This window comes from Thermobia domestica, chromosome 3 (assembly GCF_964235325.1).
Source record: "Thermobia domestica chromosome 3, izTheDome1.hap1.1, whole genome shotgun sequence".
NCBI lineage: Eukaryota > Metazoa > Arthropoda > Insecta > Zygentoma > Lepismatidae > Thermobia > Thermobia domestica.
The window spans coordinates 338,815,591-339,392,306 of record NC_137456.1 but is presented as its reverse complement, the minus strand read 5'-3'; the positions used below and the strand labels follow the sequence as shown (position 1 = coordinate 339,392,306).

General features: G+C 36.2%; 3 protein-coding genes across 6 annotated transcripts; 2 read left to right on the top strand and 1 right to left on the bottom strand.

Annotated features, from left to right (window-relative positions):
- Positions 1-20,794: 20,794 nt before the first annotated feature.
- On the bottom strand, positions 20,795-21,547 carry LOC145682345 (uncharacterized). Its single transcript, XM_081753919.1, has one exon. The coding sequence runs from the start codon at positions 21,545-21,547 to the stop codon at positions 20,795-20,797; it is 753 nt and encodes a 250-aa protein (XP_081610045.1).
- A 105,752-nt stretch (positions 21,548-127,299) lies between these two features.
- LOC145681251 (uncharacterized) lies at positions 127,300-552,346 on the top strand. Of its 4 annotated transcripts, XR_014130752.1 has the most exons (3): positions 127,300-127,808; positions 143,751-143,891; positions 145,165-145,733. XR_014130752.1 is itself a non-coding variant. In XM_081752816.1 (2 exons), the coding sequence occupies exons 1-2, from the start codon at positions 127,447-127,449 to the stop codon at positions 552,035-552,037; spliced, it is 390 nt and encodes a 129-aa protein (XP_081608942.1). In that variant the 5' UTR covers positions 127,300-127,446; the 3' UTR covers positions 552,038-552,346. The 4 variants fall into 4 exon arrangements, 3 of the variants coding, with proteins under 3 accessions (XP_081608942.1, XP_081608941.1, XP_081608940.1); XM_081752816.1 differs by lacking the exons at positions 143,751-143,891; positions 145,165-145,733 and adding an exon at positions 552,010-552,346; XM_081752815.1 differs by lacking the exons at positions 143,751-143,891; positions 145,165-145,733 and adding an exon at positions 243,113-243,260.
- On the top strand, positions 399,887-410,557 carry LOC145681337 (uncharacterized). The gene is made up of 4 exons (XM_081752993.1): positions 399,887-400,644; positions 403,278-403,695; positions 406,082-406,255; positions 410,255-410,557. The coding sequence occupies exons 1-4, from the start codon at positions 400,445-400,447 to the stop codon at positions 410,555-410,557; spliced, it is 1,095 nt and encodes a 364-aa protein (XP_081609119.1). The 5' UTR covers positions 399,887-400,444.
- Positions 552,347-576,716: the final 24,370 nt, after the last annotated feature.

Below are 576,716 nucleotides of genomic sequence, written 5' to 3'. Positions count from 1 at the left end.
TAGAGTAGAAGCTGAGTTGGTGTGGGATGAAGTGGGAGCTTCAGCGTCGTCACCATCCGTAGCCACAAGGTTGGACATTGACAATGGTGGGAATGGAAATTGCCTCATCTGATGGGTTTTCGGATCGTTTCTTGGTCTTATCTGTTTGCTTCTTTGGTTGCTGTGCTGGCAATTTTAGAGCCTCGGAGTAAGATTTAAATACCGGGCAGCCGCGGTAATTAGCCGGATGATCTCCCTGACAATTTGCAAAAGTGGCGGGTGTGGATGTATCTGGTTTACTGCATGACTGTGTGAAATGCAGTTGCCCACATTTAAGACACCGCGGGTGGGCTTGACAGGTGTCTTGAGAATGCCCCAATCGTTGGCACCGATAACATTGTAGCACTGAGGGAGGCTTATAGGGTTCGATTTGGACCTTGTAATGGAGCAAGTTATTAATTGCATAGATCTCTTTAACAGTTGCAGTTCTCTCCAAAGCAACCAAGAACAATGGCATCAGTATTTTCTTGTCATCCGTCTTGCTCTTGCGAGACATTGTCGGTTTGTAGCCCAATCTTATAAATTCTTCTTTCAGGTCATCCAATTCGGTGTCAATAGGTAGTTTTCGGACAACTACCTTAATAGGCCTTTCAGTTTTTGCTACCCCTGTGGCATATTCAGTGTGCGTTTGTTCACAATAAGTCTTGATAGTTATATAATCGTCTTTGTTAGCCGCTTGAAGGCGAATGCGCTCTTTGTTGGGCTGTGCTAAGGGAGGCTCCTTCAATGCTCGTGACAGGGTCTTTATAAATGTATATGTGTTGGTAATTCCGTATATGAAGATTGGAGGTGGCTTGGAAATGGAGGCCTTGTTCGTCACTACAGTGTTATTGATGGGTCTAGTATTATCTGTTTGTTCGGGGGACAAAGCATCGAACTTGTTACTGGTGGGAAGTGGAGGATATTCTTGAATGCTGTTAATTTGTTTTTCTGCTTTGTTGAGATTGTCCAAAGACGACCTACGTCGCTTTAGTGTCCCTACGACAGTGAAGTCCATATCTTCGGTGCTATTTGACGTTGATGGTTGTGAAGCACTTGTCTGCTTATGTGTAGGAGCTTTCGATTTTGACTTCGGTGGAACGTTTGCTTGCTTGGGTCTACCCAATGGCAGAAGAAAGTCTTCAGGTTTATAAGTTGCTCGTATTATTTTGCCCCTGATACTAGGATTCTTGTTTGATTGTGCCTTTTTCTCAGATTTGACCGGTGTCTTCTGAGAGGCCATCTTGATAGTTAACGTAGGAGATGGCGCCAGCTTACCACAAAAGGGTTAGTGACGGTCCCTGTGTATATTTTTTGTCTTAGAGCAGAGCTCTAAGTTTAGAGTTTATTAAGGTGCTCTTTCCTCCAAAGAGGAAGCACTAACGTAATCGTTCGCCGGTATAAATGCCAAAGTCGTCAACTATTTACTTCCTTCAATTATCTCTACCTTCGAAGAGGAGAGTACCAAAATAAATCGTTAAGCCAAGGAGAATAGCAAGGTCGTCAGCAGAAAAGATCAATTTCGTGCGTTAACCTCCGTAGAGGTATTAAATATAATTCGATGGTTGTTTCCTCAGCCTCAAAGAGGCAAGTAATCCAACCGTATTAACGAAGTTCGCGATTTAATCAATGGGGATGGACACACTAAATGACTTGTTTATTTTTCTCCGCCAGCTACGGATACCCTATTTTTTTACCTGGTTAGAGACTCCAGGTGGCCAGTTCGTTACATTTTTTTTTGGTCGTCATCCCGTTTAAAGGGTAACGCCCTTTCTTCGGGTTAGAGGAGTAAGGATTATCAGGAGAGGATGAATTATTTGTTGAGGGGTTTGGATAGTTTTCTTTAATCATTTTTTTAATTTTTTTTCTATTTTTATTTTTATTTTTTTATTTTTTTTATTTATTTTTTTTATCATTTTATTTTGGAATATGGGCAAGGATTTGGAAGGTTCTTTCGGTCAGGGCCTATGTTCGGTACCATTCCGGCATTTGCCGGGTGTGACTAAGGGAAACCCTGGAAAACCTTAGTCAGAATGGCCGGCCACAGCAGACATGTGCCTGCTCGACCTTTTGGTGTAGGAAATTTTGGGTGTTCGGTATCCTGGTATAGATTCATGCATAAGACGGGTAGATGTCGGATGATAGTTCTTGAGGTCTATAGATGTTTAGAATTTCGGGGTCTATGGTAGCGGGATCTTGGGAAAGATGGCGTAAAGTCATGTAATGTTGGAGAGGTGAATCCTGATGGATTGGCGGCGCGTCGTGGTTTGCATCATATTGGATGATGTCTAGGATCATGGGATGGGCGGTTTCGGTTCAATTGTTGATGCAGTTTTGGCGAAGGGTTTCAAGGTGTAACAGGATGGGAGGGAAATCTATCCGGTCGTAAAGCTCTCTCGTTGGGCTGGGCAGGCTTATTCGGTATGCGAGGCGGAGTGCGTGCCTTTCTAGGATGGCTAGTTTCTGGTAGAACTTGTGGTTTGCTGAGGTCCATGCAGTATGACTATAGGTGAGAACAGGTCTTAAGAAGGCTTTGTAGGTGTTGGTGGTTATATGTGCATTGAGTCCCCAGGTTGTGCCACACAATCGCTTTAAAAGGTTTAGTCGGTTTCGGGCTTTTGAGGTAATGGTTTGCAGGTGTGGATTCCAGGTTAGCTTTGAGTCGTAGGTGATCCCAAGATAGGTGAGTGTGTTTGTTGGAGGGATTGGTGTATCATCGATGGTGATATCTAGGAGTCGGGGATTTCTCCGGATCTTGCTACGTGTCTTAGGGGGTAGGAATACTAAGGCTTGGGTTTTGGTAGGATTTATCTTTAGGCGCCAAGTGGCGCACCACCGGGCAAAGGTATCGATGCTGGTCTGTAGTGTTTTGTTTATCTGTTGAATGGAGTTTGCTGTTGCGAGAAAGGCTTGTCGTCTGCGAATTGGAAAAGGTTTAGGTTATTTGGGAATTCCGGGAGATCGGCAGCATACAGTATGTAAAGGAGAGGTGATAGTGCAGAGCCTTGCGGGACTCCACAGTGGAGAAAAATAGGGTGTGAGAAGGCTTCATTGATTGTAACATATGCTATTCTGTCGGTTAGGAAGGAATGTATGAGCCGAATGTAGTTGTGTGGTAGGAAGAAATTGTGGAGTTTGTGAATCAGTCCGGCGTGCCAGACTTTGTCGAACGCTTTTTCTAGGTCGAAGGTTACAAGTCATGAGGGTTTTGATTGGTTAAACTGGTTGTAAATTGCTGTGCTAAGACGTAAGAGCTGATCTAGGATGCTGTAGTTCCAGTATTTTGCTGAATGTAGATGTGAGTTGGATGGGTCGATAGGATTGGGGGTCTTGGGGAGGCTTTTTTGGTTTCAGGAATACTAGAACTTTCGAGACTTTCCACTCAGTTGGAAAGTATCCAGTTCTGAGCATGAAGTTATATATTGCGCAGAGGAGAGAGTACATGGAAGGGGGTGATTCTTTGATATGGCGGTAGGATATGGAGTCGAGTCCTGGTGCGGTGTTTTTCTTTCGGGTAATGATGTTATGAATTTCATTTGGTAATATAGGAGCTGTGAGAGGTTCTTGTTCATTGCCGGTATGATAATTGCTCGGGGTTAGAGTAGGTGAGTGTGGATCGGATCTTTGGTTGATGATTCGGGATAGATTGCGGGGTAAGGTGCGTCCAGGAAGGGGTGTAAATATATCTTGCAGGTGATCTGCGAATATGTTAGCTTTCTCGGTGTCTGTGGTTGGAGCTTGGTTATTAACAATGATAGGATATGGTGAATGGTTATTTTTGCCTGTAAGTTGGTTGAAGCGCTTCCAGTATTTAGTGGGGTGAGCTTCTGTGGAGAGTTTGTTGCATGTGAGTATCCATTGTCTGCGTTTGTAGGCTATTATGTAATTATGGACTATTCGTAGGTATTGTCGGTGGAGGCGAAGGGCTTCAAGGTTTCGGGTCAATAGGTATTCTCTGTAGGCACGGCGAGAGGCTGTGACTAGGGGTAGGTAATTTGGGGGTAGTTTGGGTTTATGAGGAGTGATATTTTGAATTGGAATATGTTGATCTGCTGCTGTTTGAAGGATATCTGTGATAGATTGGATGGTTTGTGAAAGTTCTTCGGAATTAGTAGGAGGTGCAATATTTGCAATGGAGTGGTCTATTTGTTGTCGGTATGAGTTCCAGTCAGCATGGTGGTAGGCGTATATTTTTCTCTTGGTTGGAGTTTTCAGGGGAAGGTGGTTAGGAAATTCGAGGGTAACTTTTATAGGAACGTGGTCGCTGCCAATTGAGTCCAGGACCTCGAGGGTTGTATGTTGAGAAAGCGTTGAGGAGGTTATAACTATGTCAGGAGATGTATTGCTAATTGGTCTGGTGGGTTTTGGTAGTACATGGAATTCTCCATTGGTTTGTTGGTCTATAAAGGTAAGGAAGTCCTGTTTATCGGCTTGGGTTCTGCTGTGAAAGTTAATGTCAGCCATGATTATGTAATGTCTATTGTTCCTATCAATGTGTGAGAAGAAATCAGTGCGGATCTGGTGTCCAGGGCGGATGTAAATTGTTCCTATTGCGATAGTACGGTGTTTTAGATATAATATTTCTATGTTGTATTCTGGTAGAGATAGTTGGGGAGAAAGAATGATTTTTCGGTGTGGTATGTAGTTTTTAATGCCTATCAATGTTCCGCCATGGATTCTGTTTCTGTGAGAGCCATCGTGTCTGTTTATGTTGTATTTTGGTATGTAGCACGATATCTGGGGAGCCAAGTAGGTTTCATTTAGGGCGAAGGCAGTTATGTTGTGTTCCTGCAGTAGCTGGGTATACATGATTTGGTGAGTAGGTAGAGATCGGATGTTGAGGAATAGGAAGTTGTATGTTGAGAGAGCTTGAGGTCTTGCCATCATTTAGGATGTCTCGGTAGAATGGATTTCAAAGTGTACATTCGGGCCGCTGTAGGTGGCATGCAGCTGGAGGCTGTACATGCTTTTGGCACAGAGGATGATTTGGGTGAGAATGTGGTCCCTCTGGAAAGGATTGATGTTTTGGAGTGCAACAGTCATGAAGCGGAGAAGGTCTTCGACTGTCACGGGGTCTTTCAGAGAGTTACTAGGAGGAGTGGGAGTGTCTATAGGGCGGAGTGGTACCACTAATTCGGGTTTGGCTGGGTCGGGAGCAGGTTTACCTTGACAGCGGTAACTGTAGGTGGGGTGTTTTTCTCCACAGGTGTTACATTCTGGTGGGTCTTTGAGGTTGGGACAGTTCTTTGTTGGATGGTTTTGCGCGCAATAGCCACATTTGGTTTGGTTGATGCAGGATGAGGTGGTGTGGTCGTTGTAAATCTGGCAGTTTTCGCAGCGTACAGGTAGTGGGGCTGGAGTTTTGGAAGGTTCGACTTTATGTCGGCGTCTATAGATATAGGCGCCGTTGGCAAGAAGATGATCGATGACATCTTGTTGGTTTGTTAGGATACGGACTAGGTAGGTAGGTCCTCGGTCGTTTTTGATGCGAAGACATTTCTTCACTTCGAGTCCTTCTTGACGAAGCTCGTCATGAATTTCATCATCGGAGATGTCGGGATCGACGCCGCGTATAACGACAGATAGGAGTGGAGGCCTTCTGGGAGGTGGAGGAGACTTTGGAGAGCTAGGATTTAAGGGTTTCAGGTTTGCTTTCGGTCCAAATATTTCAAATGTGGCCTTATTGCGTACGTGGATGTGGAAATTTGGATTTTGTGATTTCAGAATGAAGCCATTGTTGGTTTTGATAATTTGGTGAAGTTCGGCCCTAGGTACGTACTTTGAGATTTGGAGGAAGATTTCTCTCTCGGATTTATATTTTGGGTCGTAGCCGGTCAGGAGGAAGTTGTGAACAGAGGTTGGAGTTGTTGGTGTATTGTTGGCAGTAGCAGAGGTGGATGGATTTGGAGATGCGGTTTCCATGGGTGCCGTGTAACGTGGGTTCCTGTCACCACGGCATGGCGCGTCCTCAGGTTGCGGATCGAGGAGAAGGCCTCTAGATATAGAGGCTAGCTACGAATATACTGAATAAGCAGTCGCGGACAGACGACTAGGAGTGGTCCTCCAGCTTGGGGGTTTGGGTAAGGCTAACACCCTCATCCTGTAAAAAAAGGTACTTGTTCAGAAACATTCACAAAAGCCTCGGACAAGGACTGATAACTTGGCACGACATCAGCAAAAGAAAATGGACATGAGATTTGGAACATGGAATATTAGAAGTCTTTATAGGGCAGGCGCGTTAAAATCTGTAACGAGTGAGTTAGAGAAATACAGGATGGACTTATTAGGAGTTCAGGAAGTTAGGTGGGAAGGAAATGGATCTGAGAATTCCGGAAATTTTACGTTCTTTTACGGGGAAGGAAATAAAAATCACCAGTTAGGAACAGGATTTTTCGTTCACAAACGAATATTACCAGCAATTAAACGGGTTGAATTTGTTACTGACAGACTTTCTTTTATTACTCTTAAGGGACGGTGGTGTGATATTATTGTTTTAAATGTACATGCTCCAACTGAAGATAAGGGTGACGATATAAAAGATAGTTTTTACGAAGAAGTGGAACGGATATTTGACCAACTCCCGCGATACCATATGAAGATTCTATTAGGGGATTTCAATGCGAAGGTAGGACGAGAGGATATTTTCAAACCGATTATAGGGAACGAAAGTTTGCATAAGGAAAGTAATGACAACGGTGTGAAACTCGTGAACTTTGCAACATCCAAAAACCTAATCGTGAAGAGTACAAAATTCCCACATCGCGACGTTCATAAACACACTTGGACATCACCAGACGGAAAAACACATAATCAAATTGATCACGTTTTAGTAGATAGAAGAAGACAATCTAGCATAATTGACGTCCGGTCGTTTAGAGGGGCTGATTGTGACACTGATCACTACCTGGTAGCAGCGATAATACGGGAGAGATTATCGTTGAATAAAGGTAATACTCAATGTCCGAAAACGGAGAGATTTAATTTAAAGAAATTAGAAGAGAGCCAGGTAAGAGAGGAATACCAGATTGAAGTTTCGAATAGATTCTCGGTTTTAGAAGACTCGGAGTGCACTAGTGTTGAGGATACTTGGATTGAAATTAGAGATAGCATTAAAAGTTCAGCAATAGAAAAACTGGGACACGCGGAAATACGTAGGAACAAACCATGGTTCGACCAAGAATGCATTAAACTAGTAGAGAAGAGAAAACAGGCAAAATTACGGTGGCTACAAAATCCGAATGAAATAACTACACAAAATTTCGCAGATATCAGGCGGGAAACTTCCAAAACTTTTAGAACAAAGAAACGGGATTTTTTGAAAGCTAAAATTAAGGAACTTGAAGATAATAGTAAAAATAAAAATATTCGGGACATGTATAAGGGGATCAGCGAATTTAAGAAAGGCTATCAACCTCGTGCTTATATATTAAAGAAATCTGACGGAACAGTTCTCACTGATACGGATAGCCTCTTAAATAGATGGAAAGATTTCTTTGACGATTTGCTGAACACGCAGCCAAAAACTAATGTGCGTGGAGAAAAGGAGATACACACCGCAGAACCGTATATTCCAGAACCCAATCGAATAGAAGTGGAAGCCGCTATAAAGAAATTAAAGAAACACAAATCTCCGGGTGTAGATGAAATTCCGGCTGAGTTAATTTTAGCTGGAGGCGAAAAATTGTGGAACAAGATACACAAACTCATTCTCCTTATCTGGAACAAGGAAGAATTGCCACAAGAGTGGAAAGAGTCAATCATTGTTCCAATTCACAAGAAAGGCGACAAAACTGACTGTAATAATTATCGAGGCATTTCTCTTCTGTCAACATCCTATAAAATCCTTTCAAATATTCTGTTAGCAAGATTGACCCCATACGCAGATGAAATTATTGGAGATTATCAGTGCGGATTTAGACGAAATCGATCAACTATCGACCAAATATTTACCATTCGCCAAATACTCGAAAAGAAGTGGCAATACAATACCCCGGTACATCAACTATTTATTGATTTTAGAAAGGCTTACGACTCGGTTAGGAGAGAAACATTATACAACGTTCTTACAGAGCTTGGAATACCGAGAAAGCTAATTAGATTAATTAAGATATGTTTAAGTGAATCCCCAAGTAAAGTCCGGGTAGGAAAATTTTTGTCCACGAGCTTCCACGTCGAAAATGGCCTGAAACAAGGAGATGCGTTGTCGCCATTATTATTTAACTTTGTGCTGGAATACGCCATAAGGAAAATCAAAGATAGCAACCAGGGCCTAGAGTTGAACGGCATTCACCAGGTTATGGCATATGCTGATGATGTAAATTTAATAGGGGATGATAGGAGAACAGTAGAAATAAATGCAGAGATATTATTAAACGCTTGCAGGGACATGGGTTTAGAAGTAAATGAAGAGAAAACTAAATACATGGAAGTGCGTCGGGACCGTAATACGGCAAATTGTGGAGGCGTTAAAATATTAAATAATACTTTTGATAAAGTGGATACTTTCAAATATTTAGGATCAATATTAACAGACAAAAATCATATTCACGAAGAAATTAAATATCGACTAAAAGCAGGGAATTCGTGTTACTATTCGGTTCAAAATCTCTTGTCGTCGCGAATTCTGTCGAGGAATTTGAAGCTTAAAATATATAAAACGATAATCATGCCTGTTGTTCTGTATGGTTGCGAAACATGGTCGCTTACTCTGAGGGAAGAACATAGACTGAAAGTATTTGAGAACAGGATCCTGAGAAGAATATTCGGACCCAAGAGGAACGAGAATGGGGAATGGCGGAAGCTTCATAACGAGGAACTACATAGTTTATACGGTTTACCCAACATTGTTAGGGTCGTCAAGTCTAGGAGGCTTAGGTGGGCAGGTCATGTAGCTAGAATGGAAGAAAGTAGAAACGCTTTCAAAGTCTTGACTGGTAGACCCATAGGAAAACGACCATTAGGAAGACCTAGGCGCAGATGGGAGGATAATATTAAGATGGATCTCGCAGAGATAGGAATACAAAGTAGAAACTGGATCCAATTGGCTAAGGATAGAAGTCAGTGGAGAGCTTTTGTGAACGCGGCACTGAACCTCCGGGTTCCATAGGCCATAGAGTTAGTTAGTTAGTTGGTTTCCATGGGTGTTGGAGCTTGATGAAGCAGTTGGTCGGTGGTCTTAGCTTTCTTGATGGTAGCGGTTGGAATGGTAGTGTCCTGTGGTGATGTTGGTCTGGGCTGTTTGGAGCGTATGACATTGGAGTACTGGTTTGGTCCCCCCTTAACCCCTTTAGAAGGTTGGTTGGAAGAGTTGACACACGGGGGAAGTCCCTTGTGCATCTTTGGATGGGTGTAGGTTTTTAGGTAGAAAGTTAGCCGTTCGGATACTAACTTAGGTGGGCTGACACGTCACACAGTCAAGCGTAGATACTTTCTGCGCTTCACTAGCTCAGTCTCGCAGAAAGTACACACCGCCTGGCAACACTGTGGCAACCAGGATTGAGGACTATGCCTCGGGTGGGTATAGTTCGTTACACTTCATAAGTCTTTTATATATGTAATCTGATCCTTCTCTATTCACTGTGAGCTCCGAAATGAATGATACAAACTTTTAAGGGATTTCACATTATATTAAAAATAGTTATCTTTAGTTGAAAATTTTTTTTTCTTCAGATTTCGTAAAAATAAGTTTACATCTTTTTTAGGAAGTTGGCAATATTTTCACACTTCTTAAATTGTCGTACGCGCTGCCATCAAGTGAGAGTAGTTTAACTACTGAAGAAATCGCTTTCACAAAACAATTTGTTTTTGCAGCCAGGAGCACTAACTGATATAATGTCGTAGTTTTCTCTGAGTTTTACGTTAATGCGACTACATGAAAAGCATGGGCGTCTCTGGCATATAAGAATATAGAGGGACAACTAGAATAAAGAATGCTTCTACACTCGCAACTAAATTTACTGGAAAACTACTTGAATTATGAGCTAGAGAGGTACAAATAATCACAATTTTCTTCCATTATTGTTAGGTCACTTGCTTCATATTTAGTTTATATATATACAGTAGTTCTTAGGGAACTTCGTCTTGACGTAGGAATTATATCATAAATACTACCCCTTAATACTAGGTATATACGTATTTGCATCTTTGTATTCCTCGTGTTTCCACCATTTCTCACAGAGTAAGACGTACGTGTTTTTTCCTATGTGAAAGTATCGAACATCATTTTAGTTATTTCATATTACATTCCTTCAACCCTAATTACCAAGTTTTTCATTCGTGCAATCCAATGTTTACATGTTAGCATGTAATTCCGCTTTGTAACCATGGGGGAAGATGCGGGTGGCGTGGGGAGCACTGCGAGCAATGTGGGGAGCGAAGCGCCCAAAACTTATATATTTGCTACAAACAGCTTATGCAATTGCTGCATATCCAAATAAGCTGGGTTATTTGGGTACCTTTTATTGCCAGAGAGAGAGGACCGATCTCAAGACCAGCTGCCTGGTACACCTACGGTTATTACCCTTACCGAGAACATCGTCTCCCCATATGGCATTGTGCAGATTCTCGTCATCATCATCATCGTCGTCGTCATCATCAATTCTACATAAAAATTGCAGTCTCAAGCATCAGTTGATGCATAATTGTAAAATTCTTTAGAAAAAAATAAACTTAGAGCGTCAGGGACTTCTTCCTTTGCCTTTAGTTTCTTGTACTTTCTGGTCACTTTTCTGTTTACCTTCCGTCTTGATTTCTTGCTATTTATTTCTGCTATGTTAAGTGGTCCTGTATTTACTTCATGTCATCAAGTTCTATATTCTTGGTTTTCTACGACATGGTCACAGCGTCCTGCCAGTCCATGACCAACTTGGAAGAAGCCGTTGTTAGTGCACTTGCACTAAGCCCACTTTATGCCGCCATTGAGCTGAATTTGGATTTTCATTAGGAAAATACCACGAAGTGAGGGCAACAACCAGTTGCACTCGAAAGCAATAAGAACTTGTCATTTTGGAAAATATTGGTCAGATTCAGTCAGACAGAGGAGAAGAGAGCGTCGCAGCTCACGTCGAAGGTTATTCTGTCGTGAGGATAAGCCTTGTCCTATCACTCACAAACAGGACAACTTAACGTTAATATCTTACATATCTTAGACTCATAACTGGCTCTACTTTCATCCCCATGCTTTATAAGTCGCTCATGTCTCTTAAATTAAAATTGTGTTTGTTTTATTCCACTTCACCTTATTGGTGGAGAACACATTGGTGTGTTAGATGCTCACAGTGAGCATGAGTAAGGTACAAGTACGGCATTCATCCCGTGCTTCAGTATAAAAACCATTCATGCTATTTCGGACTAGAACCCATTGTTCTGTACTGTTACATAATGATGTAAGTAACACGTTTAACATTAAGGGCCATATTTTATTATAGCTGCCTGCGCAAATTTGCGTACAGCAATGCAACACAAAAAATTAGAGAATCAATTTTAATACCTGTTCTGATTACAGTAGGAAATTTTGCATTGCGTCGACGCAAACCACTAGGGAATGACGCCGTAAGTATAATTGACTGTTTCCAACCTTTCCTCAAATAGTATGAAACGACTAATTTAAAACAAAAACAAATATTAATTATTTACTATAATGTACTTAGCAACATTGGTATGTTGAAACGCATGACATAAAAGAAGAAAACGATGAAAATTCTCCACCAACCAATTTAATTTATAATCTATGTTTCCTTGTTTCCACCTAATACGATGCATAGAGAAACAAAGAAAGAAGAATTTGCAATTTAGCATTACTTCGTGTCCAGTATCTTGTGTTCGGACAGCCATGTGTAGCTATAGAGATATAAGAACTTTTTTCACTAAAAGCAGTGAAATGAGTTCTAATAACAATCGTGAACTACAATGTCACATTAAAACGAAAGTTCCTTCGGCAGATAACAACGAGATAGAATGTGTCCCTTCTACATCAGGGCAAATAAACGTCAACAAGAGCGAAGGAAATAACAGTGTTAATGATAATGGTGTTTGTGCTAATCAAACAGAAACACCAAGTCAATCGGAAAGTAATGTGCAGTGCACTTTCGAAAATAATAATTTTAGTAATACAACTGATAACATGACCCTTTCTAATGTAAGTGCACGAGTAAAAAATTCTTCTGAATTAACGTTAAATGATCTCAGTGACCTTACAGCTGGACCAAAAAGAACAGTTTTATCTTTTTATTCCTGAACAGAATGTGGAAGTGTTCGCCGCAGTTAACTTTATCTTGGTATAATAAAATTGAATGGTTAGAGTATAGTATTCAAAGAGATGCAGTATTTTGCTTTACATGTAGACAGTTTCCATCATAAATAAGGGAAGACATATTTAGAGAGAAGGGAATGAGAAACTGGAAGAAAATGTTTGAAAAGCTCAGTAAGCATGTTCTGCTAATTTATTTTCCTTGAAAAATGGATGGAATGCAAACAGAATTCTGTATCTATGGCAAGTCAGGTGACTACATCACACAGAAAGCTTGTGCATGAAAGCAGCTCATGTTTAATTAAAGTTATAGATATTGTATTCTATTTGGCTAAACAAGGACTAGCGTTTCGTGAACATGACCAATCGGAATCGTAAACAAACAAGGGAAATTTTCTGGAATTATGTGAAATTTTCGATGAAAATTTTAGAAGAAAATTTACATATTACCACAATTTAACGAGCAGCATGGTTCAAAATGAACTCCTTGAAGTATGCAAGGATGAAGTGATTCGACAAATAGTGAATGAAGTAAATAACTCTGGATTTTTTGCTTTACTTGTCGGTGAAGCAAAATCACAAAAGAACTACGCAAATGTGTATTAGTGTACGTTACGTGTTGTAACGACCCTTTCCTACTAGTTACGCCACACGAATCCAAATCGAGAGTCTTGACAAAGAAAAAAAATGAAAATAATTTTAATTTCAACAATCGATTTAAACTCGAGGAGCAAACCCGAAAGAAGAGTCTTGGCCGAACAGACACATAAACCCAAAGTCGCCGTGACAGGCTGGACGGATCGATATTCCTTGTGTTTCTTGTGAATATGTTAATGCATAGCACATAATAAACAGGATATACAAATAATCATAAATAATGGAAGAACCAGATTTCAAATTTTCAATAACAAACTCTATTTCAAAGAGTTGGTTGTGCATATATACTAATACGTTAGATTAATGTATATGCACAAAGCAAAAATAACAAGAGAAGTAAAATTAAAAACTATATATATATATATATATATATATATATATATATATATATATATATATATATAACCCGCGTAGTAATACCTAAGATTTCCAATTTAAAATATAATTTAATTTGATTCAAATATGTATATATATATATATTGATTATCAATTTAATTGCAATATCTAACAGCAATCTCGGTATCTCGATTTGATTCTAAATTCGTTTGAATATAACACAAAGTCGAAAGGTAATTTCTCAAAGTAATAGAAAATTTAATAACAATAAAATAAATCTGAAGCTAATCAGTCTCAACAATCTGATAGCAATACAAATATTTGTATATATATATATATATATATATATATATATATATATATATATATATATATATATATATATTATTCAAAGAATTTCTTTCGTAAATATTAAGTGAAAGTTTCAATGTTAACTAGAAAATCTATGATTCAATAACTTTTGTCACCGACTGTACAACAATCGTTAATTGTGACATCAAGAAATAACACAATTAATCTTATGAAATTCTTTCGAATCAAAATCTTATTCATAATACAACACTCTTTACTAAAATTGTACCTAGTCCTATTTTATTGACCGTAACTGTACAAACTTAAAAATTATACTTGATAATTACGTAGTATATTAATTCCACAATTGCTAATCTTTATGATACTCAAAATATCGCATAATCTACCTTCAGAATTAAATGCTCTTTGGAAAATATTAACTTAAAAATATTTGGAAAATATTAAGTGCTCGATATAGAATCTCAATGGAAATCACTCATCAATAGTAAATGTAATATGCACGTATTAACGAGTCAAAATAACGCTTTAAAGTCATAAACATATCCACAAGGAATAATGGCAAACTTCTTGATATTCTTTAGAATTATTCGGATCAATACTCCCGGATTATCATTCCACCAATTACTAAATAACATTCTGGGGAGGATTTAACTAGAATATGGAACAGATCCCTACTGTGGCAATTTAAACCAAATCCAAATAGCGTCCCAACCAAAGCGGAAACAACTTTAACCACAACCAAACAGGATTTGATAACAAAGTGACCCAGATACTACTTAAATCGAAAATTCACTCACCCAAATTTTCCGTCTTCTTGTTACCTTGTTTCGTGGTGTTACAGTAATGGAATTGGCTTCGTTGACTGACCGAGATGAAACTCGAAGCGAATAAACATATTGGTCAAACGGCACTTTTATCCAGAACCTTTTTTAAAATATTTTCGTCAAAAAATTCAAACTAAACTTAGTTTCGGCGTACAAACAGTTACTTGCAATAGCAGTTGAGCTTATTAAGGGAAAAGCTTCCTGCATTACAAAACCAAAGCAAGTAACCATTGCATCTCAGTTCCTTTCTTTTCTTTTCGCAGATTAATTGTCCCACAAAAAAATGCAGAATTCGTCCTTTGGGGCAAAAATGCTCCATAAACTAACCAGACAACTAAGGTTATAGTAATCAAAACGATTACACTGGTTATTAGGACAAACTCGTAACATATCAAAGGGCACTAAGTTGACCTCCTTTGGTCCCCCGCTCAATTCCTGCCTCGGCTCCAATACTCCTATAATCTCTCTGCTTAAAATAAGAAAAGAAGCATAACGGAAATACTAGCTTCTGAGAAACTGATTATTTTCATATCACTAAGCACTTTTTTCCACACTTTTCACTTCTTTTGCCGTTATGCCCAATACATTCATTGCCCCAGTTCAACTTCACTGTTAAACTCAGACACAAACAACGACACCAAGCAAAGACTGGTACACGTTTCGTTCCACAACCGTCACCACACACACAACCATGAGTTAACAATCCGTGCTGGCTGACAAACTACAACCATGAATTCACGATTCGTCCTGGCTGATGAACTACAACCATGTGTTAACGATCTATCCTGGTTGATGAACTACGAAAGAGTATGCGGGCTCAAGGCAATCGCATACCGCGAAGCTACGAACCATCACGTGACGCGCTAGCAGACATGAATGATTTCCATATCAGTTCTAATATACGCGCACTCTCACTCTTTTTACTTTTTTATTTAAAAAAAGTGACTGAAAAAATACAAAGAATAAATATATATACAGGTTAGATTTAACTTGTTTTAAACAACACTATAACATAATGTAATTATATTCCCTTATTTTCTATCTTTTTACAACCTCTTGCTTCTCATATGTCGTCTTCAACATGGGACGAGTCCATTGAGTCGCGAGCCGGGGGGTGTCCTCAAGGCGACTCGTTACAGTGTACGAATCAGTAGTGAGAGAAATATTGCTATACATGGAAGATATATCAACGGAAAGATCAGCACCTGATTTAGCTAAAGTTATAAAACATGTAATTGATAAATATAGAATCACCTCCGTAATGATTACGATGGCTGTTGTAATGGCTGGTGTTAAACGAGGACTTCAAGCAATACTTCGCGAGACTCATCCATATGCAGTTTATGTGCATTGTAATGCACATAGACTTAATTTAGTACTAATTCCAGGCTTGCAATGAAATTGGTCTTGCATGTTTTTTCTTTAATACAATGCAATCTCTACGAATTTTTTGCGGATGCAGAGAATCTTTCTCGTGTTATTTCCATACAGAGAGAACTTAAAATAAATCCACGTGAGATAAGCAAATTAAGTGATACAAGGTGGGCATGTAGAGCAATAGCAGTGGCGAATGTCAAATACACATTCAAATCTATCATTGAGCTGTTAGAGAATTTTTCGACGAATTTTCGAGATTATAATTCGTGTCAAGCAAAAGGACAATTAAGTGACAATCAATCCCTAGACTTTATTGTGTGCCTCATAGTTTTTATAAGTACTTAACTCTGATAATGTTTTGGGCAAGTCGCTACAAAAGGTTGATACTTGTCTTGCATTGTGTTACCAATCAGTGAAAACGTTGATAGATATACTTTCTTCTCAAAGAAATCATGAAGAATGTTTAAATATATGGAAAGATGTGAAGACTTTCTCTGAAGTGAATGGCGTGCATCTGCCACAATTTGAGAATTCACGCAGCAGTTCAGAGCTTCTCCAGAAGGGTAATCGAGTACTTGCGAGCAGTTTAAACGAATATGTTGTGTTTGAGTCTGTTGAACAGAAGCATATTTATGAAAGTGATACAAATGACTATTTTGTTGACAAATATATCAATCAGGTCTTCTATCCTGTAATGGACATTTTTGTCAGTGAAATGAATAAGAGATTTTCTGGCGAGGCCATTGATTTGGCTATTTCAAGTGAAGACTTCTTGCGATTAAATGAAGAAAATGGTGACTTCTTCATAAATCACTTTTCCATGCCTGGTATTGATAAACGTCTTCTCCTAGCAGAAATATATATAGCAAGAAATGTCTTTCGAGAAGCCAACATTAGTTTGAAAAATATTCCTTTGAACATATTGGTGACTGAGCTACAGTCGGGAATTTCAAATGTCGTGTGTCCTAATTTGAAGAAAAAGATTCAAATAAGTATGACATTGCCATCGAACAGTACGACGTGTGAAAGAGTATTTTCGACAATGCGGCGCATTAATAATTTTTCGTTTTAGTATGAGTCAGGACCGTTTTTCACACCTTACGGTATTGTCCTCCGAACTGATATCCTTAACACACTAGACCGCAAATCTGTAATGGAAGGATATCGTAAGAAACAGAACACGTGTAGAAGGTTTCTTCTAAAAAGTATTATCTCAAACATTGATAAAAATAAGCATCATATTTCATACTTCTTACAAAATTATAAACGTATTTTCAATGTTCTCTTTCTATTTTTTGTATGTTACTTGATACTGTTGCAAGCATTGCAATTTAGCTTCTTACTCTAGAATGTATTATGATTCTCACATCTTGTATAGTGGGACACATAAACATCGCAACTCTATTATAGTCCAATATTTTATTTTGTGTTTGAAATCAATATTTCGGTGGTTACTTGCTTATCAGGCGTTAGTTTAAGGTTAGATTGGCTTCGCAGCAACATGTAGAACGTTGATCTGAAATAGGTTGCATAAGATAAAGTCTTAAGACAATAGTAGAGTTTCGATACTTATGTGCTGCACTGTACAGGAGGGTCTCTGATACGATTGCAGGCCGAGTGAGTCTGTGGTAGACAACATTGCGTTCGTGGGTTTCTCCTGATTCAAGTATATTATTCCACGAATTAAAATAATCTTTCATTTTTTAAAGAAGGTATTAGTAATGTAAACAAATGGAAAATTCCCGTTATTCTTCATGTTTTAGTTATTGTGTTTTACATGTATATACACCTTATCTCTTGTCAATCCGTGATAAACGCTTCTGATAATAAGATCAAAAAGTAACAATCCACTATTGTGTTTGATAATAATTATGTATTGGTAATGTTTGTAGTTATTTTGATTCTTTATGTTGCTTTCGCAATCTCCAGCTTAGCTGGGTGATTAGCCCACGTACCTTAGGTATAGATGGAATATGTAAGAGTAAGTTAATCGTAATGTGCTACCAAAGACCTGGTCGCAAAGCACGGATAAAGCTGGAATTGCCAATTCTTTTTGATCGGATAAAGCACTGGATTGGGGCGTATTTATAACCGTCCTTCGGGGCCCAGGTGCTAACGCACAAGCTTTTGATGAACATAGTCCTGGGTTAGATGATTCTCATTAGGAGAGCATTAAAATACCTCAGAAGAACAACCTTTACGGTGTTTTTAATTCTAACTCAAAGTTCAGATGCACGGCTCTACAACATACCTATTGTTTATCGTTTATATTTCATATTTTCGTTAATAATAGAACTTCACAAGTATTGAGGACTAGCCACCCTTTTTAACTTTCTTTGCTCAGACTTGTACAAATGCTATAGTCTTAATTACCCCACCCACTATTCTTTTAGTTTGTTTCATATTTATTTCAATGTCAAATTATTTCTACATTTTTCATTATCTTATCTGACATCATGTTTATTTCAGATTCAGGTTCTGAAAGCAGCCATATCAGTTGGAAACCAAACATATTATCATTTGATACTAGTTCTTCTGGTTTATGATAATTAACTTGTTCCGTAATCAAACTCTTTTACATTACTCATCAAGATTGTATGATGAACATATGTCACTCAAAGGATAATAAATTGTTCATTATCTCTCCTGACTTCACTATCCTATATAATTTCTTATAGCTAAACAAATTTTTAAGGTTGACTCATATGTAGATCTTTAATTTCATCCCAAACATTATCCAATCCAAACAGATTTTAAAGTTTTTTTTTCAGTATCATGGGTGCGCATGGCATGTAAAAATTAACTAAGAGGAGTAGAACAAGGCATGAATGTAGGCGCGAGCTAAATTTACATGAAAATCGGTTAATAAATTGAAAGCTACGTGAATTAAAAACTGCTAGGATACGATTGCTATTGCTATCAGTACTATTAATTACGGTTTCCTACATTATTGTTAGATCACTTGCTGCATTTATTGAACTTTCCATGATTCTTAAATCTTCGTCTGAATGTAGGAATTGTGTCATTAATTTTAGCAAAACTAACTAACTAACCATAATTCTATGGTCTATGAAACCAGAATTTTCAACGCCACGTTCACAAGGAGCTCTCAGTTGACATTTGTCCATAGCCATCTTGATAGAGTTTCTACTTTGTATTGCTATTTCTGCGAGATCCATATTAATATTGTTTTCCCACCTACCAGTAGGTCTTCCTAATAGTCATTTTCCGATTAGATTTCCAGTTAAATCTTTGAAAGCGTTCGTACTTTCTTCGTTTATTGCTACAAGGTTAGCCCACCTAAGCTTCCTAGACATGATGACTCTAAGAGTCTGTTAAACGGTACAAATTATCCAGTTCCTCGTTATGAAGTTTTCGCCATGCACCATTCCCGTTCCTATTCAGTGCAAATATTAGTCTCAGGATGTTGTTCTCTAATACTTCCAGTTTGGGCTCTCCTCTCAGAGTAAGCGACCATGTTCCGCAACCATACATGACAACAGGCATGGTCATCGCGAGTACAAAAATGTTGAACTGAATAATACGACTTCCCTACTTTCCATCGACATTTAATTTCCTCGTTGACATTGTTTTGGTTTGTTAATATCGGGATTCTAGATATTTGAAAGTATCCACTGTGTCGAAAGTATTATTTGTTATTTTAACCCATTCACAATTTGGAGTACTACGATCTGGCGAAGTTCGACGTGTTTCCTTTTCTGTGCATTTACTTCTAAACTCATGTCTCTGCAAGGGTTTAATATGAGTTCCCAATTTTACAATTTAGTCGCTGATTTTGAAAACGTCGTACGTCAATAACATAATGCCGAATGCCAATAATTTGTGACGTTTCTTAACTTAGAAATACTTGTTGCAGCTCAATATTGCTTGAATAATTAGCATGACTCCTGATATATTACAATCCAACGGTGTAGCTATCCTTATTTAAGAAGTTCGAAAATGTTAGTTTTCCCTTATTTAATTTCATTTTTAATATTCCTGCTCAAACAGCAGCCTGCTTGTTTCTCTTCACTCCTCTTATCCTTCATACCTTCCTTCTCACCGTCGTGATTAATCCGATTGTGTAGGAAAGCGTGATAAACTGATCAAACTCATCACTATGAAAACGCCGAATACATATTTCACACTCGCTCCTGCGTACATTATATCATTCATTACTTGACGCCTCGTTTATCATAAGGTCATTAACAAATATTATATAACTTTCCTTAAATAATAAATAAAATTTTCTTGTGACTATTATTGAAACTTTTGGGTTGCCAACGAAGCTTGGAAGAAACTTTTTAAGAAATCTATTTCTTAGCAAACTGACAACAATATTGATTTATTAGTTCGGCAGTACTTAATCGAAGTGACGCGTCGTTGACGCATTTCCAACACTTAATCTTTCTTCTTGCTCGTTCGGTGCCCTCTACCTACCAGCGTTTGGGCAATTGACCCGCTTGTCTTTTCCTCTAGCTAAGGCTCTGCCTATATCATTTCTTATATAGCGACTATTAACGGTTGGCTCACATATGATTTTCTTCATCACTAACTTTGTCTTGTTCAAACACATTTAATTTTTTTAATCATAGACGTTTGTGACATGTAAAAATGAGGGAGACGAGTACAATATAGAATGCTTCTATTTTCCAACTCATAAATTAAAAGCTACTTCAATTCAAACCTAGTGGGATCCAATTTCTATCTCTATCATTTCAATATTATTTACAATTTTTTTCCATCACTATAGTAGTCGCGCCCAGTCGCGACGCTTCGGCTCTAAACCAATCATAGAAATATTTTGCTTGAGCTCCGATGCATCGGAAAACTTCGGTACAATTCGTGGGGTCGCTTCCCGAGCGCTCACTTGGGGAAACGTCAAACAGCTGAAATTCACTAACAATGTTGCCAAACATATGACATAGTAAATAAGTACAAAAAAGAGAAGAGAGAGAGAGGAAGAGAAAGAGAAACGTCATACCAATTCCAGAAGGATAGCAAGTTGTTCTTCATCTTCATCCTATTGTCCATCTTCGTCTCTTTCTACGCAAACTTTGCTCTCCGTATCGCTGTCTCGTAAATTTATAATAATATTTTCCATTGTGCCATCAGCAACCACTTCAAGAGGAAAATTTTCTTGTAATTTTTTCGCATGACCAACATATGTTTCCCACTGATGTATTGATATGCTGTCCAAAGCAATATTTACGAAATTTTCTACATAGTTTAGCCTAAACGTGTTGTTTCTGTCTGCAATCGATCTCTTCATTTGTGCCCATATCATCTCTATTGGATTGTATTGGCAATGATAGGTAGGCAGTCCGATTACAGTGTGCCCTAAACTTGAAGCAATTTCGTCCAATTCGTACATCTTAATGCGAGGTTTGGACATCTGTACAATTTTCAAAAGCTCAACACGGGTTTGTCCTGCATCGTGTGGAATATTCTTATTTGATAACCACTCAACTATGTAATTTTTCTTTGTGTCCGTAGTTGGCGATCTATTCAAGATTACTAAATGGTAACTCGCGTTGTTCATCATAATTACCCCATTTTTCACCTCTAAGTGACGTAATTTATTAAGGAAGTTTAAAAACCATTCCTTGAAAACAGTTGCGTTCATTTCATGGTGGTAATCAGCCGAACTCTGTTTTCCGCGGAAAGCTAATTTGCATCCTGGCACAAATACCCTTTTCCCGGAACTCACATGACACTCTGTTATTCTTTTCCCTTTTCCCCACAGGCACGTTCCAACCACCTCTTCCGTCTTCATCTTGCCACACCTTGGAATGAGAGTGGTTTCCTACAAATGTCTCATTACGGTAAAATATCTCCCGTCCCTCTTCTCTTGCTTTAGAGATTTTGCGTAAAAATGTTAAACGCCAAGCCTCAATATCGTTTCTTTCAAGAAGGCACTTTCGACCATCTTCTGTATTCCTGTAATAGAAATCCATTGACTTCAAAATGGAACAAAAGGATGTTGCTTTCCCCTTAAAGTTAATTTCATCCCTCATAACACAAAGAAGTTTATCCACTGTGGCATACTTACCCTTCTCATAGTAATGGAATATTCTCCTCCTAAGAACGTATTTATCAAAATCATCCAGATCACTGATAATTGGTCTTCTGTTTCTTCGTTTCCTTCGAGAAACGAAGGATGTTTCACCTGCTGAAGTTTGTGTTCCCTTTGCTTCTCCAGTTATGAGTTGAACACAGCTCCCCACAAGCTTCTGCAGTTCTCTCCTTCATTTTGTTTATGCTGATTAGAGGAGCTCCTACTTTGGCTACTTTTTAAAAACTGAAAAACACTATATATAATAGATATTCCTTGCTTGTGAATCACCTTCTTATTGTTTCTAATATCACTCATATTGCATATCCCAAGAACAAAACACAAACACAAGCTGAAAAAAATAAACGAATCCGATAACAAGTACGCGTATAATAGTATACACGTATATCACACATACACAGAGGCCCACGAACACACTTAAAATTACCAATAATAACACTGCACAACAATAACCACTGCAACAGTTATTTTAAAACGGTAACAATAACCGTTAGTATCTGTATAATAGCCAAAAACATGTGTGTGGTAAATGTCATGTCAAAAGAGCAATAAAGAAGAACAACAGAACGAAAATAAAACTTTCTTGTCCTTTTATAAACATTTTGTTTTACTCATTCTAATTTTCGTATTTATAACTCTTTTGCTATGAAATTATCCACAAATATACATTTCCCGATTATATACATAGTATCAGTATTAAAAGTACCCTGCAAAATCATTAACATATTATATTGTTACAAGATGACAGTTATAGATGTGTTACAATCATTTTTTACATGAGTGTACCTCTGAGAGAGAAATCACATGGATGGCAAGTGATAGCAACAGTCTATGTCCGCTCCTAGGCACATGTCTGACATACCTGGGAAATGTGCTTACTATGTTCTACTTATGTTCCCCATGCCGTAAGCGTCAATGAACCACAAAATTATTCCCCCAAAATATGTTAAATCGCCTATATGCGTAATGTGTTTACATTAAGGTGAGTCTAAAGAACACTTTGAACAAGTAAAAGAAGATGTAGGGCTACCCTAGGAGGGGCGCGAATCACCAACCTTAGGATTACTGGCCACGTGCTCTACCGACTTGGCCACGGAGGCGAAGAACACAATGTCGCTTGTAGAGGGAAAATTTTTTTGTGGTCATTTGAATTGGGCTAATCAGAGTGCTCCTTTAGCCGCGTATATTCGACGAAAACCGTTTGCGATAAGATAAAATCTATTCGCCAATTAATTTTATAACAAAATGACGAGTGTCTATTTACTTTGCTTCATGGTTCTTCCATATTCACTTTCAAATGATCGGTAACAGTTGCCCTCTAATAAAGTTTATTTATTTATTTTCCTTCAACGAAGGATAGAATCTCCAATTCCAGAAGATACATAATATAGATACTTCGTATAAATAATTGTAAATATAGTGATACTGACAAAATTCCTGTAGATGTATGTAGACAACGACAATAATAAATATCATAAGAGTATAAAACCATTAAGCGTGAAGAGTACTACAAGTAAAGAAACCATTAAAAGTTAAATAATTGTTTTACACATGTTTAAATTGGTGCGTTTGTTGCTTCTAGTACACAATCGCTTAGAAAAAGAAGCAACAAATGCATCCAATGTGGGAGATGAATTTAGAACACCTAAATGTTGCATGCCTAGTACATCTGTGCTGTTAGAGTATCTAAAACTATGTACCTAAAGGACGTACCCAGAACATGAGAGATGCATGTCCCAAGTGAAGACTGTAATGATTTCTTGTTAAATAATAATAATATAAAAGGGAGAGAGAAGAAAGAGCATTTATGCGGAGAGGGATTTACTTAACTTCTGCGTATACATGTATTGTTTACTTTTGACTTATCAGGAGGCTAGCGCGCTATAAATTTTAATACTACTTAGAGCGCCACTTGTAAGAGGTGGTGGAATGCCGAACTTGGCTGAAAGGTGGAAGCGCGCTGGGGTATGCACGGGCATACAAGTGTGAAATTGGGAACGGCGAACACTTCTCCCATTAGGTATGATAAGACTATAGTCAGATAGCGAACCACAAAGTTTATTAAGTTATGGAAGTAAAACCGTATTGTGGTAGTGATTCTCGATATATAGATATAGTACAATCCAATGCCTAAATGGTGTTAAAATTACATTATAATGGATTGTCCGTGGAAGTACCTTCTTCAATTGCTTGGTTAATTCATCCATATTTCCATTTTGATGATCTATTGATTGGATTGAATTTTCCACGAGTGGACTGTTCGTGTGGGTGATGAAGTGAAATCAGTAATTACGTCGATTATCCGAAAGTGTTTCGTTAATATTGCTATTTCCGCAATCTACGAGTTAATAATGGTATTACTCTCCCACTTCGGAATACTACTATGCTATTTATATATGTAGCTAGGCAGAAATGTGGAGTCCTATGTAACAAAGAATTGCTGTTCGTATCTTATCCTGTACCTTATATTAGGTAAGTTAAAGACTTACTTTCTAATATTGTACTTAATTTTCTCAATAAGTGAAATTAATATATTAGTTGTTTCAATTAATGAGTTTATTTGCTTAAAATCATATCATTGTATGTGGTGAGTTCACATTATAATTATTGAAATTACTTTCAGAAGTATAACTGAAATAGTTGTTTTGCTAGAACATTACTTATGCCCTAATAATATATCTATATTAATGAGAAATTGTATATATAGTTTGTGTTCAATTGATATGATTCGTTATTATTAAGAAGGTTCCTTTAAATTCTTAAAATTTTATTTCTGTCTAGTATATAACTCACGTCACTTCATTAGATTGAGAAAGATTAGTAGTAGGAAGTCATTTGAATTGCATTACGTATATGGAAATTAGTATTTTAATATGAAATTTAAACAACGTGTCTGTGGTAAGATATTGGACCAGATTTCCTCCAACATCCGCATTTCACCTTTATTTGTATTACCAAAAATTGTACCTGAGACTATTGAATAATGATTGTGTAGTGGGCATTTGAGTATTTTATTATTCTAAGCTCACTGGCCAATTCATAATTCATTCTTTGATGAATTTTGTTACACAGAATTTCACACTTGTATGCCCTCTGCTAAATCGTAGCTTTTATTCACTAATTAGGTTGATTGTGGTAAAAGGAATAGACTTATATGAACGTGTGCCTTGCGTTTGTAGAAATAAGATACTCTCAGATATATTTTGTATACAAAACTGTAGATTCTACGTATACACTTTAGGAAAAAAAATAAAAGTTCCGATAAGCGAGTAGTTGCGCCTGGAGTCACGTCATTTGCATAAACAGAAGGCAGACGGAAGAAATAGTTTTTCTTTTCGTGAATGTTGAAGGCCTGTTTATTAACTACATGTGTTAAGTTATGCGGAATAAATGTTAGGCACTTCGATTGATAAGTTGCGTCAGTGGTCGCTACCGCATTTGGGATTGTTTGAGATAACAAGTCTTAATATTTAATTCCTAGATTGCTTGTGTTAAAGGTAGGACTGTTGTTTATATCACGTCTGTGAAGAATTATCAAGGACAAGCAAGAAGCCGTCTGTTTGTTGTGTGTATTAGGTGTTAATTGCCTTACAATATCTCGATCTACTTGTACCAGAGTTTTTGGACGTGTTTTGAAAAAAAAAATATAGATAGAAAAGGGTAGGATGTTATGTTTATGTCGTCAATGTTCATTACGTCATTTTATATGTTCACGTATTATTGATCAAGTAGTTGAACGAACATAAGGAGAAGTAGTTTCCTCTTTTGTTTATAAGGATTAAAATTACACACAAACTAATTACATTTGTTGTATTCCTAGTGTTTATCTTTGCTAGTTTAGTAGAAATTACCATGAACAGCAACTCTTCCACATTTTTTGTCTATCCTGGTCAGCTTTGCTTGGGGGGCTTTACAAACTGAGATCATGGTATATTTATAAGGTCTCCAGTGAGACACTGATTAGTGATTTTTCGAGGCTTTCAATGTCTGAATTGTCCTTGCCGGACCTGGGTATAGGTAGCTAAGTGGGGATTTCTGATCGAGATCAGGTCCCGAGTTTTAATCCCCGTGGGGCTCAACAAGCTTGGGTTTCAAACGATGTAGTGGACCTGAAATTGGAAGTAGCTCAACCGTTACATTCGACATTAGATCATGTTAATGAGGTCCTGGGTTCAGGCCCGCCTGTCAGCTGTAATGAGAATAAATTGAATAATAAGCAAGATCTGCACGTTGAACAGGCACAAGTCGGTACCTCCAGTTAGAAATAATACGAATCCTTTTCTTAATGACGTAAATGTTAAACAAACTGGTGAACGGGCACAACCAATACCCTATGTTATGCAGGAGAAAAATCCATTTTGTCATGATATGGGTATTCAAGCAGAATTAAGTGATAATTTGATAAAGGTTGAGGATGCTTGTATGCCTTGTTTGGATGCAGGCACTTGTCAAACAGCCATACATTTCTTCGACTAACCCGAAATTGCAAATTTCGAGAGAAAATAGGTTATTAAACGTAGCTAAACCCTTTGATACAGACTTAAGTAAACTTACAGTAGGATTTCTACAAGTAACTTGACTGGTTTAAATAGAAATATACCTTTTGCGGATGGAAGTGATGATCTAGTGACGTTCGCATTTTTGTTAAGCGTGTATAAGATAGTTAAATCTAATTTTTATCCCCGTGAAGCAATTTTAATGGCTTCTATCGGAAAGAGTTCCCAAGCATTGCATGATCAGATTTTAACCTGTTTAGAATATACACATGATTGGGTACTGATATCATACAGGGTGTTTGAAAATGTCATCACCTCTATTGGAATGTAATTAATATTTGATCAGTACGTATATTTTATTCAAGATCCAAATGAGTCTTTGATAGACTATGTAAATAAAGTGATGGACAGTTATTGTTTAACACAATGGAGATTAGAGGATCATAGAGTGAAGGACATTATCATGAGAGGATTGAACCCACAATACGTTTTGAAATTTTTAGACACTCAGTGCCGAAGAATTTGTCTACACTAGTGTGTGAACTCAAAGTATATGCGTTATATCGCAAAAATGTTGATATGTATACTGCTGCAGTCAAAAATACTAGCCAAAAGACTCGCTTAGTGTCAAGTGTTTCTCGTAACTTTCAGGTGGAAGGCCACGGTTTGATTCTGGTCGTGTGTCTGTATCAAACCATGTTTCAAATACTTCCTCCAATAAGGCACAGAGGAGTCAAAGTGGTTTGAGTCGACAAAAACGAAACTTAAATTATATGCATAATAGTACTCTTGTCGTTGGGGAACCGGGATCGAGTCCAAGTCTAAGGGGGTCTCAGATTCAAACTCCGCGTATGCAAAGTGACCTTAGTTAGGTGCGTACAAAATGTGATAAGATTCTATCTACAGGATCTGAAGAACTTAAATCTTTAGTTGCAGCTTTTGTTAAAGTGTATATTTTAGGACAAGATATTATTGGCGCTATTGACTCCTGTGCGAGTTGTTCATTAATTAATCTGGAGTGTTTCACGTTATGGAACAAATCCTTCAAGAAAGCAGTAGAAGTTAAAACTGATAATTTTTCTGGAGGTGGTGTTGGCAATTTTAAAATACAATTGTCTCAGTCAGTCATTCTTCCGTTACGGTTCAAACAGAGAGTCTACCGTTTAAAATTTTATTTAGTGCCTGATTTAAAACCAATTTTCATAATTGGTGTAAATCACTTAAAATATTTGCAGGTTCAGATAGATATTACCAATAATTTTCTGTGTCTTGGCTTGGAAAAGGTAAGGGTGCCGTTGTATTATAATAATCCCACGTTAATAGATTCCTATCGGGATTCAAGGTCGCAAAAAGGGATAGAGTCATCAAGGAGATCAAGGAATGTTATCCTCAAGATTCGGTTGCCATATCGAATCTCTTTTTGAGTGATGGAGTTATTTCCGGTCAAGAAAGGATTCTTCAACCAGTTGCTGATGCTGGGTTGGTTTCATCTCAAAGATAGAATAGTCTCGGTACCACACCTTCGACTCTGACCAATGGCTTTTGTGCATCTACGTCCAAGGAAGCAGCTGGTCCTGAGTATCTCATAGGAGATGGAGGTTCTGAAACGTCTACACGCAGTGTTGCCACTGGCTTGATGGAAAGTCCTCAGAGGTCAGTCGACGGAAGAAAAGAAAGATGTATATTTCATCTAATCACAGGACATCAGTTATTAGAACTTGTCGAGATGACCATCCTGAAGAAATGATACAGCCAGCATCCCATCTCAGAAAGATGATCCATCGGAACACAACGGATATTCCTAATTCATCTTCCAGTAAGCTGGGAAGCTCGGAGTATTTTTCAAATATATTAACCGGGGAGAGTAATCAGAAAAATGTGACGTCATCCGGTATCCAACCTGACGATTTTCCAGTGTTGCCAAGTTTTCAGACAGAGGAAGAAAACGTAGATGGAGAAGGCAAAGAAGATATAACAGTTTTGGTGGGGTGGTGCTTGCATCAGAGGATATTGTTCAGAATACGATCAGGTTTCCAGTGTTGCCACCTCTCCAATAATATTAAATAGTGGTCAACTTGAAGAGCAACCTAAAATTTTGGTACTTCAGTGAATTTTACCGGTCAGATAAACTCTGACTACAACATTTCGGAACATGCGGTTCAGTCACTCCTTGCATATAACAGTGTTGCCACCGTATCTACCTCTATAAAAATAATCGTGGTGATAATAAACTTGGTGAATATAAAACTCAAAGGGAATCTGCGAACCTAGGTAACCCTATGAATCATCCTTTACCAGTGAGTGTTGGTGAATTACCCCCTGGTGACAGTGTTGCCATTGGTAATAAAATTCCAAGAAATAGAAAAAACTCTCATCACAAACAAATACGCTACTTCGAGGAATTCTTCGAATATTCCGAAGTTTTCTGAAAGTTTAGGTAGACTTAGTGTGTATTCACCTATTCACAATTCTAGGAGACCGGTGTTGTCACTTCCCATAATAATTTAAAAGCATTCTATAAATGCAAGGGAAAAGAACTTTGCCAGGATTTCAATCCGTTACCAAACCTCACCAGGTCTAACCCTCATAAAAACAAGTATTGCACACTGGGTAGGTGCAATGTTGCCAATTCCCGTAGTTTTCCCAAAAATGATTGTAAGGAAAATAATGATGTTTCTTTTTAATTTTTGGACTTGAAACCAAACTTCATAGTTCTAGACAAACATGTTCAAGGAGGTTCGAACTCACGATTATCCAGTGTTGCCAATTCTATTAAAATCATTGACGATATATTATCTGGTGTGAATCATTCTGATTTAAAACTTTTGACGAGAAGTGTAACGACCCAGGGTCTAAATAAACTCCAAACTATGAATAGTTATTTTCAGCTGTCAAGTGTTGCCAATTCATCCTCATCATTGATAAATAGTGCATCAAATGAAGCAGTTGTTCCATTAAAACCTTATATGAAAATAAGGATTTCCCTAGGCCAGAATCATCTAGCCATGGTAAACTATCTAAAACTAGCAGTGGTGCTAACTCACATGTTAGGAAGAGTGATGATGAATTACATGTGGTGTCGTTCTAAATTAGATTATAACAGTGTTGCCAATTCATTTGAATTTAATCAACCACTGGATAATGATCAATCTTTTAATTTTCGAACCTTGAGTGATTCATCGTACAAGTTTCGGTTTATGGAAAATAAGTCAGATGGTTTTAGACATAGTGAGTTTAGTAGTCGTATTAATCAGTCTGGGGAGTTTTGCAGATCACAATTGAAGACTGAAGTGATTGAATCGGAGAAAGCTGATGAAGGGTGTCCCAACATAGATCTCCAAGGTGATACAGGTATCCAGGGACAATCAGATAATGGATTTCAATCCAATATTGGAAAGAAAGCAGCCAATGTGCAGTCTTCACCACATCCCTCATCCAGTGGATCCTACCCTTGACAAATGTGAGGTAGCTGATGAAGCCTTACTCAAGCCAATGTTATACCAGATGGTTCATAAGGATGTTGAGCAACCATCTTTGGCTGTAGACCCTATGTTCTTGGAACAAGATCCTGAATTGCAGTCTTTTGTAGATAAGTATAGAATTTCCTTCTGTAATTTCTAATAATATAGGAGAAATACCTAACTGTGAATATCAAATTTTGTTAAAGGATCAAAATCCTATAAGGCATAAGGCATACCAAATGTCTAGAGTGGCACAAAAGGAAATAGATAAAATTCTCAATTCTTTACTTGAGCAAAAGATTATTCAATCTAGCGAAAATGACTGTGCATTTCCATGTTTTCTGGTTGGAAATAAAGATGGATCCCGAAGGTTAGTTATAAATTATACTGATCTTAATAAACAGTTAGTGGTAAACTCCTCGTATTGAAGACGTTCTTGCGGATTTGGCAGACGGAGTAGTGCTATCACGCTTAGATTTGAAAAAAGCTTATCATACTATTAAACTTAGTGAGGAGTGTTATTGGTATACCGTATTTTTGACACATAGAGGACTTTTTGAATTCAAGTATGTCCCCTTTGGAATTGTTTCGGGATCATTTTTACTTAGTAAATTGATCACTACATATTATACCCTCTCAAAGATCATGGAGTGAGTTGGCATGCTGATTACCTAGTGATATCCAGTCCGGATATAAATAACCATAAACAGACATTGAGTATGGTCTTTAAAAAGTTGGAAGACAATTCTCTCACACTTTCAATAGATAAATGTTTATTCCAGAGAAAAAAATTCATATTTAGGTCAGATAATAGATGATGGGAAAATGTATTTAGACCCAGCAAGATTGGAAGTGATTCGGAAGCTTCCAGCTCCAAAAAATTGAAAAGGAGTTCTGTTTTTATGTTCCTTTTTACAGTACTATGGTAGATATATACCTGGTTTCCAAGAGATTGTTGAGCCAATATCTCGACTCCGTTCGCCTAAAGTTCCATCTGAATGGAAAGAAAAACAGAGAATTGCTCTCCAAAAAATCAAAGATATGTTTGAAAGCCATGTTGTTCTGAAATTGCCTGACCTAAATAAGAAATGTATAATATCATCAGATTCGTCAAATCACTCAATTGGTGGAGCGATTTCAGAGGAAGATAAAGATGGGAAATTGATTCCTGTTAGTTTCTTTAGTAGAAAATTACGAAAATACGATGTAAATAAACCTATTTTTCTTCTCGAGCTAATGGCAGCAGTTGAGACTATGCAACGCCTTCGAACGTTTCTGCATGCACCATTTGAATAAAGAATAGATAATCTTGGTCTTGCAAATGCTTTGCGAAACTTAAAAAGAGTGAAAAGATACGGTAGCTTACTATATAACCTCTTTGAATTCAATTTTATTGTCAAATATTTTCCCTCGGCATTAAATGTTCCAGCCGATTTTTGTCAAGGTTACATAACACAGATGAATATGAAGAATTTCAAGTAGAACCATCCCATGATGAGGAAATTATAAACATGATCATGATCAATTTATGGAATATGCCTTTTACCCAAGTTTCAATATCTGATCATCAGAAAAACGATCAGGTGTTGAAGGCAATCATTGATCGTTTGGATAATAAAGAAGACGTACCAGGTTATAAAATAGTAAAAGTTATATTGTGTAAAAAGACTCGGACAAGGAATAACCCTTACAAAATTTGTTTGCCTAAGAATCTTTCTAAAAATATCATTGAATTTTACCATTTTCATATATTACCTGGTGCTCATTTAGGATTTGCCAAATGTGCAGCCAAAATCTGTGCTCGGTATACGTGGGAAAGCATGATTCCTGAAATAAGAATTTTATAACTTTCTGCACTGAATGCGAAAAATTAGAGTTATGGGTCAATTGATACTACCTATGAAAAATTCCCCAATGGAAGATGGGCCTGTGATATAATTGGACGAATGGTAAATTCCATTTCAGGGAAATAGTGCTTAATAGTCGTTGATTCTTCCCCTAAGATGACTTATTTAGAACCTTTTAGAACCTTATCGAGTCAAATAATAATAAACAAGTTGTATAAACTAATGTGTCGGCATGGGTTTATACATGCATTATGCCATGATAACCACTCGGTGTTTGTAAGTGGCAAATTTAAGGATTTCCTGTATGCCAATGGTGTTCGAGATATTAGGATATCTCCATATCATAGTGGGAGTAACGCCAGCGAACGATATATTCGCATAATTAAAGATAGTTTAAAAGCATATTTTGTGAGAAAACAACAGCAATGGGATAAGGGAATCCATGAAATAGAATTCTCTTTAAATTCTTCAGTTCATTCCGATCATAAAGCTAGTCCTATGGATTTAACCTTTACCTTCTCGGCAAATAACCCTCTAGACGTGAAATGGAACGTGGATCTATTAGATGTTCCTCAGAGGAATCCTGAGGTTTCTAAAAATGCTCTGAAAAATATGGAACTAGCTTGGAAAAGGAAAAAGAAGTTGTATGACAAACATCGTGTGCCAACATCCTATCAAGTAGGTGATAAGGTCCTGCTAAAATCACAATTCCAGTCTTCCTTGGCGGATAAAATCACGAAAAAGCTTGTGCTACTGTTGGGTAGGTCCTTATCAGGTAATAAAAATTTTATATACCAACCCTGTTCAATTACAATCTATTAATGACCAAAAAGTCAGAAAGACTCACGTATCCTTGACCAAGCCTTTTCGTGAACCTCGTGTTCGAGATACTTAACATGCTGTGTCTTAAGTAAATTACGGTTTTCATGTAGATTTGTATGTTATTTTTTGAAGATAATTTTTGCATTTATTCCTAAATGGCTATTCTTATTTGTCATTTCATGTTACATATCATCTATAATAATATTTCATCAGTGAAATGGGTATTTCATGTCTGTATATGGTGAAATACTTAACTACTTTTAATTATATGTACCTATAATTCATCATTGTAATTGGTTTGACTGAGATTTGTATCACTAAATGGATGTATATTTATTGGTGTACTACATCGCTCGACGACTTAGGCTCTGTACATGAAGGGATTGACAGGACTCCCATACTCGTAACATTCATCATCATGTTTATGAATATTTCTGAATTTAAAATTATCTTGAAATGTGTATTTTGCTATTGATTGTTTATTGGTACATCTATAAAAATTACAAGGACGTACATTGTCATTTGACGTTTTACTGTAATGACTAACTTTTGTATGAGTGTGTGTAGTTTTGGGGTATTTTGAATTGTTGTTTTAGTTTATTTTTTGTTTGTTTAGTTCTGATTTAGTTCTGGCTTATATTTTGTTTAGTTCTGTTATGTAGTGAATTGTTAGTTGTGTTCGCAAGTAACATTGACGCATGACATGAATGGACAATGAATGAATACGTAAGAGGTGGTGGAATGCCGAACTTGGCTGAAAGGTGGAAGCGCGCTGGGGTATGCACGGGCATACAAGTGTGAAATTGGGAACGGCTAACACTTCATTTATGAGGTCTGATATGACTATAGATACATTGAAACGAACCACAAGTTATTTAAGTTATGGAAGTAAAATCGTATTGTGGCAGTGATTTTCGATATATAGATATAGTACAATCCAATGCCTAAAAGGTGTTAAAATTGCATTATAATAGATTGTCCGTGGAAGTACCGTCTTCAATTGCTTGGTTAAATCATCCATATTTCCATTTTGATGATCTATTGATTGGATTGAATTTTCCACGAGTGGACTGTTCGTGTGGGTGATGAAGTGAAATCAGTAATTACGTCGATTATCCGAAAGTGTTTCGTTAATATTGCTATTTCCGCAATCTACGAGTTAATAATGGTATTACTCTCCCACTTCGGAATACTACTATGCTATTTATATATGTAGCTAGGCAGAAATGTGGAGTCCTATGTAACAAAGAATTGCTGTTCGTATCTTATCCTGTACCTTATATTAGGTAAGTTAAAGACTTACTTTCTAATATTGTACTTAATTTTCTCAATAAGTGAAATTAATATATTAGTTGTTTCAATTAATGAGTTTATTTGCTTAAAATCATATCATTGTATGTGGTGAGTTCACATTATAATTATTGAAATTACTTTCAGAAGTATAACTGAAATAGTTGTTTTGCTAGAACATTACTTATGCCCTAATAATATATCTATATTAATGAGAAATTGTATATATAATGTGTATTCAATTGATATGATTCCTTATTATAAAGAAGGTTCCTTTAAATTGTTAATTTTATTTGTGTCTACTATATAACCCACGTCACTTCATTAGATTGAGAAAGATTAGTAGTAGGAAGTCATTTGAATTGCATTACGTATATGGAAATTAGTATTTTAATATGAAATTTAAACAACGTGTATGTGGTAAGATACTGGACCAGAGTTCCTCCAACATATGCATTTCACCTTTAATTGTATTACTAAAAATTATACTTGAAAGTATTAATTAATGATTGCGTAGTGGGTATTTGAGTATTTTATTATTCTAAGCTCAATGGCCGATTCATAATTCGTCCTTTGATGAATTTTGTTACACACTAGAACTATCTGCTGGCTATATCCTTGCTTAGCATGTAATAAATGTTGAGCTCTATTTCCAAATCGAAATAAAATCGACTTGATTTATACGCGAGACTCAACGCTCGTTTTCTAATTGTTTTATGCGGAAACCTTTAAAAGCGTGTATCATGGCAATCAGTTGACATAAAAAGCAGGGATGGCCGCATCCCGATCTGGAAAGATATGAAGATCCGGATCTGACTGGGTCCGGATCCTCGGGATCTAGATTTCGGTTCTGGGTCCGAATCTCGGATCTGGGTTCACATCTAGGATCGGCATCCAAAATTCGAATCTCGGATCTATGTCCGAAATCCAGATCTCAGATCTTGATTCGCATTCAAATTCACATCTCAAATTGTGAGAAACTTGAATATCTAAAATGCGTCAAAAGTAATTTCACGAAGTAATGACAGCGAAGAAGAAGATAGAAAATTAAGACAAATCTTGACTAATCTATTTGTCCCTCTTAGTCTACTCAATAGATCAAGTGAGGGCGGTGGCTCAGTGGTAGAGCCTTCACCTCTGGTGCTTGGGGCGCCGGGTTCGATCCCAAGTTCCGCCAAGTGAAGATTGTGTTGGATAAACACCGTGTGCGTGGGCTTCCTCAAGGTTCTCCCGTTTCCTCCCACTTTCTGAATTCCATGTTTTCATTCATTTCTCATCATCACCATCTCATTTAGCGCAGCCCACATGACCGTGGGATGTAAAACTCAAATATTTCATTTCATTTCAAATGATCAAATGCATGCCTTACTAAAAAATCTGATTTGATCCGGTTAAAAGTTCGAATGTCGAATCTAGGTCAGTACCCGATCCCAGGACCGAGATACATGCCTGGGATTTGAAACATCTGAAACCAGAATACATTAGAAAAGCATAATACAAAACTCGAATATTTAAAATTTCTCCTAGGTTCTACGTCTATTTATCTTTCCCAGTCTGCTCAAAATATTAAATGTATATTTTAGGAAAAGAGTTAATGTTGAGTAAATCACAATATGATCATCGAGAATAAAGCATGAATTTTGGTGCCTCTTATCATGATTTGAAATTTCGAATTCATACATAGAATCGGGCTTAATACAAGATAAATATTTGAGATATGGTAACCGTAATATATACTAGCACGAAGATGTTAGCCGATGTAATGCGAATGGAAGGTACTAGCAGTAATTTCCACTTACTTTGGAGAACACTAAAAACTAAAAAAAGATAAATATTGTTTTTCCGGGGAAAGTCGCGCTTTACCATGACTTTTCATGAGTGTTTTGGTCAAATACGAAAACTGTAGTGGCGATTTGTTTGAAATAAAGGGTTTTCATTTTTTACAATAAAGTTAGGTACAATAGCTAGGCGCATTCCAATGATTAGAGTGCTAGATCTTTTGGGAGCTTTCACATTGAACCGCAAGATTTCCTCATGTCTGTATGGGACTGCCTCAATTCACCTTGCGGAAAGACGTGGTTTTTCAGAAGGTCGGCCAAGACTCTTCTGGATTTAGCCCGTATACTGCTTCTGGTCTCATACCATATAACAAGATTAAAGCTTCATTCCAGTACTATTGATTTTGTCGCTGAGTCAGCATCTTGAGCTTTGCACGCAGTTTATTCCACAATGTCTTGTACGCTGGATGAAGTGTGTGCTGCCATCTGCGTCTAGCCCAACGTTTAAAATGAAGATAGTGCAGATGTAGTGCAGATGTAGTGTTGCATTGGCCTGTTTGCATTGGAGAGAGAAGTAGTGGAGCTCGCTGCCTCTTCTGTACGAAGTGCTAATGTGATGTGAGAAACTGCTTGGTCGATGTCCTCAATGGTGGCGGGCCGATCTCGTAGACCGATCAGAGTGTTTAATTCTTGATTAAACACATTCCAATCAGTTTCTATGTGCTTGATAATAGGAACAGAATGGGCGATGCTACGGGAGACGTGAAAAATGACTGGATTGTGGTCTGAGTCGAGGTCCGAGATGAAATAAGAATGAATACTAAAGGTTTTTGGAAAGAGCAACGTCAAGCGCACCGGGTTGTCCCACGAATTTTTTGTGATACGTTGGGTCTGGTGGAGCACTGATGATGAAATTGGACGTGAGTAGATATTGATGTAAAGCATATGCATCAGTGTTAGGAGTAATAGACATATGACATCTCAGACATCTTTAAGTTTTACGTTCCACGGTTAAAGCCTAGGCTAAAGGAGGGGGATGATGAGGAATGAATGAAATGGTGGAATGAAGAAAGTGTGAGGAAACGGGAGACCCCGGAAAAACCACGCTCACGGTGTTTGTCCACCACTAAGCTGATTTGGCGTGAGCTGGGATCGAACCGAGGACCCCATGCACCAGAGGTTTGAGTAGCTGAGTTCCATTCTTCATGCTTAGCATTAAGATCTGCAGTTAAGATAATTTTGGGCCCTAAATTAGCAATGATATCGAAGTCAGTCGGTTCTAAATGTGTGGACAGGGACCTGTATTCGATGACCAGTACTAATCGAACTCCTGGAGTTATTCGCTCAACAGTAAGTGCCTCTAAACTAAATAGTGATGGTATTGTAATCGACGTTACTGGGAATGACTTTTTGATGATAAGGACCAATCCTCCTTTCTGTCTGTCCACTCTATCATGTCTGTACATAAAGTAAGTAGATAGGCGCCAAGTAATAATGCGAGCAGTAAAATGTGTTTCTAGGATGAACATGATATCAACTCTATGCTTTATTAGAAATTGGAGAAGAATTTGTTTCTGCCCCTCGAGACTATCTGCACTCCACATAACAAGTATAAGTGTGTGGTGTTGGACGCCTGATTTAGAAACAGCCAACACCAACCATTTCCGCTAATGTTCCCATTACTACTGCAGCCTTGGAAGCTAAGTCTGTATCCTGTTTAAAACGTGTAATACCACGTTTAATGTGCATTATTATTTTACGTAAATGTAAGCCCTTGAATAAGAAAAGAACGGACTTTAAGTACAGATCTTCGTTACGGCTCTCTTGTTGGACGGCAGTAGCTGCCTGGATGTGGAAAGGAGTATGAGTTTCAATGTATTTGCTATCCGTTGTTACGTATTGTACATTATCAGCAGTGGGAATGGAATTTATCTCTGCGGATGGTGTGTGGAAACTTTCTGATGTATATCTGAGTGTTTCTTCGATTGTTGCACCGGCAATTTGAAAGCTTCTGAGCAAGATTTAAATAACGGACAGCCACGGTACTTTGCTCGGTGATCTCCCTGACAGTTTGCGCTGGTGGCGGACATGGATGTGTCTGATTTGCTGTGTGTCGAGTGAAATGTAATTGGCCACATTTGAGACACCGCGGGTGAACTTGACAGGTGTCTTGCGAATGCAGCTAGCGTTGGCATCTCTAACTTTGCATAACTGAGGGAGGCTTCTAGGGTTCAATTTGAACCTTATAATGAAGCAAGTTGTTTATAGCATATACAGTATTTCTTTAACAGCTGCAGTCCGTTCTAAAGCAACCAAGAACAGTGGCATCATTATTTTTGTGTTATTCGTTTTACTCTTGCGACAGATTTGGTACACACTTATTGATTTATAGCCCAGTCGGATAAATTTCTCCTCCAGATCGTCCACAAGTGTCAATAGGCTACCTTAATAGGGCGTTCGTTTTTTTTGCCACATTTGTGGCATACTCAGTCTTCGTTTGATGCAATATGTTTTGATGGATATATTATCATCTTTGTTAGCCGCTTGAAGTCGAATGCGCTCCTTATTGGCTGTGCTGAGGGAGGCTCCTTCAATGCACATGATAGGGTCTTTATAAAGGTGTATGTGTTCGCATTTCCGTTAATAAAAATCGTAGGAAGCTTGAAACTGGAGGGCTTGTGAGTTGGGATAGTATTGTTGCTGCTACTAGCATTATCTGCCTGTTCTGCTGCAAAACATTGAACTTGTTACTTGTTGACCTACCTACGTCGCTTTGGTGTTGCACTACGGCGAAATCCTTGTCTTCAGGGTTATGCGATGTTGATGGCTACAAATCACTAGAATGCTTAGACAAATCACTAGAATGTGTAGATGTTTCCATTCTCAGCTTCGCTGAAGTGGTTGTTTGGTTCCTTTCGCATAAAGTCAGAAGGAAGTCTTCTGGTTTGTATGTTGCTCTTATTATTTTGCCTCTGATACCGGGAACCTTAGTGCTTCTTTCTCAGATTTGATTGGTGTCTTCCGAGAAGCCATCTTTATTGCTAAAGTGGGAGATGGCGCCAACTTACCAGAAAGAAGGGTAGTGATGTTCCCAGTAAATGGTATATATATATATTGCTAAGGTGCCTTACCTCCGGAGAGGAAGCGCGTAAAGTAATCGCTAATCGATAGAGATGCCAAGGACGTAAACTAGTTTCGGGTATCTCTCCCTCCGAAGAGACGAGTATCAAAATAAATTGTTAGGCCAAGAAAAATAGCATGGTTGTCAACAGTTAAGATCAATTCGTTGTGTCAACCTCCGTAGATGATTAAAAATAATTCGGCGATTCTTTCGCTGAACCTCAAAGAGGTAAGTACTACAATCGTACATAAGAAGATCGTAAATAACCACAATTCAACGAATGGGAATGAATAACTTGCTTATTGTTCTCCGCTAGCCACCGAGATCCCGTTAGAAATCAAGGTGGCCAGTTCACATGTTTTCCTTCTATCTTTTTTCTCTTGTCCTTTGCAAGTCGAATTTTCAGTAGGAGAAACACTTTTGCTTAGCCGGTTTCCACTATTTTGCTTCTGGTTTTTTGGCGTATGAATTTACATTTCAGCTCACAAATTCAGAAAGAAAAAAATTTTCAATAAGAAAACAAGGGTTCAAATATCCAAAAGAAAAAACGATTTACTTGAATTATATGTTATGTTGCTTCCTTCTATATTTAGATGGAAATAAAATAGAACTGTTTTTTACTTTGCCAACTAGGTGCAGCAGGTAGATGATGAGTACGAGGAAAGTCTATTTACTTTCTTACTACACAACTCGTAGAGCAGTAGATCACTTAACAGTGGCTTTCAATAGAAATCACCACACCCTTGGAGTATACCTGGATGTGTCAAAAGCATTGGGGCTGGCTAGCAGGACTATTATACAAGCTATACACTCAAGATCTTCCATATTTACTTCGTTCTTACCTCATTGACAGAACATTTCATGCGTCGGTTGATGGTGTCAAACCATCGTCCAGGCTTATTAAAGCAGCTCTTCCACAGGGTGCTGTACTTTACAACGACTCACCAAAGGTAGTCGTTAACCCTGGTTCGGCTAATAATATATGTATTTCTTTTAGTGGCAGTAATCGTTTACACCTTAAAATATCTTCCGTAATTATATTCACTAGTATTATCACCTTTTCTATTGAAATCATATAACGAAATATTGGATAGGTTAATAATTACCTGTACCTTGGGTAGAAAGTGCTCATACATAAGCACTATACCTTATAGAATGTTAATTTAATAATAACAAAAGAAGAAGGTTTTTAATATCTGTAAGATATTAGAGGGTATTATATAGTTCGTTGCTATGTAATTGTTTATGGATACCTAATTCTCGTGTATGTGCACGACAGTGTGAATGACAAATACATTAAAAGTGTATCAACTAATAAACCATTTAAAACCGTTCATCTACTTTATAATTCTGATAGAGAAGGTGAGAATAGTCTTATATACATAATTATAAAAAAATATTTTTACATGAAAACAGTTACTACCACTCAAGTTCTTTATATCATCGATCGAACCAGGTTGACGACTACCCTTGGTGAGTCGTTATAAAAATTTTGGTTTACCTCACCCGGGATTTCTTGTAAATTCACTACCCGAAGCAAAGTAAGGGTGAATTTACTTTTGTAATAAAGTTAATGAATACAAATTTCACAAGATTGAGAAGTGGTAGAATAATAATAAGAAAAATGAACGGTAACGCTATGGAGAATGAACCCAATGATAGTGACAACGGTGAACATAGTGTAACACCAGGAATGACACTAGAAGACCGAATCTTGTTAGCCTTACAGCGGCAAGAACAATATCGTAAAGACGATTCGGAAGCTATGAAGCGACTGGAACAAAATTTGGTTCATATATCCAACAAACAATACGAAGAATTGAAACAGACGATAGAACAGAAGTCCGAAGAAAACAACAAGCAATACGAGGAATTGAAGCAGACGATAGAACAGAAGATAGAACAGAAGTTCGAAGAATCCAACAAGGGATATGAGGAATTAAGTAAACGAATAGAACAGAAGTCAGATGAAACGAAACAATCAATTATCCAGGCTATGGATGACATCACCTCGCAGCTCGAGGAAAAATTGAAAAGAATATCTGAGGGTTGTCAGGATAATCACGACCACATTATCCAAGAAATCAGTGATGTAAAAAAGGATTTAGAAGTAATGGAATCTTCTGTTCGTCAGCAAAAGGTTCAGGTCACCAATAATTCAAACAACATACGTGCAAATACACAACTGATAGCTACTCTACAGGAGGAAATGAGGAAGCTACAGGTCAAGGACAACGCACACCACAATAATACGGTCAGTGATCATTTGGAGTTTCCCCATTCACAAGAGATGACCTCGCCTCCACCCACATCTGATGAGGACCTTATTTTGGAAGAAATTCATCCGAAGAGTACTGATGGACGGATAAGAGACGGTGCAACAACACATCACGTCATGGATAGGAATTGTCACCCAATAAGTACTCGGAACGATAAAAGGAAGGTAAAGTTAAACGTTAAGATGAGTGAAATACGTGCAATGAGTAAATTCAGTGGTAAATGTAATGAGAATGCTACTTCGTTCCTGGAAAAATTTCAGGACGAATGCAATATAATGTGTATAGATAGATCACAATATATGAAGCTAATCCCTCATTTATTACTCCCACCATGTTCCTTATGGTTTAAGGCAATACGTGATCACATCAATACATATGAGGAATTCAAGGCAGCACTGATCGCCAATTATGAAAATGATTTTTTGCTTGCAAATAGAGATGCCACGATTAGAAATCAACATTTCAATCCTCGTTTACACAAATCTGTTGTCGAGTTTGTTGTAAATACCTACAACGAATTAAAAGTTGTTAATCCATTGCAGTCGGAATCTAGAATAATAGCATCCATTCGAAATTTGCTTCCATTTAAGTTACAACAGATCTTGTTTTCTACACAGTGTATGAGTTTCAACCATTTGTTAATGCTCGTTCAATGTTATGAAACTCAATACCATGCTTTGAATCAACAAGCAGGTGTGAGTAAAAATAAGAATAATTCAGATCATTTTGTACCTGTTAGGAATCTAGATATCCGTAGTATGAACGATACGGAATACAACCGAAGTCGAGTAAATTCTAGCAATCCAAACGAGCAAAATAGGCAAAGCTTTGTAGGAAATCAACCTAACCTAACCAATCACAACAATAATTATGTCAGATCACCCAATCGAAGTAGACATAAAAACAATCGAAAGATATGGCAAAATTCTAGGAATACGACAAATTACGTGGATAGATATAATCGCGGTTCAAGAGATGGCACTTCGTATCAAAATCAGAATCACGATGCAATACATGTACAACATATGGTGGAACCTAATCAAGATTGTGCCGTACAATGTACCTTATTAGAATCATATGCTAGTACAAATTTAAATTGATTCTAGTTAATGAAGTTAGGGTTAAACCCATATCAGTTATATATTCTTGTGAATTTTTATTTTTAAGTTTATGTGTTAATATCAATAATGAAAACAATTCTTATAACTTCGATATACAGACAATATGAGGAATTACAATTCGGTTCATAATTGATTAAAAGCAAAGATTATTTATATTAGATTGACTTGTGTTGAAAACTTAATTGTCAGAGATTATGTTAAGTATTCTTTCATTCTTTTAAGATTCATTCTTTTAAGCTAATTATTCAACGACTATCTTGGATAAGATTCTTCATTATTCTGATGCCTTATAGATCCAATGTTTATTTTGAAATATCATCTGAAATAATTAATATATATAATGCGCCCTGCATCACGGTGACTCATGTATTAAAACGTAATTGATTCTTACGATTTTGACTTCGTACCCTTCAAAAATTATATATTAAGCGACGACGTTTAATAAATGAATATAATTAATGTAATAAAATATAAGTAGTAATGAAATGAAAGATTTGTTATAAATGTATCTATATATGAAACGTAATGAAGATATACGAGGGGCGATCGAAATGTAAAGGACATATGTAATGTAAGATCTCTATTGTAAACGGACCAGTGATTCTTGAAGATAAAAGCCAAGTTCGTTTATGACTTTTATATTCAGTCCCATCGTCGGGCGACATTTTTATATAACGAAATATTGGATAGGTTAATAATTACCTGTACCTTGGGTAGAAAGTGCTCATACATAAGCACTATACCTTATAGAATGTTAATTTAATAATAACAAAAGAAGAAGGTTTTTAATATCTGTAAGATATTAGAGGGTATTATATAGTTCGTTGCTATGTAATTGTTTATGGATACCTAATTCTCGTGTATGTGCACGACAGTGTGAATGACAAATACATTAAAAGTGTATCAACTAATAAACCATTTAAAACCGTTCATCTACTTTATAATTCTGGTAGAGAAGGTGAGAATAGTCTTATATACATAATTATAAAAAAATATTTTTACATGAAAACAGTTACTACCACTCAAGTTCTTTATATCATCGATCGAACAAGGTTGACGACTACCCTTGGTGAGTCGTTATAATCACAAGTCCATGATAAGTGTCAGATGATTTATTCGTTGATTCTCTTTTAACGTATATTCACACAAACTGTCTTGCAATCATACATGTTAATTATGTATCTATAAACAACTACATAGCAAGCAACTATACAATAATAATGTAATTTTTTTATATCTTAAAAATATTCTTCTTTTGTTATTTTTAAGTAACATTATATCAGGTATAGTGCTTGTGTAGAAGCACTTTCTGCCCAAGATACAAGTAATTATCAACCGATACATAGTATCTCGTTGTATAAAATGTCGCCCGATGATGGGACTGAATATAAAAGTTACAAGGTAGCTTGATTTTTATATTTAAGAACCACTGGTCCGTTTATAATAATGGTATCATATTAATTGTGTCCTTTACATTTTGATCGCCCCTCGTATATAAATTTATTAAATTTCCTTCATATAAATACATTTATAATAAGTCTTTTATTCCTTTAATATTTATCTTTTATTATAAAAACGTCGTCGCTTACTAATATAATCAACGAAGGGTACGAAGTCAAAACGTAAGAAATAATTTCATTTTAAAACACATTACAATGATTAACAGTTTCAATCATTATTAAAAACGGTGATGTTAACAATGTTTGATCTTTCTAGGGCGCATTATATAACAACTACGTTAGATGATATTTTTAATGTATACATCGTATCAATGAGGCGTCAGAATACAGAAGAATCTTATTCGAGTAACATATAAGGTGGCGCATGTAGACAGTCGTCGAATAACTAGCTTAATAGAATGAACCTTATACTTAACATAATCCTTGATAATTAAGTTTCAACACAAATCAATATAATATAAATAACCGCTTTAATAACCGCTTTAATATAAATAACCGCTTTTAATCAATTAAGAAGCGAATTATAATTCTTCACATTAACAAGAAGGAATTAAAATCATTTGAAAATTATCATTTGTTGAAACAAACGTGATAAAGTATCTAAAAGTCATAAGGGTTGTTTTCATTATTGACATTAACACATAAATTTGAAGATAAATGTTCATAAGAAGCTATAACTGATATGGGTTTAACCCTTACTACATCAACTGCAGTCAGTTTAAATTCGTACTTGCATATGATTGTAATAAAGTACATTGTACTGCACAATCGTGATTATGTTCCGCATTATTTTGCACATAAATTGCGTCATTGTTTTGATTTTGATACGAAGTGCCATCTCTTGAATTACAATTACGTCTATCCATGTAATTTACTGTATTTCTGGAATTTCGCCATGTATTTCGACTGTTTTTGAGTCTACTTCGATTAAGTGATCTGACATAATTATTGTCACGATTGGTTAGGTTAGGTGGATTCCCAACATATCTTTGCCTATTTTGATCGTTCTGATTGTTTAAATTTGCTCGATTTAGGTTATGTTCCGTATCGTTCACATTACGGATATTTAGATTACGAACAGGTACAAGGTGATCTGAATTGTTTTTAATTTTACCTACTCCCGCTTGATGATTCAGTGCCTGGTATTGAGTTTCATAACATTGGACAAGCATTAATAAGTGATTAAAACTCATGCACTGCGTAGAAAACAGGATCTGTTGTAATTTAAACGGTAGTAGATTTCGAATAGATGCAATCACTCTAGATTCCGATTGCAACGGATTTACGACTTTTAATTCGTTATACGCATTTACAACAAAATCAACAACAGATTTGTGCAAACGAGGATTAAAAGGTTGGTTTCTAATCGTGGCATCTCTGTTTGCAAGTAAAAAGTCGTTTTTGTAATTTGCAATCAGCGCTGCTTTGAATTCCTCATATGTATTGACGTGATCTCGTACTGCTTTAAACCATAAAGAACATGGTAGGAGTAATAAATGAGGGATTAGTTTAATATATTGCGATTTATCTATACACATTATACTGCACTCATCCTGAAATTTTTCTAGGAAAGAAGTAGCATTTTCATTACATTTACCACTAAACTTACTCATAGCACGTATTTCGCTCATCTTTACACTTAACTTTACATTCCTTTCACCATTTCGTGTACGTGTTGAGCTATAATTTCTACCTACTGCGTTATGTGTGGTTCCACCATCTCTTTTCCGCCCATCTGTATTCCTTGGATGGATTCTTTCCAAAATAATGTCCTCATCGGATGGATTACTCGAAGAAGAGATAACGTAAGGTCCACGTTGATCTGCTACGGGTGAATGCGAGGTCATCTCTTGTGAACAAGGGAACTCCAAACGATCATTAACCATGTTGTTGTGGTATGCGTTGTCCTTAATCTATAACGTCCTAATTTCCTCTTGTAAGGTAGATATCAATTGAGTATTTGCACGTATTTGGTTAGAATTATCTGTGACCTGAATCTTTTGCTGACGAACAGAAGATTCTATTACTTCCAAATCCTTTTTTACACAATTGACTTCTTGGATTACATGGTTGTAATTATCCTGGCAATCTTCAGATAATCTTTTTAGCTTTTCATCAAACTGTAATGTGATGTCTCTCACAGCCTGGATAACAGATTGTTTCGTCTTTTCTGATTTTTGATCTATTTGCTCCAATCGTCTACTTAATTCTTCATATTGTCTACTTGATTCTTCAGATTTTTGCTGGACCGTTTGTTTTAATTCGTTAGACATCAGAGTTAAATTTTGTTCCAGTCGTTGTTCTTGTCGCTGTAATGCTAGTAAAATTTTGTCTTCTAATGTCAACATTTCGGGTGTAATGGGACCTATATTTTGCTCGTTGTTAACATTGTCAACAGTTTCATTCTCTACTATCTCACCGATCATAATTTTTCTTGGGATTACTCTGCCACTTCTAAGAACGGTTGAGTTCGTATTCATGAACCTTCTTACTGAGGTAAATTCACCCTTACTTTAGACTTCGGGATATGAATTTACAAGAATCCCGGGTGAGGTAAACCAAAAATTTTACAACGACTCACCAAAGGTAGTCGTTAACCCTCGTTCGGCTAATAATATATGTATTTCTTTTAGTGGCAGTAATCGTTTACACCTTAAAATATCTTCCGTAATTATATTCACTAGTATTATCACCTTTTCTATTGAAGTCACAAGTCCATGATAAGTGTCAGATGATTTATTCGTTGATTCTCTTTTAACGTATATTCACACAAACTGTCTTGCAATCATACATGTTAATTATGTATCTATAAACAACTACATAGCAAGCAACTATACAATAATAATGTAATTTTTTTATATCTTAAAAACATACTTCTTTTGTTATTTTTAAGCAACATTATATCAGGTATAGTGCTTGTGTAGAAGCACTTTCTGCCCAAGATACAAGTAATTATCAACCGATACAAAGTATCTCGTTGTAACTTTCACCGCTTTTATATAATCTCAATTCGGCAAATCTGCCGATTCTACTAAATTGCTTTTACGCAACATACGCTGACGACACCGCCTTCTTCACAACAAGTAGTTCACTTGCACAGTGTTACATCTACATGCAACGTCCACTAGACGGTTTTCAGACATGGACCAGACGTTGGAGGATTAAAGTCAATGCCAACAAAAGTTGTGCTGTCTTTAACAGTAGAAGACACATCCTTGCACCTAGAGAACGCACACATTTCTCAGGCCACGCATGCTAAATATTTGGGTGTGACTTTAGATCGTTAGCCAACGTTCGCCTCATACATCAAAGATATAAAGCAACGAGCATTATGCAAAATCTCAGCATTGTACCTCATCTTTCGCTGCAGTCCAATATCTCATGAGGTCCGCGTGCACATATTCAAGATGACAGTCGTGTACATACTTTCTAATACATGCCCTGCCTGGCAACATGCTTCTAATAGTCATCTTCAAACACTCGAAAGTGTGCAAACGAGAGCTGGTCGTATCATCACTGATCAAGACATATACACACGCAATAGCCAAATTCTTTAAGATTTAGAGCTGCCCCCTGGTAGGGAAATTCTACAGTGTCTCCACCATAAGTTCTGGCATAATTTCCCAAGACATGTTGATCGAGATATAGCTACCATCGACGCCAAATGCGCTCTACGGAACGTTCATCGCATGAAACACATTTAATATCTCTCCGTAGCTCGTAATGACTTCATGAGCTTCTCTGCGACAGTTGCAGATGTAGACTCCCAGACATAACAAAACAATAGCAATACCCAACAAGCCACCTGCACATTTGTATGTATTGTTTATGCCATCTTACTCGTGGAGTCAGAGACTTCGGCCCGATACTCTTCACAAACCTTTAACATTACCGTAACCGTGACTGTGACCATAGAAACAAGTGAATCAGCGACAATACCGTCTCTACCAAAGAGCTTTTAGTGAACAAGAAAGCGCTAGTATTGTAATAAAGCATTATGGACGTTGATCCCTTTTTTGTGCCCTTCCCTTGAACTGATAAATAAAAAAATAAACAGTGATAGTTTGGAAATTAGACTCGCAGACGGGACCCCATTATTTGCACCCACTGGCGCAAATCACGAGGTTGGAGGTAAGAGCAGGCCCGTGCTGGCCCACCGGGACACCTCCGAAACATCACAGCATAATTAATGGTACAAGTTTTTAGTAATAAATTCTTACAGTTTTATTGGTAAAGAACCCGTAAAAGATGTAGTGCGCCCTTTACATTAGGCGCCCTTGCTAGTCCACATCAAACATGAACGATTTTATTTACTCTTCTGTATATCACAGTTCTGTACAATAAATACATTCAGTTACTATTGGTATAGAACCCGTGAAAGGTACAGTGCGCCTTTTATATAAGGCGCCCTACGAAACTTCACATTATAGATAAGTGGTTTTAGTTATCCTGTGTAACAGCTTTAAATAATACATTCAAATAGTGACTGTTAATAAAGAAGCTGTGAAGAATACAAGGCGCCCTTTACTTGAGATGCCCTGCGAAATATCACATTTAAAAAAAAAAATTATTCTTCTGTACTTCAGTTTTGTATTATAAATTCATACAGTTGCTATTGGCAGAGAACAGGTAAAGGGTACAAAAATATTATAAAGTTATGTAGCTATAAAGCGAAACAACGCGATACATCAAGAATAATTCGGATAGTCAAAAGTACGATGCATTCATGAAATACTACACTGCCACTAGTCTCTAATTTACTATTTTTAAGACATCGAAGGTTTCACAATCTTAATATGCATCCATGTATCCGAGCATATTGATTATTCCTGTGTGTTTTAAATCAGTGTTCGGATAATCAGTACCTATTGTAATTCTAAAATGTAGCTACTTATATATTAATTTCCATAAAATGTGGTCTTCCTATTACCACAGCACGGCGCGTCCTCAGGTTGTGGAACAAGGAGAAGGCCTCTGGGATATAGAAGTTAGCTGGGAATATACTGAATAACTTGTCGCGGACAGACAAGGGGTGATCCTCCAGCTTGGGGATTTGGTGTGGGGCTTACCACTCATCCTGTAAAAAAAAAAAAAAGGCTTCTTCAGATATATTCGCAGAATCCTCGGATCAGAACTGATAACTTGGCACGAACCCAGAAAAGTAAAACCGACATGAGAATTGGAACATGGAAGATAAGAAGTCTCTGTAGGACAGGCGCGTTAAAATGTGTAACGAATGAATAGAATATGGATCTAGTGGGATATCAGGAAGTTAGATGAGAAGCAAATGGAGGAGCCAAGTCTGGAAATTTTACGTTCTTTTACGGGGAACGAATTAAAAATTACCAGGGATTTTCGTTCACAAACAAATACGTAATATCAGCAATTACATAGGTTGAATTTGTTAATGATAGATTTTCTTTTACTTCTCTTAAGGGTCGGTGGTGTAATATTAGTATTTTAAATGCACGTTCCCTAACAGAAAATAAGGATGACAATAAAAAAAAGTTTTACGAAAGAATAAAACGGGTATTTGATCATCTCCTGCAATACTATATGAAAATTCTGTTAGGCGGTTTCAATGCGAAGATAGGACGAGAGGGTATTTTCAAACCGATTAAAGGGAATAAATGTCTGCATACGGAAGGTCGTGACAACGGCGTTAGACTCGTGAACTTGGCAACATCCAGAAACCTTATTGTGATGATTATAAAATTTCGCGACGTTCATAAATATACTTGGACCTCACCAGACGGAAAAACACATAATCAAATCGATCACGTTTTAGTAGATAGAAGAAAACAGTCTAGTACAACTGATGTTCGGTCGTTCAGAAGAGTTGATTATGATAATAAGAGAGACTACCGTTGAATAAAGGAAATATTCAATATCTGAAAACGGAGCGGTTTAATTTAAAGAAATTAGAGGAGAGTCAGGTGAGAGGGGAGCCAGATTGAAATGTCGAATAGATTCTCGGTTTTAGAAGGTTAGGAGTGCACTAGTGTTCAGGATACTTGGTTGAAATTAGAGAAAACATTAAGATTTCAGCAAAAGAAATATTGGGACACGCAGAAATACGTAAGAACAAAGCAGGGTTCAACCAGAAATGCACTAAAGTAGCAGACAAGAGAAAACAGGCAAAATTACGGTGGCTACAAAATCTGAATGAAATAACTACATAAAATTTCACTGTCATCTGGCGGAAAACTTCCAAAGCTTTTAGAACAAAAAAAAGGCGATTTTTGAAAGCTAATATTAATTAACTTTAAGATAATAGTAAAAAGTAAAAACATTCCGGACATATATAAATGCATCAACGGACTTAAAAAAGGTTATCAATTTCGTGCTTATATATTAAAGAAAGCTAAAGGAACAGTTCTCACTGATCAGAATAGCATCTTAAATAGATGGAAAGATTTCTTTAACTATTTGCTTAGCACATAGCCAAAAATTAATGTGCGTGGAGAAAGTGAAATGTATACAGCATAACCGTATATTCCAGAACCTAACCAGATATAAATAGAAATCGCTATTAGAAAAATTAAAGAAACACACATCTCCTGGTGTATACAAAATTCTGGTTGACTTAATTTTAGGTGGGGGGAGGGGGAATATTAGAGCAACATACACAAACTCATTCGCGTTATCTGGAACAAGGAGGAATTACCACAAGAGTGAAGCAAGAAAACTGATTTAGTAATTATTGAGGCATTTCTCTTCTGTCAACATCCAATATATTTTCTTACACATTCTATTAGCAAGATTGACTCCATACACAGCTGAAATTGTTGGAGATTATCAGAGTGGATGTAGGTAAAATCGATCAACTATCGACCAGATATTTACTATTCAACTAATACTTGAAAAGAAATGGGAATACAATATTCTGGCACATCAATTATTGACTTTAGACTAGGGTAAGAGGGAAACTGTACAACATACTTACAGAATTTGCAATACCGAAAAAGGTAGATTAATTAATATATGTTTAAATGAATCCCAAAGTAAGGTTTGAGTAGATAAATTCTTGTTCACGAGCTTTCACGTTGAGAATGGCCTGAAAGAAGGAGATGCGTTGTCGTCATTATTATTTAACTTTGTTCTGGACAACACTATAAAGAAAATCAAAGACAGGAATCAGGTCCTAGAGCTGAATTGTATTTACCAGGTTATGGTGTATGCTTATGATGTAAATTTACTAGGGTACGATAGAACAATAGAAAGGAATGCAGAAATCTTACTTAACGCTTGCAGAGATATGGCCTTAAAAGTAGATGCAGAGAAAACTAAATAAATGGAAGTTTGTCGGGATCGTAATACTGCATTTTATGGATGCGTTAAAATACCAAATAATATTTTCTTTCGACAAAATGGATACTTTCAAATATCTAGGATCATTATTAACAGACCAAAACCATAATCACAAAAAAATTGATGGCAACAGAAAGCAGGGATTTCGTGTTATTATTCAGTTAAAAATCTTTTATGTCGCGAATTATGTTGAGGAATTTCTAGCTTAAAATATAAAACGATAATCATGAGTAGTAGGCCCCCGCGTTGGCCCGAATGACTCATCCTCACTCTCTTTTATGACCGGGATTTTTGATATTCGTTCCCTTTTACGGCTAAGATGAGTGCTTTGGTACCTCGATTCTGATTGGCTGATAGAGGTCACGCGACTTTAGGCCCCGCCCACGCGGGAAATTCAAATTTTCAGGTCACGTGGTATGACGTCATGAGTCACCCCGCGGTGAAATCCCTAATTCTCTTTTATGACCAAGATTTTTGAAATTTGTTCCCTTTTACGGGTAAGATGAGTACATTGTTATCTCATTCTGATTGGTTGACAGCTGTCACGTGATCTTAGACCCTGGGATATTTGAAAATTCGTTCCCTTTTACGGGTAAGATGAATGCTTTGGTACCACGATGCTGATTGGTTGATAGAGGTCACGTGATCTTAAGCCCTGGGACTTTTGAAATTTGTTTCCTTTTTTACGGTTAAGATGAGTGATTTGGTACCTCGATTCTGATTGGTTGATAGAGGTCACGTGATCTTAGGCTCTGGGATTTTTAAAAATTCGTTCCCTTTTACGGATAAGATGAGTGCTTTGATACCTGAGGTCACATGATCTTAGACCCTGGAATTTTTGAAATTCAGGTATCCTCTTTGATGTATACTTTGGTACCTCGATTCTGATTGGCTGATAGAGGTCACATGATTTTAGACCTACCACACGGTGAACAGATTACATGGTATAACATGGGGAAATCCCTCACGCATTTGTTTCCGTTTACAGGTAAGATGTGTGCTTTGGTACCTCGATTTTGATTGATGAATAGAAGTTACATGATCTTAGCCCCCCCCCCAGCCCATGAAGAAAATTCAATTTTTTGTTTAGGTTACGTGATATGACGTCACGATATCAGTCGATCCATCCTAGACCGGGATTTTAGAATTTTGTTTCCTTTTTTGGTACCTTAAAGTTCCCATGGAGGGTTCAACCCCCTCCTTAAATAACCCTTTTCTTTTTTGGTATCATGATATTGTACTGAAGTTTACATTAAATATTATTGTTCTCTTTGACAGATAAGATGATTACCAGCTTTCTTACCTTGATGGAGAGACCTTGTATGTTTACGTATGGAGATCCTGTACTTGAATTAGTAGTCTATGTCTCTGAAAGGAACAATAGTGAAAGAGGGGTCCATCCTTGTCACTTGTAGATTTCTTATAATGCATTGTTGTGAGTTTAAGCGATTTTTTTTAAAACGCTCAGCGTTTTATTGCTTCATTAATGGAAACAATGTTGCCAGATTTTTCTTACCTAAACTGCTCCGATTCTTTTCGAAACGGTTCCGGAGAGTGCAAGAAATTTTAAACTAAATTTTTTTCGAACTAAAAATTTTCAAAACTAAAAATTTTTCGAACTAAAAAAAATTGTAACTAAAAATTTTTCGAACCAAAAAAAATTGAAACAAAAAGTTTCAAACAAAACATTTTCGAACTAAAAATTTTGAAACAAAAATTTCAAAAAAAAATTTCGAACTAAAAAATTTAAACAAAAAAATTTCGAACAAAAAATTTTAAACTAAAAACTTTCGAACTAAATTTTCAAATCAAATTTTTCGAACTAAAAAATTGAAAAAAAATTTAAAATTTAAACAAAAATTTTTTGAACGAAAAAAATATTTTAAACTAAAAACTTTCGAACTAAATTTTCAAGGAGGCGTATTTAAAATTATTTCCTTAAATTTGATAAGTACTTTGTGATCCACTTTGTTCCGTTTCAGGGGTGAACATGGATACCTTGCAATCGTACCGAGTTCGATTCTTGGTGCTAGTTTAGGAAATGTTGAATTTAACGTCCCCAGCGAAAACGATGGTGATGAGAAATGATAGGACGAAACAGGAGAAAACATCTTCCCTTTTACAGGTACAAAATTGCCAAAATATAAACGTAAGCAATACGTTGTACCACGTGTTTGGTCTTTTGGCCCAATTTATCCTCTTGGATGAGGCCCTATTACCTTATATAGTTATATGGACGTATACAGGGGTTCATTACCTTTCATAAGATATGGATATATTTGTGCACCCCTTTGAAATTTGGGTGGAGTACTTTGGCCCAACCCCTTCAATTTTGGAAATTGCCCAATTTAAACATTTGGTATAATAGTATAGGACCCTAATATGTATTATTATATCTCTTTTAGGGCACAAAATTACCAAATTTTACTACAACCACGTATTTGGTATTTTGGCTCATTTTATCACCTTGGATGAGGTCCTATTACCTTATATAGTTATATGGACGTATACAGATGTCCATTTCCTATTATAAGACATAGGTACATTTGTGCACCCCTTTAAAAATTTGGGAGGAGTACCATGGCCAATCTTTTAAATTTTGGAAAGTTTCCAGTTTAAGCATATACTACTGGACTCTAATATGTATCATGATAAATTTGGGTGGTTCACTTCGTTCCCTTTTAGGGTACAAAATTGCCAAAATATAAGCATAAGCAATATGTTGTACCACGTGTTTGGTTTTTTTGATCCAATTTATACTCTTGGATGAGGACCTATTACCTTATATGGTTATATGGTCATGTATAGGGGTCTATTCCCTATCATAAGACATAGGTACATTTGTGCACCCCTTGAAATTTTTGGGAATGGTACCTTGGCCCACCCCTTAAGTTTTAGAAATTACCCAATTTAAACATTTGGTATAATAGTACTGGACCCTAATATATATTACTATAAATTTGGGTGGTCCACCTCGTTCCCTTTTAGGGGTCATTTTGTTACCGTACATGTGGTGCAATCGTCCCGAGTTCGATTCTTGGTGCTAGTTTCAGGAAATGTTGAATTTATCGTCTCCGCAAAACGATGATGATAGGACGAAACATGAGAAAAACATGAACTTACTTGATTGAGGATTGAAGCAGGGACCTCACACATTAGTGACAAACGCGGCTGGGATGGTGTGATTTTGGACCTAATTAGTAACTCTCGTTTCCGTTCATGGATTAAATAAAAATATGACTCTTTGCTTAAATCTGATTAGTTCATTGTTCGAGCGATTTTTAAACGCCCAGCGTTTGTTGATCAGTAAGCGCTTCATTGATGGAAACAATGTTGCCAGATTTTGAAAATCTAAACTGCTCCGATTCTTTTTCGAATCGGTTCCGCTGAGTGCAAGAATTTTCAGAACTAAAAACTTTTCAAAAAAAATTTTCGAACTAAAAAATTTCAAATAAAAAATTTAAACAAAAATTGTCAAACAAAAATTTTCAAACTGAAAGATTTCAAATAAAATTTTGAAACAAATTTTGAAAATCTAAAATTTTTAAAACTTTCTGGAATGAACTTTTTTTAAACTTAGAATTTTCGAACTCGAACCGAATTTGAAAACTAAAAAACTTTTCGAACCAAATTTTCAAACAATTTTTTTTCGAACTCAGAAAGTTTCAAACTTAAAACTTGCAAATCAAAATTTCAAACTAAAAAGTTTTCGATCTAAAATTTTGAACTAAAAAAAATTCGAACTCAAAGTTCTCACTAAAAATTTTCGAACTCAGAAAGTTTTAAAATCAAAATTTGAAACTCAAGTTTCGAATTAAAAATATTTTCGAACTACAATTATCAAACTCAAACTTTTCGAAAATCTTAACAGAGATTGAAAGTGATCACTCGTTTCGCGAGCCGTAACTTTTAGTAATGTAGCATAGTTTACAGTTTAAGATTTATATTGTCTTGAGAACGATTGAGTTCGTTTATGTAATGAACCCGTTGGCCAGCCATAGCCTGATTTCACATCGTAGCTCATGAAAGCAATCTGGTTGTAGTTGTGTAGCCGTGACCATTTTTTTTCTGGACACAGCCTGTACGATCACCAGGAATGAAATACTACTTAGTTTAGCGACCATTAAGACATGATTTAATAAATATTAGCCACATTAACACTTGAACTTGTATGAAACGACTAACAGCTTACTGATCAAAACACAGAACGAACAAAATGCTAAGATGGACAGAATTTCATTCATGTGACGTCAAGCACGGAAGTATTTCCTTACCTCTCACTCCTCTCACTTGAAGGTCAAGGTGCTAATCAGCATTTCCAGGTTGAATGTATTACAATAAAAAAAAAATCTTTCCTTAAGTCCATTTGAGATTTCAGTGGCTAAGTCCAGGTTCGATTTTTGGCGTTATTAGTACGGGTTTAGGTACACAACCCACAGAAGTACGTTCAAGTCTTATACAGCCTAAGGTCATAAACGCTTTCCATCTTATACGTAAAATAGAAACAAATATTTGGTGTTTATAGCTACATTTATGATGATTCGAATTTCACTTTGAATTGTAGGTCCACGTCCTATACAGCCTCGATATTGTTAAGTCAACATAAATCATTTACGGTGGTTCAGATTTAATCGTTCACGTCTTATGCAGTCTAGGAACACAAGATTTACGTCCTCGGTACTGTCAAGAGAACAAAAAAACACTCGTGGTAATTCAGAGAAATGAAATTAAATCTTTGAGTTTTTACGTCTTACGGTTATGTTAACTAGGCTAAAGAAGACGATGATGATGAGAAATAAATGTAATGATGGATTAAATATAGTGGGGAGACCCCTGAGAAAACTCACGCACACGGCTTTTTTTGTTCACTACAAAGCAACTTGACGTTAGCTAAGATCGAACCAGCGACCTTACACACCTCTGTCATTGAGTCATCACGACGTAAAACAGATAATGATACACTTAACATGAAACAAGCAAGGTCACTGAGTTGAGGAAGATCATTTTGCAGGCCTCAGCTTTTTCTCGAGGAGCAAATACCACAACAATAATTTAAAAACCATTCATGAAAAAGACTGTTGTTTAGACTAACATCACGCACACACACACACACACGCACACACACACACAAACACACAATGTTGTTTATTACAGTACATACTGATTACATTTTTAAATACAAATATATTACTTATGTTGATTTCAATGAAAATGTAATTAAGTTTTAGCAGTAGGCACAGACTGTTCGTGCAGTACTTTTATCGTATAAAAACTTCACTTAAAATAGTGAACGTCAGCAGGATCAAACTAGAATCCTTTTCGCATTAGATGCACTTGTTCACTTTTATGAAATTGTTTTCCAGCCGGAATCGATCTTCTTGTGAATGTTATTTAATACAAATCACTCGTATTACAGCACCATGGTACAAAACAATATGAGATCAAAACGATAAATCGTTCATTTCTTTTACACAAGGAAAGCCGTAACAGTTTTTTTTTCTTTCTTCATTTACAATCTTATGATGGAAGCTCTTCCACCATAGTAAATTGAATTCAATGTAGCATCATTCACTACTGGCACGATCTTTCATGAAATAAGTAACATGATAATCCTATAAGAACGACGGGAAGCACTCTAAAGGAATCGAACTGAAAACCTCTTGCACCAGAAAAATTGAATTCAATGCAACATTATAGCATCACTAGGTAACACGGTAATCACTATTGCAGTAAATGACAAGTTCAATGTTACAAACACAGGACTGATATCTTAGTAACTAAGCAACAGTAACACAATTTAAAGAGAGAGAATGCAATATGACAGAGCTGAATGACGTTATAAAGAAAAACTGCAAATTCTGCATTCTTCATCTATGACAAAGAAACTATGATACTGAAGTAATGAAATTCATTTCGTTACGAAACTTGTGCAATAAGCCGCTCCTCTCTTTCGTCATCTTCGCCTTCGCATGTCATTTTTTAAATGCAATTTCAATATGACAAAACGTGACTTAATATTTTAAAGTGTTTGGCAATGTAAATGGAAAATTGGTTCATTGCTTTTAACAACTAAGCAGACGTCGATTTTGAGGTCCGAGTTCCCAGCTCATAAGATATGAATCGCTGTGCTAAACGAAATATGTCCTTTTCTTAAAGTTCTAATCGATCCGGGGTTCGACTCCAGGTAAGGAAACACATTTTCGTTTGTTCTATAACAGGATGTCAACATTTGATGGTTCAGATTTCATCTTAATGGTCGCTAAACTAAGTAGTATTTCATTCCTGGTGATCGTACAGGCTGTGTCCAGAAAAAAAATGGTCACGGCTACACAACTACAACCAGATTGCTTTCATGAGCTACGATGTGAAATCAGGCTATGGCTGGCCAATGGGTTCATTACATAAACGAACTCAATCGTTCTCAAGACAATATAAATCTTAAACTGTAAACTATGTTACATTACTAAAAGTTACGGCTCGCGAAACGAGTGATCACTTTCAATCTCTGTTAAGATTTTCGAAAAGTTTGAGTTTGATAATTGTAGTTCGAAAATATTTTTAATTCGAAACTTGAGTTTCAAATTTTGATTTTAAAACTTTCTGAGTTCGAAAATTTTTAGTGAGAACTTTGAGTTCGAATTTTTTTAGTTCAAAATTTTAGATCGAAAACTTTTTAGTTTGAAATTTTGATTTGCAAGTTTTAAGTTTGAAACTTTCTGAGTTCGAAAAAAAATTGTTTGAAAATTTGGTTCGAAAAGTTTTTTAGTTTTCAAATTCGGTTCGAGTTCGAAAATTTTAAGTTTAAAAAAAATTCATTCCAGAAAGTTTTAAAAATTTTAGATTTTCAAAATTTGTTTCAAAATTTTATTTGAAATCTTTCAGTTTGAAAATTTTTGTTTGACAATTTTTGTTTAAATTTTTTATTTGAAATTTTTTAGTTCGAAAATTTTTTTTGAAAAGTTTTTAGTTCTGAAAATTCTTGCACTCAGCGGAACCGTTTCGAAAAAGAATCGGAGCAGTTTAGATTTTCAAAATCTGGCAACATTGTTTCCATCAATGAAGCGCTTACTGATCAACAAACGCTGGGCGTTTAAAAATCGCTCGAACAATGAACTAATCAGATTTAAGCAAAGAGTCATATTTTTATTTAATCCATGAACGGAAACGAGAGTTACTAATTAGGTCCAAAATCACACCATCCCAGCCGCGTTTGTCACTAATGTGTGAGGTCCCTGCTTCAATCCTCAATCAAGTAAGTTCATGTTTTTCTCATGTTTCGTCCTATCATCATCGTTTTGCGGAGACGATAAATTCAACATTTCCTGAAACTAGCACCAAGAATCGAACTCGGGACGATTGCACCACATGTACGGTAACAAAATGACCCCTAAAAGGGAACGAGGTGGACCACCCAAATTTATAGTAATATATATTAGGTTCCAGTACTATTATACCAAATGTTTAAATTGGGTAATTTCTAAAACTTAAGGGGTGGGCCAAGGTACCATTCCCAAAAATTTCAAGGGGTGCACAAATGTACCTATGTCTTATGATAGGGAATAGACCCCTATACATGACCATATAACCATATAAGGTAATAGGTCCTCATCCAAGAGTATAAATTGGATCAAAAAAACCAAACACGTGGTACAACATATTGCTTATGCTTATATTTTGGCAATTTTGTACCCTAAAAGGGAACGAAGTGAACCACCCAAATTTATCATGATACATATTAGAGTCCAGTAGTATATGCTTAAACTGGAAACTTTCCAAAATTTAAAAGATTGGCCATGGTACTCCTCCCAAATTTTTAAAGGGGTGCACAAATGTACCTATGTCTTATAATAGGAAATGGACATCTGTATACGTCCATATAACTATATAAGGTAATAGGACCTCATCCAAGGTGATAAAATGAGCCAAAATACCAAATACGTGGTTGTAGTAAAATTTGGTAATTTTGTGCCCTAAAAGAGATATAATAATACATATTAGGGTCCTATACTATTATACCAAATGTTTAAATTGGGCAATTTCCAAAATTGAAGGGGTTGGGCCAAAGTACTCCACCCAAATTTCAAAGGGGTGCACAAATATATCCATATCTTATGAAAGGTAATGAACCCCTGTATACGTCCATATAACTATATAAGGTAATAGGGCCTCATCCAAGAGGATAAATTGGGCCAAAAGACCAAACACGTGGTACAACGTATTGCTTACGTTTATATTTTGGCAATTTTGTACCTGTAAAAGGGAAGATGTTTTCTCCTGTTTCGTCCTATCATTTCTCATCACCATCGTTTTCGCTGGGGACGTTAAATTCAACATTTCCTAAACTAGCACCAAGAATCGAACTCGGTACGATTGCAAGGTATCCATGTTCACCCCTGAAACGGAACAAAGTGGATCACAAAGTACTTATCAAATTTAAGGAAATAATTTTAAATACGCCTCCTTGAAAATTTAGTTCGAAAGTTTTTAGTTTAAAATATTTTTTTCGTTCAAAAAATTTTTGTTTAAATTTTAAAATTTTTTTTTCAATTTTTTAGTTCGAAAAATTTGATTTGAAAATTTAGTTCGAAAGTTTTTAGTTTAAAATTTTTTGTTCGAAATTTTTTTGTTTAAATTTTTTAGTTCGAAATTTTTTTTTGAAATTTTTGTTTCAAAATTTTTAGTTCGAAAATGTTTTGCTTGAAACATTTTGTTTCAATTTTTTTTTTGGTTCGAAAAATTTTTAGTTACAATTTTTTTTAGTTCGAAAAATTTTTAGTTTTGAAAATTTTTAGTTCGAAAAAAATTTAGTTTAAAATTTCTTGCACTCTGCGGAACGGTTTCGAAAAGAATCGGAGCAGTTTAGGTAAGAAAAATCTGGCAACATTGTTTCCATTAATGAAGCGCTTACTGAGCAATAAAACGCTGAGCGTTTTAAAAAAAATCGCTTAAACTCACAACAATGCATTATAAGAAATCTACAAGTGACAAGGATGGACCCCTCTTTCACTACTGTTCCTTTCAGAGACATAGACTACTAATTCAAGTACAGGATCTCCATACGTAAACATACAAGGTCTCTCCATCAAGGTAAGAAAGCTGGTAATCATCTTATCTGTCAAAGAGAACAATAATATTTAATGTAAACTTCAGTACAATATCATGATACCAAAAAAGAAAAGGGTTATTTAAGGAGGGGGTTGAACCCTCCATGGGAACTTTAAGGTACCAAAAAAGGAAACAAAATTCTAAAATCCCGGTCTAGGATGGATCGACTGATATCGTGACGTCATATCACGTAACCTAAACAAAAAATTGAATTTTCTTCATGGGCTGGGGGGGGGGCTAAGATCATGTAACTTCTATGCATCAATCAAAATCGAGGTACCAAAGCACACATCTTACCTGTAAACGGAAACAAATGCGTGAGGGATTTCCCCATGTTATACCATGTAATCTGTTCACCGTGTGGTAGGTCTAAAATCATGTGACCTCTATCAGCCAATCAGAATCGAGGTACCAAAGTATACATCAAAGAGGATACCTGAATTTCAAAAATTCCAGGGTCTAAGATCATGTGACCTCAGGTATCAAAGCACTCATCTTATCCGTAAAAGGGAACGAATTTTTAAAAATCCCAGAGCCTAAGATCACGTGACCTCTATCAACCAATCAGAATCGAGGTACCAAATCACTCATCTTAACCGTAAAAAAGGAAACAAATTTCAAAAGTCCCAGGGCTTAAGATCACGTGACCTCTATCAACCAATCAGCATCGTGGTACCAAAGCATTCATCTTACCCGTAAAAGGGAACGAATTTTCAAATATCCCAGGGTCTAAGATCACGTGACAGCTGTCAACCAATCAGAATGAGATATCAATGTACTCATCTTACCCGTAAAAGGGAACAAATTTCAAAAATCTTGGTCATAAAAGAGAATTAGGGATTTCACCGCGGGGTGACTCATGACGTCATACCACGTGACCTGAAAATTTGAATTTCCCGCGTGGGCGGGGCCTAAAGTCGCGTGACCTCTATCAGCCAATCAGAATCGAGGTACCAAAGCACTCATCTTAGCCGTAAAAGGGAACGAATATCAAAAATCCCGGTCATAAAAGAGAGTGAGGATGAGTCATTCGGGCCAACGCGGGGGCCTACTACTTCATGCCTGTTGTGCTGTATGATTGCGAAACATTTTCACTGACTCTGAAAGAAAATCGCAGACTGATAGTACTTAAAAAAAGTTTCTCAAACCAATATTCGAACTCCAAGAGGAACGGGAATGGGGAATCGCGTAAACTCCATAACGATCAACTGCATAATTTTATACCGTTTACAAAAACATTGTGAGGGTCATCAAGTTTAGCAGGCACAAATTAGCTATTTACGTTAATACTAAAACGAATTTGGTGGGGATTTTGATATAGAAAGGCATCCATACTTTCTTTCAAAGTGCATATATATATATATATATAAATTCCCGTTTATATGGGCGCCCTTTTAGTAGACTTGTCCACCGCCCTCATTATTATCCCAGCACGGCCCTGGGTGAGAGGACATATCCCCTCCAATCTTGGAACAGGGGGACTGTCTTCCCCTATAATCTGATTTGAAATATATTGTTTGCGAGAAAGTGTGCTGATTTGTGTCCTATTGCTACAAAGGAAAGTGAGATGAAATTGATGTTCCCCACAGAAAAAGCCTCAAATCTGCCCGCCTCCCAGTATTGAAGATAACTCTGCTCCCCTGATCCTGGAGAGAATTGTTTTTTCCCCTTCACATATATTTTCAGTATCACAAAAAAAGTAAAAGAAAGAAGGAACAGTCTTTCTTGTCCCTCCTTCCCCTCCCCCCCCCCAATGTTGAAGACAAATTTACGCCGCTGATCATAAGACTAGAATGTAAACAACACAATATACTTTGACTTTTCTTTTACTATATTTTACTCTACACTCAGCTTCTTTATTCATTTTTTTCTGAAGCTATTGAACAGACTGAAAATTTTATTTTATTGATATTATAGTCCACCGTACAATTTTCCCTTAAAATTTCTTTGGCGCTCCAAGATAGTGAAACTTATTTTATTTGCTTTTAACCTAGATTCAGACATTTTCTTTATTTTTTGCTTCCCCCCGAAGATAGTGAAATATTTCTATTATTATTTTTTCACCTATATTCAGCCTTTCCATCAAATTTCTCTAGGGCTCGCAAGAAAGTGAAACATTTACTTTATCTAATTTTCACCTATAGATCTATTCAGCTTTTACCTTTAAATTTATTTTGCAAGTCCTCATGAGAGTGAGGTCCTAAACCATTGCTTGTTCAGCTTATACCGAAATCCGGTACTAATTAGTTTTACTAGACATATATTTCTGTTGTTTAACCTTTATTTGCTGTAATATTGATTGACAAATAATTGCGTTTACTTTAAGGGAAGGTGTTTATTATAAACCTTGACTTTCCTCGTATGTCTCATGCTAACAAGGTTCTTTAGAAATTATTTCTTTACCTACTGTCCGGTGCCTCCACAAAGTGAGGCCCGGGGCGGGGTCACTCTCCGCCTCACCCTTACACCGCCACTGATTGTACAGCTGAAAGCCTGCTAGATCTTAATTTAAGTAGTTTGCGATTTACCATACGATTTTTACTCAAATTTATTTGGGGTCTAGGAGCAACTTCTAGTAGCTCCCTTCTTAATGTTTACACGCCAGAGAGACCTGGGCGTCCGAAAGGGAGTGTCCGCGATTCCTGGCTCACGGAAATATGTACATAATATAGCAAACGATGTATATTAAATACCAGAAATACCAGACGTAATGTAGCAACCATGGAGATGCCCCCCGTACAAAATTTTCTTTGGCCGCCCCTGAAAGAGACCCATGCTTTTCATGTAGTTGCATTCACGTAAAAAACATAATACTGTTACATTGGTTACTGCTCGTGGCTACGAAAACAAATTGTGGCTTCAAAGCAATTCTTCTAGTAGTTAATATCTAGTCAGGAGATGGCAGCACAAACAATTTTTTGAACAGCCTTTAAATATGTGAAAATAGAAAGGAGAATATAACAATATTCTATGAAATATTTAGGAGAATCTTCTTGTCTTACACAGAAGATAGACACTTTTAATATAGTGTAACACCTGTACGCAGCTTATAATATTTATTTTGGAGCTCAGAAGAATTAACATATTGACACGTTATACATACAATTAAAGGGTTCGTGATGGAGTCGCACGTCTAATAAGTTTTTGCTTCAACTTTTTGCGGAAGAAGTGTTGGTTGTAGTCACGTTAGTGACTCCTAACCCTTCTTTAAATTTACAAAGTCAATAGTTTTGTAGTAGTATTGGGAATTCTGATTCCTTTCTGGTATTCGATTCCTTTGGATTCGTTGAGTTCAAGGAATCATAAAAAGTAACGACTACTTTCGTTACTTTGATTACAAGGACTCATATGTCCCTCAGAATCCCTGTACTCAGTTGCCTTTTGGGTTTTTTCCCCTCAGTTCTGATTACCCGTACTCAAACACGTTTTCAAAAGCTTGATTCCTCGTTTTCGTCAATGTATTCAGTTTGGCTTCGTAGTAGTTCGTATATCTTCGGCAGCATACTATTCATAAAGCAATCAAGTAGAATTCTGCTTCGGGTGATTGAAAGGGAGAAAAGGAAAGAATATTTTTAGGCAATTGATTTTAAAAGAAAATAGCACCTCCCGCTTCATCCTTTTAGAGGGAGTGGCACCAGCGAGCGGTGGAAGATAGTTGTTTTCATTCTTCCTAACTTTATAAACACCCAACGTAGAACTGCCATAAGTTTGATAGTACTATTGTGAATAACTGTGGGACGGCTAAATAAGACAAAGAATGAAGGGCTATGTTTCACTGTATTTTAATATACTTTTTTTTAAAAAAAAAAAATAGTGTTGGTTATTTACATGAATTTGAAGTGAATTAACAATATCCTTCGAAAGTAAGAAAATATCGGGAAAATAGAATGACATTTGAGATTTAAAAAAATGTAGAACGCAAAACTTTCTGGCCTTCGTTACAAATCAAGCCTTTACAAACAACAGCTACAAGCAGTGTGCGGACTACTTGAAGAATACCTTGGAATTCCTCCCCCGGAAAAATTGAAATCTTCCGTCACTAAATAGAACTTGGGTTCTGTCCTCCGTAAATAAATTAATTAGCATACTGACTAGAAGTGACAAATTCGACAAGGTTCAAAAATTTAAGGTACCGGTACTTTCTGCGCAAGAATTGTAAGAGTGGCCTCGCATAGCGTAGCCGCTAACACTCTCTCGCCTTTGGTGCGAGCGGTCCCGGGTTCTATTCGGTGGCTACACTCGGTCGAAAAAGTGTAAAATCTTTCTGAGGCCAGCCATCCTGTTTGAATTTCCTGTTTTTCCTCATTCACAGCAGACAAATGCCGGGATGGTACCTAATATATAGATCCTAGGCCACTTAATTCCTCCCCCTTCCCCCGGATAGCCGAGGACGGCATCCCCATACGTGACGGGCTAACGTAGCCATCCATGCTGAAAGCCCAGAAACCTAATTCCTAATCTTATAATCCTACGGATGAAATAGAATCTTTGAGAGCAGGTAATACGTCGACTCTGATGATATTTTAACGTTTTTTTCTTTTGTCTGTTAGTTTGTCAAGAATGAAAGCAAATACTGGAATGTAAATAACCATAATCATAGATAATGATGTTATGCACCAGAAAAGATGCATAAAAGCAACCATTAGAGTTGATATCTGTAGACATTTTCAGTGTTACCACAAATTACGATTCAAAAAATCTATGTGAAGAAAGAGACTAGAAAAATGAATTTAACGACATTAAATGAGAAATTGTGTTATCTTTGCGGTATTTTAAAATGTTACATCTACTTAATTCCAATAATTGTATTTCAAAACGATTTTGCTTATTACAAATGTAATAAAAGTACTAGACAATTAGAACAGAGCCGTATAAGGATTCAAATTGAATTGGAGCTGCTCAAAATGGCAACAGATGGGAGACATTTTGTTTCTGCTGCTGTGAACTATCTGGTTCCTTAAGCCATAACCGGAGAGGGGGCTAGCGTGTAGTTAGCCCCCTACTAAATATACTAAATATACTAAATTTATGTTACTAAAGCTGATCAAACGTTTAAAATTGGTGATCAAATTATTGACATAAGAAGAAGTCGAATCGCGGTGTAGGAGGACTGGCCCCCTCATTTTCTAACCATTATTTCTATGTTAGTAAAGTTGATCAAACGTTGAAAATTGTTGATCAAACCTGATCGAACAATTGGCACAGATGCGTCATTTAGGGGGCAGGGAGGGGCATTTCCCCCCCTGAGTTTGAGATTTATTAAGATTTTACCAATAGAATAGTAGTAAGTCAGTGAAAAACGCGAAATTTTACATATATCAAGGGGTCTTGCCCCCCAAGCCAAATCTGAAATGACGCTACTGAATTGGCATCGAAAAATTCAGAATCAGGCGTGCAGGGGACTAGCATGTAGTTACTCCCCCCCTACTAAATATAGCTCATATTTATGTTAGTAAATCTGATCAAACCTTAAATATTGTTGAGCATACCTGATCACACGATTGACATAAAAATAATTTTAATTTTTTTGTAAGGAGGGTGCTAACTGCACGCAGGCGATTGCAATCTTCCAAAGTCTCCCAAATTCTGTTTTTATATGCAAATATGTAAGAAAGTCTGCCAGTGTAAATAGTTGTAAATACATTTAAAAACAATTTGTATATAACTAGAGAATAGACGGCACCACACTTTTTTCTATGACTTTGTTGTTTGTTCGCTTGTATGGTTAAAGCCGTGGATTCTGACCGCTGGATGTTAAAAGTTGTCATGCCGTGAGAAAGGGGAGAGAAACAGTTTAGCTTAGTCGTCCTGTTTACGAAGCGTGCATAAGGGCGAAGAGGAAAGAGCACTCAACAAGCAGAAGAATCAAGTAATGAAGATTTTTTTTCTTAACGCATGCGCACTATAATACCCATATGCTTCCAACGTGTCTTTTTGTCTGTTTCGTGTGAGTATTCGTTACTAAATCTTGTCAATCTGTCCAATGCAGACGCGAATTGATTCCAGGAATCATATGTCTAACTTTAAATCCGAATCCAAATGAATATTTTGAGTCCTTGGACTCAAAAGGTTCTGAAGTGAATCCGAGTCCTTTGAGTGCTTTTCGGTATTCGTTCCTTTGAGTACTCAAGAAGAGTCGTTACTTTGTAACGACTCCGCAAGTAACGACCCATCACTATTTTGTAGCAAACGTAATAGGAGTAGCCCTTGTTCGCGGGATTCCAGCAAATTTTAATTTTGAATTTAGGGTACCGGTACTTGGCATCCAATCAGTTCATTTACCTTGTTAATTGAACAAAAATACATTGGCATAACTAACGTCTCGCCCCACAAGCCCAGCACTGTGCAGTTGGTTTAGAGTTTCCGGACGTTCGTCTTGACCGAACAAATACGGTAATGTGATCACGTACGGTTTAGAGCCGACTCCATGACCGTACACATTATGTACACTCTTACTGAAATTGTGCAACAATATTTTGTTTGTAAACACTTGTGTATTTAGTTGTAAGAAATCAAAATCATTAAGATAAACGTCATTTGATAGGCCTGTTTGGGAAAGACTCATGCACACGTAGGCAATAATGGCAGAAACGCTAAAAGTATTAAACATTTTCAAACGATTTTTCGAAGTCAACTTTCTTTTTTAAATATATTTTTCACTAAATCAATCTGACCTTTCTTATGTAGCATAGTTTGTAACGGTTCTATTTTTCGAACAATGTTGCCATGACCACTTGCGCATTTCTAGTTATAACTCTAAAAGTTACCAGACTAAAAAAAAAACTTCAGTAGTGAATCTAATTTATAATGTCACCAAATCATGTTACCTCAGGTAGTGGTGGCATTCTCTACTAAATACTTTATTAAAAACTCATTTAACTCTATTCGCATTTTAGGATTTGGTGGGTACCTAATTCTTTGGACCCCACATAGAAGACTTATTTACGCCTCTGAACAATGGCCCTGTGTTAGCCTTCCAATGTAGCGATGAGGGGAGTGACAGTGTGTCAGCAAAAAAAAAACAAATTGAACGTATACTCTGCAAAACAGAATAGGGAATAGATAATAATAATAATAATAATAATAATAATAATAATAATAGAACAACAATAATAGAATAATAATAATAATATATATTAGTATGATATTGGTTACTTATATTGATAGTTCGAACTTTAGAATTATAAAATATTTCTCCTTTTTTTTTTTTTTTTTTTTTTTTTGCTAGCCATGGGCTAGCATCCTTTTAGAGGGCTACACCCTCTTCTAGGTGGGGGAGTTTTAGGTAATAGGGCTCAAGGATTAGCGGGTTGATGGGCTAAGTGATTTTGTATATTTATTATTTATTTATTTATTATCACGAACCTGGACATTATGATCTTTGCGATCATAATCATAGAATTGTGGTAAGGTAAACAATTATACATTAATTAAATGATGAGTTGTTACGTTAAGAATGAAATGAACTTAAATAAAGTGATGAAAATATGAAGAAAGTAACCACAGAAAATAGATACATAAAGAAATATATATATAAATCTATAGTAACCTGTAGAAATATAGATATTTGCATACACATAAAATGAACTTCAAAACACAAATATAAAATATTGATGGTGTTGATACGTTCAGCTATGATTTAGAAAATATTGAAGGTGAGTGATGGAGTGAGGTGCGATACACAAGACAACACAGGAGATGTTAGCAAGACAGGTGAAGTTATCTTCTGCCAAGGGGCTGCTCTAGGCTGATGAAGACATAGGGAGCCCTGTTAGAGACAGAAGGACTTATTGTGCTGAAAATGATGGAAATACGTGAGGTAGATGGGCATGAATTTGATAGTCGTCGAGTAACAGTAAATCTGGGTGCTCAGTTGGCTGTGTATAGCAGTAGAGAGTGAATAGCAGACTGAGTGGGGAGTAGGCATAGCGAGGACGAACAGGATGAAGACCATGATAGTATCGAGGAGTAAGGGCTGGTGAGAATTATAGCGGACTGTTATGAACTTCTGGCGAAGGGATTCGAGATGAAACGTGATGTCGGGAAATGTGATGAGATTATGTAAGTCGCGGGTTGGACTGAGTAACTGAATACGGTGTGCGATGCGGAATGCCTGACGCTCAAGGACACGTAACTTTTCGTAGTATGTAGGAAGAGCGGAAACCCAGGCGGTAAAACCGTAGATAAGGACTGGGCGCATGAACGCTTTGTATGTGTTAAGAACTGTTTTAGCTTGTAGGCCCCAGGTTGGCCAGTTAGGCGCTTTAGGAGGTTCAGGCGCTGATAAGCTTTGGCAGCTACTTTCTTCAGGTTAGGTTTCCATGTGAGGTGTGAATCATAAAGAATACCCAGATAGGTAGCTGTTCGAGCTGGAACAATTGGAGTGTTCTAACACTAACATATAATATACCAACATTCTGTCAACACCCACCCCATCTCAGATGTTATATTATAAAATAATAATTATTTATATCCTGAAATGATTTTACGAATGTATACAGGGTGTTACAAAGATATTCACAACATTTTGGGAATAGATTCCTCACATGAAAATAAGAAAAAAGGTTCATATATACCTGCTGTCGGAAGTGCATAGTTCCGTAGCTACAGGGTGCCGTAGACGTTAAAAATGAAATTTAAAGGTTCATTGTTCAACTACCATAGGACAGATCGTAGTCGGGTCAAGACGTCACTAACGAGCTAGTATGTGTACTATCAAAATATCCATCTTTCAGAACTTCCAGTGTTTGCATAATCATTTTTAAGGATACTGTTTTTGCGAGTACTACAACCTACCTCTCTAGAATTTGCTGTGAAAGTACTGGAGCATTCTTAAACATGGATATTTTGACAGTTCAGATATCCTCAGTGGTGTCTTGTCCAGACTACGATAGGTCACATACTAGCTCCACCAGTTATATGTCACGAAATTCCCATAAGGAATACATGGGGAATTTTTAATTGGCTCTAATTCCCGCCAAATTCAAAATCGCTAATGATCTCTTCTAGTGCAATCGTTAGTGCTCCGTTAGTGCTTCTTAAAACACCAATTCTCAACATTAGTGCTTCAAAAGTTTGGACGCTAGAAGCAAAAAACGTTGGGGGAGCCAACTTCACGTTAGCCCCCCCCCAGAAAGCACTAACGATTAAACCTAGTGCAATCGTTAGTGCATCGTTAGTGCTTCCAGAAAACACGAATAGTTTCGTTAGTGCTTCACAACTAGTGTGGTTATGGCCAGTTATATGTCATGAAATTCCCATAAGGAATACATGAGGAATTTATAATTGGCACAAATTCCCGCAAATTCAAAAGCGCTAATGATCTGTTCTAGTGCAATCGTTAGTGCTTCGTTAGTGCTTCTTAGAACACCAACCCCAACGTTAGTGCTTCAAACGATTGGACGCTAGAAGCAAAAAAACTTTGGGGGGGCAACTTCACATTAGCCACCCCAGAAAGCACTAACGATTAAACCTAGTGCAATCTTTAGTGCATCGCTAGTGCTTCCAGAAAACACGAATAGTTTCGTTAGTGATTCAAAACTAGTGTGGTTATGGCCAGTTATATGTCATGAAATTCCCTTAAGGAATACATGGGGAAATTTAATTGGCTCTAATTCCCGCCAAATTCAAAAGCGCTAATGATCTCTTCTAGTGGAATCGTTAGTGTTTCGTTAGAGCTTCATAGAACACCAACTCCCAACATTAGTGCTTCAAAAGTTTGGACGCTAGAAGCAAAAAACTTTGGGGGGGCCAACTTCACGTTAGGCCCCAGAAAGCACTAACGATTAAACCTAGTGCAATCGTTAGTGCATCGTTAGTGCTTCCAGAAAACACGAATAGTTTCGTTAGTGCTTCACAACTAGTGTGGTAATGGCCAGTTATATGTCACGAAATTCCCCTAAGGAATACATGGGGAAATTTTAATTGGCACAAATTCCCGCAAATTCAAAAGCGCTAATGATATCGCCTAGTGCAATCGTCAGTGCTTCTTAGAACACCAACCCCAACATTAGTGCTTCAAAAGTTTGGACGCTAGAAGCAAAAAACTTTGGGGGGGCAACTTCACGTTAGCCACCCCAGAAAGCACTAACGATTAAACCTAATGCAATGTTTAGTCCATCATTAGTGCTTCCAGAAAACACGAATAGTTTCGTTAGTGCTTCACAACTAGTGTGGTTATGGCCAGTTGTATGTAACGAAATTCCCCTAAGGAATACATGGGGAATTTTTAATTGGCACAAATTCATGCCAAATTCAAAAGCGCTAATGATCTCTTCTAGTGCAAAAGTTAGTGCTTCTTAGAACACCAGCCCCAACATTAGTGCTTCAAAAGATTGGACGCTAGAAGCAAAAAACTTTGGGGGGGGCAACTTCACGTTAGCCCCCCAGAAAGCACTAACGATTAAACCTAGTGCAATCGTTAGTGCATCGTTAGTGCTTCCAGAAAGCACAAATAGTTTCGTTAGTGCTTCACAACTAGTGTGGTTATTGCCAGTTATATGTCACGAAAATTCCCATATGGAATATATGGGGAATTTTTAATTGCCTCTAATTCCCGCCAAATTCAAAAGCGCTAATGATCTCTTCTAGTACAATCGTTAGTGCTTCGTTAGTGCTTCTTAGAATACCAACCCCAACATTAGTGCTTCAATAATTTCGACGCGAGAAGCAAAAAACTCTTGGGGTGCAACTTCATGTTAGCCCCCCAGGAAACACTGACGATTAAACCTGGTGCAATCGTTAGTGCATCGTTAGTGCTTCCAGAAAACACTAATGGTTTTGTTTTGCTTTACTATTAGTGTTGATGTGCCCACTTATATGTCACAAAGATGTCCAAACTCACCAGGTCGGCGTTCACGACTTCGAAACTTACGCTAACTCGACCTTAAGCTCACGAAGTGAGCGTGAGATAAGGCTGGTGATGTGAGCGTCAGGTTGAGTGAGCACTAGGTGAGACTGGTGATGTGAGCGTGAGGTCAGACTGATGATGCAAACGTGAGGTTGAGTGAGCGTGAGGTCAGACTGGTGTTGTGAGTGTGAGGTTGTGTGAGCGTGAGGTCGAAATGAGTTTGTGAGTTCAGGTCGAAATAATTTTTTTTAGAGTGAGCTTGAGTGAGGTTAGGTCACCTCTGGTTATGAAACTCCCATAAACACATGGGGAATATTTCACTGGGACTAATTCCAGACAATCTCAAAAGAGCTAATGATATCTTTAATACAATCTTTAGTGCTTCGTTAGTGCTTCCTACAGCAGTGACTCTTAACACTAGTGCTGTAATAGTTTGGTCACTAAAAGCAAAAAAAAAATTCAAGGACAAACGTCAAGTTAGACCCCAGGAAGCGCTAACAATCAAACCTAGAGCTATTAATAGTATATTGTTGGTGGTACCAGAAAACACATAATAGTTTCGTTAGTGCTTCATTATTAGTAACGAAACTCACGTAAGAAAAACATTGGGAATTTTTCGTTGAGTTAAACTTCCCCTAAATTCGAAAGCACTAATGATCTCTTCCAGTGCAATCGTTAATACTTCTTAGAGCACCAAATCCGAATATTAATGCTTCATTAGTTTGGATGCTAGGAGTTAAAAAAAGAGGGCTAACTTCATGTTAGTTCCCCAGGAAGCACTAACGACTAAATCTAGTGCAATCCATAGTGCATCGTTAGGACTTGTAGAAAACAGTAATAGTTTTGTTTGTTTCTCTATTAATTCAATTTTGGGAGATGAATTTCATTATGTTTCTAATTTTTTCGTATGAAAATGTAATTTTTTTCCTTGGTTCATATATAAACAGTCATTTTATTATTTTTTTCTTCTGCATTGTTTTACGATACGATAAAAATTAACTACAATCCTCTACTAATTTTAGTATGTTTAAATCTGTTTGTTGAGTATGTAAAATGGTGTTTACAGGTTTTGGAACATAATGTTAATTGATCTCTTACAATAGTATTATTTATTTGTGAACTTTAGGCTTTGTGATTCAAAGTTGTATACGAAGATTAAAAAGCTAAGAAGATTGTAATTAAAACTAGGTAAGTGTCTTTACAGTTAATTAATGTGGAGTAATTAATTAATGTGAGGTAACTGTTATTGATTAACCTTTTTCTTGAACAATTCTTCTAAAGAGATTCCTGTTGTCACCCCGGTTACCCTAGCAGACATCTCCTACGTTAAATACAAATTGTTAACAGGATTACCAGTAACATACGAAATGTAATACCATACAGTGTTCTACTAATTATTCAATATACACAAACCAAATAAAAACAAAAAAGGCATACTTCAATAATTATAAATGTATCAACTCAACGGTGATATGTATACACGACCCCAAAAGTGCATTACCACCTGCAATTCTCCTTTTCCTAAAAATAGCAGGCAACCCAAACAGCTCGGCGGTTGAGTTGGTTGCAACTTCGTAAGGCGTTGGACTAAACCTCAATTTTGTCAGAAATATATCAGTGTGCCAAACTGCAAATAAGAGAGAAATAAAAAGCTTTCTTATGGTAAATTCTAGGTCAAAGTTCGAAGCACTTGCTTTTGAACGTGATTTTTTGTTTGTTTTTTTCAGGGAACAGAAAATTTCTGACGTCTAAGAAATTATATCATATAATATTGCATATTTGCAAGTGGATATATTTGCATTTCAATTTGTGGTAATAAAGATATAATGATTGTAAAAAGTAACTTTAATTTATTCCTCCATCGCAAGTCTCAGTGGCTCCTTATGGACCTCGTCGCACCCCCGAATATCGATATCGAAAATTTAGAATGATATATTCATGTCCATATATTTGTGATATCGAATGTTGATATACGATAATACAGATATCGACGATAGCGTTATCGACATAACACAGACCTAGGTCCGAGTAGTGATGCTTGAAATATACTGGAATCAACAATCAAATTCTAAATAAGTTCTCCATTTCAGTATTCAATGTTGAGGGGGAAGGGTGTGAACCCGAATAGAAATTTTAAGAAAAAAATGTTAAGATAAAAGTAGGTTTTCCGTTTCCCCTTCAATACAAAATTATTAAGAGAAAACTATTACTGTAATTTAACTTTTACTTCTGTTTCTGATTGTTATCACAAATCAGCGACAGTACACATACTTTACATAGTATACCAATACACTCTATAACTTTTCACAACCAAGCAAGCCGGAAGATGAATTTCCTGGGATATTAAAGTGGATTGTTCTACAAAATCGTCATAATTCATTGGCCATATTTCTATCAGTACTTTGGTACGGACTAAGAGCTACAAGACTAAAAGACTTCTGCATTTTCCTGAGAATTTCATTTTCTTAATACAAGTCCCCTATCCTGGCCTAATTCTGGCTACCGCGGTTTCGAGGTAATCCGTAAACGAGAGAGTAAAGTTTGTCTACTCTCAACCCTCGACAGTTTGTTGAAAGATATTTCACAGTTCATGTTCTTATTTGTTCGTTAAAAAACACTTCTAGTTGACTCTTTCCATGGTGAATTACTGAACTTAAACATTTACAATTATTGAAAAAGGAATAATTATTTTTAAACATAAAAAGGCATTACAGTTCAGTAGAATGCAGTAGTAGATGAAGTGAAGGAAAATGTTGTTTATTTGATGAGATGTGCAAACTGAATTTGAATAATAAGTGTGTATTCACGCATACTCTTCTCGAGAGGCAGATCTACGATGGCCTTTTGGGGGCTCGGTGGTTTGTAATACTCCTACTTAGAGCTACTTTTAAGAGCTCCAAACTCTGGAATGGGTTCTATTTATATATCAAATAAGAAAGACTCCCTTTCTGGGAGCAATCGCCCTGATCAGCCCCTGGATCCGCCCCTGCTCTTGTGTACCAGACTTTGAAGACACTTAGTTCGTGTCCACTCCTGATGATGCTGATTAGGGATGGCCACATCCTGATAGTTTTTTATTCGGATATCGGATAGAAACTTATCCGGATTTGCAATATGTAGATGAGAGATAAAACGGATGACGGATAATATCCAGATGACGGATAACGGATAATATCCGGATAACGGCTGACGGATAATATCAGGATGACGAATGATTGATAATATCCGGATAACGGATACTATCCGGATGACGGATATCCGGTGAACTTGAGGCTCCTGGAAGCGCTAGTTGTGACCACACATATTCGCGTCCTTGAGCATCATAAAATAAAAAAAACAATTCATATTTCATAACATTCACAGACGACACGATGAAGCACTGAACCTATTGAAAACTTACTACGTAATAATTGATGAGTGATTGCACTTTTTCTTTTAAAATTCATGGTATAGGCTATCTTAATATAAATTGTTACCCATGTAGTTTGTACTAATGTTCATAAAGATGGATTCCTTTACAAAGAAAAAGACTGAAAGAATTACGGTTGTCTCGAACTGCCGCATAGAAAACATGTAATTTACTAACCTGTCTCGCAATCCACTTGTTTCTAAAGTTAACTGTTGCACCGAACGTGCCTCATTAACTTGCTCATCTAATTATTAGTACGTTTCTACTTTTACTCGCTTTTTACTTGTTTAACTTGATTTTCCAGTAAACTAGAACGACTGGGACACACACACAAAACATCAAGGACAGTTAAATTTCGAAAACTCTAACACACGGAATCGAACCCGGGATCCCGTATACCAAAGGATTTTAAGGCAAAAAATTTGTTAAAATAAAAGTATTTATACTTCCCCATAAATAGAAAGCTATTAATAGAAAACCATTACTGTAATTTACCTTTTACTTCTGTTTCTGATTGTCATCACAAATCAGTGACAGTACAGGTACTTTACATAATATAGCAATGTGCTCTATATTTTTCAGAACTAAGTAAACCGGAAGATGAAACTCCTGTGATATTAGAGTGGAATGTTCTACAAAATATTCATAATTCACTGTCCTTATTTCTATCAGTAGCTTTGCCACAGACTCAGAGCTACAAGACTAATAGAACTAGAAATAAAATATTTCATTCCTTCTTTTCTCTCAGACTTCTGTCTTTTGTTGAGAATGTCATTCTTTTAAAAATAAGCTTCCTATCTCGGGATAATTGTTGCTACTGGATGTTTCAAGGTAATATGTACCCGAAAGTGTAAATTTTGTCGACTCTCAAATCTCAAGAGTTTGTTAAAAGACATTTCAAATTTCATGTTCTTATTTCTTCATTACAAAAACACTTATGGTTAATTCTATTCATGGTGAATTATTGTACTTATAAACACGAAAAAATAGTGTGATAGCTAACACCGTGCAGCTAGGCTATCCAGTATACCCCTTCTTATCCCATAGTCGTGTCTGGTAAAAAGACCACCCCCTCTCTTCTCGTTTCCTTTCTCCCTTATTAGAATCAACAGCAACATGAGCACAATTCTAATTTCAAAATATACATATATTAGTATCAATAAAGTGAAAGAATAAAAATGAGACGAAACGAAATTTATAATTAATGTAGGGAGAATTTTAAACGCTTCTCAATGAAAAATTAAAACGTATAAATATCTGTTAGAGGTACAGAAGTGAGACAGAGAGAAAAAGAGACAGAAGGAGAGAAAGAAAAGGGACCACAGATAAAAATATTCGTCGTAGTTAACTAACTTAGCTTTAGAAAGTTCCGTTTCAGGAAGTCCACCGATAATATGGGAATAGAGTTTTTTAAAAATATTTTTTTCAGAACTGTTGGAATAAACAATGCTTGAAAGATTCATTAAGTCACTTTCATAACGAATAGTAAACTTGGTGGTCAAATTAAATAATTTCCAGTGACACTGTAGAGTACCGAGACACATCTTGGATCATGCTAAAAGTTTAACACACACCGTTTCTTTCCCCGTGATTCGGTTCCAAATCCGGATATTACCGTCGTCCGTCATCCGGATATTATCCGTCAGCCGTTATCCGGATATTATCCGTTATCCGTCATCTGGATATTATCCATTATCCGTCATCAATTTTGTTACCTGTCATCCGCATATTGCAAATCCGGATAAGTTTCTATCCGATATCCGAATATAACATTATCCGGATGTGGGCAACCCTAATCAGCATCGTCAGGAGTAGACACGAACTAAGTGTCTTCAAAGTATGCTACACAAGAAGGGTCGGATCCAGGGGGCGATCAGAGCGATTGCCCCCAGAAAGGGAGTCTTTCTTATTTGATATATAAATAAAACCCATTCCAGAGTTTGGAGCTCTTAAAATTAGCTCTAAGTAGGAGTATTTCAAACCACCGAGTCCCCAGAAGTCCATCGTAGATCCGCATCTGGAGAAGAGTATGTGTGAATAAAGACTTATTATTCACATTCAGTTGGCACATCTCAACAAATAAACAATATTTTCATTTACTTCATCTACTAATGCATTCTACTGAACTGTAACGCCTTTTTATGTTTCAAAATAAGTATTCCGTTTTCAATAATTGTAAATGTTTAAGTTCAGTAATTCACCATGAATAGAGTCAACTAGAAGTGTTTTTGTAACGAAGAAAAAAACACGAACTGTGAAATATCTTTTTACAAACCAGAGATGGTCATTTTTCCTAACCCTCCCTCTCCCTCATCCTCAATTGACGCCCCTCACCTTCACTCTCCATCACACTTACTCTCCCTTGACGCCCTCCCCTCACCCTCCCTCACACTCACCCTCCATTGACGCCCCCACACTCACCCTCCATTGACAGACTCCTTTCATGCTCCCTCACCCTCACCCTCAATTAAGGCCCTCCCCTCACCCTCCCTCACACTCACCCACCATTCATGCCCTCACACTCGCCGTCAATTGACGCCCTCACACTCACCCTCAGTTACTTTATCGCCCTCACCCTACGACGCCCCCATCCTCAACTACTAAAATTAAGGTGAGGTGAGGGTGAGGGCGTTCCTCATGAGGGCAAAATGAGGGAGGATGACCATCTCTGTCACAAACTGTCGAGGGTAGAGAATCGACAAACTTTACTCTCTCGTTTACGGATTACCTCGAAACCGCGGTGGCCAGAATTAGCCCAGGATAGGGGACTTACATTAAGAAAATGAAATTCTCAGGAAAATGCAGAAGTATTTTAGTCTTGTAGCTCTTAGTTCGTAATAAACTACTGATAGAAATAAGGCCAATGAATTATGACTATTTTGTACAACATTCCACTTTAATATCACAGGAAATTCATCTTCCGGCTTGCTTGGTTGTGAAAAGTTATAGAGTGTATTGGTATACTATGTAAAGTATGTGTACTGTAGCTGATTTGTGATAACAATCAGAAACAGAAGTAAAAGTTAAATTACAGTAATAGTTTTCTCTTAATAATTTTGTATTGAAGGGGAAACGGAAAACCTACTTTTATCTTAACATTTTTTTCTTAAAATTTCTATTCGGGTTCACACCCTTTCCCCTCAACATTGAATACTGAAATGGGGAACTTATTTAGAATTTGATTGTTGATTCCAGTATATTTCAAGCATCACTTCTCGGACCTAGGTCTGTGTTATGTCGATAACGCTATCGTCAATATCTATATTATCATATATCAACATTCGATATCACAAATATATGGACATGAATATATCATTCTAAATTTTCGATATCGATATTCGGGGGTGCGACGAGGTCCATAAGGAGCCATTAAGACTTGCGATGGAGAAATAAATTAAAGTTACTTTTTACAATCATTATATCTTTATTACCACAAATTGCAATGTAAATATATCCACTTGCAAATTTGCAACATTATATGATATAATTTCTTAGACGTCAGAAGTTTTCTGTTCCCTGAAAAAAACAAACAAAAAATCACGTTCAAAAGCAAGTGTTTCGAACTTTGAACTAGAATTTACCATAAGATAGTTTTTTTGATTTCTCTCTTACTTGCAGTTTGGCACACTGATATATTTCTGACAAAATTGAGGTTTAGTCCAACGCCTTTCGAAGTTGCAACCAACTCAACCGCCGAGCTGTTTGGGTTGCCTGCTATTTTAGGAAAAGGAGAATTGCAGGTGGTAATGCACTTTTGGGGTCGTGTATACATATCACCGTTGAGTTGATACATTTATAATTATTGAAGTATGCCTTTTTTGTTTTTATTTGGTTTGTGTATATTGAATAATTAGTAGAACACTGTATGGTATTAAATTTCGTATGTTACTGGTAACCCTGTTAACAATTTGTATTTAACGTAGGAGATGTCTGCTAGGGTAACCGGGGTGACAACAGGAATCTCTTTAGAAGAATTGTTCAAGAAAAAGGTTAATCAATAACAGTTACTTCACATTAATTAATTACTCCACATTAATTTACTGCAAAGACACTTACCTTGTTTTAATTACAATCTTCTTAGCATTTTCATCTTCGTATACAACTTTGAATCACAAAGCCTAAAGTTCACAAATAAATAATACTATTGTAAAAGATCAATTAACGTTATGTTCCAAAACCCGTAAACATCATTTCACGAACTCAACAAACAGAATTAAACATACTAAAATTAGTAGAGGATTGTAGTTAATTTTTATCGTATCGTAAAACAATGCAGAAGAAAAAATAATAAAATGACTGTTTATATATGAACCAAGGAAAAAAATTACATTTTCATACGAAAAAATTAGAAACATAATGAAATTCATCTCCCAAAATTGAATTAATAGAGAAACAAACAAAACTATTACTGTTTTCTACAAGTCCTAACGATGCACTATGGATTGCACTAGATTTAGTCGTTAGTGCTTTCTGGGGAACTAACGTGAAGTTAGCCCTCTTTTTTTAACTCCTAGCATCCAAACTAATGAAGCATTAATATTCGGATTTGGTGCTCTAAGAAGCATTAACGATTGCACTGGAAGAGATCATTAGTGCTTTTGAATTTAGGGGAAGTTTAACTCAACGAAAAATTCCCAATGTTTTTCTTACGTGAGTTTCGTCACTAATAATGAAGCACTAACGAATGTATTATGTGTGTTTTCTAGTACCAACAACAATGTACTATCAATTGCACTAGGTTTGATTGTTAGCGCTTCCTGGGGAGCTAACTTCACGTTTGTGCTTGAAATTTTTTTGCTTTTAGTGACCAAACTATTGCAGCACGAGTGTTAAGAGTCACTGCTCTAGGAAGCACTAACGAAGCACTAAAGATTGTATTAAAATATCATTAGCTCTTTTGAGTTTGTCGGGAATTAGTCCCAGTGAAATATTCCCCATGTGTTTATGGGAGTTTCGTAACCAGAGGTGACCTAAACTCACTCAAGCTCACGCTCAAAAATAAATTCCGTCCTGAACTCACAAACCATTTCGACCTCACGCTCACACAACCTCACACTCACAACACCAGCCTGACCTCACGCTCACTCAACCTCACGTTTGCATCATCAGTCTGACCTCACGCTCACATCTCCAGTCTGACCTCACGCTCACATCACCAGTCTGACCTCACGCTCACCTCACCAGTCTCACCTAGAGCTCACTCAACCTCATGCTCACATCACCAGCTTTATCTCACGCTCACTTCGTGAGGTTGAGGTCGAGTGGGGGTAAGTTTCGAACTCGTGAGCACCGACCTTGTGAGTTTGGACATCTTAGTGACATATAAGTGGGCACATCTACACCAATAGTAAAGCAAAACTAAGTTTTCTGGAAGCACTAACGAACCACTAACAATTTCACCAGGTTTAATCGTTAGTATTTCCTGGGGGGCTAACATGAAGTTGCACCCCAAGAGTTTTTTCCTTCTAGCGTCCAAACTATTGAAGCACTAATATTGGGAGTTGGTGTTCTAAGAAGCAAACGATAACACTAGAAGATATCATTAGCGCATTTGAATTTGGTGGGAATTTGAGCCAATTAAAAATTCCCCATGTATTCCTTATGGGAATTTCGTGACATATAACTGGCTATAGCTACACTAATTGTGAAGCACTAACAAAACCAATCGTGTTTTCTGGAAGCACTAACGATGCAGTAACGATTGCACTAGGTTTAGTCGTTAGTGATTTCTGGGGGGGCTAACGTGAAGTAGCCCCCCCAAAGTTTTTTTCTTCTAGCGTCCAAACTTTTGAAGCACTAATGTTGGGGTTGGGGTTCTAAGAAGCACTAACGAAAGTAGTATGTGTACCTAACTTCTAGCGCATTTCTTCCTCCCACCCCTAACTAACAAAAACTATGAAGCCGCCACTGTGCACTTTAACACAAAGGGATACCCCAAAGTGAGATTGAATATGCTTTTATGACATTTAAAATCATAAAAACTTACATCTAAAACTACACTATACATATTTACATCTAAAATCTTACAATCTAAAACTACACCTCTTCTAACTTATAATGACCCCATGGTAGAGTATTGATCCCATCCTTTAAAACACATCTCTTATCATCCACACAACTTAAAGCTAACTTATTTACTTCTATACTGTACAAATCGTGTTTATAACTTCTAATTAAATTCATCTTCTTATAATACTCCGTTTGACTAATCAAGCGGTCCTTATATTCGTTAAAGGTAAGTTCTTTATACACGACACTCTTTTTAACGCCTTTAGCTTTCTTACAACACTTTTCTTTATCGAACTTACCTTAAAAGTCTTTATCTGTTAAATCTATTTGAGGTGCTTTTATACTATACATCTTACTTCTTAAACCCACAAACTCTTCTATGATTGTACCTTTAACCTCATCCTTCATCTTACCAAGTATTTTCTTATTGATCTGTGGTATGTTGTATCTATTGTTTTGAGGATAATCACTTGTATCGAAGTAATCAATATAATCTTTCATATCTTTGTACACATCTTTTGTTTGAATGTGGTAAATGTAACTATCTGTGTCTGTGTAACATATTTCTATCTTGATACTTTGGCTTCATCACATTATAATGAAAGTCATACATTTAATACTTTGAAAGATCTAATATACTCATTCCAACATATATCGGTTTGTTAAAGGTTGGTTTGGTTTTATTTAATACTATCGCACATAAGTTCTCTGTGTAAATAGTTCTAGTTTTAAAGTTTCGTTGAGCAATTAGTTTTTCTACTCTAGCTGGATCGCATTCTACTTTTATAGGCTTACATCTCTTTCTAATATTTTCCATTGTCTTCCCGAATACGCTGTTGTTCATCAGCTTATAGAAGTCTTTCTCAAAGTCATTTGTTGCTTTTGTTCTCATTTGTGTGTTTAAATCTATATAGTTCTTTAACCAATCTGATTGCTTAAACTCTATTACTCGATGTATCTTCTTAAGTTTTAATCCAAGTGATAGACACTGTTTTAAGTTTCGATAGTGAATCACATATTTCTCTTTATCATATAGAGTTGTTAATAGCTTTGATTGTTTTGAACCAGGTGGACCATATTTTGAGGAGCTAATGGGTAACCTTTATGATAGTCATGTAACTCTTTTGGATATTCAAGATAAATTTCTAGTATGTAACCAGTATTACAATTATCAGGTATGCTTGCGAAATCGGTTTTATTTATCTCTTCTTCACTTAACCATCTAAATTCCTTATACGGTAGATACTGATTCATAGCCTATCCATATAGATTGTTTGCGTCTAAGTACATTAGGTAAGAATCATTTTTGTTCTCATTATATTCTTCCATGTATTTATTATTTGCTTTTACATATCTTTTGGAACATTGCCTAATACCACCTCTTATACCTTTCTCTATCATCAATACCATATCATAATCAGTTAGTAACTCTAGTTTTATATTTGTCATCTTTAACATTGCATTACAAGCTAAACCTGGTGCTGTCATATACCATGCTGGATCAAGACCATAAGCCTTAAGACATGTCCCTCTAGAGTTTTCAAACACATCTGCTAATAACAAGACATCAGTTTTTAGATATAGATCATGGTATTGTCCGAGGTTATTAATTTTAAATGTCTCCCATACTTTCTTTGCATGCTCATAATCCTCATCACTAATATGTGTGTTAGTTAGCTTGTTGAAGAATGCTTCCTTTGATGGTAACTTTCTCTGTCTAAACTTATTCCAGTCACTAACATAATCATACGGGTAAACACCTTTTCTTATTACAAGTCTGAATTGTTTTTCACTAGTGTAGAAGTGTTGTGTATGAATCATTTGTTCTCTTGTTAGGTTTGACGATAGTTTATCTAAACTGCAAGCCATAAATCTAAATGATTCTATGAATTTTAATTTGATGGTTCCAACATTTTTACTGAATGATATATATCGTTCTTCGTTATTAGGAATTTTATCTATTTGCTCTTTATTACATCCTAGCTCTTTAATAAACAAATGGGAATCATATCCTGTTAGATTATGTATAATCACTTGTACAAACTTAGGTACTTTCACTTTTAGATTACAACTATTACATAATGCAGCTACAAACTTTCCAGTTATGTGATCGTGATGTTTAACTTTATGATTATTTGTAGTATATATTACTTTGCAGTAAGAACAGTGTGTAGACTTATTGAATTCTTTTCTCTCCTTACTTGTTAAAGGTAATTGGTTATTCTGTTTATATATATTCGATATCTTTTGGGCTTCTTTCTTTAACATACTTATGAACTTCTTAGCTGTATCTTTACCTCTATACACAACAGGATTTGTTTTAGTTCCATCGCTCTTTACAATATAGTAGCAGAATCCAGATGGTTTATGTTCTTGATATTTCTTAGTATATGATTTATTTTGTGGATAGCATTCATTACAACCCATAACCTTGTGTAGTAGACACTCAAAGTCAGCATAAATCACAAATGGCATCTTCATCGTATATTGGTAGTTCTTAAATTCAACGTATGTATTTTTTGGTGGCATTTCTATTTTAACAGCTTCATGACTAGAACAATCTTTCTCATGTCAATTTAATGCATCTTGTGAGTAGAAATATAACAAACATCTATCACATAAATATCTTCGGGCTCTCCACTTAGTCATTTGACTGCTAACTAACCTACTCAAGTCTTTTATCCAACAGTAGTGTGTTTTATTTTCTTCTTTTACATATAATAAATTAACATGTGTTTCTTTTTTGTTTTGAGTGTGATATAAAATGTAGACCATGTATTGCTCGTTGTAGGTATAAACGTTAATGGATATATCAAGTATTCTTTCAATTTTTGGAATATCACTTAGTTTTACTGGAAAATGAATATATTTTAGTTTAGATTCTAAATCTATGAACACGTGCTTATATTTTGATGGTCTTTGGGGGTCTTTCTCAACAGGATGTAATGCAGAAGAAATCGCATATAAGAAACATTTTTCATCCGTGTTCTTTACATTGATAACAGCTTTTTTCGTTTTAATTGTATCTGGTAGTTCTACGTATGATGATCCTTTATATGGTGTGTATTTATTAAGTGCTAATTCTAAAAAGTTAATATTGATAAGAGCCCAACCAGAACCTCTAGCTTGGAACTCATCCATTCTTGTTCTTAATATTTGTTTTGCAGTAGTTATAAATTCTTTTAAGTTGGTTGATTGATTCACTTCTCTATTATTGGTGTTGAAATAGAAGGTCTGTATTTCTTTTCCTTTCTTATATTCACAGTTTATCAAAAGATTAACTTTCAATGAATTATGTTTCTCTAAGCTGATGTTTATTCTATTTATTAAAGCCTTTGATGTTGAATTGATATATTGTTCTAGAGGATCATGTTCTTTATAAGTTGTTATAAATCTCCATGTTTCTAATCTTGATTTGAATGCTGTGCTTTTAAGTTTTACATCGATTGGTTGTGATTCAACTTTGATTTTTGGTTCTTCAAATACTTCTTGTTGAAATGGGTATATATTTCTAATCTGTCTCCTGCTTTGTTCATCGTCATCATGTTCATGTCATCATGTTCATGTCATCATCATGTTCATCGTCATCGTCATCATGTTCATGTTTAAGAAGGTCTATCAGTTCTGCTTTTCTTAATCGGGAATATCTTCTGATTCCCCTCTCTTTACATTGTCATCTTAACTCTATTACAGTAAACTTGCTATAATTACTCATCTTATTTATACTATAGAAAATCTTTATACTCTTCAATTTTTACCTACACCAAAATTTTTTACTTCATTTTCGTCCATTTTTTTTAACACGTCGTTCAAACATCTGCATGTTCCTACATATGTTTAAACTGCGTGTTAGTCTAGAACTTTCTTGGGAATAACCCATCAAAGTTACATATACACATATTAAAATTAAATCATTTTTGTAAACTTACTCATCATAATCATCACTACCATATTTATATTCATCATCACTACTCAAATCAGATGTTTTTTGTTGCATTGTTAATAATTCTTTTTCCTTCAACAGTATTTGCTTCTCTAGAAGTACTGCTAAGAGTTTAAGATCATGATGAATTAGTTTAAGTCTATTATGTAATAAATCAAATTCTTTCTCCATATTTGTTATATAGAAAACCAACAAAAATGATATAAATTTAAAAAACTAAGAATAAAAACGAACATGACTAGTGCTAAGGAAATATTATCTTACAAACCTGTATTTGATTGTGTATGTAAATATTTAGATACTGGTGGTTATAATGATGAAGACAAAATAAATTTTAGCGTGTCCATAGGTATGTTAGATCATTTGTTCAAGAAAGCCACTAAAGAAAACAACTCATTTCTCATACAAAACATTCTCTATGTGAACGTTATGAACTTGTCTGATGAAATATTAGATTCACTGACTGATGAACAATGGTTATCTATAGGTTATGATGATTATGAGGGGGAATATAACTATGATCACATTACGGAAGATTTCATACGCAAATATCTGCAGAAAGTTAATTTGAGTGAAATATGTTTATGGAAAAAGTTATCAGAAGAGTTTATAAGAGAATTAGCTGATAAAGTTGATTGGGAGATTATTTCAGGAAGCCAAGACTATTTCAATATAAGATTGCATATATAAAAGTCTATAAATAATTAACAATATTTGTAGATCACCTCTATAAACTTCACAATACCACCACTCTTAAAGTATTTGTGAAATTATTTATTGAAGTAAAACAAGTAAAAATAGAATAAAAATTATGTGCAGTGTTAGAAACAAATTTTATTTATTGAACTCCAAAAAAATAATATAATATTAATAATTTATAAGTGAGTCACATTGTCATTTCATTTTATGTAAGTTAGTTTTCTTGGTTTTCCCTTGCAATATCTTTTAAAATTCTATCTAAATTGAAATCCCTGAGAATTTGCGATCCAATGGAGAAAACTGCCAATGGGCAATGTTTTTCTTGTGTGTGTGTGTGTGTGTGTGTGAATTGATGATCTGAATTAAGTTATCTCTTTATTTGTTTCAACTCGGAAGAAAGCTGCTTTCTCCAAGTGCCACATTCACTAGAATTGTGAAGTAAGCTTGTTTTACAATACATTCTTGTGTAAATTTTCCAACCGAGAGTAGAATAGACACCAGTGTTTGGACCGAGTCAAAGCAAGAGGTCTAATTCTATTCCTACATCACAGTTGGATCTAGAAGGATTCTGAGTATTGCAATGTACGAAAAACAAGCTGGAAAGCACGAAAAGACCATAAAAAGTATTCAAATTGAGTTCTCGTTAACTTGTACATTGAGAAGAATTAAAAAACTTGGGTAACTGGAACTACAAACCAATATAAAGCATTAAGAATAAAAGGAGTAAAACCTTATAATTTAAAACTTGTAATGGAGAAGTGTTAGGAGATTGTTCGAGAAGAAGTTGTACCGAGTGATGTGGTAGAAGTGCGATGAAAGGAAAACAAGGATGGAAGAGAAAAATATAATGAATAGGTAGTGTTAATGATATCCGTGTAACTGGGTTCTTGCCACCCTGGCATGGCGCGTCCTCAGATTAGGGATAGCGGAGAACGCCTCTACATTTAGTTGCGAATATATTTGAAAGCAGTCGGGGATAGACGACAAAGGATGGTCCTCCAGCTTCGCGTTTGGCATGACGCTAGCAACCTCATTCTGTGAAAATGGCACTTATTCATAAAGATACACAAAAGCTTCGGACCTGCACTGATAACTTGGCACGATTAGTGATGGGTAAATTCTCGGGAAGATATTTTTCGGGAATATTCAAGGGAAGATTCCCAAAAATGTAAATTTTCCGGGAATTTATATACAATCACAAAGACTATATACAATACATTCTATTACTATATTATGATTTCAGAGTTAAAATTATTTTTTTTGTCACCTGTTGTCTACAGAGGATTCTTTAAAATGTATATTTTGAACGGTATTATGTTATTTTATTAATATTTTATTATATTTGGAGAGTACGCATAAATGTATATTTACTTACAATATGCTCTATGCAAGTCCATATACTATTACACCGCTTAACAGATTAAATTTATGTAAGTGGAGTTTCTAAACTTGACTCTACTACTGATATTATAAACATATTAAATTTTTAAATGTTATAAACAAATTAGATTGTTTAACTACCAGAAGACACATGTCTCACCATTTAATCAACATTTGCACATACAAATTTTTTGCTCACAATATTTGCAAGTTACTGACTTATCTTTATAATTTTGCACGTAACATTGCCACACACGACATTTCCTCCTACCTATTTTTCGAAATTTCATGTGTTAACTCACATGTAAATGAAGTCCGAGCACCTCTTCAGAAATTTGAGTTAGAGAGAGGAGACAGATCGACGTCTATTATTAACGGTGGTTCGGAATGTATTAATAGTACTTCATCTTTATTTCTACATAATTTCTACATTACGTTACAAACTGTTTTTTTTTCATCATTTATAAATTAGTACTTTGCTACTTTTTAGCGCAAATGGAAATGGAACGTAAAAATCTCATTATTAGTTATATAAAGTACAGTGAACGAATTTTAGTTTTTTAACCTCCAAATTACTTAACACCTAGAAGTAAATCATAATAAATGAAAATAAAGTAATTAGTCATATGGTTCTTATAGTTTGGAAGATAAAGTAAAGAAATGGAAATAAATTTCTTCCCGGGAATTTATATCCCAGGAAAAAACCCGGGAATATCCTCATTTTTATTTTCCTTCCCACCAGTGGCGGATCTAGAAGATTAAAGCTGAGGGGAGCAGCCAGTAACCAGACTATGATAAGTATATCGTATCATAAACTTTTAAAAATATATAAATAATAGCTTAAATAATTTTTCGCTGAAAAACTGGGGAGACCTGGGTCCCTCTGGCCCTGGTTTAGATCCGCCACTACTTCCCACTGTGAATATTCCCACTGCCCATCACTAGGCACGATATCAGCAAGGTAAAATGGATGAGATTTGAGACATGGAATATAATTTTTTACAGGGCAGACACGTTAATATCCGTAACAAGTGAATAAAGGAAATATAGACTGGACCTGGTAGAAGTTAAGTAAGTTAGATGGAAAGAAAAGGAAGCAATACAATCCAGAAGTTTTACGTTCTTTCACGGAAAGAAAATAAAATTAGTAACTAGGAACAAGGATTTTCAGTCACAAACTAATAATATCAGTAATTAAACGAGTTGCATTTTTAAGGATAGATTCTCTTATTACTGTTAAGGATCGGTGGTGTGATATTTTCTTAAAAGTTGAAGTGTATTTTTAAAAAAATGTTGTGATTCACAATATAGATCTCAACATTGATGAATATTGCTTATACAAGCTAAGGTGCTGTCACTTATGAACTTACGTTGTTTGATCTGACCTAGTGAACCTCGTAATTGGACAAGGTACCGTGAACAGTTAATGCTTATTGTGATTGTATGATTGAAATTATTTTATGTCGTAATGATGAAATAGTGAAAATTATAATTTTAGTGGGTTTGTATAAAGAACCGGGATTAGATCCTAGTGTGTGATTAATATTCACTTTCTAAATTTCAACCCTTTTCTATTTTTGTGTGGTTTGGATTGAACTTCGTGGTGGGTATTGGTCGCCCACTTGGGATATGATCCTGATTCTTAGTAAATTTGACGTGTTTTGTAGTATTTGGTTTCGTGACCCAATTCGAAAAAACCTTTGGAGTGTAAATTTGAACTATACATTTACTCTGAATTATCAAATTAATGAGATAATATAATACTCGTAATACTGTGCTTTCATCTTCCGACATTTAAACCGTGATTGAACGAAACAAATTCTTAAAGGAATCGGTTCGTTAGTTATTATTATATATACACATATGTTATTTGTTTCGTTATTTGTTGTAAAAATTTATATATCTGTTGAAATTGATTCTCTCCAATTTACAAACTCTAAAGCCCTTTCACCTAAGTCTGACTTCCAGTCCTAACCATTCGAAAATGCAGTCTACTTGTTCCTTTGATAAGATTGCTACAAAGTACATACCTCAAAAGATTATAATGATGTCGATATAAAAGAGAGTTTCTACGAAGAAGTAGAATAGATAATTTACCAACTCGTGCAATAGCATATGGAAATTCTATTAGGGGATTCAGATGCGAAGGTAATACGAGAGAATATCTTCAAACCATTATAGGAAATGAAAATTAGGCATTAGAGTCACGAACTTTGCAACATACAAAAACCTTATCTTGAAGAGTACAAAATTCTCACTTCGCGAAGTACATAAAGATACTTAGACCTAACCAGATGGAAAAACATAATCAAATTGATAGTTTCAGTAGATAGAAGAAAATTAATGCTGTCTCTCATAGCTGACTGTCAAATTAATCACTTACTGGTAGAAACGACAATGAAAGATTATAATAGAACAAAGTAAATTTTCAACATCTAAAAACGAAGGGGTTTAAATTAGAGAAATGAAAAGAGAGCTTGGTGAAAAACAAATACAACATAGAAGTATCGAGTAGATTCTCTATTTTAGAAGATTAGGAGTGTACTAGAATTGTGAATACTATGGCTGAAATTAGGGCAAAAAATCGGGCACGCGGAAATATGTTCTTAAAACCAAAATACGGTATCAACCTGGACTCTACTAATCAAGCAGAGAAAAGAAAAGTCAAAACTGCAATGACTACAAACTTTTTTTTTATAAAATAGAAAGAAGAAACGCAATTTTTTCAAAGCTAAAATTAATCAACTTAAAAAATGAAATGACATCTTTGAGTTTTACGTCCCACGATTATGTCGGTTAGGCTAAAGGAGACGGTGATGATGAGTGATGAATGAAATGGTGGAATGAAGAAAGTGGGAGAAAACGGGAAAACCCCGAAGAAACCCACGCACACAGTGTTTATCCACCACAAAGTTCACTTGGCGGGGGCTGGGATCAAACCCGGGATCCCAAGCACCATAGGTGAACGCTCTACCAGTGCCCCACCGCGGCCCGATAATCAATTTATAGGTTATAGTAGAGACAAGAAAATTCGCAACATGTAAAAGAGCATGAATGAACTTAAGAAATGCTATGAAATATTCGCCTATAGATTAAAAGAAAGCGACGCAACAATTATCATTGACATAAGTGTACAGAGCATCTTAAGCTACTACTGCCCACCAATTTGTTTTTAATTTTTTGGTAGAATTTCTAATATTTGCCATATAGGGCGAGTAATGTAAAAATACAAAGAAATTTTGACTTTCGTTAATTTCTTCCCAAAATTGCGGGGCATATGAAATATCGTACGCTGAGTATTAGGACCTAATAGAGCATATGTAAGTTTAAATCAAACTTACAGTAGGATATTTGGAACTCCAAGAACACAGTGATATTTTACTATAATGTAATGAATATATTTATATGAACTTTAAAATTAATACATTGCAGTCTTTAAACATAGCTATATTATTTGCCAATACTATTTTTTACTCGTATGTGAATACCTTGTGTACCTGCCAACTTATTGAAAACATCCACTACGCCCATATTACGATTGTACTCTTGAATCAAAGCTGGCTGTGCAATGGGTTTATGTTTATTTTCTTGCCTGACCCATCGCCGACAATAGCCTATTTCACCTTTACCTTCATGGTTTATGTTTGTAGCTATTATGATCTGGCTGTTATCGTGCCACCGAACGGGCACACTATAAAGATGATCCCACGAATACTCTCTTCAGATCCTGTAAAATAGGAAAGCTTTCTCGATACGATCTGATTTCATAGTACCTATACATTGAATTTTTCGTCAATGAGATATTCGAGCAAAGGCAGAGATTTGAAGAAATTATCAATAAAGAACATAGTTTCATGGGGAAGAAATTCAATGCAGTCTCTTGTTATGGGTGATCCGGGGATCATATCTGGTTCTTTAGATCCTTCTGCTCTTGTGTATAATTCAAATGTTAAAAGATATTCTTTAAACAATTAAAACACCAAAACTTAAACCCATATCGAATAGACTTCCCAAAAATGAACTGCTTGGCATAATGGTGACCATAATATGGCTCCATCGCTTCATGTGATGAGAAATTTGTACCTAATGGAACAGCAAATTGTTTAAATTTCTTGTTGCAGTGCTGAATGAGTAGGCGGACTCTGCAAATTCTGTCTGAACGATCGCATTCAGTGTTGTCATTCAAATGGGGAAAACCTGTGAAGTTGCTCAAACTTATTACGTGGCATGGCGCCGGAAACTAGTGGATTGTTCGATTCCCAATACATACATTGAGTTTCCCAATACATACGTCTATGAGTGTTTAGACTATAGACCGAGAGTAAGAAGGTAGCCAAGTAATTTACAGTATCGTCTGGAGAACACTGAATAATTTGTCCTTTATGCATTGCATATTTACATATGTCTCGGCAAATTTTCTCAATAATTTCGTCATCAAAGAATAATCGAAAAAATCAACGAGGGCATACTTTTTCTCACATTTGTCCAATTTCCGATTTTCTTGACTTCTTTTCCGCTTGTAATTTTACTTTATTCTGAAGGTCCGGGTTCAGTACACCACAACTGCTCACGTTCTTGAGATTCCACAGATGTACTTGGTATATCCAGTTTATGACATTCAGTGATATACTTGTCAATCTTTTTGCAGTACGCACTTCCGTCCCTTGACGCAAAATACCTGTTTCGATATCGCTTATTGACGCAGATGATCCTTCTGCATCACTGCCGGCGTCATTCTGATCACTATTTTTGCCATCTACTGCACCAGCAAGAAGAAATCCTAGTTTGTGAATTTCATCTATTGAAAGCACTAGCGGGTCGAAGTCATCCAGCTCTTCTAAAATACTGAGAATGCCCCTGTATAGTTCTCTAGGTCGAGCCTCAAAGTATACGATATTTCATATGTCAATGTCCAGCGTATTAAATATCATACATCGCTTCCAATAAACATCTTCGGCAGCATGCATTTCATAAAGCAATCAAGTAGCATTCAGCTTCGGGTGATTGAAAGGGAGAAAAAGAAAGAATATTTTTATGCAACTGACTGTAAAAGAAAATAGCACCTCCCGCTCCATCCATTTTAAAGGGAGTGACTCCATCGAGCGGTGGAAAATAGTTGTTTTCATTCTTCCTTCCTTAATGAACACTTGACATAGAACTGCCATAAGTTTGATACTACCGGTACTATTGTGAATAACTGCGGGGTGGCTAAATAAATCAAAGAATGAAGGGCTGTGTTTCAATGTATTTTAATATATTTTTTTTTTAAAACAGATATTGTTGGTTTTTGAATTTGAAGTGAATTAACATAATATCCTTCGAAAGTAAGAAAATTAGAATGAAATTTGTGATAAAAAAATGTAGAACGCGAAACTTTCTGGCTTCCACTATAAATCAAGCCTTTACAAACAACAGCTACAAGCAGTGTGCGGACTGCTTGGAGAATACCGGTCCCCCCGGAAAAATTAAACTCTTCCGTGACTAAATAGAACTTGGGTTCTGTTCCCCCTAAATAAATTAATTCTCATACTGACTACAAGTGACAAATTCGACAAGGTTCAAGAATTTAAGGTACCGGTACTTTCTGCGCAACTAAGAATTCGTAAGAGTGGTCTCGCATAGCGTAGTCGCTAACACTCTCCCACATTTGGTGCAAGAGGTCCAGGGTTGTACTCCCGATGGGGACACTCGGTCGAAAAAGTGAAAATCTTTCTGAGGCCAGCCATCCTGATTGGATTTTCCTGTCTTATCCTCATTTAAACCAGACAAATGCCGGGATGGCACCTAATATATAGGTCCTAGGCTGCTTCCTTCCTTCCTTCCCCCTCCCCCGGTTAGCCGAGGACGTCATCCTTCACACGTGACGGGCTGACGTAGCCATCCATGCTCAAAGCCCAGAAACCTAATTCCTAATCCTATAATCCTAAGGATGAAATAGAATCTTTGAGAGACGGTAATACGTCGAATCTGATGAATTTTAACGCTTTTTTTGTCTGTTAGTTCGTCAAGAATGAAAGCAAATACTGGAGTGTGAATAACCATAATCATAGATAATGGTGTTATGCACCAGAAAAGATGCATAAAAGCAACCATTAGCTTTGATATCTGTAGACATTTGCTGTGTTATCACAAATTACGATTCAAAAAATCTATGTGACAAAAACGACTAGAACAATGAATTGAATGGCATTAAATGAAAATTGTGTTGTCTTTGCGGTATTTTTAAATATTACATCTACTTAATTCTAATAATTGTATTTCAAAAAGATTTTGCTTGTTATAAATGTAATAAAAGTATTATTTAACAATTAGAACACAGCCGTATAAGAATTCAAATTGAATTGGAGCTACTAAAAATAGCAACAGATGGAGATATTTCGTTTCTGCGGCTGTGAACTATGCTGGTTCCTTAAGCCATAGCCGGAGAGGAAGCTAACGTGTAATTAGCCCCCTACTAAATGTACCTTATATTTATGTTACTAATTCTGATCAATCGTTAAAAATTGGTGATCAAACGATTGACAAACGTTGACCAAATGATTCACATAAGAAAATATCGAATTGGCGGTGTAGGAGGACTGGGACCCCATTCTCTAACCATTATTTCTCTGTTAGTAAAGTTCATCAAACGTTGAAAATTGTTGATCAAACCTGATCGAATAATTGGCATCGAAAAATTCCGAATCAGGCGTGAAGTGGGACTAGGATGTAGTTAGCCCCACTACTAAATATACCTTATATTTATGTTAGTAAATCTGATCAAACATTAAAAATTGTTGAGCATACCTGGTCACACGATTGACATAAAATATTTTTTTGAAAAGGGTGTGCTAACTCCACGCAGGTGATTGCAATCTTGCAAAGTCTCCGAAACTCTGTTTTTATATGCACATATGTAAGAAAGACTGCCAGTGTAAATAGTTGTAAATACATTTAAAAACAATTTGTATATAACTAGAGAATAGACGGCACCACACTTTTTTCTATGACTTTGTTGTTTGTTCGCTTGTATGGCTAAGGCCGTGGATTCTGACCACTGGATGTTAAAAGTTGCCATGTCGTGAGAAAAGGGAATGAAACAAATTAGCTTCGACTTCTTGTTTACGAACCGTGCATAAGGCTGAAGACAAGAGAGCACTCAAAAAGCAGAAAAATCAAGCAATAAAGGTGTTTTTAATTTTCTTAACGCATGCGCACTACAATATCCATATACTTTCAACGTATTTTTTTGTCTAGTTCGTGTGAGTATTCTTTACTAAATCTTGTCAATCTCTCAAATGCAGACGCGAATTGATTCCAGGAATCAAGGTCCATCAACTTGGAGTGCGGAATCGGCAAATCACATATTAAACATGTTCATAATTTTGTACACATTTTGTACAATTTTGTACATCTTTGAAAAAAAAATTGTACATCCCTGTGTTTCCAGTAATTTTCGATCAAAATTCCGCACTCCAAGTTGACGTTTGAGTGCGGAATCAACAGATCCGAGATTTAAGTAGCTAAAAATAATCTGCAAATTTTGTACAATTTTGTACACCTTTAAAATAATTTTGTACACCCCTGTGTTCCGAGAAAATTACCGTCAAAGTTTCGAACTCGACCATCAACTTGGAGTGCGGAATTCTCAAATCGAAAAATTAACTATCCAAAAAGTATCTACGAATTTTCTAAATTTTTGTACACCTTTTAAAAAATTTTGTACACCCCTGTATTTCAAAAAAAATGGCCAAGTTACGGATGCCACCATAAGCAAACCATTAAGTTGGAATGCCGATTGGCAATATATGATATATAATTACCGCATTTGATTCAATATATGCCGTAAAATTTTGTACACCTTCCGTAGAATTTTGTACACCATCCAAATAATTTTGTACACCCCTGTTTTTCCAGTAATTTTCGATCAAAATTCCGCACTCCAAGTTAACGTTTGAGTGCGGAATCACCAGATCCGAGATTTAAGTAGCTAAAAAAATCTGCCAATTTTGTACAATTTTGTACACCTTTAAAATAATTTTGTACACCCCTGTGTTCCGAGAAAATTACCGTTAAAATTTCGATTTCGACCATCAACTTGGAGTGCGGAATTCTCAAATCGAAAAATTAACTATCCAAAAAGTATCTACGAATTTTGTACATTTTTGTACACCTTTTAAAAAAATTTGTACACCCCTGTATTTCGAAAAAAATGGCCTTCAAGTTACGGATGCCACCATAAGCAAACCATTAAGTTGGAATTCCGATTGGCAATATATGACATATGATTACCGCATTTGATGCAACATATGCCGTAAAAGTTTGTACACCTTCCGTAGAATTATGTACACTATTCAAATAATTTTGTACACCCCTCCGATTCCAGATAATTAGCTCCAAAATTTCGAACTCAACCATCAACTTGAAGTGCGGAATCTTTATATCGAAGAATTAACTAGCCAAAAATCTTATACAAATTATGTACACTTTTGTACACCTTTTAGAAAATTTTGGACACCCCTGAATTTAAAAAAAATGGCCAATTTATGAATGCTACCATAAGCAAACCATTAAGTTGCAGTGCCGATTAGCAATATATAACATAAAATTAATGCATATAATTCAACATATGTCGAGAAATTTTATACATTTTCCGTAGAATTTTGTACAGCATTCAAATAATTTTGTGGGGCCGCGGTGGCTCAGTGGTAGAGCGTTCACCTCTGGTGCTTGGGGTCCCGGGTTCGATCCACGCTCCCACCAAGTGAACTTTGTGGTGGACAAACACCGTGTGCGTGGGTTTTCTCGGGGTTCTCCCGTTTCCTCCCACTTTCTTCATTCCACCATTTCATTCATTACTCACCATCACCGTCTCCTTTAGCCTAACCGGCATATCCGTGGGACGTAAAACTCAAAGATTTCATTTCATTTTCATTTTTCAAATAATTTTGTACACCACTGTGTTTCCAGAAAATTAGCTATAAAATTTCGAACTCAACCATCAACTTGGAGTGCGGAATCTTCGTATCGAAGATTTAAGTAGACACAAATAATCTTCGAATTTTGTACACCTTTCGAGCATTTGTCTCATCTGCTTCAAGATTTTTTCTTCTAAACTAATGCATACTTAGGTTTGTAGTATAATCTTGTAGGTTGCTAATAAATCTTCAAATTTATGGGAAGCAAAATATTGAGAAGATATATGTTACAATATAAGGAACAACACTAAAACAAGTATCAGTAATACTATACGCTGTTAGTTTTCCTATTGCTCATATTAATATTAATAGGAACTAGTAAATCTACACATAAGTTGCCTCACACAAAGTCGAACGTAGACACGCTCTCATTGTTTCTGGATGTAATATACCTATACGTCCGATATAGCGATTAGGCATTCCAAGTTGATGGTTTGAAATGCTTGATAGCGTAAGTTTAAGAGCAATTGTCTCGAAATATAAGGTTGCACAAAATGTTTAAAGGATGTACATGACTGTACAAAATTCGTTGATTATTTTTTCTACTTAAGTATTCAGTATGAAGATTCCACACCCCAAGCTGATCGTTGAGTTTGAAATTTTGGAGCTAATTTTCTCGAAACACAGAGATGTACAAAATTCTACGGAAGGTGTACAAAATTCCACGAAACATCTAAAATAACATCCGCTAATTAAATGTCTGATATTGCGAATCGTCACTACAACATGATCGTTTGCTTATGATAAAATCGGTAAGCTTAAAGCCAAATTTTTTCCAAATACAGGGGTTAACCAAATTTTTTGAAAGGTGTACAAAGTGTACAAAATTCGTAGATTACTTTTGTCTACTTAAATCTTCGATATGATGGTTCCGCATACCAAGCTGATGGTTGAGTTCGAAATTTTGGAGCTCTTTCTTTCCAAACAAAGGGGTGTACCAAATTATTAGAGTGGTGTGCAAAATTCTACGGGAGGTGTAAAAAATTCTACGGTACATGTACTATCACATCCGCTACTTGTATGTCTTATATTGCTTATCGATACTCCAAGTTGATGGTTTGCTTAAAGCGGAAACCGTAAGTTCAACTCCCATTTTCTCGAAATACAGGGGCATACAAAATTTTTTAATAGTCTACAAAAGTGTACAAAATTCGTACATTATTTTTGCATAATTAAATATTCTACATGATGATTCCGCACTGCAAGTTGATGGTTAAGTTCGAAAGTTTGGAGCTAATATTCTCGAAACCCAATGGTTCACAAAAATACTTGAGTGGTATACAAAATTCTACGGGAGGTGTACAAAATTCTATTTGACATGTACAATTATATCGCCTAATTGTATGTCTGATATTACTAAATGGCACTCCAAATTGGATTTGCTTATGGTAGAATTCATATTTGATGCCAACTGTTTCAAAATACAGGGATATACAAAATTTTTGAAAGGTGTACAAAATTCGAAGATTATTTGTGTCTACTTAAATCTTCGATACGAAGATTCCGCAATCCAAGATAATGGTTGAGTTCGAAATTTTATAGCTAATTTTCTGGAAACACAGTGGTGTACAAAATTATTTGAAAAATGAAAATGAAATGAAATCTTTGAGTTTTACGTCCCACGGATATGCCGGTTAGCTAAAGGAGACGGTAATGGTGAGTAATGAATGAAATGGTGGAATGAAGAAAGTGGGAGGAAACGGGAAAACCCCGAGAAAACCCACGCACACGGTGTTTCTCTACCACAAATTTCACTTAGTGGGAGCGTGGATCGAACCCGGGACCCCAAGCACCAGAGGTGAACGCTCTACCACTGAGCCACCGCGGCCCCACAAAATTATTTGAATGCTGTACAAAATTCTACGGAAAGTGTATAAAATTTCTCGGCAATATGTTGAATTATATGCATTAATTTTATGTTATATACTGCTAATCGGCACTGCAACTTAATGGTTTGCTTATAGTAGCATTCATAAATTGGCCATTTTTTAAAATTCAGGGGTGTCCAAAATTTTCTAAAAGGTGCACAAAAGTGTACATAATTTGTATAAGATTTTTGGCTAGTTAATTCTTCGATATAAAGATTCCGCACTCCAAGTTGATGGTTGAGTTCGAAATTTTGGAGCTAATTATCTGGAATCGGAGGGGTGTACAAAATTATTTGGATGGTGTACAAAATTCTACGGAAGGTGTACAAAATTTTACGGCATATATTGAATCAAATGCGGTAATTATATGTCATATATTGCCAATCGGCATTCCAATTTAATGGTTTGCTTATGGTGGCATCCGTAACTTGGCCATTTTTTTCGAAATAAAGGGGTGTACAAAATTTTTTAAAAGGTGTACAAAAATGTACAAAATTCGTAGATACTTTTTGCATAGTTAATTTTTCGGTTTGAGAATTCCGCACTCCAAGTTGATGGTCGAAATCGAAATTTTAACGGTAATTTTCTCGGAACACAGGGGTGTACAAAATTATTTTAAAGGTGTACAAAATTGTACAAAATTTGCAGATTATTTTTAGCTACTTAAATCTCGGATCTGTTGATTCCGCACTCAAACGTCAACTTGGAGTGCGGAATTTTGATCGAAAATTACTGGAAACACAGGGGTGTACAAGATTATTTGGATGGTGTACAAAATTGTACAAAATGTGTACAAAATTATGAACATGTTTAATATGTGATTTGCCGATTCCGCACTCCAAGTTGATGGACCTCAGGAATCATATGTCTAACTTTAAATCCAAATCCAAATAAAACTTTGAGTCCTTGGATTCAAAAGATTCTGAAGTGAATCCGAGTCCTTTGAGTTGTTTTCAGTATTCGTTCCTTTGAGTACTCAAGAAGAGTCGTTACTTTGTAACGACTCCGCAAGTAACGTCGCATCACTACTTCACTGATACTTATCGTAAATTCATTACCACGGGAGACATCAACTTTCAACACTAAAAACAATAGTTTTTGAACTTCATCATTCTTAGTATGACCCGCTACTTCCATGTACTTCCTCGGTCAACTCGCCCCTCTAGCAATACCACAGCTGATATCGTTATATCACCTATAATACTCAACTCCCACATTACTATTGATGTTTCCGATTCTTTGGGGAGAGATCATTTTCCAATCAAACCGTTTCTTGCTACCAACACTTCTAAGCACCATACCACATCAGAGAAAAGTGTATGTATGACATCAGGCCAATTGGCCAGAGTACCAAGCGACCTTCACTTCAGGACTTTGTGATACTTTAGAGCTAACACCACAAGATGACCTCAACACTGCCGTTCACCATCTCACTTAGACATTATAAACGGCTGCTGATCAGCACATTCCAACTAATATGTTACTGCGCACAAATCGAAACTTCCTCCATGATACCTCCCTCTCATCAGCGGTGTATTTTGTTGGCTACCGGATGTACTGGAGGTAGCCCTAGAATATTACAAAATAAAGTTATTATAATATAAACAAAATTATATTGATAATTTTACACTTTAATATCCTCTTTCAATGATACGAGTTTCTGAGAACTGTATGCATTTGAAAACGCGGGGCGTATGCAGAATCGTTTTGACATATGATTAGCGTCATACTAAAGGCGTGATTACTGCAGGTAACATATTTTAGCCTAACTCTTTAGTATGGCACTAATCACGCGTCGGAACGGGTCTCCATAAGGGTCTCAGAGTCTGTATGCACGCAGTATGTCTCGTTAACTTAAGAGGTGTTTGATATGACAACGCAGCAGGTAAGCACTCTCTGCACTGTATATAGCTACTAGGGCAACAATCGTATTAGCGCATTCCTCTGCGCTCCAATAAACCCCAACAACATACGAATGGGCTGAATGTTAACACTAGAAACCTCTAAAGAAATCGGTTTATTGAACTTGAGCGAAGAGTAAAGGGGACTTATACGAGTAATGACGGTGCATTTTCGCTGTGTGTGGGAATTGTCTCCGACATCTTGAATCTCGTTCCGTAGTGGTTTGCGTCAACACAACGAAAATTTCGTTTTTGTAGTATTTTGCGATAGTTAGCAAAGCTGTTATAATTATTTGATTATTTGTACTTCGTTGCGAAGGTTCTTTCAGACTGTCTCCTTCGTTGGATAATAGCCTATTCCAGCGTTCTTTATTATTGAGACAACTTCCATTTACTCTGGTGAATAAGGTTACCAGCTATGAAAAAACAAAATATATGGATACTTCATGCAACAAATGAAGTTAGAAATACACGATCATTTTTCCGTAGTACTAATAACATATGCCTTGTTAGTGAAGAGAAAATTATATTTATCTACTTGATAAAAGGAAACTGTGTAGATAAGTTTTTCTTATTTTGAAGACTGTATAACCACGTGGAAACTAAACTAAAATAATAATAATAATAATAATAATAATAATAATAATAATAATAATAATAATAATAATAATAATAATAATGTCGTATTTTCATTAAAAAACTGTGAGGCTTAGCAGTTTTTCTCTCAGCATCTTCTTGAATGTCAGAAAAGTTAACAAAACATTTGTAAGTAAAACAACAAAAAATAAGTCTACTTTCAAAAGTACTAGCAACCAGATGAAATTTTAGATCTAGAGTTGTAAATACAATGATACATTTGGACACGGAACTACGTCCATCAAAGGTGAATGCCCTAGTGACTAAGTAGTATAGATTTAGTATCGTGACCGTCAAACGATACCGCGCCTTGATAAGAGTTTATCAATTGTTTAATTAAGGATAAGGGCAGATAGTGAGTATAGAAGGAGGTGATGAAATTGGGTCAGGAAAGGGGAAAGGTCAATTGATTGATAAAGAACACGTGATATGTTTTACAATGATAGATGACGAAATAATGTTAGGAAAGGGTGAATGACCACTACGAAGGTCACAGTGGATGCTGCCTACCATATGATCCCTGGAAATGGCCCCAGGACCCAAGATTGACCCCCGTATAGGTACACCCTGCCCCTGTTAATGAATTTTAAAAAATATGAAATTATATTTATGTGGACACAGGAATTGAACTCGGGAACCCCTTTAATAGGAAATTATTTTATTTTATTGCATTATTTAGCTATACTTGGTGTTTGTACTAAAGACGGAGTCTTGTTCTTGCGCATCCATCACCGAAGAACTTAAGACATGAACTGAGGTTTAGCGCGCTTTGGAAATTCGGATGAAATGACCTATGTACGATTAGATAAACTTGTTGAACGACGAATCATCATGTGACGATGTGTAATTTTGAACATTGATACATGACTAAACATCATGTGATAAGTAATTGGAGTCATTGACGTATGACTAAACATTATGTGACAAGTAACTGGAGCTACAACCGTATGGTTAAGTAACATGTGATTGATAACTAACCACGTCTGATTATGCATAAGGTAAACACGTGATGGGATGTTCACCAACAGATGAATAAGCATCATATGACATTGCCACAAGTAATGTTGATTTTACATATTGTGAACATGTGATGGGAACGCTATGATAAGATATTATAAAAGAAACTGTTAACGTACTACGAAATATGATAGATAGGGTATTGAACTTATATGATTAAGGAACCTTGTCACTAATTAAGATTGGCAGACCGTTAAAAACACAAGCGAGAGATTACCAATGATAAATAAAACTGAATTTAACATTATAATTGTCTTGAACTTTGAAAACTTTGTTGTTTTCGAAATAATATTTGTTTTAATAGGTCGGTTTAAAATATCATGTGGTTTGACTACAACATGATAACATATTGTTTACATGTTTTCCGTATATCATGTGCTTATGATTACGGGTTGTTTTTGAAAATAGATTTGAAAAAATATAATAATCATGTGATATGACGTTGGTGATAAAATGTTTCCTTATATACTGGGGTTAGAAGAGAAGTTGTTCATATAGTCATCAACGCTGTAGAGTTGTTTAAGAATTAAGTAGAGAGGCAAATTTGAGATGGATTCAAATATTGAACCGGCAAAGAAGAAGTTTAAATCTTCAGACTATTTTTCTGAAATTTCCATAGACGCTCCGCAATCTCAAGAAATAATTATTGAGGAGGAGATTATTGATCTTAGGGATGAACCGGTTTTAATTCCAACATCTCCAGTGGGATCACCTTCAATATTGGGACCATCAAATACTGGACCATTGTTTGGTACAACATTAAAAGTACCAGCAATGAAATGGACCTTAACACCGGATGCTGAGGAAGAAGATGAAGCAAGACCACCACCATCGATATATGTGGAGGAGGAGGAGGCAAGACCCCCATCGCCAGATTTATTTATTGAAGAGGAGGAAGAGGGAAGAACACCAGCACAACCACCATTGATATATCTGGAGGAGGGAGAAGGAACACCACCACAACAACCATCATTGATATATGTGGAGGAAGAAGGAAGAACACCACCACAACTACCATTGATATATGTGAAGGAGGGAGAAGCAACACCACCACAACAACAACCATTGATATATGTGGAGGAGGGAGAAGAAGTAAGGCCCCCATCGCCAGACTTATTTAGTGAAGTGGAGGAAGAAGAAATTCTTCGTTTATTTCAGGAGTTGGACGATTTTAAACCTGATACACCCAATGCAAGTGTTACACCATCACCACAAAAGGAACCAATGGATTTATCAGTGCGACAAAAAGAAAAGTGTGAGTGAGGTTTTGATATTGTTGACAAAAACTGTGTACAAAAGTATTTTAAATTGGAAACCGGAAAGTGTATTATTGTGTCAAGGCTGCGCCTTTAATTATTACAATCAGTGTTTGCTGGCAAACCAACTGTCATTGGAGCCAGAAGCTTGGCTTATTATGTCAAGTGAAAATGTAAGAAATGATGTTTATCTTTTTTATTTGATTTCACATGCTAATATGTAAGTTAATGAACAATTGTTTAACAAACATTATAATGAATTATTACAAAATCCGAAATATATTGAGGATTTACCACTTATACTTTTGGAGAAAGACAGAAATGTAACATTTAAAGCATGATTTTTGTATATATTTTGTTTTGTACATATATTATTTTTTGTATTATTATTTTGCTTGTATATATTTTTCTGTTAGTGAAATAAATATTTAACCGAAATTTTATTTTTGATTTTTATTTATTATTAAAAAAACCTTTTCCTGAATAATAAAAATAGCCAATATACTATTATTGGGTATAAGAACTGGTATTTACAATGAGCTTTAATCCGAAGAAACTTATTTTTCCAAATACACAAATTGTAAATTATAAAAAGTTATACGTTAATTAGAAATGCAGAATTTTATTCACGCAATATGAAAACTAAAAACTTTTTCATATACATATGGTACAAAAATTTCAAAATAAGTTTAGAACAAAACGAAAATCAAAATACAAGTTTAAAACAAAATGCAAAATGAAAACAAAAATACAAGTTTAAAAACAAAATGCAAAAACGCAAACTAAAAAAGTTTTCTTACATGCATGCATTATAAAATGCACAAGTAAATTTTATGACATGTGAATATTGTCTTGTTATATGCGCATGTTAAAGTTTTTTTACTTGCATGAATTAATTTGCACAGAATACTTTAAGTATAATAATATTGTAAAACGCATTTACACAAAACAAAAACACATTTAAGGAAATAATAATAAAAAATGAAAACAAGATAAAATTTTATTCACAATAAGATATACACACAGATACATTTGTATTTTAATAATGTTAACATTCTTTGATATATTGTTTAATACATTCAAGATTTATATTAGTATATGCACAATTACATATTGAACAGTTTCCCACTAATTTATACACATTGTTTTATTATTTGTAATTGATTAACAGAAGATTTTCCATTACAACTTTTTAAAATGCGGATTACATAGTAAATCTTTCTGTAAAAATAATTTGGTAATTAATTCAATATTGTCTTTGTTTAATAAAATGTTACATAATGTCCATGTAAATTCCCAAACATCAATTTCAGTATCAGAATGCACTGCTGCAAATTGTTCATATAAATCATCAAAAGTTTGTGCGCTTACCATTGTACGCCATGCATTATAGCATAACATATTATAGTTCGAAGTAATACAATCGTGTTCTTCTATTTTGCTTCTGTTTTGAAAACATCCGTAACCCAAAAGTTCTCGATGTGGTTTCCAACGGGCAATACACATTAACACACAGTGTTCTTTTTATAGAAAAAGAAAAACAATGATATTGGCATTCCTCGTATCCATTTAGGAAAATACACCGATGTTTACAATAACGATTTTTGAAACACATTTTTGTCCTTTTCCAGATATGCTTCTCTTAAATCAAAAATATGATAATCATTAAATGTAATTTCCTGATATGTATAGTTAAATTTGTTTATAAGATTTAGAATATTGTTGGTATTTATATATTTTACATGAATTTTTAAATATTGTTTTAATATTTGATCACGTGTTGATTTTTTAATTAGGAAATTCCACACAACAGTATTTAATTCCTCATCGGTTTCAGTTAAACATTTATGCACAGTTTTATTTTCACTACGATTTGCACAACCATCACAAAGTAAAGGTTCAGAAAGTTTATAATTTTCTAGTAATTGTTTTACACAAATTTCACTTACGTTATTAGGAGTACAATTACACTTTACTTCGTTGAATATAAGATTATCATTAGAAATTGTATCTTGACTTGTTACTTCCTCTTGAAATGGTATTTCAGTTGATTCTCTGAAACTTCTTCTATACACTTGTTCGGGTATTGGCTCCTGTGTTGGAAATATGCGACATGTATCATCTTCAGGAATTTCAGAATCATTTGGATTGACAAGTATAATTTTCTTTTGTTTTTCAAGTTGAAACTGTTCTTCACGTGGTGAAATATACTTAGAGTTTACAGTATTACTTTTGGATAAAAGATTAGTTTGAATTTCACCTTTGTGTTTTTAATTATGAGAAGTTGAAAATGATTTTATATATAGTGATGTATTTCTTTTTCGTTTTGCACTAGCGGAAACAGACGGCCTTTGACTGTACATCTTATCACGGTAGAATCCGCTTTATATCAGTATGAACCATGACCTGATTTATAATCACAAACCTGCGCAAAAGATTGCGCATTAAGATATTTAATTTTTACATACATTGGATTTTGCTTTAAGTGTGAAAATAGACATTTTATAATAAATTACATGATATATAAATATTGTACTTATAAAAATTAAACCATATATTATTGAACTTTTAAAGACAAGGTATAGGATACAATGTATAGGAACATGTTCATACATTTAAAGGTTAAAACTAATATTGAGCGTTTTGCAGTGCATAAGGCTATACATTATATATAATTAAAATAAAAGAAGTGTAAAAGGATTACATAGCTTATTGCAGATTTCTTTAAATGAAACCTTTTTATTTTATGTGCAAGCGAAGGAGATGAAAATAAATATATTGCAGAATGTTATGTCCACGAAGGCATACAGTTAGATGAGAAAAATATTGGATTAAACCCTGGCTTGAGGTACATAGCCAAGATATTCCTCAATTTGCTCTACGGCAAATGGGGACAAAGAACGGTTTTGTCACAATCAGTGGTTGTTGGCACGCCAGAAAAACTTTACGGCTACCTATGGGCACCGCAGTACGAAGTACAAAGCGTACTATTCATTGGGGAAAAACATGCTGTTATTACATATAAAAACGTTGAAAATGAAAATAAGCCGTTAAAGTTTTCAAACGCTGTACTTGCTGCGTTCATTACATTATGGGCGCGGCTAAAGCTTTACGATTTGTTGACAACTGTGGGACCAAAAGACACATTATACTGTGACACCGATAGTATTATGTTTATTTAGCGGCGCAATGAATAACCTAAGCTTACGTTGGGTTCCTACCTGGGAGAGCTAACCAATAAAGTTTTGGAAGGGTGAAAACTAGATTATGTATACAAAATCAGGGGAAAATTAATTTTGAACATTTTTTATAATGTAGTACATGCAAAGGAGTAAGACAAAAGAAAAAAACATTTTATAAAGTAAAAGAATAAAGACATATAGTTGTAAAAAAGTTTAAGTATGACAAAACAATTGAATTATATGATAAAAGTTTTAGCGAAAGTATTAAATTATAAAATTTATATAAGTATGTTTTTGTAAGACACTAGTGCATAAATATCATGTACAAGTTTAAATATGTACATGGTGACTACTACTACTACTACTATTAAAAGCATAAACACAGCAATATTTAAAGATTCAATTCTTATTTAAGAATTAAACTCAGAGGTATTTGTCACGAAATTATATTATTAGTATTGATTATGCAAATGATGTAGTACTAAAACTGGGTAACAACGTCGTGGAACACTATTTTTGGGATGTCAAAAATAATAATAATTATTATTATTATAAGCAAGTCTATCTATTAACGCTTACTGCTTAGTATAATTATACTATTTATTCATACATAGTTTAAGTAACACATGACAATGATTACTATTTTTATATATTTCTTATACAAAGTTAATGTCATGTAAAATAGTTGGAAGAATATACTTTTCCCATTATATTGTATTTTAAGAAAACTGTTAACATTTGCAGAGAATTACTTGTTATTATTAGCACTATAAAAAAGTCACAACTTCGAAACGTATGCATACTGAAAAAAATTGTTTAATAATAATAGTTCACAGCAGTGCACATTACATTTTTTGTGATTCATTGATAACAGTTTCATATTATTTCAAGTTTTAATTACACACATACTACATTTTCAAGTATATGCTTTTTAAAGTCCTTTTCTAGGAATATTTTTATTAGTTCATTAATAAATTCCTCATTTTCAATTGCTTTTTCATATATATTAAAAATTGTTGTAATGTTGTAAATCTTTTTCCATGGGATTTCTGAAACTGTAGTAAAATCTCATCTTGGATGTCCATATTAGTAATTACACATAAGACACTTGTTTTTAAAATATCTTTGTGTATGACCAGACATTCACGGTTAATACTTTGCTTATATTTGTCTGAACACAAAACACACACTAACAAAGTTCTTCTCTTGGGCTCCCACAATTGAAAGGTTTTTATTAAACATTGAATGTTAATTTCATTATTTATGCATTGGCACATGGTATCCGCCATGATTTAGCAGTACGTAGAAACAAAATTTTCAAATAAGTCTTTTACATATATACCCAAAACTAAGGTATTGAGTAGATTTCTTCATTTTAACGCTGTATTTATATATATTGCTGTAATGTCATTGAGCAATCTTAGTGGAGACGCCCACTTAAATTTAAGCAACCAATCGTTTTCATTCTCGTTTATGCTTTCTGCAGTATCCGTTTACAAAAACTTTATTCTATGTAGTTTTTAAGTTTACACTATTACTCTTACTAACTAGCTGAATGTCCTATTCTTTGTAAATTTAATATTGCCTTCCACGTACTGAAGACCGCACAAAACTTCATGAAGGAAAAGTTGATCAATCATATTGAACTTACCAGTTGAACACAGGAAATCCATCCAAATCAAAAGAAAAGAAAAAAATTTGAGTTCTAACATAAATCTAGCAAAACAGGGAATAATCAATAACTTGCTTTGAAAAAAACTATAAAAGAAACTTGCTCATTAATCACTGGTTAAAAAAACAAGCTCAGATAAAAATGATTTAGAACTTGGTTTTAAAAAGTCTTGTTTACTTTTATGTTTACTAAGTGTTGGTTAAATAATTCATGGTTAAAACAACCACAGCTAAAGAAATGTTCAGTAAATATATTAATTATTATTATGAAATACACTCACCTTCTAATTCGTAATTGTTCTTGGTAAAGATGCCCTCGGTAATTTTTATTCTGCAACTGCAGGGTTCACACACTGTAAACAGGAATAATATTTTTTACTAAATGGTATATTTTCAATTCAGTACTACTACTACTACTAGCACTAGTAATATTTATGTTAAAATATGTCACAGACGAGTACAATAAAATGATATTAAAACGGAATATATATTATTATATGCATCATTATATCCAACAAGTTCACCCATGTTTTCACGCAATCATATGTTAAGTATTGCCACTTAGCGGGCTTATTCAAAAGCATTCAGTCGTCTGCAAACGGGTTCATAAAACAACATGTCTCTCTGCATTTTTTTTCCGATTCCCATTTTATACGCGTTTCCAATAACAGTACACATGTATGTAGCCTTATTCCAATTGTAAAATACCCTAAAACCCGTTCTATACACATTTGCGTTAACAGTACAGATCTATGGGTCTTATTCCAATTCTAAAATATCCCAAAGCCCATTTTATACACATTTGCGTTAACAGTACAGATCTATGTAGCCTTATTCAAATTCTAAAATATCCTAAAGCCCATTTTATACACATTTGCGTTAACAGTACAGATCTATGTAGCCTTTTTCCAATTCTAAAATATCCTAAAGCCCATTTTATACACATTTGCGTTAACAGTATACCTGTATGTAGCCTTATTGCAATTCTAAAATACCCTAAAACCCGTTCTATACACATTTGCGTTAACAGTACAGATCTATGTAGCCCTATTCCAATTGTAAAATACCCTAAAACCCATTCTATAGCCATTTGCATTAACAGTACACATCTATGTAGCCTTATTCCAATTGTAAAATATTCTAAGGCACATTCTGCCCCATTGCAATATTCATTTTTAAACTAAATATACCAAAAGAAAAAGCCCTCATTCTCTACTGCGGCCCCCCGCAATATTTATTCTCAAACTATATATACCAAAAGAAAAGGTTCATCGCAATATTTATTCTCAAACTAAATATACTAAAAGAAAAGGCCCTCATTCTGCACTCTATAATTAAGCTTCCCCTGAATATTCCTTGAATATCTTTAGTATGGGCTAACTACCCTTTAAGTATCCTTAATATCCCCTAAATATTCCTTGAATATCCTTAGTATGGGCTAACTAGTCTTTAATTATCCCCTAATAGTCCTTGAATATCCTTAGTAAGGGCTAACTAGTCTTTAATTATCCCCTAATAGTCCTTGAATATCCTTAGTAAGGGCTAACTAGTCTTTAATTATCCCATAAATAGTTCTTGACTATTCTTAGTTTAAGGTACCTAGTCTTTAAATATCCTTAGTATGCCTCCTTAACTATATTTAGTATCCCCTAATTACCCTTTGATTATCCCCTAAATAGTCCCTGACCATCTTTAGTATTTCGTAACTACCCTTTGACTATCTTTAGTTTGCCCTAATTACCCTTTGATTATCCCCTAAATAGTCCCTGGCCATCTTTAGTATAATCCTTTGACTATTTTTAGTATACCCCCTTAACTATGCTTAGTTTGCCCTAAATAGTTCTTGAATATCCTCTAAATAGTCTTTCACTAACACAATGTTTCTTACTAAGTTGTCTTTGACTAACACAATGTGTCTTACATACTGTTTGAATAAATATTATAAGGATTGCAATACATTGAACAAAAATCATAAGTGGGGGCATCATTCCATAAAATGGTAGACACAAAGGCAAATGGTCCATAATAAAAGCCGTGGTCTTCTATTTTGTGTATAAAATAAGTATTGCAATAATCTATAAAGTTAAATGAAAGGGTCCATTCGCAATTTTAAACGCAATAATTATTCACAATGCAGTATTGCAGTTTCTATCTTGGTTTGCGTTAACGCAATATTTTCAGTTATTTTTATTTTAAAAACTAGGCAAGACATATACTTTTTCTGCACTTGTAATTAAACTATAATATAAAAAATACCATTTCGTAGTAAAAACACAATTATTAATAAGTTATTTCAATTATTAATAAGTTATTTCAAATACTAAAGACACTTGCAAATCGCAAAAAGTTAGATACGGTATCGCAACGCTTCATTAGTGGTGCCTCCTAGTGGGTGTAATCGTAAGTATGCAATATTGTGTCTGTGAATCATGCTAGCACGTGGCTTACAGTTCCACGTCGTAAAAAGATTAAAGTATTTTGTTGAAGGTAACTCTTTTTTTCTACATAAGCGAATTTTATTTATTTATTTTTATGAATGCTTAATTTATTATTATTAAAATATAAACGTAATTTTTATATACATTAAAGAAATGATGTCAGGTTACAGTAATGAGAACGGTATTTCCGCCATGTGAATATTAGTGGATAAATACATGCAAGTTGATTTTCTTCTTGTTTTAAAATCAAATTATATTTCGTATTTGTTAATGTATGTGCATAAAAATATAGCAGTAATTAAAAATTAAATTCGTGTTTAGCAAATGGTGTCCATGTGAAAAAACGTACGTGCATTTATACGGAAGCATGTGTACAATAATTACATTAAATAGTTTTAAAAGCGTGGCAGTCGGTGTCCATGTGCAAATTAAATTTAGGGCTCAGTGTATAAAAACCATGCGTGCCATCATGTGGGCGGGGCAGTGCAAAGCAAGTATACATTTAAGTTATTTCCACAAATAAGTTCAAGGTATATACATAGCAGTGTCGCTTAATCTATATAAAAAAGCATACGGACCCACATATAATCAGGGCAGGGCAGGGTAAAGCCACCGCGCAAACAAGTGGGCAGGTCAGTTCAAAGCAGGTATACATTTAACTTGTTTCCACAAATAAGTTTATGGTATATACAGGAATCAATCTATATAAAAAAGCATACGCGGCAACAAGTGTGCAGTGCACGGTAAAGCTAACGCGCAACCAAGTGGGCAGGGCGGTGCAAAACAGGTATACATTTAACTTGTTTCCACAAATAAGTTTAGGGTATATACATAGCAGTGTCGCTTAATCTATATAAAAAAAGCATACACCCCAACATGTAAGCAGGTCAGGGCAGGACAAAGCCACTGCGCAGACAAGTGGGCAGTGCGGTACAAAGCCGGTGTGCATTTAAGTTGTTCCCAAGCAATTATTCAGTATTAGCAAACGCGTAGCAACAAGTTAAAATAAAATACTAATAATAATTAATTTATACATTATTATCAAAGGTGAATAATGCTGCGTTAAAATAAAGGCGCGTTAGCGAGTATAGGCATCTTAGGTTAGCTTAGTAAAAACCATATGGTTTTCCAGTAAAGGCGCATTAGCAAATATAAACATCTTAGGTTAGCTTAGTAAAAGAACCATGTGTTTTTCAAGTAAAGGCGCGTTAGCAACTATAGGCATCTTAGGATAGCTTAATAACAAAGTGTTCGGATAAATATTATAATAAACAGACAATATAATTTTTGTGCTAGGCAACTAATTTGTTCGCGGAAGTTATATAACACGAACTATTTTATAAAGCGTTCTGAAATGTAAGTTGGTGGGTTAAATATTCGTATTAGCGTACGTACAATTTTAAAAGTGCAACCAGTATGTGCTAGGTGCACACAGTAATTTTTTATTTCTCGTTTGCGTAGGTGCAATTGTAAAAAGTACAGCCAATATGTGTTAGGTGCACACAGTAATTTTTTATTTTATGTTCGCGTACGTGCAATTTTAAAAAGTGCAATTAACATGTGTTAGGTGCACACAGTAATTTTTATTTCGCTTTCGCGTACGTGCAATTGTAACAAAAGGCGTCGCCAACTTTTGTTAAATGAAAATGGTATTTTAAAATTATTTCCGTAAATGCTTGCTATAATTAAAAAAATAAATCTTTGTGTAAGCGCGCAACATTAATGGCATTTCGAACAAAGGCGCGGCAGTAATGCTAAAAATATTATTCTATTTATTTTTCACAAATATTCAAAGTTTAATTCAAATATTCTGATTTTTTTTAAAACTTTTGTGGCAGCAATAAGTATTTCAAGTGAACTGAAGTTTTCTTTGGCAATTATACCTTGGCACCTTTGGTGCTTGGAATTACTCTAATTATTTGAACATTTTCTGACAATCATTAAGTTTTGGATTTTGTGGTGGGTAAACACTGTATGCCTGTGTTTTTTCAGGGTTGCTTTCTATAAATTTTAAAGAGCTTTTATAAAAGCTATACAGCAATTTATCGTAGCCTAACTGTAGGGGATCTCCATTTTTCTGAATCCAAAGTGGATAAATGGTATTTGAATTAATATACAGGTTATACTTTGTCATTTTACACTGAAACCCTTCGTGAATATTTTACCTTAAATAGCTGGATAATTTCGTGTTTTTTTGCACAAGATTTCATATAAAATAGCTTGGCCCAAAAAGAAATACCTAGTTAATTATTCAAGGCATTCAATGCGTGTTCCCTACCACCAAGTAAATTTTACTATTAACAGAAAAAAAAGTTTTCAAATAGGCTCGGTCATTTTTAAGAGCAGACTAAATAGTAAACGACAACCTTGTTTTAATTCTCATCTATGCGAACAAGCAATTATCTCAATGAGTTTGTCTCACCCTACAACTATGTATATTGGTCAAAAATAAAAAGAAAACAAAGTAGATATCATCAAAACTCAAGTGTAAATTAAAACCTAGAGGGAAACCAAATTAGTTATGGTAGACATTGTATCAAAATTTAAAAAAAAAACTTTTTATTGGTGGGTGTTAACTAAATAGTGCCTCGTGCTGAAAACCATGAACATTCAAAAGCGTTTTTTTAAACGTTGCTGTTAATAAGATATTTATATGGATCATTAGACAATATATTGCAATATAAGTTCAATATAACCAGGAAACAAAAAATTAGACATTTATAACCTTTGTTAGGTAGGTTTAAAAAATTCAAAGAAAACCCAAATTTTCCCATGTTACCCAAAATACACATTTATTTTACAATACTTACATTTTTATTTTTTTATTTAAAATATTTCTCTAAGTTTTTTGACCCTCTCTAACCTTTCCCATCTTGCGTAGGCCCTTATTAATACCTCGTCCTCCCCGTCATTTAAAAAGCGTAAATCTTCATTTCCCTCAACCCCCATTGCTACTGGTGTTTTTGGGTCCATCGGTGGTTCTTCTTCTGCTACTGCAGGTGCCATTGGTGGTTCTAGTACTGCCGGTTCCATTGGTGATTCTAGTACTGCCGGTTTCACTCTTTCTGTTTCTTCCTCTTCCAACGTTGGTACTGGTGTTGTTGGTGCTAATGATTTTATTATTTTTTATTATTTTATTATTTTTACAACCGGTAAATAACGTTTTCGCTTATTTTTCATCTCCTTTTCCTCTTTTCTCCCTCTTTTTCCTTCCACCGTTGCCAATAAACTATCCATCTTATTGAACCATTCAAGCTGGTTCAACAATGATGTAGTGGGGGTTGATGATGTGGACGGCTGTGCTTCAATTTTTCTAAAATAAAAATAAAAATTGTAATTAGTATCAATTATAATTATTCTTTTTTTCTTAATATACAGAATATATATTTCTAGCTTCTACTATCAAATCTAAGTTAATTTATTGTACCTAAAAAATTTTCATATGTCTATCTAAACTCTCATAAAGTTAAACTTTGTGCCTGTTCATGTCTCATATAGGATTGCTACTAAACGGTTGGTTAACTGAAATTAAGCTGTCAGTAATATGTTCGTAAATAACATCTAGCATGTAAGAAGATTCAGGCGCTAATATTTTAATGTTTGGTGCTAGAAACCCCATGTTCAATTTCCGGTTGTGGTAAACTAATAGCTACGTGTAGCCACGGTGCTGAACAAAGCTAACATTGTACAAAAATTCTTTTGTTTTTTTCCTTCCCGTAAAACACCTGGGAAATCACTTGCCAATAAGCATACATGTAATTTTTCACAAAAATATATATTCTAAACGCATGCTTAAATTAAGCTTCCATGCTTTTAAATAAAAAATCTATTATTTAATCTCACGTATAAAACTCAATCAATAATATTTCCATAATTAATGCAAGCAATCCCTGTACTAAATTTGTTTCCCTAGAATAGTCATTAAGGCTCTCAACTTTTGTTAAATTCCTAGAAAATTCTCCTAACGTACCCTCCTTTTTTTCCAAACATATCCAAAATTAAATCGCGGTAAGTCCCGCCTTTTGGGCTCAATTTCTAATGCTTTTACCTAACATACACGCCTTTAGTGCAACGGTTCCAAGTCGGTTTTAGAAATATTTTAAAAAACAAAGTCCAACAACACAAACTTAAGAAAATACGGATAATTAACACTAAAAAACTTGCTTAAGCTCAATTTCAAGATTCTAAAACACTCCTAAAACTCTAAAGTAAATCCGTCTTTGAAAATCCTTAACCAAAAAATCTATATAGGCATATATCTTCTTATGGTCAATAAAAATGGATTATAACTAATCAAAATCAGTATGAGGACTATGTTAAACTTTACTACCTCCAAAAAGTAGGGTAAAATAACCTCCAAACAAACAAACGTTCCTATTTAGCGGAAAATTCTAAATTGTCATGTAGTTTCTTTCTTTCTTTCTTTCTTTTATCTCAAATTATTTTGAGCACACACACACACACACATACATACACACACTGTATTTATTTATTTATATCAATTATGCATTATTGACTATTTTAAAATAATAACCACGCTAATAAATGGTATGTTAATTCAAACACTTGTAGGTTTAATTCACGCTTTCCAAACGCAAACTAATACAATGAAACATTCGCGGGTTTAATTCCTAGCGCAGCCGTGCGCAAATTTAATTCCCGGTAGCAGCAAATGCGAATCTAATTCCTAACGCCCACGGGTTTAATTTCCAGCGCAGCCGTGCGCAAATTTAATTTCTGGTAGCAGCAAACGCGAATCTAATTCCTAACGCCCATGGGTTTAATTCCCAGCGCAGCCGTGCACAAATTTAAATCCCGGTAGCAGCAAACGCGAGTCTAATTCCTAACGCATGCATTTACGGTCAAAAAGTACATTAAAAATATTAATTTAATTCCTAATAAGTAAAACATTATTTTATTTTCCAACCAATGGTGGTTTACAGTGTAATACAGCAACAATTATTCATTGCCCACCGCTCGTATGTCATGTTTTTTTTCATTGCTGTAAACGGTATTATACTTCAATTCCCAATTGCTTACATATAACGTATTCATTAAAGCCGGTGCAAGCACGCGCAAATTCAATTTGCAATACATAAACTAGCGCTCACATCGCTTTTAATAATAGCTAAAGCTTAGTATAAATAAACACTCCAGGTAAAACTAGGATGTCACCTTACGTGTTTTACTATTTAACGTCCGTGTAAATAAACTAAAATTCACAGTATAATTGTTTTTTTTTATAAAATACTATAGGATACAACCACTTCTTTCTCACCCCTCAAAAATAATACGTTAAACAATGTTCAATACTATTCCAAAAGTCAAACAACTCAAATTAGTTTCCTAACACTATTCACACAAAATCAAGTATTAAAAAATGCATTCGCTTCACATGTTTACGCTCTATACTTTAATTTTAATTCCACCCTCAACTGAACAAACACAATATATAAATATATATATATATATTAAATGCAATAATAATAATGCATGAATCTATTTCTTTGAAGAAATAGTTATTATTTTAATACTATTACTATAATAAATTGGTGCTAGTCGTGAGACTTTTGGGTAAAAATTCTGAAATAGGATTTAGTATACAACAATCTCTAATTTTAAGGTAATGTATACTATTATTTATTTCAATAAATGTTATATTTCTTTTCTTAACCATTCGTTAATAATTAAAGGGATACACATGTCAAATTTTCTCTGTTGTTCCTATAATATTAAAACATTTTAATAGGCCCGTATGTTCTAAGTAAAACAAGTATGGGTTAAATAACTGCTTTGAATTAAAAAACATCTAAAATAATCTTCATTGATGGAAAAAGTATACGTGTACTACCTAAAAATACTAATAAAGATTTCATATGTTAGTGAAACCGTTCGCTTTGCGTAAATTATCTAGGGAAAAATCATTACTAATGCAAATCTAGGGGTAACTAACATGTTTCTTTCTTCCAGTAATTTTCTTTTAAAGACAATTCATATAATTGGGATATTCATTTCTATATTACAAAAAAAGCTTTTCAAAGATATAACACTCATAATACTAAAAAATCAATGTAATTCCACGTTAATCAAAAATAGTTACAGTTCATTTATGGCTAAGCAAATAACGTACACAGCTTTAACGTTAGGGCTCAATTCTAAGCGAAAAACTCATGTAGGTTCACACTAAGTGTTCTGTGCTTGCTTAGCAATCAACCCGTAAAATAAGTTGCACCCACTAATTTATAAGGAAAGTGTAAAATGTTTAATTATAAACAACCTATGTTAACTGGGCGCGTCAGTAACTAAGGGTACACCATTCTTTTGCAAAACAAAACAAAAAATTATTTCCGCGTAAGTTGCTCCGAATAATTTATTATAAGGGTATAAAATATTCAACCGTAAACAACCTATGTTAACTGGGCGCGTCAGTAACTAAGGGTACACGGGTCTTTTGCAAAACAAAACAAAAATTATTTCCGCGTAAGTTGCTCCGAATAATTTATTAAAAAAGTATAAAATGTTCAACCTATGTTAACATGCCTCATAAATTTATTATAGTTTTTACTGTTAAAAGTTAGTTTCCGTTCCCCTAATAAACTCGTGTGAATTAAATCCCAACCACCAACTATAAGTTTACGTTTCACATAGCCTTACTGTTAAAAGACACTGTAAATATGGTACTATTAATATTATTATACAAATCTGTCTTGTGCAGTGGCGTAAAATTTACATTCAACGTTAAGCTGTAGGTTCACGTCTCACATAGTCTTACTGTTCAAAATACAGTAAATATATTATTATACATTTTTAATGTGTAAAACCCGTTAAGTTAACTAAGCAATTAGTTGGAAAACTTATGTTTTTTTTTAAAAGAACAGGTCAATCAGCAATCACAATGAACGTAGCACACAAATCAGTATAATGCTGCTAAAAGTAAAAATAATAGAGCAATTGTTGTACAAAGAATTATATATAAGCATTTGATTAATGAAGGGGGGCGTTACTTTATACATGCATTATAGGACAATTATAACTTTGGGTTGAGTTTAAAAGTTTATTGAGCTTCAATTGGTTAGAAAATATCACATTAAGTCAATGGCGTATGGGGAGCATTTAAATACAGATAGTCTGTTCAAATTTTAACTTTGGATAGTTTGTACAATAGTTTATTACAAATAAAGTCATTAAGCACATAATTTCTCAAACATGGGGGAAGCCGGAAAAGTCCATGTATATTGTGGGTAAATATTGATTTTTTTTTCATTTTGCCAGTTAAGTTGTATGGAATCAAATAAGTTTCTCATAAGTCAAGCTATATACGCCAATTAAAATTCTTGTTGCTAAAGCGTAAACAAGGTCATCATAAGTTAAGCTAATATCACAGGGTAGGGGGTAACAGCACATGAGTTCGTTCACTATAAAACATTAGCTTATCTGTCTAAATAATCTCTAAAGTTGATTTCAACTTTGGTTCATGTACGTACACCTCGTGATCATTCTATGATTAACTCTGTCGTGGCAATCGGGTAAAACAATGTTCATATGACGTCATAATATCGCCAGCCAGCATCTCTATCGCAAAAGTCAGTCTCGTTTCAAAGCATGTCGAGAAAAGATCACTACAACCAGTGCTCCAAACAACGTTTCAGCTTTAAAATAAAGTTGTTTCCTATTAAAGTCTTCATATAAATATAACTTCATTCAAGCAAAATTTTAATATAATCATAAATATTTTATTCGTAAGGCTAGGGGGTCCTGGATAAGGGTCATATTTTAACAAAAAAGCTTTTTAACTTCTCACACCTTGTTCAAGTCATGGTATTAAAATATGCTCACATCTTTTTAACAGGTAGCTTCTATTGTTCTCACATACTGTTCGTATGGGTCCTGGGGCTAGGGGGTCATCCACTGTGGTCCTGGGAACCATTTCCTTTTATCTGCTCACACCTTTTTTAATAGTTAGCTTGTAATCAGTTATATATGCTCACATCTTTTTAACAGGTAGCTTCTAATGAAGCGTAGGTGCAATGGGTCCTACACGGTGGCCATGGGTCCTTGGGGTCATTTCCAGGGGCAATGGTTGGGGGTCATTCACTGTCCCTGCACGCAGGGAAGGGAACCATTTCCTTTTATTTGCTGACACACACATAGTGTATGAGGAGTATAGCTTGCTATACGAAACATTAAAATATGCTCACATACTGTTCGTGTGGGTCATGCAAACGGACTTTACTATAGGAAATATTCGGATCTTACATAGAAACTATACTACAGGAGGTTCCTGTTTTATCATTATATTCTTCAACAAGTCTATGCAATTTTGACAACATTGGAACATTTTTTTAACAATATCGCAATTTTTTAAATATTTGTAGGTTCACACAGTAAGTGTTCTGAGCTTGCTTAGCAATCAATTCGTAAAATAACTTGCTCCGACTAATGTATTAGAAACATATACAATAAAAACAGTCCAATTTAAAAATTAATGAATATACCATGCATTTAGTTCGATAACTATCGGTTTTTTTCAACTTGCAAGTCCTGCAAAACAGTATAATGGTACTAAAAATAATAAAACGTTTATTATACAGTTAAATATGTAGACATATATAAAATAATCAAATTTTTTAAACTAGTTTATTACAGTTAAAGTGCTTAGGAATTATTCTGTTAAGCGCATAATTTCTCATTGTTTTACATATAAAAGCTCCTCTGTGGTTAAGTGAATAGCGCACACACCTTTTGGCATAAAAGGTCCGGGTTTAGTTCCACGTAGGTCCACGTTTCAAATAGCTTCGCTGCTAACGGTACAATCAAGCAATTAATCTACATATAAAATACAAAATTTCGTTAACCTTAGGGTAAAAATGGCGGAAAAGTACATGTATATTTCAGCTAAATACTGGCTTTTTTCTTTCTTCATTTTCCAATTAAGTTGCATGTAATCAAATGATTTTCTTATAATTCAAACTATATACGTCAGTTGTGATAGGTAAGCGTTCAATAACCCATTAGTTCTCGTGATTATCGGTTTATTTTTTCTCTATCATTAGTATCAATTAAACTCGAACACATAAACTCGTGATCCATCTGTGATTAACTCTGTTAGATATCACTCATGCTTGTCAATAATAAAGGTTTTTAACCTCGCACGTGATTGTTATTCAAAGTTCTCATTAAGTTCAAATCATACAAATGTTTGTAAATGATTGCAAGTAATCTGTGTTTCTTGTAAATAAGTAAAGTCTAGGTTAATCAGTTTTATCATTCTGATACGGTACAAAGTTAATCTTGACGTCACTAAAGCCAAGCCAAACGGCTTTTCTCTCGTTCATTTCAATGTCAACGGCTCTCAAGGAAGGATGTCTGTGCCATTTAGTCTTCAGCTCACAAGTAAGAAAAATGTTTTTAATAAATATTACCCTTTTCATAGTATACTTGTAGTAGGGGGTAGGAGGGGGAGGGGCTTATTTTTAACTTTTCACGTTGTTCAAGTCAAGGGATTAAAATATGCTCACATGTTGTTCGTATGGGTCCTATGTTTTACCAACAAGCTTCTATTAAAGCGCAGTAATAAATAATGTTGTCCTGCACAGGGGCCTTGGGTCCTGGGGTCATTTCCAGGGGTCATCCACTGTGTTCCTGGAAACCAGGAACCATTTCCTTTTATCTGCTCACACACATAGTGTATGAGTATAGCTTGCTATATTTTTCACTTCTCACATACTTTTCGTATGGTTCCTGCATAGGGGGGCCATGGGTCCTGGGGGGTCATTTCCAGGGGTCATCCACTGTGGTCCTGGGAACCATTTCCTGCTCTCACCTTTTTTAATATGTAGCTTGTAATCAATTATATATGCTCACATCTTTTTAACAGGTAGCTTCTAATGAAGCGTAGGGGCCATGGGTCCTAGGGGTCATTTCCAGGGGCTATCCACTGTGGTCCTGGAAACCAGGGACCATTTCCTTTTATCTGCTCCCACCTTTTTAACAGGTAGCTTGTAATCAATTATATATCATCACATCTTTTTAACAGGTAGCTTCTAATGAAGCGTAGGGGCCATGGGTCCTAGGGGTAATATCCAGGGGCCATGTGGTGTGGCCCTGCATAGGGGCCATTTCCAGGTACCATGCGGTAGGGAGCATCCACTGTGACCTTCGTAGTGGTCATTCAACCTTTCCTAACATTACTTCGTCATCTATCTCCAGGAAAAAAAACCTGACCCAATTTCATCACCTCCTTCTATACTCACTATCTGCCCTTATCCTTAATTAAACAATTAATAAACTATCTCATATCAAGGCGCGGTATCGTTTGACGGTCACGATACTAAATCTATACTACTTGACTAGATCAATAGGAAGGGCATGGGCGTAACTAGAGTAGAACTAGACTCCCTAGCAATTACTAATTAATTCAAAGAGGGTGAACTCATATTACAGTGAAACCTGTCAACTTGGCCACCTCTCTAATTTGGCCACCTGCTTATTTTGGCCTAGTTCGTCTTTAACCTGCATTTTCCCATAAGACATTCGTTACTTACTACTCTATAAGTTGGTCACGTGTCTATCTTGAAATTTGGCCACACTGAAGCAATGTTTATTCTATGGTGATAATGATAAATTTACCTGCGTATCTTGGCCACGCAAAATACAGTTTTGTTATTTTTCTTAACTCTTTCGTATTCCTATATGAGAGGCACATGTTCTGTATTTGTGAGTGGAGAAAAGAAGTAAGGATTCCCGCGATTTGCTCTTGGAGGTCAATGGCCAGAAGACTACGCTGATAAAGGGGTGGTCAAGAAATTGTGATTAAGAAAAAGCACGTTCAGGAATTCAGGAATTGGTTGTACGTAATTGTTTACCCTGTCTGTTTTGGCAAAACCATTGGCTATATCAGCTCCTCTCATCAGTGGGGAGCTTTAGTAATTCAGGAAAGTTCTGAAGGTTAAAGCTAACAATCTCAATTGTCAACTACTGGTACTTGTCCGCTTATCAAAAGATAGCGGAGTTTTTGAGATATGAATTATCTCAAGATTTTCTCAAAAAATCTTTTGCTCCGCGGGAAACAATTCTAGCCGATTAACAAGAGGTAGTTAACTACAATAGTAGAATGTGCAGATCTGCCAAAAAGAATAAAACAAATACGTGTAGAATGAACCACCATGCAGTAACAACTGAAAAGATGTCATATAAATTGCATATGAATTTCTCAATTTATGACTTAGCTTTTTTTGTTTTCAATCTGAATAACTGAGATCCTCCTTGGCTAAGGGGATAGCGTACGCGTCTTTGACGCGGAAGACCCGGGTTCGATTCCCGGCCGGAGCTCATGTGGTTCGGATTCCACGTTAATCAGTAGGTCCACGTCTCATATAGCTTCGCTGCTGAACGGGACGTTAAACTCAAAATCAACTCAACTCAATCTGAATAACTGAGTGTGCTATAATATCAATTTCAATAAACTGCGTACATATGCTTCTATTTCATGGTTGTTTGTGTTATTGGTTTTCAATCCGAATAATCCAATGTACTAGACAAGTTTTCAGGAAGAGAAAGGTATGCACAAATATTAAAAAAACTATAGTAATATTTTCTAGTGTTGTATATTTCTATGATTACTCTATATACATTATTTATAAGTAGCTGTTCTGCCACTGCTTATTAAAATTCTACAATCAAGTAATACTAGAAATGCTATTCTAAAAATACACAAATCACACTTATTTTCTGTAAGTTGGCCACTTTTCGATGGAACCGATGGTGACCAACATAGACAGGTTTGATTGCCTTGGCGACAAATTGGCGACGGACGAAATATATGGAAAATGTAGCTACTTTTGACAACCTATCTTAAAACTTCGAATTTTTTGCCATAGCTTTAAAGAAGTAAAGAAATTAGGTTATTACAAAACATTTATGTTAGGTTAGAAAACATGTGACAAAATTTAATCAATTTGGGCTTTATGCAGAGTTGTCTGACGCTTGATTAATGCCATACTAAAGAGATCGACTAACGTATTTCCTGCAATAATCCGGCCTTTAGTATGACGCTAATCACATGTCAAAACGACTCTGCATAAGACCAAATCTATCTTCAGCATTTAATGCTGGTCCAGCCTTAATCAGAGTATTGTTTTGGGGAAAGAGGGTTCACTTGTTGTAAGGTATAAGTACTATTCAGACGAAAGTATAAATTTTTTATGAAGTTAAATAGTGTTTTATAGTAGCTTCTTGGGGAGAGAAATTAAAAACAAAGAAGCATTAAACGAAAAAACTTCTTTTTTGAAAATAATTGTAATGAACATTTTATAAATTTTATATTTGATACATGTATCGACATTATTTGCACGCTAATCTTTGTTTAATTTATGTCAAGTGACATTAGAGTCATTATTCCTACATTATAATTTAGAAGTTATTGTAAGCAATAAGAATAAAACATATGTGTCCCTTTTCTTTCATTTCTTCTATTTTTAGAAGAAAATGATGTTTACAATTACAACTTATGTTACATAATGTTAATATGTTAGTATAAAATGAAATGATACTCGTGTTATAGCTTTACCATTTAACAACAGTCTCAAAAGTAAGACCACCGCTGCTGTCAGCTCTGATGTAAACAGTACTAATGCGTGTAAAGAAAGGGAATTAGACAGGATCTGCCTCGTTCAAAAAATACACGCAGATACTGAAAGTACTGTGGAAAATCTTGAAAAAGCAAGTAACGTAAGTCCAACTCAGCGAAAATCAAATAGAATAAGAAAGGTTCCTACAAAGTATGATGATAATAGTTTTTTAATGCAAGTCCCAATAATAATTCCAAGCACTTAGCCTATAGAGGTAACAGCAACTATAATGAAATAAATGTGTATTACCAGAACGTGCAAGGTCTAGGTAGCACGGAGCAAGGCAAACCTGAACATAATGCTATACAAGGGTGCATGAAAAACAATAGAAAATTATTTACAGAGCCATATAATGGTACAGCAAAAGAAATTGAGCTAGTAGATAATAATGAAGTTGGTCGAATTAAACAATCTAACTTAACTAGACTTCTTAATGTTAGAAACATAAATGATATAATTTTAGCACAAAGTAACTCTGGTCTATTTTCAAACATGAAAGGTGCTATAAATTGTGACTTTGAAAATATCTTGCTGTTCCACATTAACGTACAATCAATAAGAAACAAATTAATTGAAATTGAAATTTTTCTTGACTCATTTCCGTGCCATATTCTTTGTGTTAATGAACACTGGCTTAGAAATGAAGAAACACTTCTATACGTACCTAAAAATTATATCATGGCAGCAAGCTATTATAGAAGTAGAATTACCCATGGCGGAGTAGCAATTTATTTAAGAGATGGCTTCACCATTGACTATATTGTTATTAACGTAGATAATTTCTGCTATGAGGGGGAATTTGAAGTAGTTGCAATTTTATTTCCTAGCGCGAAAACAATTGTAGTGTCAATTTATCGAACACCAGATACGGATGTCAATGTCTTTCTTGCACGCTGGGAAGACCTTACTAACTACTTAAGTAAGCATGATAAATATAAAATATTATATCTGGAGGATGTAAATATCAATGTTTTAGTTGATACTCTTACCAAGAATTATTTTTCTGATATACTTAGATCATATAACTTTTATTTTCTAAATGATCAGCCAACAAGAAAGGAAGCTTGTTTAGATAACATTATTACAAATGTATATAAAAATGATTTATCGTGTGGTGTAGTACAGTGCTCATTGTCAGATCACGATGTCCTATGGGTGTTATACCCCTTTGTCAAACACAATAATACTAGGGTGGTGACCAAGAGTTTTCGAGTACTTAGTTTAGATAATATCTGTAGTTTAAGACATAAATTAAAAGAAATTGACTGGCAGCAAATATTCTTCAGATGTAAAAATGTAGTAGAAGCGTGTGAATTTTTTATGTATAATTTAACACGATGGCTAAACGAATGTTGTCCAAGAAAATTTAAATGCTATAACTTATCTACAAACAAATTACAGCAAAATGTTAGGAACTGGTACACTCCGCAACTAACAGAGATTCGTAAGGTTGTCCTTGCTTGGTATAATAGGGCTAAATCAGGGTGTCCTGTGGGAAAAGAAAAATACATCAGAGCTAAAAGACACTACAAAAAGGAAATAAGTGCGGCAAAAATTAAGGCAAACGACAATTTTATTATAAACCATACAAATAAATGTAAAGCGGGGTGGACAATTATAAACAGGGAAATAGGGGTACGGAAAGAAAATGATTCAATATCAATATCCCCTGACACTTTTAATGAATTCTTTGTAAGTAGTGCTAAGTATGTAAATGGTAATACAAGCAATATCTCTAAGTCCGCAGAAAACGGTGTTATAGACTTTAAAGGTATTCTAAGTTCATGTAGAAATCCAACTAGTAACTTGACATTTAAATCGACAAACATAACACCTGAAGCAATTTTGTCAGTGGTTCATAAGTTTAAGACATCTGGTATTGAGGATTATTATGGGTTTACTAATAGTACAATTAAAAAACATTATAGACGTAATACTGGAACCCCTTACATACTTAATTAATTGGATACTAGTAGAAGGAGTGTACCCAGATTGTCTTAAGATTGCGGTTACTATTCCCATATATAAAAAAGGGGACAAAAACTGTCCCCGCAACTATAGACCAATATCTCTCGTACCAATTGTATCAAAAATTATTAAACATTGCATGAAAGAATAACTAGCTCTTTACTTTGAAAATAACAATCTCTTTAACTGTGCACAATATGGGTTTCGGAAAGGTATGTCCACAATTAAAGCTGTTGAAAAAGTTGTATCTGAGATAATTGATACCTTTCAAAACAGTTCATTCGCTTGCGCAACATTATTGGATTTAAGTAAGGCTTTTGATACTGTTTCACATGAAATATTGATTCAGAAATTACAGTATTATGGGATCAGAGGAACTGAGTTGTTATTGATCAGTGTAACGGTGGAGGGTATTAGTGGTTAAAATATGAAACAAAATTTAAATAACCTCCCGTTATCCGGAATCTCGGTAGGAGGAGCGCACCTTCCGAAAACAGTGTATTAAGAAATAGTGAATTTAAATAAGAATATTAATATTAATACTATAACACTTTTGGGTCGTAATTGACAACTTATTATTTGAGTATTTAATATAAATTTTTACATTGATGTTATTTACGAAGTTGTTAGACGTAGCGTGGACGTAGAGAGATGATGTAATTTAGACTTTAAAGCTTTAGAATACACTTGCGTAAACTTATTAAAAACCACGTGTATTTATTTATTATATTTGTTTTTATAATACCACATTTTATCATAAAATAGTATTTATATACACAACAGATAATGCTTACCACAAATGTACAATATTTTGACGTAAACAGTCGCTTTAATAATGATTTGATAACGTTACTCACTTTAATTATTGATACCGTTTAACATAAAACTGAGATTGACAAGTAATTAAGAGAAATAAGATATATATCAAACAAGCAAACATACAAAATACTATATACAACAATAATAATAATAATATATGCAATAAGGTTTTTTTACTATTTAGTTGTTTTAAAATAAATGAAAGTCCAGACGACAATAGCAAATTATGTTATTTCGTAAGTATAGAAAGAATGTTTTAGAGAAGTTTGATTTTTTATTTATTTTAATATTTATTACTTTTAATTATTTTTTTACAGATGCACTAAATTATTATATTATACTTGCCGCTTGGTATATTTGTTTTTATCTTTAGTTTTGTCTTTGCCTGAACAGATGATTCACTAGTGAAATACTGATTTGAATGTAAAGTGACTAACTGATTGACACTTGATAGTCGCGACTGGCGAACTTTTATTTAAATTGAATTTAACTTATTACTGATATTTTAAACATTCTTCACAGATAAATATGTTAGCTAGCACAGTTTTTAGAAATAATAGTTATGTAACGATGTTATAGTACTACTGTGGTTGTTGGATATTTTTATAGCTATAAATTGAAGTAATATTTCGCTATTATATAGGCCTATATTAAATATAGATTGATTTTGTTTTAAGCGCTTTTTATGTATATATGTTTTAAAATTGAGCTTACGACTAAAATAATTTAATACAAAGGAATGCGTTTATATTGTGCGCTTATTATATGTACGACGTTTTATATTTAATGATCCTTTAGAGTGTATACAAATTATTAACTTTTACTAATATTGACTGGCGCAAGAAACTTTATATTTATTTTTTTGTAGCATTAATATGCAGTATCCAGTAAAATAGGTTAGGTTATGAGTGAAGTATTTGAAATGAATATTATTATATTGGCTTACATAAATAATGTATTAATATTGTAGCTTTACCTTTTATATGTGCATATGTTATTACGGTAATATTAAAAGAATTCTATAAGGTTACGAGTGCAAAGCATGCTTTAATGATTCGAATACCGTATACACATATCACTTGTTTTAATTTTTTTTTGTTGACATTAGTACGTGACATGCGATGTTTACTTGCAGGATCTTGTTTCTTCACGAATATGGCTTACTTGTTATTTTTCGAGCACATTTGTTTTCTTCTTTTTTACCTTTACCGGCAGGTTGAAGCACGTATTTACATTTCATTGTACCTCTTATGCTTTTCACTTTACTATTACATCACTTAAAATGATTTTTTAGCTGCATTTCTCTTTTATTCTTCTCCAGCTGCCTTTCACCTGCTCCTCATGCTGTCGATTCAACCTGCTGCTTCCCCGATCATGTGTTGTCAATGTTGCCAGTGAAGTTTAGACAACAGTGGTGTTCAGAAGGTAACTGAGCGGAGCGCTCAGTCACGCCGCTCGAAGTGAGCGAAACACAAAACTACGAAAACAACACGTATACAAATGATGATGGGGCAGCGTGTCCTGTCACATCAGGTCTTATCTAGAAAGTAGAAAACAAGTTGTGTGTGTACAAAAGAAACAGTCAAACGTACTTGAAATATTAACAGGAGTGCCACAGGGAAGTGTCATTGGACCTTTTCTATTTAGTGGCAAAAAAGAGCGATAAGAACTATAACAGGAATTCCAGAGAGAGAATCTTGTAGACATTTTTTCAAAGATTTGGAAATAATGACCATCCCGTCCTTGTACATATTATCGTGCCTTATATATATCAAAGAAAACTACGAATTATATTACTCGAAGTAGTATTCACTCACACAACACAAGGCGCAAAAATGAAATAAATATTCCCCATGTGCATCTGTGCAAAACTCAAAATAGTTATAAATATATAGGGATGAAATTGTATAATCTATTGCCACTTAGAGTGAGAGAAATGGAGATTAAAAATTTTTAATGTCTTTGTAAAAAGTGGCTCTTAGAAAAGTGTATATATAGTATTGCAGAATTTCAGGAAGAAATTTCAGTATTAGAATAGAAAATTAGTGCTAGGTAAAATATAAAAATATTGTATTGACTAATTAAAATTGTAAATATTACATGTACGCGAACTTAAATTTTGACGTTGTCTATTACAACATCATGTTGTTTAACGACAATAAATTGTTCTTATTCTTAATGAAATCTTTGAGTTTTACGTCCCTCGATTATGCCAGTTAGGCTATAGGAGACTGTGATTATGAGAAATGGTGGAATGAAGAAGGTGGGGAAAAACGGGAGAGCCCCAGAATACACACAAGCACGGCGTTCGTCCACCACAAGGTCCACACGGCACGAGCTGAGATCGAACCAGGGACTGAGTTGAACGATCTACCACTGAGCTACCGCTTCTCCTTAATATGTTAATACACAAAATTATAATAAAAGAACGATAAGTATTGACCGTGACTTTTACTTTAATAATATTAACTCAAATAAAACTGAAATTCTTTTTTTTTTTTTTTTAATTGATGAAATTTAGTGAAGTACTAAATCAGGGCTTTCCGTTTAGAATTTAGTCCTAGTATTAATTTGTGAAATATTTTGCACTTTTGTTAACAGCGTTCTTTTCTTTCTTTTTTTTAACCATTTATGTTTAATTTTATAATGCAGTGAAAAATAGCGGAATTTCAGTAAGGGTAGCGGAACGTGGCGGCCCAGTAGTGACTTCTCGAGTTAGGGACCTGGCAATACTGGAGTAATTATTCTGTAGATGTGATTGCATGTTTGATTGCAAGTATAAAATTTATGAACGTTCTTGTAAGCCATTTCATTAACACACGCACCATAAAATAAAATGGAAGTATCAACCACAGTTGCAAGTTCGTAGTAGCCATAATGAATGGTGAAGCATCTGTTAAGTTGGAATTTTTGTACAAAGAAGAAATTGATAATGGTTTTCCTCAGGAAGATCCACTCGAAGGGAAAGGATGGACATACGAAATGATAACTGACAGCAAAGAATTAATATTATCTTCTACCGAAGGGGAGCAAACAAGAGAGAAAGATGTAGCTATGTATTCTTCGGATGTCAAATTAAACATTGGTATGATGAAATCTGAATTTGCAGTAAGGGACCCTGCCTTTGAAAATAATATAAAAACACTAAGAAAAGTAGAGGTTGAAGAGACTTGCGCTTCTTACTGTGATGACTACAAACAATTAACTACAAGTAGTTCAAATTCAGTTGGGACAGAAAGGTAATGTGAAATTTTATGTACAATAACTGGTTCAGATTGATAATACAGATACATGGGTACGAAATTTTATAGTTGTAAGGAATACTTTTCGAGAAATAGTTACGGGAGGTAGGCCTACGTCTAACGTAAATTAATAATCAACAGTTTGGAAGTGGCGCGGCACACACAGACTAGTTGTACCCAGAAACACAATTGAGTGCACCTTAGTGATGGGTAAATTCCCGGGAAGATATTTGTCGGGAAGTTTCCCAAAATGGGAAATTATCCGGGAATTTATGTACAATCAGAAAGAAAATTGCATTCTATTACTATATTATGATTTCAAAGTTGAATTAATTTTTTTATATCACAGCATATTATTACTGTTGTCCACAGAGGATTCTTTAAAATGTATATTCTGAACGGTACTGTGTTAGTTTATTAACATTTTATTACATCTAGAAAGTACGCATAAATGAATATTTACAATATGTTCTATCAATTAAATATGTGTGAAAAAAGTATATAGTAACAGTTTTAATTTATATGTAAGTGGATTTGCTCGACTTGACTCTATTACTGATATTATAAACACATTAAATTTATAAATGTTATAAACCAATTAGATTGGGTAAATGCTAGAAGTTACATGTCTCACCAATTTATCAACATTTGCGCATATATATTTATGTTCACAAAATTTGCAAGATACTTACTTATCTTTATATTTTAGCACGCAACATTGCCATACACGATCTACCATTCTACCTATTTCTCGAAATTCCATACGTTAATTCACATGTAAAAGGAGTTTAGTACTTCTTCAGAAATTCGAGTCAGAGGGAAGAGACAGCCCGACGTCTATTACTAATGGTGGTTCAGGGTTTATTAATATTACTTCATCTCTATTTCTACATAATTATAAATTACTTTACAAAATGGTTCCTTTTCATCATTTGTAAATTAGTACTTTGCTAATTTTGGCTGTTCTTTAGCATTGGGGGCCAGCTTTTGCACCTACCTTTTTGCGATATTCTATTCCGATGCGTTTGTTTTATGTTTTCATGCGTTAAATTACGTTACGAACATTAAATTCAGACAGCGTTGCGAAGCGAGTGTTAGCGAATGAAGGCGGGTTAGAGCCCCGCATGGCACGTTCTCTTCTATCTTCGTTACCAACAGTTCACTTTCTTTTCCTACATAAAACACTTCCACTTACCTTTCCGTTTTGTATAAATTCTCTACTGCCCTAAAAAAAATGTGTTCGAAACTTTCTTGACTACTTGAACATCCCTATCAACTTATTTCTTCCATAAATCATCCTGCTTTTTGCTACTTTTGGCCCCTCAATTGTAAACAATTACCTTACTTTTTAGTGCGAATGGAAATGGAACTTTAAAAAATCGTATTATTAGTTATATAATGTATCGTCAAATAATATTAAATTTTTTAACCTCCAAATTCTTTAAAACTTAGAAGTAAATCATAGTATATTAAAATAAAGTAATTAGTCATATGGTTCTTATAATTTGGAACATAAAGTAAAGAAATGGAAATAAATTCCTTCCCGGGAAATTATAGGCCAGGGAAAAAACCCGGGAATATGCCCATTTTTTAATTCCTTCCCACCGGGAATATTCCCACTGCCCATCACTAGTGCACCCATCTTAATGGAGGAATCATTTCCTAAAATTGAATACACATTTCAAACACACAATTCTAGTAGATATTTTTGATATGGGTATTTTGCGATAGTGTTCCATATATAGTGGCTTGTTTAAGAAAAAAACCTCCGTGGCTGAATGGGATCTGAAAATTTCCGAAAAACAAACGTGATTTTTTTTATACCGGACCAAACGTATAGATGTTTGTAACTTTATCCCAACGTTATCTCGAATATGCCACTTTTCCGAAGGTCTTCCAAGGTCATTAATAAGACATAAGTCTAACTAAAAAAGTGGATATTTATTGAAAAACCTATACCTAAATTCATTGCATATTTTACTTCATTTGCTGAAAATCGGCTGTTTTTATTTTCAAAATAATTTTTTTGGGACGGAGTTGCACTCATCCATATAGTTTCACATCATAGCGCTCCAGTGTACGTATACGATAAGAATTATTATGTAAAAGACACGAATCAAATTGTGCTGGCTTGCCACTAGAAAGAAGTAAGGCTATGTAAGTCAGGGCAGAATCGCAGCATGTTGGCCGGAGAAGGAGCGAAGTGTTGCGTAGGGAATAGGCGCGTCACAAATAGTGAATATACATGTGAACAAGGATAGAACAGAACAGTCTATATGGCATAAAGTGTATTATTTTTCATGCTGAATTGTGTATTTGTACGCTAGTAAAGATGTTATATGAAACATTCCAATATATTGTCATTGCTTACATATTTGTGTTCCAATATAAGACATTACTAACGTAAATCTTGCAATTGTGTTGATCTCTTAAGTCTCGGATATTTCTCTAGTACCGCGACAATTACATTTATACTTCATTTCATTTACAATGGTTATTAGCTTCTTTGTGTATGATTCCGTGCATAACAGGTTCGATCTTGATTAATTTATTTTTATGAAGGTAGGTATCTTACAAGTAAGAACACAAGATATTTACGATATCTATGTACTAGTCTATTAAAATATTATTTGGAAATCTGTCAAGATTTTACTTTGGCTCGGGCAGTGACTTCAATCGGTTGTTATGGGTTCAGTCACTTCCTGGAACTGTTTCTGCCTCAGTCAGTTGTTGGAACTGTTTGTGCCTTTGGAGCTTTCACGTGGTATATAGTCCACTTTTCACACGCAAATTCACTAACCGTTTAAGGACTGGACATGGATCCACCGCTGCGAATTATTCAAAATTTTCAATTTCTGTCCTTTTTTCACCCCTAATTAAATTTCTGTTTTGATTTGTCGCGTACCACATGCCATCATTTTGTGATGTTATGGTTTCTTTTGGGTACATTGATACCTCGCGTTTGCAGAAATAACGTCTTAGTTTTACTTTCACAACACTTTCTCTAATTTTTTTAATTAATCAATCACATTAATGATTTTCACACAGTCCACGTTTCTATGACTTCATTACACAAAGTCACATATATATATATATATATATATATATATATATATATATATATATATATACGAAATACGTTTTGCATATCTTCCCTACACATTACATATATTAATGCTTAGAAGTAAGACATTGCTTATACACAGAGCAAACTCAAATATATCTAACATTTCTTCTCTTGTTACATTTGTGGTAGATATGAGGATAAATATATATTGGAGGGCTCGACGTTTTTACGTATGAGTACACTTGAATACCTACGAGCTTTTATTTTAGATATATATTTACTATTCTTACAATTCACTTAATCTTAGTATATGTACCTGTATTTATTAGTATTTTTATAAACTATATAACTACTACTTTTTAAGAAATTGAAAAACTTATAATAGCAAAATTTTTTCAAATTCAATACTATTGTGCTGCCAAAATGTCTTGAGCCGTGGCAAAAATGCGAACTAAAGCTAACACCCCGACACCCATGCGTTGAGCCAATAAGGGTTCATCAGCTGCTAAGCGAGAGGGCCTTAACGAAAGAGAGTGGAATTTTTTAGCCGATAGCAGCGCTTGAAACGGAAGACTAAGTGTCAAGTCAATGTGGTATATTTATAGTCATGAATTTTGCTGAACATAAGCTAACACTCTTTTTTTCAGGTCTTTGAAAAGATGCTTACAACCTATGGTACTTTGGAGAACACTTCTGATTTAACCTCTCTTTACACAGGAAACACATTTTTCTTGTATTAGATGTGCACACTACTCATCGTTCTTGTGATGCATCTACAATGTAATGCGTGTCAGAGTTTCGAGCTTCGATAGGGATATACGATCTTGGACCTGTCCTAACTGATGTCATGTTTCCAATGCGAAAAAGACCCATGGTAACTTGCCTCAAAAACTAGACGTGTGTGTTCATTGTTCGTGTTAAATTCGCAATGCAATTTCCAAGAAGAATCAACTGCTAAATTGAGTGCATTATTGAAAAGATTCCACCACCATTTCTTGGATCTGAGTTTGGGTCTGTATGATGCATGAAGACCATCCATAACATCAACTCCTCCCATTCCTTCATTGTACTTTTGAATAAGGAATGGTCGACTAATTGGAACCTTTATTTTATGTACACGAAAGTATCTCCTCACTGATTCTACTGGCAAGTTTGTAAAACAGTTTGAACCAACAATTACAACCGCACTCTAATTCCACCTTACAAAGCACACATAACCATCACTTTTGACGTCAAACTTTCCTCCTTCGTTCTTAACAAGTTTTTTTGTGGAGTCACAGGATACTGTTGAACACGATTATCTCTTACTGTTTTGTTACTCGATTGCCTTTTCCTTCTAATTTTAAAGGAACATCATAAGACGTGAAGAAATTATAGAAAAGGACTTCGTGCTGGGCATTATTTTCTATGATTGATGTGAGACTACGAATAACTCCTTCCTAATGGGATATCCTCAGTAACGTTATCAGTACTATCGTCTTTTACACCATAGAGGTCCATTGCATATGGATAACCATATGCATAAAAACCATATTTTGTAAGCAAAACGGAGCATTTTCGTCAGCATTTTTAAAAATTATTTTCATGCAACTGCTGGTGTTTCAACTGGAAATAATGAAACAGAAGTTAATGCCGTTCACAATAATAATTTTTAGCTAACAAGTGCAATAAGAATTATTTATTTTAAATTAGTTTTTGAACAAAGCACACAAGAAATATAATTGCAAAATGCATATTGATAATCATACTCGTTGAATATTTGAGGAAATCATAGCATGCAGTTTATTTACTGATATGAAGAACAAATCTCAGAAATACTCTCCTTCTTTAATATTGAGAATGACGCCAATGATCCGTAATGTTTCGAAACCCGTCTCAAGGAGGAAAAGCTAGGAAATAGTTCGCGACATATCTAATAGAACTATTGGTAATTTTTTCATGCCTCATAACTATGCATTCTTACGCCTTTCCAAATTCTAAAAAGGAAACACAACTCAATTTGTTTCATTGTTGAAATTTCAATATGATTATTTAAAATGAAACACTTCCATGATAGTTTTTTCATATTGGCATAAATAACAGGTCAAAATTTAGAATAAATGGAAAATAGAAAAAGAAAAGAATTTCGTTGCTGGTATCTGATGACATTTTTACAGTAGATTGCGCAAAATTATAAAAAAAAAATATTTTTTTTTACTCACGCAATAGATATAAGAAAATTTCAAATTATATCCATTGCATTGAGAAACAGAAAATCTACCATTACAAATTCGAAGTTCGATAACATTTCAAATAGAATGATTGGTAACTTTTTCGTAACGTTTTCTGGACTCGTAGTTTTCAATCGGAACCATTCAACTTCAAAGTGCGAAATGTGTGATTTTTTATCTTGTAATTTTTATGAGATAATTGTTGTAAATTTAAGCTTTATCTTTCCGAATGTGAGAAAAATGTAAGAGTGTATCTAGCTACAAATTACAAACAAAGATTGGTTCGTTCTATTTCAAACACATTCTGGCTTAAAATATCTTGTTTGTACCTTATTGGAAACTATCGTCGAAGTATATATTTGACATGACGCTAACTCTACTGGCAAGCTATGAAAACATTTTTGATCGTTGTATATAATTTTGTTGCAAGGTTGGGCATCTAAAGTGCTGCTTTTCAGCTTGTAACTACGGATGGTTAAAATTGAGATCCTGTCATTTTTTCGGTGAGTGACATAAATTGATATTTTTGGGAATTTAGGAAGCATGGAAGATCTCTAGTACAAGCCACGAAAAATTTTCCCAACCGCTCTATTTCAAGTATATTTTGAGATTCAACCATCTTCTGTATGCATTTTTTTCTCCTAATTTCAGAAAATAGAACCTGAGGTCGTCTTTCTTACTAGATGAATAAAATAAATTATGTGTTGTTGTTTTTCTAGATTTTGGACGTGAGAATTACCCTAGATACAAAACAACCAATATTTTTAGCTGTTTCGTTTGAAAAGTCTTTTGACATTATGCGGATTATTCTCGCCACTGTAGCTTGTATCTATATGTATTTTCGGCCTTATTTTACTTTTATTATACGAGTGAAATAAATATTTTTGTAATATCTTAGCAGTGAATGAATCACACTCTGCATTTTGTAGAAATATTTCTTGTATGCTTTAGTAGAAAATATATTTAAAATCAAGAATTTTTTTTTTTTCATTTCTGAAAATGGTTTCGAATCTGAAATTCGAAAATTGTTTCTTCTGGTTTCGAATCTGACATAATACCACCTCTAATATTTTGAACTGTATACAGAAGTCTTTTTGGTAAGTTATGTTACATAATGTCCATAAAACCAAAGCAGCTTTTAAGACTTTTAAGGTGTTACGTGCATAAGTTTAATATATTTAATAGAAAATTTTAATATATCGAGAAGCGAATGTTTGTGCATGATTCATCGTCTTAGCACAACATTCAAGGCTATTCAAATTATTTATTTATTTAACAATTACCAAATACAGCTCAGAGGCCATTTTATAGTGGATACCTAACAACAACAATAAAAATCAAAAGGAATAGGGAAGATGTGGGCCAGGGCCTATTTAATTGGTTCTATCCTGGTATTTGCCTAGTAGGACTGAGGGAGACTGGAAAACCCCAGTCAGGATGGTCGACAACGGAAATGGAACCCAAGACTTCCCGAATGCGAAGGCAACGCTCTACTACTTGCGCTATTTCGCTCAGTTCTCCCGAAACGGAAAGTAATTCAAATTTACTATGACGTCCGGTTCATGACTGATTCCCGTACAAGAAAAACGGTCAATGCTTTCAAGATGATTTTATTATAAGTATTTCAGTGTCTTAAGAATTTCGTCCGTTAACCCTGTTTTCAAACCGAGCTTTATTCAGTTTAGTCATTTTGATTTTAGCCTTTATTGCCACAGAAGGTAGCTGTAACACACAACGAGAAGCGATTGTTTCTAACGATTCAGTATCTATATATAACATACGTATCATGACTATCTATAACTCTGTCAAAACCGGATGTTGTTCAAATTCACTATTACTTCAGCTTCTTACATTTTCTGCTAACTCCTTTTCAAACCGGAGCGATTGAAACCGAGTATCATGTGTTTCGGTTTAAAATTTGTCACCATAGAACGGGAACGATAACAGATATTGACAAACGTTTTCTTTTTACATTCAATAGACGGTCTAAAGCGGACATACTATACGCGCAACAATCTAGCAAATTCGGAAATGTTAGAAATTTAATAATATAATTCGTTTCTATACTGATTTCTATCTACAAAAGACGGTAAGGGATATCGAGATATCCTTTGTTACAATCGGTTCAGTTCCCAAATGTAGGTTCCATCTTCTCCGTTAAGCCTTTATTCCGACCGCTAGTTTTTTAAATGACCATTTCTAGTTTCAACATTATAGCTTCTGAACAAAGACAGACAAGCGTGTGTATGTTAATTTTTCTTGGTTCTTGTTTGTTCATTTCAATATTTCATTCCTTTCTCATCATTCCTTTGTCCTTTAGACTAGCCGACATACCCGTGAGACGTGAATCTAAAGAATTCATTTAATTTAATTTTGAATGAAAACGGGTCAATTTTTGAACATTCACCTCTGATACACCGGGGCAGTGCTGCGATCCTAGCTCGTGCCAATCGGACTTTGTGGTAGACAAACACCGTGTAAGTAGGTTTCCTTGGGTTTCTTCTATTTTCTTCGTTTCAATATTTCATTCATTTCTCATAATCCCTGTCCCGTTTAGCCTGGTCGGCATAAGCGTGTGGCATAACACTTAGATTTCATTTTCGTATCAAAACGAAAACGGTAGCAGGTAGGGTAACGCGGGTCTCTGAAAACAATTCGGCGTTTAATTGCAACATATGATAACGAGAAACACTTTTGTGCAGAGGATTCAGCTTCGCAACACAATGTATAATGACTATCCTCAAAATTCTTAAAGTGAGGCCGCACTGGCTCAGTAATGTAGCGTTCGCTTGTGATGCATGGGTCCTTGTTTCGAACGCAAGTGCTGCCAAGTGAACTTTGTGTTGGACAAACACCGTGTGCGTGGGTTATGTCGGGCTTATCCCCGCATCCCTCTACTATCATTCCACAATTTCTTTCGTTTCTTATCATCAGTATCTCCTTTAACCTAGCCGGTGGAAACGTTGAACATAAAACTCAAAGAATTTTAAAATGGCAAGTTGATCACATTTAAAATTACGTTCAATTTCAGAACTGATTTTCTTACAGCAAAAGCGCTAAAAGCTATTAACTTGCGGTTTCTTGCAATCGATTTGGCACTTAAAGAACATGTTCAATTCCTGCGTTGAGATTCTATTCAAACAAGAAGTGATTAGAAATAACGATGTGTGGTTTCAACATTTATCGCCACACAACAAACACTAGTAGATAGGGAGAAGTATTTTCTTCAAACGGTTCAACGTGACTATTTACAGCATTATACGAGAAACGGAAGTCTTAGATTTACCATTGCGGTTTAAACACTGATTTCCGTAGAGCCAAAACGCTAAGAAATATGGATGTGTTCTTCGACTCGAGTTTGCTGGTCGAGAACACGTTACTTCTGTTGAAGCTCTATTCAAACCATAGGTGTTTAAAATTACCAGTTTCCAGTTTCAACTTTTATCGACGTAAAACGAAAATTGTAACAAATAACGTGCAATTATTTTATTTACAAAGATTTCAGCTATTTCCAGAGCCTCAGGACAAGTTAGCATAACTATTGACAACACTGTTCCAAAACAAAAATTTTCAAGCGTACAAGTATTACCAGTTTTATTAAAACGATAAAACATCGATATGAGTGTTTTTTAATTCATTAATTTGACAAGAATTGGTTTTGTTTTACGTTAACTCTAAGATGAAACCGGAAGAGGTTGAAATTATCACGTCTGTGAAGTTGTCCCGCCCACCTAACGAATTTTTCTTTTTCTTATCTACATCGTTATTTTATCGTTAGTTTACGTTAGTTTTGCTAAAATCTCGTTAGTTTCGAAAAAGTAAAATTTTTATTCAACAAATAAATGGGCAGGCCAACTTCACGGTTCCCCGCTCACAAACGAATTTCAAAAGTTTTTCATATCACATCGTTAGTTTATCGGTAGTTTACGTTAGGTTTGCTAAAACTATCGTTAGTTTCGCAAAAATAACGATTTTATTCTAGAAATAAAGTTTCCCTCCAACTGTGAATTAGTCCGCCCATATTGAAATCTCATAAAATTCCAACTTATATCGTAAGTTAATCGTTAGTTTACGTTAGTTTTGCTAAAACTATCGTTAGGTTCACAAAAATAATGATTTTGTTCTAGAAATAAAGTTTCCCTCCAACTGTGAATTAGCCCACCCATATTGAACTCATAAAATTCCAACTCATATCGTTTGTTTTGCTAAAACTATCGTTAGTTTCGCAATTTCTAGAAATAGTTTCCCGCCAACTGTGAATTAGCCCACCCATATGAATTCTCATAAAATTCAAACTTATATCGTTAGTTTATCGTTAGTTTACGCTAGTTTACGTTAGTTTTGCTAAAACTATCGTTAGTTTCGCGAAACTAACGATTTTGTTCGAGAAATAAGACTTCCCGCCAAATGTAAATTTTCCCGTCCATAAAGAATTATCATAAATTTCCATTTCACAGCCTTAGGGACATACTGAACACATTGCAGTGTACCTGACGGAACATGATAGGCATATGCCTGCTATGTAATTGTGGTGTTAGGGTTTACATTTGGCGGAAATCTTTATTTCTCGTATGAAATCGTTATTTTTGTTAAACAAGCCTTAATTTTAGCAAAACTAACCTAAACTAACCATAAACTAACGAGATGAGTTCGAAGTTTAAGAGAATTCAATATGGACGGGCTAATTTACAGTTGGCGGGAAACTTTATTTCTAGAATAAAATCGTTATTTGTGCGAAACTAGCGATAGTTTTAGCAAAACTAACGGAGCGAGATGGAAATTTATGATAATTCAATATGGGTGGGCTAATTCACAGTTGGCGGGAAACTATTTCTAGAATAAAATCGTTATTTTTGCGAAACTAACGATAGTTTTAGCAAAACTAACGTAAACTAACGATATGAGTTGGAATTTTATTAGAATTCAATATGGGCGGGCTAATTCACAGTTGGCGGGAAACGTTATTTCTAGAATAAAATCGTTATTTTTGTGAAACTAAGTATAGTTTTAGCAAAATTAACGTAAACTAACGATTAACTTACGATATGAGTTGGAATTTTATGAGAATTCAATATGGGCGGGCTAACTCACAGTTGCCGGGAAACTTTATTTCTAGAATAAAATCGTTATTTTTGCGAAACTAACGATAGTTTTAGCAAAACTAACGATATGAGTTGAAATATTATGAGAATTCAATATGGGCGGGCTAACTCACAGTTGGCGTGAAACGATTTCTAGAATAAACTCGTTATTTTTGGGAAATTAACGATAGTTTTAGCAAAACTAACGTACACTAACGATAAACTAACGATGTGATATGAAAAGCTTTTGAAATTCGTTTGTGCGTGGGGAACCGTGAAGTTTAACTGCCCATTAATTTCTAGAATAAAATCGTTATTTTTGCGAAACTAACGATAGTTTAAGCAAAACTAACGTAAACTAACGATAAAATAACGATGTAGATAAGAAAAAGAAATATTCGTTAGGCGGGCGGGACAACTTCACAGACTTGAAGTTGTCTATTTCTGGTTTCAAAGGTTATCATAATAAAACCCAAATGATAATAAATGTCGACAAATTATATTTGGAGAGGATATAGGTTCTGTTTCTTAAAACCTCACAACCCGCCTCAGCGCATCGAAACCGGAAGTGGTTGAATTTATTAGTACTTCTGTTATCTGATTTTCATACAGAAAGACTCGAAAAGATGTAGAGAGATGTTTTTGAGACCTTTTCAGCGTCCCAAGTGTAGCTTCTATCTCATCCCTCCACCTTCTATTCAAATTGGAAGTGCTTCAAATTAACGATAGTTTTCAAGATTTAATTGCACAGAATTAATAGAGTAAGGGAAAATAACCCCTTCTTTACATGGAATCAGTGTCCAAGGAACAAACACTATTTTTGACCTTGTTCTCTATTGCAACCAGTTTTTACAGATGTATTACCTCCAGTCTGAATACTGAATTCGCTTAGTTTGGAAGTCTTAGTTTCACACTTTAAATCTATATTCACTTGTTTAACTTGGGTATTGGTACTGATGATTCGTGTAATATATGTCACTAGGTTGACTCCTAGTCATAGATGAAAAAATTCGAGTAGTGTAACAGATTTGTGGCAGACGTGCGAATTACTAAGGAAGATGTAGCTGCTTCACCCTTTTTTCCTCCAGTGCCACCAGTTATTCTTATTTTAACTACTATCCAAAAGTAAAGCAACGATATTTAATTCGTCGTTAAGACATTGATATATGTGTTACCTGCGCCATGTTCTTACCATTTCGACATTTACTTTGTATATCTCACACATTCGCTAACATCCTATCACTTATTCAATCAATTAAAAGCATTTCACGAACTCGTTTAACTTGATCATTTGTTGTTCTCTTACTGTAACCAAAATATTTCGGTGAGATTCTTAAACAGCTGTTTATTTCCTCATTTTCATATGTACGCAATACTTTGTCCGCTTGTATCATTTTGCTAAGTATCTTATAAATGAAAGCTAAAGCTATTGGGCTTCATGCAGAGTCGTACTGACGTGTCATTAGAGCCATGCTGATGGGTTCGACGGCCCCTAATATGACGGTAATCATACGTCAGAACTACTCTGCATTAGCTTCCGGTAACGCACCGGACTTACAAGTGTAAGGTCGTGAGTTCGATTCTAATTTGGGTCACATTTTTTGGTATGCAATGATATAATCGTTAGTACATGTGTAATTATGTCAGTAAACTTTCGTCCCGTTCAATGAATTTTATTCATGTGTGTGTTACAAAAGTTTACTAGCTTGGATAATTCTAAAGCAAAATACCTGTGGTGTGTTGTAGAAGAAATTTCCTTTGGATATATAATAATTTATGTAAGTGATAGTTGTTGATGTAATCATGGAGATAAATGTAGATATTTGTATAGACCTATCACACAGCTACAGTTGTATTTTTAACATATGGCCTGTAAACATTACTTGCAATCGAGTAGAAAGAAGATACTGTCTGTTGAACAGATTCACAAGATATCTCAACTGTAAATAATGCACTTGCAATACTACGTTGAAAAAGGGATCATTTACCCAACTATCTCGCCTTTAATTAAGCTGAATAACATTACATTGTGCAATATATTGTATTATATAGATGGTTAATAACATGCAGGAAATAAGACCTACGAATTTTCAAAACAAAATTTGAGTAAGTTACTTAACTTTATGTGAAGTAAATGAAGGTTCACGTCGCTAAATGTATAGTCGATGTTCATAAAAGAAAGATATCAGATATATTTACAAAATTAATGCAAACAAAATATCTAAGCTAATAGTTTCACTTTGTTTACGACAGAAATATGCATGGGAATTATAATATTCTTCTGAAAGTATAAAACTATGTAGGCAGGTTTGTAGGTCAGAAGCGACAAAAGAGATTATACAACAGGAGCCTATTAAAGTGCGAGATAGAAAACCAGGGTAGTTTGGTTTAATCGTGGTTTATATCCAGTAGAGGTGTTCTTTATCTGACGCCATGAGCCTACAGCCTACGGGACCACTTAACCACAGGGTGTCTGTGTTTTGTATATTACTGTATGTATACTTAAGTTTAACGATGAAGAGTATATTGCATTTTCTTCAGTTCTCACATATGCAGGTAAAATTACACAGCAAAAATTACTATCAAAACTTCTATTGGAACTCGGGTCTGTTGGAAATATTTAACTCTTTAGGTTCTCATTCATAATTTCGTGAACGTATGCACAATAAGTTCTTTGCTTGTAGCCAGCGAAACAAGCAACCAACACCTCTAAGACAGTATATAAAAAATGCCAATGCTTAACCTTAATTTTTGAATTCCACAGATCGTTCCGTATACAGAGCCGGGGTAAACGTTTTTTACACTGGCTCAGAATCGTTGCATTTTCACAGCCATACTTTTGACTGGATTGAAATATTTACCAGTTTCAAGTCGCATTTCTACAAAGGAAAAGAAACTTTAACTAAGAAAATATAAGTGTAATGTGTATTTTCTTCGGAATCCGTTGGTGAACCCTCGAAATACGATATTTTTTAATTTTTTATTTTAAATGTGTTCTTCTTTTCTAGTTTCAACCTTTTAAATATTTATATAGGTTAAGTGTTAATCACAACATTAAGAATATTGTATCATAATTTTCAATCCCTCTATCGCGTAAAAAAGGTTATACCATGTATAAGCCATTAAAACTAAGTAGATGTACTGAAGAAAAATTTTCCACAAGGTGCTCTCCCTTAAATATTTTTGTGTATTAACTCGGTAATTTGAACTAGATTTACTTAGAAAGAAATTGTGATTCTGTGGCCCATTTTGCCAGTTCACATAAGTAAACAGGAAATTTCGTTATTTATATGAAAATGATGAAAATATTTTGTTTGCCTGACTTTTTTTTTATTTTGTGCCACGAGACCTTCTGCAGTTTTAGACGTTTTACATGTTAGAATACTGAAACTAGTCTATATGAAGTGTTTAAGATGTATGGGTTCAGAGCTGAATAATTTTTCATGACATTCCGACAGAAATGTAGGTATCCTAATTTATTTTTTGTTATATGCTGGCAAAGCTGTGATCACTAAACTGCATCAGATGGTGTCTAATGGATATCTGTGCAATACATCTTATTAGGAGCTCAGATCGGAAAGCAACTCGCAATATTTTTTTTCCAAAAAATTTTAATATGCAAAAACCAAATAAAGCACAAAAAAGTTACGTATTTGATCCACTTTTCTACAGTCACCAACTTTCTCCATACATGTCTATGAGCGTGGTACCGGTTTCAGGATGCCCTGTTCATGAAAGTCTGTTATGGTGGAGTATAGGAATGTGCGGACTGCTGTTTTCATTTCCGCATCTGTCGCAAAATTTTGACCGGTGAGGAATTTCTTCATGAGAACATAGAGATGTGAAAGTGAGAGACGAAAGAGACTTGTGGACTGGCAGTAATGATGAAGTTTGACGTTGTCACCATTATTGTAGCGGCGTTTGTCACGCAGGGCACGACGCAACATTAACCGAAGTTTTAATTTACGCTGCAGCATTTGCAGTAGTCCTGTGTTTTACAAATCCCCCAATAAAACAACAAACGTCTCAGAACACTGTCACAAGCAGTTTTCTCGCAAATTGAATTTCGTTTAGTTTCTGTCGTGTTGGAAACCAGTATGTTTCCACTCCATAAAGACGTGCTTGGTCTCGGGCGTCTAATAGTATGCCCAAGACATCCACGATTGCATACAGGTGGCATAACGCGTTAGGTGATCCAAGCATGTCATCATTCGCTGAATTTCGTGGTTATCTGTCAAGTTCTTAAGGACCTATCGAGCACGAACTTTATGAAATTCCAGTGTGTCCTGAGCAAGGTCGTACACTACAGCATAGTAAATGTTGAATTTCTGCAATGAGGTTCGCACGTGCACACGACGGTCACTTAGAATTGCTGGCTGGATGGCGCTGATAATCTGCGGTGTTGAAGCTGTTACCGGGTGCCTGGAGCTTGGCGGAATGCACAATAACTGGAAACATTGCAACAGTCCATATAATCGTCCCCATATACGGTACGCATGTTACAGTAACTTTCTCTTGATGTATGCCCTTTGATTCATTGAAATCTAATCATAACTGGCTTCTCTTCACATGTGGGGGACAGTAACAGGACGCCATATTTCTTTCGTAGTTCAAGTATCTGTCGCTAGAGCTACATAGGAAAACAAAGAAACCTCTGTAGCGAAAATATCAAACTCTCTCGTCATGCAACTTCACCATTCCAATGGAATACATGGGGAGAAAAAATTATTGTGGTTTACAGTCTGCCCTCGAATTTAAATCATGTGGTAATTTTATGTATTTAGGAATCAACGGGAATTTCCCGTTTTCATTCCTTAAATCCAATAACACTTGCCCACTTGTTTTCAGGAAACATTTTAATTACGAGACCCGACAATAACGTAAGAAGAATGTGTTTTTTAGCTGATGCTGGCACCCCTGCAAACTTAATCCGCCACTACAAACGGGATAAGGGAGCTTGTGCGAGGCAGTTAATATCAGACGCACATTTTCTCGATTTATGTTCAGTTCATCCGCAATCATTTTCACGGTTAATCGTCTATCCTCTCAGAGAGGTTCCCTCTCTCTGTGTGCTCTCTTCCATCCATATTGTTGTGAGTCGCTCACTACGATGTTCATCTTCGATTTCTGTTCTGCCTTCCGCAAACATTTTGTACATACAATATACCTCTGTCATTGATAACAGTTTATTTCCAAAGGGCTGCTAAATCTTCCGGTATGTTATCGAGGCAGTTTTAGCAAGTTTCATACAGAAGGCGATTGCGTAGCACTGGTCAATATTACGTGCTTCCGTTGTTGTGACAGGGGTCGAACACACGACCGCACTCTTTAACTTCTAACTTCACAATGAAAAATATTTCGTGCATGTCACGTGCTGCGCTATTGGAGCAGGCCCAGGTCCACACTCTGGCGGCGGTTTCACACTGCAGCGTTGCCAGCAGAAGCTAAAACAATTCTTATTTCTTTTTCTTATTACTTTCTTGTCGAACTTCGTATATTGTAAATTTCACCTTCGTAACGTAATCCACTTGCCAGATAGTCTGCTTTGGCGTACAACTTAAAGTTTTTCTCTTACTCATAGAACCATGATTCTAATGAAAGTAACATAAAAAGACAATAAAAAGTAACAAAAGAGGGAGACGGAGTGCGCACCTGTGTAAAGTTTACTTTCAAGGTATTCACATGTTTCCTGAAATTATAGCAGAAAATTTCTATCTCAACTGTAAGTACTGATAATTATTATCCTGAATGTTACTCTTCTCCCTCTTAAATATAGCATTTTCCAATACACCTGTGCATGCAACCGTTTATTTTAAACGATAAGCTTATGTTAATATTCCTTGAGAGACACAGGAGATGATAATTTTTGACGTGTATTTCTTGATCCTCCTTGTCTCCTTATAATACCAATTTGAATGAAAGTAACATGATAAAAACTCAGGTAAAGTTAGGTACTCAACAAAATAGCTAACTTATTTAAATAGTAAAGCTGACTTTCTTTCATAATTAAATTTATACCATGTTTCTTTCATTTTATTAATATTCAGGGCGTAGCATTCTCAAACGTTCTTATTTAACAAGAGTGCTTTTTTCACTTAGATGTATATCAATAGACTTAAAGATTGCATAACGGTTTAAAATTTAATATCTCAGAGCATTCAAATGATATTGGAAGCACTAGTAGTATACTGCTTGAAATGACGTATTTTGTACAAAATTTAAAAAATGGTTATAGTCTTGTTTACTTTCTTTGTCATAATACGAACAGTTTTGGTAGCTATAATTGCAAACTCCTCTCGAAATTACTAAATGATATACCAGAAAAAAATAATGATATAGTACACAAGTACTATCAGTGAGAGCGTACCACCATTTTCACCTGTAATAATCAGATGTTCATTCCGTAGTGTAACGTGGTATTATGCATTTGAGTTAAATCCGATAACTGATAGATAAATGCAGATACGATTTGAGATATCAAGTTAAAGGACATCCTTTTCTTCGGAGAGTAGAAATGATACTGAATAACCTCAATAGTTCTCTTCACCTAATATCTACAAGATTTTATGTAATATTACAATAGTATTATAAATCAGTTTATCGGGGGAAAGTGCAAAACATCGTGTCTCTACTTTTTATGAAATTTTAGTTTTTGGTTGCATTCAATTTCACACATTGGATTCTACGTGCGTGTGAAAGATCGTAAACGAAAACACAGTAAAGAAAAACGTGAAAAAACTAACTGTTAAAACCTAGTATCGCATATAAGATAGTGTATAAGCAGAACAGATTTATTGCTCTCCGGAAAGTTTGGTTTGGGTGAGTTATAGGGTTTAGCACTTTCGCCATTCTAAAAGTTATGATTACCTTCAAAAGCCTCACGATAAAATGCAATATTTTCTTTGCTTTATTTTAGATGCAAACTTCTCCATTTCTTTGTTGTTCCATATAGTGTACCTAGATTTCCACTCCCTAATTTACTGAATTTATTACAGGATCCATAAAAATGAAAAACCTCACACATGCAAAGAGTGTGGACTAAAATTTGGTCGACGTTCAAGTTTAGCTAAACACATGTTAACACATACAAATGAAAAACCTCATACATGCCAAGAGTGTGGAAACAAATTTAATTACCGTTCTGATTTAGCTAGACACATATTAATACATACAGGTGAAAAACCTCACATATGCAGAGAGTGTGGTAACAAATTTAATCAGCGTTCAAATTTAGCTAAACACATGTTAACCCGTACAAATAAAAAACCTTACACGTGCCAAGAGTGTGGAAACAAGTTTAATTACCGTTCTGATTTAGCTAGACACATATTAATACATACAGGTGCAAAACCTCACACATGCGAAGAGTGTGGTCGCAAATTTCGTCAGCGTTCAAATTTAGCTACACACATGTTAATACATACAAATGAAAACCTCACACATGCCAAGAGTGTGGAAACAAATTTAATCACCGGTCTAATATAGTTAGACACATGTCTATACATACAAATGAAAAAGCTCATATATGCCAAGAGTGTGGAAATAAATTTAATAATCATTCTGATTTAGCTAGACACATATTAATACATAGAGGTGCAAAACCTTACACATACAATTAGTGTGGAAACAAATTTAGTCAAGGTTCACATTTAGCTATACACATGTTAATCCATACAGGTGAAAAACGTCACATATGCGAAGAGTGTGGTAGGAAATTTAATCGACGTTCAACTTTAGCTAGACACATATTAATACATACAGGTGAAAAACCTCACACATGCAGAGACTGTGGTAGGAAGTTTAGTCAACGTTCACATTTAACTAGGCACATGCTAATACATACAAGTTAAAAATTTTACATATGCTAGACACAAGTTAAAACATGCATATACATAACATCATAAATGGGAAGAGCGTGAAAACATTTTGTCAGCTTTCAAATTTAGTTGCACACATGTTAGTATTTACAGGTAGAAAATTTCACATGTGCGAAAAGTCGAAAGAAATTTAGTGAACGATCAAAGTTGGTTAAAGATACGTTGATACATGCCTGTGAAAAACATTACTTATGCTAACAGTTTGGGAGATTTTGTCGACGTTCAAACTTGACTTAACGTATCTTGATACACAGTTAAGAATCCTCATACACGGCAAGACTGTCAGTAGAGATTTCGTCAAACTGCATTTGTTTATACATACGTTAATACACATAGGTGAAAATTCTCTTCATACCAAGAGTTTGAAGTTGATTTTGAGTTTAACGTCCCGTTCTGCAGCGAGATTAGGTGGACATTCTTATAAGCGTGGTATCCAAACCACGAGCTACCGCCGGGAATCGAACCCGGGATTCCCACACCAAAAGTGCGTAAGGTAACCGCTTAGCCACGAAGGAGCTCCCAAGCAAAAAGTTTGGGATACGATTTTTGCAAAATTAACATTCAGCAGAAGGCAGTAATTAACACAGGAAAAAGAGCTCAGTATGTGAAAAGTGATTTAGTTTAAGTTCAATTTTGGAAAAGCATATGTTAGCACACACTAATGAGGAAGCTGATATATCGAGGGAGTGTGGAGAAGAAAGATTTTGGAAAACATCAAACACTGCAAAAGATATTAAAACATGAAGGTTATAAAGCTCACAGGTGCCATGAGTTTATAAAATTTTCTCGCAAATTCAATTTTTGTAAAACACCCACACAGCACAGGCACGTCCAAAAATGATCCAGGAATTTTAGCCGATTCAGGTCGTCTGAACGTAAGATGAACCAACATGTTACGTGCGAACTGCGTCCATGAGAAAGTAAACATCCACTGATACTTGACCATGAACATATAGTGTACCTTAATAGAACACTAAGATGATGTCCATTGAACGTTTGTATAGATCTTACTAGTACCCCATGCAACGTCCATTACATGTCCGCTTTTTTTGAGAGTCAGTGGGTCAGTAAGGGTCATTGCGGACGTAAGTAGATGTTCAGTATATGTCATCAAGACATCGATGTGTACGTTTATAGACGTTCATTTGTCATGGATGTGAAACTTAATAGAAGTAAATCTTTTGTCGAAAATTTTTCCAGTAAACCTTCAATAATTCGAATGTGTGCCCAGTGGACACCAGATACGTACCTGTATAAAAGTGCAATGTATGTCGTGCGGATGTTAGTAACTGAGTTTTATGAACGTACACAGACGCCCAGTATTCTACTATAGACGTAAAACGCAGGTAAAACGAACGTTTAGTCCACTGGACGATTCATACGTATATCGAGGGACGTTTCATAAGTATATAGAAAGACGTCCACTAGATGTTAGACAATCTCTGTGTGTGCGACTATGGATGAGAACAGGCGTCGAATGTCCAAATTAAAGGCAGCTCGTAAGGGAAATCTTATAGGTAAAAATATAGTTTTCTCGCGTCGAACTCATCCATTAAACGTATATTTTTATATAACAATATACAACATTAATTCAGTAGAAGTGGTTGCTTTTCTTTCCTTAGTTCCAGGCAAGAAACCTCTTGATTTTACCGAGATGCTTTTCCTTAAGTGACGCCTCTAATTTTGGCTACATGCTTCGTCTGTAGTGGTAAAACATAGCTCGTCATACCAACGTACCTGTGGAAACAAAAGTGACATAATCAAAACATTGAAGTCTACAATAAAGGCTATATAAAAAGGGGATACCAATCGAGCAGTACTTCTAGAAACATTGTAAAGTATACTTCAGCAATCAGATCTTTGACTTTTACCCGGATATTATATTTGTATTACATTAACTATGGAATACATTAAGTAACTAAACAACTGTTAAGAATTACTCAACTACATATTAAAAATCTTCCACAAACAAAGAGAAAAGTATATACGCCCTTGGTTTGGCTTTACTCTTCAAGATAATATCTACTACAAAACAAAGAATTAAACACTAATTACACGCGCTTATAATACGTGTAATTCTTCTGCACTTGCAGGCAAAGCTTGATAGTATAATTATGAATACATGCATTCCATGTAATTAAATTATGATGGACAGGAGTGACTGTCTTTACGTGATTGACTACAAAATTGACTTCAGTTTTGGTTATTATGTCCACTTGCTTCACAACTTTGACCTACAAATGAACCTTTAATTTTTTGTCCGAAAAAATCTTTCAAGTTAAACGTATAGTAAACGTATTTAAACATCAAAAATGTCCTCGATAGAATTTTTTTTTTTTTTTTTTTTTTTTGTAATTTTCAACTAACTGTCTTCACCAACGAAACTGAAATAAAAAAAATCACATATTAAGACATCAATATTGTCATTAATCCCAATATTGATGCCATTCATCAATATAATTATCTAAAATTAAACAGGTAATTGGCATGAATAAAAAGACACAACACATACAGCATAGATATGCCTAAATATGTCCAGCGAAGATTCAATGTACGTATACAGTGCCTTAATCAAGAGTTTTGGGACACCCAAGAACGTGCCCCCTTACGACGGCTTAGTTTTTATTTACCGAGTACATCATCTTTTCGAGAGATTCATAAGTTTGCCAAACAATCATATATAAAATTTAAGAGTATTTAGTTGCTCTGGTAGTTATTAATAAAATACTTTCCTTTCCTCTGTATTTTGCAACTTTAAAAATTGAATCTTCTATTTTGAGTGAGCTGTGTATTGTGCTAATTCTTCCTATATTTCCATGCCCAAACCTACTGCTGGGCTCCATATTTGCGGAAAAAAGTAAATTATTACGTAAAGAGTTTGTCGGGTACATTACGAAGATAAGCATAATATACCTTCCTTTTCTATGACAGAGGACACAGTAAATAATCTGAGACATTTTTCAACGAACAGTTACATTGAAATCAATGTACAATATTTTCTGTCTCTCATCAGAGACAAACATCGGCTGAACATTATGTTGTAAAAGAAGTCACAACATCGGAGTTCAGATGCAAATTAGAAATAAAGTTTTTCATTAAGGCTCGGATTTCTATGAGGTCATATCTTCATCCTGTTATCCTTTTATATGTGTAATTAAATATAAACATATTTCTCACTGTTGTCATGAAAAAATGTTTTTGTTGGTTATATATATATATATTTGAACCATATTTTGGCGTGAGGTCATGGGGGCCTGAAGTGATAAAAAGGCTTATTTTTGATCATATATTAGACGGGTTTCATTTTTGTTTAAATAGATATCTGTCATCATTAGGAATCAAGAGATGGTCATTCAGCTTTTGTCTTATAATGTCAGTAATATGCTGTGATCTATTCTTCAGAGCTTACAGATATTCATTCAGGCCAAAATAACTATGTAAATGTCAACAAATGATTATTCTTAGAAATATGTTTGTTAAAAATTCAAGTTTAAGTAAATTTTCAGTAAAAAATGATTTACTTCGTGTGTATTTGAGCACATTTTAAGTCATAGTTTGTGTTTTTTCGGTCTTAAAACATGCATATTTCCAACTTGGTTGGTCATAGAGATTCGAACCCTAGTTGTTATATTTCTCCGATTATGATTGGTAACCTATATCAGTTAATTGCTAAGGACAGGATTCCATCTTTGTTTCTTATGTAGGTGATTATTCAACGAAAGATAAAAAGCTCGTCTAAGAGAAACAATCACCTTTTCAGATATTTTGGATGCGGACCTACGTACTCCAGAAGTAGGTATTTCAAACATATCGTATATTGCTTCCTAGCATTTGCAAATATTAAAAAGAAAAACTTAATTTAAGGGTAGTTCACACTCTCTTATGATCTATATGTAATTAGATAAGTTAATGTTTGCATTAATTCTATACGTTTGCATGTAGCTTTACTGTCTGACCACGGAATTTTATCAGATAACTTTCATTCTCTATTGACATCTCAGAGCATATTTTATACTTCTTCAGTAGCATTTTGGTTGTAAGATTTGGAGATCCCTTGTCTGCCTAGGTATAGATTAAGCATGCAATTAGTATCTTTATCTTAAAAAAAAAAAAAAAAAATAATCGAAAACTTTAATCGCGTTGGGAAAATCAACGATTTTCCATTATTTTACCTAGTAAATGATCAGAAATGATTTTTTATCTAAAAAAAACAGAAACAAGAATTTTCAATGTAAAAATAGTAGCACAATTTTTATATCTGGACATGATAAGTACTATTAATATACTTTTGATTGGTGCATGTTGTACTTGTGTTAGTTCATCATCAGAACTAATTTTTGAGATACAAATAACCCAGCAGGCTATCTATTGCAGTGATCCTGTAAGAGTAGTTCCATGGGAGTGTATTTTTGTGTGAATTCTGACTCAACCTGAAATCAAATTTAGAACATTATTGCTGTTAAAATAACCATAATTCCCTTATCGAGTCTTCAGGTCTGAAATTCGTTTTTTTTTCTAAGTAGCACTTAAACTCTCTCAACACCTAAATTCTTGATTTTCTGAGAAGAATCAAGCCAGGAGCCATTCGTACCAAGTGAGAAACATGTTAACAAATCGTCAAGAAGGTTAGCATTAAGCTTTCTCTCTCTCTCACCCGACACCCCATATGAATATATATATGTATCTAAGAGAGAGAGAAAAAACTTATCTATGCCCTGCTTTTAACCAAATCCAAGTTATGCGCTTGTACGTATATGTACCTCTTAGTTGGTCTGTTCTGTTATGGATTTACAAATGGGTCCATTGCGACGTTAATTGTCATCCAAATAAGTCTGTGTAGGTCCGTGGATGTAACCTGGACACTGCGGTAGCATGTGGATATTAGGACCATTTTGTGGGAAAAATAAATGTTGAGCGAATATGGAACATGAATTAATCATACTATGTCAGTTATTTCCAAAGGAATGTCCCTTGACATCACACGTTGCTTCTCGGATTTTTAATGAATACCTCTCCCAGAGCAAAGAAAAGGCAACATAGATGGCGAAGCTTGTGATAGTTTCACTGATAAACTGCTGGTGCGACTAACGAAACAACTAACCTTGTTTTGTTCAGTTCCATTCACTTCGTTTCCATCTTCTTTCTCATCATTGTCTCTTCAGTATCATAATAAAGACAAGACACAGACGACTGAAACTACTATACTAGAATATTCACTAGATATCTTCTTCAACTTATCATTTAAGCTCCTGCAGATGAGTCCTTGTTTCTGCTACAACCTGAAGATGTTAGTAGAGTGAATACCAAAGGAATCATCCATTGAACACGACAGAATTTATATTCCTGGTTAGTTACGACTGTCGATTTATTGTAAAAATAAACAAATAAATGAACACTAGTAAATACCGTAAAGAGGATCATGGAATATTTTTCAACATGGAAACCGGATCTTTTCTTCCGGTTTGAGTATAGAGATTAGTGTTGATATGCGATATAATCTTGGGGCACTTCATGAATTACACAAAAGCCCTTCTAGCTGCATTATAAAGACATTAACGTTAAAACGAAAACTGTTTCATTTTCCCCACCTTCGGTATTAGTAGAAAGTTAGAGTCGAGATAGAACATTCTTGAAATACTTGATTAAACAAAGCTGCTTTTCGCTATCTTTTAACGTTTTTGATCTAGCCATACCGATAGTTATCAACACTAAAAATCAGAAGTGTTTTCCTTTTCACCACTTGTGGTTTGATTAGGTGTTTAACAGAGAGGATGATAAATACTCCCACAACGCTAAATTGATCCCCAAAACACCTTCTTCCTGCATCTTTGCTTTATGCTGTAGGTTAAACTGGAACCGGAAATTTCAGAGAATTTCTAGCACTGGAGTTTCAGTGAAATTCTATTCCATAACGATACTCGCAAAATTTGTGGATTGCAATATGAAAAGGAAAACGTAGTAAGCATAAATTCTATGTTGATATCGTTGATTAAAACACTCATTCCGTAACGATTTGCGTTGACGCTGAGAAAATTTGTGGTAAACTTCAACTGAAATTCTGTATATCTCGGGATCATAAGAGCTTAGCGACTTGGTATTTACCCTGAAATTTGCGCTATATACCTGTTATCGTAAAGTAAAACGTAAATTTTGCTATGTATTGATACAAAGCCACACGATTGTAGGTAGAATAAAACCCAGGGAAATCCACACTCATGATGACTTGTCTGAGAAACATACATTTTTCGACCGAGTTGCACTCCAACGTGCGAACACACTTGAGGAAACGTTAAACCACAGAAGTTCATAGACAATATTGGCAAATATAAGAGTGATGAATTCAAGCTTAAACATAGGCAAACCCGGAGGGAAACTAAGAAATTTCCCCCCTCCCTTCTAGCGGAAAACGTACAATCATGGGAACGTTCGTGTCTCTTTACTAAAGTAACATCTCTAAATAGCAATGTTACAACTTTTTAACTGCATCGCACAATGGAGTATTTCTGTGAAAGTCCTGACCAATATTATTTTTGAAGCATTTTAAAGTGGAAATCATTGCTGTTGAATTTCGACTTATTTCATATTGATAAATGCATTGAATAAAACTTATATGCACAAAGATATGTATTTATTAGAAATAAGTACATACTACAAGTTTACATATATGTACAATATTGTCATATGAGGCGCGTAAGCCTGATGGCCTGCTTTCGATCCCTAGATTGTGAACTCCGCGCCGCTTTGGAGGGATGTGCAAACATTAGTAAAGACGGGGGAAGTTGGAAATGACCGTTTCGAGAAAAGAATTTATTGGTCATGTTAACCTGGTTAAAGTAGGCGTCCGGTCAGCTGAAGCAGAGAACTGGCTTCAGCGCTGAGGAAAGCATGCACAAATAAGTAAATAAAACAACCACGTTCTTGTCTAACAAAATGGTTACTAACAAGAAATTTAAAAGGGAAAGAAAAATATATATAACATATAATTTGAAAAATGTGTAATATGAAAAACATCCTTGGCGACGCATTTCTATAGCTAATAAGTTAGCTGGATTTTCTTAATTTGCTGCCAGATGGAACCGTGGCGCTGGTGTAGCTTTTTTCGAGCGCTCCCTCCACTCCCTCATACCATCAACTTTTGTGGCTTCCCTCCAGATCCACTTCCTCTGTTCTGCTTTGGAGTCCCCTTGTTCTCTCTCTTCCACTATTCTTACCCAAGGTTAATGCAGGAGGTAGACTATAAGGAGTCTAGAGATGACAGATAAGTTCCGGTAAGCAGAAAACCGTGGACTACCGAACTGATCGGATGTATTTTAAGCAGTCTCCGATAAATCAAGATATTGCGGGACAATCTTTTTGCTGAGACTCACTGTAGCATGTAGAGTTCGACTTCAAGTAAGTAAGATGCACCACCCTTCACACAGCAGAGGTTAGTCCAACACACTACTCTTTCCTTTCGAGTTTTATTCCAATCGACTCTGTCTCAATTTGCTATTTTTCTCTTTTATTACTTTTCCCTCATTCCCGAATTTGAACAATAAGTTGAAGCAATAACAGAAAGCGTGAACACATTCCTAAACTCGATTCTTTGGAACATAATGTTCATTTTACTGGTCCTCACTCACAGTGGCAGTTGGCCCTCGCCCTCGTTCACCCTCTCCGTCGCAAAGGAAATTGTAAATCATCCTCGCGCACACTCATCCTCGTGGTGACAGCTCTAACCCTCGTTATTGTCCTCATTCTGGAAACTTGTCCTCGCAAAGGGAGTTGTCCATCACCCTCACCTCGTAGTGGAAGTTGGCCCTCGCTCTGGCGATGGGAATTGTCCATCGCCCTCGCTTGCCCTCACCCTCGTGCTTGAAATTGACCCTCGCAGTGAAAGTTAGCTCTCGACCTCGTTCAAACTCGTCTTCATGAGGAATTGTTGTCCATCGCCCTCGTGTTCCTACTGGAAATTTCTCCTCGCCCTCGTTAACCCTCATCCTCGCGTAGGAAGCTGTCTTTCGCCTTCTCCCACATATCATTGAAGGCGAGGTTATTTTAGGGTAAGAAAGCCCTCGCGAGGATCAGATCCTCAATTTTCGAGCATATTTCCTGAAGTATTTCTTTAAAATACCTCCTAAACAAAGAAAATTAAACATTTCATCGTATAACTTAGTCCGGATTACCTAAAATGAAACAAATCATTGACGACTCGACGCTTAATATCACCATGAATATGTTCAGGTAAAATTTGAATAGAGTTTCCTTTAAACCTTTCGGTTCAAAACTTGTGTTGCCCATGAGACGAGTCGACACTAGAAATAAGAAAAATGAAGTGAAGTGTTTGAATTTTACGTCCCACGCTTATGGGAGTTAGGTTAAACTAGACGGTGATGATGAGAAGTGAATAAAATGATGGAATGAAGAAAGTGCGAGGAAACGGGAGAACCCCAAGAAAACCCCTGAGCACTGTATTTATCCACCACAAAGTCCACACGTCGCGAGCTGGGATGGAACCAGAAGCTCCAAGCACCGGAATTGAATGCTCTACCACCCAACCACCGCGCCCCGTACGAGAAATAAGGTTGATTATTTCGTCTTGTAAATTTGATAGAAGTCTCGTCCCGTCTCAATTCTTTGAACCTTCTTGTCCCGATTCTCGGCAATTCCCTTCTCCTCTCGTTCTCTAAATTTACGTAAAATATGTATTCCCTTATCTAGATGTTCTAAGAATCTGTCTGCGTCACTAGAAATGTAAGAAGTGTGTATCTAATAACATTTAAACCATATTTATTATCGGGATATACTGTGTAATGATTAGTGTATCTTTAAACGTTCATAAAGCTCTTCAGTGTGATCGCAAATCACTTTTATCATTTTATAGGTTTTATATACGGATTATTTAGCAAAAAAAAATAGTGTTTGAGACCTAAGACTCGGGTGAACTAGTGTTGCTCACGAGATTCGGAAAAAAATTTTCGTCTTCTCTCATAGTGCAAATTGAAAGAGTGATAATGGTGATGAGGTTTAAAAAGTGTCATTTTATCATGTTTCTTTGATGAACTATTAGCGTATAAGGTAAAGATTTTCGTAAAAGATTGAGTTAGTTATTTGCACGAAATTAGTTTGGTGAATTTTGTTTGCAATTCCAGCAATAACACCCTTTTTAATATGTGGTATATATTTCTTATTTGCAAAAATAATTGGCCCATTTTTTTAATGTTAGTTTTGTGTGATGAGGAAGACACCTCTACTAAATTCAAAGAAATCTTTGCGCCATCACAGGACGAAGTGTCGTTTGCCACTCTCCTTGGTGTCCCTATTGCGGCAGCTTCAGATCATCGGAGAAACCTTTCTCTGCCGCCAAAGACTCCGTCGTGAATCCAGCCCAGGATTCCAGTCCAAGATTGCCTTATAGCTGCAGATAAAATCTTAGGTTTATAGCTGCAGGCGTTATAGCTGCAGATAAAATCTTTTCTTCGGGCACTGTAAATTGAAGGTTCGTTCTGACGACTTTTCCAAGGAATGCGTATTGATTGGTCAGTAGGTAATGTTGGCTATTTTCTAATAATAATAATAATAATAATAATAATAATAATAATAATAATAACATGTGTCCGAACGAACTTTATACTACTGCATAAGAACTTTTTAAGAAATTATCATATTTAATGTATTTTTAGCAGGCAAATATGTCTTCAAACAATTAAAAGTAGAGGCTGTTCCTGAGGGAACTCATATAGTTAAAAATTTAAAGCTTTCTTGCTTCAAAGTAACGGGTGAAAAGGTGGTATAATGGAATTAGAAGATGCAGGGCCCGACTGGGAACACTATTCCGGGACCACAGCTTCCCAACTAATTTGCAAATACAGTATATTGCATATACTACAGTGCCCCAGGGTGTGTGTGTGTGTGTGTGTACTTTGAACATATAAAACTTTGTTTTGTGTGGAACAACAACATATTGCTTGTTTCCAGAAACAACATAAACTATTCATCTAATAATTAAGCGCGAGACGAACTGAGGGAACTGAACCTGAGCGCGAGCCCAGTTGAAAGAAAGGAGTCCGAGCCCGAGCAAGCCCAGTGCAAAATGGCAATCTATGATCAAAACTCATTCAATCAAGTCCTTTTCCATCTAATCTACTGCATTCTGTTGGTTCTCTCACTGCTTGTGTTCGTCCAGATATCAGCGCTCTTAAGATTATGTCATTTACTGCTGAATGACGTGAGTCACTGTCTGTCAATCAGTAATCTTTAAACGTGAGAGTGTAGACACTTTTTAACTAAAAAAGTCTTTAGATAGGCAGGGCAACAATGAGGCACACTCACTTCTAAACGTAGCGCTATTTCTATCAGGAAACTTTCATGGCAAACATGTAAATATTATATTCATTTGCATTATTATTTTTAATAATTATGTAGAAGCACACAAGAGAAATTCTCCACTGCAATTAAGTGAAAGAAAGAATACCACTATTCTATAATCTTACTATGACATATATTATCATAAAGCGGACATAGCAGATGTTATTTTAAATATTATATTCTTCTAAAAAGTGGTCAAACTGCAAATTCAAAATAGTTGCTGTTAAGAAGGCTTGTCCGTCTCCCTCGCTTGCCTTCGTTCTCGCGAAGGAAATTGTTCCTCTCCATCGAGCAACCCACGCCCTCGTTCACTCGCCTTCGCGCACCCTCACCCTTCCAGTAACAATTGATCCTCGCCCTTGCGAAGGGATTTGTCCATCGCCCTCGCGCTGAAGACGCGTCCTCGCCCTGGCGAAGGGAGTTGTGCATCGCCCTCACTCGCCCTCGTATTGGAAATTTTCCCCAGCCCTTGCGCATCCTCGCTGCCGAAACTTCTCACCCTCGTGCACCCTCGTCTTCGCGAATGAAGTTGTCCATCGCCCTCGCCCTCGTGTTGGAAATATCTCCCCACTCTTGCGTACATTCAACCTCGCTTCATTGTGGGCGAGAGAGCTTGAGGGTGAGGATGCCCTTGAGAGGGCCACCCTCGCGATGGTGAAAATCTCTGGAATAGTGTATCGGGCAAAAATATAGACGTTAATCTTAGCAATTTATGTAATCACGACACATATAAGAAATTAATGTCTCACATAGTTATGTTTCCTCTCTTGTACTCATCTTGTATATCTATTCTAATATTGTAATAAACTCTATTATGTCTCATTGAACTTCTCCTAGGGGGATATTATGATAATACGATTAGAGACAACAAACAACTGAGCTAGAACTTCGATATGTATTCTCTATGAGCTTCACTTCATACCAGCGAATCAAAGAAGATAGGAGTATCTGGGTTAAATGCGGGGTGTTAACTAATTACAGCTCCGTTTAGAAGGAAGGAGAGAGAGAGAGAACGAATTCCAAATCCGTACAAAGCAAAGCTCTATAATGAAAATTGTCCTAAATGAAATAGTGTGTGCTTCTTGCCACGAACACACACTATGTGGTTCGTATCACGCGTCTCAAACACGTTGGAGCCCTCAAACAGTGAGTGATCGGCTGCCGGATTAAAACCGGAGGACCGCGTCATCTTCAGTCACCAAGTCACCACACGTTCGTAAAGGTTGATGGAGTTTCGCCAGGTATGAATGGTGAACTCTACACAGTAACTATACACCCCAACAACCCCAACTGTAATAGTTGGCGTCAACCGCCGGTGTTACTGACGTTTTACTTTTACACTCGTTATGTCGTTTGCCCAGGCTTGTGCATCGGTGAGACCAGTGCTACAATGTACCAGAGGTACAGTTTCATTTTTATTTTTATATGTAAAAATACACACTTGGTTTCATCATTTAAGTATTACTACCGTTTTCTGTTTTTCTTACAAGTGAATCATGAAAATAATTACTTTCATTGGTGTCGTAGTATACCTGCTAAATAGTATGTAGTTAGAGAACAGTGATGTATAATACCGGGATAGTGCTCAACCTACAAATACAGATATGAAAACGATTATAATACGTAAGTAGTTTTGAATGTAATTTCTCAATCCTTTCCTTATCTGAAGCATAGTCTTAACGCACCATTATTCTCTTCGAGCTCTGTTATGTGACGTTCGCTAATAATCCTCGATTAGATCAGAGCCATTGTAATTTCGTGTTGCGTCAAAGTGAAACATCCTCTCTTTTAAGTAAAAGAGCAAAAAATATTGTATAACGGAAGTGAACAGATTACACGAAGTAAATTGAATTTTCTTTTATCTATATTATCCAAATGATAATACAGCAATAAACTTAATACTCGTTCTAGAAAAATAGACAGGAGAAGGAAACGTAACTATCCCCTTAAAGCAGGACAATAATTCTTTATTTTTAATCTTCTTGTATGTCACTTCCTGATGAAGTAATTCTTCGAGAATTAATTTATTTCTGCTGTATGCATGTTTTTACAATAGGATCTAGGTTAAATCATAGCGTTGCTACGGATATATGTTGAGCCACTAATGAAATAAAAAGAAAAATTGAACACTTGAACCATGAGTTTTCCGCAGTAAATAAAAACGCTGGCGCGAAGTAGGGAAATCACATTGCCCAGCTGGCGATGGAAAACCTTATTATATATGGGATTCATATGGCAATGTTTATTGTTTATATAGTGATAAAGTTAAAAGAAAAGTATACCCTATTCCTCAATTTAGTCGATGGCAACATAGTAATGCGCCGAAGTATATTGATACGTAGGATAGAACCTTGTATTTAGATCATCCTACTCCGACTTCTGACGTGCAAGAACCACCTGAGATCGGTTGTGAAACAACCCGCTTAGCAGTTTGTAGTCCTGCTGGACTGCGCTTAATCCTGCACAAGGAAACTAGAAACCGATTCCATTACTTCGAACTTTGGTTCTTGAATCGGAAATAGAGAAATGCCGTCTGGAATGAATGCTAGGGACTTGAGAAACAAAAATAATTTACAAGAGGAATTAGAGGTAGCAGAATGGTGGCTGGTCAGGTAGATACGAGGACCACTATAGAGTTATAATGTACACCAGGCGTTTTTTCCTATTAGAGAGTCGAACCCAGTTCGTCAGAAAGGAATAGACAACGAAATTTTAGAAAATAAATCTCCTAAAACCGAAAATGGCAGTAGGAAAGAAACCTTCCTCTATTTGCGTGAACCTGACAGTCCGGAAACAATTTACTTCCCAGTAAAATACGAACCATCTGAGATTCCATCTCAACCTGCGTTAGAACAGTTTGACTAGGAAATTCATAAAGCTATTAATAGAAACTAACTTAGCGGCGTCGATATAAACATTAAACTTGACTTGGCTGATACGAGTATCGAACTCAGTGCCTCCAAATAGCAACTACTAAGTGCATACAAAGAAAATGATCCGTACTACTCAAATATTAGTCAGGACGACGAAATAGTAAAACGACTTAGGACATAATTACAAACTGACTTATCGCCAGTGATAGGAGCCTTAGCACAAACACTGATTAGAGGAAATAAAAATAAGGTACAAACCACCATGGTTCGTTGCATGGACTAGGTTGTAGAAATATTATGGGTACTTTTTCAGGCAGATCCAATCATTCCTAGCGAGAACTTATTACTAATAGATCATGTAATTGTAACCGCTATAGTGTAATCTGGTCGCTGTCCGTGGCTCTTGGTACTACCAATAAGTATCTTCCTGATACTTTAACTTACCTGGACAGGACGATGAAGGACCTCTCCAAGAAAAGGTTACAAACTGTTTCCAAATCGCTCGTCGGTCTCAATAATGCGATGAGCATTAGGCGCCGAGAGGTTCGGGCGTCTCGTCTCGGAAACCTCACGGACGATCAGACGGTCATCCAGACCATAACGCACACAAACATCACTCATGCAAACAACGAAAACACGCTTGATTAAATAACACTATACTTATTTATTAGAACACTATGCTATCGCTTTGTGAAGGAGGTCACACAAATTCGTCTTGCACTCTTTGTTTACATTAATTGCTAATCAAAGCCCTTCCCAATCATCCCCGTCACTCGGACGCATATACATGCTTTGCCGACCTCCATTCAAGCTTGGGAATGACTCCAATGAAGATATCGGTCGCAACGTTGTTGGTCACGTCTGAACTATCCTATGGTAAAGACCAAAATGGAAAAGAAATGTCAAATTCACCCTTTTTGTATTTATTAAAGTCTGCTGCGAGGGATAGTTCACTACTCACATTATTTGAGTATGTACCGCAACCTACCCTCGCGTTAGCATTTAAAATTAATACTAAAAAAAAAAGAAATCAAAAGATTGAAACACCGGGAACTGGTTGTTAACTACTCATACTTAACAAGAAAGTGAAGTTGTTTTGTTTTACATGAACCGGATATTACATGGAACTTTGATACTAATGTATGCACGAACTGAAATAAACAATAAATATTACATGTTAGCAACACAACATGAAGTCTACACTATTCGTATTGAACACACAGTAAAATTAAGATTCGTACATTGAATACTAGTATAATACTTCTTTGCTGACTTCCCTATCTAGCTAAAACAATAATACAAGTACGAAATTATTTACAAAAGATAGTTATGCGCATATGAGCTCTTATGCCGGTGGCCTTTGATTATGTATATATATTTTTTTCTTTTTTTTAATTATCACTGCTGATTCACGACGGTGAGTCTGGCGTACTAATTGCAACTAAAAGAGATAGTCACGTTAACACTAGTCGACCGATTAACTCCTGCGGTAGATACTTTCGGGATAGTGCTCACATGAGTTCCCTGATGACTCCTTTGAATGTACTAATTAATATTACTTACAGATTCACTTCCTTTGAGGTGGGTGTTGCTCTCATTTTCTTCCTCGGGATGGAGTACTTGGGCGCAATAAATCCTCTTAGCTAACGAATTTTCCTGATTAAGGCTGTAACTGGTATCGGGCGTAAAACTGTACACAATTGGCTTACTTATTTTTACTTGTTAAACGTAAACTCTTCATTATCTCTCACTTATGTAGAAATACAAGTCTTCACATCGGGACGCGTGCCTCACCCGCCGATCATCCAAGCCCGAGTGCTTTGCGCACTTCTTTGTCACACAATGCACGTGAAGAGTAAGTATACTCTGGATATAACGCTGATCCTGATTGGCTAATAACTGGAAAATTGTCCAATTACAACTGGGCTTAGAAGTAACCGGAAACGTGGAATGGTCCAGCACCTTCTCTAATGTTCTGGAAAACTACACAACCGGAAGTTCCAATGTCTTCAAGACAAAGAACTATTGTTCAGCACACGCACACATTCACAAGAAAAGTCAGTTTGTGGTGTCGAAGGGATGTCATGTACTGAAAGAGCACTAGTATAATTGCCAACTGCTAAGTTTATCACCAAAAGTCAATTATGAATTTAATAAAATATGCGCATTAATTTTTCTTGCTTCGAGGGTCGATAGCAACTATTGTATAAAAAAATAACGAAGAGGAATGGATACAACACTGAACACTAAATATATATAATAATTTTCGTCGCTGAAATCACACTTTGCCCTTTTCAGGCAATATAGCCCTTTATATATATATGATTATAATTCAGATATCACTACAAATGCTTCTCTCACACCATTGACACACTTGGGGGATTAGCACTGGGAAAAAGTTGTCTGGATCGTCCTACGATGAATCCAATTGCTGTGCCGACGATCCCGCGGCGTAAAGATGCGTCTTCAGCAAATTAAAAAAAAGGTCTCCACAGTGGAATGCTGATGTTGGAGGGCACGTGTATAACTTTTTAAACGCACAAGGTCTGCGGACCTGGGGCTAGCCGTAATAAAACGTCCTTCACCGGCTAATAGCTTGTGCCCCTTAACAAAAAGTTACATTTGAAGCTCGACGCGATATGCGTGGTTACGGCTTCCAGACCTGGAGTCAAACTCTCTGAGCATCCAAGCTCAAGCTACGGGTTGCAATGATCAACTAAAAAGTGTTGGCAGTTCTTTTCAAAAATCACTCAGTTAACTCACCTGTATGCACATACAAACAGAATACGGAAAAGAATTTATGGTGATTTTAGTCAACTGCCTATAATGCACTAGACACGGCGATAACTTTGGCATGAGAAAGTACAGATAAGGGACTACGAAACAACCCAGTCGGCGCCACTTTGGTTGCTAAATCATCTGGTCAGCCCGTATTTCTCTAATCTATTATAATGTTTCCATAAGCGATTAAAGACAGCACTTAATTCAGTTCCAAATAACTGCAGAATATACACTGTGCATATAATAAGTCAGGGAGAAACACTGAAATGGTTAGTCACTAACTGAAATGTTCTCAGCAAAAGCAATGTTTTAAACATATATATGAAAAAATGATGAAAGACTTCTTTGTCCGACTGTGTGGGAAAGAAGCAATTCCCATCGAAGAAAACTTATGTACGTTGCAGAATAAAGTATAAATCGAAAATAAAGATCACTGTCTACGAAATATATAGAGTGTCCACAAAAATTCCTTCTATAACCTGGTGGCGGTTATATAATAGGGAATATCGACATCGAGGTTCAAACTGAATATCCCATGCGGAGAACGGACCGTAGTGTTCAAACCGATTCCCATAAATGATTAGCATCGAGACTAATCCGGATCTCAAAGCGTTATGTAGGGTTTCTACTCAAACCAAGCCCGCAAGCTTTCCGCTGGAAGAAAAACTGTCGCACCTAGAAGACATAGATAATTTTCTTAGTGTAGTTAGGCGAGTTAGATGTTCAGATGGAATCATTAGTAATTTTAAATCCGAGGATGATGATACTGTAAAGGAAGCGTGGCTGGAATATAAATTGAACCGATTACAAGCTGAAAACGAGTCTCTCTCCGAGTTGGAATTAAAGCATTCCCACAGAAGTAACCCAGAGTTAAATCCCACCTTGTTGAGTAACGAAGCAGCGCTGTTTACTCCGTTGAGCCCAGAAGACGACCTTACCTATTCTAATTGGGACACCTTAGTAGCATCCATGCCCCAGTGAACAGCTCGAGACCTCCTTCCTAGTAAACGTAACGAAGAAGATTATGACGCCAACCTTGATATTGATGCAAGACCTTCAGTGAAAGAGGATAAAGAAAATGAAGATATTTTTCCCATCCACCCTTCTAACCAGATAGAGGAAGAAATAGGAGCGGATAACAACGACTCGTGGTCGGAATCTAGAGTTTTAGAATATATCGAAAAGATACCGGTATTTGAGTATGCGGAATACGGACCTTCGATAGTGCGTTTAGAGGAGATAAAAAACCAAAATCATCTTCGCCTCCTTTACAACCAAGTATAGTTCAGGAAAAGATAGTGTCAGACCTAGTAGTAGTTTATTATGTACAGCCTATACGAGCTCGAAACATAGTAAAAGTTAATCACCGACCATTAAAGAAATGAAAAGGTACAGAAAAGTGGACAGTATATCGCGCTAAAATAGTTTGTTTCTCCACCTATAGTGCGAGCTCTCCCACTACTAGTGGGCCCAACATGTTAGAAAATGCAGAAATGAGACCGGATCAAAGTACAGAGTCACAGGGTAAGGATTTAAGTAGGTTAGATTCGACGAAAACCTCGATGGAGGTCGACCCCCCCCACACACACACACACATGACATAAATAACTGAATTTTCTTCGTATGAAAGCTATTGAAAGGAAATGACCAGCAGTCAAAGGTCAGATTCAATTCAGGACACTAGTTCAAAAGAAAAAGATAATATTACTACTAAATCTAAAACATAATTTAAGACTAGTTCTGTTACAGAACCTTCGTCTCAACCTAGCTTAGAGAAACCTCAGATTCCAAATTTACATTTAGAAGAAAATTGGCCATTTCCACCACCCGCAGGTGGTACGCACACCCTATTATTGTTACTCAATTTCGAGCATATCGTATTTACCCGGACGTAAAAATCCCGTTATTTTCAGTCCGTAAATTTGAGGCTGTAACGAATTTTCTTTCTTTCTACGAAATGACGGTACGCATATACGATTGGACACCCCAGGAAATGGCGGATTATTTCCCTATTAGCTTAAATGGCCGGGCAACCGCTTGGTAGTTTGTGGAAATAGCAAATCAGCCTACGTTAAACTATGCAGAGCTAAGAGGTAAAGTACAATTTGTTTTCCCGTCTATTCCTTACCTCGCTAATCTTGAATATGACTTAGAACATAGACGAAAAAAGTAGGCGAAGGTGCCATACCTTTGTTTACAGGTTAGTGAAAGATTTTAAATACTTGTGTAGAAGTACAGATCAGTCGGAAGTGTTGCATAAGCTCAGGGTGAATTTGCTACCACAGATTTTACACCAATGTATGCTTAATGTCGAAGACATAGATAAGTTAGAGCAATGCATAGATTACCTGCGAAAATATGAAATCACGAAAGGAACTGGTGGACATATTTGCAAATTAGTCCTGGTTTCATCCGAAAAAATGATCGTGTAGACTGGTCCTTGCTTGAAACTACTGTCCAATCTGAATCTGTTTCAGTTTGCTATTACTCTTCGAATTATGCATTGCCTAAAAGTGATCGGAAGTCCTACCAGAATAATTACTCTAATGACTATGAGCTGGGCGCTGGCCGAGGTCAACTCACTACAGTTAAAATAAAAATAGGAGACCGCTGGACGTCACATCTAATTGACAAGGGGACAACCATTTCATTCCTATCTAGTGAATGCCTATCCCTTAGGTTCCCAGTGTTGATTCGATTGAAAGGTTACGTACGAATACAAGTAGTAGGCTCCCAGCTTTCAGAATACCTACCCGAGGTCATAACGGCATGCTACATAAAAGATCACTTAAAAACCACCAGTCGAAAGTACATTGATGTAGATGCTACCGCTATTCACCCTAAATATTTACCTCTCGCGGATAGTGGTGGGAACTAAGTAGAATATCGCTTGGTTCAAATTCCTCAGGGTCTTCGAAATTTCCGTAAGAACATGGTTTATAATCTAGATTTAACACACGTTGAAAAATATACAAGAACAAAACAAGTGAGAGCTTCCCAGACACAGAGATTTTGTGAACAATTGCAGGAAGGAGAAAGCTAACCACATATATCATACAGCGATCCCAGTAATCCCCCTGCTCAAATACGGCACTTTAGAAACCAGATCTTCACTAAAAAGAATCAAAACTTCTCTAATTTGGGGGACGCCATTTAAAACTTTCACAAGGAAAAGGGAGCAAACTGTCCGCCCTACAACTATTATGTCACGAGTATTTGTACGCTTAAGGAAACCCCCTAAAAATTTCTTTTCCGAAGGCTATAAATACCTCAAAGAGACCGTTTCAAGCGAAAGAAAGAGTAAATGGTTTCAGACTCAACGAATGAAATATTAACTACAGTACTCATGAACTGTATATTGGCAGCTCAATTACCGTGGTAGAAAATGTTTCTTACTCGTTAACGGTGGAAGAAAAACCAACAAGCCTGTCTCTTCGAAACTAGGGAGGAAGAAATATTCTCCTAGAATCGCCATTGCCAACAGTTCGATAGAATCATCTACCGAGAGCTATGAGACTTGCTCAATAGGTACGAATGATCAAATGTATGAAACAAATTCTAATGAGAAGGCACCTCTAAACGGCAACTTAGAGGAAGCTAAATTTCTAGAAATCTCTTCGTTAGAGGTTTCTTCGCATAGCCCCTTTGAAAAGTGCTCTCAAGAAACGATCGTTGGTCTAAGTGGTGGGGTGGTAAAACTTTACACCAACAGCGCTTTTAAGATACAATTACCAACCAACCTGCGTGTCTCAGCCAACGCATGCTAAGGAAGAATTACCGTAAAGCTCTGAATATTGGACGGAACTTAGAACCCCATGAGAAAAAACAGTTATTGGATATGCTTATGGAATTCCGAGATGTCGCCTGCGACAAACCATGTCTTTCGGCGACAACAGACAAATTCATGTGCCCGCCCCTAGAGATAACTAGAGATATTCCTGTTTTTCAGCCTTCTTATATTGGGAGACTCCCGAAAAGAGAGAAATAATCGGGGCAGAGGTGCAGAAAATACTGAATAGCAACATTATACGAAGGAGCCGGAGCACATACTCCAGCTCCATCGTTGTAGTTCCTAAAAATAGCAATACGTAGCGCTTCAGTATCGGTTATCGAAAACTTAATCTTATTCTGAAGCCAAATATTTACTCGATACCGCGTATAGACGAGCTTCTAATGTTCTTCAGTGGTACACAATGTACTACTACGTTGGACCATTAATCGAAATACCGCCAAATGCCAATAAAACCTACCTACAGAGAAAACTGCTTTTGTGTTTAGCAGTAGTAAGCTTGAATTTTTCTCCCGTTTGGCCTGGCCCCAGCTCTTTTACAAAATATGATGGATGTGATCCTTTAGGATGTAAAATGGAAATATTTAATGGTCTACTTGAATGGTGTCATTTGTCCTAATCCGTCCTTTCCAGCTCTGTCGGATAGCACAGGAGCTATCCTCACCCGGCTCAATGAAGTTAATTTCAAGCTCAGTCCTAAGAAGTGTTTCTTCGCTTATGAAGAGGTATATGTTCTCGGTCACATTGCGGGAAAAGCGAGGCGTTCGTAGAGGCCCTGCTAAAGATGAGGCTATTTTGAAGGTGCCCCATCCGACAACCTAGAGAAGGTTAGAAGTTTTATAGGACTTTGTTCGGGCGATTTTTTAAGTGCCGTCAATATCAAAATTTCAAATCGGGGGACAATATATTATACAGAGTGGTAGGTAACTCCACCGACAAACTTTGGGAATCGATTCCTTATGCGAAATGAAAGAAAAAAGTTCTAATAAACATGGGTCGAAAAACGTCTTCTTTCATAGTTATGAACTACCGAAAGTTCGAAATATCACAATTCAAAACATCCTGGCTTAGAAACAATAGAGCCTATCCCAAGCGGTTTAAGGAATTACATAGGAATATATATATATATATATATATATATATATATATATATATATATATATATATATATATATATATATAGACAATGAATTTATATATGTAGTAGTATTTATTTATATAGTACGATTTTTCATAATTATAAAATAAATAATAAAACTTGTGAAACCACTTGCTAAGCATTTTTCTATTTTCAGTTTTTTAAATCGACGAATTTTACACAAAAAAGAGTTTCTTTCTTACTTTTGCCTCTGCAAATTCCTTTATCACATTAAAGGTATCCAATTCATAAGCTCACTTTCGCTCAATATCTGTAGTCAGCATGGCCACACCCCAAAAACGTTCTTTGATCATACTGTTTCTGAGATATTTATTGGTTAATTTTAACTTAGAGAATGTTTGCTCAGCAGTTGCAACTTTAACAGTAAGAGTTACATATAAACAAAGCACAATCATCACATTTGGAGTTCTGAGCTGAGGTCAGATTTGGTAATAAAATGAAGAATCTCTTCGTGGGTTGAAAGATTTGAGTCTGTCTTGAAAAGTATCTGAAAGTCAACAGTTCTCGTGGAAAGTCTCTGGATAAATTGTATGCATACAGAAGCACAAAGTCATATGACTGCTTGGTGATCTCTTCTTCAAGAGTGGTTCGTAACATTGATGGGCATAAGTACGAAAATCTTTCTCAAAGTTCTCTCATTCTTTGAAGCGTACCCTTAAGTTTACTATTACGGAGTCGAGAATAGGCAATAGCACTTGGATTACGAATTCTTTGACAGGGTCAGTAAATCGCGTACCTTGTGCTAATTGATCAAAGAATATTTTCGGCAGTGGCTTCGTTCTTTAAAACTTATCTGAAAAATCGAATTTGTGCCAACAAGTACTGACTTCCTCTAATACTTCAGGCACATTCTTTCTAAGATCTTACTCTACTGTATAACATTTTTTTTGTTTTCGTTGACACTGACGCCCTACTGGGGCTCTGCAGCTTTTTTTTTGACACAACATTAATGCTTCTTAGAACGTTTTCCTACAACACAAGCATTACCACTAACTCGAACTTTTCCATTTTTTGTTTAACGAAGTGGTTCTGTCCGTTATTTTTCTGTTGCAGTAAGGCACATGACGTTAAGACATTTCATGACGTCATACCTTTCTCTTTGTGTGAACACGGCATTGTGACTCCAATCCCAGCGTGTTTGAGAGAGTTTCTTCAGAGTCGTTTCATTTTCCAGGGATGTATCCTTGGGAATAGAGTCTTGTAAAGCCTTGCAGCGTTTTCCGCTGCTACCAAAGAAGTTACATATATCTTGTGGAGTGGCAAAGAAATTAACAGCTTCTGTGTTAACTTTTGCAGCATCCGATTACACGAGGTTCAGATCATGTGCTGTTCAGTGAACATATATGGCATTCTTGACATATTTTTGAATCCGTGTTTCCAAGCCAGAAAACAACTTCTCATTGGTGCTGCTCCATCTTAGCCTTGCGCTCTGCACTTCTTGATATCAATCTCATTTTCTAATGGGACTTTTATTATTAAATCTGCATAATTTTCTGCACAGTGTTCGTCCATATCATAAAATTCAAAGAAAGCTTTCTACAATTTCGAACTGTGGGAAATGAAGAAAAGATGTCTTTCTGGCGAGTTCCGAAGCCACCTATTCCTGGCTTATATTTTATATGTTATTACAGTGATATTAGAAAATACGCTTGAAAATTTATTTTGGTTTATTGTCTGGTCGTACCCTGATGTTGGCACCCCAGAGAGTTGCCCGGTTTTCACGACCCTTGGTGTTTGTGCTTGGTTCTGTGTAGCCGCATTATCTGGCACTTGTGCTATGACTCTTAATCATGGCAAAACTTTTTTTATCTCATTTTAACCCAGATCTTATAGGTCATACAATTTGTCATCATTGTTGAAAGCCTGTTGCGCAACGGAATTTTATTTAAAGTTAGTAAAATCAGTACACGTAATATAGGACTGACATCTTGTTATTACAAAAGGATAAATTTCTTAATATCACAGTGCTATAACCTCGACGAGTTTACAGTAATGCCAATAATTTGATATGCAAATGTAACAAACTACGAGCGACGTGAGGAGGAATTTGTATTCTTGCCATCTTCGGAAATGAAGACAGCGAAAAACTTTTGGCTTCATTTACATAATTTACTTCCTTTTTTAATTAAAAACCTGGAGCGCCGCCTAATATACCGAAACGGCCTGCGCCCGTAGGCAATGCCTACCCTGCCTACTCTATTGCTACGCCACTACTATTGGTGTGGTATGAGCTATTTTATGTGAAATTATTATGAAAGTAAAGACTTTTTTTTTTCTAAAAAGAAGAAACAAAAGAATAGAAAACTGACATTAAATGTGAAGAAAGAAAGAAAAGAAATCACATTTAAAAGTAATTTCGTTGTTTTGTAACGAGTATTATGTACTTTTACGTCAATAGTCAACTTGTGCACCCTTGAACTCTTCTTCGTGGCTGATGCCTTCTTTGCTGGCGCCAGAAGCTTGGAAGAATTGAATGTTGCCTTGAGGTGCTGTTTGATAGCACTGAAGCCATCCCAACCATGCTGTCTCTGTCTGTTACGTCAACGAGTTACTATATGTAAGCACGATCGGGTGTGTGTTAAATCTAACAGGGATTCTTTCAAATTGAATTCATTTTCATTTTATGGATTTTCGTAATTCTATCGCTTGGATCTGTGCTGTATATCGTCTGACTTTCTAAAACTTTTGGATTATTCATCGAGTGGAACTGTTTTGTTTGAAAATGTTAAGGCAGCTAGCTGGATTTTCACCTAAGTTTCTGATCGTTGAGAAGAGATGTAGACAAGGGCCAGCAGTTGAAGTATTTGCGGTAATTAGAGAAATATTATATTCTGTCTTTTTGTCTTGTATTGTATTTTTTTATTAGGGGGGTTGTTGTATTCTCCGATATTAAGGTCAGGATTTTTTTCTGTTTGCTTTTGACTTCACCAATTAGAGGATAAATTGCTTTTGTTTAATTAGTTTGCTAGTTTCAGTTTATAGTTCCTCTTTGGTTTTTAAAGTTACTACTATTTCAGGTTTGACAAAGGGTTCTTTTGTACTAATTTAGCGTCCCATTTACGTTACTTCAATTTCGAGTATTTTTGCTTAATTTCGTTTGAAGACTTTCGTTTTAGTTTAACGCCCCACTTAAATTGTTTCAGTTGCGAGAATTTTTACGTGTTTGGTTTCAAGGTTGGTTGCTTTAATTCAGCGTCCCACTTAAGTTGTTTCAGTTTCTAGTCTTTCTGCGTGATTGGTTTGAAGGTTGGTTGCTTTAGTTTAGCGTCCCAATTAAGTTGTTTCAGCTGCGACTATTTTGTTTAATTTGATTTGAAGAATTTCTGCAATAGCTTAACCTCCCACTTAAGTTGTTTAATTTCTAGTATTTTTGCATGATTGGTTTGAAGGTTTGGGGGCGCTCTGGCTCAGTGGTAGAGCGTTCATCTCCGGTGCTTTGGGTCCTTGCTCGCGCCGTGGGGGCTTTGTGGTGGACAAACACCGTGCTTGTGTGTTTTCTAGGGGTTCTTCCGTTTCCTTCCACTTTCTTCATTACACCATTTCATTCATTTCTCATCGTCACCGTCTCCTTTGGCCTAACCGGCACAATCGTGGGACGTAAAACTCGGATTTCATTTTAGGTTTGAAAATTGGTTGCTTTAGTTTATCGTCCCAATTAAGGTGTTTTATTTGCGAGTATTTTGTTTAATTTGGTTTGAAGAATTGGTGTCGTCCTACTTGCGACAGTCCTATTAGCGACAGGAACTGTTAACTGTCCTACGAGCGACCGATTCGGTCTGTTAACTGCTCTATGAGTCACCGATTCGTTCATACTAAGATCACGAAAGAAAATAAGGTTCTCTCTTTCTCTCTTCTTTAACTTGTTTCATGCTAATGCGATTTAGTACCTAACAAAATGTACTATGAAAAATTTCGCTTCGCATGAATTTAATACTTGACAATGCTCTAATTAAATTAACAATCTTTTATATGTTCTTCCTAATAGCTATTATATTATATTTTTGAATTAACTTCTATGAATACACTGACTATACCAAAGGGGAAAACTAACTAGATATTTAGAGTAGTGCCTTTGTCTGATTGTAATACAATTAAGGATTTCATGTTAAATTGATACGGAGCATAAGTTTAGTTTGAATATGTTCTGGCATAAGAAAGAAATCAGAAATAATCAGGGGCGCCCGAAGAAAATTTTCTAGTTGGGGCATCTCCATGGTTGCTATATCACGTCTGGTATTTCTGGTTTTTAAAATACGTGGTTTGCTATATTAGGTATACATTTTCTTGAGCCAGAGTGGGCGTCTCTGACTTCCCTTCGGACGCCCATGGAAAGAGGGTATTCGCCACTTGAGGATATCACAGAAATCTAAAAACACTTTGTATTCGAAGAAATTATTACACAAGTTATACAAATCTGTCGCAGGATTTAACAGTTCGTCTAGTTATAAGGGATTATATCAGATTGCTATACGACAAGCTTTTATGTATAAGTCAAAGCAAGGGAGGAAGGCAAATTAAGCAATTAGTTTATGTTGTAGCATCTTGCAATAGGGGGAAGGTGGTTCAAAGAGTTTGTTTTCCTTTTGGATTATTTAGAGTGAACTACATTGTAATTGGTGGGTTTGGTTGAGAATAGCCAATCAGATGTAAGGGATCTAATTTTTTTTATATTTGTCACAGAGTCTTAGGAATACTAAAAATAGATAGTTGGTGAAACTGTTACACGTTTGTTTTCCAAAATAAAATATATTGTTACTCATAATGAGTAATTAGATTTGAATCAAGTATAGAAAACAGAGCTTTTGTAGAAAGTGGATTTTCAATAGTTACATAGGAATATATTTACATAGAAATATCCCTGTTGTCTCGTTAAGTTATTCTATGTTTAAGTCAAATCTATGATATGTTTAAGTCAAATCTAACTCAAAATTAAGATAAGTTTTATTTGCACTCACAGTAGGCGGAAAATATATTTGACGAACAGTATCACTGGCTCGTAGTTTCCGGGGGCAAAAATCCTTTTTGGGGTACATTTTGTTGGAGTTGTGCAACATTGCTTATGCTACAGAAAGATTAAATGGAAGCGGTGTACTTATCATGTTGGTAAAATGTGTGCGTTGAAATGTGTTAATACAATGAGGTAAGTTATATTTTGGCTTAATTTGAAGTAATATTTTGTTTTATGGGAAATAATACTACAGTCTGTGGGAAAAATTGCGACTTATTTTATGAAAACACTTCTTCAGTAACAATATACACTACCTCTCTTTTTCCCGGTATCAGTTATGAAGTCAGCATTTCATTGTAATTAAAACATGTAGGCTTACGAATGGAGCAAAAGTCCGATTTTTTCTGGAACAAAAATCCGAATGCGGACTTTTGCCCCAGCTCTCGAATTCGTAAATAATTTTATTCTTAAATTTAAATTCCAGTTTCTAAGAGTAGACCTATTTAAATTCGTTTGCTGTTAGACTTTCTTTAGCTTAACTGAAGTTATGTAGGCCTGTGTGGAGGCTGATCTTTGAATTTGGGCAAGCCACGCTCAACACTGATTAGTGTACCGATGGCATCAAGGGCACTACACATATTTCAGCGGTGTAAACAGACTCTAGGATTAATAGTCATTAGTGCTAACACATACCCGTTTGTGTTGCTGAATCCATCTGTTGAGGTGTGAAAAGTGCTCTTGATGTAATTTGCTTCAACGGTGCTGAGAGAGAGATTTGTCCTTTGCTATTAGAAACACTACGAAAAAATATGGTTTAAATTTAAACAGATCTTTTCCGGAAGTTCAAGAAAAAAATACGTTGTCGCTTTGGTTGGACGAATGTGTCATGGTTGGCTCTGAACTTACAATGCACGTGTTTTATTTTATGAGACAGTTGGTAGTTTATATTCTGATTCTTGTCAACAACGAACTTTTGTATATTTTTTCTACAGGGTGGTCTGTAAGTCTTAGTACAGTGGATTATTTGGGAAAAAACATGATTAAAGCAAATCTGACTAGCGGAGGGCAGACTTGGGTAAAGGAGCTACCGATTGATGCATACGTGGTGAATGGCGGCCATCTTGATGGCCGCTATCTTGGATCCATGTTATTTTTTTAATGGGAAGGTAGGCATCTGACACATCAATTAACACTGTGTTTTTGCAGGGAAATGGAGTCCCTAAGCAGAAGTACGTTATCATGTCCCGTTGCAAAGTTATGACGCCCCAAATTTGTCGTTTTTTCAGTTTCCTTGCAGGAAGAGCGACATGGCACTAACGCTGCAAGAAAGACGTGATGACCCAAATTTGACAGTTTATTTTCGTTGCAATTAGACCAAGATGGCACTGACGAAGCAGGAAAGAATTTAGATCATCCTAATGTCTGGGCAAAGAAGCAGTCGTGTGATTACCCAGAACTCCAACGCGCGCCACCCCGAAAGACCTGCAATAAGCCACAACACCGTTAGCTACCTCATTAAGAAATTCAGTGTAACTTGTAATGTTCCCGACATACCACAATCAGGTCCCCCACGAACCGCAACAAATCAGGAAACATCCTCAATGGTGCTTGTTGCGAGTGTGAAAAGTCCGAAGCGCAGCACAAGGTGATAATAGGCGTATTTTTAGCAAGATGGTGCCCCACCGCACTATGAGCTGTCTGTGCGGGAATCTGCATTTTACTGGACGTTGGATCAGTCGCCGAGGCCCTGTGGAGTGGCCAGCCCGGTCGCCGGACCTCATTCCCTTGGATTTTTTTATGAGGACACTTAAAACACCTGCTGTATCAGAAGATTCGGGATGTTGCACACCTACAGGGACGTATTCAGGACGCCTGTGATAGCATCACCCCAGATGTGCTGTTATGGTTTCAGGAGGACTGCATTAAGAGACCCCGGTGTGTGCTGCAATGGACGAGAAAAAAATCTAGAGCACATCCGGTAGGCGGCACTTTGGGGCGTCATAACTTTGGAAGGGGACATGATTATGCATTTCTGCTTAAGGAAACTGCATTCCTCTGCAACAAACAATGTTAATTGATGTGTCACCTGCCCTCCTTCCGTTTTGAAAAAGAAAACTGGATCCAAGATGGTTGCCATTCACCATGTATGCATCAATCGGTAGTTCCTTTACCCAAGTCCACCCTCCACTAGTCAGATTTGCTTTATTCTTGTTTGTTTCCAAAATTATCCACTGTACAAAGACTTATGGACCATCCTGTACTTTATCAATACGAGGAAAAACTTTATACTTTCTATATTTATTGAGTTCTTCTCAAGTGAGATAAACTTATATTTTGCTTAGTCTACTTTTTTTTTTAATACGAAGAATCACTTCATGCTTGGCTCTTTGTTTGGCTATGCTCTTTGTTTGGCTTAAGATTCTTGTAGAAAACAAAATAATTCAATAAAAATGCCTGTATGTCGATTTCCTACTTCGTGTATTTCAGCGGACTTTTGTCCCATTGCGATAGGACTTTTGCTTCCTATACTGGGGTAAAAGTCCGAATTTGTCCATCCTTTTTTAAATTGCTGTATCTTATTAAGTAATAAATTGGTAGGCTTTCTAGCACCTTCAAAATATAGAGGAATGTTCACTTATACTTCTGTGCGAAATTCGTTATTTTGCTGTTATATCTTTCTCTCCAGTGCGATTCAACCACCAAACTTCGGCTTTTTGCCCCCGCTTTTCTACATATTTCATACCAAGGTTGTTCGGATGCTAATAACGCCAGAGGCAAACATATTTTAGAGAGGGAATCGTATCTTCATCATCGCATTGTAAATGAATCGGTCGCTGATGAGACAGATAACAGTTCCTGTCGCTTCTAGGTCTAATTCGAAGAATTCTTGCATTAGTTTAGCGTCCCACTTAAGTTGTTTCAGTTTCGAGTAATCGTGCGTAAATAGTTATGTTTGTTAAAGGTTCCGTTTGTTTTAGTTTAGCATCCCTTTTTAGTTCTTGCAATTTCGAGTACTTTACAATGTTAATTTGATTTGTTAAATCTTTAGCGTCCATTTTGAATTGTCAGAGTTTCGAGTACTTTTACAACATTAGTTTAATTGTTTGAATGTTTCTTTCGTTTTAGCTTAGTGTCCCAATTTACTATTCAAGTTCGGTGCTCTTTCCTCATTTGGTTTGGTTGACTGAAGCTAGTTTGCTCATTTAAATTCATGAAGGTTGAAGTTTACCGAGTGCATTAGCGTCATTATTGGTTGTTTGGGGTTATTTTGCATTCTAGTTTAATTATCTTGAATTAATGTTAAATCAACCTCGTCAATTGGTCCATTAAACTTTGTTTGTTTGGAATGTATAGTCCTTGTTGGTTTGCTTTAATTTCATATTTTTGATTTGTTTAGATATATTTTTTTTAGATTAATGTCCATATAGGGAATTTTATTGCTCTTGGCCCACAAAAGATGGTTGGTTTGAAATTTAAAATATTTTTGTATAGATCTCGAGCAGAGGTTGAATAGCTTCCCAGAATTATTGCTGTTCAGTGAAACTATTTGTTAGTAGTTAGCTTCAGTTTTATATTTTTTTTTAAATCGTGCATTTATCAGTTTTCTGGGTTTAAATCTTTTTCCTTGGACCTAATTAAATCGCTTTAGCTTCTGTTTATAATCTTTTGTGGATTATTAATTTAGTTAGTTTGAGTTCTTGATTTGGAAACTAGCGTGCCAATAAAACCTTTGAGAGTGTTAAACGCCTCTCACTCAATTTGGCTTGCTTTAAATTTAGTATTTACAAAAAGAGTCGTTGATTAAAAGCCATAATTTTGATGACCGTATAATGTGATTAAATATGACCAGTTTTTGAGCTCGTCTTATATTATTTTTGTTGATTGGAAAAAGAATGAACAAATCTTTAAATTAAGCTATTTGATTTGGGATAAAAAAAAAAGAAAAGATGATCTGATTTCATCACTTGACTATTGGCTTACTGATCATTATAATATTTCAAATTGAAGTTTGTCCTGTCGTAGAGATTTCTGATTGACAGTGTCAGCATTTAAATTATTCTCATTTGTATTAAACATTTTGTTAGTTTCTAGTGAGCTTAATAATTATTAATTATCAGAACTGTTCCTATTCAATGAATTGAATGAGAGTGTAATTATACGCAGGGTGATTGAAAAGTAATATTTATTGTAATTATTTTCTTCAGCTTTTACGTGAAACAGTTAAAGAGAATAAATTGAATTTAGTTTTTTTTTTTTTGAATTGATAAAAATAGTTATTTCTTGACTTTGATTTATTTTTTGATGTGAGTTTTTCATATTGAGATTCATATAGTGTTTAGGAGCAAGGTTGTAATACTTAAAGCACCCCACTGATTGGCCCAATCGTCCTTCCTGGTAGTTAGTTTCGCCGGACTTCTTTTTTTGTGAGATTGTTGGACGAATTAGATGGTTTCTCACTATTAAGCGCGGGAGAGTTACAAACATTCTTTCAAGTTTCTCACCATAAAATTCTTGTCTAGCATTTCATTATATTTCTCTTGCGTCTCACTACATTATATTTGTCTTGCATCTCGCCATTTTTTGGCATTAGAAATCGATGATGTGAATTTATAAATTGTGCTTGGATTGTCTCAGTTAGGTTGTTATTCGGTTATTAAGTAATTGTAGTGTCTTTATGAATATTGAGAATTGTTTTGATCTCTGAGCCACGTCAGTTCAGGATAGTCTGTCTGTAAAAAAATCGAATAAATAAAATAAAAGCCTAAAGTAAATTTTGTATGAATGGAAGTTTGAATTTAAATCAAATTGTGTATTTCTGATAGCAGCTTATGTTTGAGGGTTGATCTTTTTTTCGTTAGTAATTAGTAGTTAGCGTAGAGTGTAGTAGCTTGTTTGTTATATATATAAATGTTAGTTAAGTGTTACGATAATTTAATTCTTGATTATTGAATTGATATTTCCTTTGTGTAAAGATATACTAATGTTCTTTATTTTTTGTAACATTTGATCAACTTTTGTGTCTTGAAATCAGATTGAAAATGTTTTCAGGAGAAGAGTGAGCTCGTATTGATATTTCAGATGATAATCTACAATTTGTTACTAAAGATCAGACAGGACATATGCCAAATGATAGTTTAAATAGGGCAGTTATGAACCTGGCCCTTCCTCGAAGTCACATTTTCCAGTTTTATGATCGTGTTGAAGATAATTCGAGAATTTATAGTTTAGAAGAACCTTTTCCTAGGAACTTTAGTTGTCTTGCTCAATCTCCAACACCAATTCCAGCGGAGAGTAGTCAATTACTAGAGATAACTTAGGTTTTGGTCCAAGGTATTAATCAAAATTTCTATTTTAGTCCTGTTATGGCTAAGCAAGTTGAATTTCAGTTTTTCAGAGAATAGTTCAGAGTTCCTAACTCTTGATAAACCAACGAACAATTATCTGCGCCTTTCTGATTACTATGATGAGGGTTTCTTTTGTTAAAAATTGGACTCCTATAGGCATGTTTCGGACGAGTAGGCCAATGCCTCATGATCATAGATATTTTGATAGATTGCCGCATAATTTTTCAAATTATGATAATCGTGCTCATTGTAATATTGCAGTTGTTAGTACAATTCCGCATTATATTAGTAAATATTTTTTCCAGAATTTTTTGAATGTATTGAATAAAAAATAAAAGCGTTTAAAGTCATTGGTGGCAGAATGTTTTTGCTTCTTTTTAATTTTTGATGTCTTACTGATAATTGAATAAATAGTGAAGCAATTTTCTTGCCGAATGGCAGTTGTCTAAAGCAGTGGCGGCGTAAGGCAAACTGGGGCCCGGGGCCAGTGAAGTAGGTTGGGCCCCTTTTCAAACAATCGTGATTTATACACTTCTATTTTTGATATTCATTTACATAATCATTCTTTCTGTTTGCTCTTCCCCCTTTCCCGTTGGTGTGTGTGTTTAAATCATTATAATATGGGATATATTAAACAAATAGGGCTGACATTCAGCATCCCTGTCTATTTTTTAAATGCTTAGAACCGCCTTCAGTCTGGTATCTACAAATAAAACTGGACCACGATTATCATTGCATATTTTTTCTTTTTTTTAATTCATTTTTAAACAAAGGACACGATAGAAAAAGGATTAGGGATACAAGTGTAACGGAAACTACAACCCACAGCAGAAATAACAACCAAAACGTAACAATCAAAAATCCAGAATTTATCCTACACCTATACTATCGTAGTATCAACGCGTACTGTAATTAGATGGAATAGTGGAAGTAATGCTCCTAATAATACAGTTAGAGACAGATTTACGCACAAACGTAACAATGAGCTGATATTGCAAAAATTGCAAATAATAACATAACCGATGCGATTTTTAAATGTAAGCTTTATGTTTTCTAGAATATTTTTGTTCTCGCCTTTGGTGTTTCTCCTGCGCAATTTCTCATATGGTTAAGTTTATTCATAGTTTCTCACCTATCTGAATTGGTTTTGTTTGATTACATTTTTCTTTCTAAAATTAGCCCCATTCACTTTAACATTCGATTTCTTTCCAATGATAATGTACGGTCTATTTAGTCCCGCTGCTTTTGCCGAAATATCAATAAATAGTTAAGCACTAGAATATCTCTCTTCTGCTTGTCTTTTTTACTATTGTTTCCAGATTTCGCACTTGTTTTATAGTTATATTGTTTTGTATTTAATAATTCAGTCATGTTTATATTCTGTCACTTATGACTATTTCCATTACCATTTATTAACATACTTAGTATTAGAATATATTATAACAAAAAATCCTGAATATATTGAATAATTGGGGATATTATAGATTAAATATGTGAGCACAGAATTCTACTACAGGTTATACCATCCTACTTTTCATTACCACCTATCACCAGTCAGTTTTTTATTATTCTTTTGGTACTTTTAGGGGCGCGGTGGCTCAGTGGTAGAGCGTTCACCTTTGATGCTTGGGGTCAATGGTTCGATTCCAGCTTGCGCCGTGTGGACTTTGTGGTGGGCAAACACCGTGCTCATGGGTTTTCTCGGGGTTCTCTCGTTTCCTCCCACTTTCTTCATTCCACCTTTTCATTCAGTTCTCATCATCACCGTCCCCTTTAGCCTAACCGGCATAACCGTGGGACGTAAAACAAAGATTTCAGTTTCTTTTGGTACTTTTGTATTTTTATTGCCTTTACTTGAAACATGAAATTACTTTCAACAGTGGTTCCACTACCATATTAGCCTATGTTCCACCAACATTCAGAATGATACCTTCCTTGCTTTGGTAGCAGCGAAAGTCTCAACTATATTATCAGAACCCAGTGGATGCTATTTTATTTTCAATAGAAAGAATGGCCAGATTCGTGAATGTTTCCTGACTCATTGTGGAACGCAAGTATGATTTTATCAATTTCATTTTGGTGAAAAACCTTTCACGATGCGACAGATACGGGCAGTGTTATCAAAATCTGAAGAGTGATTGCCAAACTTTAGTAAATTCCAAGCCCCATTGAAGATATATATTTCAGGATACCTTGTGGTGAAAAGTCAAGTTGTTCTTTAGCTTTCTGAGCACACCTTCGTAAACGGATTAAATCCTTACAATCCTGGCCATCCAAGTCATTCGGGTAGAACAAAGCCAAATCAGAGCAACATGCTTTTAGTCTTTAATCGCTCTCATCATCTAGCTGCTGCACAAAGTTGGCCATAGAACACAGAAATCCAAATCTGTCGTTCAGGTCATGCATCTGAGTAAAATGATCATTTGTTGTCTCATCTCATCTAGAATTTCATTAATAGAGCGCTTCATTTCGGAATGTGCAGTCAGGTTTCATTCTTTGTTTCTCCAAGCATGCATCTCCTTCTACTGTGTGTACCCACAGTTATGTCCCATGCCATTCAAATTCTTTGAGTCGTGGTATGATTTCCTTGTCCAGCTCAAGTCTCCAGATATTAATGGTGTTAACCAGGCTCTGTAACTGAATAAGAGTTTGATTGAAACTCATATTCTGAGATTGAAGGCATTTTTGGATCCTATCAATATATTAGAGATTTGCAGACCAGAAATATAGTAAAGTGATTAAGTTAAATGACTGGATGCTTGTAAGAAGATCAGCATCTCCTGTAGTATCAAGCGTTTCAATCGAAGTGTCACGCAGATCTTTCAACGGATGAATTACTTCACCCAATTGACTAGAAAGTGCCTTTAAAGCTTCTGCTTTTGATCTCCATCTAGTGTAATTTTCACGATTCAGAACAATCTTTACGTGATTTTGTAGAACATTCCATCGGTGAATAGATCTAGAGAAGAAAACCAACAAACGTTCCATTGCTTCCAACAAAGTCACTGCAGAACGTTAACGTGCGCAGCATGTAAGCCACAAGGTTCAATGAATTATTGTTACAAGGAACGAAAATGGCCAAAGGACTTATATTCCGTATGAAAATTTGAACTCCAGAATATTGCCCGGCCATTGTAGCCTGATTATCACAAGTCTGGAATCTGGAATCTTAATACCAAGCCTATTACATTGAAGTTTCTTCAGTATTTCAGCAGAAATACTCTCAGCAGTCTTTCCTTCGACAGAGATGAAGTCAATAAATGCTTCCCGAACTTGAACACAATCACGTTGTATGTCAACAAATCGAATGATTTGTGACAAGTGTTCTATATGAGAACAATCAAGAGTTGAATTAAATATAATGCTGAAGTGTTTTGATTATTTGAACACTTGTTTCCTTATTGAAAATTTACTCTGGGAAGTTTGTGGGCTGAAATGTAAATTCATACGCAAAAAAAAAAAAAAAAAAAAAAAAAAAAAAGCAGAAATGGGGAAACCAGCTAAGCAATAGGGTCTCGCTCGCTGAAAATTCGACTTGTAAAGAATAAAGACAGAAGAAAAACAAGTGAATCAGCGACTATAGCGTCTGCACCAAAGAGCTTTTAATTAGGAACAGAATGCTAGTACCCTAATAAAGCATTATATACGTTGATTCTTTCTTTCTACCCTTCTCTTAAACTGATATATGAATAAATAAATAAATAAATAAATAAACAGTGATAGTTTAGGAAGCAGGCTAGCAGACGGGGCCCCATTACTTGCATCATAAGACCTTAGAATGTAAATAACACAACATACTTTGACTTTCATTATATTTTAATCTACACTCAGCTTTTCCTTTTAAATTTCTTTGAGGTCATTTAACAGGGTAAAATCTTTATTTCATTCATATTTTAATACACATACATTTTTCCCTTTAAATTTCTTTGGGACCCGAAGAGAGTAAAACTTTTATTTTATTTATTTTTCACCTACATTCAACTTAAAAAAAAATTCTTGGGGCCCCCAAGAAAGTGAAATGTTTGTTTTATTTTTTCGCCTGCATTAAGCCTTTTCCTTTAAAATTCTTTGGGGGTCCCAAGAGCTTGAAACATTTACTTTATTTTTCACCTATATTCAGAGCTTTTTCCTTTAAATTTCTTTAGGAGCCTCCAAGATAATGAAACTTTTATTTTATTTATTTTTAATCTATATTCAATTTTTTCTTTAAATTTCTTTCGAGTCTCCAAGAGAGTGAGGCACAAAGCTTATAGTTTGTTTAGCTTGTACGGAAATGCAGCACTAATTAGCTTTATTAGACAGATATTTCTGTTGTTTCATCCGTTATTTGGTGTAATATTGATTGACAATTAATTGCGTTTACATTTAGGGAAGGTCTGGATTATAAACCTTGACGGCCTTTGTACGGCTCATGCTAACAAGGTTCCTTAGTAATTATTTTTTTACCTACCGCCGGGGGCCCCCACAAAGTGGGGCCCGGGGCGGGGGCACCGCTCGCCCCGCCCTTACGCCGCCAATGGTCTAAAGTATATTGTTAACACGTACTGAAGGAGATTTCCAAGTGGAAGAACGATATGCCGTCAATAACAATTTTTCATGAGATTTATTTAAAGGTAAAGTACGTGGTAAATTTGTGTCAAATACAGTAAAACATTCCTTAGTATCTGAAAGATTATTCAGGAAACAAAAGTTAAATCAAGCCATGGATCAATTTGTTGAAGATTTATTATGCATCTCTTGTTTTCAGATTTAATTTTAGTGATTCCCAACTTATTAATATCTTGTTAATGGGACGAATCCATCAGTTAGATACAGGATGCTTCAGAAACCATTCACCTGATTCAAGCGTTTCAGTAGATGTATCAGGTGAATTCTGAGAATATCAGGAAGACTCAGCGTCAGTACTATCAGTCAGTGGCGGATCTAGAAAGTAAAAGGTTGGGGGGGCAGTCAGAACCCAGACTATGATAGGTATATTATGAGATTATTATAAATTTTCAAAAAAATGTGTAAATAATAGCTTCAAGTATTATTGTCACTCAGAAAACTAGGATGCCCTAGGACCCGAACTAGATCCGCTACTGCTATCAGCTGCACAACTCTACATATATAATGATTTCTTCTAGAGCGATCGTTAGTGCATTGTTAGTGCTTCTTATCGCATCTACACCTAAGGTTAGTGCTTCATTAGTAAATGTGCTACAATTAAAATACCTTTTGAGGCCAGAGTGAACTTAGCGCCCCCACTTCAATCACTAACTAAAACTTAGTGTCATTCGTTAGTGCATTGGTAGTGCTTCTGGAAAACACTAACAATTTAGTTAGAACTTCAATATTAGTTTAGATATGGCCAATTACATGTAACGAAACACATAATAAATTTATGGGAAATTTTTCATTGCGTCAAATTTCCGTCAAATTCAAGAGTAATAATGACCTATTCTAGTGCAATCGTTAGTGCATCGTTAGTGCTTCTAGAAAACACTAACAGTTTCGTTTGTCCTTCAATATTAGTGTAGTTATGGACAATTACATGTCACTAAACTCCTATAAGACATTTATTGGGAATTTTTAATTGCATCAATTTTCCGCCATATTCAAAAGCACTAATGATATCTTCTAGTGCAATTGTTAGTGGTTCTTAGTGCACCAACCCCTAACGTTAGTACTTCATTAGTGTAGGTGCTACAGGTACAATATCTTTGGAGGGCACGGTGAACTTGCGTCAACTTCAAGCACTAACAAAAAATTAATGCCATTCATTAGTGTATCGTTAGTGCTTCTAGAAAGCACTAAATGTTTGTATGAAATTTGATATTTCTGAAGTTGGTCCCACCAGAAATCTTGAATAAATCCCAAAATATGGTAATGCTAACCTTAATGCTTAGTGCATTTAAGTGCACTAACGATGCAATAACGATTGTCTTTAACTGCATGTTTCTACCTCTATTTGTATAGAATTTGATATTTCTGAAGTTGGCCCCCATCTAAAATCTTGAATAAATCCCAAAATATTGTAGCACTAACGTCAGTGTTTAGTATTTTAAGTGCACTAACGATGCACTAACGATTGCCGTTAACTCTATGTTCCTATCTCTATTTGTATAGAATTTGAAATTACTGAAGTTGCCCATCCCACCGAAAATCTTGAATGAATTCCAAAATATGGTAGCACCAACGATAGTGCTAGTACGTTTAAGTGCACTAACGATGCACTAACGTTTCCCATTAACCCCATGTTTCTATCCCTATTTGTATAGAATTTGATATTTCTGAAGTTGACCACCCCACCAAATTTTTTGAATAAATCTCAAAATATAGTAGCGCTAACGGTAGTGCTTAGTGCGTTTAAGTGCACTAATGATGCACTAATGATTGCTGTTAACACTATGTATCTACCTTTATTTGTATAGAATTTGATACTTCTGAAGTTGGCCCCCCACCAAAAATCTTGAATAAATCCCAAAATATGATAGCACTAACGTTAGTGCTTAGTGCTTATAAGTGCGCTAACGATTCCCGTTAACTCAATGTTTCTATCTTTATTTGTATTGAATTTGATGCTTCTTTAGTTTGCCCCCTACTTTAAAACTATTATAACTTCGTACCGGAAGTGGTACAAACGAAACTTTTTGCGGTAAATTCCGGCACAAACGATTGGCATAGGTTTTGTTTCGAAATTCCAAGGTAGGGGGTTGCCGTTTCCCCAGCCCCCACATTAAAACTCCTAAAACTTCGTACCGGATGTGGTACAAATGAAAATGTTTGCGGTACATTCCGGCACAAACGTAGCAGAAACGATTGGCATAGGTTTTGTTTCGAAATTCCAAGGTTGCAGGCTTCCGTTTCTCCAGTCCCCCACTTTAAAACACTAATAACTTCATACCGGAAGTGGTACAAACGAAAATTTTTGCGGTACATTCTGGCACAAACGTAGCACAAACGATTGACATAGGTTTCGTTTCGAAATTCCAAGGTAGGGGATTGCCCTTTCCCCAGCCCCCCACTTTAAAACTCTTATAACTTCGTACCGGAAGTGGTACAAACGAAAATGTTTGTGGTACATTCCGGCACAAACGTAGCACAAACGATTGCCATAGGTTTTGTTTCGAAATTCCAAGTTTGGAGGCTGCCGTTTCTCCAGCCCCCGAGTTTAAAACCCTTATAACTTCGTACCGGAAGTGGTACAAACGAAAATATTTGCGGTACATTCCGGCACAAACGTAGCACAAACGATTGGCATAGTTTTTTTTTTCGAAACTCCAAGGGGGGGGGCTGGCGCAATGCACCTGTCTTGTTCTATGCTGTTTCTTTTCTCTCTGTGTGTGTGTGTGTGTGAAACTACCTTATTTTTGAATTGGATTTTTATGGAAAAAGATGGTGAAAAACAAGAACACAAATAAAACTTATGCACGAAAAACATATATTAGGAACGATTTTATTTACACCGTAATAAAAGTACCAGGTTATCATAAAATAAATATCGCTGTTCAGAGAACTCTGGAGACGTAACCGCTTGACAGCATGCAATTTAACTTGGTAGGAGTAGGGATGTGCGATACTTCGATATATCGATCGATCGATCGATATTTTGTGAATATCGAAATTTCGATATTTTGTAAATATCAAAATCGATATATCGATACTTCGATATTTCGATACTTTGATATGTTTCGATATTTCGGTATTTTTCGATACTTCGATATTACGATATTTTTCGATACTTCGATATTTCGATATTTTTCGATATTCTTCGATATTTCGATACTTCGATATTTTTCGATACTTAAATATTTCGATATTTTCTATATTTCGATATACTTCGATATTTCGATACTTCGATACCATTCGATATTTTGATAATGGAGGTGGTCTCCATAATTACTAGAAATCATGTTTTAATTACAAAAAATAAACAAGAATGTTGCATGCAGTTTGCCCGTAAATAGATGGCTGAGCGCCGCAGATCAATAACTGATATCAAGGTATATTTTGAGTTTATACTGAAATGGCTGTAACATATTCTGTGTGCCAAACATGATCAAAGCCCAAACAATATAGTCAACATGATGCCAGAATCGAGAAAATGTGGCGATCCATAAGGGCGCATATAATCTGCAAGCCTTATCCTTAGTTTTCTCGAAACTTCCTTGATGTTAGTCATCAGTGGCGCTGAGCCGTTCAAACACGACATTGTGTCACAGGAAAAGAGTTGAATAATGAGTACCTCCTGTGTTTATAATCTCTGGTATAATTGGATAGAATAGATATATTTATACAATATTCCAGATATATTTATACAATTTCTACATACTACTCCTCTTATGTTGAAGGAAACGCAAAAATTACGTGAACTACAACTAAATTTACACACAAACTTTTATAGTATACATACTACGAATCTTTGTTTCTTACAAATGAGTATAACTGGTGAAAAGGAAACTTATTGAAGTGAATATACAAGAGAAAATGAGATTTTCGTAAAAATAATTCTCACCATCGTGATAGTAATAAGAATTTAAGTAAATGCTCAAAACTTGCACTAAATAGGAATTAAGATTAACTTTCTCTTCCTTACACAAATCTCATTAAAAAAAAACAATATTATACCACCGGACTGGATAAGTGAAGTCTTACTTAAATCTTACAGTGCTATCTTTAAAAATTACACAGTAGTCTTCTGAAATCTAACATGCTTTTGTAAACCTGACAATATTTCAATTCTTTTTTAAGAGTAGGTAATAAAACCTTACCAATTTTTATTTTGTAAAGCATCATACAATTATCATATTTGTCCTATTCAAAATATGTTATGACGTGTTCACAACTTCAAAAAATAAATATTTTAATATTTATAAAAATGATAGCTACATTTTACTATATACCAAATAATTCAATCAGTGCTGCTTAAAGAAATTAGTGATGTAATTTAGACAAATAGACTTGTATGCCAGTATATCCATAAAGTGTATAATTTTACTTATAGGGTGTGACAATGAATCTGGCCATTTTAAAAACGTTATTAAGAAGAAATTATGAAATTTATTTGGGTATAACAAACTGGAATATAAACTAGATATGAAAGCATTTACTAATTTGTGAATTTAAGTCACCAGACAGAAAACAATCTTGCACAAAAAAGAAAAACAGTGTTACACCTTCCCATGTTTCTCCCTTGTCCCATCATTGATAGTATTTGATTTCATTCTGTCGCGTAAGCAGTTTGTAAAATATTCAGCCCTGTCCCGACTTACACTAATACTTTGTACTTCGAATTTGATGGAAATGAACGGCAAAGTCGAATGCCAATTATTCCAAATTTAAGCTAAACACCAATTTTATTTTTTCTTAAAAACTTTTCTCACAGCCAAACCACAGCAAAGCAGCAGAAATCGAAGGAACGTATATTGTGGCTAGGTACCCCCTATAATTTGAGCATAATAACGCTTCACTACTTTACTCTTCATTTTTGTCCGAATTCTTTTGCGGGGTCCTTTTGGAGTGGAGGAAACTGATAACATGTAACAAATTATTGTCCAGAATCTGATCTGCAAATAGTCTTATACATTATTTTCAAGACATCAGCAAGCATCACCTACTGATCAGTGGTCAACACTATTCTAACCAAAACAATGAAAATATAGTCGCTACCACATGTGTGCCAATTTACAAGTCTATCAATTTAAATACAAAGTCAAAAGGTTATACTGATCTTGTAGCGACTGGCTGTGTTACTCAATGGAAATCAGACTATAAATTAATATTTCGACTATTCCCAGCATGAAAATGAAATGGAACATTATCCACTCTCTATTTTACTACTGCTGCTGTCACATAACGTTTCGAGGGAGCACCATTTCTCTCGCCTTTAGGTAGTCTTTTTAGTTTTCATTTTTGGCTAACTTCCAGGAAACTAATAGGGGTGACAGGAAACTAATAGGGGAGGAGCCAGAGGGCCTCCATATGCACCACCACCCTCTGATCCTTTGGGACATATATTTCTGTATTACCTACAGTTCAAGGAAAATTTGTAACCATGCTCCCAAAAAATAAAACTGATGCTACTATAAAATCGCGGACCTTTCTTTGTTAACCAACAGTGATTTTACGAAAAGCGTATACCTTTACGTTGACGGTCCTAGAAATTCCCTTAATTATGACAGTGCCATGAAAAATACCTACCTCGTTGGAAAGCTTTTTAATTTGAAACCCTCTTCTTAAAGAAATCAGACTCATGAAAACGAACATAGTTTTGCTTGCAAGTAATTGAAAAACAGCAAATGCAGATAAAAGTAAGTAAAATGTCAATAAATAAATAAAAGCACTTAATAAATAACTACATAAATAAACGAATGAAATAATATTTTTTTGCAGAATACCAGAAAAGTTATGGAACGTAACAAGATTTACTTCAGATGGTTCTGCCAATTCTATGTATGTTTTGTTTGTATTTTCCGTTTTAATGTACATTATCCGTGTGCTTTCCATTAATATCTGGAGGTAATCCGGAGCTACACCATGCATACCTTTGTCCTGTATTAAACGATTTGACAGGAATGAAACATCATAGATATATGAACACCGCAGGCAATGCATTGCTGGTTAACTTCTGTACACCTTATGCATTCAGAAATTGTAAAGAAACCGTTTATGTTGACAACCAATCGTGATTGGACTATATTGATATGTTGTATTTATTAACGCATGCGATGGATCAACGACAAAGACAGCACTTTTCTAGACATCATCTGATATGTAAATTAATCCTAGAGCAATCAGCTAAAGTCAGGGTGCTCACGCAATGTGCTTACGATCGAGAATGAGAAAAGATTTTGTAACACACTACGATGAAAACATAAGAAATATATAACAAATATATATATATATGAAAGTAAATTATTCATACCTCAAATCTGCACCCTGCTGTTCTCTTTCTGAACAATCTCGATCTCCAGAAGAGACTTCATCTTCAGCAGATACATCCAGAATTAACCGATTCGCTTTTTGAAGCTCAGAATATTGGCGCGGGTGATGTACACGCAGGTGTGACTTCATGTTAGGAGTATTTCCACATTTGTGAGACACAGTCACTAAACATTTTGAACATCGCACACAAGGCCCACCATATTTAGTATCTGTCCATTTTTCAAAATATTTCCACAGAGATACATTTCTTTTTCCTGTTGAACTACCACAATCTGCGTTTTCTTCAGCCATTTTTATGATCCCTGCCTCTCGTTCCAAATAGTAACCACTGGTATGGCATTTCAATCACAACACAACTGTGTGAGAGCCAACAACAATCACAGAGAAGATTGTCACGGTTACCAAATTTACGAGGGAGAAAATTCGCGAAAGCACTTGATTCTCTTTGCAAGATTTTGATTTTCAAAAACTCTTACTTGATACATCTATCTGGAAGAAAAATAATAGTTCTTATCTTTGAGGGGGGGGGGGGTAGGAGGCGTTTGATAGCACTTTCTTCTTTAAAATAAAGAAACAAAGATGTAGGCGCCAACAAACAATTTGTACATTAAAAAATCACTGTTTTGCATTAGGTGGCCTTTAATCAAGTTGGCAGAGACAAATTAAATCATACAACAATCGAGTTGAAAGCCAAAATGTTAAACCGGATTCTGAAGTTGTATTGTAATCCACATGTCTTAGTTGTATAACCCTTATCTCTGACCTTTGAAATTTCCCACACAGAAGCAAGATGTCCTATGTGGCAAAGAATAGTAATGATATTGGTTTGCTTCATAGAGAGAGGTGTCCACCTTTGCTGCAAATGTTAAATTTGTCTCTCCCTCCATAAGGCTAAAGACAAGCAGCGCTTAAATACAGCGAGTGCCTCGAAATGCTGATAACCATGAAGGACCCCGGCACTTTTTTTCGTCGTGAATTTAACAAGTATAAAAGTCAATCAGATGCGGTATTGCATTTGTTAAGGAAGGTAGAGAGGCTTATTTCATATATTTACGTGGAAGAAAAGAAAAAGTTTTTATCACGTGGAGGGAGGTAAAAGAGTGTTTGTTTCATGACTTTTTTGCGCAAGAACAAGAAAAAAAGAGCCAAGAAACAACTTGGACTTTAAATACCCAGTGCTTTTATTACATATTCTTTCATCATGGTCGAGAGAAAAAAATAAGTAAAAAACGAGAAACAAACGAGTCTCTTTTTAGTAGTACTGCTGTAGTTTTAAAAGAATCGATTCTCGTTATCAGTAAGCAATCACCCTACTAAAGAATAAAAGGTTTAACAAATGCAGTTCCCCACTCCGGTGATATTTTGCATCTTTTGTGCCCTTTGAAGTGTGTTTATGAAGGGAGGGAAGATAAATCTAACAGCATTTCTATTACCGCGAGCCCGTCCTACAATCCCTTGATATCTTTAACCGTCAGATAAGTTGGAAAGATGTCGCGGCAGTAGCGCTGAGCGCTCACTTTACCAAAAATAACACATTAGTACTGTGATCGGTTGTATCATCCCGTTGCCTTATCTGACGGTTAAGAGATATCGAGACATTTTATTAGAACTGGGCCTGAAAGTGGCTCGAAAGCTTAGAAGTAAGTACTGTCATGCCCTACTTTCTAATATGCATAGCATTTTTTCTTCGATATTTTTCGATACTTCGATATTTTTCGATACTTCGATATTTCGATACTTCGATATTTTCGATACTTCGATATTTTTCGATATTTAGATTTTTCGATATTTCGACACTTCCGATATTTTTCGATACTTCGATATTTTTTGATACTTCGATATTTCGATACTTCGATATTTTTCGATACTTCGATATTTTTCGATATTTCGATATTTTTCGATATTTCGATACTTCGATATTTTTCGATATTATCGACCGATATATTATCAAACCTTCGATATTTCGATATTCGATATATCGATCGGCTTTCGATATTTGGTCGATATCGAAGTTCGATATTCAAAACCGGATATCGCACAGCCCTAGGTAGGAGTACATTTGGACACATGCAGAAGCGATTGGTATAGAAAATAAAATTAGTTATAATTTTCGCCACCAGAGGTAAATGTGGCGCTGTACAACGCCAATTAAGTGCAGCATTGAAGAAAAACAACACTAGTGATGCTAAATGATAAGAAGGGCTGTAATTACCCCTCCTCTGGGTCTCGTAGCATTGATTACCAGTGCTATTAATACTCCGTGGTCAGTAGCGGATTTACTGGAGAGGGGCTTTTGAATTGAAGCGTCTCTTTAAAATTTTTTAATATCGTAAAAAAAACGAAGTTAAATGTTACTCTCCTATGGTCCCTAAAATGCAAGCTCCCTCCAAAAATCCAGGAAAATGTTAGTGTTAAATCTCGCCTCCAGATGTGTTTTTGTTCAGTATTAAGCTGGATCGCTAGTCATACTTAGGGTAAAACTTTCTCACTAGATGGCAGAGCAGATTGCGGCACATGCGATGTTGCCACATGAGTTACGAATAGAAAAGAGTTTAGAGACGATCACATTTTATACATGCACACCTGAAGATTATAACAGTTCCAAATAAGAACACGTATCCAGAAACATCTGCAGAACTTTTCCAAGGTAGGGGAAGGGGCAAAAGCCAGACATACATTGATATGCATAACGCTTAATGCAAAACAATTATTATTGAAGCATATTGCATAATTTTGTGAACTATATTAAATAGGCCTATGTTTAATATTATAATGGGTGTAACCAAATATAATATGCCTGCACGTATGTTTCTGGATAAAAACGTTTCGAAACAACCCAACACCTTTCGAAAATGCAGGGTAAAGCCATTGTCCCCTTGCCTCCGCTGCCCATGGCCCTATCGTTGACAGAGCATACTGCTTTGCTCAATTGTGACATTCACCTAGGAACCGCTTGTTAAAATTGTATCTCCACTTTCATATCCAATACTTACGGAAACCACAATTTTCTAGTTTTATGATGTCAAAAACCTTTAAAACTTTTTCTTTTAACATTGAGCGAGTATGAAACACATAAATTTAATTTTTCTACACAATCCACTTTACGCTCAATGTAAGTTTCCCATTATTTACAAAGTATCCCAATGCCTCTGCAGAACTTTTTTTTTTTTTTTTTTTTTTTTTTTGATTGGCTACGCAACCAGTCATATACCATTTGTTGCACCTCTTCATCAGATTGTAACTTCTTTCTCTTTAGTGCCTTTAAGAGATACAAATATGTGAAAACCACTGAGGCGAGATTCCGTACGCAAAGAGGATGGAAGATAGATTTTCAATGATCGCAGCCATTGCACAGGCAGTAGTATGAGTCCGAGTATTGTTATGTTGTAGAGAAAATTTGTTTTCAGAAGTCCGTGTTACTTCGTGTAGTAGGTTTACGATTTTTTGGAGATCGGAATACAAGCTATTATTGATTATGAGTTCCGTAGGCTCTAATGCTCCAAAATGACACCCTTTTGGTCCCAGAAGAAAATACTAACTTCCCTGTAGATGATTGTGTCCGATAATGGATACTGTCTCTATTGCATGCTCGCTTTCTTACTTTCGGAATCTGGGCGTGGTGGCTCAGTGGTAGAGCGTTCACCTCTGGTGCTTGGGGCCCCTGGTTCGATCCTAGCTCGCGACACGTGAACTTTGTGGTGGACAAACATAGTTTGCGTGGGTTTTCTCGAGGTTCTCTCATTTCCCCCCCCCCGCTTTCTTCATTCCACCATTTCATTTATTTCTCATAATCACCGTTTCCTGTAGCCTAACCGGCATAACCGTGGGACATAAAACTTAAAAACTTCATATTTTACTTCAGGAATGTAATAGCGCACCCATATTTCATTCCAAATAGCGAATCTCTTCTGAAAGTTTGCGGAGTGGCAAAATCTCGTCACACGTCAACACATCCTGCTTGCCCCTTATCACAATTTCAATTTACATAGAGCAAAGACGGTTAAGTGATAACAAGCAATTATTTGTTGGTATAGATTCAGCGTCCCAAGCATGGGCTCTACCTGCGCTCCTTATTCTTATGTTGAAACCGCAAGTGGTACACGTATCATTTACGGCCAGAATATTGGATCAATAAGAGCTAGACATAGAGCACTCACTTCTGGTGGGTGAGATTTTTGGCTGGATCCCAGCTCGTACCAAGTTTGCTTTGTGGTAGACAACAGACAAACCATATGTGAGGGTTTCTTCCGGGTCCCTCCCTTTCTTTCATTCAACTATTTCATTCATTGTCATCATCATCACCTTTCCTTCGGAACACAATGATAGGACGTTACAAAAAAAACACATTCATGTCTCTCGGTTATGCCATGTAGGCTAAACGAGACGGTGATGATAAGAATGAATGAAATGGTAGAATCAGAAAAGTAGGAGCACAAGGGAAACTTCGAGAAAACCCACAGACACATGGTGTTTGCCCACCATAAAGCCCACCTGGCAAAGCTGAGATCGAACCAGTGACCCCACATACAAGATGGGGCCACTGCAGCTCCGGAATAGAAAAAGGAGTTGCATTTCTACATGAGTAGTTGCGTTTCTCAACTGAAGATATACATACTTCCTTTTCATTATAGGAAAAAAATATTCAAGCTTTACATTTTTATATATTGTTTTAAATATTAACTAGGGAAGGTCGCGGGATATTACTCTTACATCGTATCGATATTATGCTCAGTCGACGCCTTTTTGGATATGAAACAATTAGGCAACCGGAAAAATCCTCGATCGCAAGCATGTTCGAATTATGAGCGTTAAAAGTTCAAAATTGAACAGATTTTGCAGAAAGTTTGAAGAACCATTTCTTGAGATAGACGCTTCAGTTTTAGCATCAGGGAACGCCCAACACAGTAGTAAGATCAAACCTTACGCATTTTGCAAGATAAGGGCAATTATTTGGAAGGGTGTGAAGGATAATGGCGTCTTACACCTTGCAAATTGCACCCCACTTGGCATACTGGGTCAATAAGCTAATACAATGTATTTTATACCCCTATTCGACTGTATTGTTATTCAAATATCACTTTCTGTGTTGCCTCCTTCAAGTTGAACCAAAGCATTTGTCTTGAAAACGCTTTGCAAGGAATGCAAAATTCAATGAAGAACGTCGTGGTATTCACAATTAAACTTGTGATCTATATTGTAATGTTCTTCCCAGACCCGTATCCACGGGAGGTCTAGGGGCCGGACTCCTCTTAAATTCTTACTGCCGCCCTTACATTTTCACGGTAGGCTTGCAAATGAACAATAATATGGTTGGATCGCCCCCTTCCCCAACATTTTTGGGCTGACTACAGGCCTTATTCTTCCCCTTCTGTAGCTAGAAGTGAGACCAATATTTTCTCAAAAAGCTCTGTCACTAATGTGTTGTTTTGTCCGGATCAGTTGTTTAGCAAAAAAATTGCACTGGGCCACACTAAAATATAGTATCATATGTGCAAAACGAAAATCATGTTATTGTTAAAATGAAGTTAAATCAAATAAATTATCTACTAAGGCTGGCATTGAGGGTGAATACGAATATTAGTTTATACCATCGGTATTTTATTTATTAGTTAGAGCCTAATCGTGCGGATATGCGATCCAAACAGCTCGCGCAGCGCTAGACAGGCCTGCCGTGGAACTCCTGAGCGGTACTTCGAACCCTGTCTGCCTATGCTTATGCTTGGCAGAATACGGTGTTCTAATACATCATCGCCAGTCATGTACTTAGTTTTCAGCGAATTGGAATATCGATTGTGGGGAAATATTGGTCAAACTGCAGGAAATATTCTAAGATATTCAATTGACTGAAAAATTTAAAGAAAGAAAAAAATGGTTTACGGTAATGTGCGCTCAAAGTTGTGAACCAGGTGACTTTTATTCTCGAGAAAACCGCTGTTTGCATACATCATCGCTAGCCGATTTTTTTGTTTTTTGGTCACATTTCTCGCGGAATACTGTAAAATATTGCCTGAAGTGTGGCCACTATTTTCAAATAATCGCCATTAAAATACGTTGAAAATTATAAAAAATGGCTATGGATAAGATATTAAAACACCGTATTCCATAATGAATACCATCATGTCCATTTGTTTTCTTGGGATACTCCTGTTTCCTCCCTTCTTCTCATTCCATCAATTCTTCCATCACCATTCACTTGCCTTAATCATTGTTTTTCTTAGTCTAAAGGGTATAATCATCGGATGTTAAACAGAAATATTTCATTTTCTCCACAATGCACAGAGGCCGGCTGGGTTGGGAGTCCCGTTCAAGTTAATTCCGCGACAAAGCGTTTGGGAGACAAATGTCATTGTTTAATGTTTAGCTGGCCACACAGAAGAGTGACATTTAAATGACAATACAGTTGGTGGAAAATACATTTTATTAGACTATTGACCCGGTGTGCCAAACAGGATGCAATTTGCAAGTTGTAAGACGGCATTACCCTTCAATCCTTCCTCAATAAGTTCCCTTATCTTGCAAAATACGTACGTTTTGACCTCACCATTTTGTCGAGCACCCAAGAAAACACCCCAGTACTAAAACTGAAGCGTGTATATCAAAAAGCGTGGTTACTTCAAACCTTTTTCAAAATCTGTTCAATTTTGAACTTTTAACGCTCATAATTTGAACACGCTTGCGCTCGAGGATTTCTCCGGTTGCCTAATTGTTTCATATGTAAAAAGGAATCAACTGGGCATAGTGTCAGTATGAAGCCAGAGTAACACCCCACGATCTTCCCTAGTAAGTGAAATTAATTAGTATTTTCCACTAATGAGTTTAGGCAACTATTCGTGTATATATGAAAGCTCAAAAACATATATAAATTATTTTCAAGAATATATAATATTTTACCTAAGCAAAATGAGTTTTAGCAAAAATAAACAAAGAAAGAAAGGAAAGAAGAAAACAGAAAGAACACACATTACATACTTAACGTTCAAAATGATCGTCAAAATAAACTACCTTTGTATTACACGTGTGCATAATATTTACGTGGAAACAAACAGTTAAAAATTGAAAAGCGCTTAGCTGTTTCTTCAAATTATTCTCCCTTTCTCTTCGCTTTCCTCGGCTCTTCGATCTTTTACTTTGAGTTGGATTCTTCTTTTTTGTATATGATTCCTTCCGTTTTCCCATTTTCCACTTTTATTATTTATAATAGTTTTGTCACAATTCACAAATTCCGCCTCTGGACTTGAAACTCTAACAAGGAATTAACCTACTACTGTGCCTGCAACAGTAGACATGCAAGATTTGCAACGAAGCATTATGGCGTCCAGCGCAAGCATGAGATTCAGCCGCTAAAACTATTTCCGTAAACATGGAATTATATTTGGATAGAATGTAAAATATAACACGAAAAATTGTCATATAATATCCATATTCTGTAATGAGACAACTACTTATTAAATAATTTATGCTTGTAAATAAAAAAATCATAAAATTGAGCACAGGAGTAGCAAAATCTAGAAGCAAGCGCCATCTTGCGTACTCATCTTAAAACTCATCAAGATTTCCTCTTATATGTTACTTTTTTAGATAACGGAATACATAATCACAGGAAATAGTATCTTATGTTGTAACTGATGCGTAACTCTATTTTATAGTGCAATATTTATAATATGTGCCATTTCTTTACGAGTTGGTTAAGGCAATGAACTAATGCTTATACTGACTTCCGGGTAGTGACCCACCTACGGTGATTGTGGTATGGAAGACAAATGATATTATTGGTATTCAGTGAAAGAAAGGTCGTAATTTTGCTCCCCGTGCGACGCGTGGCATTGATTTTTACTCCTATTAATAACCCCGTGGTGAAGTGATGTTATGAGCGATGATGATGTGGGATCCTGCCCAAAGGGAGGTCTTTGACATGAAGGTCCCTGAGCAAGGAAAATGCATGGTAACTAGTACCGTATGAAATGATGATGGCGTTCTAAGAATGGAACCTACAGGGTACCATGGCACCCGACTCACGTGGGCCTTCACCGGAAATCGAACCCTGGACCCTTTGAACACAAGAGAGAGAGTGTGGGAAGAAAAAAGAAAGAAACATCGGATCAATTCACTTCCGGCACATAGTGACCCTCAAACCCGTATCACTGAGACGCATGTAGGCGTGAGTAAGCGCCTGGAGAGATAATTACAGTCTTTCTTATCATTCAGCATCACTAATGTTGTTTTTTTCATGTTGCATTTACAAGGCGTTGTGCAGCGCCACAATTAACTCTGTTGGCGAAAATTGGAACAAATTTTGTTTTCTTCACCAATCGCTTCTGCATGTTCTCAAATATGTTCCTACCAAGTTTGGTTGTATTCTGTCTAGTGGTTACGTCTCCAGAGTTCTCTGAACAGCGATATTATTTTATGATAACCTGGTAAATACGCAACAAGAAAACAGTTTAGACTAAAATTTCAGTCAAAACATCACAGGAAAATTTGAGAATATTCATTTCAGATTCAGAACTTTATATTGCTAGGAAGCGATCGAAAAAAATAAACGTTACGAAAAATCTAGCTTCGAAAGATGCAGTATTTCTACAAAGAGCAGTATTTGTAAGGGGAAACCCTTTTGCCCAATCTTCGAAAGGAACCAAATGAGAAAGTGGGAAAATGTGGCAACATTCGTTTTTGAAATCAGGACATGAAATTGTTGGGAAATGTGTAAAAAATAATCTAACATCGTACGAAAATCGAGCAGTAACCAAAACTTGCTATATCTGCCGTTCTCAAATAAATGACATAAGTAAAGTTACGTTGTGTGAACTGATTTCTTCCTATGTTCCATTGATTAATGCTAATAGCTATTCTTTCTGTGGCAAATAAAACAGCAGGACTAGAAATAATGTATTTTTAATGACAATTTAACACGGCCTGTCCGGTTGCAATGATGTCAATAGAGTTTGGGAGAGATGGCTGAAGTTCAGCTCAAATGTAGAAGAGACCATGTAGATTTCAAATTGTCCTAAAATGGATGGAATATAGTAAAAAACCTCAAAACATGAACATTAATGTCAATGGAAAATGAATGACAAAAATGAAGTCGTCACCTACCTTAAAAACTATACTAAGGAGATTGCTAATTGAAAGCTTATTTCCAAGGCATAATGAAGAGCTTAAAAACAATATGGTAGCACGTAAGGTAAATATGGAAAGAACATTCTCAAAAGTCAAGTTCTTTGAGCAAAATCAATAATATTGAGAAAGCAGTGGCGGATCCAGGACGGATCTCTGGAGGAGGGGCGGTGGGTTGTAATATTGCCACTTAGAACTAGTATTAAGAGTTCCAAACTCTAGGTTGGGTTTTGTTTATATATAAAATAAGGAAAAGTTTCCTCTTCCTGGGGGGAAGGAACGGTTGTCCCCCTCCTGTAAGAAAGTATAATGAATTTTCTGAGAATTACTCAGGACGCCCCACGTGGAGGTTACGTGCTTGAAATATCACACGTCTGGATTTGGAATCTCCAGACTCAATTTAGCACGCAATATGAATTTTGAGCCGATTACGTGACGTAGTCTATATTTCAAATCGAATAGGGTCTTCATACGTAATGAGCATATTATTCATTTTAACGTTATACATAACAGAAGGGTTGGGAATCACCGAAATGACTACAACCAACACTCCTTACAAAAAATAAATTGGGAGATATAAACCTTCTAAATTTTAGAAATTAAATTGAGAATAGATTTGTGTACAATTACCGTACATTTTCTTACGTAACCTCAACTTTTCACAATTCTTATGGACTTCGAAATAAGCAATACAAATTACTTGAAAATTTATCATTATGTTTAAAATGCATGGCCTCCATCGAGGAAATAAATATATTTTTAAAAAACTTATTGCAATTTCGGTCTAATCTATTTTCTGGTTAAAAATTCGTGGGATTATTAAAAATTCCTCTTGTGCTGCCATCTAGAAAGCAGGCATTAACTACTACAGAAAAAATGTTTTGTATTTATAGCGAGCAAGTCTCACTCTCTCACAATGTGATAACTCGTTTGGATTATCTTAGTTTTATTTAATGAGGCTTTACACTATATGACAGTGGTTGCCAACCTTTTTTTTTCTGACAACACGCTACTGAATTCTCACAACATCGCGGAAAGTCTTTTTTGATTTTTTAAAATTAATGGCAATATAAAATATAATAATCGAACCCTTAATGTTTTTATAAAGCACGGTCGTCAATCCCACTGGGGACACCACGGACGTCTCCCCCCTAAGCACTGGCGTCTCTGGCATGTAAAATTTGGGGGGGCATCAAAGAAAGTGATTTAAATGATACTACCTAACCCAACCTGTTTATTAACTTCGATTCTATTTGTCACCTTTCTGCTTACCATCACGGAGCCCCTAAATTATATTAAGAACTCGATTACAATCGTAGGGGCAGCGGTGGCTCAGTGGTAGAGCGTTCACCTCTGGTACGTGGGGTCCCGGGTTCGATCCCAGCCCCAGCCAAGTGAAACTTGTTGTGGACAAACACCGTGTGCGTGGGTTTCCTCGGGGTTCTCCAGTTTTCTCTCACATTCTTCATTCCACCATTTCATTCGTTACTCATCATCACCGTCTCCGTTAGCCTCACCGGCATAACCATGGGACTTAAACTCAGATTTCATTTCATTTCATTTTTGGATTACAATCGTTTGACAACCTGAATATTATATTCCAAATAAATATAAATGTTACTATTTATATGGTATTTTATCGTTTAGTAAATAAATAAAATTAGAATGTACTTCAAAATATTGCGGGGGGCACGTCCCACTCGTTCCCTCCGCCAGAGACGCCCGTGCCCCTGAGATTTGTAAAACGGTTTCGTCATCCCTAATATTTCATCTAATAAATCCCTAATAGTATCTTAGGCAGTGTTCGAAATGAAAAAAAAAAAAAAAAAAACAGAGGCGGTATGTTTTATTACAATTTTCACTCGACATACTGATTATCTAAATGTTGAAATACAGTGAGGGTATGTTACCTAAAACATTGCACTTCTATTTATATAATGACTTAAAACCATGAAAGAGCTTTTCCGTAGTTACGACGAAAGGGAGCAAAGAGAGTCTTTGTTCCCCGACCCCAATTTTCTGAGAAAAATAAAAAAATATTCCGTTATGTTGTATTATAGAGAATTACACATGACAATGCTCAAAAGCAGAGTTTTTGTATCAACAATTTTTAAACATTTTTTGTTGGAAAACTCCCGGACCCCCACTCAACTGAGGGTATTCCAAACCCCAGGAAAGTTCGTTCCCCTCCAAAGCAGACAATCCGTAATTACGCTCATGCTCACATTTTCAGATTTTATGTCAGCCATGTATGTTCTTTAAATTTGGACACACGTTGTGCTTTAGTAAGATAATATGGAAATTCAGCAAAATTTGTGTCATGAGGATTAACTTCCTGATAAATGAATTTATTGGGGATGGATGTAAGGAACTAAAATCTTTTCCACATTGAAAACATTTAACTTCAATTAACTAACAATATCAGATCGAATTAAAAGCAAACACTACAAAGATCTAAATGTTATTGATACACTACACTCATGCACACATATTCACAGTGATATTAAATTATTTGAAAGACGCAAAAACACTTTTTGAAAATGAAAACAACAGATTTTTGATTAAATAAATTACATATTTTTTCTCGCAAATACCGGACTTAGTTACGTATTTCTTTATCATAGTAGGCACAAAAGAAATCCCGACCAGGACTAGCTATACCATGTGATCAACTCTTGCATTTGTATCATACGGGGCAGCAAAATCTGTCATTAGTTAAATTAAATATTTCTTGTTGGAAACAGACTTCATGATGATTATTAGTTAAATTTACTAAGCTGACCTTCTATTTGAATACTACATTAATGAATCATGTTTAGGTGGATTGAAGCTCGATATTGAATATTATAAAAAGGATAACCATCTTTCCTCTGCAGGTGTGTTTGCTAATCTTTCATTAACGTTTTAGATTATTATTTAAACGAGATTGTATTTGTAGTGTTTAGACCTTTCAGAGTACGAGTGCGTTTTCGCTCCTTTTCGTTGTTCATGATGGGGGTAGCACACTTAAAATTGTAGACTTTCAGATTTGTTTTTCTGGAAAAAGGGGGGCTGCAAATGATGCTATTGCACGGGGCGGCAAACTGCCTAGTCCCGACGAACTCAAAACAATCCTTTCCGATTCTAGTTTAAACGAGTCCCCCGTATACGCTACCTTTTTCTTTGGATTGAGCCTACAAAGCAACATAATAAATACGAGTTCTTGTAAAGGACAAATTGGTGAACTTCTTCGTATACATCTCATTTTAAAAACAAAAGGTAGGGAAAATAACAAAAATTTCGGTGTTGGCAACTTAGAAATTATTTCTAATAAGAAATTAAATCTTTGATGTGCTAAGCTATTCGTCAATTACTGTGTATAAAAATGGATTTATTAAATTTATATTAGCATCCAATTTCCAGTGACGGTATGTCTTGATCACTGAAAAACCAGAGGCGGTATGACATACCACCGCATACCGTCTCACTTCGACCACTGATCTTATGTCAACTATGACCCAAAAGTGGTTCAACCATATATCAATTTGTCAAGTTAACAAAACAGTGTTAGCAGTGGTCGAAATGAGACGGTATGCGGTGTAATGTCTCTGGTTTTTCAGTAATAAAGGCCTACCGCCTCTGGTTTTTCAGTGATCAAAACATACCGTCACTGCAGAGTGGATGCTAAATACCTATAATAAATACATTTTAGTAGACAGTAATTAACGAATACCCTTGCATGTAAAAAGATTTTATTTGTTATGTAGAAATAATTTCTAAGTTGACAGCATCGACATTTTTGTTACCTTTCCCTATAATTTGTTTTTAAAATGAGGTGTCTGCTTAATCTAATTTATATTTCGATGTGCCACACTGAATTGTTTTTCTTATGTATGTATGTGTCTTCTTGCCTTAAAGCATATAAATGTAGTGATTTGAGCATGGACGGATTTAGGGATTGTGTGCTGTGGAGGGGATCTTCCAGGAATACCGTTCAGTCGAGTGAGGGATCCGGGAGATTTACCGCAGGAAATTGTTAATATAAAAGCTCAGTTCTTGAGCATTTTCGTGTAATTTCTGTATAATACAACATATAGGATATTTTTTTTCAGAAAGAATTTGGCGGGGAATCAAAGTCTCTTCGTGTGACCCCCGGTAACTGCAGGGAAGCTCTCCAAGGGTTCTCAATCATTATGTAAATAGAAATGGAATATTTTAGGCAACATATCTTCACTGTATTTCAGTATTTAAATAGCCGGCATGTCGAGTCAAAATCGTAATAAAACATACCGTCTCTGCTATTTTTCCACTTGGAACACTGTGTGTTTTGAGAAAGTGGATATATAAAAAAATCACAAAAGTTTCTTTCCAATTACGAATAAAGGCAGTCAGTTTTTGGCCCTATAAAGGTGAAGGTGATGTAAACTGTGTAGTAACAAACTGTCTTTATTTAGATAGCGAGTAGCAAAGCGAGTTAAGTTTAGCTTTAAAAAACATAATTTTCAACTAATTTTTTAACTACCGGTATGCATTGTTGAGTTTCATTAGTTTCATTTTCATGACTTGTAGGCTTATAGGCCTAGGCCTAAAACCTGTTTTCAAAATTTCATTGTTCGTGAGTATTCTCTTCACTCTACTTGTATCATTAGGCCTATTTTGTTTTTGAATTAGGGGAAGGGGAGGTAAAGAGAATATATGAGGCAAAGCGAATAACGTAATTTACAGTCAATTGAATATAGATTGCAGGAAATGGTTGACTAACCTTTGACGTCACTAGTGAAAGAAGAGAAGGACGTTAATGCCTAATGTCTTCGTGTTTTTGTTTCCACGAAAAAGAAGAAGAAAATTCGAATTTTGCTGAAAAAAAGTTCACGGGGTAAATATTTCAAAATCTTTTCCTATTATTCCGTAGAATGTTTGCGAACATAGCATGCATGAATAGTGTGCGGTCTTATGTTTATCATCATATTTGGAAGTAATCGTAACTACGCAGTTCATGCGCTGTAGATATTCTTTTGTTTCGTGTGGCAGTGTTGTGTAAAGAGAATAATTTTAGAAGGGTCAAAACGAATAGTTATTCACTGTGAAGGAATCTTTACCAAAGAAGAGTGCAGAGAAGTATATCAAGTCCACTAAGTCTACCGAAGCAGGTACTAGTACACTTTCCGTGAAGGAACTACCAGAAAAAGAATGAATTGTGCCGATCAAAGTGTTTCTGTAAGAAGAAATATTTTTGCTGCTCCTATAGATATACCAAGTACGTCTGGAATTGCGAAGACAAAATCGCTTCCAAAATCTTCAGAAGACTGTAGTTACCAGTGCAAATTTAGTCATGAATTTTATTCACACACTCCTACAGAAGAACGTAACCAATGCTCTATTTGTCCATCTTGGTTTCACGAAAATTGCATTGATTATTAGGGTCAGGAAATATACGTTTATGATGTATGCAAAGCGAGCACATAATGTGATATTTTAATCCCTAATTTGTTTTTTTTTTATTTAGTTGTTTTTTTGTTACGCAGATTGTTGCAATTAAGGTTACTTTAGATTAAAAGAAACTAGATACATAGAACACTGCCTATTTCATAAGAAAGTAGGCCTATATGTACTTGAGCTTTTTAAATATGTTTATTTCTAGTGTGCATGCAAGCCTTAGATACAATTCCGTATTTAATTGTATTAGACTAACACAAAACGTCAAGCGCTTCAATATTCCTGTATATCAAGCAGTTCGTTTAAGTGGTAATTCAATAGAATATATATTCTTATATAAAATTTATAGTTTGTGTATATTTGTCCATAATAATTTACTAGGGTTAGATTATTCTTAGGGATGAGTGTTTGTGGGTAATTTTCTCAGAAACGACGAAGTCTGTTTTCATATTTCATAAAGATTTATTAATATACCTGTAATGTTGCATATATAATGTCGCGTCGGTGAGAATACCTACAAGAGATAGTTTACTCTTGATGAGCTTTTTTTTTTTTTTTTTTTTTTTGACGGATTTGTAAAATAAAATCTGAGATTTAAAAATATATATATAAACAGAAATATTTCATAAAGAACACTAACATATGACACAAGTCGTTTTCTTATGGAAAATCTAGAAGGGGTAGTTTTTCGGTGGAAAATTTTCCGAAAAAGCCTTATAATTTTATTAATATTTCACAAGGAAATATTTCAACAAAATCTGCAGCAGGAAGTGATTGAAAATTACAACCATCTAAATCGGTTTCAACTAAACGAAAACTCTCTGAAAAACAAATTTTATTAACTTTTAGAAGTTACATTCTAAGATATAGTTAATGTCACTCCGGAATTTTTCTAGATAGCATCTCAACGGGTTTTCGGAAAGTTAAATTCGATCTAAATTGCATACTGGTACACGAGAAAGATACCGCTTTAACAGCTAAATTATGCTATCTCGATGCTTCATAAAAGGGTTTAGACATTCTTGAGATAAATTTTAAAAGCGAGCAAAAATTGCTCGTACCCGTTTCTTCCTTCAAAAGCGGAATTAAAAAAAAAAAAAAAAGTACGTACGTATCAGTCATTCTTATAAAAGAGCTTATATTCAGTAACATACACATCCGAGAGCAAATCCTCAGATTCAACATTTTGTGTTTATAAGATTGCTAATGAGAACATGGCGAAAGTTTCCCTCTCTTCTCAATTTTGAGCAGTATAGTTTTATTGAATTTCACACCTCCAACTCATTCCATTTACCAGAATACTAAGACTAGGGAGGGCGAGATTATGTTTGGGGAGCTGAGTTCACCATACATTGCTGAGTTATACTTGAGTTCATCATACATTCCTAGTTTCTTAGTTAATATCTGTTACTTACAAAGAAAAATATAACTATTCACTTGGCCATCTTCTTATCTTGGCCTCATTTTTCTTGGATCTGTAATTTCTCATAAGCCAAATATTAATTTCACTCTAGCTCGTCCACATGCTTATCCTCATATTATTTCTCTTCAATATGCATTTTCTAACAAGAAAAACATTAATTGATACTCTACCTAAATTGCTCACTTTCTCTGAATTGGCCACCTGCTTATCTTGCTTAATATTTCTGGAATAATGCATTTTCTCATAAAACAAGTATCAATTATTACCCCTTCTAAATTGGCCACTCTGTTAACCTGGCATCATTTTTCTTGAATCTGCAATTTCTCATAAAACTATTAGTTATTACTCTCTCTTGATTGGCCATATGCTTTATCCTGGCATCATTTCCCTTCAATTTGTATTTTCTCATTAGACGAGCTGTAATTATTACTCTCTTGAAATTGCCTACCTCCTTATTTTGATCTCATTTTTCACGTATTTCTCATTTCCCATAAAAGAAACATTAGTTATTACTATCTCGAGATTGTTCGCTTGCTTAGCTTGACCTTGTTTCTCCTCAATCTGTATTTTCTCATAAGACAAGCATAAATTATTATTCTCTGTAAGTTGGCCATTAATTCATCTCGGAAATCCATTACATTGAAGCAACGTATCTTTTATCGAGTTAATGATAAATTTACTGTGTACATTTTCCAAGCTAAATATCATATTGCTGTTATTTTTCTTAACTATTTCATGTGCTGTATTTGTAAATTGAATGAAAACTGAGATCATGCACTCCCACTATTTTTTCTCACAGACAGGAGAACCTCTTGACAAAAGGTTGAAGAGGAATTCAATTAGTGATTATATTTCCTTATTCTATCTTTTAGGGGAAACTAAAACACATCGGCCACTCTCTTCAAGATTAAAGCTAACGATGTTAACCAAGGGTACCTGATGGGCTTATCAACAGCTTGTCGATAGGTAACTGAAATTCCCAGTGTTCTTAACCCTACAATGCATGATAGTTTTTATTTTCTGTAAAAAAATAGTTTTGCAAAAGATAACAAAAATGAGTAACAGAAGTACCGGTACGCTTAATAGTGCCATCTATGCGTAAACTGTGAAAATTACAACTAGCTTCGAACGTTCCCAATCTTCTTCAGCGCGAATTAGCAAGTAAATACCTTTATGTAGGAAAGCACACATTATTTACCAATATGACTCTATCTGTCCCAGTATGCATTGTAGGGTTAAATTAGAAAGGTATTCAGGAAGAAATAAAAATGTACGTATATTAAATATACTGTAGTATTTTCCTTATTACTGTATATTGTTTTATGATTTGAGAGTTACTGCCGTGCTACTGGTCATTGTTAGGACATGACTGTGAAGGATGCTAGAAGTCCTGGTCTAAAATAAATTAATTACACTTGTTTTAAAAAGTCGACTACCAGTCTAACTTGGACACTGTTGAATGGAACCGATGGTAGCCAATATGTATAGATTTTATTGTATTTCGAAAGGGATTTTTCCTTAATGAGCTGCATAGAAACTAAAGCATTTGGATTGCGTTGAACAATGCTTAAACTCATTCATAATTCTATTCAGTAAATATAAAGAATCCCTACCAGCAGAACAGAAAACCATTTAAAACTTTAATAATAATAATAATAATAATAATAATAATAATAATAATAATAATAATAATAATAATAATAATAATAATAATAATAATAATAATAATAACAATAACAATACTAATAATAATAAAGAATTCCCAGAGAAACCAGGATAGCACAAAAAATGAAATGCTATTTCTCACAAAATGCCTGAAAATCTGAAAATAAAGAATGAATAAATCTAAGGACAGAAACTACATACAGTACATTCATGTATACATGTAACAAGCATTAGGAACCTGTAAATGTAAATTTAACGTATTCATTAAATACAGCGTGTACTTAATGAGGGAACAGAAAATTAGTGAAAAATGATATCGACTATTTGGTGGAAGTAGTTAATGAGCTATCGTGTATGACGTTAGTACTTTGAAAGTTAATATTTATCAAATAATCCTTTAACTTACATTTGAGAGGATGTAGTATCATAAGGTCTCCTGAAGAAGGTATGATACTAGAACAGTGGTTTTCAAAACTTGTTATTGCGACTCACATTAAATAATAAAGTATTTTGTGGCCCTATTCAAATATACATTAACATCCTTTCTCAGTAACAGTATCATATGAAATTATACGCATGCGCAAAGAGTGAATAAAGTGATTCCATAGAAAGGTAGCACAAAGTTAACACTACTCCCGACGAAGTGCCCTACTCCGTTACTCACTCTCTTTCCATCCTAAGCCAGCATCTCTACTGACTGTACAACAGGGCCTGGTTTTGAATAACTACTTACTCTTCAGTTACCTCATTAACAAACGCTTCCAATTTTCATTTTCTGAATAGTACTTCACAACACATGTTTCTCCACCAAAATAAGATTTTCATAATTAAAAGGTAAAACTTCTCGCGACCCACCAGTGGGTCGCGACCCATCCTTTGAGAAACCTTCTACTAGAGTATAGTAAAAAGGGCATATTACCCTACATATTGATTGATGTGTACTGCTTGAAACATTCTTATGCCCATGTCATAATATGTGACATAGAACAAATGTAGCATTATACACAATTAATCTTGGCATAACTCGCTACAAGAGCTCCTTCGTGGCTAAGCGGTTATTATGCGCGCCTTTGGTGCGAGAGACCCGGGTTCGATTTCCAGCGAATGCTCACGTGGTTCGGGTTCCACGTTAATCAGTAGGTCCCGTCTCATATAGCCTCGCTGCTGAAAGGGACGTTAAACTCAAAATGAACTCAACTAGCTGTAACACGCCAAACTCTCAAAAGTGTCGGGGAAAGAATAGAACAAAAGTTATTTTGTAGGCCTATTGTATTCATTGCCTTAATGCGAAGACACTAACTATAACAAGGTCAAATTATCACAGACTGTGAATTCTTCAGTCAGACAACTTATTATATGTCTTCTATACGTAATAGAATTGACGTTTAAGTATTATTAATATGCTTGAAGTACTACTAAGTACCACGACATGTAATTTTTAATATTACCGTAAATTAACTGAGACGGCATAAAAATTAGTCTTCGAAATGTTGACTATTAACTTTAGGAACTCCCTGCATTTCTAAAGTAAAATATGAGTTTCCAACATAAATAGCTGTTTCCGTATGATTAATTTTTTTCGAAAGAATTGTATAAAATGTATCAGGTATCCGAGACAGTCGAGACCAAACTAGATCTTCTACATCGAAAATTGTAATCGAGACAGAGATTTTTCTCTCTTCGTCTAGAATTCCACAAAGAATTTTTCGACTCCAATCTTGTTTTGGGGGGCGCGGTGGCTCAGTGGTAGAGCGTTCACCTCTGGTGCTTGGGGTCCCGGGTTCGATCCCAGCCCCCGCCAAGTGAACTTTGTGGTGGACGAACACCGTGCTCGTGGGTTTTCTCGGGGCTCTCCCGTTTCCTCCCACTTTCTTCATTCCACCATTTCACTCTTTTCTCATAATCACCGTCTCCTTTAGCCTAACCGGCATAACCGTGGGACGTAAAACTCAAAGATTTCATTTCATTTTTTCCAATCTTGTTTCGTTTTAGGGAGCATATTTCTCCCAGTGTTGCTAGATTAGGCTACAAGTATCGGGTTGAGCGATTTTTTAAGTGCCGTCGATACCAAAATTTCAAATCGGGTTACACGTTACTTTTTGGGCTGCCTTAAAAATTATCTACAGGCTATAACTCTTAAGAAAGTAGGCTACATTATTAACTTCATGTATAAAATCACAAAGAACTAATCTAATAAAGTAAATTTGACTCTAATGTACTCCAAATGTTTTGTCTATAACAGTCACCAGGTTATAGAAGTAATTTTTGTGGACGCTTTGTATATTTCGTAAAGACAGCAATCGTTCTTCGATTTACACTTTATTTCAGCGACGCAAATAATTTATTTCTTCGGCGGGAATTGCATCGTTCCCACGCAACAGAAGAAAAGAGTCTTTCACCGTTCATTCATATATATATAAAACTTTTTTTTTCACTGTGAGAGAATTTTAGTGAGCGACAAACACTACGTTAATTTTTTGAACTGCATATATAATAATTATATTGTCTCTTACTTGAATTCGCAGTGTTTCTTCCTTACCTCTTAGTATGCAAAGACTACTTGCTATAGCTATTTAAAACTGAATTAAGTGCTTTTTTCAATCACTTTTGGAAATACTAGTAGATCAGCTGCGATGTAGCCACGGCGTCGCCAACCATATCGTTCACTAAGCTTTTATTTAAAAGTTCTCATAACAAAGATATAACAATGATTTGTATTTTGTGGCCAGTGAACTGTAAATTAACGTCAATTATTTTAACATTCAATTTGCATATCCATACAGGTGATTTAACCTGATTGCATTTTAGTATAAACTGCCAACATTGACCAGTCGGTCAATCCAGCATCTCAACTCAAGGAGTTTACTCGAAATCTTGATATCGCCAACACGTTCGTTGGGTTCGATATAGCATTATGTAAAGGGACACAAGTATAATAGCCGGTCAAGGAGTTGAACACCGGTTAGCTCCTAATTAGTGAAATCCCGGGTTCGTGCCTATAAGTAGTAAATGGGCATACCAAGGATTTAATTAGTAGTGCAACTGTCTGCATTCATTTGCTGGAGACCAACCTCAACTTTTACGAATTATCGCAGCAGATTTAAAATTACGTCGTGGTATTACCCTGTTGTTCCCATCACAGGTGTTATCCCATGTGTATCCGCTGATGGTGTGAGAAAAGTGTTTCTAGTGAAACCCCAATAATAATCATTCATTCATCTATATACGCGATACAAAGGGCTATAATATAATAAAATGTGAAGTGTAATTTTGTTGTGGAAATAGTTAAGTGTTCAGTGTTTAGTGTTGTGATAAATAAGCATAGTGTTATTTTATTTAATGTGTTTTGTTACATGTACGAATGATATTTATATCAGCTGTATCCTGAACGACTATATGAACGTCCGCGAGGATTTCGAGACGAGACATCCGAACCTCTCGGTGCTTAATGTTCATTTCATTATTGAGACCGGAGGGCGATTCGGAAAAAGGTTTGTAATCCCTTTTCGGAAATGTTCTTTGATGTCTTAACCACGTAAGTTCAGGTCTCCTAAAAGTACTCATTGCTGGGACACCAGGGGGGAGATCCGGAAAGCAGTTACATACGTTGACCTGCAGATAGCGTGACAACATAAAAATGGAATTAACTCGTGAACATTTTCGTGCGATTCAATTTACTTCCACATTTTTTTATGAATCCCCATCCATGGCCACTGTGAAACGCTGGTATAATGATTTTACTCTTGGCCGCCATTCGCTCACTGCCGAAATTCGCGAACATCGCCAAAATCAGTTGTTACTCAAGAAAACATTGATGCTGTGCAAAACCTAATACTGCAAGATCGTCATGTGACATACTGTGAGATTGAGACAACCCTAGGCATTAGTTCCACCAGCATATATGATATATTAGATGATCATTTAGCTGTGAGAAAGGTTAGTTCTCGTTGGATCCCACATAATTTGACGAAAACTCCAAAAGAAGCTCGCGTTGATTGGTGCACACAAATACTCAATAAACGAAATGGCGGTGCTTCAAAAGACGTACGTAAGATTGTAACAGGTGACGAATCATGGATATATGCATATGAATGGGAACGTAAACAGCAATCGACTCTGTGGATGTTTCAAGATGAACCAATCCAATAAAAGTTTTTTGCGCTCGAAGCACATCGAAACAAATGGTCACCTGTATTTTCGGGAAAACTGGTCATGTGCAACTATGCCTTTAGAGGTACGTAGAACGGTCAATTCTGAATGGTACACACTTTTTTTGCCGGAGGTCTTCAGTCAAATACGGAACACAAACAAGCGCCGTCGGATCATCATTCATCATTCTCTCACATATCTCTTCTAACTACCGACTATTTCAACTCTGAAAAAATCAAATTGATGGTTTATCCGCCGTACAGTCCTGATTTGGCACAAATGATTTCTTCTTGTTCCCGAATGTTAAGAATAAATTGCGTGGACAACGATTTTCGTCGGCGGAAGAACCGTTGATGCGTTCAAAAACCGTATATTGTAGGTGTCTCAAGAAGATTGAAAAAATGCTTTGAAAAATGGTTCGAAAGAATGCAAAAGTGTATTGATCATAAAGGAGAATATTTAGAAAAAGAATCAATTTCCAATGACAAAATTCTGTTTTTTCATTGGTAGACTCAAAATACAAATAGTGGCTCTGATAGCACTACCAAACCCAATCAAATATATTGACCTGTGTCGAGTTCCATTTGAAAATATTTTAAGAAGTACTAGGATCGAGTTACTAATGAAGAACGCGCTGTTTTGATTTACATTTTGTGGGTTTTCCACGTCGTATCTGTGCACACGCTGTTTTTCTCCGTGTGCGTTTTTTTTTACCATGCGCTCTTTCTGTCCACGTTGTATTCGCATGAGCTGTTTGTGTCCATGTGCGGTTTATGTTCATGCGCTCTTTTCAATTAATGCGAATTTCATAATGATTCTCAGCTCCGACGACGTGTAACTTCCTCGAGCCTCTTCAATCTTACTTTCTACCCGCAATGACATATGTTGTACAATTATTATTCAATTGATTTCAACACAGTTACCTATTAACATATAAGGCTTTCATTTGCCAATAACTTTATTGTGTACTTCAATTTAAAGGGAACAAAGCCAAGAATTTTTCACTCCCGCTCGTAGCGTGTAAGAGTTGAATTGATATTGAGTTTAACGTCCCTTTCAGCAGCGAGGCTACATGAGATGGGACCTACTGATGAACGTGGAATCCGAACAACATGAGCTCCCGCCGGGAATCGAACCCGAGTCTTCCACGCCTAAGGCGCGTACGCTAACCGCTTAGCCACAAAGGAGCTCTCGTGGCATATAAGAGTTTCATTAAAATAGTATACATATTTTACGAGAGTTATTGTAGAACGGACATACTGATGTGTAGACTATTGCAACGTTACCACACCAATTTGGAATCCGCAATGTAACGACTGTTAACCAATCTAAAATGGTACAAGTTAAACTGAAGCATTTCAGATCCAACACAGCGGGTGGCTTCTATAGGGGTCAAACATACCTAAGAAATACCATTTATTCTTCTTACCTTTCTCTCAAATCAGACGATAACGTAACAGAACCTATTTCATTAACAATTAACAGGTTAAGCAAAGAACATAATTATGGTTGGAAAGTCGAAATCTAAACTCACATAAACAATTCTATAATTTTAGTTTCATTAAATTTAAATAGAATCCAAACAATAATAACAATTCTGAGTTTAATTAACGAGTAAAATCCTAGACTTAATAAGTAACTCGAATTTTCTTTTTAATAAAAAAATTCAACAAGTTAAACATTTTCTTATCCAAACATTTTTTATTAATTACGATCAACAAACTCTAAATACAATAACCAAGTAATGGTAAATTGCCTTTTTCACAAATTTTATTTATCATCGAAAAATAATAAAAAGCAACTAAAAGTCAGCCATCAATGGTTACCCAAGTTTACTTTAGAATCACGATTCTATGCAAAATTTCTTAGTAAATCAGATAAGAAGTAATTTTTGAATTTAATCGCGTTTAGTAATTTCCACGTCAGAGAAGCTTCAAATATCAAAATTTGATTCTTTATTTTAACTAATATGAGTCAAATCATTCTAATTTTACGTCAATTATAGTAGTCTACAAGTAACATGATCAAAACCTAGCCATTCAATATCAATGCCCAAAATAGGGACGTCAAATATGCTGGAAACCAATCGAAAAAATAAAACGGCAGAACAAATCGATCTTCGAATTATATTAAAAAATGAGAATTCAAGAAAACGACCACACATACATAAATTGGACAAAGACAAAGGAATTTTCTACAGGTTTGACTAATTTACACTTACCGTATACAGCTCCCAATGGTATCCCTTTCTCTGACTCCAAATGTAACATTCAACAAATGGGTACTTCGAACAGAATCTTGAGCAATGAAAGTTAAGTCCTTTTAAACAGCTCACACAGATTACAATAATTATAACTCCAATATAGCTTTTTAATTTTTTCTCTCAACTCAAATCTTCTCAGCTCGGCTCGACAGCAACCTAAGTCCAAACAGTAATAAGGAACGTTCACAGTTGAATCACGATAACAGGATCTGTTTGACACCTATACTATCCCGTTCCAATTCTGGCTTGCAACTGAAGCTACACGCAACGACCTTCAGCCACAAGGCAGAAGCGCACGGATAGTCCATTGAGTGCTGACGTAATACATACAACCATTCTTTTCTTTCTCTTTGCCTTTTGCTCTGAACAAATTACAAATTGCATTCAATTCTATTATTTTTAAACATTCTCATATTCATTATTTTCCATTCTTCTTTTTTTTTTAAAAAAAAAAGGAGAGCAAATTACACAATGATTTAAAAAAGAAAAAACATCATCATTTAAAGGTCCATCTCATTAAATAAAGAACTATTTCTTCCTCTTTTTGTTTTTAGAGTTCACCCCCGTTCATGGGCGTCGGCAGGGTTTCCAGGAATTTTGCGTAGATACAACAATTTCTTCTCAAAACTTTGTCAAAAATTATTTCCACCTCTTGTGGCCACCAAGACACGCCACAAGACAGAAACACACAAATGCTGGTTTGATTCGAATGGAAGACATTTGCTCAATTACATTGTTTTAGTTGTAAGCTCATGTCTATATTTTATTAATGGAAGAATAATCTAGAATTTTCTTTTTGCTTTCCTTGTTTTACTATTGTAGCAAAAATAGAATAATTTAAAACCGTAATAGAATTTTTTTGATTATTTTTTGCCGAAAAGGGAAAAAGAAATCTAATACTGAAGGTTCGAACATGGAATGACATATTATTAGAAAGTAACGGAGGTAATTACAAGCTCACACAGGGGCGGTTCTATAATGGACTCACAAAGTTACGTGGCTTCCCAATAACTACAAAGTAAAATAATTTGACATAAACAACCGATTATGGATATTTATTCCTTTACATGAATGAGAAAAGACAGAATATTTTTTTGGTTATTTTATTATAAGAAAAAAGTGAAATCTTCTACTTTAACGTCCCATGATTATGCTGTTTAGGCTAAAGGAGACATTGATTAAAGAAAGTGAATGATGATGGGAGAATTAATTAAAGAAAGTGAATGATGATGGGAGAATTACTGGAATTAAAATGGGACAGGAAATGAAAGTACCCTAAGACTTCACGGAAAAGATGTTGCCCTTCATAAATTTACTTGGCTGGGCATTGACCCAGGGACCCCACGCACCTGAGGTAAGCGCTGCACCACTGATCCATCGTACAGCCCGCTATTTTATTATAGAATTTGCAACGATGTTTGATATCCATGTGAGAAATCGGGACATAGCACAAGTCACAAAGATTGATATTACTTCCTGTACACGTATTCAAGTTTGGCTCTTTGTAGCGTACATTGCTGTTATAAAAGCCTTCTAAACGCCTGGTCTTGTGTACAAAGTAGTCAGACAATTTTTGTGACTAAGAAATTTTAGTTCTTCAATTTCGTTGCTGCAGACGAGGAGGAGAGAATAGGGCATAGTCTCAGTCTCAGCTTTGTTGCTCCGTGCATGAAAGAAGGAATGGACTCGAAGGAGAAATTTTTCTTTTGCTTCCGCGGAAGAAACAATGAGACAAGACTAAAAGTGTTAATTTTGGAGTTCAACGTGATGTAACATGTAATCTCGCTCGATATTCGTATTATGTTGGATTTTTTCAGACATTTCTCACCAAGTTGAAATGCTGAATCCACAAAGGAATGTCCGGAAATTTTCAATCTAGTCCTTTGTATGTTCTTTTAAGATGCGGAACAGAGCTATATCGTACTAATATTGCCCATTAGTAAACATCTTTTGGAGTTCGGTTCTTGTGCCAAGTTTGACTTTTTTTGTCACATTTGAATGATTTAATTCATCAAGACAGTGATATCGGTTTATGTGGGGTAAATAAAATAATTGATAGAAGACAATACTTTGTTAAACTCACTCAATAGAGGGCAATTAACCATTACAAAGTAAGTATTCACCAAGTTGTTTGTTGATCAGAATTTGGAACAGAAAACTAAGGCCCTAAAGACAATAGATCAATTAATTGGTATAACACAAAATGGGAGTGCTTTGAAAATTTATTTTCTCTGTGCATCGTGACAACATGGACTTGTCGCCACAATAATTCCTATGGATTTCCATTTTTGTATCTGGACTTTTGGTGTACCCTGCTGTTTGGACTGGACAACGATGGAGTTTTATTGGATTGAAGAGAGATGTTTAGCTATTGGTCAGTGGCGTAACAATGACATTTGGCGCCTCTAGACAAAATTTTTAGTGGCGCACACCTCACTCATCGAAGAGGTCCCATGCATGATCGTCTATAACTTATGTGTATGCGCAGGAACGGCCATAAACCGAAAATTATCAGAGGGAGGATATTGACCGTTTTTCTTTTTATATCCTTGTAGTATGTCTTTTAAAAGTAAACTAGACAGAGTTCTCTGTTCGTTAAAAGCATACTCATTGAAAATTCGGAATTTTTGCAGTGGTAGTGCAAATATTCAGTAATGTATCAACCAGTATTACCAAAAGGATTTTAAATGAATTTATCTATATAGTATGTTACGATTTTACATAATTATAAAATTAATAATAAACCTTGTGAAACCACTTGCTAAGCATTTTTCTATTTTCAGTTTTTAAAATCGACGAATTTTACACTAAAAAGAGTTTCTTTCTCATTTTTGCTTCCGCAAATTCCTTTATCAGATCAGAGATATCCAATTCATGAGCTCATTTTGCTCAATAGCGGTAGTCAGGATGGCCACACCCCAAAGGCGTTCTTTGATCATACTGTCTCTGAGATATTTCTTGGTTAATTTTAACTTAGAGAATGCTTGCTCAGCAGTTGAAACTGTAACACAAAGAGTTACATATAACCCCTTTGGGATCCTAGCATTTTGGGCTATTTTTTAGACTTTCAGTCAAGCAGCTTCTGCATCGTCACTATTTATCCTAGGATCATGGTCCGTACCTCGTTCTCTTAATAATAGAGCTGGCTTTCAAATGGTATCACTTGCATGCCCATACCATATACCAGAAGCGGGGAAAAATGTCAAAGTGAAAATTTCGGAGGGAAAATTTTTTTCTCGATCTTTGCCCCCCCCCTTGGCCCCCCTGTGTGATCGTAGCCATCTAAAAAGAATCTGATAAATAGTACTTGGTATACTGAATGTGTGTGCCAAATTTCAAGTTTCTATCTTGAATAGTAAGGGCGAGAGAATTTGCACCAAAAATTCCCACAATTCCCCAAATTACCATAAAACACTATGATCTCAGGGAGAAAATTCCTGAGACATCCCTAATTACCCTAGGACTATAATTCGCCAATCATTCTCTTCATAATAGAACTGTCTTTCAGGCGGTACCATCTACATGTCTCCATCATGTATATAAAGCGGGAAATTCCTGAAAAAAGGGATTTTTTGGGGCAAAATTTTCCTTTTTTAACTTTTGCCCCTCTGGACCCCCCTGTTTTTACGCAGAAATCGGAAAAAAACTTCTGGTAAATACTACTCGGTGGACTGAATGTTTGTGCAAAATTTCAATCTTCTACGCTCAAAAATAAGCCCGCCAAAAAATATATATACCGACAGTGCCCCATTTTTCCCTATATAGAAGTATATTTTTTAAAAATTCCCTGAGACATCCCTAATTACCCTAGGATAATAATTCGACCGTCGTTCTCTTCAGAATGGAACTGCCTTTCACGTGGTCCTATCATGTATGTAAGGCGGGAAAATTACGAAAAACGGAATTTTGGGGGTAAAAAAATCCCTTTTTTTACCCTTTTGCCCCTCTGGTTCCCCCCGTGTTTTAGCACTGACATCGGAACAAAAAATCTGGTAAATACTACTCGGCAAACTGAATGCTTGTGCAAAATTTCAATCTTCTACGTAGAAAAATAAGCCCGCCAAAAATATTGAACATAGGCTTAGAGAATGAGAAAAAATTTTTTGGACTTATGACGTCATCACCTCCTATGTCTGGACGCAGGACGGTCTGAAACCATACGTAATGTCTTCTGCAAGGCCTCTGGACTTGGAAAACAAAAACAAACCGGACGAAAAAGCTCAAATAGAAGAGAAATAACGCAATGTACCATGAAAAACGCGTATGGTACAAATTGTATCATAGGATCCCAAAAGGGATAAACAAAGCACAATCATCAGATTTGGAAATGCTGAGCTGAGGTCAGATTTGGTAATAAAATGAAGAATCTCTTCGTGGGTTGAAAGATTTGAGTCTGTCTTGAAAAGTATCTGAAAGTCAACAGTTCTCGTGGAAAGTCAATGGATAAATTGTATGCATACAGTAGCACAAAGTCATATGACTGCTTGGTGATGTCTTCTTCAAGAATGGTTTGTAACATTGACGGGCAGAAAGTTCTCTCATTCTTTCAAGAGTACCCTTATGTTTACTGTTACGGAGTCGAGAATAGGCAATAGCACATGGATCACGAATTCTTTCACAGGATCAGTAAATCGCGTACCATGTGCCAATTCATCAAAGAATATTTTCGGCACTGGCTTCCTTCTTTAAAATTTATCTGAAAAATTAAATTTGTGCGCACAAATACTGACTTTGTCTAATATTTGAGGCACATTCTTTCTAAGATCTTACACCACTGTACAACATTTTTTTAAAGTTTTGTTGACACTGACAAACCCTACTGGGGCTCTGCAGCTTTTTTTTTTTTCTTTTTTTTTGACACAACATTAATGCTTCTTAGAACGTTTTCTTACAACACAAGCATTACCATGTAATCGAACTTTTCCATTTTTTGTTTATAACGAACGACTTCTGTCCGTTATTTTTCTTTTCCAGAAAGGCACGTGACGTTAAGGCATTTCATAACGTCATACCTTTTTCTTAGTGTGAACGCGGTATTATGACTCCAATCCCATCGTGTTTGAGAGAGTTTCTTCAGTGCCGTTTCATTTTCCGGAGATGTATCCTTGGAAATACAGTCTTGTAAAGCCTTCCAGCGTTTTCCGCTGCTACCAAAGAAGTTACATATATCTTGTGGAGTGGCAAAGAAATTAACAGCTTCTGTGTTAACTTTTGCAGCATCCGATTACACGAGGTTCAGATCATCTGCTGTTCAGTGAACATATATTGCATTCTTGACATGTTTCTGTATCCGCGTTTGCAAGCTAGAAAACAACTTCTTATTAGTGCTGTTCCATCGTAGCCTTGCTCTCTGCACTTCTTGATGTCAATCTCATTTTATAATTTGACTTTTATTATTAAATCTGCATAATTGTCTGCACAGTGTTCGTCCATATCATAAAATCTAGGAAGCTTTCTACAATTTCGAACTGAGGGAAATGAAAAAAAGATGTCTTTCTGACGCCTTCCCAAGCCACATACTCCTGGCCTATATTTTACATTTTATTACAGTGATATTAGAAAATACGCTCGAAAATTTATTTTGGGATATTGTCTGGTAGTACCCTCACGTTGGCACCCCGGAGAGTTGCCCGGTTTTCCCGACCCTTGGTGTTTGTGTTTGGTTCTTTGTAGCCGCATTATCTAGCACTTGTGCTGTGACTCTTAATCATGGCAACACTTATTAACTCATTTTAACTCACATCTTATAGGTCATAGAATTTGTCATTATTGTTGAAAGCCTGTTGCACAACTAAATTTTATTTAAAATTAGTAACATCAGTACACGTAATATAGGACTGACATCGTGTTAATACAGTAGGATAAATTTCTTAATCACACAGTGCTATAACCTCGAAGAGTTTACTGTAATGCCAATAATTTGATATACAAATATAACGAACTACGAGCGAAGTGAGCAGGAATTTTTATTCTTGCCATGTTCGAAATGAAGACAGCGAAAAACTTCTAGCTCCATTTACATAATTTACTTCCTTTGTTATTAAAAAGCTGGGGCGCCGCCTAATATACCGAAACGGCCTGGGACCATAGGCAAAGCCTACCTTGCCTACTCTACTGCTACGCCACTACTATTGGTGTGGAATGGACTATTTTATTTAAAATTATTATGAAAGTAAAGAACTTTTTATTTTTTCTAAAAAGAAGAAACAAAATAATAGAAAAGGTACATTAAATGTAAAGAAAGAAAGAAAAGAAATCACATTTAAAAGTAGTTTAGTTGTTTTGTAACGAGTATTATGTACTTTTACGTCAAGAGTCTACTTTTGCACCCTTGCACTCTTCTTCGTGGCTGATGCTTTGCTTTGCTGGCTCCAGAAGCTTGGAAGAATTGAATGTTGCCTTGAGGTGCTGTTTGATAGCACTGAAGCCATCCCAACCGTGCTGTCTGTCTGTTACGTCAATGAGTTAGTATATGTAAGCACGAGCGGGTGAGTGTTAAATCTAACAGGGATTCTTTCTAATTGAATTCAATTTCATTTTATGGATTTTCGTAATTCTATCGCTTGGATCTGTGCTGTATATCGTCTGACTTTCTAAAACTTTTGGATTATTCATCGAGGGATTTGTGCTGAATGACGTTTGACTTTCTAAAACTTTGGATTATTCATCGAGTGGATCTGTTTTGTTTGGAAATGTTAAGGCAGCTAGCTGGATTTTCAGCTAGCTAAATTTCTGATCGTTGAAAAGAGAGGTAGACAAGGGCCAGCAGTTGAAGTGTTTGCGGTAAGTAGAGAAATATTATATTTAGTATTTCTCTCTGTCATTCTTTATGGGGTGGGGTTTGTATTCTCTGATATTAGGGTCAGGAATTTTTTCTGTTTGCTTTTCAGTTAAGCTATTAGAGGATAAATTGCTTTTGTTTAATTATTTTGCTAGTTTCAGTTTATAGTTCCTCTTTGGTTTTTAAAGTTAGTACTATTTCAGGTTTGTCAAAGGGTTCTTTTGTACTAATTTAGCGTCCGACTTACCTTACTTCAATTTCGAGTATTTTTGCTTAGTTTCGTTTGAAGACTTTCGCTTTAATTTAACGTCCCACTTAAGTTGTTTCAGTTTCTAGTCTTTTTGCGTGATTGGTTTGAAAGTTTGGGGATGCGGTAGCTCGGTGGTAGAGGGTTCCCCTCCGGTGCTTGGGGTCCTTAGTTCGATCCCAGCTCGCGCCGTGTGAACTTTGTGGTGGACAAACACCGAGCTCTTGGGTTTACTCGGAGTTCTACGGTTTCATCCCACTTTCTTCATTCCACCATTTCATTCGTTTCTCATCATCACAGTCTCCTTTAGCCTAACCGGCATAAACGTGGGACGTAAAACTAAATTTCATTTTAGGTTTGAAAATTGGTTGCTTTAGTTCACCGTCCCAATCAAGGTGTTTTATTTGCTAGTATTTTGTTTAATTTGGTTTGAAGAATTGGTGTCGTCTTTCTTGCGACAGTCCTATTAGCGACGAGAACTGTTTACTGTCCTATGAGCGATCCATTCGATCTGTTAACTGCTGTATAAGTTACCGATTCGTTCATACTAAGATAATGAAAGAAGATAAGGTGCTCTCTTCTTTAACTTATTTCACGCTAATGTGATTTAGAACCTAACAAAATGTACTATGAAATATTTTGCTTTGCCTGAATTTAATACCTGACAATGCTCTCATTACATTAACAATCTTTTATACGTTCTTCCTAATATTATATTTTTGAATTAATTTCTATGAATACATTGAGTATACCAAATGGGAAAACTAACTAAATATCTGAGTAGCTCCGCCTCTGTCTGATTCTAATATAATTAAAAATTTTATGTTAAAATGATACGGAGCATAAGTTTAGCTTGAATATGTTTATGGCATAAGAAAGAAATCGGAAAGAATTAGGAGCGCCCGAAGAATTTTTTTACTGGAGCATCTCCATGATTGCTATCAGATGTAAGGGATCTTATTTTATTAATTTTATTCACAGAGTCTTAGGAAGTCTAAAAAGTAGATAGTTGGTGAAACTGTTACACGTTTAAGTTTTCCAAAATAAAATATATTGCTACTCTTAGTGAGTAGTTAGATTGAAACAAATTAAGTATAGAAAGCAGAGCTTTTGAAGAAAGATGACATTACTACTGGATTTTCATTAATTACATAGGAATATGTTTTCATAGAAATATCCCTGTTGTCTCGTTACGTTATTTGATACGTTTTATTCAAATCTAACTCAAAATTAAGATAAGTTTTATTTGCTCTCACAGTAGACGGAAAATACGTTGTTGTTTCAGTTCCAGCTATTTTGTTTAATTTAGTTTAAAGAATTTTTGCATTAGTTTAGCGCCCCACTTAAGTTGTTTCAGTTTCGAGTAATCGTGCGTAAATAGTTATATTTGTTAAAGGTTCCGTTTGTTTTACAGGGTGTCTATCGGTCACGAAAGTCACGAATGCACGAAAAAGTCAAGAAATCAGAAAACGGTCATGAAAGTCACGAAATTTAGCTTTTAGGTCACGATTTTTTTTTTACTGTACAAATGTAAGTACAGAATGGAAACTTTCGTTCTATTAAACGTCAAAATTCACCACCAAAAATGTCTATAGTCGGATTTAGACGCTAGAAAATCGCAAGCAAAGTACGTTTCTATCGCATGGATGAAAATTCGGCCTAATTTGAACCCAAATTTGCTCTTAAAAATGTATGGAAATTTTATGATTTGGTAAAGAAAAGGTCACGACAAGGTCACGAAATTTCATTTTATAATTTTAGTAGACACCCTGTTTTAGTTTAACATCCCTTTTTAGTTCTTACAGTTTCGAGTACTTTTGCGATGTTAATTTGATTTGTTGAAGATTTAATATGTTTTGGTTTAGCGTCCATTTTGAATTGTCAGAGTTTCGAGTACTTTTACAACATTAGTTTAATTGTTTGAATGTTTCTTTCGTTTTAGTTTCTTGTCCCAGTTTATTATCTATGTCCGGTGCTCTTTGCTCATTTCCTTTGGTTGACTGAAGCTAGTTTACTCACTTAAATTACTGAAGGTTGAAGTTAACCCAGTGCATTAGCGTCATTATTGGTTGTTGGGGATTATCTTGCATTCCAATTTGATTATCTTTAATTGTTGTTAAATCAACCTTATGAAATGGTCCATTAAAATTTGTTTGTTGGAATTTATAGTCCCTGTTGGTTTGCTTTGATTTCATATTTTTGATTTGTTTAGATATTTTGTTTCAGATTAATGTCCACATAGGGAATTTTATTGTTCTTGGTCTACAAAAGTTGGTTGCTTTGAAATTTAGTATATTTTTGTATAGAGTTTGAGGTAGAATAGCTCCCCAGAATTATTGCTGTTCAGTGAAACTATTTGTTAGTAGTTAGCTTCAGTTTTTTATATTTTTTGAATCTTGCATTTATCAGTTTTCTGGGATTAAATCTTTTTCCTTGGACCTAATTAAATCGGTTTAGCTTCTGTTTATAATATTTTGTGGATTATTATTTCATTCGTTTGAGTTCTTGATTTGGAAACTAGCGTCCCAATCAAACCTTTGAGAGTGATATAGATCACTTACTTAATTTGGCTTGAGTTAAATTTAGTATTTACAAAAAAAAAAAAAAAAAAAAAAAAAAAAAAAGTCGTTGATTAAAAGGAATAATTCAGATGACCGTTTTTTGTATGACCAATTTATGAGCTCGTCTAATTTTTGTTGAGCTTAATAACTCATTGGAAAAACAATTAGCAAATCTTCAAATTAAGCTATTTGAATTAGAATTTTTTTTAAAAAAAGATAATCTGATTTTATCAGTTGACTATTGGCTTACTGATCATTATAAGATTTCAGATTGAAGTTTGTCCAGTCGTAGAGATTTCTGATTGGCAGTGTCAGCATTTAAATTATTCTCATTTGTACTAAACATTTTGTTAATTTCTAGTGAGCCTAATAATTATTAATTATCAGAACTGTTGCTATTCAATGAATAGAATCGGAGTGGAATTATACGCAAAGTGATAAAAAAGTAACATTTATTGTAATTATTTTTTTTTTCAATTTTTACGTGAAACAGTTATAGAAAATAAATTGAATTTAGTTTTTTTTTAATTAATAAGTTAGTTGTATAAAACCTCTAAAAATAATTATTTCTTGACCTAGATTTATTTTTTGATGTGAGGTTCTCATATTGAGATTGACATAGTGTTTAGGATCACGGATGGGATACTTAAATCACCTCACTGTATTGTGATTGGCCGAATCGTCCTTTCTGGCAGTTTGTTACTCCGGACTTTTCTTTTTCTTTTTTTCTTTTTCTTTTTTTTTTTTTTTTTTTTTTTTTTTTTTTTTTTTTGCGAGATTGTTGGACGAATTAGATGGTTTCTCACTATTAAGCGTGGGGGCGTTACAAAGATTCTTCCAACCTTCTCACCATAAATTTTCTGTATAGGATCTCACTATATTTGTCTTGCGTCTCATCATATTATATTTGTCTTGCACCTCGCCATTTTTTGGAATTGGAATTTGTTGATCTGACTTTATAAATTATCTTGGATTGGTTCAGTTAGGTTGTTATTCGGTTATTAAGTAATTGTTTGTGTCTTTATGAATATTGAGAATTGTTTTGATCTCTGAACCAAGGATAGTCTGTCTGTCTGTTGAAAAAAAAAAAAAAAAAAAACTAAAGTAAATTTTGTATAAATGGAAGTTTGAATTTAAATCAAGTTGTGTATTTCTGATAGCAGCTTATATTTGAGGGCCGATCTTTTTCTTCTTTTTTTAGTAATTAGTAGTTAGCGTAGAGTGTAGTATCTTGTTTGTTATATATATTAATGTTAATAAGGTGTTACGATAATTTAATTCTTGATTATTGAATTGATATTTCTTTTGTGGAAAGATTTACTGCTATTTTTTTATTTTTTGTAACATTTGATCAACTTTTCTGTCTTCAAATCAGATTGAAAATGTCTTCACGAGAGGAGTCAGCTCGTATTGATATTTCAGAAGATGATAATTCACAATTTGTTACTATAGATCAGACAGGGCACATGACAAATGATAGTTTAAATAGGGCAATTATGAACCTGACCCCTCCTCGAAGTCACATTTTCCAGTTTTATGATCGTGTAGAAGATAATTCGAGAATTTATAATTTAGAAGAACCTTTTCCTAGGAACTTTAGTTGTCTTGCTCAATCTCCAACACCAATTCCAGCGGAGACTGGTCAACTACTAGAGATAATTAAGGTTTTGGTACAAGGTATTAATCAAAATTGCTATTTTAGTCATGTTATGCCTAGGCAAGTTCAATTCAGATTCCATAGAATAGTTCAGAGTTGCCAACTCGTGATAGGCCAACGAACAACAATTAGGGCCTTTCTGATTACTATGAGAGTTTCTTTAGTTAAAAATTCGACTCCTATAGGCATGTTTCGGACGAGTAGGCCAATGCCTTATGATCATTGATATTTTGATAGATTGCCGAATAATTTTTCAAATTATGATAGCCATGCTCAGGCTAATAATGCAGTTGTTAGTACAATTCCGCATTATATTAGTAAATATCCTTTCCACAATATTATTGAATGATTTGAATCGAAAATAAAAGGGTTTAAAGTCATTGATGGCAGATGTAGTTTTTTAGTTTTTGATGTTCTACCGATAATTGAGGAAGTAGTAGAGCAATTTTTTTTGCCGAATGACAGTTGTCTATAATACATTGTTAACACGTACTGAAGGTGATTTTCAAGTAGAAGTACAATATACCGTAAATAGTAACTCTTCATGGGATTTATTTAAATGTAAAATACTTGATAGATTTGCGTCAAATACAGTAAAGCATTCCTTAGTATCTGAAAGATCATTCAGGAAACAAAAATTAATAGAAGCGGTGGATAATTTTTTCCAAGATTTATTATGAACCCCCCCTTTTTTTTAGATTTAATTGTAGTGATTCCCAACTTATTAATATCTTGTTAGATGGTATGTATCCATCAGTTAGATATAGGATGTATCAGAAACCATGCACTTGGTTCAAGCGTTTCAGCAGTTGTATCAGGTGAATGCTGAGAATATCAGGAAGGCTCAGCGTCAGTACTATGTCAGTGGCGGATCTAGAAAGTAAAAGGTTGGGGGGGCAGTCAGAAGCCAGACTATGATAGATATATTATGAGATTATTGTAAATTTTCAAAAAATATGTAAATAATAGCTTCAATTATTATTGTCACTCAGAAAACTAGGGGGTCCTAGGCCCCGAACAAGATCCTTCACTGCTATTAGTTGCATAACTCTACATCCATCTCCAAGGCCAAACTTGCAGCCGAAATACATAAAAAAGAACATTAGAAAACATTGCGGTGGTAATCCATTGAAATCTGAGTTGGCATTTATACCTTGCGAGACATGATGGAAGCACAGAAGGAATTCAAGGACTGTAGAGAAATATAATATTAAGGGTAACTAAGAGTAACTATGATATAATTCCTACGTGAAGAAAAAGTTTCCTAAGGATTACTGTATACTATATATATTTTTAAAAATCTAAATATGAAGGATGTGACCTACCAATAATGAAAAAAAAATATCATTTGTACCCTGGTAGCCACTGATGTAATGGAGGGTATACGCAGGTATACGGCGTATACCCACCTCTAATTTTTGTAAAGTATCGTATAGCCACCTAAAATTTAGGAAGTACGCGGTTATACGCTACTTTCGATCAATAGTATACTCACTTCATAAGAACAAACAACTGCTTTTCATGTACTTAAAAAAAAAAAAAAAACTCACTAAACAGCTGGTTGTCAGGCAGTTACCGCGAATGATGTCTAAATTCTTTTAAAATATTTGCGTTTTCGGGACGTGGGTATCAAATTTTCTGAGAACCTCTTCTATAATGGAAAACAGCGCTCTGAACATGCAGTGATTTTTCGTCAAGATGTCACATGCATTGTCTCTACCTTCCAAATTCCAAATTCAATTCAAAGTATGTCGATTGGTTAAAATTTGAGCAAGGCAATATAGGATGGAACCAGTTCCTTTCTAATCGCGGAAGGAGGTTCCGAAAAAATGTGGTGTTTACTTTAAGAGTTAAGAGGAAATTAAATGAATGTATCTGCGCCAAGAAATCGTTGGCCTGAACAAAAATGACAAAATATATGATCTATCGTCGGTCCAGTTTGAAGCATACCACCAAATGCAATAGCGAACCTCGGATTAGTATTGCTCATTTGTAGCCGCAATTGATATGAAAGAAAGGAGCGATTGACTTTGATAAATACTCAGCAGCTGCTACTAGTAGTAGTTTTCCCTCAACCTACTGAACAGAAAAAAAAGAGACAGGGTAAAAATAAACATTTTTCTTTGTTGTGTAATTTTCTTTCAGATAAAAAAAAATTGAAGAAAATTTGTTAACAGAAAGGGGAAGAAAACAAAAGTCAGGAAAGACTTGTAGCGTATGAACATGTCACAGCAATCCCAGATCATTTCGATACAGTCGTCACTTCGAAAATATTTGCTTAGTAGTGTTTAACCCAACGCTTATTAAGCTCATATAACACATATTGAGCCCGGTATTTTTATTGATCAATTCAAGCATGGACCAAAGAGCACCCCAGATGCGTTTCGGAACCGAATGGTAAACTTGCCGGTGCCAAGTGGAGGCGGAGGGGTGAGGGAAATTAAAAAAAAAAACACCCTTAGTTTTCAAGATATCAAGATTAAAATTTTGCATACGGATTGTGTGTACCTTTGAGTATTTCTCCCTCTCTCTCTCTCTCTCTCCTTTTTTTTTTTTTTTTGGATACCTACCTGAAGACGGAAATACTTTTAGGAAATACTTTTAGAAAGGATTTGGGTAGGTATCGGCCTGGGCCTGTTTAGTAGGTACCATCCCGGCATTTGCCTGGTAGGACTGAGGACAAAACCACAGTCAGGATGGTTGGCAGCGAGAATCGAACCCATACCTACTGAATGCGAAGCCACCCTCTACCACTTGAGCTACTTCTCTCGGAAAGATTGTCGTTTGTGATTTTTAAAAATAGCTCCTGACGGGAAACCTAAACCTCGAATCGAAAGAAATTATTGGCCTAAAGTTTTAGATGGGTATACTGATACTACTCGACTAACTTTAGTGCAGGTATCAGGGTTTAATTCAACCACAAATTAACCTCGAAAATGCTCTCCAAGGTGCCTGTTTGCTGTTTGGTCGAAGCGGCTCTTTTCCATCCCTTCTCATTCCATCGCTCATATATATATCGGACCAAGTTGAAAAGACGAAAAATATTCGATCATAACGCCGCCACAGGCCTCATATGCTTAATTCGGTTTAAATTTGTGTTGAAATTGGCATAGACCCGATGTGACTTCCCTCAAGAGCCGCCCCTTTATACGACTTGTTGAAGTTTAGCCTCAATTTTCAACACCGTGACTGTATGAAATATTGTCCTGCATTTTAAGGTGGAATTCCGGAACCATCGTAATGCATTAAAAGCAGCAAAACAAAACTTCGTGTCTGAAGATCGCAACAAAGACTAGCTTTGAACTTATGAGAGTGGTATAACCTAAATTTACTTCTGCTTTTCCGAGACATCTAAAATTCTAAGTTCTAGGTGTGGTAGTTCATGAAAACAGCTTGTCCTCGTATTATTGTAATGTTTGTCTATTCTTTATATTTAGCTATTAACGCTTCAAGTCATTAATTATTTGCTCATTGGGACATAACTGTCATTGTTTTAATTGAATAGTTGAAAAAAAATGAAATCTTTAAGTTTTACGTCCCACGGTTATGCCGGTTAGGCTAAAGGAGACGGTGATAATGAGAAATGAGTGAAATGGTGGAATGAAGAAAGTGGGAGGAAACGGCAGAACCCGAGAAAACCCACGAGCACGATGTTTGTCCACCACAAAGTTCACTTGGCGGGAGCTGGGATCGAACCCGGGACGCCAAGCACCAGAGGTGAACGCTCTACCACTGAGCCACCTTCTGTCCTGTAAACTACCAATTTGCTACATCCGATTCATTTTCAACTTTCTATCATGTCGCATAACATACATATCTGTAAACAACTCCTTATCATACCCTGTCTTTATTCATTCCGGAGTTCCATAGGGCTCAGCATTATCTCCACTTTTGTATCTGCTCTTCGTTGCCGATCTTCCTCCACTTCCTTCAAATGTACATCTCTTCCAGTTTGCAGACGACACGGCTTTTCTTGCTCTAGGCAAAACGATCCATCAATTGAACATAGCACTCCAATCTGCCATTGATATGTTTGTTAGTTGGTGCTCGAAATGGCGATTACGCTTAAATTCTGAGAAGACTCAAGGAATAGTTTTCTTGACCCTAAGAGACGGTCCCGCGTCCATAGAAACCCAACACGCTTGAGCCTTACTGTTCTTGATACTCCCATCAAACCTACCAAACACGTTAAGTACCTCGGCGTTACATTCGATACTCACCTCACATGGCGTCCTCACTTAACTCAGATTATCACCAAAGCCTAAAATAGACTGAATCTTCTTCGCCGACTTTCTGGCACAACCTGGGGCCTACGAGCAGATACCATTCTCACAACATATAAGGTGTTCCTACGACCCGTCCTCACCTATGGGTTCACAGCTTGGGTCGCTGCACACTCAACCTTTTACAACAAGCTCAAGATCCTAGAACGACACGCCCTGCGTATTGCATATCGTATAAAGCTACCCAGCCCTACACAAGATCTGTATGATCGCATCTCCTTTCCTCACATCCTGTACCACATTGAAAAGCTTCGACTTTCGTACATCACCAATAGACTGGCTCAGAAACATCCCCTTTTTCTTGATATTCTACACAGTGATATTGATTATGCTCCACAACATCCTGTTCGGCACCCTCCACTCTCCCTCCTCTTTACTTTATACCGCTATTCACTCCCACCAAATCATCCAGATCAAGACATCGAAGCTGCCTTTGCCATTCATTCAGATTCGCACTACATCTTCCCATCATACGCACAGTAATCCATCTCTTCTAACAGGGCTCATTGTGTCTCACATCATGATCCTGAGCAGCCCCAGGATCGGAAGATAACATGCATTCGTCTAACTAACCCTTCCCTTTACTGTGTTGTGGCGTTCAATGCACCTCACTCTCATCTCCATCTCATCACCTATCCTAATGATTATGGCTAAAAGCCATAATGTCTACTATGGTACTTTAATAGTATATAATTTATGATCAATAAAGTTAATAGAAATTATTAAATCACTTAGACCATCCCTGCTGCCTCCTTTCCATATTAATATTCCTTCTCTTCCCGAGAAAAGGGCGTAACCCTTGTAAGGGGCTAGCATGCCTTCAGCATGCTAGCATTGTTGAAAAAAAGAAAAAAACGCTGTTACGCATACTTCCATAGAGGAAGAACTAAAGCTAGAGGGCATTGACATCCATAAATGCATGCGTATTCGCAATAACCAAGGCCCGACCTACATGGTGAGAGTACTAACCAATTCGCAAGATGCAATTGACACCCTACTTTCCAATGGAGCATACATCTTTAAGAAACGCCACCGTGTAGAACCTTCTCGAACTGCACAACCCTTACCGATTCGGTGTGAGAGGTGTCAAAAATATAACGACCATACTACAGCTAATTGTAAGAGCGCACAGTGGTCCGAAACGCCGCAAAACCTGCGCAAAAACCCAAAATGTCAAGTACTGGAGTATGGAGTATGAGTAGCATACACGTTTAGTCCATACAATAGTGCATTCAAAAACAGCATTAAGTATTTTTTAAATACGAATAGAACGAACATGTAGAGAAGTAAAGTTTGTATAATGTGTAATTAGAAGTTTGCTGTGCAAGAACTGGAAGCAATACTACAGCACCATTCAGCGTCTCCGTTTGAGAACACAAGTGAACGAAAAGGGAAACCCCATGAAACAGAAACTGTAGGGAAGTAGCAATGAGAGGAAGTATATAACTGCTCTCCAGAAACGAACCTGGAGGAATAATGTCATATAAAATCTTAGCATATAAGTAGTAGGAAAAATGCACTGCAGGGGTGATAAATCATTGAGTTATAAAAAAAGTACCAAGAGGTACCAGTAAGATTCCTGCATGGGTGTGAAGGACAACATGTATAGGTTACGTACATGACAAAAATTGTTGCACATGTTTGCACATTTTCAGACTAGTCACCTGTTAACATGGGTCAGTACATAAAACAATGCATAATTTGACCCATACTATATCCGCATTATGTACTGTCTTGACACGTTTCGCTTTTCATTTGGTCTTTATCAGAAGGAAGATAGGTGAATTACTAAACCGCACGTCGTTCGCTGTACTTTCGAGAGAGAATGGTTTGAGAACAGTATGTATAGGACGTGCAACAGTGGAAATCGCAATCTAACGTAGATTTTCTTTTCAGGCCTAATTGCTTTGATATTGTACACATTAGTTTTTGTGATTATACCCAATGTGCTTGTTAAATTCAGAAAGTTATGTTCATTATCTGCTTTTTTCAGGAATAGTGGCGTTTAGGCCTACCAAAAGAGACCTTTTTAACGTAATGCGGTAAAAGGTTGGCAAACATCATTCTGAACAAAAAGAACATTATAGGAAAGCTGCGAATTCAGGATAATGAAGAAAAGTGCAAGGAGATAAAGACAAATATCAAATTGTTCTGCACCAAGATTTTCCAGCGACTAGACAGTTGTTCCAGAATGGTTGATAGGTTTCTTGAACGATATTCTGATTGGCTTAATGCACCTGCAAAGTTACCATTTCTGGAGCTGGCAACTGAAGCTGAAGAAAGTGCAACTACGTCTGGCAGGAGAAGACCTGTTAAATGTTTTCAAGAAAGTAGTGATTCTGTTAAAAGGAGGAAAACCGTCGAACTTCGTGAGTCGTATGGTTCTGACGTTCTGTCTTATGTAACACAAATGAAACTCCGTAAAGAAGGAAAGGTCACAGCATCAAATCTGGAGAAAGAAATAACACTATCATCGCCAACAAGACAGAAGAAAATAAAAGAGACTTGGAAGACTGCTACGGCTGATCAGCGAATGATATCGTATATCCCAGATGAAGCCTTGTCACTAATAGTAGAAGCAAAGCTCACCAAACACCAATACAACTTACTTCGGACCCAAGCTAAGGCGAAAGCTGCTGACCTGTATCCATCCTACCACCAAGTTCTAGAAGCAAAAAAACGAATGCTGTCTCCGTCTGTCTCTGCAACTGACACTGCAATTGAAGTCAGTCTACAAGATCTTCTAGATCACACAGCTAATCGACTTTTGCAAGTTCAGATGGCTGTTATCACTCAGATGGAAGAGAGTGAAGTAAGAAATCTCACCCTTTTCTGTAAATGGGGCTTCGATGGTAGTAGTGGACAATCTGCGTACAAGCAGAAAGGTGTTAAAGGGACTATAATTGACAGTGATATATTTGTTACATCTCTTGTTCCGTTGCAGTTATACGCTACGTCATCAAACGCAAAGCAGAAAACAATCATTTGGCAAAATCCCAGGCCATCATCTGTACGCTTCTGCAGACCTATGCGGCTTCAGTTTCTTCGGAAGCTACCCCGTAAGAAGATTGCTACACTTTCTTCTGATGTTCTTCAGCTACTAATTTCACCTACAGAGCAGACAAGTACAGATGCATGTAGTTCCAATTCTGCGGACGTAATGGATACACACCTCTCTGCAGACAGTTCTCACAGTAGTGAGAGTGATTAAGGTAAAGTAAGTAGGTCCAAACTTCTTAGATACATATATATCTATTTCTGTTTATTTCTATTCATTTCTCCTATATGGGGCCACGTGCCCCATACCTCCGCCATGACTACGGACCTGGTTCTCGGACACAATTTACGATTTTTTTTGTTGGGTTTATGTTATAGTACCATGTTTTCCACATAGGAACAACATACACATTGATTTTAATTTCGCTCACAAAATCATGCCTTTCGGACCACTGTGGAGCGCCTCGAAATGTGGTTATTGCTCCGGTCCCCATGCTAATAATCAATGTACGAATTTGCAAACGCCACCTGTTTGTTCTGCCTGTCCCGAGAGTCATCCTACCTACAGCTTTAAATGTAAATCACGCCCAGCACCTGACACCACAAAACCAAGTCTAGTCGTTCCAGTTCGGCTTCATACCACACAGCAAATTCAAATGCCTCCTACACAAACGGAACAAATTGTAACTGTGGCTCAGCTACTCTCTTTCATAACCATCGCTCTTCAAAACATACATCCGTTCGATAGGCCACATGTTCTTCAACAAATCCAATATGCTGCCCGAAATGTTTTTCATATTAACCTAAATGATACATATTCAGGACAATCTGTCTATTTCCATGCTGCACCACTCGAAACAGCAGTCTAAGCATAACGTGATTATGGAACTTGTACTTATATTTCTAAATATCCGATCGCTACTAACGCACAAACTTTTGTTTGAGCATCTTCTTCTTGAAGAAAAAGCTAATGCATTTCTATTGAATGAAACATATCTTACATCCAAGCAAAGCTGTAAAATCCCACATTATCAACTTCTACGTCACGATAATACTGTTCCAGCACAACGTGCGAATGGCGGCGTCGCTATTGGCTATCCTGTTTCTCTTGCCATCCGACAACATTTCGTTTCATTTCATCTTCCGGAATATCTTATAGTTACGACCTATTTTCGCCAACTGTATGTCACTCTTGCAACCATCTATATACGCCCAGGTCACCATATTCCCTTTACCTTCTTCCAACACATCTCCAATAGCTTTCGTAATTATATCATTATGGCAGAAATTAACATTCACAGTAGAACTGCGAGAGAGAAACAACGGTTCATTAATTTCATTGAAACAGACACGACAGGCATCATACAACAACTCCCGTCGCATACACGACCCATCTCTCAAACTACCCCAGATATAGTGATTACCTCTGCCTCCCTTTATACTCGCTGTAATGTTACAGTTCTGGGGAATCTGGGAAGTGATCATTTACCAATTAAGTTAACAATCACGTGCCCGCAATCTGCTCAAATCCGGTCCGATTCTACTGCTCGACGCATTTTTCATTTCGATAAAGCGAACTGGGTCGCCTATAGAAATGACATAACTACTGCGTTGGCAGAAACTCCTAGTCCTGAAACCGAAGAGGCACTGTATGATACACTAAATGCTATCAGCACGGCAATTAAAAACGCCGGGGAGAAACACATCCCTACTACCAGGGCTAACTTTAATGCCGTCCTCCGTTACCTCCGCAATACTTACCTCTCATACGACGTTCGAGAGATCTTTATAAAGAATATATACATACCAGAAACGAAGAAGCTCTTCGGCATCATCGGCAGATGCAACGCACAGTCTCTAATTGCCTTAAAGCATATAAACTCCGAAACTGGGTAAAAGCCTGTAACTCACTTGCTGAAACAGCTCACCCTACACAATATTGGAAGCGGTTCCATCAGCTTACAGGGAAAACCACCCGTACTTCATACCCGTTAATAGATAACGACACTCCGCTACAAAATGACAAGGATAAAGCCGATGCATTTGCAGCGTATCTCCAGGGAATCTTCACTCCGCTTCCGCCTGCCTTTTCTAAGCGTCATCATCCGGTTGAGAGACTTAATTTCGACACCTTCCGTCTCCAACCTGACATCCATCATACTATCTCTCACAATACTGAACTTACTAAACCAATTACCGTAACTGATATCACTCGCACTGTCCAGAACAAGGAAAATACAGCACCTGGTTTTGATGAGATTACTTATCGTCATATTAAAGAAGCGCCCTATCAGTTGTTATACCTTCTAGCTATCCTTTATACGTTCATCCTTCGTACAGGCTTTATTCCTTGTGAGTGGAAGACCTCAAAAACTCCCATGTTCCTCAAACCGCACAAACCACCAAATACTGTTTCCTCTTATAGACCTATTCAGCTTACTTCCGTGTATTGCAAAATTCTTGAACGAATTATTGTCCGACGCCTCCATTCTTATCTATCAGAACGTAACATCATCCCTTTACATCAGGCTGGCTTCCGCCCCGGTTTTAGTATCAATGATCAGTTACTTCGTCTGTCTAATATTATTACCAACCAGTTTAATGCACAGTTTCCATCTTGTCTAGTGCTCTTCGACCTGGAAAAGGCATTCGATAAAGTATGGCATGCAGCTCTCATATATAAACTTATCCGTCTGACACTTCCCATATCATACATCAGATTTATCTATAATTTTTTTCACAACCGTATTGCATATGTCGCTCTTAATGACACTCTCTCACACCCCATATTTATTTTCTCTGGAGTACCACAAGGGTCTGCCTTATCACCTTTGCTTTATCTTCTATATGTAGCCGATATGCCGCCGTTGCTACCTAACACACACATTTTTCAATATGCAGATGATACTGCATTTCTTACATTGGGCCGAACAATCCATCGCATCAGTACTGAAATTAATGCAGCAATTCAAAGCTTTCTCACCTGGTGTACGAAATGGCGTTTGAAACTCAACCCAGATAAAACCCAAGCTATAGTCTTTCTCCCGCCAAAACGCCGATCTCGTGTACATCGAAATCCTTCGCTACTTAACATCCAAGTACATAACACGCAGGTTCATCCAACTAAACATGTCACATATCTGGGAATTATTTTTGATCAACACCTCACTTGGCGCCCTCACCTTCAGAATGTAATACAGAAAGCATATAATAGGCTTAATCTTCTCAAACGTCTCACAGGTACTACATGGAAACTACGAGCTAATACTGTTCTTAATACCTACAAAGTATTCCTACGACCAGTCCTGACATATGGCTTCACAGCATGGATATCCGCCCTCCAACCCCATTATGAAAAACTGAAGATACTTGAACGCCATGCCATACGACTAGCCTATAGAATAAAGCTCCCGAGTCCTACTCAAGAGCTTTATGAAGTCCTGCCTTTTCCACACCTTCTATTTCATATTGAAGCTTTGCGATCGAAGTATATTACTAGCAGATTTGAGTCCCGACATCCATTACTTCTCGCAACCATGCAAGCAGACATTCCATACAATCCACCTCGCAAGCTATTGAAAACGCCTTTATCCCTTCTGTTTGCACTTTACCGATATACACTCCCTCCTGATCATCCGGATTTGGACGCAGTTGCAGCATTTTCAACATTCATAGTTCCTCCATACATAGCACCATCATTTACTGCACAGTAAGAACCTCATGTCTTAACAGGAAATCCATTTTGTCTTCATTACGTCCAGAGTCGCCTCTGGACAGAAGATAAATCTCACTTGTCACACTAATCATTACCTATGTGTTATGTCGTTACACTGCACTTCCATTTTCATTCTTCATTCTCTTCTCTCCAGTTACAGATAAAGGATACAAATGCAACAGTAAACCAATACTATACAGCCGAAATTCCTATTAATGCAATCAAACTAGACACTTCTACTCCAGCTCTCCGAACATCCCTTAGCCCATCGAAAATATAGACCTCCAATAATACGTTTAAATCTAGTACCGCACAGAAGGCGCAACCTTCTCACGGTTGCTGGCTAATCGCCAGCATTGGGAAAAAATACTTCCACTTGGCTCTCAACTCTCCGGCCGAGGTACCTAGGTATCGAGTCTAGGCTTTGATCGATCCTGAGTTGTGGACGCAACCAGGCAATCATTGCTACGGACGTAGCGGTGCGGCGAGATAGAGGGTTTCACCCGAGAGAGGCCAGCTATTTTTGGCTATTGCATCATTTCATTTTTCTCATTCAGGCTACCTTCATCTGAGTTACGTACTTTGTTGATTCATCACATCGACTTAGACGACCATGGATATCGACACCGGACAAACAACACCCTCACCTTCTGCTTCAACTGGTGCTATCAGCAAGACTGATAAACGCAAAAACAGCAAGGGTTCGCGGGCAGGTGTCCGATCTCGGTCGCGATCCCCAGCCCCAGTGCGAACCACTCGCAGTCAGCAAAAATCGCCACCGCCAAAAAGCACCACTCTTCGCAACCTGTGCAACCTCACTCTGCCGAGATGGACGTACCATCTCCAAACGATAAGCAGCAATTTCCTTCTCTAGAAGATATCTCAAAGCCGACGTTCTATTCTTATCTGCTTACTAATTACGATCCGAAGTTCCAAAACGAGAAGCAAATTTTTCTTCAACTAACAAAGTATTTCACTCGAGCACAAGTAACTCAGATCACTAAAACTCGCAACGGGATCATAATTAAATCACCTGATCCTAACTTTGCTACGACTATTCGAAATAAATACTCATTTGAAATTTTTGGGAAAAACGCTAACCTGCAGAAACTAACAGATAAACATATAAAACAGCAACCTCCTCCACGCCGACAACCTGCTTTATCAGTAGTCATACGTGGAGTCGAACCAAGTATAAGCGACGATGAAGTCAGCGAGGAACTAAAAGCTGAAGGGCACTCCATTCTCAAGTGTTTACGCATCAAAAGCGTACATGGCGCAACTTACATAGTTCGCGTTTTGACTAACTCTCAAGAGACCATTGACGATTTACTTTGCAATGGAGCTTTCATCTATAAAAAACGCCATAGAGTGGAGCCATCACACACCCCAGCTCCCCTTCCATTGCGTTGCGAGAAATGTCAAATTTATAACTCGCATAGCACAGCGGAATGTCGTAATCCTGCGAAATGCGGATACTGCTCGCAACTTCATAACACGAAAACCTGTCCAAACCTCCAAAATCCGCCAGCGTGTAGTACTTGTGGAGATGCTCATCCCACTTTTAGCTACAGGTGCAAAGCACGGCCCCGTCCTGAACCAAGCAAGCCAGAACTAGTTGTGCCCTTAAAGGTTACGGCACCTACCGACAATCCTATGGATACGCCAACTTTCATCCTCCAATACAAAATCTGTCTGAAAACTTGGTTGTTACGCTCTATTTTTCAAACCTTTATGTAACCATTGCCACAATATACGTTCGCCCTGGTCATGAGCTTCCTTATGTTTTTTTTTCAATATGTTTCCAATAACTTCCGAATGTTTGTAATGGCTGACATCAATTTTCACAGATCGTCAAAAACGCCACTTCCAGGATTTCATCACCACTCATACTACCGGCACTATTCTGCAACTACCCAAACCAACTCGACATGTTTCCAACACTACACCAGATGTAGTCATAGTTTCGAATAATCTCATAGACCGATGCACTGTGCAAGTACTCGATCCGATGGGCAGTGATCACCTTCCAATTAAACTTTCTATCACACGCCGAGTATCCAACCCTTCCAATTCTATTCCACCACGTGAAGTCCCACGTTTTGATAAAGCAGACAGGGATGCATACCGCATTTCTCTTGCACACAGTCTTGAACACTTAGAAGTCCCTACTACAGAAGAAGGATTATATCATGCGCTTGACGTTATCACATCATCTATTCAGTCATCGGCAAACTCCCATATTCCCAAGTCAACTATTTCTCCTCATCATCCAACTCCCACCCCATTACCTTCCACTTATTCGTCGTTCCAGAGAACTCTATAGAGATTATCAACGCACCGGCAATGTCGAATCCTTAAGGCTTCATCGACAATTTCAACGGACAGTCCGGAATTACATACGGGCATATAAACAACGGCGTTGGATAGACACTTGCAATAATCTTTCAGATACTGCTCACCCCACGAAATTTTGGAAAAGATTCAACATTCTAACAGGTAAAAAGACACATACACCATATCCATTAATTCACCATGACAAAGCTCTTCATACCGATAAAGATAAAGCGGACGCTTTTGCCGATTATCTACAAACTATTTTCACTCCTCTACCACCTACTAATCAGTTAAAAACTCATCCAGTCGAAAAAGTTAATTTTCAGTCTCCTCACCTTCAACCAAATCCATCCCACTCTCTTCCCGCTAACCATCCACTTACAGCTCCTATCACCACAGTCGAAATTCAAGACACCATAGCACGAAAACGCAATACTGCCCCTGGACTAGATGAGATCACATATCGCCATATCAAAGAAGGACCGTATATTCTCCTACACCTCTTAGCTCTCATTTTTACATTTATACTCAGAACAGGTTACATACCGTCTCAATGGAAAACCTCGAAAGTTCTAATGTTTAAAAAGGCGGACAAACCTGCCAATAGCGTTGCTTCTTACAGACCAATTCAATTAACATCCATCTACAGCAAAATTCTTGAACGTATTCTCGTTCACAGGCTCCATCAACCTCTCTGTTAAAAACCTTCTCCCGAATCATCAAGCAGGCTTTCGTCCAAATTACTGTATCAACGACCAACTTTTACGAATGCTCACTATCATAACTGATCATTACAATACCATCAAACTATCCTGCTTAGTATTATTTGATCTTGAAAAAGCATTTGATAAAGTTTGGCACCACGGTCTCGTTGCTAAATTGTTGAATTTCAAACTTCCTCTCGCCTACGTCCGTTTTATTTATAATTTTCTCTCTTGCAGATTGGCCTATATCTCAATCAACAGTGCTCTTTCACATCCCATCTTTCTACATTCTGGCGTGCCTCAGGGTTCAGCACTTTCTCCTTTATTATATCTTCTATAAGTTGCAGACTTACCGCCACTTCCAGACAACATCCAAATTTTTCAATACGCAGACGATACAGCCTTCCTTGCCTTAAGGAGCACAGTACATCAAATTAATACCGCTATGCAGTCTGCTATCAACTCCGTCAGCTGGTGCAACCAGTGGAGGCTCAAGATAAATCCAGATAAAACACAAACATTATTTCTTCTTCCTCCCAGAAAACGTAGTAAAATTCAGAAAAATCCATCTTATCTCAATTTAACCGTTGACGACACTCGCCTGAAACCCGCTAATTATGTTAAATATCTTGGTCTCACCATCGACAAACACCTTACCTGGCGTCCTCATTTAAAGACGGTTGTCGCTAAAGCTTATAATAGATTGAATCTATTACGACGCTTAACTGGAACGACTTGGGGCCTCAGATCATCTGTCGTCCTAAACACATACAAGGTTTTTCTCCGGACAATACTAACGTATGGGTTCGTGGCTTGGATTAACGCCTCTCCCTTTTATTACGAGAAACTAAAAATTCTTGAACGCCATGCATTACGTATTGCATTCCGCATTAAATTACCCAGCCCTACACATGAACTTTATGAGCGCCTAACTTTTCCCCATATTTTATACCACCTTGAAACACTCCGACTGAAATATATTACTAAACGGTTCGAGGAACGACATGCCCTCCTCTTAGAAACTATGAATTTTGATATAGCTTATACCCCTTCTCACCCCCTTCATCATACTTCACTTTCCCTTCTATTTTCTTTATATCATTACACTTTACCCCCTGATCATCCCGATTTTCATGCCGTTGCTGCTTATAAAACCGACTATTATCCACCTCTCATCTTTCCATCCTATGTTGCACAGTAGTCCTTTTGTTCTAACAGGGTTCCCACTGTCTCTATCATGGTCCTGAGCCACCCCAGGACCGGAAGATAAGCTCATTCGTCCACTAACATATCCCATGTCTTGTGATGTCCGATGCACTTCATTTTCATCTCATATATTCTCCTATTTATGATTATAGCATTAAAGCTATAATGTCCTTCATATGATCCCATAACCAAACAAAGGCAATGCCATCACTTGCAATAGTACCTACTCCTCATCCTTATGATTATAGCATAATGCTATAATGTCTGCTGTTGTATCATACATTCACATCTATTTCTATATTTATCTTCGTAATATACCTGTTGTTTATTATTATTTTTTGTTTGTTTGTTATTGAAGCTAATAAATAAAGAATGTACTCATAGACCAGCACCATATACCTTCTATCCACAATCCTCTTCCTTCTCTTCCCATATAAAGGGCATAACCCTTTGGGGGAGCTAGCCATCAAGCTAGCACTAAAAAAAACGCTGTTACGTTTGCACATGGTTGTCATATTTTCATTACGTTCTTTCGTTTTTTGGAAGGATTGTTGGTTGTAGTCATTTCGGTGATTCCCAACTCTTCTTCAAAATCATATGGTTGGTGAATGATGTTACAGTTTGGCTTATGAAACTCTGCCGCGGTTGAAACCAACAAAGAATTTCCTCCACAACAGGTAGATACTACTGAAGTAACTTAAGTATAATAGATTGAATGTGCCACTAGTCAGCCCCTCACCAGTAGTCAGCCACTTACGCATTTTCGAAACAAAAATAAGAAAACGTTACGTTTTGATCCTTATCAACATGAAGCTTAGCTTTTAGACATTCATCCTCTACACAGCCGATCACATGTCACACCGAAATGTCACCTAGTGTCGCAGCAATAGGTGGACAAAGAAGACGCTATGTTGTAATCCGTGGATCTGCTACGTAAAAAATAACAGACGAGACTTTTTGTTACAAGTGTGTATTTGTTATCTAATGTAAAAATAATAACTATTCTTTTTATTTTTTAATTTGTATATATTAAGGAAATGAAAACAGAAAAAATATTTTTCTAGATTTTGAGCATTTCGTTTGAATAGGGGGATCCGAGTACTGGAATTGAAAAATGAGTGATTTTCCAATAGTCAGCCGCCGGGGCTGAGTACTGGAATTATCGCATGTGTGCGCAATTTCGTCCATCACATGCCCAGACCAAGTATTAACTTCCCTTCTGTTAATAATACACAGTATGAGTCACAAATCTTTGTTTTTCCAGTAGTCAGCCCCGGTAGAAATGCAAAGGCCGAGTACTGGTGCCTCGAAAGCCAAAAGTCAGTCCTTTTGGTAGTTTTACTGCAATTTTAAATATCAACATCCAAATTTGCTAAAACCAGGTTCCCACTTACTCATTTCATGTAAGTAAATATAAATGAATGAAAAAGGAAGAAAAATGGAAGTTCAGAAATGAAAACGGTGGTCAATTCACCAGTACTTAAAAGAGTCTCTCTACAATGCACTGAGGGCTGTAGAAAATGGAATGACTATACGTGAAGCTAGCAGAATATTCAATGTTTCTCGCAACACACTGCAAGATAGGATTCATGGTCCAGTACATGAAAAGAAAAGGAAAATGGGACCAGATCCAGTGTTAACACTACCAGAAGAAAATAAGCTAGTTCAATGAATTACTGAAATAGCCAGAGTTGGATTTGGGAAAAATAAAATGGATATATTGAATACAGGGGCGTCATTTAGGGGGGCAGGGAGAGCCATTGCCCCCCTGAGTTTGAGATTTGTATAGATTTTATCAATAGAATAGTAGTAAGTCAGTTAAAAACGCGAAATTTTACTTATATCAAGGGGTCTTTTGCTCCCCCAAGCTAAATCTGAAATAACGCTACTGATTGAATACAATATTGTAAAAAGTGACAATAGAAAGAAACCTTTCAAAGAGAGCTAACTAGGAGGGAAAATGGTATAAATTGTACTTACGAGGAAGCCCAGAATTAGTTTGCAGAGTTCCCGAAGGCAAGAGCAACAGTCACTGAAGAATTTATTCGGAAGTGGTTTAAAGAACTTGAAGAGTACCTCCAAAATATTAACGCATCCGATATTCTTCAAGATTCCACCCGAATCTTTAATGGTGATGAAACTAGTTTTAACCTTTGCCCCAAAACTGGTAAAGTTATCGCATCGAAAGGTTTGAAAAATGTTTATGAAGTCCGACGTACAATTGACAAAGAAACAATCACTGTTCTTCTAGTTTTCTCTGCAAACGGCGAAACTGTATTTGCAATGGTTATTTTCCCGTATGTTAGACCACCGCGTGAGTATACCAAAGGTCTGGTTTTGGGGAAGATCAGAAACAGGCCTAGTTGAGGATTGATACCTTTTATGAATATATTGTAAATGGTATAAGCAAATGGCTGGAAGAAATAACGTTAAAAGACCAATAATTTTATTTGCTGATGGGCATAGCACACATCCAACTATGGAACTTAATGTGTTTTGCGTTGAAAACTGAATAATTCTATATGCCTTACCACCTAATACAATACACATTCTTCAGCCAGCAGATGTTAATGTCTTCAAACCCCTAAAGATAGAATGGAAGAAGACAGTTCATGACTGGCAAAGCCAACCCAAAACATAAATAAGTCTGTAAAAGATCTCACTTCTCTTCACTCTTGTCAACGGTAGTAAACCGTTCTCTCTCCGATTCAATTAGAAATGGTTTCAGGAAATGTGGCTTGTGTCCTTTCAATGCAAAGGCTGTAGACTACTCTAAATGCATTCAAAAGAGTCTATTAAAAAGACGTTTGGAAAAAGATTGCAGTGTATTGGCTGACATTAATTCACAACACTTTCAATCAGCTCAGTCAGTGATTTCATATGTAAGAGAAAATCTGGAAGAGAAAGGTGTAGATGTTGAAACAGTCTTAAGTGATATCGAGGAGGAAGCTTTGATTCATAATAATTCTATTGAAAGAATGGGGAATTTATCAACTGTTAGTAACATCAAAGGAAAGTAGCGCCGAATTTCAACTCTGCTCATCTGCGAATTAATTTCCTCGCAGATTCCTTCTCTATTTTCTTGTCAAGCAGATCGTACTGAAATATTGGTCCATAATGTAATGGAAAATGGTACGATATTTTGAAAGATGGTACATTACTTCAAGTTCAAAGCGCCAACGTTAATATTGAGAACACAGTCATAGATAAAGCTCCCGAAAAGAGTTCAAATAACAGTAGACAAATTCACCAAATTTTGAAAATTTTTGGCCAGGACCAATTGCGAAGACTTCAAAGAGAAAACGAACCAAAATAAATTACCAAGTGCCATATCGTCAGATGAATGGATAAATATAATGATAGCCAAGATCTTAGAACGGAAGAAAGCAATTGAAGCCAAACAAAAAACGAAAGAGCAAAGAAGAAAATTCCAACTTCGTGCATTTTTTGCAAAAAGACAACTACTACAATTTTATTATTATTATTATTTGTGAGAAGTAAATGTTTTATTTGCGTTTTCTAACTTAATAAAGGTGTTCAAACATGGTGATAAACCGATGGCTGTGACATATTTCTACTCTAGTTCTATGTGAAATATTCCTAACTTCGTAGAATTATTATGAAGACATAATTCAATTTTATTTCATATTTTTTTCTTTTTGCGTTTTCCAACTTTTGACTAGAGTGATCAAATGATATTGTGATATACTGGTCATAAAATTTGGCTATGATCTAACAGCTTTAGTTCTATTTGAAATGTTTTAGTTTCATGGTTGCTTATATTTTTACGAAGGGTCCGTTAAATACAATTTTGTTCCTGTTTTTCCAAGAAATAAATAATGTGATTTTTTGTTAGACAATTATAATGTAATCTGTTATATTTGTAGTGTCGTGTAGCAAAATAAAAAAACACTCCATGATATTACATCTGTTTTTATCATTAGTTTAAAATTTTGTTGGCTGACTTCAGGTTCATTAATGGCTGAGTTCTAGAATGTAGTGGCTGAGTACTGGTATTTTTTGGCATTTTTAGGAAATTTATAAATATCTTACATTCCTTTTATTGTAAACTAGACTAAATAATGAATACATATATCATGAAGAAGTCTCATTCTGTTCAAAATTAAAATCAAAAATGACATTCAAACTTAAAATTTGAGTTAGGAGGCTGAGTACTGGCAAATTCACCCTAGTCAAGTTACTTCAATAGTGTCTGTCTCGGAGGAAATTCCTCGTTGGCGTAAATTGCGGCAGAAATTCCAGAGCTAAGCTATACGTTGCAAAAAACTTACAATTTTGTGGTTAATGTTTATTTTGTTTAAGTTTTCCGAAAGCGATGTCGAAATTGCAAACATCAGGGATTTATCATGTGTCTCTTAGGGATCATGAGCCAACAATCAGGAAATCAGTATTACATTTCAAACTTTCAACAGGAGTTCTTTTCTCCTAATCAGGAAGCATCAGACTACTGAAGAAATGGTTTGTGTAGAGTCTACCACTCAAATTTCAACCGCGAAGAAATAAAAAATGTGTTATGATATTTCAAGAAAGAAAAAAAAAGCAGTTGTTTTGTTACTCGGACATCACATGTAGAAGCTTACTTTCCATGGATTCATATTTTCTCAATTAATATCGAAACCGGAAGTAGTAGTAAATTTCAACCATTTCCGGTTTCAGTAGAGAGAGATTAGAGTGAAGATTAAATATATTCCTTGTACGTTTAATTCTTCACAGCAAACCGCTTATCTCTATTTATTACCTATTGCACTCGATAGCAATATCCGTTAAAACGGGAGATGGTTATTTTCGCTACTTAAAATTTCAGTGGAGAGATTACAGTGCAGACACAATGTATTCGTCGAACGTTTAATTGAATTCAGAATTTAGCTTCTCGCTATCTGTTAACTCTTTTACTCTTTAGTGATCAACGTTAAAAAAAAAAAAGCGATTTACTAATTTCTACACTTCCTGGAATATTTCCAAATTTAGCGACTAAATCTAGTGCATTTGAAGGGGGAGAGAGCGATTTTTTTTACAATAGTGACTTACGACTGTTGGAATATGTTTGAGACAAACTAATGAAATTTTCTGGCCCTTTGCTTTTTAAAAATGTCATTATTTTTTATTGAGCGATTGTTAATAAATTGGTGTATATGAAATGAAATCTTTGAGTGGATCGTCTCACAATTATACCCGTCACGTAAGTGAATGATGATGGAAGAATTGGTGGAATGAAAATAAAGGAGGAAACGTGAGTATACATGATATTGTCAACCACACATCTACTTGGTCGGGTATCGAACCATGGATTTTACGCACCTGAGGTAAGAACACTACTAATATGCCACCGTGTCCTGCTTGATTGGTGAACAAAACGATTAACATAATTCGGGGGTGACCTGTTTATTTCATGACAGCGTAACCTGCTTGGCAAATTCAGGAATTCTCCTGCGGCTTGTTACAACTGACAACACAACCTCTTGGTAATGATAAGAATATGACAGCTTTATTGACAGTTGATAATTCGGAACGAAACACAACGAGGAGTAAATTATTTGTGGGTGATTACTGCACGTTCGTTATCCAAACAAAAAAAATGAACTAGGGTAGTGGTGGGCCAACTTTTTTAAAAGATTGCCAAAGAAAAAATCTTAGCAATATAATATGCTCAATTGATATAATTCTTGTCATATAAAGTAATAATGATGGAAGTATTTTACAATCTGGTTCGAACTTGGTTGATTTCATTTCAATTTCTGCCCATTTCAGTAGCGACCAAGAGCATTACGTGGAATGCAAACCACATGAGTCCCACCGGAAATTGAACCCGGATTTCCCACGCCAAAGGCTCATATGCTAACCGCTCAGCTAAGAGGGTTCGTACTGGGTTGCACTGATTCTCCTGTATGAAATTAAATACCTATCTGTTGGCGATACGGAACAAATCTCGCGCCCGAAACATCACCGCCCAAATCCTTGCGCTGACAAAACCTTGCCACTCAAAACCTCACGTGCTGAAAACCTCGCCGACAAAAGAAATCGTGGGCAAAACTTCGTCTGGTGGAAAGCTCGCCGTCCGAAACCTCAAGGACCAAAATCCTGCTTGGTCATAACATTGTGGTATAAAACTTTTGCCTAAAATTTACCCAATGAGTTTCTTAATAGACAAATTTCATATTACAAATAATAATAATAATAATAATAAGAAGAAGAAGAAGAAAAGAAAGCATCGTGTGCGTGAGTTTTCTCGAGGTATTCGTTTCCTCACACTTTCTTCATTCCACAATTTCCTTTATCCTGACCATCGAAGTGAAATTGTAAAAAGATCCCAGGCCCAAACCATATATAGGTTGGATAAAAAGTACTGGCAACCCGCCGGCACGCGCCAATCTAGTGACGGAGAACCGCGAGGTGGCAGCACCGGAGAAGACAATCTCAATTGAGGAACTTAGGTGAGTGGGAACGCTGTTGAGTCAGTCAGTCAACGAGAGCAGTGGCGTCAAATTGGTATCGCGAGTAGAAGCGCTCTAAACACAATGTTCACTAAACATGAACAGCGTTCGTGGATCAAAATTGAAGTGGCACGTGGTTGTAGTGCACGAGAATGTTTTCAGGGACTGCGGGAAGCCTGTGGTGATGCAGCGTTGCCATACCGCACCGTAGCTCGATGGTTAAAGTGTTTCGTGAAGGCAGATAGAACGTGGAAGACCGCCAACTTTCTGGACGACCTCCAGTGGACAACATGGCAATTCAGCTCCTTGCATCCTTGCTGGACGTGGATAGACGGTGGACTGCGCGTGAGTTATCGGCAGAGGTTGGGATGTGCCATAAAACTGTGCTTCACATTTTGAACGACATCCTGGGTTTTCGCAAAATTGCAGCACCTTGGGTTCCACATGTCATTACCGAGATGCAGAAATGGTACCGATATGCACTGGAACAAGAATTGCTGGGCCGCCACCAGAGGGAGGGTGACAATTTCTTGGACAGGATCGTTACCATTGATGAAACCTGAGTTCGATCCTACGAACCATGTTTGAAGCGCCAATCCAACGAATGGAAGCATCCCGATTCTCCTCGGCCAAAGACTGTGCGCCCTAGTCAGGGAGGAATGAAGGTGATGTTGATAGTGGCGTATGATGTCCAAGTGGCGTATGCTGTACCAGCAGGGCAGACTGTAAATGCGCCATATTGCTGCACGTTCTTGCAACACCATCTGCGTCCCGCACTTCGGAGAAAGCGACCTGATCTTTTGGCACGGACCCCAATCATTTTGCACGACAATGCACGGTGTCACACACCTACCGCCGTGACGGACCTTTTACGTGCCTGGAACTGGAAGATTCTGGAACATCCACCACATTCGCCGGATATGAGTCCGTGCGATTATGACCTGTTTTCCAAGATGAAGCAACCACTTCGCGGACAACGATACAACACCAGACAGGCCATCCTCAATGCCGTAGGGCGGTCGCTGCGAGACATAGCCAGAGAACAACGTGCTGACGGAGTACGGCGCCTTCCATACGTGTGGAGAAGGTTGTGGACATGGGGGGGGTGATTACATTGAAGGAATGTAGAACGTATTTCCCCTTCTAATACAGTCATTTGTAAATTATAACAATTGTGCCATTACTTTTTATCCATCCCTTGTATATATATACAAGGGCGGATCTAAGGGGGGGCTACTGGGCTATAGCCCCCCTTGACGCTCAGGTTTACACTGGGTAAAATGGGCTTCAATTCAGCTTTACATTGGATAAAACGGCAAATTATGGTTTAGCCCATCCCTTGATCATATCCTGGATCCGCCACTGGATATATATATATATATATATATATATATATATATATATATATATATATATATATTCCAAAGCACGTCTTAGAATTCTTCTTGTCATTATTTTATTGTAATTATATGTTATTACTAATTATATATATGTAGCAATACATAGAATATTCTATATCGAAGAAATCGTCGTGACGAGGTTTTATACTGACATTTCTTCCTAGGCGAGATTATGACCCACGTAATTTAGGCCAGATGGGATTCTGTGTTGCGAGACCAGGACCGGGAGGTTTTGCAGAGATTTTGGGATGGAAGGTTTTGGCCCACGAGGTTTCGGGCGGCGATGTTTTGGCTAGGTGAGGTTTCGGCTCGGCGAAATTTTGGGTGGCTTGGTTTGCCCGTCTCTAGACTAATGAAGTTTTGAATATATCTAGCTGCAATGTGCACTATGTACTGCATATTTCTTAGAAAATGATAAATTGAAGTGACCAAGTTTGGTACCTTTAAATTTCTTTTTATTCTCCCTTAAAAGTGCTGTTTTTCTTAAATTGAGCATTGGTAAACAATGAATGAGAAGTATGGAAGACGAAACATTGTTTGTTTACGAATACTTTTTTTTTATTGATTATGCTTACGAATGCATGTTTATGTTTTCCGCAAAAGAAAAAAAGAAAAAGAAAGGGAGACTTCGATTATACGCATAAATTGGAATAATATACTATTTGTTTTCGATTTCCGGTAGAAGTTCATGTGGTTCGAATTCCACGTTAATCAGTAGGTGCAGGTCTTATATAGCCTCGCTGCTGAAAGGGTGTGAAACTGAAAATCAACTCAACTCAAGCTATTTGTTTCAGTGACTTTCAGAACTGAATTTAGCTTCATTTTACGAAAAAAATTGGCAACAGTGTCTTGTATCAGTATTACTTCCATCAGCGAAAACGATTCCCTTTACGAACTTTGAGCTCCTTCGTGGCTTAGCGGTTAGTGTACAAGCCTTTAGCGTGAGACACAGGGGTTCGATTCCCAGCGGGAACTCATATACTTTGGATCTCACGTTAAGTTGTAGATCCACGCCTCATATAGCCTCGTTCCTGAAAGGAACGATAAACTTCGAAATCAAATCGATTCTCAACTTTCGACCCTTTGCATCCTGAAAAAATTTGTGTTTATCGAAAACTATATTTGTGATATTTTTTTGTCTCACAGATGCACCCGAACAGAGAGAATATATAAAGAAGCTCTGGTAAAAGAATCCTCTAAATGAAATAATAAATGAATGACTGAAAGAAAGTAAACAAAATACCAAAGAAGAAACAATCAACTTCCAAAACGTTCCATACAAAATGTGTGTAGATCGAAGATTTACTAGTACCGTTACGCTCAGTATGAGATGCCGGTGTCACAGTGAAAACCTACATCGTGAAAAACGTACCAGGGGGTACAAGATCACCGGAGATTTATTACTCCCGGTAAGATTTCGCCGCAGAATGTATATAACCCTGCTGTTTACAAATATATAAGTGGAAAGTGAAGTTCAATGTTATCAATCAACCGGACTTTGCCAGAGGGTTCAATTAAAATAGTTCCGACACTATTGTTATAACTTCCCTTTGATCTAACCGAGAGGTGTAAGATTTCACGAGAGAATTTTTACACCCTTCTGTTACTCCCAAATACTTTTGCACAATTTGTGGTACACCTCTTCCTCATTTAATTTAGCCTTAAATCTGAGAAATTAGATGGTATAAATGTGTTCGGAACATTGTCGCAGAATGGTGGTGTAATTGTTATCGGGTAAGTTTTTTCTTTACCTAATAACTCTCTCAGAGATCATTATTGCTGGTAGACTAGAAAATGTACACTACAATACACCTTTAAAACTCTTGTGCAATGTAATCTATTTAAAAAGTTTTAATGTTCTTGTAAAAACTACTCTTATTTGAAAAATAAACTGCACTATTACAGGTTATTATTATATTATAAACACAGTGCAATACCGCTATTAATTGGAAATTCTTACACAAAAAATGTATCATTCTTGTAAAACCTACTACTAATCGGGGAATTATTGTTATCGAAGTATAATGTAATACCACCTAAATTCTCTTAAGTCTACTCCAAATAAGCATAAGGAGAAGGTAGTATTTTTTGCCATAATGGATTATTCTGTATGTATAGCTTTATTGTGAGAAAAACCATTTGTTATTCTTTCCCACCAAGTTTCCAAATACTGCGAGGTCTAACAGATAGGTATCAGGAGATACCGTAAGAAGGCCAGTTTTTCCACATCGTGTAAAGAAACCAAGTAAATCTGCAATCTGGATACTTGGCCTGAACTCGCACTCATGATTTCAAAACTGTAGTAGCTCATCCAAAGTGTCCTGTGTTCTCCCATAGCGAAAGAAGCGATAATAGCGACCATTAAACAAATATCTATCCATCAAATAATTGTCTACCACATCGCATCGTTATAGTGGGCATTGTTTTCAACAAAACATGGCTGTATACCGTTATCCAACCGAAAATATCTAACCTACAATACTATGCCTTGGTACAAAACTAAATATTCTATCCCAATTTATACCTTCGTTTATTTGAATGTTTTTTCTCGGTGGTACAAATAGTACAAAATACTTAGTTTGTTACAATGGTACAAAACTAAATTCCTTCACTTTTCCCAGCTGGTACAAAAGAAAATATTCCATTCAAATTTTATTCATTCTTCACTCCTTTTTTGCCCGGTACAAAACTAAATTCCTTCGTTTATTTGAGTAGTGCATTTCCCTACATTTGTTTAAACAGCACACGATAATATAATAAAATGGCATATCTTGTTCGTACATATGACACTCAAATTCATTTATTCTTCCCTTTGACCTCTAAAATAATAATAACAATGATTTAAAATTTAATTATCCACTTTTTCACTCTCTCTCTTTATCTCTCCTTAATTAAAAAAAACCTTCGTTTCTACTACTACAGTATTTAGTTCATCTTGATGTTTCTTAGGCTCTGTGTATTTATCCTTATGTCTCCTGCCATGATTACAACAACAATAATAATTCAACTATATTTATGAATAAAGCGAGCTTCTTTATTATTGTTGTTGAAGACATCATAGCCCGTCCATGTGTTCCACTTCTCACTGAAATTAAACGAAAGTCCCTCCCGAAGAGACGTTATCGTCTGCGGAAAACAGTAAAAAAATTGTTAGTCATGCCCCTAGGCAGAAGATAATCGCATTTGTTTTACTAAACTCTCCCAAGTGTTGTGCCGCGGTTTTCACCTCAGCTCATCCCTCATGTCCATTATAGTTCAGTCTTTCTATTTATATTACTCATTATACTTTCTTAACTTATAACTTATACTTTTCCATCTCTACGCCTATCCGTAATCGTTTCTCTTTTCTGTATTTTCTGGTATTACTGATGTTTTCCTATAATGCATATTATTATTGAATATCTGCTTTATGTGTTATATATGTACCCTCATCCCACCTTACAGAATGATCATGATCGCAAAGATTATAATGTCCCTATAGAATAAGGGATAATGAAAAATAAATAACTTAATCCCATCCACATTTTCTCAGTCCTCTCAGTACTTCAATTCCTTTTCTGGAAGAGGGTGTACCCCTTTTAGAGGTAGCTAGCTGTGAGCTAGCCTTAAAAAACGTTAGTCATCTTCTTACCAGCAGTGACGTACCACACGTCAAAACAGCTGTCTTTTTAACATACCTTGCTCCCCCCGATTTGACGGGTTTGTTGTTTCACGGCAAGAAAGAGTCGACGCAACGTAGACTGTGTCGCTGTGTGTCGCCGTGTTTAGCCTAAACACCTAAGCACCTATCCAAACGGGGTGCTTTCTACCTTTTACCTTAACCTGATCGGCTGTGCACAAGAGCGTGAAGGTCGCTATATCCCGAGGGCAATCGCAACCGGCCAAGGGAAGTGATCCCAAACCTCCGCGAGGAGACTCTGTAGCTCTACTCCTGCCAATTCGCGTAAATGCCTTCGCACCCAAAGTGCAGGTCATCATTCAAATAATGATAGTAACCGTTCACGATCGCCCCTTCCATCTACATGGTTTGACGGAATGCTCATGGATACTGGTGCTATGGACGTTGTCCATCCTGCTAATACCGATCCATCCACCTCACATCCTGGCACTAACACCGCGTCTGACACTACTGCTGCTTCTGGTATAGATAGTAGACACATCACCGGCCGTTCTCAGTTCTACAACTTTCTGCTTACTGCGTTTGACACCAGCTTCAAAACAGAAAAGCTCATTTATCTCCAGATAGTCAAATATCTTCGAAGGGCGAATAATCACGAAATCGTGAAGACCAAAAACGGGGCAGTCATAAAATCTTCTGATCCCCAGTTTGGCACTACCTTGCGTAATAAAACGTCATACGAGATATTCGGGCCAAATGCAAAGCTTCAGCCGATGTCTAGTAGTATAAAAAGACGCAACTTCCTCAACGCCAAGCACCAATGCTCTCTGTTGTAATTCGAGGCGTACCGCCACAATATACCGAAGAAAAACTTGAAGCAGAGTTATGCATTGAGGAGTACCCATTTAAGACGTGCCTTCGTATTAAAAACAATAACGGACCAACCTACATGGTTCGTCTCGTAACAAGTTCTAAGGACATGATTGACGATCTGTTACAGCATGGCGCTTACGTCTATCGCCATCGACATACGGTTGAACCAGTTCGCTCACCCCCTTCTCTACCCATTAGGTGTGAGCGATGTCAAACTTACAACCAACACCCTACATCTCAGAGTCCGAATAATCCTAAATGTGGCTACTGTTCTGGACCAGATTCCACATCTTGCAATAATCACAAACAAGCTCCACGCTGCATTACCTCCTCTGGTGATCGTCCCACCTATAGCTACAAGTGGCATGCGAGACCAGCGCCACAACCAGAAATACCAGAACTCACTGTTTCCATTCGCACCATCGATTCCTCGACACTTCTGACAAATTCTTTGCGTTCTCCTCACACTGTAGACCTTCTTTACTTCACCACAATTGTTCTTCAAAAAATTCATCTTTTCCTACGCAGTAACATCTTATCTAAAGTTTCAGCTACTGCAAAACTTCTCTTTAACCTTCAACTCCATGCCACGTACTCTGGTAACACTGTTCACTTCCACCTTTCTACACTTGAAGCTTCTGTTTAATATGGACTGGATCTGTTACATAATGGCATATACCTTTCTATTCTTGAACATCTGCTCACTTCCCACCCACAGGCTTCTGTTTGGGAACGATTCAATGCCTTTGCTATAAACGAAACCTTTCTAACACCACGACACCAAGTCAAACTTTCAAGTTATCACTTAGCTCGCTTTTACTATTCCCGGCATGTTGCTCAGGCACATGGTGCCACTGATATCGGTACTTACAACCATTTACCATTCCGCATTCATATGCTTCTTACCATGTAGCTTCCAGAACACAACGTCGTTACGATTTATTTCTCCAACAAAGCCATCACATTCTGCACTGTTTATGTACGACCAGGCCATATAATACCCCACTCATTTCTTGAAAATATTCACAGCAACTTTCGTCATTACCTGATCATGGTTGATATTAATCTGCATAGTAGATCATTGTCCGAAAAGCACCACTTTCTTGATTTCATTAATGACACAATTACAGCAGAAATACTGGATCTTTCTTCTGCAACGTGCCCCAATAGCCAGACATCACCTGTTATTGTCATGCCTCCTCCAGTCTTACTATATCAAACTTACGAATTCTACCTCATTTTGCTAGCGATCATGCACCGATCCTTCTAGACATTTCATGTGCGCCACCAACAAAAATTTCTCGAGAGCCCATACATTATTATGATTATGAACGACCCAACTGGCAGTCATATCAATCCGATATCGCGAATGCCTTATTCGGAGTTCCTACTTCCAACACAGACAACGAGATTCTGTCCGTAGTCGATAGCCTCTCAGATATCATTACACATGCAGCACAAGCCAATATACCTCCAAAAAACATATCCCGATAGTCCTCCAGTACCACCTCTGTATCATTCCATTATTACTGCATGTCGCAGGCGTTTCGACAATATTTACGCCTTCAAAATCCTGAAGCTCTGCGCCAACATCGTCGATGGAACAGGATGGTCCGAAATTATCAGGCAGCCTATAAACGGCGACGCTGGGCCAATACGCGTAACTACTTGCAGCAACATCCTAACCTTCCCTTTATTAGCAAAAATTTCATCAACTTATAGGTAACTTGGCTAGTACTATTTACTCAATTGTCGACCATGGCCACACCCTACAAGCGGATGTCCAAAAAGCTTATGCTTTGGCCAAATACTTTCAGGATATCTTTATGCCTCCTCACTGTCATGTCACTACTCAGCTTTACCGACGTATGGATGCAACACAATCTCTCATTCAGCCAATCATTTCTTCGGACATTGTCACTGTACTCCAATCAAAACGAAATATTGCAAATGGTTTCCAGAAATTCACATACCACCTCATCAAAGCTAAACCTTCTTCCTTTCATATTTTCCTTCCTTTCGTTTATAATTTCATTCTTCGTACTAGCTTTTACACTCCTCAATGGAATATCCTTAAAATACTTTGGTTTTCTAAACCAAATAAACCTCCTCAGGCTCTCTCGTCCTATCGTCCAATTCAACCTACTTTTTGCTTTAGTAAGACATTCGAAAAAATTATTGTCAACCGACTCCATGACCGACTCGCTACATATAATCTACTGCCAGTTCACCAAGCCGGCTTCAGACCTGCCATCAGCCTATTTGATTAACTTCTTCGGCATACTACTACTATAAGCAATTATTGCAATTCAACTTGCCCCTCATGCCCCTTACTCTTTGGCTTGGAGATGGCATATTGGGCTACTGAATAAACTTCACCGTTTCCGTCTTCCAATGTGCTTCATAAAACTTATTCAGTCATTTCTTACCTCTCGGCTTGCCTACATTACTATCAATAGCGCTCTATCATATGTAATCTTCCTAAACTCTGGTGTACCTCAGGGCTCTGTTTTGTCACCGCTGTTATTCCTTCTTTACATAGCCGATATACCCTCTTTGCCATCAAACGTAAACGTTTCTCAGTTAGCTGATGACACAGCGTTGCTTTGCCTGGAGACTACTGTATAGCATATCAATCGTACTTTACAGCCTGCTATAATTCATTTCTTGACTGGCGCACTCATTGGAAACTCAATGTCAATTCCGACAGAACACAAGCAATAGTCTTTCAGTTTTCACAACGACGCTCATGCATTAGACGAAACCTTAATCGCCTCGACCTCACCATCCACGGTGCTGCAATACCCTCCTTGAAGCAGGTTACTTATCTAGGCGTAGTTTTCGAGAGCAAACATACCTGGAATTCACATGAGCAGAAACTTGATTTACAAAGTACACGCAGACTCAACTTCATTCGAAAATTAGTTGGCACATCTTGGGGACTACACTCTAATACCATTCTTCCTACGTACAAAGTATTCTTACGCTCTCTTCTCACTCATGGACACACTGCGTGGGTATCAGCTCCAGCCTCCTTTTATAAACACCTCAACATTATCGTTATCCGTCTTGCATTTCGTATTCGTCTGCCCTATCCTACAGCTCCCCTCTACCATCGTTAATCTTTCCTCCTATTCTACACCATATAGAGTCTTTACACACAAAATACATTACCAAGCGCATGAGTTCCAATAATGCCGTATTTTTTTTACACTATCCATCTCGATATTGCTCATGACCAGTGGCGTATTTAGGGGGAGGGCTTCCGGGCTTAAGCCCCCCTGAAATCTTACTTACTATAGTAAAGTATATGAAATATCTTGCAGAATTTTCACATTTTCAGGCAAAGCCCCCCCCACGAAAGTTAGCAAAGCCCTCCCCGAAACAAAATCGTAAATACGCCACTGCTCATGACGTTCCTCCGAAATAGATCTATACTTCTCTCCAGCATCTCATTACCTTGTATTCTCACACTCTTCCTGCCAATGACCCCAACAAACTTCAATATGACATATATCATCCATCTCATTATTCTCATCATGTTTATCCATTTTTGCACTTGTAATATCCTTCTTTACTAACCAGAGCCTCCAATTGTCACTCATTAGTCTCAAGTTGCCCCAAGACAGAAGATAAGCCTCATTTGTTACTTTAATAGCTCGTCAATGTTGTCTTGTCTACTGCATTTCATACATGTCATCCAACCCGATACATTCCCATTGCCTAAACTTTAATATATTTTTCTTGTAATCGTTTCTTTTAACTCATCTATATCACCTTCCTCACCTTGTTTTTCTCCTATATATATATATATATATATTTAAAGACGAATATCATTGTTGCACCCATTACATTTCGCAGGATTATGGCAACCACTAGAAAACGTTAAATATATTGATTTCTAAATGCGAATATTGTCAATGTCACATACTGTCAAAATAAAAATCGGTTTCGGTTTTCCAAATTCCCAGAAAAAAATATCACTTTTGATTCGATGAGTAAAGTGGAATCCGTTCGTGTTATATGATTATGAAACCCGAAATATACGGTCCTACAAATTTTACTTTATTATCATTATGAAACCATTCAATGCACAGGGGTACCAACCTTTGCATTTGCAATATTTCTTGCCAATTATTTTAGTTATGCAAAACGATAGAGAGTAATCTAAAAACAGGAACAAACATTTTTGTTTCTTTTGAATTCTTTTCTGGTGTTTTGTTGGTATTCCTTCTTATTCTCCCATTTCTCTATCCCACAAAGTTTAATTTATCAGAGAGTATGTCAGATATAATGCAAACTTCTACTACCGACTGATATCTCAGGAATTGAGTTGCTCGGGTTTGGTAGAGTCAACCCGACTCATTTAAGAGTTAGTCAAAAAGACCCCAAGAAAACTTCGCACCATATCTAAAATTTTATACTCTTTATTTCCCTAGGGCAGCAGTGAGCAACATTTGATACGCGTGCCAAACATTGCAAGCCGATGACTTGTTTCTGACACGCCAAACAAGTTCTTGCTAAAATTATTTACAATTTTTTTGAAGATATCTCAGTCCAAAATTTTAACTCAGAAGAGAAAGGTAGAGTCTCATGACCTAGTTGTTCTGGTTAGATGTGACAAATGTGCTGTACCCAGATTCGTAGATGATTGTCAGTACAAAAGAAACCTAGGAAATCATCCCCCTTGTAGTGAACATCAAACAAGACACACACATACATACATACTATTAGAAGAGATAAAAAATATAGTTAACTGAAAATGGCTTTGTCCCTTCAAAACCCGAAACAAACAAAATTCACTAACAAGTAATGTTATTTGTCTTAGCGTAATTTCAGTGGAAATTAACAACTATCCATTACATCAAACGCAACGGCTCCGCTACAACTTAAACACGAATATTTTGAAATTAGTAGCATTTTTTTTTCTGGTTGGGTAGTATTAATACGCACTTTACTTAGTAGGCCTTCATACAAAATGAATGCAAAAAATGGTTCGAAACATCGAAGTAAAAAATAAGATTTCTTTCACCAGGGGGGGGGGGATTTTGTATCAGAGATTTGCTAGACTTCGGCACGAACTCTCAGAAAGGTTGCCCACCCATGTGTTTGGACTATAAATAAGTGTTGGACATGAGGTCAAGTGCGCTGAGGGGCATGACTTCTAATCGAGCGACAGGAGTAGAATGCCCGGTGGATGTGGAAGAAAAAATTAGCTTAAGCCGGTATCTCTCAGAGATTGACACACTCTGAGAGTGAGTAGTTTGGTCCCTTTAGGTTTCGTTGAGACTAGAAGGATAAATAATGCATAGGAAATAGCGGTATGCTGACCACACACGCCTCTTAGACTTAGATAGCCGCGTGACAGTCTCTAGCCTTATAGGACTGTTGCGCTGAACAGTTGGTTTGGTTTAGAGCTATAAATAGAGAATTAGGTTTGCCAATCATGCTAACTGTAAGCGAGTAAAGTTTGCTGTCTTTTATCCTTTTAAGTGAACTTTGTGGTGGACAAACACCGTGTGCGTGGGATTTCTCGAGGTTCTCTCGTTTCCTCCCACTTTCTTCATTCCACCATTTCATTCATTTTTCACAATCACCGTCTCCTTTAGCCTAACCGGCATAAGCGTGGGACGTAAAACTCAAAGATTTCATTTTTTTTATTCTTTTGTGTCTTCTGCTATACAGTATGCTCTTGCGCTGGTTTTCTACGGGAGATGAGCTTGACTTTCATTCCCAGACAATTGAAATCTAGTTTCTGCAATAGAAAAATTTTATGTTTGCAGCAGAGTACAGGGCAGAAAATTTAAGATACATTTTATTAGCTACCCTTGTAAAGGGAGTAGCTATTGCGTTTGGGTAGGTGTCAAGAACGGTTTCACCATTGGTTATGCTTTCCATTGAAAAAGACCTGACAATAAGAATACTAGAGTTCAACCAACAGGTATTAGGCAGATTTGTTCCAATTAAAGAGAGAAAAATGAACTTATTAATTAAATAAGATGAATTATAATTTAAAATAAAGTGTGTTTTAAGCTTTGGTCAGTGTTTCTTTTGTTAAAATAATAAATCCAAAGCCATGGATAATCTTACTAAATAAGGTGATTAATCGGATTAAATGTTCTCCATTTTTTATTTTTTAAAAACAGAATTTTATTTAATTTAACATGTCACATAGCATTTGCATACAAAGTTATGCTGATTAGTCAATGAGTCCACTTTATATCTTCTGTCTCCGATTGTTTGTACTGCAACAAACGAAACCACAATCCACCGGCTGCCACTGCTATGTTATAAGCCTAATCGTTTCACAGCCAGAATATTATATTTCAAATAAATATAATTATTATTATGTGTTATTCTGTCGATAGTGAACAAATAAAATTAGAATAAAATATGGAATATTTTGTACTCAAAATATTGAAGGGGAACGCGTCCCACCGTCTCCCCGCCAGAGACGCCCATGACTTGCACTACGGGAGAAAATAAAGATAAGACGGGTAGTAAGATATAACTTACTCCATAATTAATTATAATTCTTTATTTCAGTGTGATAAAATAAAAATATCCTAACGTTTTATATATTAACTATAACCTCTGTTCTCTCTCTCTCTCTCTCTATCTATCTCTCGCAATGAACCACAAATCTCAATTTTTTCTTTTATGTGGAATTATTCTAAAAGTATCTGTTTTAGTTCTTACGATTTTCCAATAGAAAAAAAGGTGTTGGAAAACAATAGCAAACAGTAGGCCTATATATACTGTATAATTCAATTCAAATTATACAAAATATATAAGTATCTGTTTTAGTTCTTACGATTTTCCAACAGAAGGAAGGTGTTGGAAAACAATAGCAAACAGTAGGCCTATATATACTGTATAATTCAATTCAAATTATACAAAATATATATGTATATAAGTATCTGTTTTAGTTCTTACGATTTTCCAACAGAAGGAAGGTGTTGGAAAACAATAGCAAACAGTAGGCCTATATATACTGTATAATTCAATTCAAATTATACAAAATATATATGTATATAAGTATCTGTTTTAGTTCTTACGATTTTCCAACAGAAGGAAGGTGTTGGAAAACAATAGCAAACAGTAGGCCTATATATACAGTATAATTCAATACAAATTATACAAAATATATATGTATATAAGTATCTGTTTTAGTTCTTACGATTTTCCAACAGAAGGAAGGTGTTGGAAAACAATAGCAAACAGTAGGCCTATATATACTGTATAATTCAATTCAAATTATACAAAATATATATGTATATAAGTATCTGTTTTAGTTCTTACGATTTTCCAATAGAAAAAAAGGTGTTGGAAAACAATAGCAAACAGTAGGCCTATATATACTGTATTATTCAATTCAAATTATACAAAACATATATGTATATAAGTATCTGTTTTAGTTCTTACGATTTTCTAACACAAAGAAGGTGTTGGAAAACAATAGCAAACAGTAGGCCTATATATACTGTATAATTCAATTCAAATTATACAAAATATATATGTATATAAGTATCTGTTTTAGTTCTTACGATTTTCCAACAGAAGGAAGGTGTTGGAAAACAATAGCAAACAGTTGGCCTATATATACTGTATAATTCAATTCAAATTATACAAAATATATATGTATATAAGTATCTGTTTTAGTTCTTACGATTTTCCAACAGAAGGAAGGTGTTGAAAAACGATAGCAGACAGTAGGTCTATATATACTGTATAATTCAATTCAAATTATACAAAATATATATGTATATAAGTATCTGTTTTAGTTCTTACGATTTTCCAACAGAAAAAAAGGTGTTGGAAAACAATAGCAAACAGTAGGCCTATATATAATGTATAATTCAATTCAAATTATACAAAATATAAAAGTATCTGTTTTAGTTCTTACGATTTTCCAACAGAAGGAAGGTGTTGGAAAACAATAGCAAACAGTAGGCCTATATATACTGTATAATTCAATTCAAATTATACAAAATATATATGTATATAAGTATCTGTTTTAGTTCTTACGAATTTCCAACAGAAGGAAGGTGTTGGAAAACAATAACAAACAGTAGGCCTATATATACTGTATAATTCAATTCAAATTATACAAAATATATATGTATATAAGTATCTGTTTTAGTTCTTACGATTTTCCAACAGAAGGAAGGTGTTGGAAAACAATAGCAAACAGTAGGCCTATATATACTGTATAATTCAATTCAAATTATACAAAATATATATGTATATAAGTATCTGTTTTAGTTCTTACGATTTTCCAACAGAAGGAAGGTGTTGGAAAACGATAGCAAACAGTAGGCCTATATATACTGTATAATTCAATTCAAATTATACAAAATATATAAGTATCTGTTTTAGTTCTTACGATTTTCCAACAGAAGGAAGGTGTTGGAAAACAATAGCAAACAGTAGGCCTATATATACTGTATAATTCAATTCAAATTATACAAAATATATATGTATATAAGTATCTGTTTTAGTTCTTACGATTTTCCAACAGAAGGAAGGTGTTGGAAAACAATAGCAAACAGTAGGCCTATATATACTGTATAATTCAATTCAAATTATACAAAATATATATGTATATATATATTTGCAGCGAGTGTAGCACGTCTCTTGAACTAAGTCATCGAGGGGCAGGAAGGGGGAGAGCAGCTGTAGAGTCGAAGTCCATAATTGTGTATTGTCTTAACTGACATGCCGTCACGCACGGACCAAACACACACAATTCAACGCCTTCTGCTCAGCTGGCTAAGCAGAGCAATTACGTGGATTCAAAAGAAGTCGCAGATGGTGGGAGTGAATATAATGCATTTTATTAAAGGTATCGTAGATTGTTTTAGAAAGCTAAATATTGCAGAGATCTTCATGCACTAGCGGATCCAGAATGATCGTTTGGGGAGAGGAAGTGATTAGCTTCCCTGAGGATGAGCGTAACCTCAATATGACCAGAATTTTAATTTGCAAGAATGGGACGCATTTGAATCCGAGGCTGGAGTGAGGTGTAAACCTGATTCCCAGTTTCCATTTTGCGACCCGAAATTTTGTGTGTGTGTGTTTTATTTAAATGAAATTATATAGTTTGTGTAGATTTAAACTAAATACGTAATTCTGTTTCGGAGGCGTAGCGGTCATGATTCACTTCACTCATAGTCACCGCGATATATCAGACGCGCTGTCTTGCACAGTACTTGAACAAAATAAAATACTATATTGACGATGGCGTTCATTTTAATCTACAATTTTCTCTAATCATTTATATTTTGAATGACAATTGCGGGTCAACAGTTGAAAAAACAAGACAGGCTCGGTCTACGCAAAAACAGATAACAAAAGCAGAGTTGGCGTGGGTCAATGAAAACTTGAACCACGACCCACTGAAACACCACCCATGGTGACCCACGACCCACTGACCCACGACCCACCGTGACCCACTCTGACCCACCACCCACCGTGACCCACCACCCACCATGAACCACTCTCATCCACTTTGACCTACTCACTCGCCAAAATCCATCGTCATCAACTCTGAACACGATCCACGGTCTCTTCTGAACTGACTAAAGAGTTTACACTTGTAATAAAACATGACTGTGAAATTGTCACTAATCGGAGTTTGAATTTCTAGTCAATCGCTCAAGTACCACTCTGTTACAATAACGGTGGATCTGGCCTTTACGATATAAACTGGTAAAGTGTTTGTCAGTGAGGAAATTGAAACATTTCAAGCTGGGGGGAAATTAATGTGTGCCTAAAATATACTTGTACCAAGAGAGTATTCTTGCAAGTGTTAATTTCTATACGCATTCCAAAAGAAACTTCTATTCGCAGGAAAATACTCCTGTACAATATGGAAAAGGTTATGGTTTCTCAGTTCACAGTATTTTTCTCACAAAAGACCTGAAAAATCAGTTTTTCATAGTGTATAAAGGTGCTCGGGTACCCTATGTGAGAGCATTTCCATAAAGTATGCTCATAATTGTAATTTGTGTAATCACTAAAACACCACGTTAAATTTAAGTTACAAATATGCATAATTGCAATTATTATGAATATTTATTCAAAGTAGTTTACCTAAAGCAAAGAAGAGTCTTACTAAAAATTAGGTACAAAGTTGAATAACACAAAGCAATTAGTAATACAAGTATACATTTTCCATAACACGTAATTTTCCACCTTAAAACAAATCTGAAATCGGCTTTATTTCCTGTTGGTAACTTTTTCGTGGTAAATCATCCGCAGCGAAATTATGTCCATCCTTCAGCCAAGAAATAATTAGCTCCTCTACTTTGACCTTGTCTAGTGGTGGGCCATTAACATTGATGAACAACAAGTTAGACAATGTTTGAACACTTATTCTATTTCTAATATGTCATCTGTAAATTTCTAAGGGGAAATCCTCGTTCGCACTCTGTCGTAAAAATTGATAATACTTCTACCCGATTCTGCAACTCCTCATCGACAATCTGCTTGTTAGACGTAAGTCTGATAATGATTTTTCTTGGTCAGTTTTGAAATACTCAGCAAGAAGTATCATCTCTCTATCACCATACAATATCTTTTCCATATCGACCATGTCAGTTGGCAATGTCGACTCATGTAGAACAGAAACTTCATCTACCACGCCTTTGATAGGGAATCTTGTGAATAAATTATCTATTAAAGCCTGATAAACTGATGATTTGTTATTTGTTTGTAAATTTAATTTTTGTAATTACACATGAAGGTTTGATTCCATTACCAAGTTCCCTCCCCCGTCTAGAAAGCGAAAGGGAACGAAGTTCCTGGAGTGTTCAGAGATGAATGAGAATTTCCCTCCTTCTTCCCCTTCAATTACCACACTGCTGTTTGCCATGTGCCAAATTACGTTGAATTTCAATTAAATTATCATAGTATAATTATTTCCTTGTTGAATGATTGATACTTTTCAGTGGAAAAAAGGATGAAATTTGAAAGTTCCAAATCAAGGTAAGTAGAACAACGTAAAAGAAAAAAGTGTAAAATTTTCCATATAATTATGAATACAATCCAAACAAAATTTCGGTGTAATTAAGCTTAGAGTACAAATTTTATGCCTATTTTTCTCTCAGCTTTATGGGTTGACTACCCTGTGCTGTAAGCGCTCCATATAATAAACATAAGCTTCAGCAATTATTATAGTAGAAAGCAATGGATATATGAAGCCAAGCAATGTATTTTTTGTTTCTGATTTTTTTTCTTAAATAACATCGATCGTTTTCGATCATCTTTACAAACCAACTCACTACCAATTTTCCATATATAGAAAGTCCCCCACCACCACCACCAATAAAGGAGAATTTTAAAAAATGCTTGAAGACATTCTGTTTATCTTCAATACAGATTTAATACACTAAATTTTAGCTCCATAAGTTTAACAGCTTGCGAGATACTAATCTTTTTTACGCAAAAATTCGGATCTTCACTATCTCCTTAGGATATTATGCATTATAATGAAAGCAATATAACATCCCAGTTTGGATTAAGGCCTAACTATATACCAAAAGTAATTACATTTGACTTTGCAATTTGACCGTGATGATCAGTCACACATAGTTACATTCAATTTTTTATATAATAATTTATATATTACAGTGATTCAAAAATGTATTTGTTCCAGTAGTTAGCTCCTCTAAAACTCACAGGTCTTGAAAGCCAATTAGTAATATATTCCTATTGCTATTATTACAATTACAAATATCAATATCTAAAAGTGCCTGAAGTTATTTTTCATTTAGATATAGTCTACTCACCTCAGGCAAGTATACAGTAACAAATGGGAAAAGAAGGGAAATGAAGGTCTTGAAAGTAAAACGAAGACAAATTTAAGACTCTTCAGAAGATACTGTCTACAATGCAGTAAGCAGAGTGGTTTGGAAGATCATACTGAGTCGGTGGGTCGCAGTGGGTCACGGTGAGTGGTGGGTCGCAGTGGGTGGTGAGTCACAGTGGGTTGCAGTAGGTGGTGAGGTGGTGAGTCACTGTGGGTCACGGTGGGTGGTTAGTCACAGTGGGTCACATGCTGTTGACCCACGACCCACTGACCCACTCAGAAAACTTGACCCACTTGACCCACTGACCCACTCCATCTCTGAACAAAAGTATACATGCATAAAGAATAATACCCAACGTCAAGAAATAACAAAATATATTATGACTTTCCATGTACATTTCTTGGTAGCTTAAAAATAATATAATAATTAATTATAATTATAAATGATGTTTAATAGTATATGGCACACAGTGTTCAAGTGGGCCAAAATATAGGTAAGAAATCCTTTCATATTGCTTTAATTTCTGTTTATAACAGGACATAATACGGCAAATTGAAAATTGAAAAAAAAATATAATATTCAAACTGAACTACAAGGATGTTTTAGTGACTCCGTGATTATTCCTTGTAGTAGTGATTACACGAACATGAATTTCGTGACTTTCCCCCGAAATAAGAATATTATGATTTTTCCCCTTAAAAAAAAAGCCTCCTCACTCAAGGACATAGACCTTGTACAGAAGAGTGAAATGAACACACCTTCTAATGCATAATACTAATCATCTCTGCATTTAAACCTTGTACTGTACTACTAAGAGGAACCCGGAGCGACGAGCGGTTCGAAGATAATCTACAATTAGTAATGTATAAACCCTAGCAGTAGAGATAACTTGAAAACCGCTTGCTGTAAGCTTGCATCGAGTTAGATTGGAAAGCGTGCAAGCATGCTGTAAGCTGGATTCCAGTAACGAAGTCACATGGGCACAACCTTGCATTCAGTTTTCCATTCAACCTTGACGCAGGCGTGATGATATGACGCTCTGCGAAGTGTCTAAAGCATTCTTTGCAAGTACAACCAAAGGCAGATTGTATAAAAGCATGAGTTGAAAGTGCAAGCATAGAAAGTCAAAAGCCAAGCACGGGGTAACTAGCCGAAAGCTTTCTTGCTACTTTGGAACAAATGAATTGTGAATATAAATCCTGTATGAATATAATATATTGCAGTACTCCTTATCCATATAAATCACTAGTCACTGTGAAGGTAAGTGCATAATTTATTCAATAAAATACGGCAAATAATGTAATAACAAAAATATCAATATTATACTTTCTGTTACACAAATTCAATAGAAATATTGTACATGAATTAAAATTATATAGTATCAAATATAAGCCGTTATAATGCATAAAGAATTAAAAAGAAAATGAAATCCACTGAACGATTAGCAAAGCATGCAATAAAATGAACGAAATATCAGAAACGTAAAACCAAAGAGATGTTTCCGTTCATTACTGCAAACAAAATATATTTCCTTTAACACACCGACTGGCAATATTATTTGATAATATCAGATGTTTGTGGAAAAAATACTAATTAAAATTTAATTTTGAAAAATTCTCATCTTTCAACGATATTAACAATTGAGAAAAATGTACGTTTAACTAGTTCTTTTATTTTCAACTCAGATATAATATGGACCCTCGTTTGGCTCACTGGCTAACACACTTTGCCTTTGGTGCGCGTGATTCCGCGTTTCGATTCCCAATTGGGGTTCCCTTGAACGAAAAATGTGGTTCGGATTCCACCATAATCTGTAGGTCCGCATCTCCTTTCGCCATCCTGGCAAAATCGTTTGACGTTAAACAAACATATCAAATATCATGTATAATAGAGTATATAACTTTAAAAAAGCAATTTAAAAAAACTTTTTTGAGTTCCTTTTTCTTGATTTTGAATTCCATTTATATATCCATTTTTAGGACACAATTTTAAAATATACAATTTTAGTTCAAAGAGTGAGCCAACTTGTCCTCCTTCCTACAGCTATTCATTCAACGAATGAATCATATTATTGCTCCTTTGAGGCTTATGGTGGCTACCTCAAAGCACTAGGGACAGAAGTATTCACAATTCAAATATGTCTGTATTAAGTACTATTAAGTACCACATATTTTATTAGACTCCGCTAGACATGTCACACAGATTGGATCGGTCGCTAAAAGACCATATTTGTATTTTCCAAAGATAAATGCTGGATGTTAAAAAAAATAAACAAATAGATCTTCGGGGGGGGAGGGTTCCCGTCCGCCTCCCACGTGGATCCGCCAATGCCTTCATGTAAGAAATTCCGGAAAGTTTCTATGCAATATATCCGATCAACTTCTCCTGACACAAACCACCTCGTATGTTTATATATGAAAGTATGAATACCACATATGAAAATATCTTGTCAACAACCCCATGAGTAAAAGTACAGGTGCTAACGGCGAGCCTCTACATATGGCCGCGTATAGTTTGTGGTGCCAGCTTTGGCGGACGAGGCGAGTCTGACTCGTTTTTGGAACAGAACCCACTTGGGAGCCAATGATTGGTTGAAACGAAATGAAACGAAATCTTTAAGCTTTACGTCTCAAGGTTATGCCGGCTAGGCTAAAGGAGATGGAGATGAGAAACGAATGATATGTTGGAATGAAGAAAGTGGGAGGAAATGAGAGAACCCCGAGAAAACCCACGCACACGAAGTGTCTACCACAAAGTTCACTTGGTGTGAGCTCGGATCGAACCAAGTACCTCGTGCACCAGAGTTGAATGCTCTACCACTGCCCTTTCCGATGATTGGTTGAGTGATGGTTGCTGTCACAGTGCCAACGTGGAGCTGTCCATGCCATTGCCCTGCCCTCTTGTAGCCGCCGACTTTCCCATGACACATTATGCTCTTCCAAAAATAAAGGTGAAATAAATAGTTTTCTTACGTATAATGTCATGTCATCTGTAATCCACTGAACCAAATGAAACGTAAAAACTACACGAAAAATGTTGCCTCCATACCGGGCCAAGAAGCACCTACCCCAACTTCTTTCTTATTTCCAAGTTCTGCCTTACCTCTCTAACATTTTCGCAGTGAGGCAATTGAAGGACAGTGCAAACTAAAATCTATTCCAGGCAACCTGATAGGAAACCAGAGCCGTAGCTAGAGATTTCGGCGCCCGGGGCGAAGTAGAATTCGGCGCCCCCTAAACTCACCAATAATTATATATATATATATATATATATATATATATATAAAGAAAAGCAGTTTTTGTTGTTATGATACGCTAAATTTTTGTTAATCTTCTTGGAAAGGCATTGCCATTGCAAAAACCAAAAACGATCATTATGTATCCTTTTTCAAATAAGAGCTGTTTTCAAGAGTCTTATTTTGGGCTTTTTGTTAAACTTGACAAAATTACCTTTGGTTGTCTACAAATTCACTGGGAAAACAGTTATGGAAAGTTACTACTATTTACAACGTTTCATACTATCGATAAGAAATGAAATTTCAATACATTAAAAACTATGTGCTTTTAAATTGTTCGAAATGGGTGACAGTAATAATTGTAAACTTTTTAATTTTATTCTGTATGTGACCACATCAATAGCATTTTAATTTCGATCTTTTAACGGTAAAATATATTTTGTGAAATGTAATGGAAATTCAGAAGGAGCCTTCTTTATGAATTTTTAAATATTGATCGATGGAGCTGAAGAATATGTTCAATGTTTGTACTTAAAATCCAAAATATACTTTGGCTACTAAATGTCTGAAATTACAGTAATTACTTAATTTCTTAATGAATGAAAGTTCCGAATTTAAGGTACCGGTACTTATTATTAATTAACATATTAAAGTACTCTAACACGTACATATATAAAGAATGTGTGTACTTATGTTTTGTATGTATGTAGATAGATAAAAACATCACACAACTAGACACGTATGCTACCGTCCTAAGCGAAAAGACCTTAGCTCTACATTTTTCGAAAATCGAGACATTGGTATGGGAATGTTCGTAGTACAATTCTGCATCTATCTAAAGTGAAATTGACGTGATTTGACCAATAGGTAGGGGGTAATAACGTCATGAGTGTTTACCTTATGTTCAAAACTGTAACTGAAAGTAAGCAAAAAGACCTTAAGGGGCAATTCATAAGCAAATATATTTAACTGTATTACCACACATTTTAGATCGTGAATATATATTTAATAAAGTTTTACTGAAATACAACAAATTTAAACGTACAGCCTAAGCCAAAACACGTTTTGCTTATTTTCTCGAAAGTATGTGAAATGGAGTTAAGGCTTTTTCGCTTAGCACGCAGTATGCACAAAATAATATGTTGGCGATACAAAAAGTAGATGAAAAATAACCCAAATAAATTCCTCCAAATTGGAAGCATTTGATATGTCAATGGAATTTAAAAATAAATCATTGGTAGTGATAAGTGTCTGAAAAAGTCGAACTTCGTTGGGCTAATTTCTGACCCCTTAAGCCCCTATCCTACAACTGTTTGAAGTTCGAAAATATTATTGTTCTCCTCGTTTACCTTTATTTTTAACATTCCCGCACAAACAGCAGCTTGAATGTGTCTCTTCACTCTTCTCACTTTCATACCTTCATTCTCACCGTCACACAATGGGGCCAGGCGTGACGTCATATTGTGTGGTCCTCTCGTTTTGTCAACTTAAGATCTCTCAGGCAATTCTTAGCAAAAACTCGAAAAATGAAGTAAAAGATTGACTCGACATAATTTGTTATAATGAAACCTTAATAGTGTACAGGAAAAGAAGTTATAGCAGTTTACAATGAATTCATGGGACGTGTAAATTTGGTTATCTGCCGAAGCCGGAGAGGCGCTGCTTAGTGACAGAAGATAGGAAATTGACTTTGAATGCAACTATTCCTACATTGCGTGTAGATATTCAGTGGCTGGTAGGGATGCGCACGAGACGAGTCGAGACAGGATTTTCCTGGCAAAATTTGAGTCGAGACACGGCTCTTCCAATAGATAAATATACATTTTTCGAGTCGAGACATCGCTTTTACGGCACTTTTTCGAGTCGAGACAGCCACAAATCTTGTCTCGTGCGCATCCCTAGTGGCTGGTAAACATGGTGGCACGGCCAACATGTATGTATCATTTTGTATATTTAGAATGTAGATGTGATGTAGTCAATAATCATATTTGAAATGATGCTAATATTTATCATATCCCTATGATAATCCCCTACTTAATATCATATTTGGAAAATGTTGAGGTACTGAAAGCATATAACTATGGTCAAGCGATAGAATGGCATTTTAGTAGAAAATATGGCATAATATGTCTGTAATTTTTTAATATGTCGTAGCGGAAACATTGTTCTTACTGTATGCAAAGAGAAAACCTGCACATATTTGCACTTTTGAGAAATATAGCGCATGAAAATGTTTAAGGAAAACCGCATTCTGGATGCAATGCTGCTTTTGAATTGAGCTGGGATGAATGTGAGAGCAAGTGTTAGGTTATTAGACGTGTGATCCCCATGCACGCAGTGACAAAGTTGAATATAGGTCGATTCTGGAATTTTGAACCCAGATCTCGTTGGGGGCTTCGCCCCCAGAATCCATCTTGTTTCTAACATCTAGTCATACTTCTCTGGCATTCACTAACAGAACTAAACTCTAGTCAAACGTATTTGATTAATGGTGGCGACATTTTGAAACACCAATGCTAAATTATCTATGGCCTATAAGGTAGAACCATATTAAAAATGGTGTTGATCAATTCACTATTGTGTTTTTTGTGATGCGTGCACAGAAGTGACATTGGAATCAACTGTAATGAACCTCCGCTTGCTCCAGCTAAGAATGTTCCGATCAAGCTCTGAAATGAGCTCACGTAATACACGATGCAATATATGAAACAACTTGAACAGGTTACTGATGCTTGTAAATCATAATGGGCCTTATTCAGAGTCGTTCTGACGTTTGATTAGTGCCATACTCAAGAGTTCGACTAACATATGTTTCCTGCAGTAGTCAGGCTTTTAGTATGATGCTAATCATACGTCAAAACGACTCAGCATAAGGCGGCATATGTTTAATATATCTGATAATATATTTATATCGAGAACTTGTGATGAGATAATTTTTATGTATTGAAGCGTCCTTGCATCTTCATTGTCATAACGAATCCTCCACAACTTTGAAATAATTTTGAGAAGCAAGAACTTCTCTTCAATTTTATTACTCTTCAGTTGTAAATGAATAAGTACACTTTTTCCTTTCATGCGTAAGAATGTAAGCCAATCGTGAATTGCCAAATCAAAGCATATTACCCATGCGTTTGTTTATGCCAATCATATAATCTGTTAAACAATTTAGGAGCGAATATAAGGAATATTTCCTTTTATGATGTAAAACTCTGTTTTTGACGAAATAATGTCGAAATAACATTATTGTAGCCAATGCACATACCGAAATAATTGGTTTTCTTTCAATTTTCTGCTTCATATTGCGAATTCTTATTTTTGCCAAGAATTGAATGCTTTGGCCCCACTGTGCGTTGAGATTAATCCGATTGGGTAGAAAAACGTTTTGAACTAAGCAAACTCATTACTGTCAGAACATCGAACACGACTTCGCTCGTTTCTGATTTTGAAAATGCTTCTGCGCACACTATAAGTCATTAGTCGGCAGTGGATTGCGAGCGAAGCGAGCAAGAAAATTTTTAAGAAATCTACTTATTTCATTGATAACCGACAACAATATTGATCGAATAGGGCGCCAATACTCTCTGGGGGCGACTCGTCTTTTACTCATGTCCAACACAACTTTTTCTTTCTCCTTGCTCGTTCGGCGCCCCCTTGCATCAGCGCCGGGGGCGGGCGCCCCGCTGGCCCCCCCTTAGCTACGGCTCTGTAGGAAACTCCCCTTCCTCCCACCACTCTCCAGTACGGAGGGGAAAGCAAGCCGTTGACCTTCACAGGGAGGGAAGCTTTTCTAATAAACAGAATTGTGTACACACTAAATTCGTAAGTCAATTCGCTCGCACCTGATGGCGAGAAAGCACTGCTGTTTTTACCTGTCAACACCGAATAACAAACAATTACTGTTTTTAATTTTTGTCTTTAAGAAAAGTATTTTTTACTATTTATGTATTAAAGTTTTGGCTTTAGTCCTATTTATTAAATTGCATTTCTAGAAATAAGAACTAATTCGTTATAAAGTTAATTTCCATCATTGTTTCACTTAAGAATCGGGAGAGAAAGCAAACCAATCCTGTCGACATTCTGTCTTTATTTACAATTTCAAGGAAGGTAATCTTCTGGCTGTCTGAGTATCGAGTGCGCAGACTATTGACCTGTGCAAATATTGTATGAATTTAGCGTGTGTGGCAACTATATTATATATAGTGTCGTGTGAAATTAGTGCATATTAAATTGTATTTTGTATCCATTATATTTTGTATAGTTTATATTATCTGAAACAAATTTTAGTGCATATTAAATTGTAAATAATTGCGTATCTAGTGCTTTGTGAAGCGACAATTCATGATGCTTGCAGTAGTTCTGCGATAAAACATGAGCCCGGGAAAGCGTTACGAAGTGGTGAGAGACGTTGCATTTTGAATATCTTCCATGCTTTCTGAGAACAACACCCTAATTTAACTGTTGAAGAATTTGCCGACATGACTGGGAAACAGACCAGTGTAGGAAAGGCAACTGTTTATAGAAGTAGGCGGGAGGCTAAATTTAATTAAAATAAATTAAGTAGTCCCAAAAATACGCGTACAAGTATTTCCCCTCTCGGAAAACTATGACGACTTCACGAAATCGGCAATTCGATCAAATGTACATCAGGTCTTTTCCCGTAATGAATTGCCAACGTTAAATAAAATTCTGAAATAAAATAAAATCTTTAAATTTTACGTCCCACGGTTATGCCGGTTAGGCTAAAGGAGACGGTGATTATGAGAAATGAATGAAATGGTGGAATGAAGAAAGTGGGAGGAAACGGGAGAACCCCGAGAAAACCCACGCACAGGGTGTTTGTCCACCACAAAGTTCACTTGGCGGAGGCTGGGATCGAACCCGGGACTCCACGTACCAGAGGTGAACGCTCTACCACTGAGCCACCGCGGCCCAAAATAAGATTCTGATAGCTATAAATATCGATGATGAACTGCCCTGCTTTTCTCACTCAACTCTCCATAGACCGTTGAAAATAATGAAATTCAAGTATGTATAGCATCCATTAATTGCATTGACCTCCAGACAAGAGTTCTGTGAGAACTAAAAACCGTGGTGGCTCCGTGGTAGAACGTTCACCTCTGGGGCAAAAGGCCCTGTTTCGATCCCAGATCGTGCTTAGTGGGCTTTGTGGAAGACGAGCACTGTTTTTGCAGATTTTCTCGGAGTTATTCTGTTTCCTTGCACTGTTTCACTTCCTTGCACTGTTATTCTGTTTCCTTGCACTTTTTTCTTTGCATTGTTTCATTCATTCTCGTCATTACAGTCTCCTTTAGCCTACCCGGCAAAACTGCGATACGTAAAACTCAAAGATTTCATTTCATTTCTAAACTTCTGTTACTCTCCCTCCCCATCAACGGTCGTCAGCACTTGACAACTCCGTTTTTATTAAAATAATCAAGTAACAATTCAAAAGTCAATTTCCTCTATTATCAATTGGCTAAACTCAAGGCCAACGAAAGGGCCGGGTGAGGATTGCAACCGCACAAGGCGCCAAATTTTAGGGGATTTTAGGGGCGTCAAATTCACTATGATGCTTAAGCTCCAATATTATAATTTTGCTTGAAACGGAAGACTCAGACATGGGCCTGTTCAAATTACGTAGCATCTGTAGTTACTACTTCGTGTCAGGCTTCCATCAATCTGGGATTGTTTTTCTAAGTCCACCACAACAAATTTTCCCCCTTAATAAACTCAGAAGACTTCAATGTTGATGAATTTTGTATGTATGATGCTTTACCGTAAATTTATCGCCGCGTATTAATAAACAACAAACAAAAAAAGATACTTTGCCACCATCACATCAGGTGTACGTACGAAGAGAAAAACGTAGGAAAATGATTTCATTGAAAAATAATCAATAGAAACCAGGGCATTTGCCTAAGTTGAGGCGCCCGGGGCGAGACGCATTTATTCACTATTATCAGTGTGTATATACATATGGTTATTTTTCTTCTGGTTCTTTTTAGTGCAAGAACAAATGTATATAAGAGAGGAAACAAGAAGTGTTTTATTATTATTATTATTATTATTATTATTATTATTATTATTATTATTATTATTATTATTATTATTATTATTATTATTTCAGGTTCTATTGTTATTATCTTAACGCACTGATAATTTACCCATACATATTGTACTTGGGTTCCGATTTTATATTATGAAATTAATGTATCAAAGCAGTAAATACCAATTCAATTACCAACCCTGACATCCCTTGCCATTCTAACATTATGTGACAACCCCGACTGCCAAAAAAGAAGGAAAATAAACAATACAACTGTTCAATAAAATTTACATTAAAATGACACATGTGCTACTTACTTACTAATGCAGGTAAAGTAATTAAGTGTTTTAAAATACGCAGTGTTATTATGAAAGTTGTAATTTATTATTTAGGCCTAGACATATTTAGATTCACTCTATACCTCCGTGTGCGGTGGCTGATGGTAGAAGACGGAACACCAACATTCACCTGTACTTGAGCGTGGTGGGGAAAAATCTTCTTCTTTTTCCTATCCGCTTATGTGAAACAGAATAGTACAGCGGCATTTCAGTACAACAGGATCAAAATACTGCATTTAATGAAACAAATTTGTTTGCCTACAAGTAACTATCCAAATGCCAGTCAAAAGTAAAGAGGAGCCACCCGAATTTTTCACTAGAAATCCAATAGGACCGCCAGTTCCAAAATGGCCTCTTCTTCCAGATTTTTTTCACACCTTTATTCAAATACCTAATTTATATCCGAATTTTAAAACTTTTTTCTTTATGTATTGATAGAGAATGAAATAAGCTCTCCAACGAATATAAATCCACGTATACGTAACAATTATTGCCGCCATTTTCTAATCCAAAGGAATAAAAACCTTTTATTAAGATTGTACATATCCAGACAGCTTCTGTAATCACATATTTGTTAATAAACACGACTAGTTTCCTTCTTCACTTTCCGCATACCTTCAAGCATAGCCTGATACTTCCCCATTTATTGAACTCCCAAGTCATCATTTTGCAGCCAGACAAAACCACGAAGGACACATCAACTAGGGGTATTCGCCACGAAGTTTAGGAAGGTACAGGATCATCGGAGGCAAGCAGATCCTACCATTGGAGGACGACCGACTCCATGTATCGAGTACCATTCTGCCAGTTCATCGGCGCAGACACATTTTGAGTTTGACATCTAAGTAGTGACATGAAGGTGTAGGAGAGTATCATCGTAAAAGGTGCATCATCGCAGAGAGGACTCACGCCCGTAGCAGTCCAGCAGGATTAAGATCCAATTGTTGGCTGATTCCAGAACATCCAGGCTCCTCCGGGGAAAACCATTCATCATCCAGATGACCAGAACAGAGTTGGCGTGGGTCAATGAAAACTTCACCCACCACCCACCGTGACCCACGACCCACTGACCCACGACCCACCATGACCCACCACCCACGGAGACCCACCATGACCCAACCACCCACGGTGATCCACTCTGACCCACCACCCACAGTGACCCACTATGACCCACCGTGACCCACCAACCACCATGAACCACTCTCATCCACTTTGACCTACTCTGACTCATTAAAATCCATCGTCATCAACTCTGAACACGATCCACGGCCTCTTCTGAACTGACTAAAGAGTTTACACTTGTAATAAAACAAGTCTGTAAAATTGTCATTAATCGGAGTTTGAATTTCTAGTCAATCGCTCAAGTACCACTCTGTTACAATAACAGTGGATCTGACCTTTACGATATAAACTGGTAAAGTGTTTGTCATTGAGGAAATTGAAACAGTTCGAGGTGGGGGGAAATTAGTGTGTGCCTAAAATATACTTGTACTAAGAGAGTATTCTTGCAATTGTTAATTTCTGAACGCATTCCACAAGAAACTTCTATTCGCAGGAAAATACTTCTGTACAATATGGAAAAGGTTATGGTTTCTCAGTTCACAGTATTTTTCTCACAAAAGACTTGAAAAATCAGTTGTTCATAGGGTATAAAGGTGCTCGGGTACCCTATGTGAGAGCATTTCCATAAAGTATGCTTATAATTGTAATTTGTGTAATCACTAAGACACCACGTTAAATTTAAGTTACAAGTATGCATAATTACAATTATTATGAATATTTATTCAAAGTAGTTCACCTAAAGCAAAAAAAAAAAAAAAAAAAAAAAAAAAAAGACTTACTAAAAATTAGGTACAAAGTTCAATAACACAAATAAGCCATTAGTAATACAAGTATACATTTTCCGTAACTCGTAATTTTCCACCTTAAAACAAATCTGAAATCGGATTTATTTCCTGTTGGTAACTTTTTGGCGGTAAATCATCCGCAGTAGAATGATGTCCATCCTTCAACCAAGAAATAACTAGCTCGTGTACTTTGAGCATGTCTAGAGGTGGGCCATTAACATTGATGAGCAACAAGTTAGACAATGTTTGAGCACTTAGTCTATTTCTAATATCAGTCATCTGTAAATTCATAAGGGGAAATCCCCATTCCCAGTCTGTCGTGGAAATTGATAATACTTCCACCCGATTTCTGCAACTTCTCATCGACAATCTACTTGTTAGACTTAAATCTGATAACGATTTTTCTTGGTCAGGTTTGAAATACTCAGCAAGAAGTATCATCTCTCTATCACCATACATCTTTTCCATATCGACCATGTCAGTTGGCAATGTCGACTCATGGAGAACAGAAACTTCATCTACCACGCCTTCGATAGGGAATCTTGTGAATAAATTATCAATTAAAGCCTGATAAACTGATGGTTTGTTATTTGTTTATAAATTTAATTTTTTGTAATTACACATGAAAGTTTGATTCCATTACCAAGTTCCCTCCCCCGTCTAGAAAGCGAAAGGGAACGAGGTTCCTGGAAAGTGTTCAGAGGTGAATGGGAATTTCCCTCCTTCTTCAACTTCAAATACCACACTGCTGTTTGCCATGTGCCAAATTACGATGAATTTTAATTAAATTATCATAGTATAATTATTTCCTTGTTGAATTATCAATACTTTTCAGTAGAAAAAAGGATGAAATTTCAAAGTTCCAAATCAAAGTAAGTAGACCAACATAAAGGGAAAAGAGTGTAAAATTTTCCATACAACTATGCGTACAATCCAAACTTAAAATTTCCGTGTAATTAAGCTTACAGTACAAATTTTATGCCTATTTTTCTCACATTATGGGTTGATTGCCCTGTACTGTAAGCGCTCCATAAAATAAACATAAGCTTCAGCAATTATTATAGCAGAAAGCAATGGATATATGAAGCCAAGAACTGTATTTTTTGTTTCTGATTTTTTCTTAAATAACATCGATCGTTTTCGATCATTTTTACAAACCAACTCACTACCAATTTTCCATATATAGAAAATGCCCTCCCCCCACATAAAGGAGAATTTAAAAAAAAATGCTAGGACACATTTTGTTTATTTTCAATAAAGAGCTAATACACTGAATTTCAGCTCCATAAGTTTAACGGCTTGCGAGATACTAATTTTTTTTCGCAAAAATTCGGATACTCAGTACCTTCTTAGGATATTATGCATTATAATAAAAGCAATATAACATCCCAATTTGGATTAAGGCCTAACTATATACCAAAAGTAATTTCAATTGACTTTGCAATTTGACCGTGATGATCAGGCACACATAGTTACATTCAATTTTTTATATAATAATTTATATATTACAGTGATTCAAAAATGTATTTTTTCCAGTAGTTAGCTCTAAAAGCTCACAAGTCTCGAAAGCCAAGTTGTAGTGTAAGTCCTATTGATATTATTACCATTAAAAATATCAATATCCAAAAGTGCCTGAAGTTCTTTTTTCACTTGGTTAGATATACTCACCTCAGGTAAGTAGACAGAAACAAGTGGAAAAGGAAAGGAAATAAAGGTCTTGAAAGTAAAACGGAGACAAATTGACCAGTCCTCAGAAGATACTGTCTACAATGCAGTGAACAGAGAGGGTCGGTAGATCATACTGAGTCGGTGGGTCGCAGTGGGTCACGGTGGGTGGTGGGTCACAGTGGGTCACATGCTGTTGACCCACTCAGAAAACTTGACCCACTTGACCCACTGACCCACCGACCCACTGACCCACTCCATCTCTGGACCAGAACGACACCAGTCTAATTGCTAGTGCCCATCCTTTATCTTTTAATCATAACCTATCTTTCTCTCTCACCTATTTCCTTAACTAGTCATTTTTCAAAATTAAAACATTTGAATTTCATTTAAATTTAATCATAATTTGACAGTTCAGTATCGTGTTGTGCTTAAATCTTTTCACATATAAGTAGGTATCCAAACATGTCGGTCAAAAATTGAAATAAAGCCACTCGAATTTCTTACTAGAAATCCAAAAAGGCCACTATTTTCAAAATGACCTCCTTCCTGAGACTTCCTTCACACATTTTTGCATATAACCTAATTTATGTCAGAGTTCTGTAACGTTTCTCTCTAAGTATTGGCAAAGAATAAAAATGGCTTTCCAATGACTTGAAACTTACGTATGCATAGCCGCCATTTCCTAATATGGATATTTAATAGAGCGGCATTCTCATATGAGAATGTTAAAATACAACACTTAATGAAGCAAATAAATCCTTTTGCACATAAGCAGGTGAAAAACTGATATGAAGTCACTCGAATTTCTCGATAGAACTGAAATATGATCGCCATTTCCAAAATGGCCCTCGATATATGGTTGTCTTTTTCTTCTGCTGCAATTGGTTAAGAATAAAATAACGTTTCAAACGTAAACAAAGCCACATATATATGGTTAACAAATATGACCACGATTTCTTAAAATGGCCGTTGTTGAAATTCTTCTTTGCATAGGGTTCAGACTTTAATAATTCAATCTATATGGGAATTTTGTAGAATTTTATTTTCATCATTGATAAATCATCAAATAAACTTTTAGCAAATCGAAGTGCTTATTAGTTCTGTTAACTTTGCAAATATGGCCGTCATGTATTAAAATTGAGTCTTCATACAGCACTTATCTTTACATATTGTAAGACAATGTATCATCTACTTTCAGCAGCTTCACTTCTATTATATATGTTGAATATATTATTCAACAATAAGGAAGGGGAATGATTTTCATTGCCAAAAAATATTGATATCAACATGTCTGTCGAAGAGATAGCCGACAGTTTCTGAAAATTTATTACATATAACTAGCTGAAATACCCATTCTTCGCATTGGTCAGATACAATATCTATATAAACAAACTAAACAACGAAAGAAAAAAAAATGGACATTTCCTACTGCTCTAACATATCCTGGTAAACGCTCCTTGAGACCCTTGACGCATCTGGCCCCCAGCTGTTGGGGGCTATATTTGGAAGTCATCGCCTGTGGGAGTATCACCATTCACGTTAGCGACCCCTAAAACTATGGATTTGACACTAGTATCGGTCATTTTTGATTATTTTTATATGTCTCGGTATCTCCCTCCTCCGGTGATCCGCGGCCCGCAGCCGAATGCAGTTAATTTGAAAGTTAATGCGATCAGAGTTTCACGATTGATCTCAGCGACCGCGTAAACTGTGTATTTGACACTAATATTCGTCATTTTGGATTATCTTTGCATGTCTCGATGACCCCTCAGTAGTATAGACCGTACTTCTCCCCGTAATTCGTTGCCAACCCCCTAAAATTATCTGTTTTTATACTATTTTATTAAAATTTTTACGAATTTTTTGCTATTTTTTGGTACAATTTATGGTGATTTTATGATAATTTTATACAATTTCTGGTGATTTTTCCTACTTTTTGCCATATTTCTAGTGATTTTCAGTGTTGCCATCCAACAAAAAATTATTGTAAAATATTTTTGATAATATACTTTGATATCTAAGAGGGTAACACTTGATAGAAACACACAAATGGTTAAGAGTGCAAAGGTTACTTACCGTTCTACCCAAGCCTCTAAGAAACTTGTTCCTTCCCTTTCTTATTCCTCCCTGAAGTGGTGAAGAATAGCTGAATGAGCTTGAGGGGATGCCAAGAGAGGGTTATGGTAATCTTAAATAGAACTGGTGTTTGTGTTCAAGAAACTAATTGGAAATGGTTGAAGGAAGTAGAGACATATGGTGAAAGAATGGTGGGTCCTAAGGTCAGGTAACCAATAAGGGAAAGGAGCAGGAAGAGGGGGTGGTAGTAGTCCTTTGCGTTTATCGGACCTAATGTTAAAGCATAGGATAAAAAGGGGAGGTAAACACAATAGAATCCCTTGTTAGAGGTAGGAGGGATACAATATGAGACGACAGAAAAACATGGTTTAGAGGGGTGAGAACGTGTATAGAATTCTTTGACGGCATGTAAAGAAAGGGATTAGTGCCAGGTGGTATGAATGTTGATGGTCCAGAGGATTGGAGGTGGAGTGGGAGTCCTTTCATGAGGAAACGAACCATTTCTAAATTGGCTTGTTATTGTCAACAAGCTTGATAATGACCCTACTACCTGAGGTTAGGGAAGATCGACCCTTCTTTACCTGAGTTTGAATTCATTACAGATAGAATAAAATCTTTACCTGAGTTGAGTCTTCCTTTTTTCCTTTAGCAGGAAGGCTTCAAACAAGATTTCTTTAACACATTTTTTAAAAATTAGATTAATCAATTAATTATTCATGAATATTAATTAATTGGTAATGAAAGGGTTAGAAAGAATGATTTTTTCGTGTTTAACGTTTATTTTAGAGGTATATTGTGATATGTGTAGTATAGAGTAGTACATATTGTACATAAATGTATCAGATATTGTGGGAGGAAACAGACGCAACTCTAAGAGAAGTATTTTATGTATTTATATGGTGTTTTCACTAGCTGATAGAGAATTTTAGCATAGAGTATCATCTTTGGGGTGATGTAAGGGTATATTCGTGTACGAAACTCAGTTGAATTACAAATTAGATATGTATATATGAATAGTTTAGTTAAGAGACGAATGTATACATATTGTTCTTGATATGTGGACAGGAATATATGTACCATATTGCCTGCATATCATCTTCCGTTTGCATGTAAGTGTTTTAAGCATGCCCTCAATGTAATGATGGGTTGCATAACTTTAGGGTTATACTAGGCTGGAGGCAAACACCTGAAGTGTTTGTATTGTATTAATAATGGGTTGTATTGTAGACTTATATATTATAACTTTTTATGCATGTAGGGGTTTTATTCATGCGTTGAATGTAATGATGGGTTGCATAACCTCCAACTTTTCGTTTGTATTGTAGGCTTATATATTATGACTCTTTATGTGTGTAAGTGTTTTAACTTTACCTTGAATGTAATGTTGGGATATATATTGTGATTTTTACGTGTGTAAGTGTTTGTTAAGTATGTCCTAGGTGTATTTTAAGTATAAAGGATATCACTGTAGTATATTCCATTTGCTTATGTGTATCTTTTAAGTCAAGGCTTCTAATAAAAATATTGATACATTTACTTACTTATAAAGATGATTCATCTTGTAGAAGACATTATGACGTCAACATGGTTTCCAACTTAGGATGATTTATTATAGGAACATAAAATATTATAAATACGTATAAATAATCTTATATGAAGCATACGTATTCTTCCTTTATCTTATATAGAATACACATACTTTGTAATATATCAATATTGGTTTGTATATAGTTATAGAATAAAACATAATAGCGTAAATTGTAACGATTTATTGTATTTATATAGTTTACAATATTCTATTTCCAATAATGACATATATATATATATATATATATATATATATATATATATTTCTATATTTGCAATATTCTTTAAATAAGATATTTACGATACTTACAATATTCTTTAATAACTTATGCCCATATTTACATTATATATATATAGGTAGGAGTACCAACTGAAGGGTGTTGTGAAAAACTTATGAACATATCTGAGGATATTATGACTATGTTATGACACAATGTTACCTTTACACAGTTTACTATTTATATATTTACTTATATACTTATATACACAATACCAATCATTTAACACACTTAATACTTTGATAACCATAAGGTAATGTCCTATAGTCAGTAATACTGTCATGATTTAATCGTCGTCTTTTATTTTCAAATTTTTTATGTGTTTTAGCTTCAGACTTTGACACGATGATAAAACCTGGCTTTCGTACAATCCTCCCTGGGTTGTTTAACTGTTTTTTGTCAACTTTATCCCGAACTAGTTGATAAAAATGATCAAAATTAATTTCTTGTCGTGTGCGATGATTTAAAGTTATTCCTCTAATTTTAAATACATAATCTACTTTCCCCGTTTCAACTTCTTTTAAACGATACGTATAATTTTTTTGCCTTAATCCTATAAATGCATTAATTTCCCATCCCTCGGAAACAACATTAGTTAGTTCACCCAGGTAGGAACCTAAAGAAAGTGGAGGCTTTTCATTACGTCGCTGTACAAACATAGTACTATCAGTGTCGCAGTACAATACACGATCAGGCTGTACAGCTGTTAACAACTCGTAAAGTTTTAGACGTGCCCACGAGGTGATGAATGCTGCAAGGACAACATTTGAAAATTTCCATGGTTTGTTTTTGTTTTCAATGTTTTTATACGTTACAATGAGATGTTGGTCTCCAATGGGTAATACAGTTTGTACCTCATATTGTGGCGCCCATAGATAACTCAAAAATTTTTCTGGAGTATCAACAATCACAGATTGCGATAAATCTGTTCGCTGTCCCCATTTTCCATATAACGAGTTGAGGAATATTTTGGAAATATACCTCAGACCAGGGTTCGATTGAATGTTATTTTCCGTTAACTGAATGCATTCATGTTCATAATAGTCTGCAATATATTTTTCTTTGTCATTTTTAGTCTTACACCAGCTGGGAAATCCTGAAGACTCTTGTTTCATTTTTAGGAAGGAATTCACATAATCTTGAAACAGATTATTTTCCAATCGGGATAATTTGAATTCCCAAATTTCGATAATTTGCAGAATTTTGTATCCGAGCTGTAAAGCTACATGAAGTTCAGGGGTACAGTACGTACTAGTGATGACACGTTCGGAATCGCAGTGCATGCAATTGTTAATACTTTGTTCCATACACGTACGGCATAACCCAAACAAAAGGCGTCCATTACACGTATATGGTAAAATTGGAAAATATAAGTCTTTTGGAGGCAAGATGGCGCATTTGACTAATCCATGAATACTTTCCACTTGTGGAAAGTCTGGCCCCTTGTATATTTTTGGTTTACCTATAGGCAATGGTTTACGTGCCATTACCCACGGGTATAACGATGTTACATCATAATAGGCTACGAACTCTTCGCTTGTACATTCGTACAATGCATTGAAACATTCAGTACGTCCACCATGAAAACTATCTTTAGGTACCAGGTGATCGACAAGATCATGACACTGTGTTTGAATAAACTCTTGTAATTTTTTGTCGTTTCTCACCAGCTGGTCCCATTCGCATTCCCACATTTCAACGACATTAAGATTTAATTTTTTAAGAAATGCTATTTTCGTGATAGTTTTTTCATACCGGTCTTGTAGTGATGCACATTGTTTACAAGGGAACCTTCCGAAAATGATAGTTGCAGTGAAAGATGTGGCCTATGCCAATTGAAAGAGCTGTAACAGAGATGAGCATTCCCAAAAAATTAGTTGCCCATAGCATTATGTTTAAGAAATATAAGGGGTGGAAGTTCGGAAAACAGCAAGGTTGGACAAGGGGAAAAGTGCAAATTCCGCAAAAAAAAGGGGGCACGGCAAAATACAATGCTGACAAGTGATGTATAGAAAGAGACTTGCTACAATAGGGAACAAATGGAGGCCACCAGTAGGGTTAACAGTGTTGCCAACTGCAATGAAAAGTACATGTTTTGCAAAGAACACTATATGAAGTGAGTGCAATATTCAGTGTCAACCTGTCATGTATAACATAAGATATGGCGTGTGTAATCAGTGGTACAATCTAACAAAAGAAATTAGAAAAACACAAGTATGAAAAATACGGGAAAGACGGAGTTGGCCATAATACGCCACATTTGATCACGAGTTGTGCATATTAGAATAAACAAAACAAGAAACACCGACTATGCAGGAAACCGACGTCCCTAGAGTCGAAAAGAAAAACGAGTTCCAAAGTTGGCAACACTGGCCATGAACATCCAGACAATTCTAATATAGTTAGGCCACTCGCTTCACAAAAAGAAAATTCCGGCAACAGGCATTACTCGGAATGCATCAATGCTAGAGTGATTGAGGCAATGTCAAGTCGTGGAACATGAAATGGTTGGGTTCATCCAACAACCGATAGTAGAAGTAAACATTATGTCATGGTTGGGTCGTATGTGGGAATATACAGGGTGTCCCACCAAACTTTGTGACCTGAGAGATTTGAGAAACGAACAAAAATGTGACGGATCCAGTTGTGCAGGAATGTACCAATGTCAGGGGGTGATAAAAGTCTGTGAGAAGCAAATGGCCTCAAGATCCCCATAATAGGGCCCCAGGAGCCAACTTCAAACTTTCAAATGGCAACAGGGACCGAGTGGTAACTCTCTTGATAGATCATGGAATGTGCAACAACACCTATAGGAAACATTTGTTATATGAAACATGTTTTTCAAAATGGCCGCCACAAATATATGTTGTGTCTTAACATGGCATCGAATATTGTGATCTCAAATTGCTGCGAAGCGAAAAGAAATGTTGCAAATCTGATTGCACAGGAATTTATTCATGTCGAGGGCCAAGAAAACTTTGTAAGAAGCAAGTCCCCCAGGGCCCCTATCATAAGGCTCGAGAGGTCAACCGCAACATTTCAAATGGGAACAGGGGGCGGATGATATTTCTCTGGATAGATACAACACCGCCTATAAGAAACATTTGCTATATGAAGCACGGGTTTCAAAATGGCCGCCAAAAATGCGCGTTGTTCTTGTCACCGAGCAGATATTTTTGGCGGTCATTTTGAAATCCCATATAGTAAATATTTCTGGTATGCGTTGTGGCATATTCCAAGATTTATCGAAAGAAATATAACTCGACCGATGGTGCTATTTGAAATTTTTAAGTTGGCCCCTGGGACCCTATGATGGGGGACTTCGGGGCACTTGAGTCTCACAGAAGTTTGTCGCCCGCCGACATGGGTACATTCCTACACAACTGGATGTGTCACATTTTTTTCGCTTTGAAACTATTTCGGTCGCAGAGTTAGGTGGGACACTGGATATATCATATAGGTGGTGATAGTACTGCGACAGCAACACACAGCAGATCGAGCCTTTGATTATGTTTGCTTTCTATAGGTGTGGATATGTGATAGAAAGACCACCAAAGGTTCCGACACCTCTAGAGTACTGTTTCGAGACATTCACAGGCGATAATTGTACCATGTGTGACGGATTGGCAGTATTCCGCTGCGCTCACTGCAAATGTATCTTCGGTTTGGACCACTGTCTCATCGAACAATTGCACGTACAATGTGGACGAGCATGTACAAATGATGCGGAGGCGAATGCCTGTTGCCGAAATTTTCTTTGTATGAAGCGAGTGGCCTAACTATATTAGAATTGTCTGGATTTTCATGGCCAGTACTGCCAAATTTGGAACTCGATTTTTTTTCGACTCTACTGACGTCAGTTTCCTGTATAGTCAGTGCTTCCTGTTTTGTTCATTCTAATATGCACAGCTCATAATCGAATGTGGCGCATTATGGCCAACTCCGTCTTTCCCTATTTTTCATACTTCTGTTTTTTCTATTCTCTCTTGTTAGATTGTACCACTGATTATACACATCATATCTTATATTCTACATGACAGATTGACACTGAATATTGCACTCACTTCACATAGTGCTCTTTGCAAAACATGTACTTTTCATCACAGCTGGCAACACTGTTAACCCCACTGGTGGCCTTCATTTGTTCCCTATTGTGACAAGTCTCTTTCTATACATCACTTGTCAGCATTGTATTTTGCCGTGTCCCCCTCTTTTGCGGAATTTGCACTTTCCCCCTCTTGTCCAACCTTGCTGTTTCCCGAACTTCCGCCCCTTATATTTCTTGAACCTATTGCTATGGGCAGCTAATTTTTTGGGAATGAACATCTCTGTTAGAGCTCTTTCAATTGGCATAGGTCACATCTTTCACTGCAACTATCATTTTCGGAAGGTTCCCTTGTAAGAGGTGGAATTCAAGGATACGTGTCGCAGTGTAGGATAACAGTTCAAGCACCCGTGATAGTAACATCCATGAAATTCGTAAATTGTATTTGTTTTACTTTCAAATCCATCGACCTTATACCTCCCAAATCGTTTTTCCATTCCATTTCCGGAATAACGGATTTCATTACCAGTAGTACGTTCTAAGTACCGTAACCAGTACATTGCCTTTAGGCTTTGACGATCAGGATGGTCGAACCCATAGAGTGGAATAATTGGAATAAATTCTCTGGGTAAATATAAGGTACGATACGTCAGTATTGCCAAACTAGCAATAGTTGGCGCGACGATAAAACATTGGATACCATTTGTTTTGTCCTCAATTAAGTTTGAAAATTTAATGACAGCCTCTGCTAAAATTTTGACATCATTTCTACAATATTCCATCATTTCCTTTTGGAGATCATACTCCTCGCCACTTGCAGCACGTTTTTCGTACCAGGCGATGAGTTGGTTTCGATCTTCGGTGCTGCGTGAATCAGGATCAAAATACTTTAGCTCGGGAATTTTTCCTACATAATTTTGATTGTTTAATGTATTAAACAAGTATGGGAAATCTCCCTTTCGTAAATCTGCAGAAAGACCTAGTGTCTTCGCGAGTTTTGATAATTTAACTCCCATATACAAATACGTGTCACGGAAGTAAATCTTTTGTCCTAAACGCATTTCAACAATTTTTTGCCCTGACATTATTACTTCAGGTGTAAAATGATGGTTCATTATTAAAGTTTTAGCACAGAATTGCATATCATAATTACTGCCATTATGTGAAAGTACAATGATTTTTTTAAATATTGGTCGAGTTATTAATACATGATTAACAAATCCCTCAATGTCGTAGAAATCAAACGAACGGAATCCGTTTTTATCTCCGCATACATAGCATGCATCATCAAGCTTTATGTCCTTACACTTGTAGCAGGCATGAATACAATTCACGAAATTTACGTAATGTTCTTGTTCTCCCTGTTCATTTTTAGGAAGCAACATTGTTTCTACATCAAAGATGATATACAAAAAGGTATCTACATGCTGCACCATAGCCGTTTGAACAAAACAAATATGGTCATCGTTTACATATGTATAACATGTTTTACAATAACGTTCCCCACATTCATGTTCAGACTTACGTGAACGCATGTCAACCATATCACCGCATTGGACACAGATTTTCTTTGTTTCGCATAAACTCTTTCCGCAAACAAATACTGTTTTATGATTGGCAAAGCATTCATCCCTAGAAAACAGTCTATGACAATCAGGACACTCGAGTTTAATATTATTATTACAAACATTGTGATACTTTTCGCACATTATGCATTTGAAGTTACACTTATGATTTTCTGTGTGATGATATCCTTCGAAAGAATACTGACAATAACTTTTCTTGTTTAATAGCGTTGTAATATTAGTAATTAATTCATAATGTCCTTCAGTATACAAAATAAAAATTTTCTTTGGTCCATGTATTCCAGGATAAATTACATTGTAGTTTCGAGTTAAACGATTCTTTTCGTAAACAACAATTTGATAATGAGGTACTAGCTAATTTTGAAACTTTTTTTACATCATCAATAGTGCATCCATGTTGGATTTCAATGTCAACTTTAGCATTGACACAGAATTCCTTTGCCTGATTTAACAAACGTTCAGAATTGTTTTTCAATGTATGTAAGTAGTTATAACGATGATCAGCCCTACCCATTCCAAGAATAATACTTTTGGGAAGACAATACACATCCTTTTGTATAGGAATAGTACAATGCTGCATGTGTGTTACAAGATCAACATATTTTGCTGAACCCATAGTTCGTCCCCTACCTTTACGTGAATCAACAATATGAATTTTGAAATTTACTTTATCACCAAATAAATAATTTTCATTACTATTTAATACATTTTCAATACTACGAAATAGAATGTCGGAGCTTAAATCTGACTTTTGACGCCACGAAATGTATATTGGTTTATTAATCGTCGAAGCAGAACTTTCTATTGTTATACCAACATACATATCATCGTCGGCATCATTTAACACATGCTCCTTTACAAATTCAAATAACAACTGAATATATTTTTCAGGATCACCAATTCGATTTGTGTGCATACGTTCAATTGTAACTTCCTTTCCTGTAAGTCCAAAATAAGTATAATGTTTGGTTGTATTATTAACAATACGAAAATATTCAGCCGTTCCATCACTCCCATACATGTTAGGTTCTGATACAGAATTTGTGTTAGGACTTGGGAAGTTTATAGAATTTCCCATGAACACGCTAAAGTCAGCGGTAGTTAAACCGTTAGTTTTTCCTTCAGACACAAGCTTTATAAATTTTTCACGGGCTAAATTCCTCATATTATCTTGATGAAAGAAGCCTACATGATATAAATCAATAATATCTTTCGCAGTCTTACAAGTCTTCAAAACAACATGAGGATTACAACTAAAATGCATAAATAATGCATGCAATAACTTTACATATGATTCATTGCTTACCCTTACACCCGTACCATGGAAATGCGTTAACACTTCCCACGTAAATAAAACTTCGTTAGGATTTTCGTATCCACGCGATTCTTGTGCTGACAACATGGTGCAGATCACAGTGTGTCCTTCCATTGTATTACTCTTGCACAAAGTATGTAATCGCAGTTTCAATTATTGGTTCTTAAAACAGTAAATATTTTACACGACGATGTACTATAAATAAATTAATAGTGTTATTCACCGTGGACACAGAAGTTTTGATAGTTCTTTTCGTAGTTTTCAAATGACAAGGTTCCGTAGATAGACTTTGTGATATGATCCAGAATGTGTTTACCGAAGATACACTTTTTAAGAATCCTTTCACACTTATCAGTAACTATAAATCACAATGTCCCGTATCTTTTTCAGTTCACTAAGGATACACTTAATACTTTACTGTTTCAATGTAATACAACTTCACTTAATCCACAAGATTTACCGGCAATACACATGAAAGCTTATCGGCAATTGCACCAATACTTGCCGTTAACTATAATAATAATATTTCCCGTAACTTTCAGTTCAGCTTAGATGCACTAGTACTTGCCACTAACTATATTTTATAGTTCACCGAAGATATACTTCTAAGTTTATCGGTTAATCCTTCACTACTTTCCGATAATTGTAATTTACAAATTCCCGTAATGAAATTGTTTTAGGCTAATTACAGCACGCAGCGTAAACCAGGAAACGTATTCACTTTCTCAACGATTCTTCAATACTGAATTACAAACAATGTATTGTTTTATTATGAACACAAATAATTGGAAATTCTAAGAATTTTATACAATTCCAAGAATTCTACACGAATGTTTCCGAAGATTGCCGAACTTTACCGAAGATGAAACATAAGAGCTTATCGAGAATTCCTGTACACGTTTGGTAAATGTAACTTTAAAGATCAGCAAAGGTATACTTGAAAGTTTATTGTTATATGTACGTGTACTTTGCAATAATTGTACCTTGTAACGAAATTGTAGTAACAACACACAGAGTATAATGATAAACGGCTTTACTTTAACAGTATTAGTTGTATAGGGCATGGTGAGACTTGCTGCGCGAAATTTAATCTCGTACCCAAAGGCATTTAGTTTTGTAATCTCATACCCAAAAAGCAATTAGTTTGTAGTCTCGTACGCAGGTGCTTTAACATATTTTAAATTAGTAACAGTAATATTACATAACGTGATGTAATTTGTAATTGTGGTATTATTTTTTATTAATTTGCTTGCGGTTCAAACTCCTTATTTATTTAACCTTTCGTATCTTTTATTCTATCGTTTCCTTTGTAAACTCGTTGTTAAAAATGTGAGCATACCAAAGATGATCCGAAAATATTAAAAGTTGTGTGAACCGATAAGAAATGTTCCGAAAATACTAAAATGTGTGAACCCACAAATAATTCGTTTTACTACGTAAACTCCTAATTTTAATGGATCGCTTGCTAAGCAATCTCATAAAGAGAAACTGCGTTTCGAACTTATAAATAATTCGCTTCGTATGGAAGCTCAGAACAGCTACGCTGTGATCCTACAAAATAATTTTTTCGTGTTATTTCAAATAATACTCCTTGTTAAAATGTTTCGAAAATACTAATTGTTTATATTTTCCTAATAAATTAGTCGCAAAAGCAACTTATTTTTACGGATCGCTTGCTAAGCAAGTTCCTTATTTATTTAACCTCTCCTAATTAATTATTCGAACATTTCATGTGAGCATACCAATGATGTTCCGAAAATATTAAAAGGTGTGTGAGCCTATAAATAATTCGATTCCTGTTGGAATCTCATCATAACAGCAACGCTGTGATCCGTCAAATAAATTGATTGTGAACCTACTAATAATTCCGAAAATATTAAAACTGCAGACTGTTAAATAATCAGAAATACAAAACTTGACAAAACATACGTTGAACATAAGAACATTATTTTTCTTAACACAACACTCGTTCAGTGTGAACCTATTTAAAATCCATAGAAATCTGAGTAATCTATGATTGTGAACCTGCAAATAATTCCGATAGAAACTCAAAGTAACCTAGTTGCAAACTGTAAACTAATTCGAAATACTAATTGACAAAACATACGTTGAACATAAGAAAGTTATTTCTGTAACACAACACTCGTACTGCGAACTTAAAAAATTAATTACATGAAACTCTTTGATTGTAAAATGGAGAAGTAAAATTTTAAGTCAGTGTTGCAAACCAATACGCAACTAAAAATAAAAAGAACAAGTTACGAAATAAAAATGTAGAGCTCAAAATTAAAACGCAGAAACACAATTTAAAACAGTGTTGAATTCCAAAATGTAAGAAAGAAAATTAAAACTACAAGTCATGAAATAAAAGCGTAAAACTGAAAATAGGAAATGCACAAAAACATTGAAACACGATGTTGAAATTCAAAATGCAGAAAGTAAAAAATAAAAATGCAGAAACAAAATTAAAACTACAGGTTAAGAAATAAAATGCACAACTTTAAACAAAAAGAACAGAAACAAAAAAATTAAAAACACGTTGTTGCAAACCAATACGTTACTAAAAATAAGAAGAACAAGTTACGAAATAAAAAGGTAGAACTCAAAATTAAAACGCAGAAAAAAATTTAAAACACAATGTTGCAATCCAAAATGCAAAAAGAAAATTTAAAGTACAACTTTAAAATTAAAAAATGCAAAACTAAAAATAATAAAAAATCAGAAGTAAAAAATTTAAAACACAATGTCACAATTCAAATTCCGAAAACAAAATTAAAAATACAACTTACGAAACAAAAATGTGAAACGAAAAATAAACAATGCAGAAGCAAAACTAAAACTAAAACTTTAAAATTAATATGCAACCTAAAATAAAAAGTGAACAAACAAACTAAAAATGTAAACTGAAAATAAGAATACAGAAATGAAATTGAAACAATGATGCATTCTAAAATACAAAAAGGAAAAACAAAAATGCAGAAAGTAAAAACTCAAAGTGCAGAAACAAATTAAAAATGTAAAACTGAAAACGAAAATACAGACACAATATTAAAACAATGTTGCAATCCAAAATACAGAAAGGAAAAATGCAGAAAGCAAAAAAAATAAAATCGCAGATACAAAATTAAAATTACAACAAATAAGAATGTAAAACTGAAAATAAAAAAAATACAGAAACTAAATTTAAACCACAATGTTGCAATCCAAATTGCAAAAAGAAAATTAAAAATACAACTTTAAAATTAAAAGATGACATCTGAAAATAAAAAATGCAGAAGTAAAATTTTAGAACACAATGTTACAATTCAAATTCCGAAAACAAAATTAAAACTACAAGCTAAGAAATGAAAATGCAAAACTAAAATAAAATGAGGAAACAAATTAAAAATGTAAACTGAAAATGAAAATACAGAAACAAGATTAAAAAAATGTTGCAATCCAAAATACAAAAAGGAAAAATAAAAATACATACATAGGATATACACGAAACATTATGTAGTAGTATAGACCGTACTTCTAGTCATTATTTTAATGACATGAGTTTTCAACGAATTACGGGGAGAAGTTTGCAACTAGGTTACTTTGAGTTTCTATCGGAATTATTTGCAGGTTCACAATCATAGATTACTCAGATTTCTATGGATTTTAAATAGGTTCACACTGAACGAGTGTTGTGTTAAGAAAAATAATGTTCTTATGTTCAACGTATGTTTTGTCAAGTTTTGTATTTCTGATTATTTAACAGTCTGCAGTTTTAATATTTTCGGAATTATTAGTAGGTTCACAATCAATTTACTTGACGGATCACAGCGTTGCTGTTATGATGAGATTCCAACAGGAATCGAATTATTTATAGGCTCACACACCTTTTAATATTTTCGGAACATCATTGGTATGCTCACATGAAATGTTCGAATAATTAATTAGGAGAAGTAAAATAAATAGGGAACTTACTTAGCAAGCGATCCGTAAAAATAAGTTGCTTTTGCGACTAATTTATTAGGAAAATATAAACAATTAGTATTTTCAAAAAATTTTTAACAAGGAGTATTATTTGAAATAACACGAAAGAATTATTTTGTAGGATCACAGCGTAGCTGTTCTGAGCTTCCATACGAAGCGAATTATTTATAAGTTCGAAACGCAGTTTCTCTTTATGAGATTCCTTAGCAAGCGATCCATTAAAATTAGGAGTTTACGTAGTAAAACGAATTATTTGTGGGTTCACACATTTTAGTATTTTCGGAACATTTCTTATCGGTTCACATAACTTTTAATATTTTCGGATCATCTTTGGTATGCTCACATTTTTAACAACGAGTTTACAAAGGAAACGATAGAATAAAAGATACGAAAGGTTAAATAAATAAGGAGTTTGAACCGCAAGCAAATTAATAAAAAATAATACCACAATTACAAATTACATCACGTTATGTAATATTACTGTTACTAATTTAAAATACGTTAAAGCACCTGCGTACGAGACTACAAACTAATTGCTTTTTGGGTATGAGATTACAAAACTAAATGTCTTTGGGTACGAGATTAAATTTCGCGCAGCAAGTCTCACCATGCCCTATACAACTAATACTGTTAAAGTAAAGCCGTTTATCATTATACTCTGTGTGTTGTTACTACAATTTCGTTACAAGGTACAATTATTGCAAAGTACACGTACATATAACAATAAACTTTCAAGTATACCTTTGCTGATTTTTAAAGTTACATTTACCAAACGTGTACAGGAATTCTCGATAAGCTCTTATGTTTCATCTTCGGTAAAGTTCGGCAATCTTCGGAAACATTCGTGTAGAATTCTTGGAATTGTATAAAATTCTTAGAATTTCCAATTATTTGTGTTCATAATAAAACAATACATTGTTTGTAATTCAGTATTGAAGAATCATTGAGAAAGTGAATACGTTTCCTGGTTTATGCTGCGTGCTGTAATTAGCCTAAAAACAATTTCGTTACGGGAATTTGTAAATTACAATTATCGGAAAGTAGTGAAGGATTAACCGATAAACTTAGAAGTATATCTTCGGTGAACTATAAAATATAGTTAGTGGCAAGTACTAGTGCATCTAAGCTGAACTGAAAGTTACGGGAAATATTATTATTATAGTTAACGGCAAGTATTGGTGCAATTGCCGATAAGCTTTCATGTGTATTGCCGGTAAATCTTGTGGATTAAGTGAAGTTGTATTACATTGAAACAGTAAAGTATTAAGTGTATCCTTAGTGAACTGAAAAAGATACGGGACATTGTGATTTATAGTTACTGATAAGTGTGAAAGGATTCTTAAAAAGTGTATCTTCGGTAAACACATTCTGGATCATATCACAAAGTCTATCTACGGAACCTTGTCATTTGAAAACTACGAAAAGAACTATCAAAACTTCTGTGTCCACGGTGAATAACACTATTAATTTATTTATAGTACATCGTCGTGTAAAATATTTACTGTTTTAAGAACCAATAATTGAAACTGCGATTACATACTTTGTGCAAGAGTAATACAATGGAAGGACACACTGTGATCTGCACCATGTTGTCAGCACAAGAATCGCGTGGATACGAAAATCCTAACGAAGTTTTATTTACGTGGGAAGTGTTAACGCAATTCCATGGTACGGGTGTAAGGGTAAGCAATGAATCATATGTAAAGTTATTGCATGCATTATTTATGCATTTTAGTTGTAATCCTCATGTTGTTTTGAAGACTTGTAAGACTGCGAAAGATATTATTGATTTATATCATGTAGGCTTCTTTCATCAAGATAATATGAGGAATTTAGCCCGTGAAAAATTTATAAAGCTTGTGTCTGAAGGAAAAACTAACGGTTTAACTACCGCTGACTTTAGCGTGTTCATGGGAAATTCTATAAACTTCCCAAGTCCTAACACAAATTCTGTATCAGAACCTAACATGTATGGGAGTGATGGAACGGCTGAATATTTTCGTATTGTTAATAATACAACCAAACATTATACTTATTTTGGACTTACAGGAAAGGAAGTTACAATTGAACGTATGCACACAAATCGAATTGGTGATCCTGAAAAATATATTCAGTTGTTATTTGAATTTGTAAAGGAGCATGTGTTAAATGATGCCGACGATGATATGTATGTTGGTATAACAATAGAAAGTTCTGCTTCGACGATTAATAAACCAATATACATTTCGTGGCGTCAAAAGTCAGATTTAAGCTCCGACATTCTATTTCGTAGTATTGAAAATGTATTAAATAGTAATGAAAATTATTTATTTGGTGATAAAGTAAATTTCAAAATTCATATTGTTGATTCACGTAAAGGTAGGGGACGAACTATGGGTTCAGCAAAATATGTTGATCTTGTAACACACATGCAGCATTGTACTATTCCTATACAAAAGGATGTGTATTGTCTTCCCAAAAGTATTATTCTTGGAATGGGTAGGGCTGATCATCGTTATAACTACTTACATACATTGAAAAACAATTCTGAACGTTTGTTAAATCAGGCAAAGGAATTCTGTGTCAATGCTAAAGTTGACATTGAAATCCAACATGGATGCACTATTGATGATGTAAAAAAAGTTTCAAAATTAGCTAGTACCTCATTATCAAATTGTTGTTTACGAAAAGAATCGTTTAACTCGAAACTACAATGTAATTTATCCTGGAATACATGGACCAAAGAAAATTTTTATTTTGTATACTGAAGGACATTATGAATTAATTACTAATATTACAACGCTATTAAACAAGAAAAGTTATTGTCAGTATTGTTTCGAAGGATATCATCACACAGAAAATCATAAGTGTAACTTCAAATGCATAATGTGCGAAAAGTATCACAATGTTTGTAATAATAATATTAAACTCGAGTGTCCTGATTGTCATAGACTGTTTTCTAGGGATGAATGCTTTGCCAATCATAAAACAGTATTTGTTTGCGGAAAGAGTTTATGCGAAACAAAGAAAATCTGTGTCCAATGCGGTGATATGGTTGACATGCGTTCACGTAAGTCTGAACATGAATGTGGGGAACGTTATTGTAAAACATGTTATACATATGTAAACGATGACCATATTTGTTTTGTTCAAACGGCTATGGTGCAGCATGTAGATACCTTTTTGTATATCATCTTTGATGTAGAAACAATGTTGCTTCCTAAAAATGAACAGGGAGAACAAGAACATTACGTAAATTTCGTGAATTGTATTCATGCCTGCTACAAGTGTAAGGACATAAAGCTTGATGATGCATGCTATGTATGCGGAGATAAAAACGGATTCCGTTCGTTTGATTTCTACGACATTGAGGGATTTGTTAATCATGTATTAATAACTCGACCAATATTTAAAAAAATCATTGTACTTTCACATAATGGCAGTAATTATGATATGCAATTCTGTGCTAAAACTTTAATAATGAACCATCATTTTACACCTGAAGTAATAATGTCAGGGCAAAAAATTGTTGAAATGCGTTTAGGACAAAAGATTTACTTCCGTGACACGTATTTGTATATGGGAGTTAAATTATCAAAACTCGCGAAGACACTAGGTCTTTCTGCAGATTTACGAAAGGGAGATTTCCCATACTTGTTTAATACATTAAACAATCAAAATTATGTAGGAAAAATTCCCGAGCTAAAGTATTTTGATCCTGATTCACGCAGCACCGAAGATCGAAACCAACTCATCGCCTGGTACGAAAAACGTGCTGCAAGTGGCGAGGAGTATGATCTCCAAAAGGAAATGATGGAATATTGTAGAAATGATGTCAAAATTTTAGCAGAGGCTGTCATTAAATTTTCAAACTTAATTGAGGACAAAACAAATGGTATCCAATGTTTTATCGTCGCGCCAACTATTGCTAGTTTGGCAATACTGACGTATCGTACCTTATATTTACCCAGAGAATTTATTCCAATTATTCCACCCTATGGGTTCGACCATCCTGATCGTCAAAGCCTAAAGGCAATGTACTGGTTACGGTACTTAGAACGTACTACTGGTAATGAAATCCGTTATTCCGGAAATGGAATGGAAAAACGATTTGGGAGGTATAAGGTCGATGGATTTGAAAGTAAAACAAATACAATTTACGAATTTCATGGATGTTACTATCACGGGTGCTTGAACTGTTATCCTACACTGTGACACGTATCCTTGAATTCCACCTCTAAGCAATGTGCATCACTACAATTCCGGTATGAAAAAACTATCACGAAAATAGCATTTCTTAAAAAATTAAATCTTAATGTCGTTGAAATGTGGGAATGCGAATGGTACCAGCTGGTGAGAAACGACAAAAAATTACAAGAGTTTATTCAAACACAGTGTCATGATCTTGTCGATCACCTGGTACCTAAGGATAGTTTTCATGGTGGACGTTCTGAATGTTTCAATGCATTGTACGAATGTAGCAGCGAAGAGTTCGTGGCCTATTATGATGTAACATCGTTATACCCGTGGGTAACATCACGTAAACCATTGCCTATAGGTAAACCAAAAATATACAAGGGGCCAGACTTTCCACAAGTGGAAAGTATTCATGGATTAGTCAAATGCGCCATCTTGCCTCCAAAAGATTTATATTTTCCAATTTTACCATATACGCGTAATGGACGCCTTTTGTTTGGGTTATGCCGTACGTGTATGGAACAAAGTATTAACAATTGCATGCACTGCGATTCCGAACGTGTCATCACTAGTACGTACTGTACCCCTGAACTTCATGTAGCTTTACAGCTCGGATACAAAATTCTGCAAATTATCGAAATTTGGGAATTCAAATTATCCCGATTGGAAAATAATCTGTTTCAAGATTATGTGAATTCCTTCCTAAAAATGAAACAAGAGTCTTCAGGATTTCCCAGCTGGTGTAAGACTAAAAATGACAAAGAAAAATATATTGCAGACTATTATGAACATGAATGCATTCAGTTAACGGAAAATAACATTCAATCGAACCCTGGTCTGAGGTATATTTCCAAAATATTCCTCAACTCGTTATATGGAAAATGGGGACAGCGAACAGATTTATCGCAATCTGTGATTGTTGATACTCCAGAAAAATTTTTGAGTTATCTATGGGCGCCACAATATGAGGTACAAACTGTATTACCCATTGGAGACCAACATCTCATTGTAACGTATAAAAACATTGAAAACAAAAACAAACCATGGAAATTTTCAAATGTTGTCCTTGCAGCATTCATCACCTCGTGGGCACGTCTAAAACTTTACGAGTTGTTAACAGCTGTACAGCCTGATCGTGTATTGTACTGCGACACTGATAGTATTATGTTTGTACAGCGACGTAATGAAAAGCCTCCACTTTCTTTAGGTTCCTACCTGGGTGAACTAACTAATGATGTTCCCGAGAGATGGGACATTAATGCATTTATAGGATTAGGGCAAAAAAATTATGCGTATCGTTTAAAAGAAGTTGAAACGGGGAAAGTAGATTATGTATTTAAAATTAGAGGAATAACTTTAAATCATCGCACACGACAAGAAATTAATTTTGATCATTTTTATCAACTAGTTCGGGATAAAGTTGACAAAAAACAGTTAAACAACCCAGCGAGGATTGTACAAAAGCCAGGTTTTATCATCGTGTCCAAGTCTGAAGCTAAAACACATCAAAAAGTTGAAAATAAAAGACGACGATTAAATCATGACAGTATTACTGACTATAGGACATTACCTTATGGTTATCAAAGTATTAAGTGTGTTAAATGATTGGTATTGTGTATATAAGTATATAAGTAAATATGTAAATAGTAAACTGTGTAAAGGTAACATTGTGTCATAACATAGTCATAATATCCTCAGATATGTTCATAAGTTTTTCACAACACCCTTCAGTTGGTACTCCTACCTATATATATATAATGTAAATATGGGCATAAGTTATTAAAGAATATTGTAAGTATCGTAAATATCTTATTTAAAGAATATTGCAAATATAGAAATATATATATATATATATATATATATATATATATATATATATATATATATATATATATATATATGTCATTATTGGAAATAGAATATTGTAAACTATATAAATACAATAAATCGTTACAATTTACGCTATTATGTTTTATTCTATAACTATATACAAACCAATATTGATATATTACAAAGTATGTGTATTCTATATAAGATAAAGGAAGAATACGTATGCTTCATATAAGATTATTTATACGTATTTATAATATTTTATGTTCCTATAATAAATCATCCTAAGTTGGAAACCATGTTGACGTCATAATGTCTTCTACAAGATGAATCATCTTTATAAGTAAGTAAATGTATCAATATTTTTATTAGAAGCCTTGACTTAAAAGATACACATAAGCAAATGGAATATACTACAGTGATATCCTTTATACTTAAAATACACCTAGGACATACTTAACAAACACTTACACACGTAAAAATCACAATATATATCCCAACATTACATTCAAGGTAAAGTTAAAACACTTACACACATAAAGAGTCATAATATATAAGCCTACAATACAAACGAAAAGTTGGAGGTTATGCAACCCATCATTACATTCAACGCATGAATAAAACCCCTACATGCATAAAAAGTTATAATATATAAGTCTACAATACAACCCATTATTAATACAATACAAACACTTCAGGTGTTTGCATCCAGCCTAGTATAACCCTAAAGTTATGCAACCTATCATTACATTGAGGGCATGCTTAAAACACTTACATGCAAACGGAAGATGATATGCAGGCAATATGGTACATATATTCCTGTCCACATATCAAAAACAATATGTATACATTCGTCTCTTAACTAAACTATTCATATATACATATCTAATTTGTAATTCAACTGAGTTTCGTACACGAATATACCCTTACATCACCCCAAAGATGATACTCTATGCTAAAATTCTCTATCAGCTAGTGAAAACACCATATAAATACATAAAATACTTCTCTTAGAGTTGCGTCTGTTTCCTCCCACAATATCTGATACATTTATGTACAATATGTACTACTCTATACTACACATATCACAATATACCTCTAAAATAAACGTTAAACACGAAAAAATCATTCTTTCTAACCCTTTCATTACCAATTAATTAATATTCATGAATAATTAATTGATTAATCTAATTTTTAAAAAATGTGTTAAAGAAATCTTGTTTGAAGCCTTCCTGCTAAAGGAAAAAAGGAAGACTCAACTCAGGTAAAGATTTTATTCTATCCGTAATGAATTCAAACTCAGGTAAAGAAGGGTCGATCTTCCGTAACCTCAGGTAGTAGGGTCATTATCAAGCTTGTTGACAATAACAAGCCAATTTAGAAATGGTTCGTTTCCTCATGAAAGGACTCCCACTCCACCTCCAATCCTCTGGACCATCAACATTCATACCACCTGGCACTAATCCCTTTCTTTACATGCCGTCAAAGAATTCTATACACGTTCTCACCCCTCTAAACCATGTTTTTCTGTCGTCTCATATTGTATCCCTCCTACCTCTAACAAGGGATTCTATTGTGTTTACCTCCCCTTTTTATCCTATGCTTTAACATTAGGTCCGATAAACGCAAAGGACTACTACCACCCCCTCTTCCTGCTCCTTTTCCTCACTGGTTACCTGACCTTAGGACCCACCATTCTTTCACCATATGTCTCTCCTTCCTTCAACCATTTCCAATTAGTTTCTTGAACACAAACACCAGTTCTATTTAAGATTACCATAACCCTCTCTTGGCATCCCCTCAAGCTCATTCAGCTATTCTTCACCACTTCAGGGAGGAATAAGAAAGGGAAGGAACAAGTTTCTTAGAGGCTTGGGAAGAACGGTAAGTAACCTTTGCACTCTTAACCATTTGTGTGTTTCTATCAAGTGTTACCCTCTTAGATATCAAAGTATATTATCAAAAATATTTTACAATAATTTTTGTTGGATGGCAACACTGAAAATCACTAGAAATATGGCAAAAAGTAGGAAAAAACACCAGAAATTGTATAAAATTATCATAAAATCACCATAAATTGTATAAAATCACCATAAATTGTACCAAAAAATAGCATAAAATTCGTAAAAATTTTAATAAAATAGTATAAAAACATATAATTTAATTTTAGGGGGTTGGCAACGAATTACGGGGAGAAGTACGGTCTATACTACTCCCCTCTATTGTTGCCCCCGTTCCTTAACTGATGGAGGCTAAATTTCAAAGTAAACGCGATCTTGAGTTTCACCATTGTAAGACGCTCCTTACGAGCTCCTTACGGTTTATAAGTGCTGTCTACGCGCCCACTGTATTGCTAAGGCTCCCTCTACGAGCCCTCAGCTGTAAAGGTTATGGACGTATCTCTCTGCGTGCGAGTGCTATTACCAGACTCCCTGTATCTATAGTTATTACCTCACCCACCAGTTAACAGCTATCTTTCCAAAAGAATATTCCTCTGGAGGATTGATAGACCCACTAATTACAAATAATTAACTTCACCAAAGATTGTTTACGACCAGTTCGGTTTAAGATTCTCCTCTCTCCCTTATTTCCTTTAACCTACTCAAGGGAAGCAGAGAGAAAAGATGGGTTAAATATCTCTTCGTCCTTTAAATATCCTCGTTCAACCCTTTCTGTCGACCAATTCTAAATTAACCAATTTATTCACCCTGTTTGCAAGAATCTAGGGGAGTTCTTACTATAACTAGCATACAGATTCAAATTATAATGAAACTCATCAAATTTCCTCTTTTAGATATCTTTATTTCAATAAAGTACGAACGATAGTTGAGAAAATAGTCTACGATCTCTAGATAAAATATTTATCTGTCTCTATTTGCCCTCCCGGAGACTGAGAGGGACTTAAGTATATCTTTATCCTAATCCCTAAAGAATAAGGAATTAGTCCCTACTATAATGGATCTAAGATTCCTACTTCAGTCATTAACACAAGATTACACAAATTAATACTCTAAATAATCAGGGTTCACTCTAGAAGCGTTCTCTTACAATCTAATGAAGTGAACCAATTTACTGTTCTAAAGGTGCCTTCACCACTTATCCAGCACCTGGCTTAAACGTAAGCGAGGAAAAGTCCGGAACCAGACCTTCCTCAAGAAGGATTCTATCTAACAAAATTTACTAGGATTAGGTTCAGTGAGGATATAGGAATAGACCCCAATAAGAGGTCTTTCTAGATCAGCACTCAGATCTATAGGTATAGGTTAAGTATCACCCCGTTCCAGTCCCCTAGCATTCTAGAGCGGAACTAAATGTGTTTTCAAAATCAATCTATCGGCCTGGCCTTATATAGCCAGACATCGGCCGGACTCGAACCCGGAGCCCACCAATTCAAAATCAATAAACCTATCCACTGGACCCAATCTAGGAGCCCAGGCAAACTCTAATGTAAACTACAAACACTACATATCCTAATTAAAATGCTTAAGGAGAAATCGCGAGCTAAACATTATCCAAAATAAAAAATATAATTATTTATTTCCTTAGATTGAGAAGTGTAACAAATAAAGCTTTAAGCTACCCCGTGGACTCACTTGCCCACTCGCTATACTATACCTGAACTTTTCGGTTTATTTCGAAGATACGCGAACGACAGTCATCATTTAGACTGTTCTAACGAAGGAACTCCCATCCCCTGAAATGGAACCAGAGAAGGACAAAACTGCCTCTCCCGCTATTCGAAGCACTAAATGGTTCCCCGCTTCAAGAGAATGCCTTCTATATATATATATAAGAGGTTCGGAAAGATATCCAACTGTTTTCTAGCAAAACTACCTATTGACTCATATAGATGGCATAGGCGGAATAAGAGAAAACGAAAGTAAAATAAGGTCCCTGCTCCCCTCTATTTGTATCCTAAACGTTGCTGCCAACGGACAATGTTTCCAACTAACAATCGTTATCTATTAAAGAGGAAGATTTTTTTTTCATTTATGTGCTGCAGAAAAGAATATGCAAGATTAATATATGGATTATACATGGTAAATACAATATATTGTTACACAGTTGTGCCTCGAAGTCCTAAGCCGGACCCAAATTATGGGGCGAGACGCCCGCGCTTTTCATATTGTGTGTGTAGTAAGGAAAAGAGAGATAGAGATAGGGAGAACGGAGTCAGTCGAGGGTCAGATTGAATTAGTGACCTGATGCCTCATTGACACCAATCCACACGCATGTATTAGTGGTGGGACCCTAGCTATGATTTACTCAGATCACAGAGCTGGGTCCTAGAGGCAATATTTAGGGAATACTACGAAAGCAATAAATACATGAAATCTATTATGTAGTTAGAACTAGGTGTAAAATAGAAACTGTAAAAATAAATGTAAAATAAATGTAAAATAGGAATTTCAATCCCGGCGTGATAGAGAAAAAATCATAGAAAAACTAGAAGTCTTAACCACTATTGAGCATGCGCGTGAAGAAGTTTCTCCCATGCTCGATGAGGCTCGTGACATCGCCTTCGAGCTACGTCAGAAAAGGCAGAAATGCGTGGGACGAAACGCCTTTATAAACGAGGCTTGTCCGCCGCTCCGGTTGATTCTACGGACGACAGCCAACGTGTGTGTGTGCTCCTTAACTACGGCCGCTCGATTTAACACCAGGTATGTGATTATTTTTCTAAGTTCCCCCTCTAACTTGGGAAGAGCACTTAGAGATTTGTAGTAGCACTTTGAGAATGTTTGTGTTGAATACGAAGTCCCTTCAACTTGAGACAAAAATCCCTCTTCGAGAATTAATAGTTTTCCCTTCGGGCCAATGCAAGTTGCGATGTACGAAGTCATATCTCACTATATTCAATAAGTCGCGGTTTAACATAAAACCTTCTAGCACCCATTAAGTATTATAGGGGTTGTGCTCCCACTTAGATGATGTAGTACAACTTCCAAGTTGTAATTCCAAGTAACCGATTTTGTTAAATTCATCTGTATTTCTATTTTTATTTTTTTCTAATAAAACAAAAAGTGAAATGGTCTCTTTGATTTAGTCAAGCTATCCCACCTAATTAGATTCAACTCACAGTCTTCATATGTTACCTGGGTTTCGATTTCCAGTACCAAGCTCTACCACTAATAGTGCGCTTTCTCATCATCTTCGAACCAGTAAGCTAAAGACGTTTTTCGAGACCGAGGCTAAAAGGGAGTTGGACTCCGAACCAACTTTGTAATACTGGGTGGAGAGTGAAGAAGTGATCTCAATTACGATATCACAAAAGAAAGTGTACACAATTGCTACGCCAATCTCAGAACAATCAAAACATCATATATATAACATTTTATGGTGTTCGGTGTTCGCCGGGTAACCAACTGTGTGTTCTTGAATCACTAAACAAATCTCTGGTGCTCATTCACTTTATAGGGGAACCAACTATCTCAGTTGTCCTAAAACGCGATTTTAGCAAATCGGGAGTGATTTTTTTTTACCGAAGAGCGTTCAATAGATAAAAGTGAAAAGTATACGCGAAAGTTTTCTTTTGACTAGTCAAGTGGTGTATCGGTACTATGTAAAGTCAGTAAAGTTCGGTGGCGTACTTGGACTAGGCGGTGTTCAGCCTATGACTCTGATATACAAATATAATTTTGTCTGCTCTAAATAGTGCGTTTCACAAGTAGTGAAGTGGCGACGAAAATTTTTTATTCTCAACTTCTCTCGCTTTAAGTTGTTATAAGTCAGCAGATAAGTTGCTAGGTTCCGCAGAACAAGACTCAGTTTACCTCACGACGTTTTCTTGTGTAGTAAGGGAAATGGAAAAATCGGGACGCGAGTGTTAAAAAATGAATTCAGCTCTTGTCTCATGTACTTGCAAAACTTTAAGTCTGCTTATGCTTCTGCCCGCTTTGGTAAGGTCACAGTCAGTTTTATCTCTGGTCAACAGAACCTCCCGTTTTACGGGATGAAAGTTCGACTAGTTTGTCCGGCGATAAGTGGCTAATACCTTTACCACTTATTTGGAGAGGATCACAGGCAGTTTATCTCTAGACAGCAGAACCGCCCGTGTTACGGGATGAAAGTTCGACTAGTCTGTCCGGCGATAAGTGTCTAAAATCCTTTCCCATGCAAAGCTTGGGGGTCACAGGTATCTTATTCTCTAGGTCCAGCAGGGCCCCTCTGTAATAGGGGTGCAAGCCCGACGGCTGCCTGGGAATAACTGCCTAAAACTCACCTTTATGCAAATGCAATATCAAAAATCAAAATGCAGGTACATGAACCAATGGTTGGATGATCGAAGTCCCCCTTGTGAATTTAAAAACAAAATAGTTTAAAAATTTTTTTTGAAGTTTAAAAAAAAAAGAAAACAAGTTAAAGAATCGAAGTAAAAAGTAAACTCATCATAAGTGAGCAAATACGCATTATCTGTTATAAACAGCTGTCTAGTCACTTTCCGTTTCCCGTTCTAAAAAGTAAGGCAAAATTTATAAAGAAAGGGAAGTTGAGTATTTCAAGTTCAAAGGAAGCTAAATAAAGATATCGAAATAATAATAAGTCGCAAAAATACGTAAGAAATTTTGACGTAGTATTTCCGAAGGAAGTAGCTATCAGTGATTAAATTCTTACTATATCAGAGGAAATAGGTTGATTACCCACTGCCCTGGTTTGAGAGGCCACTGACTTGAAAGAAAAACAGATTTATTCTCAAAAATGAGTTTCGCGCAGAAAATAAAAGAAAAGCTATTAGATTTAGGGCAATCTCATTGCCCTAAGACGCCCACGGGCAAGCACCGTTATATTTTAGATCGGTGGAATAATTATTATTGTATTGAATGCAATAAAATAAAAGTACACGGGCATTCTCCTCCTGAGTTTGGTCGTTGGAAAAAGAATCCATTACCGAGATACTTGGATACGTGGAGTCAGCCAAGATATCGTGAACCAACGACCGCGAGCCCGCAAACCCCAGAAGCACCAGCGAGTGGTTGCGATCTAACGCCGCTGGCCGCGTCTAGTCCTATCCCGACTAGAAATGATATAGAAATACAAAGTGCTGGTTCAAGTGAAAAACCAACGCCAGCTCCTAGGACGATATATGTAAATTCAGATACTGATGAGACCCCACCGGGGGTAGATCCGAAACCTCTAGTGAATGAAGTAAATTTAAAAGATGAACTAGAGATAGCCGAACTAATCACTGCAGGTCAGGAATGGCCTCAGGCAACAATTGAGATAGAAACAACAGCAGGTGTAATACCTGATGTCCCCTCGAACCAAAGTCCCTTAGATAATAAAACGTTAGCTGATAAGGAAAATAGATTAAGTAATTTTGTGTTAAGTGTAGAAAATAAAGATATTGGTGTATCCAAAAGCCCAGATAGCCCAGTAGCGCTATATTTCCCTATAAAATACGAACCGACAGATCCTAGAACGCCGTTAGAAATGCAAAGACCGACCTTTCAATCTTTCTATGCCGGTAGTAGTGATGAAACGGTTTATGCCGAGATCGGTCCTAGAACCATGTATGCTAACTTAGATACTGAATCACGAATTTCAGCGAGTAAAGAGCCAATTTACGAAAATATTGGTCTCGAACCCAAAACTTCAACGAATAAAGAGCCAATTTATGCAAATATAGGAACCGAACCAAGGGAAACGAAAATTGAGAACTCTGACGAGAATAATGAAAATGAATCGCGTTCTTTGTCACAATCTAACGATAAAGCGTTAATAGACCAGATTAAGCATTCATTACAAACAGAACTGTCCCCAGCAGTAGGAAACTTAATTCGACCTTTAACTAAACAACTTCGGAACAAGAAAGTACAGGTCACAGTTGTTCGTCGCCAAGGTGACGAAGAAGAGAAATTAGGTATTTTATTTCAAGCGGACCCCTCAGCCCCCTTTGAAGATTTATTACCTGAGGAAAATGTAGTTGGAAATTTTGATATGGAAATACAGACCGACGTTTTTCAAAAGAAGGATGTTAGCGTTCAAACTGAATATAAGTTCCCTAAAATGATCCGGATTGATACAGACCGTGAACTTAAGGTCCTTCGGACAACCGCTACTCAAACCAATCCTGTCATGTTTGAAGATAGCCTTACCCTCCAAGAGAAACTGCAATATTTGGACAGGATAGATAACATACTCAGTGTAGTTAGTAAAGTTAGGTGGTCAAACGGCGATATTAGTAGTGCAGATTCAGATGGGGGTGAGTCGTTGAAAGACGATTGGTTAGGTTACGAACTACAGAAATTACAAAACGAAGAAATAGCTAAATTACAAAACGACAAACCGGAGTCTCCTCCTGCGTCATCCCTGGAGGATGAGTCAAAACCTTCGTGGAACTCCGACGGAGAACTCCGATACGACCACTGGGATCCTCCCACGGTTTCTACTCCCCGAGCAGCGAACCAAGACCCTCCCACAGAGCACGCTGACCAGAGAAATGACCTCGTTGCCCCTGCTCCAATTGAGAGTAGGTTAGGCGAAGAGAAGAAAAGTGATGATGCTTTTCCCTCAGTTTGCTCTGACCACCAGAAGCAAATTGAAGAGGAAGAAAAAGAAAATAACGATTCCTGGTCTGAAAGTAGAATAAACGAAAACGTTGGTAAAATCTTTGATTACGCGGAGTTTGGTGCGTCTGTAATTTGTTTAGATGAAGTAGAAAATCGAGACGATCCCTCAACCTCTCCAACCTAAAGTGAATCTAACAAACAAACTGATAGTGTTAAGAATAGTGGTTTACAACCTTCAGCTAGTACTAGTTCTAAATTTAGTTCCTATAATGAACCTAGTGAATCACCTGCGACTAAAGAAATGAAAAAGTACCAACAAGAGGAAAAGTTAAATCCCTTACAGATAGTGTTTATTTCGCCACCTAGTAGCGTAGTTACACCCATGGCCCCCATGGAGAAATGTGAGTTTAGCGAAGGGAAAAAGACAGAAAAATCAGTATTTAGCGAACATGATAGAACTTATACATCAGAATTTAGTTCAGAACAACCCTCCGAGTTAGAAAATAGAAGTGTAACTGATACCGACTATAGGTCCGTCTCTGAAAATTTCAACACCTCGGCTTCTTTAGACAGGTCCTTAGATCTGAAAGATGAGCCCGTTTCACACTCATCAAGTGAAGATAAGACCTCTGATAAGCAAAAATCCAATTTTTCGTCCTTTTTAAAAGTAGATCCTGAGGATAAGCCTCACATAAATTTAAAACCTGAGCAAGAAATTAAAACTAGTCCGGTTACCGAGCCATCAATACCGTATAGTTTGAGAAACCTAAATTTACGGATACAGTAGTAACAGGCAATGTTAGCAATCCTCCTCCCGAGGGTGACAATCAAAATTCTACTATTGGTGCTAAACCACAAACCTTTAAGATCTACCCAAATGTTGAAATTCCCTCCTTTTCTGGTAATAGGCATGAGTGTGTGGAACTTTTCCTGCAAGAATATGAATTAGTGGCTAGCATATACGAATGGTCAACCCTAGAAATAGTAAATTATCTTCCTTACTGTCTAAAAGGGGAAGCTTTCTCCTTCTATTTAGTAGACCTAGCAAACATTTTACCTTTAAACTATAGCGAGATGAAGGAAAAACTTAAAAAGGCTTTCCCTAGTATTGAGTATACTGCAAGATTAGAATATGACGTTGATACAAGAAAACAACAACCCCATGAAAGTACTTTAGCATTCATTTATAAGTTAATAAAGGATTTGAAATTTTTACGAGGTTGGGTTAATGAAAGTGAATTGATGAGTAAACTTAGAATGAGTTTGTTGCCAGACATCCTAAATAAGCTGATGCTTGAAGTGGGCGATTGCGATAATCTCGAACAGTGCCTACAGTATCTTAGAAAATTTCACACAGCGCAACGATTAGTTAGTCAGAGGAATGGTTATGACGTAATATGGGAAAATGACCGCTCGGACTGGTCATGCATTAAAGAACAACACCAACCAGGATTTGTACAGATTAGTTCTTGTTACACAGACGAAGTAGTAGCAGAACCGGGTTACAAAACGTATAGGAACAATCACCAAAATACCTATGGCCTTGGCCATGGGCAGGCGCAGCTTTGTACAGTCAAGATAAAAATAGGAGACCGCTGGGCGCAAGCTCTTATAGATTCTGGCTCTGAAATTTCGATAGCTACGAAAACCCTCTTACCTCCAAAATTTCCACTAACGGAAAGACTGAAGGGTTATGTTAAGCTTCGAGGCGTAGGGGCCCAACCCACAGATTACATTCCTGTGGTGAGAATAGCGTGTTGCTTCAAGGATCACTTGAAAACAACCAAACGAAGATTTCTAGACGTAGCTATAGTTGACCCACAGTTTTGCGCCTATGACGTTATTTTGGGGATAGATTTTTTGCACAAGTATGTCACAACCATTCATTCCAAATATATGGAACTAGCAGATAAAGACGGGAATCATGTCGAAGATCTATGGTTTACAATCCCAAAATGTACATATGGGACTCGTCAAGGTGTGATTCATACCTTAGACTTAAAACATATTAAACGGTACCCACCGTCGGTAGGAAAAAGATCGCTTAGCGATTCCCAATCAAGACAGAACGATAATGCTAGACAAACGGCTTTCTCTGTCCCCCCTCACAGAAACAAACCAATTTATAGGAAACGGAACCTCCCATACAGGAGGAAGGATCTGTCTCCAGAATTGGTCACCGGAAATCACATAAATCCCGTTGTTAGTGTACCTAATAAGAGAAAAAACTCCATACTGAAGAAATTACATCTCGTGTATTCGTGTGTTCCAGGGAAGCTACAAAAGCTCCCTCGGAGCCTACGAATAGAACCAATGGAAAAGTCAATAGATGTAGAAAGGCAAGACGTAAACGAACTAAGAAAAGCAAGGTGTCTTCCAGTGCTCCTGAGCTGGAACTTACCCATTCGCCTGACTTAGAGAAAGAGGAAAGGAATTTATGCAGTTTCGACCCTCAACCAGGCAATAGTGGAACCTTGGTAGCTAGTTCTACAGAAAGTTCGAGTACAGAAATTAGTCCGAGAAAGAAAAAGAATGCGCTTTATGCGACAGAATATAACAAAAAGAACCATCACTCTGTAAAGCCACCCCTGGCCTCCCAGGCGCCTCATGAGCCTGTAGAGGGCCAATCAAATAGTGGACAGTTAGAAACATTAGAAAAACAATTGATGACGCAAGGAAGTGTAAAAGATCCCGCAACTCTCCCTGATCTAGAGAGTTCTGCTCAGGATCATAGTCAGAAAGAGGTCGTGCCAGACCCCTTGGGGCTGAAAGACGAACTTTTTGATATCTATCCGGACACTACCTACAAAGTACACCTTCCAGCAAATATCCGCGTGCCGTCCAAGGCTTCATATGACATAGAAATTACCGCACCAACTGGGAACGTGCATCTTTGGGAATTCTTACCGTCTAAAGAAATTCGATATTGGCACTCCTGTTTGATCCCAAGAGGTCCAGTTTTTACTGACAATGGAAATATTACGCTGACCATTTTCAATAGTTCAGATCGACCCAGATCTCTGTCTAAAAACCTTTATTTAGGGAAACTTGTTCCTCAGGTCGAGTCCTTAAATGACGAAACGGAAAATAACGTACAGGCCGTTAATCAGATCATACACCTTACTAACAAAGATGAAACAGAGGACGTGGAAGTCCCTGAACAACCCCAGAAAGTTCCCCAAACAAAGGAAGAATTAACTCAAGTACTAAATATTGGCCCAAACTTAAACCCAGAAGAAAGAAACCAATTACTGGACTTATTGATGGAATTTAGGGATGTTGTAGCCTGGGACAAGTCTCGTCTGACTGCGGCTACCGATAAATTTATGTGTCCCTTAGAGGTCATTACAGATATACCTGTTTCTCACCCACCATATAGAGAGACACCAAAACAGAAAGAGATAGTCGCGGCAGAGATCCAAAGAATGTTAGACAGCAATATTATCCGAGAAAGTCAAAGTCCATATTCTGCACCAATTGTGATAGTAACTAAAAAAGATGGCTCCCCGCGCATATGTACAGATTTTAGGGGTCTAAATAGGATCTTAAGGCCCAATTACACGCCAGTGCCGCGTATAGATGAGATACTAGCGTTTCTGAATGGTACCAAATACATAAATACGCTGGATATGCAAAACGGTTACAACCAATTATTAATCCGTCCGTGTGATATAGAGAAGACTGCATTCATCTGCAGCCGTGGAAAATTCGAATTTTTGAGACTACCATTCGGCCTAAGCACGGCCCCGGCTCTTTTTCAAAATATGATGAATGTTATATTTGGTGACATTATGTGGAAATATGTAATTTGTTATTTAGACGATTTGGTTTGTCCTAGTCCTTCTTTCCCAGATTTAATAGAAAGAACGAGAATTATTTTATCTCGACTCCGGGAGGCTAACTTAAAACTCAACCTTAAGAAATGTTACTTTGGTTACGAAGAAGCCTCTGTGCTTGGTCACATCGTCGGTAGACGAGGAATTTGTGTAGATCCTGCAAAAACGGAAGCTATAGCAAAGGTACCCTACCCTACTACAGTTAAAGAAATACGTAGTTCCATTGGACTTTGTTCATTTTACAGAGCTTTTGTCCAAGGATTTTCTACTATTGCCAAACCACTCATTTCGTTGACTAAAAAGAACGCCAAATTCGAATTTGGAGAAACCGAGAAACAAGCATGGGATACCTTGAAATCTTGTCTTATCTCTGCTCCGGTCCTTGCCCACTTTGACCCGAATCAGGACGCCATAGTCTACTCGGATGCCTGTCGAGACGGAATAGGCGGATACGTTTCACAAATTAAAGAAGATAACAAAGAACACCCCATAGCCTATTTTTCGAAATCTTTGTCCCCAGCGGAGCTCAACTACTCCACGGTTGAGCTTGAAGCGCTAGGAGTTACCAAGACGATTTTACATTTCCACTTTCTGTTGGCTGACCGTCCCTTTATTGTGCGAACTGATGCTCACGGTATATGTTACCTAAGAAACAATAAAATGCTAAATTCTCGTTTCATGCGTTGGGCAATTCGTTTACAACCCTATCAATTCACAATCGAACACATCAAGGGCCGCAATAACGTGACCGCCGACTTTTTGTCAAGATGTCCGCTAAAGGATGAGTTACCCTCCAAATTTGGTCAAGAAGAAGATTGTGCAGAAGTGTGCAACCTAGTGTTATGTCCCAAAATAGATATCAAAACAATGCAAAAAGAGGACGATAAAATTAGAGAACTAATACAAAAGAAAAAAGATAACCCTACTGATCGTGCTCTAAAACCCTATGTTGTAGTTGACGATGTGTTATATCGAGTCATGAACAAAGATAAGAAACTAGTGATACCAGAAAGGGCTATCCCCGACATATTACAAGAGGCCCATTCGTCTCCGCTGTGCGGAGGCCATACGGGATTTTCTCGCACTTACTCTAAAGTAAACGAACGTTACTACTTTCCGAACATGGGGAAAATAGTTAAGGAATACGTGCGCTCTTGTGACGAATGTCAGAGGGTGAACATCCCTAGAGAAAAGAAACAAGGTTTTCTTCACCCTCTACCTGTAAAAGAGGAATTGTTTTCCCGCTGGAGTTTAGATATTTTTGGCCCGCTACATAGTAGCGCAGGCTATAGTTATATCCTGGTCATGATAGAATATCTTAGCCATTTCGCGATATTGGTCCCGCTTCGAAATATGAAAGCTCCGACAGTGGCTAGAGCCATGTTGGACGAGTTAATCACGCGTTTTGGCCCCCCAAAAGAGATCTTGACGGATAGAGGTACAAATTTTCTCTCGGCGATAATGGCCGAACTGAATGACTTATTTGACATTAAACATGTTCGAACTGCAGCATTTAAACCATTAACGAACGGATTGTGTGAGCAATGCAACTCTGTCATTGCAAGTTTCCTTACTAACTACACGGCTAAACAGCCTACTAAGTGAGCGGAATATGTCCGCTTGTGTGCATATGCTTATAATATATCAACCTCCCCTATTAGGAAATATTCCCCATATGAGATTGTCTTTGGTCAAAAGGCCAGATTTCCCACTCAATTGGACACCCAGTATCAATTCACGAAAATACAGGAACATCAGAAACAACTAAAGTTAATCCGTAAACTAGCCCAGCAGGCTATGACACATACACAGCAGCAGACTAAATTACGCGTTGGTCGCACTAGACAACCTATTAAATTAAAGGTTGGTGACTTAGTATTGTGTAGAGATTATTTGCCTAAGAAGGATATTTCTCCGAAGTTAACACCCAAGTATATGGGACCGTATTACCTAAGGAGTATTTCTCCCACAAATGCTTGTAAAATTGAATTAGTAGCAAACCCTAACCACACTCAGATTGTAACTATTGAAAGGTTAAAGAAGTATTTCCCCCGAGATAACTCACGCGAGCCGGAAGACTCTAGCGATAGTGAGGACGAGGAATGTTAAGCGTAACAATAGGTCGCTCATGAGACTTAGTCGCATCAACTTAAAAAAAAAAGAGAAAACAGAAACTTGGCGTATATTCATTAGTGAGTGTGTCGAATTTCTCATACGTCACATAGACTACTAAAAGGTGGAGTACACGTAGTCATGCAAGACCCCTGGCATACCGGAACACTTGCATACCGGGCTATAGATAGAGCCTGAAAGAAATACATTGTAAAAACAAACAGTTATAATATACTCTTCATCAATCTGAAAACAAACAGTTACTTCCTAGGATCCATTCCCCTCTCCCTTCGATGCTGTAGACGGCATTAGACACCCATGGCCTACTATGGGAATAGGCAGTCATCTTGTTGGCGGCGCTAAAATTGATCTGAGGAGCAAATAAGTCGTTTTTAGAATCAGGGAAAAGTTAGACGCGTCACCAAAAAAAAAAAAAAGTTATGTCGAGTTGATACCAAAATGAATGTTTTGCCACCATATTGGGATAAGTATTTCTTTTTGTTCTTTGTGTGAATGTGGCCGGCCACGAATGTGTTACCCTTCTTCTTCTCCTATAGGATTCCCAATATGCTGCCAAATACAGAGAACTTATAAGGAAAATAAGTGTTGACATAGCTGAAAAGTAAAACATTATTAGTAACTACTACCATTAATACGTACAGGCGTAACGCCTTGAGTACGTAACTCCAACTTTCTATATACGTCGTTGCAGCTGCAGGTTCCTCAGTCACAGTACAGGATTCCATCCGTTGCCGCCGCCTGATTATTTCATTTCTCTCTTTTGAGAAACTCGCCGCTCTCCCTCTTTGTGTCTAGGACTGCATTAACCTGGAAATTAAAGCAGAGTCAATATTGCCCGTTCTGGGTTGTTCCGCTACAAACTTATGCCTACTTATGATACACGCGTGCTTACGGGTTGCTTTCTTGTGAAAAAAAAAGAGAGGAAAAGGGAAGCTGGATTCCCCCCACCAGATAGTTACATAGGTTACTCCACACAATGCCTACCCCATTTGTTTTTCCTTGAGCAATTATTATTTTTATTTTATTTTTTTTTCGCGTAGTTCGGGCGGGAAGCATATTGGCAAGACAATAAAAAAAATAAAATAAAATAAAAATACACTAAAATACAATAAAGTAGAAAACGAAATATGGAGAAATACGCCTTAGTCGCTGACATGTTGTTCTCTGCTGCTGTTATTACTGCTGCTATTCATAGATAAGAGTGAAATTTTTCTGCGACCCCTTCGGGATGAACACAAGTGACCTTATGCTGCTGTAAAAATGGCCAATCTCTTAGCAAGGACCAACCTATTGATAACCTACGGCAATGTACTAGCATACTGCGCATATTGTACATAATGTATTTACAATTATGTATGTATCGGCTATTCATTTTCTTAAAAGAATGTAAATAGCTACTTGTGTACTATAATTTAGTCAGTAAGATTTCATTACCTTTAAGTTATGCTCAGTTAATGTTGAATTATGATCAAGTATTAACAGTGATGCTCATTTTAGAATAATGTTTTCAGTGATGTGTATCAAAATGCTAGGTAGTATCATATTGTATCATTATTTCATTGTGGTAAGATAAACTTAGGTTAGGTTAAGGCTACCAAATGTATTTCGTATGAATATTGGGGGTAAATCGAGCCCCTCCATTTTTTTCTCTGTCCTCCCATCATTGGGTAATGGGCTAGAACCCGCTTGTCGTCACTAACTTGATCGCCATGTTCTGTACAGTAGCGGTTAAAAAATGACATCATTGTGGGCTACAGTAACATCCTAGATGTTGCTCTACCACTACACCACTATACTCGTGTTTTTCAATCATCCTTGTGTAACTGCCTTCATACAAGTTAAAATCTTGGATTAGTCTGAAGTAAAAGGCACATAACGCTGTTAATATACCGCAGAATGGTATTAAATCACGCTAACACTGGTAATAATAATAATAATAATAATAATAATAATAATAATAATAATAATAAAACATTGGAAGCGAATCAGTACGTGTACATCATTTCATAATTAGGTTCGATACTCGAATAATAGAGATTCCCATAAATCAAGGGACACATATTAAGGATACACGAGCTCTGTCAACTTGTTTTAAATAAATTTGGTGTAAACTAACTTAAATTTATTCAGAATTACCCTTATGGTTATGTCCGTCAAAAGATTTAAAACTACAAGTCAGGAGACTTTCAAAATTCGGTGGCCCCCTTCATAAGCGGCCCTGTCTAATAGGTGGAAAAAAACACTGCTTCACAACAACGCATGGCGCACACGAACTTTAGGATATAAATGTATGAACGTGACAGTATTTAAAAATTAAGTGAAATGAAATGTCAAAATAAACAAACAAAAGTGTACTCTTTAAAAACTTAAAAGTTAATCGAATAGCATTTTGATTTGATGCAAATTCTTATAATGTTCACTGATACTTCCTCAACACTTGTCTTTCATTCTGCCTTAAAACTAACAGCAAATCACCTCTTATGGGTGACGGAAGTGAGTCCAGCTGTTAACAAGGACTCAGGATGCTGTTCCGTGTAGCTTCTATACACACCAACATTTATGACGGGAAAATAGATAAATAAGAAAATAGGGAAATGACGTCACAACGAAATGAATAATAATAATAAGGTTGCCCCAGTAAATCATCACGATTGGGATACATCATAGTCTCAGTTAAGCAAGTGATTCTTAGCAACCTCTGGTTCGATCCCCCATTAATCATTTCTTCCATCTCTATATCTTAATTTGTGCCCCTTACGAGCGCAAGTTTGTATTTGAATCGGTTATGTGAAAAGTAGGCTAGAATCAAATACTTTCAGTAGACGCTTAGTGTATCACATATCCTCACTATCTACACTAGGGGTCCTGAGTTTGAGACCCGAAATAGTCAATTCACAATTAAGAGTATGGTAAAAATAATCTCAATTATCAGTGATTATTGGCAGTTACGTAATTGTATCTAACTTTGAAAGACAACAGATAAGTCGGAGGTCGAGTCCCGACTCACGCACTGTTTGTATGAGTGACTCACACTAAACAACGTTTTGTTTTTCCTCAGGGAAACACTCACTAAATTCACAAGTAATGCAACACGCACTTCTTATAAGAACTGATTAACTACGACTTGGGTCACTCTCTTTCATTGTGGTTTTTCACTTAATTCAGTATGGGATACTCCCAGGATATGAACTGTGATTTCGTTGCACTAGAGGTAGCGTGACGTGAAGAAATTGAAATGCATGCTTCAAAGATAACACACTAACAATTCAAGGAGTTAGTACTTACCCTGTACCAAGAAACCTCCCCTATTGTCTCTGGAGACGTGAGTCTTCCCTTCTCCTTCTTTTACGTTCTCCGAGCAACAGATGATACGAATACTCCAACAAGCTGAAAAAATATGAACCACAAAGTTAAGTTCTTATTTAAACTCGTTAGTTATCATACTTGATAATTAACATAGTGCAATAATTAGCATCATACTTAATATTTAAAAAACAAAATAAATAAAGACAGCTCTACTATTTAAACCCAGCCACGCTTTAACTACCAAGTTCGTTAATTGTCGGCTAATAAGTAACCGGGACACTACACTCAGCTGCAGGTTCCCACGTCCAGCCTATAATGCTATGTGTGTGTGGGAGAATTTTTTCGTTTCAGGTTTTCCCTTACAGAAGCCTAAGTAGCAGAACCTGCCCAGGTAAAAGCAGGGAAAGGACCTACGCCTTGGAAATAACTGAGTATTCGTTTTCCTTTTTTTTTATACTTCTGTTAAAGGTTATAAGTTTTTAATCACTTGAATATCAATTTTAAAAAAAAAGGGGAATTTGACATTTTCCTTTATTATTCTTCCTAAGCTACTTACAAAAAAGGATGCAATATAATGAATAAATCACAATGTGCCCAAGATAAGACGGCCTCCTCTGAGGGACTCATTACCTTAATTAACTTTATAGAGTTCAAAACCCTACAATATTATGTTAAGAAACCTATAACGATTGAGACAACATATCACAGAGTTAGCGAGACACTACAATTGTGAAAAAAAAATAATATGCACGTTAACTGAGCATTTCTCAATTGCTGGATGGCCCTATTGTGAGATACGTCTTATCTTGAACACTATGAGTACATAAGGTGTAATAAAGTGTAAACCTAGAAATGCAGTTCCATTATGAAAATATTGCATGTTTAAAAGTTATATCAGTTTTTCTTGAGTGTGTTTTAGTCCAATTAGTTGCCAGAAATTTATATCAGTCTGCTTTAGATAAGTTACATTTTTTTTCTCGTTAAATTCATTAACAAATTTTGATGATACTTTGGAACCAATTTTCTTAACTAGCATATTTGCAATGGTATAATTAAATTTAATTAAATCTTGTTGAATCTAAACTCTGATCATTAGTTCTGTGGTTTACGAGGTAACCTAAATTCAAATCTCATAGTTTTGTTAAAGTTTAATTTAAAAAAAAAGGAGAGAAGTAATATTAACATTTCAAGGTATAAAAGATTGTATACAATAGACTTCTTGTACTCATGCATAGAAATCCGAACGACTGACCACTTCCTGTCCTCTAAATTAGAAATACAATGCAAATATACTTATCTGACAATGCTGAGATGTCGCTGGTCTGAAGCTGGCTTCTGTAACAGTAGACTAGATGAATTCTCTCAGTTGCGATGCAAAACCCTTTTTTCCCCTCTCTCTCTCCGAACATTCGTCAGCTGAGCTGATAATTTACATGCCACTTATCATTATACCAAGCTGTATAATTAGCTCATTTCCGCCACACTGGCTAAGTTCAAACTTCCTTTTAACACTCTAGTTCTCAACCTGACTACATCTGAAAACAAAATATACGGTAAATGTATGTCAATATGGCCATTACGTCCTGACGTTGTCATAACAAACCAGGTATTGCCCATCTTGTAAAGTACCTTGGATTTACTCACCATATGATTCATCACCCATTAATCATTACAGTAAATGGAAAGGATAATTAATAATTCAGCCTCCTCCATCATTATCATTCCACTCACAAGGAAACACACCGAGTTAGGTACATCAATCAATTTGAGAAGAACTTGACTTACCGTGACGTTGTTTGATCTTCATCCACAGTCACGGCTGGAACACAAGAGGCATTCCAACAATAATGTGTGGTCAGCGCACATACACTATTTTCTAGGCTTTCGGTTTAGTTGCTCATGATACAAAATTGACTCTTGTGAAATTACTACAACCACATACCATATTTAAACAGGTTTCTATGCCTAGATGCTGACGATGTGTGGTCAGCACATTCAGGACATCTGGAGGAGAAACATTCTGTATTCGAATCTCATCTTCGAATAGCCTCATTTTTGGGTAACCCCTGCAGGTTCCATTGATTACTATATCTTTCTTAGATTTGATGTGTGGTCAGCCTCGTTAAAAAATATATATATAATGAACCATTGCAAAAGGGATTCGGTGGACATCTTATAAAAACAAGTACTTCGCATAAGCCAAAGATTATTATGTAACGCATTAATGATTATGTAGTCTAATAGCCTATTTGATTGCAGATCCATATCCATTGCCTACCCAGTGTGATGTCTAGAGTAAGGCCCCCCCTGGTATCTGGAGGTACCCAAGGATCCAGATTGCAGCCTGTCAGCCCCCTCTAGGGCTGATCCAGAGAGACGATATGGAAATTGATTATTATGATTGTTCAATCCATCACTGTTTATTAGTGGACAACAGTGACCAAAAACCTAAACTTCCATCCGGATACAGAACTTTCTCTGTGCCGTAAGAATTATAAACTTCTACTGTGACAAGAAAATCTCTTTTATCTACGGACAGACTCCCATTGACTTAACTCAGTTCATTGCTTACAGGTGAAAAACTCTTCCCGTATCAGTACAAACACAAAATTTGGACAAGTGATAAGACTCAAAACTAAAAGGAATAAAAAACTCCTTCAAATCAGCGTTGTGAAAAATCATAAGAAGATTGTAAGCAATGTCAAGAGACTTTAAAACTTTTTCAATATATGAAACAACTCAATTTCCTTGTATTAACCACGATCCAACGTACCAAAAACCATGGACAGTTATTGTCTAAATGTAAAAAAAAATGAATGTCTATTGTTTGGTCAAGTAAAAGCACAAGTTTGTTTTTAAACATGTAACGAAGTCTATATGTGAGTATGCTAATCGAGTTTACACATTTTCATTCCACCATGTTAAAAACCGTAAGTTTTGGAACCCTCTGTATAGCGATCTTTTGGCAAACTCCGAAGCTAAAAGACAAGGGAGTAATTTATTAAATCCTCCATTGCACATTATATTTAACTGTGCTCAACAACAGGTCACCGTGACGTCATCATATAGAGATATTCTCCGCATAACTAAATCCCTTACACTAGGCATTTAAGATTTAAAAACAGAAAAGTTCACCACAACGGAAACCGAGGCCGGTTATCAGTCAAGGCTAGTAGAATTAAAAGAAAGAACGGAACACACTTCCGGTGTGTTTTAAAAACATATCAACCATAGCTTATGTTGTGGTTAACTTTTGCGTTTAAAATCTATCCTATAAATCAACAAGATCCACTAACATGATGAAACATGATGTAACTTTACTTCGTAAAATTACCTTTGTACCCGCAAAGAAATCCCTTTCGATTTCGGTGTGTATTTAAAAAAAAAAGACATAACATACGTTAATATTAGTATTAATAATACTAAGACTAACAATACTAAACTATAAACCCCCCTAACCTTCCCCCCTAATTATAAACAAGCGTTATGTCGTCCCCTGCAATAATATGTACTCTGGTATAGCAAATGTAACTGCCTCCCTGACTATTAAATTTTGTATCTGTTATTACCATAGGCCATTAGGGCATAAGCTAACACACTAACCATAGGGTCAGTATTTTAACCATTCAGACTCCCCCTCTGCTAACAGAACTACTCATGGAAAAAGAAAGCTAAAGTAATGGCATATAAATCTCTAGGTGCGCTGAATCGCACCAATCAGTTGTAATGTCTGTATATTGTCAGTATACGTAAAAGTAATCAATGTGTATAGTGTATTGCATACCACACAGGATGAGAGAAACCAAATCGAGGTCGAAATAGCAAACAAGCTGAGTAGAAGTTTAGAAAAAACACATGTACATACTATGATTACCCTGTATAGAACAAACCCATACATTAAGTTTGTAATATATTACATTTATTGCATTATCAATGTAAAGAGCAATAACTAATAATGTGCGATTCATTCTCCGATATCATTAAGATGAGTTTAAATATATTATGCGTATAGACGCACTTAAAACATTTATTAAGCATTAAGCCACTGTTTTAATCGCTAGTTGTTAATTACTCAAGTTATTTTACATATGCGGTTCAATCATTTAGTATGCAATCGCTTCTATGTTACAAATAAATATATTACCAGATATGTAATGGAGTACTCAATTATTTTCAAAGGTTTACTCAAGGGAGTACTCAAATACTTTCAATACATTACAGGTTATAAAATATTCACTTGATTCTGGAAAGTGGAGTATTGCCTATGATTTATGAAGTATAACTGGTATATTGAAACAACATAAGAAATGCCGTTCACAAACTGTAAGGCACAACCCCGCAATCATTTAAAAAAAATTCAGGCAACAAAATTGAGTGTCCTAGTTTAGATCATTGCATGTTTTTCCCATTTGGCTTATACTATAAACAATGAGAACTACTCTTGTAATTTTATCGTCATCACCGTCCAACTTTAAAGCGCTTCACGCTATTTTTTTTTTTGTTTAGGTGTATTTAATGTTGAATTTCTTTCATTTATGGTTGAATAAACATTAGTAGCCTGAGACAATCACCTTTAACACGTATAACTATAATTGTACTCAGTACAGCAAAGACAATTGTATTTAAAAAAAAAAAAAACAGTAAACTCACAAAATCTTAATTTTCTTTATAATACTAAAAGTTGTACTCATAATCGGTTCGAAGTCATGCTTAATAATATGGTTAGGAAATGGTTTAAATATATATATATATATATATATATATATATATATATATATATATATATATATATATATATATATATATATATATATATATATATACTATTGTGAGTTCATGCAAAACCTGTTGGTAGATATAAGCTAGAAGGAATCCACGATTGTAAGGTTTCATCCTACATAGTTTTAATCTACTAGTTTGTTAATGGAATTGAGTAACATTTAAAAGTACTATAGTTAGTTAAGACACATGAAATCTTACAATCCCGCTCTCTTGCAGTTTAGTCGCGCATAATCTCCCAATCCCTCAAGAAAGCTTGTTTTTAGTTTCCTAGCGCCTGACGTAAGGCCAGTTCTATATTAACCCTTTAACTCCCAGCAACTTGCCTTGGACAACCGTTTCTGTACTTGAATATAAATGCCAGAAAGATAACTTTCGACATTTTTTTTTGTTTATTTTTTTTTACCGAGGTCGGCGGATAACTGTTACACAGTTGTGCCTCGAAGTCCTAAGCCGGACCCAAATTATGGGGCGAGACGCCCGCGCTTTTCATATTGTGTGTGTAGTAAGGAAAAGAGAGATAGAGATAGGGAGAACGGAGTCAGTCGAGGGTCAGATTGAATTAGTGACCTGATGCCTCATTGACACCAATCCACACGCATGTATTAGTGGTGGGACCCTAGCTATGATTTACTCAGATCACAGAGCTGGGTCCTAGATGCAATATTTAGGGAATACTACGAAAGCAATAAATACATGAAATCTATTATGTACCGTAAATACAATTGTAATTAGCTAATCATTGGATTCACAAAATCTTCCTTTTCTTTATAATATTAGAAGCTGTACTCATAATCGGTTCGAAGTTATGCTTAATAAAATGGTTAGGAATTGGTTAAAAAAACTGTATATATATTATTGGGAGTTGATAACTATAGCTAGAAGGATTCCAAGATTGTAAGGTTTCATCTTACATATTTTATCTACTATTTTGCTAATGGAATTGAGTAACATTTAAACGTACTTAGTTAGTTAAGACACATGAAATCTTACAATCCCGCTCTCTTGCAGTTTATTCGTGCATAATCTCCAAATCCCTCAGGAAAGTTTTGTTTTCAGTTTCCTAGCGCCCTATTTGAGGCCAGTTCTATATTAACCCTTTTACTCCCAGCAACTTGCCTTGGACAACCGTTTCTGTAATAGTTAGAACTAGGTGTAAAATAGAAACTCTAAAAATAAATGTAAAATAGGAATTTCAATCCCGGCGTGATAGAGAAAAAATCATAGAAAAACTAGAAGTCTTAACCACTATTGAGCATGCGCGTGAAGAAGTTTCTCACATGCTCGATGAGGCTCGTGACGTCGCCTTCGAGCTACGTCAGAAAAGGCAGAAATGCGTGGGACGAAACGCCTTTATAAACGAGGCTTGTCCGCCGCTCCGGTTGATTCTACGGACGACAGCCAACGTGTGTGTGTGCTCCTTAACTACGGCCGCTCGATTTAACACCAGGTATGTGATTATTTTTCTAAGTTCCCCCTCTAACTTGGGAAGAGCACTTAGAGATTTGTAGTAGCACTTTGAGAATGTTTGTGTTGAATACGAAGTCCCTTCAACTTGAGACAAAAATCCCTCTTCGAGAATTAATAGTTTTCCCTTCGGGCCAATGCAAGTTGCGATGTACGAAGTCATATCTCACTATATTCAATAAGTCGCGGTTTAACATAAAACCTTCTAGCACCCATTAAGTATTATAGGGGTTGTGCTCCCACTTAGATGATGTAGTACAACTTTCAAGTTGTAATTCCAAGTAACCGATTTTGTTAAATTCATCTGTATTTCTATTTTTATTTTTTTTCTAATAAAACAAAAAGTGAAATGGTCTCTTTGATTTAGTCAAGCTATCCCACCTAATTAGATTCAACTCACAGTCTTCATATGTTACCTGGGTTTCGATTTCCAGTACCAAGCTCTACCACTAATAGTGCGCTTTCTCATCATCTTCGAACCAGTAAGCTAAAGACGTTTTTCGAGACCGAGGCTAAAAGGGAGTTGGACTCCGAACCAACTTTGTAATACTGGGTGGAGAGTGAAGAAGTGATCTCAATTACGATATCACAAAAGAAAGTGTACACAATTGCTACGCCAATCTCAGAACAATCAAAACATCATATATATAACAATATCTTACATGAAATACTAATAATATTAATAATATATATCACATAACCTTTTACCTTTGAAACCAGCGCTGGTTTATCTTATACCTATATTGTAATTACAAATATACAAGAATATATTCATATTTATGTATATATATAGTTACCTTAAAATATATATGAATAATAAAAATTATAATAATAGAAATATATAAGAAACTAGCAAGTGGCCCTGAAGGAGTCCCTTGCACCATTGTGCTCAGCGACTCGACGACTATAAATTTGACATTAATATAGCTCATTTTGGATTATTTTTACATGTCTCGGTATCCTCCCCGGTAACCCCGCCCGCAGCCGAATGGAGTGAATTTAGAAGTTAATGCGATCGGAGTATCAGCATTTATTTCAGCAACCTCGAAAACTATGGATTTGACAATAATATTGGTCATTTTCGATTATTTTTACACGTCTCGGTATGCCCCCCCCCATAACCCTCTATATGTAGCCCAATCTGGTGAATGTGGAAGTTAATGCGATCCCAGTTTTACCATTGATCTCAATCACCGCGAAAACTATGGATTTTACACTAATATCGGTCATTTTGGATTATTTTTACATGTCTCGGTATCCTCCCGGTAACCGCGTCCCGCAGCCGAATGAGTTAATTTTAGAAGTTAATGCGACAGAAAAAAAAAAAAACGAAATCTTTGATGAAATCTTTGAAAAATGGAAGTTTTACGCCCCATGTTTATGCCGGTTAGGCTAAAGGAGACAGTGACGATGAGAGATGAATTAAAATGGTGTAATGAAGTAAGTGGAAGGAAACAGGAGAACTCCGAGAAAACCCACGAGCACCTTGTTTGTCCACCACAATGTCCACACAGCGCGAGGTGGCATCGAAACAGGGACCCCAAGCACCGAGGGTGAACGTTCTACGACTGACCCACTGCGCCCCCCTTTTAATGCGATCGGAGTATCACCATTGATCTCAGCGACCGCGAAAACTATGAACTTGAAACTAATAACGCCCATTTAGACATCCCCCCCCCCCAAGCTTTTCAGACTCAATCGGAAATGGTCTGAATCGTTTGTACATCGTTTGTATAGAAATGTGCAGGTGACATTTTCGTTTGTACATAATTAGGGGCGCCGCCAGAATGAAAACAAAGTGGGAAGGCTCTCTGAATGGTAGCCCCCACCCCATGTCCAATTCAAACACAAAGTGTCGCAATCGTTTGTACATCGTTTGTACAGAAACGTGCAGGCGAAAGATTCCTTTGCACAGAATTAGGGGCGCCGGCAGAACGAAAACAAAGTGGGGGCTATCTAAATGGTAGCCCCCCACCATGTCCAATTCAATCACAAATTGTCGCAATCGTTTGTACATCGTTTGTACAGAAATTTGCAGGCGAATTTTCGTTTGTACACAATTAGGAGCAACGCCAGAACGAAAACAAAGTGGGGGCTGTCTAAATGATAGGCCCCCACCATGTCCAATTCAATCACAAATTGTCGCAATCGCTTGTACAGAAATGTGCAGGCGAAATTTTCGTTTGTACACAATTAGGGTCGCCGCCAGAACGAAAACAAAGTGGGGGCTGTATAAATTCGTATGTTTCATATTTCGTATGTTCTGTTACCAGTGCAATTTTTTCAAGTAAGTTTTTCTTGATAACTTGGCACATGAGGAGCATGAGGAACAGAATTTAAACCGACGACCGTATAAGTTCACTGTAGACAAGCGGTGGCTGCAGTCTGAAGGATGAAGAGTAGAAAAAGCATGGAAAATGATACGACGACCGTATACAGTCGTCATAAACGGGTGGATGCCACATTAAATGTAATTTTTAAATATATGGGTTCAACAAGAATAACGGTTTGAATGCATCTATCTATCTATCTATCTATCTATCTATATCTATATATATATATATATATATATATATATATATATATATATATATATATATATAGTGGCGGATCCAGGATATGATCAAGGGAGGGGTTAAACCATAGTTTGCAGTTTTATCCAGTGTAAAGCAAGATTGAAGCCCATTTTATGAAGTGTATACTTGAGTGTGAAGGGGGGGGCTATAGCCCCCTTGGATCCGCCTCTCTCTCTCTCTCTCTCTCTCTATATATATATATATATATATATATATATATATATATATAGATTGATATAGATATAGATATATAGATAGGTAGATATAGATATATACATGATCGAAAATGGCCTCGAATCCATACTCGCTGAGATCAACAGAAGATGCCGTTTAAATCCACAAATTCAGCCCCATTAGTACTCTAAGGGGGATGGTGATATGTAAAGATAATTGAAAATTACCGATATTAATGTCAAATTCATAGTTTTTGGGCTCCACAAGTTCATTGGTGACAGTTTTGGTGCCCTTTGTGTCCAAAATGAAACGTATTCTCACCGTGCGAAGAACAGATATTCTGCTAGTCTGTAATAATAACAAACGGAAGTTTCACTTAATATATTTCTCGCTGCTCAAATTTACTCACTTGTGCGGTATATGTGTGTGTAAAGTGGAATTAAAACCTGTTGCTTTAAGTATTTTTTTTCCGTTAGCGAAATACATTGTATATACAGTAGGAAGTCGATAACCCTAACGTCAAAAATCCGAGCGCTGCCCTAGAAGCTTTTTACATTTTGTCTTAACGAAAGCGATTAACAAATAATAGCGTGTCCATCGACGTTATGTGAAGTCAGTCATTTTACAAAAGTTCATTTATATGTAATTGTTTGTCATGTATTTTTATTTTTTCTTAGGCCTATAAGTTTTAAGTGTGACTTACAAGAACAGTGTTATTTAGAGTACAAGCAGGTTCTTCAGAAACATTAAATATAAGTAGCCTTCGTACGGTATTGTAATTACTGTATGTACTGAATAAGCACTGTATCGATAGAAGAACATACACATACAGTATATGTAAGCCTAAATGGCATTTTCTTGGTCATTTTCGAAAATCCGAACAATTTGATAATCCGAACTACCTGTGGTCCCAGTTAGTTCGGATTTTCGACTTCCCACTGTATATATTGCAGGCATGTTACAGCAAGTAAGATTACTAGCATCAGAATAATAAATAGTTTTTAAACTACATTTTCCTGTTTTTGCCAATATTTCCGTACAAATGATTTTTTCTAATGGTTTCAAAATTTCCGTAATTGTACATAGAACAATGAAGATATCTCTATGAAATACATGTTTGATTTAACATATTAACTAAAATGATTCTATGATTAACAAAAATGATGATTCTGATAATACCCAAATTTTCCGTTTTTTCCTCAGCTCGGGAAAACCGTAAAAAACCTTTTTTTCTTTTACAAGCCTTCACAACACTAGTCTGAACATACAGTGCACCGAACACTCCTAACGATGGCGAATGTTAACTCCACGACATCGGCAACTACAACTGAAATGAACACTTGACCAACGCCACTAGACCTTGGCACAATGGCAGAGCGTTGCATTGTCTAATGAATCCCGATATCTTCTTCATAATGACGATGTGAGGGTGCGAATCCGTCGTGTTCCAAGGGAACAGCTCCTTGACATCTGTAAAGCGGGACCGAGACAAACAGGCTGCGGTTTAATTATTATCTGGGGAACATTCAGGTTAGCATCCATGTGTTTAGTGGAGCTAGAGCAAGGAACCATGACGGCCGAGGCGTCGCACGCTGTTTGCAGACTACGTACACCCCTTCATGACGCTCATGTTTCCCATCTTTAGTGGCATTTTTCGACAAGATAATGCACCATGCCACAAGGCCAGGAGTGTGATGGAGTGGTTCGAGGAACACAGAAGCGAGTTCCAAGTGATGTGCTGGCCCTCAAACTCTCCGGATCTGAACCCAATCGATCACATCTTGGATGTGATTGAACGTGACGTGAGGACGCATCACCCCCTACCCGGAATTTACGGGAATTAGATGATCTGTGTGTGCATATGTAGGGCCAACTCTCTCTAGTGACCCACCGAGGAACATTGCGACCATGCCAAGACGCGTTGCTGTTGTTATTCGTGCCAAAAGGTGGACATACTAACAATTAGGTAGGTAGTCATAATGGTCTGACTGATGTGTGTGTATATTTTAACTCGTATATTTCGTCTCGACTCGAATTCGAGTCGAGTCGAGACAGCAACATATTTTCGAGTCGAGGCACGAGTCGAGACAACATTTTCTCGAGACGAGTCGAGACAGGCTTAAATATCGACTCGACTCGACTCGTGCGCATCCCTAATCTTGTGGAGTGGCAAAGAAATTAACAGCTTCTGTGTTAACTTTTGCAGCATCCGATAACACGAAGTTCAGATCATGTGCTGTTCAGTGAACATATATGGCATTTTTGACATGTTTTTGAATCCGCGTTTGCAAGCCAAAAAACAACTTCTTATTGGTACTGCTCCATCGTAGCCTTGCTCTCTGCACTTCTTGATGTCAATCTAATTTTCTAATTTGACTTTTATTATTAAATCTGCATAATTTTCTGCATAGTGTCCGTCCATATCATAAAATCCAAGGAATCTTTCTACAATTTCGAACTGTGGGAAATGAAGAAAAGATGTCTTTCTGGCGTCTTCCCAAGCCACCTAATCCTGGCTTATATTTTACATTTTATTACAATGATATTAGAATATACGATCGAAAATTTGTTTTGGGATATTGTTTGGTCGTACCCTGACGTTTGCACCCCGGGGAGTTGTCCGGATTTCCCGAACCTTGGTGTTTGGGCTTGGTTCTGTGTAGCCGCTTTATCTGGCGCTTGTGCTGTGACTCTTAATCATGGCAACACTTTTTAACTCATTTTAACCCAGATCTTATAGGTCATAGAATTTGTCATAATTGTTGAAAGCCTGTTGCGTAACGGAATTTTATTTAAAGTTAGTAAAATCAGTACATGTAATATAGGACTGACATCGTGTTAATACAGGAAAATAAATTTCTTAATCGCACAGTGCTATAACCTCGACGAGTTTACAGTAATGCCAATAATTTGATATGCAAATGTAACAAACTACGAGCGAAGTGAGCAGAAATTTTTATTCTTGCCATGTTCGAAAATGTAGACAGCGAAAAACTTCTGACTCCATTTATATAATTTACTTCCTTTTTTATTAAAAAGCTGGGCGCTGCCTAATACACCGAAACGGCCTGCTCCCGTAGGCAATGGCTACCCTGCCTACTCTATTGCTACGCCACTACTATTGGTGTGGAATGGACTATTTTATGTGAAATTATTATGAAAGTAAAAAACTTGTTATTTTTTCTAAAAAAAAAAAGAAACAAAAGAATAGAAAACTGACATTAAATGTGAAGAAAGAGAGAAAAGAAATCACATTTAAAAGTAATTTTGTTGTTTTGTAACGAGTATTATGTACTTTTACGTCAATAGTCAACTTTTGCACCCTTGCACTCTTCTTCGGGGCTGATGCCTTGCTTTGCTGCCGCCAGAAGCTTGTAAGAATTGAGTGTTGCTTTGAGGTGCTGTTTGATAGCACTGAAGCCATCCCAACCTTGCTGTTTGTCTGTTACGTCAACGAGTTACTATATGCAAGTACGAGCGGGTGTGTGTTAAATCTAACAGGGATTCTTTCTAATTGAATTCATTTTCATTTTATGGATTTTCGTAATTCTATCACTTGGATCTGTGCTGAATGTCTTGGGACTTTCTAAAACTTTTGAGTTACTCATCGAGTGGATCTGTTTCTTTTTGAAAATGTTAAGGCAGCTAGCTGTATTTTAGCTAGCTAAATTTCTGATCGTTGAGAAGAGAGGAAGACAAGGGCCAGCAGTTGAAGTGTTTGCGGTAAGTAGAGAAATATTATACTTAGTATTTCTCTTTGTTTGTCTTTTTTATGGGGGGAGGGTTGTTGTATTCTCCGATATTATGGTCAGGATTTTTATCTGTTTGCTTTTGAGTTAAGCTATTAGAGGAGAAATTGCTTTTGTTTAATTAGCTTGATAGTTTCGGTTTATAGTTCCTCTTTGCTTTTTGAAGTTAGTACCATTTCAGGTTTGTCAAAGGAATCTTTTGTACTAATTTAGCGTCCCACCTATCTTACTTCAATCTCGAGTATTTTTGCTTAGTTTCGTTTGAAGACTTTCGCTTTAGTTGAACGTCCCATTTAACTTGTTTCAGCTTCTAGTATTTTTGCGTGATTGGTTTGAAGGTTGGTTAATTTAGCTTAGCGTCCCAATTAAGTTGTTTCAGTTGGCACTATTTTGTTTAATGTGATCTGAAGAATTTTTGCATTTGTTTAGCGTCCCCTTAAGTTGTTTTAGTTTCTAGTCTTTTTGCGTGATTGGTTTGAAAGTTTAGGAGCGCGGTGGCTAGGTGGTAGAGGGTTCACCTCCTGTGCTTGGGGTCCTTGGTTCGATCCCAGCTCGCGCCGTGTGGACAATCACCGTGCTCGTGGGTTTTCTCGGAGCTCTTCCGTTTCATCCCACTTTCTTCGTTCCACCATTTCATTCATTTCTCATCAGCGCAGTCTCCTTTAGCCTAACCGGCATAATTGTGGGACGTAAAGCTCAGATTTCATTTTAGGTTTGAAAATTGGTTGCTTTAGTTTACCAATAAGGGATATAGTATACATGAAGCTGCATCAGTTCCCGAAGAAGCAGGACGCTCATACTTTTAGGGATTATTCATTGAGTATGTATGAACTTACAAAGGGGGTAACAAAGCGACTTTTATTTACTTATCGACTGATACGAAAATAGAAAAGAACGTACCTGTACTTCATATCTGCATGTGTAGTGCCCTTGTACTTTATCTATAAGTGTGTGTGTGTATGGTGGGGATTTAACGCATATCGCATGTCTTGTGCACATGGATACTTCTTACTATTGCACTACGTAGAAAATTTATGGTATTTCATGTAGAAGTAGTAATAGAACACAGAAGAAACGCAAATCAGATGATTCTCATGTATACTATTACCCAATTAAGGTGTTTTATTTGCTAGTATTTTGTTTAATTTGGTTTGAAGAATTGGTTTCGTCCTAGTTGTGACAGTCCTATTAGCGACAGGAACTGTTAACTGTCCTACGAGCGTCCGAATCTGCCTCTTAATTGCCCTATGTGTCGCCGATTCGTTCATACTAAGATAGTGAAAGAAAATAAGGTTCTCTCTTCTTTAACTTGTTTCATGCTAATGTGATTTAGAACCTAACAAAATGTACCATGAAAAATTTCGCTCCGCCTGAATTTAATACTTGAGAATGCTCTCATTAAATTAACAATCTTTTATATGTTCTTCCTAATAGCTATTATATTATATTTTTGAATTAACTTCTATGAATACACTGATTATACCAAAGGGGAAAACTAAATAAATATTTAGAGTAGCTCCGCCTTAGTCTGATTGTAATACAATTAAGGATTTCATGTTAAAATGATACGGAGCATAAGTTTAGTTTGAATATGTTATGGCATAAGAAAGAAATCAGAAAGAATTAGGGGCGCCCGAAGAAAATTTTCTAGTTGGGGCATCTCCATGGTTGCTGTATCACGTCTGGTATTTCTGGTTTTTAAAATACATGGTTTCCTATATTAGGTATAAATTTTCTTGAGTCAGATGGGGCGTCCCTGACTTCCCTTCGGGCGCCCATTGAAAGAGGGTATTATAACCTGACCAGGATAGCTGTGCGGTTTTGGGAGGATGGCGCTGCTGTTGTGTTTACATCAGTTTCTTGGCAAGCGCGGCGGGACAGGGGAGCGGAGAGTTTCACTTTGCAGTGTATCCAACGGTTTTTTAAAGTTGCAGTTTAGATGTTATGCATAGTCTAATCTCTTTACGCTTAATAAAAAACGTCGTAAGTTATCTATGTATTGTAGTGAACCATTCCTGAAGTAATGCAGATGTATTGTGAATAGTGATATATGAATGGAAATTACCAATTTAAGAACAACATAGCACAGTTGACAATTCAGTGAGCTTCTACCGTGTATTAAGCAGAATGTATAAAAATTGATTACGTTTTATTCGATTTCATTATAAAACAGTAGCAGCCTGTAAAACGCAGGAATGACAATGTCCAGTGGCGTATTTAGGGGAGCTTCCGGGCTTAAGCCCCCCCCGAATTCTTACTTACTATAGTAAAGTATACGAATTATCTTGCAGAATTTTCACATTTTCAGGCAAAGCCCCCCTCCCCGAAAGTTAGGAAAGGCCTTCCCGAAATAAAATCGTAAATACGCCACTGACAATGTCAGTGACTAAATTTTAATTTTGGGTTGATAGCTTAGAGTTTTGCGCAATATCTTGTAACTGTAAGTTTAAATCAAATTAAGGTTAAGGCTCATGATGCTGCTGTTTAAGTGTATGTTTATCGATTGACAAATAAATTATTTTTTCGAGTTTTAGCCAGGGAGGAATCTCGAAACGTTTCCTCTCGAGAACTGTGAAAGTCCTTTCCGCTGGTCTATTGGCCAGCGCATGTGCTTTTATTCTATGTGGTTCTGGGTTTGATTCCCATTGAGAGAACAAAATTTAATTTTACAATCTTTCACTTTCATCAATCATTTGTCTCCTCTAGCATAAACTGCATAATCATGGGACGTTAAAATAAAGAAATTTCATTTTTTGTTCGAGAAATGTGAACCCTTTGGGGGAAAAGGAAGTGAAGAAATTTTTCCTTCATTTTTTAAAGATTTATGGGATTGGATAGCTTGCCTTTAGGGATTGATTTGTACAATTTGGTTCAGTGCATCCTTCTTTTAGGATCATTATAGAAATCCAACCCTTTGGTAGAGTTCGAATAAAAGTATTGATAAAACATCAGCGTATGGGTAGTGTAAGAGTAAGTATCATTGCTTCAGCACACAATAAATTTTATTTATGAGAAAAGAAATTACATCTGGACTAACTCTGAATTTCTCTCAGGTTTTAGCTATCAGGTCACAAAGAATTAAATCTACTAACTGTTTTCACACACAATATAATTTTGAAACTTGGGAGCCTAGTGTTATATTTGTGTCTGTAGTATATAATAATGCTGATACGTTATTTTGTTGAACATCTTAAAGGTATTTGTCGATTGACTTCAGAGGACTGAGATTAGCTCGTAAACACAAGTTGCCTATAGTTCAAACATATCAGATGTACGGTCTTGTTTAATGAAATCTGCTCCTCCCTGTCCTCTATCTGAAAAGTAATATATTGTTATTCACATATGAAATTCAAAGGCAAAGTCAATCGTCTTTATTCAGTTGTATTTTTATTTCAAGTGTAAGTATTAAAATGCGCTACGCATGGTTGCAAGAGGTTGGGTGGCTTTTTTTTTTTTTTTTTAAATACTGAACTGACATATCTAACATTGGTACTCATCTTCTTTATAAATTGATGTAAGAAACGGCAGATTGATTTCCAGCCTATTACTTCATCACCGGTATCTTTAAGCAATGAGATAACAATGGAAGACAAACTTCGTTCTTTTCAAACTTGACACTTTGAAAAACTTATGAAAGTGGTTTTGTGATTCAAATACATATTCGCTCTAATCAATTTCAGAAGTAACATTAATCTTAGAATAACGTAATGGCTGTAAGAGTTACCCTGAAAATGTATTTTGTATATTTTCTTTTTTACGTAATTCAGAGATTTTGTCTGAATTTTACTGGAGTTATAAGGAACCTTCAATTATCAGGCACCCCATTTTAATCTCTCCCCCTCCGCCGTCAATGCAACACTTCTAACCGTCTCCCCAGGGATCCTGGGTCCACCCCTGATTGAGATGGTACATAAAAATAACTTTGTCTAATCTCTGTCATTATTTAGCATGGTTTAGTATTTTAAAAAAAAAACACGATATTTCTGCCACATTTTGAAAACTTTATTTGAAAGTTTTCAAAATGTGGCAGAAATATCTTTTTTAAATTACTAAACCATGCTAAATAATGACAGAGATTAGACAAAATTATCTTTATGCACCATCTCAATTAGGGGGTGGACCCAGGATCCCTGGAGAGACAGTTAGGAGTGTGGCGGTGAAAGATTATCAGTTCTCTCTCTCACCAAACTTTTGAAGTACATCCGAATATGATGTCAATGCAAAAGAATTTTCTTACTCAAGACCCCGATCGCTCCGCCCCTGACTTGAGCATATGCGTGAAGTGGTTTATTACGAACAAGACAGAAAGAACTGTGGTAGATTGGTTACAGAACTGTGATAGATTGATTACAGAACTGAGATAGATTGATTACAAGTAGTCCGGTTAGAAACACTGCTGCTTGCATTTTAGTTCCAAAACCGGCCGCCCGCACTCGTTCGCTGGTTGTGTTATACCACTTGAGGATATCACATAAATCTAAAAACAAATTGTATTCGAAGAAATTATTACACGTTATACAAATCTGTCGCAGGATTTAACAGTTCGTTTATAGCTATAAAGGATTATATCAAATTGCTATACGACAAGCTTTTATATATAAGTCAAAGCAAGGGAGGAAGGCAAATTAAGCAATTTGTTTACGTTTTAGTAGCTTACAATAGAGAGGAAGGCAGTTTAAGGAGTTTGTTTTCCTTTTGGATTGTTTAGAGTGAATTGCATTGTAATTGGTGGGTTTGGTTGAGAATAGCCAATCAGATGTAAGGGATCTCATTTATTTTTATATTAGACACAGAGTCTTAGGAAGTCTAAAAAGTAGATAGTTGGTGAAACTGTTACACGTTTAAGTTTTCCACAATAAAATATGTTGTTACTCTTAGTGAGTAATTAGATTTGAATCAGGTATAGAAAGCAGAGCTTTTAAAGAAAGGTGATTTTCAATATTTACATAGGAATATATTTTCATAGAAATATCCCTGTTGTCACGTTAAGTTATTTGATATGTTTTATGTCAAATCTAACACAAAATTAAGATAAGTTTTATTTGCACTCACAGTAGACGGAAAATACATTTGACGAACAGTATCACTGACACGTAGAGTGTCCGGGGCCAAAGTCCGGAGAGGGCAAAAGTCCTTTTTGTGGTTTTGGAGTACTTTTTGTTGGAGTTGTGCAACATTGCTTATGCTACAGAAAGATTAAATGGCGGCGGTGTACTTTTCATGTTCGTAAAGGTGTGCGGTGAAATTTGTTAATACAATGAGGTAAGTTATATTTTGGCTTAATTTGAAGTAATATTTTGTTTTATATGAAATAGTATTACAGTCTGTGGGAGAAGTTACGACTTATTTTGTGAAAACACTTTTTCAGTAACAATATACACTACCTCTCCGCCCGGTATCAGTTATGAAGTCAGCATTTCATTGTAATTAAAACATGTACGAATGGGGCATAATTCCGATTTTTTCTGGAGCAAAAATCCGAATGCGAACTTTTGTCCCAGCACTCGAATTTGTAAATAATTTTATTCTTAAATTTAAATTCCAGTTTCTCACAGTAGACCCATTTAAAATCGTTTGCTACGTAGGCTTTCTTTAGCTTAACTAAAGTTATGTAGGCCTGTATGGAGGTTGATCTTTGAATTTGGGCAAGCCACGCTCAACACTGATTAGTGTACCGATGGCACCAAGGGCACTACTCATATTTCAGCGGTGTAAACAGAGCCTAGGATTAGTCGTTAGTGCTAACACATACCAGTTTGTGTTGCTGAATCCATCTGTTGAGGTGTGAAAAGTTCTCTTGATGTCATTTGGTTCATCGGTGCTGAGAGAGTTTTGTCCTTTGCTATTAGAAACACTACGAAAAATATGGTTTAAATTTAAACAGGTACCACATATTTTTCGGAAGGTCATGAAAAAAAATACGTTGTCGCTTTGGTTGGACGAATGTGTCATGGTTGGCTCTGAACTTACAATACACGTGTTTTTTTTTTCTGGGAGTTTTGGTAGTTTATATTCTGATTCTTGTCAACAACGAACCTTTGTATATTTTTTCTACAGCGTGGTCCGTAAGTCTTAGTACAGTGGATGATTTGGGAAATATCATGACTAAAGCAAATGTGACTAGCGGAAGGCTCTCTTGGGTAAAGGAGCTACCGATTGATGCCTACGTTGTGAATGGCGGCCATCTTGATGGCCGTTATCATGGATCCAGGTTATTTTTTAATGGGAAGGTAGGCATGTGACACATCAATTAACATTGTTTTTCTTTTTTTTTGCAGAGGAATGGAGTCCCGCAAGAATAAGTGCTTTATCATGTCCCGTTCCAAAGTTATGATGGCCCAAAGTTGTCGGTTTTCAGTTTCCTTGCAGGAAGAGCGACATGGCACTAACGCTGCAAGAAAGACGTGATGCCCCAAATTTGACAGTTTATTTTCGTTGCAGGCGGAACGAGATGGCTCTGACGAAGCAGGAAAGAATTGAGATCATCGTAATGTCTGGGCAAAGAAGCAGTCGTGTGATTGCCCAGAACTCCAACTTGTGCCACCTCCAAAGACCCGCAATAAGGCACAACACCGTTAGCTACCTCATTAGGAAATAGAGTGTAACTTGTAATGTTCCCGACATACCACGATCAGGTCCCCCACGAACCGCAACAAATGAGGATACACCCACAATGGCGCTTGCTGCGAATGTAAACAGTCCGAAGGGCAACACAAGGTGATAACAGGCGTACCACTTGCTTCCGTGATGAGCATTCTCCATACGAACAAGTGGTATCCCTTCAAGCTGCAACTTGTCCAAAAACTTTCAGAGGATGATCCAGACCGGCGCATGGAATTCGTGAATTGGGCTTTTTTACAATATGACCGAGATCCGCATTTCCCAGCCAGCACTCTCTTCAGACGAGGCAAACTTTTATTTAGATGGGGAAGTGAATCGCCAGAACATGCGATAGTGGTTGTATGGAAACTCACATGCGATCAACCCTTGCAAGACAGTTACCCCTTCTCATATAATGGTGTGGTTTGGCATATGGAACACGTCGATCATATGGCCCTTTTTCATTCCTGGTACCCTAAATGGTGTTCGATACCTGGACATGTTATAGGAGTTGGCGTTTCCGTTGCTTCTCCGCCCTGATGACACTTTGCCGCGATATTTTCAGCAAAATGATGCCCCATCGCACTATGCGCTGTCTGTGCGGGAATGCTTGGATCTGCATTTTGCTGGACGTTGGATCAGTCGCCGAGGTAATGGGGAATGGCCAGCCCGGTCTTCGGACCTCACTCACTTCCATTTTTTTATGGGGACACTTAAGACACCTGCTGTATCAGAAGATTCGTGACGTTGCACACCTACAGGGACGTATTCAGGACGCCTGTGATAGCATCACCCCAGATGTGCTATTATGAGTTCAGGAGAACTGCATTTAGAGACTCCGATATGTGGTGCAATGAACGAGAAACATGTGGAGCACATCCTGTAGGAGGGACTTTGGGGAGTCATAACTGAGAGGGGACATGATAACGCACTTCTGCTTGCGGGACTGGATCCCACTGCAACAAACAGTGTTAATTGATGTGTCACGTGCCCTCCTTCCCTTAAAAAAAAAACTGGATCCAAGATGGTTGCTATTCACCATGTATGCTTTAATCGGTAATTCCTTTACCCAGGTCCGCCCTCCACTAGTCAGATCTGCTTTACTCATGTTTGTTTCCAAAATAATCCAATGTATAAAGACTTATGGACCATCCTGTAGTTTATCAATACGAGGAATAACTTTATACTTTGTATGTTTATTGAATTCTTCTCAAATGAGATAAACTTATATTTTTGCTTAGTCTACCTCCTTTTTTTCTAACACGAAGAATCACTTCATGCTTCGTCTGCTCTTTGTTTATCTTAAGATCCTAGTAGAAAACAAAATAATTTAATAATATTGCCTTATGTCGATTTCCTACTTCGTGTATTTCAGCGGACTTTTGTCTCATTGCAATAGGACTTTTGCTTCCTATACTGGTGTAAAAGTCCGAATTTGTCCATCCTTTTCTAAATTGCTATATCTTATTAAGTAATAAATTGGTAGGCTTTCTAGCATCTTCAAAATATAGAGGAATGTTCACTTATACTTCTGTGCGAATTTCGTTATTTTGCCGTTATATCTTTCTGCTCCAGCGCGATTCAAGCACCAAACTTAGGCTTTTTGCCCCCGCCTTCTCTACATATTTCATACCAGGGTTGTTCGGATGCTAATAATTCCAAAGGCAAACATATTTTACGAGAAGGAATCATATTTGCGATCATCTCAATGAAAATGAATCGGTCGCTCATAGGACAGATAACAGTTCCTGTCGCTTCTAGGACTAATTCGAAGAATTCTTGCATTAGATTACCGTCCCACTTAAGTTGTATCAGTTTCTAGTATTTTTACGTAATTAGTTTAGTTTGAAAGTTGGTTGGTTTGGTTTAGCGTCCCATTTAAGTTGTTTCAGTTTCGAGTAATCGTTGGGAAATAGTTAGGTTTGTTAACAGTTCCGTTTGTTTTAGCTTAACACCCCTTTTTAGTTCTTCCAGTTTTGAGTATTTTTGCGATGTTAATTTGATTTGTTTGAAGATTTAATATGTTTTGGTTTAGCGTCCATTTTGAATTGTCAGATTTTTGAGTACTTTTACAACATTAGTATAATTGTTTGAATGTTTCTTTCGTTTTAGTTTAGTGTTCCAGTTTATTATTCAAGTTCGGTGCTCTTTGCTCATTTGGTTTGGTTGACTGAAGCTAGTTTACTCATTTAAATTCATGAAGGTTGAAGTTCACCCAGTGCATTAGCATCATTATTGGTTGTTGGGGGTTATTTTGTATTCCAATTTGATTATCTTTAATTATTTTTAAATCAACATCGTGAATTGGTCTATTAAAGTTTGTTTGTTGGAATTTATGGACCCTGTTGGTTTGCTTTGAATTCATATTTTTGATTTATTTAGATATTTGTTTCAGATTAATGTCCATATAGGGAATTTTATTGCTCTTGGCCTTGGCCTTGAAGTTGGTTGGTTTGAAATTTAGCATCTTTTTGTATAGATTTCGAGCAGAGGTTGAATAGCTCCCCAGAATTATTGCTGTTCAGTGAAACTATTTGTTGGTAGTTAGCTTCAGTTTTATATATATTTTTTGAATCCTGCATTTATCAGTTTTCTGAGATTAAATCTTTGTTCCTTGGACCTAATTAAATCGCTTTAGCTTCTGTTTATAATCTTTTGTGGGTTATTAATTTAGTTAGTTTGAGTTCTTGATTTGGAAACTAGCGTCACAATCAAACCTTTGAGAGTGATACCACTTAATTTGGCTTGAGTTAAATGTAGTATTTACAAAAAAAAAAAAAAAAAAAAAAAGTCGTTGATTAAAAGTAATAATTCAGATGACCGTTTAATGTATGAGCAAGTTTTGAGCTCGTCTTATTTTTGTTGAGCTTAATGACTGATTGGAAAAAGAATTAGCAAATCTTCAAATTAAGCTATTTGAATTAGACTTTAAAAAAAGGTAATCTGATTTTATCAGTTGACTATTGGCTTACTGATTGATAAGATTTCAAATTGAAGTTTGTCCAGTTGTAGACATTTCTGTTTGACAGTGTCAGCATTTAAATTATTCTCATTTGTACTAAACATTTTGTTAGTTTCCAGTAAGCCTAATAATTATTAATTATCAGAACTGTTCCTATTCAATGAATAGAATCGGAGTGGAATTATACGCAGGGTGATTAAAAAGTAACATTTATTGTAATTATTTTCTTCAATTTTTACGTGAAACAGTTAAAGAAAATAAATTGTATTTAGCTTTTTTTTTAATTAATAAGTTAGTTGTAAAAAACCTCTAAAAATAATTATTTCTTGACCTAGATTTATTTTTTTATGTGAGGTTCTCATATTGAGATTGACATAGTGTTTAGGATCACGGATGGGATACTTAAATCACCTCACTGTATTCTGATTTTCCGAATCGTCTTTTCTGGTAGTTCGTTACTCCGGACTTTTCTTTTTCTTTCTTTCTTTCTTTTTCTTTCTTTCTTTTTTTTTTGTGAGATTGTTGGACGATTTAGATGGTTTCTCACTATTAAGCGTGGTGGCGTTACAAAGATTCTTCCAACCTTCGCACCATAAATTTTCTGTATAGGATCTCACTATATTTGTCTTGCTACTCATCATATTATATTTGTCTTGCACCTCCCCATTTTTTGGAATTGGAATTTGTTGATCTGAATTTATAAATTATCTTGGATTGGTTCAGTTAGGTTGTTATTCGGTTATTAAGTACTTGTTTGTGTCTTTATGAATATTGAGAATTGTTTTGCTCTGAACCACGTCAATTTAGGCTAGTCTGTCTCTGTCTGTTAATAATAATAAAAAAAAAAAAACCTAAAGTAAATTTTGTATAAATGGAAGTTTGAATTTAAATCAAGTTGTTTATTTCTGATAGCAGCTTATATCTGAGGGCCTATCATTTTCTTACTTCTTTAGTAATTAGTAGTTAGCGTAGTGTGTAGTAGCTTGTTTGTTATATATATTAATGTTAATTAAGTGTTACGATAATTTAATTCTTGATTATTGAATAGATATTTCTTTTGTGGAAAGATTTACTGCTATTTTTTTATTTTTTTGTAACATTTAGTCAACTTTTCTGTCTTCAAATCAGATTGAAAATGTCTTCACTAGAGGAGTCAGCTCGTATTAATATTTCAGAAGATGATAATCCACAATTTGTTACTATAGATCAGACAGGGCACATGACAAATGATAGTTTAAATAGGGCAATTAGGTACCTGACCCCTCCTCGAAGTCACATTTTCCACTTTTATCATCGTGTAGAAGATAATTCCAGAATTTATAGTTTAGAAGAACCTTTTCCTAGGAACTTTAGTTGTCTTGCTCAATATTCAACACCAATTCCAGAGGAGACTAGTCAATTATTAGAGATAACTTAGGTTTTGGTACAAGATATTAATCAAAATTACTCTTTTAGTCCTGTTATGCCTAGGCAAGTTGGACTTCAGTTTTTCAGTGAATGGTTCAGAGTTGCCAACTCCTGATAGGCCAACGAACAATTATCAGTGCTTTTTTGATTACTATAAGAGAGTTTTTTTTAGTTAAAAATTCGACTCCTATAGGCATGTTTCGGACGGGTAGGCCAATGCCTCATGATCATAGATATTTTGATAGATTGTCGATTAATTTTTGAAATTATGATAATGATGCTCAGGGTAATAATGCAGTTGTTAGTACACTTCCGCATTATATTAGTAAATATTCTTTGCAGAAAACTTTTGAATGTTTTGAATAAAAGTGTTTTAAGTTACTGATAGTAATAGCTTTTTCTTTCTTTTTTAGTTTTTGATGTTTTACTGATAATTGAATAACTAGTGGAGTAATTTTCTTTCACAATGATACTTGTTGTTAACACGTAGTGAAGGAGGTTTCAAGTGGAAGTACAATATGCCGTCAATAATAACGCTTCATGGGATTTATTTAAATGTAAAATACTTGATAGACTTGCGTCAAATACAGTAAAACATTCCGTAGTATCTGAAAGATTATTCAGGAAACAAAAGTTAAATGAAGCCGTGTATCAGTTTGTTGAAGATTTATTATGCATCTCTTGTTTTGAGATTTAATTGTAGTGATTCCCAACTTATGATCATCTTGTTAGATGGGATGAATCCATCAGTTAGATATAGGATGCTTCAGAAACCATTCACCTGATTCAAGCGTTTCAGTAGATGTATCAGGTGAATTCTGAGAATACCAGGAAGACTCAACGTCAGTACTATCAGTCAGTGGCGGATTTAGAAGGTAAAAGGTTGGGGGGAGCAGTCAGAACCCAGACTATGATAGGTATATTATGAGATTATTATAAATTTAAAAATAAAATGTAAATAATAGCTTGAATTATTATTGTCACTCAGAAAACTAGGGGACCCTAGACCCCTTGTTAGATTTGCCAGTGCTATTAGTTGCATAATTTTACATCCATCTTCAAGGCCAAGTATGCAGCCGAAATAATAATAAAAAAGAACATTAGAAAACATTGTGATGGTAATCCATTGAAATCTGAGTTGACATTTATACCTTGCGAGACATGGTGGAAGCACAGAAGGAATTCAAGGATTGTAGAGAAATATAATATTAATTGGAACTATTTGTGATATAATTCCTACGTGAAGACAAAGTTTCCTAAGGATTACTATATACTGTATATATTTTTTAAAAAATCTAAATATGAAGGATGTGACCTACCAATAATGAAAAAAAAAAAAAATGAACATTTGTACCCTGGTAACTATAATTCAAGTTGTTTTCCCGTAAGTTCAGTTGGAATCTGGAAGCGTTCTTTATTGTAGTTGTCCCCCTTCAATCTAGTTGTCCACATGCTAGAGACACCAAAAACTATTATATTTTTTAGTGCTCGTAGCTACAAAAAAAAAGAAAAAAAATAAAACATAAAAAGAAAGAAAGAAAAAAGGAAGTAAAAATTGTGTTGTGAAAACTATCTTTTTAGTTACAGTATGGTCACCTGATGGAAGCACATACGAACTTTTGGATAGTCTTGACATATTTTCAATCAGAAAAGGGATGTAAGACAATTTCACGAAACTGCAAGGTAACATTTTTGTTTCTTTTCGATGTAAGAAATGCATTATCAATATAATGTAAAACCTGTTCACAGTTTGTACTATTCATTTTATTGCTCACAGTGAATTCACTATGATTATGTTACAACTTAAACAAAGGTAGTCACCTGACGTGGCCGATTAATTGTAAGCTTTTTGTTTTTTTTTTTTTTTTTTTTTGAAAGGAGTGTTGGTTGTAGTCATTTCGGTGATTCCCAACTCTTCTTGAAAATCATATGGTGAAAGATGTTACAGCTTGGTTTATGAAACTCTGGTTTGTTGACACCAACAAAGAATTTCCTCCACAACAGATACTACAGTAACTTAAGTAATTCAAGTTACTTCAATAGTGTCTGTCTCGGAGGAAATTCCTCGTTGCGGTGGAAATTTCAGAGCTAAGCTATACGTTGCAGAAAACTTCCAATTTTGTGGTTAATCTTTATTTTGTTTAAGTTTTCCGAATGGGATGTCGAAATAGCAAACATCAGGGATTTATCTTTTGTCTCTTAGGGATCATGAGCCAACAATCAGGAAATCAGTATTACATTTCAAAGTTTCAACAGGAGTTCTTTTCTCCTAATCAGGAAGCATCAGACTACTGAAGAAATGGTTTGTGTAGAGTCTACCACTCAAATTTCAAACCGCGAAAAAATAAAAAATGTGTTATGATATTTCAAGAAAGAAAAAAGAAAAAAAAGCAGATGTTTTGTTACTTGGACATCACATGAAGAAGTTTACTTTCCATGGATTCATATTTTCTCAATTAACATCGAAACCGGAAGTAGTAGTAGATTTCTATCATTTCCGGTTTCAGTAGAGAGAGATTAGAGTGAAGATTAAATATATTCCTTGTACGTTTAATTCTTCACAGCAAACCGCTTATCTCTATTTATTACCTATTGCACTCGATAGCAATATCCGTTAAAACGGGAGATGGTTATTTTCGCTACTTAAAATTTCAGTGGAGAGATTAGAGTGGAAATAGAATGTATTCGTCGAACGTTTAATAGAATTCAGAATTTAGCTTCTCGCTATCTGTTAACGCTTCTACTCTTTAGTGATCAACGTTAAAAAAAAGCGATTTACTAATTTCTACACTTCCTGGAATATTTCCAACTTTAGCGACTAAATCTAGTGCATTTGAAGGAAGAGATAGCGATTTTTTTTTCCATAGTGACTTACGACTGTTGGAATATGTTTGAGAAAAAACTAATAAAATTATCTGGCCCTTTGCTTTTTATAAATGTCATTATTTCTTATTGAGCGCCCGCCAAGTGAACTTTGTGGTGGACAAACACCGTGCTCGTGGGTTTTCTCGGGGTTCTCCCGTTTCCTCCCACTTTCTTCATTCCACCATTTCACTCATCTCTCATAATCACCGTCTCCTTTAGCCTACCCGGCATAACCGTGGGACGTAAAACTTAAAGATTTCATTTCATTTTTTTCTTATTGAGCGATTGCCAAGAAATTGGTGTATATGAAATGAAATCTTTGAGTTGAACGTCTCACAATTATACCCGTCACGTAAGTGAATGATGATGGAAGAATTGGTGGAATGAAAATAAAGGAGGAAACGTGAGTATACTGAGAACATCCACGGACATGATATTGTCCACCACACACTTACTTGGTCGGGTTTCGAACCATGGATCTTACGCACCTGAGGTAAGAACACTACTAATATGCCACCGTGTCCCGCTTGATTGTTGAACCAAACGATTAGCATAATCCGGGGGTGACCTGTTTATTTCATGACAGCGTAACCTGCTTGGCAAATTCAGGAATTCTCCTGCGGCTTGTTACAACTGACAACACAACCTCTTGGTAACGATAAGAATATGACATCGCAACAGAGCGAAGAGTAAATTATTTGGGGTGATTACTGCACTTCGTTTTCCAAACAAAAGAATGAACTAGGGTAGTGGTGGGCCAACTTTTTTAAAAGATGGCCAAAGAGAAAAAAAAAATCTTAGCAATATAATATGCTCAATTGATATAATTCTTATAATATAAACTATTAATGATGGAAGTATTTTACAATCTGGTTCGAACTTGGTTGATTTCATTTCAATTTCTGTCCATTTCAGTAGCGATCAAGAGCATTACGTGGAACGCAAACCACATGAGTCCCGCCAGAAATTGAACCCGGATTTCCCACGCCAAGGGCACATATGCTAACCGCTCAGCTAAGAGGGAGGTCTGGTTCGTACTGGGATGCACTAGTTCTAATGTATGAAATTAAATACCTTTCTGTGGGCGATACGGACCAAATCCCGCGGCCGAAACATCACCGCCCAAATCCTTGCGTTGACAAAACCTTGCCACCCAAATCCTCACGTGGTGAAAACCTCGCCGCCAAAAAAAATCGTGGGCAAAACTTCGCCTGGTGAAAAGCTCGCCGTCCGAAACCTCAAGGACCAAAATCCTGCTTGGTCAAAACCTTGTGGTATAAAACTTTTGCTTAAAATTTACCCAATGAGTTTCTTAACATGCAAATTTCAAATTACAAATAATAATAATAATAATAATAATAATAATAATAATAATAATAATAATAATAATAATAATAATAATAATAAGAAGAAGAAGAAGAAGAAGAAGAAGAAGAAAAGAAAGCATCGTGTGCGTGAGTTTTCTCGGGGTATTCCAGTTCCTCACACTTTCTTCATTCCACAATTTCCTTTATCCTGATCATCTAAGTGAAACTGCAAAAAGATCCCAGGCCCAAACCACTTCTATGTTGAAAACTTGATCGACGACGGTCGGGTGGCTCTAGGGATATGATGTCACAAACACAGTCATTCTCATTTTATACACACACACACACATATACATATATATATAATTATATTTCCAAAGCACGCGTTAGAATTCTTCTTGTCATTATTTTATTGTAATTATGTTATTAATAATTATATATATGTAGCAATACATAGAATATTCTTCATCGAAGAAATCGTCGTCACGAGGTTTTATACTGACATTTCTTCTTACGCGAGATTATGACCCACGTAATTTAGGCCAGATGGGATTCTGTGTTGCGAGACCAGGACCGTGAGGTTATGCAGAGATTTTGGGATGTGAGGTTTTGGCCCAGCTAGATTTTGGCCCACGAGGTTTCGGGCGGCGAGGTTTCGGCTCGGCGAAATTTTGGGTGGCTTGGTTTGTCCGTCTCTAGACTAATGAAGCTTTGAATATATCTAGCTGCAATGTGCACTGAGTACTGCATATTTCTTAGAAAATAATAAATTTAAGTGGCCAAATTTGGGACCTTTGAATTTCTTTTTATTCCCCCTTAAAAGTGCTGTTTTTCTTAAATTGAGCATTGGTAAACAATGAACGAGAAGTCTGGAAGACTAAACATTGTTTACGAATACGTTCTTTTTATTGATTATGGTTACGAATGCATGTTTATGTTTTTCGCAAAAGAAAGAAAGAAAAAGAAAGGGAGACTTCGATTATACGCATAAATTAGAATAATATGCTGTATGTTTTCGATTTCCGATGGAAGTTCATGTGGTTCGAATTCCACGTTAATCAGTGAGTCCAGGTCTTATATAGCCTCGCTGCTGAAAGGGTGTAAAACTGAAAATCAACTCAAATCAAGCTATTTGTTTCAGTGACTTTCAGAACTGAATTTAGTTTCATTTTACCAAAAAGTTTGGCAACAGTGTTTGGTTTCAGTATTACTTCCATCAGCGAACACGATTCCCTTTACGAACTTTGAGCTCATTCGTGGCTTAACGGTTAGTGTACAGGCCTCTAGTGTGGGAGAGCCGAGTCCGACTCCCAGCGGAAGCTCATATACTTCGCATCTCACATTAATTTGCAGATCCACGCCTCATATAGCCTCGTTACTGAAAGAAACGATAAAGTAGAAAATCAAATCGATTCCCAACTTTCGACCCTTTGCATCCTGAAAAAAATTGTGTTTATCCAAAACTATATTTGTGATATTTTTTTGTCTCGCAGATGTACACGAACAGAGAGAATATATAAAGAAGCTCTGGTAAAATAATCCTCTAAATGAAATAATGAACAAATGAATGAAAGAAAGTAAACAAAATACTAAAGAAGAAACAATCAACTTCCAAAACGTTCCATACAAAATGTGTGCAGAACGAAGATTTACCAGTACCGTTAGGCTCAGTATGAGATGCCGGTGTTACAGTGAAAACCTACATCGTGAAAAACGTACTAGGTCGTACAAGATCACCGGAGATTTATAACCCCAGGTAAGATTTCGCCGCAGAATGTATACAACCCTGCTCTTTTCAAATATATAAGTGGACAGTGAAGTTCAATGTTATCAATCAACCGGACTTTGCCAGAGGGTTCAATTAAAATAGTTCCGACACTATTGTTATAACTTCCCTTTGAGCTAGCCGAGAGGTGTAAGATTTCACGGGAGAATTTTTACACCCTTCTGTTTTAAAAAAATATAGAAGTGGAAAGTGGATTTCAATGGTACCAATCGACTAGACATTGCCAAAGGACTCGATCAAAATAGTTCGACACTATTGTCATAACTTCCCTTTGACCTACCGGAGGGGGAGGGAAGATTTTACCAAGGAATTTCTACCCCCTGCAGCTTTTAAATATATAAGTGGAAAGTGAAGTTAATGTTATCAATCAATTGGACATTGCCAGAGTGTTCAATTAAAATAGTTCCGACACTATTGTCATAACCAACTTTTGATCTAGCCGAGGGGGTAAAATTTGTACGGGGAATAAGTATCCCCCTGCTGTTTAGAAATATATAAGTGGAAAGTGAAGTTCAAGGGTATTGATCGAGTGTACATTGCCAAAAGACTCGATTAAGATAGTTTAGACACTATTGTTATAACTTCCCTTTGATCTTAGCCGAGGGGGGTAAGATTTCACCAGGGAATTTGTAACCCCTACTGTTTTAAAATATACAGCAAGTGAAAAATGAACTTCAATGGTATCAGTATCTTTATAGGTAGTGTATTCTGCATTCACAATTTTAAGTGTATGTGCTGAAAGGGTTAAAGTACATGTTGTCTGGGTTCTTAAATTTTTGCTTATAAATGAAGACATTGCGTGGATTCAATGCGAGAGTCTTGTGTGACGTTGCGAAGATCTATGGCGTGATTTTGAATTGGTCTACTATCGTGTCTAGTGTGATCGTAACTAGAGTTTACTCATTTGTAATTTTAGTGGATCAAGATGTGTAAGTAAAGATATTTAAACGACTTCCTCAGTAGGACTGTAGAGAAAGTATCTGGCCATGGTGCCGGAAAGCCAAATCACACACTTTACCTTTTTTTCGTCCTCATTCCCTTTAGACTAGTTTCCTCCTTAAACACACTGGAGTATCGTAGTCTTTCTAGTGCTGCAGACACGCCGGGAACCCATTATCGGGAAGTACTACGAAAGCAGCCGTCACATTGCAGACGTCGCACCCCTCTTCTATGGTGCGAAAAAAAGTTGCTGGTTGTATTTTTTAAAGCAGAAGCAAAAATTTCGCGATGTAATGTCCAGAGAGGGAGTTTGACGAAATTTCTTGTACTTTGGAGAAGAAGACAATAACATGTCCTACTTGAATCGATTCATTATCCCTCTGCAGTCTTCGGTGCACTGAAGTTCACCATTGATACCATACCATTGATACCATTGAAGGGGGGTCTAATTCCCCAGTGAAATCTTACACCCGTTAGCTAGATCAAAGGAAAGTTATAACAATAGTGTCGGAACCATCTTAATCGAGTCCCTGGGCAATGTCCAGTAGATTGATACCATTAAAGTTCACTTTCAACTTATATATTTTATAACATCAGGGGGTCAAATTCCTCAGTGAAATCTTACACCCGTCAGCTAGATCAAAGGAAAGTTATAACAATAGTATCGGAACTATCTTAATCGAGTCCTTGAGCAATGTCCAGTAGATTGATACCATTGAACTTCAATTTCCATTTATATATTTCAAACTCGCAGGGGGGGTACAAATTCCACGGTGAAATCTCACGCCCTCGGCTAGGTCAAAGGAAGCTATAACAATAGTGTCGGAACTTTCTTAATTGAGTCTTTGGGTAAAGTCCAGTCGATTGATGCCATTGAAATATACTTTCCACTTATATATTTTAAACAACAGGAGGGATACAAATTCCACTGTGAAATTTTACTCCCCTCGCCTAGATCAAAGGGAAGATATAACAATAGTGTGGAACTATCTTAATCGATTCAGGGGCGTCATTTAGGGGGGCAGAGAGGGGCATTCGCCCCCCTGAGTTTGAGATGTATATAGATTTTATCAATAGAATAGTAGTAAATCAGTGAAAAACGCGAAATTTTACTTACATCAAGGGGTCTTGCCCCCCCCCAAGCAAAATCTGAAATGACGCTCCTGAATCGATTCCCTTGGCAACGTCCAGACGATTGATACAATTGAACTTCACTTTCAACTTATATATTTAAAAAAAAGAAGGGTGTAAAAATTCTCCCGTGAAATCTTACTCCTCTCGGCTAGATCAAAAGGAAGTTATAACAATAGTGTCTTAACTATCTAAATCGAGTCACTGAGCAATGTCCAGTAGATTGATACCATTGAACTTCATTTTCCATTTATACATTTTAAAACAGCAGGGGGGGGGGTAAAAATTCGCCAGTGAAATATTTTACCTCTCGGCTAGATCAAAGGGAAGTTATAATCTTTGCGTTGGAACTATCTTAATCGAGTCTTTGGGCAATGTCCAGCCGATTGATACAATTGAAGTTCACTCTCCACTTATATATGTTGAAACCGCAGGGGAGATACAAATTCCCCTGTGAAATCTTACTCAACTCGTCTAGATCCAAGGGAACTTCTAACTAATGTCCGGATTTGGATGTAGTAACATATTTTTTTCTTTGATGTGTAGGTTTGTCAAATCCTTAAATGTTTGTGATTCGCACCTGTAGGGTGCTTCAACTCGTTTCATGTTACATATTTTTTTCATATTTTGATCAATATTACATATTTCTATAGTTTCTGCATAGTTTTTACATAAAACTATCTTAAAATTTTGCGTTTACTGAAATTGTAATTTAAAATAAAACAATAAACTCTCCAACTGTGCAAAGCTTGCATCTAGATTCAATTTTGTCATGTCTTATCTTTTCGTTTCTTTACCGAAAGATAAATCTCTCTCTCTCTTTTTTTATTTGTCAAACCTTATTTCGCAGGATTTTCGCCGATAATAAAATAAATGTAAGAAGAAACTAGTAAAAATTCTCCCTTCGGGGTACATTAGCATCGCCTTTAATTCTCAACTCTGGAGGAAGACAGATCACTTGCCTGACAGGCGACTGGCCAGGAAATTTCTAAAATGAAGTCTATTTGATTGTTATCGGAGGTCGAACGGGAAACAAAGGTGAAAGCAAATCATGCAATTCAAGTTAAAACTGTATGCTAGTGTGCTTCCAAGAATTTACTGCAAGAGTTCGTTCCAAGAAGCTGGCGACAATGGCAATATTATAGCACGTAACCTAGGCTTTCAAAGAACTTCGCTTGTTCAACTGAACGACAGGAGGACAGTACTCTAGTATTGCAGTTGCTAAACGCACGTGTGCTGTATTGACCGTCGAAGTTAGAAATGGCTCTAGTTGCCTCAAATTTATCCGTGACATTGCGGTCGTGGGTAACTATCGACGATATGTTTACTACGGACGATAAAATGGTGTTGTGCCAAGTTTGTGATAAAAAATATTGGATATTCAATGAAATCTGAGTTAGAACAACATGAACGAAGTGCACTCCATGCAAGAAATAAAAATTTGCGAACTGCAAAAAAGCAAGTACTCTTGGCAAAAATGCATCAAGATATTTCAATCAGTGAGTTTTTCAAAGACTTGTGCCAAGCAATGATAGCAGCAAACATTGCTTGGATCAAAGTTCAAGTGCCAAAATACCGTGCTTTTCGGGAGACTGGAAGTACTGCGGGCGTCGAATTCCTGACGAATCCACTTTCGAAAGTGTAATCTCGAAGTTTCTTGTAGGGAAACTATAGATACCGTTAGGGCAGAAATATGTAGTTCATATATATTAGAATTTCTGTGGGCGAAACCACAGACGTTTTGGAACATTATGTAGCAAATTTAATGATTGGAAAGTTAAGTGAAGATGCTCCTTCTAAATTCGTGAAGATGTTCGCTTTGTAAACGATGGTCTAAAAGTGTTGTGGCCGGGAGAAGTTCAGGAAGAAAAGTCCTTGTTCTCTATACAAACAGTGCAGCACATGTTAAAAGCGGCCAGAGCACTTACAGTTTTTTACCCTCACTTAATTCATTTCACCTGTTGGCTCTCGCTCTTCAGCGTGTTGCTGAAGAGGCGAGAGACAACGTTTGCGAAGTAAATCATCTAGTTTCTTCCACGAAAGAAATGTTTGTTAAGGCGCCACAACGTGTTCAAGTTTACAGAGATCAACTGCCAGACGTGCCACTTCCTCCGGAGCGTGTGGTAAGGCGATGGGGCATTTGGATACAGGTATTACATTTCTACAATGAACATTTTCAAAAAATTAAGGCTGTTATTCATTCATTTCCATCTGCTGTGTCAGTTGGCATTGCTGAGAAACTGTTTAAAGACTCACTTATATGTAATATCGCATACATAGACAGCAATTTTGGTTGGCTAACTACAAACATTAAAAAGCTAGAGACTGTTGGGCGGCCTCTTCCGAAATCCATGGGAATCATAGAGGATGCAAGGTGTGTGTGGAGACGCAGGAGAAAAAGTTCGAAAGAAACTAAATGCAGTGCTGGAATGAAACACGGGTTATGACAGCCTATTGGCAGTGTGTGAGATTCTCAGTTGTGAAACAAGAACCCCCTGAAGATATTTCCCCGAACTACATCCTCCTGTAAAATACGCTAATGATACCTCATGTGATGTGAAGATATCATTCTGTGCATACAAGAATATTGTATCCGATCGCCGACAAAATTTTACTTCTGATCATTTTGAAATGTACCTTGTAATCCATTGTGAAACAACACACAGTTGAACTGCAGGCACATCTTTGTAAGTACTTCATTTCAAATTAAAAATGTTCATTAGTGGAAATATTCTTCAATCTTAGTTCAGCTAGTATTGTTTCAAAGATATACGACTGCTTTGCCCTGCATGAAATAAATATATATATAAAACAATATATTTTGTCTTAAGTTGCTTTTAGTATTTAAATTTATATAATTGTGTATAATTCATTTCAAGATTGGGCCGTGGTGGCCGATGCGCATTTAGTGTAAAAGGTTACAGATTTGAAACGGGACCACACCACACCACATGAGATCTTTTACGTACAAATGCTGTATGCATTGCTTTCCTCGGGGCTTTCCTGTTTCTCTCTATCCGATTCACATATTCCTTCATTCACGTCTGATTTTAATTATCATGCAATCAGTCACGTTAGTGGCGTATGGCTGTCTCATCTGTTCAAGCATTTCACTTCATTGGGGGACTTGCATTAAGCAGGATAAAGTGTAGTAGATATTCCTTTTCATTTTCATAATTCGTTTAAATATTGCATACTCATACGCGTGTTAATATTACGTTTTCATAAATTGTAACATATATAATATTACATATTCTTATACAACATTACATACTTGTTACATTTTTAAGCGATTTTTGCTACATATTTATGTATCCTCATGTCCAAAATTATTGTCGCATGTCTATAAATATATTGTTATAGGAATATAATTTGATAACGATTTCGCCCGGTATTTCTTATAATGTTAGTATATGTATAATTGGCAAAGTCATGTATGTGGCAAATTTCATGTCAAAAGAGGAGTAAATAAGAACAATAAAACGAAAATGAAGTTCTCTTGTCCATTTAGCAACATTTTGTTTTACTCATTCTAATTTTCGTATTTATAAGTCTTTTCCTATGAAATTTACCACAAATATACATTTCCCAATTATACGCTTGGCATCAGTATTAAAAGTACCCTGCAAAATCATTGTCGCATAACTGTCCTCTGGTAAGAATTTAATTTGATAATCATTTTGGACATGAGTGTACTTATTTAGGGGGGGATATTACATATAATTCCGGAGTCTACTTATGACAATACTGTCGGGACTATGTTAATCCAGTCCTTGGGCAATGTCCAGTCGATTGATACCATTGAACTTCACTTTCCACTTCTATATTTTAAAACAGCAGGGGTGGTACAAATTTCCCGGTGAAATCTTACCGGGGGTAAGAAATCTCCGGTGATTTTCTACCCCCCGGTACGTTTTTCCGCATGCAGGCTTTCACCGTGACACCGGCGCGAGGAGGGTCGAGCCGTGCCAGCTCTCAAGGCGCCAAGTCTAATGGGCGGCAAAGTTTTATAAACAAAAGAATATTATCAAAATATAATACTTCGTAATAGGTCCACATGGAAAAATAAAATAATGTTCATCTAAAAATGCAATTGAACTTACTTCATTCACATTCTGGAAAATACTCTCAGGAAGCTCAGAGCATTCCCTCTCATTTTCAATTATCAAACTAATTACCATAGGTATCTCATTCGATACTTCCCTTGCTGCGTCGTAAATAAGATTTTCAGCTAGGATGGATGAGATTATCAAGGTATCTTTTATATGTGTTTCTATTCAGCGTTGTCCTAACGCCGCACTCTGAACGCATTTCTGAATCTTTGTCTAGTGATGACAGGTCTCCTATTTACTTTGAGTTAAAAAGAAGGTGGATGGAGCTTTCGATAACACTGAAGAGTGGTCTGTTGACGCAGAACACCAGAAAATGTTTAATGCCGAAGCACAACGTTGGAAGAACATATTAGAAAGACTAGTTGCAATAATATAATTTTTAGCTGAACAATGTCTAAAGTTACGCGGAACATAAGATAAAATTTACCCAATAATGATAATTTTCTCAAACTGCTAGAAATCGTTGCAAAGTTTTACAGCGTCATGTCCAAAAACATTTTACCAGATCCATGCGAGAACAAAATAAATATAACCATTACTAAGAAAAAAGATGTCCAAAATGAAATTATTCAAATTCTTAATGAACAAATTAAAAGTGAAATATTGTCTTTGTTGAGAGCTGGCAAGTATTATAGTAATTATAACAAAAGACTTTATGCCAGATATTTCTGGTACAGAGCAAATGGCAATAATCGTTCGTTTTGTACAAATTACTACACTAATGGAGAATACCTGGTAAAGATTTGCGAACACTTTCTTACCTTCGTACCAGTAACAGACATCACTGGTGTAGGACTGAAAGAAGTAATAATTAAACAGCTAAAGGAAATGAACATTCTTACCGAATACATGAGTGGTTAAGGATGTGACAACGGTTGCAATATGAAAGGCAAACATTCAGGTATTCAGAAGAGAATTTTAGGATTAACTTCCGGAGATTTCTATGTTCCTTGCAGTTGTCATTCGTTCAAAATTGTCGTTAACGATGCAGCCACAGTATCTCAGTAAAACGTTTCATTTTCTTGTATAGTTAAATAAAGTCCATGGCGTTTTTTGTGTAAGTTAAACGTTGGACCAAATTAAAGGAAGATATTAGCAGTCTCGCTTTAAAGCCATTAAGCACAACAAGGTGGGAGAGCCGAATTCATGCTCATACTCCACTTAGATATCAAATAGCGGGAGTTTATGATGCCTTACTTCAAATAAGTAACTACAATAGAACAGATTGAATAGTTGCCCATTATGCTCTGTGTGACTTGACTCTCCTTTGATCACTCGTTATCTGATATGACTTTTTACTCCATATAAACATAATAAGCAAAAATCTCCAAAGCATTGATTCTCATGGTTGGATACAGTCAGGTCTGTTGAAAATATATCTGAGTGCTTTGAGAGGATCAGAGGTGATGCAAAATTTCAATCTTATTTAGTTGATGAGATGGAGTTGGCTTAAGCATTAAATACGGATGATCCTCGGATAGGTAATACAATGCATGCACGAATCGAAAGAAGAAGACACAGTTTCAGAACGGGACAGAGGGTGAAGCTATGGGAGATCCACAAACAGGATACAGGATCTACTTTCATTACAAAGTTCTAGACGTGATTGTATTAGGTTTAAGAGAAAGGTTTGAGTAACTTAAGCATGACAGCGAGTATTTAGATTTTCTTTACGATACAAGTAATCTTAAAGATGACACCTGAACATTTGTCTGAAAAGTGTACTAGATTGCTAGCATTTCAACACATGAACAATCGAAAGATATTAACGCAAGTGATTTGAAAGACGAATTAAAAGAAGTGTTATCCGCTATAACTAAGCCTAAATGTTCACGAAAAGAGACATTAAACTTAATTAAGTAACACGACTTTGCTGCCAATATTAGTGTTGCACTAAGGATTTTGTTAACCTTACCGATAACAGTGGCAAGTGGAGAAAGAAGTTTATCGAAACTTAAGATTATTATAACGTATGTACGCTCTTCCAAGTCTGAAACACGCTTTAGTGATCTAGCGATGATGTCAATAGAAAACGAATTGTCAGAAACAATGGACTACTTGAATATGATAAAGGGATTTGCTCATATAAAAGAAAAAAACTTTCAATGAAGCCATCTTAAATTTATGTATCTCTATTGTGTTTTAGTACATTACAAGGCTAATCACTTAGTTTTGCCACAATATCTGATTCAGTATATTATGGTCCACACTCTATTAGAAACACCTTTTGATATAAAATAAGCTTAACAATTAAAATTAATAGTCTAGTGACTAAAGCATATTTCTAAATTTTATTTTCTATATGTGCTGATGCATATCACAGATACACAGCGAAATCCAGACTATCGAATATCGTGCAGTGGAGTATTTTGTTTACTACCCGCAATGTCGGTGGTAACATTAGAATATTACAAAATAAAGTTATTACAGTATAAACTAACTTACTTTGTATATTAATAATTGTATACTTCAGCATCTTCTTTCAATGATACCATTTTCTGAGAACTTTATAAATTTAGAAACATCCACATGCTACTTTGCCCACAGTCTGTTTAGCATTCTTTAGATCTTAGACATCGCAACACAACAGAAACCTCTACTCGTTACTGCTTCAGCTAGAATTGTGTAGCTATGAGCGCATTGCCCTTCGCTCCACCTACACCTGCAGAGTACGAATGGTGTGCCAGGTGGGATCAGTTGCCTTGAGAGAAATCGGTTTCTTGGGCGTGAGCGAAGAGTAAAGGAAAGTTATACGAGTAATGACAATGCAATTTGGAGTCTCTGTAGCTGCTTGTGTCAATACTTTTCAAACCATTACCCTTGACGTAGCACACAAGAGATGTTCAAATTTAGAAAAGTACTATAACTGAGTACAAAATTAATGGATTTCCTTCCATTTGGAATGATACGGAAACTTCAAGGTTTTCGGATAGTACAGCAAATCGCCATTAAAAACTAGGAAGGGAAATGATCAAGTTCGCTACAAACACCTATATTACAACATACTAAATCGAGTGTATGTGGAAATTAATGATAGGCTTCTGAGTATGCTTTAATTCACACATCTTTTGGACTCTCAAAATTTCTTAGTTTGTAGGCTAAAGGGAATTTCACACACACAAAAAAAGGATTAAATACATTGTTAAAGTCTTACACCAATCATTTTGATCAAGTTCGACTGAAAAATGAGTTAACTGTAATATATGAAGCAGAACCCTTTGATTTCTCGAACAAACCAGTTCATGGAATATTGTTAACTATTTACCACAAATAGTTAAATCAAGTCATCTCTAAAGTTAAATTAGATGCGTTAATTATGACAATAATTGTGATTGCTACGTCAGCATCCGTAGAAAGAACGTTTCCTGCGCTAAAGAGGATAAAATCTTATTGTCGGTCAACTCAGACACAGGAACGTTATCTGGTTTAGCGCTAATGCCGATTAAAAATCATTTCGGAAGTACTCCAACTATTACCTTAACGATGAAGTTATCAAGTCATTTTGGTACCAAACAAGACCCTTAGAAATCAAATATTTACAGGTAAGTAATTGATTTATAGCAGTATTATCTGCAAACTCTTACGTATTTTTATGTATTATTATTTGTTTGTTTGTTCGATACAAGTGTTCCTTTGCAGCACCGAAGCTACATGAGACATGAACCTACAGGTTAAGGTAGATTCTGAATCATCGTAATGCGTTCAACATTCTCCCCCGAAAATTGATTCCGGGACCATGTCCATCAAAGGAATGTTCGCTAGTTACTAGACCAGCAAGAAGATCATATGCGTAACTAGAAGAAACTAGGCTCCCTAGCAAATACTCATTACGACAAAGAGGGAGAGCTTCGATAATAATAATAATAATAATAATAATAATAATAATAATAATAATAATAATAATAATAATAATAATAATAATAATAATAATAATAATAGTATACAGGTGTTATGAAATTAGTGGTAGCCTGGTAGCCCAAGCCAGCAAAACAGTGTACGCCACTATTATTATGTCATATATGGAGTCGTTTAAATATTACGTAAGCATTAGAGAGGAAGTTCAATTGTTTTTGTTTACTTTTCCATTTCATACATGTCTTTAAATGCAGCATCTTGCTTTTTCGTAACAGTTGAACGCCTTCTGTCAAAATAAGGTTTGCGGATTAAACGGGGAGCAAGTGAAAAATGCTATTACCCTCTCAGCCAACTCGTCAAATATTAAATCTGAGTTTTTCATTTGCATCTTGCAAAGCACCGTGGCTTACGTCGGGAGTTTCTTGTCCCTGGTTCGATCCCCGACCAAGTAAATTTGTGATGGACAAAATTGTGTCCGTGGGTTATTTTGAGGTTTTTCCGGTTCATCCCACTCTCTCCCACTTTCATCATTATCATTCACTTGCTTTAGTCTAAAGGACATAATCGTCGGACGTTAAACCAGGCCCCTGAGCCCTCCGAAATATCACATTTTCTATAGAGGTACAAGTTTTTTTAATAATAAATTCTTACAGTTGTTATTGGTAAAGAACCCGTTGGTAAAGAACCCGTGAGCTCTTTACATAAGGCGCCCTTTCGAAAACACACCAATGATAAACGCTTTTATTTATTCTTCTGTATAGCACAGTAGTAGGCTCCCCCGTATAGCTCGCCGAGTCAGCAAAAATTTTAGTGACGTCATAGGTCAAAGTCCAATGACATTGGCCCAACGTTAATGACCTAGGGGTACCTTTTACCACCCCCTAAATTTTGGCAGGGGTACATAGGACCACCCCTCTTAAATTTTGGAAATTGTCAAATCTAAAATTTGGTATGGTTGCCTAGGACAATAGTATGTACCTCTATCAGTATTGGGGGTCGATGTCGTTCCCTTTTATGGGTAAGAAATTGCCAAAAATTCAAATTTCGGATGTTTTTGATCTAATTTATCCCCTTTTATGAGGTGTTATTATCCTATATGGTTATATGGGCGTATACAGGGTTCTATTACCTTTCATAGGACATGGGTATATTAATGCACCCCTTGAAAATTTTGGGGTACCCTGACTCACCCTTTCAATTTTAGATATTGCCCAATTTGAACATTTGGTATAATAGTATAGAACCATAGTATGTATCACTATAAATTTGGGTGGTCCACCTCGTTCCCTTTTAGGGGTACAAAATTGTCAAAATATAAACGTAAGCAATTCGTTGTACCACGTGTTTCGTTTTTGACCTAATTTATTTCCTTGGATGAGGTCCTATTACCTTATATGGTTGTATGGTCATGCATAGGGGTCCATTTCCTATCATAAGACATAGGTACATTTGTGCACCACCTTTAAATTTTTGGGAGGGGTACCTTGGCCCACTCCTTTAAATTTGGAAATTTTCCAATTTAAGCATTCGTTATTATAGTACAGGGCCTCAACATGTATCCGGATAAATTTGGGTGTTCCACCTAGTATCCTTTCATGCATAAAAAAATGCCAAAATATAAACATAAGCAATATGTTGTACCATGTATTTGGTTTTTGGCCCAATTCATCCACTTTGATGATATCCTATTACCTTATATAGTTATATAGTCATGTATATAGGTTCATTTCCTATCATAAGACATGGGTACATTGATACACACCTTTAAAAATTTGGGAGGTGGCACCTTGGCACATCAACGCAATTTTAGAAATTGTTTAATATAAGCATTTGGTATCATATTACAGGACTTCAATATTTACCACTATAAATTTGGATGGTCCACCTCGTTCCCATTTCACTGGTAAAGAACTACCAAAAAATCAAATTTCGGAGGTTATTGACCTACTTTATTTCATTTGATGAGGTCTTATTACCTTATATGATTATATGGGCATGTATAGGGGTCTATTTTATTTCTTAAGATATAGATACATTGGTGCATTCGTTGAAAAATTGGAAGTAGTACATTGTCCTCTACCTTAAATTTTGGAAATTGCCAAATTTAAACATTTAATATGGCACTATAGGACCCTAATATGTATTAGTATGAATTTGGGTGGTCCATTTTGTTCCCTTTTATGGATAAAAAATGTTAAAAATTCAAATTTTGGAGGTTATTGTCCCCTTTGATGCGGTCTTATTATCTTATATGAATATATGAATGTGTTCAGCGGTCTATTTTATTTCTTAAGATATAGATTCATCGATGCTTCCATCTTAAAATTTGGCAGAGGTATATTGGCTCACCCTCAAAGTTAGGGAATTGCCCAATTTGGTATAATAATATAGGTTCTTATAAATTTCGTTTCCTTTCATGGGTAAAAAATTGTCCAAAATGTAAATTTCGGAAGTGGTTATTCCCTTTGATATGGATGAATGTGTACAGAGTTTTATTACCTTTATATTTTAATGTTCGCTTTTAAATTTTTTGGGGTACATAGAACCATTCCTTAAATTTGGGAATTACCAAATAAGTTGGTGTCCCTCTTATGGCCAACTATTCAAATTTTAAAGGTTATTGACCTATGTTATCTTTTTTATACGGCTTTATCATTGAATGAGTACAGGATTTATTACTTTTTTCGTAAGACACAGGTGTATTTATGTACCAATCTTAAATTTTGGGAGGGGTACGCTTCTTATTTTCAAATTAATGATTGTTCTTAGAATTGGGTGGTATCTCATTCTTTGGGTAAATCATTGTCAAATATTAGTATGATCACGTGATCTGTTATTGACGTATAATGAGATTAGGAGTCCAGGACATTGGTACATTGACACTTTGTAGGGTAATTTCAGAATTGCCAAATTAAATTACGTCATTGGTTTTGATTATTCGTGCCAAATATAAACGTAAGCAACATGATGTATCATGTGATTGACAGGGATTCATTTCCTTTTCAAAATTTGTTGGTTATCAAATAACATGTTTTAGGCAACAGTTGGTTCTGCTAAGATAAACAGTTGACCTAATTGAGACCTAACTACAACATGTAATTATATGATTAATTCTAAGACTTAGGTATATCGAGAGACGTATTCTTTAAATTTGGGAATTGTGATAAACAAAATTTTAGTATGAGGTGCGAAATTTGAAACAATACTTTGAATTTTAGTTAAGCTCATAGTCTAAGATCATTGGTAGTGGTTGAATTAACCTTGAATTTTCCCAAATCTGATAGGTAACCTTATTGAATTTTATGACTCATAGACGGAAGGCAATACATGCTACAACACTTTGAAATTTAATCACAAGGTGATGTAATCTTACACTGGCAAAGTTATTGTTGATGCAATTTGATTGGTTGATCACTGTCTTTCATGCAATCTGATTGGCTGATGATTTTCAAATTTTTCCTGCATTCAGTTTTATGTTTTGTTTAACATTTCAAAATCATGGTTTTGTTCAACATTTTGTACTTACTGATAAATATGATCAAAACCGTTTATTTGTTAATCGAATAGTTAAAACCGGATAAAGTTTGACGGTTAACCGTGAGACTTAAAATTTTAGTTTGAAAATTTTTTGTTTGAATGTTTTATGAAATTTTTTTCGTTTAAAACTTTTTGTTTGAAATTTTTTGTTAAATTTTTTTCGTTTCACAATTTTGTTTGTAATTTTTTTGTTTAAAATTTTTTGTTTGAAATTTTTGTTTGAAATTTTTCGTTTCAAATTTTTTGTTTGAAATTTTTCGTTTCCAAATTTTTGCTTAAAATTTATGTTTCAAGATTATTGTTTGAAACTTTTTGTTTCAAAATTTTGTTTGAAAAATATTTTCGTATCAAAATTTTGTTTAAATTTTTTAATTCGAAAATTTTTTGTTTGAAATTTTTCGTTTCCAAATTTTTTTCGTTTCAATTTTTTTTCAAAATTTTGTTTCAAAGTTTTTTGTTCGAAATTCTTGTTTGGAAAAATTTGGTTTGACATTTTTTAAGTTTTTGTACTCATTAGTAAAGAAGCGGAACTGTTTGGAACAAAAACATCTGGCAACACTTTATCACGATGCAATGGTACACGTCAGAACATGATAATGCAACGTCGTCAGTTTTGCGTCATATATATATATAAGTATCGTTCGAGTTAGTATTCATGATAACGTCATCATGGCTATTTGTCTGCAATTTCTAAACACACGTGATGTGATGAAATCATTTACCAAGATTACTGATTTACAACAGAATATAACTTATAGAATCGTAGCTAGCGAAATAATCTTTACAAAGTTTGGATTAAGAATCATAGTGAAGCTTGAAAATCATAAGAATATAATTTTACCAGCAAGATATTTACCCATGGAAATATCAAAACAAGAAGAACTGTTAGGTTTCTTAAATACTGGATCTGTATCTTTATGTTACAAAGGATTCTTGGGTCGAAGTCATCAATTTGAATTTAGTACACAGCCGGATCAGTGAATTTGGTTTCGTCAGCAATTGTGATGAAATCATGAATTCAAACGTCAGCACATTCCTTTGACGTCAGACGTAGCTGTATGCAGAATGCGATCTATTAATTTGGTTGGTCAGGATGACGTCAGCTAATGTGGTGAAATCATGAATTCAAACGTCAGCACATCCCTTTCCAATGACGTCAGCAATAACTATATGAAATCAGCAAATACCGTGTCAGCCCATGAAATCATTTGAGCAAGTGCGTTTCAGCAGGAAAGATGTGTACTTCTAACGATAAAGAATTCATCTTCGTAAGCTATTATCCAATAAATATATTTCAAACAAAACATGTGATGATTGGTATCAATGCTAGAATATTTGTACCTGTGATTCGATTGGGCAAAGCAGAACAATTTGGTGTACAACTGAACTTTGAAGAATGGCAAATATTATGTTCACGAATCGACCAAATGAATGATTATTTTCATGATGAGCTAAATGTGACCATAGTCAAATCATTAGGCTCAAACCATGAAGTGGTGCTACGTACAGTCCTCGAAGAGAAGATGGTGCTGTTACGTAAAAAAGTACATTGCAAAATATAAAGGTTATAAACCTCTGTACACATTCATCCTTATCAAAGGGAATAATCACTTCCGAAATTTACATTTTGGACAATTTTTTACCCATGAAAGGAAACGAAATTTATAAGAACCTATATTATTATACCAAATTGGGCAATTCCCTAACTTTGAGGGTGAGCCAATGTACCTCTGCCAAATTTTAAGATGGAAGCATCGATGAACCTATATCTTAAGAAATAAAATAGACCGCTGAACAAATTTATATATTCATATAAGATAATAAGACCGCATCAAAGGGGACAATAACCTCCAAAATTTGAATTTTTAACATTTTTTATCCATAAAAGGGAACAAAATGGACCACCCAAATTCATACTAATGCATATTAGGGTAGTATAGTACCATATTAAATGTTTAAATTTGGCAATTTCCAAAATTTAAGGTAGAGGACAATGTACTACTTCCAATTTTTCAACGAATGCACCAATGTATCTATATCTTAAGAAATAAAATAGACCCCTATACATGCCCATATAATCATATAAGGTAATAAGATCTCATCAAATGAAATAAAATAGGTCAATAACCTCCGAAATTTGATTTTTTGGTAGTTCTTTACCAGTGAAATGGGAACGAGGTGGACCATCCAAATTTATAGTGGTAAATATTGAAGTCCTGTAATATGATACCAAATGCTTATATTAAACAATTTCTAAAATTGCGTTGATGTGCCAAGGTGCCCCTCCCAAATTTTAAAAAGTGTGTATCAATGTACCCATATCTTATGATAGGAAATAAACCTATATATATGACTATATGACTATGTAAGGTAATAGGACCTCATCAAATGGGATGAATTGGGCCAAAAACCAAACACATGGTACAACATATTGCTTATGTTTATATTTTGGCATTTTTTTACGCATGAAAGGATACTAGGTGGAACACCCAAATTTATCCGGATACATGTTGAGGCCCTGTACTATAATAACGAATGCTTAAATTGGAAAATTTCCAAATTTAAAGGAGTGGGCCAAGGTACTCCTCCCAAAAATTTAAAGGTGGTGCACAAATGTACCTATGTCTTATGATAGGAAATGGACCCCTATACATGACCATATAACCATATAAGGTAATAGGACCTCATCTAGTGATGGGTAAATTCCCGGGAAGATATTTTTCGGGAATATTCCCTGGGAATATTCCAAAAATGGGAATTTATCCGGGAATTTATGTACAATTACAAGGAAAATTGCATTCTATTACTATATTATGATTTCAAAGATAAATTCGTTTTTATATCACAGTATGTTATTACTGTTGTCCCAAGAGGAGTCTTTAAAATGTATATTCTGAACTATGTTATTCTATTTTATTAATATTATATTATATTTAGAGAGTACGCACAAATGTAGATTTATTTATAATATGTTCTATCAATTAAATATGTGTGAAAAAATTATACAGTAAGTCCTAATACTTTTAAACCGCTAAACAGTTTAAATTTATATATATATAAGTGGATTTGCTAAACTTGACTTTACTACTGATATTATAAACACATTAAATTTATAAATTTTATAAACCAATTAGATTGGGTAAATGCCAGAAGATACATGTCTCACCAATTTCTCAACATTTGCGCATACATATTTATGTTCACAAAGTTTGCAAGATACTTACTTATCTCTATATTTTAGCACGTAACACTGCCATAGGCCTACATGACCTTTCATTCTACCTATTTCTCGAAATTCACATGTAAGAGAAATCCGAGTACCTCTTCAGAAATTCGAGTCAGAGAGAGGAGACAGACCGACGTCTATTACTAACGGTGGTTCAGGGTTTACCTAATTCTACATTACTTTACAAAATGGTTCCTTTTCATCATTTGTAAATTAGTACTTTGCTAATTTTGGCTGTTGTTTAGCATTGGGGGACAGCTTTTGCACCTACTTTTTTGCGATATTCTATTCCGATGCGGTTGTTTTATGGTTTCATACGCTAAATTACGTTACCAACATTAAATTCAGACAGCATTGCAGAGCGAGCGTTAGCGAGTGAAAGCGGATTAGAGCCCCGCATGGCTCGTTGTTTTATATCTTCGTTACAACAATTCACTTTCTATTCTCACCCTAAATCACTTCCACTTATCTTTACGGTTTGTACAAATCTCTTACTGCCCTAAAAAAAAATGTGTTCGATACTTTCATGACTACTTGAACATCACTATCAACTCATTTCTTCCGTAAATCATCCTACTTTTTGCTAGTTTTGGCTCCCCAATATAAACAATTAGCTTACTTTTTAGTGCAAATTCAAATGGAACTTAAAAATCATATTATTAGTTGTATAAAGTACAGTCAAAGAATTTTAAATTTTTAACCTCCAAATTCTTTAAAACCTAGAAGTAAATAATAATATATTAAAATAAATTCCTTCCCGGGAATTTATAGGTCAGGGAAAAAACCCGGGAATATTCCCATTTTTAAATTCCTTCCCACCGGGAATATTCCCACTGCCCATCACTAACCTCATCCAAGGAAATATATTAGGTCAAAAACGAAACACGTGGTACAACGAATTGCTTACGTTTATATTTTGACAATTTTGTACGCCTAAAAGGGAACGAGGTGGACCACCCAAATTTATAGTGATACATACTATGGTTCTGTACTATTATGCCAAATGTTCAAATTGGGCAATATCTAAAATTGAAAGGGTGAGCCAAGGTACCCCTCCCAAAATATTCAAGGGGTGCATTAATATACTCATGTCTTATGAAAGGTAATGGAACCCTGTATACGCCCATATAACCATATAGGATAATAACACATCATAAAAGGGGATAAACTAAGTCAAAAACCTCCGAAATTTGAATATTTGGCAATTTTTTACCCATAAAAGGGAACGACATAGACCCCCAATACTGATAGAGGTACATACCATGGTCCTAGGCAATCATAGCGAATTTTAGATTTGGCAATTTCCAAAATTTAAGGGGGGTGGTCCTATGTACCCCTGCCAAAATTTAGGGGGTGGGCCAAGGTACCCCAGCGAAAATTTAGAGGGGGTGGTCCTAAGTACCCCTAGGTCATTGACCCCAGCCCAAGGTCATTGACCTTTGACCTATGACGTCAGTAAAATTTTTGATGACTCGGCGAGATATACGGGGGGGCCTACTACTAGTAGAGGTTCAGAACAATGAATACATACTGTTACTGTTGGTAAAGAATCAGTGAAGGGTACCGTGCGCCCTTAATGTAAGGCGCCCTCGCGAAACCTCATCAAAGATAAACGGTTTTATTTATTCTTCCGTACAGCACAGTTCTGTACAATGAATACATAGTGCAATTGTTGATAAAGAACCCTTTAAGGGTACAGTGCGCCCTTTGCATATTGCGCCCTGAGAAACATTACATTATAGATAAGTTATTTTTAATTGTTCTTTTGTATACCAGTTGTATATATTAACTTCGTTTAATAGATGTCGGTAAGGAACCTCTGCAGCGTATCGTGTGCCCTTATAAAAGGCTGCCTGCGAAATATCACATTGTAAATATATTTTTAAAATTCTTGTGGATATTAATTTTGTATTATACATTCATACAGTTGCTATTGGCAGAGAACAGGGAAAGAGTACAATATCTTTTCGAAAAATATATATAAAGCCAGTAAAGTAATTAATATGTAGGTCTATTTGATAAGATAATATAGGAGTTTTCTGTGCTGTAACTCATTTATTACTAAAACTTTCAGAAGCTAAGGTAATGGATATAGCGCAGCTTAAACAATTCAAAATTTTAAAGCTCTTTATTTACAAATTTGATTGTTCCCACGTGTTTTAGAGCAGTGTTCAAATAATCAGTGCTTTTTTGTATTTCTAAAAGTTAGCTATATTGATTTATTGGCGTATATTTAGCTTCATTTTGACAAAAACTATTACAAGAACTAACAAGTATTTCTCTAGTAAAGATGTTTTCACAGTTTAGCTATTTATGTTACTAAACAAGTTCGGTGGTTTTAATACATAAAATGGCTCTCGTATATACACAGGGTGTAAATTAATTAATGTAAATAATGTCGAGAGATGATTCCTGACACCGAGATAAAACTAAAAGTATGCACCAACCTGGGTGTAAAAATGCCTCTCTTCAGCGCTTTGATCACCCGAAAATTTGTCGAAAAAATGTAAAAAGAGTCGTAACCCAAGAACCAATCGTCGGATTGAAGTCGGGTAAAATAAAATATCCATTACTTTTAGTTTTAGATTCCATTAGTGTATGTATAATCGAATATAGTACAGTGGCAGTGCAAGTGTGACTCTCAAAGAAACTGGAGTACTCCTTTGAGTATTTTATCGAACGTTGAATAAGGGAAACACAATCAAGTACAAGATTTCAACAATCAAAAATTATAGTGCATCGTTGAAGTTAGAAGAACACTTAGAATTCGAAAGAAAGAGATATACACATGTGTGATTGATCTATTTTGTCGCAGTACAAAATAAAGAAGAATTTAAATAAAACGAAGTCTTTAACGTATCACAGTTGTACATTCCAGGCTAATTGTGACTGATGATGAATAAATGGTTTCCTGTCCAAGTTATGAGTGTATGAAAATGAAAACAAAGACAGAAACTTTGGTCCAGATTACTTTTAAAACGACTGTACCTAAGACAGACGCTTTAGGTGGCATTTAAAAAAATATAACATGTAGTATCCAAGAATGCAAAGATTATATTTGATGAACGAGCGTACAAGGGATTCTCTACATGACACAGGGATTTCCAAATGTTGCGTACATACATTTTGGGCAAAACTAGGCAGAATCAAAGGGCTTCCTCCTCGTAATATGTAATTCCGTGGAATATGATACTTCTGTGTACAAAGCAATAAAAATGGACGAAACACGAGAAGTACACGTTGCATAACGCTAGAAAGAAATGCGCTGGGTCAGTATATTTGATTTTTCCGTTAGGCGAATCTTCTTTCAGGAATACTTTCGAGTGGCTTTTACCAACCCTTGAAGTTGGCAAACCTCCCCTTATCCCTGAGCTACGAAAAACTATATTGCTGTTATAAATATGTCAAAATAGCATCCTAGTGTAGCCTACTTATATTTTGATTTTGTCACTGCTGTAAAAGTTTTCTAGAAGAAACTTCGTTCGAATTACGTGTGGAATTGCTGTATAAAAGGATACGAAGTGTTGCGTTTATCTGTAGAGAATTGTGTTGAGGTATTCGCGGTCGTGTAAAAGTGTAGACGTTGGTGTTTATGTAAAGTTAATTGTGTTAACCTGTACGTGCCTCCGCGATGGCAGATTACTCTGCCCACGAGCTTGCAGATATGAATCTCATTTGTGGAGAGGCAAGAGGAGGGGCGTTTACATCGTGACAGTCGCTCTCAAAGGAGTAACTTTCCCTGTATTTTTTCCACACCTCCATATTCGCTTTGGAGAGACATGCTCTTCTCAATTTCCCATACGTGAAATCGGAGGAAATCACACCATGAGAGCAGCTAAATTTGAAGACAGCGTACTAGGAATGATAAGAGACCATCCTGAAACTCGCAGTAGGCATGTGTAGGCTGTGGGTTGTAAAAGTCACATTCAACTCTAACGAACGACCAGCAGCAGAGATTTAGTGTGAGCGTGCGGTGCGGTATGGTGGATAATTTTATGGTAGGATCTTGTTTATTACCGGCCCACTTGTGTAGGAGTATATATATATATATACAGTATATTTAATTTTTACATAATTTTCTCCCAAAATTGTTGGAATATGTGCCCTTGAACATAAGACAGCAGATGAGATTCCAGTATGACAATGTACCTGCACATTTGACAGGAATTTGCAGAACTACCTAAATGAAATATTCTCAGATCGTTAGATTAGGAAAGAAGGACCTGTGTTATGTCCAACTCGTTTATCCTACTTCACGCCCCTTGATTTCTTTCTTTCTTTCTTTCTCTTTTATCTGTGAAGCTTATGAAACGTCCTTTGTATGCAACACCAGCCACAACAGCCGAAGAACTTGTTGCTCGAGTTATATCTGTGACAGTCATCACTGAAATTTCAGGTGTATTTGACCGCACGCGGAAAAATTTGCTTCACCGATATCACCTTTGCAATGCGGCGAACGGTCGACAATATCACACTGTGAACTTTTATTCTTCACAACTGTCTCGTGTACACATACTGCATTGCATAAATACTGTACAAGATATTTTTGAGTATTTTACAGTTATCCTACTTTGCACAAAACAAAATAAATTGCTGATTTGAAACTGTATTTTTTTTAATTATTATCCAACACGAGCAACAGCTTTTGTTTCGTCGAGTTTCATTGCTTCTGTGCTCGGAATTATCTTCCACAGAATTATGTACGTATTACGAAGAGGAAATACTTTAATGCAGGTTACTTATGCCCAAATTATATTCACATAATTTATGGGAATTTCTGTTGTCATGTGAATAATCCCTTGTATTGTCGTTCATTATACAGGATCTTTGCCGCCTGACTGTCTTAGGCACAGCCGTTATAAACCTTACCTGGATCAAAGTTATTTTTTTCATTTTCACACAACTCTTAAGTTGCACAGGAAGCCATTCACTCAGGGACGGCTTTAGGATATTAATTTTGGGTAGACCCGCTCCCTCGCTGATGGATACATACACACATTTGATTGATTAATGACAGTATGAAATTACTTTTACAGTAGTGCTTGATGCTATTTGTTAAATAATTATCTACCATTAATGTAAATAGTGGAAAATAAATTTATTCCTTATGGTATCTCTTAACGTTTATATATTTTTCAACATGTTTGGATAGGCCCGTGCCTAAACAGCTTACCCGCTAAAGAAGCCACTGCGTTCATTTAACATCAGTTACCATTAACCTAGAAGATATAATTGTAACACGTTAAAGACTTCGTTTCATTAAAATTCTTTTCCGAGAGTTAATTCTGTGCTGAGACAAAAAAAAAAAAAAAAAAAAAAAAAAATTGATCACTCACACATGTATATCTCTCTTTCTTTTGATTTCAAGTGTTCAAATTTGAACGATGTACTATAACTTGCGATTGTTAAAATCTTGTACTTGATTGTTGTTCATTTTCTTCATTCAAAGTTTGACAAAATACTCAAGGGAATACTACAGTTTCTTTGCGAATCACCGTTGCACCGCCAGTGAACTACATTCAATTGTTCACTAATGGAACTTACGGCTAAAAGTAATGGACATTCCTTTTTACCCGATTCCGATCCGACATTTTGTTCTCAAGTATGCCTGTTTTTGCATTTTTCCGAAAATATTCGAGTGGTAATAGCTCCGAGGCACTTCTACACCCAGGTTGTTCTATACTTTTCGTTTTATCTCAGGGACAGGAATCACATCTCGACGTTTACTACATTAGTTAAGTTACACCGTTACACCTGATAGCTACCTAACTATATATATATATATATATATATATATATATATATATATACATATATATATATATATATATATATATATATATATATATGTGTGTGTGTGTGTGTGTGTGTGTGTGTGTATTTTGGCGGTATTTTGGTTATTCCACACTGGATGCATTCCCTTACTTTCCCTATTAAAATGTAGGCAGGTGGGTGAGTGATAAGATAGTGCTTTTGTGCCGGTACTTACTTTGACTTTAGTGGTTAGGAACAATACCGTCATAATAGCCTACGAAAGAACAATACTACGCCTTGCATTATTGTTTACATTGCTGGTCCCCCCAGCTATACCCCGCCCGAATCTACCAAGCAATAGTACCGTCTTTATTGCAAACTGGACCCGCGCACAGATACACCTAGCGGCACGCACAAAGTTCACCTGTCACAACCATCACTTCCAACCTACTAAACCCAGAATTCGGGGACCAGAATGTGCTTGTGTAACCCCATTGTAAGGGCATAATATTAAGCTGCATTTACAACGTTGACTCTACGTTAAATTACATGTATGGACGGAGCTTAGAGTTACTTGCTTGCTTAAAGTGTTTTGTTTTCATGCATACAGGAAATCAAAAAAAAAAAACACAAATATATCATGCATAACTAGGAATTTATATATATGTTTCAATTAGATATCACTACACACTTATGACAATTATTTTTATTTTAATCGTACGATTTTATATTTAATTGAGGCCCTTCAGATTCTTGCGCGGTTCACGTTCGCGTAAATTTTTTAGAGAGAAAAACCCTTTCAACAATAACTTATCTGAATTAAAAAGTTTTTGTCTATCCTCTTCTCATGAAGTTGCACCGTTTCAATATTTTGCTTCTATTTAAGACATTTCTTTTTCGTTATAATGCACTTATTTAAAGTAATCAATAACTTTCTTGCTCACAAATTAAATAAATCGAAGCACTAAGTCATTCTTGTAGTTATATGTTTCTGGTCTTCATGTTGCCAGTGCCTTCTCACAAAGGTGCTCCCAGCCACCAACACAACGCAATGGATAACGTAATAGTTAAAAACAGCTATGAAGGACTGGTTAAGAATGCAGAGGGAGTAAATTTTATAACCATATTTGTAGAGCCGAAAGTATTTTCTGCGTCGTAAAGACGCACACATAAATATACACTTTTGTCTGTTTGCGAAGAGAAATTTCTCAGAGCTGCCTTTGTATCAGATTTACTCAGAAAGTTATTTTTTAACTAACAATAAATGAGTTATCTTTAATGTTGTATAGGCGCTCGACAAGACGTTTGTTTTAAAGGAACTGAAAAATAAACAGAACCCTTTACCACTGTTTACTCACTGCACTAGTGTATGAGAGACTTAAGCAATTCTTCAAAAACATTTATTCGTTGGTCTTTAAAGGGTTGATCCCTAGTCTTGTACGTTGGGTGACGTATACAATTTTCAAAGTTCATTCGGAAATACGATTAAAAACGCAAGGGCCAGTTTTGAACGATTCTCGGAACTTACGAGGGCCATAAAGTCTTTTAATGTCTTTTTAAAAAGATTCTAATGGTAAATATTAATATTCACTACATTTTTTATTTACATTATTTTTTACAGAGCATGATATCATAATTTTAATATATTATTATTTTTATTTAATCTTATTCGATAATATTTAGTATTATTTAACATTATGTACTGTTATTTAGTATGCAATAACTCAAATACTTAAAATAGTTACTAATACATTACAAAATACTTAACACTATTACATAACACAATTACTTATATAATATTTAACTATATTGTAATTAGTTTTTTCAGGTATCCATTATACAATGAATAATACTTTTCCATGATATTTATGAAAGGAAATTATTTTATTGCACTATTTAAAATAATAAAATTTGCATAACTACATGTATATATTTCACTATTTCGTAACTAAATGAAACTATTAACAATGAAACAATATCATATTTCAAAATATTCGCAATTAAAATTGATCAATATAAAGTCAATAGCATAGTACTAATACTACACGAAAATATCACATACAAATCAAATTACAATAAAAAGACAAGTAATCAATTTCAAAATATTAAATGCACCATCACACTTACAAATATAACAACACTAATTAATCATAATACTCTACATTTATTACATTCCGGTTAGACATTAAAAAGGAATGGACCGAGCAGTGGATAGTTTGTCAGACCATTACACTTTTATAGTGCCTGCCCTCCTAAATTTGGAAGACACCACCCACATTATTATTATGTGTTTCTCGTCCCCGAGATGAGGCTTATAGATAGAATAAAAGGATAATACTAAAAAGAATATAGAAAGGTACAATTCGAAAATAGCCTACGCCGGGCTTTAAACAAATATAAAATTACCCGAAATGGCAGGGAACCTCATCTCATGCCTTGGCAAGCCACTTGGCATATTATTCCTTATTCAATAAAAGGCTTCGGCTATCCGGTAGTCACATAATGGGTCACGGACGCCTACTAACGCCAAATATATATATAAACATATCGAAGTGTATTTACGCATTTTTTATCCCAACTTACTAAGTTTAGGATTTACAAGGTAGTTTAGTGTAAATGACAAAGCATAACTGGAAGAATTAAGTCCATCTATTAAATATTTCAAATATTTATCATATTCTATCAATATTTTCACTAACTTTTTGATATTTTCGTTTCGAATCTTGTTAGAATTAAATATTGATAAACCTACTTTCACAACATCACTAAAATTCACATGAATTGTTGTGTCAGGTTCACACGAATCTCCATTTAGACAATTTGGAGTTATGGACTCTAATTCTTTTTCATATACATGTTTTTTGGCAAGTTCTAACTAAAGTTGTCTAGTTTCTGAAGTTGGTTTCCAAACTTTCAAACGATTTATTGAATGATTTCCTAATGATTCACCAGTAACTGGGTCTACCAATTCAAACACCTTATCTGTAACATTTTGTTTACAAAGTATAGGCTCCTTGTACAAATGAAAAAACTTGCTAATTTACTTATATACAACTAAGATGACTTTGAAGCAAAAAAATCATTTTCTTTTATAACATATTTATCTTCTTGTGTTTTATTATATTTTTCATTTCTTTTTCTAATGTTTTCTTTTCAACGAAAATCAGCCATTATAAGTCTATTTTCCCAATTTAGAGGTTCATTTTCATCATATTCATCATTTATAACTATTCCCAAATTCCGAAATATAGAATATTGCAGTTTTACATTGAGATTAAGACTTGCTGGACTTACTCCTAAACTGCTACATACAGAATAGTTTAGTAGAATAACAATTTGGGGAATACACTTCTCCCACGTTACATGGTTATCATTGCATAACAATTAAAAAAACGATTAGTTTCTCTCTGGATTCTCTCCAACACGGAACTCTTTGGAGGATACGGACTAACATAATGGATTTTAATCCCATGTTCTTTCATTTTTTCCTTGAATTTACTAGAAACAAAACGACGACCATTACCCACTAGGACAGACAACGCAACACCCAAAAGTGGAAAATAATATTGTCCTAGACATTTTAAAACACATCTCGCTGTTGCATTTCTCATACGAAACATTACATAATATCCACTAAAAACATCTAACACTGACAAAGCAAACTTACTTCCACTCGAGAAGCTGGATGCGGCCATAAAACATCAATAGAAAGCATATCTCGTATGTTCTTTACTGCTACAGTCTGCAAAGGTTTAGCCGGAGGTGATGTTTCAGCTGTTGTTAACTTACAATCCATACAGTCGCTTATGAAATCAATAACGTTTCTTCTTAATGACATCCAATAACACACTTCTTTAATAGATGCAATAGTTTTTCAGCACCAAAATGACCTTGTTCATGAAAATACTTAACAATTTCGGGAACCATGGAAGGAGGTATACAAATTTTCCAAGAGTCTGGAAAATGATAATTTCTATTCAACAAGACATCATTATTTAACTGGTAAAAATTGTGAATGGTTCTATTTTTCACTTTTACATACGGGCCATTGGGACTACGCAAAAGCTGAATTCTTTATATACTCTGAACATTCTTGTTTGATTCTCAATTCTTCGACAGTAAGATTTCCGAAACATGATGGCAAAACCTCAAATTTATTAATTTTATGTTGTTCAACTTTTGTTTGCAATATTACCTGTGAGAGAGCTTCACTCGCCTCATTATCTTTAGCCTTAATATAAATTATTTCTACCTCGAACCCTTGAATTTCAATGTTCCATCTGGCTAAACGTGAATTCCAATTTCTTATGTTATGGAGGTATACTAAAGAATGGTGATCAGTGTAAATTTTTATGTCTACCATACAACAATTGACCCCATTTTCTTAAATCGCCAACAATTGATAAAGCTTCCTTTTCGGTCGTTGTGTAATTCTTTTCAGCTTGTTTTAAAGTTCTACTATGAAACCCAAGAATGTGGCGTTCGCCATTAATTTCATGAAACAAAATGTTCCCTAAAGCCACTCAACTACAATCTGTGATGATACAAAAATCATGATCTAAACGTGGATGAGCTAACAATACCTCTTTAGCTAAATAATGTTTCAATTGTTGAAAGCTAATTTCACACTCATCATCCCATATCCATTTTTTCTTTCTCAAAAGAGCAAACAAAAGTTCAGCTTTATGTGCAAAGTTACTAACAAATTTTGAACACCATTGAAATAAACCAAGTACTCATTGTAACTCTTTCAGATTTCAAGGTCGTGGAAGATCCTTTATACATTGTACGTACGATGAATCTTTGGTTATGCCTTGAGAATTTACATTAAAACCCCAAAAATTAGATTTTGTGTTACAAAATGAACATTTTTGAATTCAACGTCATTCCTGCTTCATGTACCTTAGTAAATATTTCACCTAAAAAATAAATTTGCTCTTCGAAAGACTGTTAGTACTGAGACGTCATCGAAATAACAGACCAGTTGATCATAAAATCCGGAACCTAACACTGTTTGTAAACAAATCATAAAAGCTACAGACCCATTTAAGTATCCAAAAGGAACACATGTAAATTGATACATTTTGCCGTTCCAGTAAAAGGCTCTGTAAAGTATACATTTATCATAAAGACTGACTTGCAAGTTGGACCCAACAAAATCAAGACAACTAACAAATTGAACACCTTGAAATTTTAACAATAGGTCATCAATTTTGTTTACTTTTAACTGTTTAAGCTTTACATGCTTATTCAAAAAGGTCAAATCAACTACAGTACTTAATTTTGATGTGTTCTTTTTTGCTACACATAACAACGGATGAGCGTGAAAAGACACACACTCCTCTACAACTCCGTTTTCAAACCATTCTTTTATTTGTTTTTCTATGTTATCTTTAAATTTAAATGGTAAGGAATATTGTCTCTTAACAATAGGTTTGTAAGTGTCAACTTCGATAGTGTATTCAAAACGATTACATTTACCTCGTACATCACTGAACACACATCTATGTTTAATTAACAAATTATAAAGTTGTTGTTTTTGTTGGTCATCAAGATCAACAATTTCATTTACTTTTTCTTTGATGTCACACAGAAGGAAAATGGTCAGTTTCTGGACTATTATTTTCTACTACAATTCCTGGACTGGTTTGATTTAGAAAATTGATTTTATACATATCATGAGATTATTTTATTTCATTTTCAATATCGCTAATCTGTTTTCCATACAACTCATACAAATATTTTGATTCGTGTACTAAATCGAAATTTAACTCTTTCAAAGATTCATTATTTAAAACTGGATTTTGGTATCTTTCACGTAAATGCTGATATATTTTATCTCTTTCATTAATTTCGTTTAACCATTCAGTCATACATTGTTGTTTTTGCTTAAGCAAATTCTTTACTACGGGACATTTACTTTCTAAAGGGTAGCTAACGTCTTCAGACTCACTTTCACAAGAAATTTCTGAATCATCAAAATTAGTGACTTTTACATTGCTTACTGACTCAAACTCCTGACCTTCCCCCTTTTGCCTTGTCAAAATTTTAACTTGGTTACTATTCCCAGAAGAAGGCGAATTACAATCGACTCTGTCAATTCCCTTTTTCATATGTACCCTAACGACACTCTGACCGTGGCCTAACAAAACGATTTTCTCAGCAAAATCTATTTTTCCATTTGCTAAGGTAAGAAAATCTTGGTCTAACAAACAAGAACAATTTAAATCATTTACAACCAGAAACCTTACGCCATACATCAAAGGCCCTATTTCTAAACAGAGAATAACTTCACCTTTTACTGATTTCATTCTTTTACCAAAATAATCAACAAGTACAATACGGGAAGAGGTTTTTAATTGAGCATTAGAAACAATGGCAGAAATAGATTTCCGCAGTTTAAAGCTAAGCAGGGTAGCAGATGCTCAGAGTAGCACAAAGCGTAAAATTTTTTATGGAATACTTTTACCCTTATTTCTGCAGTAGCCTGTGATGAAACAATTTGTTTACAATTTCTATTACTTTCCCCTTCATCCTCAGATGAACTTTCATCACTGTTCCATTGTACAACATTTAAATAGTAGTCCTTTTAATAGTAACATATACAGTATGACAACCATTAGTGAGTGCATTTACGTTATTGTCAGAACTTTTACTGACATCCCTGTGATGAGCACCCTCCACACAGGGAGAATTTAGTTTGGGTGCGGAAAACGAACTTGTCCGTTTGAATTAAAAGGAGTAGAATTACAAATGGAGCTCTTGGAGACCTAAAATTTCCTTGATTTACAAAATTTGGAGAACCAGGTGAATTTCCAGGCATTTGGCCATTAGGAGAATGCATTCCAACATTACCATTCGTATTTACAGGTTGATTATTTCCATTTGAGGACTGATAAAACTGATTACCCATTGGGGAATCCACTCTAGATGGTATTTCCTGACTACAACTGCAAGAATGCGCAACAGAATACACTTCATTACTATTATCATTATAGTTATTGTGTTTCTCAAATCCACGTCTACGCTTATTTTTATTTTCCTGGGTATTTTCGTGCGAAGATTTATTACCGTTTCCATTATTCTTACGTTTCTTTTGATTCTCATTGGAATTAGTATTAGTGGATGTGACATGGTTAATTTTCATGAATTTATGGTTAGATCCCCCTCTAGTATCAGATCTAGGAATGGCTTCCACTTTCTGAATAACTTGTAACACGGTCGACAAAGTCAAAGTGGTAAGAGTAGTGAGTTGACGTCTGAAATAAGGTGGAATTAAATTCAGCACATACTGATAGCAAGTGGTTTCTTAATATCAAGATTGATTTCCTGTATTTTACTGCATCTATAGGAGACAAAGTTGTACACACCTCCACCTGTTTTCGGGTCACACGGTTTATTTTGAAGCACCATTAACTTACTAGCTTGCACTCATTTTCAAATTCAGCCTTACATTTCTTCCTGAACTTTTTGAACGTATCGAAAGAGGAACAATTGTTAATATACCACTTGTACGCGGATCCCGTAAGTAAAAACTTTATAATATATAAGTATTGGCTACTTGGAATATTCGTAATTGAAGCCTGATCTTTGAACTATTTCAAAAATGCAATCGCGGTAAGTTTGTTCTCATGACCTGAAAACTTTTCAAATCCTTCTAAATCTCTAAGATTCACAGAAACTTTCCGATCTAATTCTAGTTTTTTCTTTTCCGACAGTTTTGGAAAGAACGTGATTTACCTTCCTCTTTAGAATTACTAGATTCAAGAGTACTACTACCAGAATCAGAATACACTGAAGTACCTCTACGCGTATCTTGGTGAATGTGATCGTCTATTCTTTCCTTTTTGACCCGAACATTCGAAAAAACGTAATTAGAATGTGGGAAGTTTTTTACCTGACTGTCTGCAAGAGATTGTTTTATTTGTTCTACATCGTTAACAATAGCCTCAACTCTGATACTAATATCAGCCTGTGTTTCTTCCACTGATTTTTGCGATATTACCGTAGTTTCGCATGCAGTAATACTAGATTCAACTACCTCCTGAAGTTTTAACATCCAATTTTCACATTTATCCGTCTTTTCTACTAGTTCGCTATGCACACGATCTACCTGACTTTCTAGAAATTCTAGTTGACCATTCAATGTACCTATTCTGATTTCACACTTATTTTGTCTTTGATTAAACGCAATTAAAGAGTCATCAAAAGCGTTTATACATTTTGAAAATTCTTCGTTTTGTTTTTCCGTAACGTTTAACTTTTTGACAACAGACTCTAATTCTACGTTACATTTATTGATTTCGGATTGTATTTGTTCTGTGTTTTTCGCAAAATTTTCTTCGCAATAACGTTTCACCTTACCTATCTCAATTTGCAACTTTTCCTCAAAGTCAGACCGTTATGTCTCTATCTCTTCCGCGACTTTTTTTATTGAAATGAGATCGACTATATTTTCTTCTGTAATTCTATCTAACCTATAGCGTAATTCCGCGTTAGATCTTTCAAAATTTTCTTTCAATTCCGCGTTAATTGTTGAATTTTTTGTCAAATCTGCGTTTGACTTTTCAAACTTTTGATCTACATTCACTGACAAAACTTTATTTGCCTGAAGCAATGTTTGTAAATTGAGATTTTCACTCTCAGACATGTTGACAATTTAAATACACACAATTATGAGAAATAATACTAGTAATTAAAATAACATTAGTGCATATTAAACAACTCAGTAATTACCCCACACAAAGCTACACGTAAACACAATATATGTAACTAAAAGTTACATCGGTTCCGTTAACGGGAGCCATTTTGTGGCGGTATTTTGGTTATTTCACACTGGATGCATTCCGCTACTTTCACTATTAAAATGTAGTCGGGTGGGTGAGTGATAATATAGTGCTTTTGTGCCAGTACTTACTTTGACTTTAGTGGTTAGGAACAATTACGTCATAATAGCCTACGAAAGAACACTAATACGCCTTTCACTGTTGCTTACCTTGCTGGTCCCCAGCTATACCCCGCCCGAATCTACCATGCAATAGTACCGTCTTTATTGCATACTGGACCCGCGCACAGATACACCTAGCGGCACCCACAAAGTTCACTAGTCACAACCATCACTTCCAACCTACTAAACCCAGAATTCGGGGACCAGAATGTGCTTGTGTAACCCAGTGTAAGGGCATAATATTAAGCTGTATTTACCGTGTTGACACTACGTATTAAATTACACGTAAAAACGGAGCTTAGAGTTACTTGCTTGCTTAAGTGTTTTGTTTTCATGCATACAGGAAATCAAAAAAGCACTAAGATATCATGCATAACTAGGAATTTATATATATGTTTCAATTAGATATCACTACACACTTATGACAATTATTTTTATTTTAATCGTACGATTTTATATTTAATTGAGGCCCTTCAGATTCTTGCGCGGTTCACGTTCGCGTAAATTTTTTAGAGGGAAAAACACTTTGAACAATAATTTATCTGAATTAAAAAGTTTTTGGCTATCCTCTTCTCATGAAGTTGCACCGTTTCAATATTTTGCTTCTATTTAAGACATTTCTTTTTCGTTATAATGCACTTATTTAAAGTAATCAATAACTTTCTTGCTCACAAATTAAATAAATCGAAGCACTAAGTCATTCTTGTACTTATATGTTTCTTGTCTTCATGTACAATAAATGCACTGTTGCCAGTGCCTTCTCACAAAGATGCTCCCAGCCACCAACACAACGCCATGGATAATGTAATAGTTAAAAATAGCCTTGAAGCACTGTGGTTAAGAATGCAGAGGGAGTAAATTTTATAACCATATTTGTAGAGGCGAAAGGATTTTCTGTGTCGTAAAGACGCACACATACATATACACTTTTGTCTGTTTACGAAGAGAAATTACTGAGCTGCCTTTGTATGAGGTTTACTCAGAAAGTTAAAATTTTTTAACTAATAATAAATGAGTTATCCTTTAATGTTATAGTATAATACCTATTCATGTTTGAATGGGCACCCTTTTGATAGACTTGTCCATCGCCCTCTAGTATCCCAGCACGGGCCTGCGTTAAACAGAATAATTCCTTTTCATTTTCACCCTCCAAAGGGATATCGTCACTTTCTATTGAATTCACCTTTGTGTTCGAACTATGCTGAAAAAAAAACGTTATCATGCATTTTAATTACTTTGGAATTCTATCAAAATATCACATGTGCATCCATTTTATTACACAATGACTGACTTAAACACACATACACATAATATAAAAGTAATAAATTCCACTTATTCACCTTCATTAGATCCTACGTTTATTTTACTGAACAATTAAAGAGGAAATCTGTACCCAAAGCAACACTAAAACAGCCTGGGGAATTTGTAGACTAGTAGTCACTCGAAGAAAGAAAACATGACAGAAGTGTTTAGAAACAAAATATTGTTGCACAATTTCAGTAAGAGCATATGTAATGCGTACGATCAAGCAGTCGGATCTAAACGTACGTAAAAATCTAATTACCGTATTCGTATTGTGAAGATTGTGCGTCTACCAACCCTGCCCTAACTCCACACTGTCCTTGGCTTCTGGTGGGGCGAACCTTTGGTTACGCCACTGTCATTGTGTACAATTAAAACAGTGGGCCTTATGCAGAGTCGTTCTGACGAATGACAAGTGACATACTAAAGAGTTCGACTAGCATATGTTTCCTGCAGTAGTTAAGTCTTTAGCATGACTCTAATCATACGTCAAAACGATTCTGCATAAGGCCTAGTATTATTAAATCTGAAACTGCAATCAAAAAACACAAGGTAATTTAATTTCTTGGACGCCAAGTGGCAAGCTTTAAAACTTAAATTTTCCAGTTTAACATCCCACGAATAGGAATTATTTTTGTCGACAAGAACTTTTAAGAAGAGTTAGGAATCACCGTAGCGACTGCAACCAACACTTCTTCCCCAAAAAATTTTAAAAAAGATTATTATAAATTACGTGCCGTGGCTGCTTTTTTTTTTGTGCTAGCCAAAGGCTAACGTCCTTTTAGAGGGCTACACCCTCTCTGAGGTGAGAGAAGTGGAGGAATTGTGGTAGAGGAAGAAGGCATGGCTGGGCTAAGAGGAATTTATTAATTTTATTTATTTTGGTTCCAGAACTAGGACATTATGACCTTTGCGATCATAATCATATGTAAATGGTAAGAGGATTTCTACATTAATATATGAACATAACGTAAAGAACATAACATAAAGAACATAGCATATTATTGGACTGAACATAAATAAGGAAATGATAGAAATATACATAAATGAGATAATAGAGCAAATCACGAGAAAATTTAAGCACAAAAATTAGGATGAGAAAGTATATAAGTAGACAAAGAGTAAAACGTTACTATACAGGTATATGATTATTGATTAAGTGAAATGATCCTGGAAAGTGAGACTACCAAATTGATGGAATTGAGAATGAGAGATGGAGCGATGTGCGATACACAGGACAACACAGGGTATGTTAGTAAGACAAATGTGTGTTATCTTCTGCCTAGGGGCATCTCTAGGCTGATGAAGACGGAGGGAGCCCTGTTAGAAACAAGAGGTGTCACTGTGCAGTGAAGGATGGAAAGATGTGAGGTAGATGAGCATGGACTTGGTAGTCTTCGAGCAGATACAAATCCAGATGGTCAGGTGGTAGAGTGTAGCGGTATAAAGTGAAAAGCAGACTGAGTGGAGAATGGGCATAGCGAGTACGGACAGGGTGGAGTTCATGATGGCGCATAGTATCCATGAGTAAAGGATGGTGAGAGGTATATCGGACAGTGATGAATTTCAGCCTGAGAGATTCAATATGGTGTGTGATGCTTGGAAAAGTGATAAGATCATATAGTGCTCGGGTCGGACTGGGGAGCTGTATGCGGTGTGCGATTCGGAATGCATGTCGTTCTAGTATGCGCAGTTTTCCGTAAAAGGTGGGTGGAGCAGCAATCCAAGCAGGGAAACCGTACGTAAGAACCGGGCGCAGGAAAGCTTTGTACGTATTGAGAACTGTATGTGGTTTAAGGCCCCAGGTAGTGCCGGTGAGGCGCTTGAGAAGATTCAAACGTTGGTAAGCTTTGGCCGCGACCTTCTGAAGATATGGTTTCCAGGTGAGATGTGTATCATAGATTATGCCAAGATAGGTAACTTTGCGAGTAGGAGCTATGAGAGTGTCATGAACGTGAAGAGAAAGCAATGATGGGTTTCTGTGGACTTTGGAGCGTTTGCGTGGTGGAATGAAAGTGATGGCTTGTGTTTTGGTCGCATTTATAGAGAGACTCCACTTAGTGCACCAGCGAGTGAAACGGTTAATAGCTTCCTGCAGGTCCTGATTTATCTGGCGAATAGTCTTTCCTAGGGCCAGCAATGCTGTGTCATCTGCATATTGAAAAAGATATATATCAGGAGGAAGTGAAGGAAAATCTGCTACAAAAAGTATATATAAAAGAGGTGAGAGAGCTGAACCTTGAGGTACACCCGACAAAAGAAAAATGGGATGAGAGAACTGCCCATTAATGGAGACGTAAGAGATGCGACCAACCAGAAAGTGATAGATGAAACGAATATAAGCAACGGGAAGTTTAAGATGATTGAGCTTGTAAAGAAGTGCCAGGTGCCAAACTTTGTCAAAGGCTTTTTCCAGGTCAAACAACAGAAGGCAAGATGGTTTGATGGAATTATAATGTGAGGTGATGAGACTGGTGAGGCGAAGAAGCTGATCGTTAATTGAATATGAAGGGCGAAATCCTGCTTGGTGAATGGGAAGAAGATGTTTAGTTTCGAGATAGGGATGTAGTCTTTTAACGATGATGCGCTCCAAGACTTTACTAAAAGTGGATGTCAGCTGAATAGGACGGTAAGAGGATATATCACTAGGAGGCTTGTTAGGCTTCAGAAACATGAGTGTTTTGGAAGTTTTCCAGTCTGTCGGGAAAAAGCCGGTTCGAAGGATGAATGTGTAGATGAGTGCAAGAAGATTGAGAAGCAATAATGGGCCTTCTTTAATGTGGCGATATGTAATATTATCAAAGCCTGGGGCGGAATTTCTTTTACGATTAACAACAGCCAGGATTTCAGCGGTAGTAACAGATGTAGTAAGAGGATGATGCGGAAGGGAATGAGTGACGTTTGGCTGTAAGTGAGGAGATGCGAGATTCAGGCGATCTGTTGGATGTGGAGTGATGAGAGTGGAAGATGCCGCAGGTGTAAAAATATCTTGCAAATAGTCAGCAAAGGCGTTAGCTTTCTCCAGATCAGTTTGGAGTGGTACATTATTATGAAGAAGAGGGTAAGAAGGCTTGGTGTACTTGCCACAGAGAGCATTGAATCGTTTCCAGAATTTGGTTGGGTGACTGGTTTCGTTGAGATTATTGCAGGTCTTAACCCAATTCCGCAGTTTGTATGCTTTGATGTAATTGCGAACAGTGCGTTGTAGTTGAGTGTGATGATGGAGGGTTTCAGGGTTCCTAGTACGGAGGTAATCACGGTATAGCTGACGGGAGCGACGAATCATGGATAAGTATTGAGGTGGAAGATGTGGTTTATAGGGAGTAGAGTAAGTAGTCGGAATATATAGTTCGGAGGCACGGCTAAGAGTCGAGTTTATAGTAGTGATGCTGTCGTAAAGTTGCTCTTCTGTAGCAGGTGGTATGTGATGTTGTAAAGACTGAGAGATGTAGTCGCGGTATTTGTGCCAATCAGCTTTATCGTATCGAAGTGTTGGCCGTGGAGGTGGTAGATGAGCAGATTTAGTGGCCTGGGTATGACGATACGTCAGCTTAATAGGTGCGTGATCACTGCCAAGTAGTGCTAGAACCTCAACGGTGCAATGGGAAGCAAGAGTATTGGATGTGATTACTATATCAGGTGTTGTCTGAGAAACAGGGCGAGATGGGGTTGGTAAAGCATGAATGATGCCTGTTGTATTTGAACCAACAAATTGCGTGAACATGGTACGTTCGTTATCTGAACGACTATGAAGATTTATATCTGCCATGATGATGTAATGCTTATATGTATTGGATATATCTTGTAGAAAATTAAGAGGAATCGGATGACCTGGTCTGATGTAAATAGTAATGAGTGTGATGGCTATACTCGGGAAATATAATGTAGTTATTACGTGCTCAGGGAGATTGAGAATTGGGCTAGAATGACGTCTATATGGAAGGTTGTGGTAAAAGCCGATTGCTGCTCCACCGTGTGCTCGCTGAGCGGGAAGGGTGTTGTCACAACGGAGGATGTTATAGCGTGCTATATGGCTAGTATCCGATCGTTTGAAAAAGGTTTCATTGAGTAGAAATGCATTTACTGTTTCCTCTAGTAGAAGCGTTTCGAAGAGAAGTTTGTTTTTTGAAAAAGGATCGGATATTAAGAAAGAGAAACACTAAAGCCATGATGATATGCAGTAAGAGTTGGCTGTTAAGAAGAAGTCGGAAGATGTGACGTATGAAAATGAGCATCGGTATTAGAGTATGTTGCGTTGAAAGAGACATGGAAGATGATACGGGCAGCGTGGATGATTTGTTGGAGGATGTGTGGACGGATAAAAGGGTGAATGTTCTGCAAGGCAAGTGTGGTAAATGCGAGAAGTTTATCTATAGTAACGGGAGTTGAATCAATGGGGAAATCAGTGTTGGTTGATGAATCATGGGTTCTGAGGGGTGCTACCAATTCAGGACGAGTAGTTTCAGGTTGAGGTTTTCTTTTGCATCTGTAACTATAGGTAGGATGTTGTTCGTTGCACGTAGCACAACGCGGTGGAAGTTCTAAATTTGGACACGTACGTGTAGGGTGAGTGCCTGTGCAGTAGCCGCATATAGCAGTGTTGCGACAGTTGGCAGTGGTATGCTGATTATATGCTTGGCACCTTTCGCACCGAAGTGGAAGTGGCGGGGATGACCGAGAAGGTTCCACACGATGACGTCTTTTGTAGATCAGAGCACCGTGCGCAAGCATGGTGTCAATTGTCTCTTGCGAAGATGTTAAAACGCGCATCATATAAGTGGGCCCCTGATCGTTTCGGATGCGAAGTACTTTCGTGATGGTGAAGCCCTCCAATTTCAACTCTTCGGAAACTTCTTCGTCCGTGTATGTGGGATCAACACCCCTAATAACAACGGAGAGAAGAGGAGGCTTTTTCGGAGGTGGTGGTTGTTTACGGCGAGAGGAACTGAGTGTGTCGATCTTAGCGTTCTTTCCAAAGATTTCAAAAGATGCCTTGTTGCGGATGGTAGTAGCGAAGTGTGGATCTGTGGATTTAAGGATTATCCCGTTGCGAGATTTAACGACTTGAGTAAGATTGATACTTGGAAGGTATTTACGAAGTTGAAGAACTACGTACTTGACATTGTCGTATTTCGGATCAAAGTTTTGGAGAAGAAAACAATGAAGCTCTGGTCCTGGTGGGATGACTTGATGATTGTTCGGATGTCGAAATGACGATGAAGAATGAGCAATTTCGGCGTCCATGACAACTGAAGGTGTTTGACTTAGATGCTGTTTCTTAGCAGGCGGTGAATTTACTAAACGCTCAGCATAGCTCTCGGAATGAATTGGCGATCGTGATCGACTTGAGGCGTTCGAGATGGTGGAGGCAGTTGAGCGTTCAGAAGCTCTGCGATGTCGTGTGCTATCCTTTCGCTTTTCCACCTTTGTGGCTTGAGCCGGTGGGGCGAGGAATACTGGAGGTAGTCCGCCATGCCGACCATCCATCGAAGCCCCAGTGATCTGAGGTGGATCCTTCATGGAGAGCAGGAAGCGGGCCGAAGCCCCTAGATTGAAAAACGAACGAGATGAAGTGTGTGATGATAATGAAAGTTGATGTAGGTAAGGTGACCCGTTTGGATAGCCACCAAGGTTGGAACAGTTCTCTGGACAAACCCGTAGCACTACACACCCTTGGCTTGATTAGTCTGGAGAGTAGTGCCCAAAGGAATGACGCAGAAAAAAGCCCGGGATGAGAAACAGGAAGGATATCAAAATGCAGCTGTTCTGACGTCTGGTACGTCACAGCTGTTAAGATCGAATGTAATATCGATCGAGAGTATGACCGTGGCTGCTTTTTTTTTTTTAACAAGAATTTCATTCCCATCCAATGGATGGGCGGGCCGTAGAAGGCAACACCTTCTCTGTGGCCAGAGATATTTTGAACTTTTTGAAGTAGATGACATGGAGAATGATTTCAGGCTATAGAATAATGTGAATTGAAGTAAGGAACTAATAGCAAATCAAGTTGACGAGGATCTGTAAGAGGTGGCTATTGTGTAAAAACGTTTCTTGGGTACATGTGCAGAGGTTATGAGCAATATATATGTGGATTTCGTTGGTAGATACGGCGGTCAGGATTATACTGATCTATGGCTTCGGTGTATTCGTATATTGCTAACAGATGATCCAGTGGTGGGTAGGCATAGCGTGGTACAGCAGGAACTTGGTCTAACAGCTCATGGACAATGGGATGTGCCAATTGGATTCGTGTCGCTATGTAGCGTTGGCGTAGATGGTAGAGGTGTGGCAAAATAGTTGGAAATTGCGCACGACGATATATTTCAGCAGTGGGAGTATCGAAAGCGAGAGAGTAGGCCAGACGTAAGGCATGTCTTTCGAGAACTTTCAGACGTTCATAGTAAGTTGGCGCTGCTGATAACCAGGCAAGATGTCCATACGTGAGAGCTGGGCGTACGAAGACTTTATATGTTAGCAGTAGAAGTTTTGTATTAAGACCCCACGTGGTGCCTTTAAGGTTTCGTAAAAGGTTCAAACGGCGCCGAATATTAGCTTCCAATTGTTTTAGATGAGGCTTCCAAGTAAGATGTTTGTCAAATATTACTCCCAGATATTTGAGAGTGTTTTGAAGTGGGATTGGAGAGTCAAAAAGGGTTAAATGTAGACGTTCCGGATTGCGACTGTTACAGTATTTATTGCGTTTGAGCCCAAAGAGAGTCATTTGAGTCTTAGTGGAATTCAGCTTTAGCTTCCATTTCAGGCACCATGTAACTAGTTTGTCCAAAGCTGGTTGTAGGAGTTGATTAATGCGATCCACTGAAGATCCCAATGCGACATAAGCGGTATCATCAGCAAATTGCAAGGCATATAGTGGGGGCTGAGGTTGAGGCATGTCGGCTACATAAAGAATATATAATAGAGGAGATAAAACAGATCCTTGGGGCACACCAGCGCTGAGTTGAAAGATGCGTGACTTTGCACTGTTGATCTGAACGAAAGCCTGGCGCTGATGTAGAAAATTGGCTATTAATCGGACATACCGTGGCTGCTTTTTTTTTTTTTTTTTTAGTGTAATAGGGTTAGGGATTGGAAGGTTGTACTTTATTCATTAGTTTGTAGTTCCAAAAGAAGAATAAATGCTTTTGCAGTATGTCTCCTAACCCTAGCCAATAGAGGGTTACGCCCTCTCTTTGGCACAGTATAACATACAATATGTAATAATGATACCAATTTCTTATGAGTTCTGACATATGTGTTATAAACTGTGTATAGGTTTCATTTTATATTTAAAATTGTCTATCTTCTGTAACATAGAAAAATACTTTCCTTGATATTTCATAAACTATTGATACAGTCTTCGCTATATTTTCAAATATTTGAAAGCTATCCAAAATCTGGTTTCTGCTGCCATCTATTGATAGCATTTTAACTACTAGAAGAATTTGTTCCACGACAATTTGTTTTCATAGTCATGAGCACTAACTAATGGAATAGTTTTGTCTGAGCTTTACGTTAATGGGACTACAGGAAAATCATGGTCGTCTCTGGAATGTAAAAAAATTCAGTGGAGCATGACCGCCCCGCAGTGGGGGCAAAGAGGGGCATTTGCTCTCCTCTGTATTTCCGATCTAGGTTTTAGAACATATATTGTTCTAGAATTTACATGCCAAGACTTACTAATTTGCTCACATACTATAATACTTATTATAAGTATATTAAATAGAAAGTTACTAAATTTATTAAGGTTTGTTGGTGGCCAACTGTTGTTTATATGTCGTATTATGTGCAAGCGTTCAACAATGTGTGTTTGTCCTATTCACGACTACTCTTATGCGTTGATCTTTTGCTACCTCCCTGAAAATAATCTTTTGCCCCCTCCCCCCTTGGGAAAAATTCTGCGGGGCAAGGCAACTAGAAGAAGTAATGCTTATAATAGACCACGAACTGAATTTACGTCAAAATCGTTAGGTAAATGGGAAATTACTTGAAGAAAGAGCTAGCAGGGTTTTTACCTTTACCGGCACAACAATCATATATTTTCTTCCAGCAGTTAGTGGCGTATTTAGGATTTTGTTTCGGGGGTTCTGCACAACCCGTCAATAAGCAGGCCCGTAGCCAGCCCAAAAATGTACAGGGCACGGAAGAAGTTAGGGGGGCCGATCCAACCATATTATAGTTCATTTGCATTTGCAATCCTATAGTGAAAAGTTTAGGGAGGCAGTAAAAATTTAGGGGGTCGTGCACCCCGTGGATACAGGCCTCTGAATAAGCACTTATATTTTTCCTTTTGGATGTCAAGAAATTTTAATGTTCATTTTCCTTCCTTTAATGTTTGTATAATCACACTTTTAAGTATGAAAAGTTTGAGAAGGAGGGGAGGGCAGAAATACTGAAAGGTAAAATTACACGTAAATTATCAAGAAGGAAATGTGCCGCGTAGGGGGAGAAAGTATGAAATTCGGTGGCGTTACATTTTAGAAAGATAAGAAACCTATCGTTTAAAATTAAATACAGATCCCGCGATAAGGGAAAAATGTAAGTCATTTTAAAGGAAATGGCGAAATTTTAATGAAATAATCAAAGAATAAAACATTTATGAACAATAGAAGGATATTAATATTATTACATTATATTTTATTAAACAACATCCATGTTTGGTTCTTACATAGTTTTCAAAACTAATTTAATAACTTTACATTTTTAAAACAGTTCCTATCATGGTAATTAGGCCTACATTAAGATACCTAATTCCTTAGTTTTAGTGTTACTGACGACGGTCGACTTGAATCACAACTAACAACGGTCGAAAGTATGATAGGAGAAACGAATCAAAGTAATAACTAAGAATAAGGAACAGAAGAGTAGAATGGATGAAAGAAAGTGTGATAGGAGATACGAAACAAAGTAATAACTAAGAAAGAGGAACAGAAGAGTAGAATGGACGAAAGAAAGTGTGATAGGACAAACGAATCAAAGTAACAACTAAGAAAGAGGAACAGAAGAGTAGAATGGACGAAAGAAAGTATGATAGGAGATACGAAACAAAGTAAACCAAAAAGAAAGAGGAACAGAAGAGTAGAATGGATGAAAGAATGTATGATAGGACAAACGAATCAAAGTAACAACTAAGAAAGAGGAACAGAAGAGTAGAATGGACGAAAGAAAGTGTGATAGGACAAACCAATCAAAGTAACAACTAAGAAAGAGGAACAGAAGGGTAGAATGGATTAAAGAAAGTGTGATAGGAGATACGAAACAAAGTAATAACTAAGAAAGAGGAACAGAAGAGTAGAATGGACGAAAGAAAGTGTGATAGGAGAAACGAATCAAAGTAATAACTAAGAAAGAGGAACAGAAGAGTAGAATGGACGAAAGAAAGTGTGATAGGAGAAACGAATCAAAGTAATAACTAAGAATAAGGAACAGAAGAGTAGAATGGATGAAAGAAAGTGTGATAGGAGATACGAAACAAAGTAATAACTAAGAAAGAGGAACAGAAGAGTAGAATGGACGAAAGAAAGTGTGGTAGGAGACACGAATCAAAGTAACAACTAAAAAAAAGGAACGGAAGAGTAGAATGGATGAAAGAAAGTATGATAGGAGATACGAAACAAAGTAATAACTAAGAAAGAGGAACAGAAGAGTAGAATGGATGAAAGAAAGTGTGATAGGAGATACGAAACAAAGTAATAACTAAGAATAAGGAACAGAAGAGTAGAATGGATGAAAGAAAGTATGATAGGAGATACGAATCAAAGTAACAACTAAGAAAGAGGAACAGAAGAGTAGAATGGATGAAAGAAAGTGTGATAGGAGATACGAAACAAAGTAATAACTAAGAAAGAGGAACAGAAGAGTAGAATGGACGAAAGAAAGTGTGATAGGAGAAACGAATCAAAGTAATAACTAAGAATAAGGAACAGAAGAGTAGAATGGATGAAAGAAAGTGTGATAGGAGATACGAAACAAAGTAATAACTAAGAAAGAGGATCAGAGGAGTAGAATGGACGAAAGAAAGTGTGATAGGACAAACGAATCAAAGTAACAACTAAGAAAGAGGAACAGAAGGGTAGAATGGATTAAAGAAAGTGTGATAGGAGATACGAAACAAAGTAATAACTAAGAAAGAGGAACAGAAGAGCAGAATGGACGAAAGAAAGTGTGATAGGAGACACGAATCAAAGTAATAACTAAGAAAGAGGAACAGAAGAGTAGAATGGATGAAAGAAAGTGTGATAGGAGAAACGAATCAAAGTAACAACTAAGAAAGAGGAACAGAAGAGTAGAATGGATGAAAGAAAGTATGATAGGAGAAACGAATCAAAGTAACAACTAAGAAAGAGGAACAGAAGAGTAGAATGGACGAAAGAAAGTATGATAGGAGAAACGAATCAAAGTAACAACTAAGAAAGAGGAACAGAAGAGTAGAATGGATGAAAGAAAGTGTGATAGGAGAAACGAATCAAAGTAATAACTAAGAAAGAGGAACAGAAGAGTAGAATGGACGAAAGAAAGTGTGGTAGGAGACACGAATCAAAGTAACAACTAAGAAAGAGGAACAGAAGAGTAGAATGGATGAAACAAAGTATGATAGGAGAAACGAATCAAAGTAACAACTGAGAAAGAGGAACAGAAGAGTAGAATGGACGAAAGAAAGTATGATAGGAGATACGAAACAAAGTAACAACTAAGAAAGAGGAACAGAAGAGTAGAATGGATGAAAGAAAGTATGATAGGAGAAACGAATCAAAGAAACAACTAAGAAAGAGGAACAGAAGAGTAGAATGGATGAAAGAAAGTATGATAGGAGAAACGAATCAAAGTAACAACTAAGAAAGAGGAACAGAAGAGTAGAATGGATGAAAGAAAGTATGATAGGAGAAACGAATCAAAGTAACAACTAAGAAAGAGGAACAGAAGAGTAGAATGGATGAAAGAATGTATGATAGGAGAAACGAATCAAAGTAACAACTAAGAAAGAGGAACAGAAGAGTAGAATGGATGAAAGAAAGTGTGATAGGAGATACGAAACAAAGTAATAACTAAGAAAGAGGAACAGAAGAGTAGAATGGACGAAAGAAAGTGTGATAGGAGAAACGAATCAAAGTAACAACTAAGAAAGAGGAACAGAAGAGTAGAATGGACGAAAGAAAGTATGATAGGAGAAACGAAACAAAGTAACAACTAAGAAAGAGGAACAGAAGAGTAGAATGGATGAAAGAATGTATGATAAGAGAAACGAATCAAAGTAACAACTAAGAAAGAGGAACAGAAGAGTAGAATGGACGAAAGAAAGTATGATAGGAGATACGAAACAAAGTAATAACTAAGAAAGAGGAACAGAAGAGTAGAATGGATGAAAGAAATTATGATAGGAGAAACGAATCAAAGTAACAACTAAGAAAGAGGAACAGAAGAGTAGAATGGACGAAAGAAAGTATGATAGGAGATACGAAACAAAGTAACAACTAAGAAAGAGGAACAGAAGAGTAGAATGGATGAAAGAATGTATGATAGGAGAAACGAATCAAAGTAACAACTAAGAAAGAGGAACAGAAGAGTAGAATGGATGAAAGAAAGTGTGATAGGAGATACGAAACAAAGTAACAACTAAGAAAGAGGAACAGAAGAGTAGAATGGACGAAAGAAAGTGTGATAGGAGAAACGAATCAAAGTAACAACTAAGAAAGAGGAACAGAAGAGTAGAATGGATGAAAGAAAGTGTGATAGGAGATACGAAACAAAGTAACAACTAAGAAAGAGGAACAGAAGAGTAGAATGGATGAAAGAAAGTGTGATAGGAGATACGAAACAAAGTAATAACTAAGAAAGAGGAACAGAAGAGTAGAATGGATGAAAGAAAGTGTGATAGGAGATACGAAACAAAGTAATAACTAAGAAAGAGGAACAGAAGAGTAGAATGGACGAAAGAAAGTGTGATAGGAGAAACGAATCAAAGTAACAACTAAGAAAGAGGAACAGAAGAGTAGAATGGATAAAAGAAAGTATGATAGGAGAAACGAATCAAAGTAACAACTAAGAAAGAGGAACAGAAGAGTAGAATGGACGAAAGAAAGTATGATAGGAGAAACGAATCAAAGTAACAACTAAGAAAGAGGAACAGAAGAGTAGAATGGACGAAAGAAAGTGTGATAGGAGATACGAAACAAAGTAATAACTAAGAAAGAGGAACAGAAGAGTGGAATGGATGAAAGAAAGTGTGATAGGAGATACGAAACAAAGTAATAACTAAGAAAGAGGAACAGAAGAGTAGAATGGACGAAAGAAAGTGTGATAGGAGAAACGAATCAAAGTAACAACTAAGAAAGAGGAACAGAAGAGTAGAATGGATGAAAGAAAGTGTAATAGGAGATACGAAACAAAGTAATAACTAAGAAAGAGGAACAGAAGAGTAGAATGGATGAAAGAAAGTGTGATAGGAGACACGAATCAAAGTAACAACTAAGAAAGAGGAACAGAAGAGTAGAATGGATGAAAGAAAGTATGATAGGAGAAACGAATCAAAGTAACAACTAAGAAAGAGGAACAGAAGAGTAGAATGGATGAAAGACAGTGTGATAGGAGATACGAAACAAAGTAACAACTAAGAAAGAGGATCAGAAGAGTAGAATGGATGAAAGAATGTATGATAGGAGAAACGAATCAAAGTAACAACTAAGAAAGAGGAACAGAAGAGTAGAATGGATGAAAGAAAGTGTGATAGGAGATACGAAACAAAGTAATAACTAAGAAAGAGGAACAGAAGAGTAGAATGGATGAAAGAAAGTGTGATAGGAGATACGAAACAAAGTAATAACTAAGAAAGAGGAACAGAAGAGTAGAATGGACGAAAGAAAGTGTGATAGGAGACACGAATCAAAGTAATAATAAAGAAAGAGGAACAGAAGAGTACAATGGACGAAAGAAAGCATGATAGGAGACACGAATCAAAGTAATAACTAAGAAAGAAGAACAGAAGAGTAGAATGGATGAAAGAAAGTGTGATAGGAGAAACGAATCAAAGTAACAACTAAGAAAGAGGAACAGAAGAGTAGAATGGATGAAAGAAAGTATGATAGGAGAAACGAATCAAAGTAACAACTAAGAAAGAGGAACAGAAGAGTAGAATGGATGAAAGAAAGTATGATAGGAGAAACGAATCAAAGTAACAACTAAGAAAGAGGAACAGAAGAGTAGAATGGATGAAGGAATGTGTGATAGGAGAAACGAATCAAAGTAACAACTAAGAAAGAGGAACAGAAGAGTAGAATGGATGAAGGAATGTGTGATAGGAGATACGAAACAAAGTAATAACTAAGAAAGAGGAACAAAAGAGTAGAATGGACGAAAGAAAGTGTGGTAGGAGACACGAATCTAAGTAATAACTAAGAAAGAGGATCAAAGGAGTAGAATGGACGAAAGAAAGCGTGATAGGAGAAACGAATCAAAGTAATAACTAAGAAAGAGGAACAGAAGAGTAGAATGGACGAAAGAAAGTATGATAGGAGAAACGAATCAAAGTAAGAACTAAGAAAGAGGAACAGAAGAGTAGAATGGACGAAAGAAAGTATGATAGGAGAAACGAATCAAAGTAACAACTAAGAAAGAGGAACAGAAGAGTAGAATGGACGAAAGAAAGTATGATAAGAGAAACGAATCAAAGTAACAACTAAGAAAGAGGAACAGAAGAGTAGAATGGATGAAGGAATGTGTGATAGGAGATACGAAACAAAGTAATAACTAAGAAAGAGGAACAGAAGAGTAGAATGGACGAAAGTAAGTGTGATAGGAGATACGAAACAAAGTAATAACTAAGAAAGAGGAACAGAAGAGTAGAATGGACGAAAGAAAGCATGATAGGAGACACGAATCAAAGTAATAACTAAGAAAGAGGAACAGAAGAGTAGAATGGACGAAAGAAAGTATGATAGGAGAAACGAATCAAAGTAACAACTAAGAAAGAGGAACAGAAGAGTAGAATGGATGAAAGAAAGTGTGATAGGAGATACGAAACAAAGTAATAACTAAGAAAGAGGAACAGAAGAGTAGAATGGACGAAAGAAAGTGTGATATGAGACAAGAATCAAAGTAATAATTAAGAAAGAGGAACAGAAGAGTGGAATGGACGAAAGAAAACATGATAGGAGACACGAATCAAAGTAAAAACTAAGAAAGAAGAACAGAAGAGTAGAATGGATGAAAGAAAGTGTGATAGGAGAAACGAATCAAAGTAACAACTAAGAAAGAGGAACAGAAGAGTAGAATGGATGAAAGAAAGTATGATAGGAGAAACGAATCAAAGTAACAACTAAGAAAGAGGAACAGAAGAGTAGAATGGATGAAGGAATGTGTGATAGGAGATACGAAACAAAGTAACAACTACGAAAGAGAAACAGAAGAGTAGAATGGATGAAAGAAAGTGTGGTAGGAGACACGAATCAAAGTAACAACTACGAAAGAGAAACAGAAGAGTAGAATGGATGAAAGAAAGTGTGATAGTTGATACGAAACAAAGTAATAATTAAGAAAGAGGATCAGAAGAGTAGAATGGACGAAAGAAAGCATGATAGGAGACACGAATCAAAGTAATAACTAAGAAAGAAGAACAGAAGAGTAGAATGGATGAAAGGAAGTGTGATAGGAGAAAGGAATCAAAGTAACAACTAAGAAAGAGGAACAGAAGAGTAGAATGGATGAAAGAAAGTATGATAGGAGAAACGAATCAAAGTAACAACTAAGAAAGAGGAACAGAAGAGTAGAATGGATGAAAGAAAGTATGATAGGAGATACGAAACAAAGTAATAACTAAGAAAGAGGAACAGAAGAGTAGAATGGATGAAAGAAAGTGTGATAGGAGATACGAAACAAAGTAATAACTAAGAAAGAGGAACAGAAGAGTAGAATGGATGAAAGAAAGTGTGATAGGAGATACGAAACAAAGTAATAACTAAGAAAGAGGAACAGAAGAGTAGAATGGACGAAAGAAAGTGTGATAGGAGACACGAATCAAAGTAACAACTAAGAAAGAGGAACAGAAGAGTAGAATGGATGAAAGAAAGTATGATAGGAGGAACGAATCAAAGTAACAACTAAGAAAGAGGAACAGAAGAGTAGAATGGATGAAAGACAGTGTGATAGGAGATACGAAACAAAGTAACAACTAAGAAAGAGGATCAGAAGAGTAGAATGGATGAAAGAATGTATGATAGGAGGAACGAATCAAAGTAACAACTAAGAAAGAGGAACAGAAGAGTAGAATGGATGAAAGAAACTGTGATAGGAGATACGAAACAAAGTAATAACTAAGAAAGAGGAACAGAAGAGTAGAATGGATGAAAGAAAGTGTGATAGGAGATACGAAACAAAGTAATAACTAAGAAAGAGGAACAGAAGAGTAGAATGGACGAAAGAAAGTGTGATAGGAGACACGAATCAAAGTAATAATAAAGAAAGAGGAACAGAAGAGTACAATGGACGAAAGAAAGCATGATAGGAGACACGAATCAAAGTAATAACTAAGAAAGAAGAACAGAAGAGTAGAATGGATGAAAGAAAGTGTGATAGGAGAAACGAATCAAAGTAACAACTAAGAAAGAGGAACAGAAGAGTAGAATGGATGAAAGAAAGTATGATAGGAGAAACGAATCAAAGTAACAACTAAGAAAGAGGAACAGAAGAGTAGAATGGATGAAAGAAAGTATGATAGGAGAAACGAATCAAAGTAACAACTAAGAAAGAGGAACAGAAGAGTAGAATGGATGAAGGAATGTGTGATAGGAGATACGAAACAAAGTAATAACTAAGAAAGAGGAACAAAAGAGTAGAATGGACGAAAGAAAGTGTGGTAGGATACACGAATCTAAGTAATAACTAAGAAAGAGGATCAGAGGAGTAGAATGGACGAAAGAAAGCGTGATAGGAGAAACGAATCAAAGTAATAACTAAGAAAGAGGAACAGAAGAGTAGAATGGACGAAAGAAAGTATGATAGGAGAAACGAATCAAAGTAAGAACTAAGAAAGAGGAACAGAAGAGTAGAATGGACGAAAGAAAGTATGATAGGAGAAACGAATCAAAGTAACAACTAAGAAAGAGGAACAGAAGAGTAGAATGGACGAAAGAAAGTATGATAAGAGAAACGAATCAAAGTAACAACTAAGAAAGAGGAACAGAAGAGTAGAATGGATGAAGGAATGTGTGATAGGAGATACGAAACAAAGTAATAACTAAGAAAGAGGAACAGAAGAGTAGAATGGACGAAAGAAAGTGTGATAGGAGATACGAAACAAAGTAATAACTAAGAAAGAGGAACAGAAGAGTAGAATGGACGAAAGAAAGCATGATAGGAGACACGAATCAAAGTAATAACTAAGAAAGAGGAACAGAAGAGTAGAATGGACGAAAGAAAGTATGATAGGAGAAACGAATCAAAGTAACAACTAAGAAAGAGGAACAGAAGAGTAGAATGGATGAAAGAAAGTGTGATAGGAGATACGAAACAAAGTAATAACTAAGAAAGAGGAACAGAAGAGTAGAATGGACGAAAGAAAGTGTGATAGGAGACACGAATCAAAGTAATAATTAAGAAAGAGGAACAGAAGAGTGGAATGGACGAAAGAAAACATGATAGGAGACACGAATCAAAGTAAAAACTAAGAAAGAAGAACAGAAGAGTAGAATGGATGAAAGAAAGTGTGATAGGAGAAACGAATCAAAGTAACAACTAAGAAAGAGGAACAGAAGAGTAGAATGGATGAAAGAAAGTATGATAGGAGAAACGAATCAAAGTAACAACTAAGAAAGAGGAACAGAAGAGTAGAATGGATGAAGGAATGTGTGATAGGAGATACGAAACAAAGTAATAACTAAGAAAGAGGAACAGAAGAGTAGAATGGACGAAAGAAAGTGTGGTAGGAGACACGAATCAAAGTAACAACTACGAAAGAGAAACAGAAGAGTAGAATGGATGGAAGAAAGTGTGATAGGAGATACGAAACAAAGTAATAATTAAGAAAGAGGATCAGAAGAGTAGAATGGACGAAAGAAAGCATGATAGGAGACACGAATCAAAGTAATAACTAAGAAAGAAGAACAGAAGAGTAGAATGGATGAAAGGAAGTGTGATAGGAGAAAGGAATCAAAGTAACAACTAAGAAAGAGGAACAGAAGAGTAGAATGGACGAAAGAAAGTGTGATAGGAGATACGAATCAAAGTAACAACTAAGAAAGAGGAACAGAAGAGTAGAATGGATGAAAGAAAGTATGATAGGAGAAACGAATCAAAGTTACAACTAAGAAAGAGGAACAGAAGAGTAGAATGGATGAAGGAATGTGTGATAGGAGATACGAAACAAAGTAATAACTAAGAAAGAGGAACAAAAGAGTAGAATGGACGAAAGAAAGTGTGGTAGGAGACACGAATCAAAGTAATAACTAAGAAAGAGGAACAGAAGAGTAGAATGGACGAAAGAAAGTATGATAGGAGAAACGAATCAAAGTAAGAACTAAGAAAGAGGAACAGAAGAGTAGAATGGACGAAAGAAAGTATGATAGGAGAAACGAATCAAAGTAACAACTAAGAAAGAGGAACAGAAGAGTAGAATGGATGAAAGAAAGTGTGATAGGAGATACGAAACAAAGTAATAACTAAGAAAGAGGAACAGAAGAGTAGAATGGACGAAAGAAAGTGTGATAGGAGACACGAATCAAAGTAATAATTAAGAAAGAGGAACAGAAGAGTGGAATGGACGAAAGAAAGTGTGATAGGAGACACGAATCAAAGTAAAAACTAAGAAAGAAGAACAGAAGAGTAGAATGGATGAAAGAAAGTGTGATAGGAGAAACGAATCAAAGTAACAACTAAGAAAGAGGAACAGAAGAGTAGAATGGATGAAAGAAAGTATGATAGGAGAAACGAATCAAAGTAACAACTAAGAAAGAGGAACAGAAGAGTAGAATGGATGAAAGAAAGTATGATAGGAGAAACGAATCAAAGTAACAACTAAGAAAGAGGAACAGAAGAGTAGAATGGATGAAGGAATGTGTGATAGGAGATACGAAACAAAGTAATAACTAAGAAAGAGGAACAGAAGAGTAGAATGGGCGAAAGAAAGTGTGGTAGGAGACACGAATCAAAGTAACAACTAAGAAAGAGAAACAGAAGAGTAGAATGGATGAAAGAAAGTGTGATAGGAGATACGAAACAAAGTAATAACTAAGAAAGAGGAACAGAAGAGTAGAATGGACGAAACAAAGTGTGATAGGAGACACGAATCAAAGTAATAATTAAGAAAGAGGATCAGAAGGGTAGAATGGACGAAAGAAAGCATGATAGGAGACACGAATCAAAGTAATAACTAAGAAAGAAGAACAGAAGAGTAGAATGGATGAAAGAAAGTGTCATAGGAGAAAGGAATCAAAGTAACAACTAAGAAAGAGGAACAGAAGAGTAGAATGGATGAAAGAAAGTATGATAGGAGAAACGAATCAAAGTAACAACTAAGAAAGAGGAACAGAAGAGTAGAATGGATGAAGGAATGTGTGATAGGAGATACGAAACAAAGTAATAACTAAGAAAGAGGAACAAAAGAGTAGAATGGACGAAAGAAAGTGTGGTAGGAGACACGAATCAAAGTAATAACTAAGAAAGAGGAACAGAAGAGTAGAATGGACGAAAGAAAGTATGATAGGAGAAACGAATCAAAGTAATAACTAAGAAAGAGGAACAGAAGAGTAGAATGGACGAAAGAAAGTATGATAGGAGAAACGAATCAAAGTAACAACTAAGAAAGAGGAACAGAAGAGTAGAATGGACGAAAGAAAGTATGATAAGAGAAACGAATCAAAGTAACAACTAAGAAAGAGGAACAGAAGAGTAGAATGGACGAAAGAAAGTTTGATAAGAGACACGAATCAAAGTAATAACTAAGAAAGAGGAACAGAAGAGTAGAATGGACGAAAGAAAGTATGATTGGAGAAACGAATCAAAGTAACAACTAAGAAAGAGGAACAGAAGAGTAGAATGGACGAAAGAAAGTATGATAGGAGAAACGAATCAAAGTAACAACTAAGAAAGAGGAACGGAAGAGTAGAATGGACGAAAGAAAGTATGATAGGAGAAACGAATCAAAGTAACAACTAAGAAAGAGGAACAGAAGAGTAGAATGGACGAAAGAAAGTGTGATAGGAGATACGAAACAAAGTAATAACTAAGAAAGAGGAACAGAAGAGTAGAATGGATGAAAGAAAGTGTGATAGGATTACGAAACAAAGTAATAACTAAGAAAGAGGAACAGAAGAGTAGAATGGACGAAAGAAAGTGTGATAGGAGACACGAATCAAAGTAATAACTAAGAAAGAGGAACAGAAGAGTAGAATGGACGAAAGAAAGCATGATAAGAGAAACGAATCAAAGTAACAACTAAGAAAGAGGAACAGAAGAGTAGAATGGATGAAAGAAAGTATGATAGGAGAAACGAATCAAAGTAACAACTAAGAAAGAGGAACAGAAGAGTAGAATGGATGAAGGAATGTGTGATAGGAGATACGAAACAAAGTAATAACTAAGAAAGAGGAACAAAAGAGTAGAATGGACGAAAGAAAGTGTGGTAGGAGACACGAATCAAAGTAATAACTAAGAAAGAGGAACAGAAGAGTAGAATGGACGAAAGTTAGTATGATAGGAGAAACGAATCAAAGTAACAACTAAGAAAGAGGAACAGAAGAGTAGAATGGACGAAAGAAAGTATGATAGGAGAAACGAATCAAAGTAACAACTAAGAAAGAGGAACAGAAGAGTAGAATGGACGAAAGAAAGTATGATAGGAGAAACGAATCAAAGTAATAACTAAGAAGGAGGAACAGAAGAGTAGAATGAACGAAAGAAAGTATGATAGGAGAAACGAATCAAAGTAACAACTAAGAAAGTGGAACAGAAGGGTAGAATGGACGAAAGAAAGTGTGATAGGAGACACGATTCAAAGTAATAACTAAGAAAGAGGAACAGAAGTGTAGAATGGACGAAAGAAAGTGTGATAGGAGACACGAATCAAAGTAATAACTAAGAAAGAGGAACAGAAGAGTAGAATGGACGAAAGAAAGTGTGATAGGAGACACGAATCAAAGTAATAACTAAGAAAGAGGAACAGAAGAGTAGAATGGACGAAAGAAAGTATGATAGGAGAAACGAATCAAAGTAACAACTAAGAAAGAGGAACAGAAGAGTAGAATGGACGAAAGAAATTATGATAGGAGAAACGAATCAAAGTAACAACTAAGAAAAAGGAACAGAAGAGTAGAATGGACGAAAGAAAGTATGATAGGAGATACGAATCAAAGTAACAACTAAGAAAGAGGAACAGAAGAGTAGAATGGATGAAAGAAAGAAAGAAAAGAACGCACTTTTTAAATGGAATAAAACTTGACAAATGCAGTATTATTTCTGAACAAAGAGCATAAGAAAGTAAAAAGTCAATAAAATTCTTAGAAATTGTGAGAAAGATTATTGTTATACGTCAGTGCATTTGTAAAGAAATCGCTACTAGATATCCAGACACAAAAGGGTCTTTTACACACACATAGCAAAGTTCAAACGCACAGAGTTTTTAGAGCGGAGTTTTGTATAATGTAAACTTTTAAATAATTACATACAAAATCACGTATATGTCAGACTTCTGCTAGCCGTTTGATTTCCGATTTAACACATCACTATTAATACAGAAGCGGACATCTTTTTTTTTACATTTTGGCTCAGATCCGCACTCAGGTCGGTATTTAACGATAAAACCATACTTTGCTATCATGATTGGATATTTTCCCTCATTTGTTTATTTATATATTTTTATATCCATATTTTTAAGTTGGACATAGACAGGATAAGGACAAAGAAACGCAACTAGTAGAGATGGAGAGAACAAAAAACACACAATACAAGACACAAACCATTCAACAAAGAAATAATCATATGTGAACCTGACTAAACATTTCCCTGAAGAAATCATTTTAGGTGTATATGTATGCATTCAATATTAAATATTACCACCAATATTTTATTTTTTAAGAAATAATGTAAGCGTGTTATTTCACTTGCAAGTGGTTAATTTCTAGCAGTGGCGGTTTCTCTTAATGTTTGCATGTTTGTACCAATCTGCTTCCAATATTTTCATTTTGTATTTATGCTAAATCACTTCTCGTTTTATTGTCAACATCATATTTCCTTAAAGAAGTGCGTTAGAAACGGGACTGACTAATAGCTTTCTGCTTGGGAGTTTGACAAACTCCCCAGCTAGGCTACTGCGGGGGTTGCGAGGTGCGAGGATCTTTATGGTGCCTCATAGGAATCTATATGTTTGTAGATCTTTTGCAAGCAAGTCTACCAAGAAAAACAATATTTCCAAAACAAAACGCTTTGGAACTGGAAATTCTCCACCGTCTTTCCCCCTGCAATATTGGTTGACACGGTGCTCGCCTAAAGGGATACGGTCCGCTCCTCCAAGTCGTACACAGAGGAGAAAAAAGCCTTGCGCCTTGGATAAATGCGAGATTGCCAAGTGGTCATAACTATTAGTCATAAGTATTAGTCATAACTATTAGTGGCCTTCTGTCAACCAAGTAAGTTCAAGGCAGCTATGGAGATAGTAAAAGCGACCCCGTGAAGAGTGAAGACAGATTGTGAGTGTCAGTAGTTAATACACTCGTGTTTGAATGAGCAGAAATTTGGCAGCATAGAGAGAATGTTTTCATATCCATATCTGTATGGGTGAATGAGAGAATTGGAGAGCAGTTTTTAGAAAAAAAGTGTTAATGGGGGAAGGGGTGCGATTTTAAATTGGACTGCAACCCCTGCTTTCAACTCGACTGACCAATGTCCAATGTAGGAAACCCTTGTCTTTCTTCACTTTCCTCTTCCTCCTACTTATCACCCATGCCTTTGGCTGCTTAAATAGTTGCTAGCACCTCTCTCACCAAAATGTCTTTGAGGGGGAGTATTTGAATGGTTTCTTTTGGCGCAAAATAAATCACACCGGAAAAAAAATAAAATGTTTGAACCGGGCGGGAGTATGTTCACAATCAAATTGTCGAATCTGTTCGTACTTTTTAATGTTGTGTGGTGTGTGTGCCGGTGTTTGTTGTTCTTTGGAATGGTTGCTTTAATTGCATAATACGTGTCTGTCCCTGGAATTCTGCAACGTTTCTGTTGAATGAGCCGTTTTCCAAAAGAACTTTAGAAGCAAAGCTACTTGTGAAAAACAGCGGAGAGCCGATTCCGACTCTAAATATAACGCAAGTAATTAGAAGTCAGAAACGAACATTTACAAGAAAGTTTAATCTCAACTTGTACGAACAGCATAAGTGGTTATGTTGATGTAAAAATTTAAAATGTTTTGTTTTGTTTTTGTGTTTGTTGTTCGGAGCGAGGGAAGATGCCTAAAGTAAAAAAGGTGTTGTGGATATCCAGAATCTGCACAAAAATAAATAAATAAAATAAATTCGTCAGCTCATATAAAACACGTTAATCTCATTGTGTTGGGAAATGTGAATATTGCTGCTCAACTAAATGCTGGTTATAGGCGGTCCATTGAGAATCACACTCAAACAGTGAAGCAAAACAGGTACGTGCTCAATATAATCATCAATTCGGTTTTCTGGCGTCTTCGAACTGGCCTTAAGGGGACATTTGCCATTTTGAGATTTACTAATATTAATGCATTACTCATGTTCTGTCTGTATGAAAACACTATTACATTGACTATATGTATGATTAAAAGTGATTTTATACAAAATTAGATAATTAATTACTGCATAATTAATTATTAATTATGCATTTTTATTACGTGTTTTTCTCTGTAATCAATTGTCAGAAATATTTTTGTAAAAAAGTATATGATTCTTTACACATTTCTCATTGACATAAAATAATAATACACGTCAATATCGTGACAGATATTAAATTATTATTAATTGAAAATGGAAAAGTGCATTGCTGATACTACTGAATTCCGTATGAGGAACAAACTTTCAGTTTTGAGCACTATTTTTGTGAAAAATACTTTATTTATTCCTATATATTGCATATCAGGCAAATCCCTATATATTTGTCTTTTGATTGGTACCACAGTTTTGGATATAGACATATGCATTTCAAAGTAAAACATGAAACAATTTCGTAATATGTAAAATGCCACCCTCTTGGTTTGTGAGGTGGCGCCTCCCACTTCAGGCGACGTTTTTTTTCGGAACTTCTTGCAGTCTGGATAAGTCTTGACAGAGTTACCAACGCACAGTTTTATTCAGCTAGTGTTTTAGAAATGGGTCGTACGCGGCGATGTCCTTCCAGAAGTAGGAAGAGAAATAAGCATTCTAAGGCTATTCGTTTATCTTGGATAAAAAGGCGTAAAATAGAAGATAGCTCCAAGTGTGACACTTCTGTTTGTGTATCTTTGGAAGAAACAAGTGGAAGTTCTATGGAGGTTCCAATTGCAAGGGATGAATCAAATGATAAAGAAAGGTGAGATTTATTTTACTTTCCATCCTGATTATTAATTACTTTGAACCAACATAAAATGATTCTTTTATAAAATTGTTATCATTCTATCTAAATGTATACAGGGAAAGAACATTGTAAATCCAGTTTTATTGATTTTATACCAAAACTCATTTTTGTAGTCTGACTGAGCGTGTTCTTTACGCATATAGCTGCTTTTAACATCCAATTTACAGAGGAATGATCAAAATTTTTTACCACTTTGAGTAGTCCAAAACATCGTGTGCAACGCATACTTTTACGGTTGGGTGCAATCTCAAAATCGAAGAAAAAAAATGTACTTACCATGTTCTTTCCCTGTACCCTTCACATGTTTCACTAATCTTTTAGTGGATTATTATAATATTGCTAGGTGTATTATTTTTTTAAAATACAATTACGTGAATCATTTGCGTGTTTAATTTTATACAGCGATACATATAATAATAGTATTATGCGCAATGTTATATATGAAGGGCTTGGAACAATATGCCACATTTTAAAAAAAAATCACTATTTTTAGGACCTTGCATATCTTACGACCTGCAGTAGTCGATTTGGCTTTAAAGAAGTGGGGGAACACTCTCTATGTATTAATATAAAATGCTCTAATACATTGAATAACAAAATTATTTTGTAAGATTCCGGGGTAACGCGTTCCAGAACGAAATAAAGTAGGGGAACGGATATTTGATTTTCTGGTAAATGGAGAACGACGTTCTCCGTATTTCCTCCAAATCGACCACTGATAACCCGTTGATCTTGACAAGTTTGCAAAAATCGAAATTAGGATCAGTAGATATAGTAAGTATTCTTGTTTAAATTACTTTTTTATGATGCAATGGCAAATTTCACTTTTCTCTCTGATCATAAATATATATTAGTTTAGAGTCCCTTGTCAGCAGCGAGGCTATATGAAACATGGACCTACTGGTTAACATGGAATCCGAACCACAATCGTTCTATGCTCTCCCTTCGGGACTCGAACCCAGGACCCCTTGCAGAGAAGCGCACGTGCTAGCCACTAGACCAGCGACATATATATATATATATATATATATATATATATATATATATATATATATTGCATCTTATGTCTGAATATTATGTGTTTGTATATGTAGGTATTTTAGGAAATGTATTCTACCTTATTTATTAAGTGTTTACTTTTATTGGTTCAATAATATATATACCCTAATACACTTGCCATCTTCTTTGATACTGTTTAGAATTCACCTGAATTAGATGCTTTACAAAAACTTGTTTTAATATACAGCTAAAATAAAAAATAGGAATTAATTTAACTGACAACATATACAATTACAATAAGGATTAAACGATTATTTTACTTTAGGACTATTAATATTTCAGACTTGAAGAAATGTACTTTACTCGACTCATTCTATCACACATTTTATAATGGTTTACTGCTAAAATATGTACACTTCGAGGAAAATCACCTGCTAAATTGTTCATTGTAACTGAAGGTTTAGAGGAAAAAGTAATTATATATATATATATATATATATATATATATATATATATATATATATATATATATACAGTGGCGGATCCAGGATATGATCAAGGGAGGGGCTAAACCATAATTTGTCGTTTTATCCAGTGTAAAGCAGAATTGAAGCCCATTTTATCCAATGTAAACCTGAGCGTCAAGGGGGGGGGCTATAGCCCCTTAGCTTCCCTTTGGATCCGCCCTTGTATATATATATATATATATATATATATATATATATATATATATATATATATATATATATATATATATATATATATATATATATATATATATATATATATACATTGTTCACTAACTTAAAAGGCTTTTTTTTCGTGTGATTTATTTCTCTCATTTAATTTCAACAATACATATTTTCTTTATGTATCGAAATGTTACTTTAAAAAAAAAGTCTGAAATTCAAACTTTAAATCTATACGTAATTTATTAGTGGAAAGCTATTTAAAAAATCATGCTTAATTTACAGATTATTCCTACTAAATAATTTTTAGAAATCCTTGGTCAACTCACACCTGAAGGGGACTCAGCCTCCTACAACAACATTCAGTTGTTTGTTTACATCAAAGATTCCGGCAGCGTGATTTTCGCCCTCAACTTTTTTTTTTTTCGTCGTGGCTTTTGCTCCATATGATTTTCTACTCTTGGTTATTCCCCGAAAAGTCATGAAACCGAGTCTAAAATTGCACTGTTTTAATCTATCTAAATTGCAAACCAAAGAACAAAACCAGTTTCACATTTGAACTTCATATAAAAGTTACTTTTTTGGTTTTAATTTTCGAGCGACAATAGGAGATAATATAATAGTCATAGAGAAGAAAATCTAATTCAAATGTTTAAAAAGATAAACACATTTCGCAGTCCTACATACAGGAAAAAAGTAATTTTTGACCATCTGTCCTTCAATTATTCACCCTATTCATATAAGCCATATCGTTCAACATATAAGCACTAAATTTCTATAAATTTCATTTTCATTTCTATAATTTATTATTATTATTATTATTATTATTATTATTATTATTATTATTATTATTATTATTATTATTATTATTATTATTATTATTATTATATGTCATTTCAGCTCTGACACTGAGTCTCTACCATCTCTTGTAGTGGAGCCCGAAACAGAGATTGTTAGTCGCAATGACTTTCCAAATGGCTACCGAATTGTAAATTTAGGACACATTCTTAAGTGGTCCATAAAGCTCCAAGAAAACCACAGAAAGATATGTGTCTTAGGAAAAATGGATTTTCATAGAGAGAGACGTTCAGGACTAGTGTCTTACCTCTATTTCAAGTGCCGCGTGTGCAAACGCGAAGTATGTCACTCTACAGAGGAGGAACAACAGTCGAAAAGATCTGTAATCAATACTGCAGCTGTTTGGGGTACTGTTTCCATTGGAAGTGGGTATTCTCATCTAGAGGAATTTCTCAGTATTATGGATATCCCATGTATGAGCTTCAAACTTTTCAACAAGATTGAACAAGATCTGGAACCGGTAAGTAATAATTGACAAATCCGTTTGATCTTTAAAAAAAAAAAAAAAAAAAAAAAAAAAAAAAAAAAAACTGACAAATATACTTTCCTACTTATCAACAATATCACAAGTGGCTAATATAATATTTGTATTGATATAGTTCTGTATAGAAGATTTTATCATAATAGCACTTGCGGAATGAAAGTAATCTTAGTTACAAGCAGGCCCGCAACCAGCCATAGAAGTCTGGGGGTGCCATAAACATGTTAGGGGGGCCCAAGTCTTAAAATAATTGTTACAAATATATAAATTCATGATTTTTTGTGTTGCATTGAGATCTGCGAGCCATGAAAAATTTAGGGAGGTCTGGCCCCTTGCCCCCTTCTAGTTGCTGACCTGGTTACAAGGGCAACGTAGTAGTTTCAATTGCCAAAAATGTGGAAAATTCGAAAACGTAAATTAATCGTTAAAAAAAGAAAAAGAAAAAACACATAAAGCACATAAATCGGTGATTTCAGCTTTGATAGCGATCAAATATGACGGATTTATAATAAATTACTTTTGCTTTTGAGAAAATCTTTTTTTTTCTGCACCGCGACTAAGAAAGGCGGTAATGATGAAATAAGCGATAATGGTGGAATGAAGGAAGTGGAAGGAAATTAGAGAACTCCAAAGAAAACACTTACGCGGTGTTTGTCCACCATAAAGTCCACATTGGTGGGACCGAGATCGAAGCAGGGTCCGTTCCACCACTGAACTAACGCGATCTCATAAGAAAAAATATATAAATGGGTCTCCCAAGCGGCTAATTTTGAATTGTAAATAAATTAATGACAAATAAATTTATCACCACTTCATATTGAACGGGGGAGTCTGAAAGAAAGCATGAATTCGCCGCCTAACTGCGAATATTTGAGTCGTGGTGGATGGTAGAGCGTTCACCTGGTACGTGGGTTTCCTGATTTGATCCCATCTCGCGCCAAACGGACAGATATCATTGCGTGGGTTTACTTGGGGGTTCTTTTCTTTCGTCCACTTTCTTCATTCAACCATTTCATTCATTATCATCATCAGCGTCTCCTTCAGGATCGGTGCATAAATTTCATATCTAAATGCGAATGCAGGATAAATTTGGGTTAAACAAAATGGGGTCAACATGGGCAGCTGTTGAAGGGTGGGGTGTAGTAAGATTTTTGAACTCACCACATTTTTAATTTTGCAATTTCAACTCAAAATAATGGAAAAAAGATGTTATAAATGGTTCAATAATATATTAACAAGCAAATTTTATTACAATTAACGTACGTAGTTAAAATCTACTTATTTTCAATCGCTGACTCCATTGGAGAAAATGATAAAATAACTTTAATCACAAGGAAATTGAGCGAGCGAGACCTTGATGTGAGGAGTTCGGCGCTTATATATCTATATCTATATATATCTATATCTATCTATATATATATATATATATATATATATATATATATATATATATATATATATATATATATATATATATATATATATATATAAGCCAGTATATGCATCTGACCCACAAAACCGGGTTCCTAATGGTTAAAATACTAACCTAACCTATCTATTTGGAGAAGTGTCAAAGTTGAGACTTTGATTTAGGGGTTTTTGATTACGTTTTCGGAGTTTGCACCACTCTGCGACCCAAGCGTAGTCTCGCTATGATCCTCAGCTTCCGTAACCCGCCATATAACGAATTGTGGATCACACTCGTTTTGCTGCTCTCGTGGAATTTTCATATTGATGTTGTCAAGAATACTTTATGGTGTGTGTGATGAGATGGTTGCGCACCGGAGCCATACGAGACTTTAATCTGTAAATTAACGTGAAATCCAAACCATTGATCTTTCACGAAATATTACCCGAATCTCCCACACAGCAAGCGAGAACGCTATTTGGCCACAAGGAAATAGTTTTAGAAACCTTTCTGCAACAAATCCTCCAGTATTTCGACTGTAATTCAGCACTCTTGCAGGGGTGCAGGGCCGTAGGCTAACCAAACATTGATGATTTTATGTTTATGAGATGCGAGATCGGAGAGTGAGCATATGTGGGATTCAAGAGGTGAAGCCTCAGTCGCTATCTACATTTTATATAAAGTAAAATTCAAACTGATATTTTCTGAACGCTGCTAGTCTTTGCAATGCATACCAGACAAAGCATGCAGAGACAAATAATAACTATTTATCCGTATAGTTTCTGCACAATCATAGAGAAACTGAGTCACATTCTCGATGACTAGGGAAATTTATCTTGTTCGTTATTGATATCACTCAAAGTAGAAAGTAAATGGGTAATGAGATTTGTAATGAATCAAAATTAGAACAAAATAACGATATGCCATGTTTTCTAAAACAATGTATATCTTTTATAGGTGTGGACAGATTCTCTTTGGAGTCAGATGAAAGAAGCTGGAGAGGAAGAAAGAAGATTAGCAATTGAAAAGGGCCATGTAGATCCAGATGGTATACCATGGATAACTGTATACGTGGACGGAGGGTGGAGCAAAAGAAGTTATGGACATGGGTACAATGCAGCTTCTGGAGTGGTGAGTATAATTATACAAATTTAATGACTTATATAGAAAGGAATTAAAAACTAAACCATATAGAAGTCAAAATAAAAAATTAGGACAATACATAGGATTTGTGACGTAGAGTACCACTAAGGAATGATTTTTGGAAATGCGACAGGGATAGAATGAAAATGGTGTCTGAAATATTTTAATAAAATGGAATTATTTCCGAATCTCGTGACGTTAGATACTTTAAATTTGATATTTGCACTTTTTCATTGAAAATCATTTGACATGTTTTTAGCGTTTTGTGATGTTTTAATTAGATGGGACGAAGAGGAGGGAAGAAAAGGAAAATGGCGAAAGGGAAAGGAAAATAGGAAGGGGAGAAAAGGAAAATGCAATGGGAGTTGCAATTCGTATCTTGCCAATATCTCGGAAACTCTGACGGTTAGAAACATAGAATTTCGTATTTGGACTTTTCATTTAAAATAATGTAGCACGTATTTCAGTGCCTTTTTTTTTTAATATGGCCCAGAAGGGAAGAAAAATGGACGTGGATTATAATTACTATAATAAGATGTTCACTCCGGGTTAGAGACTTGAAATTTGGTATTGGGATTTCCCATTTAAAATAAATTAACACATGTTTCAGCATTTTTTGATATTTTAGTGAAAGTAGAAGAAAAGAGCTACATTGTAATTCTTATAATAAGATGTCGATATCTTGGAATCTTTGAAGGTTAGGAACATGGATGTGGTATTTATACTTTTCAATGAAGATTATTAGATACTTATTAAGCGTTTTTATGTACACCGGTGTATATCCTAGAAGGAAAGAAAAGAGGCGGGAAGAAAAGATGTTCAAATCTCGGAACCCCGGCATGTTAGAGACATGAAACTTGGAATTTGAACAAAAATTCGGGAAATGTGCAGGTGTATGATATGAAGAGCAAATGTAGGGGATCTGAGCAGTAGCGTAACTAAAGGCTTGGGGGCCCTCCCGCAGACAGCGTGGAGTGAGCCCCCTTCCCTACTTCCCACTTCACGATTTCGGGGCCCCTGATGGCTTGAGGCCCCCCGCAATACAGGGTCTACGGGGCCCTTATTTACGCCCCTGGATCTGAGGGCGAAGCCCCCGCGTACTGAACCTGACTCAACCTGCAAACCTGGGTTGGAGCTAATCCTTTGACAACTTCAACTGAAATTCAATATGCTTGCAGGATTATGAGGTACGATGCCATAGGTCGAGTAAACGCCTAATGAGATGCGAGGCCGTACACGGAGCGATTTTCCGGATCTGAAATGAAATTCGGTGTGCTTGCAAGTTTATCAGATGCAAGGCCGTTGGCCGATCAAAAGGGATAAGGGAGGTTGTGGGCGAAGCCCCAAATGAAATTAAATATGGTTCTAGGTTCATGAACTGAGAGGCCGTAAACCGAGCAAACTAGGAGATCTAGGGGTGAAGCCGACGAATATTTTGTCTATATATTCAACTTACCACATTCTTTTTAAAATAATGTTTGTAAGTTGTAATTTCACCCTACCAATCATTGTGAAGATGGGAAATGAATTGTTTTGTTTGCTATCCACGTTCTATTTGGGGTGACCCTCCCTGCTGGTCTAATGGCTATTATGCGCGACTTTGGTGAACGGGATCCCGTGTTCGATTCCCAGTGGGAGTGCATTGAACGATAATCTTCGGATTTCAGGAGTTGTATATCTACGTCTCATGTAGCCTCGCTGCTCAAAGGAACGCTAAACATAAAATCAAAAGTTCAACTTGGCATTCTTTTATGAGCACAAGTAATATAATTTTTGTTAGTATACATTCTGTGGAGATTGGAAACACCTTCCGCCAACAACAGGCTTTCAATAGTTTCCGCTTCCACTCCTGGCTGTGTGAATTTTTCGCGAAATACGTATGTTCATATGAAACACCCAAATAAGCTCCGAAACATTCCTGAAAGCTTTCACAGATGAATGGATATTATTTTTCTTCTGAAGCAGAAATAGTCTTTTGTGAAGGTCACTGCAAATAGGGGTGGGGGTTTATTGACCACGAAAGAGAAGATTGAAGAGCTGTTCCCATTTGCAGCCTTCCTTCTGCGAACTCGATATTATCTCATTGCCAGAAGCAACAGCTGAAGTGAAGGGATGAAATTTTATAACCACAATACCTTTTCCTTTTCCAGTACATTGTTTGTACTAGCAGATTTACAATTTAGACTAGCGGCAATTATCTTAGCCAAGATTCCAAACACCTCCTTCCCCAACTGGGATAGGTGGGGGAAAAAAAAGACAATCTCTTGTTTCTGACCCTGCCGGCACGAACTATTTTTATACTCTTACATCTCGACCGTTACAATAGCTGTCATATTCCATCGTCTAGTTTATTCCAGGAATTACAATCTTACTCCTAGCAGGTCACTTACAATAATACGTACAACATACAGTACTACACATTATACGCCGCGTTCCCTGTTTCCATTGTGATAAACAGCCCGAAAGATTTCAGAGTAGTGGCACACACACAAAACTTGCGTAGGGATATGTACAGTTCGTCGGTAATCATTCGAGAAAGTGAAAGAGCAGTTAGAAACGTCCATTCGCAATATTTGAAGTACCGTTGTTCTATTCAATTTAGCAGAAAGCCTGCTCTGTTTCTTGTGCAGAGGTACAGGAAAGAACAACGCTACATATGTTCCCTTCGCACAAAAAAAAAAAAAAAAAAAAAAAAAAAAAAAAAAAAAAGGCGAGAGAGAGAGAATCCAGTTTCATTGCGATTTTATGGTCAACTTCCTGGCCTGAGCTTTGTCTGCTGAAGCGGTTAAAATCCACAGAGAAAAGTGTCATTTATAATAACATAAATGTTCAATCTGTGGTCAAAAATAGGCCGGTTTTCAATATTCAATAAATATTTGACATCCTGAAACAAATGAAATTTCAATACTTTATAAATATTATTTCACGATTCCTTGCTCTTAGGGATGTTTTTCCATTTTACCATTGATTTTTAGTTATTTTCTTTATTTACTAAGTTTTCCACATTTATTTTTCTGTCATAAACCTTTTGCATGAAACGAACAGTGTAAGCATGAAAAAAAGTTTGTAGTAAGGAACATAATATATTACGGGGAAAGGGTATCATGATTTTACAGAGGCTTACGAGAGGCATCCCAAGTAAAGCATCCCAATACAATTAAAGTAAATAAAAACTACAACACAACTACAGAAAGAACTGAAAAAGCACCAGCAGAACAAGAAAACTTCCAGTCTTGTGGTTGCATGCTGCTTTACCCTATAGATCATTATAAAAGTATTCATGTACTCTGTGTCTAGTCTGGCATATGTTCCATAGAACGATTGTGGACTGAGTGAATATGCAACCGCAATGCTGCCTTTTCAGAACCTCCTATTATTATTATTATTATTATTATTATTATTATTATTATTATTATTATTATTAGTAGTAGTAGTAGTAGTAGTAGTAGTAGTAGTAGTAGTGGTAGTAGTAGTAGTAGTAGTAGTAGTAGTAGTAGTAGTAGTAGTATTTTAAATACCGTGATCTCAGCCTGTTTCAATATATTTCCGCATCTTTTCATATAATGTATAAAACGAACCTTTCACATGACGCACTGTCAACAATGGATGGATCCAAATCTTTCTAGTACTGCTTTGTTTCCTTTTTCTTCGCCGTACGTACATCAAGGCAAGGAGATGTCGTTTGTTTATTGCTGGACTCATGTTCTATCCTTCACGTTCAAATTCTAACTACTTCTTGGCACCGGCATTACCGGGATGTGTGGGCAAAGCAGCGCCGGATCCGGTTTTGCCGGCCGCGTGTGCAAAGCATCCTCGGTTCCGGTTCCGGCATTGTCGGTACTGGGCCAGCATTGCCGTGGACGTGTGCAAACGCTCTAAGGTCTACACTGTGTTTTGTTAAAATTGAATACGTTTTACGTTTTATCGTGCATAATGTTGCTAATACTTAAATTTTACTTACATTGTTGTATATATTATCTTTTCCAGGCATGTATTATTGGTCAAGAAACTAACAAGCTATTATTTTTGGGAGTGAGAAACAAATATTGTTCAGTGTGCGCTGCAGCGTCATCAAGAAATAAAAAACCAAGCGACCATCGATGCTACCGCAACTGGTCATCCTCATCTTCGTCGATGGAAGCTGACATAATCGTAGAAGGCTTTTGCAAGAGCCAAGAAATGCATACGCTTCGCTACAAACGATTTGTGGCAGATGGCGACTCCAGCGTTCACTCCAGGATAATCGAAAAGGTGCCGTATGGACGTCAAGTCACGAAAGTCACGAAATAAAAAAGGGAAAAAGTGAGAAAGGCAAAATATGTTTTACATGTTTGGAACGACCTATTCTCAAACATTACTATTTGTAATTCCAACAAGTATTCTTCTTCTTCTTTATATTATTATTATTTGTATCCCTATATTGTGCTGTTTTGTTGTTACAGTAAATGTAAACATTATTTTTTTCATCAATATCGTCAGTGTGTGTTCAATATATGTATTTATGTTATTATTATTATTATTATTATTATTATTATTATTATTATTATTATTATTATTATTATTATTATTATTATTATTTTGAAATGTTGCTTTAATAATTTAGTTCTCGTAATATTTTGGACATTTTTAAAAGCAAGATAACGCACTAAGTAAAGAACTGTAGCGACTAAAGACTCCAAAGTTTAAAAAAAGGGTAGTGGCTCTACAGATAGTTACACAGTCACGTGGCATTCTAATAAATCCATAAAATATATAGCTACATATAGCCATTACAAACAACAAACACTTGCAACCTTGATTGATTTTGGAACATACCATAGCGGGTTTGATGCTATTCTCGTTGGCTTTGCTCTTTCTAGCGTCCACCTGCATAGAACAGTCCTGCTTTACGTACAACATAATTAATAATTTTCAATAATAATAATGTTAGTAATAACGTTCTGAAAACGTAATAGATTTCGTGGAACAAAATTGTCAATTGTATATTTAGGTAGGAACACGTAAGCGTGTTTGCACACGATACCGTCAAAATCGGTGGAAGCCCCCGACAATATCGTTGCCGGTGATGAGCGAAGTAAGCGACACACAATGTATATTCTGCACTGTTTTTCTAAAACTCTTCTCCATATATGAAAAGAAATAAAAAGAATAATAATAATCGGGAAAATTATTTTTTAAAACAAAGGATTACAATTATTTTAAAATATTTGCGTTTTGGGGGCGTGGGAATCTAACTTTCTAGGAACTTTTCTATAATGCAAAAAGATGAAGTTATATATATATGTAAGTGTATATGTAAATAGAAAGTCATATAGGTGAAAAACAAGTGTCAGTGATTATTAGTATTAGTGACAGCAAAAGCATACAGTGTAGTGTAGTGTTAAGAATATTAGTTTTGGTGCACAAGTGTTAGTGTGGTAAACACAGGTGAAAACCATTAGTGCAGTGAAAGAAATAGGTGAATACCAAATAAATATATTTAATATATATATATATATATATATATATATATATATATATATATATATATATATATATATATATATATATATATATATATATATATATATATATGTATATAAAACATGTGGGCGAAAAAACCTAAACACACAGGGAAAACCTGCAAGAAACAAGAAGAAGCCTAAGGTAAAAAGAAGAAGAAGCCAAAAGGTAAAAACATAAATACGCAGAGAACACAGATACCAAACACACATACAGAAATACACAATAAACAAGCAAACTAGATTCAAACTTTTTTCCTAAATTTTTAGTTTTTTTTTTGTTTTGTTTCGTTTTTGTAAATTTTCCCTTTTTTGGTCTCTTTTCCTTCCCCATCCTTTCCCTCCCAAATTTTCCTACTTTTTTCTTTTTTCACTTATGGAAATAAAGAAAAAAAAACTACCATAGAAATCATTCGCAGTGATGATAACTCGTCGGTTTTCGAATGCTCTAGGTAACCGACTAAGAGTAACTCGACTGAGCGAATGTAAAAAAAAAAAAAAAAAAAAAAAAAAAAAAAAAAAAAAAAAAAAGCAAACAGCCCTCTGAACATGCAGTGATTTTTCCCCAAGATGTCACATGCGTTGTCCCTACCTTCCAAATTCAAATTCACATTCTGTCGATTGGATACAATTTGAACAAGGCAATATGGGATGGAATCAGTTCCCTTCTAATCTCGGAAGGAGATTCCGAAAAATGTGGTCTTTACTTAAAAGTTAAGAGAAATTAAATGAATATATTTGCTCCAAGAAATCGTTGGCCTCCACAAAAATAACAAAACACATGACCTGTCGTCGGTCTTGTTTCAAGCATTCACCGTCGTTCCCAATACCACCAATTACAACAGGGAACCTGGGATTAATACTGCTCATTTGTAGCCGCAATTGACATAAAAGAAAGGAGCGATTGATTTCGATAAATACATTTTCGCCGATCCCAAGCTAGTACTAGTAGTAGTTTCTCCTCAACCTACCGAACACACACACACACACACACATACACACACACACACACACACATACACACACACACACACACACACACACACACACACACACACACACACACACACACACACACACAAGGGCGGGGTAAAAATAAACATTTTTCTTTGCTGTTTCATTTTCTTTTAGGTAAAAAAATAAAATTGAAGAAAATTTTTAACAGGAATGGGTAGAAAACAAGTCAGGAAAGACTTGTAGCGTATGAGCATGTCACAGCAATCTTTGCTCATTTTGATACAGCCGTCACTTCGAAAATATTTCCTTAGTAGTGTTTAACCCTTTAGGGGATTTATAGTACGAATCAGTACCATGGAGTAGTGTTGTATTTAAACGCTTGAACACGTATTGAACCCGGTTCTTTTTATTGTTCAAGTCAAGCATGGATCAAAGAACACCCCAGATTCGTTTTGCAACCGGATGGTAAAGTTGGCGGTGCCAAGGAGGGGCAGGAGTGTGACTTTTTTTTTTTTAAGGAAAATTTCAAAAAAGTTCGCACCTTAATTTTCAAGATATCAAAATTAAAATTTTGCATGCGGATTGTGTGCATCTTTAATTATTTCTCATTTCTTTTGAGATTCCTATCTGAACCCGGACCCAAGGGGCGCAAATATTCCGAGAGGTTGGTTTTTCAGAAAAAAGTCCGGTTTTTACCGAACTTTCGGATTCATGTGTACGATACAGACATGTGGGTGGTACTGTTGGAAAGGACACGTAATACTGAAGAAAATGAAGTTTGAACCATAATCCTAGGCCAAATAGTAATGTTATATGAATTTTTAGAATATATGTATATACAGGGTAGCCCAAAAGTAGGAATACAGTCTAGTGTACTGATTGACTTATGACATTATATATAATTTACTTATTATTATCCAGACAGGATTTACTTATGCTAGTTTATTTGATTTATTTTCACTTATACGTTAAAGTGGAAATAGAACGAAGCAAATAACCTCACTATCTTAATAAACGGTCATATTTAATCAATGCAGGGTTGTATACCTACTTTTGGGCCATCCTGTATATCTATAAATGGATCACCTTCAGATTTTCAAAAAAAAAAAAAAATCTGTTCTTTGTTTTCAAGATATCGAACTGAAATTTTGCACACGTACTGTGTACATAACAGCATATTTTTCAAGAAATTTTCAGATCCCTACGTGAACCCAGGCCGGCCAGAGTTCCGAGGTGGGTGACTCTTCGAAAAAGAAACGATATCCCGGTTCAGATGCAGATACGGACATGTGATGGTAGCGTTTGAAAGAGCGCGTAATACGAAGAAAATGGCGTTTGAATCATGATGCTAGGCCAAGTAAATAATGACGCAGTAAATTTTTGTATATATATATATAAATGGGCCCAAACATTTTGAAAAAAAAATCGAAAAAGCTCCCGGTTTTCCACCCTTTTCTCGTTTCTGGTGTATAATACGGACAAGCGAGTGCTACCGTAGGAAAAGATGATGCTCTATTCTGAAAAAAAAAAAAAAAGTACGAACGATCCTACGATAAATAGTAAGGTAGCAGTGACTGTTTCAGTGAAAGTCTAAATTTACCTCACGAAGTGGAAATCCCAAAAGGTTTAAACTTTCTTTGTGGATTGGCTAATTAAGAGTTCCTTCGCAATTTGCAAGATGTTAGAAAATTAGTTAAAAAGGAAAAGAGACAATAGCTGTGTAAATTCCATTGACGAAAATGTGAAAAAATACATCGGGAAATAGTGAAGAAAAATCCAAAAGAACACGTTAATTTGCCAGCTACTTCAGAGAAAGTATATTTATTTATTTATTTCACATTATAACGGTTGTTATTACATCTCCGGCTTGATGATGATGTCATATGGATAACGTCCTTCTCGGCATTGGATAGGAGAGTACTTGGGGCCTGTTAGGTACTATTCCAACATTTGCCTGGTGTGAATGAAGAAAAACCTCTCTTGGGATAGCTGACCTGCAAAATCTTTTTCACACATTCTTGACCGATTTATTATTATTATTATTATTATTATTATTATTATTATTATTATTATTATTATTATTATTATTATTATTATTATTATTATTATTATTATTATTATTATTATTACGAGGGTCATTCAATAAGTAAAGAGACAAAGTCTATATTTTTAACACTAATCATTTTTTTTTTTTTTTTTTGTTTCAGGGTTGTTAGCTGGCAACCTTGGGATATGCTCTGATCTGCTGTTTCGTAATTTTATGTCAACATAACTTCAAAAATATCAATTCATCATGGCAAGTCCTTTAGAAGATTGCACCTTAGAAGAACAGCGCTCAGTCATTAGGTTTTTAGTCGCAGAAGGTGTAAAACCAAGTGAATTTTTTTCTAGAATGTTGAGACAGTACGGTAACAGTTGTATGAACCGTGCGAATGTGTACAAGTGGGTTGATCGGTTTAAAAGTGGCCGAACAAGGTGATGAACCCCGATATGGACGTCCAGTGGAAGTTTCTGGTTCTTCGTTGGAATCGAGGATTGACGGACTTATTCGTGATAACAGAAGAATTACTGTTGAAATGATAGCTGAGGAAGTTCAAGTAAGTGTTGGAACTGTTCACAATGTCATTAGGAACATTTTAAAGTACAGAAAAACGTGTGCCAGATGGGTTCCCAGACGGTGCAAAGGTGGCTTCGGGGTAAATCGAAAGATTTCTTCGCCAAGGGAATTAGGAAGCTGCAAGAAAGATGGGACAAATGCATAACTGTAAAGGGTGATTATATTAAAAAATAGCCTTAGTTTTGAAAGATTAAAATAAATCTTTATTGAGCTATAGCAATTTGTCTCTTTACTTATTGAATGTCCCTCGTATTATTATTATTATTATTATTATTATTATTATTATTATTATTATTATTATTATTATTATTATTATTATTATTATTATTATTATTATTATTATTATTGGAATCATTTGCGTGAATGGCCCCAGGGTCAAATTTCGCTGGAAATAACTGTTCGAGTAATTCTACTCTTAAAAAATCGAGCCAGCCATCCTTACTGGTCCAACTAAACACAATTTGGGAGAGAGAGAGGTTATAAGCTGTAGGACGGACAAACTACAGATTGAGGGCGATTAATTTCTTCTTGGTTATGGCCCTGATTATTACAGCAGCCAGTAGGCTGTGGCTCGCGACCGATCTACAATGTTAAAATTCAAAATGTCAATCTTAAATTACTCCAAATGTACTCAACATTTTAACTCAAACGAGATATGTATACATTAAATACATCCTTTGAAAGTGTCATAGTGATAGATAGGGCCAAAGGAATGAGCAACATGGCGGAAACAACATTGGTCAAAGTCATTGTTTTCTTCTTATAGTTATCAGTCATACAAGTACAGCCACTTCTACAGCCTGATCTAGTTAACGCTGAGAGCTAAATAAGGTCTTACATTAATCTATAACATTATAGGTAATCTTTTTCTTAGTCTCTGGTTGATAGGTTAAGTGGTTCGGTAGCTGCTCTCAAAAACATAGCTCTCCATTCAGACTTCTCTTGTTACTTCATATACATATCCTGCTTATTATGCAACCGATACGCGCAGAGAGCCAGTGTGAGTTCCGTATAAGCAAGGATATTTCATAACTTTCTTATGAACGTTGAACTTTAAATCTTAATAGTGCAAAGACCAATAGTATTGAAACACCCGATGTATATATATATAATATGTGTGTGTGTGACAAGGGATGGAGCGTATACCCACCTAAAAAATTAGCATTACATCACTGTATATATTGTATATATACACACGGTGTTCCAGAAGTCCCCTAACATAGGGTAAATATTATCGGTTTTTCAACAAAATGTAAGAGGGGAAACCGTCACCAAATATGATGTTTTCCATCCAAAAGTGAAGGAATTTTTAAATCGGACTACTATTTGGGCTGTACACTCTTTATGCGTCCAATAATGAAAATTCAACCTTGCCATTTATCTGGATCAACAACATAAGTGAATGAAGTTACTGTCTTTTACGCTAACGTGTCGATGGTCAGCCTCCATTGAAAACACAGTTCTCATTCACCATACTGTTACAAAATTTATTCACCTCCTGACCCGCCCTTCCCTCCTCCAGTCCCTCTATTAATGGAAACGTTGCATTTTCATTTAACATTATGCACATAAAGACTACAGCCCAAACGGCTAGTCCGATTTAAAATATTCCTTCACTTTAGATTGAAAACATATTTGGAGACCGGTTCCCCTCTTACATTTTGTTGATAATAACAGAGTTACGCTATGTCAAGGAAGTTTTGAGACGCACTGTATTTAAATGGCTAGGGTAAATTACCCAGTTATGGGCCCGGAGGAAGTTAAAAAAAATATGTATTTCACACATTGTATCACTAAATTTTGTGAGTTTCTTTATTTCATGAACAAATAAATTTTTCCTGAAAGGAAGTCTATTTAGACATAGTAAAATCAGAATGTATTTATTTATTTATCTTTTAATGAGAACCCGAAAATGAGTAGTTGTTGGTACTTACCAAATAGTCATTTTGCGCTTTATATTTAACTTATATGTTAGTCCTACAAATGTACACATTTGCGTGCGGAATGAAATGGATATTTCTCCCACTTTTTTTTTTTTTTTTTTTTTTTTTTTTTTTTTTGCTAAAGATCATGAAGAAATAAACCAATTTTTAGATTTCATCAAATGTTTTGGTAAGGAGTAACTTTGTTATACATGGTGTTTTAGAACAAGACCGGCAACGTTTGAGAGGTGATTCCTAACACCAAAATAAGACAAAAAAAGTATTGATCAGCCTATGGTCAAAAGTGCATAGTTTGGGAGTTACAGGCTGCTGAAAACGTGATAAAATTAACTTAAAAGGTCCATTGCTACACTGCTTTGAGACTGATCGGAGTTGGGTCAATACATCTTTTAGGAATTAATATGCGTTCTATCTAAATATCTATGTTTCAGAATTCCCCGGTACTTGCGCAACAGTTTTTACAGGGGCAGTTTGAAAGTACTTCAAACCTTTTGAGTACTGTTCAGCTGCTTCTCCAAAAATTCTTGTGCAAATTCCGGGAGGTTCTGAAACATGGATATTTGGATAGAACACGTGTTAGTTTCTAAGTGATGTTTTGGCCCGACTCCAATCGGTCCCATAGTAGTGGAGGGATTGACTTTTAATTTATTTTTTCACGTTTTCGGCAACTTGTAACTCCAAAACTGTGCACTTTTGACCGTAGGTTGGTATATAATTTTTATTTTGGTCACCTCCGAAACGTTGTCAGTGTTGTTTTAAAACATCCTGTAAAATAGGGCCAGGGGTGGATCCAGGACGGACTTTAACGGAGGTGGCGAGAGGGGAACAGTCGGGTTTGTGGCGGTAAAATATTCCACTGGCGATCTGTAGTTGGTACAAATTGCTACTTAGGTACACTGTTCATGGTGTGGGATTTCCCTGAATTCATTTATAAATAGTACTATATACATCTAAAAAAAATATTTACCTTCACTTACTCGGACACAGACGCGCAGCCAGAATTTTTTGTATTGAGAGGTGTCCAGTACTACAAGACAGTGCTTGTATGTAATATTGAAACGATTCTGCACTTGAAAAAAATATACTTATTTAAAATTTTACCAAACTTCCCTATGATAGAATTAGATTTTTTTTTAAATTAGGATTTATAGTACAGATGAAGTGTAAAATCAAATTATGAGAATACACCAACAATTTATCTGCTAAGGAATTGTGGTTTTATTACGGAAGTGTACGGAATCTTTTGAATTATTGTTTTTGAGGGTCTGGTGTAAGCGGAGTAACCCGTGGGTGCGCTCGTGCTCAGAAATAAGCTTAGTGGCTAAGGCATAAAATTCTACAAGGCAGTTAGTGACCAGTTGGGATAATCTTTTTTAAATTAAAAATCAAGAAAATCAGTATATTTTTTTTATTTTAACGCTTTACTCTTATTCCATGGTGGCTGCAGGAGATCTACTACCTTTAGTGGTATCTGAACATTTTTTTATTGTTCTACTGTACCCTATCTCTTATCGGAATTGAACCCTGGATAGCGAGCTCCGAAGGCAAGTGTGCTAGATACTAGACCAAGAGAAGACCTTAAAATCAAATTAATCTCTAGTAGACTATTACCTTGAATAGTATCAAATTAATATCTCTAGAACTGCTTTATATCCTTGTGCCAAGCAAAGGGGGTTTATGTACACTCATGCCCAAAATTATTGTCGCATATCTATAACTGTTTTCTTGTAAGAATATAATTTGATAATGATTTTGCAGGTTGCTTTAAATACTGATACTATGTGTATAATCGGGAAATGTATGTTTGTGGCAAATTTCAAAGGAAAATAATTATAAATACGAAAATTATAATTAGTAAAATAAAATGTTGCTAAATGGACAAGGCAATATTATTTTCGTTTTATTGTACCTATTTACTGCTCTTTTGACATGAAATTTGCCACATATAGTCTATGTCTTTGCCACATGTCATTTGAAATTTGCCACATACACACATACTAACATTGTAAGAAATACTGGGCGGATTCGTTATCAAATTTTATTTCTAGAACAACATATTTATAGACATGCGACAATAATTTTGGACATGAGTGTACATTAGAAATCCTAATTTTTGATACCGTTCAGGAACGTAACTAGAGTTCTGATTTTGAGAAGCCATATTAGCAAATGGGCTCCTTCACATAAATAACGTTAAATAAATATTTGGAGGGCTAAGTCAACTTTTAGGAGGTACGTGGGGCCCCATGTTCTCTCCTAGCTACGTTCCTGGCACCGTTGTAAGCATGCGACGAATGTACAATTTTTAACAGTATGACATAAATGCACATTCTTTACGGTTTAACGAAGCGATCAACATAAAATATGTGCAACATTTCCATTAGAACAATAAATAACGCAAAAACACTGAAAGCATATTCCTTAACCTATTGCCTAGAATCGAGCAGAAAACTTGAATATCATGAAAGCCTTTCACTTAAACGCGAATTTTTTACAATAAATTACAAAAAAAAAATAAACAGACGCCACTTGGAAATGTCATCGACGAAAGACAGGGGAAAAAGTAGATAACGCCGATATTGCCACTTAATATAATAAATCTGAAAAAATCTAAAAAAAAAAAAAAAAAAAAAAAAAAAAAAAAAAAAAAAACCTGGTCTGTTCCAATTTCAGGTTGATTTACCCTGTATTTTCCTGAAACGAAACGAAACCATTTGGTATGTTGGGATGGAAACACCCTACTTTACATTGAGAAGCTAGTTCCAACTGAGCTCACTACAAACGCTTGAAGCGACCTACGCAGGTGACCTCTGTTGACACTGATACAAACTACGTAGTGGATCCCCCGGCTTTAAGAGGACATAATAAAACAGACTCTTCCCCAAATCCATGCGTATTTAGTGGATTAATTAATTTCAGCGCTGAACTTGATAGCGCTCTCAAGTGTCATTAGAAAACGCAACAATTTTTAAGGGTACGTCAAAAATCATACAAAATGAGCTTGTCCGTTGCGTGTTAGAAATATACAATGAAAAAATCGCTACTATGGTTTATACTAACTATTATTATTATTATTATTATTATTATTATTATTATTATTATTATTATTATTATTATTATTATTATTATAATTAAATTATTATTATTTATAATAAAATTAATAATAATTGAAAAACGAGGTCATATATTGTGCACTACCTAAAATTCAAAGCACGAGGACAACTGCACAAAATCTGGACAACTTCATGTTTATCGCTGATTTTCCATTGACTTGATTATTCCATATTTTGTGATCTTTTTTGTCTATGTTTCATCCATTTTAGGACATTTTGTTTCTTTGAATGTAGAATCTGCATAGTCTGTTCAATATTTAATCTAATTTTCAGCCATCACCCTCTTTATTTATTTATTTTTTAAGATAAGTGGAGGGAGTACTTATTTTCCATCTTTGATCTTTTCCTGACATTAATGTTAATATTTCGTGCCTTTTGACTATTTTCCATCCATTTTAGGACAAATTGCTTTAGGAATATAGAAACTGCCTAGCATCTTCTACATTTGAGCTTAGTTTCAGCCATCTCCCTGTTTTGGTTTTTGAGATAAGTGGAGGAATTATTTGATTTTCGTAGATTTTCCATTGACATTAATGTTCCGTGCTGTTTTTGACTATGTTCCATCCATTTTAGGACAATTTGCTTTTCGAATTAGAATCTCCATGGTCTCTTCCACATTTAAACTGAATTCCTGCCCTCTCCCTCAAGGTCTGTTTACATCATTGAAACCGGACAGGCCCTTTATTGTTCAAGTACTCTTCCAGCAATTTAAAGATTTATGGAGTGCACTGGGTATCCAAACTGCTGGGCCTGGGTATCCAAATGCTGGGCCTGGGTATCCAAATGCTGCGACTGGGTATCCATTTGGATACAAAAATGTATCTTAAAAAATGCCCTGTTGTACGTGCAATGCGAAAAACTAACAAATTTATGGGGGGTCTTGATCCCGACAGGCCTCCTAAGTGTGCAATTGCCACTGATATATCACTTGCTTTATATTTAGAACTTTTTTATATCCTTAAGGAACTTCGTCTTGATATAGACGTTATAACATAAATACTACCATCCGTTAGTGTTATATTTCTCTGCCGTCCTTGCTTTCCTTCCATGCTTTCTCAATGTCTCACATAGTAGTGCCTCTAGCAATGTCTTAACATCGTTTTAGTAATTTCAGATGAAGACTACATGGGGAGAAGGAGGCCAGTCAGTTTTTTATACACACAGTGGCCCTGTTTTCCACTGACTTACTTGCTTCTTCTCCTGTAGGAAACTCTTTACCATTAAATTTCTTCTTACTGTGGGATTTAGTTCATGCAAACTACATCTTTCAGGCTACATTCTTCTGCTGTTAACTCATTTTCAACCATTTTTTGACTTAAATTTTCTCCCCTGTGATTATATTCTATAAATTCTAATATCGTTTCTGCTTCACACACTTAGTATTTAATTTCATTTTGTAACTCTTCAATCACTGACTCATATCGTGTGTTTCTCATCATTATTAGAACAATCATCTTAAAAATATTTAACCATTCTTATCATTGGCGTAACTATCGCGACCTCATGGCCTCCAATAGGGATGAGCCCAGAGTAAAAGGGGCCTAAATTAACATGTTAGGATTTTAAAATTATATGGCGTTAAAATGTGGGGTTACAACTATATCTCATCTTTTGCCGGTGACGACGATAACATCTGAGCGACTGTTCAGTAAACTAAAAGCCAATAAAACATACACTGACCAGCCAATCGTTGAGATGATGTAAGAACCACAGGACACATCAGAACCAATGGATGGACGGTGACAGGGATTTTAATAATGACTAGTTAGTGCAATACATGTGCGTTGAATGCGATATATCAGATTTTGATAGGGTAGCCAGACAGCTGAGAATCAGAATGGCATTTCGGAAACAGTGCGACTTGTTGAGTGTCTGAGATCTGCCGTGCTTAATGTCTTCTAAGGTTTGGATAAGCACGGTGAAATCATCATCAAACCAAACCACCAGAAGTGGAGTGGCCACATGTCGTCAAAAATATCGGACGTCGTAAACTTTCGAGGTTGGTACAACAGAATAAAGCAAAATATGTGGCACAATTAATAGCAGACTTCTACATACTGTAGTAGTGGACAAAGCACGAATGTGTCTGAGCGTGCAGTTCACCGTATACTGGTAGATGCATGCCTTCACACTTGACGTTCCACAAATGGACGGACTCAGGGTAAAAGGTAACAAGTCATTTTTATTCATTTTTCAGGAGTCAAAAAGCTAATTGAGGTATAGAAAAAACACCTAAGGAAATATTTTAAAAACCTGAAATTTTTACAGTATGTTTCGTTGTAAATACTTTGAAGTTACGACTTGTAATTTTACTCTTACCAACATTATTAACGATATTATGGTATGTTATGTGACTTATTTCTTTCAGTTCAGTTATATGTTGATATGAGAAAAAGGGAAAAGTCATCATAATTGTCAATTATAATTACTTTATTTCAAATAGAACACTATAGAACTGTCGTATTAAACTACATGAATGCTTACATTGATGCATACATTGATTTATTAAGTGTACAAATTAACCAAAATATTGTTAGAATGTTTTCAGCAATATCACATTGTTCCCATAGATTTTCACGTATTTAAAAATAATAAAAAGGAACTGAAACACACATAGTTGACAATACTGTTAAACTTTTTTAAATTTTATGTTGTAAAACTTCGTCTCATCGCATCACCACTAACGGTTGTTAAACGTTAAAAAGACAAAATGGAATTTTAACACACGCGACTGGGACGAATTAGCAATAAAAACTTGAAAATCTCGGATACCCGTCGAGGTTTTCAACTTTTATTCCTCACCCGTCCCAACTGCATGTGTTCCAATTTCGTTTTGTCTTTTTAATGTTTAACAACCGATGGTGGTGATGCGATGGGATGAAGTCTTAAATATCAGATTAAAAAGTTTGTCAACTATTATTTTATTGGAGTATAATTTCTAATCTTATATAACTTTTGCAATACAAAAAATATGATAAAAGCAGTGAAGTTATTAATGAATTTACTTTTAATTTAATGAAAACATACTTTCTCACTTGGCAATCCTTACAAAGTACTAAAAATATTAGTCATGTTTCGACTTAGAAATGTCTATATTGTTAAGTATGCCTGTGTCCACAACAACCAAGAGTACATTTTCAAAGAAACTCCTTCCGTTTATATTAGAATTAGAAGTAATATGATAATGACACTGTGAGGAGCTTACTATAAACTTTCCCCCCATCACCTGCATTTCTTCATCATCTTCAGAATCAAGCAGTGGATCTTGCACATTGGTTGCAGTAGGTAAATCTATGAAAAAGTCATGAAATGTTGCTGAAATATAAGGCAAAAGAGATAACAAATCTCTCTCTTTCTCTGCTGAGATTGGCAATAATGCACTCGAGGTTCCAAAGTGAGATTCTTTATGCGTCGTCGAGAAAGGTCCATAACACAAAATTTATCATCATTAAGCGACGTTTTACAATATAGCTTCACTGGTTCATTACGAAAATAACGGAGCCACTTCACAGACTGCCATACAAACTTTGCTCCCTCTTCGTTTCTTTTTTTTTTTTTTTTTTTTTCATCTGCAGCTCAGTTATTGCCAGTTTAGAGAAATCAAGAATACCATCTTGAATCATTTCAATTACTTTAAAAGTATTTTTCTTGGAAGCAAATCTTATTAACTGTGTCCAGTCATGAGAGTGAGAGATGGGTATTTGGTACTGTTTTTCAAGTGTTTCGATCTTCCCATGGTCAGTCACACTCCATCCTGCTATGCCCTGATACCAGAAATCTGTGATCCAAATGTTTATGTGAGTTGTTTTGATTATAAGTGATACATTGCTACAAATGGAGTGTTGTTATTTTGTCCACAGCAAGTCACTGTAAAGCACTACATGGTTAAAGTCCTTTGGTAAAGCGGAAATAGCTTTTGATACACACGAAGAAACCTCATTTGCTCCTCTTTTGCCTACAGTTTCATACCACACACAGCATTGGGTTTTCTCATTCTTTAGGTTACGGACAGTTAAGTTATATGTCCAGAGTTGTCTTTTGTAGAACGCAATTAATGTTTGTATGCAAGGTGTGGGAAGACGCTGTTGATGATCAAAAACAAGCACTGTCATATTATTCATTTCTTTTGCTAGCATTTTATCTGTGATTTTAGTCTCATAAGCTAATTCTGTCTCTATGGTGCTTTTTTCCTTTTGCTTTAATATTTCTTCCTTATCTACACTCAAATCATATATAAGCTTAATTTTAAATGTATCACAAGAATGACATGTGTCCTTTTTGGGGCTTTTAATGACAATATTCATATTATGGAAGATATTTGCAAAAAAATGAATAACCAACAGGATTTTGTGCCTGTTCTCTGTATTTCTTATACTTATCAGCTAATGTCATATACGGTGGCAAGTAATTTTTACTAGTTTCTTTTCGACAATAATGGCTTTCATATAGTGACAAAGAATTTAGGAAATCATGAATTTTTCTTAATTTGTATGAGTTTATTTTATTTGGAGGAGAATGTTTGCCTCGCTCTTTAGGAGTCACTGTACATCCTGGAAATTTTTGCTTTTGTTTTCAAATAAACCACAGAAATTTGCTTCTGTCATCAAACATTTTCAAAAAAAAAAAAAAAAAAAAAACACGACTTGCACACTCTTACATTATTTCCATTTACGGAGACATGATATTGATAATTAACTATCCTTTTTTTGCGTTTCTGGTGTGTCTCTTTTCTTTCTTCAGACATTCGGGGAACTAAAATCTATTAAAGCTTACAAAAAAAAAAAAAAAAAAAAACATGCTCTACGGTCACGAGAACCCATTTTCCAAGAGGTATCAAACAACCTTCTTTGGGTCTCTTCACTAATTTTCTGTTTACATTTCATACGACATGTGCCTAACCTAATGAAAATCTCTTCGTGACATATTTTCCACTTTCAGTTACGTAACCCTGTTCTGAATGTTTGGATACCTTCCTATTGTTTTTTATTTCCCTACTCCTTCCTTTAACATCTTTTCTTGTATTGCCACTGTTAAACTCATCTTCTTTTTGCAGTTTGCTTACTTCCTCAACATTTGGTTCGTAAACAGGATCCTTATCACTGTCATCAATACTCAAAACATAAAACACACTTCCCTTTTCTTCAGTTTCTCTCACAGCTTCACTCTGCACTTTCGAAAAAATATTATTTTTTAAGTACGATTGACACTGTTCCAATTCCATACTGGATCTACTAGGCTGATGGGAACATTCACCATTGGTAGGTTTAGTTAGCTTCTTTGAATTCATAAAATTCAATTTTCTTAGAGCAGTTGAATTTGCTGTAGAAACCGGCGTTCCTGTTTTACTTTCTTCATCATGTTGTGTTGATTTTACCATTTCTAAAACTTTCCTCCCTCTTGAACACATTGTTCCTGCAGTGAATTTTAGACGTCCGAGAAGTTGCCCCCCCCCCCATTGAAGCACTAATGATCTCTTCTAGTGCAATCGTTAGTGCTTCGTTAGTGCTTCCTAGAAAACCAACTCCCAACATTAGTGCTTCAATAGTCTGGACGCTAGAAGCAAAAAACTTTGGGGGGCCAACTTCACGTTAGCCCCCCCAGAAAGCACTAACGACTAAACCTAGTGCAATCGTTAGTGCATCGTTAGTGCTTCAAGAAAACACTAATAGTTTTGTTAGTGCTTCAATATTAGTGTAGATATGGCCAATTACATGACACGAAAAGCCCATAAGGAATACATGGGGAATTTTTATAGGGTCAAATTCCCGCCAAATTCAAAAGCGCTAATGATATCTTCTAGTGCAATCGTTAGTGCTTCGTTAGTGCTTCCTAGAAAACCAACTCCCAACATTAGTGCTATAATAGTTTGGACCCTAGAAGCAAAAAACTTTGGGGGGGGGCAACTTCGCGTTACCCCCCCCCCCCCCAGAAAGCACTAACGACTAAACCTAGTGCAATCGTTGGTGCATCGTTCGTTAGTGCTTCAAGAAAACACTAATAGTTTCGTTAGTGCTTCAATATTAGTGTAGATATGGCCAATTACATGTCACGAAAAGCCCATAAGGAATACATGGGGAATTTTTCATTGAGTCAAATTCCCGCGAAATTCAAAAGCGCTAATGATATCTTCTAGTGCAATCGTTAGTACTTTGTTAGTGCTTCTTAGAGCACCAACTCCCAGCATTAGTGTTTCAACAGTTTAAACGCTAGAAGCAAAAAACTTGCGGGGGGCACTTCACGTTAGCCTTCCCCCAGAAAGCACTAACGACTAAACCTAGTCAATCGTTAGTGCATCGTTAGTGCTTCAAGAGAACACTAATAGTTTCGTTAGTGCTTCACTATTAGTGTAGATATGGCCTATTAAAATCCACGAAAAGCCCAAAAGAAATGCATGGGGAATTTTTCATTGGGTCAAATTCCCGCCAAATTCAAAAGAGCTAATGATAACTTTTAGTGCAATCATTAGTGCTTTATTAATGCTTCTTAGAACACCAAGTCGAAACATTAGTCCTGCAATAGTTTGGACGCTAGAAGCCACAAACTTTTGGGGTGTAACTTCACTTTAGCCCCCCAGGAAACACTAACAATTAAATCTGGTGCAATCGTTAGTACATCGTTATTGCTTCCAGAAAACACTAATGGTTTTCGTTTTGCTTTGCTATTAGTGTAGATATGCCAACTTATATGTCACAAACAAAGGTGTCCAAACTCATGAGGACGGCGCCCACGAGTTCGAAACTTACGCTCACTCGACCTCAACCTCACGAACTTAACGTGAGATAAGGCTGGTGATGTGAGCATGAGGTTGAGTGAGCTCTAGGTGAGACTGGTGAAGTGAGCGTGAGGTTGAGTAAGCGTTAGGTCAGACTGGTGATGTGAGCGTGAGGTCAGACTGGTGATGTGAAAGTGAGGTTGAGTGAGCGTGAGGTCAGGCTGGTTATTTGAGCGTGAGGTCAGACTTATGATGTGAGCGTGAGGTCGAAATGAGTTTATGAGCTGAGGTCGAAATGAGTTTGTGAGCGTGAGTTTGAGTGAGATTAGGTCAAAGTGATCACCTCTGGTTACGAAACTCCCATAAATACATGGGGAATATTTCATTGAGTCAAATTCCCTACAAATTCAAAAGCGCTAATGATATCTTTAATACAATCGTTAGTGCTTCATTAGTGCTTCCTAGAGCAGTAACCCTTAACATTAGTGCTGCAATAGTTTGGATACTAGAAACAAAAAAACTTGGACAAACGTGAAGTTAGCTCCCCAGGAAGCACTAACAATCAAACCTAGTGCAATTGATAGTACATTGTTGGTGCTTCTAGAAAACAAATATTTTCGTTAGTGCTTCATTATTAGTGAGGAAACTCACGTAAGAAAAATATTGGGAATTTTTCGTTGAGTTAAACTTCCGCCCAATTCAAAAGCCCTAATGACCTCTTTTAGTGCAATCGTAAATACTTCTTAGACCACAAAATCCGAACATTAATGCTTCAATAGTTTTGATGCTAGGAGCACAAAAAAAGAGGGCTAACTTCACGTTGGTTCCCCAGAAAGCACTAACGACAAGTATTTACGATTGCACTAAAAGAGGTCATTAGGGCTTTTGAATTGGGCGGAAGTTTAACTCAACGAAAAATTCCCAATATTTTTCTTACGTGAGTTTCCTTACTAATAATGAAGCACTAACGAAACTATTTGTTTTCTAGAAGCACCAACAATGTACTATCAATTGCACTAGGTTTGATTGTTAGTGCTTCCTGGGGAGCTAACTTCACGTTTGTCCAAGTTTTTTTTGTTTCTAGTATCCAAACTATTGCAGCACTAATGTTAAGGGTTACTGCTCTAGGAAGCACTAATGAAGCACTAACGATTTATTAAAGATATCATTAGCGCTTTTGAATTTGTAGGGAATTTGACTCAATGAAATATTCCCCATGTATTTATGGGAGTTTCGTAACCAGAGGTGATCACTTTGACCTAATCTCACTCAAATTCACGCTCACAAACTCATTTCGACCTCAGCTCATAAACTCATTTCGACCTCACGCTCACATCATTAGTCTGACCTCACGCTCAAATAACCAGCCTGACCTCACGCTCACTCAACCTCACTTTCACATCACCAGTCTGACCTTACGCTCACATCACCAGTCTGACCTAACGCTTACTCAACCTCACGCTCACTTCACCAGTCTCACCTAGAGCTCACTCAACCTCATGCTCACATCACCAGCCTTATCTCACGTTAAGTTCGTGAGGTTGAGGTCGAGTGAGCGTAAGTTTCGAACTCGTGGGCGCCGTCCTCATGAGTTTGGACACCTTTGTATGTGACATATAAGTTGGCATATCTACACTAATAGCAAAGCAAAACGAAAACCATTAGTGTTTTCTGGAAGCAATAACGATGCACTAACGATTGCACCAGATTTAATTGTTAGTGTTTCCTGGGGGCTTAAATTGAAGTTACACCCCAAAAGTTTGTGGCTTCTAGCGTCCAAACTATTGCAGGACTAATGTTTCGACTTGGTGTTCTAAGAAGCATTAATAAAGCACTAATGATTACACTAAAAGTTATCATTAGCTCTTTTGAATTTGGCGGGAATTTGACCCAATGAAAAATTCCCCATGCATTTCTTTTGGGCTTTTCGTGGATTTTAATAGGCCATATCTACACTAATAGTGAAGCACTAACGAAACTATTAGTGTTTTTTGAAGCACTAACGACGCACTAACGATTGCACTAGGTTTAGTCGTTAGTGCTTTCTGGGGGGAAGGCTAACGTGAAGTGCCCCCCCCCCCCAAGTTTTTTGCTTCTAGCGTCCAAACTGTTGAAACACTAATGCTGGGAGTTGGTGCTCTAAGAAGCACTAACAAAGTACTAACGATTGCACTAGAAGATATCATTAGCGCTTTTGAATTTCGCGGGAATTTGACTCAATGAAAAATTCCCCATGTATTCCTTATGGGCTTTTCGTGACATGTAATTGACCATATCTACACTAATATTGAAGCACTAACGAAACTATTAGTGTTTTCTTGAAGCACTAACGATGCACTAACGATTGCACTAGGTTTAGTCGTTAGTGCTTTCTGGGGGGGCTAACGTGAAGTTGCCCCCCCCAAAGTTTTTTTGCTTCTAGGGTCCAAACTATTGAAGAACTAATGTTGGCAGTTGGTTTTCTAGGAAGCACTAACGAAGCACTAACGTTTGCACTAGAAGATATCATTAGCGCTTTTGAATGTGGCGGGAATTTGACCCTATAAAAATTCCCCATGTATTCCTTATGGGCTTTTCGTGACATGTAATTGGCCATATCTACACTAATATTGAAGCACTAACGAAACTATTAGTGTTTTCTTGTAGCACTAACGATGCATTAACGATTGCACTAGATTTAATCGTTAGTGCTTTCTGGGGGGGGGCTAACGTGAAGTTGCCCCCCCCCAAGTTTTTTGCTTCTAGCGTCCAGACTATTGAAATACTAATGTTGGGAGTTGGTTTTCTAGGAAGCACTAACGAAGCACTAACGATTGCACTAGAAGAGATCATTAGTGCTTCAATGGGGGGGCCAACTTCTCGGACGTGAATTTTAGTCCCAAAAGTGCTCTGCCACAAACAAACTGAAATGAGAAACATGTACGAATAAGTCAGTACCTGATCACAACGAACAGTCAGTATTTTTAACACAAACTCCTCGGGGTAAAAGGTACCAAGTCATTTTATTCCCTCTTACCCTGTGTGTGTCCCTTTGTAGTTTACTTGTTCCATTTTGCACATCTCTTGTACTTGTTTTTGGTCTTGTTTTTTTTTTTTTTTTCATATTACTTTTCATACAAAGTAGCGCCATTTAAAATACTAGAACTCTGTGTTAACTCGTGCGATTGAATTTACTTCCACATTTGGTAATGAAGCCCCATCCTTTGCCACTGTGAAACGCTGGTATAACGATTTTATTCGTGGCCGCCATTCGCTCACTGACGAAATTCGCGAACATCGTCCAAAGTCAGTTGTTATTCAAGAAAATATTGATGCTGTGCAAAACCTAATACTGCAATTTCGACATGTGACATACTGTGAGGTTGAGGCTACCCTAGGCATTAGTCCCACCAGCATATATAATATATTAAATGATCATTTAGCTGTGGGAAAGGTTTGTTCTCGTTGGATCCCACATAATTTGACGAAAACTCCAAAAGAAGCTCGCGTCGATTGGTGCACGGACATATTCAGTAAATACAATGGCGGTCCTTCAAAAGACGTACCTAAGATTGTAACATGTGACGAATCATGGATATATGCATATGAACCGGAACGTAAACAGCAGTCGACTGTGTGGATGTTTCAAGATGAACCAAATCCAATAAAAGTTGTTCGTGCTCGAAGCACATCGAAACAAATGGTCACCTGTATTTTCAGGAAAACTGGTCATGTGCAACTATGCCTTTAGAGGTACGTAGAACGTCAATTCTGAATGGTACACAAAAATTTGTTTGCCGGAGGTCTTCGGTCAAATACGGAACAAAAACAAGAGCCGTCGGATCATTAATCACCATTCTCTCACATATCTCTTCTAACTACCGACTAATACAACTCTGAAAAATCAAATTGATGGTTTATTCGCCGTACAGTCCTGATTTGGCACAAATGATTTATTCTTGTTCCCGAATGTTAAGAATAAATTGGGTGGACAACGATTTTCGTGGGCGGAAGAACCCTTGATGCGTTCAAAAACCATATATTGGAGGTGTCTCAAGAAGACTGGGAAAAATGCTTTGACAAATGGTTTGAAAGAATGCAAAAGTTAATTGATCATAAAGGAGAATATTTAGAAAAACAAACAATTTTCAATGACAAATTACTGTTTTTTTCTTTGGTAGACTCAAAATACAAATAGTGGCTCTCGTAACACTACCAAACCCAATCAAATATATTGACCTGTGTCGAATTTCATTTGAAAATATTTTAAGAAGTATTAGGATCAAGTTACTAATGAAGAACGAGCTTTTTGGATTTTTTTTTTTTTTTGTTTTGTTTTTCCGCGTCGCATCTGTGCACACGCTGTTTTCCTCTGTGGGCGTTTTTTTTCGTTGCGGTGTTTATGTCCACGCAGTATTTGCATGAACTGATTCAGTACACGCACAGTTTTTGTCCACGCTGTATTCGCATCAGCTGTTTGTGTCCATGTGCGGTTTATGTTCATGCGCTGTTTTTGTGCTTGCGCTCTTTTCAACGGATACTAGAATTTCATAATGATTCTCAGCTCCGACGACGTGTAACTTCATCGTGCCTCTTCCATCTTACTTTCTACCGGCAGTGACATATGTTGTACAATTATTATTCAATTGATTTCAACACAGCTACCTATTAACATATAAGGCTTTCATTTGCCAACAACTTTATTGTCTACTTCGATTTAAAGGGAATAGAGCCAGGAATTTCTCACTCCCGCTCGTAGCATGTAAGAGTTAAATTGATTTTGAGTTTAACGTCCATTTTAGCAGCGAGGCTATACGAGATGGGACCTACTGATGAACGTGGAATCTGAAGCACACGAGCTCCCGCCGGGAATCGAACCCGAGTCTCCCACGCGTAAGGCGCGTACGCTAACCGCTTAGCCGCAAAGGAGCTCTCGTGGCATGTAAGAGTTTCATTAAAATAGTATAAATATTTTACGAGTTATTGTAGAACAGAGATACTGATGTGTAGACAAACACAAATGCTGGTTTGATTCGAATGGAAGACATTTGCTCAATTACATTGTCTTAGTTTTAAGCTCATGTCCATATTTTATTAATGGAAAAATAATCTAGAATTTTCTTTTGGTTTCCTTATTTTACTATTATAGCAAAAATAGAATAAAATAAAACCGTAATAGTATTTTTGTGATTATTTTTTGCCGGAAAGAGAAAAGGAAATCTAACACTGAAGGTTCGAACATGGAATGACATATTATTAGAAAGTAACAAAGGGAACCATAAGCTCACACAGGGGCGGTTCTATAATGGACTCACATAGTTACGTGGCTTCCCAATTACTACAAAGTAAAATAATTTGAGATAAACCAGCGATTGTGGATATTTATTTCTTTACATGAATGAGAAAAGACGGTATAATTTTTTTTGGTTATTTTATTATAAGAAAAAAGTTAAATCTTTTAGTTTAACGTCCCATGATTATGCTCTTTATGCTAAAGGAGACATTGATTAAAGGAAGTGAATGATGATGGGAGAGTTGATTAAAGGAAGTGAATGATGATGGGAGAATTGATTAAAGGAAGTGAATGGTGATTTGAGACATTGATTAAAGGAAGTGAATGGTGATTTGAGACATTGATTAAAGGAAGTGAATGATGATGGGAGAATTGATTAAAGGAAGTGAATGGTGATTTGAGACATTGATTAAAGGAAGTGAATGGTGATTTGAGACATTGATTAAAGGAAGTGAATGATGATGGGAGAATTGATTAAAGGAAGTGAATGATGATGGGAGAATTGGCGGAATGGTAATGTGACAGGAAATGTAAGTACCCTGAGACTTCAAGGAAAATATGTTGCCCATCATAAATTTACTTTTGCTGGTCATTGACCCAGGGACCCCACGCACCTGAGTAAGCGCTGCACCACTGATCCATCGTGCAGCCCGCTTTTTTGTTATAGAATTTGCAACGATGTTTGATATCCATGTGAGAAATCGGGACATAGCTCAAGTCACAAAGCTTGATATTACTTGCTCTACACGTATTCCAGTTTGGCAGTTTGTAGCGTACATTGCTGTTACAGAAGCCCTCTAAACGCCTGGTCTTGTATACAAAGTAATCACACAATTTTAGTTATTCAATCTCTTTGCTGCAGACGAGGAGGAGAGAATAGGGCATAGTCTCAGTCTCAGCTTTGTTGCTCCGTGCATGAAAGAAGGAATGGACTCGAAGGAGAAATTTTTCTTTCGCTCCCGCGGAAGAAACAATGAGACAAGACTAAAAGTGTTAATTTTGGAGTTCAGTGTGATGTATCATGTAATCTCGCTTGATTTTCATATCATGTTGGATTTTTTCACGTATTTCTCACCAAGTTGAAATGCTGAAGCCACAAAGGAATGTCCGCAAATTTTTACTCTTGTTACGTACCCACCAGGAAGGACAAGAAAAATCTTTTTCTTTGTTATCTTTAAGTGTTAAAAACAGTTCAAGATATAAAAATAACTGAAAACGATGGAAACCAGTATACAACCGAATAAAACCTGACCCCGCATGCTAACACCCAACCTTCAGATAAATGATTATTAAAGTGTTTTTTAGTAACTAGATAAAAGGGAAAAACAAAAATAAAATTCCAAATAAACAGATGGGTGGGAGCAGCGGGGGTATCTCACTCTCATCGCCGCTCTTCGCTGCTAATCTCCCCGATACAAAGTGTTTAAAAATCTGGCCTTTATGGAATATGGAACTAAAACCTGCAGCGTAAGTCATTTTCTCTCCTCTCTCTGATTTATGAGCTGTGGATTTGGGTAGCAAAGTCGGTATCCCGTAAGGGGATAAGAATTCTTACTGTAATTCACTAAACTATCTGCAACTACAACAGTCAATAAACCAGTTTGTGTTCAAAATTAAAAATAATTTCTCTCAATAAACAAAATTAACAATTAAGTAGTTTCTCTAATTGTCTCTCTAAAGCATCAAATCCAATAATTTTAAAGGACCAAAACACTCTGATCCTGTGTATCTTCTTTTAAGATGGCGGAACAGAGATATACCGTACTAATATTGCCCTTTAGTAAACATCTTTTAGAGTTCGGTTCTTGTGGCAAATTTGATTTTTTTGTCACATTTGCATGATTTAATCCATTATGACAGAGTGATATCGGTTTATGTGGGGAAAATAATTGATAGAAGACAATATATTATTAAACTCACTCAGTAAAGGGCAATTAACCATTACAAAGTAAGTATTAATCAAGTTGTTTGTTGATCAGAATTTGGAACAGAAAACTAAGGCCCTGAAGACAATAGATGAAGTAATTGGTATAACATACAATGGGAGTGCTTTGAAAATATATTTCCTCTGTGCATTGTGACAACATGGACTTGTCGCCACAATAATTTCTATGGATTTCCATTTTTGTATCTGCACTTTTGGTGTACCCTGCTGTTTGGACTGGACAACGATGGAGTTTTATTGGGTTGAAGAGAGACGTTTTGCTATTGGTCAGTGGCGTAACAATGACATTTGGCGCCTCTAGACAAAATTCCTAATGGCGCACCCCTCACTCATCGAAGAGGTCCCATGCATTATCATCTATAGCTTATGTGTATGCGCAGGAACGGCCATAAGCCGAAAATTATCAGTGGGAATGTTTTGACCGTTTTTCTTTTTATATCGCTGTAGTATGTCTTTTTAAAAGTAAACTGGACAGACTGCTCTATTCATTAAAAGTATATTCATGTAAAATTCGGACTTTTTGCAGTGGTAGTGTAAATATTCAGTAATGTATAAACCAGTATTACCAAAAGGATTTTAAATGAATTTATCTATATAGTATGTTACGATTTTACATAATTATAAAATAAATAATAAACCTTGTGAAACCACTTGCTAAGCATTTTTCTATTTTCAGTTTTTTAAATCGACGAATTGTACACAAAAAAGAGTTTCTTTCCCATTTTTGCTTCTGCAAATTCCTTTATCACGTCAGAGATATCCAATTCATGAGCTCATTTTCGCTCAATACCGGTAGTCAGCACGGCCACACCCCAAAGGCGTTCTTTGGTCATACTGTTTCTCAGATATTTATTAGTTAATTTTAACTTAGAGAATGCTTGCTCAGCAGTTGCAACTGTAACAGAAAGAGTTATATATAAACAAAGCACAATCATGAGATTTGGAAATGCTGAGCTGAGGTCAGATTTGGTAATAAAATGAAGAATCTCTTCGTGGGTTGAAAGATTTGAGTCTGTCTTGAAAAGTATCTGAAAGTCAATATTTCTCGTGGAAAGTCAATGGATAAATTGTATGCATACAGAAGCACAAAGTCATAAGTCCGCTTGGTGATCTCTTCTTGAAGAGTTTCGTACTTCTGCCCCTCAATGTTACGAACCAATCTTTCACAAAGTTCTCTCATTCTTTGAAGCGTACCCTTATGTTTACTCTTACGGAATCGATAATAGACAATAGCACTTGGATCACGTCTTCTTTGACAAATTTGTGCGCACAAGCACTGACTTCCTCTAATACTTGAGGCACATTCTTTCTAACATCTTGCACCACTGTACAACATTTTTTTTTTAGTTTTGTTGACACTGACAAGCTCTACTGGGGCTCAGCAGCTTTTTTTTTTTTTTTTTTTTTTGACACAACATTAATGCTTGTTAGAACGTTTTCCTACAACACAAGCATTACCATGAAATCGAACTTTTCCATTTTTTTTTTTTTATAACGAACGGCTTCTGCCCGTTCTTTTTCTATTCCAGTAAGGCACATGACGTTAAAATATTTCGTAGCGTCATACCTTTTTCTTAGTGTGAACACGGCATTATGACTCCAATCCCAGCGTGTTTGAGAGAGTTTCTTCAGTGTCCTTTCATTTTCCGGAGATGTATCCTTGTAAAGGCGTCCAGCGTTTCGCGCTGCTACCAAAGAAGTTACATATATCTTGTGGAGTGGCAAAGAAATTAACAGCTTCTGTGTTAACTTTTGCAGCATCTGATAACACGAGGTTCAGATCATGTGCTGTTCAGTGAACATGTATGGCATTCTTGACATGTTTTTGAATCCGCGTTTGCAACCCAGAAAACAACTTCTCATTAGTGCTGCTCCATCATAGCCTTGCTCTCTACACTTCTTGAAGTCAATCTCATTTTCTAATGGGACTTTTATTATTAAATCTGCATAATTTTCTGCACAGGGTTCGTCCATATCATAAAATCCAAGGAAGCTTTCTACAATTTCGAACTGTGGGAAATGAAGAAAAAATGTCCTTCTGGCGCCTTCCCAAGCCACCTAATCCTGGCTTATATTTTACATTTTATTATAGTGATATTAGAAAATACGCTTGAAAATTTGTTATTGGGTATTGTTTGGTCGTACCCTGACGTTGGCACCCCGGAGAGTTGCCCGGTTTTCCCGATCCTTGGTGTATGGACTTAGTTCTCGGTAGCCGCATTATCTATCTAGCACTTGTGCTGTAACTCTTAATCATGGCAACACTTTTTAACTCATTTTAACCCATATTTTGTAGGTCATAGAATTTGTCATTATTGTTGAAAGCCTGTTGAGGAACGGAATTTTATTTAAAGTTAGTAAAATCAGTACACGTAACATAAGACTGACATTGTGTTAATACAGGAGGTTAATTTTCTTAATCACACAGTGCTATAACCTCGACGAGTTTACATTAATGCCAATAATTTTATATGCAAATGTAACAAACTACGAGCGAAGTGAGCAGGAATATTTTATTCTTGCCATGTTCGGAAATGAAGACAGCGAAAAATTTCTAGCTCCATTTATTTAATTTACTTCCTTTTTTATTAAAAACCTGGGGGCGCCACCTGATTTACCTTAACGGCCTGCGCCCGTAGGTAATGCCTACCCTGCCTACTCTATTGCTACGCCACTATTATTTCTGTGGAATGAACTATTTTATGTGAAATTATTACGAAAGTAAAGAACATTTTATTTTTTTCTAAAAAGAAGAAACAAAATAATAGAAAAGGGACATTAAATGTGAAGAAAGAAAGAAAAGAAATCTTATTTAAAAGTAATTTAGTTGTTTTGTAACGAGTATTTGTAGCTTTTACGTCAATAGTCAACTTTCGCACCCTTGTACTCTTCCTCGGGGCTGGTGCCTTGTTTTATTCGCGCCAGAAGCTTGGAAGAATTGAATGTTGCCTTGAGGTGCTGTTTGATAGCACTGAAGCCATCCCAACCGTGCTGTCTGTCTGTTACGTCAACGAGTTACTATATGCAAGTACGAGCGGGTGTGTGTTAAATCTAACAGGGATTCTTTCTAATTGAATTCATTTTCATTTTATGGATCTTGGCAATTCTACCGTTTGGATCTATGCTGAACGTCTTTTGATTTTCTAAAACTTTTGGATTATTCATCGAGTGGGTTTGTTTCTGTTTGAAAATGTTAAGGGAGCTAGCTGTATTTTCAGGTAGCTAAATTTCTGATCATTGAGAAGAGATGTAGACAAGGGCCAGCAGTTGAAGTGTTTGCGGTAAGTAGAGAAATATTATATTTAGTATTTTTCTCTGTCTTTTTTTATGGGGGGGGGGCGGTTGTTGTATTCTCTGATTTTAAGGTCAGGAATTTTTTCTGCTTGCTTTTGAGTTAAGCTATTAGAGGATAAATTGCTTTTGTTTAATTATTTTGCTAGTTTCAGTTTATAGTTCCTCTTTGGTTTTTTAAAGTTAGTACTATTTCAGGTTTGTCAAAGGAATCTTTTGTACTGATATAGCATCCCACCTACCTTACTTCAATTTCGAGCATTTTTGTTTAGTTTCGTTTGAAGACTTTCGCTTTAGTTTAACGTCCCACTTAACTTGTTTCAGTTTCTAGTCTTTTTACGTGATTGGTTTGAAGGTTGGTTGATTTAGCTTAGCGTCTCAATTAAGTTGTTTCAGTTGGCACTATTTTGTTTAATTTGATTTGAAGAATTTTTGCATTTGTTTAGCGTCCCCTTAAGTTGTTTTAGTTTCTAGTCTTTTTGCGTGATTGGTTTGAAAGTTTGGGTGCGCGGTGGCTCAGTGGTAGAGGGTTCACCTCCGGTCCTTGGGGCCCTTGGTTCGATCCCAGCTCGCGCCGTGTGGACTTTGTGGTGGACAGTCACCGTGCTCGTGGGTTTTCTCGGAGTTCTCCCGTTTCATCCCACTTTCTTCATTCCACCATTTCATTCACTTCTCGTCATCACAATCTCCTTTAGCCTAACCGGCATAATCGTGGGACGTAAAACTCAGATTTCATTTTAGGTTTGAAAATTGGTTGCTTTTGTTTAGCGTCCCAATTAAGGTGTTTTATTTGCTAGTATTTTTTTTATATAGGTTTCGAGAATTGTTGTCGCCCTACTTGCAACAGTCCTATTAGCGACAGGAACTGTTAACTGTCCTACGAGCGACCGAATCTGTCTGTTAATTGCTCTATGTGTCACCGATTCGTTCATACTAAGATAGTGAAAGAAAATTAGGTTCTCTCTTCTTTAACTTGTTTCATGCTTATGCTATTTAGAACCTAACAAAATGTACTATGAAAAATTTCGCTCCGCCTGAACTTAGTACTTGACAATGCTCTGATTAAATTAACAATCTTTTATATATTCTTCCTAATAGCTACTATATTATATTTTTGAATTAACATCTATGAATACACAGACTATACCAAAGGGGAAAAGTAAATAAATATTTAGAGTAGCTGTCTGATTGTAATACAATTCAGGATTTCATGTTAAAATGATACGGAGCATAAGTTTAGCTTGAATATGTTATGGCATAAGAAAGAAATCAGAAAGAATTAGGGGCGCCCGAAGAAAATTTTCTAGTTGGGGCATCTCCATGGTTGATATCACGTCTGGTATTTCTGGTTTATAAAATACGTGGTTTGCTATGTTAGGTATACATTTTCTTGAGCCAGAGGGGGCGCCCATGACTTCCCTTCGGGCCCCCATGTAAAGAGGGTATTCACCAGTTGAGGATATCACAGAAATCTAAAAACACGATGCATTCGAAGAAATTATTACACTAGTTATACAAATCTGTCGCAGGACTTAAGAATTCGTCTAGTTATAAAGGATTATATCAGATTGCTATATCTACGACAAGCTTTTATGTATAAGTCAAAGCAAGGGAGGAAGGCAAATTAAGCAATAAGTTTACGTTTTAGTAGCTTACAATAGAGAGGAAGGTAGTTTAAAGAGTTTGTTTTCCTTTTGGATTGTTTAGAGTGAACTGCATTGTCATTGGTGGGTTCTGTTGAAAATAGCCAATCAGATGTAAGGGATCTCATTTTTTTAATATTAGTCACAGAGTCTTAGGAAGTCTAAAAAGTAGATATTTGATGAAACTGTTACAAGTTTGTTTACCAAAATAAAATATATCGTTACTTTTAGTGAGTAATTAGATTTGAATCAGGTATAGAAAGCAGAGATTTTGAAGAAAGGGGATTTTCAATAATTACATAGGAATATATTTTCATAGAAATATCCCTGTTGTCTCGTTTTATATCAAATCTAACACACAATTAAGATATGTTTTATTTGCACTCAAAGTAGACGGAAAATATGTTTGACGAACAGTATCACTGGCACGTAGAGTGTCCGGGGCCAAAGTCCGGAGAGGGCAAAAGTCTTTTTTGTGGTTTTGGAGTACTTTTTGTTGGAGTTTTGCAACATTGCTTATGCTACAGAAAGATTAAATGGCGGCGGTGCTTTTCATGTTCGTAAAGGTGTGCGGTGAACTTTGTTAATGCAATAGGGTAAGTTATATTTTGGCTTAATTTGAAGTAATATTTTGTTTTATGGGAAATAGTACTTCAGTCTGTGGGAGAAGTTACGACTTACTTTATGAAAACACTTCTTCAGTAACAATATATATTACCTCTCCTTTTCCCAGTATCAGTTATGAAGTCAGCATTTCATTGTAATTTAAACATGTACGAATGGGGCAAAAGTCCGATTTTTTCAGGAGCAAAAACTCGAATGCGGACTTTTGTCCCAGCACTCGAATTTGTAAATAATTTTTTTCTTAAATTTAAATTCCAGTTTCTCACAATAGACCTATTTAAATTCGTTTGCCAAGTAGGCTTTCTTTAGCTTAACTAAAGTTATGTAGGCCTGTATGGAGGTTGATCTTTGAATTTGGGCAAACAACGCTCAACACTGATTAGTGTACCGATGGCAGCAAGGGCACTACTCATATTTCAGCGCTGTAAACAGAGCCTAGGATTAATAGTCATTAGTGCTAACACATACCCGTTTGTATTGTTGAATCCATCTGTTGAGTCGTGAAAAGTGCTCTTGATGTCATTTGGTTCATCGGTGCTGAGAGAGATTTGTCCTTTGCTATTAGAAACATGAAACACTACGAAAAAAATATGGTTTAAATTTAAACAGATACCACGTCTTTTTCGGAAGGTCAAGAAAAAAAATACGTTGTCGCTTTGGTTGGAGGAATGTGTCATGGTTGGCTCTGAACTTACAATACACGTGTTTTTTTTTTGGGGAGGGGGAGTGTTGGTAGTTTACATTCTGATCTATTCAACAACGAACCCTTGTATATGTTTTCTACAGGGTGGTCCGTAAGTCTTAGTACAGTGGATTATTTGGGAAAAAAACGTGATTAAAGCAAATCTGACTAGCGGAGGGCGGACTTGGGTAAAGGAGCTACCGATTGATGCCTACGTTGTGAATGGCGGTCATCTTGATGGCCGTTATCATGGATCCAGGTTATTTTTATAATGGGAAGGTAGGCATGTGACACATCAATTAACATTGTTTTCTGCAGGGGAATGGATTCCCGCAAGCAGAGGTGCGTTATCATGCCCCGTTCTAAAGTTATGACGCCCCAAATTTGTCGTTTTTTTCAGTTTCCTTGCAGGAAGAGCGACATGGCACTAACGCTGCAAGAAAGACGTGATGCCCCAAATTTGACAGTTTCTTTTCGTTGCAGGTAGAGCGAGATGGCACCGACGAGGCAGGGAAGAATTGAGATCATCCTAATGTCTGGCAAAGAAGCAGTCAATGTGATTGCCCAGAACTCCAACGCGCGCCACCCCGAAAGACCTGCAATAAGCCACAACACCGTTAGCTACCTCATTAAGAAATTCAGTGTAACTTGTAATGTTCCCGACATACGACGGTCAGGTTCCCCACGAACCGCAACAAATGAGGATACATCCACAATGGTGCTTGCTGGGAGTGTGAAAAGACCGAAGCGCAGCACAAGGTCATAACAGGCGTACCACGTGCTTACGTGACGAGGATTCTCCATACGAACAAGTGGCATCCCTTCAAGCTGCAGCTTGTCCACAACTTTTCAGAGGATGATCCAGACCGGCGCATGGAATTCGTGAATTGAGCTTTTTGTTACAATATGACCGAGATCCGCATTTCCCAGCCAACATTCTCTTCACAGACGAGGCAAACTTTTATTTGGATGTGGAAGTGAATCGCCAGAACATGCGATATTGGTCGCATGCTAACTCACATGCGGTCAATCTTTGCAAGAGAGTTATCCCTTCTCATATCATGGTGTGGTGTTGCATATGGAACACGTCGATCACAGGACCCTTATTCATTCCTGGTACCCTAAATGGTGTACGATATCTGTACATGTTGTAGGAGTTGGCGTTTCCGTTGCTTCTTCGCCCTGATGCTACCTTGCTGCGATATTTTCAGCAAGATGGTGCCCCACCGCACTATGCGCTGTCTGTGCGAGAATGTTTGGATCTGCATTTTCCTGGACGTTGGATCAGTCGCCGAGGCCCTGTGGAGTGGCCAGCCCGGCCGCCGGATCTCACTTCCTTGGATTTTTTATGGGGGACACTTAAAACACCTGCTGTATCAGAAGATTCGGGATGTTGCATACCTACAGGGACGTATTCAGGACTCCTGTGATAGCATCACCCCAGATGTGCTGTTATGGGTTCAGGAGGACTGCATTAAGAGACTCCGATATGTGCTGCAATGGACGAGAAACATATGGAGCACATCGTGTAGGCGGGACTTTGGGGCTTCAGAACTTTGGAAGGGGGCATGGAAATGCATTTCTACTTGCGGGACTCCATTCCCCTGCAACAAACAGTGTTAATTGATGTGTCACATGCCCTCCTTCCCTTTTTGAAAAAAAAAACTGGATCCAAGATGGTTGACATTCACGACGCATGCATCAATCGGTAGTTCCTTTACTCAAGTCCGCCCGTTATTAGTCAGATTTGCTTTACTCATGTCTGTTTCCAAAATAATCCACAGTACAAATACTTATGGACCATCCTGTAGTTTATCAATACGAGGAATAGCTTTATACGTCGTATGTTTATTGAGTTCTTCTGAAATGAGTTAAACTTACATTTTTGCTTAGTCTACCTTTTTTTTAATACGAAGAATCACTTCATGCTTCGTATGCTCTTTGTTTATCTTAAGACTCTTACAGAAAACAAAATAATTCAGTAAAAATGCCTTATGTCGATTTCCTACTTCGTGTATTTCAGCGGACGTTTGTCCCATTGCAGTAGGACTTTTGCTTCCTATACTGGAGTAAAAGTCCGAATTTGTACATCCGTTTTTAAATTTCTGTATCTTATTAAGTAATAAATGGGTAGGCTTTCTAGTATCTTCAAAATATAAAGGAATGTTCACTTCTGTGCGAAATTCGTTATTTTGCCATTATATCATTCTGCTCCAGCGTGATTCAAACACCAAACTTCGGCTTTTTGCCCTCGCTTTCTCTACATATTTCATACCAAGGTTGTTCGGATGCTAATAACACCAGAGGCAAACATATTTTACGAGAGGAAATCATATCTTCGATCATCTCAATATAAATGAATCGCTCGCTCATAGGACAGATAACAGTTCCCGTCGCTTCTAGGATTAATTCGAAGAGTTCTTGCATTAGTTTAGCGTCCCATTTAAGTTGTTTCAGTTTCGAGTAATCGTGCGTAAATGGTTAGGTTTGTTAACGGTTCCGTTTGTTTTAGCTTAACACCCCTTTTTAGTTCTTGCTGTTTCGAGCATTTTTGCGATGTTAATTTGATTTGTTGAAAATTTAATATATTTTGGTTTAGCATCCATTTTGAATTGTCAGATTTTTAAGTACTTTTACAACATTAGTTTAATTGTTTGAATGTTTCGTTCGTTTTAGTTTAGTGTCCCAGTTTATTATTTAAGTTCTTTGCTCTTTCCTCATTTGGTTTGGTTGGCTGAAGCTAGTTTACTCATTTAAATTACTGAAGGTTGAAGTTTACCCAGTGCATTAGCGTCATTATTGGTTGTTGGGGGTTATTATGCATTCCAATTTGATTATCTTTAATTATTGTTAAATCAACCTCGTGAATTGGTCTATTAAAGTTTGTTTGTTGGAATTTATAATCCCTGTTGGCTTGCATTGAATTCATATTTTTGATTTGTTTTGATATTTTCTTTCAGTTTACTGTCCATATAGGGAATTTTATTGCTCTTGGCCTACAAAAGTTGGTTGGTTTGAAATTTAGCATCTTTTTGTATAAATTTCGTCCGGAGGTTTAATAGCTTCCCAAGATTATTGCTGTTCAGTGAAAATATTTTTGATAGTTAGCATCAATTTTGTATTTTTTGAATCCTGCATTTATCAGTTTTCTGGGATTAAATCTTTTTTCCTTGGACCTAATTAAATCGCTTTAGCTTCTGTTTATAATCTTTTGTGGATTATTAATTTGATTAGTTTGAGTTCTTGATTTGGAAACTAGCGTCCCAATCAAACCTTGGAGAGTGATACCACTTAATTTGGCTTGAGTTAAATTTAGTATTTACAAAAAAAAAAAAATAATAAATAAAAAAAATAAAAAATAAAAAAAAATAATAAAAAATAAAAATAAAAAAATAAAAGAAAATAAAGTCGTTGATTAAAAATAATAAATCAGATGACCGTTTAATGTATGACCAATTTTTGAGCTCGTCTAATTTTTGTTGAGCTTAATAACTGATTGGAAAAAGAATTAGCAAGGCTTTAAATTAAACTATATGATTTGGGATAAGAAAAATATAATCTGATTTTATCAGTTGACTATTGGCTTACTGATCATTATAAGATTTCAAGTTGAAGTTTGTCCAGTCGTAGAGATTTCTGATTGACATTTAAATTATTCTCATTTGTACTAAACATTTTGTTAGTTTCTAGTGAGCCTAATAATTATTAATTATCAGAACTGTTCCTATTCAATGAATTGAGTGGGAGTGGAATTATACGCAAAGTGATTAAAAAGTAACATTTATTGTATTTATTTTCTTCAATTTTTACGTGAAACTGTTAAAATAAATTGTATTTAGTTTTTTTGAATTGGTAAGTTACTATATAAAACCTCTAAAAATAGTTATTTCTTGACTTTGATTTATTTTTTGATGTGAGGTTCTCATATTGAGATTGACATAGTGCTTAGGATCACGGATGTGATACTTAAACATCTCACTGTATTGTGATTGGCCGAATCGTTCTTTCTGGTAGTTCGTTGCTCCGGACTTTTTTTTTTTTCGAGATTGTTGGACGAATTTGATGGTTTCTCACTATTAAGCGTAGGGGGTTACAAAGATTCTTCCAACCTTCTCACCATAAATTTTCTGTATGGGATCTCACTATATTTGTCTTGCGTCTCACCATATTATATTTGTCTTGCACCTCGCCATTTTCTGGAATTGGAATTTGTTGATCTAATTTATAAATTGAGCTTGGATTGGTTCAGTTAGGTTGTTAGTCGGTTATTAAGTAATTAATTGTTTGTGTCTTTAAGAATATTGAGAATTGTTTTGATCTCTGAACCACGTCAATTTAAGATCCTAAGGTAAATTTTGTATGAATGGAAGTTTGAATTTAAAACAAGTTGTATATTTCTGATAGCAGGTTATATTTGAGGGTCGATCTTTTTCTTCTTTCTTTAGTAATTAGCGTAGTGTGTAGTATCTTGCTTGTTATATATATTAATGTTAATCAACTGTTACGATAATTTAATTCTTGATTATTGAATTGATATTTCTTTTGTGTAAAAATTTACTGCTATTTTTTATTTTTTGTAACATTTGATCAACTTTTATGTCTTGAAATTAGATTGAAAATGTCTTCACGAGAGGAGTCATATTTCATATTTCAGATGATAATCTACAATTTGTTACTATAGATCAGACAGGCCACATGACAAATGATAGTTTAAATAGGGAAATTATGAACCTGACCCCTCCTCGAAGTCACATTTTCCAGTTTTATGATCCTCTAGAAGATAATTCGAGAATTTATAGATTAGAAGAACCTTTTCCTAGGAACTTTAGTTGTCTTGCTCAATCTCCAACACCAATTCCAGCGGAGACTAGTCAATTAACTAGAGATATCTTAGGTTTTGGTACAAGGTATTAATCAAAATTGCTCTTTTAGTCATGTTATACCTAGGCAAGTTGAATTTCAGTTTTCAAAGAATAGTTGAGAATTGCCAACTCGTGGTAGGCCTACGAACAATTATCATTACTTTTCTGATTACTATAAGAGAGTTTCTTTAGTTAAAAATTAGACTCGTATAGGCATGTTTCGGACGGGTAGGCCAATGCCTCATGATCATAGATATTTTGATAAATTGCCGAATAATTTATAAAATTATGATAATAATGCTCAGGCTAATGTTGCAGTTGCTAGTACAATTCCGCATTATATTAGTAAATATTCGTTCCACAAATTTATTGAATGATTTGAATCAAAACTAAAAGGGTTTAAAGTCATTGATGGCAGAAATAGTTTTTTAGTTTTTGATGTTCTACTGATAATTGAGAAAGTAGTGGAGCATTTTTTTTTTAAATTTTTTTTGCCGAATGACAGTTGTCTATAGTACATTGTTAACACGTAGTGAAGGAGATTTTCAAGTAAAAGTACAATATGCCGTAAATAATAGCTCTTCATACAATTTCTTTAAATATAAAATACTTGATAGATTTCTGTCAAATACAGTAAACATTCCTTAGTATCTGAAAGACTATTCAGGATACAAAAGTTAAAAGAAGCCGTGGATCAGTTTGCTGAAGATTTATTATGCATCTCTTGTTTTGAGATTTTATTGTAGTGATTCCCAACTTATTAACATCTTATACCATTCACCTGGTTCAAGCGTTTCAGCAGTTGTATTAGGTGAATGCTGAGAATATCAGGAAGGCTCAGCGTCAGTACTATCAGTCAGTGGCGGATCTAGAAGGTAAAAGGTTGAGGGCAGTCAGAACTCAGACTATGATAGGTATATTATGAGATTATTATAAATTTTTAAAACAATATGTAAATAATAATTTAAATTATTATTGTCATTCAGAAAACTAGGGGGCCCTAGGCACCGAGGTAGACCCGCCACAGCTATCAGTTGCACTACTCTACAAACATCTCGAAGGCCGAGCATGCAGCCGAAATAAAAAACAGAACATTAGATAACATTGCGGTAGTAATCCATTGAAATGTGAGTTGACATTTATGAATATTTTTCCAACGGATGTACCCACAGATGCAAAAGAAGAAACTTAGTTGTGACGAGAAAGGAGGAGCTGCTTAGAATGAGTTTCTGAATAGCTTCTTACGCGAAGACACAGCAATGACGTCACACTGAAATCCACTAAAAATTAAGCTTATATCATTCAATACAACCTGTAAAATGCTGTAACTGTGAAAACAGATTTACCCCAAGGTTCACGGAACGACTACGCTATTAGCTATGAGAAATTACAATTTGAATTTAATTAATCTAATTATTTCAATAATTAGTTTGAATGGATTTTTCCTCCACCATTTTAGCCTTTGTTTATTTCTCCTGCATCTCTGCATATATTTTTCCGCTTGATGCGAATGGATGTCTTGTTCTATGCTGTTTCTTTTCTATCTGTATGTGAAACTACCTTATTTTTGGATTGGATTTTTTTGGAAAAAATTGTGCACGAGAAACATAAATTAAGAACAATTTTACTTATACCACATTAAAAGTAAGTACGCAACAAGAAAACAGTTTAGAGTAAAATTTCAGAGCCAAAACATCACAGGAAAATTTGAGAATATTCATATCAGATTCAGAACTTTATATTGCAAGGAAGCGATAAAAAAAAATAAATAAATAAGAAAAAATAAATAAGAAAAATCTAGCTTCGAAAGATGTTTAGTACAAAGAGCAGTATTTGTAAGGGGAACCCTTTTGCCCACAGTCTTCGAAAGAAACCAAATGAGAAATTGGGAAAATTTGGGAACATTCGTTTTTGAAATCAGGACATGAAATTGATGGGAAATGCGTAAAACAAATAATCCAAGATCGTACGAAAATCGAGCGGGAGCCACAACTTGCGATATCTGCCGTTCTCAAATAAATGACATAAGTAAACTTACGTTGTGTGAATTGATTTCTTCCTATGTTCCATTGATTAATGCTAATAGCTATTCTTTCTGTGGCAAATAAAACAGCAGGACTAGAAATAATGTATTTTTAATGACTATTTAACATGGCCTGTCCGATTGCAATGATGTGAATAGACTTTGGGAGAGATAGGGGCGGATCCAGGACCGACTTCTGGGGGGGGGGCGGTGGGTTGTCGTACTGCTACTTTTAAGGCTTCCAAACTTTGGGATTGATTTTACTTATATATATAAAATAAGAAAGTTTCCTCCTCTGGGGGGCGATCGCCCTCCCTGGATCCACCCCTGGGGAGAGATGGCTGAAGTTCAGCTCAAATGTAGAAGAGACCATGTAGATTTCAAATTGTCCTGAAATGGATGGAATATAGTAAAAAACCACGAAATATGAACATTAATGTCAATGGAAAATGAATGACAAAAATGAAGTCGTCACCTAACTCAAAAACTATAATAAGGAGATGGCTAATTGAAAGATTACTTCCAAGGCATAATGAAGAGCTTAAAAACAATGTATAGCACGTAAGGTAAATATGGAAAGAACATTCTCAAAAGTCAAGTTGTTTGAGTTTGAGTTTTTTTTTTGGGGAGGGGGGCGGTGGGTTGTAATATTGCCACTTAGAGCTAGTTTTAAGAGTTCCAAACTATCGAATGGGTTTTGTTTATATATAAAATAAGAAAAAAGCTCCCTCTTCTGGGGGGAACAATTGCCCCCTCCTGTAAGAAAGTATAATGGATTTTCTGAGAATTACCCAGGACGCCCCACGTGGAGGTAACGTGCTTGAAATATCACACGTTGGACTTAGTATCACCAGACTCGATTTAGCACGCAATGTCAATTTTGAGCCGATCACGTGACGGTGGCGACATTGTCTACATGGCAAATCGAATAGGTTTTTCATATGGAATGAATATGATTTTAATGCTATACATAACAGAAGGGTTGGGAATCACTGAAATGACGGTTTTTCATATGGAATGAATATGATTTTAATGCTATACATAACAGAAGGGTTGGGAATCACCGAAATGACTACAACCAACACTCCTTACAAAAAATAAATTGCAAGATGGAAACCTTACAAACTTGCAATGCATAATACGAGTATCAGTGTATTTCCCTGTATTTATCTATTTTTATTTATTATTTTTTTACAGTCTACCCGTTTAAAGGGTTGCGCCCTTTCTTCGGGGAAGTGTTGCGTCGATATTGTGGAGGCTATAACAATTATGGTTGGTCTAAGGGTTTTTCTCTTTATTCATTATTTTAAGGACATGAACATATATACATTAGAAATAAACTTGAACTGGTGATATACATAAATAAAATAATAATTACAGAAAATGTGCAGGGGGGCGATGAGTAATATGAAACAAGAAAATAACAAAATTAGTGCAGTGCAGTAGCGTAGCCAGGATGTGTGTTTGGGGGGGGGCAAGTGCTGTTATAGGTATATATAGAAAAATTACAAACAAGAAAATATATAGACATAAAAATATATAAAAAATTACAAACATCAAAGTACCAAAGTACATTGTCGGACCACTTTGGGGGGGCCCGGGCCCTCCGCCCCCCCTTCCCTACGCCACTGGTGCAGTGCATTAGGTTTAGTGCGTGAATATAACAACAAATATGAAAAACATTAAAAGGAATATCAAGTCAATAGCAAAACATAGCAGGAATAATAGAACTCATAGGAATAATTGTTTGAAATGATGATGAAATGAGGATGAATTGTTCTGGACGCCACAACACGAGGTTCTGTTAGTGAACAGATGAGGTTATCTTCTGTTCCTGGGGCTATTCAGGAACTGATGTAGACAAAAGAGGCCCATGTTAGTAGGTATTCACTGTGCATATGATGGATATATGGAAGATGACAGATGACGTGGATGATATATAACAAATACTTCTGGGTCGCGGTCGGCAGGATCTATTTGCAAGTGGTACAATGTAAGATAGTGCTGTAGCGGAGAATCAACGTATCGTGGTGGTGCATCATTGTCTCGGTCATAGCGTATTACGTCTTGAATTGCCCCTCCTGTAAGAAAGTATAATGGATTTTCTGAGAATTACCCAGCACGCCCCACGTGGAGGTAACGTGCTTGAAATATCACACGTTGGACTTAGTATCACCAGACTCGATTTAGCACGCAATGTCAATTTTGACTCAAAATTTTTGAGCCGATCACGTGACGGTGGCGACACTGTCTACATGGCAAATCGAATAGGTTTTTCATATGGAATGAATATGATTTTAATGCTATACATAACAGAAGGGTTGGGAATCACTGAAATGACGGTTTTTCATATGGAATGAATATGATTTTAATGCTATACATAACAGAAGGGTTGGGAATCACCGAAATGACTACAACCAACACTCCTTACAAAAAATAAATTGCAAGATGGAAACCTTACAAACTTGCAATGCATAATGCGAGTATCAGTGTATTTCCCTGTATTTACCTACCGTACATTTTCTTACGTAACCTAAAATTTAAAAGACTTATTGTGGACTTCGAAATGAACAATACAAACTACTTGAAGATTTATCATAATGTTTAAAATGCATGACCTCCATCGACGTAATAAATATATTTTTTTTAACAGTTATTGCAATTTCGGTCTCATGTATTTTCTGGTTAAAAATTCATGGGATTATTTAAAATTCCTCTTGTTCTGCCATCTATGGAGCAGACATTAACTACTACAGAAAATGTTTCGATTTTTATTTATAGTGAGCAAGTCTCTCTCTCACACAATGATAACTCGTTGGAGTATGTGAGTTTTATTTAATGAGGCTTTACACTATATGGCAGTGGTTGCCAACCTTTTTTGCCTGACGACACGCTACTGAATGCTCACATCATCGCGGAAAGACTTCTTGATTTTTTTTTTTTAGAGTTAATGGCAATATAAATTATAATGATAGAACCCTTAATGTTTTTATAAAGCACGGTCGTCAATCCCACTGGGGACACCACGGACGTGTCCCCCTAAGCACTGGCGTCTCTGGCATGTAAAATTTAGGGGGAAGGTATAAAAGAAAGTGATTTAAATGGTACTAGGCCTACCTAACCCAACCTGTTTATTAACTTCGATTCTATTTGTCACGTTTCTGCTTACCATCACGGAGCCCCTAAATTATATTAAGAACTCGATTACAATCATAGGGGCAGCGGTGGCTCAGTGGTAGAGCGTTCCCCTCTGGTACGTGGGGTCCCGGGTTTGATCCCAGCCCCGCCAAGTGAACTTTGTGGTGGACAAACATCGAGTGCGTGCGTTTCCTCGGCGTTCTCCCGTTTCCTCCCACTTTCTTTATTCCACCATTCCATTCGTTACTCATCATCATCGTTTCCCATAGCCTCACCGGCATAACCATGGGACGTAAATCTCAGATTTCATTTCATTTCATTTTTCGATTACAATCGTTTGACAGCCTGAATATTATATTCCAAATAAATATAATTATTTATATGGTATTTTGTCGTTTAGTAAATAAATAAAATTAGAATAAAATATTGAATATTTTGTACTTCAAAATATTGGGGGGGACACGTCCCGCTCATTCCCTCCGCCAGATACACCCTTGCCCCTAAGATTTGTAAAACGGTTTCGTCATCCCTAACGTCGGACTAAAACGGGAGAACAACTGTGATTTTTTCCAACCCTTCAACTTTCATTCCAAAATAGGTTCCTATAATTCCGGGACCCATGCCAGTTTGATTTTTCTTTCTCGGTAATTAAAACGTATTTTACAGTATATATAGTTGCACGTAAGAAGATACATAATATGAATTTTGTAATTTAGAATTTAAAAGTACAGTATGATTATTAATTATAAAGTATTAATTTTATTTCATCACTTTTAGCCCAACAAATGAAATTCAAACAATTCGCTCCTGGATCTTGGTCATCAATACTGCGTCTTATCCTTTGTCTTGCAGTCAAGTCTTGGTCCTGCATTTCGTAGTCTTGGTTATCTTTCATGCTATACAAGAGCCAAGAATGCTCGCCTCATCGGTACAAATTAAGACCAAGTGTGATTTTGATTATGGTCTTTCATACTATCATCATCAGGATCCTGCCGCCTATAGTCGGACAATTTGTCCATGCCGATCAGATGCCGCGATCGGATTGCCGGTGCCGAACACCGGCGTCTTTCCGCTCGATTTTCGACTGCGACGAGCAAAAAGAGATTCGTTCACCAAAAGAAAACAAAGAGAGTTAGAAGGTAATTTGTTGCTTTAAAATACGAATTAGGGCTTATATTTCCCTCGTATAAAGCTTTTTCGAAACAGTCGGCAGATAGTCGGACGACGACTGCAAAAAGAGACTGCCGGCAATTTCTTGAAAAACTACTTCGGCACGACGTCGGCGAAAGTTGCAATAACGCGTACCAGCGGCAAAGAGTCGAATTTTGAAAAATGAATAGAGCCTGTATCTTCTTTAATGATGAAGTAAAAATTGAAACTATCCGAAGGTTTTCCTTGTGGGTGGACACGGCAGAAAGTCGGCATACAGCGGCAAATGATGGTTGTAAATACATCGAAACGTTGACGGCGTGCCAATCATAAAAAAAAGGTAAATGAATGAAAAGAAATGTAGTAAAGGGACTGCACGTAAAGGGTATATGAGAAGTAAATACTTAAGATAAAATACAAGTACGAGAGGATCCTTAATCAACATTTTGGAAGGAGACGGCAAACAGCGGACGGGAACCGCGGCAAATATTGTCGGAAAGACGTCGAAACGTTGGCGGCGTGCCGACAAGTAAAGGAGCCGAAAGAATTCCGGCCAACAGCGGATGGACCGACCTTGAAAAGATGCTCGGACAGGCGCCGAGCCGCCTTTGCCGCTGGAGAGCCTGATTGCAGAAATCGTAGTCTGGTTGCGCTGCCTGTGTGTTCGGTTCGCGTTCTTCATTTGTCACATGGTGATGCAGTGTGGGTGAACTGCTTCAATCAAAGTTCGTTGAGGTGAGTTTACAAGTGGGGAAAAAATGTTTATGATAAAAATATTCATTCATTGGAACTGTACCAAGTTGCTGGTTAAGCAAATATCACGAAAGCATGGGATATAGTATCGGAAGCTACATGAGTTCCCGAAGGAGCAGGATGCTCATACTTTTATGGATTATTCATTGAGTATGAAGTGAGAGAGCTATATAAATGTAGTGAGTTAATTTAATATTATGCATATATATTTCAAATTGTCATAAATTTTATAGGTTGTGTTACATATGTTAATTGTTGCTGCGCATGAAAAAGATTCGGTTATAGTATCTTCCGCTCACTGGCGTCTCTGGCATGTAAAATTTAGGGGGAAGGTATAAAAGAAAGTGATTTAAATGGTACTACATAGCCCAACCTGTGCATTAACTTCGATTCTATTTGTTACCTTTCTGCTTACCTTCACGGACCCCCTAAGGTATATCAAGAACTCAATTACAATTGTAGAGTCCGCGCTGGTTCAGTGGTAGAACGTTCCCCTCTGGTGCTTGAGGTCCCGGGTTCGATCCCAGCCATCGCCATGTGAACTTTGTGGTGAACAAACACCGTCTGTGTGGGTTTCCTCGGGGTTCTCCTGTTTATTTACACTTTCTTCATTCCACCATTTCATTCATTACTCATTATCACCGTCTTCTTTAGCCTAACCGGCATAACCGTGGGACAAAAAACTTAAGGATTTCACTTAATTTTTTATTTAAAAAAAAACGAGGGACAGTTAAGAAACTGTGGTACACGATTTTCTTCTTGAAATTGCAAAAGTTTACATGCCATAGTTTTTAAGGTAAGTGGCTTCTCACTCAACGGCAATATATTTCTACACAGTGTACGAGAGCTGTATTTTATGTTTACAACTGAAGAGTTACTAGTATGAAACCATAACAAGTGATATTGAAATATGTATGATCAGTGGCGGCGATGGACGTTAAAAGTGGGGGGGCAAGACATGATCTGAATATTTGCATATCAGTGTTAGTTTCCCTGGTTGCTTCTAACACTTTCCTTGACGAAAGGTTGTATAACTAATAGGATACTATCTTTTTCAGTTAAAGTACCATATATCGTATTTCATATTTTTAGTAAATTGACAAGAGCAACGCAAATAGGTTCTAGCCCTTTGTACTCTTAAACAACGAAAATGTAAGAAAAGATTTGATTTCTTGCTCATGAACATCTTAAAATCCTGTCTGGAAAATTGTGTGATCAGATTATGTAATAACAAGTTTGCAAAGCAAATAAATAGAAAGAATAATATTAATCATAGTAATGAATAATGTGGTTTATTTTGTAAAAGTTATGTTGAAACTGGGGATTAATAAACAGCTTATATTTTTAACAAGCTGAAATCCATTCTTCGCATGGGTCAGATAAAACATCTATGTAAACATACTGAACAACGAAAGAAAAAAATATCAGTCATTTTCTACTACGTTTACATGTCACGGTAAACGCTCCCCTGAGACCCCTTGTTCGAATTTTGAAAATGCTTCGTCTTGGTCTGGGGCCTGGACCAAAGTACCCCTGACCAAAATTTGGTAATTCTCGGTCCATTCGTCTGGTCCCCAGGCCGCACACAGACAGACAAACACACAAACTAATTCTTTATTTTATTTTTATTAGAAAGATTCCCGCATGCTATTAAACGTGTGTTATTACTCTTAGAAAATGAAAGACAGTAAATTCTACAAGCATATGCTATATTTAAAGAAATATGCAATTGCAATATTAATTGCTTTGAATTGCAATTAAAATGCAATTCCTGTAGCTTTATTAACTCCACGGAAGAAAATAACCAATACGTACTCACGCAACGGCAAATATTATATGGTTCATTTTTTCTATGAACCAGTAATACATACAAAAACTACATTTCCAAATGAAACTATATACATTAATGGGTTATTTCAAAAAAGTGAGGGGGCAACTGCCCCCCTTTGACCTCCCTAATCTCCGCCCATGTGTATGATTACCAAAGCCCGCATGTTTTCACTACCCTCGCTTACGCGTATACCCACCGTCGCTGACGCACTTGTTCCCTTCGAACACACCCCTGCGTAAGCCCACCAGCGTTGCCCTGCTTGACTCAGTTATATAGAATTCGTGCTTTTTAGTGGCCAACTAGCACCAGGGCAAGCGATCGGGGCGATTGCCCCCTCCCAAAAGAGAAAACTTATTTTATATATAAATAAAGCCCATTCAAAAGTAGCTCTAAGTAGTAGTATTACAACCTCCCTCCCTCCCCCCAGAAATCCGTCCTGGATCGCCCCTGTCTAGCACAGGTTGGTTTGTGTTTTTGCCCTGTAGTTTTTATGCCCCTAACCTAATGTAAAGTAATCGAACGTAACTTAATCTAATTCAACCAAATATAACCGATCGGAGTACGTTTTTGGAACATTTTTTTTCGATTTTGAAATTGGTTCTGCGATACAACAGTAAATCCCTAAATTTAGGTTAGGTTAGTTTGGATAATTTTTAGATTAAGAGCTCCGGTTTACTGCTAAAGGTGATAACTTGATTTTGTCTTTTTGTGACTAGTTGTTGCATAATAGAGTGCAAAAGTGACCCGCAACGTTTTCTTATGGCAAAAGTACTAAATAAAGCGAGGTGGTATACAGGCTGCACCCCTATAATGCAATCAAAAGAACGCTATTTCCAAGCAGAAAACCGTACTCCAGGGGGAAAACATTAGCGCGGTGAGTAGTACACTGAGAAATATAATCAGTAAACAACTGGAGGTTAAAGGACAATTTGGCTGTAAGAACCAGTAAATAATTTTATGTATGCCAGGTGTGATATTTTCATGTCGCCATGTGGAAATATTTTAGAAGCAATAAGCAGGGGCGTCATTTCAGACTTCGCTTGGGGGGGGCAAGAGCACCACCGACATAAGACTTTCATGTTTTGTACTAGTATATTAGTATACAATTGATTAAAGTATATGTGTTCCTCAAACTCTTGGGGGGGGCAATTGCCCTCTCATGCCCCCCCTAAATGACGCCCCTGGCAATAAGAAGAAAATTGGTGAAATAATTATAATTTTTCATCAATTATTCCGAGTGGTGCGGCAAAAGTAAACCTGCACGAACGCAAGTTCGGATTTGTACATGTTTTAAGCCTAAATAACAAAAAGCGAAGATAATTATCTTAGAGAAACGTGGACAATTTCTCATAATTCTTAGTGCCACGACAACGTTTATGTTGTTTTTTTTAGTATTCTCTAGTATTTAGTGTCTTTTTAGTAACCTACTAAGATCTACTAGGTTATATACTGCAGGACTTGTTTCATATGTGAGCAAAAATTTCCAATTGAAAAAAAAAAAACAGGAGAAATGAAGTAGTGAATAAACGCTCTTGTGTACAGATTTACTTGTGGCGCAATACTAGACAAAACTGTTGAAAAATTATAATTGTTTCAAGAATTTCCTTTTTATTGTCCCCTAGACGGTTTCCACTGGGCGGAATATATTTTACTTGGCATAAATAATATTCAAGGGGACCTCTAGAAGTAATTGTTGAAAAATTACAATCTCTCTTACGATTTGCGTATAAATACGACTTCCAGATATGTAGCATAAAAATAGCGCAAAAAAATAAATCTGTGCTGGGTGGCCACTAAATAGCACGAATGCTATCTAACGGAGTCTAATAGGGCGAAGCAGGCGCGTCATCGATAGTGGGTACATGCAGAGGTGAGGGTAGTGGAAGGAAGTGCGTTTTAAAAATGATCGAGTTTCAATAGCACGTGTTATGGTTTCATATTAGTAACTCTCCACTTGTAAACAAAATACTGCGCAGAAATATGATGCCGGTGTACACGGTGCAGAAATAAGCCGCCCGTGGAGAATAGCATGTAATAGAGCCATTTTTCATATGCCCTCATTTGTTTTATTCATCGTAAAGCACTTGTAATGATTTGACATTAGTAAACCTAAGATACAGTTGTATTACATTGTATGTAACTAAGTTACCTGTAGAAATTCGTTCCTTATAAACATGTCTTTTCATATCTTCCAAAATGTAGTGCACCAAAACTACACCTGCACCAGACTGTCTTATTTTGATTTTTTGCGGGCCGCGGTGGCTCAGTGGTAGAGCCTTCATCTCTGGTGCATGGGATTCCTGGTTCAAACCCTGCTCCTGCCAAGTGAACTTTGTGTTGGGCAAACAACATGTGCGTGGGTTTCCTCGGGTTCTTCCTTTTCCTCCCACTTTCTTCATTCTACCATTTTATTCATTTCTCATTTTCGCAGTCTCCTTTAGCCTAGCCAGCATAAACGTGGGGGGTAAAAGTAAAAGATTTTTTTAAAATTTTGATTTTATATAATTTGTAAGATAAAAGTCACAGCAAAATAATTTTCAAACAGAATACAGCAAATGTCTCAAACAGAATGACACGAATACCTAATTCCTCTGCCACTTCCTCATTAAAACGTAGTGATGTTCTGGCCGTATAAGTCAAAGCCTTGTCCATATGGATCATCACCTGTTTCGCGTCTGTTAGATACAATTGTGGGATATCTCTCCAGTAGGTAAATATCAGAATGGATTCTTGTAAGTGTTTGGCGTCCACCTTCAGGTTTTGTTCGACCTTGCGTATCATCACCGTACCCTCATATCCGAATCCTGTAACAACCATAAATCCACGAGGGAAACTCCCTGCACTGACGAACAAAGTTGCTGCGCCGTTTGCCGTCAATGTCATAAAATTGAGTATTCTGCCCATACAACCAAATCGTGAAGCCATACGTTACAGTTTCGCCACACCTACTCTGCCCGCTTCGCGTCACTAAAATAGCAATGTTTCGAGCCAACTATCATGGAGGAAACGAGTGTAGCCAGTCAAACGTACCGGCTCAAACAATGCGTGGTTGTTTTCTGTCTTCATTGAGTTCACAGGATGAAGATTCGTATAGGCAGATCCCCTATTTTATAACATCCTTGGTCACGGTATGTGGTCGCCCGAATCTGACTACCAGCAGTGATATGGATGTTTGACTTTCCATTTGTAACCCGACAGATACTAATCATACAGTTTCTCTTGCAGTTCGTCTTACGTTCAGCAAAGTGACGAGATAGAAGATGATGTACACGGGCCTTCGCATACTTCAACCTGAGGCCCTTGCAAATGTTTTTGTTCACTGTTGACGGTACGAATTGATATCACGTTGAGTCGGGGGGTTTTCTTAGCACTCGATGGATTCCCCTTAGCACTACGGGTGTCACTTTGCTTGCAGGCCTTCTTCTAGTAGTTGTGGTGGGTGAATGTTTCGCAACTGTATCCTGCTGTGTGTAACGGGCCACAATAGCTTTTGCAGTAGTCACCTCGAGTGTTAACCCTGTGGGCCGCGGTGGCTCAGTGGTAGAGCGTTCACCTCTGCTGCTTGGGGTCCCGGGTTCGATCCCTGCCCCCGCCAAGTGAACTTTGTGGTGGACAAACACCGTGTGCGTGGGTTTTCTCGGGGTTCTCCGTTTCCTCTCACTTTCTTCATTCCACCATTTTCATTCATCTCTCATCATCACCGTCTCCTTGAGCCTAACCGGTATAATCGTGGGACGTAAAACTCAAAAATTTCATTTTCATTTTCCGAGTGTTAACCTTTTCTCCTGACACTGTTTCACGATGTGTAGGTACAAAAACGTGGACATCGGAAGTTTGAAAAAATTAAACAATTCAACATTAACATCTCTAGGAAACCATTAGCGACTACTATTAGAACTTTTTTGAGAAGAAAAGCTCATCATGAACTTGGAAATTTTAAGCGTTCAACTTCTTAATTTTTGATCTTTATTAACGGATTTCCATCAAGGTAGTAATTCAGCAACAAAAACGACTTTATTCTCCATACATCTGATCCATTATTTAATCGTGGAAAAGGGAGACTCAAAACAGGAGCGTAGTCAAGCAAAATTCGTTTTGTAGCAGTTACAGCGGTGATGTCTGTTCTTGAGTTGTGATTTTGTGCAGATAGTTGCACATTGACTGATACTTGCAGTAAAGTTCTCTTTCTTGTTTAAGAATAGTGACAGTGACAGTGATTTACCATACAGTCTTAATGGTGTTTCAGTGGAAAGTACAATGTTTTAATTGCTTCTTATTATAATAAGATAAATGAAGGCAAGCAGTTTCTTAACTTTGATGTGAAGTTAAATGTTTTACGGTATAAGTGATAATTCACAATCTCGTCTTTAGCTCCGAATTTATGACTTTAATGTGAAGAGTTGACTTTCATAACGATTTATGAGTAATCTAAAATACTACTAGAACTATACTTTGTTCAAATATGCTTCACTTTATTCGGTTTAGCTCAATAAACTTATTACAAGTACCTATTTAACTGGAAACTTAAGATAATTTCAATTCGAACAAAGACTGAAACATAAAAATAAAAATTATAAATAAAACTTAGTTTAAACTTAAGCATATGTAATAATAAAATAATTTGTTTGCTGTATATTAAATATGTTCTTTTAATAACGTAATACGGTTTATGTATTATGTCTTATTCTTTAAATGTTGGAGTCTCTGCTGCCGAGTTATAGTTTTGCGAATTTTTTCTAACGTTTCTCAAAGTTATGTTCATTCGATTGAATTCTTATTACAGATGGTTTGTGTTTTAGATATGTTACTAAAATTGACTCCTAGGAAAACATAAAATGTATTTGTTTTGAAACTTTTATCATTTTTGCCCACCTGATCGATTTTACCTGTAGTTTATTTAAGTATATGTGCATTTTATTCGTTACACTAACAAGGTTTTATTTTAAGATGTAATATTTTGTATTCATCCGATTGCCAATACAATAGTGTCGCAAAACCCTGACGCGTATCGAAGTTCTATTTCAAAGTAATATAATGCTATCTTCACTAAATATAATATTCTATTTTAATACATCTTTTTGTCTGGTGAGGGACTTAGGGATTTATTGTTTAACTTGCAGCTTCAATGTAATGTTTCAAAGATTTCTCAAGAAACTCCGTTTCCTACCATTGGATATACGGCAGGATTTCTTTTCTTTTCTGATTCTCGTTTGGGGTGGCGACCGTACTGTTGTAATAGAGATCAAGTAAAAGTTAACTGTTTCGACGTAATTGAATTCTTCATCAGTGACTATAGTTTTCATTACTCTTACAGGTTTTCTTGTAACATACAGCGTCTAACATATAGCGTTGAAGCCGGTTCATTGCAACAAGGTCTATTACACTGTGTGGTTTGGTTTGGTTTTGGTGTGATGAAGTATATATTCGATTGTAATAAATATACATGATGTGCTACCGCCGTACACATTGAAGAGTATATTTTACAAAGCATTATATTTTGTTCTATTTTAAATACTTCATTTATTTCTGGAAGCAAGTGGAAATGTTGCTCAAGAAAGACAGAAGTGTTGCAATGGAAGAAGACCCACAGAGAGCAGTAGCGTAGCCAGGATGTGTGTTTGGGGGGGGGGCAAATGCTGTTATAGATACATATAGAAAAATTCCAAACAAAAAATATATAAACATAAAAATATATAAAAAATTCAAACATCAAACCACATTGTTGGACCTCTTTGGGGGGTAGGCGGCCCCTCTGGGCCCCCTACCCTATGCCACTAACGGAGAGTATTGACAAAAATTATATGTACTAACATCTTTAAAGATATTTGTGAAGAGTGGTAGAATATATGTGGGACTACTGTTTTTTTTTTTTTCTTTTAGAACTGGTGAATTTCATTCAATCATAACATTTGTAAAAAAAAAATTCCCATTTTAATGCGGTTTATTTCAAATCAAACGGGAATGATGGTCATCACTTACCTTTCAAGCGAATATTGAGAATTACATCCATATTGCTTTTAGTACAGTCGAACCGTCACTCAATGTTCGTTGCAGTAGCCTGCAAAGTATCCTACATGAGTTTGCAATTTCTCTTGTAGTGTTAACTCGCAAATGTTCAAGTGTTCGTTGGTTATTATGGTACACAAAACCCTTTTGTTAACTGCATAGCAGGTAATCTGAGGACATAAAATCAGGAGACTTCGGGGAAGAAGTTCGTAGAAATGATTCGATCACCTAATCAGAGCCATGTGGCATCTGGCCCATCGTTCTGGCTGCTGATAGGCCAGTGAATATGGTATAACCTTCTCTTTAGTGTCGTCCAATTGGTTTGAACAAATTCATTTAAAATGTCCATATAACATGCCGCATTCAGTATCCCCTAAGAAAAAGTGTCCAGTGAGGTGACGCGTTGCTCACACTACCACAACGAACGGTGCATCAAATTTTCATCTCTTCTGCGTCATGTGCAACTAACCACATTAAAATTGAACGTCCTTATGACCGAGTGAAATCCACCCATTAAAAAAAAATTATATGAGGCACGTGTTTATATTCTCAGAGCCAATTCCTGTTCACATTAACAATGCCTTTTTGAAAAGGGGAAATGGACTACATTCCTTAATATTTCTGTTGTTAACTTTTTACCTAGGATGCATTTCTATTAGAATATATAAGAGTAAAATATATTTTCTCTAAATCTCTAAACTTTGTGTAGATTTTGGTATTGAATTCAATATTTAAGTTTGCCCTGATGAGGTTAATCAGATAAAATAAAAAGGGAGCATTTCAGGATCTAAGTTATGTTACACAACTGAGTAAGTCCGAAATAATAAGTTTTTTTTCAATTTGTTATTCTCATTTTAGTTAGATTAAGTACTTTTTTTCATAACAGTATTATTGTGCTCCATTATATGTAATCTTATTGTCAGCTAGAGTTGTCCGATTCTATAATTCTGGGGGATGGGATTTTCGGCTTTGAAATTGATTTTTGTTTTGCCAACACTTCCTTAGTCTCGCTATCCCAGTTTTTGTCGTTGAATTCTTTTTATTAATACTTCATCTTTTCTATGCAGTGTTGTAAAATTTTCTGTATCTCTCTATATTCTCACAATCCTGATTCTGAGCTATTTAAATTCTACATTACTATTTCATAGGTTTGAAATTTTCTTCAGTTGTAAAGACAACTGTTGTTTGATATTGTTCTTTTTTTTTTTTTTTTTTTTCGCGTGGAATCAGTTGAGAGAAAGTGTGATTATATTTCTCAGAGTACAAGCTCCTTAACGGTGAGGTTCAGTACCATCGCCTCCTTTCTTTTCTATCCCATTGATTTGTAGGGGAAGTATTCTTCCTTTTCTTTGAAATGAATAAAATTTTTGATGTTCTGATTTTATTGATTTCTTCTGAATATCTATTTAAATGTCCCTTGCTTTGTCAAAATGATCTTTTAGTATATATAAATATATTATTATTTAAATTAGATGTCATTTATGAATATTGAAAATATACAACACAGAATTTTATTTCCACAAAGTAAGAGACATTTAAATAGACCTGAAGAAAAATAATAAAAAGTAAAACCCTTAAAATCTCAAAGAAGCAGAGGAAAATTTTCTCGTATATATCAATGGGCTAAAAAAGAAAAATGGCGGAGTTATTCAAGGCACTTAAATATGGATAGCAGGAATTATTTAGAATAATATAGTGCTTTTTGAACATTGTAATCACTTCATATATATTGGCTTTTCTGATTTTACATACTGTATGAAGGCTATCTGTGTTAAAACTCAATGTTATGAAATGCTACAAATTTTTCTTTAAAAAAAATAGTAGTACATCCGAAGGTATATTACATATAACTTCTATTGAATGATAAGGTTCATTACATAGGCTAATGTATATAAGTTAATACGATGTGCATTGTATTTTGTTAATACAATTTGGTGTGTTTTTAGTGCTAATATAGACCAGAAAAAAATGTGATCTTCCCTTCATTTATTCTCTTAAAGAATTCCTTTAAAACAAAGGATCTTTGCAAAGTATTATATTAAAACATTTCATTTTTGCTGTAAATGACTTCATTAACCGTTTTTTCTCTATATAATGGGTATGCACTATGAGTATACTGTACATGTGGCTGTTTCACTTACGATATAAATTATTTTCTCACATTTTTCTGTTTCATTGTATACAATTAATGTATAAATCATATAGAAACGAATTAAATGAACAATTAGTTACCTACTTAATTATTATTTTAACTTAATATGATTTCTACTTTTGAAGTGTAGGCCTATTTAAATAAATATTTAAGGCATAGACTGAGAACTGATAGCTTAGTCGTTAGAACTTGTGTTTGGTGCATTTCAGTGTTTGGTTTCTACGAATATAGTCATGGGTGTAAGTAGGGGTAAAAGTGTGGGGAATGCGGGTGGGCGCCGTCCCCTTGCTTCCAGGAAATATCCGTGGCATCCCCCCACTTTCTAACTTAATTACAATGTGCAAAGATAGGTACGGGTGACTTCATGCGTCTCCCTACCTTTTCAAATTCACTTTTACCCCTGGGTGCAAGTAAAGCTGTACCCTGGCCAAGGGTGACGATTAGTGATGGGCAGTGGGAATATTCCCGGTGGGAAGGAATTTAGAAATGGGAATATTCCCGGGTTTTTCCCTGGCCTATAAATTCCCGGGAAGGAATTTATTTCCATTTCTTTACTTTATCTTCCAAATTATAAGAACCAAATGACTAATTACTTTATTTTAAATATATTATGATTTACTTCTAGGTTTTAAAGAATTTGTAAGTTTAAGAATTCAAATTATTTGACGGTACTTTATATAACTAATAATATGATTTTTTAAGTTCCATTTCCATTTGCACTAAAAAGTAGGGTAATTGTTTAGTATTGGAGGGCCAAAACTAGCAAAAAATAGGATGATTTACGGAAGAAATGACTTGATAGTGATGTTCAAGTAGTCAAGAAAGTATCGAACACATTTTTTTAGAGCAGTAGGGGATTTATAGAAAACAAAAGGTAATTGGAAGTGATTTATGTGAGAAAAGAAAGTGAATTGTTGGTAACGAATATAGAAAACAACGTGCATGCGGTGCTCTAACCCGCCTTCATTCGCTAGCGCTCGCTCTGCAATGCTGTCTGAATTTAATATTGATAACGTAATTTAACGCATGAAACCATAAAACAAACGCATCGGAATAGAATATCCCAAAAAAGTAGGTGCAAAAGCTGGTCCCCCAATGCTAAACAATAGCCAAAAGTAGCAAAGTACTAATTTACAAATGATGAAAAGGAACCATTTTGTAAAGTAATTTAGAATTATGTAGAAATAGAGATGAAGTACTATTAATAAACCCAGCACCACCATTAGTAATAGACGTCGGTCTGTCTCCTCTCTCTGACTCGAATTTCTGAAGAGGTACCCGGATTTCTTTTACATGTGAATTAACGTATGGAATTTCGAGAAATAGGTGGAATGAAAGGTCGTGTATGGCAATGTTACGTGCTAAAATTAAAGATAAGTTAGTATCTTGAAAATTTTATGAACATAAATCTGTATGCGCAAATGTTTATAAATTGATGAGACATGTATCTTCTAGCATTTACCCATCTAATTGGTTTATAACATTTATAAATTTAATGTGTTTATAATATCAGTAATAAAGTCAAGTTGAGCAAATCTACTTACATATAAATTTAAACTGTTTAGTGGTTTAAAAGTATTATTTTTTTCACACATAATTAATTGATAGAACATACTGTAAATAAATATACATTTATGCGTACTCTCTAAATATAATAAAGTGTTAATAAAGTAACATAGTACCGTTCAGAATATATATTTTAAAGAATACTCTGTGGACAACAGTAATAATATGCTGTGATATAAAAATTAATTCACCTTTGAAATCATAATATAGTAATATAATGGAATTTTCTTTCTGCTTGAACATAAATTCCCGGATAAATTCCCATTTTGGGAATATTCCCGAAAAATATCTTCCCGGGAATTTACCCATCACTACCTGGGCCTTAACAAAGTGGGGCCCGGGTCGGGGATAGCGTCCTCTTTTCCCTTACGCCGCCACTGATTGTACAGCAGGAGGTAGAAACCCTGCTGATCTTAATTTAAGTAATTTACGATTTACCATACGATTCTACGTAAATTTAATTGGGGTCTAGGAGCAACTTCTAGTAGCTACTTCCTAATTTTTCCATGCCAGAGAGACCATGGGCATCCGAAGAGGAGCGTCAGGGGCGCTTGGATCACGAAAATGTGTACATAATATAGCAAACGATTTATATTATATACAAGAAATACCATACCTAATATAGCAACCATGGAGAAGCCCCCCGTACAAAATTTTCTTCGGGCGCCCCTCAGAGAGAGACCCATGCTTTTCATGTAGTAGCATTAACGTAAAACGTGACTAAGAAAACAAATTGTGGCTTGAAAGCAATTCTTCTAGTAGTTAACATCTGGTCACTAGATGGCAGAACAAATAACATCTTAAATAGCCTATAAATATATGAAAATAGAAAGAAGAATATAACACTATTCTACGAAGTACTAAGGAGAATCATTTTTTCTTTTACAGAAGATTGATACTTTCAATATAATGTAAAACATGCACAAAGCTTATAATATTTATTTTGGTTCTCACAGGACTAGCTTTTGTTATAGGTTATATATATGCAATTAAACGGTACGTACGTATGGATATTATCTGTATCGGTCCAATTTTTGGGGGAAGAAGTGTTGGTTGTAGTCGCTTCGGTGATTCCCAACTCTTCTTCTGAAGTTACAAAGTCAATACTTGTGTAGCAAACATAGTATGAATAAGGCAATGTTTCTGGGATGTGAAATTTAAACTATTCCAGAAAATTTTAATTTTGTATTTAGGGTACTTGGCATCCAAGCAGTTCATCTACCTTCTCGTGTTTTATGATTGCAGTTACACAGTGAAATATGGTGTGTTAATTCAACAAGAAGACAGTGGCGTAATTAACGTCTCGCCTAGTGATGGACATGACGATTCATTTTTGTGAACTGATTCATTTGCTCTGATTCTCAAGGATGATTCGCTCATGTGAATCGTTTAATTTTCTGCGTTTTCCCTTCGCGCAATTATTTGTTTCGGTCAAATGAATTGGTTGGAATGATTCGCTCATTGAATCATTTAGCTTTCCGCGCATGCATTTTGCGCAGGTGAGTTATTTGATCATACGAATCGTTTGTCTGGAGCAGCACAATGATTTGCTTGTGACAAAATGCGATCTCTCTTCCTCTTGTCAAGCAACTTTGCCATGTGACACGAACAGCATTGGATTGGGACCACGACAGCTCTGAAACATGTTTCAATCTTCATTGTCACTACGAAGTTAGCATATGCTCTTGCTCCCTCGCATTGTTAATTGTTTCAGAATCTAGCATTTGCGTCGGAGCGGTCAAAACTTGAAAGTGTTGCAATCTTCATTTTTTGTTGCCAAGTTCAATTTCCGAGAAATCATGCTTTGTTCAAAGTGATCCATCAGAGACCCGTATACCGTAAATCATATTTAGCCCTCTAAACCAGAACGTTATAGTGAAAAGTTAAATTGAAGGAAAAACTAGAATTTTATCAAGTAACGCATTTTATTCGTTTCTCAGTAAACGATCTGCTTCTTGCTGCAAGCATCGAACATCTCCCATTACCTTCTTACTGATCGAAAAATGTCAAACTCAAGTGCCCTAGTATTGCACCATGACAAGCATGAAGTATGTGGACCAGATATACTTCCATCGAGGTACACATCGTTAACAGTAGAGTAGACCACGCCCGTATCCACGGGGGGCTAGGGGGCCGCCCCCTTAATTTTTACTGCTCCCTTTAAGATTCTCACGGTAGGCTTGCAACTGTATTATGATAGTGATGAACTATCATATGATTGGATCGCCGCCTAACTTCTACCGGGCCCCCCTAAAATTTCTAGCTGGCTACGAGCCTGGAACAGGCCCGTAGTTAGGAAGGGCCACCGACCAGGAGTCTTAATATCCCCTGTGGGCAACTGAAGCCCCCACGATTACCTTGATCTTCCCCTGAAACTTTCAGTGGTTTCTTTAGATAAATATGTCTTAAAAAATAACCAGTCAAGAATAAAAGCGACAAGGGTCAAGTGAATCGGGCTACGTACAGACCTGATTTATGAACTTTCTCCGAGATAATTTTAGATCAACTGTCTTTCTACCTCTAGCTTCTTTTTATTGTATTATTATGGATAGAGAGATAAAACCCTGAGGTGGATGTATAACTTCCATGTTTTTACTTGTAAATACTGATAGCACTCTACGATAGTGTGTGCTCATTTCCGATATGTAGCTTCTTACATTTTCTTATCCCGAGTCTTACGAACTCTATAAAGGACAAACCGTGTTCATGAACACTAGCGCAAATCCTGGGGGTATGAAGGGAACATATCTCTTGCAACCTTGGAACTGGGAGAGACTGTCCCGGCAATAATCAGATTTGAAATGTGTGTGTGTGTGTGTGTAGTACCGCTCAAAATTTTTCGAAGACCCCGTATTTCTGTAAGGATTTAGTGAGAAGTTACATAGTTTCCAAAGATCCTGATGTATATCATTCTAACGCTTTTTTTAGGCTACTTTACTTTTCATGAAATTGACATATCTTGCACATCCTAATAGTGTCAGTTTAATTATCTACAATATCGATTCTAGAAAACCGATTCTCGCTATCTAATACCGCTTTTGCTCTTTAATGACTAACGTTAGAACCAGAAATTGTTGTTTTCTACCACTTCTGTGAAGAATGAAGTGTATCAACAAACTCGACCCTTGAATTCCGATCTTCTACACTCTGGCCAAAATTCTTGGTAATCTGTCAAGTATTTCGTGAAGTTTTGTGTCTTAAGCACATTATTTACGGTTTCAATGAGCTCTCTGTCTACGCTACGCTTTGTGTTGGTTACATAAGATCCACTGAAACAAAGAAAACTCTTGATAGAAAGAATGTAATATTTAATTTATTTTCCTAAACGCTACTGTTTATTTATATAAAGTTCTGAGCATCATCGCAATGTATGGTCTTAAATCCGTCACGTACGAAGGATGACACCGATCATTGAGCGCACTATCCGGGAAGGGAGAAGGAAGGAAGTGGCCTGTATGTTAGGTACCACCTTGGCATTTGCCTGGTATCAGTAAGGAAAATCTCTAGACGCTGATCTGAAAAAGCTGTTACACTTTTTGGACCCAATGTCTCTACTAGGAATCGAACTTGGGATCACTCGCCCGAAAGGTGAGAACGTTAGGAACTACACTACGCAGGGATACTCTAAATGCTACTACAGTGTTCGTTTTACATATTGTAAGATATAAGATAAATAGGAAGTACTTTAAACATACAAATCACATGGCACCAGGCATAAGAAAGTCACTGATATATGACGATACGTACTGGTTTGAATTTAAATATTTTACGTCCCTGACCCCAACAAAACTATGCACCCTTTCCCCCTTACTTCTTCGTATACTGTATGGGCCAAAACAATACACCCGTAGATGTATTGTTTTGGTCCAGGGCATTCAGAAATAAATGCACGGATTACGCTTACCGCCAACAAACAATAGAATCAGTCCCTTCTAGCACAAGTAGCGTCGTAACAAGAAAAATTAATCGGAATGTGGTACAAACATTATTTCTAGCTTAAATTTCTCCTTCGAGGACAGCCTCTTTTACCCGCATATCAAACTACAATATCGATTTCATTTATACAGCCCCTGAAAACTTGCTGCATTGGGCCCGTGCCAAAATACGAGCTTGGATGCACTCGAGACGAGAATCGAGGCTGAACACTCTCAAAAACAAGTCAGGAAGTTGATGTCTCGTCTCGCAAAATATATGTTTCTATTTGAAGAGCTCTGTATTCTTTCGAACCTCTACAGCAAAATCTCAGTCTCGTTTCGTGCGCAGAGGTATACTGACAGAATTTCCAGTTCGCTATTGGTGTAGTCCCTTTGACTCTCCGAAAGTCTCAATCTAAAGTACTTTTAGTAAATTCTTTCGTAGCTGGGTCGCTTTCTTATGTGTACCTTTCCTGGTGGTAGAAAGTTTATTTAAGTAGGTTTCTAAGTGATATTCGCCTAATTTCCATGAAAGCGTTAACCCTTTTCTTACTAAATTTAAATTTCCCGCTGAAGACAAGAATATCCATTTTTTTTTAAAGAACTGACAGTCCCTGCACGCACATGCATTGCATAAGTTAAAATATTATAATTTAAATATTTGTTAATTTATATTTTTTAAAGATACAAAAAATATAAAAATACAGTGGAGAGAGAACTTTCTGGTTTAATTTGTTGCAGTTTGTAAAATGAAATCTTTAAATTTTGTGTTCCACGATTATGTGGGCTAGCTAAAGGAGACGGTAATGATGAGAAGTAAATGAAATGCTGGAAGGAAGAAAGGGGGAAGAAACGGGAGAACCCAGAGAAACCCCCCACGGACACGATGTTTATTCACTACAAAACTCACTTGCCGCGAGCTACACTAAGAACCAAAATCGTATTTGACGTAGGCCTAAGTAAAAACGTAGGTTACATGTGTATATCGTGTAGCTTTTGGACTTAACGTACAGCAAACGTATAACTGAAAATTACATTTTATACATACTTTCCGAATAAGTGTTCCGAATTAGCGTACTTTCCGTACGAACAAAAAAAAGTGTATAGAGGCGATCAGGATCTCACATACAGATGAACGTATGTAACATAAGCTGACGTATGTAACATACTTATACGTATATAATACCAGGAAAACTGTTAGATGTCAGACATGCTGCAACGGCATTATGTAACATCTAAAGGCAGTACATATATATAATATGGATAACGTATGCTCCGTACTGATTTCTGTAGTAAACATAAGGATATCGTATATTTCTACAATGTACCGCTGTCCGGATAACGGGCTTTTCTCAGTGTAGGATCGAACCAAGGAACCCCTGTACCAGAAGTGAAACCTTTATCACTGAGCCACCACGGCTATCTTTTGCAGTTTGTGTTGAATCGTGTTGAGAATGAATTTTGGCTGAGAACCAGGACCAAGCGCTTACACATTCGCTGGGCCGCGGATTGCTAACTGCTCGGCCCCACCTCCTTCGAGTATTTTTCAATTTCAGTAACTCTCGGTTGATAAAGATTCCTGAACGCCATTTTCTTGTTAGTCTTAATCAATCAGATCATTCACACATAACTTAAAGAATAAACTTGTGCTATTATCTCTAACTTGTCTGTGCATTAACATCATACAACTGTAAGAAATAAGGTATTAGCAACCCTAAAATATGCTACATTCATGTGCGGATATATCCGTCATTGATGTCCTCAGCTTTACCTTTTTATACAAATATATTCGTCTTTGGAACCCTTTGTTTTACATTTTTATGTGGATTTATCTGTGTTTGGTATCCTTTGCTTTACTTTTTGTATGGTTATATCCGTCTTTATATAATATGCTTTACTATTTTATGCGAATATTCGTTATTGGCTTTCTTCGCTTTACTTTTTGTACGAATATATTCATCTTTTGTATCCTTTACTTTACCTTTTTTTGCGGATATTTTATAAGTGTTTTTCGCTTTACGTTTTATGCAGATATATCTGTCTTTAGTATCATTTGCTTTACTTTTTAAGGGAATATAATCATTCTTGAGAGACAAAAGTTTTAATAATCAAAAGGATGTAATTAGTCATAACAAAACCAATCATAATTAGATATCTTGCCCAATCATCAGCCCCCTGGAATCTAAGTGTGTCTGTATAACTGATGATAGACAAGTTTATGAGAGATATTTGTGAGTGAAGCTTATGGTCTTGAAGAAAATAAATATTTATCCAGATAGTAATATATATATATATATATATATATATATATATATATATATATATATATATATATATATATAGGCACAGATATGATTATTGAATCAACATGTAGTTTGCAATACGTAAGGTGTATTAGGAAATGACACTGAGGATGAGTGTGGAGCACCTGACTAATGGTGGAAAATTGAAATGAAATGAAATAAAATCATTCCGTTTAATATAACATGATTATGTAATATTAGGCTAAGGGTGACGGATGATTAAGACAACTGAATGATGATGAAAGAATCAGTGCAAACGGGAGTACTCCGAGAAAACCCACGGACACATTCTTGTCCACCACAAACTTCTTAGAGGGGATCGAACTAGGGACACCACTCACCAGAAGTAATCGTTCTACCACTGAGCCACCGTGTCCTACTTGCTGATGGTGGGTTAGTCGATCGTCCGTAGTACGTTAGACGTACACAGCAAAAAATGAGGTGTTGAAATAACACAAAATAACTGCCATTTTAGCGTGTTACTTCTGTGTCAATTCAACACCAATCTTTTTTTTTTTTTCTTTTTTTTCTTGCCGTTTACCCGGTTAAAGGGTTTTGCCCTTTCTTCGGAGGAGTGATGCATAAACATTTTGGATGTCATAATATTGTAGTGGGTCTAAGTTATATGTCTTTATTCATTACTTATTTAATAATTCAAACATACAATCAACAGTAATATAAATCTAAGGAACTATAAATGAACAATAACAAAAATAACAAAAAGTAATATGTGCCGTAAATCAGTATATAAGTGAAAAGAACAACAATAATATATGTACATGAAGGCTAATAAACAGAAAGAATGCAAGTAACGAATAGAAAACATAATATATAAACTGAAAAGAATGACATGATGAAATGGTAATGAATGAATTGCACTAGACGCCACATCACTAGGTTTTGTTAGCAAACAGATGCAGTTATCTTCTGTTCCTGGGGCCACTCAGGAACTGATGAAGACAGGGGAGGCCCATATTAGTTGGTAATCACTGTGCGTATGATGGATAAATATGAGGTGATAGATGACGTGGATGATAAATGGCAAATACACCAGGATCTCTGTTGGCAGGATCCAACTGGAGATGATACAGTGTCATATAATGTTGCAGCGGAGAGTCCAAGTATCGTGGGGGTGCATCGTTGTCTCGATCGTAGAGAAGGATGTCCTGTAGCATTTCATGGTGTAACTCAAAACGTGTAGTAATGTAGCGGATTCGAACTCGTTCCAAATGTGGGAGTAAAGACGGAAAATCAATAAACTTGTACAGGAGCCTAGTTGGACTTGGTAACCTAATGTGATATGCTAGCCGCCTCTCCATGATACACAACTTTAGATAATATTTGTCACAAGCGGAGACCCAAGCCGTATGACCATAAGTTAAGGTACTTCTCATGAAAGCTTTGTAGGTATGGAGGACCGTAGATGGTTTTAAGCCCCAACTTGTACCAACTAGCCGTTTAAGCAAATTGAGTCTGTTCTGGGCTTGAGTGACAACCTTGTTAAGATGTGGGATCCAAGATAGTTTACTGTCAAAGACGATGCCAAGGTAAGTCAGAGTCGAATGAACCGGAACTGGTGTATGTTCTACATCGAGACGAAGTAAATTCGGGTTTCGGTACACTCTGGAGCGCCTTCCTGGTGGTAAAAATACAAGTGAATGTGTCTTCACATAGTTAATACTTAATCTCCATACATTACACCAGTCGACAAATCTATCAGTAGCAGGTTGCATAAGTCGATTAGTCTGCTGAATAGTACGGGCTATTGAAAGAAAAGCTGTATCGTCAGCAAACTGATAGATTTGGATGTTGTCTGGTAAACACCAACCACATCACCTTCGGGGCATATCAGACATACCTCGGTACTGACTGTAAGTATTTCCATTGTTTTTTATTATTTGGTAGGAGCAAAGCTTTGCGAAACATATTTTGCATTTATGGCAAGTAACTAATAACATTCTATGTTTTCTGTAATCGGCGTATTAATATTGTTGTAGGTCTGTGAATCATCTGGCAACAGTTACACAGATAGCTGTGCTTCCATCTTTTTTTATCTGTTATTCTTCTTTCTTAGCATATATGAACATAAGATGACAGAATTGTTGCCTATGTAACTGTTGTCAGACGATTCACAGGTTTACAACAATATTTTTGTGACCGATTACAGAAAACATAGAACATTAATCGTTACTTGGCATAAGTGCCCAAGATTTTTCGCAAAGCTTTGCTCATATTAAAGGATAACTGCCAATGCAAATTCTCCCAGGTAGTAACTTCTTATTTCTGATATGCTCGGAAGGCGATGTCTTGATGCTGAATTAACACACAAGTTACACGCTAAAGTGGTAGTCATTTTTGTTGTTTCAACACCTCATTTTTTTTACAGTGTGGTACAATTGAAGAATATGTTGAAAAAGACAGACTTTGGCAAAGCATGATTGGAGACTTCTCTGAGTTTGAAAGAGGCTAAATTGTGATGTATGGTTAATTGGTGCAAATGTAAGTAAGATGGTCAGATCTTGCGAGGAGCGGTGTCCAAGGTCACTTGTAAATTTTAGAACTTAGACTCCCGAGAAGATATCATCCATCTTTGCTTATGGAACGCAGTGCTACATTGAATGATGCATAGTGCAATATCTCTATGGAAATCATTCTTGACCCTTCATTCCACGACGAATCATGAGTATTCAGCAGGCGGACGGTGATATCACGCTATATTTATAAGGGAAGTTGCACTTTCTTCAGGTGTCTCAATTGTTTCTATAAACATCTGTTTTATGTAATTGCTATTTCAATGTCAAAACTTAATACTTCTTGCTTCTTCTAGTTTCAGGCCAAATGATTGTGCAGTTGAAGAAATCCCTGGGAGTAAATAGAGACTATGGACTCAATGTAAATATTGGCTTGAAAGGAAGATTTGTGGCCGCAAAACGTAAGCTTCTCTCTTTATTTTCGGAATTAAAGAAAAGATGTTCCAATCAAGATGACTCTACGGTACAAAGAAAATGGGTTGCACAGAAAATTAGTAACATATACCCAGTCCACGATAAGTCAAGTTTGCCCTTAATGTGTCTTGATAGACTTAACCTTAGAAATTGTCTCCGTGTATGATTTTGCCAAGTGTAAATTCTAAGTCATGCTCTGAGTCCAGCCCGGGTTCGATTCCCGGCGGGAGCTCGTGTGGTTCGGATTCCACATTATTCAGTAGCTCACGTCTGAGAAAGCCTTGCTGCATGTTAAACTCAAAATGAACTCAGCTTCGAGTCCGGATAGCCTTGAAGTATAACCCTGTATATATATATATATATATATATATATATATATATATATATATATACTGTTCCATAATTCATGTAATTTTGTAGAGCACTGACAAAAGATGAATTGTTCACACTATTAACGTGAAATTTGGCATTCTTATTGGGAAATGTCTGAAAGTTTCAAATTTTAAAAGTAAATAAGAGAAAACTAATGCTTAGCCACTCTGTTGGGAGCGTACACACAAAAGTTCATTTTCCTTATGGGAGATTCAATGTTAAATTTTGCAAGCAGTTTTCTTCAATAACTATTGCTAAGGATTTCGGTACAAATGAGTGTTATTTGATACAAAATGCAATGACACTCATCCGCAATGCTAGTGGAGTTGTTTCAAACATTATTTTGGTTAAGATTCCCCATTTGAGGGGCAAGGAGCATAAAAAAGTAGTGGGTTGAATGTTACCAAAATCCCAAATTTTATTTTAGGAACGTCAGCAAGCGTAAGATTATTGGATTTATTCTATTAAAACGGTACACGTTTTTCAAATAAGTAATGTTATTTTGCTAACAGGGGTCAAGTGTGCGGAGGGTAATTTGGTGGTTCTGCAGTGTACAGGGGGTAGGGCATTAAAATTCCAAGTTTTCTTTGGGTGTGACAATGATCGTAAAATTAATCTTAAGGCGCACAGAATAAATCATCCAATGCTATTTCCATGTGGCAGTGAGTGATATGGGGCTACAGACACATTTGAAAAAGCAATAGAAATTCATGATGAATGTTCTTACGCAAGGACCTGCTGGCAGAAGCTAATTATTTTTCATAATTAATGTGAAATTTGGTATTATTGTTGAAAAATATTCGTTTAGAGAAAAAGCTGAAGCGACAATAGAATATTACTCATGTATGGATCTCTTTTAGAGAGGAGAACTCAAAATTTCATTGATTTAATTGGAGTTTTAATGTGAAATGTGGGAAGCAGTTTTCACTAATTATTGTTTTTGCTTGAAAAATTAGCAGTTTTGGTTGGAAAAGTAAACATTCCTCCCTTTGTTCCTCCACTTGCACCTATGATGGTACATGCGTCTCTAATTTTTCTTACAGCTTCTTCTTCTCTTTGGGGAACAAAGCCGGCAAGAAAAGTCCAAACTTTTCGCTATGAGCGTCAAAATAATTGAATATATCATAAAAGTAATGCCCGAAATCTACTTCCATGTGCCAGTGGCCATTATGGGGCTCCAATTCCCCCTCAACAGGCCCAAAATTACTTTTAAAAAAAATACACCACCTTTTCTTATTATCTTCCATGCTCTTTTTTGCCCATCCAATTGCAGCTCTTTTATTTTCTTCCATGCTCTTCTTTGGCCTATTCAGATGCAGCTCTTTTATTTTCTTCCATGCTCTTCTTTGGCCTATTCAGATGCAGCTCTTTTATTTTCTTCCATGCTCTTCTTTGGCCTATTCAGATGCAGCTCTTTTATTTTCTTCCATGCTCTTCTTTGGCCTATTCAGATGCAGCTCTTTTATTTTCTTCCATGCTCTTCTTTGGCCTATTCAGATGCAGCTCTTTTATTTTCTTCCATGTTCTTCTCTGGCCTATTCAGATGCAGCTCTTTTATTTTCTTCCATGCTCTTCTTTGGCCTGTTCAGATGCAGCTCTTTTATTTTCTTCCATTCTCTTCTTTGGCCTATTCAGATGCAGCTCTTTTATTTTCTTCCATGTTCTTCTTTGGCCTATTCAGATGCAGCTCTTTTATTTTCTTCCATGTTCTTTTTTGGCCTATTCAGAATGCAGGCTAAGAGACGTGTGTTTAAGAAGCATTGAAACACTCAACTTCCATGTCCTTATCATACGTTGGCATCCTACTGTAAATTGATTTCAAACAATGTCAACATCATTTTGTTTTGTAAAACACCCTCTAATTCTTGGCTTAACTTCTTGTTCATCTGCACTGACAACACTTTCAGATTTTTTCTTATCGCAATACACCAACCATTTAAGACTTACCTCTTGATAGTTCAATAGGAATCCATGTCTGTAATCAACACCTGGGTTAGATCGATTTCTTCGGAAATGCACATTACATAGGAGTACACATTACATAATAGTGAGGTACATTTTATCAGAAAAATCTGCAAAAAGCAATAAGATCTCGTATAGATAAAGAACTCGGACTAAAAGTGCGCGACGTGCAAATTAATCGTTTCTACAAACAGATCCACAGCAATTATTTTCACATTGTCCATCTTGCATCTTGAAAAGTGCTAGATTTCCAAGTGTGTCTACAGAAGAAACAAAAAGACTCGTGTTGTTATCTGTTACTAGTTCACCGCGGATATCCCTTCCTCGTCGAAGCTTAGGTTTAAATATTAACAAAATTACGCTACAAAGAATTTATGAAACTTGAAGATAAAACCATACGAAATCCGAATAGTATCTGAGTTGTGTGCTGGTGGTGATGATGATTGTGTTTATTTCTGTAACTGGTTCATTCAGAAGTTAAATGAAAACCCTATGTTCTTGGTTCAAGTTGTGTTTTCTGACCAACCCAAATTATTATTAATTGGTTCAGTGCTCTCGTTACATGCAAGATACTGGTCATCATGCAGCCGAACGTGAGATCAGAAGTGTCAATAGACAAACGAGGAATAAGGGTTTGGCGTGGCATAGCTGCTACTGAGGTGATAGGATCTTTCTTTTTCGATGAAAATGTGATAACAGCATCATACCAAAAACTACTAAGAGGGAAGATATTTGCCGAACTTGATCATTTAAATTTAGGTCAAAGTGATGAGTTATTGTTCATACAAAATGGAGCACCACAATATTTCTCAAGTACGACTATAAATCTTTCGAGAAAGATATTTGGGGAACGACTTATTTCTATAGGCTCACGTGTTGAATGGCCATCAAGAAGAACAGATCTTATACCATACATTTTTCTTGTGGAGATTCCTAAATTGAATTGTCTATCAAAAGTCACGTGACAATGTAGATAATTTGAAACAGAGAAGTCTCCAAGGTATAGAGATGATTACTGAAGATATGTTGGAAAATGTGTTCATAGCGGCTGTAGTAAATTGCGTTAATTTATGTCTTGCTCGTTAAGGAGGGCATGCTAAATAAAAGTAAGTGGACTTTATCTGTCTTACGTTAGATTAATGATATTTTTGAAACTTAAAGCTAGACTAGACTTTTGATTTTTAAAATCTTACTTTTCATTAACTTTTTTCTGTGGTTCCTGGGAGTGCAACATTTTTTACTGCCATTTTTCTATTTCGAACTGGTTTTGCTTAATTCTGCAAAAAATACGTAAGAATTCTAATTCATTTAAAAAAGGCAAAATTCTTTGATTATATTCCAGTTACACCATAACAGCAAAGCTGTTAAACTGACAGAAGATATTCATTTACAGTAGATTTGAAATGTTGAAAAAATGAAAATATTTTCCTGCAATAATGACAAATTACATATTAATTATAAGATATATCTACCTTCTTCTCGTCCGTCCGTGCTAAGGATATTTATCGTGAGTTCTTCTGTAATTTTTGTAAAGGGGGGATGTTTCCTCACATCAGTCACTGGAGCATGCAAGAAGCATCGGAACACTAATTATGTGACATTTGTGATTAAACTGACACTCAGTGACATTTTCAGAATAAAATTTGGATACTTTTAATAATAGTGCAGTCGCTTGGCATAAAAATATTTCTATTCTGGATACCAGTATGAAACTTGGCACATTTATTAATTATAACATGTTGAATGAAAATCCGCCGGGACACAAAACCGATGATCACTCCGTCGGCCATAATTCAAGATGGCGTCCAAAATGGCGGCACAAACTGAAAATACTCCAATTTTGCCGTTCTTCCGGCCAGTTTATATGTTCATTGGCATGCTAAATTCAAATAACGCGCTTTCACAAATATTAAGGTAATAGATTTACAAATATAAAGAATTATGGCATATTTACATCCATTTTAATGCAAAACTAAACATGCCATTTACTGTAATAACAACGAAAAAATCGTGTTTAAAATTTTGAATGACGTGTTCAGACCTTATAGTTAACACTTAACTACAATAATACCTTTGGATTTACTTATGTGTTTTTAAGTAATCTCATGTTGTAGAACACTTATATTATAGGTAATAAATTTGATAGTTATCCTCCCTCCATTAGCGAGTTCGGCGAACTTCGCAAACCATCAAGAAAGTCTGACATTATTATCTGTTTATCTTCCGATGTTTGTGAGAATCATGGCAGTGGCTGTAGTATTTTATTTTGCTCGGCTATTGTTATAGATGGTGCTGCCCTTGTAGATTCTCTTACTCCAGGCTCATCTAAAACATTTGGAGAATTTGCAACCAAAATATTTCGACCTGCCGTAGAATCTCACCTGCAGAAATTTGATAGAGTTCATGTAGTATTTGACAGATACTTGGCAAGAATCGTAAGGCTGACACTCGTTTGAAACGAGGTTCTGGAGAAAAAATGTTAATCAAAAGAACAACACCATTCCCAAGGGCATTTAGGAAATTTTTGCAAGTTGATGAAAACAAAAAGTAGCTTTTCCACTTCCTTGCTTCTGAAATTGAATCACTGGAAGTTGGTTGTAAGGTTGTTATTTGCACCGATCAAGACCTCATAATAACAACTACCAACTGTCTCCTTGTTCACATGAAGAAGCAGATACAAGAATTCTTCTACATGTGAAAGATGCAGTTTTATGTGGCCACAAAAATGTTGTAATTGCAACAATAGATTCAGATGTAATAATAATTGCTGCAGCGGCCCTGAAGGAGTTGGAGGCTCTCGATTTGCAGAACTTGTACTTTATTTACGGTGTTGGGAAAAACAGAAAACAGTTTTCACTCTGTGAAATGTTACAAAATGTATGTCCTGAAACTTGTGAAGCATTGCCGTTTTTTCATGCTTACACGGGTTGTGACAGTATTTTCTTTTCATGGGGTTAGTAAAACTAAAGCTTGGAATGTGTGGAAGACATTGCCAGAACGAACAGACGTCTTTATTCGATTGTCTACCTCATTCATTTTATCTGATGATGATTTTGATATGATACAGTATTTTACAGTGCTTCTGTATGACACAACCAGCGCAACAAAAACAGTCAATGAATGCAGAAGGATACTTTTCACACAAAAGAATAGATTTCCTGAAAATATACCCCTCTACTGAAGATGCTTTAAGATATCACTTGAAAAGAAAAATGTTTCAAGCCAGTGTTTGCAGACAGTGTCTACAGCGTCAGCCTGACATTCCTGATGTTACCGACTGGGGATGGAACGTCTCAGATTCCCCACCATGGCTTACACCATTATGGACAGTTCTTCAAGAAGTATCAATGAAGTGTTCGGAATTAACCTGCTGCCACTGCAAAACAATGTCTATGAACAAATGCAAATGTCAAAGCTTGAACATGCAGTGTACCGCCTTATGCTCTTGTGATGGACAATGTATACATTGAGTGAGTTATTGATAGATGAGCCTTAAACAAGCATTCCATCTCTAGTACAGAACGATTAGAATATAGTACTCTTTAAAATTGCTCGCAATTTCATTTTTAAAAAAAGAAAGGAAAGAAGGAATATTCATTAAGGTTACCTTCTTATTTTAGTAATTTTCGAAATAAAAAAGAATAGATTTGAAACACACTTTTGTACATATAATTTTATTTTTAATTTTCTACTTGATGATGATGATGATGGGTGTTCTGTCCGAGGGCAGGTAGTTGGCCTGAAGGTCCCTGGGCAAAGTGAACCCATGGTGGTCTTGCCATTGCCTTCCCTGGGATGATGATGACGTTATAAGGACGGCTCCTGCAGCTTAACGAAGGATCCGAACCACTTGTGTCCCCACCGGGAATCGCACTCGGAACCCCTTGATTGCAAGGCGACGAGTGGAACCACTCATCCCCCAGAGACACTATATTCTATTTTAACACGCAATAATTTAGTAAATGCTCCCATATTATTTAATTTTACTCCCTTCACTTTCTATTTATCACCCTACTGCCAAAGAACTTAATTGCAATCATTATCTCCCTCCCCTCCTTTTATAGAAGCTCATATGATTTTTTTCCCGGTGGTTTTTTATTGTGTATTACCATCTAAATAACTATGCCAAATTTTATTCTGGTATCCAGAAAAGAAATATTTTTATTGAAATTTGTACCAAGCGACTCCGCTATAAATATCCACAACCTTATCCTTTGCCCCAATACCTTTTTACTACGATAGCGCCAAATTTCACATTGCTTGATTAAAAAATCGTTTCTGGTGTCTCGCTGCTAAGTATACTTACCGTGAACTTTTTATGTGATTTTTAGAAGGGGGCAGCCCCATATTAGTCATTGACAAGAAGTGTCGGAGCATTAGGGTCTAATTCTGACTTTTGTGATTAACCTGACCTCACTGGCATTTCCAGAACAAAATTTGGAATCTTTTAAAGATCCACCATCTTATGCTACGCCTCCTGTGCCAACCCTAAGGCAGTGTGTTACCAAACTAACATTCCAGAGTTCAGAACGCATACCTTTTTACTAGAATTACATCAAATTTCACATTAATTGATCAAAAATGTATTCCCGTATGTCCCTGCTAAGGATATTTATGGTCATATTTGTGGTTTTTGTAGAGGTGCGATTGCCTCATATAAGTCACTGGCACATGCAAGGATCATCGGAATATAGATTATGTGGTATTTATGTTTAATCTGATGCTCACTGGCATTTACACAACAAAATTTAGAACTTTTATAAAGATTCAGCATCTTAAGGTACGCCCCCCTCTGGTGGTGCGTTACCAAAATAACATTCCAGATTTTAAAGCCGCACCTTTCTACTACAATAACAACAAAATTTCACATTAATTGACCAAAAAAAAAAGTTTTTCCCCGTATATCCGGATGGGGGGCTGTAGCCCCATATAAGTTACTGGCACAAGCGAGGAGCATCAGAATATTAGTTCTGTGGCATTTGTGATTAATCTTACGCTTGTAGGCGTTCCTACAATAAAATTTGGGATTTCATTAACACTCCACCCACTACTTTTTATGACCCTTGTCCCCCAAAATATTACATATTGCATTATAAAATGATTCTATAGCCGTGTCAACCTCACAATAACAGCTAAGGAATGTCCAGTCAGTATTTTGAAGTTGAAAATAGAGTTGTTTAATATAAGCTTTTCGAAAATTATATGTGCAGATATTACTTTTTTTTGTTTATACCTAATAATTTGCTTAATTTTACTGTTATGGAAAATGCTGGGTGGTACACATCCTCCTTAACTAAAGGAAATATGTCCCTAGTGACTATTACGCTGTCTAAGTTCGAAAGTACTCAATCTAAAGTTTTTCCAAGATTATTCCTAATATTATTAAAATATGCTTTATTGTACAAAGACATAAAATTATGCAAGCATTGATATTTGGCTGAGGTATTCAGAAAATTAAAATCTGTGTCTGTGATTTCTGGTAAGTTAAAATCACCAAATAAGAGGATAGTGGAACCTGGCTGACATTTTGACTCTATACTTTGAAATACCTCTTCATTTTGCTCTACCTTTGAATTAGGTACAAACAATACAATACAAACATACATGGTCATTTTATCAGTTTGAAATCTTTGTTAATACACAATCTGTACTTATTTCAGAGCAGTCTATAGCAAATATTTTATATTTTTTCAGCACAGCTAGTAACACTCCTCCTCCCCTTTGTTTCCCTGTTTCTTTTAGAATTCTAAACACTTAATATCTGTCATCAAAGAGTTCCGTGTCATAGTTGTCGCTTTTCAGTCAGGTTTCACTTATTCCAATTATATCGTAGTTTGATGACAAGGTATTACAATAGAAATTGTACGTTTTGGACCTCACTACTCTTGCATTTTAATAAAAGATATTTAGGAGTGTGTTGATGTCTTTCCTTGGTATTTTCAACTTTCACTTCTTGCAAGTGACCAGATATTTCATGCTTCACTTCCTTACCTTTGCTTAAGACCTCTCTTTGTCAGGGTATCACCTTCCCCCATCGGCCTCTCGTAGCTGTCAATCTTGTGTTTCTCCTGCATAGTTGAGGAAATGACGCATCATCACCTGTCCTTGAACGATGATCCATTTGCATTGTTTCCAACTCACTTGAACCACCGTGTGAAGAAAGTTCACTCTGATCACACACATCACTAACACTTTCGAGCTCTTCTAGCACAAATGGTTTATTATCAATGTACACTTTATCAAATCTTAAGAAAGCGCGCTTACCTTCTTCTTTGGCTTTTTACATGTGCACCATCAGTTTCTTTCTCACTTCACGAACACGCGCGGAAAAGTCCTTAAATATTATAGTGGGAGTCCCTTTTGCCTTATACGCACTTCTTAAAGTTTCTAACTTCCGTTTATATGACAGAAATTTCACAATAATGGGCCTATTCCTGCCTCTGCCTAGTCTATGCGCTCGCTCTATATCTTGTTCCGAAAGTTCAATTCCGGGGCGTTCTTGAACAAACTATCTTACTGCATTCTCACAATCCTCCCAAGTCTCATATTGTTCTTCCCTTGCAAGTTTGCAAAAATTAGATTGTTCCGTCGCGAAAAATTCTCAAGCCTATCTATTGTATTTCGATTCATTACAATTTCTGACCTAAGTCTTTTATTCTCCTCTTTCACCTCTCTTAACTCACTCAGCACACCTTCTAACCGTTTACAAAATTCAGCTTTATTCTCGCACAGGTCATCCATCTTCCTTTCCATTGTCTCTAATTTTACGAACACATCCTCCAGGGTTGGTCTCTAAACCAGCTATGACTAGCAGAATTGAGATAACTACTCCTACAAAGAATAAATTAACGTTACTTCGGAAATGTATGCTATGGGGATGGCAACACTTCACACGCAACCTCACGTTGAAGACTCCAATACTAATTCTAAAATATTCAAGCGACACACCCATGATTTCACGCTTCACCGATTCCTGGAGCACCTACAAACACCTCTTACTTCAGCGACAGGGGAATTTAAGGGGATGAGTCAGGGGCCAGCCCCGTAACCAGCCCAAAAACTTAGGGGGGCCCGGCTGAAGTTAGGGGGGCCCGATCCAACCATATGATAGTTCATCACCATATTATAGTTCTTTTGCAAGGATACAGTAAAACTTTTAGGGGGCCAGCAAAAATTTAGGGGGGCCCGGCCCCCCTAGACCCCCTGGATACGGGCCTGTCAGGGGCGTATCCAGGGCGGTGTACTGGGAGAGGCGGTGGGTTCTAATACTGCTACTTAGAGCTATTTTTAAGAACTCCAAATTCTGGGATGGGTTTTATTTATATATAAAATAAGAAAGTTTGCTCTTCTGGGGGGGCGAGCACAACGATCACTCCTCCCCTTGGATCCGCTCCTGGAACGAGTAGAACACCAGAATTCAATAGTAAATTTCGACTAGATAGAATCTGTAATATTTTCCATAATTATTTTTAATGACAATATATAGTTTTGCTCAGCAAATAATTAGTGTTTATGTACTTAGAACCATCACATAAGCGAATGGAAATATTCTGCGTAATCACTTACCTGTGAAGTTTTTTTTTTAGAGCTATACATATAATTAGTGAAAATGTCCATAGTAATGTTAAAACTATTCTTCTGATAGTTGGATAAACTATTCTTCTGATGGTCATTAGATGGAAGGACAAATAACTTCTTTAATAATCTTCAATATTTTAAACCAGTGAAAAAAAAAAGTGTAACGTTGTTTTACGAAGTATGAGGGAGAATATTTTTGTTCTTGACAAAAGACCCACACTTTTAAAATAATGTTCAAATTGTTCACAGTTTACACTAAGTATAACGGGGCTCGCTAGAAGTATTTGTACAAAAGGGTATATATATGTTTATAAACGTTACACCCACAACTGCCACCCATTCCCTACCTGATGTTAAAGCCCGCAAAGGTCATTAAGTCTTTGATAGTTATAATAAGCTTTAATACAGAACTCTGAGACCCTCACAAAGTCATACACAGCTACTATTTCCATACTTCAGTTCCCTAAGAGAGGGCATAACCCTTTAACAGGGCTCTAGCCGGACGGGCTAGTCACTTACAAAAAAAATTACACATCATACTTTCCCAGAGCTTTGCTTTGCTCTGCTCTGAAGCGCCACTAGAACATAGTGACGAGTTTCGTAATTTCCTATCCTCTATCCTAGTCACTGAAGCTTGATCTCTGTGTGTATCGGTTGAGAGACTAATCTAGCCCAACTCATCAGATATCTACGCTGGTTGATAGCATCTTTGGCCCACCTAGACCACTATCCAAACGGGTGGTCTTTAAACCTGTAACATAGACGACCCCTGCTATGGCATCTGGACAAGGCCCCGGTCATTCTGGATTACCTTCTGTTGTTGTTCAGGGCCCCTCTCTGACGGCGGCAAAGCTTGATAAGCGCAAAGCCCGCCAAGAGACAGAACCGAGCGGTCCAACGGGTCAATCCGCAACAGCTAGTTTTGCTGCTGCATTACAGATGACACCTCCAACGAAACGCCATCATACTTTGAGTGAGTCTTCCTCAGCATCTAGCAATATGGATACTGAGATCACTGCCAATACATCATCAGCTAAACCTATCGTTCATTCTTTTCTCCTAACAAACTACGACGCCAAATACCATGATTTGAAACAGATCTATTTACGTTTACTTAAGTACGTGCCACGGTCGGATGTCAAGCAGCTCATACCCACCAAGAATGGTATTATCATCCGATCCACAGATCCAAACATGGCAACCACACTTCGCAATACTTACTCTTTTGAGATATTTGGCAAATCGGCAAACCTTCAAAAGCTTACCTCTCATCAAGCGAAGCAGCCTCCACCTCCTCGCAAGCCTCCGGCTCTCTCTGTAGTTATCCGAGGAGTTGGTCCACAATACACTGATGCTGAGATCGCTGAGGAACTCAACATGGAGGGTCATTCTATAATTAAATGCATTCGAATTAAGAACATATCCGGACCAACCTACATGGTCCGTGTTCTAACAAATAACCAAGAGACCGTGGATGATCTCCTTAGTAACGGTGCTTTTATATACTTAAAACGGCATCGAGTAGAACCATCCCGCTCACCACCTCCACTTCCAATGCGTTGTGAGCGATGCCAATCCTATAACTCGCATCATACCATCGACTGCAGGAACCCTTTCAAATGTGGGTACTGTGCCGGCCCACATTCGACTAAGTCGTGCACCAACCTTACTAATCCACCGCAATGCTCAGCTTGCCCAGATCAGCATCCTACCTACAGTTATAAATGTAAGGCCAAACCTGCTGCCGAGATACTTAAACCAGAGCTACTCTTCCTATACGCATCCATAACGCCGATTCTGCTACACCACCCCCTACTTCTGCAAATCAACCGATTACCATTGACAAGTTTTTGGCATTTCTTACTGTTACATTGCAGAACATACATCCCTTCCTTCGTCAACATATTCTTCAACAAGTGCAGCTAGCCGCAAAAACCATCCTGCATGTCAATTTTACGGGCACATACTCCAACAACTTCGCACACTTCCATTCTACTGTATATGAATCTGCAGTATAACTTTCTGCTCCGTCTAATTTCCTTACTTTTCATTATGGCAGTTCACTGTTTATTTCTGAACATTCGTTCTCTCCAGAAAAACAGGCCTTTGTTTGAACAGTTGCTCCTTGAGGAACACATACATTGTTTTCTACTTAATGAGACATTCCTCTCACCGAAAATATCCTGTAAAATTCCATCTTATCATCTTGTCCGCCACGACAATGCCGTTCCAGCCCGCCGTGCTAGTGGCGGTGTCGCAATTGGCTTTCCGTCAACTATCTCTCATCGGCTACATGCTACCGGAGACCTAACGCTGCCTGAACATATTATTTCCACCTTATATTTCAAACATTGCTGCATCACGGTAGCCACCATCTATATACGACCCGGCCAACATATTCCTCTCAGTTTTTTTCAGTATATATCAGACAACTTTCGCAGCTACATTATCATGGCCGATATTAACTACCACAGTCGCACAGATCACCAAAAGCTTACTTTTCGCAACTATCTTCAGACCCGCACGACAGGTTTCTTTCATCATATCCCTAAACCGACAAGACCGGCATCCAACACAACTCCTGATATTGTCGTAACTTCACCCAACCTTCTTTGCAAGCTTACCTTGACTGTCCTTGATCCGCTGGGGAGTGATCATGTCCCTATAAAACTCACTCTTCAACAACAGAGACCTATTCAACCACCTCCAGCTGCTCCTCCCCGTTCAGTAGCTCGTTTTGACCGTGCTAATTGGCCTAAGTACAAGGAGTGCCTTTCTAATAAACTCACGTCTGTATCAGCCCCTACTACAGAGGCAGAACTTTACGATGCCTTACATACCATCACCGACAGTATACATCAGGCATCCGCTCAATCCATACCCCAGACTACAGTAACTTCCTACAGACCTAAGCTACCGCCTCAGTATTTACCTTTAATACGCCGTTCCCGCCAGTTCTATCGAGATTTTACTCACACAGGTAATCTGGAATCGCTTCGGCAACATCGCCAATACCAAAGAGCAGTCCATAACTATATTCTTGCCTATAAGACCAGAAACTGGATCAAAACTTGTAATAATCTCTCGATACAGCCCACCCAACTAAGTACTGGAAACGATTTCACCAGCTCACTGGTCAAACCTCTCGTACTTCTTATCCGCTCCTCCTTAATGATACGCCCTTACACACTGACGAGGAAAAAGCCAATGCTTTTGCTGACCAGCTACAAGGGGTATTCACGCCTCTTGAACTTGCCCTTACAGCTCGTCGTCATCCTACAACTCGGCTGAATCTCAACACACCATCACTCCAACCTCATACCGAACATCCTCTACCCGACGATTCACCTTTAACAGCTCCTATCACTGTCGCAGAAATTACCACCATTATAGCTCGTAAGCGTAACACTGCTCCAGGGCTAGATACTATTACCTACCGTCATATCAAAGAAGGGCCGTACATTCACCATTATCTTCTGTCTCTTATTTTCACGTTCATTCTCCGTACTGGATTTATCCCTACCGATTGGAAAACATCAAAAACATTAATGTTCCTAAAACCGAACAAACTAGCTCCCTCTGTGTCTTCCTACCGCCCAATACAACTCACCCTTGTTTTCAGCAAGATACTCGAACGAATTCTTGTCTCACGCTTGCACATCAATCTCACCGCTCACAACCTTATTCCTCTTCATCAGGCTGGATTCCGTCCAAACTTCAGTATTAACGATCAACTTCTCCGCCTGACCACGTACATTACTGCTCAATTTAACCAATCTAAGCCTTCCTGTCTTGTCCTTTTCGATTTAGAAAAGGCGTTCGATAAAGTCTGGCACTTAGGTCTTCTATACAAACTCTTTTCTTTCCGCCTTCCAATATGTTACATTCGGTTCATCTACCATTTTCTCTCCGGTCGCCTGACATATGTTTCCATCAATACTGCTCTCTTACACCCGGTGTTTATCCATTCTGGTGTTCCTCAAGGCTCGGCTCTGTCCCCACTTCTTTATCTACTGTATGTTGCTGACTTTCCTGCTCTTCCTACGAACGTCAGTCTATTTCAACATGCGGATGATACGGCTTTTCTGGCAACGGCAAATACTATTCAAAACATCAATCGCCTCCTTCAACCCGCCATTGATGCTTTCATTCAATGGTGTGATACATGGCGCCTCAAACTTAACGCCAATAAAACCCAGGCCATTATCTTCCTACCACCAGGTAAACGCAGTCGGGTTCATCGTAATCCATCCAATCTCAGTATTGAGATTGCAGGTACCCCACTTTCTGTTAGTCCCACAGTCACATATCTGGGCATTATCTTCGACTCCCATCTGAAATGGTCTGCTCATCTCAAGAGTCTTGCTCTTAAAGCGACCAACCGTCTGAACTTACTGCGACGCCTAACTGGGACTACCTGGGGCCTGAAACCTAACATACTTCTAAACACCTACAAGGCTTTTTTACGCCCTGTTTTGACTTATGGCTTCACAGCCTGGCTATCAGCTCCAGAGTCATATTACCGCAGGTTACAAATTCTTGAGCGCCATGCCCTACACCTTGCCTTTAGAATTAAATTGCCAAGCCCTACACGCGACTTATATGAGAGAACACCTTTCCCACACCTCCTATATCACCTAGAAGACCTCCGTCTCCGGTACGTTACGAAGCGATTCCAGAATCACCATCCATTGCTTTTTGATGCTATGCACCACGAAGCCACTCTTCGCAAACCTAAAACCATTCCCCGGCATTCTCCACTCTCTCTGCCGTTTACTCTGTACCACCACGTTCTCCCACCAAATAGTCCCGACTTTCAACTTCTTGAAGACTTCCTCATTGCAATCCTCCACCATATATCATTCCATCTTATGTTGCACAGTGATTTCACCGCACTAACAGGGCTCCACTCGTCTCCATTACGTCCAGAGTAGCCCCTGGACAGAAGATAACATTCATTCGTCTCTCTAACACTCCTCTCTATGTTGTGTTGTGACGTCAAGTGCACCTCATTGTTTCATTTCTCAACATTTTTCTGCTCTCACAGTCTCCTGGTGAAATGCTCGCCATTGTTAATATGTTTTCCTGTCCTTATGATTATGGTTAACGGCCATAATGTCCTTTCATTTGAATGAACTCGGACATAATAAAGTTAATAAAAGCTCTTTTGCCTCACGACAATCAACCTACACCTGCAGTTCCTATTAACTCCGCTTCCCAAATAAAGGGCGTAACCCTTTGGGTGGGTGCTAGCTACGGCTAGCAAAAAAAAAATTACAAGACATTCACTTTCCAGAGCTTTGTCTCAACTAGGCTCTGAAGCGTTACCTGATAAGAGGTAACGATTTTTGGCTTTCCTTCCTTTTCCATATCCTCGGCTTTTTGCTCTGTCATCCCGTGGCGTACCGTTTCGTCAGACTTATCTAGTCAAGGGCGGCCGGTACAACAGGTTTGGCAAGTGAACTGCTGTACCTTGACTACTATCCGAACGGGTAGTCAAACCTTATAACATATCATATCATATCATCACATACACTGCCGTATAAATACCATTGGGCAGCCGCCCACGGACGTATTTTCTTATGGCAGACACAGGCTCAGTCGGAGGTCGTAAGATCAAGGGTAAACACCAAGGCCTTCCACAAGTCGTTCATGGACACTCCGAGAGCTCTACCAAGGCGAGGCCACGCAAGGATCAATCTTCAGCTCGTCCTCAGAAGCCTACTAAGAATCACCATCAAAGGACAGATTTCATAGGATCCATCGAATCTACAACATCTGTAATATCTCATGCCTCCATCCGGTCAAGATCACCGCCATCCGACAAGAGTATCAGCTACGCCGACCGTCTGCAACCATCTCCTCTTGCAAAGAAGCACCACCTAGATTCATCTAGAGAATCAGATTCTGGAAGAATGGATATCGAAGACTCAGCATCCCGCACCGACAACCAACAATAAGCTACTACTCATTTCATGCTTCTTACAAACTTCGACTCGAAATTCAGCACTCCAAAGATGGTCGCAGTTCAACTTCGGAAGTACCTACCACGGGCATCCATTGCTCACATCATTCACACCAGGAATGGCATTATTCTGAAGACAACGGACCCCGCACTGTACAGCACGATCAAGAACAAGGTGCCGATAGACATTTTTGGCAAGCATGCAAAATTGGAAATCCTAAACACGCCTCGACAGAAACAACCTCCGCCTCCGAGAAGACCAGTACTATTTTCAGTGGTCATACGTGGAGTTGATCCATCTTACACCGATGAAGAGATACAAGAAGAACTGACTCTCGAAGGGCACACGATTACCAAAGTCATTAGAATTCGAAATGACCGGGGACCTACTTATATGGTCCGTGTGCTCACTTCACATCAAGACACGATTGATACGCTGTTAGAATCCGGAGCCTCCACTTATAACCGCACGCACCGTGTAGAGCCTTCACGATCTACTGCTCCTATGCCAGTACGATGTGAACGTTGCCAGATATATAACTCACACCACACGACAGATTGCAAGAATACCAGTAAATGTGGTTACTGTGCCGGACCTCACAATACGCGCGCCTGTAATAATCTTGCACAACCTCCAAAATGTGCTACGTGCAATGAGCAACACCCAACGTACAGCTACAGGTGTAAAGCGAAACCCGAACCTGCTCCCGAACGTCCTGAGTTGATCGTTCCATTAAGGCCTTCGGCCCAACCGGATAACACACCGCATCCGCTCGATTCTCCTATTAATCTAGATCAGCTCCTTACTTTCTTAACACTGGCACTACAAAACATCCACCCATTTATCAGACCTCATATCCTTTAGCAAATTATATTAGCGGCAAAAACTACCTTTCACGATACTTTCACTGCCACCTATTCTGGCAATACCGTCCACTTTCATAAATCTCAATCTTCATCCATAGATTAAATTTTTCCTTATTATGGCTCTAGTCTTTATTTTTCTTAACATCCGATCCCTGCCAAAAAACAAACTATTATTTGAGCATCTCCTCCTTGAACACCACGTCACCGCATTTTTACTTAACGAAACTTTTCTTACTTCATCTCGCTCCTGCCGTTTACCACACTATACAGTGCTTCATGCTGAAAACCCCGTTCCGGCACTCAGAGCCAATGGGGGAGTCGCAATTGGCTTCTCTCCTTCCTTACCATATCGACAGCACCACTATACTACGACGCCTCTGCCAGAATACCTCCTTACCACAGTCTACTTTAAAACTATAGTTCTTACCCTGGTTACTATATATATTAGACCCGGCCATCCAATTCCATATCAGTTTGTGCAATATGTTTCGAATACATACCGTTCGTATCTTATCATGGCGGACTTTAATATCACAGCCGCTCAAATCACGAGAAAACAACTCTTCAGAACTTCATCACAACTAACACTACGGGCATTATTGTCCATCTTCCGAAAGCTACTCGCCCAATTTCAGACACTACCCCTGACATTGTTATAGCTTCTGGTAATCTCATACCTCACTGCACCGTCGAAGTTCTCGATCTCCTCGGGAGTGACCACGCACCTATTAAATTGACATACCAATCACGTGCAATAACTTCTATTCATTCAGCACTACCAATACGCACTAGTTTACGATTTGATAAGGCTAATTGGGAACGATACCGCACTCACATTTCCACTCGCACCATAAATCTCACGGAGCCCAGCACCGAAGAAGAGTTACATACCACAGTCGACAAAATCACCATTGCCATACAAGAAGCAGGTAACTTATACATCCCAACCTCTAAATCTACTTCATACACACCTCACCTTCCTCCACAATACCTCACACTGATCAAACGCTCACGTCAGTCATACAGAGAATTTGTAAATACTCGCAATCCAGAGGCATTACGCCATCACCGACAACTACAGCGTATGGTCCATAACTATATTAAGGCCTATAAACTTCGTTGCTGGACTAAAGCTTGTAATAATCTCTCAGACACTACCCATCCCAGCAAATATTGGAAACGTTTCAATGCACTTTGTGGCAAGTTCTCCAAACCAAAATACCCTCTCTTACTCGGCGATATACCAGCAGATACTGACACGGACAAAGCAAACGCCTTTGCTGATCATTTACAGACGATATTCACACCTCCCATGATGGGCAATACCCCACATGTGGTCGATAGGCTTAACACTTCATCAGTACAACTCCAGCCCAGCAATAACCATATGCTCCACGCCAATACACCTTTAACGACACCAATTACACTCCAGGATATCACTGCAGTTGTTCGCAACAAACGTAATACAGCACCTGGCTTAGACAATATTATCTATCGTCATATTAAGGAATGTCCTGGCACTCTGTTAATCTTACTTGCTAATATCTACACGTTCATCTTCCGTACTGGATTCTTTCCAACCTCTTGGAAAACTTCTAAGACGCTCATGTTCCTTAAACCTCATAAACCACCACAGGATGTTGCTTCATATCGACCCATACAACTCACTACCACATTCAGCAAAATCCTGGAACGTATACTGGTTAAACGACTGCACGTTTATTTGGCCGATCGTCATCTTCTTCCTATCACACAAGCCGGTTTCCGACCATCATTCTCTATAAATGATCAGCTTCTTCGACTTACCTCACTTATCACTCAGCACTTTAATTCCGCACAAGCATCCTGTCTGGTACTATTCGATCTGGAGAAAGTCTTCGACAAAGTATGGCATAATGGTCTCATCTACAAACTTCTTACCCTACAGCTTCCAATAGTATACATCCGTTTCATTTACAGCTTCATTTCCAACCGCCTCGCATACATCTCTGTTAACTCCAGTCTGTCACATCCTATTTTTCTCCTCTCAGGCGTACCACAAGGTTCGGCCTTGTCTCCGTTACTTTATTTGCTCTATGTTGCTGACATGCCTCGGCTTCCAGAGGGAATCCACTTATTTCAATATGCCGACGATACAGCGTTCCTTGCCTTGTGTAACACCATACAACAAATAAACTCAGTTCTACAGATTGCAATCAATCGCTTCACCTCATGGTGTACTCGTTGGAAACTCACCATAAATGCTTCTAAAACTCAAGCTATTGTCTTTCTACCACCCCGCCGAAGATCAAGAGTCCGTCGAAATCCTCGCAATATCGCTGTCCATGTAGATGACGAACCTATACGACGCAGTAACACAGTCACCTATCTTGAGATTACTTGTGACCGTCACCTAACATGGAACAAACACTTAGCAACTATCACTGCAAAAGCCTACAATAGACTCAATTTGTTGAAACGCTTAACTGGTACGACATGTGGACTTAAGGCACAAGTAATTCTAAATACATACAAAGTTTTCTTACGGCCAATCTTAACATACGGATTCACGGCGTGGATAGCCGCTTCACCTAAATTCTATCAAAAGCTTCTGATCCTAGAACGACATGCGTTCCGCATAGCCTTCCGTGTCCGATTACCTAGCCCCACCCAGGAACTATACCAACGCATCACTTTCCCTACATTACAGTATTACATCGAAAAACTACGTCTCACCTATATCAACTAACGTTTCCAAAACCAACACCCTTTACTTTATGACACTATGCGATACCTGGAGTTGCATCCCACCCTACGTCGTTATTATCATCCACCTTTATCTCTCCTGTTTACGCTGTATCAATACATTTTACCCCCGAGAGATCCTTCTTTTTTTATCATCTCTGACTACATTATTCACGACCACCTTCCACTCATTCATCCATCATATCCTGCACAGTAATAACCTTTGTCTACTCACTTGGGCTTCCCCTGTTCTTCATCATCGCCTAGAGATGCCCCTAGGCAGAAGATAATTTCATTTGTCTGATTAACAAAACCCATGTGTTGTCCTGTGCTTCGCACCTCGCCTCATTCTTCATCCTCATACGCTTATCAAATTTCCATTTCTTTTCATTTTCTTTTCTTGTATATTGTTATTGAATCTCACCTTTTACATTAATTTGTTATAGTTAACACTTACTATATATGAATATATGTTTCATTCCTTTCATAATGGTAAGGATCAAAGTTCCTTAAATCCCATTTAGTTATTTTCATTTTGTTGTTTTGTTATTTATGGTAACATTTGATATTAATAAGTTCAATAAAGCACATAGACCACCCATTGTCCTCTGCACCTAAAGTCCTTTCTCTCACTCACCTCACAGAGGGCGTAACCCTCTTAAAGGTTGCTAGCCACTTTGGCTAGCCGGTAAAAAAAATACACGACATTAGTAATTAATACAATAATTTAGTCTTTTCTTAAGGAATACGGTTCATGTTTCTTACTCAATGACTCTTTTTCAACAAACTCATGCTTGTCGTTTACCAAGATATACAATGTTACATTCTGCAAATCCCTTACAAGGGTCTGCCTTATCACCTTTATCTTCTATATTTAGCAGATATGCCACCATTGCCGCCAAACACACATTTTTCAGTATGCAGACGACACTGCATTTCTTACATTAGGCCGGACTATTCATCGTATAAGTACTGAAATTAATGCAGCAATTCAAACTTTTCTCACCTGGTGTACGAAGTGGCGTCTGAAACTCAACCCAGATAAAACACAAGCAATAGTCTTTCTCCCGCAAAAACGCAGATCACGGGAACATCGAAATCCTTCACTACTGAATATCCAAGCGGATAACATGTGGGTTCATCCAGCTAAACATGTATCATATCCGAGAAATATTTTTGACCACCACCTCACTTGGCGCCCTCACCTTCAGAATGTAATACAGAAAGCGTATAATAGGATTAATTTCCTCAAACGCCTCACGGGTACTACTTGGGGACCACGAGCTAATACCGTTCTTAACACCTACAAAGTATTCTTACGACCAGTCCTGACCTACGGATTCACTGGATGGATAACCGCACTCCAGCGTCATTATGAAAAACTGAAAATACTAGAACGACATGCCATACGAATAGCCTACAGAATAAAACTTCCTAGTCCTACTCAAGATATATACGAAATTATGCCTTTTCCACATCTTCTGTTCCATCTTGAGCTTTACGGACGAAGTATATTACTAACCCGGCACCCCTTACTTCTCCTCACAATTCAAGCAGATGTCCCATTCAATCCACCTCGTAAACTACTGGATACACCTTTGTCGCTACTCTTTGCACTTTACCGCTATACCCTACCTCCAGATCATCAGGATTTAGACGCAGTTGCAGCTTTTTCATCATCCCTCGTTCCTCATTACATAGCACCTTCATTCTCTGCACAATAAGAACCTCATATCTTACCAGGGCACCGTTTGTCTTCACCACGTCCAAAGTTGGACAGAACATAGCATTCATCTGTTACACTATCACGTATGTGTTGGGTTGTGACAGTACACTTCATGTTACTCTTTTCATTTACTTCTCCCATTTTTCTTTCTTTTTCTTTTTTTTTCTTTTTTTTTTACAATGATCAAATAAAATAGAACCTGAATAAAATGATGATTAAATCCCATTTAATGAAAATAAAATAGAACATCCTGCTCCTACTTTTCGAACATCTCATAGCCCATCAAATTATAACTGAGCTCCAATGAATTATTTGCATAATCTCTTACCACACAGAAGGCGCAACCTTCTAACGGCTGCTGGCTTTTCGCTGGCATAGGAAAGAAAAAAAACACGATTCCACTAATAAATACAATAATAGAGCTTCTTCTTGAGGAACACGTTACATGTTTCTTACCAGTGTTGCCAGAGCTACTGATTTTGCACTAGTGATGGGAATTCTGATTCCTTTCTGGTATTCGATTCCTTTGCATTCGTTGAGTGAAAGGAATCATAAAAAGTAACGACTACTTTCGTTACTTTAATTACAAGGACTCATATGTCCCTCTGAACCCCTGTACTCAGTTGCCTTTTGGTTTCTTTCCCTCAGTTCTGATTACCCGTACTCAAACACGTCTTCAAAAGCTTGTTCCTCGTTTTCGTCAATGTATTGTTTGGCTTCGTAGTAGTTCGTATATCTTCGGCAACATACTATTCATAAAGCAATCAAGTATAATTCTGCTTCGGGTGAGTGAAAGGGAGAAAAGGAAAGAATATTTTTAGGCAACTGACTTTAAAAGAAAATAGACATCCTGTTTCATCCTCTTTAGAGGGAGTCAGGGGTGCCCATCCCCCCCAAAGCTGATGGCGCACTCCCCCCAAAAACTAATAATCTCTTTCCTCTTCAAAACTTTAGTCCTCTAAAAACAATTGCCCAGTGTAGCAGTAGTTTTTATAGTACTAGTAATTGTTATTTTAGTTGTTGTTTTTTATTTCCTGTAATAGTATTATAGAATGCTTGTAGTAGTAGTAGGGGCAGTAGTAATTATAAAAATGGCATTACTTTTATTAGTAGTCTTGGTAGTGTACAATACTAAATATGTTCTATAAGGATATTGAAGGGTATAAAAACTTCTACACACTGTCTATGGCACAGGTATTCTTTTTTTACAATTAGTAGTAGTATTTTTTCTTTACAAAATATTGATATAATCCCCTTGTACATGAAAAGTAAGACGCAAGTTACAAGTTATTGAGTTTGATACCAAAAGGAAATGTTATCCTCGAAATTAGCTTACAAAAAGAAGTGATATCCAACAAAAAACATTCCTGTAAAAGAGCTAAGTACGAGTGGCCTTAAAAAGAATTGAAATCACAAAAATAGGAGCCAAGTTCTGGTGGACAACAGTTACAAACACTCACTGGCTCACTTCAAATTTAGATTTGAAACTTGGCTGTTGTCTGTATGGTTACCACTAGCTTACAATTATGTCAAACTACTTTATAATTTTCAACAGACAACATAGGCAAGTTTCAAATCTAAATTTGAAAGTGATTCCTTGTGTGTTTGTAACTGTTGTTCGCCAGAACTTGGTGGTCATTTTTGTGATTTCACTTCTTTCTAATTAAGTGGAAAATGTAATCGCACAAACAGAAAACTATACAAAATATTATCATTAATTCATTTATTATACATCATGTAGCAATTGAACAGCATTACTTATTAAGTGTCGTACATGGTATAAATAAGAAATAAATAAATGCTCCCAGCAGAAAATGGGTAAATTACCTACACAAAGCAATAAACCGACCAGCCCATCCTTTCATATAGCAACATGCGCGGTACTTCATTCATCGAGTATCGAAGCAGGGGGTACGCGGGTTCACCCCGGAAAATTTTTGAAAATTAGCTTCTCAAAATCGTGTTTTAATGCTATTCCGACAGTAAAATTGCTAGTTCGAAAGTAGAGTAAAATCCCCCCCAAATTTTTTCTCAATGGCGCAGCTCGCGCCATACATCCCCCCTGTGGGCGGCCCTGGAGGGAGTGACACCAGCGAGCGGTGGAAAATAGATGTTTTCATTCTTCCTTAATGAACAGCCAACGTAGAAATGCCATAAGTTTGATACTACTATTGTGAATAACTGCGGGGTGGCTAAATAAGACAAAGAATGAAGGGCTGTGTTTGACTGTATTTTAATATACCGTAGGTGCGGGCTACTTTGACCCAATTTTGCACTAAATTCGTTCTTTCGGCCTGTTTTCATCCACGAAAACTCGAAAGTTATTGTCATAACCCATATTAAGTGGAACTACAGGCTTTATTGTACATATCAAGGACAGTTTTAGTTACATATATTGAAAACAAAGCACAGGCGATTATTGCAAAAAATGGGTCCAAGTAAGACTCGCGTTCGGGCTACTTGAACCCACCCCCATATTTTCCTACAGAAAACGATTGAAATTTGCTCTGAGACTAAGTAGGACGTAGGTGTTCTAAGAACAACACTTTTTACTTACTGCAAACCGCAAATAGTACATGTTAAGAGGTACTATCAAATATAATGACTGTAATAGCTGATTCTACAGCTGCACGAGCCCTATATATATTAGCAGCGAATTTAGTCGTTGACTGGAGGTGCAGTTTCTAAAATAACTTCAACCAATCTCGACTGGAAAGATTGTCTTAGAAAGCAATGACAGTTCTCCCATGCATGGCTAAATATTACTTCACAATAAATCTGAAATCAAGTTAATTAACGAGGAATCCGAAATCACAAACTTTATCAAGATGACTAGCGAAGGCTAATTGTTCTTCTTCAGTGAACACTTTCAGATGGCCCGGATTCTGCCTTGACCTGTTCTTTAATCTTCTTTCTATGGTGGAACGACTTATCTTGAAGTGAGCTTCTATTTCTTTTTGCGACATTTTCCTCGACTGAATTGCTGGTAAACACTCTTCAAGCTGTTATGAAAAATCAGCATATTCTCGACCTGCAGGCATATTTTTTTATATTGATGTACCATTTTGTACCGGTATCCTTAAGAAAACAATGAAAAGTTTTTACTTGTGTGACACGTGACAACAGACCTTTATTTTTAATATATAAAGATAACAAAGGATGGGGTGGGGTAAAGATAACAAAATATGTGGTGGGACAAAATATCCATGTTTTTCAGGTCATATGTACACACTTCATAAATAGTGCAATTACGCACACATTTTATTGTATATGAGAAAGTTTACCATGTCAGTCTCATTAACCTATATGTAACTACTTATGTGTTTACTTAGCATTGGTTCCACTTCCTTGCAAATAGTGTCCACACATAAAAGTTTGGCGGTCAATAAATACACTGTTTTCGTCAACGACCTTTCTCACCAATGCTGCTCAATCATAGCCTACCACAGAACTAGTTTCAATGTGTGTACGCCTGCATTTTGATCCTATCTAACGGATCTAACTCTGGACTCACTCATTATTGCATTGCATATGGGACTTTAAACGAGTTTTTGGTATGGGTCCAAGTAGCCCCTGGTGGGTCCAAGTAGCCCGCAATTACGGTACTTTTTTTTAAATAATAGTGTTGGTTATTTACATGAATTTGAAGTGAATTAACATAATATCCTTCGAATTAACATAATATCGGGAAAATAGAATGAAATTTGAGATAAAAAATGTCGAACGCAAAACTTTCCGGCCTCCACTACAAATCAAGCCTTTACAAACAACAGCTACAAGCAGTGTGCGGACTGCTTGAAGAATACCGGGCACCCCCGGAAAAATTAAATTCTTTCTTGACTAAATAGAACTTGGGTTCTGTTCTTCCTAAATAAATTAATTCGCATACTGACTACAAGTGACAAATTCGACAAGGTTCAAAAATTTAAAGTACCGGTACTTTCTGCGCAAGAATTGTAAGAGTGGTCTCGCATAGAGTAGTCGCTAACACTCTCTCGCCTTTGGTGCGAGCGGTCCCGCGTTCTATTCCCGGTGGGGACACTCGGTCGAAAAAATGTAAAATCTTTCTGAGGCCAGCCATCCTGATCGGATTTTCCTGGGTTTTCCTCATTCACACCAGACAAATGCTGGGAGGGTATCTAATATATAGGTCCTAGGCCGCTTCCTTCCTTCTCTTTCGCCCGGTTAGCCGAGGACGTCATCTATAATACGTGTCGGGCTGACGTAGCCATCTATGCTGAAAGCCCAGAAACCTAATTCCTAATCCTATAATCCTAAGGATGAAATAGAATCTTTGAGAGACGGTAATACGTTGAATCTCATGACATTTTAACATATTTTTTTTCTTTTGTGTGTTAGTTTGTCAAGAATGAAAGCAAATACTGGAATGTGAATAACCATAAACATAGATAATGGTGTTATGCACCATAAAAGATGCAGAAAAGTAACCATTAGCTTTGATATCTGTAGACATTTGCAGTGTTAAAACAAGTTACGATTCAAAAAATGTTTTTTTTTTTTAAAAAAAAAAGGAAATTTGAGGGGAAATGTAACGAAAATCCCTCTGTCACGGCAAAACTAAGAGGATTATGGAGAAAAACTGATTGCAGATTCAAATTCTACGTGTAAAGTTCTATTAGTGTCAGGTATTTTCTTCGGTGTGCCAGAGAAAAAGTATTTTTTTTGCCGACTAGTGTTTTTAATCGTGTGATTTTTGAAATTCAAAGAATAAGTGTTTTACTGCACTTAAATTTTCATTTTAAAGAAAAAAATCTTTTTTTCTTTTCAATACATAATTTCACAAATACTACAAAAGTGATATTGTGAACTTTTCAGAGGCGATTTACAAATATTGTTGAATACTTGTAAGCTTACACGTACGAAATCTTATATTAAAATAAATTACAACATTTTGGTTTCCTTTTTCCTCGCATGCATATTTCAAGCGTACGTTTTGATTATTTTCCATTCTAATGATGTGTATAATGGGTAGGTTTTGGTGCAGGTTGTTCAGGAATATGGGGCTCCCGAAAATTGTTTCCAATCAGCCCTGCAGCTCAGTACCTTACATATAGTGAAAAGTTATAAAACCTAAGTTATAAGTCCCATTTTGCTTTATAATTTCCCACGTTATATTATTTACAAGTTATAGTAATAGTCATTATAATATGAAATGATACTATTCGAGCTACCTTGTATATAAAAAAGTTTGTAATTATTTCCTTAATCAGCCACAATTATACTTTGTTAACAGAAATGTAGAGTCTCCATCACGCCTTTGTACCAATAACTATACGGAACCTAACGGTACTAGAGAATCTTCGTTCTGCACACATTTTGTGTGGAATGTCTTGGAAGATGATTGCTCCTCTTTTGGTATTTTTCTTTCTTTCTTTCTTTCATTCATTCATTATTTTATTTACCGGTTTCGTTTACCAAAGCTTCTTTATATTCTCTTTGTTCGTGTGCGCCTGAGAGTCAAAAAGTCTGAAGAAAAACTTTTTGATCAACACCAAATCTTGTCGGGATGAAGAGGATCAAAAGTTGGAAACATGTAATTTTCAATTTTAGCGTTCTTTTCAGTGCCGATGGTATATGAGACGTGGACCTTTCAACGTTTTAATTTATTCCGTTTTTCTTTTTACTTCATTAATGTCACATATGCTTCCTGGTTCATTTCATACACTACAATTGACTAAATGATTTAATTTTAAGAGATTTAAATAAAAAGTATTTTTATTACTAAAGACAACGAATATATTTGTAACAACTACAATTCCTTTATATATTAGCTATTATTTCTTCTTTTCTTAACGTATATCCTTTTTCGTTTTTTAAACTAGTGCTCATTTTCTAACTCTTTTCATTTACGTTCTCGTTCTATAAATGGCTTCCGATGTAAGTGGATGCCCCCTTACTTTTCGTTGTTTATTATGTTCACAAATTCTCATTTTGTGTGGAATGAGACTCCCGATTCGCAGTGCAAAATTGTTGTTAGCAGTACTCTTCTTGGTAGCATAACGCCACTCTTTTTCGTATCATCCAGCAGAGAGAATTAGGTAGGCGTTGTTGTGTCACACCCGAAAACAAAGACAGTATGGTGACGCCAGTAAGAGTAAAACGTAGCTCCTAAAAATAAATTATCATCTGAAGTAAACTAAAGGTTCTGTGAGGTGAAAATTTCTTAAAGAAATGGAGAACTATAATTTAACTAAATTATGCCGATATAGTGTGACATTGATAATTTTCAGTTGTAATTTAATGTGAATCAACATTATGCTTTGGCGTAGGAATACTAAAAGTGACAGTAGTTAGCCCGCCAGAGGAAGCAGTGCGCTACGGAAGCTATGGCGTGAAAGGACGATTTTAACTGAGCTCGCAAATCGCAGGCATCGATTAAAAGAGTATACTAATAATGTGAATCTGCTATTTTACTCGACAAAATCATGTATAAAAATGTTGTAAAATTAAACTGAAAACGTAGCCATGAAATAACTATAATCAAAATCGTAAAAGGTTAATGCCAACAACTTGAACATTCAACGAACATTCAACTATGTTGTCATAAGAATATGTAGAACAGAAGGAAAATTTTAATTGCGTCATCTTTAATAGAGAATGCTTCATTAGAATATTCATCTATAAAGCAAATACTCTCATCATAAATTCCCCCCATTGCCCCAATAGTTTGAGTTGAGTTGATTTTGAGTTTAACGTCCCGTTCAGCAGCGAGGCTATATGAGACGTGGACCTACTGATTAACGTGGAATCCAAACCACATGAGCTCCCGCCGGGAATAGAGGCCGGGTCTCCCGCGCCAAAGGCGCGTACGCTAACCGCTTAGCCACGGAGAAGCTCTGCCCCAATAGTTTATTTGTGTGTGAAAGTAGTGAAGTGATTTGTGAAGAAAAAGCAGAATGATGTGCGTGTTTGTGTTATATGTGCCAGTGGAAAGATAAATCGGCACTTCGAGAAAATATCATTTTTGCTATTAATATCCTTTTTTTTTTTTTTTACCGAAATCATTCAAAATATGTGCTATTAAAGGTATATCAATTTCAATATTGCTAAACGTTATTTTATATTGGAAACATGTATACGTATTTTATTAGTGTGTGAATTGAAGCTTGCGAAAATACATTTAAGTTATTTGTACTTTTAGATTTTCTATTGAATCAAAACGAAATATCGTTCTTTGGGCGAAATCATTGCATGTGTGTTGAAGTAATAACTAATTTTTTTTTATGCAGGTAGTTTTGTAAATTGTTCTTTTCACAGTCACGTAATTGAACACATTAATCATCCAATAGCGCAGTGGTGTGAATCCTAAGTTCTATATGCACCATGCATAGATGTACTTTGTACGGATCATCAGTGGTAAGTAATTGAAGTACAAGATATAACGTATGTTTAATCTGGCTAATACTTTATGCTAACCACATCTACCCGGAGTATTAATGTCCGAACAACTGGCTATAACCACTAAGCGCTTAATAAAACGAACGTCCCGAATAGGAAACGAACTCCGTCTGGTTAAAGAAATGTCTTCCCTAGGGATGTGCACGAGATGAGTCGAGACACAGCTCTTCCAATAGTTTTCGAGTCGAGACATCACTCTTAATGAACATTTTCGAGAAGAGACAGCCTCAAATCTTGTCTCGTGCGATCAGTAGTCTTCACAAACAGGGACACAGAAGAACAGAACCGTTCTGGTTAAAGAAACGGCGTTCCCAAACAGAGACCGAACCCAATCTGGTTAAACCGAATAAAGGTAATTACAAAATTTATACTTAAAACATAATTTTGTAAAGAACCATGGATTTCACTTTTAAACACGTCATACACTAAATTGATTGTTACATGTTCCTTACATTTAGATCAAACCTCGTGTAACATCAGTTTACAATAAGTTACAAGAAAAATATATGACATTTTACACAACGTATTTGACCTCGTGTGTTATAACAAAATAAATATACTTTTTTCATACAGTAGTCCGTAATATAACATTTTATTATTTCTTTATCATTCTCTTTCTGTCAATATAGTATTAGGTTATATGGTTTCGCACAAGAAGAGTACGTGTGTACTAAAAATGACATATATGTCAAGGTGACCAGAGCTTTTACTTTCAAAAACGGGACGCATTCGAATCGGGGGGGGGGGGGGAGGGATTATATATATCTAACTTCCACTTTGCATTTTGAGACTCAGTAGTGTTTTCAATTTACAAAATATACAAGTAAGAATGATAACACGCCGTTTATAACTTAAGTACAACCCAACAATACTTTTAACTACTTGAACATTTAGAATTCCAGCTCAATTTCCACTTGAAGCACAGAACATCAATTCCCATTTGAACATTCAGAAATTCCAAACACAGCTGAACCTTTCCAATAAGTGCTGGTACGAATGAGTGTAGAATTTACATTGACCATTTATATTTTGAATAATAATTACGGGACACCTGGGTCATTTTTGCTTAAAAACGGGACATTTGGGCGTCCCGTTTGGGAACCATATAGAAACGGGACAACGGTGGAAAAAAGGGACTGTCCCGGCTAAAACGGGACGTCTGGTCACCTTGATATATGTGGAGTTTATTGGAGTCAAATACAAATACTTTGAGGGATATTAGGATGTTTCGACTTAATTAGTTAACGAAATAAATAACACAGCACGTACTTGTTCTTAATCATAATTGTAGATTAATATATGAGAATAATAATATTCGAAAGCAAAAGATGACTACTAGTGATGGGTAGTTCCGGAAGGATTCGTTCCGAAAGAACGAATCCTTCAGAGGAATGAAAGGATTGAATCTCTGAAAGGAGTCGGATTCATTTGGGCGGATTCACTCACGGCATGGATTCACTCAGGAAGTTAACGGATTGAATCAGTGGATTCGGTTGGTGGAACCAGATGGTGGAACCAAACAACAGACGAGTACATTAATATGAATGGAGTCGGATTGATATGGATGGGACAAAAACAGTAGTAAAGAATAGACCGATACTGCACAACAGAGAAGCAAATAATGCACGTACTGCGCATGTCTGGTAACAAGCAATCTTACGCGCTCTCGTGTCACTTTTCCGCAATATTCTAACCATCGCAACTGCTGTCCCAACTGGAGGAGAGGGGGAGATCGGTTGCTAGTCTTATCACTATTTTTTCTCTTTCTTTTTGTTTTTACTTTTTCACAGGTGTTCAGCGTCACCAGGTCTATAGATTTTTATTGCAAAATGGATAATAGAACTATTTTGCTGTAACACACAAACTCTTATTGAATATATTCTGATGTAATGTCCATATAACACTATACTAATATAAAATTTGCAATTGGTTGTTTGATTGGGTTTTAATGCTTATTTCAACACACACCAAGATAATATGAAATAGGATTTAATGGACAAGATGGGACTTCTATCCAAGGCAAATATCCTCACCGGGATCAAACCCGGGACCACTTACACAAATAGTTTAGAGTTGGGTTTAAAATCTGGAATGTGTCATATTAGACATGAATAAGCAATTATAGGTTTGCTATTAATTAAGAATTAACTTGAAGAACTGATGATTATGTTGTTACTTGCTTTCATATTTTAAAAATACTTCACCTAGATCCAAGGGCGTCGATTTCTCTAACTTTGGGAGGGGCCCATACTGATGTGTGGTTGCAGACAAGGGTCTAAAAAGGTATATACGAGAATTTTAAGAGAAATTTAATTTAAATTATAGCAAATATTGAATATTCATTAAAAAAAATACATGTAACAATACATGTGAAAATAAAAAATACATATAAAAATTCATATTCATAAAAATACATGGGGCCAACATAAGCATTTGGGGTCCCGGGCCCCCAGAATCGGAGACCTTGTCTTGATCCACAATACCTTTCTTGGGTACGACCTTCAGTCAACGTTAATTAGCTATACTTTTTATTTATAAAATAGTGGGCATGGTAAAGCGCTTACCTCTGGTGTGCAGGGTCCCTGGTTCGATCACGGACCGAGTATGTTTGTTGTGGACAACATTGTGTCCGTGGATTTTCTTGGGTATTTCCGTTTTCCAGGGCCGGATTAAGGAGAGGCTTAGGAGGGCTATAGCCCCGGGCCTCCGCTCTGATTAAAATATCAACTGGCTATCTAAAGAGAATAATGAAGATACAGTCATCATCATCAAAACAAAATATGACCAGAAATATGAAACATATTCATTTAACTCTCCTAATATACTTTCACAAAAATGTATTAAATGAAGTCAACAACAGCCACATAGTTTTTCCAGCCCCGGGCCTCCAGATGGGTTAATCCAGCTCCGCCGATTTCTCCCACTTTCTGATTTCACCAATTCTTTCATTATCATTCACTTGCTTTAACCATCGTCTCATTTAGCCTAAAGGGCATAATAGTGGATATTAAACTGAAATGATTTTTTTTTTTGTTAAATCAGATAATTCATGATAAGGGCACTCATCTATTAAGATGCTGAAGGAATCCAATTGTTGTTGCGCTTGTTGTCATCAAAGAGGGCCTTGTTGTTTCACAATCAGCATTAAAAATGGAATGAAATTCTAAACCAGACTAGGGAATGATATGTCATCTGTATTTAGCAAATACGAGCTATAAAAAAATTGAATCTAAACCTTACAGATTCTCCCCCTTCTGGCATTCATCTAGAAAATTTTCTCCAAAAGGGTAAGATCAAAATGTGATATTTCCTAAAGGTCATGCCCTGCACAAAAATGATATGAAATAGTGATTTACTTACCTTATCCCTTTCCCTCTAGAGCTCCTTCGTGGCTAAGCGGTTATCGTACGCTCCTTTGGCGTGGAAAACCCGGGTTCGATTCCCGACGGAAGCTTATGTGGTTCGGATTTCACATTAATCAGTAGGTACCGTCTCATATAACCTAGCTACTGAAAGGGACGATAAACTAAACAAACTCAACTCCCTTTCCCTTTCCCTGAGAAATATGTGTGAAAGAAACTCTGCTTATGAGTTCCCATAATTCACCACACTTCTTTCATACTTTTGCGGAAAGGGAGTTTAGCTTCTCTTTCAGCATCGAATATATTAATGTATGTGACGTGGGTCTACAACCTAATGACAAATCCGAACCACACGAAAAAATGAAAATGAAATCTTTCAGTTTTACGTCCCACGATTATGCCGGTTAGGCTAAAGGAGACGGCGATTATAAGAAATGAATAAAATGGTTCAATGAAAAAAGTGGGAGAAAACGGTACAACTCCCGAGAAAACCCACGAGCACGGTCTTTGTACACCACAAAGTCCACACGGCGCGAGGTGGGATAGAACCAGGAACCCTAAGCACCGGAGGTGAACGATCTATCACTGAGCCACCGCACGCCCCTCGAACCACAGGAGTTACCACTGGAAATACAACTCGAATCTCCCGTGAGGAGAACCAAAATTGCGCGTAACGTTTATTATTATTATTATTATTATTATTATTATTATTATTATTATTATTATTATTATTATTATTATACAGTTTATTAAAAATATATGTAATTCTCAAAATCAGGATAGACAATTGCTCCTTGCCCTCCCCAAATGTCACTCCTACACAAAGAAGCCCGAGACTTCGTTTGATGTTGTTGGTATTACGTATTTAAATAAATAGTAAGAATGAAAATAACAAACATTTATTTTTTGGCGTTTAATAGTCATGTAAAAAAAATGAGAAGTAAAGAAACCCTCTTGTTACTCTTTAATAGTTCCAACGTGAACTCTTAGCAAAACGCTTTAATAAAACAGAAAAATTCGAAGAAACAAACAATATCTGTATCTGTTCTTGTCCTATGTGCAATATTATCTCTGCCTTATCAGGAAAAATGGAACCTTGTGAACATGTTTCAAAACACTGCAATCCCTTCTTTTGCTTCTACTCATTCCAATTTCCCACACCACCACACTGCAGCAACTTCTCAGGCGATAAGAGTGGTTTGACAACTTTGGGTGAAAGGAGGAATCGAGCTGGAGAGCCATTTGAGAACTCAGAATTATTCCCACTCATTGGAACCAAAGAATTCGATCTAGAGAGGAATGAGTCCTTGTTTGGAGGAATCAAATCGAAAAAACTATGGAATCATTTAACTTTGCGGAACCAAAGGATTCGGTCCGGAGGAACGAATCTTTCTTCGGAACGGATCCAAAGGAATTGATTCTGGAAAAGGAACCAAACTGCCCATCACTATATTCTACCTTTGAAGCATAGGCATAGGCATACAATACCCATTCATGCTTCTCTAAAAATACATACTGTTTAAAAAACAAAACGGTAATGTAGTAAAGTCACATGCTTTTTTTTTGTGCTAGCCATAGGCTAGCTTCCTTTTAGAGGGCTACACTCTCTCTGAGGTTAGGGAAGTGGAGGAATTGTGGTAGAGGAATAAGGCATGGCTGGGCTAAGAGGAATTAATTAATTTTATTTATTTTGTTTCCAGAACTAGGACATTATGATATTTGCGATCATAATCATATATAAATGGTAGGAGGAGTTGTACATTAACATATGAACATAACGTAAATAACAGAACATAAAGAACATAGCATATCATTGTACAGAACATAAATAACGAAATGATAGAAATATACATAAATGAGATAATAGAGGAAATCACGAGAAAATTTAAGGACAAAGATTAGGATGAGATAAAGTATATAAGTAGACAAAGAGTAAAACGTTATTATACAAGTATATGATTATTGATTAAGTGAAATGATCCTGGAAGGTTAGACTACCAAATTGATGGAATTTATAATGAGAGTGAGAATGATAGATGGGGCGATGTGCGATACACAGGACAACACAGGGTACGTTAGTAAGACAAATGTGTGTTATCTTCTGCCTAGGGGCATCTCTAGGCTGATGAAGACGGAGGGAGCCCTATTAGAAACAAGAGGTGTCACTGCGCAGTGAAGGATGGAAAGATGTGAGGTAGATGAGCATGAACTTGGTAGTCTTCGAGCAGATACAAATCCGGATGGTCAGGTGTTAGAGTGTAGTGGTATAAAGTGTAAAGCAGACTGAGTGGAGAATGGGCATAGCGAGGACGGACAGGGTGGAGTTCATGATGGCGCATAGTATCCATGAGTAAAGGATGGTGAGAGGTATATCGGACAGTGATGAATTTCAGCCTAAGAGATTCAATATGGTGTGTGATGCTTGGAAAAGTGATAAGATCATATAGTGCTCGGGTCGGACGGGGAGCTGTATGCGGTGTGCGATTCGGAATGCATGACGTTCTAGTATGCGCAGTTTTTCGTAAAAGGTGGGCGGTGCAGCAATCCAAGCAGGGAAACCGTACGTAAGGACTGGGCGCAGGAAAGCTTTGTACGTATTGAGAACTGTATGTGGTTTAAGGCCTCAGGTAGTGCCGGCGAGGCGCTTCAGAAGATTCAAACGTTGGTAAGCTTTGGCTGCGACTTTCTGAAGATATGTTTCCATGTGAGATGTGTATCATAGATTATGCCAAGATAGGTAACTGTGCGAGTAGGAACTATGAGAGTATCATGAACGTGAAGAGAAAGCAATGATGGGTTTCTGTGGACTTTGGAGCGTTTGCGTGGTGGAATGAAAGTGATGGCTTGTGTTTTGGTCGCATTTATAGAGAGACTCCACTTAAAGCACCAGCGAGTGAAACGGTTAATAGCTTCCTGCAGGTCCTGATTTATCTGGCGAATAGTCTTGTCTAAGGCCAGCAATGCTGTGTCATCTGCATATTGAAAAAGATATATATCAGGAGGAAGTGGAGGAAAATCTGCTACAAAAAGTATATATAACACAGCTGAGAGAGCTGAACCTTGAGGTACACCCGACAAAAGAAAAATGGGATGAGATAGCTGCCCATTAATGGAGACGTAGGAGATGCGACCAACCAGAAAGTGATAGATGAAACGAATATAAGCAACGGGAAGTTTCAGATGATTGAGCTTGTAAAGAAGTGCAAGGTGCCAAACTTTGTCAAAGGCTTTTTCCAGGTCAAACAACAGAAGGCAAGAAGGTTTGATGGAATTATAATGTGAGGTGATGAGACTGGTGAGGCGAAGAAGCTGATCGTTAATGGAATATGAAGGGCGAAATCCTGCTTGGTGAATGGGAAGAAGGTGTTTAGTTTCGAGATATGGATGTAATCTTTTAACGATGATGCGCTCCAGGACTTCACTAAAAGTAGATGTCAGCTGAATAGGACGGTAAGAAGATGTATCACTAGGAGGCTTGTTAGGCTTCAGAAACATGAGTGTTTTGGAAGTTTTCCAGTCTGTCGGGAAAAAGTCGGTTCGAAGGATGAATGTGTAGATGAGGGCAAGAAGGTTGAGAAGCAATAATGGACCTTCTTTAATGTGGCGATATGTAATATTATCAAAGCCTGGGGCGGAATTTCTTTTGCGATTAACAACAGCCATGATTTCATCGGTAGTAACAGATATGGTAAGAGGGTGATGTGGAAGTGAATGAGTGACGTCGGGCTGTAAGTGAGGAGATGCGAGATTTAGGCGATCTGTTGGATGTGGAGTGGAGGGTGCTGCAGGTGTAAAGATATCTTGCAAGTAGTCTGTAAAGGCGTTAGCTTTCTCCAGATCTGTTTGGAGTGGTACATTATTATGAAGAAGAGGGTAAGAAGGCTTGGTGTACTTGGCACAGAGAGCATTGAATCGTTTCCATAATTTGGTTGGGTGACTGGTTTCGTTGAGATCATTGCAGGTCTTAACCCAATTCCGCAGTTTGTACGCTTTGATGTAATTGCGAACAGTGCATTGGAGTTGAGTGTGATGATGGAGGGTTTCAGGGTTCCTAGTACGGAGGTAATCACGGTATAGCTGACGGGAGCGACGAATCATGGATAAGTAGTGAGGTGAAAGATGTGGTTTATAGGGAGTAGAGTAAGTAGTCGGAATATACAGTTCGGAGACACGGTTAAGAGTCGAGTTTATAGTAGTGATGCTGTCGTACAGTTGCTAATCTGTAGCAGGTGGTGTGTGATGTTGTAAAGACTGAGAGATGTAGTCGCGGTATTTGTGCCAATCAGCTTTATCGTATCGAAGTGTTGGCCGTGGAGATGGTAGATTAGCAGATTTAGTGGCCTGTGTATGACGATACGTCAGCTTAATAGGTGCGTGATCACTGCCAAGTAGTGCTAGAACGTCAACGGTGCAATGGGTAGCAAGAGTATTGGATGTAATGACTATATCAGGAGTTGTCCGAGAGACAGGGCCAGATGGGGATGGAAAAGCATGAATGATGCCTGTTGTATTTCAATCAACAAATTGCGTGAACATGGTACGTTCGTTATCTGAACGACTATTAAGATTTATATCTGCCATGATGATGTAATGCTTATATGTATTGGATATAGCTTGTAGAAAATTAAGAGGAATCGGATGACCTGGTCTGATGTAAATAGTAATGAGTGTGATGGCTATACTCGGGAAATATAATGTAGTTATTACGTGCTCAGGGAGATTGAGAATTGGGCTAGAATGACGTCTATATGGAAGGTTGTGGTAAAAGCCAATTGCTGCTCCACCGTTTGCTCGCTGAGCGGGAAGAGGGTTGTCACAACGGAGGATGTTATAGCGTGCTATATGGCAAGTATCCGATCGTTTAAAAAAGGTCTCATTGAGTAGAAATGCATTAACTTTTTCTTCGAGTAGAAGCGCTTCGAAGAGAAGTTTGTTTTTGAAAAAAGGTCGGATATTAAGAAATAGAAACACTAAAGCCATGATGATCTGCTGTAAGAGTTGGCTGTTAAGAATAAGACGGAAGATGTGACGTATGAAAATGAGCATCGGTATTAGAGTATGTTGCGTTGAAAGAGACGTGGAAGATGATACGGGCAGCGTGGATGATTTGTTGGAGGATGTGTGGACGGATAAAAGGGTGAGTGTTTTGCAAGGCAAGTGTGGTAAATGCGAGGAGTTTATCTATAGTAACGGGAGTTGAATCAATGGGGAAATCAGTGTTGGTAGACGAATCATGAGTTCTGAGGGGTGCTACTAATTCAGGACGAGTAGCTTCAGGTTGAGGTTTTCTTTTGCACCTGTAACTATAGGTAGGATGTTGTTCGTTGCACGTAGCACAACGGGGTGGAAGTTCTAAATTTGGACACGTACGTATGGGGTGAGTGCCTGTGCAGTAGCCGCATACAGCAGTGTTGCGACAGTTGGCAGTGGTATGCTGATTATATGCTTGGCACCTTTCGCAGCGAAGTGGAAGTGGTGGAGATGACCGAGAAGGTTCCACACGATGACGTGTTTTATAGATCAGAGAACCGTGCGCAAGCATGGTGTCAATTGTTTCTTGCGAAGATGTTAAGACGCGCATCATATAAGTGGGCCCCTGATCGTTTCGAAAGCGAGGTACTTTGGTGATGGTAATGCTCTCCAGTTTCAACTCTTCGGAAACTTCTTCGTCCGTGTATGTGGGATCAACACCCCTGATAACAACGGAGAGAAGAGGAGGCATTTTCAGAGGTGGTGGTTGTTTACGGCGAGAGGAACTGAGTGTGTCGATCTTAGCGTTCTTTCCAAAGATTTCAAAAGATGCCTTGTTGAGGATGGTAGTAGGGAAGTGTGGATCTGTGGATTTAAGGATTACCCGTTGTGGGATTTAACGACTTGAGTGAGATTGATACTTGGAAAGTATTTACGAAGTTGAGGAACTACGTACTCGACATTGTCGTATTTGGGATCAGAGTTTTGGAGAAGAAAACAATGAAACTCTGGTCCTGGAGCGATGACTTGGTGATGGTTCGGATGTTGAAATGACGATGAAGAATGAGCAATTTCGGCGTCCATGACAACTGAAGGTGTTTGACTTAGATGCTGTTTCTTAGCAGGCGGTGAATTTACTAAACGCTCAGCATAGCTCTCGGAATGAATTGGTGATCGCGATCGACTAGAGGCGTTCTAGACGGTGGAGGCAGTGGAGCGTTAAGAAGCTCTGCGATGTCGTGTGCTATCCTTTCGCTTTTCCACCTTTGTGGGGCGAGGAAGGCTGGAGGTAGTCCGCCATGCTGACCATCCATCGAAGCCCCAGTGATCTGAGGTGGATCCGCCGTGGAGAGCAGGAAGCGAGCCGAAGCCTCTAGATTGAAAAACGAACGAGATGCAGTGTGTGATTATGAAAGTTGATGTAGGTAAGGCGACCCGTTTGGATAGCCACCAAGATTGGAACAGTTCTCTGGACAAACCCGTAGCACTACACACCCTTGGCTTGATTAGTCTGGAGAGTAGTGCTCAAAGGAATGACGCAGAAAAAAGCCCGGAATGAGGAACAGGAAGGATATCAAAATGCAGCTGTTCTGACGTCTGGTACGTCACAGCTGTTAAGAACGAATGAAATATCGATCGAGAGTATGTATCGTGCCGGTTATACGATTTACATTTACAGGTATATATAACCTTTTGTACTAGTAGTCACAGTGAGAAACGCTACAAATAATTTAAACTGTCAACAGCTTTAAATTATATTAAAAATATCTGTGTTCTGTCGAAAAAAATATATTCTTCTCAACATTTTCTGAAACAGTGGTACATTGTTTTTCCCTAACTTAAAATATTTCAAACTTATTAAAGAAGTTGATTGTTGTGCCCTCCAGTGACTATATATTAACTACTACAAGAATAGTATTGTTTCGCAACGATCTGTTTTTTTTTCAGCCACGAGCACTAATTAATGTAAAGCCTAATACCTTTACGAGTTCTACGATAACGGGACTACATGAAAAGCATGACCGTCTCTTACACGTAAGAAGTAAGGCAGACAATTAGAACAAAGAATGCTTCTAGATCCTAGCTAAATGTACGCCAAAATCGTAAGGTAAATGGGAAAGTACTTGGATTAAATGTAGAGTGACTATTTCTGACAAACAAAAAGTGGTACACAACTATAGTAGTATATGATAGCCTACTGCATCTGTAATAATCATGTTCTTATTTCGTGTAACGCTACCTTTAAGTTAATAATTCGCACTGACGTGTCTGGCATGTAAAATTTGGGGGGCATCAAAGAAAGTGATTTAAATGGTAGGGCCTACTACCCAATGGCGTAGGGAAGGAGGGGGGGGTGGAGGGGCCGGGGCCCCCCCCAAAGAGGTCCGACAATGTACTTTGGTGCTGTGATGTTTGTAATTTTTTATATATTTTTATGTTTATATATTTTTTTTGTTTGTAATTTTTCTATATGTAGCTATAACAGCACTTGCCCCCCCCCCCAAACACACATCCTGGCTACGCTACTGGTACTACCTACCCCAACCTGTTTATTAACTTCAATTTCATTTGTTACCTTTCTGCTTACCTTCACGGATCCCCTAAGGTATATCAAGAACTCGATTACATTAGTTTAACAGCCTGAATATTATATTCCAAATAAATACAATTATTATTATTATTTATATGATATTCTGTCGTAAGTAAGCAAATTAAATTACAATAAAATATTGAGTATATTGTACTTCAAAATATTGAGCGCACGTGTCCCCCCCTCCAGTGACGCCCAAGATCATATGTTTTTCTTTTAATCCTCTCCAGCCCAAATTTTCGTGTGTGATGGAAAAATATTTTTTCAGCATTGCGTATTTCAATGATGCAACATATGAAATGAAACCCGAAAAATTGCCAAATATTGTATTTTGTAGTACAAAAATCCTATAATGCCGTATGGCATCATTGTGCAAGCCATAAGGAAAACGTCATTACAGGAAAATATTTTTTATTATTACCTCATGTAATTTCATGATTAATACATGATCTGAGAAGTGCATGTAAGAAAACTGCATGAACATGAAACTTATTGTTTTGAAATATCCACAGTCGTTGGATTAGCTTTTTTTCTGACCAAGAGTATCCTATGAAAATTACTTTCCTTATGAGCGGCTTCTTTTGGAGGCACATACAACTTTTGGTACATACTACTTTCATGTAGAAAGAAAAGAACAAATTCTTACACTTCTTTTACTATTACACGACACAGTAAATTTGAAGTTTATGCAAAATATAACATTTTGTAACAATTCTTTTTTCGTGTAAAGTACAAAGATAGTTTGCCCTTCATACATCTCACCCCTGAATACTCTATGACACAAAGTTTACAACACCGCTTCTACATTACATACTCTGGCCAATGACCAACACCATCATACCTTACATCATCAACTGGTCTTGTAACACGAGGCTTTTCCTACTTAGCCGCTGGAAGAGATTTATCATCATCATTGAAAGGTCTTCCTCCTTATTTGACATCATCAACCTTGCAGCCACTTCAAAGCAAAACTCTAGCGAACTTTTGTATCTAGTTTTATATTGTTGCGTGCAGTGCCTGCGATACAGTACCCAGGCATTCACAACACACATGTCCAATACCTGCCAACATTTTTGTTAGTTTTCAGGGATGTCCTAGTCTTCTAGAGACAATAAAGGTTTGATTGCTCAACAAAGTTCTCCATCACTTCATCTGTTCAAAATTACCTGCAAATTGTAACGGAATCAACTCAATATAAGGTGGGCCACTGAATAGGGTTAATCATATGCGCTCTCAGAACAAGGTATAAGCGTTTATTCACCACACAGAGGTCCAATACCTGCCAACATTTTTGTTAGTTTTCAGGGATGTCCTAGTCTTCTAGAGACAATAAAGGTTTGCTTCTCCATCACTTCATCGGTGGAAAATTACCTGCAATACACTTCGAAGATACACTGGATGGCAACGGACTTTATGGACAGGAAATGTGAACCCCCGTCATTTAGGATGGGGTCAACATAGGGACTTGAAACTTTCCGCAAAATATTTCTCTTGTCGAGACCTTCCCAACGATATATCACTCTCGACCCCTTTGCCATTTAAAATTTTCAAGTTAAACTCATGGATCCCTATATGGGGGTCTCTAGGGTGAACCTTTTATAGCTCAAAATTCAAGTCCCTTAAAATAACGATGGACGCAGTCGTTTCGAAGATACGCGGGTGACAAATTTTAAATGTACCACCCTATATATATATGTCATTCTCAACATTTGTCGATCCACTCCTGGTTGAAGGTCTCTCCAATTCTTTTTCACACGTATCTATTTTCGGCAGTTCGTTTCCACGTTACTCCACACTGCTTCCTAATTTCGTCACACACATTGTATTACGTTTTCTGAGTTGTCTTCGTTCCTTTAGGATCCAGTCAATGATTACTTTTGTCTACTTATCGTCAGTTCTTCTTGCAATGTTGCCAGCTCTCTGCCACTTGAATCCTTTATTTTCGCAATTATATCAATCACTCCTATCATCTTCCTGATCCATGTACTTTTTTACTATCTCTCCTGGTTATTCCCAGCATACATCTCTCCATGCTTTTTGAGTTGTATATGCTCTCTGCCCATGCACGTTTAAGAAAGAGCATTATACATTGGTAACTGATCCCAGAAAGTTGTGAATTGAACCAGGCGTAGATTTTAATTCTACTTTAGATTGGGAGCACCAACATATTTCAAATTATTTGCAATCAAGCAATATTTCGAAACATTGCCTTTGGTGTAAAAGTCGATTATAAAGGTTGAATTTGCGGTGTGAGCTACATGACATGAGCGTGAATTGCGATTCTTCTTTTCTTTCATTATTAAGAGAAAATAAGTTTTTTTATTGATTGTAAGATTCACAAGCTGTAATTAGAAGTATATAATATACGAGCTCACTTGTGCACGTGTAAACTCGTTTCTTTGTTTCGACAAAAAGAAATTCACAAATTTCCACTTGGGCAGGTAGTCTTTTACCTTAAATTGTCAGTTTCTGAAAGCAACCGTATATTTGATTCTAATGTTTTAACCAAATATTTAGCACCGTAGTTTCGAGAAACCTTCTGATTTTTGATCACCATTGTGTAGTTGGAGCATGGGAATGATATAAATACAACTCAGGCAAACATCCAGCCTAACTTTACGTCAGTTTTTGCAAGTGAGGCCTAAAATTAAACTTTTGCCTCTGTGCTTAAAATTATTTTAGTGACTAGCATGAACGTCTTTCTCTAGAATTTTTTTGGTGAAAAACACAATGATGCAGAGCGAAAAGTTCTAGATTATTTCTAATTTCGCGCTTTAATAGGATATGAATCTGCTTAACCTATGACAATAATAAACTGAAAAGACTAGAAATTTGGAGCGAGACAAGTACAGCACAGGAACTAAATTCGGACACAACACTGATTTACTGGAAAACAGAATTGGTGCGTTCCGGCCCATTTTGAGCTCCGCTTAGCCAATCTTTACCTGATCTTTGCCCAATTTCCCATATTGACCTGAGCCTTAAATATTGTTGACGAATTACCAGGAACAACCTATCAGCACAATATCCACGTATTCGTTTACCCCTGCTCATAGGCGGGGATTAGGATGGAGCAAACGGGGCAATTGCTCCCCATTTTTTGAAGTGACCCATTAATGTATATTATTTACATTATAATGTATGTATAATGTAAAGATTTTGTATGTATTACTGGTTCATAGAAAAATGATGCCATATAATATTTACCGTTACGTAAGTACGTATTAGTTGTCTTCCCGTGGAGTTAAGAAAGTTACAGGAATTGGGGTTTAATTGCCTCTGAAAATGGCCCCAAAATTAACCTATTGAAGCACAACAAATTCCAGCGTACTTTCATTTCCTCCTACAAAGGCTCGATATGTTAGTCAGCCGCTTTGAAACTAATTGAAATAATATTCGAAAAAAAAGTCTTTCACAAGTTATTCTTTAATTGCACGAAAATCTACAGTTCCTAAAATGTCTTTTTTCTTTCTAATAGTAAGGAATATTGATTGAAACGAGAGAAATAAGTAACAACTTCTAACCTTTCATTGTTTTGCAGTGTAATATATGAATGAAGTGGTGAGCTTAGGGGTGTTCGAGTGTATATGCAATTAATGTTAGTGAAATCAACAGAATTCTAGGTTTTAGCACTATTTTGTACTGGCTGAAATCCCATTCTTCGTATGGACCAGATAAAATTTCTATGTAAACAAACTGAACAACGAAAGAAAAAATATCGGTCATTTTCTACTACTTTTATAAACCCCTGAGTCACCCTGGTTCGAAATTTTGAAAGAAACGCCTCTGGCCTCCAGTCGATGGGGGATGTAATTTGAAGTCAACGCCTGTGGGGATATCACCATTCATCTCAGCGACCGCAAACACTATGGATTTGACATTAATATCGGTCATTTTGGATTATTTTTGAATGTCTCGATGACCCCTCCATTATGACCCCCGTTCCTTACCTGACGGGCGCTAAATTTCAAAGTAAACGCGATTTTTAGTTTTACCATTCAGCTCACCGACCCCGAAAACTGTGCATTTGACACTAATATCTGTCATTTTGGATTATTTTTATATGCCTCAGTACCACCCACCGGTGACCCCTGTCTAGTGACGGGTAAATTCCCGGGAATATTCCCGGGAATATTCCCGGGAAGATTCCCAAATTGGGAATTTATCCGGGAATTTATGTACAATCAGAAATAAAATTGCATTCTATTACTATATTATGATTTCAAAGTTGAATAATTTTTTATATCACAGCACATTATTTCTGTTGTCCACAAAGGATTCTTTAAAACGGTATTCTGATTCTTTAAAACGGTAACGGGATATTATGAACGTTACTATGTTACTTTATTGACACTTTATTATATTTAGAGAGTACGCATAAATGTATAGGGGAGAGGGGGGTACATTTGAACATCAGTTTTCGAATATTCGTTTTTGCTTCCAAACACACAGTAAATTTCCTCCTAGAACTGTAGCAAAAACTAAATATAATATATATTATATTTGCCATAAAATAGAGTACTTTGTTTGATCTTGTTATTCTGTGCAAGGGCGCAGGGGGTGTCGTTCAAATGTACCCCCTTGGGGGGTAGATTTAAACAAGCATGGGGTAGATTTGAACATACGTGGGGCAGTTTTGAACAAACCATTATTTTACTAGAATAATCGTTATTTTCAGGATGAATTCGTTTACGCCTAACAAGGCTAATGTGGCAAAGCACCAGTAACGGTTTAAGGCACAAGAATTAACCAATCGCGTATGGCAAGGAAATAATAATAATAGTAATAATTGCTGAAACATATATGCAGGCCCGTATTTATATATTGTGCGCCTCTGTGCTCTAAATAATTTGCCTCCCCTTCGGAAACACATCTGAATTGAGTTGAATTCATAGTTTTTGGGGTCACTGAGATGAATAGTGACAGTTTTAATCCAATTCAACTTCAAGGTCATACTCAACTCCCGAGTGAGGCGGGCGAGAATTTAAAAGTAATCGAAAACGACAGATATTAGTGTTGAATTCATTGTTTTCGAGGTCGCTGAGTAAGGGTATCAGTTTTCATGATGTTCAAGTTCATCCTCACCCCTTGGGGTGGGAGTAGGAGAAAATGACTTTTTAAAAATAATCAGATAATTAATAACTACTATATTAGAACGAATTAAACATTTCCTCGCGCTTGCGCGGGACTCTGAGTGTGATAGTATTAAATATAACTTTATTGTGAATCTTTTTTTTTAAAAGAATCCAAAATTTTGCCGCCCCCTAAATTGTGACGTCCTGTGTTCGAGCACAGAATAGTAGTTACCTAAATACGGGCCTGCATATATGCTGTACGTTATACGTTACACACACACACACACACAAAAGGATATGTGGACAACATATCTATAGGCGTAGGTGTGATCTGAAGAAAAATTTAAAAGAATACGATCATCGTAGCATATCCGTGAAAATATGATTATGATTCACTTTTTAATTTTGCTCGTCATACCTGGTAGGCTTAATGGAAAACCTATTACTACTAGCAATCTAAGAGATCTAAGAAATTACATTTTTTTCACCACTAACCGGGTACTGGACACAAAATTTATTCTACCCTAAAATTCTGCAAATCAACATGAAATGTCAGAATTTTTGCAGTACGCTTTGTCTCTCCAGAAGTTGTGGGATTAGAAAGTCTACACACAATATCAGCAGTTGGCACTGAACATTTGTCTTCCTTGTCTGACAACACAAACATGTTGGTGGTACTTATAAGTTTCAGAAAAGTAGAGGTAGAACAATGTTCAAATGTGCCCCCTAATTTTTGTTCAAAACTGCCCCAACCGGCATGACCAAGCGGAATTTGGTAATACCCAGATAATACAAACTATTGTGAAATACAAAGGGCAACATTAGATAAGTAAATTAATGTACTTGCTTCTGCAATGAATGGCAGATAATATCAAAACACAGGCTTCTGTCAAAAATCTTACAAAACTTCACAAAAATTCCAACTTTCCACCCCACAAATGTAACAAAATACTGCTGTTCATCAACAGTTACACTAAAATGGCAGATAACAGTTGACCGTCACGCAACGCAGTTTTGCCAAACTAAAAATTTTGAAACCACCAGATATGCTATTATTTCTAGCCTGTTATCTTAAATGTTCAAAGGTACCTCCTGTTCAAATGTACCCCCTTCTCCCCTACTTATTTACAATATATTCTATCAATTAAATATGTGTGAAAAAATTATATAGTAACAGTTTAAATTTATATGTAAGTGGATTTGCTCAACTTGACTCTGTTACTGATATTATAAACACATTAAATTTATAAATGTTATAAAGCAATTAGATTGGGTAAATGCTAGAAGATATATGTCTCACCAATTTATCAACATTTGCGCATACATATTTATGTTCACAAAATTTTCAAGGTACTTACTTATCTTTATATTTTAGCACGTAACATTGCCATACACGACCTTTCATTCTACCTATTTCTCGAAATTCCATATGTTAATTCACATGTAAAAGAAGTCCGAGTACCTCTTCAGAAATTCGAGTCAGAGAGAGGAGACAGAACGACGTCTATTACTAATGGTGGTTCAGGGTTTATTAATAGTACTTCATCTCTATTTCTACATAATTCTAAATTATTTTAATAAATGGTTCCTTTCCATCATTTATAAATTAGTACTTTGCTAATTTTGGCTGTTCTTTAGCATTGGGGGCCAGCTTTTGCGCCTTTTTTATTTTTGCGATATTCTATTCTGATGCGGTTGTTTTATGGTTTCATACGTTAAATTACGTTACCAACATTAAATTCAGACAGCATTGCAGAGGGAGCGTTAGCGAATGAAGGCGGGTTAGAGCCCCGAATGGCACGTTGTTTTCTATCTTCGTTACCAACAATTCACTTTCTTTCCTCATCACTAGCGTGCGCAGGACATTGGGAATGTGGGTGCCAGATCTAAAGTACCACCGTATGGAATGTCGTCCTCCCCTTTTCCTCTAAGAAAAGAGAGCGTCATTGCACCCGACGCTGCGTTGGTGACGCATGACACACATGCAGACGGGAAATAATTTACACGTAATCTCTTCTCAGTTTGTAATAATTCTACATAACAAAATTATCTAATGGGGGTGCCAAGGCACCTATGTCACTCACGTTGCGCACGCCTATGTTCCTCACATAAATCACTTCCACTTACCTTTCCGTTTTGTATAAATCCCCCAGTGCCTTAAAAAAAACTTTGTATAAATCCCCTACTGTCTTAAAAAAATATGTTCGATACTTTCTTGACTAATTGAACATCACTATCAACTCATTTCTTCCGTAAATCATCCTACTTTTTGCTAGTTTTGGCCTCCAATACTAAACAATTACCCTACTTTTTAGTGCAAATGGAAATGGAACTTAAAAAAATCATATTATTAGTTATATAAAGTAGTCAAATAATTTTAAATTCTTTAACCTCCAAATTCTTTAAAACCTAGAAGTAAATCATAATATATTAAAATAAAGTAATTAGTCATATGGTTCTGATAATTTGGATGATAAAGTAAAGAAATGGAAATAAATTCGTTCCCGGGAATTTATAAGCCAGGGAAAAAACCGGGAATATTCCCATTTTTAAATTCCTTCCCACCGGGAATATTCCCACTGCACATCACTACCCCTGTCCCGCAGCCGAATGGGGTGAATTTGGAAGTTAATTCGATCGGAGTTTACCGTTGATCTCATCGACCGCGAAAACTATGAATTTGACACTAATATCGGTCATTTTCTACTACTTTTACATATCTCGGTAAACGTTCTTCCCCCTGAGACCCCCTGATTCAATTTAAAAAAAAAAGACGCTTAGTCTTGGTCTGTGGCCTGGAATAAGGTACCTGTGACTACAATTTTGTAACTCTCGGTCCAGTCGTCTGGTCCCCAGGTCGCACACAGACACAGACAAACAAACACACAAACAAACTCTATTTTATTTATACTAGATAAATTAGATAAATAACTAAAGTGTGGAGTGATTCTAAGTATTCTTGAGTTTTGATGTATCCCAAGAAAGTGAAAACTGTACCTAATGGCAATGAACATGTTTCGGGAAGCTACAAAAGTAAATATTTCTTTAAATGTCGTAGCATATGCTTGTAGTTTTTACTGTCTTTCTAAGAGTAATAACATACATTTAATAGCACGTGTGAAATTAAAGATGTAAGTTGTTCATTAATCTCCAGTTTAAATATAACTTTTACAAAACAAGCCTTATTATATTATTATGATTAATATTATCCTTTCCATTTTTTTGTTTTGCAATTTGCTATTAAAGATTCTGATCACACAATTTTTTAGACAGAATTTTAAGATGTTCGTGAGCAAGAAATCAAATCCCTTCTTACCCTTTCATTGTTTAAGAGTACAAAGAGCTAGTACCTACTTATGTTGCCCTTGTTAATTTACTTAATAAAATAGGAAATACTATATACCGTATGTTAACTGAGAAAGATAGTATCCTATTAGTTATACAACCTTTTGTCAAACAAAGTGTTAGCACAAACCAGAGAAACTAACATTGATATACAAATAATCAGATCATGTCTTGCTCTCTCACTTTTAAGTCCAATCGCCGCCACTGCCCTTGCTCTTAATAGTGTTTCATTCGAAAAAAACTCCAAAGAGGGTATTTTAGAAGTAAAGAGAAGTGCATGTTCCTTGATATCCTGATTTTCCATGAAAATTTGTCTGAAGAGTATTTTGCACTTGAGTGTGTGTGGGGGGGAAGGCCCAACTCGCCTTCTGAAAGAAATATTGCTTATCAATAATACAAAAAAATCACAATATTAGGAAATCCAAATATTAGCCAGTAAATATTACTTTTATAATTTTGATTTAATAAGTTAATATTTCGCTTACCGCTAGAGCTCCGCATGAAACGAAATGCAATGATATGGAAACTGGAGTTGAACTGTTAATGGAGCTGCAGCCGCCTTCCTCGAAGTGTTCTTTCCGAATTAAATTTGTCAATAATCTGAGAAACGTTCATGTCGTCAGACCTTTCTATGCACAACACAGCTAAACTACGAAGTCTTTCTGTACCCATAGTGCTACGAACAAATGTTTTTAGCCGTCTCAGACACGAAAAGGAACGTTCATGGTTGTGGAACTGACAGGCACAGTTAGAAAAATCTTATAAACTTGGTTGAAGTTTGGGAAGCATTCGTAAAGGTTCAATTCTGAAAACAAATTTAGACCCGATGAAAAATCATTTTCAGTCTGTGTCTCTGCATACAAATTGGAGAAAACTGTTAACTCTGATATCAACTCAACTTTGGGGATTTTGTATGTGATACTAACAATTGAGATACTTTCTGCTGATGGCTTGTGTTGATTCAACACACCGTGGAGGAAATGAAGAAATTAAGAACCTGCATACCTTTTTCTTATAACTTATTGCTAATATCTGCCACAAGGATATCAATCACATGTTTCAATAAGAGTCACAACAAGTTTTTACTTATTCGTTGATAGCAAGAGGGCGCCGAAAGAACAAGAAGTAAAACAAGTGTTGGAAAAAACAAACGATACAGCGCTGCTCTTGGAAAAAAAACAAAGCTGCTCTTTGCGCGGGAATATTAAAAATGAACGTAAATAAAGGTAACAATAACATTTTTGAACTTACAGAATAGCGGGCTTAAAGGGATAAAACTTATCCCAACGTATTTCGTCTGTTTCAAAGACTGATAACTACCACTACCTTTTCTTTATTCCATTGATATATAAAATGCTTCGAATTTGAAGGAATTAATTGAGATAATTTCTTCATCAACTAGTTGTATCGCCAGGATATATTTGTCTGTGCACAAGCTTCTAGTTCTGTTTATCTATCTGCATACATATAATGTACAGGGTGTTTCAAAACAACAATATCTGGGTGCTGATTCTTGACGCTAAGATAAGACAAAAAGTAAAGACCAACCTGGGTTTACATATGCTTCCTTTCGAGTTATAGGCTGCCGAAAACATGAGAAAAAAAATTAACATTAAAGGCTATAGCTCTAATGCTATGGGATGTTCTCTAGTCGGGTCAAGACTTCATTCACGAACCAATATGTTGTCTATCCAAATATGGATGTTTCAGAATCCTACGGTGCTTCCGCAACAACTTTCATAGAGGTGGCTGGTGAGTACTTCAAATTATCTGACCGTAGCCAAACTTCCTCTATAAATCTTGCTGCGTGAGTACCTTAAGATTCTGACGCGTGTATCTCTGGATAACGCACGTATTAGTTCTTAAGTGAAGTCTTGACCCAACTACGGTAGGTTTCATAGTTTTGGAGCTATGGATGAGTTCAATTTTTCATGTTTTCGGCAGCCCATAAGTCCCTACTTTCTTCCATTCTCGCTACATAACCTGCCTGCCTGAGTCTCCTAGATTTGATAACTCTAACAATGTTTGGTAAAGGGTATAAATTAAGCAATTCCTCTTTATTAAATTTCCGCCATTGCCCATTCCTGTTCATTTCGGCTTCGAATATTTGTCTCAGAATTTTATTCTCAAACACTGTCAGTCTGAATTCTTCCCTTAAAATAAGGGACCATATTTCGAAACCATACAGAACACCAGGCTTATTTATCGTTTTATAAATTTTGAGCTTTAAATTCCTTGACAGAATTCACGATGGCAAGAGATTTTGAATTGAATAATAACGCGAATTCCCTACTTTCAGTAGATATTTAATTTCTACGTCGATATGATTTTGATCGTAGATACTTGAAGTATCCATTTTATCGAAAATATTATTTAGCACTTTGACACATCCATAATTTGCAGTATTACGATCCCAGCGAACTTCCATGTATTAATTTGTTTCTGCATTCACTTCTAAACCTGCAAGCGTTTAACAAGGCCAATTTTTTTCTGTTGTTCTCCTTTCATCTCTTGTCAGATTTACATCATCAGCACACGACATAATCTGGTGAATACCATTTAGTTCTAGGCTCTGGTTGCTATCTTTGATTTTCCTTATAGCGTATTATAGAATAAAATCGAATAATAATGTCGACAACGCATCTCCTTGTTTCAAGCTATTCTCGACGTGGAAACTCGTGGACAAGAATTGTCCTACGCGAACTCTACTTTGGAATTAATTTAAACATATCTTAATTAATATAATTAGTTATTACGAAATTCCAAATTCTACAGAAATGTACAACGTGTTTTCTAAAATGATTCGTAAGCCTTACTAAAATCAATAAATAATTGATGTACTAGGATATTATATTCCCATTTCCTTTCAAGTATTTGCCAAATGGTAGATAACTGATCGATAGTTGATTGATTTCTTTTAAACCCACACTGATAATCTCCTATAATTTCATCTGCGTATGGGATCAGACTTGCTAATAGAATATTAGAGAGAATTTTATAGGATGTTGACAGAAGATAAATGAGTCGATAATAATTACTAATTTCTTTGTGGTTTTTATTGTAAATTGGAACAATGATTCATTCTTTCCGCTCTTGTGGCAATTCCTCTTTGTTCCAGATAAGGTGAATGAGTTTGTGTATCTTGTTCCACAATTTTCCCCTCTAGCTAAAATTAACTCAGCAGGAATTTCGTGTCTACCCGGAGATTTGAATTGCTTTAATTTCTTCATAGCGATGGTTCTCCTGTGTGCACTTTCTTTTCCCCAAGAACATTAATTTTAGGCCGCATGTTAAACAAATCGTCAAAGATATCTTTCCATCTATTCAAGATGCCATCTGTATCAGTGAGAATTGTTCCGCCATCTCTCTTTAAATTGTATGCTCGAGGTTGATACCCTTTCTTAAATTCGATAATGCCCTTATACAATGTCTCAATTTTGTACTATTACCTTCAACTTCATGTATTTTAGCCTTGAAAAAATCGCGTTTCTTTGTTCAATACATTTTGGAAGTTTCCCATCTGATGTCAGCGAAATTTAGTGTAGTTATATCGTTCGAATTTTGTACCCAACGCAGTTTCGCCTCTTATCCGTTTTCCGCTAGTTTAATGCATTACTGGTCGAACCATGGTTTCTTCACACGTTTTTCCGCGTGCCCCATTTTTTCTCTTGCTGAAATTTTACTTCTATCCCTAATTCGAACCCAAGTGTCCTCAACACTAGTGCTCTCAAAACCGTGTAAAACCGAGAATCCATTCGACACTTCAATCTGGGATTCCTCTCTGGGTACCGTATAGCTGGAGTAGGACAAATACCCGTTCTACTACTACTTCTTAAACACTGTCTTTTATATAGTCATCTTTATTTTCTGTTGGAGCTTGCACATTTAAAATAAGGATATCACACCATCAACCCTTATGAGTAATAGAAGAAAGTATATCATTAACAAATTCAACCCGTTTAATTGTCCTTTTAAATTAATCGAAATTAAAATGCTATTTATGTGGTCATATACAGAATAAAATTACAAAAGTTTATAATTATTACTAGAAATTAATGCGTGACCTATTTCGAACCTTTTAAAAGCACATAATTTCTAATGTATTGACATTCCATTTCTTATCGAAAGTATGAAACGTTGTAAATAGCTGTAAATTTTCATAACTGTTCTCCAAGTGGATTTGTATACAACCAAATTAATTTTGTGAAGTTTTAGTCCAACCAAAGCCTCTTGAAAACAGTTCTAACGTATAAAAGAATACATAATGATCGTTTTTGGATGTCGGAATGGTCTGTCCAAAGAGTTTGATAAAAATCCTGCGCGGTCATAACAACAATAGCTACTTCTCTCACATCCCACACCCCAAAAAATGGAGGCAAAATTTTGGTATGGTGAAGGTAGCGGGCGCCAAATTCTACTTTGCCCCGGGCGCAGAAATATCTAACTACGTCTCTGGCTGTCTCACACTCGGAAGAAGTATCACCACCACACAATGCTCGTGGGATTCGTCTTCGTGAAACGTTCCGATCACAGCATCCCACAGCGCATTAAAACTTTCCTCACTCCGTAAGAACCGAAAGCTGCAGGAAGTGGCTTGCGAGAAATTTTTCACAGTAGAAAAATTGACACGTGTATTTTGTAAGTGCATGCACAGGTGATTCGTGTATTCAAGAACACGTCTCATCAGTTTAAGACGAAACGGAAATTAAAGTCATGAACTTCTTTTAACAGGAATAAATTTGAAAGTGATCTGCTTCTTCTTCTAAAGTTTGAACCACGGGTCCAAAAACTTCTAAAACTGCACGAATATTCCAATCTACAGCTCCATCTAGTGTCGCTCAAAGATTTTAATGTTATCAAACGCTTTAAGTTTTCTCTTTGACGTTGAATATTTTCAAAAATAGCGTGACTTTTTGACGACACTTCTATGAAGGAAAGCAAACATATTTCGAATCGCAGACACCTCTCCGCACACATTAACAATGCATAATTTCAAAATATTTTCGTAACAATGAATATAAATGGCTAAATCGTTCACGTTCCTGATCTTCTTAAGACGCAAGAGTACCGTCCACGCATAGCGGCTGCACCATCATAACATTGTCCTCCGACGTTATGTACGCTCAAATCTTGTGATATTAACACATTTGTTACGGTAACAGTTTAGACAAACTTTCGCCACCTGTTTTTTTTTTATGTCTTTTAAAACCGGATAAAACTTAGTACCGTAAAACAATTGATGCTTGTTTATGTCGCTTGAAATCTTGAGTTTCATCCATGATGACACAATATATACTTCCAGTCCTCACACGATCAATTATTTTTCCCAGAACATACTCACACATTAAATATAAAAATTGATTTTGGTATTCGGGACTAAAGTATCTAAAAGTTTTCTCTTTTTAGCATAATACCGAAAAATCACGTCATTGTCTTTGGACCTTAGTGATGAGTTCTAGTAAATTACCTTTATTTTCACTTTCGCCATTTTCCCTATAACTTGTGAGAGAAACATATGGCGGGTACAATACAAAACACTATCTAGAAGACTCCCGTGAAGTTAGCGACCAAACGTTGAATAAATCGATATTTTTTTAGAGTTCTGAGTAGTACTCAAAGAGTTCTAGAGTTCTTGATAGGTTAGACCAATAGTTCTGTGTAAATAAAGATTTTATAGCGATTTTAAAATTTTGGTGCTAACTTCACACAAAACCTAAAATCTTAAAATGTCTTTATTTTTTTAGAGTTCTGAGTAGCACTCAAAGAGTTCTAGAGTTCTTGATAGGTTAGACCAATAGTTCTGGGTAAATAAAGATTTTATAGCGATTTTAAAGTTTCGGTGCTCACTTCACGCAACACCAAAAATCTTAAAATCTCTATATTTTTTAGAGTTCTGAGTAGCACTCAAAGAGTTCTAGAGTTCTTGATAGGTTAGACCAATAGTTCTGAGTAAATAAAGATTTTATAGCGACTTTAAAGTATCGGTGCTAACCACGTAAAAACAAAAATCTTTAAATCTCTATATTTTTTTAGAGTTTTGACTAGTACTCAAAGAGTTTTATAGTTCTTCTTAGGTTAGACCAATAGTTCTGGGTAAATAAAGATTTTTTTAGCGATTTTAAAGTTTCGGTGCTAACTTCACGCAACACCAAAAATCTTAAAATCTCTATATTTTTTAGAGTTCTCAGTAGCACTCAAAGAGTTCTAGAGTTCTTGATAGGTTAGACCAATAGTTCTGAGTAAATAAAGATTTTATAGCGATTTTAAAGTATCGGTGCTAACCACGTAAAAACAAAAATCTTTAAATCTCTATATTTTTTTAGAGTTTTGACTAGCACTCAAAGAGTTTTATAGTTCTTCTTAGGTTAGACCAATAGTTCTGGGTAAATAGAGATTTTATAGCCTTTTTAAAGTTTTGTTGCTAACTTCACGCAAAACCAAAAATCATAAAATGTCTATATTTTTTAGAATTCTGAGCAGCACTCAAAGAGTTGTACAGTTCCTGATAGATTAGACTAACAGTTCTGGGTAAATAGAGATTTTATAGCGATTTTAAAGTTTCGGTGCTAACTTCACGTAAAACCAAAAATCTCAAAATCTCTATATTTTTTAGAGTTCTGAGTAACACTCAAAGAGTTCTAGAGTTCTTGCAATGTCAGACCAACAGTTCTAGGAAAATAAAGATTTTATCGGGACTTTAAAGTTTCGCTGCTAACTTCAAATAAAACCAAAAATTTTAAAATTCTATATTTTTTAGAGTTCTGAGTAGCACTCAAAGAGTTCTAGAGTTCTTGCTAGGTTAGACCAATAGTTCTCGGTAAATGAAGATTTTATATCGATTTTAATGTTTCAATGCTACCTTCACGCAAAACCAGGAATCATAACATGTCTATATTTTTTAGAGTTTTCAGTAACACTCAAAGAGTTCTGGAGTTCTTGCTAGGTTAGACCTATAGTTCTGGGTAAATAAAAATTTTATAATGATTTAAAGTTTCGCTGCTACCTTCACGCAAAACCAAAAATCATAAAATGTCTATATTTTTAGAGTTCTCAGTAGTACTCAAAGAGTTCTAGAGTTCTTGCTAGGTTAGACCTATAGTTCTGGGTAAATAAAAATTTTATAATGATTTAAAGTTTCGCTGCTACCGTCACGCAAAACCAAAAATAATAAAATGTCTATATTTTTAGAGTTCTCAGTAGCACTCAAAGAGTTCGAGTTCTTCCTGGTTAGAGCAATAGTTCCGGATAAATAAAGATTTTAGAATGATTTAAAGTTTCGGTGCTACCTTCACGCAAAAGCAAAAATCATTAAATATCTATATTTTTTACAGTTCTGAGTAGCACTCAAAGAGTTCTCGAGTTCCAGCTAAGTTAGACCAATAGTTCTGGGTAAATAAAGATTTTATATTGATTTTAATATTTCGGTGCTACCTTCACGCAAAACAGAAAATCTTTAAATGGCTATATTTTCTTAGAGTTCTGAGTAGCACTCAAAGAGTTCTAGAGTTCTTCACAGGTTAGACCAATAATTGTTTGTAAATAAAAATTTTTTAGCAATTTTAAAGTTTCGGTTCTAACTTCACGCAACACCAAAAATTTTAAAATGTGTACGCTTTTAGATTTCTGAGTAGCACTAAAAGAGTTCTAGAGTTCTTGATAGGTTAGACCAATAGTTCTGGTTAAATAAAGATTTTATAGCGATTTTAATGTTTAGGAGCTACCTTCACGCAAAAACAAAAAAGCATAAAATGTCTATATTTTTTAGAGCTCTGAGTAGCACTCAAAGAGTACTAGAGCTCCTGCTAGGTTAGACCAATAGTTCTGGGTAAATAAAGATTTTATATCGATTTTAAAGTTGCGGTGCTACATTCACGCAAAAACAAAAATCATAATATCTGTATATTTTTAGAGTTCTGAGTAGCACTCAGAGTTCTACAGTTCTTCATAGGTCAGACCAATAGTTCTGGGCAAATAAAGATTTTATAGCGATTTAGAAGTTTTTGTGCTAACTTCACGCAACACCAAATATCTTAAAATTTCTATATTTTTTAAAGTTCTGAGTAGCACTCAAAGAGTTCTAGAGTTCTAGCTAGGTTTGATCAATAGTTCTGGGTAAATAAAGATTATGGTGATTTTAATGTTTCGCAGCTAACTTCAGGAAAAACCAGGAATCTTAAGATAACTATACTTTTTTAGAGTTCTGAGTAGCATTCAAAGAGTTCTAGGGTTCTTGCTAATTTAGACCAATAGTTCTGGGTAAATAAAGATTTTATAATGATTTAAATTTTGCTGCTACCTTCACGAAAAACCCAAAATCATAAAATGTCTATATTTTTTAGAGTTCTGAGTAGTTCTCAAAGAGTTCTAGAGTTCTTGCTAGGTTAGACCAATAGTTCTACGAAAATAAAGATTTTAACACGACTTTAAAGTTTCGTTGCTAACTTCACGTAAAACCAAAAATGATAAAATATCTATATTTTTTAGAGTCCTGAGTAGCACTCAAAGAGTGCTAGAGCTCCTGCTAGGTTAGAGCAATAGTTCTGGGTAAATAAAAATTATATAATGATTTAAAGTTTCGGTGCTACCTTCACGCAACACCAAAAATCATTAAATGTCTATATTTTTAGAGTTTTGAGTAGCAGTCAATGAGTTCTAGAGTTCTTGATAGGTTAGACCAATAGTTCTGGGTAAATAAAGATTTTATAGCCATTTTATTGTTGAGGAGCTACCCTCACGCAAAAACAAAATTCATAAAATCTCTATATTTTTTAGAGTTCTTAGTAGCACTCGAAGAGTTCTAGAGTTCTTGATAGGTTAGACCAATAGTTCCGGGTAAATAAAGATTTTATAGCGATTTTAAAGTTTCGGCGCTGACTTCACGTAGAACCAAAAATCATAAAATCTCTATCCTTTTTAGAGTTCTGAGTAGCACTCAAAAAGTTCTAGAATTAGGGATGGTACCGAGACCGAGACCGAGACGGACTTTTATATACCGAGACGAGACCGAGACCGAGACGGACTTTTAAATACCGAGACGAGACCGAGACCGAGACAGACCTCTATTAATCGAGACGAGACCGAGACGAGACTTAGGTCAGTCTCGATAGTCTCGGTCTCGTCTCGAATATTGATATTGATGTATACTAAAATTACCTTCATTCAAAATTTGTTTCGTTGCTGTATTAGGTAATATGAGAACGGTTGACTGATGTACAGTGGCGTATTTAGAGGGTGGTTATCAGGCTCAAACCCCTCCCGAAATAAATTTGTGATCATTTTTTGCATTGCACGTACAACGGAAATGTTTATTACTCGTTCCTCAATTCTCTCCCTAAACAAAAGCCACTGCTGATGCAAATATAATTCTCTCTCTCTCTCCATATATATATATATATATATATATATATATATATATATATATATATATATATATATATATATATGGTCGCGGTGCCACCCAGGACCGCCCTGCATGGGTTCTCGGTGCCCAACTTTAATTTTAAATGGAAGCAAGGGGTGAGTGATACCTCGTTCGATATATCTTTAAAAACTAAAAAGCGTTCTGGCAAAAGATCTTTCATATCGGGCACTGTATTCAAAATGGCCGCCAAGATATGTTGCCTCTACCAGATACAGTAAAACGTGCAGTACCACTAATATGAAAACGGTTGAACATAAAGGAACTGAACAACAACTCAAATAGAAAATGTCATGTGGCACATCGATTGATATTGTCGCAGAGGCTTCCAAGGCCACCCTTCATGGGGGCCCAGGGCGCAACTTCAATATTGTAAATGGAAACATGGGGTGAGTGATACCTCGTCCGACATATCTTTAAAAACTCAAGAGTGTTGTTGCAAAAGATGTCCATATGGATAACCGTTTTCAAAATGACCACCAAGACATACATGGTACTTGCATCAGATAAAACGTCCAGTATCACTAATATGCAAACACCAGAACAAATATTCGAATAGAAAATCACAGAGGGTATTTGTCATTCTATATCTCGGGAATGTTGCAACTGTCAAAAAGATGATTAGAGTGGAAGTACCATAATGGAAAGGAAGAAATCTAACTCCTAGAAAATTATTGCTCCAACCTCACTCCGTAAGTGAGTGAAGCGGGAAGGATCGGTGGAATTGCAGATGAGAGCCTTAGTTTTTGCAAATTGTATCTACGAAACAAAGTTATTTGAAATATGTTTTTATAAGAGATAAATGTGTCTGTAATGGGATAAAGTATGTAAAATTCTTGTTAAATGGTACCTTCCATTTTGATTGCAAGCAATGGTTTAATGCAAAAATGAATCAACTGAAATGCGAAAGAAAATTGTCGAACAATGCAATTTTAGAACAATATTTAAAACATTGGTTTCGTTCAATAGTCGTCTGCATGATATTGGTTCGCTTCTTTTCCTTCTGTCTTCTTGCAAGTGATAGAATATGAGTTTCACTGAGATGTTGTTCACAGTTACATTCCGAATAACTTTCAACGGTAATTTCAGTTGTGATCCTTAGTAACGAAACGGTACATACTGATGCAGATATGCCCCAAAAATCTTGCACGCATTGCGTTAAATTATCAGGGGCGGGCAAAAGTTTGTTAAACTTGAATTTCACCTTATTTTTATTCACCTTATTTCACTTTATTTTTATTCATTATAGTACCAGTCATTTGTACACACAAGTGTTTCAGACAAACCATATCTATTGCAAATAAAAGTGAGGTTCTCATTTGAGATTTTACCATTCATTCCCGCTTCACGTACTTACGGACAGAGATCGGAAAGATAATTTTCTATCGCTTCCTCTTTTGCATCATGTCAATTATACGTTAATAATCTTTTTCTCCGTTGCATTTAACTTGAGCTATGGAATGATAAATACCATCTGTGCTTTCCTATACGAGATTTATTCTGTTCGTTTATCTCCAACTATTTTCATATTACGGGTCTAGTACTACTGGACGTTTTATCAGATACAGGCACCATGCCTTGGCTGCCATTTTGAAAATGGTGACCCATATGAAAAATCTTTTGCCACAACACTGTTTAGTGTTTCAAGATTTATCCAAAGACGTATCACTTGACCCATATTTCGGTTTCAAATTTCTAAGTTTGGCCACCTTGAAAGGTAGCCCTAGGAGCACTGCGAGAACATTACTAGACGCGCCCCATGCCTTTCCTGTTTCACTTTTTGACTGTTCGTTTATCCCCAACTGCTTTCATATTAGTGGTACTGGACGTTTTATCAGATACAGGCACCACGCCTTGGCGGCCATCTTGAATATGGTGACCGATATGAAAAATATTTTGCCACAACGCTTTTTACTTTTTAAAGATCTATGGAACGAGGTGTTACTCGCCCCATGTTTCTATTTAAAATTTTAAAGTTCGGTCCTGGGAGCCCATGAAGGGCGGGCCCGGGAAGCACCGCGACAAAACCGTTCGGTGTGCCCCATTGAATTTCCTATTTGAGTTTTTGTTCTGTTCATTTATGTTCAATCGTTTTCGAGATATCTCCGTGGAAAGATTAAAATGGGCCATCCTGGATATACAATATACAACCACGGATCCAGTATATGATCAAGGGAGGGGCTAAACCATGGTTTACCGCTTTATCCAGTGTAAAGAAAATAGGATTTAAGCCCATTTTATCCAGTGTATACCTAAGCGTTAAGGGGGGCTATAGTACCTATAGCCTTCCCCTAGAATCTGCGATATATATATATATATATATATATATATATATATATATATATATATATATATATATATATATATATATATATATATATATATTAAAAATGCTGAAATTTTGTACCAAGTCGGAAAATTCTTCTAGATACTCTGCAATATCACTAGATAAACAAACAATGTTGCTAAAACAAAATAAAGTTGTGTTTTCTCAAATTGATCTACGTAAAGTATTACATATTTCTAATTTAGTTATTTAACAAAAACCACAATAGCCCATACATTATTTAGTATAACAAAGGACATTACAGTATCACTAACATCAACATTTTGGAGATCTCTAATAACTCAAATGGTATGCAGTCTCATGGTATGGTCTCATCATGTAGATGCTTCCAAAAGACTTAAATTCTTATAACGCCATTTACAACAATTGTTATTTCAAATCGTTTCAGAGATACCAAACACATTGGTAGTGGTGGTCATACTGCTTAAAATGACGTATTTGTATTAAATTTTTATAATGATTATTGCTTTCCTTTGCTTCTATAACATTACAACAATAGTTTTTGGTGGTTTTAATTACAAGTCGCAGTTACATTATTTTAAGCAGTGTTGCCCACTTAAATAAATTGCTAAATATTATTCTAAATATGTGCAAATAACGTAGATAAACTGCAAAATATTTAAACTTACTCGTAATTTGTTTTATGGTGCAAGAATGATTTCAAGAGACGACGTTTTTCATAATATTTGGGCTACTTACAATGTTAATGTTTAAGTCTTCGTTCCAGAAATACATGTAAATGCAAATTGTAACTGAAATTAAATTTAACTGATACATTTTCAGTAACAATAGTTGTTCCCCCTAAGCCTTAGGCCTGGTGTACACTTTAGGTTAAGACCGTGCTTAATTAAAAGTTCTAATGACACCCTAATTACATTTCACTTGCTTTAGTTGGACCACCGACCACCTCAAACTCGATCCATACCATATAGCTATATGTAATTTTTCAAGGACTTACAGTTAGTAATACACAGTGTTCATTTTTGTTTTGTTTTGTTTTGTTTCACTTGATGTCCCAAAGTTATGCTAGGGCGGCTAAAGGAGACGTGGAGCTAATGATTATAGTGGAATCTGAACCACTTCGGTCGTTCAACATTACCCCTACCGGAAATTGAACTCGGGACCATGCGAACCGAAATCAAGCGTGCTATCCGCTAGACCAAATGGGGGTCCTCACATTGTGTTGATTTAAATCATTCAGTCATGTTGCCAGATCTGAAGACTAAAAAGGTGCGTGTCTGTATTTCGAAAGTAGCGAATTCGAACTATTTGTAGCCCAAATAGATAGAAATGAATACTGATGGTGCTAATGAAATAATTTAATATGAGCTGGAAAATGTGCTGGACGTATTGCAAGAAGAAATTATGATCGACGGACGAAAACAATTTTAGACTGGATACCACGAGACAAAGAGAGCCTAGGAAACCTCCGCATACAAGAAGGTGTGACGAAATCAAGAACCACTGAGGAGTAACCTGGAAAAGAATTGCCCAAGTTAGATAGTTGTGGAGAAGACTTGGAAAGACCTTCATCCAACAGTGGATTGACAATGGTTGATTATGATGATGGTGATGATTTTATTATATCTGGACCTCAAGGGTAAACTAAATCAAGTCATAATTTCGTAATTTTACAGAAGCGAAAAACCGGTTCCTCAACTGAGATCTATAGTACTGTTTTTCAAACTTACTAAGTAGTTACAAAGTAGTTGGATGCTTACAAAGTTACATTATTACACCACTAGAAAGAACATAGTCTATTAAAAAAAGCATTCTTAACTCAATTTCGGCCAAACAGTGACTTAGCATAGTCTACCACTAAAGTTCATATATATATTAGATCTATTAGCTAAGGTAGGGTAAAAATGGATCCAAAATTGAATGCAAGTCGTAGAGCGAAAATATCTTTTTGACTATTCAATCCTTCATGCTGCAGCAAAACTACGAAAATTAATACAAAATATAACTAGAAAGTTGAGAATCACTTGTTTTGGCGACTGAGAAAAAATAGATACAGATAATTCGAATTACCTATATACTTATATAATATGTATGTCCATGTTTCGTAAGTAATTTTCAATCAATATAAAATTTCAACGTAATGAACACACGATTAATTTTCTCGAATAAAGATTTCATGCACCGCTGAGAGCTCAGGAATAAGATTAATCAATGTTACAGCACTGGATATGTGCTTATGTATTGCATTACGACCTCATGAACTTGTATAAGAAACAGAATGCACTTAAAATGAGACGCGAGCTATATGAAACATCGGACTTTAAATCTAACTTGTTTTCTAATCCAACCCGAGACCATAGATAGCAAAGATGAGTGTAGTAGCTCCCACCACAAGGTTCAGGACGTTCGTGTTATAAAGTGTCAATTAAACACAGAGATGTGAAAAGGTAATAAACCATTTCATCAATTTGAAACAAAATACGTATATTGTAGTAATAATTTACTCTATTTGGTAAGATATGAACGTTATATTCTGTTTTGAAAATGACAGTCAAAGCAGAATGTATTGATAATAAATGACAAATTGTAAAGTTTCAATTTCGGTACGATTAAATACATTCGTGCTGGTGAGTGTTGCGTTTTCCGTTAGGAGATATCGAACAATTCTGATTCAAAGGATGTAAATAAACTACTGTATAGTACTGGAGTTAATTTAATAGAGTTTAATTGTATAGGCAGTACTGAGGCTATATGAGACAAAGTCTATTGCTGAAAGTGAAATATGGATTACTATTAGTGTTTTAGGGTGATATACCCACTGATCATTGAACTGGAATACACACATGGAAAACATTAGCACTAGCAAATTAGCTATGAACAGGTACACCATACCATAATTCTAAGTCAAAAATGAAAGGAAAAATAAGGGGAAACGACAGACTGTTCGAGAATAATACTTTCACTATTTTAATTTCACACTATTTATTTCGAGACTTTCGAGACTTTCGAGACGAGACCGAGACTTGGTACTCGAGACCGAGACCGAGATCGAGACAAGCTTCTGTTTACCGAGACGAGACCGAGACCGAGACGGTGATTTTTTTACTCGAGACGAGACCAAGACCGAGACCGTTATTTATCAACCGAGACGAGACCGAGACTGTACAAAGTCTCGTCTCGTCTCGTCTCGATACCATCCCTATCTAGAATTCTTGCTCGGTTAGACCAATAGTTCTAGGAAAATAAAGATTTTATCGCGACTTTAAAATTTCGCTGCTAACTTCACGTAACACCAACAATTTTAAAATATCTATATGTTTTAGATTTCTGAGTAGCACTCAAAGAGTTCTAGAGTTCTTGCTAGGTTAGACCAATAGTTCTGTATAAATAAGGATTTTATAGCGATTTTAATGTTTCGCTGCTAACTTCATTTAAAATCAAAAATCTTAAAATCTCTATATTTTTCTAGAGTTCTGAGTAGCACTTCAAGAGTTCTAAAGTTTCTCATGAAAAGTTAGAACAATTGTCGCAAGATAAGGTGATAAATGGGAAATAAATGTTTCGTCATAATCTGATCACATATGCAATCGTTGGAAATCATTAAGAAATATATAACATGTGCCTAATAAAATTCAAACAATGTTACCCAAAGCATAGAAATCGACAATTGCAGGTGCGTGAAGTTGGCAGGACCACTAACAGCTCAAATTCTGAAACTCGGTGGAGAATTTGAGTAGAATCTGTGCTCTCAGAAAAACCAACTCCCAGAATTTGGGCTTTCAATTTAAAGGCTCTAAGTTCATGTGGAAGGTGGGCCTGCCAACTTCAAGCTCCAGGACCACCGAAAGCTCAAATTCTCAAACTCCGTCCAGATATTCACTAGAATTTGAGCTTTCCAAAAAAAAACTCTAGAAATTTGAGCTTTCGACTTAAAGGGTCTAAGTCCACTTAAAAGCTGCAATTTTGAACACATAGAACCAAGACACCAATAGTTCAAATTCTGATACTCCGTGCACATATTGAGTAGAATTTGAGCTCTCAGAAAAAAACAACTCCCGGAATTTGGTTAATGATTTCCAACGATTGCATGTGTGATCAGGAGATCACTTTAAATGCTCTAAGTCCATGTGAAAGGTGGTCCTGCCAACTTCACGCTGCAGGACCACCGAAAGCTTAACTTCTCAAACTCCGTCCAGATATTCAGTAAAATTTGAGCTTTCAAAAAAATCAACTCCCGGAGTTTGAGCTTTCAATTTTTAGGGTCTATGTCCACTTCAAAACTGCTTTCGGTGGTACTGCAGCGTAAAGTTGGCAAGACCAACTTTCACATAGACTTAGAGCCTTTAAATTGAAAGCTCAAATTCTGGAAGTTGTTTTTTCTGAGAGCTCAAAATCTACTCAATATCTTCACGGAGTTTCAGAATTTGAGCTGTTGGTGTCCTGGTACGATGTGTTCAAAATTGCAACTTTTAAGTGGCCTTAGACCCTTTAAATTGAAAGCTCAAATTCCGGGAGTTGGATTTTTGAAAGCTCAAATTCTACTGAATATCTGGACGGAGTTTGAGAATTTGAGCTTTCGGTGGTCCTGCAGTGAGAAGTTGGCAGGTCCACCTTTCACATGGACTTAGAGCCTTTAAATTGAAAGCTCAAATTCTGGGAGTTGGTTTTTCTGAGAGCTCAAATTCTACTCAAATTCTGCACCGAGTTTCAGACTTTGAGCTGTTAGTGGTCCTGCCAACTTCACGCACCTGCAATTGTCGATTTCCATGTTTTGGGTAACATTGTTTGAATTTTGTTAGGCACGTGTTATATACTTCTTAATGATTTCCAACGATCGCATGTGTGATCAGTAGATTATGACGAAACATTTATTTCCCATTTATTCCCTTATTTTACGACAATTGATCTAACTTTTCATGAGAAACTTTAGAACTCTTGAAGTGCTACTCAGAACTCTAGAAAAATATAGAGATTTTAAGATTTTTGATTTTGAATGAAATTAACAGCGAAACTTTAAAATCGCTATAAAATCTTTATTTACCCAGAACTATTGGTTTAATCTATGAGGAACTCTAGAACTCTTTGAGTGCGACTCAGAACTCTAAAAAATATAGACATATTATGACTGTTGGTTTTGCGTGAAGTTAGGACCGACACTTTAAATCATTATAAAATATTTATTTACCCAGAACTATTGGTCTAACCTTGCAAGAACTCTACACCTCTTTGAGTTCTACTCAGAACTCTAAAAATTATAGACATTTTGAGATTTATGGTTTTACGTGAAGTTAGCACCGAAACTTTAAAATCCCTATAAAATCTCTATTTACCTAGAACTATTGGTCTAATCTATCAGGAATCTATCAGGAGTGCTAGTCAGAACTCTAAAAAAATATAGATTTTAAGATTTTTGGTGTTGCGTGAAGTGAGCACCGAAACTTTAAAATCGCTATAAAATCTTTATTTGCCCAGAACGATTGGTCTAACCTAGCAAGAACTCTAGAACTCTTTGAGTGCTACTCAGAACTCTAAAAAAATATAGATTTTAAGATTTTTGGTGTTGCGTGAAGTGAGCACCGAAACTTTCAAATCGCTATAAAATCTTTATTTACCCAGAACGATTGGTCTAACCTAGGAAGAACTCTAGAACTCTTTGAGTGCTACTCAGAACTCTAAAAAATATAGAATTTTAAAATTTTTGGTTTTATTTGAAGTTAGCAGCGAAACTTTAAAGTCCCGATAAAATCTTTATTTTCCTAGAACTATTGGTCTAACCTAGCAAGAACTCTAGAACTCTTTGAGTGTTACTCAGAACTCTAAAAAATATAGAGATTTTGAGATTTTTGGTTTTACGTGAAGTTAGCACCGAAACTTTAAAATGGCTATAAAATGTCTATTTACCCAGAGCTGTTGGTCCAATCTATCAGGAACTGTACAACTTTTTGAGTGCTGCTCAGAACTCTAAAATGTATATTTTATGATTTTAGATTTTGCGTGAAGTTAGCACCGAAACTTTGAAATCGCTATAAAATCTTTATTTACCCAGAACTATTGGTCTAACCTATCAAGAACTCTAGAACTCTGTCAGTGCTACTCAGAACTCCAAAAAATATAGACATTTTATTATTTTTGTTTTTGCGTGAGGGTAGCTCCTCAACTTTACAATGGCTATAAAATCTTTATTTACCCAGAACTATTGGTCTAACCTAGGAAGAACTCTAAAACTCTTTGAGTGCTAGTCAGAACTCTAAAAAAATACAGAGATTTTAAGATTTTTGTTTTTACGTGGTTAGCACCAAAACTTTAAAATCGTTATAAAATCTTTATTTACTGAGAACTATTGGTCTAACCTATCAAGAACTCTAGAACTCTTTGAGTGCTACTCAGAACTCTAAAAAATATAGAGATTTTAAGATTTTTGGTGTTGCGTGGACTGACCACCGAAACTTTAAAGTCGCTATAAAATCTTTATTTATCCAGAACTATTGGTCTAACCTATCAAGAACTCTAGAACTCTTTGAGTGCTACTCAGAACTCTAAAAAAATATAGAGATTTTAAGATTTTTGGTGTTGCGTGAAGTGAGCACCGAAACTTTAAAATCGCTATAAAATCTTTATTTACCCAGAACTAGTGGTCTAACCTAGCAAGAACTCTAGAACTCTTTGAGTGCTACTCAGAACTCTAAAAAATAAAGACATTTTAAGATTTTTGGTGTTGCGTGAAGTTAGCACCAAAATTTTAAAATCGCTATAAAATATTTATTTACCCAGAACTATTGGTCTAACCTATAAAAGACCTCTAGAACTCTTTGAGTGCTATTCAGAACTCTAAAAAAATATCGATTTATTAAACTTTTGGTCGCTAACTTCACGGGGGTTTCTAGAAGTGGTTCCAAATATAATATATTGTTTTTAACTATTTGGTTCATCTGCGAATCTAATTTACTCGCCATTGATCCTTGGGCCGTAGTGCGTTTCGGAATTCCGCACCCTTAGAAATTCAAGCCATATGAGCGTTACTTGCCTCATACATACCGAATTTATCTACGGCCTTCTCCCATTTATGGAAAGCCTCCTTAGTAACGTGTCCTCAGATTTTGGAATATTTTCGCAGAATGCAAGACAATAAATGCAAAAAGCACTATCTTCATCAACGTTATATTCTAACCAACTAAATTGCCTATACCTCTCAGATCGAAACCGGCAGCCAGTTTTATTGGGGTAGTTTTCAATTGTGTTCGTAAGAGACCTAGACCTACTGCCACAAATGTCTTTGCCTTTTCACATCTTTTGACTCGACCACGATCTTCTGAAACTTCATCTTGTGACACTGTTGTCACAGTAGTACCGACATTTGAATTCTTATCTTCTGACACTATTTTCACACTAGCACTTGAATTCTTATCTTCTCAAACGTAAGAAGTAGATTGTCTAGTCATTATTTCATTATCTCAGCAGGCACCGTCAATATTGCTAAGTTTCGGCTTCTTACTAAAATATTCCAACAAAGTTGTCGACTTTTTTTGAACACTGCATATTAGTCACAACAACTTCCTCTGAAACTTAAGAAATGTTGAAGTATCACAGATAAAATATAAAAAATGAAACCACTATACACCGATACAAGTGATGGCTATATATATATATATATATATATATATATATATATATATATATATATATATATATATATATATATATATATATATATATATATATATATATTAGTGTTGTAAATAGAAAAAAACCGTTCGTATTTTTTCAGAAATGTACGTTTTTTTAAGAAAAAAAAACATTGCCTCTCGTTTTTTTCTAAATTTCGTTTTTTTTCAAATAGTCATTTGTAATGCATCTTACGTCTATTTAAGTATGAAATATTTTTATGTAGGTGTAATCAGCGTAAAATGCAACATAAATTAAACGCTAGACACTGATACGCTACAAATATTTTACAATTTACATGAATACCATACGAATTAACAATTCGGGTTTCAGCAGTTTTCATCAATATCAACTAAGAAATAAAAGTAGAAATGAAATTTTGTTTTCCCGTGAAAGCAGGCCTTTAATATGTACGAAAATAATGTCACGAACAGTATAAAATTCAAACTTGTCTAAAGGTAAAAGCTAATACTAATTTGCCTAATAGTAGTTTTCTAAATATCATCGACTAGATATATATGATATGCAAAGCCGGCTCCACCATATCTGTAACACGTGCATTTGCATGGAGCGGCAAGTTTGGAGGGTCCGGCAAAATCTGTTGTAAGTAGAGACCGGATGTTTAGGGATTAGAAACTTGGAAAATAGGCAGGCAAATAGGCACTTAAAATTTAAAAAATAAGCAGTAAAATAGGCACTAAAAGGTAACTCGAAATGAAGATAAATACTCAATACAATTTAAAAAATAGATTCGTCATAAATAATGTTCAAAGAATATAGCAACATACCTGTTTGTTAATGTCTTCTTTCATTCTATATGTAAAAAACGAAGCTTGATATGTATTTGATGTGTATATACGTATATTATATATATATATATATATATATATATATATATATATATATATATATATATATATATATATATAATATGTATGTATGTATGTATAGAGAGAGAGAGAGAGAGAGAAATTGTAATGTACCATGTGCTTGTGTTATTTACAGTATATAAATTATATATATTTCCCAATTCAGTCTTGTTTCGAAGAAAATGCATAGAATACGCAACATTAGGCACTAAAGCAATTATTTAGGCAGTGAGGGCCGAAATATGCAAAATAAGCAAAGTTAAGTTGGCTTAAATCGAAACTATAATCCCCGATATAAACTTTAAAACGTTATTTTTGATCATATCTTTAGCATTAAAGAACATTAAAGAATATTTTGCCTAACATCCTGTCTCTAATTAGTTATAAGTATATTATTTAAATTAAATATTTCTTGTTGGAAACAGACTTCATGATGATGGTAGTTACATTTATTAAGCTGACCTATTTGAATACTACATTCATAAATTATGTTTAGGTTGCATTAGTTTAAGGTCACATGGACAATGTTAAAGCAAATGGTCGAATCAATTCGGGCACAAATTGCTTGTTTGTTTTCAAATGCAAGAATCCAATTCTCGAATAGTAGTGAATATCTGTTCCACTTAGTAAGTTATCACAGTTTTGATATGACAACATTCTTGTTTTTGTCAGAAACAAGTTCTTTATCATTGAAGATAGAAACAGGCTTTTAAAAAAATATTAACAGGTGTAGAAGAAAAATCAAGAAATAAAGATAAAGAGCTAGTTGCACTGGAATTACAAACTGATACATTGAGATTGAAGCTCGACATTGAATTCTATAAAAAAGATTACCATCTTTCTTCTGCAGGTGTGTTTGCTTTATCTTTCACTAACATAATAGATTAATATTTAAAAGAAAAAAAGACAAAACGGGATTGCATTTTTACTAAGTATTTAAGCCTTTCTGAGTGCAACTGCCCCCCCCCCCTTCATTGTTCATGCTCGAGTAGCATACTCAAAATGACGACTTTTAAGATTTCTTCTTTCTGGAGAAAGGGGCAGGCGGCAAATTACGCCATTGCACGGGGCGACAAATTGCCTAGGGCCGGCCGTGTGTATGATGATGAAAGTTGGTAGTTGATAATAATGACACTTCTTGTATATGTACAGGTATATACAAGACATGAATATAGGATGACTCAATTTGAAGTAATGCAGGGTGTTTCAAAATTAATATTAGAGTTTGTAGTATCTATTACAATTAACTTACAAGAGCAACTCAAACAGTTTTGTACATGCATTGTTTCTTCTGTCTGCCGTTAGAAAGAGCAAGTAGCAAAGATGGAGACTAGAGAGCAGAAAGCTTTTTGTGTTTTAATAAAGACTGAATCTGTACAGTGCAACCGTCTGTGTGAAGAATATTAAGGGGACGCTTGCAACTACGTCCTTATCATTTGCAGTTGCTACAGTCTAAAGCCTACAGACTACGGTTTACGTGCCAATTTTGCAAGTGAAATATTGCTGCATAACAATAAAGATTTTCTGGATCGTGTCGTTTTCAGTGATAAATCGACCTTTCACCTAAGAGCTAATATGAACACTCATAATGTTTGCATCTGGCCGTCAGCAAATCCTCAGGAGATGGTACAGTTGAAACGAGACTCCCCTAAATTGAATGTGTTTTGTGCCATATGGCGGAAAGTTTATGGGCCTTTCTCACCTATCGACTAGATGTGTACCGTGTGACGAATGAATCTTACATCGAACACTTGTAGCCAAGACTGTTTGAGGTGCTCTTTTACGTGATGCATTGCTCATAATTGTACGTAAAATGTAATAAGTACTATGAAGACTTAAAACCTCGATATTCCTTTTGAAACACCCTGCATTTCTCACCAACAGTGTTAGAACTAAGATGTAAAAAGGAGAGAAAATTTTCCTTATAAAGTTATTGTTTACAACAACGATATTATTATTAGTCGAGACTATAACTGCAACAACAACACGGGTTAGTATTAAAAAAAATGTAATCAAATGTACACCAGGTGGCCAAAGTGGCATTTGGCCAAGGTGGCACACACGGCTGTGTCACTTTTTGAATCCGCTCCTGTGTAGACACTAATTAAGATATCGGGATAGTTTATCAGATTAATTTCTTTTTCTTTTGGTGTCGAATTTCCTTCTCAAATTTCACCCCAATCAAAAATTCGAGAATTTTCTAATTTCGAATTTCCTTTATTTCTTTTTTCCTTGTAGCTTCCTTCGTTGTAGAAACACCTCCTTAAGACTTGCCAGATAGATACCTCGGATGGATACCTTACTGTTGACGTCAATGGAACGGGCCTGCGAGTAGTGTTGCCAATTAGGGAAATTAAAACTTCCCTAAATTTGGGCAAAAAATTCGAGATTTTTGTTTATAAATCAGTACCTATACGTCCGAGTGCAAGTCAACTTACGCCAATCGAACATTTGTCTTACTTAACAAACGCAAGTACAGATCGTTACAATGGGGTAATTAGGGGGCGCACGAAAAATACGTATTTAAGTTCTAACCCTTGATTTTTCTAGTTTTTCCCTTTTATGTTTACCGTAATATATTTTTGGTAATTAGAAGCTTTGTTCCTTAAACATCGCCATAATACTTGTAGGATATATTAGTGGTGTAGCACTGTTTTATTTACGATAGTTTGCGTCTGTCTGGTAGCAGTATTGCCAGATACATAAAATTTTAATTCCAGATTTTAGGGGGAAATTTTGGGAAAATTATCTGTTTTGTCTCTATTATTTCCCTCTTGTTGGCTACATGGAAACAAACGTACCAGTATCTGGAAGTCTCGTCTTTGCCCTACACAACGCACTATAGAAATATTAGTAGGATTGTTGGAATTATTTCTTTTTACGTAGGTTCTAGTTTCTTTCTATAAACTGGTAATCTGTCTTAAAATGTCCCAATAATCTCTATCGTGCTACTACAGCCATGCTACTACAAAATCACTACTTCCCAAATCTTCTCAAGTTGTTTTATTCTCAATCAGAACCTATCTGATTATTTTCTTTACAACTCATTACCATCATACACTCTTCTACTCATATTTATCATCCATTTAAGCTCTAACACAAATATCTGCAACGGCCTCTTCCAAATATCTTCATTAAACTCTTCCATGAATCTAATCTCTATAATCTCTACATCATCTCTATATTTGCACATACTCATACTATCTTAGCAACGGCTAGTGTCACATTTTAAAACCCTTTTTACCTACCTACTCTTTTATTCCAACCAGGATAATTAGGGGAAGTGCAGTTGAGGTTTACACTAGACCTTGTTCTCTAATTGGAAAGATAACTGATTTTTTTAAAGGTAGAATGAGATATTTTTTATTGACATGCTTACTTTATTATATATCGTCACAATACTTGTAGGATATATTAGAGGGATACCAGAGCTTATTTTAAGGTAGTTTGTGTGTTTCTGATAGCAGTGTTGCCAGCTACAGAACATTTTAATTCCAGACTTTGGGGGCAATTTTTTAAAAAAAATCCCTTTTTTGTTTCTATTATTTCCCTCTTGTTGGCTACACTCGAACAAACGTACCAGTGTCTAAAAGCATTGTCCTTAGCCTACACAGCGCACCATAATAAGTTTCACTAGAATAATTAGGAGAGGTACAGTTGAGGTTTATAATAAACCATTATCTGGAAATGGTAAGAAAATGGTGAATTTCTGAGGTAGAATGAGATATATTTTAAAATTTCATGCTTACTTTGTTAGAAATCGCCATGATACTTGTAGGGTATATTCTTGGAGTACTAAGGTTTATTTTCAGATAGTTTTCGTCTGTCTGATAGCAGTGTTTCTAGCCAAAACAATTAATTCCCTATTTTAGGTGAGAAATTCGGAAAATTTCCTCTTTCCCCTTTATTATTACCCTCTTGTTGGCTCCATTGAAACAAATGTACCACTACCTGAAAGCTTTCTCTTTGGCCTACATAACGCACCATAAAAAGTTTCAATAGAATAATTAGAGAAGCTGTAGCTCGGGCATATCTGTTGATTTTTGCTTCTGAGGCGTAAAAAGTGTCAAAATTTCATGTGTATGATGACAGAGAATTTATTCTTTCCCTCTTTGAATTGAAGCCAGCGACTTCAGGATTTCACTGGAACTTGTCAACACACCAAAGAATTTTTTAGGTGACTTGACCCCATATAACAGCAATGGTGCTAGATACAAAAAATTTGAAATTCGGTTAGGGATTTTTTTGTAAATTTTCACCCCTACATTTTCCTCAATAATTTCCCATTCGTTGGCAACACTGCCATGCAACTTACACCAAAAAATAGTCACATCCATTTTCTAAGAAAAAAAGGCCTTAACCATATCAATCGAATGAATGGTTTTTGAGCAATAAGTCACTAACTGAAAATGTAGGAAAATGTCAAAAATGACCTTGGTCCGAAAGGAATAATCTCACAATTTTGCTCGTATAGGTACAAAGAAACAAACGATTTGTAAGTTACGAGGGCTCCGACTCAAGTTCTGTTGATTATTTCAATAATCTGCAACATAAGTCAATAAATAATAGTAGCCAGAAAAAAAAAACAGACATTTGAAAAAAAACATGAAAAAGAACGATGTTTTTTATTGAAAAAAAAACTTCACAGAAAAAAAACCGTTTTTTTTACAACACTAATATATATATATATATATATATATATATATATATATATATATATATATATATATATATACAAAAATAAACTTCAAAGGAACTGCTCGCTACAAACACAAATTTCAAATTTCAGAATAAGTAAAGTATATTATTTTTTGTTTGGGTGCCAGGGTGGCTATTAGTAACAATAACTCGTAGTTTTAACCGTACAGTTCTCCCTTTCCTCTTCCCAACAATAGCAGATGTTGCTCTTTTTGTAACTTATAAGGAAAGCAATCAAATTTCTTTTGTATTTAGGACAAGATAACCGACAAAGAGTCGAGTTTTGTATGTCTCTGCGTCCCCTCATAAAACACACCCTGTATCCCTGACAAACCGACTTGCACTTACTTTGACCATCAAAGTACACCGCATCCTCTTTCTACAGCACGCTCAAAGTTCACTGACCTTTATCGAGATGGATGTAGCAAAACATTTATTGCAAGACATTACCAGATGTGGTTAAAATCAGAGTTCAATCCCCGTTATTCTAGAACTTTTTTCAGATTTGAAGACAGTCTACAGTCGAACATTTTATAATAATGTCAGCATAGATGAGAGAAAATTTTTAATAATTGTCCATTCCCTAAGAAATAGCCGGAATCAGTAAGGGAGAAGGTATATGAACATCTCTGAATAGGAGCAAATTATTTTTAGATAAAGCCAAATCCGAAATTTACACTGGGTCTCTGACCCCGCCCCCCCCCAAAAAAACATGTTCAGAATAAGTCCTATCTTTATTCAAATACAAGCATTTCTGATGAGACAGAAAAATAAAGAAATCCTGAATTTGACACTACAGTATATAAATTATTATTACCGTCGTAAAGGAACAAGTAATGTCTGAAATCGAAATAAACCAATACAGTGAGCTATGAACTAATTCAGATCACACGCATCGAAAGCCAGTGACAATTACCCAGCTTAGTAGAGAGGCAGTGTCAGCGCTTAAAGTGAACCGGAATGCACCGGTAGGAAGCTCCGGAAAATTACAGTGCTGTCGGAATTTAGTTCCTGTGCAACCTTGACACTACAAACTTTGTGCATTAATTTTTAATTAATATTTTGGTTCCTTCTATGAAACGACTATTATGCATAATATAATCTATCGAAAACAGATCAGGAACATGGATCAGGAATTATTTACTTACATTATTGGTTGCGTTCTGGCAAATCACTATGGATAAGCGTTCCGGCGAACCGGTAAGCCCTGGGCAGTGTGTATGCCTAACGAGCAGCATTGGAAAGGTGGAGCATGGACACGAACTCTGTTCCGACCTCCCATCCTGACTAGTGATGGGCAGTGGGAATATTCCCTGTGGGAAGGAATTTAAAAATGGGAATATTCCCGGTTTTTTTCCATGGCCTATAAATTCCCGGGAAGGAATTTATTTCTATTTCTCTACTTTATCTTCCAAATTATAAGAACCATATGACTAATTACTTTATTTTAATATATTATGATTTACTTCTAGGTTTTAAAGAATTTGGAGGTTAAAAAATTTAAAAAATTGACGGTACTTTATATAACTTTATATAACGGTACTTTATATGATTTTTTAAGTTCCATTTCCATTTGCACAAAAAAGTAAGGTAATTGTAATGATAATATTAATATTGGGGGGCCAAAACTAGGAAAAAGTAGGATGATTTACGGAAGAAATAAGTTGATAGTGATGTTAAAGTTGTCAAGAAAGTATCGAACATATTTTTTTAAGGCAGTAGGGAATTTATGCAAAACGGAAAGGTAAGTGGAAGTGATTTATGTGAGAAAAGAAAATGAATTATTGGTAACGAAGATAGAAAACAACGTGCCATGCGGGACTCTAACCCGCCTTCATTCGCTAACGCTCGCTCTGCAATGCTGTCTGAATTTAATGTTGGTAACGTAATTTAACGTACGAAACCATAAAACAACCGCATCGGAATAGAATATCGCAAAAAAGTCGGTGCAAAAGCTGGCCCCCAATGCTAAAGAACAGCCAAAATTAGCAAAGTACTAATTTACAAATGATGAAAAGGAACCATTTTGTAAAGTAATTTAGAATTATGTAGTAATAGAGATGAGTACTATTAATAAACCCTGAACCATCATTAGTAATAGACGTCGGTCTGTTTCTTCTCTCTGACTCGAATTTCTGAATAGGTATTCGGACTTCTTTTACATACGAATTAACGTATGAAATTTCGAAAAAATAGGTAGAATGAAAGGTCGTGTATGGCAATGTTACGTGCTAAAATATGAAGATAAGTAAGTATCTTGCAAATTTTGTGAACATAAATATGTATGCGCAAGTGTTGATAAATTGGTGAGGCATGTATCTTCTAGCATTTACCCAATATAATTGGTTTATAACATTTATAACTTTAATGTGTTTATAATATCAGTAATAGAGTCAAGTTGCGTAAATCTACTTATATATAAATTTAAACTGTTACTATTTAATTTACTATATAATTTTTTCTCACATATTTAATTGATAGAACATATTGTAAATAAATATACATTTATGCGTACTCTCTAAATATAATAAAGTGTTAATAAAGTAACGTGGAACATTTCAGAATATACATTTTAAAGAATGCTCTGTGGACAACAGTAATCATATGCTGTGATATAAAAATTAATTCAACTTTGAAATCATAATATAGTAATAGAATGCAATTTTCTTTCTGATTGAACATAAATTCCCGGATAAATTCCCATATTGGGAATCTTCCCGGGAATATTCCCAGGGAATATTCCCGAAAAATATCTTCCCGGGAATTTACCCATCACTAATCCTGACTGAGTGACTGAGGTTTAACCTGGTAGGCCTACCTCTTGTCAGGCCAGGATCGCTGTCTTTTCACTTCCTAGCCCGTCCCCTCTCTTGGCCTAGTTAGTCGCCTGAAAAACTCAATACAGTGAAACGAAATCATAAAATTAAGCAAAACCGTGTCGTATTCGCTGCAGCTTAGTTCACTGATAATACTGGATGACTATCCAAATAAGATAGTTGTCCCCTACCCCCTTCCTAAGTTACGCATATGAAATGACCTTTCAGTGGTGGAGGACAATTGTGAATAATGCAGAAATCTCGGCAGTTCTTATTTCGAGTAGGTTTCCATTTACCTTATGAATTTAGGTGGGGTTTAAAGGAACTCTTTGTTCTAGTTTCAATGTTGAGTTCTGATATGACAGACAATCATGCTTTTAATATAGTTCCATTAACGTAAAACGCAAAGATATTTCATCAGCTAGCACTTGTGGTTAGAACAAGAAATTGATGCGAAAAAACAATTCTTTAGTAGTTAATATATGGTCACTAGAGGGTAGCACAGTCTCCTATACTAATAACCTACAAATGTCGGAAATGAGGAAAAATAAGTAAATATTATTATCTAAAGTGTCAATGAAAATATTTTTCTTTATGACGGTAGACAGCCATTTTCAACATAACGTGAAACCTGTTTAAAGTTTATACTATTTATCTTCATGCTCACAGGTATATTCTATATTTAGAACTACATATAGAAATAAAGCGCGAGGCTCAAAGCAATTTCTATCAAAGTTCCATATTTTAATTTATTTTTGGGTAGGAAAGTTGGTTGTAGTCATTTCGGTGATTCCCAACCTTTCTAAAAGGAAGTAAGTTAAATGTTATGGAAAAGAATTTATAAGGACTTAGAATTCCACTAATAATATTTTTATTAAAGGCCATAATGAGTCATACGCTAACTTGAAATCAATCTCCATTATGAAATTTTAAACAGGCATTCTATTTTTCTAATCAGGAAAGTTAATGCTATTGAAGAAATGGTTTTTAGAGTGTCTAACAGTCAAGAATCAAACGCAAGGAAATAAGAAATAAAACACCTTTTGATTTTTTCTCTTAAGTACGTTAATTCATGCAATGTATGGTTAATATCGAAACCAGAAGTAGTAGTAGATTCCTTGTATTTCCGGTTTCAGTAAACCTATTAGATTGGAGACTTAGTATATTCTTGGGATGCTTAATTCCTCACGTAAAACTGCTTCCCTTTATCTATTACCTACTTCCCTGGTCTACAGCAGTCACCATTAAAACTGGAAGTAATTAATTTCAGCCAGTTTCAGTAAAGAGATCAGAGTAAAGATGGAATATATTCGTCGAATGCTTAACTGAAACCAAAATCAGCTTCTGGCTATCTGTTACTGTTTTTGCTCAATTGGCATCATTGTTAAAAGAATAATTGATTTTTCTACCGCTTCCTGCAGTGCTACCAACTTTACCGACAAATCGCAAAATCTAGTGGATTTGGAGAGACAGGCTGACTTTTTTTTTTTTTTTTTTTTTTGCAGAAACACTAATGAATTTCGAAGTATTCTTTGGACGTTAAATGTTCTTTGATGGTTTTTCGTTTTCTTTTTAAAAATTTCCATATTACTAAATGAGCGATTACTAAGAAATTATTAAAAATAAAATGAAATCTTTCAGTTTAACGTCCTACGATTACCCTCTTCAGGCTACAGGAGACGGATGATTAAATGGTGATGGAAAAATTGGTGGGATGAAAATGTGAGAGAAAACCTGTGGATACAATGTTGTTCACCACAGACTTGTTTGGCCGGGATGCACTTATTCTCAGAAATGAAGTTAAATGCTTATCTGGTGGTTTGTTTCTAATACAACTCTTTCCAAGAAACTCCATTCTTTTCTTTATTCGTCAGATTAGGAATCATATCGAGAGTCATTCAGACAAGTGGTTGTGACCCGCGAGTCCTAGTTTGCTCGTTACTGAACTAGGGCATTTCTAATGAATTTCTAATTATATGTAGTTGCAGTGTGCACTGTACTACATAGTGCTGAGTAATTGACAAATTGAAGTGACTAAAGTGTGCAATCTGTACCTTTTTTTGTTACCCTTAAAAGTGCTGTTTTCTTTTTTAAAAAGGAATAGGTTGAGCTGAAGAAGAAGGAGAAGTATGGAGGAGGAGACATTATTTGTTTGCGAATATGAATATCAATTTTTCTTAATGATTATGATTACTTTATGTTTACTTATGCATGTTTACTTTATGTTGTTTCGCAAAAGAGAGAAAGAAAGGAAAAAGAATGGAAAACTTCGTTTTTAGGCGGGTAAAAAGTAATAATAACTGTTTCAGTGACCTCAGAACCTAATTAGCTACACTTTATCAACAAAAGTTGGCAACAGTGTCGTCTGATTTTAGTATTACCTCCATCAAACAACTTGATTCACAACTTTGAGTTCTCTCGTGGCCTAACGGTTAGTGTACATGCCCTTGGACTGGGAGACCCGCGTTCGATTCTAGGCGAGATCTCATGTACTTCGATTTCACGTTAAGTTGTCTCATATAGCCTCGCTGATGAAAGGGACGCTCAACTTACAAACTCAGATCGATTCCCAACTTTTGATCCTCTGTATTCTGAGAAAATTTTGTGTTGATCCAGAAGATTATTCTGGAGATTTTTTGTCTCCTGGATGCAGACGGACAGGGAAAATGTGATGAGGCTTTGCTAAACGAAACTCCTAAAGAAAATAAATAGTAAATAAAAGAAAGAAACAAAATACCAAACGAGGAACTATCAACTTCCAGAATGTTCCACACGAAATGTGTTCAGAACGAAGTTTCTCTAGAACTGGTAGGCTCAGTATAAGGTGCTGGCAGAAGGGAGGTGTAGACCCAGCATTTCTATCAACAAACCATAATTGTCCTCTATTAAGGAAACACAAACTGTTTCACATTCGTAGAAAGTTAAATAATCTTATTTTTGTATATTATTATTATTATTATTATTATTATTATTATTATTATTATTATTATTATCTTGTATTTAGTATAACACGGGAAATTCAGAAACCATATGCTACTCTTTGTTCTACAAATGGAGTTATATTACTTTCCAGATTGACATCACTGTACCGAATGTACTAAGTTGGAGAAGGCCGTCTGGAAAAAACTCAGGGAAGGGGCACATTCCTGGACAACCTGCAGCAAGATCTACCTATTATAGACTTTATTTCTCTGTGATAGAATGGAAAATAAACAAAATGTACTTAAAAGTGCATACGAGTTAATAAATGAAACAGATCTAAGCTATTTTAATATAAGATTGCATATATAAAAGTCTATAAATAATTAACAATGTTTGTACATCACCTCTATAAACTTCGACTACCAATGTTAAAGTATTTGTGAAATTATTTATTGAAAGAAAATAAGAAGAAAAGAATGAAGATTGTGTGCAGTGTTTGAAATAAATTATATTTATTGAACTTCAAAAAATCACATAATATTAATAATTTATAAGTGAGTCTCATTGTTATTTCATTTTATTTGAGTTAGTTTTCTTGGTTGCAATTTTTTTTAGAATTGTATCTAAATTCAAATTCCTGAGAATTTGCGATCCAATGGACAAAACTGCCAAAGTGGTCAAAGTTATTTTTTTGAACTGATTATCTGAAAAGTTTTTTTTATCCCTTTCAAATTGGAAGAAAGTGCCACATTCACTAGAATTGTGAATAAGCTTGTTTTACAATACATTCTTGTGTGTATTTCCCAACCGAGAGTAGAATAGACATCAGTGTGGGGCCCGAGTCGAAGCAAGAGGTCTAAGTCAGTCCCCACATCACAGTTGGATCTAAAAGGATTCTGGGTATTGCATTGTACGTAACAGAAGCTGGAAAACACGAAAAGAGCATAAAAAGTATTCAACTTGAGTTCTCGTTGAGAAGTACGTTGAGAGTTGTACGTTGAGAAGAATGGGAAAACTTGGGTAACTGGAACTACAAACCAATATAAAGCATTAGGAATAAAAGGAGCAAAAGCTTATAATTTAAAACTTGTAATAGAAAAGTGTTAGGAGATTGTTCGAGAAGAAATTGTACCGAGTGAAGTGCGATGAAAGGAAAACAAGGATGGCAGAGAAATATATAATTAATAGGTAGTGTTAATGATATCCGCGTAACGTGGGTTCTTGCACCACGGCATGGCGCGTCCTCAGATTAGGGATTAGGGAGAACGTCTCTAGATACAGAGGTTAGCTGCGAATATACTTGATAGCAGTGGAGGACAGACGACAAAGAGTGGTCCTCCAGCTTCGCGTTTGGCATGAAGCAAAGAACCTCATTCTGTAGAAATGGCAGTTGTTCATAAAAATACACAAAAGCGTCGGACGGAGACTTATAACTTGGCACGATTAGTGATGGGTAAATACCCGGTAAGATATTTTTCGGGAATGTTCCCGAGAAGATTCCCAAAATTTGGAATCTTCCGGGAATTTATATACAATCACAAAGAATATATACAATACATTCTATTACTATATAATGATTTCAGAATTGTTTCTTTTTATCACAGTATATTATTACTGTTGTCTCCAGAGGATTCTTTAAAATGTATATTTTGGACGGTATTATGTTATTTTATTAATATTTTATTATATTTAGAGAATACTCATAAATGTATATTTACTTACGATATACAAGTTAATATGTGGAAAAAATGGTAGGAAAGGAGGGCAAGAGTACGCAAATTTTAATTAAACTTATATATTTTGGTAAAAAATAGTTACAATGGAAAACTTTTACATGAAACACAAAACTTGAACTCTCCTTTACGAAATGTGAACTCAACTTTTATATACCTCTGTTCTTGGAGAAACTATAATTCGTAAAACGAAAACATTCAAATTCGTACTCTTCCCCCTATATGTGGGGCAAGAGTACGAAACCAAAGGGGCAAGAGTACGTATCCAAAAGAGCATTAACAATTATCAAAGATGAAGGTGCCTACTCCTTTATATCATGTGCATTGTTCATGCCACCATTCATGGCATCTTGCGCACTTGATCCAGTCTTCTATTGGTGGATCACTGTAGATGATATTGCATAATCGACACTCTTACACTACTTCCTCACTGACCTGAGGAGTTGTAGCTACAACTTCCGTTATAGCTTTCTTGGTGCAAGATGATGTTTGCTTTGCTCTTTGGAGGGCGCCGTTTCGGAAGTAAGTTCTGCCTGAAAGGAGAGGATTGACATCGAGAAGATAAGATTTTTTGGTTGAGTCGGAGGACTGACAACCACCAAAGAAGTGCATGATGTGGACTGTTCACATGGGCCCCTGCTTACCTCCAGTAAAGATCCAGCTTTACTGGTTGGAGGTTTGGTAACCGATGAACAAGCAGCCAGCAGAGAAGTGTTTGATGTGGACAATCTGCATGAGCTCCTGCTTGCTTCTAGTGAGAATCCAGCTTTACTGGTTGAAGGTTAGGTAACAGATGTATGAGAACGAGCAAACGGCAGAAGAGTATTTGAAGTGGACAGTCCGCATGAACTTTTGCTTGTTTCTAGTGAGGATCTAGTGTTACTGGTTGAAGATTTGGTAACAGATGAATGAAAAATAGCAACCGGCAGAAGAGTGTTTGAAGTGGAAAGTCCGCATGAGCTCTTGCTTGCTTCTAGTGAGGATCTAACGTTACTGGTTGAATATTTGGTAACAGATGAATGAGAACGAGCAACCGGCAGAAGAGTATTTGAAGTGGACAGTCCGCATGAGCTCTTGTTTTCTTCTAGTGAGGATCTAGCGTTACTGTTTAAAGGTTTGGTAACAGATGGAGGAGGACGAGCAACTGGCAAAGGAGTGTTTGATCTGGATGCGCAGCATGGGTCCCTTTCTACTTCCAGTGAATCATCCGATGAACGATTTTGGGCTCTATTCAGGTCTGATGCTTGATTTGTTGCTTCAGGAATGCTTTCGTCTTCAGACCTGGCTTCTACATTTAAGTCTACCACATCCACAATAGAAGGAAGAAAATCTTCAGTGAACACATCTGGATTCAGTAGGACAACTCCAGATTCTTGAAGGCTGGATACCAATGGTTGCAGCTTTGTAGTAAGCCTCAGTAAGCAAAATCGCAACTTGGAATTAGGCGCGATGGATGATTCCTCATCCATTTATCACACACTGTTGAATACCAGGATTTCAGCGGGTCAAAAATGGAGCGATCTAATGGTTTCAAATTATGGCTGGGATTTGGTGGTAAACTCAACATCACTATCCCATTTTGCCTGCAGAAATCAATCCCTTCGATTGAAATGTGAGAGGTCTGATTGTCAACAAGTATCAATACCTTTTTCGTAACCGAATTTGATCGCACATGTTGGTGTAAATAATATAACCATTCTACGAAAAGTTGTGAGGTGATGAACCAGAATTAGATATTCCCACAGAACCCGGAGGCGAGCCATCGAATAATTCTTATTTCATTCGTTTTGTGGGAAATATCTGGGGAATAAATGCACCAGATGCACTCACCAGGAAACAGCTGTTACAGATGGTGATCAGAAAAATGAAAACATCTGAACGAAATTGCAACTTACCAGATTAATATGATGTCGGGCCACCTTTCGCCTTCAGAACAGCCTTGATGCGACGTGGGATGGAGGCATAGAGGTCGTGAATGATAGCAAGTGGAATTTTACACCATTCCTCGTGCAGGTCATCGGCCAGTTCTATGAGAGAGGATGGAGGTGGAAATCGTCACCGGAGTCGTGTTTCCAAGACGGACCACAGATGTTCAATTATGTTGAGATCTGGGGATTGGGCGGGCCGGGGAAGGTGTTGAACTTCATACCGATGTTCCTCAAACCACGCTGCAACAACGCCAGCTGTGTGAATTGGTGCATTATCATCCTGAAAGATGGCGTCATTGCCCGGGAACAACATCCGGACCATAGGATGCAAGTGGTCTCCTAAAATTGCAACATAATCGTTGGCAGTGATTCGTCCGCTAAGTGTGACCACAGGACCCAATGAAAACCATGATATTGCGGCCTACAGCATCACCGAGCCGCCACCATGTTTCACAGTTGGGCAGAGACACTGCAGATCATAAGCTTCTTTGGGCGTTCTCCACACATAAACACGGCCCGTGGTTGGGAATAGGGCGAAGGATGACTCATCCGACCATATCACACGTTTCCAGTCCTCAATGGTCCAAGTTGCATGGTCGCGGCACCATTTGCGGCGTGCGAAAGCGTTATGGTCCCTGATGAGCGGTTCGGCCAGTGCAACACGACCCCGTAAATTCATGTCATGAAATTCGCGGCGGACTGCGATTGTCGAAACAGGGTGGGGGAGGTGCTGATTGAGTTCCTCCGTCACTTGCTCCGCAGTGGCACGACGGTTCTGCGTGACAATGCGCATTAATACCCGGCATGTCCTGTCACTCATGATTTTCTTCCGCCCACTGTTCCGCTTCCCCGATGTGGTTTTCCCGTGTGTTGTGTAGGCCGTCATCACCTTCGACACTGTCCCACGCGACACACCTAACACAGTAGCCACTGCCGTCACACTCACTCCACGTAACCGCGCACCAACAATTTGCCCTCTTTGAAAATCTGAGAGTTCTCCCATTTTACACTACCTCCGTATGCTGCAGCCAGTGGACACTGCTGTTCCACTGCGCCTGACGTAGTATGGAGACCGACCTAACACACCACCACCAGCGGTCCGGCGCTGCGGGCGCCACGACACCACTGCCAACCCATACATCTGACGTGTTGCCAACTACAGGTGTTTCCATTTTTCTGATCACCATCTGTGTGTTAACTCCAAAATCACTAGATACAGTTTTATTCACAACTGATTTCTAGTCGACTTTTGGAACTTTATGAGGAACCGTATTTATACCAGTTTCGTACATGTAGATATCCCGTGGAGCAGAGCCGTTTTGCCTTACAAGATCTTTTAGACAATTAAAGCATTCAACTTGTGGCTTGCTAAAATCACGAGCTCTCCCCAGACGTCTTTGAAGGCTGTCGCAAAGCAATTGTTAAATGTCTACGACGGAAAGACTCTGTCCAATTTCTTCCTGCCATTCGATTCACATGGCTAAATGATATGGGGCAACTAGTTACGTTCAGCAAAATTGTATGCCATTCTTCTTAGATCTTTTAAAGTTGTCATAGAAGAATTGATCCAGTAATGTGATATATTCTACTAATTCGTTCTCCATTTCTTCGGTAAATAGGCCTACTGGCTTTATTGTGCCTAAAGACGTTGCAGATTCTCATTAAAAAAGGAAAATCCTTAATTCTTCTTATATCAGTAATGGGAATGCATATTACACAAAAAAAAATCAGATAATATTTAGACCCTTTATAAAAATATATTTCCAAATTCAGCTTATTCCATCAGTTACAGAATGCTTGTCACCTACGAGAGTAACTTGAAAACTTGTCGACCTATCCTTGATGAAGCTACATATTGTCAAATGTTAGGTTGGTTTAGCTTCATATATCTTTATAGGATCCCATACCAATCATTGGACTGATACCGCCTTATGCAGAGTCGTTTTAACGTATGATTACTAAAGGACTGACTACTACAGGAAACATACAGTAGTCGAACTTTTTAGTATGGCACTAATCACGCGTCAGAACGACTCTGCATAAGGCCCATTGAAATTTATTACTGAAGACTACTGACATTTAAGATAAAAGAGGACAAAGCGTAGTATTTCTGAAACCTGAATAAAATAAGCAAGCGTAACGTTATTCAATTACTGCAGATTTAACTATCTCACCCGTTTATCTTTTTCGAAAACTCAAACACCACCTTAGATACTGTTATGTAAGGAGTGGTATTTAGAATAAAACTTGATCCCTCGTACATAAGAAAATATCAGGATTCTTCAGAATTCTTAACGTTAGAGGCTACATATGGGAACCAGTATTCGTAAAGTTTGCCGTCACTCTCTATTACAACGGAATCTACATTCTTTTTTGATTGCTAGATCTAAATTAAATTGGATTCTTTTCCATAGAACAGAAGGGGCAAGAGTACGCACGCGTACCCTTGCCCCGTAGGTATCTGCGCACCCTTGCCCCCTCACTACACAATAGACTTTCCCGTGATGTTGTACAGCCAACTGTTGGAAGAAAGGCAATTTACTCCATCGTGTCAAACAATGGATATGTTAAAAACTAACGCTTTATAGTACTTTGAAATCGTTATAAAATTGTGTAAGTTATTCCTTAAGTACTTATGTCCCAATATTATATCAAACTATTAGAAAAACATAAATAATTACCTAGATAGCTTGTAGTTTGCCGCAGCACACTCAAACTTGTTTAGGTTCTAGACGCCATTAATATCAAACTCCACGTGACGCATTATTGCCATACGCGAATATATTCACCTGATTTTAGGGAATCGTATCCTTGCCCCCACGTACTCTTGCCCCCCTCTACTCTATAGTAAGTCCACATACTATTACACCGCTAAAAAGATTAAATTTATATGTAAGTGGATTTTCTAAACTTGTTTCTACTACTGATATTATAAACATATTAAATTTGTAAATGTTATAAACAAATTAGGTTGGGTAACTGCCAGAAGACACATGTCTTTCTATTTTATCAACATTTGCGCATACATATTTATGTTCAAAGTATTTGCAAGATACTGACTTATCTTTATAATTTTGCACGTAACATTGCCACATACGATCTTTCTTCCTACCTATTTCTCGAAATTTGATGCGTTAATTCACATGTAAAAGAAGTCCCAGCACCTCTTCAGAAATTCGAGTCGTAGATAGGAGACAGGCCTACGTCTATTACTAGCGATGGTTCAGGGTGTATTAATAGTACTTCATCTCTATTTCTACATTATTTCTACATTACGTTACAAACTGGTTCATTTTCATCATTTATAAATTAGTACTTTGCTACTTTTTAGCGCAAATGGAAATGGAACTTAAAAATCATATTATTAGTTATATAAAGTACAGTCAACGAATTTTACTTTTTTAACTTCCAAATTATTTAACACCTAGAAGTAAATCATAATAAATGAAAATAAAGTAATTAGGCATATGGTTCTTATAATTTGGAAGATAAAGTAAAGAAATGGAAATAAATTTCTTCCCGGGAATTTATACGTCAGGGAAAACCCCCGGGATATATCCCCATTTTTTATTTTCCTTCCCACCAGTGGCCGATCTATAAGGTAAAAGCTGGAAGAATCGGCTAGTACCCACACAATGATAGGTATTACGTATCATAAACTTTCAAAAATATATAAATATCCTAACAGCACAGGATGTGCTAGGCATGTGCTATTTAGGTGTCCCAGCTACTGTTAGGAACCCGACACTTAGCACATATGATATTCATATGCTAAGTATGTACTTCAGCTACCTACAGGTGTAGGTGCTTGTTACACCTAATTGATATTTGCAACTATGTGCCACAAATATAGCACTTATATACATGGCTTAGTTTCCCACTCTAACAGTCATTTGTTTTTATGTCTTCACTTGGGACATGCATCTCTCATGTTCTAGGTACGTCCTTTAGGTACATACTGTTTCAGATACTCTAAAAGCACAAGATGTGCTAGGCATGCAACATTTAGGTGTTCTAAATTCATCTCCGACATTGGGTTCATTTGTTGCTTCTTTTTCTAAGCGATTGTGTACTAGAAGCAACAAACGCACCAACTTAAACATGTGTAAAACAATTATTAAACTTTTAATGTTTTCTTTACTTGTAATACTCTTCACGTTTAATGGTTTTATACTCTTACGATAATTATTATTGCCGTTGTCAGATATCTACAGGAATTTTGTCAGTATCATTATTTTTACTATTATGTATAATAATATAAATATTATATGAAGTATCTATATTATGTATATTCTGGAATTGGAGATTCTATTCTCCGTTGAAGAAGAATAAATAAATAAACTTTATTAGAGGGAAACTGTCACCGATCATTTGAAAGTGAATATGGAAGAACCATGAATAAATTAAATAGACGCTCGTCATTTTGTTATAAAATTACATGGCGAATAGATTTTATCTGATCCCAAACGGTTATCGTCGAATATACGCGGCTAAAGGAGCACTCTGATTAGCCCAATTCAAATGACCTCAAAAAAGTTTTCCCTCTACAAGCGACATTGGGTTCTTCGCCTCCGTGGCCAAGTCGGTAGAGCACGTGGCCAGTAATCCTAAGATTGGCGGTTCGCACCCCTCCTAGGGTAGCCCTACAGCTCTTTTTACTTGTTCTAAGTGTTCTTTGGACTCACCTTAATATAAACACATTACGCATATAGGCGATTTAACATATTTTTGGGGAATAATTTTGTGGTTCATTGACGTTTACGGGATGGGGAACATAAGTAGAACATACTAAGCACATTCCCCAGATATGTCAGACATGTGCCTAGAGGCAGACATAGACTGTGACTGAGTCTTGCCATCCCTGTGATTTCTCTCTCAGAGGTACACTCATATCCAAAGTGATTGTCGCTTATCTATAACTATCTTCTTGTAACAATATATATGTTAATGATTTTGCAGGGTACTTTTAATACTGATACTATGTATATAATCGGGAAATGTATATTTGTGTCAAATTTCATAGCAAAAGAGTTATAAATACGAAAATTAGAATGAGTAAAACAAAATGTTGATAAAAGGACAAGAAAGTTTTATTTTCGTTCCATTGTTCTTCTTTACTGCTCTTTTGACATGACATTTGCGACACACATATTTTTGGCGATTATACACATACTAACAATATAAGAAACATCGGGCGAATTCGTTAGCAAATTATATTGCTACAACAATATATTTATAGACATGCGACAATAATTTTGGACATGAGTGTACATAAGGCACATACTGGACACATTCGCAGGTACGTGAGGGAACATGAAAGGCATATGCCTGCTATGTGATTGTGCTGCTAGGTTAATAGCTTAACTTATTTTGTCACTGAAAAAACTGGGGGGACCTAGAAACAGGAATCCAAAGTAGAGAACGGGTTCAGTTGGCTAAAAAAAGAAGTCAAAATGGAAATCTTTTCTGAACGCGGCATTGAATATCGGGGTTCCATAGACCACACTGTTAGCTAGTTAGTTCAGTTAGTATTAATGATATAATCCCTACCTCAAGACGAAGATCCATAAGAATTATATAGGATGGAAACTTCAATAAATGGAAGAAGTTTTCTATTATAGTAGTCGCGCCGAGTCGCGATGCTTGACCTAGATCTGCCGATTTCACCACCCAATAGAACGTGAGGGTGTGTTCCGGTTGTCAACCCCCACTCATCAAATTTTGTCAGTGCCGTCTCTCGCGCTAGACGGAAGACATCTTCCGAGAGTACAGAGTTGTAGGATTGGCGCCAAGTTTAGTTTTCTTAATTGCTTATTGTTGCGTTATATTTTTTGTTACTATTCGTGTTATTATTACCATTTTAGAACAATTGTAACAGTTGTTATTTTGTGCAATGTTATTATTGGCAATTTTAAGTGTTTTCGTGGGCCTCTGTGTATATGTGATATACGTGTATACTATTATACGCGAACTTGTTATTGGATTCTTTTATTCCCTCTTTCACCTTGTGTTCGTGTTCTGTTCTCGAGATATGCAATACAAGTGACATTAGATACAATAAGAAGGTAATTCACAAGCAAAGGAGATATATTATATATAGTATTCTTCAGTATTTAAAAAGAAGCCAAAATAGAAGCTTGTCTAATCAGCATAAACAAAGTGAAGGACAGACCTGCAAAAGCTATTGGGGTAAGCAGGAGCTCTGTTCAACTCATAACAGGAGAGAAAGAGGGTGCACAAGCTTCAGCAGGTGAAACATCCTTTGTTTCTCCAGGAGTTTCTCTAATCAGCATAAACAAAGTGAAGGAGAGAACTGCAGAAGCTTGTGGGGTAAGCAGGACCTCTGTTCAACTCATAACTGGAGAGTAAAGGAAGCACAAGCTTCAGCAGGTGAAATGTCCTTATGGTTAGTTAGTTAGTTTTGTTAATGTTAATGATATAATCCCTGCATCCAGACGAAGATCTAAGGATCATATTACTTTATATGGAAAGTTCAATAAATGCAGCAAGTGACCTAACAATAATGGAGGAAACCGTAACTAATAGTACTGATAGAGATAGAAATCGTATCCTAACAGCTTTGAATTCAAGTAGCTTTCAATTTATCTAACGATTTTAACGTAAATTTAGCTCTCGCCTACATACATTCTTTGTTCTACTCCTCCCAGTTAATTTTTACATGGACGCCCATGACATAAAAAAAAACTTTAAAATGTGTTTGAACTGAATAAAATTAGTTTGGGATGAAATTAAAGATCCACATATGAGTCAACCTTAAAAACTTGTATAGCTATAAGAAATTATATAGAATAATATAGTCAGGAGAGATACTGAACAATTTATTATCCTTTGAGTGACATATGTTCATCATACAATCTTGATGAGTAGTGTAAAAGATTTTGATTACGCGACAAGTTAATTGAGAGAAATTAGAAGAACTTTTATCAAACGATAGTATATTTTGTTTCCAGCTGATATGGCTGCTTTTGGAACCTGAATCTGAAATAAACATGATGTCAGATAAGATAATGAAAAATGAAGAAATAATTTGACATTAAAATAAATATGAAATAAATTAAAGGAATAGTGGGTGGCGTAATTGAGACTGTAGCATTTTTACAAGTCTGAGCAAAGAAAGTTAAAAAGGTGGCTAGTTCTAAATACTTGTGAAGTTCTATTTTTAACGAAGGTATGAAATATAAGACAACAAATAAAAAGTAACAAGAAATGGTGAAATATTTTTTAGATGATTATTATAATAATGGTGAGAGCTCACTAGATGTGATTCACTGACTTAACAGTTACAAACACACGGGAAGATAGAAAGATAAAGCAGGGGGGCAACAACACACACATTATATATATATATATATATATATATATATATATATATATATATATATATATATATATATATATATATATAGATAGATAGATAGATAGATAGATATAATGTGTGTGTGATTGGCTACTATCCTGTAGAACCGTGCATCTACAGTTTGAGGTAGAACCAAAAACATCGTAAAGGGTTTTTCTTCGGAGGTATTTTAATGCTCTCCCAGTGGGAATTTAACTTAGGACTACATTCACCAAAAGCCTATGCGCTAGCCATTGGGCCACTTTTACGGTTACAGAGTCCATCTATACCTAAGGTACGTGTGCTAATCATCCAGCTAACCTGGAAATTGCAAAAGCAACATAAACAATCAAAATATCTACAAGCATTACCAGTACATAATTATTATCAAACACAATAGTGCATTGTTACTTTTTGATCTTATTATCAGAAGCATTTATCACGGATTGACAAGAGATAAGGTGTATATACATGTAAAACACAATAACTAGAACATGAAGAATAACGGGAATTTTCTATTTGTTTACATAACTAATACCTTCTTTAAAAAATGAAAAATTCGTAGGGTAATTTAATTGGAATCGGGAGAAACCCAAGAACGCAATGTTTCTACCACAGACTCACTCAGCCTGGAATCGAATCAGAGACCCCCTTGTATAGTGGGACACATAAATACTATTGTCTTAAGACTTTATCTTATGTAACCTATTTGAGATGATATTCCACAGGTTGCTGCGAAGCCAATCTAACCTTAAACTAACGCCTGAAAGGCAAGTAGCCTCCGAAGCAGTGGCGGAGCCAAGGGACCGCCAAATGGGGCCAGTCCCCCTTGCTCAAATTCTTGGCCCCCCAAGTTGGCCTCCCCCCATACTGAGTGATACTGCTATAGGTAGACAAACGGAGTCGTCACAAGTCGCCTAGTTGATAGGCGAAACAGCAGAGTTACCAACTGCAGAATAACGTATGTTGCAGTAGTCTGCGTTCCGAGCAGGGGCGGATCCAGGACCGACTTCTGGGGGGGCGGTGGGTTGTCATACTGTTACTTTTAGGGATCCAAACTTTCAAATATATATAAAATAAGAAAGTTTTCTTTTCTGGGGGGGAGATCGGGGTGATCGCCTCCCCTTCTGGATCCGACCCTGGTTCCGAGTAAAAAGCTTCAGGCAGCTCTTTTGTTCGTAGTGCAGCAAGATCTAGTTCATCGAAATCTGTGTCGTGCATGCATTGACCTCACTATCTGAACGTTCATTTTAACCTCTGTCCCTTATCTGGTTATATTCTTTGTTTTCAACAAAGAATCCGAAAAAGGAAAATTAGTCAGCATTCCCATTCACTTGAATGTTGAAAGTCATATAGTAGCTTGCCTACAAATAGCAAACACTACAGCAAAACATGACATTTGCGTTCAACGAAAGAAGTCTTCGTACGCTACTTATTATAATTCGTAATTAACTTTCATTGATTATGGCGACAGAACAAATGCATAGCATCCATTAAATAATTTGGTATTATTATTATTATTTTCAAAGAATCTTAATATCGAGCCGTCTTGTTTAAGAGAACAAAAGTTTTTATCAGATCTTATTTCTGCAATAGTCATTCTCTCTGTTGTTCGTATCCAGATCGCTTGATACTGAATATTACCTACACCTAGTACTTGCTACCAATAATGATTCTCAATCTAGACTACCTTCTGTATTTGTCTCTAGTATGTTTTCTTCTTAACGCTCTTAGCCGTTGGCAACCCTGTAGAAACCTTCTGCTATGACTTAACTAGTGATACTAGCAAATTCCAAGGAAAAGAATGTCAGCGTTTGGTGGACCTACATTACTAACTAAAACCTGGGGAAATGTAGTAAAAATCAGTGATTTTTAAAAATAAATCGTTCTGAACTATTTTGTTTTAATCGATTTTAACTGTATCCTAATCCCAAAAATACTACTTCTAGAGAAATTCCGAAGCTTATCAATGCCAGTGCTTCAATCTTCTGATTACTAACCATCAGGTAAGATACCGAGATGATACAACTTGGTCGCGGTAGTAATGAGTAGTAGAAAAATAGGGCTTCTGCGCCACTGACCCTCTACCCACTTTTTCAGTCCCGCCTGAAGCAGACAATGAATTTCCCAGTGCCGCCTGACACACTATGCCGGGGGACACAGGGGGGATATGGGAAATCGAGCACCTTGAGCCGTCCACCCACGTTGTTTTACGACCTCCATTTTAGGGGTGTATTTGTTCCTTTTTATGAGCACTTTTTAGGGGATGTACTCGTTCTCTTTTATAATCACTTTTTCAACCCCTATAAACATAGCAGTAGCACAGAACACATAACATAGCAGATAATACATAAGACTACGTAACATAATAAGGGGGTGTATTTGTTCTCTTTTATGAACACTTTTCCAACCCCTGTTTTAACATAATAGAAATTACTCGCTCCCTTTTATGAGCATATTTTTTCCAACCCCTATTTTAACATAGCAGAGCGTTCCACCCCTAATTGAACATAACATAGGACTACGTAACATAATAAGGGGGTGTATTCGTTCTCTTTTATGAGCATATTTTCCAACCTCTATTTTAAGTACGAACATAGCATCGTTCTTTCCAACCCTTATTTAAACATAGCAGTTGGCCTATTTTTCACCCCTATCTGAACATAGTCCATTTTAGGGGTGTACTCGTTCTCTTTTCTGTACCTTTTTGGGCTATTCAAATAAACGCAAAAATGAATTTGGATGGAGTATTTATTTTTCTACTAACAAGAAAGAAAGCAAAGATATGCCATTTTAACTAGCTGAGAATTTTATATCATCTTGTACTATTTAAACAAACTAAGGGATAAATTTAAGTTATCTCTTCTATTTTGCACCAAGGAGAAATGCCCTTTTAATTACCTCAGAATTTATGTACCTTTATGTGCTAACCTAAAAAAAGCGAAGAAGTTCCATTTTATATCTTGTACTATTTAAATAAACGAAGGAATATATTTGAGTGGTCTATTCGATATTGTACCAATGAGAAATGCCATTTTTATCAGCTCGGAATTTCTAGAGCATGTTGTGTTAGTTAAACAAACGAAGGTATAAATTTGTACTAACCAGAAAAAGCGAAAACGGACTCAGAATTTATGTATAATCTTTGTACTGCTCAAATAAACGAACGAATATATTTAAGTGTCCTACTTTTATAAAAACGAGAAGTGCCAGTTTAACTTAACTAACTCAGCATTTTATACCATTTTGAAATGTTTAATAAACAAAGGAATATAATTGTAGTATCGAGAAAAAGCGAAAAAGGAATCCAAATTTATGTACTTTTGTATCACTCCAATTAACGAAAGAATAAATTTAATTGTTCTACGTTTTATACCCACGAGAAAAAATGAACGTCCATTTTAACTAGCTGACTATTTTATACTATTTAAATAAACAAAGGAATAAATTTGTACTAACTAGATAAAGCGAAAAAGGACCATTTTAACTGACTCAGAAGATTATACTATTTTGTACTATTTACGAAGGGATAACTTTTGAATGGGCATTTAAATTTTGTAGCAACAAGGAGCATTTTAACTAAGTCAGAATTTTGTAACATTTTATATTACTCAAATAAACGAAGAAATAAATTTGGATGATGTATTTAGTTTTGTACCAAGCAGAAAAAAGCAAAAAATTAACATTTTGTGCTAAACAAGCAAACAAAGGAATAAATTTATACTTGCCAGAAAAGGCGAAGAAGGATCATTTTAACTACCTCAGCACTTTATATCTTTTGTGTGCTATTCAAATAATCGAAAGAATAAATTTAAGTGGTCTATTTTATTTTTGTACCAATCAGAAGGAAAAGCAAAGGAGGTCTATTTTAACAAGCTCAATATTTTATACCTTTTGTGCTATTTAAAAAATGAATAAATATATTGGAGTGTCCTATTTCTTTTGTATCAACGAGAGGAAAAGATAAGAAGAACCATTTTTAACAGGCTTAGAATCTTATATCTTTTGTATCATTTGAACAAACGAAGGGATAAATTTGTACCAAACAGAAAAAAATGAAGAAGAACCATTTTAACTAGCTGAGTATTGTATACCATTTTGTACTCCTCAAATAAACGAAGGAATAAATTTGTGTTATCTATTCAGTTTTGTAGCAAGTACCATTTTTTACTAATCAATTAAACGAAGGAATAAATTTGGGTGTCTCATTTAATTTTGTACCAACCAAGAAAAAAAGCGTAGAAAATCCGTTTTAACTACCAGTAGCTCAATATTTCTGTACCATTTTGTGCTACTCAAATAAACGAAGGAATAAATTTGGGTGGCTCATTTAGTTTTGTACCAATCAGAAGAAAAGCAAAGAAGGCCCATTTTAACTAGCTCAGCATTCCTAATGAAATTACACTAAAAAAGTCTTGTTAATAGCCGTTTGCCTTCCATACTAGTAAGGTGCCCTATATTATATAAAAACAAATTTGCGCTCAATAGACTGTGCCTTAGGACCCCCACTACACTAAAAATACAAATGTTAGGTAACGCATTCGTAACGTTGCTTAAATATCTGCAGCAACCGAAAGAATAATAGTTTTGAGAGTTGAGTTATATAGCACTTTCTATAGATGGTGGGCAACTTGGAACTTTAAAAACTTTTCTCTCTTTGATGAAGTGATTTTTACTTTGATATGATCTCTTCTTCGTCTGGTTTCCCTTCTGTCTTTTCCTTTATCAGCGCGATGACGCAAAAATGGCCGAGCATGATGTTTCTTCTTTTTTTTCTTTAGTACTTCTTCATTCCTTAATAAAGCTAATTGTTTTGGAGTTTCCTCTACAGACGCTACTCTTCTCTGTAACCAATGGTAGCTCTGGTTGGTTAAATCTTACGTTCAAATATGTAGTTAATGACCGGAAAAATTTGAACTTCAGTGTCGGCGTTAGTACATTGTAAACCGATACTAAATATAAACTTAATTCGCTAAACGCACGTCTACTAACCATATAACTATGAGCCTTACTTAGTGACGGGAGAGGCAATTAAATTTTATTTAGCAATGCTACTTTAAAGTGGACCTTTCTCTGCTGACACAAAATAAAAAATCTAGCACCACAACTAAATAGACCACTCAAACTTATTCTTTTGTTTATTTGAAACCCCAGGAAAAAATGCTGAAAAACCCACATAGTTAAAATAGGGGTTGAAAAAATGCTCATAAAAGGGAGTGAATACACCCCCGTAGTCTTATGTTCTGTGCTATGTTTAGCTCTGCTATGTTCGTTATATTAAAATAGGGGTTGGAAAATAAGCCATATTCTTTTACTAGTTCTGCTATGTTTAAATAAGGGTGGAACGAATACAGCCCTACTATGTTAAATAGTTGTGTGTTCGTAGTCTTATGTACACCCCCTTTACTATATTACATTTGGAATTTGTAGTAGTTGATGACCAATTACTAAATGTGGAAACACCACCTCAATTTGTGCCTCCGTTTCCGAGTTATTAGGTTTTAAGTATTTTAACCTTTGACCTCGATGGTAATTATTCTTGGAACTTCTAGTAATTGATAACCAATTACTAAAGGTAGAAACACCATCTCAGTATGTGGCTCCGTTTTCGAGTTTTAAGGTTTTAAGTATTTTGACCTTTGACCTCGATGGTCATTATTTTTGGAACTTGTAGTAGTTGATGACCAATTACAAATTTGTGGAAACCACCTCAATATGTGGATCCGTTTTCGAGTTTTTGACCTTTGACCTCGATGGTTATTATCTCTGGAGCTTGTAGTAGTTGATGACCAATTACTAAATGTGGAAACACCACCTCGATATGTGGCTGCGTTTTCGAGTTATTAGGTTTTAACCTTTGACCTCGATGGTAATTATTCTTGGAACTTGTAGTAATTGATAACCAATTACTAAATGTGGAAACACCACCTCAATATGTGGCTCCGTTTTCGAGATTTTAGGTTTTAAGTAATTTGACCTTTGACCTCGATGGTCATTATTTTTGGAACTTGTAGTAGTTGATGACCAATTACTAGATGTGGAAACACCACCTCAATATGTGGATCCGTTTTCGAGTTTGACCTGTGTGCTCGATGGTCAACACTTTTGGGACATGTGCTCTTTGATGATCAATTACTAAATGTGGCTTCGGTTACGAGTTTGACCTTTGTTCACGATGGTCAGTAGTTTGGTGACATACTTTTGTCATTTCTGCTATGTTAAGGTTTGGGAACGAAATCTGTGGGGTGGAGATTGTGTTCATAATGTTATGTATATTCTGCTATGTTAAAATAGGGGGTTGAACGAATACAGCCCTGCTATGTTAAATAGTAGTGTGTTCGTACCCCCTTTGCTTTGTTACATAGGTATTCATTGTCTTAAAATAGGGGTTGAAAAAATGCTCATAAAGAAGAATGAATACACCCCTGCTATGTTTCCTAGTCTTATGTAATTTCTGCTTTGTTAAAATAGGGGTTAGAAAATAAGCCATACTATGCTATGTTTAAATAGGGGTGGAACGAATACAGCCCTACTATGTTAAATAGTTGTTTGTTCGTACCCCCTTTGCTATGATACATAGGTATTCATTGTCTTAAAATAGGGGTTGAAAAAATGCTGATAAAAGAGAACGTGTACACCCCTGCTATGTTTCGTAGTCTTATGTATTCCCTGCTCTGCCATTTGTTCGTAGTCTTATGTATTTTCTGCTAAGTTTGAATAGGGGTTGGAAACGATGCTATGTTAAAATAGGGGATGGAAAATATGTTCATAAAAGAGAACGAGTCCAACCCTAAAATGGACTATGTTCAAATAGGGGTGAAAAAATAGGTCAACTGCTATGTTAAAATAGGGGTTGAAAATATGCTCATAAAAGATAACGAGTACACCCCTGCTATGTTAGGTTCAATTAGAGGTGGATTCTAATTTCTGTTATGTAAAATAGGGGTTGAAAATATGCTCATAAAAAAGAACGAGTACACCCCTGGGTTGTTATGTTCAATTAGGGGTGGATTCTAATTTCTGTTATGTAAAATAGGGGTTGGAAAAGTGCTCGTAAAAGAGAACGAATACACCCCCTTATTATGTTACGTAGTCTTATGTATTATCTGCTGTTATGTGTTCTGTGCTATGTTAAATAGTGGTTATTAGCTCTGCTATGTTCATAGGATTTAAAAAAGTGATCATAAAAGAGAACGAGTACACCCATAAAAAGTGCTCATAAAAGGGAACAAATACACCCCTAAAATGGGAGTCGTAAAACACCGTGGGTGGACGGCTCAAGGTGCTCGATTTCCCATATCCCCCCTGTGTCCCCCGGCATAGTGTGTCAGGCGGCACTGGGAAATTCATTGTCTGCTTCAGGCGGGACTGAGAAAGTGGGTAGAGGGTCAGTGGCGCAGAAGCCCTATTTGTCTACTAGTGTAATGCTATTTTATGTAAAAGTGGTAGTTAGTCCCGTGACCAGGTTGTTTCATCCCGTTTTCTAATGTTTAGTAATCAGAGAGATATGAGGAGTTATGTAGGACTGGTCCACGGATATTCCATACAGTGAATTCAGTCAGTCAGTGAATACCCAATTTTTTCGCATATTAATATTTGTTCTTTGTTAATATGAATTTCTAAGAAAATTAAGCTTTCAGCATTTCTGACAAAATTACATTGTAGGAATTATGCAGAAGGGTAAATCAGTGGTGACGAATTTTTAACAGGATATTCTAACTAATGGCCCTCCTTCAAATCTAATCCGAAAACAAACAATATTAATTTAGTATCGACTACAGGATAATAGCAGAATTTTCTAAAGATAATGTATTAAGAGGCATTTTTTTTGCCTACTATTGATAGAGCAATCACTGAGACGGAAAAACGCTTTGGACCACGTAGCAAAATCATTAGATCAATCGCCACTCCACATCCAAAAAGTGAAAACTTCCTAAATTACAACATTGTCGAGCCTATGGACCAGCATTATGGAAGTGATCTGGAAATATTTAAATGTGAATACAAACACTCGCAAAACAATTAAGTCGTATGAAGACGAGAGAAACCCAAAGTTGATTTTTTGATGAATTTAAATCCTTAGATCTTGTTGAAGTTGTTGATAAGTTTACTGCTGTCCACAAGAATAGAAAGATCCTCTTTTAAGTAGAGGCCTGAACCTATGAGTTATTTTCTTTACCTGTAAAAGTGTATTTCTCTGTTTTCACTTAAATCAACAAGCCACACTTGTTTTAAACGCAGTGATTAAATAACTATTTATATTAGAAATTAATTCTATTAATGTAATTGTTTGAGGTAGTAGATTCTTACATTTTCATTGTAAAAGAGTAAAATCATGAACAACAAAGATGAAAACACCCCCCCCACACACATATATATATAGTGTAACTTCGGAAAATAACGCCAGTCGGGTAATAACGCCATTTAAAGCTTTCCACAATGCTAGCATAAACGCGTGGTTCGTAAAGTGACCGCTTATGAGTGTATGATAAACAGTGATGCTTATTGTTTTTGTAAGCATAAAGACTAGAGGCAAGCCAAGCGTCAGTAGTAAGGGGGTTACTCTGCCTAACTTTGGACTTTGACCCCGACCTTTGTGACGTCATAGGTCAAAGGTCAATGACCTTGGCCCGGGGTCAATGACGTAGGGGTACATACGACCACCCCCTCTAAATTTTGGCAGGGGTACCATGGCCCACGCCCTAAATTTTGGCAGGGGTACATAGGACCACCCCCCTTAAATTTTGGAAATTGCCAAATCTAAAAATTGGATGTGGTAGCCTAGGACCACAGTATGTACCTCTATCATTGGGTGTCTATGTCGTTCTTTTTTATGGGTAAAAAATTGCCAAAAATTCAAATTTCGGAGGTTTTTGAACTAATTTATCCCCTTTGATGAGGTGTTAATACCTTATATAGTTATATGGGCGTATACAGGGGTTAATTTCCTTTCATAAGATATGGGTATATTAATGCACCCCTTTAAAAATTTGGGAAGGGTACCTTGGCCCAACCCTTAAGTTTTGGAAATTGACCAATTTAAACATTGGGTATTATAGTACAGGACCCTAATATGTATTATGATAAATTTGGGTGGTCCACCTCGTTCCCTTTTAGGGGTACAAAATTGCCAAAAATATAAACGTAAGCAATACGTTGTACCACGTGTTTGGTTTTTGGTCCATTTTATCCCCCTTTGATGAGGTCCTATTACCTTATATAGTTATATGGTAATGTATAGGGGTCCATTACCTATCATAAGACATGAGTATATTGGTGCATCCCGGGAGGAGTACCTTGGCCCACCCCTCAAATTTTGGAAATTGCCCAATTTATACATTTGGTATTATAGTACAGGACCTCAATATGTATCATGATAAATTTGGATGGTCCACCTCGATCCCTTTTAGGGGTACAAAATTGCCAAAATATAAGCGTTGTACCACGTGCTTGGTTTTTGGTCCATTTTATCCCCTTGGATGAGATCCTATTACCTTATATGATTACAGAGATCTATTTCCTATCATAAGACATGGGTATATTGTTGCACTCTTCTTAAAATTTGGCAAGGGGTACACTGAAATTGTCCAATTGAAGCATAGTACAGGACCTCAATATGTTTCAGTGGTCCTATTACCAAATTTTTTACTACAACCACGTGTTTGGTTATTGACTCAATGTATCCTATTTGATAAGGTATGGACGGGTATCCCCTTTCAATTTGGTATAAACCTTCGGGTGTAGTACGGTCACGTAATCGATGATTTGTTTTTGATGCGCGACGAGGTCCCTGGTCAATGTTCTCTAGGAATTAGGTGGAAACTTTGATAGGAAAGATTCATGGCATTTAAATTTTTTTCAACTTTCGAACTAAAAAAAATCAAACCAAAGTTTTTCAAAACAAAAATTGAAACGAAAACTTTTAAACGAAAATCTTGAAACTAAAAATTTTTTGAAACGAAAATTTCAAAACAAATTTCAAACGAAAAATTTTCAATTAGAATTTAAATCAAACAGTGATCAACTTTCACGGTTAACCGTTAAACTTTAACCTGTTTTTAACTATTCGATTAACAAATAAACGGTTTTCAACTATTCGATTAACAAATAAACGGTTTTCAACTATTAAATAAACAAATGAACGGATTTTTCCTTTTCACACCAGTGAGTGCAAGAATTTACAAACTAAAACAAAAAACTTTTTGTACTCGCTTTAAATACGCATCATTTTTGAAGCAAGGTGTTAGTGTTCATCATGGATACACAGTGGAAACATCCATTTACCTGTATTCTCGCAGGGCCTAGTGGGTGTGGAAAAACGTATTTTGTGAAGCGATTATTGTCACATCTCCCAACCATGATCAATGCAAAATTACGTAAGATATACTGTGTGGAGTGCAGGGTAAGAAAAGAGAAATCTCCGTATTAAACTCATATGTAAATCTCTCTCTTACTACCCCTTTGCTTACAGGAATGTTGTATCATCCAAATTTAAAGAAAATCAAAAGACATGCCAAATAAAATAATAGAAATTACTGAAATTTAGATAAAAGTCGGTAGAGCTAAGATAAAAAAATAATATATATATATATATATATATATATATATATATATATATATATATATATATATATATATAATTTATATAATGCTATTCCTGTAAGTGTGAGTTCCTTATTTAAAGTCCTGTAGCCCCTTTCGGACTTTCTTTGATATGTGGACTTACGCATGAGTTATCTGCCACCTTGGTTTATCAAAGAATAGGTGTGTGATTACCTTACTAGTTTCGAACATCTGATATTAAAGAACATGGAATCCAGCAAACCTGCAAGAAACAAACAAATTATTCTGGTACTTACCATACCAGCCGAAATTCCATTAGGGAAGGTGATAACTCCATGTAGTTTAATAAACACTTTTATTATAAACACAACACTTAATCACTTAAACCACAACACTTAATTGATATTGATATAAGATATGCTCACAGTTGAACTAAAATAATTTTTAAAAAAAATCTTATGATTTTTTTTATCACTAGTTCATAGTTAATAATATGTATTTGTATCTATTGCACAGTTCATCTTCTTTAATTTCCAGGTAGGTGTGTCCGTTACTTCACAGCATTAATCACAATTTTAGTGTCTATTCTTTCATGTTGATAGTATTCTTTACTTAAATGTTTTAACACCCTACGTGTTTGGCAAGAAGTGTGCAGGTTACGCACTGTTGTTCACATCCTAGCGTATAAGCGAGTGTGTGATTACTTAAAGATTAATAAATTTTTCGTGTAATGAATTTCTTTTGTCCCAAATGCTTTCCAAAACATAATTGATATAAAAATAAAATGTGTGTAGAAATGTGTTTATATATAATACTTGAGAAGTTGTAAACTTGAAGGGGGGAGATAATTTTATAGAGATAACATTTAGATAAAATAGAGATTCTTTCCTGTTATTAGTGAATTCATTAGATTAATTAGAATTGATGGTTTTGACTAGGCTGAAAAGCAGAAAGATGAATGAAGAACTTAGAGATTTAAAACAAGCGCAAAGTATGTCATCTACAGAAGTAGATCAGGGAGATGAAATTCAAGTGAGAGACGAAAACATAGAAGTAGGTAATGAGACAGATGGGATAGGAGACACAACTAGGAGTTCATCAGACCCAGTGTTGCAATTCTTGATGCGAATGCAGCAAGAATTAAATAACAAGATTGATAAATCTCAGCAGGAATTAAATAGTAGGATAGATAGATCCCAACAAGAGTTACAGCGTGAACTGAAAACAGAAATTAGGAAAGAGGTGCAAGAGTTAGGCTCTAAACTAGCACAAACTCACCAGGAGTTAGATAGTAAGATTAGTGCATTGTCTAGTAAGCTAGAAGATACAAATGAAGAGCTAAGAAATACAAGAAGGGATTTAGAACATTCACAGAAAGAGCTTGAATCTAGGCTGAGTAGGTCATTACAAAATACAGAGCAACAACTGCATAACGATATAGAGAACACCGTATAACAATTAAATGTAACAGTAAATCAAGTTTCTGAAAATTTAGACCAGACAGCTAGAAATTTAGAAGAAGTTAGAAATGATATAGGAAATAAGATAGAATCTGGAGAAGAACAAGGCAGTTAGCGGTTGGATCGGGTCTGTGAAGTTGCTGCTCGTGTGAAAATAGTTATTTTCATAATGAACTATAGACTCAACAGAGTTAATTGCAATGGAAAATATGTGCATTGACATTCAGTTTAGTTAAGTGCGATAAGTTGCATCATTGGTGTTCAAAATAATTTAAATGAACTGTTTCAGTTTTCTAGACTATAGGCATTGTGAGATCCAATCTGACAATACTGGTAACGAATACACACATCTTATGTATGCAGCAACAAACCATTAAAATATATATATAGAGAGAGAGTGATAGAAGTGCAACTATAACCAAGTTTGAAGTGGTTACACAGTGGTGGACTCACTTATATCCAAGTTATAATCAGGTACCATGGACTTAATCTACCTTAGGACGCTACGGAAACCGTTTTAAAAGAATACTATCAACATGAAAGAATAGACACTAAAATTGTGATTAATGCTGTGAAGTAACGGACACACCTACCTGGAAATTAAAGAAGATGAACTGTGCAATAGATACAAATACATATTATTAACTATGAACTAGTGATAAAAAAAATCATAAGATTTTTTTTAAAAATTATTTTAGTTCAACTGTGAGCATATCTTATATCAATATCAATTAAGTGTTGTGGTTTAAGTGATTAAGTGTTGTGTTTATAATAAAAGTGTTTATTAAACTACATGGAGTTATCACCTTCCCTAATGGAATTTCGGCTGGTATGGTAAGTACCAGAATAATTTGTTTGTTTCTTGCAGGTTTGCTGGATTCCATGTTCTTTAATATCAGATGTTCGAAACTAGTAAGGTAATCACACACCTATTCTTTGATAAACCAAGGTGGCAGATAACTCATGCGTAAGTCCACATATCAAAGAAAGTCCGAAAGGGGCTACAGGACTTTAAATAAGGAACTCACACTTACAGGAATAGCATTATATAAATATATATATATATATATATATATATATATATATATATATATATATATATATATATATATATATATATTATTTTTTTATCTTAGCTCTACCGACTTTTATCTAAATTTCAGTAATTTCTATTATTTTATTTGGCATGTCTTTTGATTTTCTTTAAATTTGGATGATACAACATTCCTGTAAGCAAAGGGGTAGTAAGAGAGAGATTTACATATGAGTTTAATACGGAGATTTCTCTTTTCTTACCCTGCACTCCACACAGTATATCTTACGTAATTTTGCATTGATCATGGTTGGGAGATGTGACAATAATCGCTTCACAAAATACGTTTTTCCACACCCACTAGGCCCTGCGAGAATACAGGTAAATGGATGTTTCCACTGTGTATCCATGATGAACACTAACACCTTGCTTCAAAAATGATGCGTATTTAAAGCGAGTACAAAAAGTTTTTTGTTTTAGTTTGTAAATTCTTGCACTCACTGGTGTGAAAAGGAAAAATCCGTTCATTTGTTTATTTAATAGTTGAAAACCGTTTATTTGTTAATCGAATAGTTGAAAACCGTTTATTTGTTAATCGAATAGTTAAAAACAGGTTAAAGTTTAACGGTTAACCGTGAAAGTTGATCACTGTTTGATTTAAATTCTAATTGAAAATTTTTCGTTTGAAATTTGTTTTGAAATTTTCGTTTCAAAAATTTTTTAGTTTCAAGATTTTCGTTTAAAAGTTTTCGTTTCAATTTTTGTTTTGAAAAACTTTGGTTTG

Coding starts and splice junctions, on each gene's coding strand:
- LOC145681251 (XM_081752814.1), top strand. CDS start 127,447: ATGAATGGTGAAGCATCTGTTAAGTTGGAATTTTTGTACAAAGAAGAA. Junction 127,809..145,164: donor AATTCAGTTGGGACAGAAAG/GTAATGTGAAAT, acceptor AATTTATTACAG/GATCCATAAAAATGAAAAAC.
- LOC145681337 (XM_081752993.1), top strand. CDS start 400,445: ATGGGTCGTACGCGGCGATGTCCTTCCAGAAGTAGGAAGAGAAATAAG. Junction 403,696..406,081: donor TTGAACAAGATCTGGAACCG/GTAAGTAATAAT, acceptor TATCTTTTATAG/GTGTGGACAGATTCTCTTTG. Junction 406,256..410,254: donor ACAATGCAGCTTCTGGAGTG/GTGAGTATAATT, acceptor TATCTTTTCCAG/GCATGTATTATTGGTCAAGA.
- LOC145682345 (XM_081753919.1), bottom strand. CDS start 21,547: ATGAAGACGGAAGAGGTGGTTGGAACGTGCCTGTGGGGAAAAGGGAAA.